This window comes from Vulpes vulpes, chromosome 5 (genome assembly GCF_048418805.1).
Source record: "Vulpes vulpes isolate BD-2025 chromosome 5, VulVul3, whole genome shotgun sequence".
NCBI classification, from domain to species: domain Eukaryota; kingdom Metazoa; phylum Chordata; class Mammalia; order Carnivora; family Canidae; genus Vulpes; species Vulpes vulpes.
In genome coordinates this window covers 62,237,409-62,787,866 of record NC_132784.1, presented here as the reverse complement: position 1 = coordinate 62,787,866, position 550,458 = coordinate 62,237,409, and the positions used below count along the sequence as shown (strand labels likewise).

Here is a 550,458-nt window from a genome sequence, read left to right as displayed (position 1 = left end):
GGATCGAGTCCTGCGGGGCCCCAACCCCCATTCCTGCTCTTCCCCAGCAGCCTGTGGTGTGCACATTTTACAGACAAGGAAACCGAGGCTCGAGCCAGGCAGGGACTGTCGGCGCAAGTGGAAGAGGCGAGCTCTGGCGCCCCCACGCGGCCCTCGGAGCCCCGCCCCGTGTCTCGGAGCACCCCGCGGGCCGAACGCGGAGTGGCGCGGGCCGGGGAGGCAGGCGTGGCCGCGGGTGGCCTCCCTGCACCTGAGCACCGGGCCCTGCCTGGCTCGGCAAGCGGCCTCGCGTGGACCAAATCTCTGTCTGCTGAGATCCTTCCACTTTTCACTCCTGTGCTGTTGCTGCTGAGCCACCCACCCCCACCCCGCCCACCCCCAGCACCCCTGTGCAGCTGGGCCTTTGGATCCGAGTCCCGGAGCTGACATTTATCCCTGTCGGATTGCGTCTTGCTCGTTCATCTGACAGACATTTGTTCGGCGCCCACGCAGCCCAGGCCCCGCCAGCCCAGGCCCCGCCAGCCCAGGCCCTGCCGCAGGAATGCCCCGGCCGCGGGGGGCCCCCACCGTCCTTACCGCTGCCCGCGACAGCCCCGCTCGGAACTGGCCGCCACGTGCCCGCTGCCCCACTGACCCTGGGGCTCCCGCCGAGAGCTGGCGTCACCTCCATTGTGCAGATGGAGAGGCCAGTGTTCAGGGGGTTCGTGCGACTAGTCTGAGGGGGTGTCCCGGGGAAGTGGCCGGCTCAGCACTGCCCCCTCCAGTCCTCTGGATTCTGATTCTGTCCTCCCCGTTGGATGCCCTCAGCCTCAGCAAACCCGACCCTTTCGTGAACAGCGCTGATGGCAGACGGGGGGCCAGAGCCCGGGCCCCCCCCGCCCCCGCCAGAGCCCCGGGGGGCCGCCAGAGCCCGGGGTGGGCCGCCAGAGCCCGCCCCCCCCCCCCGCCAGAGCCCCGGGGGGCCGCCACAGCCGCCGCCGAACCCCAGCCCGCCAGCCAGGACTCCACACGCTGCGCACCCAGCAGGCACAAGGCAGCGAGTGGACACCACAGGGCGGGTCCCCACCCCCACCTCCAGCCCCGGCTCCCTCCCCTGTCCAGGCACCTACACATCTGCTTGTTGGCATCTCTGGCCGTCAAACCAGGCCCCACGGCCACATCCTCCACGTGGGGATGCCGATGCCTATGCCTCGCTGAAGGTTCATCTGCCAGTGTCCCTCCCCAGGAGTGGGTGAGAGAAAGGAGCTACTGGAAGCCCAAGGACCAAGAGTGGCAGTTGCTTTAGGATTTCTCAGGCTCTGAACATCCCCCTTTGCATCTGTGGCTTCTTGTCTCCTGCACCGTCTGCTCCGGGAGCCTCCGCCCATCTTTTTCACTCGGTGCTTCTGCCAAGAGCAGGGAGATAACTGCAGAGCAGGCCTGTAGGCAGGAAACAAGGCAAGTGGAAAAATGCGCTGCTGGGGGTTGGGGGGTTGGTGTGAGATGGGCTCCAAGCTCCCAGCCAGGACCCAGGGACACCACACCCCATGACAGAGTTGAGACTTTCACCTCACAGGACCACACGCACCTGCTCTCCTCCCAGCCCCGGGAGGTTAGAACTACCACGGGGGTGCCCATTTTGCCAGTGAAGACACTAGGGCTGGACGGGAGGGGTCCAAGGCTGAGTGCTCCCCCTGCTGAGACGGCTTCCCGAGAAGAGATGGGAAGGAGGGTGGCTTGCGGACAGAGTGCACCTGCTGAACACGACCTCAGAGAGCCCCTGCTGCAAGCGGTCAGTAGCAAATGGGTCTGAGCCAGGCCCTGCCCTCATGGCCACATGGCCAGGGGCAGGAGAGGTGGAAGACCAGCGAGTCCAGAATTCCCGGCCGTGACACATGCTATGAAGAGCAGGGAACCTGTTAGAGAAGGTGTTGCTAAAGTTGGGGGTGCTACTCTACCTAGCATGTCCTGGAAAGCCTCTCTGAGGAGGTGACATCTGAGGAGCCCAGAGGAGCCTACCTTGGGAATAGCGAGTGAAAAGATGACAAAAGAGCATGAGTGCAGCATGGAGCCAACCCTCCCACCCCTATGGCTGATTTCAGACAAGAAACCACCACTCTGGTATGAAGTCTTGGAGGGAAGCACACGGGGCAGTGTCCTTAGGGTTCCTGACGCCTGGCACAGCCTCCATGGATGCCTGTCCCCTCCACTATCCCTCCAGGGCTCTGTGGACCCCCAAAACCACACTCTGTGTTTTTCACTTCTCCCATCCTCCACACCTTTCTGCACAAGACCCAGCACAAACCAGGTGCTAGAGAAATGTCTGCTGAACGAACAGACAGCCGAAGGCCCTGCTCACCAAATTCTGAGGTCCAGCAAGGAGTAAGGGGAGGATGAACCCAAGGAAATCCTACCTTGCTCTACAAGGAATCACTTGAGGGAGTTTGTGGCTCTAATAGGTGGTAGAAGCAGAAAAGACAAAGGGATTCCAGAAGGTGGGAAGAAGGGTCGCCTACACAATTGGAAAATTTCACAAAGTCCAGATTTCAAGCTATTTTTAAAATATCTGAAGCTCTGGCAACCCAAGCCTGCATATTCCCATGGCAACACCAGCTGGTGCTGAGCACCACTGCCCCCTTCAGAATGGACATGTGCCTTGCACTTCTCCTTGCACCCAGCCACTCACCACAGCCCACACCTAGCCCACCCCACTTTTTCACATCACCTGGCCCTGTGGGCATCTGTACCGGCCAACCCTGGTTTTGGGCATTTAATAAGCAGAAAGCAGTGCCAGGGACACAGGGACTGAGACATCTGCTGCATCAGCCTGGAGCTAGGGGGTCCCCTCCCTCAAGGTCTTAGAGAAGCTGTCCAGTGTAGGGGTTTCCAGGTCCACATACATCCATTCTCTGCGCTGGGTTCAGGTGGCAGGTGGGCTGGGAACCTTGGCCACATCCTGGAAGTGAGAGATACAATTCCTGAAGTGTGCCAGCAGGGAGCGACTCCCCCCACCCCCTAGTCTCTTCAAAGCTACTGAAGAGGGCCATTCCTGGCCTGCCCTGGGCTGGGGTCTCCGGTCACTCAAGCACAGTCCCTTAGTCATCCTGGGACCTGTGTCCCTGCCCTTTCCTACTTGGGCTGACAGCTGAGGCCCAGCCTGCCTGGCAACATTATGGGCTCAGCAGTGACTGGCTGGGTGAGGACATACTCCAGGTGCCCAAGGACAACCTCAAGAGCCCCTCTTCCACCGCCTGGAAGCCCTTCCAGCCTGCGACCCTCAGGGCCAAAGGCCAACCCCTCCTGTACTCTCTTCTTCTAGCAACCTTTTCTCTTCTTCCTCCTCTTCTTCTGGAACTCCTTGGGCTTCCTGAAGCTTGTTCCCTCAGGGCTGACCCTCAAATTAAGTACTGTGCGCTTGGCACTGTGTTCGGGGTTTTATGTACTTTATTTATAAATCCCAACAATCCTAGAAAATGGGTATTAATCCCCATTTTACAAGCGGGAAAACTAAAGCTTAACCAGGTGACACCACCTGCCCACGGCCAAACAACTAGCAAGATTCAAATTCAGACATGTAAGATCCCTCTTCCCTGAACTGCCTGGTTCCTGTAAAGGAAATTTTAGAATAAATGGAGGGGAAAGAGGGGCCTGAAGGCAGAGGACAATCCCTTGTCCAGGTTCGTACAGGCCACGTATTCTGTTTAGAGCCATCCAAGGACATGGACTGAATCTGGGGCCCCTTAGGAATAGCTCTTGGCCCTTGGGAACTTACTGAGCATCTCTCTATCCCCACCTAGGGCCATAGTCTGAGCTGTAGGACGGGCCCTATACATGTCGCAGCTTCTGACTCGAACCCATGATAGGGCAGTGAGGAAGCAGGCAGGCAGGCAGCAGCACCTGGAGGTCTCCAAGGGCCCACTCAACTATATGGAAACTTTATGAGGTGCGAAAGATCTGCACTTCACAAAATGAGTTTAGATACTACTGAGCATGACTCCATTGGTGAGCCACAAACCCAAGACCTTCCCCACTCCCAGTGCCCAGGGGCAGAGAAGCCCAGGGGATCACCACCTCTCTGAGACTATCACAGCTATGTCCCAGCCCCTGAAACCAAGGCCACCACCACCGTAGGCAGAAAGGTCCTGTCCACACTGTTTATCCAACTTACCTTCCATTTCTCCAAACATGCCTATTATCATACCCCTGGGGCTGCTGGTCCCTCCCAGGTTCTACCTCCCAATCGTCCAAACCCAGTGTAGAAAACACCACTTTCTCTGGGAAGTTCACCATAATCTGATCCATCAAATCTAGTCATTCTTTCACTCTCTGGAAAGGACTAAAACTGCATGAACCTCTCCTGTGTCATTGAGGCCAATCTCCTTTGTGCTGTAATTGTTTCTGGGCTACTATTTTCTCTGTCAAGCAGACTGAAGGGTAGAGCAAGCACCCTAGCTCCTAGTATGGGGCTTCATACATACAAGGCATGAGGCACATTAGATGGATGGAGGGGTGGGTAGATAGAGGGAATGGATGGATGGATGGATGGATGGATGGACAGATGGAGGGGGGGATGGAGGGAAGGATGGGTGGAGGGAGAGAGGAATGGATGGGTGGAAGGAGGGAGGAGGAAGGGAGGAAGGAAGGGAGGGAGGGAGAGAAGGAGGGATAGAAGGAGGGAGGGAGGCGGGGGAGAGATGAACAAACAAATGAAGAGATGAGTGGGTGGGAGAGTTGATAACCCCCAGAAAGTTCAGTGTGGTCTCGGTAATTGGCCAGAAGGCCCAGACTCCCCACTGCTGCTCCCACAGAATAAGATTCCCCTGTTTTACCTGTCATGATGCGTCCTCTGCTTCAGCAAACTGAAGATTTAGAAGGAGGCACCCTGCAGTGGAGCCAGGGAAGTCAAGGGTCAGGAGTGTGTTCCTTCCTTCACTGAACCTTGGTCTCCCTGCATGTAAGGTCAGGACACTGGTTTCAAACTTGATGATTCCTTAGGCCTTGCAGCTGAAGACACATGCCTGTGCTGGGGCCCAGTAGGGACGGGGCCACTGATTAAGCCCATTGCAGCTAAAAGGACACAGGGGAGCGTTCAGACAAAAGATGAAGGGACAAGAGAGAAAAGTCAAGAAGGGAGAAGGAAGGAGGAAGGAAGATAATACATTTCCATATCCCAAACTAAAAATGCATTTAGCATGTAAGATTTCCCAGATGTATCATTTCTTTAAAAAAAATTTAATTTCAACATATTTGATTTAGTATCGCAGCAAGGAAGAAGTGACAGATCTCTAATATAATGGAGATGCCTCAGGCAGAGCAGTGGGGGACAGACGATGCCAAGGGGAGGGTGAGCTGGGGGGCAGGGGTGAGGAAGGGGCAGCTTTCTCTCCAGCTTCGTACCCACTTTAGCCAGACCACCTCCTCTCATATCTGCTTTATAGATTGACCTTACAAACCCAGCATACTATTTGAATAGAAGATTTCTGGAATGTGCGTGTGTGCGTGTGTGCGTGCGTGCGTGTGTGTGTGTGTGTGTGTGTGTGTGTGTAAGCCACTTAACTAATGAAGAGAAATGAGAGGCCCAGAGGGAGGTGATTTGCCCAAGGTCATACAGCAAGTGCCTGACTCCATTCCCTTGGGCCTGGCGGAGAGAACTCCTTGGTTCAGATATCATGAATCCCAGCACATCTGCTGGGGGCCAGGCCACCCTGGCCTGGCTTACACGTCTATCCTCTGGCTCACCTCCAGCAGCCTCCACGGGGAGTCACCAGGCTCCTTTAAACAACACTCCACTAGGACAGGAACAGACCAATAACCCAGGCCCAATTAGGAGCCAGAAAACCTCGCAGAGGGCGAAGGCCCAGAACAGGGGGGCTCCAGCAGCAACTCAGCTCTCCACAAGCCTCAAGTCGAAAACCTTCCTAAAACAACCCCTTGGCTGCTTCAGAGCATAATTTAATCTTCCTTTGATGATTCCGGATCTCGCCCTGCCTCAGGCCACTCTGAGCACATCAATTACTGCTGGGCCCAGGTGGGGAGCAGAGCCCGACTGGCTGACCCTGCCCTGGAGGGGGTGGTGGTAAGGGGCTGGGAGAGGTTTCGAGGGGAGGAGGCCTGCCTGAGCCAGGGAGCTGGATGCTGCCTGGATGGAGAGGGGGGCTGAGGGGAAGAATGGGAAGCCCCCTCCCCAACCAAGAAGGGGAGCCCTAGGTGGGCCCCTCAGTAGCCCCCAGAGCAGATAGGATGGGGCTGCTCCCCAGAGTCCCTGCAGGTAGAACCAGAGAGCTATAGGCAGACAGGAGTGATGCTGAGGGGGGAGATGCAGGCTAGCACAATGGCCCCACAGACTTTGCAGAAGATGTTGGCTCCCCACTGCTGCTGCCCTGATATTTCCTGGCTGGGAGACTGTGAGCAAGTCACTTAACCTCTCTGTTCCTTACTCTCCTAATTTACAATGCTTAGAATAGTCACAGGGCTGCTGTGAGGTTAAACGAGCCTCGTGTTGGCTGTCAAAAAATGGGGGTTAGACCATAGTCCCTGATGAGGACAGGTCTGGACTAACATACATCAGAACATACGCAGGGTTAGCTCTCAGGTGAGGCTGGATGATTTGCTGTGCTCGGCTTATTTGTATCTCCTATGTTTTCTGGAAGAAAAACTTTGTTCTATAATTAAAATCATTCAGAGAAAAGAACAAAACACTAGGGACAATGATTTGTCCCCAAAGGGAAGCAACTGATCAGAAGAGTAGCCTGTCCATGGAGAGCGCAGGTGGAAGGGTGCTGTTCTGCAGAGCCTGAGATTCAGGCAGGGGATCCCTGGCTGCCCAGGACCCCGGCGGATGAAAGCCCGGAGCCTGCAGGGCCAGACCTGGTGACATTTTCTGCTGGACGTGCCTTACCATTTCCTGGGAGATGAGGCTCCAGGCTGCTTCTCAGGAGGCAGCAGGCAGGGGAAGTGATGCCCACACAGCACCCCTATCAGTGGCCCACATACCAGGTGCACAAAGAAGACCCTGGGTCCTCAGGACCCAGATCGGACCCCTCCCTGACCCCCTCTGGCCAGCTTGCCTTGGCCACCTACCCCTGTGTGGCCAGCAGCCCTGCTAGGCTCAGCCACACCACCTCCCCAGCCTTTGCTGAGGCAGCTCTTTGACGAAAGCCAAGCTCGGTGGGTCCCCAGCACCCTCCGTTGCCAGCACCATTAATTCTCAAAAGAAAGTCAAACATTAGCCTGGGAAACAACTTATGCCTTATATAAGTCCCCCCCGGGGAAGGCAGAAGCACAGCTTGTTGGCGCCGAGCTCCCCAACTACAGCAGCGACCAGACTGTGGGACAGTCAAAGGGCTTCAGCCACATTCCACCGCCAGCCCCAGCGGAGGGAGCCAGGCCCAACTACCAGGTAAGGAGAAATGGGGATGCCCCCCCAAGCCCCAGCCCCAGTAGGCCCCTGAGAAGCCCCCAAGGTCAGGCCTTGCTTCCTTACTGCAACTGGCCAAGTCCCTTATGTGCTTTGGGACCTACCTGGGCCCTTTCTGCTGCCCCAGCCTCGTGGACCCAGCCCCAGAGGACAGCCAAAAGCCAGGAGACTCCAGGCTTGGGGGAGACCTTTGCAGCAGGCTCTGCTGGGCTCCGCTAACACTGTGTGTTGGCTCAGGGGGAGCAGGGACCTCCCCACCTCCCCCCACCATCCGGCCCCTGTTGCCAATGTCCACGACCCTTGTTCCCAGCTGTGGGGCCTGCACCACCCCATGCATGCGGCATGTGTGACCAGCCTCTCTGAGCGCATGCATCCTCACAGACACACACACACACACACACACACACACAGCACATACCCAAGCTCCCACAGCTGCACCTTACACTCCAGCCTCAAGATACACATCACTGTAGACACACCCCTGTGCACACACACCTAAACACACCTGTGGCCCATGCCTCTAAACGCCACTGGCTGTGTCTTCATGTATCTGCATAAATCTACGGACACACGCACCCAAGCTCCTATCTGTGCACATTTATACACACACTGTTCTACACACTGGTGCTCACGCATACACCTGGCACACCATCCCACTGCGCTTCCACACCTATCCACAAGCACCCACACAGGACCCACATGCCTACTTACTTCTCCCTGGCCAGGTGCCCTGCCTGCAGCTCTGGTTCATCCTGCCTAGTGCCATGGCCTTCTCTGAGCTCATGGACCGTGTGGGCAGCAAGGGCCCCTTCCAGTTCCTGAACCTGGTCTTGCTAGGCCTCCCAGTCCTCAACCTGGCCAACCACAACCTGCTGCAGATCTTCACAGCTACCACGCCTGCCCACCACTGCCGCCCACCCCCCAACGCCTCCGAGGGGCCCTGGGTGCTTCCCAAAGACCGGAATGGGAAGCCTGAGATGTGCCTCCGTTTCATACATCTGCCCAATGCCAGCCTGCCCAACGACACCCAGGGGGCCACCGAGCCATGCCTGGATGGCTGGGTCTATGACCTCAGCACCACGAGCTCCATCGTGACTGAGGTATGCCCAAAGACACCCCTTCTTCCTCCACCCCCAGACGCACCCCCATACCCTGCCATGCTCGGGGGCAGGGGGACAGGCTGGGCTCTAGTCTCTCAAGGACTGGGACTAGAGAGCAGGGCACTAGACAGGCCAAGAGGAAGGACTTGGTGCAGATGCAGACAAACCCGAAAGTTAGACTTCTTCACAGAGTTGCAAGCATTTCTTCAACACTGTGCCAGGCATGGTGCTGAGCGATAAAGATATAAAAATGTTCTGTCCCTGCCACCACAGGGTCCACAGCCCTGCGAGGGAACGAGGGAACGTTAACTGATGAAAGTACCACGTAAAGAAATGTAAAATTACAACGTCAAAGTCCTTAGGGCTGTTCGCAGGGGTCAGGGGCAGGCCTGGGAGGATGCATCCGGAAGAAGTGACCCTCAGGCTGAGATAAGAATGTCTTTCAAGAGTTAGCCAGAGGGCACCTGAGTGGCTCCATCAATTAAGCATCTGCCTTCGGCTCAGGTCATGATCCTGGAGTAATGGGATCCCTGCTCCCTGCTCAGCAGGGAGTCTGCTTCTCCCTCCTCATGCTGGTGTGCTCACTCACTCTCTCTCTCTAATAAATAAATAAAATCTTAAAAAAAAAAAATTTTAAAAAAAGGAGTTAGCCAGGCAACAAGGAGAAAGAAGGAAATCCCATCCTGTCTCAAGATGGGAGGCTGTGCGGAGCAGGGATCAGACAGTGTACAAGGTGTGTGGAAAAGTGCCTGAGCAGACCCCCCAAAACTCCCAGAGTTACTCAAGGGTTTACCTGCCATTCGTTCAGCCCTTTGCTGACTCTCTGATTCTTCCACCTGCCATCCCCAGGAATGACAGAGGCAAATGTGACCCTCGAACAAACTGTGACAGACCAGTCAGGGGACCATGGTAGGAGGAGGGAGAGGAAATAGGAACGGGCATTTATGGAGGATCTGCAAACTGCCAGGCACATTTTGGTGCTTTGTACACATTGTGATTCTCACCGTGATATTATCTCCTTTTATGCATCCAAAAGACCAAAACTCAGAGAAGGGAAGTGAGAGTCCAGTATCACACAGCAGGTCAGTTTTAGAACTGGGATTTGGGGCACCTGGGTGGCTAGTCAGTGAAGCATCTGCCTTTGGCTCAGGTCATGATGCTGGGGTCCTGGGATGGAGCCTCCACATCAGTCTCCCTGCTCAGCAGGAAGTCTACTTCTCCTTTTGCCCCTAACCCCTGCTTGCATGCTCTCACTCTCTCTCCCTCAAATAAATGGATAAAATCCTAAAAAAAAAAAAAAAAAAAAGGGAACTAGGATTAAAGCAAACACCCACAAGAGGCACGGAGGGATACGGGCTTCTGGCCATTGAAAGGAGGAAGCAGAGAAGGGAGGAACCATGGGATTCCAGGGAGGCTTCCGGGAGGGTAGGGCATCTAAGCAGGGAACAAAGGCCAGTGTTTTCATTGTCCCCTCAGGCCCCATGGGTCCCTCAGGGGCAGTATGTTGCTTTTGCCTCATTAGGAGAGCTATATTTCAAAGAGCTTACCCTGTGCCAGTCCTGTGCCAGACAAGCTGTGTGCAGGGCTCTTGGAATCCCAGGAGGTGGCATATAGAGCCTTTCCCAGGATTACACATGCTTAGGACCTGGCAGAGGTAGGATTTGAATCCAAGATTATCTATTCCTAGTCTCTATACCTGTTTTTCATGTGTTTAATAGATATTTATTTCTATATAAAGCATGTACTATGTGCCACGTACTGTTCTAAGCACTTTATAAATATTAACAATTTTAATCTTGCTGACAACACTATAAGGTAGTTGGTATCATAAGCTCAGTTTTCAGATGGGAGAATCGAAGCATGGAGGTTAAGGGGCCTGTTCAAGTTCACACCACTAATAAAGCGGCAGATTCGGGATCTGAACTCAGGTACCTGGCCCCAGAGTCATGCTCCTAACTATTACACTTGTTCTCATATCCCCTAGATTATATTTACTCCCCATCATAGCTACTTTTTCTCTCCAGTGCCAAGCTCTGTGCCCCAAAAGCATCAAACAAACATTTATTAACAACCACATGCATACTACTGAGGACACAGAGGCAAAGTCCACCGGCTCCCTGCCTGCCCTGCAGGAACTCACCTCTAATGAGGAGACAGAGCAACCCCTCCAGGACCACTGGCAGCTTCCTGAGGCAGGGATCCCCAGCAGTTAGAACAGTGACTGGCCCAGAGGAGGCACTCTGTGAAATAAGTATTTGTGGAGTGAATGGATATGAGCTTTATACACTCAGAGTGCTCTGGGAGCCCAGAGTAGGAGCATCTAACCAGCCTGGAGGGGGATCCAAGAAGGCCAGCTGGAATCAGCAACACTCCACTGGGTGTGACAAGGGAGAGAGTAAGCAGACAGGTTGAAGTGGGCAAGTGTGCCCCAGGCCAAAGCCACAGCATGGGGAGTCAAATGTGCAGGAGCAGGATGAGAACAAAACAGTCAGGATTTCAAGAGACAGGTGAAGGCTGGAGGGGCGAAGCCATGGGGTATGGAGGCCACCAGACATGGGGTTGGAGAAGAGGACCTAGCTTGGATGCTAAGGCGAGGGTGTTGCCTCTGTTCTGAGAAAACAGCCATTGAATGGTGTTGAGTAGGAGTGGTGCGTTCAGGTCACCCTCCAGGGGTGGTCACTCTGCAGGACAGAGAGTGGCTTTGGAGAGTTCTAGTCCCAGGGCAGGGAGACCAGTTAGCAGGCTCCCACAGGGATCCAGGGAAAAGATAATAACTGGAAGGAACAGTGGGAATAGACACCAGAGTTTTCAGGAGTCAGAATCCATGGGACCTGGGGGGAGAATCAAAGATGCCTCAGTATCTATAAAGAAGTTCCCAGATGTATGGGTGACTTGCTGTACAGCTGGACCCTGGGAAATCAGAGAGAAGGAATGAAAGCTACCATCCATGTCCTCTAAACACATGGAAGCTAGCCAGAGAGACAATTGTGCAAGAAGCAGTGACATAACAATCATTGCTACCACTTACTGCATACTTGCCCTGTGCCAGATGGCTCTAAGCACTTGGCCCATATTAATTCATTCAATCCTCACAACAACCCTGAGGTTAGCACCTTTCTTGTCCCACTTGTACAGATGGGGAAACCAAGGGACAGGTCCCCGGGCCCTGGCCCATGGCACCACATTTCATAAATTATGGATCTAGGAGTTAAAGCCAGGCCATCAGGCTCCTTAAGACTGTGTAACCCCACCCACAAACAGTCAGTGTGAATGAGCACCCTGTGGCCACTGGAGGCTGTTGTTCACAGATCCACGTCCTCTGGTGGCAGCACTTCCTACCGGACAGGGAAGGTGTCTCTCTAACCCATCTTTAAAATAAAATAAAAGATTTATTTGTTTATTTTGAGAGAAAGAGAGAACATGAGCAGGAGGAGCAGAGGGAGAAGGAGAGAGAATCTCAAGCAGACTCTGCACTGAGCACAGAGCCTGATGCAGGTCTTGATCTCATAACCCTGAGATCACGACCCTGAGATCACAATCCTGAGATCACAACCTGACCAGAAACCAAGAGTCGTGCGCTTAACCGACCACCACCCAGGTGCCCCTCCATCCCATCTTTCTCATCACTGGACTAGGTGCATAGTAAAGTGCTCAGATTCTGCTGAATGAAGGCCTTGCCCTGTCAGATGCCGGAAGGAGGGATCCAGACATTGCTGACGGCTAGAAAGTGGCTTCCTCTTCAGGGTGAGCCTCAGGTTCCCAGGAGCCTGCCAAGAACAGAGGTTGCAGGTCTTGTACTTGGTCAAGCATCAATTCACATCTGTGCCAGTCAAGTTCCCAGATACCATTCTAGCACTTGGGGCCATGTGAATCTGCATTCCAACAAATGCAGGGTTTCACCAGTCCTCGGGGTACCTTTTTCTGGGTCAGCTGCTCATCAGGCCTGGGCCCCTGAACTCTCAGCTGTGAGAACCCATGGAAGAGGCCCCTAAACAGCCAGGAAAGTGTCAGTGGCCAGACCCAGCAAGGCACTGGTTACCAGCACAGTGATTTTTCTGTCTGTGGCTCCAACGGTGGCAAATTTGTGCTCTATCTGCTAGGGGTGGGGTGAGCAGGGTTTAGGTCCCCATGTGGCAGAGGTAAAACAATGGCTGGGCCTCACCTAGAGGTGGGTCTGTAGAGTGGAGGCAGGGTCTGAATATGCCAGCTGCAGTGCAGAGGGTGGTAATAAAGGTGCGTGGGATCTGGCAACCAGCTCAAGTCCAGGTGACCCTAGTTAGTGGGGGCAAGGGGCCACCCCCTAGAAGGACAATGTGTGATCATGAGCCAGGGTCAAGCAACAGAGTTCGCTTCCTGACTCTGCCCTTTACTAGGAATGTCACGAGGCCAGAAGTCTTGGTTTCCTAATGACAGGAGACCATGCAAGGACAGCATTAGCACAGTGCATGGCCCCTGCAGAACATTCAGCTAACGTCAGCGGCCCCTGTGGCTGTTGTTGTCACTATTATAGTTAACAGACATGTCCTGAGATTAGAGGGGGCCCATGGCTTGGCCACACTCCAGGGCTTCCACCTAGCCCTCCTCTCACACAGCTCCACCCCCACAGCCAGTGACCTGGGGTGTTGGCTCCCCTTTCCACTTCAGTCCTCTCATCTGTAGAACAGGATAACAAGGGACTTTCTTCCGAAGGAGGCTCAGTTGGGAGGACCATGCAGGTGATGTGAGTGAGCACATCTAGGGTCCAGCCGGAGTGGAGGGAGTCTCCCCACCCCCCACCACACCCCACACCCCTGCCCTGATCCCCTAAGCTTTCCTGGCAGGGGCGACCACACATTCCTTTCTCTGAGTTCAGCAAAGACAAGGTTGGAATTTTTCAGAAAGAGCTTTACTAGGACATTAAGAGAAAACAAAGGCCTTTCTTTCAAGTCTGGAAAGTGTGGGGAACATGGATTGTGGGCTCTAGGTTCCCTGGAGAGGAGCTGTAGCCCAGCGCTCCCACAGCACTGAATCTCAGCCCTGTGGGTGCCTGCTTTGAGAGTCCAAAAACCACCCTGCAGCTCTCCAAGGCCAGAGTGGGCCTGAATACACAGGCCCTCCCCACAGGACCCCTGCAATTCCTCTCGGGGCCTTGAGCTTCCCTGTTCTGTCTCCAGGGCCTGAAAGACTGGCAACATGACTAGAACAGGGACACAATGACAAGTGTAAAAGCAGAAAGGAATTCCTGACGCTGTCACGGAATCTAACGATAGTGTAACCCGACTCAAACTGCAGACTCCATGTGGCCCAGCCTGGGCATTGAGTCAAAATCAAAGGAACATAAACCACAGTCTCAACACCGTTAAGACTAATCAAGCCTTCAGCTATAGGTTTTCTTAACAAGGCCTACTCAGGAGTTTGGTACAGCTAACCATACAGAAGAATGCCTAAAATGTCTCTAGGTATCTTTCCCTCCCCACTCCCCGACCCCAAATTCCAGGATGCCTTTAAAAATCTCTCCAATTCTATTTCTGGTTCCCTCATGGCCACACTCTCCCATTCCCAATCCTCTTGCTATCACCACCTACCAAGCCCACAGGTCCTCCAAACATATGGGAATCACACAGTATATCTATTTCCTAGAATTTCCATAACAAAGTACAACAAGCAGGGTGGCTTAAAACAACAGAAACATATCACCTCATAGTTTTGGAAACAATAAGTCCAAAATTAAGATGTAAGGATGCTCTCTCCCAAGGCTCTAAGGAGGAACCCTTTCTTGCCTCTTCCAGTTTCTGGGGGTTGTCCATGATCCTTGGCATTCCTTGGCTTATCCATGCATCACTCCAGTCTCTACCTCCATTGTCATATGATGTTCTATCTCTGTGTCTGTATCTTCTCTTCTTACAAGAACACCAGTCATATTGGGTTAAGGGCCCAGACCTACCCCAGTATGACCTCATCTTAACTAACTATATCTGCCACAATGCTATTTTCAAATAAGGCCACATGCTAAGGGGTTACGACTTCAACCTGTCTTTTCAGGGGACACAATTTAACCCATAGCAGTTGCACATCCAAGATCTGAGCCCCATGGATCTGTGTTGATCTGCAGGGCAACCCTGGCCACATTTTTATCATCAGCTCTTATGATTTGTATTAGCCATGAAATCTCTGGGAACAACTAAGAGTATACATTTGAGATCCAAGATTTTTTTTAAGCTCTAACCACAAAGCCCTTCTTCTGAGCTTTAAACCCTCATTTTACCCTTCCCTAGTAGACCGTTGCCAAGGAAGCTTTTCGAGTCTGATTGTGATGTTTTTCCAGTCCTCCTTTCTAACACGTGGTTATAGATCCTACATATAAGCCTAGACACTCTCCATCCTGACATACAATCATTCTGGCAAAGCAAAACTGTCCTCCACATAGTATCTAGAATGTAGACCCTATGACTTCTCATTTAGACATCAGCATATCCTAACCATGAAGGTTTTCCATTTCTCTATTCTTTCTGTGGAATGCTCAGTCCTTCAATCCCAGTAAATACTTATTTAATGAGGGCAGCCTGGGTGGCTGAGTGGTTTAGCACTGCCTTCAGCCACGGGGCATGATCCTGGAGACCTGGGATCAAGTCCCACGTCAGGCTCCGTGCATGGAGCCTGCTTCTCCTTCTGCCTGTGTCTCTGCCTCTCTCTCTCTCTCTCTCTCTCTCTCTTTCTCTCTCTCTCTCTCTCACACACACACACACACACACACAAATAAATAAATAAAATCTAAAAAAAAAACGTACTTAATGAGTGCCTACTATGTAGCAGGCACTGTTCTAAGCAATGGAAGTATAGTAGTGAACAAAACAAACTAAACACTCTCCCCTCATCAAGATGATAACCTTGCAGGAGAAATAAACACACAAAAAGGAACTATATAATACATCTCATGGTACAAATGCTATAAAGAAAAGAAAGTGGGGTGGAGGAATGTAGACTTCTGGGAGTTATAATTTTAAATAGAGTGGTCAAGGGAGTTCTCACTGAGAAGATAATGTCTGAGCAAAGATCTGAAGGAGGTGAAGGAGCAAGCCAAGTAGCTACCTAGGGAAAGAACTTTCCAGGCCAAGAAAACACCATATGCCAAGAGTCCGAGGTGCCTGACATGTTTAAGAGACGGCAAGAAGACCAACTACAGTGAAGTATGTGGGGAAATAGTAGTAGCAAATGAGAGCAGAAAGGTAACAGGGATAAATCTGGGAGCAGATTCTGCAGGAACTTATGGGCCACTATAAAGATTTGGGCATGTTTTAAACATGACTGAAAGCCTATTCTAAGAATTATATTTCCTGTAAATTGCTCAATTTTCAAGTAGAAACTGACTTGTGACAGTTATTCTAATGCGTACCTCACCACAAATAGCATGGTATAAACCAAGACTCAGCAGATGTGATCTCAGACAGTGGAGAAGGGCAACAGCCTTAAACTAACACAGATGGGTCTGACATTGACCCTCTCATGATCCAAACAGAATGATTTCTTAAAGCACTAAGTGACACAGAGGTTGGGGGGGAATCAAATTTCCATTTGCAATTTCTTGTGGGATATATCAGGATAGGCTATGTTGCCATAAAAGAGTCAACAATAATTCAATGGCCTGCAGGATATTGAAGTGGTTCTCTTCCTCATGCAATAGATATAAGGTGAGAATTTCAGGTCAATGGGCAGTTTTGTCCATAGGGTCATTCAGGGACCCAGATTGACAGCAGCTTCGCCATATTTAATACATGGCTTCCAGAGTTGCTCTAGTTGTCACCATTCCTACCAAGAGGAAGGGAGAAAGCATTCAAGTCCAGACCATGGATTCTCTCTTAATAAAATGAGGTGGAAGGAAAAGCATTTCTTCCACTTACAATCCATTGTCAAGAGCTATGTGGCCCCACTTATTACTGGGTCACCTGGGAAATGTACTGCTTATTTTGGAAGGGGGGAGGATGTGAGTGAATTTAGGTGGACAGTAGGTCTTTAGATTTTCCTAAAGGAGCTTCCCACAGCATACCACAAAGTACCGGAAGTCTCTCTAAACACCCTCTGGCATACTCCTCCTCACACCCCCTCACTTCCTCCTTCACTCTTTACCCTCCTCCATCACCATACACATACCATGCAGGCTCCCTTCTCAGCCAGAAGAGCCCACTGGGTTCACTGGCCATTCTGGGCCACCAGGACACAGCCGGAAGACCTGGAGTCTTCATCCACCCCATCCCCCTCACTTCCAGCAGAGGAAAAGTGGAAAGAGCTCTCTGGGATGCATGGTTCTTCCCCCACACTGTTTCATTTCCAAAACATTCTTGCGAGGCATTTTCAGTGAATAAAATTCTCCAGTTCATTACACAAGTAGTTCAAGACAGCTGGACAAAGGGTGTATGTTGGGGATTAGCAGAGATTAGGCCAGACAGGTAGGCAGGGGCCAGAGCATGAGGGCTTTATAAATCTGTGTCAACAGAGCTTTCTTTTTACCCAAAGGGCAGGAGGAAGCCAGGGAGTGCTTTAGGCAAGACAGGAACCTGACCTGAGTGGTGTTTTAGAAAGTCATGCAGGTTAGCAGAAGAAGCATGAATAGAAGGTACTGAAATCAAAGGCTGGGAGCCCTGTCTGAAGATCTCCACAGTCATCATTAGTGGGCCTCAGTCTCCTTATCTGTAGAATGGGGACGATGATGATAGTTATGCCCCAGCATTGTGGGTTGTTGTGGGGACTGAAGAGGTTAAGCTTGGGAAGTGGTTCCTTACAGCAGTGCCTGGTGCCCTGTAGCCCTCCATGAAATCAGCCATTATTATTAACCTTGCACTAAGATAGTAGCAGTGGAAAGAGAAGAATCCAGATTCCAGAAATATTCAAAAGTTAGAAACTGGAAGGTGGATTGATAGTGCACTGGAGAGGGATGAGGCAAGGTGGGGTTTCCAGCCACTGAGATCGAGACCCCGTGAGGAGGAGTGGGGCACAAGTCTCGTTGACTCTGAGGTGACCCTGAGACATCATCTAGTAGAATTTTCCAGAATGCAACTGACTCAACTGGTCTCAGGGCCAGAAGAGAGGTGGGGCTGAAAATATGGGTTGGAGTCTTCCTCACAAAGTAGAAATTGAAGCCATAGGAGCAGGTGATGTTTCCTCGGGAGAATGGATAAAAGAGAGGGAGACCCATAAAGAGCCCTAGGGAGAAAGGAGCCCATGGAGGAAGAGGAGGAGTAGTAAATAGGGAGAGGAAGATCTGGCAGAGGGAGAGTCAGCATCAGCAATGCCAAGGGCTGCCAGAAGGTCAGGTTACAGAAGGTTCCAGGGGGCTCAGTGAAAAAGACCTCATAGGGGGCTCTGGAGAGCACAGTGTCGACAGCGTGGTGCCGGGGGCGTGGGGGCAGTGCAGAATTGAGAAATGATCAGGAGATGAGGCCGGGGTGACAGCAAGTAGAGCTTCTCATTCAAGAGATTCAGCTTTGAAGGGGAGGGAGAAATGAAGTGAATGTGGATGGAAGGGTATTCCCAAGGTGGAGAGATCTGAGAGACAGAGACAGGGGATGTGGGATGGAGCAGCAGTGTTCCCTGTGGAGGAGAGAGAGACAATGTTCACAGCAGCAATGTGCACAATAGCCAAACTGTGGAAGGAGCCTCTATGTCCATCGAAAGATGAATGGATCAAGAAGACGTGGTCTATGTATACAATGGAATATTCCTCAGTCATCAGGAAAGTCGAATACCCACCATTTGCTTCAATGGATGGAACTGGAGGGTATGATGCTGAGTGAAATAAGTCAATCGGTGAAGGACAATCATCATATGGTTTCACTCATACCAGGAATATAAGAAATAGTGAAAGGGATTGTAAGGGAAAGGAGGGGAACTGGGTGGGAAAAATTAGAGAGGGAGACAAATCATGAGAGACTTCTAACTCTGGGAAACAAACAAAGGGTTGTGGAAGGGATGGTGGCGGGGCAATGGGGTAACTAGGTGATGGGCACTGAGGAGGGCACTTGATGGGATGAGCACTGGGTGTTATACTATATGTTGGCAAATTGAATTTAAATTTTATTTTTTAGGGATGCCTGGGTGGCTCAGGAGGCTGAGTGTCTGCCTTCGGCTCAGGATGTGATTCCAGGGTCCTGGGATTGAGTCCCACATCAGGCTCCCTGTGAGGAGCCTGCTTCTCCCTCTGCCTATGTCTCTGCCTCTCTCTCTCTGTCTCTAATGAATAGATAAATAAAATATTTTAAATAAATAAATAAATAAATTTTATTTTTTTAATTTTAAAAATGTAAAAAAAAAAAAAAAGGAAAGAGAGATCTAGGCAGCCCCTGAATGTGACAGTTAAGCAGATCCTGCAAGCTCCTGACAGACCACACATGCTGGAGAGGAACTGTCATTACACGCTCAGGGTCAGGGACCCAAAGAGCCACAGGCAGACCCAAGGAGCCCGGGGTCTGGCTGTAAGCAGAACTGGCCTTGGGAGGAGGAGGCCAGGCTCAGGGAAGTCAGGAGAGGGTGCTGGGGGCAGGCGGCCCCTGGGGGGCACCGGCTGAGCATGGCTGGGAGGGTGGTCCAGATGGAGCCAGGCTGCCACTGCCTTTCTCCTGTGCAGTGGGACTTGGTGTGCAGCTCCAACAAACTGAAGGAGGTGGCCCAGTCTCTCTTCATGGCAGGCACACTGATCGGGGGGATCGTGCTGGGAGACCTGTCGGACAGGTGAGACCTCGGGGCCTCTGGAGCAGGGGCACAACCTATGAGGACATCCCACCTCACTCTGACCCCCCATGCATGCCCAAAGAAGCAGAGAGCCAGGGGAGGCAGGAGGCACAGTCCCTGCCATGCGGCCTTGGGCAAGTCCCATTCCCTTTCAGGGCACAGCCCTCTCTCTGCCCCAAAGCTCTTACAGCTGGAATCTTCCTCCCTCCTCAGACCCTGGGGAAAAACCTCAAGATTCTCAGACGCAGTGTAGCGCCTATGTGGCAGTGGTGGTGGAGTGCACCGACTGTTTGGGGGTAGGAAGTCTCTTGACCTCTGCTCAGGCCACTAAGCAGGGGGCAGGTGATCACTCATTAACTTGAACCTGTAACTGCAAACCTGTCAAAAAACATAGCAATTACCAGTGAGGCTCTGTCTAAAGAAGGAGTTTACATGCCCTGCCTACCCCCTTTGGGAGGTAGGGAGTCCAACTCTTTGCCCTGAGACCTGCAGAGTCACTGTCTCAGCTAGCTCACCGTGGCTAACCCCGTCTCTCCTCTCCTGTGAGTTCCAGGTTTGGCCGCAAGCCCATCCTGACCTGTAGCTACCTGCTGTTGGCAGCCAGCGGTTCAAGTGCGGCCTTCAGCCCCAGCGTCTCCATCTACATGGTCTTCCGCTTCCTGTGTGGCTGGAGCATCTCAGGGATTGTGCTGAGCACTGCGATCTTGAGTGAGCCACAGGGGGAGGGGGCATGGGAAGAGGAGTTGGAAGGGGGGCATCCAGCCCGAAACCAAGGGCCTGGCCCAACACAGGTTCCCTGTGACTTTGGTCACATAAGATGCTGCCCCTCTCAGGATCTCAGAGGCCCTCTCTGAGTGTAAGAACAACAGGAAGCATAATAGCAGCAGCTATCAATACGGAGGACCCTACCCTGGGCCTCACGGTCTACTGGGTACAGGATCCCATTCAGTCCACACACACAAGGAGGTGACACTGTTGTCCTCATTTTATAGACACGGACATTGAAGCCTAACAAGGGAAGTCGTTTGCCTCTGGAGAGGCAGTCAAGAGCGTGGGCTTGAGTAGGGGTGGGGGGCACCTGTCTGGCTCAGTCGGTAGATCATGTGACTCGATCTCAGGGTTGTGAGTTCGAGCCCCATGTTAGGTATAGAGATTACTTACAAATAACTTTTTTTAAGTCTTTAAAAAAAAAAAAAAGAGTGTGGGCTTAGAAGTCAGAGAGACCTAAGTTTGAGTCCTACCTTCTTGAGTTTTATTCATAGCATTGTATGGGGGCAATGAGCCCTTACGATCAGGGTCAGATCAAGTAGCTGTTGTGGGGTGGGCAGGAGCGGGTGTTCCTTCATGGGAAGGTTGCCCAGGGCCCAGCACGATCTTAATCTGGTCCTTGGGCTCCTCCTGCAGATGTCGAATGCGTGTCCATCCAGACGCGGGCCATCATGTCAACTTTAATGGGTTACTTCTATACCGCTGGCCAGTTCCTTCTGCCTGGCCTGGCCTATGCCATCCCCCAGTGGCGCTGGCTACAGTTAACCGTGTCCATTCCCTTCTTCGCCTTCTTCCTGTTGTCCTGGTATGTGGCCCTCTCCTCTTCATCTCCCTCCTTATGCCCGCTGGGGCCAAACAGGGGGAGCCCATGTCTGACCAGGCTGGCTGACTCTATCCCAGGATACCTCTGTTCCAGAGTCGGGAAGGGCATTCCAGAAAGGAGGAATTAATACACAAAGGTATGCTGCAGGAGCAAGTGTCTGGGGGGCGGTCAGTGGAGGAAGGGGCTGAGTTGAAATACAGGGTATGGGGCCAGACTGTGGAGAACACAGAAAGCCAAGGAGTCTCAACTTCATGTGGAGGGACAGAGAATGCCTCTGAATGTGTCTGTGTTGCGGGAAGGCCTGATCAAGCTTGTTTGTGACACAAGGACAGACCCATGTGGGTGGGGATGAAAGAGAGAAGAGACATGTCTGTGAAGGTAGGAGGAACCTCAGGAACGAGTCTGAGAGGCATTTTGAAAGACAAATCCACAGAGTTTGGTAACTTCTAAATTTGAAATATAAAGGAATGGAAAACCCAAGCCTGGGAATCTAGGAAAATCAAGGTGTCTTGGTGTGTCAGAGACCCCAAATAGGTCAAGAGCTATGATAGTGATCATCACCTCAGACCTAAGGCATGTTGAAAACAGGACCTGAATCCCCAAAATATAATTTGTTTTTTGTTTGTTTGTTTGTTTGTTTGTTTGTTTGTTTGTTAAACAGGCTCCATGCTGGGCATGGAGCCCAATGTGGAGCTTGAATCCATGACCCTGAGATCAAGATCTGAGCTGAGACCAGGAGTCGGACATTTAACCGACTCAGAGTGACACTTTACTGAGCACTTACTATGTGCAAGGCCCTTTCCTAGGCATCAACCTAGGTCATCCCAATCCTCATGGCATCTCTGTATGAAGGAGGCATTATTGTCTCACTTTACAGATGAGGGAACGGAAGGAAGCTCAGATAAGTGAAGCTACCCACCCCCACCCCCTGCCCCGTGCCAGGTTTGCACATAAAGACACAGAACTGGGATGGGCCTTTATTTGAAAATGAGAATAGAATCATCTAGAGGGGGATGGACAATCTTGTGGAAAGAGAGGTGGTCGGAGGGTCCAGGGTAGAGCCAGGGAATGTTCACAGCCAGGGATGCGAGCAGACAAAGAACAGAGAGTATCGAGGGCAAAGTAAGGGCAGATGGTCAACAGGGTACGGTCCAGAATTTAGGTCCCTTCCCCCTGTGACTTGGGTCAAGCCTCACCTACTCTGAGCCTCAAGATCTTCCTAGGCAAAATGAAGACAATAATGCCCATCACCCGGATTATGTTTGCCTGGTCTGCAGGAAGGCTCCTTAATCAGAAGAATCTGTTACTATTTGCAGGGAGAGGAGGTCAGATTCCAGGCCCTGGCTGTGGTGTGTGGGAGGAACTCACTGCCGACCTTGCCTAGGCAGAAATGAGACCACAAGGCCAGCAGGATAGCTTTGAACCTAGGAGGCCACCACTGTCACTGTCAGCTGGGCTTGTGGTTTGAGGCTAGATGATCAATGCCTACTCCCCCAGGCCCTCCCTGGAGTCAAGTCCTGGATGCCAGTGGAGGCCACAGACATAACTGACCCCACTCAGACGAGACTTTTTTAAAACATCAATCCTTTGTACCACCCCCACCCGCCCCCCACATCCACCTCCTCTACTCCTCTTAGCCTAATGACACTCGGGGTCTGCTCAGGGTGAACCAACCCCAAAAGTATAGCCTAAAGGTGGGGAAAGTGACATTGGCTGCCCACTCACCAATCCCAGGACCTTATGCTGTGCTTGTACTCTAGCAGAATTGGTCTTCTGCCTCAAACCCATTCCCTAAGCCACAATCCCTACTCCAAGCCACCTTCTCAAGCTGCCGCAGGACTGCAGCCCTGCCCCTTCTTCACCCTGGGATGCAGCCCAAGGAAGGCTGGGGAGGTGAATGTACGGGATCCTCCAGCTGTCTAGCCTCGAACATGCCATCCCTTCCCCAGGATGCACCTGCCTTGGCCGAGGCCCAAGTCTCCTAGCTAAGGAAGACACCCAAGGATAACAAGTGGCCCAGGTAGGGGGCAGAGGAAGAGCTCTTCTGGAAGGGGAAAGAAGAGAATGCTAGAATTTGTGCTGGCTGCAGGCAGTCCAGGTGCAAAGCTTGGCCACGTTTAAATTCCATGAAATCCACAGTAAAACAGCTCGGGTTTCTGGACCTCCTACCCCTCAGTCCTTCCGGCCCCTCAAACAAGGTTCTGGCAGGGGGCAAGTCACTGTGACTTGATTCTGGCACCCAGGTGGATACCAGAGTCCATACGCTGGATGGTCGTGTCTGGAAAATTCTCAAAGGCCCTGAAAATACTCCGGCGGGTGGCTACCCTCAATGGCAAGAAGGAAGAAGGAGAGAAACTGAGCATGGAGGTAGGAGCAGAGAGGGATTATAGTCTGGAGCAGAAGCCCTCCTCTTGCCTCTGCTTTCCTGCTCATAAGCCAACATCATATCCAATGCCCCAAGCAAAGTCCTCCAGGGGCACCAGGCCTGCACCTCCCTCTCTCCTCCCTCCTGCCCACCAGCTGATCACTAATGACACTCCTCTCCTCTGCTGAAAGGAGCTCAAATTCAGCATGCAGAAGGAGATCTCCTTGGCCAAGGCCAAGTATAGCATCGCTGACCTGTTCCGGACACCCAACCTGCGCCGTGTGACCTTCTGTCTTTCCCTGGCCTGGTAACCACCCACCCCTCCCTGCCCGCACCCTAGCACCTCTGCCAAACAGGGGTGATGAACAAGGCTTCTGGCAGGTTCACCTAAGGGGAAGGCCTAGGGCATCTGCAAAGAGGAGTCAAGAGATCTCCTCCCTGGGCTGCCCCAGCCCAACCCCAATCCTGGAAATAAATCTTCTGTGTCCTCGCCACACACTAGGCTCCGGCCATCAGGGTCTGCTTCCATGTTGGGTCTTGCCCACAAGGCAAATGTTCCAGACCCATCACAGCTCACATCCCTATGGCAATTTCCCCATTCCATGCCTCTCTGTCATTGCCTCCACTGGTCCAGTTCTGCCCTAGGGGATCCCACAGAGCAAGGCTGGCCCTCAGAGCTGGAAGACAGAAATCATGCTTCTCCTGAGTCTTCTCTTCTGTCTGACGTTCTACAGCTCCTACATAGCCTTTTCTGTAACCAGGTTCTGAGACGCTCCTCTATCCCTACATGAATAGGGTCCAATTTGTCCAGGGACTTCAAAAGGCATCTCTCAATTTTGAGAGGGAAAGGGGAAGCAACTAACCCATATGCACAGCTTGACTCTCTCCCCTCTCCCACTCTAGATGTTAAACTATTACCCAACCAAGAGAGATCATTTACTACCTCCTTTGGCCTCCCAGAGTCCCGCCAGTCCTGATAATCTCAGGTGTCAATTATGTGGCATCTTTGCCACCACAGCCTAGACCATACCCACATCAGACATAACCAATGAATCCCAGCACTGAGCCCAGACACAATCTCAAAGAGCTCAGAACAGCTCTCCAGCAGCCCCTACCAATTAGCTGCAGTTGGGATAAGAAATGAAACTGTTCATCCTCCTGGTGACCAATGACCAGTATGGGGACAGACCAGTTCAGCTGCAGATGCCAATCAATCCCTCTCTTCCCCTCAGGTTTTCCACCGGTTTTGCCTACTACAGTTTGGCTATGGGTGTGGAAGAATTTGGAGTGAACCTCTACTTCCTCCAGCTCATCTTTGGTGGGGTCGACATTCCGGCCAAGTTCATCGCCGTCCTCTCTATAAACCATCTGGGCCGACACATCACCCAGTCCTGTGCTCTCCTCCTGGCAGGAGGGTCCATCTTGGCTCTCATCTTTGTGCCCTCGGGTGAGAAGCCAGGGCTAGGCCTGGCTAGGCTAGGCTAGGCCTCTGAAAGAGGCCCAATGCTTCCGTGGACATCACAGGTTACCACAGGCTGGGACCCCAATTCTACTGCCTGTGCCCCTAATTATCTGTGTTACCTTGAGCAGGTCCCTGGGCTCTCTGGGGCTCATATCGCCCATCTGGAAAATAACTCAGTTGGCTAAATGATATCAAAGCTCCTTTCCAGATCTGACTCAGACTGGGCAAAGTATGGTGGTGTCTGGCTAGTGGGATTGGATTGCTCAGGGATTGGGCATGGCCTGGTGACATGGCTACAGAAAAGCTGGTGTGAGAAAAACACAGAGCTAAGTGCTCAGGGAAGACCCCACAACCTACTCTACCATGACCTTGGAAAAGCCACTTTTATATAGATGCTTGTGTGTTGATATACCCATATCCTTCCAAAGGAACTTGAGCTATTTTAGGACAAGCATATATACAACAAAATATGAGAGTAGGGAACCAGAGCCAGGGAAAAACACAAATGCAGCAGGACAGCCTGCAAATCACTAGAAATAGCAGAGGGACTATTACTCAGCTTTAAATTTAGATCTGAGCTTTCCAGCAGCCAAAGCAAAAAGGGAGACAGAGTCCGCTAAGGAGTGAGAACACTCAGGTGCTCCTGAGCCCAGGGTGCATCGCATTTTCTTCCCTCTGCAGATTTGCCAACCCTGAGGACAGTCCTGGCTGTGTTTGGGAAGGGCTGCCTGTCCAGCTCCTTCAGCTGCCTCTTCCTCTACACGAGCGAGCTATACCCCACCGTCATCCGGTAGGTGCTGGACTCGGGGCCGGCCCAGCCAAAGGATGCAGGGTCAGGTGGGATTGTGGCATCCTCCTGCTCCTGCCCAGGGGTCCCAGAGCTGCCCTTTAAGAATCGGCTGCCAACCCCTGCTCTGGACTCTCCCAAGGCAAACAGGTATGGGCATAAGCAACTTGTGGACTCGTGTAGGAAGCATGGCTGCCCCACTGGTGAAAATCACAGCAGACTTTCAGCCCTTCATCCCTAATGTTTTATTTGGGACCATCACCCTCCTTGGAGGCGGTGCCGCCCTGTTCCTGCCTGAGACCCTCAATCGGCCCTTGCCAGAGACTATCGAAGACATAGAGACCTGGTCAGTCCCTTGCCTCTGGTCCCTCTGGAACTCCTCACTGGGGAAGCAGGTCCAGACCCAGGACTTTTCCTGAGATCTCTTTCCCTAGGTCCTGGCAGACGAAGAAACCAAAGCAGGAACCAGAAGCAAAAAAAGCATCCCAGAGGATCCCTCTGCATCCTTGTGGACCAGGCCCAGACCCCAGCTGAGGGCAACAGAGCCCCCTTTCTCTGCCCTCCAGAAACAAATCCTAGCCAGGTCCTCACCTGCCTCTGGGCTCTGAGGGCACCTTGGGGGCCGCTGAGCAGGTCCATGCTCCAGTTCAAAGGTTCCACCATAGGCCTTTCTATACCTTACCCTTGTCCTCTTCATCCCTCAGCCCAGGCCTTGCCATAGCCCTTCCCCACTGGCCACCTTTGTCCCACCCTCCTTTCCCAGGGGTTCCCCCTGGACTCAGTCCCAACAAAGACAGCTTCTCCTTCTTGCTCCCCACCCTTTTCTTCAATGGGAGGGTTCAATAAATGACAATGAACTCAAGCTATAATGCTCAGGAATGGGGGTGGCACAGAGATGGGGACAGGCCACCACGCAGACATGTGCACTACAAATCCATCCCCAGTACTGTGTGTAACATGCAGGTGTGGGCACACAGGTACATACAAGCTGGGCTGATGTGAACCTGTGTGCACATGTGTGAGTGCCCTAGGTGCATATACACCAAGCCTGCTCAGGCTGCAACCACAACATACCACAAGTGGATCATTTAAACAACAAACATTTCTTCTCCCAGTTCTGGATGTGGGAAATTCAAGATCAAGATGCTAGCAGACTCAGTTCCTAGTAGGAGCCCTCTTCCTGCCTTGCAGATGGCCACCTTCTCATTGTGTCCTCACTTGGTGGGAAGAGCAAGAGAGAAGCAAGGTTTCTGCTGCCTCTTCTTCTGAGAAAACTAATTCCACATGACACCCCACCCTCATGACCTCATCTATGCCCAATTACCTTCCAAAGGCCCCACCTCCAATGACCATCACACTGGAAGATAGAGCACCAACATATAAATTTAGGGGAGGATGCAATATAGTCCAAAGCAAGTCTTATGGTTGGAAATACCCTGTGGGCACATACATGTCCCAGTGTGTGTGAGCAGAGGTCAGAACAAGCCCAGAGCAACTGCAGACAGAACCCTGGGCCTCTCTGGTCCCAATCCACCGGCTCCCCCAGGTCTCTGATCTACATCCCAGGCCCATGCCACTGGATATCTCTGTGTCCCATTTAAGCAAGAAAACTTCAGTCAAAGCCAAAGGCTGCCAATGTCACCCCATGTTCCCCAAGTTCCTTCCAATCCCAGCAGAGAGTCAGTCTCTCACTGGGACCCTGCATCCAGCCCCTTGGGAAGGCAGCCTCTGCTTTCCCCCACAGGGTTCCACCCATTCACTTTCTCCTGGCTCTTTCTCATCACCAATCAAATAAGCTCCAGCCTCTCCTATCTTAATAAAAACCAACCAAACCCACCAGCCTTCCTTGGGGCCATATCTCCCACTAGGGGCTACACTGTCTCTTTCTCCCCTTCTCAGCTAAACTTTGTACAAGAGCTGTGTCTCTCCCTGGCTTGCACCTTGGAACCTTGTACCTCTTCAGACTGCACTCCCACCGCTTCCCTGAGGGCTGTCACAGATGGTACTCAGCACCCCCAGTGCTGAACCCACTGGTCATTTTCATCCTGCTTGTCATTTGGCCTTGCAACAGACTCAGATCCTTTTGGCTGTGCCCTCTTTCCCTGGTTTCTGAGATGCTCTGTGCATGCAGGTCCCTCCCATACTGTGGCTTCTCCTTCAGAGTCTCCTTGAGGGCTTCCTGTAAATGCTACCAAATACTGCTTGGCCTGTTCTGTCCCCACCCTTCCTCAAGGGTCAACATCCCCAGAACGTGCTAACTGAACAATTCTATGACCTCTGGTCATGGCTGACTGGACCCGATGGCCCTCCTGATCCCATCATTCATAATGTGTTCCTTCTTGGGCTGGGGATCTGAGTTATGGAGGTTCTGGTCCATCCCTTGGTCCTTGTCCTGGGAAGGCAAGTTAGCATGACGGTGGGCCAGCCAGATGTAAGTAGATCAGAGAAAGCCGTTTGAAGAGAAAGAAAAAAGCAAATGCGCAGAGAAAAAGGATACCAAAAGACACAGGGGCCCAGATGAAAAGACTCAGTGAGGGGTGCCTGGGTGGCTCAGTAGGTTAAGCGTCTGCCTTTGGCTCAGGTCATGATTCCAGGGTCCTGGAATCAAGCTCCACATCAGACTCCCTGCTCAACAGTGGTGGGAGGGTCTGCTTCTCTCTCTCCCTCTGCCCCTCCTCCCTGCTTGTGTGCTCTTTCTCTGTCAAATAAATACATAAAATCTTAAAAAAAAAAAAAAAAAAGACTCAGTGAGACTATCACAATTCTTTTTTTCCAAGATTTTATTTTTTTTATTTGACAGAGAGAGAGCAAGCAAGAGCAGGGAGGAGAGGAGGAGGGAGAAGCAGACGCCCCACTGAGTAGGGAGCCCTACATGGAGCTCAATCCCAGGACCCCAAGATCATGACCTGTACCGAAGGCAGATGCTAACCGACTAAGCCACCCAGGCACCCCTCTATTCACATTGACTCTTAATGGATTCCAGGTCCCAGGTCCTCCTTGGACCTGGATATACGTTCTGACCCTGAGTTCGAGAAAAAATCCTGAATTCTCTAAACAGCTTTTTATTTTGTTTCAGTTAAACTCAAGGGTTTCCAAACCAAACAATTCCAAAAGCAGCTCCTCCCCCTCTATCATTTCAACACTGATGTTCCCCAGACTTCTTTCCTAAGACCCCTTCCTCGAACATTCTTTACCAGCCCTGTCCAGGAGAAATGTAATGCAAGCCACTTATGTCATTTACAATTCCTAGCAGCTATTTCTTAAAAAGAGGTCAAATTAATTTTAAGTATGTATATATGACAATAATAATATATTTTATTTAACCCAAAATACCCATATTACCATTTCAACATGTAATCAGTACAAAAGTTATCGATAAAGATATTTTACAGCCTTTAATTCATATTGAGTCTTCAGAATCTGGTGTGTATTTGACCCTAATAGCATATGTCAGTTCAGACTAGCTCAGTTCACATGCTCAGCAACAGCCAGCGGCTGCCGTATCAGACAACTCAGAAACACTCCAGGGCTGCGACTGTCAGCCACAGAGTTCGCTATTCTCAAATCTGTATTTAGATTTGAAAGACAGCTTAATAAAAATGAAAGAGATCATAATCCACCCCTGCTTCAACTTTTCAGCGAATTCCCAGTGGGATGAAATCTACACTGTTACAAGGCCAGTCCCGCTTGGGCCCCAACCTGCCTTGATGGCTTCAGTTTTAACACCCTCTGCTTTGCAACCTGAAATCTAGCCTCATTCTACTTTTGTCCGTTCCCAGACTGCACGAACCTAGCCTAACCCCTGCCCTTCATCCATACTCAGCACTTGACATCTCCCCATCCTCCCCCACTGCACTTGGCATGGGGTCAGCTAGCCATGGGGCCACCAGGGCCTCCCCTTGGCTTGACTGGGTCTCTACCTGATGGGAGAAGAATTGGGCTCAGTGAGGAACACAGCCCCACTGCCCCATGCCCCATCTTTCAGCTGTCCAGAATTCAGGGTGGCTCCCAGGATGTCTTGGCCATAATCATTCCTGGGCTGTTCCAGGGTGTTTATTGTGAAGACACACAGAAAGGGAAGATGCCCAGGAAAGCACTTCCCAGTTACATGGTCAGGCCTCCTGATGAACTAGGATGCCAGTCAGGATGTACATGGCCCATTCCTCTTGCCATTCCCAAATCCCCAGTCTGGATTCCACCTGTTGTCCACCTCTACTTTCCTCTACAGCTACAGCTCCTCCTGCAGGAGGCTACTCCTCCGTGTTCTCAGACCCTGAGGTCAGCCTTCAATGGGCTCAGTGAATCATCATCCAATATGGAGCACCTCTCTTGGGCAGAATCCTCATGCTGAGCCACCTCATTGGTTACTCCCCTCATGTCCAGCCTTTAAATGGCAGTTGGGGATGCATTTCTAATTTCTGCACCATTCATTATTAGCCAGGGTAGTCATGCCATGAGACATAAAACTCACAATTTAGGGGCACATGGGTGGCTCAGTAGGTGATCCAGGGGCCCTGGGACCAAGCCCCACATCGGGGTCTCTGCTCAGGGGGGAGCCTGCTCCTCCCTCTCACTCTGCTCACCACTCATGCTTGCTCTCTCTTTCTCTCTTTTAAAATCTTTTTTTAAAAAAACAACTCACAATTTGGCTCCTTGCTCAGCATGTTGCTATGTGCCTGGCAGGCACTTGGAGTTTGCCAGACATCTCTCCAGGCCAATCATTTCAAACTCACACTTAGGACTTGTGATCTGAACAAGAATATTTTCTCTGACCTGTGAGTTATTTACTTGAAGTCTCATGAAACAATCAAAATCAAAATCACATGTAGTCATGCACTTTAAATCCCATTTATTTAACTGAATAAAATTAAGGTTTTTTAATTTTTATTTTAGTGTTTGAGAGAGAGAATATGCGTGAACATGAGCAGGAGGAAGGGCAGAGGGACATGCAGACTCGCCGCTGAGTGGGGAGTCCCATGCGGGGCTCAGCCCCAGGACCTTGGGATCATAACCAGAGCTGAAGGCAGATATCTAACCAACTGAGCCACCCAGATGTCCCCAGAATAAAATTATACAAAATCTAGATGTCTCAGAAAATCTGAGATGTGTGATGGCTGCTGGCATGGTAAAGAAAAAAAAAAGGCAATGGAATCAAGAGGGCCCAGTTCTAGAGTTGCTTGCTGTATGATCAAGGACAAACCCCTTGCCTACTCTGTGCTTGGCCTCCTTATCTGTACAATGAGAAGTTTTCATCTGAGTAATAGCATTCAGCTCTGATGGTATGTGGTTCTGTGGCTCTTGGCCAATCAGAAGTCCCGGATTTGACCCCTTCTTGGTGAGCATGGCCAGAACTGAAGTCCACATTCCAGTCAGTCCAGGGAGTCCAACTCTGAGTATTTAATGACTCAGAATGTCCCTAAAGGATAGTTCTTATTCTGCAAATCATTCGCTATGGGAGCAATTCCACCCAGAAATTCTCCATAAGCTGGGAGGCTGGTGGGAAGTCTCCTTGCTAGCTACATGATCCCAGGAGCCAACGACAATTGAGTCCCTGGAGTCGCCAGTTGAGCCTTTGCTAGGCTCAGACTGGCTTAGAGCTGGTCAGGCACTAGGGAGGGGGCTCTTCGCAAAGGCAGGGTCGGGTTCAGAAAGGGAGGGTGTTTATAGGGGCCACCATCTCCCCCACTGCCCTCAACACTCGTCCCACTCCCCCACGAGGGCACCAAGTCCTGGCAGGAGATTGGCCCTAGAGCCCCCAAGCTGTTTGTCCAGCTGTCCTCACATCCCCAGGCCACAAGGCTCTTATATACCTTGGCCTGGAGAATGTTGTCAGGCATCTGGACACCCACTGGGTCCCAGCCCAGAACCAACACTGGGTGGAGGGAGGGAGGCTGGGCTGAATTATATCCCTGTCTGGGCCTCCCTATTCTCTTCTGCACATAACGAGACTGGATGAGCCCTAAGACCTCCTTAGCTGGGTGTTCCACACCTTTAAAGCAACAGGAAACAACCTGGCTTTGAAATTAGACAGAATAGCCTAAGACTTCACATACCCCAGCGCCTCAACAGACAGTAAATGTCCTCCCAACTTAATACGCAAAAGTGTAGTTTGTGTAAACTGCACAATGATAGCAGGGCATCTTGAGTCCTTATAGAAGAATCAGAAATCAAACTGCTTCCCCTCAACAATAAGACTTCAAGATTTATGCCTAGAAGAGAGGAGACAAGCCTTCTCTCTTCTTGGCCTCTTGCATCAGCTAATTCATACCGGACCTGGCTACCTCCCATAAAACTCCAGAACTCCAACCATCCATGCTGTTCAGACATCTGCCAAAGTATGTGGTGAAGTGGGGTGGGCAGACAGTCAATAGAAGGCAGATAACAGGGAGGCACAGCCAGAGACCCCAACAGAAACACACCAGAAGAAGAGCCGGGCATAGAACCTCAAACCAACAGTCGAGTTAGAACGTGGTGGAGAATAGTGTTGGCCTGGACACAGGAAGATCCAGGTCCTGATTTGGCTCCTTCAGTGGCAAAACTGGCTACGTATGCCTAGAAATGGCTGCCATGCTCCAGGGCCCAGACTACTCTGCTGTACTCCAGTAGAACATGGAGGAGTTCTCCTCTTCACCTTTCAAACATTTTCCCTACTCAAATAAGAGCATGGGCATTCTCAGAAATATTTTGGTAGAAGTCATTTGTATGACTGGAATATCCTTAGCCAAGCAGGTATGGGATGGATAACTTCAAAATAAGTCTGAGACATCTTTCAGGGCAGGGTTTTCCAAACTTAGCACTATTGACATTTGGGGTCCAGAAAATTCTTGATTATGGGGAGCTGCCCTATGCATTATAGGATGTTTAGCAGGAATCCCTGGATTCTACCCACTGCATGCCCGTAGTGCTACCATCCCCAATCATCTGATGAGATCTGATTGGTTGGATCATGGGTTGGGAATACCAATAGAGCACATCATAACTTCTTGCTTTTATTTAATTTTTTTTAAGTAGGCTCCTCACCCTGTGGAGCCCAATGTGGGGCTTAACTTCCTGACTCTGAGATCAAGACCCGATCTGAGATCAAGATACTTAATGGACTGAGCCACACAGGTACCCCAACATCTTCTTGCTTTTAATTTGCATAGTGCATAGTATATAAAACATGGATTCTGGAATCAGTTTACTTGGATCTAAATCCAACCAAAAATGTCTCCAGACATTGCCAAATGTCTCCTGGAAGGGGGAGGGGTAGAGGTGGAAGGAGTTGGAGGGAATCACCTCCAGTAGAAAATCACTGTTCTAGAGTAAGATGTGTTTAGGCCTATTTTCTCTCTAAAATCAATATAATAGTCTCACCTTTTTACCAGAAACAAATAATAAGAACAGTTCATACTCACCAAGATCCAGGGCAGTAGGTACTTTAAGATCTTTATTTAAAGTATTCACTCATTTAACCCTCAATAATCCAATGAGGCAGACATGACTACTATACCCATCTTGCAAACAAGAATACTGAGAAATACAGAACTTTAGCAACTTGCCCTGTCTATGCAACCAGCAAATGTGGAATGAGGATTTAGATCCAAGTAAACTGACTCCAGAGTCTGTGTTTTATATACTATGCACTATGAAAATTAAAAGCAAGAAGTTGTTGGAGTGCCCATGTGCCTCAGTCCTTTAAGCATCTTGATCTCAGCCCAGGTCTTTTTTTCTTTTTTAAGATTTTATTTATTTACTCATGAGAGAGAGAGAGGCAGAGACATAGGCAGAGGGAGAAGCAGGCTCCATGTAGGGGGCCTGATGTGGGACTCGATCCTGGACCCCAGGATCACTCCCTAGCCGAAGGCAGATGCTTTATCGCTGAGCCACCCAGGCGTCCCATCAGCTCAGGTCTTGATCTTAGTGTCATGAGTTCAAGCCCCGCTTTGGGCTCTGCACTGGGTGAGGAGCCTACTAAAAAAAAAAAAAAAAAAAAAAAAAAAAAAAGAGTTTAAAATTAAATTAAAGCAAGAAGTTGTGATGTGCTCTATTGGCATTCCCAACCCATGATCCAATCAATCAGATCTTACAGAAGCCCATCCGATCAAAACACAGCACTGCCCTGATCTTGAGTGATCAGAGCTCAGGAGCCAAACCGTTGGAGGAAATCAAGCGATTGTCTTAGAGTTGTGGCTACAAATACAATAAGCTCATGCTCACTGAAAAAAAAGTAAAAACAAAAATATGGATAGAGTCAACAAGACAAAGGGAAATTTTTGAATCAGAATAAGCCAGAAGGTAAAAGCTGACACACCAGAAGACTCAATCTACATCATGTGTGATATGGGTTCTTAGATCGCACTCCTTCAAAAGTAGCCTCTGACCTCTTTCATTTCATTTCTTCCAACTGAACAAAGCTGTGGTCCCATAAGATATGAACTGTCCCCAGGGAGACCAGAGACCGAGGTTGCTAATTTTAGCAAATAAGAATACAAGATGGCCCAGTTAAATCTGAATTTCAGATCAGTGAATACTTTTTTAGTATAAGTATGTCCCGGGGATCCCCGGGGATCCCTGGGTGGTGCAGCGGTTTGGCGCCTGCCTTTGGCCCAGGGCGCGATCCTGGAGACCCGGGATCGAATCCCACGTTGGGCTCCCGGTGCATGGAGCCTGCTTCTCCCTCTGCCTGTGTCTCTGCCTCTCTCTCTCTATCTCTCTGTGACTATCATAAATAAATAAAAAAATTTAAAAAAAAAAGTATGTCCCATGTAATATTAGGGATATACTTCTACTATAATAAAATGTTATTTATTACTTATTATTTATTTGTTGCTCTGATACTGGGAGTTCTGTATTTTCTCTCACAACCATTCCCAGAGACAGATTGCTTGGATTCTGTCCACTAAAAAGGACAGAAGCCCCTCAAGAGGCCACCACACTTCCCAAAGCACAGGCTTCTCACTACAAGGAAGTCAATAAGGTCCCACCTGCCCCCTCACACCCCCAGATGCCCTCCCAGGACATCCCCTCTCACTACCCCCACTCCAGTCCATTCTCCTGCCCTTTATACCCACTTGGAGAATTTCCACTGACACAAGGATACTCAGAGGGTTAATCCTTCTGATACCAAGTCACACTTTAACTCATTCCCTCCAGGCCAAGGATTAAATCCTGCCCATGTAGGGGTCAGGGCTACCTAGACCCTGAAAGCTGAGCACCCCACCCCCAAGTGAGGGGAGGCTCAAGGGAAAGGGAGGGACAGAAGACGGAGAGAGAGGGAAGGAGGGGCCACCAGCCAGGCTCCTGTCCCCCCACAGAGCCAGCTCAGATTCAGCTCTAGGAACAGCTCCGCAGCAGAAGCAACGGCGGCTCCTCTCCTCTTGCCGAGGACAGCAGGCGCACGGAGGCACAGACAGAGGTGCAAGGACTGGAAGTCCTCAGCCCCCAGCTGCTTGGCCGGTGGGCCCCATGGCCTTCAACGACCTCCTGCAGCAGGTGGGGGGTGTCGGCCGCTTCCAGCAAATCCAGGTCACTCTGGTGGTCCTCCCCCTGCTCCTGATGGCTTCCCACAACACCCTGCAGAACTTCACGGCCGCCATCCCCACCCACCACTGCCGCCCACCCGCCAATGCCAACCTCAGCACGGATGGGGAGTTGGAGGCCTGGCTACCCCGGGACAGGCAGGGGCAGCCCGAGTCCTGCCTCCACTACACCATCCCCCAACAGGGACCACCTTTTCCCAATGGCACAGATGCCAACAGCACGGGGGCCACGGAGCCCTGCACCAATGGCTGGATCTACGACAACAGCACCTTTCCTTCCACCATCGTGACTGAGGTGAGGATACCTGGGCCCTCTGCTCCATATGCCACGCGGACTTGCCTTCCCCTCTGAGGCAGACAGACAGATGCACATGCATGCATGCATACGCACACACACACAAATACACAGAGACTGTCTCAGATTCACCAGAGGCCAAGATGGGAAGATGAATAAAGGGGTTCAAGATGGGGACCTCTACAGAAAAGGGGGATGTCAGAGTCAAGAAAAGTCTCTCGGCTACTGGAACTGGGGAAGAACACAGCAAAGGGAAATGTCAGGGGAAGAGGGTGACATAGGCCTCAGAGGGACAGCCCAAAGGAGGGGACGGAAGCCCTGCAGCCCCGGCTTACCTCTGTCTCACCCTTGTCCCCTCTCCCCACAGTGGGACCTCGTGTGTTCTAACAGGGCCTTACGCCAACTGGCCCAGTCCTTGTACATGGTAGGAGTGCTTCTCGGAGCCATGGTGTTTGGGTACCTGGCAGACAGGTCAGTCTTGGGCAGAGCCACGGGGGCGGGCTGAGTCTGGGCCTCAGCTGGGTTCAGGTCCGCCTTCCCACCTGGAGCTGGTCTGAGGACCTACGGGGCCAGCCTCATGACACCACACAGGTCCTGAAAAGACAACCCCAGCCCCTGCCCCAGAGACTTACCCAGGGCAAGCCCTCCTCTCTATACCCTTCCCTGCACAGTCAGCCCTCAGGACCCCTGCTGCTGTCCTTCCCTCCCTGCCACAGGCTGGGCCGCCGCAAGTTGCTGATCCTGAACTACCTGCAGACAGCCGTGTCAGGAACCTGCGCAGCCTTCGCTCCCAACTTCCCCGTCTACTGTGCCTTCCGGCTCCTCTCTGGCATGTCGCTGGCTGGCATCGCCCTCAACTGCATGACGCTGAGTGAGGGATGCCAGGAGGGCAGGGCGGGTCCCTACCCACTCCTCTCTGACCACCCGACCCCAGCAGCCACATTCCACTTCCTCTCCCAGCCAACCCCTCCTGAGTCCTTCCTGCCCTCTTTTGAGGCAGCCAACACAAACAGCCTTTTTCTCGGACTCATATCATCCTGATCCCTCATTGAGACCCCATCTCAAACTTCATTTTTAGGGCCAGGCAATTCCCATAAATGACTGAAGCCAACTGGGTACAAGGGGCATTAGGGAATAGTGAGGACTGTAGCCAAAGGAGAGTCGCACCCCCATCCAGAGGGGCCGCAGTCACTCAGCTGCCCGAGCCAGAAGGTTCAGGGCTGTCAGATCTTATCCCTTCTTCTCTATTAATGTAAAATATCCCAATTTTTTAATGTTGGAAATTAATGCTAATATTTTTAACATAGGGTAAGCCAGCATCATGTAGACCAAACACATTTATGGCCTGAGCATGGTCTGTCCATGAGCCATCAGTGTGCATCCTCTGATAAATCACCTCCTTCCCCCTGGTTCTCAGATAAGGAACCTATGACTTGGAAGAAGGGAAAGGATTTACCCAAGGTCATCCCTCAAGCCCAGAAGGGAATCTATGGATTGAGGGTTCTCTGGACTACAGGAGTTAACTGGGATGGCCAGGGCTAGGCAGGACACCTAGAGAATTGAGCCCCAAAACCCAGTCTAGTGTCCAAGTCATTGCCCCAGCAGCCAAATCAGGAGCCCACAAGGAACAAAGCCGGGCCTCTTTAGACCACAGCCGAGAGTTGTGCCTCCCACTTTGACTCTCCTGTATGGAGGAAAGCCACTGTCTCCTCCGAGCTGCTCTGGCCACTAAATCTGCCCAGGCTGAGGAAGGAAAGCCAGCACTGAGTGGTCAGAGATGCTCTGAAGGGAAAAGGGGCCCTCGCCAGGACAGTGGTTTGGAGGGCAGCAAGAAATATAGTGGGGGGAGTGGAGGAGGCAACAATCCCTAGGGATTCCCCTTTTTTTTTTTTTTTATAGAAGGGTTTTTTTTTTAAAGATTTTATTTATTTATTCATGAGAGACACACAGAGAGAGAGAGAGAGAGAGAGAGAGAGAGAGAGGCAGAGACAAAGGCAGAAGGAGAAGCAGGCTCCATGCAGGGAGCCCGATGTGGGTTTCGATCCTGGGACTCCAGGATCACGCCCCAGGTGGAAGGCAGACGTTAAACCTCTGAGCCACACAGGCATCCCTCCCTAGGGATTCCAAACCCATCTCCCCATTCCTACTCTCACCGAAAGTCCCTCACTTCCCCCATCATGGTACACATCCTCATTTGATGTATCTTCCACTGAGCCTCAGGACAGATCAAAGTTTGGGTGGAGAGAGGGGTCTTTGCCTGGCCCAGGGGTCTCCATCCACCAGGCAGCCCAGTCAGTGGCATCGCTCTGTTCTCACCCTCTTTCCAGATATGGAGTGGATGCCCATCCACACACGGGCTTGTGTGGGCACCCTGACTGGCTATGTGTACAGCCTGGGCCAGTTTCTCCTGGCCGGTGTGGCCTTGGCCGTGCCCCACTGGCGCCACCTGCAGCTCCTGGTCTCCGTGCCTTTTTTCGCCTTCTTCATCTACTCCTGGTGTGTGGGGGCCCAGGGTGGGCAGGGGTGCCCAAGGGCTGCCCAGAAGCTGCAAGGGACAAGGCATCCCCCAGCCACACCACACACTCCACCACACCAAATCAGAGAAGATCAAGGCCAGGAGGTCAAACCCAAGCCAGTGACTCTGTGTGATAGATGGGAAAACTGAGGCTGTGGGAGGAATGATTTGGGCCCCCCCTTCCCCAGGGATTGGATTCTTCAGCTTCCCCCAGTTCTCTAGCCTGCCTGCACTGCTGCCTTTACCCAACATCCAAAAGCTGAGCTTTCGGGTTGGGCAATGGGTCATCACCCATTTGTGGTCCTAGAGAGAGGGATTTGGCCAAACCCCAGGTTCCCAGCCTTAAATGAAATCTCACTGCAGGCCCCTGGGAGCCCATCACTTGCCCCCAGCCCAGGCGACTGGAACTGAAGCCATGTCAACACCTACCCCCACCCCCGCTCCCAGGTTCTTTATCGAGTCGGCCCGCTGGTACTCCTCCTCCGGAAGGCTAGACCTCACCCTGAGGGCCCTGCAGAGAGTGGCCTGGATCAATGGGAAGCAGGAAGAGGGGACCAAGCTGAGTATGGAGGTGAGACCCCCAAGACCTCCCATGACACTCCACAAGGATTCTACCCTCAAACCCTGAACCCAGGTCTCAGAGGCCTTCCCTGAGTAAGGGATTAGTCTGGGAGGAGCTTCTGGAGGAGTCCAGGCCCTGAGCCCTGCCCATCCTGGCAGGTGCTCCGGGCCAGTCTGCAGAAGGAGCTGACCATGGGCAAAGGCCAGGCTTCCGCCTTGGAGTTGCTGCGCTGCCCCGCCCTTCGCCACCTCTTCCTCTGCCTCTCCATGCTGTGGTAGGCCCAGACAGACCCAGTGACAGAGAGATAGACCAGAGACAAACAGCTGCTTGGGGAGAGAGTGAATGCAATGGGTGGAAGAATCCAGATAAAAGGGAGGAAAATCAGCAGTCCTGCCCTGAGGGGCAGTAACCCTCCACCAGGGACAGTCTTGAAGAACCAGATGACCTCTCCTCAGTTCACTTCCAGTCTCCACACTGAGCACCAATCTCCATCTTCGTCTCCTTTTACTAACCCTGTTCCCATATGGAAACACCGCATCAGGATAGGTCAGCCCCAGAGTCAGTAGAATTACATCTTGAAGGCTGAGAGACCAGTCTAGCTTGCAAAATATTTGGAGACTTTATTGGCCTTACAGTGCCTGCCAGAAACACAAGCATAGACAATAAGATGCTTAAAACTCATCTCCAAAAGTACACTTTGGCCAAGGCTGGTATCAGCCAAAAACATCCCTTTCCTGTTGCAACATTTCCCATTACCCTTCTGATGTACTACTGCCCTCCTGATCCCATCACCAAAGTAACCTCCTGACAGGAGAAGCACGGTCAACTGTTCCACCAATTGAGTTTTTGGTTCTGATTTGGGATTTACTTCAGGTTGCGGGTCCTATCCAATAACCCAAGTTTCATTATGTGGACTCCTGATGCGTTAAGAAACACGACACCCACCCCAGAACCCTGCACAGGTCTGAAAATCTCTGGCCTTTCCCAACACCTTGAACCTAAAGATGTGGCTTGAAAATCCACCTGCCCTCAGCCCAGTATCAATATACAAGATAAACACCAAAACTATATAAATCATACATGACAACTAAGTGAAAAATCCCCTGATAGACCAGGGACACTCGTTAGTAAAAGGCTGAGAAATTTGAGTGTTGGAGGACTACCCCACACTTAGACTAAATGCATATTAAATGTCCAAAGAAATATTAGCCAAGGCAGATTCCAGCTTCTTAAGCAGGGTAACTGGTGTAGCTCACCCCTACATTGAGTGAGCACCCCCCCTACTGTAAGCCTTCCTAACAAACTCCATCCCCCTCTTCCCTCCCCCACTAGGTTTGCCACTAGTTTTGCTTACTACGGGCTGGTCATGGACCTACAGGGCTTTGGGGTCAGCCTCTACCTAATCCAGGTGATTTTTGGTGCTGTGGACCTGCCTGCCAAGCTTGTAGGCTTCCTTGTCATCAACTCTCTGGGCCGCCGGCCTGCCCAGATGGCCTCACTGCTGCTGGCAGGCATCTGCATCCTGGTGAATGGGGTTGTACCCCAAGGTGAGCACCCACAAGTACCCCTGGTCCTTCATCCTTAGCCCTATCCCTAGATGCTCAGCCCCCACTCCTGAGCTCCCATGGACTCCTTCTTTTCTCTCTAGATCAGTCCATTGTCCGCACCTCCCTTGCTGTGCTGGGGAAAGGCTGCCTGGCAGCTTCTTTCAACTGCATCTTTTTATATACTGGGGAGCTGTACCCCACAGTGATCCGGTGAGTGGGAGCCTAGTGGGAGGGGTCTTGGGACAAGACATTCCCCCACGCATAGGTCAGACCCCAGAGCACCATCCAGTGGGCCGCAGCCCTGGGCCCCCTCCCAGTACCCATCAGTACAAAGTGTGTATCAGCCGCTCAGTACACACTTCATGACTAACACAGGTGTGCCTGCCCACTAAGCCCTTACTGGATCCAAGGAAAAGATCTCAAAAGGACCCACCAACTGGGGCAAGGTAGAGAGCCAAGAAGACACACCTTAGAGGCAATTAATCAAAGTTTCCCCCCACAACTTTGATCTCCAAAGCATAAGTTAGAAGCTGCCACCAAATCTAAATTTCATCTATAAACCAAGCGGTACACCTGAAAATAAAGACCAAACAGGAAAGTAATTTCTTATCACGAGAGCCACATTTAATAATGCTGATGCTTGGTAGCTATAAGGATAAACATAGCACTGCTTTTTGAGTGCCAAAATGGGGGGGGGGGGGGCATTTTTACATTAAGAAACAAGAAATACGGTCTATTTTAAGAATGAGATGCAAAATTTACATGAGATGTTAAAGATAGGCCAGGCTTTCCTAGGCTATTCGGAATGAGCAGGGTCATGGTTGCTGTCCTGCACCCTCACAGGATTTCAGAGGAAAGAGCTACAGTATAAGCACTTACTATGTGCCAGGCACCATCTTAAACTTTCAACAGATATCAACTCATTGAATCATCATGACAAGCCTATAAAGTAGCTAGTAGGACTCTCCCCATTTTACAAATGAGAAAACTGAGCCATAGCAAGGTTAAGTGACTTGCCCAATGACACACAGCCTGTAAGGAAGGAAGCTTGAATCCAAGCAAGTCTCAAGTCTCTTGAGTCAAGGTTTTTAACCTCTGCTCTCATAGAGAATGTTCTTAACATATTCTTAACTTGCTGCTTCCAGGTCCTCTCCCCTGGAGATTCTAATCCAATCAGATTGTGTGGGTTGGGGCATCTATAACTCAAAATCCACCCCAGGGTGATCCGAGTACGATTTGCCTAACTTAACTGTCTAATGTGACAGCTCAGGAATTGAGGCCTGGAGAGGAAAAGGGACTCTTTCTCTTTCTCAGGTCATATAGCAAGTTAAAGGCAGAGGAAATCCAGTCTCCTGATTCTCTGGCCAGAGCCCTTCCCACCTGTGGTGGCTTTGTTTTGTTTTGTTTTGTTTAATCTGCAAAACAAATGCCAAATTGGTTTGCTAATCAAACAGGGAATAGAGGAGGGGCCAGGAGGCCTTGACCTGAGCTGCCCTGACCTCAAACTCAAGCCAGCACCTCAGCATTCATGCTAGACCAGTGACTGACACCACCGCACATTGGGCCCCACAGGCAGACCGGCATGGGAATGGGCAGCACCATGGCCCGAGTAGGCAGCATCGTGAGCCCACTGGTGGGCATGACTGCTGAGCTCTACCCCTCCGTGCCTCTCTTCATCTACGGCGCGGTCCCCGTGGCTGCCAGCGCTGTCACTGCCCTCCTGCCAGAGACCCTGGGCCAGCCACTGCCAGACACAGTGCAGGACATGGAAAACAGGTAGGAGCAGGGATTTACCCGGGGTCACAGACCCAGGCCAGGGCTCTTTGTCCACTTCCCCCAGCTGGCTGGGAGTCTCCTAGAGTCCTTCCTGGGGCTCCTGGCTCCAGGGAGCAGTAGATGGGACACAGAGATGGTAGCTGGGCACAGCGAAGTGGGGACCTCCCTGGAAGCCCCCAGCTCCTAGAGGCTGCAGACCCAGGACACCATTCTCTTGCCCCCAGGAGAAGAGGAAAGCCAAGGCGGCAGGAGCAAGAGCAGCAGAAGCAGATGGTCCCGCTCCAGGCCTCAGCACAAGGAAATGGACTCTAAGCACTGAGAAGGAGCCTTACAGAGCCAGAAATGGAGTGAGGGTCCTCCAGGTCCTGAGCCACCCACTCCGGGAAGGGAAAGGGAAAGCCCAAGGGTCCAGGCTGTGGTTCAGGAAAGCCCATCTCAGGGCTCTCCCGCCCTGAGTAGACTCCACCAAGGCCACGTCATTAAAAGGTTTGTGTGCAGCATCTCCTTTGTCTCTCTTGCCTCAAATGCAGTAACCACTCCAAATCATCCAGTGGCCCAAAAGTTCACGCAGTCTCTGCCCTCAACCGCCAGGACTTTATAAACCATCCTGGAGAAGATTCTCTTACCTGAGGCCCCTCCCGTGCCCCTACTCCCCATCCTCTCCCCTCCTTCCCTCTCTACCCTATTCAAATATTTCTGCGGGGGTTTTAAATATCTTATGCCCCTCCCCCTCCCAGACTGGGAACTGACGAGGATGAAATGAAAGCAGCCAATCAGAGGCTTTGTTTCTGGCTCCTCCCCCTCCGTGAAGGCCAATGGGAATCTCCCGCAGCAAAGCGGGATTAAAAGGACCACTGAGGCTTGACCTCAGGACAGTGGCCCCTGCTCCTCCAGATTGCAGCAGGGTCCAAGCTCAAAACCGGCAGCCGCCTCCGCCTCCGCCCCCAGGTCCGCGGCTGGAGGTTCCGCCCCCTCGCTACCCTGAGCGGTGGCACCAACCTCCCTCCACGGATATTCTCTGCTGTTCTGCCTCCTGCAGGCCCTGGGCTATTAAAGATGAGAGAGACAAACATTATACGGTCTCATTCATTCGGGGAATATAAAACATAGTGAAAGGGAATGAAGGGGAAAGGAGAGAAAATGAGTGGGAAATATCAGAAAGGGAGACAGGACATGAGAGACTCCTAACTCTGGGAAACGAACAAAGGGTGATGGAAGGGGAGGTGGGTGGGGGGTTGGGGTGACTGGGTGACGGGCACTGAGGGGGGCACTGGACGGGATGAGCAATGGGTGTTATGGTATATGTTAGCAAATCAAACTCCAGTGAAAAAGAAAAGATGAGAGAGGAGGGAAAGGGGAACGTAGAACCCAACCAGAGGGCAGCCCGGGGGGCTCAGAGGTTTAGTGCTGCCTTCGGCCCACGGTGTGATCCTGGAGACCTGGGATCAAGTCCCGCTTCGTGCTCCCTGCGTGGAGCCTGCTTCTCCCTCTGCCTGTGTCTCTGCCTCTCTCTCTCCCCTTCTCTCTCTCTCTCTATCTCTCTCTCTCTCTCTATCTCTCATGAATGAATAAATAAATAAAATCTTTAAAAAATAATAATAATAACCCCAACCAGAGAGCACCAGCACCCAGTGCTACTTGGGTGCCAGGCACAGTCCTAAGCACTTTGCATACATTGACTCCTTTATCTTCCCAGTAACTTTCTAGAGCTAACTACTATTGTTATCCTCATCCTATAGCTGAGAAAATCAAGGCATAGAGTGGTTAAGTCACTTGCCCAAATTCACACAGCTAGGAAATTGTGGAGTCAGGATTAGAATGCGGACAATCCAGCTCTGGAATGCATGTACCTCACATACACACACACACACACACACACACACACTGCTCAGGGATGTGAGGCACTGAGACTTTGGCCTCTTGCACCCCCAGGTCCTGACTTCTCCTGGCCTGAAAAGAGAGAAGGCTAAAGGGGAGGAGAAAAAGAAATGTGGTAGGAACCATGCAAAAGGAGGGATGGAAGGCAGTTTAGGGGTCACGGTCAGGAAGAGATACAGATATGCAATCAATCACTGCATCAGCAAGGGAGCTCATTTCCAGGAAGCCTAGAGGACATGGAAAAGACAGTTCTATTAGCATCCACAGGTGGCAGGAGTCAGGGTACGAGCCATGCCCTGCTGTAAATGTGTTTGCTCAGTCATGCTTGTCTCCTGGCGCATTGCCCATTACTCGTTTCCCTGTAGCTAACTCAGCCCCACAGCCCCTCAGCCCTTGGGGAAAGTCCACACCTCTGAAGCTGTACACATTGTCTTCCAGGTGGGACCCTGGGGCTCTAGCTAGTCAGGGAAACCTGGAGGAGGTAGGTAGCCCAGAGCTCCCCTGAAAAAGCCACAAAGCTCTGGGACAGCTCACAGTAGCTCAAAAAGCAGGATTTCCTGGACGAGATGAAATTATGGTAACCCACCCTACCTCCCAGAACGTCTGGGGACTCAGTGTTCCTCCATATGCTGATACTCCCCCCAAGAATTTCTTCATGCCCCCCAAGAATTTCTGGGCCATTATAGGATCCAGTAGATGCTCAAGGGCCACTAGCCCTCTCCCTGCTGCCATTTCTCAGGCGGCACTGACCTCATGCCTGAAAAGGAGCACCTAAGACAGTGTCTTCACCAGCCTTGAGCAGGGAGACAGGACCAGTAATGGGAGGCAGGCCACTTGCATCTAGCCCTGCTTTCTGTAGATCCGGAGTTCTTGGGACCAGTGACTTGCCCTATCCCTGCCTCAAAACCCTACCAGAAACTCTAACATACTCTGACTCCTGTGGCTTTCCCATCTCTGTGCTTAGATCACCTGGTATCTTCATCTGCCTCAACCAGAGACAGCTCCTGGCCTGCCCCAGCTGCACACAACCCCTACTGACACAACTGCTGGTGTTGACTCAGCTCCCACCATCTGCACAGAACCCATTTCCCCAGCCCCTGACCAGGGACTTCCTACACTCACCCCATACCCTTGACCAAAGAGATCCCTACTTCCTTCCCATTTTTAAGTTACCAGCAAGTGATCTCCCCAAGAAGTCATCTACAGAATATTGGCTCACATTCCATCCTCTCACATCAGCCCTGAACCTGAGTTTTGACACTGTAATACCTCACCTCCAGTGGTCTTAGATGTTCTACCCAGTTTTGACCATAAAGTCCTAACCTCAGCCAGGACTTGTAGGGCCTTTGCGGCCACCCTCAATGTCTCTACCTGCAGCTCTAAGCAAATCCTGGCCAGGATGGCAGACTCAGGAGGTTTCTCAACTGCCTGACCCCAGTAGAGTGCTCATCAGGAGCCATCTTCCTTCCTGGGCTCCACCCTTTTACCTCAAGACCCATCTCTACAACTCGCGCTTTAGTCCACAACAAGCCCCTTCACTAGGCTCGTCTCTCTTTTCCCAAGAGTTTTTTTTCATGGCCCTTAAGGAATAGATGTCCAATCAATTAAGCTTTCGTATCAGGTGGAGGCTGAATAATAGACCTCCAAAGATGTCCACATTCTAATACATGGAACCCATGAATATGTCACCTTATGTGGTAAAGGGGATTTTGCAGATGTGATTAAGCTAAGAATCTTGAGATGGGAAAGATTATCCTGGATAATCTGGGTTGGCCTTCTGTGAGTATAGGAGACCAGAGTAGGTAACAGAAACCAGGTTTTGGAGTGGTACAAGAAGGGACAACAAGCCAAGAAATGCAAGCTGAAAAAAGCAAGGAAATGGTTTCTCCTCTGAAGCTTCCAGAAGGAACAAAGCTCTACCAACACAGTGATCTTAGACTTCTGACCTCTAGAACTATTGGAAAATTGATTTGTGCTGCTTTAAACTACTAAGTTTGTGATAATTTGATGCAACAGCAGTTGGAAACTAATGTACATTCCTCATTCTCAGACTCCTCCAGGGGTGTCAGACTGGCCCCCAGGAGTTTTGTTTTCCCATGTTTCATTTTTTGGTGGGGATAGGGTTTTACTGCTAGATTGCCATAGGCCTCACCATTCCCTACTGTCTTATACCTGATCGGATCCATACATTTATGTTACCTTATAGTCCTTGTAGCCATTAAGTTTGGAACTCCTAGACTATTCTCTGTTAAACCTCTAACTTACCTTCATATGTATTAAAAATTGTGCGATAAGAAATAAAAGAAAACCACCAGATGGACCCCATTGTTCCTCCTCTTTCAAGAAATCATCTAATGATGTTCTCTGAGATGTGACTGTCTCCATGTGGCTCATATTGTAGTCACAGAATAGTAGCTGATTCTATTGCAAAAAGCTACAGTCATAAGCTAGATGAAATTGAGGCTCAGTTTCCCTGACCAGCTCTAGTGAGGTCTGTTCCTGCTTCTTCTAAACTCTTCCCCTAGAGAAGCCTACACCCAGGAGTAAGTTTCATGTAAGCCACACCTTCAGAAGGAAACAAACAGCCCATTAGTGCTTGAATTGGTCAGGGTTTAGATTTAGGTGATAAACAATGTTGAGCCTGGATGGGATGTCTGGAACTGTGGCAGCCATCTTGTGACCCAACAGGAAAACCAGAGCAAGGATTAAGGTAACAACTGAGAGTGACATAGTGAAAAGATGGAACTATCCTGAGGTTTGATGACATCATTGAGCCACCAATTTAACCAGTCCTGAAGCCATCTACCTCTACTCTGATTGTTAAGTGCGGGAATTTCAACTCAAATCCTCCTTCCTCTTTAAGCCATTTTGAGTTTATTTTTCTGTGATCTGCAGTTAAAGACATCTTAACTAATATATTTTTTACAGCTTTATTTAAATGTAATAGACAATTAGCTGCTCATACTTACAGTGTACAATTTGATGACTTTTAACAGATGCATGTACCCATGAAACTATCAACACAATCAATATAATGAACATATCCATCACCACCAAAAGTTTCCTCATGCCCCTTCTTTGTGAGAACACAGGCTTCCATTTTTCTTGAACAAATGCCAAGGGATGGAATGGTTAGGTGGTATATAAAGTATTTGCTTAACTTTTTAAGAACAGTCAATTTTCCAGTGGTTGTAATATTTCATATTCCCACCAGCAGTATATATGAGAGTTCCAATTGCTCTACATCTTTGTCAACACTTGGTATGACCCTTACTTTAAATTTTAGACAATGTAGTGAATGTGTAGTAGTACATTATCATAGTTTTAATTTGCACTTCCCAGGATGCCTCGGTGGCTCAGCGCTTTGGGCATCTGCCTTTGGCTCAGGGCATGATCCTGAAGTCCTGGGATCAAGTCCTACATTAGGCTCCCTGCATGGAGCCTGCTTCTCCTTCTGCCTCTGTGTGTGTGTGTGTGTGTGTGTGTGTGTGTGTGTGTGTGTGTGTGTGTCTCATAAATAAATTAATAAAATCTTTTTTAAAAATTTGCACTTCCCTAATGACTAATGATATTAAGCAACTTTTCATGTGCTCATTTCCATTTAAATCTCTTCTTTGGTAAAGTATCTAATTCAAAAATTTTGCACATTTTTAATTTAATTGTTTGGTTTCTTATGAGTGAGTTGAAAGGGGTTTTTTTGTTTTTTGTCTTTTATTTATTCATGAGAGACACAGAGAGAGAGGCAGAGACACAGGCAGAGGGAGAACAGGCTCCACGCAGAGAGCCCGATGTGGGACCCGATCCCGGGACTCCAAGATCACACTCTGGGCCGAAGGCAGGTGCCAAACTGCTGAGCCACCCAGGCATCCCCAGACTATGTGACCTTAACCCAAGTTTGTCTAAAGGTGGGAAAGCGCTGGAACCATGAAGACCTTTGCTCAAAATGTGGATGAGAGAACCATGATCAGAGTTGCAGACTTTCTGGTATAGGAGATTATGGAAGCCCTCCCAAGAAGCTGCCTTCTGCTCCTCTGCCCTCACCAGAGAGAGACACTACACTGGGAGTCTAATATTCTGCTTTGGTTTCCCTGGGGGATTGGACAATTCACACTTCCCTGGGGAAGTGATACAGAGGAAGAAAGAAAGAAGCTGTGTAGGTGATAGGGGGCAAAGGGAATATTCCTGAGCAGGGACTTTGGGGGCTCAAAGTCCTAGAGACAAAAACAACTGTTCTGACTTCATCTAGAAAAAGCTTTCAGCAGCTGAGACCAAGAGATGGAAAGCAGCCAAGGAACCAAGATGGGAAAGAGAACAGAGTTATGGGGGTCCTTTCATCTCTAGTGATCTAATGCCCCTCAAACACACACACACACATACAACTGTAGAGTCACTCTGGCCTGCTAAGTGGTTCATCCAGCTGAATTCTGCACTTTGTAGCTGTCACATTGATCATGCTCTTAACATGTGTTCTAGTCAATGGTGTTTTGGTTGCAAGGAAGAGAAAATCTCCCAAATCAGCTCATGGGAAAAAGGATATTACTGCAAGGATACAAAGATTTTAGGGAATCTAGGAAAGGGAAACAGTGTGTCCAAGCCTCATGGAAACTGGAACCAGGGATTGGAGCACAAGAGACATCTCTATATACTTACTCCATTGTTCTCTCCTTCTCAGCCCATTTTGTCTGCATGTTCATCTTATAAGATATCCACCAGTCCCAGATCTGCTCCATTATCTCTCAGATTTAGGGCCCACTACCAACCAGAATGTTTCTATGTATCTTAATTCAAATTCTTAGAAAAGGCTCTGATTGGCTTGCAACCACACTGATGAACCTCCCCTCACCCTACAACTGGCTCAAGTGTCCACCCTTCATCTAATTATCATTCCAAGGTACAATATAGTGGATTATGTAACCCACTGTTTATTAGTCAAGGATTTGCAGAGAAGATGCCCTGGGAGAGGACTATGGTAGGGTATAGTTCCAAACCTGCTTAATGCAGCATCTGCCTGCACTCATCAAAGTTAAGCCATATTCCCACTAGACAGACTCAAGACCCAGAAGCAGAAGGTGACTAAGCATGATTAGTCCTCCTCCAAAGGAAGCAGGTATCATATGTCATTCATTATTTTCCAACCTCACTCTAAGTTCTAAGACATCTTTATCCACTCATCTTAATTTGTATGCTATCGATCCTTCCAATTTTGCTTCCCCATTTCCTTTTTTAAAACTCTACATTCTGGGGGTGCCTGGGTGGCTCAGTCAGTTAAGCATCTTCCTTTGGCTCAGGTCATAATCCTGGAGTCCCAGGGATGGATCGAGTCCCAGATCAGGCTCTCTGCTCAGCAGGGAGTCTGCTTTGCCCTCTCCCTCTTCTCTTCCTCCTTTACTCACTCACTCTATCAAATAAACAAATAAAATCTTTTAAAAATCTCTACATTCTGCTTTCCAATGTTGATAATATTTCAGGATCTATCAACTTAGCTCTTGCTATTCTGTTCAAAAGAGCAGGCAGTTTGATCCAAAGCTTCTATTGCTTGCCATGTAGGACAAAGAATCTGGGTAAATAAGCATTTGGATTTCCTTCAAAATGCAGACTTAGTAGTAATCTATCATTTTTGGTTTCAATGATTGACAAAGTCAGATGCACATAATTCTCCCATTCCCTAAGATGTATGGAGATGCCAAGAATAATCCAATCCTCTTCCAATAGGCACTGTAAATGGGATCATCATCCATCACCACATACGAGCATGGGGCACTAAAAGTCTTGTTTCTTTTTAAGATTTTATTTATTTATTCATGAGAGACACACATACAGAGAGAGAGAGGCAGAGACACAGGCAGAGGGAGAAGCAGGCTCCATGCAGGGAACCCGACATGGGACTCGATCCTGGATCCCCAGGACCAGGCCCTGGGCTGACAGCGGCGCTAAACCGCTGAGCCACTTGGTCTGCCCAAAAGTCTTGTTTCATAAGCACAGCCAGGATACCTCTTCCTTGAGCCAATAATGTCAAAGCCTGTGCCTGCATCAGAGTTCATTAGGATAATAGGCAGCTTACGTGTATAATCCAGTGCGAACCTGGACCTTCTGAGTTGTGAACCAAATGAAATGGCTCACAAGTTAACAGGGGCTGCTTAAGCAAAAAGCCTAATTGCAGTGAAAGACACCCCTCCCAGGCCACATGACTGTATCTGGTAGGCACAACAGCATAGGTCACCTAGAGAAACAAGGCCCAACTTGCCCCTTGGAATGATCTGACAACCCAAAGGGATGCTTCAAACACTCTAAATGCAAAGCAAAACATAAATAAATATAGCAAGAAAAAGATACTGGGTATGGGCGTATTAGTTATAATAAAATATTGCCTGAGCTCTTTTCCTTATTTTCTTCTCAATTAAAATGTCCTGAGTAATAGCTAGCAGCTTCCACCTGAACTATATTAATCAGAATCCTTTTTTGCAAATGGTTGTGTTTTTTTTTTTTTTAATGGCTGTGTTTAACTCAAGCTAATTTGAGCAGTAAAAGAGTGTAGAAAGTCTCCCACAACCAAACCACAAGTTAGGAAGAGATGGAGCTGGCTCTAGGGACAATGGTAACCAAGACTATGGATATCATCGGGACCCTTGCTGGCTCTCATCTATGATACTCTTTGCATGCTGGGCGTGTCCACTGTGCACAGGATCCTTCACAAGATGGCCACTGACCATTCTGGGTTCAATCCTAATGACTTCCTCACCAGGGAGAAAAAGAATTTCTGCTTTTTCTCAGCTCCAACTTTACACAATTCTAGGAAAGACTTATTGGCTGGCTTGAGTCATATGCCTACCCTTGGTCCAATGACTGTCAGGCAGGGAGGGCATGAGTTATTATGAATGACCCAGCCTCAATCTCCTTGTTCACTTTCGTTCTGCAGCCAACCACTTTACTTTCTACTTCCTGGTTCCACTACCATTTGTTTTCTCTTTTTCTCCTTTTCTTTTCCCAGAGGCCTCTTATAGCATCTGTCATTTATCATAGCCTCTATCAAGTTAGTAGTGCAGAGCCATCTTAGGCAGCAATTCTCTTAGTTGCCCTCAAATCTAACACTATTTATTCCAAGACATTGTTTCCTGTTAATGATAAAATATACTTGAAGCCCAGGAGCACACAGGAATATTTGATATCTGAGGTTTCAGCTGCACAAAAAGAGAACACAAATGGTAAACGCCAAGAGTAACCCTTGGGCGGTATAAGCTCCATGCAAAAAAAAAAAGCAACTGTTGCTTTTGCACAACACATGAATTAAATAGCAGTTATTTGAATAAAACAGCAATAAAGTCCATTGCTCTTTGGAGAAAGTATTCAAATGCTGACATCCCAAATTCTACAACATGTCAATGTATGTATCTAAGAAATAAATTGTGCTAATATTAAATAGAAGTCCTACAGTAATAATTATATTTACAGATAAGGATTTCTCTCCAACCAAATCAAAATTATTAAGTAACTACACTTGAAAGATGAATTCATTTGGATATATATTAACACATCTAAGGGGCATTCCCTAATTGTCCTGGTCATTCCAGTCCCTTTTCCTTTCTTCTATTAACAAAAGAAAAGACGGTTTTAAAATCCACTCAAAAGTGTAAAAAAATTAGGCCTCACTCATAAAAGAAATGCCACGTCTATTTATTATTTTGACTTAATTTTGATGGTACATCTGTCAGCAATATGATTTTTCTGCAGGCTCTAGAGTTGTTTTACTCCACCTAGAATGGAAGTACTTTCAAAATGACAATTTTTTCTTATACTCATTAAAATGAGAAAAAAGGGGCACCTGCATGGCTCAGTGGTTGAGCCTCTACCTTTGGCTCAGGTTGTGATCCCAGGGTCCTAGGATCAAGTCCCGTGTCAGGCTCCCTTTGAGGAGCCTGCTTCTCCCTCTGCCTGTGTCTCTGCCTCTCTGTGTGTGTCTCTCAGGAATAACTAAATAAAATCTTTAAGAAATAGGGGATCCCTGGGTGGCGCAGCGGTTTAGAGCCTGTCTTTGGCCCAGGGTGTGATCCTGGAGACCCGGGATCGAATCCCACATCGGGCTCCTGGTGCATGGAGCCTGCTTCTCCCTCTGCCTGTGTCTCTGCTTCTCTCTCTCTCTCTCTCTGTGACTGTCATAAATAAATTAAAAAAAAAAAATTTAAAATAAAATAAAATCTTTAAAAAATAATGAAAATAAAATGAGAAACAAAATTTAAGCTATCAGTTGTAGTATCCAATTGCTGTTTATTTCAGGATTGCAAATAACCACAACCCTCTCAAATTTGCTTCTGGAAGGATGCAAAAGTATTTCACAGAATCCTGGGTCAAGAACTTGAACCCAGGGATCCCTAGGTGGCGCAGCGGTTTGGCGCCTGCCTTTGGCCCAGGGCACGATCCTGGAGACCCAGGATCGAATCCCACGTCGGGCTCCCGGTGCATGGAGCCTGCTTCTCCCTCTGCATATGTCTCTGCCTCTCTCTCTCTCTCTCTCTCTCTCTGTGTGTGTGTGTGTGTGACTATCATAAATAATAAATAAAAGAAAAAATTTAAAAAAAAAGATTTAAAAGAAAAAAAAAAAGAACTTGAACCCAGACCAGTGAGAGACTGGGATCAGGTAACTGAAGGGAACTCTCCATCCCTATTTCTCGGGCACTGACTGAGCTCTGACTTCCCTATGACTAGAGTACTTCATTATCTCCTCTTCCTGCTCCCTCTCCCACTCTCTCATATTTCAACTCCACTTCTACATTGTGCCAAATTTGTAATTATTTACAAGTGACTTATACCCTATTACTTGTAATAGGGTGGCCCTCCCACCCTATTTTACCTAAAATAGGTATCCTCATAAATCTTGTTTCTCTGGGTCACATTTCCAAATTTGTAATAAAAATATTCTGATTAGCTCAGTCCAGCTCCTGGGTCAGGTTTCTTCAGCTATGCCCAGAGAGGGTCAGGTTCAGGAGCCCTAAAGGATGTTGAGGATGTTTCTCCCCAGGGAAAGGGGAGTAGTCTAAGCTGGCATCCCAAAAGGTAACTTTTAATGTGTTTTGAAATAATTTGAATCAATCTTACCAGAAGAAGGTGATGAGAAAGATTGTGTGGCAGGGAGAGGAAAGCACTCTTTATGTTCTGGTCACAATTCAGGACCCTCAGCCTCACCTGGAGAGGGGTAGTGGGGCTTGCCTGAAGCTAGTCCAGCTCTCTTTGACAGCTCTTTCTTCCTCACAGTGGGACCTCGGGTTACACACAAGACCCTGCCCCAGCCAATCCACTTTCATGGCAGGAGTGCTAGTTGCAAGCTTGATGTTTGTGGACCTTGGCAGACAGGTCTGTGCTAGATCAGGAGCAAAGTGCTCTCTAGGCTGGACATGAAAGGGAGGGACACATGACTGATCCACCCAAGGCTGACCATGTCTGGAAAGTCTATAGGAATCACACAACAGTCCATCAGCACTTCCATAACTCACTTCATTTCAATTACTCTTCACAATACCCTTGTGAAGCCAACACAAGTGGTACTATTATCTGCATTTTACTAATGAGAAAACTAAGGGTCGAGGATATTAAATAACATGTCCAAACTGTGTAGAAGGAATCCAAGAAAGTTGTCAGTTGTGAATTCTGAGGAGAGGAATTGGAAAGAAGAGGCTTTCACTTTTCATTACTATATTTTCAACTTTTGTGATAATTTGTTATTTTTATGAGTGTAACAAGTAAATATTTAATGTTTACTTTTTTAAAAGAAAAAAAGTACAGTCACATAACAGAAAGTGGCAATGAAGGACAAGAATCTAGATTTCCTGACACCCTGAACTAGTCACTTGCCACTACTTCTGCCTTGTATGTGGCCTGTGAATGTCACAGAAATAAACACAGACCTAAGAATCAATAAGAGCTAGGAACAAGTCTCAGATCTACAACTTACTGTGAGTCCATGGGAAAGTTATACAACCTCTCTTAGACATGGTTTTTCCATCTATAAAATGGAGGTATTGGTCTAAAGAATAAAATTTGAAATATTAGAAATGTCATAGCAGATCAAAGGTACTCAAAATCAGCTTTATCCTTCACAAAATATAAGCCATAGCCATATCCATTTTTGCAAAAACATAAACTTTGCAAAAGCTTTTCAAAAAAATGAAGATCACTATCTCTTGGGAGAGGTCTGACAGGAATAACCATAGACCAACAGCCAAAGTACCAACTACACCTCAGAGCATCACTTTCCAAGCTTTAAAGCTTGTTGAAAATTAGGTTTCTAGCTTGTCCCACAGGACTTGACTGGGATTCATCATCTGAGTTTTTAAACAAACACACCACTATGATTCTGATGAGAGGGTGTGGGCCCCTCCCTCTAGGTGAGCTGGGAGGTGTCAGAACCCTGGACAGCGGCAACACAACAAGCTTCCCAATACTCAGAGCCCTAAGATGCCAGCCCTCACCTTATTATTCCTCACTTTCCATCTCAGCACCCATCTCATGGTCACATCTGGGCAAACTCACATGCATCTGTTAGATTGCCCAGGGCACCAAGGGTAAAACAGCCAGGGAAACAAGCCAGAGGAGGAAGCACTGTGCTCTCCATACCTGTTTCCTCTCCCAGTCACAGGCTGGGCTGCCAGAAGGTACTGATCTGGACCCATCTGTAGTTAGTGGTATCTTCTGCCTTCACACCCAACTTCTCAGCCTACTGTGCTTGCTGCTTCTTCTTGGGCATGGCTATGACTGGCATCAGCACCAACACTCTGACGTCAAGTGAGAAGGGCCCTATAAGGGCCAGGCTTACGGGGACTCCTGAATCACAGGGTATTCAGTGGACCAGAAGACCTGACAAATTCAGACCTCAGATCCTTCCTTGAGTGAAAACAGTTCATCTCTCCCAGCATCTCTGCCTATCATGGCCTCTCCTGGAGTAGGCAGTGCCTAAGGCAGAAAGAAACTGAGATTATGGCCTCTTTGGTAGATCTGATCATTTTGGGATATTTAGGGATCCAGATATTTAGGGATCCCAGATATTTAGGGATCTCTGAAAGGATGAACTGAGCAAAGACTTGATAGAGATTAGGTGGGATTCCTTAAAGATGTCAATCAAACTTCGAGCCTTTAATTCAACATTCATTTACTGAACACAATTTCTTTTTTTTTTTTTAAGATTTTATTTATTTGACAGAGAGAGAGAGCACAAGCAAGGAGAGTGGCAGGGAGAGGGAGAAGCAAACTCCTTGCTGAGCAGGGAGCCTGACTTGGGGCTCAATCCCAGGACCCTGGGATCATAACCTGAACCAAAGGCAGACACTTAATGAACTGAGCCACCCAGGCATTCTAGTGAACACAATTTCATATGGCAGTTTGTGTCAGACCCTGCACTGAGGACTCAAAATGAACAAGAGGACACTATCTATGACCTCAAAGAGTTAACAGTCTATTGAGAGAGATTGCCAAGCAGTTACAAATTAGTGTACTAAAAGCTGTGATGGAGGCCATCCTGGGTGATGTGGAAGCTCAGAAGTGGGGAAACTGCCCCCAGAAGAAGTGACATTTAAGTTCAGAATTGAATGAAAATTAAGGCAGAAAGTGAGAGGGAGTAAGGTTCTGGGACAGAGTTCTAGATAAAAAGAATAGAATACACAATAAAATATACAGAGGCCAAAAGTATAACCCATTGGAGGAAATAAAAGTGGTGTATCATGGCCTAAGGGCAGGGCTCACTCATCTTTATTTCTCAGTGCAAGCAAAGAGCATGGCACAGAGTTGCCAACCCTAAATGTTTGTTGAATTAAAATGAGTTGAAGGGAGCATAGAAGGAGTGGCTATAGGCAAAAGAGGTTTGGGGGAAGCGGGAAATATGAATGTTTGGGTTTGGGATACTGAATTGGAGTATGCCTGGGAATTCAGAGCCTTCAAGCTCATTTCTTAATCCACACACATGCTGAATCTAGCCAGTTAACAAACCACCCTTGCCTGAGGGGCCTGGAGGTGCAGAATAGGACAGACTCAAAAGAGGAGTCCTTCTACTCCAATGTGAGGATCTTCATATCCACCTGGAAGTGACTACCACCGCACACATGTGCACATACCTACACAAACCCTGACTTTGTTTTGTGTTTTTTTTTTTAAATACTCTTTTTTTAAATTTTTTTTAAATTTATTTATGATAGTCATACAGAGAGAGAGAGAGGCAGAGACACAGGCAGAGAGAGAAGCAGGCTCCATGCACTGGGAGCCCGACGTGGGATTCGATCCCGGGTCTCCAGGATCGCGCCCTGGGCCAAAGGCAGGCGCCAAACCGCTGCGCCACCCAGGGATCCCCAAACCGTGACTTTGATCTGAGTTCTGCTCTTCTCCCTAGGCCTGGAGTGGCTGCCCATCCAGCCAAGCCAGGTCTGAGCCTCCTAATCAGATCTGTATCCAGTCTTGGCCAGTTCTTCCTGGCTTATGCTGTGTCCCACTGGTGCCACTTGCAGCTATTGGTCTCTCTGCCTTTCTTTGCCTTCTCCATCTACTCCAGGTGCACGGGGCCTGGGAGTAGGGAAGAGGGTTCACAATAAGGGAATAGGATGAGCAGAGCATCTCCTAGAACACCCCTTCTCTTCCCACGCCCCTAGTATCAAAGTAGGTGAAAGCAAAGAGAATCAATGCCCAGTTTAATAGATGGAGAAGATCATGGCCTTAGAGGGGCAGGACTTGGTCCAGACCTCCAAAGAAGACAGTAGCAATCATTGGGTAGAACCCAGGGCTCCTAATTCCCAGGCCAGAATTCTTCCCATCTCTCAAAAGTGTCTTCCTGCTCTGCCCTGTGCCCTTCTCAGGCAACCACGACTCTTGTCAACCGAGGCTGAAGTGTTATCTGCTCCTGACCCCCACCCACAGATTTTTAATCGAGCCTGCCCTTTGCTACTCCTTCTCAGGGAGGCTGATCCTCACCCTGATGGCCCTGCAGAGAGTGGCCCAGGTTACTGGGAAGCAGGAAGAGGGCACCAAGCTGAGTATAGAGGTGAGAACCAGGACCTTCTGAGGCACCCTATGAAGGCTCTGCTTGCCCTTACCCTCACCCAAGAACCCAGGACATCTGGTGCTTCCCAGGGCAGGAAGTGGGGATATAGGTCCCTAGGGGAACCCAGGCCCTGAGCCCCATCTATCCAAGGAGCTGCTCCAGATGACTCTGTGGAAGGGCCTAACCATGGGCCTAGCCCAGCCCTCAGTGTTGCAGCTACTATGTTCCTCTGCTGTTCACCATCTCTTCCTCTGCCTCATGCCAATGTGGTAGGTCTATCCCTGTTCAGGTAAGACATGGAAAAATGGACAGACAGATACAGACTGAGAAAACAGGACAGGCTGAGAAGGTGAAAGGCTGAGGAAGGCCCCACAGCAAATAGCAAAGGACACAAGTGCTCCGGAAGTTCAGAGGGTTCTACCTCTCCAGGGAAAGCTCAGCTGTCCCTCAAAATCTGAAGTTCTTTGCTCCTCTCCCAAAAGTTTTGAGCTCAACTAAGTGGCTTCACTGACCTTGGGGGAAAAAAGAAACAGTCACCCTCAGAAACCCTAAGAGCTGTGTGCCATAGGCTCTCATATTCCCCCTAAAGATGTCTGTATTCTTCTGTTTCCATGTAACACATTGCCACATATTTGGCAGCTAAAAATAGCACAAATTTATTATCTCACATTTACCATGGATCAGGAGTCAGAGCACAGCTTAGCTTGAGTCTTCCACTTAGGGTCTTACAAGGCTGAAACCAAGAAGCAGAAGCAGATGGTCTGCATTCTCATCAGGAGGCCCAACTGGTAAAGAATCCATTTCTTTTTTTTTTTTTTTTTTTGAGATTTTATTTATTCATGAGAGACACACACAGAGAGAGAGGCAGAGACACAGGCAGAGGGAGAAGCAGGCTCCATGCAGGGAGCCTGTTGTGAGACTTGATCCTGGGACTCCAGGGTCATGCCCTGGGCCAAAGCCAGAGGCTCAACTGTTGAGCCACCCAGGTGTCTCAAGAATCCACCTCTAACTAAGCTCATGTAGGTGGCTGCCTGAATTCATTTCCTTGCAGATCTAGGACCCAGGGCACTGGCTACTTGCTGGCTGTTGGCTAGAGGTTGCCCTCAGCTTCTAGGGATGGCTCTCAGTTCCTGGCCATGTGGGCTTACCCCACATGGCTGCTTACTTCATCATGCCAGCAAGTAGTCTCAAAGTGGGTCTGCAAGCAGGGGCCACCCCAGAGTCTGTCTGCCACAATGTCTTTCTTTTTTTGTATACACACAATTTGCCAACATATAGTATTACACCCAGTGCTTATCTCGTCAAGTGCCCCCCCCCCAGTGCCCATTGCCATAATGTCTTCCTAAACACTGTGCAACATGTCCATAGCAACATAGTCATTTGTAGTTTACAAAGGTACAGCCATGACCTCACACGATATGAGTATTTCCATAATAGCTCTAAAGGAAAACTTACAAGTTATCTATGTTTATAAAGTAATATTAGGTAGTAGGAATAAGCAAACACAAAAAAATTTAATGATTTCCTAACCCTGTTTCAAAAACAACCACCGTTAACCTACCAGCATGTCTGTCCAGACTTTTACTATTTTCACATGAGAAACATACAAACACACATATATTACACGTACATACAAAAATGTAACCATATTCTTCTTACAACTCTAGAATCTTTTTTTTTATTTTTTTATATTTATTTATTTAAGTAATCTCTACACCCAACATGGGGCTCAAACCCATAACTCTGAGATCAAGAGTCACACACTCCTCTGAATAAGCCAGTCAGATGCCCCAGAACCATTTTACCTTCATATTTTATGAAAATCTTTCCATATCAATAAATGTAGACCTACACAGTTGACCCTGTATTATCACTAATAAACCACCTCCAAGTGGGCTCTATTCTCTTTGGCTGTGCAAAGGGCTTGGAGAGCAATGAAGGTAGCAGGTTTCCAAAGTGACAAGCAACTCAAGCTGACTCATAAAAGTCATCAGGAAAATGAGGAAATGAGGCTACCTCTTTCAGTCTAGGCTTTCTATGCAGTGGTACTAAGAGATAGGAGATGTGGGGCAATTCATTGACATGTGGCTTATTTGTACTGGCTGTTCTCTTGCCAGTAGCAGAAATAATAGGCAGACTCTAGAAGTTTGAGACAATACAGGTTAAGTTTATTCCTTATACCCATCACTGGACCCCTCCACCATATTATTTTATTTGTGTTCTGCATACAAACACCTCTCAAACTCCACTTTTTTCTCATCTCTTCCCTCTTCTCTTACACACACACACACACACACACACACACACACACACAATAATTGTTTCTTCATTTTCATCATTTGCATGTCTCCAAGCATCTTGTTCCTCAGGCTTTTGGGCTGTTGTTGATGGAGATTGTGTTGATACAATTGTCCTGACTGAATGTCTTCCCTTTCTAACAACAAAACATCACATACAAATATTGGCAAACATGCAAGACCATTTATAAGATCTCTTATGCACATTCCCTGGATGTATTTCCTTTCCTGGTAGTTTCTCCCTGTATTATTACAATAAATTTACCCCTACCTTGCTCATAATAAAAGACTACATATTATCCCATAATTTTTTAATTTATATTACTAGTACAAGTGGTAGACACAAGGGTCTTTCCAGATCTTCTTAATTATAAACCAGGTTGCCATAAGTATCCATATACATTCATCCATGAGCATCTGTCTTATATCCCCCAGATAAAGCTTAAGAGTGTGCTCCTTAGGCCAAAGGCATGAAAATATGTAAGGCTTTTCACAGATACTGTCAATCTACTGTCTAGAAAAGTAACATTTTAAGAAAGTGTATAAGATACCCTTATCAACAATGAGTAATATTGCTCTGAGAAGCAGAAAACAGTATCTTGATGTTTTAATTCACATGTATTTGATTCTGGAGGATGTTGAACGTTTCCTTCTTATGATTTTGATCTATTTATAATTACTTTTTTGAAAACTTCCTATTCATATTCCTTGCTCATTTTTATTGACTTGTTAGACTCCTCTTTTACATCAAAGATACTAATCTATTACTATATATGATTAATACTTTTTGCACTTTATTTTATGTATTTATTCATGAGAGACAGAGAGAGAGAGAGAGAGAGGAAGAGACGACACAGGCAGAGGGAGAAGCAGGCTGCATGCAGGGAGCCCAATATGGGACTCGATCCCAGGTCTCCAGGATCATGCCCTGGGCTGAGATACCTGGACTGCCCAACTTTTTGCATTTTAAAATGCATTGTAAAAACTCTTTCCAGTGTATCACTTTTTTATTTTTTTATTTTTTTTAAGATTTTATTTATTTATTCATGAGAGACACAGAGAGAGAGGCACAGACACAGGCAGAGGAAGAAGCAGGCTCCATGCAGGGAGCCCGACATGGGACTCGATCCCGGGTCTCCAGGATCACACCTTGGGCCAAAGGCGGCGCTAAACCGCTGAGCCACCCAGGCTGCCTAAGCGTATCACTTTTTTAAAATTAAGGAATTTTTAGGGATGCGTGAGTGGCTCAGTGAGTTGAATGATGATTTGACTTGATTTCAGCTCAGGTCATGATCTCACCATCATGAGATCAAGCCCCATGTCAAGCTTCACACTTGGTGCAGAGTCTGCTTGAGATTCTCTCTCTCCCCCTCCCTCTGCCACTCCTCTCTCTCCCAAATAAATAAATATCTTCTTAAAAAAATAAAATTAAGGAACTTTTATTTTTTATTTAATTAAATCTATCATTTTTTAAATTCAGCTTCTGAGTTTCAGATTACATTGATGTTATTCTCCTCCTGAGTATAAACTATTCCCCTAGATTTTCTTCAAGCATGTTTGTATTTTTTTAGGCTTTTATATTTTGTCATAATCCATCTGAAATATAGTTGAATATAAATTAAGAAGGATTCTATTTTTTCCCCTAGATAAGTAAATTGTCTCAAATCCACTTAATCAATATTCCAAAGTTTCCTGGCTGGTATGAAACACCAACCTTATCACATACTGTTTCTGGACTCTTCAGTCCCTTGACTTGTCTGTCTATTCTGGTTCCAATACTATTCTGATTGATTCTTAATTAGATTGTGGCTCATATAAGATCATCTTCTGTGGACAACTTCTCACTGTGTCCTTCACCAACCCTGTGGCAGGACACAGCACTTCAATGCATCTCTAAGGAGCAAAGCTGCCCCACAAAGTGTCATTAAACATTATTGATTTTATGAAGACTTCATGGAAAGATGGAAGAGATGCTTATATCACATACCACACAGCCAAAAAACTGAATAGGCATTTCTGTTCTCCCTCAAACTCATCCTTGGCTAACAACCATTGATTCTTACCCTCTCTCTCCTAACGCTTCTTCCACTTAACCTCTAAAATCTGCTACCAAGAACTCATCTCTAGTTGTAGTTTGCATACATTACCCAGCAAAGCAAAACTCCTGCCATGAAATTAATTCTTCTTCCTTAGAATTCATCAGTTATTACTTGAACATCCCTACGAGGAAGGGTCTCTCAAATACACCCTCTCCCAGTGCAATCAACTAATCAAAAGCATGCACCTATCAAAAGCAGGTCTTTTAAGGCATGGAACTGGGGAGAGGGTTGACAAGAAGACCTACTGCAAAGTAAAAAACATTACTTTCTCCTACATAATTATAAAATATAGTCTAATATATAATCGATGATATTTGGTCTCTTATAGTTAAGAAAAGACATCCTTACCTAAAATTAAAAGATAAAAAGTCCACTCATAGGCCTAAAGGAAGAACAGATGTGAAAGTAGTTTGCCAGCTGCAATTGCTACATAGATGCAGCATGGACAACACTCAAAGCATATCCCTCTGCTTTTGCCCCAGGTGCACACTCTTGTTCAGATTCTATGGTATAGTCATGAGTCTCCAAAGTTTTTAGGATCAACATCTATCTGATCCAGGTGTTCTTTGCAACTGTGAACCTACAGTTATAGTTCCTGGGCTTTTTTTTTAAAGATTTTATTTATTTATTTGAGAGGGTGAGAGAGCATAAGCGGGGGGGGGGGGGGAGCGGGGGACAGAGGGAGAGGGAGAAGGAGACTCCCTGCTGAGCAGGGAGCCCAATGCAGAATTTGATCCCAAGACCCTGGAATTGTGACCTGAGGTCAAGGCAGACGCTTAACTAACTGAGCCACCCAGGTGCCCCTCCTGGGCTTTTTGGCCACCAAAACGCTGGGCCATAGGCCCACCCAGTGGCCTCCTTGCCACTGTCAAGGATCTGCACTCTGGCCTGTGTGATGATACCCCTGGATGAGCATGTCCCCCATTCCTGCTCCTGTCCGGGTCCCTAGTGCTTGCTTCGGCAGCACATAGACTATCCTGGTCCCTTCCCAGACCCAGCTCCTAACCTGGCCAAAGCCAGCTACTTAGCTAGGTAATAAAGACCCAAGACTCCTCTAAACCTTTCCCAGCACCCTGTCATCACCTTCTTTTCCTTCCAGATCACTTATTTCTCCATATCATAATGGCTGCATTAGGAAAGAGCTGTGTGACTAGCTCCATGAACTCCATCCTCATGTACACAGGAGAGCCATATCCCACAAGAATGCAGCAAGTGGGGTGTGGGGTAAGAGTCCTGGGATGGGACAATCAGGCCCTAGAGCCAGAAGGCTTCCAGTCAGAAAAAGCACAAAGGTAAATCAATTCCTTTTTTAAGGCAAGAAAGGAGGACAAAAACATACAAAAATTAATACGAATTAAAGACAAAAAAGTAAGATGTTTCAATGATTCCAACTATATCAGTCACCAAAATAAATGTAAACAGGTTAAACCCACCAAGTTAAGAGACAGAAATATTCCAAGTTAATTTTAATTGCCACTCCATGCTTTTTAGAGACCTATCTAAAATGTTAGCACAGGGATCCCTGGGTGGCTCAGCGGTTTAGTGCCTGCCTTCGGCCCAGGGCGTGATCCTAGAGTCCCCAGATCAAGTCCCACATCAGGCTCCCTGCATGGAGCTTAATTCTCCCTCTGCCTGTGTCTCTGCCTCTGTGTGTATGTGTGTCTCTCATGAATAAATAATAAAATAAAATAAATCTTTAAAAAATAATAAAATAAAATGTTAGCACATGAGAAAAGCTAAATACAAACAAATGGAAAAATATACCAAGCAAATATTAACCAGAAGAAGTTAGGTAGCTATGCTGATAGGAGTCAAAGTACACTTTAAGGCCAAAGACAATACAATGGTTAAGAACATGGCTCTGGGGGCGGCTGGAGGCTCAGTCAGTTAAGTGTCTGACTCTAGATCTCAGCTCAAGTCTTGATCTCAGGGTTGTGAGTTCAAACCCCTGGGCTTGGAGACTACTTTTAGAAAAAAAAAATTTAATATAACTTGATTTTTTAAAAAATTCCAGGGGTCCCTGGGTGGCTCAGTGGTTGAGTGTCTGCCTTTGGCTCAGGTCATGATCCCGGGGTCTGGGGATCAAGTCCCACATCAGGCTCCCTGCATGGAGCCTGCTTCTCCCTCTGCCTGTGTCTCTGCCTCTCTTTCTCTCTCTGTGTGACTATCATAAGTAAATAAATTAAAAAAAAAAAAATCCCAATGGAGGGCAGCCCTGGTGGCGCAGCTGTTTAGCTCCGCCTGCAGCCCAGGGCGCGATCCTGGAGACCCTGGATCGAGTCCCGCGTCGGGCTCTCTATATGATGCCTGCTTCTCCCTCTGCCTGTGTCTCTGCCTCTCTCTCTGTCTCTATGAATAAATAAATAAAATCTTTTTAAAAAATCCCAATGGATAGTTTCCAAAAACTGGCAAGCAAATTGTCAAATGTGTATAGAAGTGCTATGGGTCAGTCACATGTAACTAATAAAAAAATCTTTTAAGATTTTATTTCTGAGAGACAGCACAAGCAGGGGAGTGGAAGAGGGAGAGGGAGAAGTAGACTCCACTCTGAGTGCAGAGCTCAACATGGGGCTCAATCCCAGGACCCTGAGATCATGATCCAAGCAAAAGTCAGACATTCAACCTACTGAGCCACCCAGGTGCCGTAATTCTTTTCTCTATTTTAAAAGTAGGTTCCACACCCAGTCTGGAGTCCATCACAGGGCTTGAACTCACAACCCTGAGATCAAGACCTAAGCTGAGATCAAGAGTTGGACACTTAACAGACTGAGCCACCCAGGCACCCCTAAGCAGTTTTTTTTTTAAAGAATGAATGGGGGACGCCTGAGTGGCTCAGCAGTTAAGTGCCTGACTTCAGCCCAGGGTGTGATCCTGGATCCCAGGATTGAGTCCCACATCAAGCTCCCTGCATGGAGCCTGCTTCTCCCTCTGCCTATGTCTCTGCCTCTCTCTGTGTGTGTCTTTCATGAATTAATGAATAAAATCTTAAAAAAAAAAAAAAGAATGAAATAGAAGGATTTTCCCTACCAGAAATCAAGAAATATTATAAATTCTTATTATAAAATTGTAGTAATTAAGACAGTGGATGATGGAGCAGGAAAAAACAAATTGCCCAATGGGAAAGAATAATAAGCTCAGAAACAGACCCACAGAAGAAAGCTGCAGAGGAAGCATTGCAGATGATTGGATAAAACATGGACCGTTCAATAAATAGTATCAGGACATCTACTCACTCATATGCGAAATAAGTAAAATGCAATTCATATTTCAATCTTAAACAAAAATTAATTCCTGCTGAAGTGGAAAGGATTTCTTAAGACATAAAAAAGGGCTAACCAAAACAGGGACATTGATAAATTTTTCTGCTTTGAGTTTTTTTCAGTTCTGGCCATCTGTTTCACTATAAATAATGTGAAAAGAGTAAAAGAAGGTATTTGCAAGGATTTGTATCCAGCATTTATAACGAAATTCTGGAAATCAATTAGAAAAAGGATTTCTATTTCCATTAAAATAACAAAATAACACTGAAGATAAGCTCAAAAAAGTATAAAGTATTTTAAAATATCCTTAAAAACATCAAAGAGCTGGAATAAGATTAAAGGAAAACTGGGCCAACCATCTAAGGGAAATCAGGAACCCAGAGAGAGTAAGGATCAAAACATACACTATACAGAATGGAGGAAGTTGTGTGCATGCTCTTTGACCTTGGAATCAACTGTGCAGCAGCACAGTACTACGGGTCCCGGACAGCACTGATCTACAAGGAAAGAAAGAGATATAAGAAATGTAAAAGAGAAGTGTTTAAAATGTCGTTATTTAGAGAGAATATGATCATCTACCTAAATAAACCAATAAAATTAACAAACAATTAAAACTGGGAAGAGAGGGAATCCCTGGGTGGCGCAGCGGTTTAGCGCCTGCCTTTGGCCCAGGGCACGATCCTGGAGACCCGGGATCAAGTCCCATGTCGGGCTCCTGGTGCATGGAGCCTGCTTCTCCCTCTGCCTGTGTCTCTGCCTCTCTCTCTCTCTCTCTGTGTGACTATCATAAATAAATAAAAAATTAAAAAATTAAAAAAAAAAAAACTGGGAAGAGAGTTCAGCAAGGATGCTGGATAAAAAATCAGATTACCTAGAACAATAGAAATAACCTAGAAGCAATAATCCAGAGAAATAATCTAGAAAACCTTTGAAAATTAAGATACCTTTCTGAACAATGCCAAAAGCTAGGTATCACTAGGGAATTGACATAGGACACCTAAGACTTTCATGAGGAGAATTTTTAAAACTCTTTTTAAGATCATGAAGATTATTTTAGTAAGTGGAGAGAGATCCCACACTCTTGTTTAAATGACATAATGTGGGGGCACCTGAGTGGCTCAGATGGTTGAGCATCTGACTTTTGATTTCGGCTCAGGTCATGATCTCTGGGTTCTATCATCAAGCCCCATGTCAGACCCCAGGTTCAGCATGAACTCTGTTTCTCTCCCTCTCCCTCTGCCCCTCCCCTGTTCTCTCTCTCTCTCTCAAATAAATAAATCTTTAAAAATAAAAAATAAATGACATAATGTGATAAAGATGCCCATCCTCCCCAAGTTAACTTCTAGAAATTCAATGGACTCTAATCAGAATTTCGGTTTGTACTCTAAAATGTATATAGAAAAGACCATAATTGCTAAGTGAATTTTGAAACAGGAAAGCAAGAAGGAGAGACTCACTATACCACCTATTAATACATAGAAGAAAGCTGTACTATGTGAATTGCCTTCTTGATGCAAGAACCAAGCAGAAATGAAGAGAGGGCTTAGAGACAGAGACAGAGACAGAGAAAGAAGAGACAAAGATATGTGGCAAGGATATCAATCTGACGATATTGAAAAGGACTTCTGGGGACGCCTGGGTGGCTCAGCAGTTGAGTGTCTGCCTGCAGCTCAGGGTGTGATGCTAGGATCCAGGATCGAGTCCCGCATCAGGCTTCCTGCATGGAGCCTGCTTCTCCCTCTGCCTGTGTCTCTGCCTCTCTCTCTTTCTCTCTGTGTCTCTCACGAATAAATAAATAAAATCTTTTTTAAAAAATGTAAAGAAAAAGTGAATAGGTAGTTGCTTTAGGTAAGAGGATCAGGATGACCAGGCAGGTCTCCCCAGTAAAGATTAAAGGTAAAACAGTAAGTCTGAAGGCCTTCATGAGAATGCAAAGGAACAGGTACACAACAAGAATGGAGGAAAGTTGGGACTGATCATGCAGGGATTTGCAAGGAGGTCAGATTTTATTCTAGCATGATGAGAGGTCGCTGTGTGGTTTTAAGCAGAATGTGAAGTGATAAGGACGCCTGGGTGGCTCAGAGGTTAAGCGACTGCCTACAGCCCAGGGCCTGATCCTGGAATCCCAGGATTGAGTCCCACATCAGGCCCCCTGCATGGAGTCTGCTTCTCCCTCTGCCATGTCTCTGCCTGTCTCTCTCTTCTGTGTCTCTCATGAATAAATAAATCTTTTTTTAAAAAATACACAAAATACATGGAGAAAGTAAAAAAGGTCAGTTGTCAGAGGTCTGGAAGAAGCAAGAAGGGATGAGGTGGACCACAGGGGGTCCTGTTGTAGGGCAGGAAAACTATTCTGTATGATATGATGTCATGACACATATCAAAATGCTCTGTAATTCATAAGGCATATTATTATTATCCTCAGGAAGAATTACTATTACCCTTGAGGAAGGTAAGACACAGCTAATAAGTAATGGAGCTTACACTTGAACCCAGGTAGTTGACTTGGCAGTAGAATTCATGCACACACACACACACACACACACACACACACACCATGCTCCCAACTTCCTCTCCATTTCTCTCTGCTCCCCGCCAGGCTTTTCTTAGTTACAGTGAAAAACCATAGGCATTTGCTCACCCCCCACCTTCCACGGGCCCATCAGTCTTCCCTGGAAGTGGGAGAAGGAGCCTCTCAGGAGGCTGTGAAACTCCCTCCCTCCTTGTTTCTCCTCTGGAAACAAGGGAGAAAAGAGGAAGGGGGAGTTGACTAGGGAGGCAGCAAGTCTCTGCTCTCCTAGCCAGGCCCTGGCTGCAGCAGCAGTGTGCATCCTCACACTGTTCAGGAAGTCCAGCTAACCTAGGCTTTACTGCCAGACCCCTCAGCTCTTCTGTGATCTCGCTCCAGTCAGCCCTGAGCTAGCAGGGATGAGGCCCAGGAAGGCAAAAACACAGCCAGGGGAGTCAATGAGATCTGGTCTCACCCTCCGACCCTCGCGCCCTCTCTCCCCCTCAGCCCCTGCTGAGGCACTGATGCCAATGGGGACAACACATGAAAGACAGATGGAGGATTGCATGACCTGCAGTCCAGATCACACTGAGGATTCCTGGTCCTGGTACCAGTTCTGAGCCTGGTTGGGTGGGGGCAGGAGGCAGTAGAGGTGATGAGGAGTCTGGCAATGGCTGCAGAGAGCAAGTTGGGATGCAAGACTGTGGCTGCCCAGTCGGGAAAGCGCACCTCCAGCCCCTTCCTGGGTTAACAGAACTCTACCCTGGCTCAAGGAGCCTGGCTCCATGCGCGTCCAAAAACAAGTACACATGGTCCCAGCCCCGAGAAAGGGAGGAAGAAGGAGGGCTCCGCACCAGGCTCTGCAGGGGTGGGGCAGACATGCCCCCGCAGGATTCACTCCCAGATACCTGTTCTGATCCCTTTGAGCCAAATGTGTTTCTAGATCCACCCTATTCCCTGCCAGGGCTTTTCCTTAGCCTTGGCCCTGCCTTCCAACTTCTGACCCCACCCCCTGGTCCTATCAGCCCCGCCTTCAGAGCCCCCTGAGAACCTGGGCCCGGTGTGATCCTAAGGTTCCATCACCTGGTCCCACTTCTGCTGGGATTACGGGTACCTACCCGGCCATCTCCTTCAGATTCTCCACTTGCTTCACCTCCCCTGTTACTCAGATGACTGGTTCGGGACTAGCCTCACCCAAAGGAGCCACATGATGGCCTCTGCCCGGACCAGTCCTGCCCCCAGGCTCCAGTCCCTGGCCCTCTCCGGACTGAACTGCCTCCCAGCCCAGCCTACACCTCCACCAAGGACAGGGTTTCTGTCCATTGTCTCAGTAAACTCCTGAATTCCTATAAGACAAGGCCCACGAGCCTCATTTCATAGGCCAGGCCAGTAATGTCCCGTCCAGCACACTGCCACTGCCTCAGGCGGCCTCTGCACCTCTTCTCCCAGGACCATCAATGTGGCTATCTGTCCCGCCAGATAGCCCACCATTCCAGAAAGATTTTGAGTCACTGACCTGCAGTCCCAGGCTAGAAAAGTATTTGATTTGTTCTAGGAACAGCAAGGCCAGTATGACTGGAGCAGAGTAGTGGGGAGGCAGTAGTAGAAAATGAGGTGGAGGTGGGGAGAAGAGGCTGACCACACGGGACCTTGTAGGTCATTAGAAGACCTGGAACTTTACTCTGAGAAATATATAGAGTTGTTAGAGCATTTTGAACAAAGGAAGGACATGATTTTACTTATGTATCAAAAGGAACTTTCTGAATGCTGTGCTGAGAACAGACAGTGGAGGAGTCCGGGTAGAAACAAGAGTGCCAATATGGAGGCAGTAATTCAGGTAAGAGATGACACTGGCCAAGACCAGAGTGGCAACACCCTGGATAGAGTTAAGGAAGAGACAACAAGATTGCCTAATAAATTTGTTTTGGGATACGAGAGAAAGAATGGAATCAAGGGGACACCTGGTTGGGGCTCAGTGGTTGAACATCGCCTTCCACTCAGGTCATGATCCCAGGGTCCTGGGATCAAGTCCCACATCAGGCTCTCCATGGGGAGCCTGCTTCTCCCTCTGCCTCTGTCACTGCCTCTCTGTGTCTCTCATGAATAAATAAATAAAATCTTAAAAAAAGAAGAAGAAAAGAATAGAATCAAGGCTGACCACAAGAATTTGGGCCTGTGAGCTACTAGAAGGAGAGGGTTGCCATCAACTGAGATGGGCAATGCTCCAAAGAGGTCAGGTTTGGGGTTTGAGATGAGTCATGTCTGAGATGATTCTAGATTTCCCAGTTGGAGCTGGCAAGCAGCAGTAACGACAGGGACAATAATCATAGCTCCAGTCATCGTGTTCAAACTGAGCCCAGCACCTTCCAGACACTTCACATATCTGAACTCATTTAATCTGCATGAGAGCCTGATGAGGTAGAGCTATTGTCACCCCCATTTTACAGATGAGAAAACACTGGGTATACAAGGCTGGTATTCAGAAGAGAGGCTGGGCTGGAGACAAATGTGAGACTCATCAGTGCATGGGCGGCATGAATTCACCTGGGAGTGGGTGTGAAGGTCTGAGGACAGACCCTCAGACACTCCAAAGTTTAGAGTAGGGAGATGAGGAACGTCAGCAAAGGGAAATGAGGAACAAAAGCCAGGGAGAGAGGAGGAGAACCAAGAGGGGGGTGTCCTCAGAGAATAAGCACAGTAAGTATTTCTAGAAGGAGGAAGTAATGAAGAGAAACCACTTCCATAAACTGTCAACTGAGATTATAATACAAAGAGACAATCTGGGTGTGAGTACCAGCTACTGGATGGCTGTGTAGCCCTCAAAAAGTCACACAGCCTCAGCTTCCACATCTGTAAAATGGTTCCTTTCACCCTGTGACTGGCCCTTGTCCCCAGCCTCATCCCAGGACCACCTGCTGAGTCAGGCCTACAACTCTACCACCCCACCATCTCTTGGCCTCTGCCCCTGCCTCTTCTTCCCACCTCCCGTCACTTACCTGACTAGAATGTTTTAGTTCATACTCTATTTTTTTTGCCTCGAAAGGGTTCCCTCGCCTTGGACCAAGATTGTGTTGGGGGAGGGGGATTTTAATGTAAACACTGTGCGGTGCACTCCTCACCATGCAGTATGTGTAATCACTCCCCTGCGGGCCCTGGCCGTCCTTTGACTCTGGCTCTGGCCCAAAAACCAAGTGGGTTGCAGAAGCAGCTGGGACAGGGAAACTGTCACCTGCTAACCATATAGAACCCAAACTCCTGGATACAGCTCTGAAGAGGAAGTCTGAGAGCCATGAATGGGAAGTGGGATCAGGGCTTGGAGATGAGGTTCAAAGTACAGGATCTAGAGGTGGGAGCCTGTATACTTGGGGCCAGAGGCCTCATAGTAGGCTCAGGAATGAGGCCCGTTGACTGAGGAACGGAGGCTGGGGCCTGGGATTGGGAACCAGGAAACCCCACCCAGGGCTATGGGTGGCCATCACACTGACCCCTGCCAGGAGAGCCCAGGTGGCATTCTTCAGATCCTCTGGGAACCAAAAAGGATCTGGGAAGGGGCAGGCAACGGACTAAGTTTCAGCCATCTAGGGCGGAGTCACGGATATTTGAGGGAAGCCAGGCACAAAAGAGGACACACTAAGGAAAGTAGAGCAAGGGGTCCTGGGATGAGGAATGTCCAGAAAAGCTTGGAGCCAGGGAAAGGGGCCCTTGATGGGGACAGGAGTCCAGGTCTGAAGGGTAGAGAGAAGGCCTGGTATTATCACGTGTGGGAGCTGGAGGGCTTCACACAAGCTTGTGCGCTGTGACTCAAGTATGCTCCTCGGATGCCAGTCCTAAGAGATGCTCAGGTAAAAAAAAAATCTGTCAGGGCACCTGGGTGGCTCCGTCGGTTAAGCCACCGACTTTTGGGTTCAGCTCAAGTTATGATCCCACAGTCGTGGGATCAAGCCCCACGCATTTGGCTCTGTGCTCAGTATAGAATCTGCTTCAGATTCTCTCTTTGCCTCTCCTCACTCGTGTTCTCTCTCTCTCAAATAAGTAAATAAATAAAACCTTTACCAAAAATTCTGGTGGTGAAATAAGTTTGGGAAATCTGCATGTTTTCTCTGTCTCTCAGAGATCCTTAGTGCATATTTGCCATTTAAAGGTTCTGATAGGTTCCTGCAGTAAAGAAAGCCTAATTTCCTGTTTTCTCGTGGAGGCCTTTTTTCTTATAATTTACACCTACTAATGTCTTGCAAAATAGACTTTGAGGAATACTAGGCTAGACTCCCCTCCTGTTTTACTTCTGAAAAACCAAAGCTCAGAGAAGAGGAGTGATCTGGTGAAGGTCTCTGAGCCAGGAGAATCAGAACTGAGTCAAACCCCAGGTGTCCCATCTGCAAAGAACATCAGAGCTGAAAGAGTCCTTTGGGACCATCTAGTCCATCTTTACCTCTATCCCCGTCCCATTTATAGATGGGTAAATTGAGGCTGGGAGAGAGACCATGATTCCTTTCCTCCCACAAGATTCTAGACTGGGCCCCCAATCTGACTCAGTCTGGTGCCCTGACATCCTACAGAAGCCCTGGAACCAGATTATCCTCTTCAGCCTGCCCTATACCCTCCCCAATGAGGCCAGCTTCCATTGACCATCCCTGTGCTTTTCTTCACCTTTTTTTCTTATTCCCAGGAAATTCCTGAGCTCTGGGTACACACTATCTCCTATCTAGATCATCCTATCTACTCAACTAGCTCATCAACCCCACGGCTTCTGGGCTTTGGTTTCTTTTGTGCCCTGCCTGGTGTTTAGCACAGTGCTGGGCCTAGACTCTAGACTGTTCCCTTAGGATGGGTCTGAATTATCAACCTGGAGGAAGTACGGCATACTATATAGACCGTACTGTGTGGTTTTTAGAGTGACTATTGTTTAAAACTCTGGAAGCCTGGGGATCCCTGGGTGGCGCAGCGGTTTGGCGCCTGCCTTTGGCTCAGGGCCTGATCCTGGGGACCCGGGATCAAGTCCCACATCGGGCTCCCGGTGCATGGAGCCTGCTTCTCCCTCTGCCTATGTCTCTGCCTCTCTCTCTCTCTCTCTCTGCGACTATCATAAATAAATTTAAAAAAATTAAAAAAAAAAAACTCCGGAAGCCTATCCCTGGAATGTAGGTCAAGGGAGCAAAGGATCCCCTTATAAGAAGGGCTGCGCTGGGCCTGGGTTTTTATCCCTGTCTTCTCACACCCCAGGTGGCTTGCAGACTCACCTCCTTGGCTGGTGGTGGCAGGAAAGCTAGAGCAGGCTGGACTTAGACGTGGGCTCAAGGAAAAGGGCCACAGACCTAGGAGGAACACATACCCTTCCCCACCCCACCCCACCCCCCAGAACTAAGCAACTTGAGGCCCAGGCAGGGCAGCTTCCCACCTTCCACGACTCAGAGCCAGCCTGGCTTCTTCCTTCCTCCCAGGACTGCCGCCTTTTGTTAGGAAGGTTTTCCTTCCTCTGCTAGGCACCCAGCCTCTGTCTTCCTGAGCCTCCCGCCCTCAGTGGAAAGGGCAAGGACAAGAAAGGCAGTGAGCTTCGTCCCCAGCCCCCGAGGGCCACAAGCTCCGCAGCCCTGCTGGCCGGGCACAAGGCGTTCTGGCCTTCTGGGGGCTCCGGCTGCAAGCAAACTCCTGAGGCGCCCCAGGGAGCGGCGGCTCTAGCCGGGAGGCCCCTCCCGCTCCCCAAGCCCCAGCCGCCGAGCCGGCGAGCTCTGGCCCTAACTCGATTGTGCGCCGTTAATCACTGAGTGTGCGGACGGGCGGAGTAAACAGGCTGCCTCCGAGGTCGCCCAAAGTCATCAATCCCTGCCCAGGTCAGGCCTTCAGCGGCTGGGGCTGGCAGGAGGCGCCAAGGGGAGAAGAAGGGGGGGGGGGGGGGGCGACCTTGGCAGAAAGACTGATTGCTCACAGTCAGAAATAAGGGGGAGAAGGGGAAGGCGGTGTGGATACATTCATATTGGGGACCTTTAGGATAGAGGCAAAAGCAATAATGGGGAGTCTACTGGCCTCGCTCTGGCACCTACTAGCCAGCGACTTTAAACAGATTACTGAACCTCTCAGTGCCACAGGTTCCTTTTCTATGAAATGGGTATAATAATTCTACCTATTTCATTAGGTTATTACAAAAATTAAATTGGTTTTAAAAAAAAACATGTAAGGGATGCCTCTTTGTGTGTGTGTCTCATGAATAAATAAATAAAATCTTTTTAAAAATACATGTAAAACACTGAGAATAGAGCTCCCTGTTTGTTAAATAAATGGGGCAGCAGAATGAAAAGCTGGGGGAGACGCTGGCTTAGCAAATTCTCAATATATCCCTCTTTCTTATTTTTTTTTAAGATCTTATTTATTCATGAGAGACAGAAAGAAAGAGATGCAGAGACACAGGCAGAGGGAGAAGCAGGCTCCATGCAGGGACCCTGACGTGGGACTCGATCCGGGACTCCAGGATCACCCCCTGGGCCAAAGGCAGTGCTGAACCGCCGAGCCACCTGGGCTGCCCTATCCCTCCTTCTTATAAATGGCCCAGAGTTCGCAACTAGTTAGGCTCCACGCTGGGGCCAAGATCTACAAACTGTGAAGGAGTCCAGATGGCAGACTGAGTTAACCGAACCTCTCTGGGCCTCAGTTTTCTACCTGCAAAATGGAAATCCTCACAGCACCGTCCCCAGGGGGATGTTCTGAGGCTTACGTAAAGAAAGACGTAAAGAAAAGTGCAGGTAAAGCGCTCATCAATGTGCCTTGTAAATGCTGCAGTGAAGGGTAGCCCACCCCGATTTCCTTCGGAGAATTGCATCTTCACCCTCCCTTCCGCGCCCCTGCCGACCACCGCCTGCGCCGTAGGCCTGCCAGGCACGACCCCGCCCCGCCCCGCCCCTCCCGGCCCGAGCCCGGCTGCCAGAGGGCGTGGCGGAGGTGCGGAGCGCGGGGGGCACCTGACGCGCGCGCGGGGCAGCGGGGGACTGCGGGGGACTGCGGGGGACTGCGGGGAACCGCGGCTCCAGCCTCACCACGCCGTAGGCCGAGAGGCCCACCGACGTGCTTGCTGCGCCCGCGCCCGGGGCGAGGGTCTCGCTGAGAGGTTGGCAGGAGGGAGAGCGGGCGTAGGCTCCACTCGCCCCGCTCGGTCCCACTCCTCGCCACCGTGGGCTTCCAGCTTCGGTGTCCGTTCGGGTGGGGACTCCAGGAAAGGGTTTACACGGTCACGGGGGCCGGGGGGAGGGGTGCTACGAGGCAAGAAAGCCAACGTAGCCGGCCCGGGACAGGGTCCCCGAAATCGGCCCTGCCTCCCCCGGGTGTCTCGTCGGGTGCGTGGACTCAGCTACAGAGGGCTGGAAAGAAGCCTTTGGGGACCCGGCCCGAGGCGCCCCCCAAAGCTCTGCACCGCTTCTCCCCAGGAGTCTCACGTTGGGTCAAGACGAGGGACAGGGCGCATCCACCAGATAGCGGAAAACTTGGGGACGCGGTGCCCACTGACCAAGCGAAGCAAAGTCGACGCCGTTAAAGAGATTTTTCAAGCCGTGTTTGACCGTAGAGGTTTGAGTGCGAGGCACGGGCCTCCACAGCGCTGGGGAAGACGCCTCTTCCCTGGGTCTGGGGCAGAGAGCGCTTGGGAACGCCCAACCGGAACGCCGCTCCTCCCCGAGGCCCCGTGCAACCGCGATCCGCAGACTCGTCCAGGAGGCGTCGCCTCGGAGCCCAGCATTCAACACCCCCCGGCTCCTGTTGCCCCACCCGCCAGAAGGACGAGGGGGCGCTCTGCCCAGGTCCAGGCCGCGTAAGGTCCAACCAGAACCCATCCATTGTCGGGAAGCCGACCTCGAGGCTTCCGGGCGGGTAGGGCTGGGCTGCCCGGAGCCCCGCCCGCGCCCCCGCCCCCGCCCCCGCCCCCGCCCCCGCCCCTGCCCCGGCCCGACGGTGCCTGCACAGAGCCCCGCCCCGGAGGTGAGGCGCCCGGTACTTGGAGGAAGATTGTTCCTCGGAGCCCCTAACTGCAGAACCGGATCGAAAAACGTTGATTTCCTGTCCCAAGATGATGCCTTTTGTTGTGGCCACTTTCCCCCGGCCCCGGGTGTCAGGTGCTCAGAGGCCGGTTACTAGGCCTGACTATCCGCAGCCCCGCCCTGGATTTTAGTTTCTTCTTTTATCTGGGAATTTCTCCCAGAGTATCCCCCACCCCCCACGTTGGGGAGGTGAGGGAAGAGGCTGAGGGCCTAGAGCAGCGGTGGGGCGGGGGTGGGGCAAGGAGGGGTGCCGGCAGGACGGCTAACTGCCGCCGTCCCCCCCACCCTCGGGCTCGAAATCGAGGTCACCTCCCACAGCGGGTGAGACCCCCCAACCCACACCCATTCCCCAGGAAGCTGAAGACCAGCCAGTTCGACCCCATAGGTCTGGTGGGAACGAGAAGGATCGCCCACTGCAGCCTCTTCCCAGGACGGAGGAAGCTACGCTGAGAAGCGGCACATGTATCTGGGTCTGAGCCTCTGACGTGGGTCCAGGCTGAGGGCGACGGCTTACACGGAGGGGCTGCGGCGCAGAGCCCCAGCACCAGCGCACTCCCAGAGCGCGCTCACTTCCCGTCCCCACCCCCACGCAACCCTCAGGCAGGATCCCCCGCCTTTAAAACATGCACGCTGCCCCACGTACCACGACAGTCCCTATCATTCCCTGTGACTCCCACCCTGACCCCAGCCCGGGGATGGCCCCCGACGCGCTGACTGCACCCTCCACGGAGCCCTGGGGTTGCGCCCCACGGGTGAACCTACTCATCTGTAAAATGGGAATAATAGAAACTCCCTCGGGGGGTCGTGAGACATACACCAGCTAAAGACTGTAGAGCGTTTAGCAGCGCCCGGCACGTAGTAAGTCGCCAAACGAGTTATAAGGAACGACGATCATGGCTTTCGCGGGCAGTGAACGACCGTGCCACGCTTAGCCTGCAACCAAGGGTCGACCAGCCCCGGCGGGGAGGTTATTTCTAACTCCAGTGACAGGATGAAGAAAAAGACCTAGAGAGGGGCACGAACTTGCTCAGAGAGGTTCAACTGGGAAGAGGCAGAGTTGGATTCGCACCCAAGGGCAGCTTCTCTCCTCCTGCACGTGAGGCTGAGAGAAGGGGCCCAGCCCCGCGCGCGCGGACAGCCCCGCGTCCCTTCGGTGGCCCGGAGCCGTGAATCCTCAGCCAAGAGACCCAAAATAGCAACCAGCAGGAGCCGAGCCGCAGGTGTCCCGCGCCAGCCGGCGTCCCAGCCGGCCAGAGAGAAGCGGAAAGCGGCTGAGGTCAGGCCGGGCCGCTCCCGGCGGCTGGGGGTCGAGCGGGGGTGGGGCCGGACCCCCACGTGCGCCGCCTGCGGCGGCTTAGCCAAGCCCTTTGTCGCGAGCAGCAGCGTTCGTGCCTCACTCGGCAGCTTAAAATAAAGACAATGTTCCCAGCCTCCCTGCGGCTAAATCCGGCGCGGGTGCGGGGGCGGTGAGAGAGCCGGGTGGGAGCGCTGCTCCTGGCCCTACCTCCCTTCTTGCCTCAGTTTCCCCATCTGGGAAGGGGACCGAGCCAAGTCTGGGCGGGCAAGAGTCATACAGGCTGGAGGGAGAGGGGGTGGGCATCATCCCCCTGCCTCCGCGGCTTCACGGCCTCCGGGAGGAAGCCGCCTGGGACCGAGGGGGCACTCATGAAGAGGCAAGGGAAAGCTGGACACCCTCCCCTCTCGCCTACAAAATAAGTGTTTTTATTTCTAAAGGGACGTGTGCAGAGGCGGTGGGAGAAGAGAAAAGGGAGACCAAGGAGATTGGGGGGAGGGGGCAAGGAGAGAGCCTGATTCAGACTCGGAAATGGATGTGGAGCGTGGAGGCCTGACACCCCCACACTCAGCCACGTGTACGCGCACAAGTACACGCAGCCCCACCGCGCGCACCAGCCGCAGCCGCGACCACAACCCGAGGACCGCCCAGCAGGGGGCGGCCGAGTCAGCGCCCACGGACTGGGGACTGGTGGAGTTCTGACCCCACCCCTGACCCGCTGGTGGGCCCTGGGGTGCGAGGGGGTTGCTCGGATTCCTCTCCAAGCTGCAGTGTCTCCTCAACTTCAGAAAGGAGGTGGACTGGTTGCTTGCTCAACCCTCAGCTGGCTTAGAGAAGCAGAGATCCCCCACATGTACCTGCCACGTGTGCCCACCACCTGCCTCCCATGGCTGCTGGTGAAGCCCCAGGGACCCCAGTTTCTGTTCCACCTGGCTCCGTTGGCACCTGGGCTCCAGCCTGAGGAAGCCCTGGGTTACCCTCAGGTTTTGGGAATGAGAAGGGGTGCTCGGTGGGGAAATGGGCAGGTGGAAAGTGGTGGAGCAGGTCCTCACTCCCTGGCTTAGAGCCACTGGACCTGAGTCCAAACATTTGCAGCCTGTGTATGAATCATGCCTCTGCTCTTCAGTTTTCTCATCTGCATAATGGGATTAAATAGATGGATCCCTGTCCATCCTACCTTCCACCCCAGAGCTTCAGCATGGCCCAGGGGGGCAGAGGACACAGCAGCCCAGCAGAAGTCTCCCCAGCTCCTGTCCCTGGTCAGCTCCCCAGGAGGTCTCTAGGGCCAGGTGAGGGCGGTGCAGAACCCACAGTCTCTATGGTAAAGGGCCCCCAGGGGTTCTATCTCTGAGGAAACTCAACCAGAAAACCAGAAAAGGTGAGGGGCGGTGCAGGGGGTATTAACCAAGCAGTGGGGCTAAAGGAGTTGGGGAAGAAGGGCAAGTTTGTCACTTCCCAGGTACACACCTGTGAGCCCTGAGTGGGAGTCAGGGGAGACAGAGTTTGACAAGCTGGGAGGAGAGCTGTCTGTCTGCCTGTCTGTCTGTCTTCCAAGTGGAAGCTGGGGGTGGAGCAGGCAGGGAGGTAGAGGCTGCCTCCCTTGTCAGAATTAGCAAGTTCCACAGTTGGGCAACACTCAGACACACACCGAATACAGACACACGTGTATACACACGTCCTGGTTCCAGACCAGGAGGGTGACACCTGCATTTACACAGGTTGCATGGTATTTCAGGGACACTCACGTGGGAGGAGACACTCAGCAGCACGTGTGGTGGGCACACGACCCCCACTCATCCCTTCCCATCAGACCCCCATATACCCTCACACCTGGGTTAGCAGCATGGACAGACGCCAGAGCACGCAGCCCAGCACGCGGGGACGTCTGCCCAGCCCCTGGGGCGGGTGCACCAGCCCTCTGGGTCTGTTCCAAGTTGGAGCCTCTCACGTGAGGCCCAATGTGTCATTTCCAAACAGAAGGAATCTAGCTCCTTCACAGCAGGGAGGAAGAGCAGGGTGTGGGGCTGGGTGGGTGGGCGTGTGGGCATGTGCAGGGGGCAGGGCATGTATGTGAGGGAAACAGGCGTGTGAATGCCGGGGCATGGTGCACATGGGTTAGGGGCTCTAAGGTTGGGTAGGGGAAGGAGCCCCAGGAAACAGTGTGCCTTTGTGAGGGTGTGTGTGTGTGTGTGTGTGTGTGTGTGTGTACCGATGAGTCTGTGTGCAGTGGGTGTGGGTGTTTGTCTCCCTGTATCCGCCTTCTCTCCCATTCTGGACTTTTAGCCTTCCTGGGCTCGTTTTCCTCATGTCCTACCTCCTCCCTCTTGGGGCTCAAATTAGGTGCCCTAGTGGAGGGGGGGGGGGCACGCTCCAGGACCTAGTCCAACCCCAGACGCTGCCTGAGGCTTTCCTCCAGCTCCCCCTCCTTTCCTTTTCTCTCTCTCCTCCCTCCCTCTCTTTGCTCTCCTCCTTCCACCACCCCCCCCAGGCTGGCGTGCCAGGGGGTGGGACATGCCAATCACTGGCTGTGCCTCTCCCGGCTGCCAGCACAGGGCGCAGCTCCCCCCACCCCCCGGAGCCAGGTGTTTGGGTCCCTGGAGACGCCGCCGGCCCCCCGGGAAGGCAGTGGGGCTGAGGATCCTACAGACCCTTCTCCAGACCCATGGTGAGTACATTTGAGAGGGTTTGGGAGGGGCTCCACTGAGGCGGGGGCGGAAAAAGCAGGGTCCTGGGAGCAAAGCAGAGACCAGGACTAGCAGGAAATGGGGAGGAACTCCAGAGAGAGGAGGGGGCCCAGGAGGGGTCTAGAAGCCAAGGGGACTCTGTAGCATTGGAACTGGCTGCTCCAAACACCCAGTCTCGTGGCTTTGAGCAGATACACCTGATGTTTTTCTGGAGTTCAGCTGGCAAAGGCGATGGAGACCCCCCCTTAAGAAACTGGACCTGGAGCTCAGAGAGATTAAGCTGCTACGTAGCAGACAGAGGACCCAGAATCCCAGGGACAGAGTGGAAAGGGTAGGAGGCCAGAGGGCAGCCCTTGCCACCAGCATCCCGTGGGAGGTTGACACCCCCCCTTCGACATTGGGGTGCCAGTCCCAGAATCTCCTCCTCTTCTCCTTCAGGGAACCCTGAATCCCACCACCCCATCCATTTCCAGTCCCCCCAAGATGGACTGAATCAGGTTGCTGGCCAGATGGACAAGCTGGATGCCAAGGTGGGTATTAGGCCAGAAGCCAGCAGGAGACCAGGCCAAGAGCCCCAGGGCTCTCAGGGAACAAATGGCCACATGGAAGGCCACACCAGCCAGGGAACGTGGCCCTGACGTGTGCAAGGGCCCAGAGGGCCCTCCCTAGGTCCACAGTATCTTGGACTCCCACAGAGTAGATCTCAGTCCTGTGTCCTGGTCATGCAGGGATACTAATGGGCACCCATGCAGGCCCCCATCTCAGTACCCCCAGACTCCACAATGTAGGCTGGTAGCTAGGAACTGGGTGGTCAGCCCTCATTGGGTCATTCAGATAAGTGCTGCTTCTGGGTTATCAGTGCTAATGAGAGGGATTCACCTCTTGCCACAAAACATACCTACAGCTCCGCTCAGGCTGACCCAACCACCAACAACAACCCACCCCCCCACCCCCGCCCAACTGGCCGGAAGGAGTCAGATTGTCTCCTATAGCCGGACAGTCTCCTGTCCCTGGGTAATCAGCTGCTCACTGAGCTGTCAGATAAGAGTTAGTTCTCTGCCCCCTGACCTCAGCCAATAGGCAAGCCATGATCCCTACTGAGATATAGAAGGCAGGGGAGGGGATGGCGAAACAGGGCTGCAGAAGACTTGACTCTTGTCTCCGGGGCCGGGCCCTGGAGGTCTGAGAGCTAGATCCCCAAGTGCAAAGAGGAGTCCAGAGTGCCAAGATGGGGTTGGGCAGAGGTCACATCAACCCTTAAAAGAAACCTTCCCATTGAACAGATGGAGAGATTGAGGCCAAGAAAGGAGAAGGGACATGCTTATGGTCTCAGAAGGGTCCCAGCCCAGGAGGGACCCCATTCCCCTCACCCTCAGTTCAGCACTGCACTCCCACCCCCCCACACACAGCAAGATGATGGGGTGGGGGAGCAGCGAGCACTGTGAGGCAGGAGCTAGGGCTCCGGCTCCTCGGAGGGGAGGGCGGGCGGGGAGAGGTGGGTGAATATCTCGCTGAGGTTTCTGCTCTGCTGTGATGCCATGGTGATGCCTAGAAGGATGGGGGAGGGAGGGAGCGAGAAGAAAGGAAATGAGGAGGAGAAGTCGAGGATGGAAGAACAGGGAGCAAGTGGAGAGGATGATGAGGGGTGGAGCGCTGCTGATGCCACCTGGCAGAGTGAGGTCTGGGGCCCAGCCTGCTGACTGCTGGCTCTGGCATGGTTTGGCTGAAGTCGGGCAACTGGTTAAAGTCCATCAGCAGTGAGTGTATTTGGCAGTGGTTCTAGGGCTGACGCTCCTGCTCCTCTTCCGGCTCGGCAGCACATTTATGAGTATTCAACTGATGCCTGCTGATCTCCCCAGGGCTAGCTGCCACTCCGGTGGTAACTGTTGAGCCTGGAAATGTGAAAGATTGCATGTGTTTACCCCCTCATTCCCCAGGCCAGGCACAGAGGTAAGAGTTTTGTGCTCCTTTCATGGGTCAAGAGCTACTTTTAGAGAAAAGTTAACCCAGGGGGAGAGAGCCGCCTCTGACAGGCTGGCTTCGGGATTTAGCCTCCAGCAGAAGGGACCAGTCAGAAGACCTGGCCGGAGGAGCGCCCTCCTGTCTGCATATGTAAAGTCCCAGAAGCCCAGCCCTGCAGCCCCTACCTCCTACCTCCTTCTATTCAAGTATCGCCCATTCTCTCCAGCTATTCCCCACGCTCTGCCAACATCCAGGCCCAGAATCACAAGATGGCTTCGCTCTTCCTCCAGAATCTCTTCCCCAGCACCCCCTCATTCTCCGTCTCCCCTTCACAACTTGGCCAGTGGCGACATTCAGGAAGCCCAAGTGTTCAGGAATCCCTCTCCCCAGCGATGGCTCCCAGCCCCCTTCTTCCTCTGGCCAGCCAGATCCCCAGCCCCTGGGGATTGGTCCAAGGCTCTGGCCATAGACAATCTAGCCTGCTGTTCTAGAGGCTCTGACCTCATCCCTTAACTCTTTAAGCCCAGGACGACTTTTTCCTTCCCTGACACTGACAGGGCCCATCCTACACCCGTGCCAGTCCTGTCACCTCCCTCAGTTTCCCTGCAGCAGGGGAGTCAGGGTCTCCTTGGTCCGTTTTACAGGTGAGGAGATAGTGACTTGGCAAGGGAGGGGAGGCAAGAACTGGAAGGTGCAGGGTGCCCATACTCTGGAGCCTGACCCCTGTGGGTTCATCCTCATGCCCCTGAGCCTGAAGTCGAACAGAAGGACCCCATGCATATCTCCCTGTGTTTACCCCACAGATATTTATTGAGTGACCATGTGTGCCAAGCAGTGAATGAGGCAGATACAGCCCCTACCCTGCTTCTCAGAGCTACAGCTAGGCCTCCCCCTTCCCACGGCACTGTCATCATACATCACACAGATCAACGACAGACACTGTCACACACACACATGCATACACAATACACAGGGGCCAGATTCTAAAGGAAGGACCGAGTCCTCAGTGACTCAAACTATGGGTTGGCCAGGTCAGTCAAGGTGAACGAGGAGTCCGTGGAGCCCACCATTCTCATATGAGGGATTTAGAGTGGGCAGGGGTCCAAAAGGCCTAAATCCCAGTTGCCTCACTGATGAGCTGTCAGGACCTTAAGGTCTCAAAACCTCAGCTGTCACTTTTGCAAATTAAGGTTAATAAAACCCGCTTCACAAGGAGTTGTAACAGGTCAATTAAATCACGAATATAATGCGTAGAGCCGTGTCTGGTATATGGTAAGCAGTCAGTAAATGCCACTTGCTATGATAATACTAATGATATTATGCAAAGCTGCCAACAGCCTTCATCAGGAGGCCATGGTCCTAAGCAGAAAAGCACCTCCCTGCTTCATTGCCTCCTTCCAGTACCCCAGACATGAGACCCTCAGAAAATGAGTCCTACCCCATCCCCTCAAAGTTACACCCCCACCCCCACCATTTCTTATTTTCACTCAGCAATGCACACACCCTCACACACACATACAGTCATCCCTATAGAAGGATTATGAAGTTGGGACAGTGACGTACCCAAGGTCACACAGCAGGGACCAAAGCAGAGCCACCAGGAGCATCCTCCTAAGCAAATCACTGTCCAAGAGAGGTTTGGGGGAAGACCCTTGCTGCTGATGGTGGAAAAAAGGCACAGTTATTGACAGCTCTGTTCTTGGGCTACATCCTAGGGGTTCAAAAGATCTAGGCAGGGCAGCCCTGGTGGTGCAGTGGTTTGGCGCCGCCTGCAGCCCAGGGTGTGATCCTGGAGACCCTGGATCAAGTCCCATGTCAGGCTTTCTACATGGAGCCTACTTCTCCCTCTGCCTGTGTCTCTGCCTCTCATTCTCTCTGTGTGTTTCTATGAATAAATAAATAAAATCTTTAAAAAAAAATATCCAGGCAGTGGCAAAAATCAGGGTCCAATTCCCCAGAACCACCACCCTCCTCCAAGTTGTCCCAGATGGGAGACATTAGCCCCTACAGCTCATAGGGGGGTATAAAGGGAAGTGGAAGGAATGTATACCTCGGAGCCTGCAGGGCCCCATAGAATCCCAGCTCCACCCCTTCCTGTGAGACCATCAGCAAGTCTCTTAGCCCCGTTGGCCTCAGTGTCTTCATCTATGAAATAGAAGAATCCCCATTGGGGTGCCCTGTGGATTAAAGGAAATGATATCATATATCAACTGCCCAGCATGCAAAAGGTAATTAATTATGTGGTCATCAGTGTGGCTATTAAAATGAGTGAGTGAGGGATCCCTGGGTGGCGCAGCGGTTTGGCGCCTGCCTTTGGCCCAGGGCGCGATCCTGGAGACCCAGGATCGAATCCCACATCAGGCTCCCAGTGCATGGAGCCTGCTTCTTCCTCTGCCTGTGTCTCTGCCTCTCTCTCTCTCTCTCTCTCTGTGACTATCATAAATAAAAAAAAAATAAAATAAAATAAAAATAAATAAAATAAAATGAGTGAGTGGAAGGGACTTTTATCCATTAAGGAGAGGGACTGCCAGCCCCCTTACCTCCAAGGATCACTTCTCATAGGTCCCCATCCTGAAAGACTTTTTAAAACTCATCAAAGCTAGGGGCGCCTGGGTAGTTCAGTTGGTTAAGCTGCTGCCTTTGGCTCAGGTCATGATCCTGGGGTCCTAGGATGGAGCCCTGCATCGGGCTCCCTAATCAGCGGGGAGCCTGCTTCTCCCTCTCCCTCTGCTCCTCCCCCTGCTTATGCTCTCTCACTCTCCCTCTCTCTCTCAAATAAATTTTAAAAAAAAATTTTAATTAAACTCATCAAAGCTATAGCTAGCTTTAATAAGAGCTTGTGATGGGGGATCCCTGGGTGGCGCAGCGGTTTGGCGCCTGCCTTTGGCCTTGGGCGCGATCCTGGAGGCCAGGGATCGAATCCCACGTCGGGCTCCCTGCATGGAGCCTGCTTCTCCCTCTACCTGTGTCTCTGCCTCTCTGTCTCTCTCTGTGTGATTATTATGAATAAATAAATAAAATCTTAAAAAAAAAAATAAGAGCTTGTGATGGACAGAGGTTGCTATGTCCCCACCCCCAAGGAGATGTCATTCCAACCCCATCTGGGAGAACCCAAATGAGCCTTCAGTCTCTGCACCCTCCACTCAAGGATTTGGGTCCTGTATCAGGGCTCTGGAAAATCTCCCCACCTGCCAAGCTGGTCCAAGTCCCCTACTGTACAAATGAGTAATCTGAGGGGTGCCTGGTTGGCTCAGTTGGTGGAACTTCAACCCTTGATCCTGGGGTTGCACTGAGTGTAGAGCTTTCTTTTTCTAAAAATAATAAATTTAAATAATTATTTTATAATTATTAAAAAATTATAATTATTTTAATTCATGAGAGACACAGAGAGAAAAGCAGAGATGTAGGCAGAGGGAGAAGCAGGCTCCATGCAGGGAGCCCAATGTGGAACTCGATCCCAGGACCTGGGATCACACCCTGAGCCAAAAGCAGACACTCAACCACTGAGCCACCGCAGTCCCCCTAAATACATTTTAAAAAAGAAAAGAAGAAGAAAAAATAAACAAGAACTCTGGGGCCTAGAGAGGGGCTATGCCAGAGTCTGTAAGCTGAAGGGCGCAGCAAGAGGTGGCTGGACTATGGATCAGAATGAGGAGCCAGGAATAAGTGGGGAGAGGCTTTGGGTCCCATTAGTCCCATAAACTGGCAGACGCAGAGAGGCCAGGCAAGGACAGGTTAAATGATTGCTGAGGATCACACTGCTGGGAAGAGACAGTTTTGAGGGAGGACACACACAAAACTCACTCATCAAGATAACTAACATTGAAATGTAACATTTTTAAAAATCAACTAGCAAAAAAAACAAACCACAATCAAACAGCAAACCAGGCAGCCCACAGGCGGGCCATCTATTTTTGTAAATAAAGTTTCATTGGAACCAGGGCCAGGATCAGGGTGAGTCATGTGTGATAGGACTGTTTGTGTAAGTGCAGGGTTGAACCCTGCCTTTGTTTAAAATTTTGTTCATGATGGATTGTTTTGCATCAATTTCCTTTTTTTTTTTTTAAGATTTTATTTATTAAAAAAAAAAAAAAAAGATTTTATTTATTTATTCATGAGAGACACAGAGAGAGAGAGAGAAAGAGGCAGAGACACAGGCAGAGGGGGAAGCAGGTTCCATGCAAGGAGCCCGATGTGGGACCCGATCCTGGGACCCCAGGATCACACCCTGGGCCTAAGGCAGGTTCTAAACCATTGAACCACCCAAGGATCCCCTCTTTTTTTCTTAATGTGATCTCTACACCCAACATGGGGCTCGAACTCACAACCCTGAGATCAAGAGTCACGGGCTCTTTCTAACTGAGCCAGCCAAGCGCCCCATCAATTTCCATTATTTATTTATTTATTTAAAGATTTTATTTATTTATTCATGAGACACAAAGAGAGAGACGCAGAGACATAGGCAAAGGGAGAAGCCTGATGCGGGACTCAATCCTAGAACCTCAGGATCATGCCCTGAGCCAAAGGCAGACACTCAACCACTGAGCCACCCAGGCATCCCCTTTTTTTTTTTTTAAGATTTTATTCATTTATTCATGAGAAACACAGAGAGAGAGAGAGAGAGAGAGAGAGAGAGAGGCAGGGACACAGGCAGAGGGAAAAGCCGGCTCCATGCAAGGAGCCCGATGTGGGACTCGATTCTGGGTCTCCAGGATCATGGCCTCCGCCAAAGGCAGACACCAAACCATCGAGCCACCCAGGGATCCCCCTATTTTTTAAATATTGCATTAAATATCATTTTCTTGACTACTGAGTTTGGGGGTACCTCAAATTTTACACCCAAGGCAAAACTGTCTCCCTTAAGTCCTCCTAGGCCTGGCCCTGCTGCGGTATGGGACCAGATCCGACACTGGAGGCCTTGGCACTGCATTGAGGGCTGCGCCGCGCCCAGGCAGACAGGATGCTCCTGGAGCTGCCGAGGGTGTGGCCTCTGAGGTCAACAAACTCATCTTGTCTGACTCAGGCTTTTCAGGTCTTGGCCCCGGGGAACCACTGGTCCCAAAGCACCAGAGGTTGAGGATCAGGAAAGGGAGGCAGCACCAGGCTATGAGCTAGGAGACTTTGGGATATACCATAACTTCTCCCTTTACTCTGGACCTCAGTTGCTCTGTCTGTGTAATTGGCACTAAACAGGCACCTGGGTGGCTCAGTCGGTTAAGCACCTGCCTTCGGCTCAGGTCATGACCCCAGAGTTAGGGGATCAAGCGTCAGACTCCCTGCTTCTCCCTCTCCTCTGATCCCATGCTCATTCTCTCTCTCTTTTTGACTCTCCCCCAAATAAATAAACAAAAATCTTTAAAACAACAACCACAACAACAGCACTAAGTTCAGATCAGAGGGCCAGAGTTGTGCAGGGCAACCCTGTCATGGGTGGTGTCATACCCAGAGAAAGCCCCAGCAGGCACAGTCTGATGCCAGCCTCCAGCCCAGCACTTTACTTTGGTTATGGGAAAAGGATGCAGCAAAACTCAGTAAGCAGGCCAAATAATATTTCAGCATAATATTTTTAAGATTCAAATTGGCATGCACCTGGCTGGTTCAATCAGAAGAGAACATGATTCTTGACCTCATGATCATGACTTTGACACCGTGTTAGGTGTAGGGATTATTACAAAAATAAATTAATACAATTTATTTATTTATTTTTAGATTTTATTTATTTATTCATAAGAGACACAGAGAGAGAGGCAGAGACATAGGCAGAGGGAGAAGCAGGCTCCCTGTGAGGAGGTATCTCAATAAATACAATTTAAAAAATAAAATTCAAATTGGCATACTGTGGCCTCCAGGCCAGCCATCTGTTTTTATAGATAAAGTTTCATTGGCACAAACTGCTTGGGCTCAGATCTTGGTTCCTACCTTACCTGTGTGATACTGTGCCATTCTCTTGCTTTTTTCAACCTCAGTTTTTCACCTGTGAAATGGAGAGAAGAGCAACCTCAGTCACAGGTGCCCGGTGAAGATTACAGGCAATAATGCACATAAGCACTTTGAGCAGTGACTGCCACTCAAGGAGAACTGAATAATAGCAATGATCATTATCATTATTAGTTGCTATTGTCATAGTATTAGAAATTTCTTTTTTTTTTTTAAGATTTTATTCATTTATTCATGAAAGACACAGAGAGAGAGGCAGAGACATAGAGGGAGAAACAGGCTCCTCCAGTGGAGCCTGACGTGGTGGGACTCTGTCCTGCATCTCCTGAACCATGCCCTGAGCTGAAGGCAGACACTCAACTATTGAGCCACCCAGGCATCCCTAGAAATTTCTTTTAAGTTTATTTATTTAAGTGATTTCTATGCCCAACGTGGGGCTCGAACTCATGACCCCAAGATCAAGAGTCACATGTTCCACTGACTGAGCCACCCAGGCTACCCTGAGAAATTTTTAATCAAAGGAATAGATACTTAGAGCACATGAGTGGCTCAGTCAATTAAGCATCCAACTCTTGATTTCAGCTCAGGTCATGGTCTCAGGGTCCTGGGATCAAGCTTTGCATTAGGCTCCATGCTCAGCAGGGGTTCTACTTGGGATTCTTTTTCTCTCCTTCTCCCTATCCCTCCCCCCCTCAAATCAATAAATCTTAAAAAAAAAAAAAAAAAAAAGGAGTAGACATTCACAGGAGGGAGCCTCCACTAGTACACATGCTAAGAGTCAACGGGGACCTAGTGCTCATCATGTGCCAGGCCTGTCCTGGGGACTCAACGCCCATGGACCCATTTCGGCTTCACAATAATTCCTTAATTTATTAGCTGGGGACTAGTCATTCCTATTTTTCAGCTGAGGAAACCGAGGCTCATGGAAAGTATACCACTGGCAGGTAGTAAATGGTAGAGCCTGTATTCAAATGGAGACAGTCCAGCTCACGCTGCCCAGACTCTTCCACCATGATGTCCCCTGTCTCCTTGATGTGCAAACTGCCCAAAACACAGGCACACACTCATAGCCACAGTCCTTCTGGCTCATTCATTCACACTCCAAAGAGTCCCTCTCAAACACCAACACCATGACCAGTGGAGATGAGCTCCACCACACACCCTTGGTCACACACTGTCCCAGCCATGCACCTCAAGGCCTTCCCCCGCCCCCCCAACAGGCATCGATCTCCTCACAGTCATACAGCACACTAGTCTCTCTGCCACAGACCTGGTCCTGAGGAGCACCGGAGGCTGGTGGGCCCTTGCCTGACATCTCTCCCTTGGAATAGTTCCAATGACACAGTCCCTGAAGCCATAACTGCAGGTGGGAGGAGACCCCAACTCTTCTGTGGACAGATAGACACCTGAGGCCCAGAACAGGAAGGGACCAGCCAAAACATACAACAGCAAGGCTGTGGCTGAGCATGAGGCGGGCGAGGGCAGGCGCTGAGCAACCCCATCACCAGAAGGTTGCTCAGAGATCTGGCTTTTCCCTTTACCCGCCTTTAGTGCCCAGGCTGGACTCCAGTTACTTTTTAGTTTTTTTTTTTTTTTTTTTTTTTTATGATAGTCACACAGAGAGAAAGAGAGAGGCAGAGACACAGGCAGAGGGAGAAGCAGGCTCCATGCACCGGGAGCCCGACGTGGGATTCGATCCCGGGTCTCCAGGATCGCGCCCTGAGCCAAAGGCAGGCGCTAAACCGCTGCGCCACCCAGGGATCCCTGGACTCCAGTTTCAAGAAAAATATAGAGAGGGAGGCCTGGGTGGTTCAGCAGTTGAGTGCCCGCCTTCGGCCCAGGGTGGGATCCTAGAGTCCCAGAATCGAGTCCCACATCAGGCTCCCCGCAGGGAGCCTGCTTCTCCCTCTGCCTGTGTCTCTGTCTCTCCCTTTCTGTCTCTCATGAATAAATAAATAAAATCTTTAAAAAAAAAAAAAAAGAAAAATATAGGGGATCTTCCCTTTCCCCTTGCTGTCCCCCTGGGTCTTTGGACCAAAGAACAGAGTGGGGAGACAGAAGGGGGTTCTCACACCTCATCTGGGGCCAGACCCCCACTGGGAGCTGAGACCCTTGCCCTCACTACCTGCTTTCACTCCAGACTTTCAACTACCAGGCAGGAGTTCAGGTCCAGCACAAGTCCCCCCGCTGCCCTCCTATAGGGTCTCATTTAGCTCCAAACACTGCCCTCCAACTCTCTCATTTCCTCTCTCTCTCTTTCTATTTCTGTCTCGGTCACACACACGCACACACACACACACACACACACACGGAACCATGCAGACACACCAACATACACCTCCTTCCCCCTATCTTCTCTAGAGCCCTCCCCACCCATCTCCTGCCTTCCCATCTCTCCATATTTGATGGAAGAAGCCTGCTGGAGCTCCACATGCTCAGAGGAAGAGAGAGGTGTGGGTTCTAATCACACTCACCTCCTCTGTCACTGTGGCCAGGTCTTGTAGCTGCTTGGAGCCACAGTTGCCTCAGGGAAATGAGGAGCATAAGAGACCTTCCTCCTAGAAATGTACAACAGTTAAATTAGATAATTCAATTAAGTGCTAGTGCTGTGTCTGGCATGTAGTAACTACCTAGTAAATGAGAGCTTTAATAAAATTGAGTGAAGTGCTTTGAAAATTTGGCAGTGCTGTATACAAAGCGAGTCTCCCAACTCCTGCCACATGAGTTAAGCAAGACAGGAATTAGTAGTAATTTCCCAATGAGAAAATTGAGGCTCAGAGTCTGAATGGTGAAACTGGAAGGAGGGACTCCATCTCGATTCCAAACCACTTCTGCCCCAGTGCTGCTGGCACATCCATTCACGGCTGGGAAAGTGCACTGTAAATGATGGTGTGTGGCCACTGGTGAGAAAGGGTGATGTCTGGCCTCAAGCCCTGAGAAGGCAGAGGCTGTGACCCTAGCACCTTCCACCTGGAGATGACCAGCAGCCCAACCAAAGTTCATGTCATCTCTTTTCAGGTGATGACCTCCCCCTGAAGAAGCCCTGTAGTCTGACTAGAAGAAGGGGCTGCCCCCCCGCCCGGCCCCAAGCCCCACCGGGCCACCATGAATACCTCGGCCCCACCCGCTGTCAGCCCCAACATCACCGTTCTGGCACCGGGAAAGGGTCCCTGGCAAGTGGCCTTCATCGGGATCACCACAGGCCTCCTGTCCCTGGCCACAGTGACAGGCAACCTGCTGGTTCTCATCTCCTTCAAGGTCAACACTGAGCTCAAGACAGTCAACAACTACTTCCTGCTCAGCCTAGCCTGCGCTGACCTCATCATCGGTACCTTCTCCATGAACCTCTATACCACGTACCTGCTCATGGGCCACTGGGCGCTGGGCACCCTGGCCTGCGACCTCTGGCTGGCCCTGGACTACGTGGCTAGCAATGCCTCCGTCATGAACCTGCTGCTCATCAGTTTTGACCGCTACTTCTCCGTGACCCGGCCCCTGAGCTACAGAGCCAAGCGCACACCCCGCCGGGCAGCCCTGATGATCGGCCTGGCCTGGCTGGTCTCCTTCATCCTCTGGGCCCCGGCCATCCTCTTTTGGCAGTACCTGGTAGGGGAGCGGACAGTGCTGGCCGGGCAATGCTACATCCAGTTCCTCTCCCAACCCATCATCACCTTTGGCACAGCCATGGCTGCCTTCTACCTCCCAGTCACGGTCATGTGCACACTCTACTGGCGCATCTACCGGGAGACGGAGAATCGGGCCCGGGAGCTTGCGGCCCTGCAGGGCTCCGAGACTCCCGGTAAGGGGGGCGGCAGCAGCAGCAGCTCAGAGCGATCCCAGCGGGGGACTGAGGGCTCCCCAGAGACCCCTCCGGGCCACTGCTGCCGCTGCTGCCGCACACCCCGGCTGCTGCAGGCCTACAGCTGGAAGGAAGAAGAAGAAGAGGACGAAGGCTCCATGGAGTCCCTCACCTCGTCGGAGGGTGAGGAGCCCGGCTCCGAGGTGGTGATCAAGATGCCCATGGTGGATCCCGAGGCGCCGGCCCCCACCAAGCAGCCCCCCCGGAGCTCTCCCAATACAGTCAAGAGGCCCACGCGGAAAGGGCGTGAGCGAGCAGGCAAGGGCCAGAAGCCCCGAGGGAAGGAGCAGCTGGCCAAGCGGAAGACCTTCTCGCTGGTCAAGGAAAAGAAGGCGGCTCGGACCCTGAGTGCCATTCTGCTGGCCTTCATCCTCACCTGGACGCCATACAACATTATGGTGCTGGTGTCCACCTTCTGCAAGAACTGTGTTCCCGAGACCCTGTGGGAGCTGGGCTACTGGCTGTGCTACGTCAACAGCACCATCAACCCCATGTGCTACGCGCTCTGCAACAAAGCCTTCCGGGACACCTTCCGCCTGCTGCTGCTCTGCCGCTGGGACAAGCGTCGCTGGCGCAAGATCCCCAAACGCCCTGGCTCTGTGCACCGCACCCCCTCCCGCCAGTGCTGATGACCCCTCACCTGCATCCCACCACCCCAGTCCCTGGGAGAGCAGGGTAGGAAGTGGGCAGGGGCTGTGACCTCAGACCCAGGGCCCTGCTCTGTCCTCACCAGGCTTGGGGGGTTGGGGAGAGTGTCCCCTAGGTCACCTTCCTGGACAGCCTAGAGAGACCCTGCCAACTTACCAAACTTTGCTATTCCCAGGTGGAATGAACCTGAACCCGGGGAACTGGTTTTTCTGTTCCTGCTGGGTGGTAACGGGCTCTTCACCAGGAAAAAGGCTAGGGGAGGAGGATCCAAGCTTGGAACCCTCTGTTTGCCTTCAGGCAGGAAATCTGTCGGGAGCCACCAGGGCCGGCCAGGAGAAAGAAGGTTAACATTTCAGTCATCCCTGGCCGAGGGGCTGGCCCAGATTGAGGTGGGAGATGGTCCCCCCTGGGACAGCAGCTGGGAACTGACACCAACCATGGAGAGGAAAGCTTGGCTCAAAGGGCGCACCCCAGGCTGGGTATCCCCTCCCCCTGCAGGCACAGCCCATGCTGCCGGGCCTAGGCACACTCTCCAGGATGGTCCAGCCTCCTTACAAATGTCCCAAGAGTGTCCCCAAGGCAAATATCCAAGCATCAGGACGATGCCACCAGAAGAGACCAGCTTGGCTAGTCACAAACCAAGTCCAGAGGCAGCAGCTGGACCAGGCGCCAGGTGTTCTGACTGCCCCACTATGTAGTTTTCCTGGGAATGAGGGGCAAGGGCGCCTGCTGTCCAGCCCCACACCTATACCCTCTGCCCCAGAGAAAGCCTCAGTCCCTCCCTCCCTGGCTCACAGCCACCACCTGGGTGGATCTGCTCCACACAGGTCTAGCCAGGCCTCCCGCATGCTGCCTGCCTCCAGCCTGCCCCACACAGGCCTGGCCCAGCCAACGGGTCCTCTCCTGTGAGCTCCCAGTCCAACCCATGCATGGCCTCCCAGGCACCCTCATCTCCAAGCCTAGCCTGGCCCCAAATGTTCTTTCCTTCTATCCTCAGCAAGTGCTGAGTCTGTGAATAAAGCCACATAACTAGCGGGGGCTACGGGGCCTTCTTCGCTGTGTTGGATGGAGGGCCTAGTCTTAGGCCAGAGCAGAATGGGACAGGGAAGGCCCCAGTACTGCTGAATGTGGGCCACTGCTCCAAGGGTGGTCCCAGGAGGGGCAGAACCAAGTCCTGGCTCTGCTGAAACCCATGGGCCCCAGCACTCCAGGGTCCCCGGCTCAGGTGAGTAGGGCTCTCTAATGGGCGGTAGGGAGAGCAGGTGAAATAAATTGCCTTTGCCCATAGCCTAGCATGTTCTTTATCAGCTTTGCCATATGTGGCTGCTCCAAGGCCCTGTTATACCCAGGAGAGCAGAATTGCTCCTAGGCCCCATGTATAGATAGGAATATTCAGGGCTACCCTACAAAGCAACACCCAGGCTTCCAGGCAACTCGCAGCCTCCTGACCCCTGGACTACAGACAGAGGACACCTGGGGTCCAGGCCAAAGTACTCCATAAAGGTGACCTTCAGGCCAGGTTCTAGCATTTCATTGATGAGGGGACCCTAATGCCTAAAGCATAGAGCAGCAGTTCTCAAAGTGTGGTTATCATTGGGGGTCCTCAAGACCACTCTTAGGTTCAATGATTTGCTGGAAAGACACACAGAACTCAGCCAAGCTGTTATACTCGTGGTTAAAATTTATTACAGTAAAAAGATATAAATTAAAATCAGCAAAGGAGGGGTGCCTGGGTGGTTCAGTCGGTGAAGCATCCCACTCTTGATTTCAGTTCAGGTCACAATCTCAGGGTTGTGGGATCAAGCCTCATGTCAGGCTGCACAGTGGGCATGGAGCTTGCTTAGGATCTCTCTCCCTCTCCCTCTGCCTCCCCCTCTCCAGGGAAAAAAAAAATCAGCAAACAATAATGGCACCTAGGGCAGAGTCTAGGAGAGACCAGGTGCAAGCTTCCAGTCATCTGCTCCCAATGGAGTCATGGGTACAGCATCTAATTCTTCTATGTGACAACATGCATGACGTCCTGCCAACCACAGGGCTTACCTGAGCCACGGTGTCCAATGTTTCTACTGGAAACTGCTCATGTAAAGCATGGCTGACCTTAGCTACTTCATCTCCAGCCCCTCCGGAGGCTAATCTGATACCACAAGGCCCAGGGCCCCAGGTAGGCAAAGAGACTTTTATCAGGGCCCTAGGGGTGCTCTCCCAGGAGCCAGGCAAGGACCAAACCTTTCTTTGGAATGTGCAGGGTTTGGACAACCCAGACCTCCTGGGTTATTAATCCTTGAAGGAACTGCAGTCCTGGCCAGTAACATCAGCATCACCCAGGAACTCATTAGATCTGTAAGTTCTCGGGGTCACTCCAGATTTACTGAATCAGAAACTCTAGGGGTAGAGCCCAGCCATGCGTTTCAACAAGCCCTCCAGGTGTTGTGATGCTGGCTGAAGTTTTAGAAATGCTGGCCAGAGGAATGAGATCCTAGGTGGGGCTAACCATTTGCAGAGAAGCCATGGAAGATTACCCTACACACAGCTGTCAGGACTCCAGGAAGCCTTTGAAAAAGAAACTTTCAACACTATGGGCAGGGACGATCCACTAAAGAGGTGGATGGGACAGGCTGGCCAGGAGCTGGCAGGAGCACTACCCCGGGGAGGGTGACCCTAGGACGCTGACCCCAGACCCCTCTCCCTCCTGCACAGTTTTCTGGGTTGTCAGCTCTAGACTCTGGGAGCACCCCTTCCTCACCACTGCTCCCTCATAGCACTGAGTCCGCTTTAGGGTTAAATGCCCTACCCTGTGGCGAAGGCACTGGAACAGAAGTCTTGGCACAGAGACCGAGAAAGCCCCAGCAGTGTTGGGAGAGCAGTAGTGCTGCAATCAGATCCAGCTTTCCTGGAAGCCAAGAGTAGGAGGTCAGAGCTGGTATCCGCATCAGAATGGGGCTCGCAAGTGCACACTTGTCCCGGGTCCCAGGTGCAGGTTCTACCTGCCCGTGGCCCCTCACCACACAACCCTAGGGAGGTCTCTCACTTTCAGTGTCCTCAAGAGGAATGAGTTCCTCCCAGAAGAGTGAAGAGGGCGGGCCAGAAAAGAAAACACCTCCGTGGCTCTACTAAGACTAGTGTTACCACCAGACGAGGGTGTTCTCAGGTAAAGGCCAGAAAGCAAGTGGTTTCAGACCAATACCTTTCCCTACACCTCCAGCAGTGGTTTTATAGAGTCTAGAGTCCCATGCTCCCTGCCAACCCAGAAGGAAGAAATGGGGCTTGCAAAAAGGAGTGTCAGGGGGCAAGCCTGAGGGGAGGGGAGAGGGCATGTGATCCAGGAAGGCTTCATCCTAGAAATGGAGCCTGTGCCCTGCAAGCCTCTGAAGCAAGATTCCTTCAAACTCAGCTGCCAGAAGACAGAGGAAACAGCTTGAGCTTGACCGGAGAGGGTGGCTGGCCATGGCATCAGTCCACCCCAAACACTACACCCCCTCCCGCCCTGAGGGAGTCTTTCTTGGCCCCAGAAACAAGGGCTGTTTCGCAGATGAACAGGAAGCAGGGAAAGAATGAGGTGGCTTTGTGAGTGCCACCTCCTCCCCTTACCAAGTTGAAGCAGGCCTAGAGAAGGGGCACCCCTTAGGCCTTTGTCCTCAGGGCCGCTCCCATCGTGTCACTTGAGCGTCATCTGCAGGCAACCAAGGGTATAGCCCCATCAAGAATCTTGACGCTTAGAACCTGCTGGGACGGCATCCCAGAGAACAGGACCACAGGGCAAAAGATAGAGTAGATGGTCTTGGCCACCTCAGCAACTGCCCCCACATCTCAGTAGGAACCCAAGGCCCTGGAAAGACCAGGTCGCTTGGCTACTGCGCTAAACCCGCCGAGGCAAGCCCGACCTCTCTCCTGCATGCCGGCTTCACCAGACAAGTAGGAGAGGGTTCAGGGGAGACTTGGCATCCCAGAACAGACCCCACAGGCTTTTGGAATCCTCAGTTTCATTTCTTGGAACCTGGCCCTGCTTTTACAGAACAGATGCTGATCCAACTGGACGTTCAGACAGGTACCTGCTCACCTTGACAACATGAAGGTTTTTGAAGCCCAGGTGTCCCACACCAGCCTCAGGCTCTAAAGACTTTGAGGTGATGTCTTTGTTCTTAGCATCTTTGTAACACATGCCAACTACATAACTCCAGTAATCAGACTATCACACAAAATAGGCCTGAAAATTACTGTCTCTATTCCTGCCAGTCCACATACTTCCTCCGCCCCTCAGGTCTACTCCCCCTCCTGGTGTTCCTGGCCTGGCTAGCACCACCATCCACCCAGCACTCAATCCATAAATCTGTGAGTCATCTTGGACTGCTTCTCCTTTTCACTCCATGTACCAGTTGGTCAGTCCACCCGCGAACAGTTCCTGAATTCATCCAGTGCTGTTCATCTGTCCCGTCACCATCCCAGTGCAAGAGTTCCTGAATGCTAAAATTATCCTTCAGAGGTTAACAAACTTTTTCTGTAAAGGGCCAGATAGTAAATATTTTAGGCTACGTGGACCAAGAGGCAAAATTAAGGATATAATGTAGGTACTTCTGTATTATAGTCTCTGTCACAACTATTCAGTTCTGCCATTGTAGGCAAAAGCAGCCATAAACAATACATAAAATGAATGAATATGGCTGAGTTCCAATAAAACTTTATTTAAATTCCACAGAGCTTTGAATTGCATATAATGCTCATGTGCCACAAAACGTTATTCTTCTCTTGATTTTTTTTTCGGCCCTTTAAAAATGCAAAACCCATTCTTCACTCATAATGAGTACAAAAACAGGCCAACCAGCTGTAGTTTGCCAACCCCTGACTTAATTGATCCCGTTCCCATTCATTCGCCATGCTTCAGTCAAAGTGATTTTGCCAAAACATAGCTCTGATGGTGCCAACCCCTTGCTAACAACTAGCCAGTAGCTTGAGATAAAAATGCAAGCTCCTCAGCCTCCCAACAGCCTTCTATTCAGCCCTACTTCCTTCTTGAGCCTCTTCTGTGACTCCTCACCCTCACTGACCCTAGACAGACCCTGAAATTCTCCTGGTCCCAGAAGCACCCCAGCCCACTCATTCATGCTCTTCACTTCTTCTGGCTCCTCTGCCTAGAATTTTCTTGCCCCATTAAAGTAGAAAAATTCTGTTTCCTTTATTTACATTCTACTTACAAAATTTCTGACACCAAGTGGTGGGTGTTTGTTTGTTTTTTCCACACCAGCCAATTCTCCAGCATCAGCCAGGTGTCTGACACTATCTACCTGTGGTTAACATCAGATCCCACAAGTTAGGGGCTCGGGACCACAAGACGTCCCCCTCTCCCCCACCAATCTCAAATAGTGGGTCATGAGGGTACCCATACTTCTGTCTGATTGAGCTACATATTGGAATTCCCACAACTCCTTCCTCAGGTTCAATAATTTGCTCACAGAACTCAGATAAACATATTGACTGGTGGAGGAGAGGAGATGATAAAGGAAAGGATGATTTAAAAAAAAAAAAAAAGGATGATAATAGAGGAGATGATAAAGGAGAATGGACAGATGAATGGTGAGATCCCGAAGGATCTCAAGCACAGGAGCTTCTGTTCCTGTGGAGCTAGGGGGCACCACCGTGTTAGCAACATGAATGTGTTCACCCACTGGGAAACCCTCTGAATCCAATACTGTAGGGATTTTTATGGAGGCTCCATCATGTAGGTGTGATGGGTTGTTGACTCAATCTCTATCCCCTCTATCTAACCCCCAGCTGATATGCTATAAGTCTCCCTCCAGCCGTGAATGGGAAGATCCTGGATGTTTATTCATACCTCTCCCCTCTCCTCAAACTTTCAACCTTGGGGAGGCCCCAATCCTCACTCTCAGCAAGTGACCTCATTTCCTATTTCACCAAGTAAATAAAAAACAATCTGGGAGTAGAATTTCACAAACTCCCACAGGTCTACCTAGCTACTTTGTCCTGGCATGTGTGCCTCCTATGTGACAGTGCAGGACCACCAGCCCTCCTCCCCTATCCCCACCTTAGATCCTGTCCCCTCTCCCTCCCACCAAGGCATCTACCCAGCAAGTGTCATCCCTCTGGCATCTCTCCCTCTTGCCCTAAGCAAATGTGCTGTGGCTGCTCGCATGCTAAAGAAACCAAAGACTTCTGGTCCCGACTTCCCCCTGCTACTCACTCCCTCCTGTCTCTCTCTTCCTTAATAGCCCCCATCTATGGGCATAGACTCCCAACTCTCTCCTCGGATCTTCCACGAAGCCCCTTCGAAGTTGGCTTTTTCCCCAGCCTCAACCAAAACTACTCTCATCAGGGTCACCAAAGCACTCCATGCTGATAAACCTAAGGGCCAAGTCTCTGTCCTCCCTCCAGCCCCCAGCAGAGTCGTTCACAGCATCTCCCCAGTGCCAGGCCTCCAGGGTGCGCCCTTCCACCTACCTCCCTACCCCTCTCTTGCAGGGTCTGTTGCCAGCCCATCTCTGACCCTGTGAAGGGCTTACTCCTCTTCTCTGCCTTCTCTACACCTACCCTACTGCCCCTCTGACATTTTGGGGCTCTCCGTGCCAGCAGCACCCATGACGCCCAGACTCGAATCTCCAGTTCAGGTCACTGCACCAACACTGGCGCACATTTCCTACTAACGTCCTGACATCCCCACCTAGGTGTCTGACAAACCTCAGAAGCAGCAAGGCCCAAACTGACCTGCTCATTTCCCCTGTAAAGCTTCTTCCCCACTTCAGCAAAGGCACCCCTCTGCCAGTCTTCTAGTTGCTCTGGCCAAAACCCTGTAATCATCCTGACTCCTCTACATGTGGGCACCCCGGGCTGATCAGCTGTGGACTGGGAAAGGGTGCCCTCAGTGCAGGGACTTGGGGTCTGAACTTCAGCGTCCCCCATACCCCATCTGGAGACTCTATGTCCAGCTGTGTGCACATATTGGCAGTGTGTCCCCTGGTGGCAGCCTCCCAGGCTGCTCCAGTTAAAGGAAAATTATCCTTCCTGCTGCTTGGCACTTGCTTCCTGCCCGTTTTGCAAGTCTGGTCCTGCCTCATCCTGGCAGTTCCTGATGGCCTTTCAACAAATTCTTTTGCTGCTTAAGAAAGCCAGTAACAACAACAACAACAAAAAAAAAAAAAGAAAGAAAGAAAGAAAGAAAGAAAGAAAGAAAGAAAGAAAGAAAGAAAGAAAAAAGAAAAGAAAAGAAAAGAAAGAAAACCAGGAACAGGGATCCCTGGGTGCTCAGTGGTTAAGCGTCTACCTTTGGCTCAGGTCGTGATCCTGGGTCTGGGGATCGAGTCCCACGTTGGGCTCCCTGCATGGAGCCTGCTTCTCCCTCTGCCTGTGTCTCTGTCTCTGTCTCTATGTGTGTATGTGTGTCTCATGAATAAATAAATAAAATCTTTAAAAAAAAAAAAAGAAAAAGAAAAGCAGGAACACCCACTGATACTATCTAGAAACTTGTACAAATCCCTCCTACCCTTAGAATCAGAAAACCTCATTTCTCCTTCATCCCCTGGAAGCGCCCGGGGTGGGGAACTGCCAGAAGACCACCAAAGATGTCAGCAAACTGAAAGGTCACCCGCAACAGCTCTGCTCTAGCTGACACCAACCTGTCTCTTCTTCCTGCCTTCCTATCTCCACCCCTGGGCTCTGTTCTTTTCTGGGGGTCCCGCCTCCATTTCTGTCCTGCTAATGGTGCCAGTCCTCAGGGCTCCAACCTCTCCCTCCCACCCTTCTCACCAGAGCATCATTCACACTCATGGTATGCAAACACACACATACCCCGCCGTGCCCCCACCCGCTGCTAGCTACAGACCCTCCCCTGCTGGAAGCCTCCACCTGCAAGTCCAAGAGCATACACACTCAGCACATCTACCAGGAGCTGATCCCCTTCCCACCCACAGCTGTTTCTCTTCCTGCCTCCCCTACCCAGCTTGAGAGCCCCAGCCACCCCCACAAACACCTAAGCTAGAAACTCAGGAGCCACAACACATTCTCCCTCTCATTCACATCCATCCCTCCTAGGCACTCATGAAATCCCAGAGCTGCTTCTCTTGAACCATCTCTCCAAGCTATCTCCTCTCCTACCCCACAGCCTCTGCCTCCTTAACCTCCGAATCATTCCAGGCTGTTCCAATAGCCTCCTAAAGGCCACCCTCAACTTCTTTCACAACAGCAGAGCCAGAGCAAGCTTTCTGAAACTCAGACCTAACTATGTCAATCCCTACCAAGGGCTTCTCAACCAGTGAGAGCAGTGTTCCTTTCTCGTTCTTATCTGAGCTTCTTACAAAGATTCTGATGTCCTTTCCCAGACCTGGTGAAACAGGACATCCAGGAGAAAAACCAGAACTTCTTTGCCCTAATCTTTGTCTTCAGACATAACTCAGCAAGTCTGGAAAACATTGATCTAGTGATTCCCAAACTGCTGTGGGAATCATTTCAGAAAACTGGTTAAAAATCAGCTCCCAAGGGCAGCCCAGGTGGCTCAGCGGTTTAGCACCACCTTCAGCCCAGGGCGTGATCCTGGAGATCCAGGATCACGATTGAGTCCCACATCAAGCTCCCTGCATGGGGCCTGCTTCTCTTCTCTGCCTCTGTGTATGTATGTGTGTCTCATGAATAAATAAATAAAATATATTTTTTTTCCAGAGTGGCTGCACCAGTTCACATTCCCACCAACAGTGCAAGAGGGTTCCCTTTTCTCCGCATCCTCTCCAACATTTGTTGTTTCCTGCCTTGTTAATTTTCCCCATTCTCACTGGTGTGAGGTGGGATCTCATTGTGGTTTTGATTTGTATTTCCCTGATGGCAAGTGATGCGGAGCATTTTCTCATGTGCATGTTGGCCATGTCCATGTCTTCCTCTGTGAGATTTCTCTTCATGTCTTTTGCCCATTTCATGATTGGATTGTTTGTTTCTTTGGTGTTGAGTTTAATAAGTTCTTTATAGATCTTGGAAATTAGCCCTTTATCTGATATGTCATTTGCAAATATCTTCTCCCATCTGTAGGTTGTCTTTTAGTTTTGTTGACTGTATCCTTTGCTGTGCAAAAGCTTCTTATCTTGATGAAGTCCCAATAGTTCATTTTTGCTTTTGTTTCTTTTGCCTTCGTGGATGTATCTTGCAAGAAGTTACTGTGGCCGAGTTCAAAAAGGGTGTTGCCTGTGTTCTCTTCTATGATTTTGATGGACTCTTGTCTCACATTTAGATCTCTCATCCATTTTGAGTTTATCTTTGTGTATGGTGAGAGAGAGTGGTCCAGTTTCATTCTTCTGCATGTGGATGTCCAATTTTCCCACCACCATTTATTGAAGAGACTGTCTTTCTTCCAATGGATAGTCTTTCCTCCTTTATCGAATATTAGATGACCATAAAGTTCAGGGTCCACTTCTGGGTTCTCTATTCTGTTCCATTGATCTATGTGTCTGTTTTTGTGCCAGTACCACACTGTCTTGATGACCACAGCTTTGTAGTACAACCTGAAATCTGGCATTGTGATGCCCCCAGCTATGGTTTTCTTTTTTAAAATTCCCCTGGCTATTCGGGGTCTTTTCTGATTCCACACAAATCTTAAAATAATTTGTTCTAACTCTCTGAAGAAAGTCCATCCATGGTATTTTGATAGGGATTGCATTAAACGTGTAAATTGCCTTGGGTAACATTGACATTTTTACAATATTAATTCTGCCAATCCATGAGCATGGAATATTTTTCCATCTCTTTGTGTCTTCCTCAATTTCTGATTCAGATGCAATGAAACGTCGGGACACCTGCACCCCGATGTTTCTAGCAGCAATGGCCACAATGGCCAAACTGTGGAAGGCGCCTCAGTGTCCATCGAAAGATGAATGGATAAAGAAGATGTGGTCTATGTATACAATGGAATATTACTCAGCAATTAGAAACGACAAATACCCACCATTTGCTTCAACGTGGATGGAACTGGAGGGTATTATGCTGAGTGAAATAAGTCAATCGGAGAAGGACAAACAGTGTATGTTCTCATTCATTTGGGGAATATAAATAATAGTGAAAGGGAATATAAAGGAAGGGAAAAGAAATGTTGGGAAATATCAGAAAGGGAGACAGAACATAAAGACTCCTAACTCGGGGAAATGAACTAGGGGTGGTGGAAGGGGAGGAGGGCGGGTGTTGGAGGGGAATGGGTGACGGGCACTGAGGTGGACACTTGACGGGATGAGCACCGGGTGTTTTTCTGTATGTTGGTAAATTGAACACCAATAAAAATTAATTAAAAAAATAAAATATATATATATATATATATATTTTTTTTTTTTTTTTTTAATTTCAACTCCCGGGGGCGCCTGAGTGGCTCCATTGGTTAAGGGTCTGCAGCTCAGGTCATGATTCTGGGGTCCTGGGATCGAGCCGGTGTGTCAGGCACCCTGTTCATCAGGAAGCCTGCTTCTTTCTCTCCCTCTGCCCCGCCCACACACACAGGTGCTCTCTCTCAAATAAATGAGTTAAATATTTTCTTTTAAATAAAATTAGTGATGCCTGGACGGCTCAGAGGTTGAGCATCTGCCTTCGGCTCAGGGTGTGATCCCAGAGTATTGGGATCGAGTCCCACATCGGGCTGAGCTTATGTGTCTGCCTCTCTGCATGTCTCTCATGAATAAATAAAATAAAATAATTTTTTAAAATAAATAAATATTTAATTTAATTTAAAAATAAAAATCAACTCTCAGGCTCAGCCCCTTGGAGATTCCAATTCAGTGGATATTGAATGTAAGAGATTTTTCCAGAGGATTCTGCATAACCAGGCTGAGAATCTTCATACGGGGCAAGGTTTAGACAACTTGAATATGACTATTAAAGCCCTTTGTGCTTCAGCCTCTGGCTGGTTCTCATGACTTCAGAACTGGCCAACACCGTGCATGGGCCTCGCACTCACTCTGCTGTCTCAACTAAGTGGCTATACATAAAGTCGCCTGGATGCTGGTGACCCAGGCCTGTGTCATAGGACTGCTTACTGGTGCCTCTGTCTCAGCTCAGATGAAGACTCCCAAGATTTTCCTGATGCTCCCTGGGTTAAACTCTTCCTCTGTACTCCACAAAGCCCAACTCACTGCTGCCTGAGAGGAGCCTTTTACTTCTGAGCCCTCCCTGGCCTCCTCTGTAAACAAGACCCACACAGTCCTCAAAGGTACATCACTTCAAAGAAACAAAAAGTGAAGTTTCCTTAAACCAACCATCTCACTTAAAAGTGCCCTTAACCCTTTAGGAGATGGCCTCCAGGCCTTAAAATCCCAAGCATTTGGTCCTTTGGAGGCTGGAAGCAAGTGAGGGCAGGGTCCTGTTTACCCCAAATCCAAAAAGATGGGGATGATGCCAGGCATGAAGCAATAATTCAAAAAACTAGGTCAATGAATGAAGGAACAGCAGAGGAATGTTTCCAGTAGAAGCCATTGCTTCTGTCTCCCTCTGCTTTGAGTCCTGCTGTCAACTTAAATGGCCCTCTGGAGAGGCATTCTGACCCCCTGCCTCAACTAGGATAATGTCTGTGAATTCCTCCTTCACAGGGTAGTTGTGGTGGCTAATGAGACAGCTGCAGCCTGTATCTGCCTCTCCACTCCCTTCCTCCTTTGACATGGGAAGGGAAGGTGAGGCCCTCCACAGTACAGCTCTTGTGGATTCGGAGCCCCATTCGCTGATCTCATGTGTTCCCCAGGGCACAGAGGTCTAGGCATTACCAGGAATTACCCCAGTATCTTTGGGAGCTTCGGTGTCTTCATACAAATATGGCAGCCAGCCCGGGTGGCTCAGTAGTTTCGCACTGCCTTCAGCCCAGGGCGTGATCCTGGAGACCTGGGATCGAGTCCCAAGTGGGCTCCCTGCATGCAGCGTGCTTCTCCCTCTGCCTGTGTCTCTGCCTGTGTCTCTGCCTCTTTCTATCTCTGTCTCTCTGTGTCTCTCATGAATAAATAAAATCTTAAAAATAAATAAAAATTAAAAAAAAATATGGAGGGTGCTCAGGTGGTTCAGTGGGTTAAGTGTCTGCCTTCAGCCTAGGTCATGATCTCAGGGTCCTGGAATCAAGCCCTGTATCGAGCTCCCTGCTCAGGGGGGAGTCTGCTTCTCCCTCTCCTCTGCCCCTCCCCTCCCCTGCTCTGTGTGCTGGCCCTCTTGCTCTCTCAAATAAATAAAATCTCTTAAAAAAAAAAAAATGTAGAGGCACCTGAGTGGCTCAGTGGTTTAACTGCCTTTGGCTCATCGTAATCCTGGGGTCCTGGGATCGAGTCCTGCATCAGATTCCCCACAGGGAGCCTGCTTCTCCCTCTGCCTATGTCTCTGCCTCTCTCTCTGGTCTCTCATGAATAAATAAATCTTTAAAAATAAAAAAATACAATAAAATAAAATAAAAAGAATTTAAAAACAAATATGGAGGAACAGAGCTATGTTTAATGGGCAGTCTCCATTCAGCATGATGGAGAAGTTTTGGAGGTGGACACTGGTGCTGGTGGGACCACAGTGTGAATATACTTAATGCCACTGAGCTGTACACCTAAAAACAGGTAACGTGACAAATTTTATATTTATAAAAACTAAATGTTTTCCTCCACCTCAGCAAAGGCACCTCCAGTCTTCCAGCTGCTCCAGCCAAAACTTTATAATCATCCTGACTCTTCTATATCTGGGACCCCCCACCCAAGGCTTAATCAGCACCCTGCTGTGAACCCGGAAAAAAAAGTTAGGGCAGCTCGGCGGTTTAGCGCCACCTTCAGCCCAGGGTGTGATCCTGAAGACCCGGATGGAGTCCCATCGGGTTTCCCGGCAAGGAGCCTGCTCTCCCCCTGCCTGTGTCTCTGCCTCTCTCTGTGTCTCTCATGAATAAATAAATAAAATCTTTAAAAAATAAAAATTAAAAGTGAAAAGTGAAAATTAACAGTAAATTACAAAGCACAAAATGAGGAAGAGGCTCCATCTGCAGTGACATCATGATACCAACTGGGTGAGAGGGGAGGCCAGGGGCAAAGCAAAGGAGAAAAGAAGGGGGGCTGGAGCTGGCACCCCAGGAAAGAACCTGAGGGTGGGGAGCCTCAGGAAGAGGAGAGGCCCAAATCAGACAAGGGACAGGTCTCAGAAGTGCTAGTAGGAGAGAGAAGGGCAGTGCAAGGCAGAAAGAGCTAAGGCCCAGCTGGCTGGCTGCCAAATGTCTTCACAGGAACTGTGCCCTGGCACCAGAGTGCATGCCCTCACAGCCCTTGGAGCAGGTGCAGGGCAAGGGAAACCAGAGAGCAAGCATGGACTGGGCCTTAATTGGGGCATCTAATCTCCTGCCCTGTTCCCCCCATACCAGGACCACCTTCGAGGCCCAGGCCCAACCCAAGTCCCATCCTGCAGGCATAGTGCTCTTTTACCTAAGAAAGCTGGGAGGGCGGGACTTAATCCCAAAGGCTGTGTGTGAGTCCAGGCTAAGAATCAAAACTATGGTAGAAAGATCCAACAGAAAATCCTGCGGGTCTCCCCACAAAGTAAATGCACTTGGCACCTCCACTGAGGCTATCCAGGGAAGTCTACAAAAGCTGCAGCTGTAACAACCACCCTAATCGGCCTCCCTGCTAGCAGGACGATCAGTGAGTCAGCGGAAAAACAACTTCAGACCACGCTCACTGCTCAAAACTCTCCCAATTCCCATCCCACTTCCTCAGACCCTGTGTGCAGAGAAGCTAATCTTTTACCCAACATCTGACCTTTACCCTTGGTTCCCCAGAGGGGATCTCTATGCCCCTGGAATGTCCTGACAGGAATGTCTGGGGATTTCAGACATCTGTGGGTCTGACAATGTGATTTACAAGAAGTGCTTTGGGACACATGACCTCTGGGTCCAGAGGTCGGGGGAGGTAGAGACCGAGTCAGCATCCGAGATCCTGAGTAATCCCCCAGAAACCTGGACCCCACAGCTCAGGTGAACTTCCCTGCTTGGCCACACTGTGTGTCACAAACCAGGAGGAGGTCTCAAGTCGAGGGCTCCACTGGGAGAGAACAATCCTTAGGAAGCTTCACTCTTGGAATACCTCTTCGCATTCCCCCTGCCCACCCATTCCACCCCTATGCAACCTGTCTTTTGGCTGAACGCATATCCTTCCAGATATTAAAACACCATCATCTTACTGCTTTCCTGAATTCTATAAGTCGTTCTAGCAAATTACCCACTGAGGGTGGTTCTGCAGACCCGGAACTTCCACCTGGTGTCTGAAATGAAGTCAGTCTTGTGGGTCCCATGCCCTCTGCCAAATTCTTTGCACCCTTCAATGTGACCACCTTACTTGGGCCTTTGTGATCTGTTCAACCCCTACCAACCAGAACTCATCGCCCCTCACCCCCCTCACTCTCAAGCAAGGCAGGCCCCTGCCATACGGCCCTAGAGAGCCCCCTTCACCGGGTACCTGGCAAGCTAACCCCCTCCTTTGGAGGGCCTTTCATTCAGAAGTCACCTCCTGGCTGAGGCCTCCCCTCCTTCCTCCTCAAGCTCCCTCTGCCCCAAGCCCCTCCCTCTCTTCCTGTTTGACTTTTTTCCCCTTGGCACACTATCACTATAACCCAGCACTCTGAATTGTATTCACTTTATTTCTCCTCCACCTCCTCACTGCACCATAAGCCCCAAGGACAGAGAGATGCTGTACTTTGTTCCCTCCTGTAACCCTGGGACCTAAACCGATTTCTGGCACACACTGAGCACACAGTCGATTCTTTTTGGGGAGGAGATCCTGCCCTGACAGGTGGAGGAAACTCAAGACCTCACCAGGCAGGAGTGACTTTTTTTTTTTAATATTTTATTTATTCATGAGAGAGAGAGAGAGAGAGAGAGAGAAGCAGAAACACAGGCAGAGGGAGAAGCAGGCTCCATGCCAGGAGCCCGATGTGGGACCCGATCCCGTGTCTCCAGGATTGTGCCCTGGGCAGAAGGCAGTGCTAAACCGCTGAGCCACCACCCAGGGTTCCCCAGGAGTGACTTTTATTTGAAGCCAGAATATACCTTATCTGGGGTTTCATCTGTAATCTGTGACAGAAAAGGAAGGGAGGGAGGGAGGGAGAAAAAGAGAAAGAAAGAAAAAAGAAAGAAAAGAAAAGAAAGAAAAGAAAAGAAAAGAAAAGAAAAGAAAAGAAAAGAAAAGAAAAGAAAAGAAAAGAAAAGAAAAGAAAGAAAAGAAAAGAAAACGAAACCAGGACCCAAAGGGCCAGAGGAAGGGAGGAATAGTGTGTCCTGTCAGGCCACGTAGGGGAAGCGGAGCAACAGGCCCTCATGGGGCTCCAGGTTTAGATGCTCTAGCTCAAGAGAGGCATCCTCCTCATGGCCCAGATGGGTACTGAGCAGCAGGTTGACTTTGGCTGGCAGGCTGGCTGTGGCCGGCAGACCCGAAACCCCCAACTTGGCAGGCTGGCCTACATCCCCAAAGTTGAGCACTATCAGGAAACGCTCATTCTGGTCCCACTGGCGGATGTAGGCGAAGATGTCAGGCCCGGAAGAGAGTGCATGGAAATCTCCGTGCAGTAGGGAACGTTCCTTGCCTCGCTGATCACTCAGCCTCCGGAACAGGGAAAGGAGGGAACGTGGGTCTTCATTCTGGCTCTGCAAATGATCAAGACAGCAAGAAAAGATAAAAGACACCCCTGGGCACAAACTCCTACAAGCCACCTGCCCACCCTCTGCTGAGCAGGCCTAGCCCACTCAAAACCCTTACCTTCACACTCATGTTGCTACTTCCAGGTCCTGAGGCGTTGGGGAAGCTGGATTCATCCCAGAGCATGAACGGAGCCTGCGCAGGCTGAAAAACAGGGAAAACAGGACTTGGAAAAGGCCTGGGCCTGCACTCCCTCCTCCTGTTCCCAGACTCACCCATGCAGAGCCTCCCCCATGCCCCCACTCCCCACTCTGGCCTAATTTCTGCTGGACAAGCAAAGCAGGCTCCTGCCTCGGTCCCTGCCCACACTGTGCCCTCAGCCTGAAGGGCTCTTGCAGACAGCCACAAGCTACCTCCCTCACTGCCCTCTGGTCTCTGCTCAGTTGTCTCACCAGATCCTCTGTGGCCACTCGATGGAAAACATCCCCCTACTCCATGTTTTTCTTTTCTTTCTTTTTTTTTTTTTTTTTTTTTAAAGATTTTATGTATTTATTCATGAGAGACACAGAGAGGCAGAGACACAGGTAGAGGGAGAAACAGCCTCCATACAAGGATCCTGACATGGGACTAGATTCCAGGTCTCCAGGATCACACCCTGGGCTAAAGGCATCGCTAAACTGCTGAGCCACCCAGGTTGCCCCACTCCATGTTCTCTAGGCCCCTGGCCCTATTCTCTTCTGCATGGCACTGAACAGCACTGGGTACCTTTATTCTATTATCTAATTTCACCACCTTCAGCCCTTCTGTGTACTGCTGTATCCTCTGTGCATGGCATATAGGATTTACTCCATCAAACTATGGATTAACTAAATGACCAGTTCTATAAATACCAGCTTGGGTGTCCAAGCTTGTGGCTAAAGCTAAATGAGTGTCTTCATGCTCTTATTGATCATGGCAGGGGCTACCGTGCATTTCTCGTACTCATATTGGTCCTCCACTCAACTATGAGTTGTGGAGGACATAGAGTCCCCTTGAATGCATCAGTGAATGAATGAATGATGGCTTCCATACTGGACACCTACCACATGTTCAGGCACTGCATTTAAAAAATATGCTCTCGGGATACCTGGGTGGCTCAGGGGTTTGGTGCCTGCCTTCGACCCCAAGACATGATCCTAGAGTCCCGGAATCAAGTCCCACATTAGGCTCCCTGCATGGGGCCTGCTTCTCCCCCCTCTGACTGTGTCTCTGCCTCTCTGTGTCTTCATGAATAAATAAATAAAATCTTTAAAAATATATATATGCTCTCATTGAATCCCAACTTCCCCACAAGAAATGCATTAACCCAGAAGAGATGATCAAGGCTATGGCAGTGAAATGACTTGCAGAGGCCACACAGTGACCAACTAGGTGGCTGACCAGGAATCAAATGCAGCTCCCCCTGAGGCTCACATCTGCCTGCAGTCATCCACACAACCATTGAGATAGATGAACACAGCCTCCCCCACCACACTGGGGAGGTAGCAAGCCATACCTGGCCAGGCAGGGCAGCTGCCTCCAAGCCAATCTCGTCTCCATAGCTGAAAACTGGGGTTCCGGGCAGGGTGAAGAGGAGCAGTTGGTAGAGGCGGAGGAGATGAGCCGGCACGAAGGAAGTCAGGAATCCCGCCTGAGACAACTGCAGGAATGGATGCACTGGTGAGCCCCGAAGCCCACCTCTGCCTCCATCCGTGAACACCCCTTCCTCTAAAAGGCCTCCTTCTGCACCTTCTACTCCACACTATGTACTCACACTCCAGCTGCACCAGCGATTGTCAGTGGCATTCAAATACTGGGTCACTAGGAATTCTGTATGCCTCCCAGTGGTATCAGGGCTCGACAAGTATGAGCTAGTCAACAACAGGTCTTTGGTGGAGCCAAGCAGGCTCAGGATCTGCTGAAGGTCAGAGGACTCAGTCCCCGCAATCAAGAGCCTGCACAGAGCAAGAGAATAGGACAAAGTTTGTAAAGAGCAAGAAAAGAAAGAAGGTGAAGAAGGTTCTTGGACTAGGGATCCCCCCATTCCTGGGGCCTAGCACTCAGCTGAGGAGTTCCCATGGGGAAGCTGAGTTGGCAGGGGAGGTCTGGCACCTACCTATCTTCACTGAAGCTCTTGGTGACGTTCTGCCATTCAGCCAAGAACAAAGATGCATCCTAGAAGGAAAAAAAGCAGAGTCAAGGAGGAGCAAACACTACCAAGCCCTGGAAAGTCCCTCTGCTCTGACCCAGGCTCTGCCTCTCACAGGGAAAAGGGACTTACCGTCAGATTCTCCACGTTCCGAACCTGGAACCCATCCACACCAGCCCGCAGCCAAAAACTCAGAGCAAACTACAGGGAAGGGGGCAAAAGAAAACAGACAAAAGGTATCAACACTCCGATGCAAAAGCTTACAAAATCCAGCCCATGTCAAACCATGACCACCATGCACTTCTCCATGACCTTGGGAAGAGTCACTTGCCTTGACCAGCCTCAGCCTCACTTAACCACCTCTATCATAAAGGTTTAGCCTTCGGTTCCCTCCCTTTTTGAACTATCACTGATTCTAAACAGTACAGCATTTCACTTCTCTGTTCCACCCCAGGGCAAATCACACGGCTTCACCTTTGGACTCCTATAGGAAAGGCCCAAGAGAAAAGGTACATTCATAAAAATAACTTCATTTAACCCTAAGCATGTGTGGCGATGCCTGGGCGTTTCAGCGGTTGAGCATCTGCCTTCGGCTCGGGTAGTGATCCCGCGGTCCCAGGACTGAGCCCCACATCAGGCTCCCTTGCTTGGAGCTTGCTTTTCCCTCTGCCTATGTCTCTGTCTCGCTCTCTCTGTATCTCTCATGAATAAATAAAATCTTTAAAAAATTTTTTTTAATTAAAAAAAAAACCAGGGATGCCAGGGCGCGATCCTGGAGACCCGGGATCAAATCCCACGTCGGGCTCCCGGTGCATGGAGCCTGCTTCTCCCTCTGCCTATGTCTCTGCCTCTCTCTCTCTATGTGACTATCATAAATAAATAAATAATTAAAAAAAAAAAAAAAAAAAAAAAAAAAACCCAGGCAGCCCAGGTGGCTCAGCGGTTTAGTGCTGCCTTCAGCCCAGGGCCTGATCCTGGAGACCTGGGATCGAGTCCCACATCAGGCTCCCTGCATGGAGCCTGCTTCTCCCTCTGCCTGTGTCTCTGCCTCTCTCTGTTTCTGTCATGAATAATAAATAAAATCTTTAAAAATAAATAAATAAATAAAATAACCCTTAGCATGTGTGAAATGCTTATATACTCATTTCAGAAATGACAAAGCACTCTCAGAGGAGCAAGGAAGCAAGCCCACAACCACAATCAGAGAGCAGCAGACACAGGGAATGCAAGCCAAGATCCCAAGACAAATGTCCATATTTCTCTCCCAGTGTCCTGAGGCCTGGGGAGGGTAGGAGTGAGAGAGCAAGGCCCAAGAGGAAAGAGTGAAATTCAAAGCACAGCCCCAGGGCAGTCTTGATGAAGATCTGAAAAGAGGAGTCAGCTCTGCAGCACAGGGCCAGGCCTGAAGTGAGGGCATTGATGAAGGCAGAACATTGGGGCCCACCTCCACAGCCCTGTCCCCTTTCTCTCTCTGGTCCCTTTGCTCTCTCTTCTCATCTCCATTTTCATCTGAGGCTACTAGTCCTCATGCCATACTGTCTGAAACATTCCTTCATCAATAACTTTTAAGAGACTTTTTTTTTTAAGATTTTATTTGTTAATTCATGAGAGACATGGGGGATGGGGGCAGAAACATAGGCAGAGGGAAACACAGGCTCCATGCAGGGAGCCCGATATGAGACTCGATCCCAGGACTCCAGGATCATGCCCTGGGCCAAAGGCAGGCACCAAACCGCTGAGCCACCCAGGGAGCCCGAGACTTTATTTTTTTAAGTAATTTTTTAATTTAAGGAATTTTTTAAGTCAGCTCTACTGCCAATGTGGGGCTCGAAGTCACGACCCTGAGATCAAGACTCTAGGATGCCTGAGTGGCTCAGCGGATGAGCCTCTGCCTTTGGCTCGGGGCATGATCCCAGGGTCCAAGGACAGAGTCTCCGCATTGAGCTCCCTATGAGGAGCCAGCTTGTCCCTCTGCCTATGTCTCTGCCTTCTCTCTGTGTCTCTCATGAATAAATAAAATCTTAAAAAAAAAAAAAAAAAAGGAGTCACATGCTCTATCGACAGGGCCAGCCAGGCACCCTTCCTATCAATAACTTTTTTTTTTTTTTTAAGATTAGTTTATTGGGCAGCCCCAGTGGCCCAGCGGTTTGGCGCCGCCTTCCGCCCAGGGTGTGATCCTGGAGACCCAGAATCGAGTCCCACGTGGGGCTCCCTGCATGGAGCCTGCTTCTCTCCCTCTCCCTCTGCCTGTGTCTCTGCCTCTCTCCCTGTTTGTCATGAATAAATAATTTTTTTAAAAAATCTAAAAAAAAAAAAGATTTATTTATTTATTCACAAGAGGCAGAATGAGAGAGAGAGATGCAGAGACACAGGCAGAGGGAGAAGCAGGCTCCCCACAGAGAGCCCGATGCGGGACCTGATCCCAGATTCCGGGATCACGACCTGAACTGAAGGCAGGCACCCAACCTCTGAGCCACCCAGGCATCCCCCTATCAATAACTTTTAAAGAGCTGAACTAGATGACCCCAAGGTCCTATAGAAATTTAAGGAGTAAAGAATTCTATTTCAGGAGGATCCCTGGGTGGCTCAGCGGTTTGGCACCTGCCTTTGGCCAAGGGCAGGATCCTGGAGTCCCGGGATCGAGTCCCACATCGGGCTCCTGGCATGGAGCCTGCTTCTCCCTCTGCCTGTGTCTCTGCCTCTCTCTCTGTGTGTGCGTGTGTGTGTGTGTCTGTGTCTATCATAAATAAATAGATAAATAAATAAATAAATAAATAAATAAATATTAAAAAAAGAAGAATTATATTTCAGTATCACGGGGGCCAGCAAAAAGTCTGAATCCGCTTCATTTTTATTCTACCCCTGCTGAACTTGTCAATATCCCAGGACCCAATATCCCATTAGGAGCTTGGATGACAAAGTCCCATTCCCAGCCTGCCCTCTTTGCACCTATACCTTCATTCAGTGAAGGCAAATTACCGAAATGAGATTACTTAAGACCTCAAGTCCTAAGCACAACAAGCTACTCTGAACCTTAGTTTAGCTTCTTCATTTACAGATGAGAGGTGACAGGGACTTTGTGTGGTCACAGAGAAATTGAGAACACATACAAAGTACTTGGCATTGTCCCGCACACATAAGACCACAATGCTTACAATTTCAGACTGGGCTCCACTCCAAAACACATCAAAGAACTGGGAAACCAGACAGAACAGGAGTCCCACAGAGAAATGGCTTCCTCTCCCAAAAGGAAGGAAAATCAAACCCACAGTAACATCTGAGAAGTTCCTTTCCTGGCACTGTTACCATCAGAATCAAGGAAACAAGATAAATACGTGGCCAGAAAAGGAACAAGCAAAGACAGATTGCCCTGTTGGCCTACCCACCTGCCTGTGGGAGGAGTGAGCCAGTTTGGTTCCCAGGAGCAAGAAACCCCTCAGCGGGGCAGCCCAGGTGGCTCAGCGGTTTAGCTGAAGGTTTCTTGCCGCCTTCAGCCCTGGACATGATCCTGGAGACCTGGGATCAAGTCCCACGTCGGGCTCCCTGCATGGGGCCTGCTTCTCCCTCCCTCTGCCTGTGTTTCTGTCTCTCTCTGTGTGTCTCTCACGAATAAATAAATTAAATATTTAAAAAAAGAAAAAGAAACCCCTCAGCTAGAGCCAGGCTGGATTTATGGGGCTTGCCAGCGGGATCAACACAGCCCCGGCATCAAGCTCCCACCTGCTGTCAGCACCAACACACTCACCTTCATCTTGGCAGCCACAGCGTCAATCTCTGTGGGGAGGAACCATGAGTCCTGGCCCTTGTAGTTGGGAGTGAGGTCCAGAATGACCCGGATGCCTGGAACAATGGAGGAAAAGGTAGTCGTGAAAAAGACTTTGGAGTGAAGGAAAAGGAAAAAAAATCAACAAACACAAGGCGGTAGACTATTCCCTATGTATTATGTGGCACAAAACTTAGATTTGAACCCGGCTTAAGATCTTCCATGAGGAAACAAAAAAATGGGGCGCCTGGATGGCTTGGTGGTTAAGTATCTGCCTTCAGCTCAGGTCATGATCCTGGATTCCTGGGATCCAGTCCTGCATTGGACTCCCTGCATGGAGCCTGCCTCTCCCTCTGCCTGTGTCCCTGCCTCTCTCTTTCTCTGTGTCTCTCATGAATAAATGAATAAAATCTTAAAAGAAAAAAAAAAAAAAACACTGACTTAGGGGCTGCTGGCTGGCTCAGTCAGTAAAGCATATGAGTTTTGATCTCAGGGTCATGGGTTCAAGTCCCATGCTGGGCAGTAGAGCCTATTTAAAAAAAATTTTTAGGGCAGCCCTGGTGGTGCAACGGTTTGGCCCAGGGTGTGATCCTGGAATCGGGCTCCCCACATGGAGCCTGCTTCTCCCTCTGCCTGTGTCTCTCCCTCTCTCTCTCTCTCTATGAATAAATAAATAAATATTTAAATAAAAATAAATTTTATTTTTAATAAATAAAAATAAATCACTGAGGAAATGTGGTGCCCACATTTTGCAAGTAAGGGCACCAAAGCCCAGAAGTTAAATGACTGGACACACAACAAGTAGAAAATCTCTGAACCACTCAACAAACTCATTTTAGGTTGAAGCCTAAGAAACTTCCCCTGTACCTGCCTCAGGAAAACTCAGAGCCAGTCAGTGGTAAACCAAACAAAAATCCTATCCTGTCTTTCCCGAGCGGGGAAGCATGGCCAAGCCCTTCTCAGCTGCTTCTGTGACATCTCCAAGACACCCACTCTTTTTCTTGGCCGACTGCAAGAGATTGTCAAAATCTTCCTTGGAGCCGAAAGTGGGATCGATCTGTTCCAAGTTGGTCCCAGACAGGTCATCCTTCTGGTTCCTGTGAATTGGGCCCAGCACAAAGCCCTTCACCTTCAGAGTGCTCAGGTAATCCAGATGCCCCTTTAGGCCTGAAACGGGAAGGCAGGGTTAAAGTGAAACCCCCCGGAGAGACCCCAGATCTCCCCTATTCTCCCCTCCCCCCCCCCCCCCCCCCGAACTAAGTGTGGGGTCGAGGGTGAGCTGGGAGCACGAGACTCAGAAGAGCTGATGTAAGATCCCTTGCACGTTACTTCAGAAACGTCAGCTACCGGCTTCCGGCGCCCGCCGCAGGAGCCAGGGAGGACGCTGAGTCAGCTGGCCTGGTGCAAGAGGGAGTAGGGGCGGTTTTCTTCGAAGAATAGAAGGGGAAGCGGCGTCCCAGGGTGCGCGGACGGAAACGGGGGCGGGGGAGCATGGGGAAGCCTCGGGGTCACCGAGGCTGGGCACCTGGGGCGCGCACAGAACTCACCCACTAGGCCCCCCGCCCGGGGGCCCTGGAAGGCCTGAAGGTCGCCGATGCGGTAGAGGGCACCCTTGTGCCACCAGCTCTGCGCGGGCAGCTCGCGGCAGCGCGGGGCCCGCACGATGATGACCACGGCGCCCGCCAGCATGCCGAGCCAGCCGAGCCAGAAGAGCACCAGCAGCGCCCAGCGGGTGCGCACCCAGCCGGGGCTGCCCGCCACCTTCAGCAGCTCCTCTTTGGACAGGCCGGTGAACTTGGCCGCGGCCGCTGCCTCCGCCTCGTCGTCGGCCACCTTGATCTTCACCAGCCCGTTCTTCTCGGCGCCGCCGGCCACGACCACCGCCATGGCCGCCCCGGACGCCGCGTTCATCGGCTGCTTCTCGGGCTCCAGCTCGTTCAGCTCCACCTCCTTCAGGTCCACCTCGGTGTCCTGGCTCATGGTGCCTGCGGAACCGGCGACGCAAGGCGGCCTGCGGTCAACCGGTGGCTGGACTCCTGCTCGGCCCTCTCGGCGTCAGCTGGGCCTCGCTGGACTACGCCACCCCGCGCGGCTTCAGCGACCTCGGCTGCTCGGCGGCGGGACCCGGGCGCCTCCGGGAGGAGCGGGGAGCCCCGCCCCCGCCCCGCCTCTTAAAGGGGCACCGCCCGGACTGCCCTTTGTGTGCGGCGCCCGTGGGCGGCAGAGGGGACGGTGGCGCCGGCGCGCGGTCGCCGCGGCGGCCTCCAGCTCCTCCTCTCCACCTGTTAGCCCCTAAAGTTCCTTCCAGAGGTGGGACGCCCAGAGGCTGAGCACCGCGCCACCTTCGGGTGGAGGGAGCCTGATCTGTCGCGCCCCGGGAAGGGGCCGGGAGGGGCGGTGCAGCGCCGCAGGGGTTCCGGAGCCCCTCCCGGCGCACTCCGGAGGCGGGTGACTACCCCGGCCCCGTCCTCCGTTTGCCCCGGGCCCTGGGCTCAAGCCACCGCGTGGCCGGCCCACCTTCGCACGGCCACTGAGCCAGCTAAACCCCGCTCCCCGTCTTTCCCCGACCTCGCCTTGTCTCCCCAGCCTCCGGGACTTGGCGCTCGACCAACGCTTCCCGCAGGGCTTACTCCCACTGGTCCTTCAAGACTACTCTTGAGTCCAGTTCAGATAATTTCATCACGTAGCAACTCTTGAGCGCCCACTACAATACTTTGCTTTATTAACTAGACTGAATCAACTCTAACTCAGTCTTCCCCGAGATGTTTTTAAAATGAACCTGTTCGGACAGGAGAGTCGAAGCTGACACTCCCTCGCCCTACCCCACCCACAGTTTTTGGCGCCAGGATGTCGGGGCCGCTAGGAATCCGACATCCAGATCTGTAGAAGCCTGATGGGCAACCTCAGGCCTGTAGCAAATATTCCAAGGTTGGGCTTCAGTTGGAGGCATCCACCATTTTCCTACAACAGACCAGACTTTCCCCCACTTTGCAGGGCTTCCCACATATTAGCCCAACCTCCCCAGGGTGCCGGGGTTACCTTCCCCACCCACACCCACCATCACTTCACTATGCTAAACCTTGGAGGCAGCTGCAGAGGCCCTGAAGACCCCTAACCTCCAAAGAGATCCTGGGATAGAGAGTAAGTGGGGCAAGAGACAGGTTCATAGCAGGGACAGCTGGACACTGATACCACGGGAGTACACACACTCACTCAGGAACTTCTTGTTCCTGACCGGTGCCAGCCAGGCTATTTTTCAGAGAGGAAGTGAAGGAAAATAGTTCTTTCTCCTTCTCCCACCTGGGCTAGAAGCCAAGATAGCTGTGTAGTTGGAAGAAAGCAGAAACCAAGATCTGAAGAAACAGCAGACAGAAAGGGGAGCCAAAGGAGACCCAAGGGTGTGAAAAGGCTCATCTTCTGCCATTCCCCTTCTGCATACCAAAGCCCATACCCCACTTCCACCCTAGGAAAGCCAGAACCAATTCCTAGAGGGAGGCAGGCCAGGGGGTAATCAGTAGAGGTCAGACGGGTGTGCAAAGAGGATAGTGAATCCAAGGTGCCCTGAGCATGCCAGATAAGCACCAACCAGAGGCTCTGAACAGACTTTATTCCCAAGGGGAAAGCTCACGGTTGAGAAGGAGGGTCAGAAGCTCTCCTTGAGATGGTCCAACATAACACCCCAGGGAACATTACAGCCCCCCATGTTTCCAGAAAGATGAAGCCAATTCCTTCTGCGTGAAGAAGCTAGCAACTGACCTCCCCAAGGTTATCACCCCCACACACGCCTTCCACAAAGACTACGGCCTGCCTCCCTCAGCGACATCAGCTTTCAAACACCTGCCAGTCTCACAGCACGTGCAGCTTTGTCAGGCCTCTTCATCTTTGTACCTGCCATTCCATGTTTTCCCTCCCTGTTCTACCATTTGACCTTAGAAGCTCACATTCCATTCGAGACCTAGCTCAGATTACAGCTTTTCTCAACTTCTCCAAAAGAACAGTTTTCCATTTACCTCTGCTACAACACATACTGTTTGTTTACTACATTTCCTTTCTGAATGTCTGCACTTTAAGACAAGTGGCAGAGGCCTCGTGCTATTTGCTGACAGGCCCTCCTACTTACAGAAGGAGCATAAGTAGGCACTCCATGAGTTTCTGGAAAATGAGTGGATAAACTACACAGTCAAACCCAAATATTTCCCTCCTTAAAAACAACAAAAGTAGCATAGGAAGATAAATGGATAAAAATGAAACAACATTGTACAATAACAATAAACAACGTTGTACAATAGCATAAATAAGCAAAACAGGGGCACCTGGCTGGTTGAATCCATGACTCTTGATCTCGAAGTTGAGTTCGAGCCTCAGGTTCTCTGTAGTGATTACTTGAGAAAATCTTTAGGGGCAGCCCAGGTGGCTCAGAGGTTTAGTGCTGCCTTTAGCCCAGGGCCTGATCCTGGAGACCAGGGATCGAGTCCCACATCAGGCTCCCTGCATGGAGCCTGCTTCTCCCTCTGCCTGTGTCTCTGCCTCTCTCTTTCTCTATCTCTGTGTCTCTCATGAATAAATAAAGAATTTTTTAAAAGTAAAATAAAATCTTTAGGAAAAAAGGAAAGGGATGCCTCTCTCTGTGTCTCTCATAAATAAAATTAAAATATTTAAAAAATAAAATAAAATCTTTAGAAAAATGAAAGGAAAACAAACCATGGCTTGTACCTGTTCAACCAAAATGAAAGGAATAAATCTAGGGGAAGGAGAAGATAGAGAAAGACTGAGAAAGAACGCACAAGGTGGCTAGGGATCCTCAGATCCTTCAGTGGTTTGTTTTTTTTTTTTTTTCAGTGTCTTTTGATACATAAAAAACTTAATATTTACTGTAGGACGGGCACCTGGGTGGCTCAGTGGTTGAGCATCTGCCTTTGGCTCAGAGCGTGATCCCGGGGTCCTGGGATGGAGTTCTCCATCAGGCTCCCTCAGGGAGCCTGCTTCTCCATCTGCTTATGTCTCTGCCTCTCTCTCTGTCTCTCATGAATAAATAAATAAAATATTAAAAAAAAAATTTACCATAGGACTGCAGAGTCTATCATTTGTCAAGAAGAATTCAGCCTTCAAGAGAAGGCCAGGACAAAGCAAAGATAAAAGGCAGTTCAAAGGTCCAGTGACTACATCAGGCTACACGTCTTCAGGACTTTACACTCAGGCCGGCAAGTGGGGGTTGGGCCCTGAAATGCAGAGAGCTAACTGTACAGACAACATTCCTTTCTAAACCCCTGTTGCAAAAATTCATGTCACATGTTCCCCAAAAAAATGAGTATTGTGGTTGACCCTTAAACAATGCAGGGATTAGTGGTGCAGCCCAAAATCTGCATGTAACTTTTGACTCCCTGAACACTTAACTATTAATAGCCTACCATTAAACTAGAAGCCTTACTGATAACTTAAAGACTTGATTAACACAGCTTGTATGGTATGCATATTATATCCTGTTCTCTTACAATAAAGCTAGAGAAAAGAAAATGTTATTCAGAAAATTATAAGAAAGAGAAATCACACTGAGTGTACTGTATTTATAAAAAAAAAAAATTTAATCTGCATATAAGTGGATCTGTGCAGTACGAATCCGTGTCGTTCAAGCGCCAACTATACTTGATCTTAGCCAAAATATAGGGAAGTTATTTTCCCCCATGTGTACAAAAAGGATCTCCAAAGACAGAAGGAGAGTTCAAAACTCTCCAGGAGACTGTCTGCTCCAACAAACTCCACAACTTTGCCAGAGCCCAAGGCATTATTCCAAAGACCCAGAAACAAAGCATCCAGGCTCCACTTCTAAAATATCCATTAGCCTTGGGGAGTTCAGACATTGGAAAACTGGGTGATGGCTGAAGTTAAATAACTGAGTGTTTGAAAGTCAAAAAGCACTGTGGTGATGAAAACAGAGGAGGTTCACCCCAATCAAAGGGGTTCCCTTGGCAGCTGGTACTGGAAGAACCAATGTTAGAAAAAAGTTGTTGTTACAAATACTGCACAAGGGACACTGGCTGCTAAAGAAAAGAACTACCACGGTTGTCTTCATGAAGGATAAGGACTATGAAAGCCAGAAAGAATAAAGGAAATACCACCAAAGCCATCTTTTAGAAGAGAAATAAATACACCAACTGAAAAGTGTCTGGTAAATTAGACAAATGAACAATACCACAGCCAGCCTTTCTCTAATGCAACTAAGTATCAAAAGAGAGAAGCATCAGAGATCTAGCAGATCAATGCATGGAAGAGACAGAAAAGCATTTTTAACATATTTTTCTTGGATAGATAACATCAGATATTTATTCAGTTAGCCTTAAAAGGCTGACCTAAGTCCTCCAACATCAGCTCCTTCTGCCATCGTGGTCATACAATACTGGTGGGGAGCTTCATTTTCCCATCCCCTGTGACCTTCAAAACTTTCCATCATCACATTCTTTTGAAGAAAATTACCAACTGCATCCACACTCGAGATGTGGCATTAATATCTGCCTCCTGGGGCGAGAGCAAAACTATCTCCATGAATTACTGAACAGGTGATTTGTCTCTTCTCACTCATATATCTATCTACCTATCTATTTGAATTATTCATTAAAATTTATTTATTTAAATTTATTTTAATCCTTCATTTATTTATTTAAACTACTCATTTATTCATGTCAGTAAGGACTCATGGATATTTATTTTATATGTTGGTTTAGAATTCAACACTTTATTATTGGGGTTTTTCCCTCAAATTGCGCCAGCTTTGGCCACTATGAGCTCTTTCAGATTGGCTCCTTTAAAACATTTCTCTTCCCCCTGTCCCTTGCCTTCCCTGCCCAAACACACACATACTTTTTTTTAGCACTTCCTTTTGTCCTGGCACTACAAAATGGTCCAGGCTTACCTTGTATGCAGCGAGGGCCCCGGTCCTAGAATCAGCCACTTCTCCAAGGAGCCCTGGTTTCTTTTATTGGAGAATGGTATTAGAAACCAAGATTGGTCGTCCGGGACGCCTGGGTGGCTCAGCAGTTGGACGTCTGCCTTCGACTCAGGGCGGGATCTGGAGTCCTGGGATCGGATTGGGTCCCACATCAGACTCCCTGCATGGAGCCTGCTTCTCCCTCTGCCTCTCTCTCTTTGTCTCTCACGAATAAATAAATAAAACATTTTTTAAAAAGAAAGAAAAGAAAAGAAGGGCAGCCCCGGTGGCGCAGCGGTTTAGCGCCACCTGCAGCCCAGGGTGTGATCCTGGAGACCTGGGATCGAGTCCCCCATCAGGCTCCTTGCATGGAGCCTGCTTCTCCCTCTGCCTGTGTCTCTGCCTCTCTCTCTCTCTGCGTCTCTCATGAACAAATAAATAAAATGAAAGAAAGAAGGAAAGAAAGAAAGAAAGAAAGAAAGAAAGAAAGAAAGAAAGAAAGAAAGAAAGAAAGAAAAGAAACCAAGATCTGGGCATTCAGGTGTCTTGATGAAGAAAAGTTATTCATCAAAAGTGTTACCGGTCATGGTGGGATATGTGGGCTTGGAAAACAAACAAACATATCAGTGTTTTCTTTTATAGTCCACATTTTAATTTTTGGTGTCTTTTTTTAAGATTTTATTTATAAAAAAAAAAAAGATTTTATTTATTCATGACAGATGCACAGAAAGAGAGGCAGAGACACAGGCAGAGGGAGAAGCAGGCCCCATGCAGGGAGCCTGATGTGGGACTTGATCCCGGGTCTCCAGGATCACGCCCTGAGCTGAATGCAGGCGCCAAACCGCTGAGCCACCCAGGGATCCCTATTTTTGGTGTCTTATTTAAAAAATCTTTTTTGGGACACCTGGGCGCTCAGCAGTTGAGCATCTGCCTTCAGCTCAGGTCTTGATCCTGGAATCCCGGGATCAAGTCCCGCATTGGGCTCTTTGCATGGTGCCTGCTTCTCTCTCTGCCTGTGTCTCTGCCTCTCTCTCTGTGTGTCTCATGAATAAATAAATAAAACCTTTTTAAAAAAATTAAAAATCGGGGATCCCTGGGTGGCGCAGCGGTTTGGCGCCTGCCTTTGGCCCAGGGCGCGATCCTGGAGACCCGGGATCGAATCCCACATCAGGCTCCCGGCGCATGGAGCCTGCTTCTCCCTCCGCCTGTGTCTCTGCCTCTCTCTCTCTCTCTCTCTGTGACTATCATAAATAAATAAAAAATTTAAAAAAAAATAAAAAAATAAAAAATAAAATAAAAAATCTTTTTTGAGGCACTTGCTCAGGAGAACATGCGACTCTTGGTCACCAGGTTGTGAGTTAGATCCCCATGTTGGGTGTAGAGATGACTAAAAAACAAATAAACTTTAATAATTCTCTTAAAAAAATCTTTCTTTAAGGCTTCAAAGATATTCATCAACATTTTTTTTTAAAGATTTTATTTATTTATTTATTTATGAGAGAGGCAGAGACACAGGCAGAGGGAGAAGCACGCTTCTGTGCGGGGAAGCCTAATGTGGACCCCAGGATCATGCCCTGAGCTGAAGGCAGATGCACTCAACCGCCGAGCCACTCAGGCGTCCCTCATCAACATTTTCTATCCAAAAATGTAAGATTTTGGGTTCCCTGGGTGGCGCAGCGGTTTAGCGCCTGCCTTTGGCCCAGGGCGGATCCTGGAGACCCAGGATCAAATCCCACATCAGGCTCCTGGTGCATGGAGCCTGCTTCTCCCTCTGCCTATGTCTCTGCCTCTCTCTGTGTGTGACTATCATAAATAAATAAAAATTTTAAAAAAAGACAAAAAAAATGTAAGATTTTGGGATCCCCGGGTGGCACAGCGGTTTGGCGCCTGCCTTTGGCCCAGGGCATGATCCTGGAGACCCAGGATCGAATCCCACGTCGGGCTCCCGGTGCATGGAGCCTGCTTCTCCCTCTGCCTGTCTCTCTGCCTCTCTCTCTCTCACTGTGTGCCTATCATAAATAAAAATTTTTTAAAAATGTAAGGTTTTATTTTTGACATTTAAGCCTTTAATCTATGTTTACTTTTTTTTAATTTTTATTTATTTATGTTTATTTTTTAAATCCATGTTTAATTGGTTTTTATTTATGGTATAAGATAGATATAGTTAAAAGCAGAGAGAGAGTGCAGCACAGCCTTTGTTCTTGACACTGAGTTCTTGACACTGAGCTCCTAAATCCCTTAGAATTCCTGGATAATAAGAAAGTCTTTTCTTCCAACAAGGCAACTCTTTGTGGCAGCTTTGGGGTGGGGACTGGCCACCAGGAAAACCAATGCATGACTAGACACAGTTGTAACTTCCAGTCCTATCCCCCAACTTCCAGCAATGGGAGATGGGATAGAGATTAAGTCAATTATCAATGGCCAATGATAATGCCTGCATAATGGAACCTTTGTAAAAACCCTAATCAATGGGGTTTGGAGAACTTCCGGGTTGATGAACATGTACCAGGAAGGTGACACACCTCAAAGTCCATAGGGTCAGAAGATCCTGTGCTTGGAACCCTTCCAGATGTCACCCTATATACCTCTTCATCTGGCTGTTCATTTGTATCCTTTATAACATCCTTCATAATAAATTTGTAATAGTTAGTAAAGAGTTTCCCTGAGTTTTACAAGCTGTTACAGCAAATTTAGACCTGAGGGGATTGTGAGAATCCTGATTTGTAGCCAACTCAGAATTGTGGATAACCTGGGACCTACAACTTGAAGGTTGGTGTCTGCAGCGGTAGGCAGTCTTGTGGGACTGAGCCCTTAACCTGTGGGGTCTGTGCTAACCCAGGACAGTTAGTGTCATGTTGCATTAAATTGTAGGACTTCCAGTTTTTGGAAAAATTAGAAAATTGTTTGGTGTGGAAACTCACACATGTGGTGTCAATACTCTGCACAGAAACAGATCATAGTAAAAAAAAAAAAAATAGAAAAGAAACAGATCATAGTGGTGTCAACCAAGAAGAAGAAGTGAAACTGGGGTCTCAGAATTGCAATTTGGGAGGCACAGATTCCAGAGTAACCAGAAAACATGTCCCACTCATGTGGGGAAAGTAAAAGGTTTTTATGAGAAAGTAGAGGGAGTAATAACATGATTTAAATAAAAAAGGAAAGCACCCCGGGTGGCTCAGCATTTTAGCGCTGCCTTCAGCCCTTTAGACCTGGGATCAAGTCCCACATCAGGCTCCCTGCATGCAGCCTGCTTCTCCCTTTGCCTGTGTCTCTGCCTCTCTGTGTCTCTCATGAATAAATAAATAAAATCAGAAAGAAAGAAAGAAAGAAAGAAAGAAAGAAAGAAAGAAAGAAAGAAAGAAACAAAGAAAGAAACAAAGAAACAAAGAAAGAAACAAAGAAAGAAACAAAGAAAGAAACAAAGAAAGAAAGAACCACCTGTTAATTTGGTGTTGACCCATTGCACTACTTTTGGTTACTATCTAATCAATTATTCTACCCGTGCTATCAAACAAAACTGTTTCTGCTATGCAGTAGTTAACTTTTTTCTCCTCATAAAATACCAGCAGTTTTATGGTTCAAATACCAGTTGTTCTGTTGGAATTCTATGAGCAACTGCTTGTAAAAGTCACTGCTTCTGGCCCAGTTAAAGAGTGCATTAGTCAGAGAAGAAAATGGAAGGGCCCCTGGGTGGCTCAGTCAGTTATTTGTCCAACACTTGGTTTCTGCTCAAGTTATGATCTCAAGGTCATGAGATCAAGCCCCATATCAAGCCCCAAGTTTGATATAAATAAATAAATAGAATCTTTTTAAAAAAATAAAAGAAGTAAAATAAAATAAAATAAATAAAAGAAGTAATGGAACATCCATATTATGCAATCTGATGCCTCTGAGAACAAATGCTCTATAAAATGCTACGGAATGTATGCAGTGTGCTACCACTGTCTGAGTAAGGGAGTGTGTGTGTGTGTGTGTGTGTGTGTGTGTGTATTCTTTTCTTAAGTGACAACAGAAGGATAAACCAAAAGCCAATATAAAATGGCTACCTAGGGACGCCTGGGTGGCTTCAGCGGTTGAGCGTTTGCCTTTCACTCAGGGAATGATCCCGGAGAACCGGTATCAAGTCCCACATCGGGCTTCCTGCATGAGCCTGCTTCTCCCTCTGCCTGTGTCTCTGCCTCTCTTTCTCTCTCTCTCTGTGTCTCTCCTGAATAAATAAAATCTTAAAAAAAAAAAAAAAAAAAAAAAAGGTTATCTGTAAGTGCAAGGAAAAAAACAAGAAGCAGGGGATGGCAAATAAGCATATGAAAAGATGTTCAACATCATGTGTCATTAGGGAATTGCAAATCAAAACAACAATAATATACCACACACATGTATTAGAATGGCTAAAATCCAAAACACTGGGCAGCCCCGGTGGCACAGGGGTTTAGCGCCACCTTCAGCCCAGGGTGTGATCCTGGAGACCTCGGATAGAGTCTCATGTCAGGCTCCCTGCATGGAGCCTGCTTCTCCCTCTGCCTGTGTCTCTGCCTCTCTCTCTCTCTCTCTCTGTCTCATGAATAAATAAATAAAATCTTTTTTAAAAAATCCAAAATATTGACAACATGAAAGGATGTAGTGTAAAAGGAACTCTCATTTATTTCTCGTAGGAAAGTGAGATGGTACAGCTTTTACAAAACTAGTTTTTACAAAACTAAACATATTCTTATGTATAAACCAGGAATCATACCCCTTGATATTTATCCAAATGAGCTGAAAAATTATGTCCACACAAACACCTGCAAATGGATGTTTAGAGCAACTTTTTCATCATTGTTAAAACTTGGAAGCAATCAAGATGTACTTCAGTAGGTGAACAGATAAATCTAGTTCATCCAGATTTATCAGGTACATCCAGACAATGGATGAATGGATGAACTGAATGGATAATGTTATTCAGTTCAATAACAAGAAATGAGCTACCAAGACACAAAGACCCAGGGGAGAATCTTAATTGCATATTTCTAAGCAAAAGAAGCAAATATGAAAAGGCTACATACTGTATGATTCCAACTATATGACATTCTAGAAAAGATAAAACTATGGAGACAGTTAGAAAGATCAGTGGTTGGCAGGAGTTCAAGGGGAGGAGGGGAGGAGAGAGGGGTGAATAAGTGGAGCATAGGGGATTTTTAGGGCCATGAAACTATTCTGTATCATTGTAATGGTGGATACATGTCATTATACATGTGTCAAACCCTACAGAATGTGCAACACAAAGAATGAATCTTAATGTAAACCATGGTCTTTAGTTAATAATAATGTATCAACACTGACTCATCAATTTTAAGAGGTGTACCTCACTAATACAAGATACTAATAATATGGGACGCCTAGGGTCGGCCTTCGGCCCAGGGTGTGTGATGCTGGGGTCCTGGGATCGAGTCCCACATCAGGCTCCTCGCAGGGAGCCTGCTTCTCCCTCTGCCTATGTCTCTGCCTCTCTCTGTGTCTCTCATTTATAAATAAATAAAATCTTAAAAAAAAAAAAGATGCTAATAATAACAGAAGTGGTAGGGGTGAAAGGAGGACAAGGAAGTATATGGGAATGCAATCCTTTCTGTCCATTTCTCTGTAAATTTAAAATTGCTTTCAAAATATAAAATATATTAAATAAATAAATAAATAATGGTGTTGACTACAGAAAAACTAAAACTCAAAAGTTTAAGGAAAATGAGGGTGCCTAGCTGGTTTACTTAGTAGAGCATTTGACTCCTGATCTCGGGGTTCTGGGTTCAAGCCCATGTTGGGTGTACAGATTACTTTAAAAAATTGTTTTAATTAAATTTAAGGGACGCCTGAGTGGCTCAGCGGTTAAGCATCTGCCTTTGACTCAGGGCATGATCCTGGGGTCCAGGGCTCAAGTCCCGCGCATCAGGCTCCCTGTGGGGAGCCTGCTTCTCCCTCTGCCTATGTCTCTGCCTTCTCTGTGTGTCTCTCATGAATAAATAAATAAATTTTTAAAAAAATTTTAAGTTTAAGGAAAATTAATCTACTAGCAAGTTTAGAACAAAGATTCCCTTTCATCCTCAAACTAGAAAGCAGCATTAGAACTGATCAGCCAGTTTCTTTCTTTTTTTTAAGATTTTATTCATTTATTCATGAGAGAGAGAGAGAGAGAGAGAGAGAGAGAGAGGCAGAAGGAGAGAGAGAAACAGGCTCCCTGAGGAGTGGGGAGCTTGATGCAGACCCAATCCCAGGACTCCGGGATCAGGACCTGAGCCGAAGGCAGACATTTAACCAACTGACCCACTCAGGTGCCCTAGGTAGTCTCTTTAAAATAGTACCATCAGGGCAGCCTGGGTGGCTCAGCGGTTTGGACTGCCTGCAGCCCAGGGTGTGATCCTGGAGACCCGGGATCGAGTCCCACGTCAGGCTCCCTGCATGGAGCCTGCTTCTCCCTCTGCCTGTGTCTCTGCCTCTCTCTCTTTCTGTCTCCCATGAATAAATAAAATAAAAATCTTTAAAAAAAAAAAAAAAAGAAGTACACTTCAAAAGAAAAACTAAAAATAAAAATAGTACCATCAGTAATTTTTTTTTTTTTAATTCCAGTATAGTGGGCAGCCCGGGTGGCTCAGCAGTTTAGCGCTGCCTTCAGCACAGGACCTTGAACCTGGAGAACCTGGATCGAGTCCCACATCAGGCTCCCTGCATGGAGCCTGCTTCTCCCTCTGCTTGTGTCTCTGCCTCTCTCTCTGTGTCTCTCATGAATAAATAAAAAATAAAATAAATTCCTTTAAAAAATAATAATTCCAGTATAGTCAACATACAGTGTTATATTAGTTTCAGGTGTATGATATAGTGATTTAACACTTCCATACACCACCCAGGACTCATCAGACAAGGGCATTCCTGAATCCCCATCCCCTGTGTCACCCATTCCCCCTACCTACCTTTCCTCTGGTAACCACCAGTTTGTTCTCTATAATTAAGAATCTGTTTCTTGGGACACCTGGGTAGCTCAGCAGTTGGGTGTCTGCCTTCCGCTCAGGTCGTGATCCTGGGGTCCCGGGATTAAGCTCCGCATCAGGATCCCTGAACAGGGAGCCTGCTTCCCCCTCTGCCTATGTCTCTGCCTCTCTCTGTGTCTCTCATGAATAAATAAAATCTTTAAAATAAATCATATGGAATTTGTCTTTCCCTGACTTATTTCACTCAGCGTTGCATTCACAGTGCTGCAAATGGCAAGATTTCATCCTTTTTATGCCTGAATAATATTCCACTGTGTGTATATACATGTCTTCTTTATTCCTTTATCTGTCAATGGACACTTGAGCTGCTACCATAATTTGGCTATTGTAAATAATGGTGCTATAAACATAGGGGTGTATGTAATTCTTTGAATTAGAATTTTTGTATTTTGGGGGTAAATGCCCAGCAGTGCAATTACTGAATCGTAGGGTAGTTCTATTTTTGAGGAACCTCCATACTGTTTTCCACAGCGGCTGCATCAGTTTGCATTCCCACCAACAGTACAGAGGTTCCTTTTTTTCCACATTTGTGTTATTGATTTTAGCCATTCTGACAGTTATGAGGTGATATCTCATTGTAGCTTTGATTTGCATTTCCCTCATGATGAATGATATTGAGCATCTTTTCATGTGTCTGTTGGCCATTTGGATATCTTCTTTGGAGAAATGTCTGTTTGTATCTTCTGCCTGTTTTTAACTGGATTATTTTTTAGGTGTTAATTTGTATAAGTTCTTTATTTTTTTCATACTAATCCTTTTTGGATATGTCATTTGCAAATATCTTCTCCCATTCAGTTGATTGCCTTTTAGTTTTGTTGATTGTTTCCTTCCCTACGCAGAAGTTTTTGATTTTATGGAGGTCTCAATAGTTTATTTTTGCTTATATTTCCCTTGTCTCAGGAGACATACCTAGAAAAAATATTGCTATGGCTGATGTCAGAACCTTACTGCCTGTGTTTTTCTCTAGGAATTTAATGGTTTTGGGTCTCACATTTAGGTTACCATCAGTAATTTACAAATAGGTAACTAACATTCAGTTTGGAAGAAAAATTGAGACCTAAATGTTTTTCTCTACTTACAGAAAAAACAAATTGAGGAGTGCCTGAATAGCTCAGTTGGTAGAGCATGAAACTCTTGATCTCGGGGTTGTAGGTTTGAGCTCCATGTTGGGTGTAGAGACTATTAAAAGATAAAATCTTAAAAAAATAAAAAAGAAAAATCAAATTGAATCTACAAAGTTTTAGAATAAAGGTTCAATAAAAACTAGACACAAAATAATTCTGTTCTGTATACCAGTAGCAAAAAACTAAACTAGAAAATGTTTTTTTTTTAAGTTGCCATTTATCCTAGCAACTTTTTTTTTTAAGATTTTATTTATTTATTCATGAAAGACACAGAGAGAGAGAAGCAGACACACAGGCAGAGGGGGAGCAGGTTCCATGCAGAAGGCCCAATGTGGGACTTGATCCCAGAATATTGGGATCACGCCCTGATCCAAAGGCAGACGCCCAACCTCTGAGCCACTCAGGTGTCCCTATACTAACAACTGTTAACCTTAAAAGTAAAACTGGCAGTTATTTTACCAGCAAAAATGGGTTTATTCAGGAATAGCAGAGAATTGCAATTCAGAATATGTGGGCAATTTGCAACAGCTATAGTACTGAAAATACTCTTGTGATTATCCAGAAATGTTACTACTAGGTGTATACACTGGAGAAACTCTCATACAAGTGCACAAAGCAACATACTACAGATTTCACTGCAGACTTGGTTATAGCAATAAATATTTGGTAATCTGAAAAAGGGTCTATCACTAGGGGACAAAATAGTTTGTAGAAATTTTCTAAATAGAAAACTATAAAGACTAATTTTTTTAAAGATTTTATTTATTTATTCATGAGAGACAGAGGCAGAGAGACAAGCAGAGGGAGAAGCAGGCTCCATGCAGGGAGCCTGATGTGGAACTCGATCCAGGGTCTCCAGGATCAGGCCCTGGGCTGAAGGCTGCGCTAAACCACTGAGCCACCCAGGCTGCTCTTATAAAGACTAAATCTTAAAGAACCAGGACATAAAAGACAAAATATGCATCAAAAATATAGCATTAAAGAAAGAGGGGAAATAGCAGATTCAACTTCAATTTTCCCCCCGAAACCAAAATATACAGTGGAATACCAACAGGAGGAGCTAGATAGATGCATTTAAACTGACAAGTATTCCAAAAGGGAGAACCACATCATTCACGGAAGTACTGCAATATCAGATTGGTTTGTGGAATGAATGGAGCAAGCCTTTATTCGATCTCCCTGTTCCAAAAATCCACTTTATAAAGTATTCTCAGGTAGAGGAGTTATGAAATATTAAATAAAAACACATACTATTCATGATCTTGGGCCAAAAAATAAATAAATAATCTAAAATTAAAGTTCTCACTGCAACTTGCTTCACAAACTTTCACTCAAGGCTATATTAAAGCTGTCCCTTATGAAATTCCACATCTCAGCTCTTCCAAAAACCAGTCTAATCAAAGTCTAATCCTGTCCTGGGACAACTTCCCAATGGCATATTTCTCCACAGTTCAGGAAATAAGGAAATTCTGTTCTCAAATTTAATTTTTCCCAGAGGTGAGTGCCCTCCTCCCAGCTCCCAGCAGAGAATGTATTTGCAATCCCTTCTCCTCCATTAATGGGTACAGTGCCTCTTGCTGCCAGGAGGGGGCAGACGCTGCTTCCATCCTCAAGGAGCTTCCCTTTGTGGGGAAGCTGTGTACAGTTCAAGTATTTCTCCCAACCACCTCTTCCGGAGTTTACTTCATAGCACAGGGCATACAATCAATCAATGAATTACAGTGTCATGCTTTGTTCTATAAGATGGGGATAAAATAAAGTCTTCAGACACGAAGTCTGGCCTTGGGGGGTTTATGTAGGTTAAGTAGAGCAAGAGAAGGAGTGCAGGAGTGATATTAAAACTAAATCCTGGGACGCCTGGGTGGTCTGCCTTTAGCTCAGGGCGTGATCCCACCATCCAGGGATTGAGTCCCACATTGAGTCCGGGATCTGGCTCCCTGCAGGAGGCCTCTGCCTAGTCTCTGCCTGTGTGTGTGTGTGTGTGTGTGTGTGTGTGTGTGTCTCATGAATAAATAAATAAAATTTGGGAAAAAAAAAAAAACTTAAAAACCAAAGTGGGCCTTGCTGGCTCTGCGGGTAAGCACAGGCTTGAACCTAAGAGCAAAGGAGGAGCACTGAGGATCTTGAGCTGAGTTCCGATTTTTTTTTTTTTTAAGATTGTATTTATTTGACTGAGACAGAGAGTATAACCAGGGGGAGGGAAGAGGGAGAGAGAGAAGTAGACTCCTCACCCAGCAGGGAGTTAGATAGATGCTCAGCAGCTCGATTCCAGGGTCCAGAGAGGGGAGACTGCTTCTCCCTCCACCCCTCCCTCTGCTTGTACTCTCTCTGTCAAATAAATACAATTTTTAAATTTTTTTTTAATTAAAATTTTAAAAAATTTTTATAAAGTGTGCCTGAGTAGCTTAGTCGGTTAAGCGTTTGCCTTCAGCTCAGGTCATAATCTCAGGGTCCTAGGATAGAGCCCCACAACAGGCTCTCTGTTCAGCAAGGAGTCTGCCTCTCCCTCTCCCTCTGTGTTTTCTAAAATAAATAAATAGAAATCTTTAAAAAAAAGAAAAAAGAAAAGAAAGAAAAGAAAAGAAAGGAAAGGAAGAGAAAAGAAAGGAAAAGAAAAGAAAAAGAAAGACTAGTCTAGCTATAATGTGGAGAATGGATTAGAAGGGGGTAAAGTCAGGGGTACCTGGCTCCCTCAGTGGCTAGCACATGACTCTTGATCTCAGGGTTGTGATTTCAAGACCCATGTTGAATGGAGATTACTTAAAAACAAACTCTCAAAAGAAAAAGAAGGAGAAAGAGAAGGAGAAGGAGAAGGAGGTGGTAAAGTCAGAGCCAAGGAACCAGGTTGGGACTCCGTAGCAGAAATCCAGAGGAGAGTGGCTTAAGTAGGGTACTGAGAAGGAGAAAAGTAGCTGCTGACATCTAGAAACTAGCCTAGCACTTACAACAAGGCCTTCCTTGATGTTCTCATGCTGATCATACTTTCAGAATACCAACATAAGATGAAGATACTCTGCGATCAAAACAGGCTCGGGATCCCTGGGTGGCGCAGCGGTTTGGCGCCTGCCTTTGGCCCAGGGCACGATCCTGGAGATCCGGGATCGAATCCCACATCGGGCTCCCGGTGCATGGAGCCTGCTTCTCCCTCTGCCTGTGTCTCTGCCTCTCTCTCTCCCTCTCTCTCTCTCTGTGATTATCAAAAATAAATAAAATTTAAAAAAAAAAACAGGCCCATTCCATAATCACATCTGAACACAGAAAAAACATAAACATTGTCCAATTCACAAAAGTCCAAAAAGCTTCCTATCCCAGGGGATCCCTGGGTGGCGCAGCGGTTTGGAGCCTGCCTTTGGCCCAGGGCACGATCCTGGAGACCCGGGATCGAATCCCACGTCAGGCTCCCGGTGCATGGAGCCTGCTTCTCCCTCTGCCTGTGTCTCTGCCTCTCTCTCTCACTGTGTGCCTATCATAAATAAAGAAAAATTAAAAAAAAAAAAAAAAAAAGCTTCCTATCCTGGCTAATATGAATGACTGTTGCTTCTTTACCCATCATCCATTAGCCTCATTCTAGTCTTCCCTCCTTCTAGGTAAGAATTATTAAGAGACCCAATAATAAAACAATGCCACTTCCTAAAAACATTGAATCCAGAGCCTCACTTGCTTAAACCCTCCCCAAAATCATCTAACACAATCCCAAGTCCTATAATAAGTTCTTTCTAACACCCTCCGACTACCTACCTAACTACCCTGCAGTTTCCCATGGTATGTGTTTTTTCTCACTGTAATAAGTAATAAATCCAAGTTGCTCCAATACAAATATGTTCCCAGCAGTGTTTTGATGTAGAGCATTTACAGTGCATCAGCACTGGGCACAGTGACCAACTCTGGCTTAGACAATTGAGCAAAAGAGAGCACATTGGATAAGGAACAGGCTTGTAGGAAAAGACAATGAATTCTGTTTTGGACAAGTTGAGCTGTTTATGGGCCATTCCAATGAAGATGTCTGGTAAACAGTTAGATACAAGGATATGCAGACCAGGAGATCCTGGGGTGAGATGATGTTGGGGACATGGCAGCATAGATATGGTAAATGAGGCAAAGGTGATGGGGAAGTTGCTCTAGGCAGAGCATAGCGAATGAGAAAACAAGAGGACCTAGGACAGAACCCTGAAGAAAGTGTAGGGATAGATCGTATGAATGGTCAACAAATAAGAAGAGGAGACCCAGGAGAGTGCAAGGTCCCAGAAAGCAAGGGTAGAGATTATTTCTGGAAGAAGGGCAGGTCAATAGTGTCAAATGCTATTGAGAGGTCAAGAAAGATTGAAGTATTTGGGGCACCTGGCTGGTTCAGTTGTAGAGCGTGTGACTCTTGATCTCTGGGTTGTGAGTTCCAGCCTGGAGATTACTTTAAAAAAAAAAAAAAGATTCAAGTATCTTCTAGGATTACGTGAATGAGGTCAGTAGTGGCCTTGGTGGAGGGGTGGGTACAGGAGCTAGAGCATGGATGGGTTCAAAAGAGAAGAAGAAAGGACATCACTAGAATGGGAACGGGGCAGTTTCAGAGATTTCTATTTTGTATTTCCCATTGTGATAGCTCTTTTTCTCAGGCCAAAGACCCTAATGTGGCATTATTCCAACTCCAAGTGTATCAACCCTGTTAAACACCCAGGGACCAGGAAAATGATGTATGGAGTACACAAAGCAAGCTCCTATACAGCCCCTACTCCAAAAATCAATGGAATACATTGTCCTCAGATAGAGGACATATCCGATGTTAAACTGGTAAGAGCAGATACCACGCTTGATCTTAGCCAAAAGGCCAAGAATCTATACTACCTGTATCAACCTCCCATCATCCCTCCAGTCCCAAAGCTTCCCCCCCCCCCACAGTGCACAAATGCAACATGTGAGCCTGGCGTCCTTATAATCTTCAACATCCTTATCTTCCCTGAGATCAGGCTAATCCTTCCCAATATCAAGCTCCACCACAATCCAGATAATTCTGTTATCAAATTGGGACCTTTCTGGGACGCCTGGGTGGCTCAGCGGTTCAGCGTCTGCCTTTGGCTCAGGGCGTGATCTCGGAGTCCGAGGATTGAGTCCTACATCAGGCTCCCTGCATAGAGACTGCTTCTCCTTCTGCCTGTGTCTCTGCCTCTGTGTGTCTTTCATGAATAAATAAATAAAATATTAAAAGTAAAATTAAAAAAAAAATGGGACTGTGTCTCCACTGAGGTTACTGGCAGGTCTCCCAATTCCTGCCAAAGCAATGGTTATTTGCATATCCTCTCCTCCGTTAGGGGAGGCAGTGCCTCTTACAGCCAGGTGGAGGCAGAGTTGCTCACCCAGCAAATTCGCCCGACTTCTCTGAGCAAGGAGCTCATTCTATTTGCAGGGCAATGAATTGGGGCTGGAAAAAGGACATTCAAAATTTATGGAGATAGGGCAGCCCCGGTGGCTCAGCGGTTTGGCGCCGCCTGCAGCCTGGGGTGTGATCCTGGAGACCTGGAATCGAGTCCCACATCAGGCTCCCTGCATGGAGTCCGCTTCTCCCTCTGCCTGTGTCTCTGCCTCTCTCTGTGTGTCTATGAATAAATAAATAAAATCTTAAAAAAAAATATGGAGATAAACTAATATATACTGGGTCCTCCTTAGTCTCTTTCATTCTGCCAGGCAACAGGTATACAATGATTATTTACATAGGCATGATCTCTTGAACCTAGAAGAATTACAGTGGGAGGCAGGGTGGATCAGGCTTGGGGAGGGAGCAGTGGTTTAAAAAAAAAAAAAAGGCAAGGAAAGCAGCTCTTAACGGCTATATTGATGGTCTGGTCTTTAGCCTAAAGACTATGGAAGGATACTGAAGGATTATGAGCTGAGAAGAGAGACCTGACCACAATTTTTTTTTTTTAAGATTTTATTTATTTATTCATGAGAGACACAGAGAGAAGACAGAGACTCAGGCAGGAGAAGCAGACTTCACTATGGGAGCCCATTGTGGGACTCGATCCTGAACTCCAGGATCACACCATGAACCTAAGGCAGACACTCAGCTGAGCCACTCAGGGGTCCCCTGAGCACAAAGGTTTTATTTGGAATGATCACCCTGGCACCAGGGTGGAAAATGGATTGACTAGAAGGGAGGAAACCAGGGTCAGGGAACCAGATTACATTTGCTGTAAAAATCACAGGAAAGGGGCACTTGAGTGGCTCAGTTAGTTAAGCATCTGCCTTCAGCTCAGGTCATGATCTGAGGGTCCTGGAATTGAGCTCTGCTTCAGGCTCCTTGCTCAGCAGGAAGTCTGCACCTCCTCCCTCTGCCCCACTCACCACCCCCCAGCTTGCTCACGCACTCTCTCTCAAATAAACTCTTTAAAAAAGAAAGGAAGAAAGGAAGAAAAGAAGAAAGAAAAGAAAAAAAGAAAAGAAAACCACAGGATGAATGGCCTGAATTAGGGTAGTGGAAGGGTGAGGCTTGGACAATTAGGTGGAAATGAAGAGTGAGTTGAATTCCATTTGCTAAAATATTGTCTCTGTGTGAAAAATCTGTGGAAAAGTTGGTAAGTTTGTGGACCAATCAAGAGATAACACTCATCCAGGGACGCCTGGGGGGCTCATTGGTTGACTGTCTGCCTTCCGCCCAGGGTGTGATCCTGGAGTCCCGGGATTGAGTCCTACACTGGGCTCCTTGCATGGAGCCTACTTCTCCCTCTGCCTGTGTCTCTGCCTCTCTCTGTGTTTCTCATGAATAAATAAATAAAATCTTAAAAAAAAAAAAACACTCATCCAGAAGGCAACTGGATGTACAGCTATGAAGCACAGGAAAAAGATCCTGGGCTGGAGTTATAGGCATAATGGTGGTCATTAAAATCATGGGAGTGGAGGGGTGCCTGGGTGGCTTTTTCAGTTGAGCATCTGCCTTGGGCTCAGGTCATGATCCCAAGGTCCCGGGATTGGGCATGTTTGGCTCCCTGCTTCTCTCTCTCCCTCTGCCCCTCTCCTACTTGTGCATACATGCTCTCACTCTCTCTTGCTCTGTCAGATAAATAAAATCTAAAAAAAAAAATAAAGGAAGGCTCTCTCTGAGTAACATGACAAGTCCTCCCTTTGACCTCAGCATTCATTTCTCTCCTTCCCTGCTTAACGTTTACCATGGCATTTAACTCTTAACATAGTATTTTTTTTCTCTATCTACTCACCAAAATATAAGCACCAAGGGAGCATAAGGAGACTGTCTGCTTTGTTCCTTGTTATATTTCCTGCACCTAACAGGTGCTCAAATAAATATTGGTAGAATAAATATTAACTGAATGTCACCTGTGATCTTCAAGGGCCAAGAACACTGCCTTGTTTGGTGCTTTCTCCCCTTACCCCCTTTGGAGCTTCCAAAAAGAGCATATATATATTTTTTAAGATTTTATTTATTGATTCATGACAGACAGAGAGAGAGAGAGAGAGGGAGAAGCAAGCTCCATGCAGGGAGCCTGATGTGGGACTCGATTCCAGGTCTCCAGGATCAGGCCCTGGGCCAAAGGCAGATAGATGCTCAACCACTGAGCCACCCAGGGATTCCCAGGCTGCAGGCGGCGCTAAACCGCTGCGCCACCGGGGCTGCCTCTTCTATATATCTTGTTAAAACTTTTCAATCATGTATTTGAACGAGCAATTAATATTTACTGAGTAAATAAGCTTATTCTAGTCCCTAAATGTATTCAAATTGGAATTCTCTCAGTTACTCTGGGACACACATAGGGGCAACGCTGCGCCCAAAATAGTGGCAATTGGTTTGGCGGGAGGAGGGGCAGGAAAAAAAATCTTAGACATTAAAGAGGTTTCTGGCCCTCCAAAGGATCATCATACAAATATACAGTGTATCATTGGTATTAAAGTTTCATTAGCGGGATTGGAGAGAGTAGTCTTTGTAAGACTCCTGGGGAGGGGCGAGAGGATATTGAAAAACAGATCGAGATACGGTCCCAGGGATCATTCCATCTGTTCTCTGTGCATTTGCCGGCGCCCTGACAACGTCGAGCGGTAACTGTGATCAGAGCAGTAAAGCATAGTGGTCCGAAGCGCAGGCACTGGAGTCAGACTGAATAAGGGCCCCTTACCTTTAAAATGGGGCCAGTTATGGGCTAGCTTGGGATTTGGGAGAACTAAAGTAATCAATTAAAAAAAAAGTAATCAATTCCTGTAGTGTGCTTAAAATAGCGCTTCCAAAATTAGCGAATATTAGCCCAATTCCCAGCGACAGCGGACCAGACAGCAGGTCATAGATGGCCGCTCAGGAAAAATCAGAACCTGTCAGAAAAGCGGAGCGCTTACGGCCTGACTCACTTTCCGGAAAGGGTTCCAGGCAAGGGACCCCCCACCCACCCCCTAAGGACCCCGCTAGGCGGCGGCCATGGAACCCAGATGACACCAGTCCAGGATTCGGGAGGTTCGGGATCCGCGGAGGCTGCACACTGGTTTAGGGGGGGTGTGGGTAAGGGGGGTGCTCAGGGAAGGGTGCCGGGACAGGCAGCCGTGACAGAGGCAGGGCGTCGCAGCTTCCGTGCGAAGCCTCCGCCCTTCAGTCCCAGGGAAAGCCGGGCACCAACCTCCCGGTAGTAAGACCAGACCGCACCAACCTCCGGGTAGTAAGACCAGACCGCCAGCGCGCTTCCCTAAGGCGCATGCGCACCTTTTTCGCGCCCCAGCTCCAGGCGGGGCTCACGGAACTCCCGCCTTCCCAGGAATTCTCTACCCACAATCCCCCGCGTTCGAGCGCCCTCTCCTTATGCGCCTGCGTCGCCATAGTCCCGCCTGCCCCATCCCGTGGGCCCTTGCGAGGTGGTATTTAAGTGTCTCGCTGCGGTCCTTCGGTCTCATTTTCCCGCGGCAACTGGTGAGCTTCGTTTTTGCTTTATGTTTTTTAAGTGACTTGAGCAGAAAAACTGGGTGAGCGTAGGATGCCTGAGCACTTTCAGTTTCACTCATTGATGGGCGAGGGAGGGATGAGAAATCTCGGCCGTGGCCTCGACTGCACGGAGCCGCGGCGGAGCTTTGCGGAGGACAAAATGGCGGTGGCGGGCCGCACTGGAGGCCCTCTCTGTGATGAGAACCTTTCACAGACCTGTACTGATCTCCGTGAGGATAAAAAAACTCTGAGGAGGGCAGCCCGGGTGGCTTAGCGGTTTAGCGCCGCGTTCGCCGCAGGGCCTGATCCTGGAGACCCGGGATCGAGTCCCACGTCGGGCTCCCTGCATGGAGCCTGCTTCTCCCTCTGCCTCTCTCTATGTGTCTCTCATGAATACATAAGTAAAATCTTAAGAACAGGAGACGGGCCTTGGCACAGCCCGGAAAACAAAGCGCTTGTGAAATGAACGGCTGTTGATTTAATATTCTTTGGTCTGCCGATCCAGGCGCACTTGGGAACGCCGAAGAATGGAAAAGAACCGACTTGCTAGAGTAAGTGTGACAACCTTTACCGCGTTCCTCTGTTGTAGGGTTCAGGGAAGTCCCGTGGAATGTGCTACGGGGATGATACTAGGAATTGAACTCTCTCTTTCTGATGGGTTGGTGGAGAAAATGTAAAGATTCTGAGTAGCACCATTCCGCAGCAAACGTTTGCGTTTTTAGCGCGGATTTCCTAGGAACGAACAGGAGACTGCAAGATGTGGAACTAAGTGAGGGGTGCTCTTCGGTTTTTTTTTTTTTTTCAGATGTGGTTCAGCTCCAAAGACCTTAAAAGTTTGGAGGATGAGATAAGACCTGTCTATGAACTAGGCATTATCGCGGTGCTCCGGGTGGGTATGCAGGGATTTCCGCAGGTGTGGGTGGGCATGGTCTAGGTGGGGTTGCTTCTTATTCAAATTGTGCTGACCACTCTATGATGAACATAAAAAAGACAAGCATATGGCTGAACTCAGAAGTGATGTCATCTTATTGCTGAGAAGTGGGCCAAGAGTACTTAAGGGTCTATGACTATAGTTATAGAAGTGATTATTGCTAGGTACATGTAATGCCTTTTGTTTCTGCGTGTAGCATCTCTTCTCTAAGCCTGAGGAATCCAACTGACCTCCACAGTGAATACAGGTAATAATTGTTCAAATGTGGGGGGTTGGAGAATTCTCTCCAGTTTTGCCTACAACCAGAAGAGCAAATGTCCAGTGGAGCAGTGTTGCCTTTTTGCTCCTTCCAGCTTGTTCCTTTAGGAATGACTTTCCTGTGGAGGGAGAGAGCAGCCCAGCTGTATACTTGTGAGGCTATGCTCTCCCTTACCCCTTACGTCACTGTCAGATGATTTGAATAGATATGCTGATCCTCTGTGAGGTACAACAATTAATAGCATGTTAGAGTTCTGATGACAGTTTCTGTTAACAAGGAAACTTTATTCCATCCTAATATTTTTGGGTAACTGTTTGTTCACCTTTTACAGGTTGACTTGATGGTGATCCATTCATCTATTTACAGTAAGAGCTTTTCCCAGTATTGTGATTAGTTAGCATATATGTGAATCCATAATCCAAAGAATGATTTTATCATCCTGGAGTTTTTTTTGTTTGTTTGTTTATTTGAGCAGAGACTTGATTGGCCCATATAGATTACTGGTTCTTTTTGTTTGTTAATCTTTTTTCTGAGTGATTTTTTTTTTTTTTTTTTTTTTTTTTTTTTTACAAGTAGGCTCTGTGCCCAACATGGGGCCAAAACTCAGGACCTCAAGATCAAGAGTTGGGTGCCCCCCCAACTGAGCCAGCCAGGCATCCTTTGCTTTATTTCTTCTGGGTACTCCCTTGATCTGTCCAGGGTTGAGCTCTCCAAAAGCAACATTAAGGATGGTGAGTACTTGTAACCTTAATAGTTGTGGCTTGTCCCGAGTATGTGCCGGTGAGGAGAGCAAGCATCCTGTCTTACCCCCTGTTCAGTTCCAGAGCCAGTAATGGTGAACCCACTGGGACTGACTGGGAGAGAGGATGAGAATTTGTTCCATAGGGAACAGTCTGAGGCACAGTATATGCCTGTTAGTAACATTTGTTTGGCTTTTCTTAGCTTAAATCCAGTAGCCATAGCTAAAATAGATTTTGAATCTTCACTAATTGTTTGGATCCTTCACTAATTATGTGATCTCATTCAGGAGCAGCTTGTTTCCTGTATGCTATCCCAAAGTCTCCAGAGTTAACAGGTTAGTTGATTAATGTCTGTGGCTCATGCCACCAAATCTGCAGTTTCCATGATGAGTCAAACTAGCTCACTATGACCTACACAATGAAAATAAGTGAACACCTGAGAAACTGGAGACAGCAGGAGTGGAGGGATGCTATGTGGAAGGGCCTTTTTTTATTCACCCACATCTTCATCCTCTAGGTCCTGTTACCTATGACCTGCTTGTTTGCTGAAAGGTGAGTAGTTTCTTTATGTGGTACATGAAATACATTGGGCAGAAAAGTACCCTTTTGGGAGCCTAAATCCATGATGACTTATGTGGAATCTCGTTCGGCTGATAACTTGCTGTTGAGACTCGGAAATCTGACTTTCCTAGGAATGATAGTTTAAATGGGAAGAATCTTTATTGCTAGAGGTAAGCATTACTGATTACCTTATTTGTATCAGGTCCAGTACCATGTGTGGGACTCAAGAATGATTTGAGGTAAATGCCTTTATAACCCTATTTAGTTGCTATAAATTGGGTGGGGGTTGGGGTGTTGGGTGGCACTTTGGTCTGGGTAGTTGTAAGAAGACATTACTGGTTTACTCCAAAGTTCTGTCTGGCCATTCTGAACCACTTGCAACAAGCTCCCTCTCACCAGTGATGAATTCAATACCGCCCCAGTCTGATCACCGTGACTGAAAGGTATTTTCTGAGCAGTGAGCTTGTCTTGCTGAGGTGACAAGTGAGAAATTTATCAAGTAGGTTTTAAGCCAGTAAGAAGTCTTGTGGACTACTGGTGGTTACTGAAAAATACGTGATGAGAGGCTTTTTTCTTTTGCAGGAACCCTCAGCCATTTTTCTGTTAAGCTCCTGTCTGAGGCAAGTAAGTCTACATACAGAGTGACCCAAACTAGAACCTCCCAATGAAGAAACAGTCACATGTCTTACCTCCTGTCCTAGTCCCAGAGCCTGTGAAGGTGAACCCACTGGGGCTGGCTGGGGGAAGGAAGGAGATTTGTTCCAGAAGTAACTGTCTGAGGGATCATAAGGGATTTCTAAATATGGGAAAAGGGAATAAATCATTTGGTGAAGTCAACTGTACATACTTCTTTGTAGGTCTAAAGAAAGAACAAAGCTTTTATATAACAGGTATGTATCTGTTTAAATATTGGTGTTTCGTATTTAGTAGACTAGGATAAACAGAAAAATGTACCTAGAAAAAGGCTTTTAAAATGTGACCTAGGGGAGATCCCTGGGTGGCTCAGTGGTTTAGTGCCTGCCTTTGGCCCAGGGCATGATCCTAGAGTCCCAGGATCGAGTCCCATGTGGGGTTCCCGGGAGGGAGACTGGCTTCTCCCTCTGCCTGTGTCTCTGTCTGTCTATCATAAATCAATCAAGCAATCAATCTATTTTTTTTTTTTTAAATGTGAACTAGGGGCAGCCCGGGTGGCTCAGCAGTTTAGCGCTGCCTTCAGCCTGGGGTGCGATCCTGGAGATCCAGGATCAACTCCCACATCAGCTCCCTGCATGGAGCCTGCTTCTCCCTCTGCTTGTGTCTCTGCGTGTGTGTGGTTTTAAGATTTTACTTATTCATTAGAGACACAGGCAGAAGGCTCCCTGCAGGGAACCTGATGTGGGCTAGAACCCAGGGATCACAACCCCTGGGTTGTGACAGATGCTCAACAAGGGAGCCACCCAGATGCCCTGAGCACACACCGACCATTGTGCCTTGTTGGAATGTTGGCTGGGTTTAGGTGATAACTTTGGGCTTGGCTGCAGGCACTGGAAGTCAGTGGGACGTATGGACATCAAGGATTCCTTTACTCAAAAAATTAGCTGTCAGATTCTGGTGTTCCACTGCCCTTTTTCTGCACATGAAACTTAAACATGTTTGCTGTGGAGTCAGGTTTGTCTGTAGGAACAGGTCTCTACAGCCCTTGAATTGCTATTCTGTGGTGAACCTCCAGGTCTCTGCATTTATTCCCTTTTTCTGGATTCCTCGTTTTTTGTGTGTTTATTTTTTTCTCTAGGTTTTTTTTATTCATGTGGGTGACTTGGGCCCTCTCTGCTCAAGTCACTGCTTGGGGGGGCACCTGGGTAGCTGAGTCCATTAAACACTTGACAAGCTCAAGCCCTGCATTGGGTTCCACACTGGGCATGGAGCCTACTTAAAAGTCACTGCTAGGGATCTCTGGGTGGCGCAGCGGTTTAACGCCTGCCTTTGGCCCAGGGCGTGATCCTGGAGACCCAGGATCGAATCCCACGTCGGGCTCCCGGTGCATGGAGCCTGCTTCTGTCTCTGCCTCTCTCTCTGTGTGTGTGACTATCATAAATAAATTTTTTTTAAAAAAGGCACTGCTAGAAAGCCTACCTTGGCCAATCATTGTCAATTTATGCTGTTGGTATATAGTTTGATTGGAATAATTGTGCTTGTCTCTCCTTCCATTTCTTTCCATGGGAAACCAGAATTTCTATTCACTTAGGACATCTGGTAGGAGTGTCCAGTAAACATAACACTAAATACTTTTCTTTTTTCTACCTTTACCATTGTATCTGGCCATAAATTTAGGAAGTGGAGTTAAGATGTAACTGGGTACTTGAGAATTTAGAATCTCCTTCAGATGGTTTATTCCCACACATAACTAATTTTTAAAGATTTTAGAGTGTGAGAGCTAGTGGGGGGGGGGACCTCTCCACTGATTACAGGGCCCAACAGGGGAACTGGACCCCAAGATGCAACTGAGTCACCCAGGTGCCCCCAAATGCTGCATTATTTTAGAAGAGTTTATTCATGAGCAAGGGATAAGCAGGCCCCCTGCAAGGATCCTAATGTGGGTCTCAAACCCAGATCCTGGGATCAGTCAGCCTGAGCCAAACAACAGATGCTCAACCACTGGGCCGCCCAGGTGTCCCAATACTGCATTTTCTTTTTTCCAAGTCTGCATTTTAACTGTCCCTGGATGAGTTGGCTTTTGATGAAGGACAGTAAAGGAAGTTGTCAAACCTGAAACACTAGGTGGTAGTTAGTTGTAGGTGTGCTTAGGTCAATGATTCTTAGTCTGCAGAGCAGCTACATAGTTTTCTACACCAGGAGGCTCAAATCTGCACACTTCACATTTTCACAAACTCCATCCCACCAGGCAATTCTGGCTGCAATGAGTAGTTCTCATAGTCAACATTCTTCTATTCAAAATGAGAGGATGGATGCCAAATGATGAAATTGGATTCACTTTCATGTATGAGCTTTTAAAGTATATTGTGTCAGAGTTACAGGGCAACTTAGGGATGCCTGGGTGGCTCAGCCAGCTGAGTGTCCAGCTCTTGGTTTTGGCTCAGGTCTTGGTCTTGGGGCTTGATATTTGTAGCACCTCTATCCCTTACCATAGGAGGAGGTGCTATGAATATACTCAAAAGAACAGAGGAGGGGAGGGCCAGCAGTTACAATCCTACTGTTTAACCATTAGGCCAGGCTGTTACCTCTGGGAGCCTGGAGGCCACTGCTACCCTAATCCAGCCCAGAGAAGTGGTCTAGGTCAACACAGGAGCCAGGCCATATTCACCAGGAGAGTGGTTGACAAGACTTCCAGGAACACTATTTTCACTATTTGGCAAATGAATTCAAAATCAGGTCCAAGTCAATGGCTACTTTGGCTGAAAGATGAGACGAATAATAGACAACTTGGAGAAATGCAGGAGGATGACAGGCCTGGCTTGTGTTCCTGATGCCTCAGATCTCTCCCCTGAGCTTCAGGTGTGTCCACTCACCCCTTGACCCTCCTCACTTGAAACCCAACTGGACATTGAGACACCTGATTTCCCTGCCCTGCTCAGATCTGCTACACTCCTCTATCCCCCACCCCTGTAAATGGTCACAGCGCTGACAGGCTGCTCTGCCCAAACCTAGCAGTGTACTCAGAAGAGCCACAGCCTTGCTCTTGCTTTTATTGACTGCTGTTGGGTTACATTTTAGAAGAAGAGGAAAACAAAAAAAGACCGCCAATACATAAGATATTTGAGCACTGTGGTTTTCAACCAGGGGTGATTTTGACCCCCAGAGAACATTTAGCAATCCCTGGAGATCCTTCTGATTGTTACAGCTTTGGGGTTGCTGTATTACTGGCATCCAACGGGGAGAACCTATAATGCACAGGAGAGCTCTCCGCTATCCAGCCAAAAATGTCAATAGTGCTAAGTTGCAGACACCCTAAGATACATAGAAATGCTGGCAGAGAACGAGAATCTGATTTGGTAAGGTGGTCAGGGAAGGCATCTCTGAGGAAGTGACATCTGAGCAAAGATAGGAAAGAAGGTGGGGAGATGTGGAGGCTGAGGAGCAGCCCATGGAATGAACTGGAGTCATTCAGAATGTATTTTGGAGTAGAAGCAATAGGACTAGCTGATGGATGTGGAGGGGAAATGAAAGATGTTCCAGTGGAGACAGTGGGAACCATTTTGGATAGAGAGGAGTCTGAAATGCCTCCCAGACACCCAGGGAGAGAGTCCAGCAAAGGTGGTATGGCATAGGTTTAGAAATACGGGCTCTATAGCCAGGTTGCCTGACTTTGGAGTCCTGCCACTTACTAGCCGTGTGACTTTAAGAAAACCACCTAACCTGCTGTGGTTCAGTTTCCCCATCTGTTTTGTGTGTGTGTGTGTGTGTGTGTGTGTTTTTTTAAGATTTTATTTATTTATTCATGAGACATACATGCAGAGAAAGAGAGGCAGAGATAAAGGCAGAGGGAGAAGCAGGCTCCATGCAGAGAACCTGATGTGGGACTTGATCCCGGGACTCCAGGATCACACTCTGGGCCAAAGGCAGGTGCTAAACCACTGAGCCACCCAGCTATCCCAGTTTCCCCATCTGTTAAAGAGGGAAAATGATAGGAACTACTCTCAAGGCTGCCAAGGGGCTGAGACCAATTAGCAAAGAGTGAAATTGGTGGCCAAAAGGAGAGCTGGTGCTTCTTTTCCAGGAGCTGCCCAAATCCATCCCAAAGTTGCCACAGGAAAGTGGGTCCAGTAGAGCCAGCTCCCAGAGGCAGCACTCGGACAAAGCCTGCAACCGACCTCCCCATCTGTGCCTCTACTTGGTATGACCTCTTGTTAGGTGTTTGGATACCTTCTGTCAAGTTCTCCAGCCTCTTTAGGACTGTGGTTGTTAACTTGTAGACTAGCGAATGGGCCTAGGGGATGCTAAGGATCTGCCTGAAAATGGTATACAAAATGAGTATACAGCAACTCATTTGGGTAAAGCTTCAACAGATTCTTAGAACGGTTGGGAAATGCAATAAAGTTAAACTTAAGGGGATCCCTGGGTGGCTCAGTGGTTGAGCATCTGCCCTTGGCCCAGGGCCTGATCCTGGAGTCCCGGAATCAAGTCCCACATTGGGCTCCCCGCATGGAGCCTGCTTTTCCCTCTGCCTGTGTTTCTGCCTCTCTGTGTCTTTCATGAATGAATAAATAAAATCTAAAAAAAAAATAAAAAATAAAGTTAGAATTAAGAACCTCTTCAAGTTGACTAGGCATTTTTTTTGACTTGCTCTATATTATGCTAATTTTTAAGTTTATAACATCTTAAGAACACCAAAAAAGGGTGTGGCTCAACGATTGAGCCTTTGGCCCAGGGCATGATCCTGGAGTCCTGGGATCAAGTCCCACATTGGGCTCCTTGCGTGGAACCTGCTTGTTCCTCAGCCTCTGTCTCTGGGTCTCTCATGAATAAATAAATCTTTAAAAAAAAAAAAATAGGGGAAATTTGAATATTATGCAACAGTTAACAGAGTATTGGTTTCATGAAAATGAATTTAGAATATGCACCTGGAAAGAATATTCTTCCTTGGCCTCACTTTGCCTGTCCTCAAAGCCAGTGATTCTCTGAACTCTACCACTTGCCTCCACTTCTGCAGTTAGCCCAGGGCCCAAGGCTCTCACGGAGATGATCACAGGATTCTTCTCCCTGTTCTCCCCAGGAAACTCTGAACGTCAGGAAGGCAAGGACCCCGTCTGATTTTATTATTGCAGAATGTGCTCAACAAGCACAAACAAGTGAACAAAATCCCTCCCAGGAGCAAATGTAATCCCAAGTTCTTATGGCACCTGCACCATCAGTCTCCCTTACTTGTGTAGGAAGAAGAAGGGGTAACAGCAGACTGGGTGAAGGAGCCACTCCCCACTTGTTCTGGCTTCCGAGGAAGATGGCGGCTGCTGCAAAGTGCAGCCCTGTCTGGGGAATTGCCCACCCCAAGATCTATGATCTGTGCTCCAGTAACAAAGGCTGTAGCCTGGGCAGAAGGTGAAGCCTGCTCAGCTCGCGGGCAAGCTGTGGCTTGCCTGAGGTTGGGTCTTGCAGAATTTGGAGAAAGTTGAGATGAAAAGAAACTGAATTTGGGGGGCACCTGATTGGCTCAGTGGTTGAGCGTCTGCCTTTGGCTTGGGTCGTGATTCTGGAGCCCTGGGGTCAAGTCCTGCATCAGGCCCCCTGCAGGAAGCCTGATTCTCCCTCTGCCAAGTCTGCTGCTGTCTCTCATGAATAAAATCTTTTTTAAAAACCTGAATTTTGCTTTTGCCCCTGTATTCGTGTTTAATGTCACAGATTACCACACTCGGTGGCCTACAACAAAACTTGTTATCTTACAGTCCTGAAGGTCAGGTGTCCAAAAACGGGTCTCACTGGGCTAAAATCAAGCTGTGTTGGTAGAGTTGCGTTCCAATCAGGAAGCTCTAAGGAAGAATCTGTTCCCTTGCCTCTTGAAGCTTCTGAGGGGCCGCCCATATCCATCTGATCACCTTCCATCTTCAAGCCAGCAATGCCTCATCCATCTTCTGCATGCCCCATCATTCTGACGTTGGCTCCTGCCTTCCCTCTCCCTGATAAGGACCTTTGTGATTTCAGGGCCTACCAGATTATCCAAGATAATCCCCCAAACCCTAATTAAACCATATCTGAAGAGTACTTTTTGCCATGCAACGTAACACACTGGAGAGGCCCTGAGAATCAGGATCCGGGCATCTTGGTCTTGCTGCCACGCCCTCTCAATTCAGCACCTCGCTGGAGGCTCTGGGTTTACTTATGGGGACCTATAGAGACTGCCTCTATTAACATCGGGGACTGATGATACTGAGAGCCGTGTTCTCTAAAAGCACAGATCACACACATTCTGCTAGTTGAAAGCCTGTCCGGGAGAAAGAAGTTCCCACCAGGTCACTTCGACCCGGAGATTCGGCCTCTATTTCCAGCCTGGGTATAGATCTTGTGAAGGGGGTGTGGGACCGAACGTTCCACATTTATATAATACAGTTTCTAAGGAAACGGGACCCCAAGTCCATTCTCAGCCCGGCCTGATCTCAATCCCTTTCCTACAGCCAGACTTTGCTTTGAGCCTAGGAAAAGAACTGCTTCGCTCAAGTTTTATCTGCGCTGGCCGACCCCCTCCCTCCCACACGAGTTTAGGATCCGGAGTCCCAAAGGCCTTTCTCGGGGCCTCTTTTCCCCTCTGCGAAGAGCTCACGGCGTGGGACCAGAGAGCGCAGACCGCAAGTCGTAAGGGGGCCGGGAGTGGACGTTAACAATCACGGGGGCGGCGAGGAGAACGCAGCCCTCTAGGCCAGTCTTCACCGCCAGCACTAGCCGCGCGCACGCTGTGCTGGTTCTCATGACCCATTTAACAGACACCGAGGCGGTCGTCCAAGCTCTGGGCCTCGTGTTTTCAAGTCACCAACTAGGCAGCGGGGATCCCAACCCGGTTCTTCGGACTCCGAAGCCTGTGCGTGGGCAGCCGCCGCCTCGCCAAATAAAGGACCCGGCGAGGGGTCCCGGCACCCGCCACACCATCTGCTACCCACCAACCGAGACCGACACCGCACCAACCCCGGGAGGCGCCTGAACGCTTTCAGACTGGCGGGCTGTCGCGACGGCCTAGGAGGAAAAGAGGCCACGCCCACGTGGTCATCCAACCCCTATGTGGGCCAATCCCAAGAAAGTAAAAACAGCGGAGGGGCGGGGTTATGTAAAACATCTAGGGCGAACTGGCAGGCTAAGGAGCAAAGAAGGCTATTTAAAGTCCTTTAGGATAAATAAATAAATAAATAAATAAATAAATAAATAAATAAATAAATAAATAAATAAATAAAGTCCTTTAGGGGGCAGCCCGGGTGGCTCGGCGGTTTAGCGCGGCTTTCAGCCCAGGGTGTGATCCTGGAGAGATCCAAATCGAGTTCCATGTCGGGCTCCCCGCATGGAGCCTGCTTCTCCCTCTGCCTGTGTCTTTGCTTCTCTCTCTCTGTGTCTCTAATGAATAAATAAAATCTTTAGAAAAAACAAAGTCCTGGGATACCTGGGTGGCCCAGTGGTTTGGCGCCTGCCTTTGGCCCAGAGCGCGATCCTGGAGATCCAGGATCGAATCCCACGTCGGCCTCCTGGTGCGTGGAGCCTGCTTCTCCCTCTGCCTGTGTCTCTGCCTCTCTCTTTCTCTCTGTGACTATCATTAATTAATTAATTAATTAATTAATTAAAAAAGAAAAAACAAAGTCCTTTAAAAACATTAGCTATTATTATGAATAAGACTATTGAGAAATTAAATTTAAGAACGTTGCATATTGCAAAGTAATCTAATCATTAGACCACAAAAATCACAACACTCGGAAAAGCTATACTAAGGGTAAGGCTGCAGGGGAAGCCAAGAAACTTCTATCGCTTGTCTTTTTTTGGTTGGGTGTGATATTTGTTCTTACCTACTTAATGTTTGACCCATTATTTTAACCCAGAATAATATGTTAAGTGGACCTTCGGAATTAGAAAGGGTAGTAATAGGAGTTTTTCTGGCTTGTTATCACAGTTCTTTTAGGGATGGTGTACTTAGCGCCCTCCCAAAGAAATAAAGATTGTTTAAGGTTAGGACTGAGTTTAGCTTTTACTTTTCGGTTTTTGTTCTGTAGTAGTTTTATGACTTATTTATTGGGATAATATTTAGTCAGGAACTACGAAATTTAGAAAGCAGCTTCTCAGGATGCCTGGGTGGTGCAGCGGTTTAGCACCTGCCTTTGGCCCAGGACACAATCCTGGAGACCCGGAATCGAATCCCACGTCGGGCTCCCGGTGCATGGAGCCTGCTTCTCCCTCTGCCTATGTCTCTGCCTCTCTCTCTGTGTGACTATCATAAATAAAAATTTAAAAAAAAACTTTTAGAAAGTAGCTTCTTGCAGTTTTTAAGATTTTGTATATTTATTCATAAGAGAGAGGGAAGAGGCAAAGACCTAGGTAGAGGGAAAAGCAGGCCCTGCAGCATGCAGGGACCCGGTTGTGGGACTCGATCCTGAGACTCCAGGATCATGCCCTGGGCTGGAAGGTAGACGGTTAATTGCTGAGTTGTCTCATTGTAAGTCAGGTCCAGCACACAACAGGCCTAGGCCAGCCGGGTTGAGCCAGTGGTCTTCTGTTATAATACCAGGTAACATGGGGAGCTTAAAAAAATTAAACAAACCACTCTGTCCACCCTCGTCAAATAACTTATGAATCATAAAAAGTGCACCTTTTCTAAAGGTAGAGTAATGCCGGTGCATAAAGTGCAAGAAAAAGCTATTGCAGTTCGAATTGGGAAAATCCACTTTGTAAACACTGTCCTGTGTTTTTTTTTTTTTTTTTTTTTTTTTTTTAATTTTTTTATTTATGATAGTCACAGAGAGAGAGGCAGAGACACAGGCGGAGGGAGAAGCAGGCTCCATGCACCGAGAGCCCGACGTGGGATTCGATCCCGGGTCTCCAGGATCGCGCCCTGGTCCAAAGGCAGGCGCCAAACCGCTGCACCACCCAGGGATCCCATGTCCTGTGTTGATGACAGCTGAAACAGGTGGAGTAGTGACTGCCTGTTTCTCAACCGGCCAGCAACTTAACTTGGTTTCTCTCAGGTTAAGCAGTGTTCTATGAAACTCTTTCTGAACTCAAGATGTTTTAAGGAATAACAGCGAAACAACTGCAAGGAGCTCTGTTGGGACTCGATCCTGGGACTCCAGGATCACGCCCTGGGCTGGAAGGTAGACGCTTACAAGGAGAAACCCCGCCCAAAAGAGGCTCTCGCAAGATAAAGGATTTAAATGTAGAGCTTTTTTTTAAGATTTTTTAAAATTTTTATTTATTTATGATAGTCACAGAGAGAGAGAGAGAGAGAAAGAGAGAGAGAGAGAGAGGCAAAGACATAGGCAGAGGGAGAAGCAGGCTCCATGCAGGGAGCCCGACGTGGGACTCAATTCCCAGTCTCCAGGATCACGCCCTGGGCTGAAGGCGGCACTAAACCGCTGAGCCACTCGGGCTCCCTAAATGTAGAATTTTAAAGATAAGGGCGAATTTAGGTTTAGTTTAATGCTGTGCTATTTCAATACCAGGTAGGGCGGGGGAGCGGGGGCGGGGGCGGCGGTGCGCAAGGAGGCCAATAGCAGGTATAGACTGTGAAGTAGACCCAGGGTGATTGTTTCCTTGGTAATACGACGTTAAGATAAATGTGGAATGTGATGCCCAGAACTCGCACCAGCAGCTCTGCAGCTGAGCTGCAAACCGAGGCTTCTTTCTCTGTAGAGGCCTGTGCAGGCAAAAGTGGGATGTTTTTATTCTTACTGGTATCATCTCAAACAGTCAAGTTTTTGGTACTCTAATTTCAGAGAGGAAAAATCTCTCCGTAAGAAAACAGTAGTCACTCAAAGAAGGGGCTGTCACGACGTTGTAAAGTAGCCGTTTGTCCCTGGGAGAGAAATACTGTTTTAATTTTGCAGATTTTTATTGTCAGAACTGATTTTCACCATCACCAAACCTCAAGATGAGGAAAGAAAACACGACGTCCCTACCTCCACTTTCCAGATTTCTGCTTTAAGATCGTCAGTTTCATCTTCCCCATCTTTCTTTCTTTTGTCTTTTACACTCGAGGTCGAAGCCATGTGCCTCATTAGTGATTTGAGTCATTTCTAAAGTGTGCTTTCTTGTACAGAAAACAAGATGTACATGATGCTTTGGAATAGGGAGACGGACTAGGCCTGGCTCCCCTGGGCGACGCGGTCGGCCTAGGATGCCTTCCGCTCCAAGTGCAAAACAAGTTACTCCGGATCATAAACAGGTGTCTCCAGATTCTCTCTTCCTAAAGCAAAACCAGTTGGCGCAGGCAGGGGGTCCTTACTCTTTCCTCTCTCTCTCTCTTTTTTATCTTTAGTTTTTATTTATTTAAATATCTACACCCAACGTGGAGCGCCAACACGATCCCCAGATCAAAAGTCGCAAGCTTTTCCCAAGTAACCACCAAGTTCCCTGGTTCCGGCTGCTAGAACTCCCGGAGACCGCGATCGTCCAGATCCGCTCCGCGCGCGCTGGTGACGCAGACGCTGCGCCGGAAGTGCGAGCAGTGGGCTGCCGGGCTCCGTTATGGCGGCTGCTGCTGTGGCACGCTGGAACCATGTGTGGGTGGGCACCGAGACCGGGATTCTGAAAGGTGGGTGGCTGGGCCCGGCGTGGGGAAGGTGGAGGGTGACCCCCGCTCGTGACCGCGGCGCGATTGACGCCCGCCTCCCGCAGGGGTGAACCTTCAGCGCAAACAGGCGGCGAACTTCACGGCGGCTGGACAGCCGCGGCGCGAGGAGGCGGTGAGCGCCCTGTGCTGGGGCGCCGGCGGTGAGACTCAGGTGAGCGGCAGCTGTTCGGTCCCGAGCTGGGGAGCCAGGGTGCGGCAGCCCTGCTTGATCGTAGATCCTCTTCTCCCCGCAGATCCTGGTGGGGTGCGCCGACAGAACAGTGAGGTTCTTCAGCACCGAGGAGGGTCGATTTCAGGGCCAGAAGCACTGCCCCGGTGGGGAAGGCACGTTCCGAGGCCTCGCCCAGGTCGACAGGTAAGACCGAGCCCCTCGCTGAACGCTCAGATTGTGGGAAGAGCGTGGAGACTCCCTCAGGAAGGTTGACAATCAACCCATAGTGCCACGGACTGGGGCGGGTGACAGGAACCTGTGTCCTACCTGTAACAAGCATTTATTGAATACCTGCTGAGTAACAGGCATTGGGTGAAATGCAAAGGCTGCAGGTAAACCAGATGCATCAGTGAAGTACCTACCTTCATGGAGTTTGCATCCTCTAGAGTTTTGCATTCTGGCTCCATAATCTTTTGGGTTACCATGAGCAGGTCATTTAATAGTTTAAAGTATGTTTGAAAACAGAGACTAACAACTACCAACAACATGGTGAAGTTCCCAAAGTAAAGGATAGGAAAGTGCTAGCGGTTAGGTAACTTGTCAGACGTTTTCTTTTCTTCCAAAAATGGAGAAGGCTATGAATGAATAAGCTGTGTAGGTTTGGTGGTGTTCTGACAAGTGAGATGTAGAAATGTCTGTGTGGGTGAGACAGTTGCACTGGGCCATGAAGGAGGGGCAGAATTTTGACCAGAAGAGAAAAGAGTAAATGCATTTTAGAAAGATGCTACCACCTGGGCAGAGGCCAAGGATTGGTGTCAGGCTACACTGTAATTATGGGAAAGATAAACAGCATTTGGGGGTTGAAGCCAAGGATGTATTTTATTTTTATTTATTTATTTATTTATTAAAGATTTTATTTATTTATTCATGAGAGACATGCACAGGCAGAGACACAAGCAGAGGGAGAAGCAGGCTCCATGCAGGGAGCCTGACTTGGGACTGGATCCCAGGTCTCCAGGATCACACCCTTGGGCTAAAGGCGGTGCTAAACCACCAAGCCCGAGGATGCATTTTAATACAATATGAGCAAGTTAGGTAGGTATTAAATGTAAAGGTCTTTCACAGCCAGGCTGAGATATTTGCGCTTGTGATTTGCAGGTGGTAGGGGGTATTGGGTTTGAGCAAGGAAAATGGATTGGAAAGAGCCGTGGGCTCTCGTCCAGGCAAGAGAGACAGCCTGAACCGAGGTAGAGAAGGTGGGCAGACATGAGAAAGAACATAGGCTCAGATTCTGCAGCTCCTATTCCTGGGAGAGACTTGCTTAGGGTTCATGGGAGGGGTGCATACTTTGAGGGCAAGATTGATATTTACCATCTGGAACTCCAAACAGGGAACTCGAGGGAAGAAGCTAGTGTTTGATTTTGGCCAGATCCTAAATTTAGACCAGTCCCACTTCACCAGAGCTACTAATCCTGACTCCTGGTGACCCACTTAAGATTCAGAAAGACCAGCAGGGCCAGGTGCCCCCAGACATAGCTGTGGAATAGCAAAGTCTTTCTGCTTTAGAGTATCACAGACTTGATTTCCAGCTCTGGTTCTGACATTTATAGTTGTGTAGGCAAGTCTTATCATTTCTGAGAGCTTCAGTCTCCTCACTCACAAAACTGATAAGCCCTCCTCTTGTTGAGGATATTAAATAACAGACCTGGAAGGAGAGAGTCTTGTAATAAATCTGGGAGTGGGTCCACTGGGGTCTAGAGATCACTTTTACTCTTTTCTTTTCTTTTCTTTTCTTTTGTTTTCTTTTCTTTTCTTTCTTTTCTTTCTTTTCTTTCTTTCTTTCTTTCTTTCTTTTTCTTTCTTTTTCTTTCTTTTTCTTTCTTTCTTTTTCTTTCTTTCTTTTTCTTTCTTTTTCTTTCTTTTTCTTTCTTTTTCTTTCTTTCTCTTTCTTTCTTTCTTTCTTTCTCTCTTTCTTTCTTTCTTTCTTTCTTTCTTTCTTTCTTTCTTTCTTTCTTTCTTTTTATTTATGTATTCATTAGAGACATACGGAGAGAGAGGCAGAGACACAGGCAGAGGGAGAAGCAGACTTCATGCAAGGAGCCGGACATGGGACTTGATCCCAGGTCTCCAGGATCACGCCCTGGGCTGAAGGCGGCACTAAACCACTGAGCCAGCCGGGGTGCCCTACTTTTCTTCTTTTAACCTAACTCTATCCTCCTCTGTATGCAGCACCCTCATCACATGTGTAGATTCTGGGATTGTCCGAGTCTGGCGTGAGAATGACAAGGAGGCATCCTCTGACCCAGTAAGGCTCCCCTGGCTTGCCAGTGATGGTTGGGGAAGGTGGGGGCCAGGAACCAAGCAAGGGCTTTGGGGGAAGAGGATTGAAGAATTAAAGACTGTGGAACTGCTTCTCATCTCCCCTCCCATCTCCTCTTCTTTTCAGCTCTTGGAACTGAGTGTGGGTCCTGGGGTGTGTAGGATGCGCCAAGACCCAGCTCACCCCCACATGGTTGCTACGGGTGGGAAAGAGAATGCTTTGAAGGTGTGGGACCTACAGGGGTCTGAGGAACCTGTGTTCAGGGCCAAGAATGTAAGTAATGGGTGGGAGGTTCTGGGGCTGAGGCCACTGACTGAGTCAGAGACCAGGTGGGCTTTAGGGGATGATGATAAAGGGCTGAAGGAAAGGGCCTATGAGCTTGCCACAACTTATCTCCCATCTACCCACCCCTGACCAGGTACGGAACGACTGGCTTGACCTGCGAGTTCCCATCTGGGATCAGGACATACAGTTTCTTCCTGAGTCTCAGAAGCTTGTCACGTGCACAGGGTACCACCAGGTGAGGCACCATCCCACTCCTGCCTCCTGGGCTTTCTCTCCTGGAGAAATAGCCTCCCTACACAGGCTCAGTCCTCATCATTTGGCACAGCTATCCTTCTTAGGCTCTGTCCCTGAGTTTTCAGAGAGAGCCTTTCCCCCATCCATCCCAGCCCCATGGCTGAGCCAGTGACCTTCTAGTGCATTCTAGGACGAGTGTTCTGGACTGTGACCCTTTATTTCCTATCTGGAAGGGAGGAGAGAAGAAGAGAATGCCCTTTTCATAGTAGAATCACAGGGTACAGGTGTGATGAGAGGACACTGGGTTGGGTGGCAAGAAAAACTGGGTTTTGTTTTGTTTGTTGTTAAGATTTTATATATTCATGAGAGACACAGAGAGAAGAGAGGTAGAGACATAGAGGGAGAAGCAGGTTTCTTGTAGGGAGTCCAATGCGGGACTTGATCCCAGGACCCCGGGATCACGACCTGAGTCGAAGAGAGATGCTCAAACACTCAGCCACCCAGGTGTCTCTGGGTTCTGTTTTTTTTTTTTTTTTTTTTAAGATTTTTTATTTATTCATGAGAGACAGAGAGAGAGAGGCAGAGACATAGGCAAAGGGAGAAGCAGGCTCCATGCAGGGAGCCTGATGTGGGACTCGATCCTGTATCCTGGGATCATACCCTGAGCCAAAGGCAGATAGATGCTCAACCGCTGAGCCACCCAGATGTCCCTGGGTTCTGGGTTTTTTTTTTTTTTTTTTTTTTTTTTTTAAATTTTTTTTATTTATTTATTATAGTCACAGAGAGAGAGAGAGGCAGAGACATAGGCAGAAGGAGAGAAGCAGGCTCCATGCACCGGGAGCCTGACGTGGGATTCGATCCCTGGTCTCCAGGATCGCGCCCTGGGCCAAAGGCAGGCGCCAAACCGCTGCGCCACCCAGGGATCCCATGGGTTCTGGTTTTGATGCAGCCTCTGATTTGTTTGGGATCAAGGCCTGACCCTTGTCAGCCTCAGCTTCTAGCTTTATAGGAGGAAAGGAGGGTCCAACTGGGGATCTTTAGAGCCGTCCTTATTTGAATCCTAAGACCCAGGCAGGATTGGGTCACTATTTGCCCCATTTCCTTTACTCCTGCATAATGAAATCTGATCTTGTTGATTTGCCTCTGTTCAAACACAGTATGAGGCTTTTTCTCTCTGTTGTTCAGGCTAAATTTCTCTGAAATTCAGTACTCTGACAGTTGGACTAGCTTGCTGCTTTTTTTATTTTTCTTTTTTTAAGATTTTAATTATTTATTTACAAGAGACACAGAGCGACAGAGACATAGGCAGAGGGAGAAGCAGGCTCCCCATGGAGAGCTCAGTGCAGGACTTGATCCCAGGACCCTGGCCAGGATCACGACCTGAGCTGAAGACAGATGCTCAACCACTGGGGCCCCAGGCATCTCCTGGCTTGCTTTTTCATCCCCAGATGAGAGTATGAAGGGATAGAATGTTCACACATCAAGACCATGGGAATGCTGCCACCCCCCAATCTGGGGTAACTCTTTTCTCAGCCCTGCCCATTCATGCTCCCAAGCAGATCTCCGCTGCCCACTCCTCCCTGACACTCAGAGGAAAGGAGGTACATTTCAAATGAGAAAGTTTCTCTAAGAGTAGGTCATAAATAAAGCAGTGTGTGAAGGAAGGGGTAAAGATGGGGAGAAAACAAAAACAACAACAACAACAAAAAAAAAAAAAGATGGGGAGAAAACAGAGCTGGGGGTATATGGCATGAAGGTACTCTTGTGATACCTCGGTGTCTCCAGGTCCGTGTCTATGATCCAGCCTCCCCGCAGCGGCGGCCGGTCCTAGAGGTCACCTATGGAGAGTACCCACTTATGGCCATGACCCTCACTCCTGGGGGCAAGTAAGTGTTGAGAGGACAAAGATTGGGGCTCAGAGAGGACTCCTGGGGGCTCCTGCTGACCCCACCTGCCTCTGGTCTCCTCCTTAGTTCTGTGATCGTGGGGAATACTCACGGGCAGCTGGCAGAAATTGACCTTCGACAAGGTGAGTGGATTAGGGAACCTTGCAAGAGGACAAAGGGTGGGAGGAAGGATGGGATTCCCTCTGAGGGGGTGCAGTGGAGTGGCTGAGCCCTCATTCAGGTGCCTATTGCCTGGGTTCAAATCCTGGTTTCACCAGAAGCTATATGATCTTGGACAAGTTGTTTCAACTCCTTGTGTCTTCTAGCTTCTTCACCTATAAAATGGAGACATACCAGTGATAATTCCTGTCCTAGTTTTATATCGAGGAATAATTATTGAAACATAGGGACACCTGGGTGGCTCAGCGGTTGAGCGTCTGCCTTTGACGCAGGGCGTGATCCTGGGATCTGAGATGGAGTCCCACATTGGGTTCTTGCAGATAGCCTGTTTCTTCCTCTGCCTGTGTCTCTGCCTCTCTCTGTCTCTCATAAATAAATAAAATCTTTTTAGAAAGAATATTGAAACACAAGGTGATTGAAACAGTAAAGAACTGGGGCACCTGGGTTGGCTAGTTGGGTAAGTGTCCAACTCTTGATTTCTGCTCAGGTTATGATTTCAGTGCTGTGAGATGGAGCCCAACAACCCGCTCCACATTAGGCATGGAGCCTGTGTAAAATCCCCACCCCCTCCGCACATGCACTCTTTCTCTCTCTAAAAAAAGAAACATTTAATGGTTGTTGGCTGGCCAGCTAGTGCTGATGCTTCCTCCCTTCCCCAGGGTGCCTACTGGGCTGTCTGAAGGGGCTGGCGGGCAGTGTCCGAGGATTACAGTGCCACCCTTCAAAGCCCCTCCTAGCCTCCTGTGGCTTGGACAGAGTCTTGAGGATACACAGGATCCAGAATCCACGGGGCCTGGAGCATAAGGTGAGAGCTGGTTGCCTCATGTGTCCCCATCCAGGTTGTTGTTTCAGTGTGCTTGCCTCCCTAAGGCTCCTGATCTTTTGTAGGTTTATCTCAAGTCTCAACTGAACTGCCTTCTTCTGTCAGGCAGGGATAACTGGGAGGTAAGCAGCTGGGTCTGTGGGAGTAAGGGCACAGGTGTGAGCATTTCCCTGGGGAGATAAAAAAAAAAAACAGTGGCTGGAACTGTCTCCTTGTCTGCCAAGTTACTGAAGTTCTCTGAGGAGTGTTATATTCCTGATAGGGTTACTGCCAAGGGTTGACATAGCATGGATGGGAATAGTGTCTGGCAACAGGAAATAAAAGCGATTATTTCCCAGCTAGATCCTTCTTCCCTGTGTATCTGTTACTGTGTCCCTGACTCCTCTAACCTTTCTCCCACTTGCCAGGATGAGCCCCAAGAGGCCAAAAAGGCACCACCGGAAGACACAGAGACAGATGAACTTTGGGCCTCTTTGGAGGCAGCTGCCAAGCGGCCGCTCCCTGATTCGGAGCAGACCCAAGGGGCTCTCCAAACCAGACGGAGAAAAAAGCAGCGGCCTGGGTCCACCAGCGCCTGAAGAGCCTATGCTCACTTTGTAAATAAACAGCTCAACACCCGCCATGACCCTGAGCCTTTTGTGATGGGAGAAAGGAAAGAGGGGTGGCTGCTCCCTACGCTGGTGCAGTAGGATATCTGACGTCACAAAAGCCAGGCCCGGAGCCTGGTGGGTTGGCGTGGGTGGCACGGAGTTGGGGGCCGCTCGGGGCCATGGGCTGCTGCCAAGACAAGGACTTCCAGACGGATGAGCCGGCCAAGGAGGCCGAGTCAGAGGAAGTCGAAGGTGGGACCCAAGACACACCAATGGGCCCCAGGGAACGGGAGAAGGGGTTGCTCTGACAGGACCGCCCAGGAGGTTGAACCCGGGAGGGCAAAGCAGAGCTCAGCGGCTTTATCATCTCCGCAGGCTCTGAAGAGGTCGACATGGGCCCGCCCGACCACCGGAATCAGAGGTCGAATGAAAGCCTCCTGATCACCGTGCTGTGGCGGCGGCTATCCCTGTTCAGCCGTCGGGGGTCAAACAGACCATCAGCCCAGAGTCAAAAGCAGGGATTGCAGGAGAGCAACCAGGAGGGGATCCTGGAGGAGCCGGAGAAGGGGTGACCCCAGCCCTGCTCTCAGTCTGCCCCAGCCTCCAGAGAATAAAGTTTCTAACGTGTACCTGCCCAAGTACAAGCGCCTCTGCTGCCCGTTTTGCGGATGACTTTTGGGCACCGCAGGGACTACGGGCTCTTTAAGGCTCCTCTCCTGAGATTGGCCCAGCCCCCTGGGCTCCGGCCCTAGCTCCTCGGGGGCGGGGTCGCGGGCGGCCTAGCCAATGGGAGAGCGGAGTCGCTCCGGCGATGGCGGGAGGGCGTGTCTCTCGGGTCGCTGTGCTCCAAAAGGCGTAGCACCGCCCTCCCGTCACCGGGGGTGGGGCTACGTGTGGGTGACGTGGCGGCTCCTAGTCTTCGGTGGGATTTCGGCGGATTCAGCGCTTGGGGAGGAGGCGGTGACTACCCAGGAGGCTGTGGCAGTGGTGGCGGCGGCAGGCGGCAGAGAGGAGGTAGGACTCGCTCTAGAAGGGGCCTGGCTGCCGTGTCCGCTCCGGGCAGCGGCTTTCCGGGGGCGGTGACGTGAAGGGGGAAGGGAACCTGGGGCGAGCGGGCTAGTCTTGCCGGCCGGGCTCGGGGTGAGGGAATACTTCGCCGTCCAATCAGGAAAGCCCCTGTTGAGAAAGACGTCGGCATTAGCTAATCACTGGTTGCAGTCCTCCAGGAGGCGGGACTTGGGCGGGGGAGGAACTTCCTGTTTCAAATAAACACCCAGAGATTTTTCCCCCCCTCCGCCTACCGAAGTGTGTCCCCCTCAGGAGGCCGGTCACCGTTTCTCCCTGAGGAGTCGAAGGGATCTGCGGATACGAGAGGGCCCGGTTAGGACCTAAGGCAGTTGCACAGGCCGGGCTGGAGCCTCGGGGCCACGGGACCTGCCTCTGGCCCTGTCTCGGCTTCAAGGCCCCCGGCCCCGCGCTCTGGCCGCCCGAGCCAAGTTGGAAGAGTCTGAGGAGCTGGACCGACTGGGCCAGAGAGCGGGGCCCTGCCCGCCGCCGTGGGCCGGGCCCAGAATTTGCGGGTGGCTTTTGGGCGCGAAAGTCCGTGCCAAGTGCAGAAGGGGCCCAAGGATTTGCTGTGGGGACGGGGGATTTGTGGGGAAGGAGGCCACCTGGGGAATGACACTCTGCCCTCCACAACAGTCCGAGGTTATGCGTCTCAATGATCCCGCGGAAACGCTACGGGTCTAAGAACACGGATCAGGGTGTCTACCTGGGTCTCTCAAAGACACAGGTCCTGTCCCCTGCAACTGCTGGCAGTAGCAGCAGCGACATCGCCCCTCTGCCCCCCCCAGTGGCCCTGGTCCCTCCCCCTCCCAACACCATGTCCTGCCGAGATCGGACCCAGGAGTTCCTGTCTGCCTGCAAGTCCCTGCAGAGCCGTCAGGTAAGGACCAGGAGTGGGAAAGGCAGGAGTGAGCCTTACTGAAATCTAGGAGAGGCTGTGCTCCAGCACTGTTGATTGACATGATGGAGAACTGATCTGGCTTAGAGGGGGCAGTAGCATCTACTAAGCAACAGAAAAGGGGTGGATCAGCTGTCTAGAAGCAAGGACTTAAACTGTTTTGTGAGAAATTACCCCAGAGGGTAGCCTTGCTACTCTGGAAGGAATATCTCAGGATGAAAGGTAGCTGCAGTATATTTGATTTGGATAAGAAAGAGGTTCTAGAGAGAGCCTTTAGCTCAGAGACAGACACTTTGAATTCTAGTTCTGGAATAGTCCTACCATAAGTTTGCTCTGTGGCCACACGGAAGTTAGTCTAGTTGGGCCTCAGGGCTTTTTGGGTGTGTGGGGTTTTGTTTGTTTGTTTTAAAGTAGGCTCCTGTCCAGTGCCGAGCCCAACACAAGGCTTGAACTCCTGACCTGGAGATCAAGACTGGAACTGAGAGCAGGAGTCAGAGGCTTAGCCAACTGAGCCACCAGGCACCCCTGGGCCTCGGTTTTTATATCTATAGAATGAAAAGAGCTTTCTCAATAAGTAATTTTTATTAAAATTACTTTAGAGTGCTTTTTTTTACAAATTAGATTCCCTTTTTTCAGTCCAGACGTCCTAATCAAAGTGGGACCTGAGTGACTTTAGATAATAGATAATAGATAATTACTTTAGTGATTTTAGATATTTTTATTGCTCAGCATTTAACAGCTGCTCTTCCGTATGATCTACAAGAGCTTTCTAGTTATCATCTTTGATTTCCTGATTGGAGGAATAGAATGGCAATAGTGCTTACCACTTATTTAGTGCTTACAATGTATGGGGTATCTGACTAAAATACTCTATAGTCCTATGTTGTGTGATCTTACCGGCAAGAATAGGTGTGTGGATTTTCTTCATCTTATACAAGAGGAAAAGAGATTCAGAATGGTTTAAGGCACTTACCCCAAACCTCCCAGCTGATAAGTGGTGAAGTCAAGATTTGAACCTTGGTCTTTCCATGTTCAGATCTGAGTTCTAAATGACTGCTACTGATAAGATTAGACTACCTGATGAGGGTACTAGAGATAATTGAGTTGGACGCTTGAGGAACAGTGGCAGCTGGAAGTGAGGGGGCACTAAACCTTTACCTCTTCATGTTGCATTTCAGAATGGAATTCAGACAAATAAGCCAGCTCTGCGTGCTGTCCGGCAGCGTAGCGAATTTACCCTCATGGCCAAGTAAGTTGAGAGAAGTTATGTTGTGGGATGATGCAGAGTTTGGAGAGGCGTAGGCTTGCCTTCAGTGCCCTTGGTGTGAGGGAGGAAGGACTGCATTGGTTAAGCTGGAGCTAATGGGGGAATAGGCTCTGTCCTTCCCATCCCTGTGGTGCCCTCACTAATGCTCATTTCCAGGCGCATTGGGAAAGACCTCAGCAACACATTTGCCAAGCTGGAGAAGCTGACAATCTGTGAGTGTTCTTGGGGTCTTTCAGAGATGGGGCAGTGAACCAGAGAGGGCTGAGGAACCATACTCCCTGAGCCTTGTCTTTGACCTTCCACGTTGTGGCCTCATTGTCTCTGCAGTGGCAAAGCGCAAGTCTCTCTTTGATGATAAAGCAGTGGAAATTGAAGAGCTAACTTACATCATCAAACAGGTGAGCTATTAGCTATCAGGAGCTAGCCTTCCAAAGAGATCACTAGGATGATTTTCCATTGTCCTGGAAGTCCAGAGCAAGTTTCTAGAGCCAGCCCCAAACATCCTGCTCATCTGTTGAGTCAGCGGACACTTACTGATCATCAGCTGTCACTTGCCTGGAAAACTTGAGGCAAGATTTCCACTTTAATAGCTTATCATCTGTAAGAGATATCTAGCCCCACAAACTCATAGCAAGTAGAAGACAAGTGGTCTAGACCTTACAAAAAGATAAATTAGACAGTCTGGGGATGCTGGAGAAGATTTTATAGAGGGAGTGAAATCTGAACTGGTTTCAAGGCTTGCATAGAAGCAGTGCAAGAACATTCCAAACAGAGGAAACAGTGTATGCAGTGGCCCAGCTTCTAAAAGAGAAAGTTTAAGTGTTTGTTGATAAGTGTGTGTTCAGATGTTATTTGCTCAGGAAGACCTATCCTGACTGTGTTGTTTAGTACCTCACTGTTCCTAACTATGATGTCCCTTACCTTGCTCTATTTCCTTCTTATACCATTTGATACTTTCTAACATTCTCTATCATCAACTTACTGATGTTTGTTTTTGTTTCCTCTCATCTACCTCATCCCACCACCACCCCTAACAAAGAAAAAAGTTGTAAGTGCCACAAGAGCAGAGATTTTTTTTTTCCTGCTTGTTCACGGATGCATCCCAAATGTCTGTAATAGTGTCTGGTGTAGACCAGGCACTCACTATTTGTTGACTGGATGACTGGTGGGCAGGAGATGAGGCTGGGAAGGTAGTTTGGTGGCTGGTTGTGAAGATCATTGTGGGCTTTGTTAAGGGAGGATGGAATCAATGCCATAGGCTGCAAAGACAATCAGAATCTGGATTCCAAGTCTATCTGAAAGACACCCCCCCCACCCCCACCCCCAGACAGCAGAATCTGTACAGTTGTGATTCCTTCCTTTCCCAGCACAATGTCATGAAAATAAAATGTGAAGTTGAATGACCATGGAGGGGGAAAAAAAACCAGCCTGGAGCATGGGCAGGCAGAGAGGCTAGGGAGGAGGCTCTGCTCTAGTGTGAAGGTAACATGGCAGAGACCAGGGCAGACATGTTCAGCGGGTGCCTGCAGGGTGGAAGACGGAAGATGCCGTGAACTTTTGGGGCACTATTATGTAGGCTTTGAAGACAGTTCAAATCCCAAGTTCACTAGTTATGGTGTAACATTGGGTAAGCCAGCTGACTGCTCTGAGCCTCAGCTCCCTTATAAATAGAAGGGGGTGAATAACAGCATCTATGTCAGAGGGTGGTCATGGGGAACCAGTTGTTTATTTTTGGAGTCACTTTTTTTTTTAAGATTTTATTTATTTATTCATGAGAGACACACAGAGAGAGAGGGAGGCAGAGACACAGGCAGAGGCAGAAGCTGGCTCCATGCAGGGACCCTGATGTGGGTCTCGATCCCGGGTCTCCAGGATCAGGCCCGGGCTGAAGGCTGCACTAAACCGCTGAGCCACCCGGGCTGCCCTGGAGTCACATTATTGAGTGACTTCTAGCTGCCTGGTTCTGGGGGGAGTCAGTCTGAACAAGACAGGTGTGGTATCTGCCTCGGGGAATTTTTTTTAATTTACCCTTTTTTTTTTTTTTTGAGACAGTAGGGGGAGGGGCGGAACAGAGAGAATCTCAAGTAGGCTCCATGCTCAGCACGGACCCCATCTCGGGGCTCAATCCCAACCCTGAGATTATGACCTGAGCCAAAATCAACAATCGGTCACTCAACCAATTGAGCCACCCAGTGCCCCAGGAATTTCCTTTCTAAATGGGTGAACCAGACACTAGACAAGTAGAAAAGTTTCAGGGTGGTGAATCTTTTTAAAGAAACAAGGGAAATGAGAGCAGGCCGGGTGGTGGCTGAGCGGTTTAGCGCCACCTTCGGCCCAGAGTATGATCCTGGGGACCCGGGATCGAGTCCCACATCGGGCTCCCTTCATTGAGCCTGCTTCTCCCTCTGCCTGTGTCTCTACCTCTCTCTCTCTCTGTCTCTCGTGAATAAATAAATAAAATCTTTTTTAAAAAGGAAAAAAAAAGAAGGGAAATGAGTTTGTCAGGGTAGGTAATTAATGTTGATGGGGTGATCAAGTATAGCCTGTGAGAAGTGACACTGAGACCCGAATGGTGAAGAAAAAGTCAGTCATCCAAAGATCTGGTGGGAACACTTTCCAGAAAATGGGAATAGCAAAGGGAAAGGTCCTGAAGGGTGGGCCACCTTAATGCATCTGATAAACATGAAGGAGGCCAGCATGGCTACAGCATTGCAAGTGAGAAAGAGACTGGGAAGTCAGGGAAATGGACAGGGTCAGACCCTAGAGAGTCTGTGTCAGCCAGGTAGGGTATTTGGTTTGTGTTCTAAATTTAGTGGAAAGCTCTTGGAAGATTTTTTTTTTTTTTTAAGATTTTATTTATTTATTCATGAGAGACACACAGAGAGAGAGGCAGAGACGCAGGCAGAGGGAGAAGCAGGCTGCATGCAGGAAGCCCGACATGGGACTCGATCCCGGGTCTCCAGGATCAGGCCTTGGGCTGAAGGCAGCACTAAACCGCTGAGCCACCTGGGCTGCCCCTCTTGGAAGATTTTAAGCAGACAGATGATGGCTCTGTTTCTGGTTCAAAAGCTCACTCTGGTTGCTGTGTTGAGAGTGGATTGTCGTGGGCAGGCTGTAAGGTCATTTAGGAAGCTCTTGGTGAGTATTGAGAGAAGGTGATGGTATGGTCTAAGGTAGGTTTAGCAGCGAAAGAGGTGAACAGCCTAATTCAGATTATCTGTTGGAATTGGCTGGGTTCTCAGTAGGCTCCTGCTAGGCTCCATATGGATTAAGTGGGAAAGAGAGAAATTGAGGATGGCTCTCCAGTATCTGGTCTGAGCAGCTGGTGACTGGTGGTGCCATTTACCAAAATGGATAAGGAGAGAGAATGCGGAACAGCTTTTGGTGGGGAATTAGAAATTGTTTCTGCATTAAGGACAAAAAATAGTTGTAAGCTGCTTAATGTGTGTGTGGCAAGCACAGTAAACAGACAAAAAAAGGTGCTCAGTGCTTGGTAAGTGATCAGTAGAGTGTGGTTGTGTTATGGCATATAAGATGGGTTAAGAGGTGGGAGTCTCTGACTAGAAGTTTCTAGTTTGGGCTCCTCAGTGGGAAGTGGTACTGCTTTCTAAGCCAGAACTCTGGGGAGAGGAGATTTTATTGGGAGAAACTGTGGAATGCAGTTTTGGATGTGGGGCTCTAAGGGGACTGTGTCAGCTCCATAGGTACAGACCAGTTGGCGGTGGGTATTGCCCATGGGTCTCAAGAGTGGTTGTGGCTAGAATACTAAGTGGGGGGACTATTGGAAGAATTCTAGAAGTTTCCGAATCTAGGTTGTCCTTAGCCTGATCCTTGGACTCACTATTCCTGACCTCTTCTTCCCCACCCCACCCCCATCTCCTGGGAAACCTTTCTCTGCCACTCCCCAGCCAACTTCATCTCTCTTGTCTTATGTGGCCCTTGGCAAGCCCAGTCAGGGAGCAGAGGATGCCTTGGTCGGGTGTAGAAAGCCTGGCTGTGCTACTTTACCTCATCGTGTGTGATCTTGGACAATTCACAGCTTTTACTCCTTTGCAATAGTAATTCTTGACAGGAATTCTGTATATAAGAAGTATTTTGTTGGTGCTTCCTGGAAATTACAGAGACTTTGACTCTTCCCTTCACCTGACTGCTGCCACAGGTGCTTTGTTGGTCAGCATGCTCCAGGTGTGAAATTTTGGTCTTCAGAGTAGTTCTGTGGCCATGTGCCTGGCCTCCTGAGGTGGAGTTGGGCTGTAGGATGTAGGGGGTAGTCAGCTAAGCGTCTGCCTTCGGCTCAGGTCATGATGCCAAGGTCCTGGGATCGGGCCCTGCATTGGGCTCCCTGCTCTGCCCACAGATCCCCCTGCTTGTGCTCTCTTTTTCTTTTTTGTCAAATAGATAAGTAAAATCTTTTAAAAAAAACAAAAAGGAGGATCCCAAAAACCGTGGCTCAGGGGTTTAGCGCCTGCCTTCAGCCCAGGGCGTGACCCTGGAGTCCTGGGATCAAGTCTCACATCGGACTCCTTGCATGGAGCCTGCTTCTCCCTCTGCCTCTCTCTCTCTGTGTCTCATGAATAAATAAATAAAATCTTTAAAAAAAAAATGAGACCGTATTTCTCCTTTTCTGGCTCTACTCTGCAGGGACTGAACCAGAGCAAGGTCCAGTGCTTGGAACCTCCCAGCAGGCGCTTCTGGTCTGACTTTGAAATACCCACACCCCTGCTCGTAACTTCCACTCTGTCCTCTGTGCCAGAGGTGTCCATGTGGGAGAGACATTGGCTGAGGACCCTTTTGTTAATAGTTTTTCTTTGGCTCTCCCTAGGACATCAATAGCCTCAACAAACAAATTGCCCAGCTTCAGGATTTTGTGAGAGCCAAAGGCAGCCAGAGCGGCCGGCACCTGCAAACCCATTCCAACACCATTGTGGTTTCCCTGCAGGTGGGACCTGGGGTCCGTAGAGGGGGAGGCAGAAGGGAGAAAGGTGTTGTCTCCTTTGGCCGACCCTCTCTCCTTTTCTTCTAGTCAAAACTGGCCTCGATGTCCAATGACTTCAAATCAGTTTTAGAAGTGAGGACAGAGGTAAGAAGAATCTATGTAAGGGGTAGGACTCGGGATAAGGGCCCAAGGGGAAATTGGGGAAGAAACAAGTGCAGGGGTGAGGGTAACAGGGTCCTAGGCCAACAGGAGAGTCTCTCTCTAACACCTGCTTTCCAGAGGCCTCAGGACCTTTGCATTTCTTCCCCAACCCCAGAACCTGAAGCAGCAGAGGAATCGGCGGGAACAGTTCTCCCGGGCACCTGTGTCAGCCCTGCCCCTTGCCCCCAACCACCTGGGTAAGTCACTGGCAGTGCAGGGAGCCCAGAGGGGTAAGGCTCAGTTACTTTGGCTGTGATGGCATCCTCTAACCCTGTGAGGGCAGGACTTGCATAGGAGAATGGACAGCCAAGGGAGATGCCAGGATTTTTCAGAGATCAGACCTGATTGCTGGCATTCATGACTTGCACTTCGTCTCCCACATTCTCACTGTTGGGGCTGAATTCAATCATGGGCAGTAGAATGACAGTTTCCAGTATTCTTTTAATTCATTCAGGTTCTCTCATCTAATTTTCACCACCACCTCTGAGAAGGCAACTATTACTATGCTCCATTTTATGGGGGGAGGAAACAGATCTAGAGAGGTTAGATGACTTGTCTAGGGTCGCAAGGCTAGTAAGTGGCAGAGCTGGGATTCAAATCCCGGCCATGTGGACTTTGAACCTTTCAACCACTAGAAAGTGCTTTTTCTTTCTTTCTCCAGGGGGCAGTGCTGTGGTTTTGGGAGCAGAGTCCCGTGCTTCTGGGGATGTGGCCATTGACATGATGGACTCTCGGACCAGCCAGCAACTACAACTCATCGATGAGCAGGTACCTGGGCTCTGAACTGGGGAGGAGATGCTCCTCTGTCCTCCTCTGCGGGCCACCAGCAAGTGTTTGAAATGTACCTTGAGTAGAGTGGCAACCTGGGAGGGTCCTAAAGAGGCAGGCCCTGCCTTGAGGAAGCTCCTAGCGCTGACGTGTGCTCTCCTTCGAAGGATTCCTACATCCAGAGTCGGGCAGACACTATGCAGAACATCGAGTCCACAATTGTCGAGCTGGGCTCCATCTTTCAGCAGTTGGCCCACATGGTCAAGGAGCAGGAAGAAACCATTCAGAGGTGAGACTCTCTCTCACCCTAGACAGAAGAGCCTTCTCTTCCCTGTGGGGTGGCATCTTAAATGTTCCCAGGGACAGCTGGATGTCCTTTGGAAGAGTAGAGTGAGTCTGGCCCACCCAGGGAATCCATTCAACAAGTGTTGATGGAGCGCCTGTTTTTTGTCAGGTTGTTCTAGGTGCAGGGGGTATAGCAGTTAGTAGATGAGTGAAGTCTCTGTAGTTTAGGTGGGGAATTCAGTAGGGTGGGTGAGGACAGCTGTTCAAAAGAGTTGACATGAACTTTTCAGGTAGCGATAAGGTCTACACAGAGAATTACAGTGGGATGATGTGTGAAGAAAGGGGCTAAGTGATTCTTCTTGATGGACTTCTAGGCTTCTTCCGTATTTTGGCTGTTGTAGATAATGCAGCAGCGAACATAGAGGTGCAGATTCTTTCTTTCTTTCTTTCTTTCTTTCTTTCTTTCTTTCTTTCTTTCTTTCTTTCTTTCTTTCTTTCTTTCTTTCTTTTTTTTTTCTTTTTCGCAGATATCTTTCTGAGTTAGTATTCTCTGTTCCTTTGGATAAATGCCCAGAAGTGGAATTACTTGATCATGTGATTAATTCTATTTTTAATTTTTTTGAGGAACCTCTACACTGTTTCCCATAGTCACTGCAGCAATTTGCATTCCCACTAACAGTGCGTGAAGGTTCCTTTACTCCACATCATCACCAGCACGTGTTGTTTGTTTGTTTCTTTCCTTTTTTTTTTTTTTTGATACTAGCCATTCTGAAAGGTGTGAGGTGATACCTAAGACCTCATTTTTTTTTTTTTTTTTAAGATTTTATTTTATTAACTCATGAGAGACACAGAGCGAGCAAGCAAGAGGCAGAGGGAGAAGCAGGCTCCACTCAGGGAGCCTGATGTGGGACTGGATCCCGGGTCTCCAGGATCAGGCCCTGGGCTGCAGGCAGCGCTAAACCGCTGTGCCACCGGGGCTGCCCCCTCATTGTGGTTTCATTTGTACTTCCCTGATGATTGCTTTTGAGCATCTTTTCATGTGCTTGTTGGCTGCGTGGATGTCTTCTTTGGAAAAATATCTATTTGGACCTTCTGCCCATTTTGCAATTGGATTTATTTGTTTGCTTGCTTGCTGTTGGGTTGTATGAATTCCTCATATTTTTTGGATATTATCTTTTTTTTTAAAGATTTTATTTATTTATTCATGAGAGACACAGAGAGAGAGGCAGACACAGGCAGAGGGAGAAGCAGAGGCTTCATGCAGGGAGCCTGATGTGGAACTTGACCCTGGGTCTCCAGGATCAAGCCCTGGGCCAAAGGCGGCGCTAAACTGATAAGCCACCGGGCTGCCCTATTTTTTGGATATTAGGGGATATATGATCTGCAAACTTTTCTCCTTTTTTTTTTTTTTTAAGATTCATTTATTTGTGATAGACATAGAGAGAGGCAGAGATACAGGAGAAGGGAGAAGCAGGCTCCATGCCGGGAGCCCGACATGGGACTCGATCCTGGGACTCCAGGATCGCGCCCTGGGCCAAAGGCAGGCGCTAAACCGCTGAGCCACCCAGGGATCCCCTGCAAATCTTTCTCCTTTTTAGGAGGAGAGAACTTTGTTGATAGTTTTCTCTGTAAAAGCTTTTTATTTATTTATTTTTATTTTTTAAGGATTTTATTTATTTACTCATGAGAGACACAGAGAGAGGCAGAGACATAGGCAGAGGGAGAAGCAGGCTCCATGCAGGGAGCCCATTGTGGGACTCCATCCTGGGACTCCAGGACCACACCCTGAGCCAAAGGCAGACATTCAACCGCTGAGCCACCCAGGCATCCCTGTGTAAAAGCTTTTTATTTTTATTTATTTATTTATTTTTATTTTATTTATTTATTTATTTATGATAGTCACAGAGAGAGAGAGAGAGGCAGAGACACAGGCAGAGGGAGAAGCAGGCTCCATGCACCGGGAGCCCGACGTGGGATTCGATCCCGGGTCTCCAGGATCGCGCCCTGGGCCAAAGGCAGGCGCCAAACCTCTGCGCCACCCAGGGATCCCTGTAAAAGCTTTTTAATTTGATGTACTCGCATTTGTTATTTTTGCTTTTCTTGCCCTTTTAGTGTGGAGTCCAGTCCAAAGAATATTGCTAAGTGATGTCAAGGAGCCTGCCACCTATGTTTACTCTAGAATTTTTACTCGATCCCAGGACCCCAGGATCACACTCTGAGCTGAAGGCAGACGCTCAACTGCTGGGCCACCTAGGCATCCCACCTTTGATCCATTTTGAGTTTATTTTTGTGCATGGGAAAGAAAGTGGTCCAGTCTCATTCTTTTGCATGTAGCTATCTAGTTTTCCCGACACTATTTATAGAAGTGACTGTCTTCCCTGTTTATGTTCTTGCCTCCTTTGGTGTAAATTAAGTGATCTTATGTGGGTGGCTTTATGTCTGGGCTCTCTCTCCTGTTCCATTGATCTGTGTGTCTGTATTTGTGCCAGTACCGTGCTGTTTTGATGACTATAGTTTTGTAAGTGTAGGTTGAAATCAGGGAGTGTGATACTTCCAGCTTTATTCTTTCTCCAAACAGCTCCAAGTAGCTTTGGCTATCCAGGGTCTTTTGTGATTCATAAAACTAGTGTAATATTTGATAAGGTTGGATTTAAGCTTACCATTTTACTATTTGCTTTCTTTTTCTTTTTCCTGTTTTTTTTTTGTTGTTGTTCCTTTGTTCCTCCTTCCCTAATCTTCCCTTGAACAACTGAAATTTTTTTCAGAATGAATTCTGTTAAACATTTTTTAGCTACATGTCATTGCCTTGCTTTTCTTTTTTTTTTAAGTGGCTGCTCTAGGGATTACAGCATACATCATCAGCTCTCATAGCTTACATCATATAAGATATAAGAACTTTAGGGGTGCTTGGTGGCTCAGTCACTTGGGAGTCTGACTACAGCTCAGGTCATGATCTCAGGGTCATGAGATCAAGCCCCATGTTGGGCTCTGCGATGAGTGTGGAGCCTGCTTGAGATTCTCTCTCTCCCTCTATTTCTGGCCCTCGACCCTATTTATACACACATTCATTCAAATAAAAACACCAATAAAAAAATACAACAAAGAACTGTCCAACCCTGTCATCTAGCCCTTATGCTCTAGTTGTCCTATCTGTGCACCTACATACCTTTGAAATCCCATAATCCAGTATTACAGTTTTTGTTTACAAAAATTAAGAGAAAAAGTTGTGTTTCATATTTACTTCTGTGTTTACCATTTCCCTTTTTTCCTCCCCCAATTTTTATTAAATTCTAGTTAGTGGGGATCCCTGGGTGGCTTAGCGGTTTAGCACCTGCCTTTGGCCCGGGGCGTGATGCTGGAGTCCTGGGATCGAGTCCCACATCAGGCTCCCTTCATGGGGCCTGCTTCTTCTTCTGTCTGTGTCTCTGCCTCTCTCTCTCTCTCATGAATAAATAAATAAAATCTAAAAAAAAAAATTCTAGTTAGTTAACACATAGTGTGATAATGGTTTCAGGAGTAGGATTTAGTGATTCATTACTTACATAAAACACCCAGTGCTCATCACAAGTGCCCTTCTTATGCCCATCACCCATCCAGCCCATCTCCTGCTCCTTATCAGCCTTCAGTTTGTTCTCTGTGGTTCAGTCTCTATGTTTACCATTCCCGGGCTCTCTGTTCATTCCCAGATAGCCAGTTTCCATTTGGTAGCCCTTTCCTCTTAACCTGAAGAACTTCCCATAGCATTTTTGTAGCGCAGATCTGCAGTTTTCTGGTTTTTTGTTTGTTTGTTTGGGGGTTTTTTGTTTTTTTGTTTTTTTTTAAAGCTTTATCTATTTGAGTGAGGGGAGGAGGAGGGAGAGGAAAAGGAGAGAAGCAGACTCCACACTGAGCATGGAGCCATACATTGGACTGGATCTTACGACATGGAGATCATGACCTAGCTGAAATCAAAAGTCAGACTGAGCCAGCCAGATGCCCCAGATCTGCTCTTTTACTTTCCTTTTATTTGAACATTTCTTTTTTTCACTTTCATTCTCTTTTTCTTTTTTGTTTCATGTGGTTTTTGCCTTTTTTTTTTTCTTTAAAGTAGGCTCTATACCGAACGTGGGGCCTGAACTCACAACCCCTAGATCAAGAGCTGCACGTTTTACTGACCGAGCCAGCCAGGCACCCCCACCTTCATTCTTTGTTTTATTTTGTTTTTTTAAGATTTTATTTTTTATCTGACAGAGAGAGAACCCACAAGTAGGGAGAGTGGCAGACAGAGGGACAGGGAAAACAGGCTCCCCATGGAGCAGGGAGCTGATGAGGGACTTGATCCTGAGACCCTGGGATCATGACCTGAGCCAAAGGCAGACACTTAACTGACTGAGCCACCCAGGTACTATCACCTTCATTTTTTTTTTTTTAAGATTTTATTTATTTATTCACGAGAGACATACAGAAAGAGGCAGAAATACAAGCAGAGGGAGAAGCAGTCTCCATGCCAGGAACCCGATGTGGGACTCGATCTAGGGACTCTAGGATCACACCTTGAGCCAAAGGCAGACGCTCAACTGCTGAGCCAACCCAGCGCCCCCCCCCCGCACCTTCATTTTTCTTTTAAATTTTTTTTTAATTTAATTATGATAGTCACAGAGAGAGAGAGAGAGGCAGAGACATAGGCAGAGGGAGAAGCAGGCTCCATGCACCGGGAGCCTGATGTGGGATTCGATCTTGGGTCTCCAGGGTCGCGCCCTGGGCCAAAGGCAGGCGCCAAACCGCTGCGCCACCCAGGGATCCCCCCACCTTCATTTTTGAAGGATGTTTTCCCTGGATATAGAATTTTGGGTTTACAGTTTTACTCTTAGGCATTTTAAATGTATCACTCTACTGTCTTTTAGTCTTTCTTCTTCTTAAGGAGAAGGCAGTGGTAACTTTATATATGTAATGTGTTTCTCTGGCTGCTTTGCAGATTTTTTTTTTTTCTTTTTTTTTTTTTGGTCTTTAGTTTTCTGCAGTTGACTATTCTCCAAATGTCATTTTCTTTGAATTTCTCTTTCTTCGGATTCTCTGAGCTTTTTGAATCTGTACATCTATGTCTTTCACAAAGTTCAGGAAACGTTTAGCCGTTACTTACTCAGACCATGCCCAGTTCCTCAGGCTGTTTCAATGTTCTCAGTTCAGTAAGAGGGAAAGCCAGTACAGAGAGCAGAGGAAGAGATGTGGGAGGGGGAGGAGTCCACATGGCTACACATTGCTGCCCACTTGCTCTTAGGCCTTTTGGCAATATCAGATCGTGGTTGATCCTTATTCCCCATGGCACCTAGCAGAGAGCTTCCACCCTAGGTTATTGATCATGTGAGACTGGGTGAACACCTACATTTGCATAAAGCAGATTTCTCAGCACCAGCCCATTAAGCAGCTTCACATATTTAATTGGCCAAGGTAAAGACAATGGGTCCCTAGCCATCTCACCCTTGGAGATTCCTATGCCATAGGTGTGAGTGGAGTGGACTTCAAGGAATCTCCATTTTATATAAGCCCATAGGGAGTTCTGATGAGCATCCAAGTTTGAGAACCCACTAGTTAACAGGATGTTTGTTTATTCAACGACTATGGTACCAGCCATTTATAAGGTGCAGTGAGTCTAGCTGTCTTGGTCCTGGAATTAAGAGCTGATTCTTACCTGGCTTAGCTGAGACCTAGGGAACTCCTTACTGGGTTGTTCCATAAACACTATCACTCCTCAAGCTGTGATGTATTTTGGTTTTTTTAACAATGTTTTATTTTATTTATTTTATTTATTCATGAGAGACACAGAGAGAGAGGCAAAGACACTGGTAGAGGGAGAAGCGGGCTCCATGCAGGGACCCCGACATGGGACTCGATCCCGGGTCTCCAGGATCGTGCCCTGGGTCGAAGGCGGCACTAAACTGCTGAGCCACATGGGCTGCCCTGTATTTTTTTTTTTTTGCCCTGTATTTTGAATATTAAAATATTATTATTCGTTTTTAAAGACTCCATTCATTTGAGAGAGAGAGAGCACACATGTGCACAAACTAGCAGCAGGGAGGGGCAGAGAGAGAGGGAGAAGCAAACTCCCTCCTAAGTAGGGAGCCCAAGGTGGGGCTTAGTCCCAGGACCCTCAGACCCATGACCTGAGCCGAAGGCCAACACCCAACCAACTGAGCCATCCAGGCCCCAAATGTTAGAATATTATAGATTCGGGATCCCTGGGTGGCGCAGAGGTTTGGCGCCTGCCTTTGGCCCAGGGCGCGATCCTGGAGATCCGGGATCGAATCCCACGTCGGGCTCCCGGTGCATGGAGCCTGCTTCTCCCTCTGCCTGTGTCTCTGCCTCTCTCTCTCACTGTGTTCCTATCATAAATAAATAAAAATTAAAAAAAAAAAGAATATTATAGATTCAATGAAACAGAATTATTAAAAAATATTATATGCATATGCATGCAACTTTACATTCTGGCCTTCCTTGAATGAGTGAAGTATCTTTAAGTGTTAGTGTTCATTAGTGTGCTTACTTTGGCAGCACATATACTAAAATCATTTGTTCATTTTTTTTTGTATTTTTTTTTTTAAGATTTTATTTATTTATTCATGAGAGACACAGAGAGAGAGAGGCAGAGACACAGGCAGAGGGAGAAGCAGGCTCCATGCAGGGAGTCTGATGTGGGACTCGATCCCAGGTCTCCAGGATCACGCCTTAAGCTGAAGGTGGCGCTAAACTGCTGAGCCACTGGGGCTGCCCTGTTCGTTGTTTTAGCAAACATTTGTTGCTGCTGTGAGGTAGTCCAGCTGGATCTGGGGACAGGAAAGCGTAAGACAGTTCTGGTCCTCATGGAGCTCATGTCTAGCAGAAGGGATGAATATGGACAGTTACTGCTCATCTCTTACTCTGTCATTTCCCTTTGCACCCCAATTTGTAATTAACAAAATCTCTATCTAGAAAAGTTGGGAGGATGGTACAAACACCTGTTTCCTTTTCACCCAGAATTGCCAATTTAATTTTTTCTCACATTTGCTTTCCCTTTTTTCATCTGTGGAGTGACGCTTCAAGTCCATGCCAACGTCCAGCTCCTTAGACCCATGACTGTCCTTGCCCGATTCATTCATGACTTTTTGTGTGGCAAAGTGGCAGTTTTCCAGTTCATCCCTTGTACATTTATTAGCTGGCATCCTTCTGTAAAGCAGGAGCTTTCTCAAAATATTACTAGGAATAATGGGTTTCTTTCTCATATTCAATGTACTGTAATCCATTACCATCATCTTTTTCATTAGAGTCTGATTTCCTAAACCTGGCCATTTGGAACTCCGTAAAGGCAGCTTCTGTAGCCTTTGAACATGACCCAACTCCTGTCAATCATTACGAAGCTTTGGGGAAACATATACTCTGAAAACTAAAATCTCAGATCTTGTAGTCAAGGTCAAATTGTCTTTCCAGTTCTGGACTTACTGTTATCTTCTGTTTAACCTTCTTTTTGTTGTCATCCCCAACTTACACTCACCTTCTGATCCTCTGGGTTTCCATACCTCTCCTTCAATCGGGTCATGTATCCTTGCTATTCTAACTCCTAACTCCAGCTCCTTTTTTTTTTTTTTAAGATTTATTTATTTATGGGCACCTAGGTGGCTCAGTCAGTTAAGTGCCTTTGGTTCAGGTCATGATCCTTAGGTCCTGGGATCGAGCCCCACATCGGGCTCCCTGCTCAGCAAGGAGTCAGCTTCCCTCTCTCCCTCTGCCCCTCCTTCCTGCTCGTGCTCGCTCTCTCTCTCTCTCAACTAGGAGGAGGGTGGGGCAGAGAGGGAGGAAGAGGACAAGCTGACTCTGCACTGAGCAGGGAGCCCAACATGGGGCTCATCCTTATGACCCTGAGATCATACCCTGAGCCAAAATCAAGAGCCAGATGCTTAACCTACTGTGCCACACAGGTGCCCTGTGCCATTCCTTCGTAATGATTCCTTCTCTCTTTCGTTTTTCTTACTCTCCATGAGACATTCCTTTGTCCTCCTCATTATGCTAACTTTTCCCATTTTCTTCAGCCTTCTCCTTTCCAAGCCCCTATTTTCTGCCCCCCCCCCCCATTTCTGTCTTCTCCCTACTACCGTCTCTGAGTATCCCATGGATTGCTCATTTTTTCCCCCACCAGAGTACCCTCCCGTTAGTTATCATTCATGGACTCCCATTTAAAATCTTTCTTATGCCAGACTGCATTTACTGTGCATCTGTTTCTGTTAAAGCCATTCTTAATTGCCAAGATGAGCTTTCTTGGGTATGAGAAGACATTTGCGCCCACACTGAGACATGAAATTAAGTCCAAAGGTAGGAAACCTGATACTTGAGTTAGCCACTCTGACACAAATAGGGAATCATGCACAGTCCAGGCTCCTGTATTTGACATTTTGTTTAAATTTAGTTACTTATTTAAGTAATCTCTATACCTAATATGGGGCTCAAACTCATGACCCCGAGATCAGGAGTTGCATGCTTTTTTTTTTTTTTTTTCAAGATTTTATTTATTATTTGATGGAGAGAACACAAGCAGGGAGAGTCACAGGCAGAGGGAGAGAGAGAGGTGGGCTCCTAAGCCTGAGGAAGACACTTAGCTAACTGAGCCACCCAGGCACTCCACCCCTCCTTTTATTTTTTTTTAATTAATTAATTATTTATTTATTTATAGAGACAGAGAGAGAGAGAGGCAGAGACACAGGTAGAGGGAGAAGCAGGCTCCATGCAGGGAGCCCTACATGGGACTTGATCCCAGGTCTCCAGGATCACACCCTGGGCTGCAGGCGGGCTAAACCGCTGTGCCACCGGATCTGCCCTCCACCCCTCCTTTGAAATATTTATTCAGGATACCTGGGTGGTTCAGTGACCAACTCTTGGTTTCAGCTCAGGTCATGATCTCAGGGTCGTGAGATCGAGTCCTGCATTGGGCTCCTTGCTCAGTGAGGAGTCTACTTCAGATTCTCTCTCCCTCTCCCCCAGCCACCTCTCAAATAAATAAATAAATACAATTTTTTTTAAAGATTTTATTTATTTATTTGAGAGACAGAACTAGAGCACAAGCAGGGAGGAGAGGGAGAAGCATGCTCCCTATAGAGCGGGGAGCCCAATGTGGGGCTCCATCCCAGGACTGTGGGATCATGACCCCAGCCAGAGGCAGATGCTCAATGAACTGGCCATCTGGCACCCCCAGTAAAATCTTTTCGGGGTCCTTTTTTGTTAAATAAGTTAAAAAATTTATTTGGGGCACCTGAGTGGCTCAGTCGGCTAAGTGTCTGCCTCTGGCTCAGGTTGTTATCCCAGGATCCTGGGATCAAGTCCCATATCAGGTTCCCCACGGAATATGCTTCTTCCTTTGCCTATGTCTTTTTCTCTCTGTCTCTCATGAATAAATAAATAAAACCTTTAAAAATAAAAAATTTAGGGATGCCTGGGTGGCTCAGCAGTTGGGGACCTGCCTTCGGCTTAGGTTGTGATCCCGGGATCCAGGATCATATCCCACATCAGGGAGCCTGCTTTTCCCTCTGCCTATGTCTCTGCCTCTCTCTCTCTCATTCTGTATCTCTCATGAATAAATTAATAAATGTTTTAAAAAATTATTTTAGAAGATGTATTTATTCATTAGAGAGTGAATGCAAGAAGGGGGAGGGGCAGAGAGGGAGGGAGAGGGAATCGGAAGCAGGCTCCCCAGCAAGCAGGGAGCCCAACACAGGGCTCAGTCCCAGGACCCTGAGATCATGACCTGAGCCGCAACCAAGAGTTGGAAGTTCAGCCAACTGAGTCACCCAGGTGTCCCAAGAGCGACATGCTCTTCTGATTGAGCCAGCCAGGCATCCCTGGGCTCCTACATATGAACAGAAAATAGTTCGCAGCCTTCATGCCTACCTCCTGTGGCCCTGCAGCTTGCACCCATTGGCCCAGGTTTTCCTTTCCTGTTCCAGCTGGATTACCAGGCTACAGCTTTCTGTCCTCAGGACTTAGTGCAGTTTCTGTTCCCACGGACTCCCTTTGCAAAGACCAGGGATTTTCAGGATTGCATATGCAAGGTGGCCAGGAAATGTTTTATTTTCCTCAGCAGTCTCTCAAGAGATGGCGCTTCGTCTGAGGACTTCTCTGTACCTTGGAGAGACGTGTTCTCTGAATTGTAGGGCTTTTCTTATCTCTTGACTTCCTGTCCAGATCAATAGGTTTTTTTTTCCCCCATCTCAGTAATTTTTTTTTTTTTAAGATTTTATTTATTCATGAGAGACACAGATTGAGAGAGAGAGGCAGAGATCTAGGCAGAGGGAGAAGCAGGCTCCATGCAGGGAGCCTGACATGGGACTGGATTCTGGGTCTCCAGGATCACACCCCAGGCTGAAGGCAGGCACTTAACCACTGAGCCACCGAGGCATCCCTCCTGTCTCACTCAGAACCGGAATTTCCTGACTTTAATGGTCTGTGAGCGTTTTCTCCCATATTACAAATGCAATATTATTCATTAGACAAAAATCAATAAATACTAAGAAGCAAAAAAGTATAATAGCTAACATCTTAGGGGCTCATAGTGTGGGTTGGGCACTTTGTTAACTCATTTGAGGCCTACAACAACTAGAGATGCAGTGTTGTTAACCTCATTTTCCCTCTGCAGCTTAAGAAAATGAGTCTGGAGGTTAAATGACTGGCTCAGAATCACAAGCTAAAGAGCTGCAGAGCTGATTTTCAAATCAGAGTGAAGACTTATTTGCATTACCCTTCCAGAGTTTTTTCTTTTCTATTTTCTCTTTTTTAAAGATTTTATTTATTTGAGAGAGAGTGAGAGAGAATGAATAGGGAGAGGCAGAGGGACTGGGAGTAGCAGGCTCCTTGAGCACAGAGCCCAATGTGGGGTTTGATCCTGGGACTCCAGGGTCATGACCTGAGTGAGCCAAAGGCAGACACCCAGCTGAAAAAGCCACTGAGCTTTTTCTATACGCAAGTATATATACACAAAAATGGGGATCCTATTGTATGTAAATACTTTTTACATATTGTGACCATCTTTCCATGTTGGTAAATACACTTCAACAGCATACTTTTTAACCCAGTATCCTTCTGTTTCCTCCTCTTTCGGCCCTGTCTCCAGGATTGACGAGAACGTGCTGGGCGCCCAGCTGGATGTTGAGGCTGCCCATTCAGAGATCCTCAAGTACTTCCAGTCAGTCACCTCTAACCGGTGGCTCATGGTCAAAATCTTCCTCATCCTCATTGTCTTCTTCATCATCTTTGTGGTCTTCCTTGCCTGAACCCTCTCAAGTCTGAGGCACTCTGTGCGAGTTTGGAACCCCTTTGGGAGGGCGGGTGGCCAGTGCTGCCACTGAGCCTGTGCAGGGTGCTTGGGAGGAAGGCCCTGTTTCCCTGGGACTGCTGAGAATGGCCAATGCCCCTGACCCTTTGACTCTGGCCACCCTGTCCTCCCCTCACCACCCTCAGGCCCTCAAAACACACACAGTTCTGGATGTGTACTCTGCTGTGAAGTGGCTGGAAGGGAGCAGAGGCCAACGGGGGGCTGGTAGGGGAGGTTGTCTCCACTAGGTAGGAGATTTTTAGAAACTCCCCAACCTCTTCCAAAGGAAACTTTGGCAGCAAGGGGAGATGATGCCCTTCCCCTTCCTGAGAGTGAGGAAAGGAAGTGAAACTGCCCCCGGGACCAACTTTCCCATCTGGGTTAGAATTTGACCTCTCTCTTCTTCCTCTCTCCACTACGTGAGGCAGGGGGCCCTGAGCCCCTCAAGCTGCCTGCACAACCCCACCTTTGGCTGCTGGTGACTCTCAATCTGCCAAATGCGCTGCAGCCCATTTTCTCCCAATTACAGCAAGACTGTCAGCCTCATTAGCCATGTTGTCATTTCTGGGTGGGAGCGTCGAGGGCCTTCACAGCCAGTGGAATGAGTGTGCTGCCTAGTACCAGAACTGCAAAGCTGGGCTGATGGCTCTGAGGGCCAAGCTTTGGGGTGGGTGCACACAGCTGCCTCTGGGCTGGGAACAACCAAGTGCAGCAGCATTTCATTAGCATGGAAACGTCAGAGGGGGAAGCACTACCCCAGAATGGGTCCCTGATTGGTGCCAACTTCCAGGATCGTCTCCAGTAGTATTTGTACCTGTTTCAGCTGCATCCTCTACCCAGCTGGCCCCCATTTTTCCTTGAACTGGATGACGCAGGAGCTCTGCCTGCTGCCGGGAGTGAAAGGTGAAGAACTGGTTTCCCAGCTCCAGCTGAGGCTCTTGGTCCACTCCAAGCCTCTCACCAAATCCAAGCCAGTGACAGGAGAATGAAGGAGAAACCTGCCTGCAACACCCACCCTCCAGAGAGATTAATACACTTCTGGGCCAGGAGCCACAACCACATCATTCTGAGATTACTGCGGTCCCCCCACATCTCACACACCCTAAAGGAATTTCAAGTTACAGAGAACCACCAGCATACTGAGAGCTGACCCTAGAACTTTGGCAGGCTGGAGAGGGGAAAAGGAAGGAGAACCTATGTCTTTTCTAGGCCAGCATTTTACTATTTCCTCTCTCCCTGGCCTCTGTTCACCTGGTGGTCTCAGTTGCATCTTCACTGCCCAGCTGACAGTGAATGTGTTTCCTGCACAGCACTTCAGGGGTGGGTGGGGAGGTTGTGAAGACAATTGCTTGCCAAAGCTGGATAAACGCACACTGTCAATTGACTTCTTGGAAGGATGCATAGATTGGAAGTTCATGTATATCACAAGTGTTTGTGGAGTTATTGGCACATGCCAGGCAGAGTTCCTGAGCCAGGAGCTGGAGAAAAAAGGATGAATTAGTCAAGGCCCTTGCTCTCGGGGTTTACATTCTAGTTTTCTGTTGCCTGACAGTCTATAGACAAGAAAGGGTATCTATCCGGTGCTGGCAGAAGGCTGGGCGGAGACTTCAGTGCTGGCTGTATACTGCTGGGGGTCGGTGAACGACCCCTCCCGCTCCGGGAAAGTCCCGGTCGCCCGCTCCTCGGAAGCCCTTCGTGTGAGGCCCCCCCTTCCGTGTTCCTCGCGGAGTTCCGGGCTGCAGCAGCCCGCTCTTGGCTCCAGCGCTCGCCCCGGAGGTGCTGGCGTAGCGACAGACGAAGAAGGCAGGCGGCGGGGCGGGCCCGACTCGGGCAGGCTGGATGAGCGCGGGCCTCGGCAGGACCGGGGAGGCGAGCCCCGCCCCCAGCGCGCCTGGGGCCCGGTGCGCACGCGCAGCGGGCCGCGCTCCCTGGCGGCACCGCCCACCACCGGGACGTCGGCGGCGCGCGACGTAGTTCGCAGGATAAATGCGGTGGCGCCGGCGGTAGGAGCGCTTCGGCCCGGGCGCTTGGGTGTTCGGACGTTTGGCGGAGTTGCGGCCCGTGCCTGAGCCGGCCTCGCTTCTCGCTGTGCCATGGCGGACGAGGGGAAGTCCTACAACGGTCAGTGCTGGTCGTCAGGGCGGGGAGCGAGGCGATCGGGGCCCGGTGGGCGGTGCCGCTCTAGGCCGCAGCCCCGCGGCGGGAGGCCCGGAGGCCCGGAGGCCCGGGAGGCCGCGGGAGGGGCGGCGGCGCGGGCCGGGGGCGAGGCCGCCTGCGGGTCGGGCCGCACTCGAGGCGGGGCGCCGGACGTGTTGACGCGGGAATCGTAGCGTTGCGAGGAGCTTCGGCCTGGAGCTGGCGGCCTGGCGGGCGGTGGCGAGGCTCCTTTGAACTTTGTGGGTGGTGGATGCCTGTCACTTGGATTTGGCGCCCGGACTCTTCCTTTGATATGAGTCAGTGCCCTGTTCGTCGGCTCCCTGTGTCCTATTTTCCGCCGCGTCCAGTCTCTCGTCCCGCGTCCCCTGCGGCCTTGGCTTCGGCTTTAATATTTTAGACTTCCACACCAATTTGCTGTGCTAGCCCGAACACTACGCAAGGTTTTAGTCCGGAGGAGTGGTGAGGAGGAGCACATGACAGCCGAGGGTTGAGTCCGGAGTGGTCTTCACCGAGCTTGAGGGAATTCCACTCCCAGGCCTCATTTCTATCTCCGTGGGAGGTGGTGACAGTACTTACTTCCTAAGTTTGTCCTTCTGTTTAATGAGATCACTCGTATCAAGTGCCTGGGGCATAGTGCCTGGCACTGAAGAAAGTTCTCAGTGTTTGCTGTGCCTTCTATTCAGTTGTGGTGTTTTGGGTCTTTTTGCCCCCCCCCCCCCCCCCCGTCATTTCTTAAGGTTCATTGTTTGCAGAACACTAGGCATGAGGCGTTTTGGGAGTCAGAGACTTTTTTGTAAGATGCTATTACACCCCAGGATTCAGGGGAGCAGTCCAGGACCCTTGGCTAAGCTCCCTAGTTGCCACTAGAACCTGAATCTTAGGAGTTGTCTCCTAAGTTAAAAAGCATTTTTCACCAAGGAAATAAACAGCTCATTCCCAAAAGTTCAGAGTGGCAGTTTGAGAACAAGAATTTTAAAGAAGCTCTTAATTTTATTTGTAACTGACACTTGTACTCTGTGCAAGGGAAGCTTTGTTTACTGAGAGCTGATGTAATCGTTGTGATTGGTTGATTTAGGAGATGTTGAGAGAGGTCACCATCCAAGTTTTGAGAAGGCTTAAATAGATTTGGGAAACTAAGAGCAAGCAGATTTCAGGTGACTTTTCAGGGGTCTAGTTCCACACTGGGTCCATATTCTACTCACACTTCCACATTGCTTCTCCTGGTCTGTAAGTTCCAGTTCCTGAGTCCTTTTTCTAAAGCCCTGCCCTGTCTTCCAGTGATGTTTCGCTCCTGCTGCCATGCCACAGAGAGGGTTCTCCTCTCACCAGACAGAAGTTTGCATGGAGGTGGGCTCTGTAGTTGGTGTGTATCTCATTTGATAGCACAGGCTGCTTCCTACTGTGATTCCCACAGCAGGGTAGCTGGACTGACAGCATATTTTCTAATGGATGTCCTTTTTTAACCCCAGAGCATGATGACCGTGTTAGTTTCCCTCAAAGAAGAAAGAAAGGCCGGGGTCCTTTCCGGTGGAAGTATGGCGAGGGGAACCGTAGGTCTGGAAGAGGAGGTTCTGGCATTCGGTCTTCCCGCCTGGAGGAAGATGACAGAGATGTGGCAATGAGTGATGCCCAGGATGTTCCCAGAATACGACAGTAAGCGACCGATTGATCTGTCTTGAGAGCTCAAACCAGATTTATTTATATGGCTTTCTGCCGCCCACACCATTTTCCTTCTCACCTGGAAAAGTGAGGGATGTCAGGGCCAGTTTAATGGTTGAATAATTTTAGCTATAATCCTGACAACAGTGTGGGAAGCCTTTGAGAAGACATTCCTAGTGTTTGCGGACATTTTATTCTCTGCTTCCCCACAGCAACCCCTATCCTCCCCGACCCAACCGTCGAGGTGACAGTTGGCATGATCGAGATCGCATTCATGTTACTGTGCGGAGAGACAGAATTCTTCCAGAGAGAGGAGGGGCTGGCACCAGCCAGGATGGGACCTCGAAGAACTGGTTTAAGATTACAGTGAGTGTCTGGGGTGCCTGGGTGGCTCAGTCAGTTTAGTGTCTGTCCTACACTTGATTTCATCTCAGGTCATGATCTCAAGGTCATGAGATCAAGCCCCACCTCACCTCTGTGCTGGGCATGGAGCCAGCTTGAGATTCCTATTCTTTCTCTCCCTCTCCCCTCCCCCCTCCCCCTAAAAAGAGATTACAGTGAGTGTCTGGGGAAGTAGATGGTGCAAGGGAGATAGGGGGCTGGGCTCAGAGTGTAGGTCTTTACTTTTCACACAACAAAATCAATCTTCACTGTTTTCTCCACAGTCAGGTGTCCAGCCTTTCTCCTAGAACACCTAAGAGCAGGTTCAGAAAAGGAGTTAGAGGGGGATAAGCAGGATGAGGGGGATGGGGACACCATCTAAAGGGAAATGTGGGGGGCAGCCTGGGTGGCTCAGTGGTTTAGCGCCGCCTTCAGCCCAGGGTGTGATCCTGGAGACCCGGGATCGAGTCCCACGTCGGCTTCCCTGCATGGAGCCTGCTTCTCCCTCTGCCTGTGTCTCTAATAAATAAGTAAAATATAATAAGTAAATAAGTAAATAAATAAATAAATAAATAAATAGCAAGCAAGCAAGCAAACTGGTTGGGAGGTGGAGTAACCCATCCAAATGTCTCTCTCTGGCTCAGGCCCAGTATGGGGCTTGGGGTCCCTTAAGTTCTCTGAGGGGTGGGCCAGGCCTAAATCATATCTTAGAACTTTTTTTTTTTTTTCATATCTTAGAACTTTTAGAACCAAATAGTTTGGGGAACCTGGGTAGCTCAGTCGGAAGCATCTGCCTTCATCTCAGGTCATGATCCAAGGGTCTTGGGATCAAACCCCAGCAGGGAGCCTGCTTCTCCCTCTCACTCTGCCTGCCACTCCCCCTGATTGAGTGCACGCGTGCGCGCGCGCGCTCTCTCTCTCTCTCTCTCTGTTAAATAAATAAGTACATAAAATCTTAAATTTAAAAAAGGAACCACATAGTTCTATTTTCTTGAAAAATACTAAGTTTAAATGGGCAGAAAGGAAGGTAAGGAATCTGTGTCTGACTTAAGTTAAAAAAAAAAAAACTTTTAACTGGCCCTTCCTTTAGGAAATGTCATGGAAATTGGCAGAAGGTGTGAAAGCAGCACTAGGTTGAGTCTGTTGGTCAGCCTTTATTACATGATATTCCTTCTCTCTCATCTAGATTCCCTATGGGAGAAAATATGACAAGTCATGGCTCCTGAGTGTGATTCAGAGCAAGTGCAGTGTCCCTTTCACCCCCATTGAGGTGAGATAAGGCCCGGGTGGCTGGCTGGGCACCAAGGAAGGTGAGGGGCCAGCTGGACCAGGGGCCCTGGGCTCCCAGTCTCATGCTCTTGTTTCTTCCTCTTTGTGCAGTTTCACTATGAAAACACACGGGCCCAGTTTTTTGTGGAGGATGCCAGTACCGCCTCTGCATTGAAAGCTGTCAACTATAAGATTTTGGATCAGGAAAACCGAAGGGTGTGTGTTAAGGGCCTGGCTTGGCTGGGGTTGGGTCGTGGTCCTGTGGCTTAGGCTTTCTTGGAATTCACCTTGCTCTCTGTGTCTTCCCTGCAGATATCTATCATCATCAACTCCTCTGTCCCACCCCATTCTGTACAGAACGAACTGAAGCCAGAACAAGTAGAGCAACTAAAGGTGAGGCAGGCTCACATCATGTGTCTCCTCTCTAGTTCCACCACTTCTCACATCCACAACCCCTCCGCACAACCCGAGCGACCACTGACCCCTTTTCCTTCCCCTGTAGCTGATCATGAGCAAACGATACGATGGTTCCCAACAAGCACTTGACCTCAAGGGTCTCCGTTCAGACCCAGGTATGACTAGCAGCGGTCATTCTCAGAGAGGTGGAGGCAGAGGGGGTCTGTCGGGCGGGGAAAGTTTGAGAATGGTTTGGTATGAACTCTGATGTGGGAAAGTCCTCTCAGACTTCCTCTCCTTCCTTTATGCTACCTGAAGACTTGGTGGCCCAGAACATCGATGTTGTCCTGAATCGCAGGAGCTGTATGGCGGCTACCCTGCGAATCATTGAGGAGAATATCCCTGAGGTGAGGCTTTTGTCCTGCTTTGAGATGGGAGGAGGCAGAGTGGGACAGGTAGAATGGGGCTAGGAGGCAGATGTGTCTCTGAATCCTTTGTTGGCAGTGCTTCCTCTAATCCTTTCTCTGCCTGTAGCTCTTGTCCTTGAACTTGAGCAACAATAGGCTCTACAGGCTGGATGACATGTCCAGCCTTGTGCAGAAAGCACCCAACCTGAAGATCCTCAACCTCTCCGGAAATGAGGTGAGACCTGAGGGTCTGTCTGTTTATGTTGGGGGGGCGGGGGGTTGAGTAGAGGGTGCAGAGGGCTCGCCTGCTGACAGCAGAAGGCACGGTGTGGGGATCTCACTGGCTCGGCTCCCCTCATTGGGGTCTCCTGCCCACTCTCTCTGCCCTCTTCTCCACAGTTGAAATCTGAGAGGGAGCTGGACAAGGTAAAAGGGCTGAAGCTGGAAGAGCTGTGGCTCGACGGAAACCCACTGTGCGACACCTTCCGAGATCAGTCCACCTACATCAGGTCAGTTGTAGCCTCTGTCTCCCCTCCTGGGGACCTTCACCCCCTGGGAGGCTGAGCTAATGTACCCTGACCAGTGCCCGTCTGCAGGAGATGTGCAGCCCTGAGCTGGAACCACCTGTCCTTTGGGAGGATCACATGCTCCTCCCTTCGTCTGTCTGTGTGTCCCAGTTTGGCCCCGAGGTCTCCTTACCTTCCTTCTCACCTGACTACCTGTTTGCTGTTCTGTGGTCTTTCCTGTTCCCAAACACAGCCTTTTCTAGAGTCTCCCTACTTTCCTGTTCCAGGAAGGGCATCTCCTGCTTTGTGGCATGACCATGGGGTATCTGTCATCTGCCCCATACGTGGAGCTGCCTTATGCAAGAGCCTGCTGTCCCAGGGCTGAGAAAGCCCTTCTGCCCTGGGACTTCCTGTTGATGGGCCTTTCCTTCTTTGTTCTGCGCTAGCCCCTCTTGCCGTTTGGCCAAGAGGGACTCTCTTCTCATGGTCCAGGTGCCCAAGGCCACTGTTGCCTGGGCTTTCTCCCTCGTGCTGAGGTTGAGGCCTCCTCGGAGCTGGTGCCATGCATTCTGTCTCTCTTGCCTGGAGCTGTGTGAGCTGGGCCCTCCCTGGAGAAGAAACCTGGGTTCCCCAAGCTGTGTGAGCAGAGCTGGGGCCCCGCCGGCAGGCGAGGGAAGCCCAAGGCAGGTGCTGGGCGTGGAGGCCACGGGGGCATAGACTGCGGAGGAGACAGAGCACTGACCCTCTTGGGGGCGCTGCCCCGCCCTCACTCGCACACCTCACGTCACCCTGCTTGGCCCCGGAGGATGGCTGGTTAGCCAGAGACGGGTAAGATTCCTCAGGGAAGGAACAACCTAAGACAGGCACAGTCGCAGAGGGGCCATCAGGAGAGAACTTGGGGGCCAACAGAGGTGGGGCACAGACCCTCACCCCCCCAACTCTGCAGGGGCCTGAACCCTCACCCCTCCTGAGGGAGGTCTCCTGCCCCCATGGCTGCTTCACATCCCACGCCCAGCTCAGATTGGGACCCAGGTAGCAGACAGAGACCTGGCCAACAGCAACTGCCCTCCGGCCGCAGCGAGAATTTGTTTCCCGTCTGTACCTTGGACCAGGGAAAGAAGGGGCAGCTGAAGGAAAAGGCTGTGTCGGGTGTCCTCTTTCCTTTTTTCTTCCTTGTTTTTCCTAAGGCCTCCTTGCCTTCTAGTTCTTTGGCCTTTGCTTTCTTTCTTTTTACTCTCTCCCCTCCTCTGTGTCCCCATCTCTCCCTGGCCTTGGCCCCATCCTCCCTTCTCTCTTTCTCTTCTTCTCCTTCTCCATCTTCTTCCTTCACCTCTTCCTGACCCCTACCTTGCTCATCTCCCTGCCCCAACATCCTGTGCCATCCCTGTGGTGTGTTCTGGTCTTGGCTATGGCCAGGCTGGGCAGAACTGATGGATACCTGTTGAGGCAGCGGAGCCCCTGGGCTCCCACCCCATTCCCTCCTCCCGGGGCTGCACAGGTGAGTAGGTGGAAGGTAAGGGGGGCAGGGAGGGGAAGGAGGTCCTGGCTTAAAGCCTGGGCTGGGAGTGCTGCTCTTGTGGCGCTCGGGTCAGGCAGCAGGAAGAGAGTCTGCCTTCAAGGCGGTTGTTTCTGGGTGCCCCGGGTGAAGTGGGGAGTGGGGCCTCTTTCCCCAGAGCTCAGAGGCTGGGGAGGAGTGAGAGGACAAGCAGGACGGGGTGGGTAATCCCTTGGGTGTTGGAGTATTTGCTCCTAGAGCAGCTCAGGAGGCACGGTGGCTCTGAAGCATCACTCACTTCTGTCCCATTTTTGACAGCGCCATTCGAGAACGATTTCCCAAATTATTACGCCTGGTAAGTCCATAACTTTTCCAGTTCTTTTTAATGACCATAGGCTCTCCCTCCCAAAAGGTCTTTGCTCACGTGGGTTTGTATGACCATTAACTTGGAGACCTGGAGCCCTTTGAGAATCTGGCAAAAGCTATAATCCTTAGAAAAAGACCAGTAGGGATCCCTGGGTGGCACAGCGGTTTGGCACCTGCCTTTGGCCCAGGGCGCGATCCTGGAGACCCGGGATTGAATCCCACGTCGGGCTCCTGGTGCATGGAGCCTGCTTCTCCCTCTGCCTATGTCTCTGCCTCTCTCTCTCTCTCTCTCTCTCTCTCTCTCTCTCTCTCTGACTATCATAAAATAAAAATAAATAAATAAAAATTAAAAAAAAAAAAAAAAGACCAGTAGACAAGAGTCACATCTCTTAGGATCCCTGAGCCTTTTCCACGTCTCCTAGACACTTTGATCTCTGACTCCTCATTCCTGGTTCGCCCATCTCATTACCCATCAAGCCTTTTCTCTCTGGTTATGCTGTCAATTTCCACTTTCCCCAGGATGGCCATGAGTTACCCCCGCCAATTGCCTTTGATGTTGAAGCCCCCACGATGTTACCGCCCTGCAAAGTAAGAAGGGGGGATAGAGTTTGAACTTGTGTTGTGTCAGGTAAATAACAGTGACATGGTCCTGATAACCTGTGTGATTCCAGGGAAGCTATTTTGGGACAGAGACCCTGAAGAACCTGGTCCTGCACTTCCTGCAGCAGTGAGTATTGCAGGGCCCCTGAGGCTGGGAGAGGAGGGCTAGCTAGCCCCAGCACAGCTGACTCTCGGGAGCAGTCAGGTTCCCCTCCAGACCACGGGGCTCAGGCTTTCCCTTTTGTTCTCTCCATAGGTACTATGCAGTTTACGACTCTGGAGACCGGCAGCGGCTACTAGATGCCTACCACGATGGGGCCTGCTGCTCCCTCAGTATTCCCTTCACCCCCCAGAACCCTGCCCGGTGAGTATCCCTGCCCAGAGCCTGCCCAGGACCAGCATCTCTCAGCAGCTGCAGGCAAGCGCCTGCCAGCACTCATACTGCTCTGAGCCCTACCTTTCTCCGCTTATTCCTCTAGAAGCAATCTGGCCGAGTACTTCAAGGATAGCAGGAATGTGAAGAAGCTCAAAGACCCGAGTAAGTGTGTGATGTGAAGGGGGCAGGGCAGCATGGGAAGGGGGGCAGGTGGGACTTGGTCACAGGGTCCAGGAGACTGTGGTAGCTGCTAATCTTGAATTCTCCTCTCCCACAGCCCTGCGGTTCCGGCTGCTGAAGCACACACGTCTCAACGTGGTGGCCTTCCTCAATGAGTTGCCCAAAACTCAGCATGACATCAATTCCTTTGTGGTAGACATAAGTGCCCAGACCGTAAGCACCTGTTTCTGCTGCTACAGAAGCCTGAACTGGGTGAAGGGGCAGGTACAAGGCATGGGGACCTCAGGCTCGGGCTGGAGCCTGTGTGCTGACCAGCGCCTCTTCTCTTTCAGAGTACGTTGCTGTGTTTTTCTGTCAACGGGGTCTTCAAAGAAGGTGAGAATCTTTGGAGTTTGGGGTGTGCAGAGTGGGCCCTCCCGCAGCTAGTTTTTTTCTCAGCACTCTCCATTCTCTTCCTTCTCCTTCCTTGAGCTCCTCCTGTTCTGCCCCAGGCCATCTCCATGAGGCCTACCATCTCCACCTGTTTTTTCTGTCTGGGAAATGGGACAAGTCTGAGGATGAGGACACAGACTTTGGGGTCAGGCAGTAGTGAGTTTCTATTCCAGCCTTGGTCCCATGTGGGCAACTTATGTTATCTCTGAGCCTCAAGTTCTTGATTTGTAAAAGAGGGTTAGTGATAGCCATGTCATAGGGTGCTGTGGGGAGTCAGTGAAGTGCCTGACACAGGAGCTGGCTCACTAATACTCCTGGCGGGCTAACTGTGGTGGTGGTTGTCCTCCCTGGCCTCTGACACTCCTCTTCCCCTCTGCTCCCCTGGACGCTCATAATCATCAGTCTAGTCTACTTCAGTTTAGTTGTATCAAGTAAGACCATGATTGGAGAAGCTTTTTGTTAACATGGTGTAGCTGATTCTAAGAGGTCTTTGCCGTTGTTGACATTGCAGTGGATGGAAAGTCTCGGGATTCTTTACGAGCCTTCACCCGGACATTTGTCGCTGTTCCTGCCAGCAATTCAGGGTAAGTGTTTGGCTTTCCACATGGGTTCCCAGTCCCAATCCACAGCCAGCAAATGGGAGTTGGTGGGGGAGGCATAGGGGGAGCCAGTCCTCAGGATGTTTTCAGAATTTCAGAAAGCTGAGGGGGAATCAAGAGGAGGCTGTCACAGTGGTGGTGAGCTTGGCTGTGGAGCCAGATTGTCTGGATTTTTCATCCTGGCAAGTTTCCTCATCTAGAAACTAGTATAAGCTACCTACTAACAACTTCCTTGGTCTGTTGTGAAGATAAATGGGGAGAAGAACTGTCCTGAATTGGAGGAAATGTGTAATTCTAATGTTTGGCAGCTAACCCTATACTCAGGTTCTATGGGAAGGGGCATAAATGATAAAAGGTAATGACCAAGAACAGGGAGGAGGACTTTGGGGATATTGAAAAAATCTGTCAAGTGTGAGAACAGGAATAATTTTGGGAAGATGAGGTTGGCTGGCTGTCCAGCTGTTTAAAGTGCTTTTTGTCCCAAAGACTGTGCATCGTAAATGATGAGCTATTTGTGCGGAATGCCAGCGCTGATGAGATCCAGAGAGCCTTCGCCATGCCTGCACCTACACCTTCCTCCAGTCCAGTGCCCACCCTGTCCCCAGAGCAGCAGGAAATGCTGCAGGCATTCTCTACCCAGTCTGGCATGAACCTTGAATGGTCCCAGAAGTAAGTGCTGGGCATGTGTAAGAATAGGGGTAAATGGAGGTAGGGGTGGGAATGAGTAAGGAGTGCTCCTTGGGGGAATCCCTGGTGGCTCAGTGGTGATCCTGGAGTCCCGGGATAGAGTCCATCCTGCATTGGGCTCCCTGCATGGAGCCTGCTACTACTCCCTCTGCCTGTGTCTCTGCCTCTCTCTCTTTCTCTCTGTGTGTGTTTTTCATGATTAAATAAATCAAATCCTAAAAAAAAAAAAAAAAAAAAAAAAAGTGCTTCTTAAATTTTAAAAGCCAAAATTTATAAATATGGCCCATAAAAAAATTTGGCCTATGCCTACATCAGCATAACAAACGTTTTCTATTTTTTTTAAGATTTTATTTATTTATTCATGAGAGACACACAGAGAGAGGCAGGAGGGAGAAGCAGGCTCCATGCAGGGAGCTAGATGTAGGGGACTCGATCCCAGGTCTCCAGGATCACACCCTGGGCTGAAGGTGGCAGCATTAAGCCACTGAGCAACCCGAGCTGCCCTAGTGTTTTTAATACTGTTCTACAAGTTACTTTTTTTGCTTATCCCATTATTGTCTTTCCCTATCACTATAAAAATTACCTTAGTAATCTTGATCCATTATTTAATACTTCTTTGTAAAAAAAAAAAATAATAATAATAATAATAATAATAATAATACTTCTTTGTATCCAATAGACCAGTGGTAGACATTTGGATTTTTACTAATTTTTCATTTGTAACACATAGTGCAAGAGTGTATATAATTGTTGGCACACATGCTGGGGGTTAATAGGGTGGATTTTGAAGTGGTCAGGGTGAGTGCATTATTCTGGTTCTGATGGGGGGTTCCTGCTCTTCCCCCACTCCAGGTGCCTTCAAGACAACAACTGGGACTACACCAGATCTGCCCAGGCCTTTACTCATCTCAAGGTAAGTTTGGGGACGTCAGTAGCAAAAAGGCGAGGGATCTCTGGGCCTTAAGAGGTCAAGCCAGGGGAGGGAATGGGGGAGAGGGCCTGGATCTGACCTTTTCTTTTTTTCTAAGGCCAAGGGCGAGATCCCAGAAGTGGCGTTTATGAAGTGATCTGTAGTCCTGCCCCAGAAGAAGCTCCCTGTAAAATAGCCCTTGGATATTGATGTCTCCTTGTCATGGCTGTCGTCTCCTCTCTGGCCCCGAGGCCACCCCGTGACTGTGACTCAAGAGGAAGGGCTGCTGGATCCCTCTCCTCACCTGCCTTCTGGAAGACTTCTGGAAGCCTTCCAGAAGATTGAGCCTCACTGGTGCCAGGAAGCCAAAGCTTACTTTGTAGAACTGACACTAAACTCCCCGAAGGACTTAGGTGCTCTGTGTACTTAACCCCCAAACCTGCCCTACTTTTTAAGATAAAGAGTGATATTGTATTTTGTGTCATGCTTGCTACATTGTTTTTGCCTCGCTCTTGCTGAGTACGCGCGCGGGTCTGGGGTGAAGGGCCGCCACTCTGTTCCCGCCAGTAACTAACCCGGGCCAATTGCCCGGAAGCTCAGGGGCGGGGCTTTCCAACCGGAAGTCCTACCCCGGAAGCGGCGCCGTAGCCGTATGGGCCATGGGGGCACCTGGGGGCTTGTGTTCCGTGCGGCTACTAGTCGCACTGCGGTCCCTGCCGGCGCGCCAGCTCCTGCACGACGTGGCCCCGCCGCGGGACGTGCTGCTCTTTGAGCACGAACGGGGCAGCTTCTTCGTCGTCCTCGGCCTGTTCTGCGCGGGCCAGGGCGTCTTCTGGGCCTCTCTGGCCGTGGCAGCCTTGGCCCGACCGCCGGCCCAGGCGCTGCCTCCAGACGCCGAGATCCCAGACCGCGGCCGCTTGGACCTACGCTCCACACTCTGGCGCTACGGTCTGGCTGTCGGTTGCGGCGCCATTGGTAAGGCGCGGGCTGGCTTCCCGCCATGGGGACGTGGGGTAGCTGGGCACGACCCACCGTGCTCCGGCACGGACGGGGCGGGACTCCCGACCTTCAGGCTAGGAGGAGCTGTGCCCCTCATTCTGCGAGCTCTGGACCTGTCTCCTTGCCTTTAAAACGAGGGTGGAGGGATCCCTGGGTGGCGCAGTGGTTTGGCGCTTGCCTTTGGCCCAGGGCGCGATCCTGGAGACCTGGGATCGAATCCCACGTCAGGCTCCCGGTGCATGGAGCCTGCTTCTCCCTCTGCCTATGTCTCTGCCTCTCTCTCTGTCTCTCTGTGACTATCATAAATAAATAAAATTTAAAAAAAATAATAATAAAAAAAAAATAAAACGAGGGTGGACATGAAGGTTGTTGGGGGGATGGATGAACACAAGAGTCACGTAGAAGAGTTCGGTAAATGTTACTATCATCACAATTTTTTAATTCGGAGGGCACTGGAAAGGTGGTTACTTACCTCTCCAGTGAAAACCCCTCACCCCAAGCTTTGGTTTTCCTGCAGGTACCCTGGTACTTGGTGCTGGTCTTCTCTTCTCCCTCCGTTCTGTGCGTTCAGTGATGCTCCGGGCTGGAGGGAAGCAGGTGACCCTCACCACTCATGCCCCCTTTGGCTTGGGTGCTCATTTCACCGTCCCTTTAAATCAGGTATCCTGCATGGCCCACCGCGGTGAAGTCCCCGCTATGTTGCCTCTAAAGATCAAAGGCCGGCGCTTCTACTTCCTCTTGGACAAAGCTGGACATTTCCCCAACACAAAACTCTTTGACAATACTGTAGGTGCCTACCGCAGCTTGTGAAGAAACCACCTCCAGTCACTCATCCCTCCCAGAGGGGAATAAAAGCTGAACCTTAGGGATGGGGTGACAACCAAGGTCACAAGGGGGCCCAAGGTTCATTAGCAAATAAAAGGGTGGCCATCCCAAGGGCAGCTGATGGTACCTCTTACTTCTGTTCCTTGTCTGTTGAGCTTTCACCATATCCTCCCATCCACCTGCCTACAGTGCTTTAACACCAAGAACTCAGTACCAAGATGAAGGGAAAAAGTAATATAATATTTTGGTACAAAAACAACTGTAGGAAGAGAGGTGGAGGGGGCCTAGTATCCTGTTTCCCTCATGGAGGGCAAAGGGGCTCCCAGTACAAACAGGGCCACGAGGGGGCAACAGGACTGTAGGCACTTGGGCACCGAGTCTTAGGCTGCAGGCAGCATCCTTTGGTTACTCTTCAGGAATGGGAAAGGCGAGACCCAACGAGAGCATCTGTCTCAGAGCTCCATTCAGGGTCCCCCTGCTCCAGGGGCCGGTATGGGGTGGCTTCAGACTTCCACTGCACCACCTGAAGCACCAAGACCACACACCACAAAACCAGATTCACCCAAGAAGAGGTCTGTGGGAAACAGGAACAGGAGTGTGAGGAGTGCGGCCATCTTACCCACTTCCACCCACATACCGCTATTTTCTATTCACTGTCAGGTCAAAAGCCTTTCAGTCCCTTGGAGCCTCTTGCTTCAGGGCACCCCCATAACTACGGATGCCTCTAGGAACCTGCAGACCCCTGGGTCTCCACCCGGTCTTTCATATCCCAGGACCTCACTTCAGCATTGTGCAGGTTGGAGTAAAACTGCAGGGCGGTTCCAGGGGGTGTCCATGAAACTTTCTGGGCTTCGGAGCAGCTGTGAGGTCAAAGAGACGGTGGTGAGAAAGAGGGTTATGGGCTCTCCTCTGCAGAAGGAAGGCCATCAGCCCCATCCAGGGTTCCCTCCCTCTCCCATTACCTAATTGTAACGTTCAGGGAGATGATGGATTTGCAGAGAGAACGGGTGCCAAACCGAAGAATACAGGCAGACACTAAGACCAAGAAGATGGCTATACACGAGATGACCAATGCAATGCGGAGCCCTATGGGGCCTCTAGGAGGAGGGAGAGAACCAGCCTTGTAGTTGAGATGGGACTACTCCCAACTCAGCCCCCGGCCCTGAGGGTAGGGCAGTCACCTGTGGGAGTCCTCGATGCAGCTGCTGTAGACCCAGAAGAGTAGAAGCAGGAGACAGTAGAGGGCCAGGAGGCCAGAGACCCCAGCCACAAAGTAGCAAACGGACGGGGCCGAAGGTTGGGATAAGGCCGGGAAGGAGCCATTCAGGGCGGCCACACCATACAGGGGACAGCAGCCACTGAAGGAGCCCTGTGAAGAGAAGCTGCTGATCCCTACCTACATTTCAGGTGAAAGCCTTGGCGCAGGCTCAGGACAGGTGTGAGGGATAACCTAGGAGAGGGCCACCCTAGGAAGGTCTATATGCACTGTCCAGTCCTGTTTCTGAGCCCACAGACTGATGGAGAGGGCCTGCTGGGGAAGTCAAACCTGCAGTGGCCAGAAGGATCAGGAAATAGGCGGTGGTTATAAAAGACAGTGAGCTTCGGAGATGCCTCACAAGTTCTGGTCTTCCCTCTTCAGAAATCCTAGAGTAAAACCAGAACTTGTGTAACCTTCGGCTCTCTCCGATGTTTTCTAATCCGTAAAATCAAAAATTCCTAACGGTGCCTAGTTTATGGTTACATGAGCCTGTGTTTGTGAACATGACTGCCTGGCTGGGGAAACCCTCTGCTTTACGCGGGCGTTTTTTACATGGCTCTTTTGTCATTCACACACACTGGGCTGTAATGGTGCGGTAGCTTGGTCATCTCCGCCACACCGAGCTTTATTTCCTGGCGGAGCTCGGCACAACAGTGTCTGATTTAAAGGATGAAGGCAGGGCCGGGTAAGTTAATGCAGCCGGAGCTGGCAGGCCGGGCTACGTCTGGTGCCTTAAGTCACCCCTGAGGACTCGTCCCTTTGGCGAGGGTACGGCTGCGACGCAGCACACCGGCGGGCGGAGCCACAGAGCGCCGTGGGCGCCGAAGCATCCCGGCCTCAGACCGGCGAGCCCTGGGCCTCCCCTGGCCCACCCGCTCCGAGAGCGGCCCGACGGGCCCGGCCCCGCCCGGAAGACCGTGCCTGCCTCCCCACACCCTTCGCCGCCTGCCCGCCCCGCCCCGCCCCGCACCTGGGTCCGGGTCAGCGTCGCGGCCGCCACGGCCCCGCACAGAAAGGCGGCCGTGAGGAGCAAGAGCTCGAAGCGCTGCAGCCAGAGCAGCGCCATGGCGCCCCCGCCAGCAGGAAGCGCGGCCGCGGGAGCCAACCGCCCAAGCCCCGCCTCATCCGGCACGACCCGCGAGCGACAGACGTCACTTCCGGCACTGGGCTTTATTTACAGAAGAGGCCCGCCGCCTTAGAGCGGAAGGTACAGCGAGTAGTCCGAGAGCGCCCAGCGGCGGGCCGGGCGGCCGGTGCGGCCGATCATGGGTAGCTTCTGCACGTAGCGGGAGGCCGGGCTGGGCCCGTACGGCACGGGGAAGGCGGTCTGGAAGAGACGCCCGCGGCACCGCCTCCCGGCCTGCCGCCCCGCAATAATAAAACGGAAATAAGGGGCGCCGCGCGGGGCGAAGCGGCTCTTCTGGAAGACGTCACGCGTGCCGGCGCCGAGGCCCTGCTGCCGGGGCGCCCCCCGCGCCCGGTGCACGCGCGGAAGCGGCCGGCTCTCGGAGGCGGCGGGCGCAGAGGCGGACGCGGGGCCGCCGCCGCGGGGGCTCTCGTCGCCCTGCGGGCTGACCATGGCGTTGGCCGTCAGCTGTGGCATCTTCCGCACCGAGTCCGGGGCGGCCGCCGGCTCCTTCTTGTCCCCGGGCGGCCGCAGAGTGGTAGGTGTCGGCTGACCCGTGCCAAAGCGGGTAGCCAAGCTGTCCCCGAAGAAAGCGTACAGCTCCTGGTAGATGTCCGCCAGAGTCACTGAGGGGGAAGGATCCTCCGGCCCCGCGCCTCCTGGCGGTAGCGGGTGGACGGACCCGAAGCCTGGCTCCGCGCTGCCCCCGGAGGGAGACTCCTGCAGGAGCAGGCTGTCCCAGGGCAGGTCGTCTGAGCTCCGGAACCCCCTGCCGCTTGGGCCTCCCTTGTTGGGCTCTGCCGCCTGGGCCTTCATCTTCAACAGTCGCTCTACAGCCACCTGCAAGAGCAGAGGGGCTGGGATAGGCAAGAACTAGGAGGAACCCGGGCCCATAAAGATTTAGGGCAGGTGAGCTGCTGAGTTCAAGCAGGGAAGAAGGGAGGCTGGAAGGGGCAGGCACCCACCAGAATGGCTCCATAAACCTTGTGCCCATCTGCTTTCACCTGGGCGTTAGAGACGGAATAATCATCTAGCACAGCCTGCAGATTTGTCCAGTAAGTGGACAGGTGTGGGTACAGGACTCGTTCTACTGCCTGGAAGGGAGAGAAGGAACACAGTAAAGCACCTCTTTGTTGCTAATTGCCTCTCAAGTACCCTTTCCCATGGAAGACCTATTTTTATCTCCCATATGAAATTCTCAGCTTGGTATATTCCACCAACATTTACTTGGAACCCGCTGTATGCCCAAGCCTTTGCTAAGCACTGGGAATAAAGGTCAGGTACAAACAATATAAAGTGACCCTATGATCACTGACCTGTATGACAGGGGCTAAGAGGGTATAAGTAATGCCCATTGCTAACAGACCAATTTAATTTGCCAACTCTTAGCCTATATAGTCCGTAGGCAAGTTTACATCTTGCTGAGGTAAATAGACTCAGTTCAAACCACTTGCACAAAACCAAACAACTGATCATAGACCTGGACTCATCATGCCAAATTTTAAATCCTGTGATTAATTTTCAGGAAAGCAATTGAGATTTCACAGAGGAGACCTCTGTTACGTGCTTTGGTGGGTGAGAGTTCTTCGGTTGGTCATCCACAGCCTGAGGATTTGAAAATGTTAAATCAGCAAGCTCCTAGAGAAATATAACTCACCATTTTCTAACTATATGGGACGCCTGGTGGTTCAGTAGTTGAGCGCCTGCCTTCAGCCCAGGGCGTGATCCTGGAGGCCGGGGATTGAGTCCCACATCAGGGTCCCTGTATGGAGCCGGCTCTCAGCCCGAGATCACGCCCTGAGCCAAAGGCAGATGCTCAACCACGGAGTCACCCAGGTGTCCCTAGATTCCTTTTAAAGTCTATACTATAGGGTAGCCCCGGTGGCTCAGCGGTTTAGCACCGCCTTCAACCCAGGACATGATCCTAGAGACCTGGGATCGGGTCCCATGTCGGGCTCCCTGCATGGAGCCTGCTTCTCCCTCTGCCTGTCTCTCTCTCTCTGTCTGCCTCCCTCTCTCTCTCTCTCTCTCTCTCTGTCTCTCAAGAATAAATAAAATCTTAAAAAAAAAAAAAAAGTCTATACTATAGCCTATTTAAGTTTATCTTACAAATGTAATGGTGATTTACTATTAAAATTCTATAAATAAGGGCATCTGGATTGCTCAGTCCTGACTCTTAGTTTCCATTTGGATCAGGGGGTGAACTTAGGGTCACAAAGCATGGAATCCACTTGAATCGACTTGTCCCTCTCCCTCTGCCTCTGCGTCTCCCACTCCCACTCCCTGCACTGCTCTTAAGTGTACAAGTTCTCAAAGATTTTCTTTACTTAGAGGGTGAGAACTTGGGCTCTCCCTAAATAAAGAAAATCTTTTTTAAAAATCCATAAATCTGGGCAGCCCGGGTGGCTCAGCGGTTTAGCGCTGCCTTCAGCCCAGGGCCTGATCCTGGAGACCCGGGATCGAGTCCCACATCAGGTGCCCTGTATGGAGCCTGCTTCTCCCTCTGCCTGTGTCTCTGCCTCTCTCTCTCTATGTGTGTCTCTCATGAATAAATAAATAAAATCTTTAAAAAATAAAATAAATAAAAATCCATAAATCACATTAATGGAAAAAAGCAGACAAACCTTAGGATCAATTCAAAAGATACAGAAAAAGCATTCAATAAACGTTCAACATAAATGATAAAACCAAGAATATAAAGCAATATGAAATAATTTTCTTCATCGGAGAAAGGTTATCAACACAAGGTACATCAGCCTAAGTGGGAAGATTATTAGCACTTCTCTTAAAATTGGAAATGATACAAGGATGCCCCTTATCATCTTTAAAATATTAGTAGTCCCAGCAATAAGGTAAAAATATTAAAGGTGTTAGGTTTAGATGGAATAAAGCTGTCATTATTTCTACTATATGACCTACATTAAAAACCCAAAAGAAGGGATGCTTGGGGGGCTCAGCGGTTAAGTGTCTGCCTTCAGCCCAGGGCGGGATCCTAGAGTCCGGGGATTGAGTCCCACATCGGGCTCCCAGCATGGAGCCTGCTTCTCCCTCTGCCTATGTCTCTGCCTCTGTCTGTCTCTCATGAATAAATAAATAAAATCTTAAAAAAAAAAAAAAAAAAAAAAGAAAAGAATGAGGTGCCTGGCTGGCTCAGTGGGGAGTGTACAACTCTTGATCTTGGGGTCATGAGTTTGAGCCCCACGGTAGGTGCAGAGATTACTAAAAGTAAATAAGCTTAAATAGTAGAGGAATTGATCCTTCACATGATTAACACAGAATGGGCAGGAATTCATGAAGTGGAGGATATATTACTATCTGCCTGGCACGACTTTTGAAAGAATAAGATATTAATATACAGAAAGTCAGTATCAATTAGCCTGCCCTCGGGCAAGAGCTTAATACCTGGCAGCAGCAAGCACAGATCATTTTTATGAGAAGAAACAAATACTGTTTTCTCTAATCCTAAAGGAGAGACATTATGGCTCTGTGGGAAAGGCTATGGTACTCACCTTCCAGCCAAGGGCATGCAGCCCCACCACAGCCCCGTAGTGAGAGCAGAGAGGCCGCACGGGGTCTGCCAGGACCTTCTGCAGGGAGAGCAGGATCTGCTGATACAGGCCACTCACGAGATCCCCATGAGTCCTAAGGAAGCAACCTTCAGTCAAAGAGGACAATGAGGCCCGGGGCTGCCCAACTGGACTCAAGCCCAATCCAGAGCCCACAGAGAAAACAGCACTTGTGTGGCCCACTGGGGTGAGTGAGCAATGGGGCTCCGGGTGACAAGACTACCTGAAGGGCCGAAGGACCAAACCCTTGGCCCTTGGTGTTTGCCATCCATGTGCAGACTCCCAGGTTGCCACAGCTTCAAGGCTGGAAAGCTCTAATGGAAGAGGTTCCCTGACCTCTCAACATCCAGCCTTGAAGCCACACATTTCACCTGATTTTGACTACAAACTCCTCAGCCCTGGGGCCACCCCACCCTGTGTTCGGCGAGGCCCCATGGCTACCAGAAGATGTGGCTGAGCAGGAGGGCAGCACCATCCCGAAGAGTCCAGTGGTCATTCAGAGGGTTGATGGAGGCAGCCAATGGCTCCAGGACACAGTAGAGGACGCTGCCTACAAGGGAGCGAACATAGGGCCCCAGGCAGAGGTGGGGGTTCCGAACCAGGCTCCGGGCTACTTGCAAGAGCCGATGCAGCTGCTCCAGGTCGTGGCTTACAGATTTTACCTGTTTGTAGAAGATGGTGGCTGAGGGGCACATGAGGGTGCAGGTTGGAGCCTGTTGCTCTGATTGCACCTGCCACGAGCCCTACACAATGCTGGGTCACCTCCCCGCAAAGCATTCTCCTCTCCCCCAGCCTGGTCACTCACCCCACTGACCACGTAGACAAAGTAAGGCAGGAGTGCTGCAATCTTGGAGTTTGTCTGCAGATCCTGGAGAGCAATCTGAAAAGGATTACACTGGATCTACCAGCCCTAAATATAAACTGACTTTTTAAAAAAGATTTACTTACTCATTTATTTTTATTTATTCATTTCAGAGAAAGCACAAACAGGGGGAGAGGCAAGGGAAGAAAGAGAAGCAGACTCCCTGCTGAGCTGGGAGCCCAAGTGGGCTCGATCCCAGGACCCTGAGATCATGACCTGAGCCAAAGGCAGGCCCTTAACCAACTAAGCCACCCAGGCGCCCCCTAAACTGACATTTATTAAAGGATGATTGAGTACTTACGCATTAAAATTTTCAATGTCAACACTCTTTGATTCAGCAACTGTATTTCTATCACTTTAACCCACTATAAGAAACACCCACTGATACACATACCCACTCACAGACCTGTCTGTGATAATATGAAATTGAATGCAACCTAAATGTCCAACATGTTTTTTAACTGAGAAAAGCAGCTGTTCTAAAACCAGGTCTTTACTATAATACCACTTTAGTTTATACTAAAGTAATCATAGTTAAAAAATAGCAATTGGAGACTCTCACTTTCCAGTTCATATATTTTATTTTGCAATATTTCTATAATGAACATACTGGTGTTACTTTTCTAAGCAGAAAAAAAGAGAGTTAAGTTAATGAGAAAAACTCTCTTAGGCCTGAGTCTCTATTACTTATATACTCCAAACCCCTCTAGATAAAGCTCCTATACTCAGATGCTGTGAAAGCAAACAACTGGCTAGGAAGGAGCTCAGCTCCCAAGCCCTCCATCCAGCCATCTGCACTGTCCTGGAGAACCAGAGCCAAGCTCCCGAGGCAGGAACATATGGTGGCAACATTCCCAATTCTGCAGGGGAAGCGGCAACAATGGCCAGACACCTGAAGAAGTACAGGATGTAAACCATCAGAGAAAGGCCACGTGGTTAAGCAGAACCCCCAGCTAGCACTCACCTGTCTCTGGATAGGAGAGGACCAACCAACCATAGGTAGTGTCCAGCACACTCTGGGGAGTCCCAGAGGCTAAAGCAGCAGGGTCTCAGGGCAGGCCTGGCTGGGCCCCCTGACCAGGCTCTCTCTACTTCCCTTCTTTACCTCTCAAGTACAGGCAAATGAGAGCTGCAACATGGCTGCCCCATTTGGCCCCAGGTCAACAGACACCCTAAAGTGGAGGCTCTGGAACTAAAGTGTGGGGGTACTGACCACCTGAGCCCCTCAAATGGCCCTGCTGAGAACAAGGGTTCCTGCTAGAGTGGGAAGACAAGTCAGTCCTGGAGCACCAGCCTCCGAGCATGACACCCCCACCGAGAGCAGCTTCCAGCCATGTCAGTCAAGTGGTATGGGGTGGACAGGAAGTAGGCATCTGAAAGAGTTTCATGGGAACCTGAAAGCTGGACTCTACGCCCCAATTCTGGCCCACTCACTCACCTTCATCAGCTGTGGATCATCCCCCAGCACAGCCCGAGTCACCTGCTGGTAGTACTTGAGAAGGTCATCAGTCAGCGAAGACACAGCGCTGGGCACTGTGGGAAGATGCGCAGAAGGTGGTCCGGGTGGAGAGATGGGCAGAAGATGGTCCGGGTGGAGAGCCTAGCTGGCCTCCCCTGCCCGTTCTCACTCACCCTCCTACCCCCACCCCACCCCCGCCAGAAACCTGTTCAGACAAGACTCCCAGAGCACGGAGCCACCAGCTCCTCAGAGCAGCCTGTGCAGCCCTGACCTTGCAGGCTTTTCCACACCCCTCTGCTCTGTACTCTGCCTAGGCAGATTCCTGCTCAGTCCTCAATCTCTCCTGGACACCTGCTCTCAGGGACCCCAGCTGCCCAGACTTCTGTGCTAGCATCCAACACCCATCCAACCCATGACTGGTTCCAGGTCTGGGCTCCTATCTCCAAATCTGAGCCCTCTGGGCAGGGACTGTGCCCACTCAGAACAGGGTATCAATAAATATTTGTCAGATGAACAATCAGAGGTATGGGATACCCCCCTCAGTTCCAAAGGGAGGAAAGTTCAGGGAGTCTGTTCCTCACACTACACCTTACCTGATCCCTGCGGTGCCAGGTTCCCTTTGCCGTCCAGGTAGGAGACGTGAACTAGAACCAGAGCAGAGAGATGGGTCAGCCTAGGGTTTTGCCTGTTGTAGCATCACCCACCCCTCTGAGCTCTGCTCTATCCACCAGCCAGCCCATCACCCCTCCTCTGACAACCCAGTTTCGGCCCCCCACCCCCACCATAGGACCTCAGCAGTCACCTCTCACAGCTGTCTCGGCACAGCCTTTTGGGATGTTGGTGGCCAGGGCCAGCTCCACCAGGTTCACTTCTCGGTCCTCAGGAAAGTAAAGCTCACCCTCTCTGGCAGGGCGCAGGGGCAGCACCTCCTGGGATCCGTAACCGCACACGGCCTGAGCAAAGAGAGGATCAGAGAGCAGGCTGAATCCAGGGAGGGAGGAGGCACTCTATCAACCAGGGAAAAGAGTCTATGTTTGAGGGAGGTCCAAAAGTACTGAAAAAGGGGGCAGCTTGGGTGGCTCGGCGGTTTAGTGCCTCCTTCAGCCCAGGGCCTGATCCTGGAGACCTGGGATCGAGTCCCACGTCGGTCTCCCTGCATGGAGCCTGCTTCTCCCTCTGCCTGTGTCTCTGCCTTTCTCTCTCTCTCTCTCTCTCTCTGTGCCTCTCATGAATAAATAAATAAAAAAATCTTAAAAAAAAAAAAAAATCTTAAAAAAAAAAAAAAGGTCCTGAAAAAGGGGAGACACCTGAGGCTTCAAGCCTATTGCTGGGCATCTGGCTGGAGCATCCAGTGCTCACTGGGTCAGAGAGGAAAATTTGGTCCTCCCAGATTCGTACAGGCTGAGCCCCGCACCCCCATGCTGCTGGTCCTTATACTCACGCAACTTTGATAACACTACTCTTTTTTTTCTTTTAAAGTAGGCTCCATGCCCAACATGGGGCTCAAACTCACAACTCTGAGACTAGGAGTCAGGTCCTCCACCAAGTGAGTGAGCCAGGCATCCCAACACTACTCTCTGCTACACGTGACGTTCTTCCCTCAAGTCCTTGGCCCACAACAACTCTGCAGGACACTTTAATACCGACATTGTGCCCAGGCTGTTCCCTTACCCTCCTCTTGGCCCAATCCAATGCAGGCCTCACAACAGGCCTCTGCAGCCTATGCTCAGCTCACCTCCACACTGCTCCATCGGAGGGCCCTGTTGAAATCCTCAACAGTCAGCTTCCGCCGCTTGGTGTGTTTCATGAATTGAGAGCTATTCTGAGAGGGGAGGAACAAAGTCAGGGGACAGAGAGCAGGGGGTTGGAGTCCCCCAGGGAAGAGATAGCCAGGCGACAAGAAGGACACAGGAACTGAGATCAGAAAACCCAAATCCAGCTCCGGTCTTGGGCAAACAGCCCCCAGAGTATGCTCCCACTCTGTGACCCAAGTTCTCACAGGCAGAACATGCACATGAACTCGCTTGGTCAGCCTGGTACGGGTGTTGGGAAGATGGACACGTGAGAAGAAGCCCAACCACACTCTACTGGCCAGAAGGCTCAATGGGAGCTCTGGGGAGGGCGGGGGCCACCTCCACGGTGTTCCCTCACAGCAGAGTGGGTGCCAGACACACACCTGCTGACTAAATCCCCACAGGGGGGCGTACAGGGAGAGCTAGGGAGGCGTGCGGGGAGAGAAGGGGAGCGGACCTGGGTGGCCTCCCTGAGCCGGTAGCACACATCCTCCGCGAGCAGGGCCGCCACCTCATCGCTCAGCTCCAGGCCCGTGCTCTCCGCCATGAGCCGGACCGATTCCCGGGGGATCTCCACAAACCGCCGCTCTTCCCGCTCCGACATGACGCTGATGGAGCTGGGGGCCAGAAGAGAAGGTGTCAAAAGCCCCCTGGGCCCCCTCGGAGCCCAGGAGCCTGACTCCAGGCCTTCTGGGCCAGTCTTATGGCTCTGGCTCCAAGATCCCTGAACAAGGAGCCACCGAGGCTCTGAGTGCTGAGGTGAAGCGTGAGAAAAAGGCGAGCTGCATCAGACAGGAGTGCTGCCCGACAGGGGCCTGGCCTCGGGCACTGCACTGGGTCCCGGCCACGCCTTACCACTTCCTGAGCCAGATGTGGCTGAGCTGTGGCTGAGATCCTCATGAGCCTGAGCCCTCCTGTCCCAACCTGTAAAACAGGCCATCATCCCCACCCTCCCTAACTCTGCAAAGTTGCGGTGAGGACAAAGTGAGCTGGTGTACAGGGAAGCCAGGGACTAGAATGCAACACCACCCAAACAGACGATGGAAGACGTAACCGTGGTCAGTTAAGTATAAACTTCATGTCTTCTTCCTTCTGATTATTGCTACAGGTGCTACCAACTAACTCTCAATGACATCACTACTTCTCCCTTGCTCAAAAATCTTCAGGCCTGGGCACCCGAGTGGCTCAATGGGTTAAGGGTCTGCCTTTAGCTCAGGTCATGATCTCGGGGTCCAAGGATGGAGCCCCACACTGGGCTCCCTGCTCAGTGGGGAACCTGCTTCTTTCTCTCCCTCAGCCCTTCCCCATGGCTCCTGCTGTCTCCCTCAAATAAATAAAATCTTAAAAAATATATCTATAAATAAATATTCAGTCCTTCCCCACTGATTTTTTTTTTTAAGATTTTATTTATTTATTCATGAGAGACAAGAGAGAGAGAGAGAGAGAGAGAGAGAAGCAGGCTCCACGCAGGGAGCCTGACGTGGGACTCGATCCCGGGACTCCAGGATCACACCCTGGGCCGAAGGCAGGTGCTAAACCACTGAGCCACCCAGGGATCCCTTCCCCACTGATTCTAATTTTTTTTTAATTTTTATTTATTTATGATAGTCACAGAGAGAGAGAGAGAGAGGCAGAGACATAGGCAGAGGGAGAAGCAGGCTCCATGCACCAGGAGCCTGATGTGGGATTCGATCCCGGGTCTCCAGGATCGCGCCCTGGGCCAAAGGCAAGCGCCAAACCACTGTGCCACCCAGGGATCCCCTTCCCCACTGATTCTAAAAGAAACTCTAAACTCCCCAGCTTGAAATTCTGTGTTTGGTCCCAATCCCCACAGCTGTTCAAGTGGATGGATCCCTCCTCCCAGTGAGCCCAGCCTAGTGTGCTCTGGCCTGCCCCGTGCTCACCACCAGCTCTTGCTGGTCTGTCTCCCTCTTTCTTCCAAGCCTCTTTGGCAAGGCAAATCCAGTCTGTCCTTTAAGGTCTTCCTGCCCATATGCCACCGAGGACTATCGGGCTTTTAGAGCTGGACTATCTCCCAGTTTGGCTGCAAGGCCTAAGAGCAGGAACCTGCTCTTCCGCTCGCAGGATATGGCAGAATAAGAACGCAACAAAGGGGAGCACCTGGGTGGCTCAGTCAGTTACGTAGCTGCCTTTGGATCCGCCTTGGGCCCAGGTCATGATCTCAGGGTCCTGGGATCAAGCCCCACATTGGGCTCCCTGTTCAGCTGGGATCCTGCCTCTCCCTCTCCCTGTGCCATTCCTCTAGCTCATGCTCGCTCACTTGCTCTCTCTCTCTCTCTCCTTCGCTCTCTCCAAAAAGTAAAAATCGCTAAACAAAAAAATTCCTCCCAGTGGTTCTGCATTGGTTTTGAAATAAAGAATAAACCTAGGGCAGCCCGGGTAGCTCAGGGGTTTAGCACCGCCTTTAGCCCAGGGCGTGATCCTGGAGTCCCAGGATTGAGTCCCGCGTCGGGCTCCCTGCATGAGAGCCTGCTTCTCCTTCTGCCTGTGTCTCTGCCTCTCTCTCTCTCTCTGTCTCTCATGAATAAATAAATAAAATCTTAAATAAATAATAAATAAATAAATAAATAAATAAATAAATAAATAAATAAATAAATAAAAATAAAGAACAAACCTAGGGACACGTTTGGTTCAGGTCGTGATCCTCTGGTCTTGAGATCGAATCCCTCATCAGGCTCCCTGCAGGGAGCCTGCTTCTCGCTCGGCCTATGTCTTTGCCTATCTGTATCTCTCATGAATAAATAAATAAAATCTTAAAAAAAAAGAAAAAAGTGGGACACCTGGGTGGCTCAGCAGTTGAGTGTCTGGCTTCAGCTCGGGGAGTGATCCTGGAGTCCCAGGATCAAGTCCCACATCAGGTTCCCTGCATGGAGCCTGCTTCTCCCTCTACCTATGTCTCTGCCTCTCTTTCTGTCTCTCATGAATAAATAAATAATCTTTGAAAAAATAATAAAATCTTAAAAAATAATAAAAAAAACAGGGATCCCTGGGTGGCGCAGCGGTTTAGCGCCTGCCTTTGGCCCAGGGCGCGATCCTGGAGACCTGGGATCGAATCCCACATCGGGCTCCCGGTGCATGGAGCCTGCTTCTCCCTCTGCCTGTGTCTCTGCCTCTCTCTCTATCTCTCTGTGACTATCATAAATAAATACAAAAAAAAAAAAAAAAATTAAAAAAAAAAAAAAAAAACCTGGTTCCCAGGTCCTGTGTGTCCACTTACTTCTACAACCCTTCTTTCCCTCTTGTTTTTTGTTTTTTTTTTTTAATTTTTATTTATTGATGATAGTCACAGAGAGATAGAGAGAGAGGCAGAGACACAGGCAGAGGGAGAAGCAGGCTCCATGCACCCGGAGCCCGACGTGGGACTCGATCCCGGGTCTCCAGGATCGCGCCCTGGGCCAAAGGCAGGCGCCAAACCACTGCGCCACCCAGGGATCCCCCCCTTCTTTCCCTCTTGTGCTCTGCATTCCCACCATGGCCTCCTTCCATTTCCCGAAAAACACCTGCTATCAGGACGTTCATACACTGTTTGCTCTTCTTCAAACACTCTCCTCCTCCTCCATCCCCGTTCTGTCTAGTGGACTCCTAGTTGCTCCTTCACATCCCAGTTGAAATGTCACTACTTGCTCAGGAAGTCTTCTCAGACCTCCACACTGCCCCAGTACTTTGCCTTCACAGTAGTGATCACAATTTTTCCCCCACAATTTGTAATTACATATTTGTATAGCTTTGTGATTAACACCTACCTTCTCACTAGACTGTAAGCTCCACACCAGCTAGGATCATGCCTGTTTGCTCACCTTTGCATCCCCAGCGTTCCGCACGGTGTCAGCACATAATACGCCCTCAATAAACACTGGCTACAAAAACAAATAAAAAAAGCTGTTGTTTTTTTTTTCTAAGCACATGCTATGCCTAAGACACAGAGCTAAGTGCTCTACAGGCATATATTTCATTTTATCCTCATTAACAATGAGATGCGCATTATGTAAATGCTATGTCTATTTCACAGCCAAGGAAATCAAAGCTCAGAGAGGTTAAATACTCAATGACTTGTCCAAGATCATCCAGCAAGCACTAAGTAGGGAGCAGGGACTCAACTCTTGTTCCTAACCATCAGCAGTGGCGGGCTGTGCCGGGGAACAAGGCCTGGATTCCCAGCCCGAAGACTTGGCGCTGGAGACCCGCCAATGGATAGTCCCGAAGTTTCTGCTTCCCCATCTGTAAAATGCGAGTAAATAGTCCTGCCGACGCCGAAAGCGCAGAGGGAGTTTCCTTACTAGTGCCCACATTAAGACGCACAAAGTCTTAATGACCAAGGTATCCCCCTCCTCAGCCTCCTCTTTGCATCCGCAGCCACGAGCCACATTGGTAAAGAGCGTAGGCACTGACCGCCACCCGCTTCGAGGGTGTGCATCCTACCCCGGGCCTCGCTTCATACTTACCACTTAAGTGGTAAGGTGCAGCGGGGTGGAGGAGGTCAGGGGTTACGGAACTTGGGTCACGTGGCCAGCGAAGGGGGCGGACCCCCAGCGGCGCCGGCCCTAAGACCACTGAGTGCGCAGCCCGCAGGGGGGCGGAGAGTCTTCGGGTCTGCGAGGACCTGCTCACCAGAGGGCTCCCGCGCGACGAAGGAGGCTACCGAGACGGCCGCCGCGGCGGCTGCTCCCACTCACCCTGCTCACCCTAATTCCCTCTCTCCGAGCCCAGGACCCACCTTCCAAGAGCACAGCCAATCGGCGAGCGCCTTACAAAGTTCCCGCCCTCCAGGGGAGCTTCCCGCCACGCGATTGGTCCTTAGAAGGAGCTGTAAAAGCATCTGGGCGCCAGGGGTCACGTGACACTGAAGCTCGGGCTTCTTAAAGCAACAGCTCTGGGGAGTTTTCGAGTCCGTACCTATGGTTTCGTGTGTGTTTCAAAAGCGTATTGTCGGGGATCCCTGGGCGGCTCAACGGTTTGGCCCCTGCTTTCCGCCCAGGGTTTGATCCTGGAGTCCCAGGATCGAGTCCCATATCGGGCTCCCTGCATAGAGCCTGCTTCTCCCTCTGCCTGTATGCCTCTATGTCTCTCGTGAATAAATAAATAAAATCTTAAAAAAAAAAAAAAAAAAGGCGTATTGTCAAGGAAAGCGTCCCCGTTCTCTTGGTCCTGTCTGCTCCTGAGTTTCCGAGCATTTGCATTTACGCAATTGCAGCGAAACTTTAAACTTTGGCGCCTAAATCGGTTTTCTTTGCCCGCTTGGTGGAGCTCAACTTACCTCTCCATCACCTGCACTTCCTTTCCCGCACGATGAATGGAGTTCCCAGTAGGTATTCTCTTCGGGCAGAAGGGTCTTCTCACTGCCCCAAGCTCATGTGCAAGCTGCAGATTCCAGGGCTGTGCTCATCCTGGCATTCTACCTCCTGTCTTTCTCACTCCTGTTCAGTAAGCCAAATATTAGCCCCTCACCTGACTAGCAGACTTCCTTGGCCATTTTACGCGCACACTTTCCTGAACTTGGGCAGTTAGTTCTCAATTAAGAACCAAGTGGGCTTAGTGAGTTAAGTTATAGTATTTGAAGTCAGACCAACCTGGGTTCAAATTCTGTCACTGCTTTGGGGCAAATTACCTAACCACATTTTCACTCAACTACAAAATGGTACTAATACCCACCCCACAGGATTACTGTAGATTAAATGAGATAATATCTGTGAAAGCACGTGGCAGACAGTGAATTAATTCCTTTATGTTCATCCAAGATGAGGTGGTTTGCAATGGGCTGTTCATTACAGAAGGGAGTATCCCGGGTCGTCTGGGTGGCTCAGCGGTTGAGGGTTGAGCTCAGGGTGTGATCCTGGGATGCCTGGATCCATTCCCGCATGGGGCTCCCTGCATGGAGCCTGCTTCTCTCTCGGCCTCTCTCTCTACCTCTCTCTCTGTGTCTCTCATGAATAAATAAAATCTTAAAAAAAAAAAAAAAAAAAGAGTATCCCATGGTATCCCGTGGGGAAGCATGAATGTACACATCCTCACCCTTCCTCCCTCTCAGGGTTAAATGCTGCTGCCTCTAGAAAAGAAGATCCTCCCAGGCCAGAGCGGGGATACTCAAATGGATGTGGCTGAAGTTGCCATGGCAACACCGCCTAAGGGGACTGTGACCCTGCTGAGTCTCTTCCAGTTATATTCAGAATGATGTTTGGAGTAGTTTCAGTACTGTGTTTGAACATTGGAGTGTCTGCCCACCTCTGCATTAAGAGGAGTGGGGGCTCCTCCACTGTCCTGAGTCTGAGATCAGCTTAGTGAGATCTGGGCTGCTGGCAGATCGTCTTGCTGAGGTGTTAGTAGTCTGGATAGCCATTGGCTACCTTGGAGGCAGGAGACAACAGTAGAAGGAACTGGGGCTTGTAGGATTTAGTAAAACTATCCAAACTGTCTGGGGCCCATCCACGCCCAACCTCAAGTGGAGGCAGAGGCCAAGGAAAAGTGGTAGTGAGACTCACATAGCCACAGGTAAGAGAAAGGTGGGTCCCACTCACTCACCAACTACCTAGTGCCTGGCAAAAAAGAGCTATGATGGCTTTGGAGCCAGACTGACAGTTTATTTTTTTTTTTTTTAAGATTTTATTCATTGATTCATGATAGTCACACACAGAGAGAGAGAGAAAGAGAGGCAGAGACACAGGCAGAGGGAGAAGCAGGCTCCATGCAGGGAGCCCGACGTGGGACTTAATCCCGGGTCTCCAGGATCACGCCCTGGGCCAAAGGCAGGCGCTAAACCGCTGCGCCACCCAGGGATCCCCAGACTGACAGTTTAAAAGCAAAAGCAGTAGTTGGCCGGTTAGCTCAGTTGGTTAGAGCGCGGTGCTGATAAAAGCAAAAGCAAAGCTCCACGACTCACTAGCTGTGTGACCTTGCTGTTAACAGTTTATGTCTCTAACCTACTTTATCAACTGTCAAGTGGGAGAACAGAACCTTCATGGAACAGTTGTAAACAAAACAATAATGTGTGTAAAAGATTTGGCAGGGCAGCCGGGGTGGCTCAGCGGTTTAGTGCCATCTTCAGTTCAGGGTGTGGTCCTGGAGACCCGGAATCGGGTCCCACATCGGGCTCCCTGCATGGAGCCTGCTTCTCCCTCTGCCCGTGTCTCTGCCCCCACCCATGAATTTAAAAAAAAAAAAAAAAAATCAAAGATCTGGCATTAGCAGGCAGATACTCCTGTTACCTGTGACCTTTTTAAGAGGCCGTAACTTTCAGTTACAAAGCCTTCAGAGGGGATCCCTGGGTGGCTCAGCCGTTTGGCGCCTGCCTTTGGCCCAGGGTGTGATCCTGGAGTCCCAGAATGGAGTCCTGCATTGGGCTCCTTATGTGGAGCCTGCTTCTCCCTCTGCCTGTCTCTCTGTGGTTCCCATTAATCAATAAAAAACATAAAATCTTAAAAAAAAAACTTAAAAGATATGATCCTGCAGACTATGTCCAGGCCACCTGCACTTGATCCCTTTCCCCACAAGGCTGGTGCCCTTTTAGTGGGTGTCACACCCTACATCCTCACTGCCACCCACGTGCTCATGTTCAATGAGCCCCTTCTGTCCATCAGTTGCTTCTATTCCAGGCCTGATGTTACTTGCAGGTTACCCCCAACAAAATTTGCAGATTGCTAGTTCCATTTGAGGGCATGGGAAGAATTTTGCTCAGTACGAGGAGTGAGGTTCACAGCTTAGGGGAAGTCCAACCTGGGTAATCAACTCATAGTACAACAAAGTGATAGCACATTTTTATTTTATATTAGTTTAAAGATTTTTATTTATTCATGAGAAACACACACACACACAGAGAGAGAGAGAGAGAGAGAGAGAGAGAGAGGCAGAGACACAGGCAGAGGGAGAAGCAGGCTCCCCCTGGGAAGCCTGACGAGGGACTTGATCCCCAGATTCCAGGATCACGCCCCAAGGTGAAGGCAGACACTCACCCACTGAGCCACCTGGGCGCCCCTGGGTGGCAGAGTCCGTTAAGCATCCCACTCTTGGTGTCAGCTCAGGTCAGCTCAGGGTCATGAGATTGGGCCCAGAGTCAGGCTCTGCGCTCAGTGAGGTGTCTGCTGAGACTTTCTCTCCCTCTCCCCCTCCCACTTGTGCTAAGATAAATAAATAGTTTTTTTAAAAAAAGAGAGAGGAGGGATCCCTGGGTGGCGCAGTGGTTTGGCGCTTGCCTTTGGCCCAGGGCGCGATCCTGGAGACCCGGGATCGAATCCCACATCGGGCTCCCGGTGCATGGAGCCTGCTTCTCCCTCTGCCTGTGTCTCTGCCTCTCTCTCTCTCTCTCTGTGACTATCATAAATAAATAAAAATTAAAAAAAAAAAAAAAAAAAGAGAGAGGGCAGCTCTGGTGGTTCAGTGGTTTCGCGCTGCCTTCAGCCCAGGGCACGATCATGGAGCCACCGGATCAAGTCCCACATCAGGCTCCCTTTGTGGAGCCTGCTTCTCCCTCTGCCTGTGTCTCTGCCTCTCTCTCTCTGTGCCTCTCATGAATAATTAAAATCTTAAAAAAAAAAAACGAGATAAATAATTTAGGAAAAGCAAACAGGACACAGTAATTAAAGCACATGTTATGTGATACACTGTAGAGGTATAAATGGAAAAGCCTGCATCAGTCTGTGCAGGGGTGGTGAAGGCAGGAAGAAAACTACATTCAAGTGCCATTTTCTTACCATGTTCCTGCCAATATTCTGGATGCTTCATATCAGGGTCTCTAGACCTTAGCATGATTGACATTTGGGACCAGATAATTCTTTGTTGGGGGGAGGGTGGATGCTGTCCTATATACTGTAGGACGTTAGCTGCATCCCTGGCCTTTACCCACTAGAAGGCAGTACCATCCACAGTGGTCACAACTAAAAAAGTCATTGCCATATGTCCCCTCGGGACAAAAATCACCCAGTTGATAATCACTGTTTTTTTTTTTTAAGATTTTATTTATTCATGAGAGATACACAGAGAAAGGCAGAGACATTTGGGAGAAGTAGGCTCCCCACAGGGAGCCTGATACGGAACTCGCCAGAACCCCAGGATCACCACCTGAGCCAAAGGCAGATTCTCAGCCACTGAGCCAACCACATGCCCCGATAATCACTGGTTTTTAATTAATTAATTTATTTATTAATTAAAGATTTATTTTTATTTATTTATGATAGACAGAGGGGGGAGCAGAGACACAGGAAGAGGGAGAAGCAGGCTCCATGCCGGGAGCCCGACGCGGTACTTGATCCCGGGACTCCAGGATCGTGCCCTGGGCCAAAGGCAGGGGCGAAACCGCTGAGCCACACAGGGATCCCCAATCACTGCTTTATATGCATTATATCATGGTTATTATAATCAACAGTTGAGGGTCTATTATGGGCCAGGCTCTCTACAAGCCACTTGTACATGTGATCTCATACTAGCAGCAACCATCCAAAGAGGGTTAATGAGAAAACATAAGGTCCCCCAGCTCGGACTGGAACCCAGTTCTGCACCAATTCAAAGACCACGCTTTCTAAATTATTTTTTTTTTTTGATGATTACATTTCCTTTTTTGTTTTTTGTTTTTTTAATTTTTATTTATTTATGATAGTCACAGAGAGAGAGAGAGAGAGAGAGGGAGAGAGAGGCAGAGACACAGGCAGAGGGAGAAGCAGGCTCCATGCACTGGGAGCCCGACGTGGGATTCGATCCTGGGTCTCCAGGATCGCGCCCTGGGCCAAAGGCAGGCGCCAAACCGCTGCGCCACCCAGGGATCCCAAGACCACGCTTTCTACGACGCAGCTCTACTTTTCAAGGAAACAAAAAAGCTGAAAAAAATCTTAAAAAGAATTGACTGAGATTTGCTAGAGTAACAGGCAGTAAGCAGACAGGCTGGGAGAGGACATTCCAAGACAGACAAATTGTATTACAAAAGCAGAGTGTGAGCACACTGTGAGGGAGGGTAGTGTGTTTATTTAGTCTTTCAGTCATTTCATAGATTTTGGTTTATGTCACCCTAATGACAGTTTGGGCCCGCTCACATTTTCAATTCAGCTTAGTGACTGATTAATATATAAAGACTTCTGTTGGGGCACCTGGATGGCTTAGCTGGGTAAGCATCTGCCTTTGACTCAGGTCATGATCTCGGCTCAGATCACAATCTTGGGGTCCTGGGATCAAGCCCCACATCAGGCTCCCTGCTCCATGGGGCGTCTGCTTCTCCCTCTCTCTCTGCCTTTTCCTCTGCTATATTGTTTCTCTCTCTCTCAAATAAATAAAATCTTAAAAAAATAAAATATTTGCAGATCCCTCCTAGGGAGGGCTGCATTGGGAAGCCATAGTCTGGGTCATTACTATCCTCTTATTTCCCTCTCCCTCCTCACTATCTTGTCTTCCCTCATGCCCAGCTCTACCTTTGGCTACTAGTAAAGGCGAGGGCAGGGCGAATATTCTGAGACTAGATCAGGACTCAGAGTGGTTCTAATGACAATGCCATTTGCTAGAAGCCAAAGACCTAACATTAGGGCCTTCCCTTCACTGAAGTCAGTGGTAGCCCTCTGCAGAAGGGATAGTCAGATCCCCTGGGTAGCTGAGGCTACTTGAGGCAGCAGGCCACCAAAAGGGAGGCTAGCAAGCAACTGGCCTCCAGCCTTTTCAAAGAAAGAGTTGTTCTTACCAAAGAAAGGAGATAAAACCTCCATGAGAACAAGGACCTTTTATGGTTAGAATGTACAGTCAAAAACCTGGGGAGTGGCTAAGCATCAAGAAGAACCAGATATTTTCTGTGGACAAGGAACCTTCTCTGCCTCTTCACAGCAGCCAGACTAGGCTTCTGGACAATATGCAGAGCGTGACCGTCACAGCTCCTAGATGAGGACCAAACAAAGCAGGAGGCCTCGGTGCTCAGCTCACAAGACCTGTAAGGACAGGAAAAGCACACCAGTTAGGCTCAGACTCGGGGAAGCCATCACCATGCACTTCCCATCTCACGAGGCACAGGTCCCGATCTTCCAAGCAGACAGTCATAAGAGTTTCTTTCATCTGTGACTCGGGCATTAAGTCCCACATCCACCCCCTGCCTCCACACACCCCTTTCTAGGCAACAACCCTGGACGCACGATCAGGCACTCACCCAAGTAATCGTCCATCAGCGAGCCAATAGCAAACTGCAGGAGGGAAGGCAGAAAGGAAATGAACCTAAGCAAGCATAGAACTAACTTCTAGCCCAGCCCCAGGCCTTCTGCTCACCCATCCCCTCTTCCTGGCAGAAGAGAACAAAACCCCCAGGAACCCTGCATGGTAAGAAATCAACAGCTCCCAGCTCTGCCTGGTACAGGTAGGAAGGTAGGCAAGAGACTCACAATGTCATTCTTGTCCACACGGGTCCCCACAATCTTCAAGCGGATCTCATCATCCTGCTGAATCACAATGTCCTGAGGAAGAGTAAACAGGATACTCAGATACCCCCAAGCCAAAATTTCTTGGAAGGCTCATTCTTCGTCCTTCTCATGGACTTCTTCCCCACTCACCTCATCCATTGTCTTATAACATGGTGGGTTGGAGTTGGGGTCAAACTCCATCTCTGATGGGATGGACTGAAAGGAAAGCAAGACAGAGCTTTACAGGAGTGCTTCCAGAGAGTCATGACTGGCTTCTCTCCTTAGCACCCCCAGCACGCCCAGACTTACATGTCGAGAAATGAAGCAGGACATTGGTCCAATTTCTGTGAAAAGTCCAACCTAAGAGGACAATGAGGGACTTTGTTTTTCTTTTTAAAATTTTATTTATTTGAGAGAGAGAGAGAAAGAGAGAGCAAACTTGTGTAGAGTGTGAAAGGGAGAAGTAGATTCCTGCTGAGCAGGGAGCTGGCTGCGGGGCTCCATCCCAGGATCATGACCTGAGCCGAAGGCGGCTGCTTAACCGACTGAGCCACCCAGGAAGGTACCTCGACTTTGCTTTTTCTTTTATCCTCAAATTCACCTAAGCTTTCCAACTTTATCTAATTCCTAATAATATTCTTCATATTTTGAATCCACTCTGAATTGTATCATTTGCTTTCATGTCTCTTCTGCCAAGATTTCATTTCAAGTTACACAAATACAGTGCACTATAGAGCCAAGGCCTGGCACTTGTCGGTCCACAATTTGACCACCTGTTGATCACATGACCTTGGCCATTAGACAACTTCTAACTTCTCCAGGTGTAAGCTTCTATAAAAATGGATAAAAGCATGACCTTAGTCATCGTTAGGTTTTGCACCTTACCCAGCCCATAATAAGTATTCAATGAATGGAGGCTACTATTGCTGACAACTCATACTGACTTACAGGACCCCAAGGGAGGTTTCTGCACCATTTGACAGGTGTAGAAACTGAAGCAAAAGTGACTTACCCAGGGACACAGAGTTAGCAAGAGCAGTTGGGACCCATCCCCCATCTTCTGAGCAGCCACCCAACTGCCTCCACTATGTATGGTCTCACCTTGTTGACTTGAGTGACAACAGCATCCACGACCTCCCCTTTAAAGGGCCGGAAAACAATGGCCTTGTACTTAACTGGATAAAGGACAAACCCTCGGCCTGGCTGGATCACACCAGCACCAATATTGTCAATGGTGGTGACAGCAATTACAAAGCCATACCTGTAAGGAGGATGAAAAAAAGAAAGGCATTGTGTGTGCAAAAGCCTCTAAAATCATCTACAACAAATCAGTGATGATGGGGGTTATGGGACGGCACAAAGGGAAATAGATGGCACCCCTGCCCACAGAACTTAATGTTGGGAGAAGAATACTGATCAGTATCTATAATGCCAAACACTGCTCTCATGTTTCACAATAAATGTCCAAGGAGACTGCAGTCCTTAAGCCAAGAGACTTCAATCTTGAGGATGCCTCAGAATCACCTAAGAGGAACTTCTTAAAACACAGATTCCCAGAGATCCCTGGATGGCTCAGCGGTTTAGCGCCTGCCTTCGGCTCAGGGTGTGATCTCGGAATCCCGGGATCAAGTCCTACATCAGGCTCCCTGCATGGAGCCTGATTCTCCCTCTGCCTGTGTCTCTGCCTCTCTCTCTCTCTCTCATGAATAAATAAATAAAATCTTAAAAAAAAAAAAAAAAAAAGTCTGCGGAGTAAACAAATGACCAGTCTCTGCTGAAGTAAGTCTCGCGATCCAGAGGGCACCTCGGGAACCCAGGCCGGAAGCAAGTGACTGCCTCGGGTGCCTGAGAGGGTGAGAGGGTTCCCCGGGGCAGGTGGCCGGTGCTTGCAGGATGAGTAGGAATTGGGTAGAGGCTGCAGATCAGGCGGCATGAAGCACTCGGGACTCACTTGCCGGTGCAGGTCCCCTCCACCTCGGTGAAGAGCTTCTGCTTGACCGTGTTGAGCAGGTTGGGGCCGAAATAGCGCGGGTGCAGCAGGATCTCGTGCTCCAGGGAGATCTGCGGGGAAAGCGGCATGGAGACCAAGCAAGGACGAGGAACAGCATCTCCTCGTCCCGGCGCCCCGCTTCGCTCCTCCTCTTAACCCTGCCCTCGCGGCCACCCCGTGCTCCGCGTACGTGATAGAACATCTTCCCAGCCGGGACCGGACAGCAGCCAAACCCAAACTGCCTCGGTGGTAGCCGCGTTTCTCACCCAACCGGAAACACACTCCGCCTCCGGAACCCTGCTTCCGGGCCTGTCGCCGCCAAGTGGGCGGGACTCTGCCCCCTACGCGGACCCAATTGGGCATCTCTGTCGTGGGCGGGAAATCGGTGAGGCCCCGCCCTTCCGGCCCCGGTCATCAGCGGCGCAAATGCTGCCTCTTCTAAATGAACAGTTTCCTGGCTAGGAGAGATGCGCAATATACTGTTAAACGGAATTAATTAGCTAATAAAAGACAACATGCATAAAGTGCTTTAGCAGGACGCATTCGTGTGGCAAATATTTGAAGACTGCCTTCACATGGTAAGCATAGTAAGAAGCTGTCTTTATCTCATTTCATGTATATAGCAACACCACTAGGCAAGCTTTACAAATGAGGGACCAGGCTCAGACAGTTGAGGTCACATAAGGGTCACGATTCAAATTTACAGTGTCTGACCTCCAAGACTCTTGCATATTTGGACATTCCAGATTTTCATGCAGTCATTTGTTCAATAAAATGGAGCACCCCACTCCTTGCTGCAGGTAGTTAGGAGATGAAGCAGCCAAAATCAGAGCCCAGGAGTCAGTCCTCCCTCCCGGTGTGAGAAACCAAGTCACTGCACTCCTCTTTCCCGTTTCCCCCCAACCCGCTGACACACACGCATGGGGGGCTTAGAGAATTGATTGGTTTGTTCCCTCAACTCTGCCCACTTTTTTGTACACAGTCCCTTTGCTAAACTCCCCTCAATTAACCGGAGTGATAATGCAATCTATTCCCTGTTGAGACTCTGACTGATAAAAGGGCCATGCAGAAAGAGGCAGAAACCATGAGACACAGATCCATGAGTAAGGCTCAGCCAGGGTAGCTGGGGACAATCCTTTTCTTTTTTTTAAGAGCCAGACGATCATTAAGGCTTTGAGCAAACTCCCAGTTGCCTGAGTAAGGTTTTTATGTTTTTTTTTTTTTTTTATGTTGTAAATAAAAGATCCTGACCCACCCTACAACAAGAACAGACACGTCTGCTTCCTCAGAACTATCACATACCAGTTCGTATGGACACTATCCATTTCCTGGAATAGTTGATCCCACCAGTCTGCCACTCAAACTCCATGGGGATCCCTTTTGAAGGATCAGGCAAGGAGATCCCTGGGTGGCTCAGCGGTTTGGCCCCTGCTGGGGGCGCCCAGGGCGAGTTCCTGGAGTCCCAGGATGGAGTCCCACATCGGGCTTCCTGCGTGGAGCCTGCTTCTCTCTCTGCCCCTCTCTCTCTCTGTGTCTCTCATGAATAAATAAATAAAATCTTAAAAAAAGAAAGATCAGGCAAGGAAGCAGATGAATGGGCCTCAGCAGTCCTGACTTTTCCTCTCTTCTTTCCCAGCCATCCTCCCCTTAAAGGCAATCTTAAGGACAGCGGTGTGCTAGAACCAGCTACAAGAGCCATCACCTCCTGGGGTGCATTGCTGGCTCAGTTGGTACAGCATTTGACTCTTGATCTTGGGGTTGGAAGTTTGAGCCCCACATAGAGAGATTTCTTTAAAAAGTAAAAATAAAATCTTAACTTCATCTCTTCCTAATTATTTTACCACAGTTTACTATTATCAATGCTCTTTACACCTATTGTGCCTGTGTGGTATGGTAAAATATAATTGCATATGCAGGTATAAGACTTCCGGTTACTCTGGTAGCCTCACTGGCACTTGGTATGGTTAGCAGGGTTTATTTACCTATTCTACCTACTGTGTAGTAGTATCTCATTGTAGTTTTAACTTTCACTTCCCTAATGACTAATAATATTGAACATCTTTTTGTATCTTTATTTGCCAAGAGTAATGTATTCAAAATTCAAGTTGAATCATGTCACTTCCCATCTTAGAACCTAATGGCTTCCCAGGGTACAAGAGGGCTTTGGCTGCCTCCATTTTGACCTAAAACTTTGTTGAGTTCTTCATTCCAGCTAGTCTCTGGGCTCCTGCAGAAGACCCTGAGGGCAAACCATCTCTTGATGGAAACCAAAACTACCCCTCAAGCAAAAAGGACTGTCCAGAGCCAGCAAAACCCCACCCACAATTGCCTGCAAGACAATGATCCTCCACCTACCTGCCCTCCACCTACCTGCCCATACCCACCCACCTTTGCCCAGCATTTTCCCTGTATAAACCCGGGAGTATTTTCAGCACTTTGGAGACAGTCTTTGAGATGCTAATTAATTTCCCCAGTGTTGGTCTCCCTGAAATAAATTCCTTTCTTGTTTCACCACCACTTGTTTCTCTGCCTTTGGATTTTATCAGCCAAGAGTGGCTGAACCCTTTCTGTCTCTGAGCTCCCCAGGCATGGGGTGGCCATGATAAATTTTCTCCAAGCCCTGATCTCTTTGCTTCCAAAGCTTCAAGGTCAGAGAGAGACAAGATAGGATAGAAAGAGAAAACAGCAATGACTTAACAATCAACTGTATTGAGATTAGGCATACAAAGAAAGTCTACTGGGCAGCCTGGGTGGCTCAGTGGTTTAGCGCCTGCGTTCAGCCCAGGGCATGATCCTGGAGTCCTGGTGTCGAGTCCCACATCGGGCTCCTTGCATGGAGCCTGCTTCTCCCTCTGCCTGTGTCTCTGCCTCTCTCTCTGTGTCTCTCATGAATGAATAAATAAAATAAAATAAAATAAAATGCTCAGAGTTTTAAAAAGTCTACTGGAGGATTGAGTGATCTTTTGCTATCTCTTTTTAGAGGAGCCCTTGTGATATGTCACTTGTTTCCTAAAGAGAAACAGAAGCAGCAGGTCCCCCTGGAGGGCAATCTCTGAGCAAGGATCATTCATCCCAACTGCCCCTCTTCCTGGTTCTGGGCTCCACCTACTGTGCAACCAGTTCTTCCAACAGCTAGGATAATCCTGCACCGAATCCAAGTCTAAATCCTCTGGCCATTGGATCTACAACAACCCTAAGAACCCCCTTGCAGATACTCTAGGAAGATAGATTCTACAGAATAGTTAGAGCTAGAGTTTTGAAGACAGACTCAAATTCAACCTCAGCTCTGCCTTTTATTACCTGTGTGACCTTGGCCAAGTTACTTAATTAAGCTGAAGCTGTCATTCTGTCTAGTGGAGAGAGGAAAAGCTATTACAGAATTAGATTTTATCTTTATTTATTTATTTATTTATTTATTTTAGATTTTTTTTTTTTTAGATTTTATCTTTAGCACACTTTTAAGCATTTAACAAATGCTAAATAAATGGTGGATGTTTTTCTAACTTTGACTAATACTCAAACACATAGAAGCAAAGCTTTACAAGCTTTTTCCTTGGGGGACAGTTACTACTAGAAGTATGAAATTTCTTCTGGTGTTTATTTATTTATTTTCTTTCTAAGATTATTTATTTGAGAGAAAGAAAGCGAGAGAGAAGAGAGCACAAGCAGGGTAAGGGTCAGAGAAGCAGACTCCCCACTGAGCAGGGAACCTTATGTGGGGCTTGATCCTGGGACTCCAGGATCATGACCTGAGCCAAAGGCAGACGCTCAACCACTGAGCCACTCAAGCATCCTGAGCATAGGAGTTGATCTCAGGTTGGGCATGGAGCCTACTTAAAAAAGAAGAGAAAGAAAAGAAAAGAAAAGAAAAGAAAAGAGAGAAGAAAAGGAAAGAAAGAAGAGAAAGCAGAAACCACACTCTTCATTCTCCTGTCCTGGGAAATGTTAGAGTCTTGTACCCATCCTTCCCTCCCATCAGCACCGTCCAGACAGCTCCAGACACAGAGAAGCGCATTCTTATCTCTTCGTTGTAAACTGTCTACAGGGATCAGGCTAAGGACAGTATGAGACCATTCGAGCAGCTGCTTGTTCTCGGACACCACCATTACTGAGCCAGGAGTCTGGAACCATCAGACTGGGGTAGTGAGGCAAAAGGGCATCTTGCCATTTTTGAGAGAGGGAGGGACCTTCAGGAGATACTTGCACTTCAGAGAGGCGTACCTGTTGCCCACCGTTATGTTATGGTGGAGCCGAGGCCCCTGAGTATCACACCGGTCTGTGGTCGTGTTCCCGCTTTCCTAGTCGCCCTGAGCACAACATCCTGCTGGGTGACCGGCTTCCCGCCAAGGAGCGGGTCCCCGCCCTCCTACGGCCTCAGGTAGATGGGGAAGCTCAGCCAATCAAAAGGTCTCTGGGGCAAAGAAGGCGGGACGAGGAGGAAAAGTTTAGGACAGGAGCGCCATCCAATCCTGCGCCTCGCTGCCTGAGCAACGGCCACTAGCACCATTCGCAGACGCAGCGGACAGCGAGCCAATCCGTGCGGAGGGAAGGCAGATTTGAGCCAATTAAAACTGAGAAGGTGGGAAGGGGCGGAGTCCGCCGGTGGTTGTTCGCTGGTGGGTGAGGGATCTGCTTTCTCTGCTAGTTTCCACCCTAGGACTTCTTAGCCCCTGGAATGCGAGAGAGAGGCTCAGGGGAGTTCCTGTTGTAGGGCATAGAGGTACCTTCCGGCAAGGCCTGGAAGCAAAAGAGATTCCTAGTTAGAGGAGCTGTTGGAAGCCACCGGGTGGGCATCGAGGAAGCGGAGGCTGGCTAGGGGCGGGACTTCCGGGGCGTGGTCTTGCGCGGGGGCGGGGCCATCTGGTGAGGTTGGGCCGGTGGGCGGAGCTACAGGGAGACCACTGGGTGTGACCTAGGAGAAGGAAGGGTAGTAATTTAAGCGGGCGTTTTGAGGTCAGGAAGGTGTTGCCATTGGTTTTGGGGTGGCAGGTGATAGCACAGGACTGAGGGGAAGGTTGCTGGGGAGGTTACCTGCCCTAACCTACTGTCCTCTCTTCCCAGGGAGCCACTGGTGGGGACCTTTCTAGGGTCCTGTTCCCTCCGTGGGGTGCTATGGAGTTCCCAGACCACAGCCAGCAGCTGCTGCAGAGCCTGCGAGAGCAGCGATCCCAGGGTTTCCTTTGTGACTGCACCGTAATGGTGGGTAGCACCCAGTTCCTGGCCCATCGGGCCGTGCTCGCTTCCTGCAGCCCTTTCTTCCAGCTTTTCTACAAAGAGCGGGAACTGGACAAGAGGGATCTGGTGTGCATCCACAATGAGATTGTCACGGCCCCAGCCTTTGGTCTGCTTCTGGACTTTATGTATGCTGGCCAGCTGGTTCTGAGGGGGGACACCCCTGTGGAAGATGTGCTGGCAGCTGCCAGCTACTTGCACATGAATGACATCGTTAAAGTGTGTAAGCGGCGGCTGCAAGCCCGGGCCCTGGCAGAGGCAGACAGTACCAAGAAGGAGGAGGAAACAAACTCACAGCCCCCTAGTTTGGAGTTTTTGTCCACTTCCCGCGGCCCCCAGCCTTCGTTGGCATCTGCTGAGACATCAGGCCACTGGGGCAAAGGGGAATGGAAAAGCCTTCCAGCTCCCTCACCAACTGTCTGTCCTCCAGATGAGGCACCAGTGCCCGGTGGGGCTGACACTACGCAGCCTGGCGTGGAGGTTGACTCACCACATCTACAGGCACCTCCTCCACCAGTAGCCGATGTCTCTCTTGCCAGCCCCAGTAGCTCCACGGAGACCATCTCTGCAAACTACTTCTCTTCTAGCCTGCCAGCAGTTTCAGTGGAGCCACTGGCCCCCCTTGATGTGGGTACTGAGAGTCTGAGGATGGTAGAACCGAGGGGTGCTGGAGGACCATTGCCAGGCTTCTATCCTCCAGCTGCGGCAGCAGCAGCAGCCCCAGTCCCAGCCCCAGCGGAAGCTGAGCTGGTCCAGGTGAAAGTAGAAGCTATTGTGATTTCTGATGAGGAGCCCGATGTGTCAGAGGAGCAGCCTCAGGGTGTCGAGGGACTATTCCCAGCTGGAGGAGCAGTGTATAGTGGACAGCCCCCTCAGCCAGAGACTTTCGAGGAGCCAAGAGCAGTGGGACTGGAAGAGGTGGGGCCAAGTGACCATTTCCTGCCCCCAGATCCTCACCTCCCCTACCACTTGCTGCCAGGTCCAGGGCAGTACCATCGAGGACTGGTGACATCGCCCCTGCCTGCTCCCCCAGCCCTGCATGAGCCACTTTACCTGCCTTCTGAATATGAAGCAACTCCAGGAAGTTTTGGGGTTTTTACTGAGGATGTGCCCACTTGCAAGACATGTGGGAAGACCTTCTCATGTTCTTACACACTAAGGCGACATGCCACAGTGCACACTCGCGAACGACCATACGAGTGCCGCTACTGCCTGCGCAGCTACACACAGTCAGGGGACCTATATCGTCACATCCGCAAGGCTCACAATGAGGACCTGGCCAAACGCAGCAAACCAGATCCAGAGGCTGGCCCCCTCCTAGGTGTGCAGCCCCTGCATAGCTCCCCTACAGCAGACAAACAGAACAGCAGCGCTGGAGGGCCACCCAAAGATTTTGTACTTGGCCCCAAAAACTGACATCTGCAGGAGCATCATAAGCTGACGCTAGAGCTGCTCTTGCCCCATCAGGGGGCAGCGTAGGTTAGAAGCCTCTCATTTCCCCTGCTGGGGGCGCAGAATAAACATCCTGCCCTGGCTGAAGATTCACCCCGTCTTTCTTTACACAGCCAGACAGCAGGACTCTTGGCGCAGTGCATCTCAGTCCGCTCCTGTCCACGGGCACTGGGAATTTTTCTGAGGTGTAGTCACTTCTCACTCTGCCTTCTGGGCCATAAAGCTAGCAGTGAAAATATCTCTTTGAACTGGTGTTGGTTGGTTTATTCCACAAACCTGCATGCCTCCTGATTCTTTCATACCTCTCCTGCAGACCTTTTAGGAATCTGACATCTGTATGGGGGTGGGGTTTGGGTCAGGTTGCTGATGAGGGAAAAAGAGACAGGCAGATGGCATGTGGACTTGGCTTAGGAGAGGGGTACTAATTAAGGAATCGTACCCAGTGATGGTTTATTGTTGCAGTTGAGCTCCTATGCCTTGGGCTATGCTGAGGACTCCATAAAAATACTTGATTCTCAACAACTTTATAAGGTATTAGCACCCCCTCCCCTTTTCTTCTTTCACAGGCAAGGAAACATAAGACTCAGAAATCAACATGTTCAAGGTCAGAGGGTGAGTTAAGAGACAAGCCTGAATCTGAGTCATGGCTTCAAGCACCATGCCTGGGTTAGAACATTATTGAAGAGTGTTTGGCTTTGCTTTGCTCCCTTACCCCTTTACCTCTACTTCCAATGTAGAAAGTCTTTGGCTCACTGTTTCAACAACAGATACTGACTGTATCAATGACTGGAAATGTTTGCCTATGTGTCCTAATATGAATTGAGGTCTCTGAAGACAAGGAACCAAAAGGCAGAAAACACAAAGCTCAGTTGTGGGGGAGGGAGAGGGCCGGTGGTATGGAAAAGATGAGTGCTTGGGCAAAATGAAAGCAAGGGACTCCAGATGAGGGAATCTTATCATCATTCCTCTGGTCCACCTCCCTAACCTAGAAAGCATGAGGATGGCATAGAGAAGTCCGACTACTCTGCTGAGGTCATACAGGTGGTTACTGGCAGTAGAGACATTAGTGAGATGAGAGTCTGAGGTGTTGATGTAGGCTCTGGGAGCTCTGGGAAGGTCAGAGAAAGGCCTGCCCTTCTGTTCGCTGTGTAAACAGTGGTGCCATCGGGGGAGAGAGCTCCTGAAAAACACTTCTCTATTTTGCACACAGAGTGCAAAAAATGCAGGAAGGAAAATCCAGGAAAAGATGAAAGTGAGTAAATTTTCTGAATTTCTTTTCCCTCTTTGGATTTGCCTGTCCCATTCAGCCCTGTGAGCTCTGGCCAGCAAGCTTCTGTTTCTGAGTTCGGGGAAGGAGGGCCAAACATCAGAGGTTTAGCCAAAGGAAGCTCCTTATCTGGGGCATCGAGGGAAGCAAACCGTTGATGCTTCCCATTTTCATGGCTGAATAAATTCTATGCCTTTCACTTTCCTTGTGTTGGAATAACCTTTCAGTTTGTCTTTCAAATGGCTAATTTTATTTCTGTTAATACATTCCTACTTTAACTCCTTGGCATCAGTAACAAGGCAAGATACATGTATATACAATAAGTTATTCCAGCACCTTTTCCAGTCTTTCGTAAATATCAAAATGCCTGAAAACAATCAGTTGCCTTTAAAAGAGTAAATTTTGTGGTATGTGAATTATTTAAGATTTTATTTGAAATGAGAAAGATCAAGATAAAGAGAGCCCCTGGGATCATGACCAGAGCTGAAAGCAGATGCTTAACCAACTAAGTCACCCAGGCGTCCCAGTATGTGAATTATATAAAAATTATATATATGGAGAAAGAGAGAAAAAACAAATCAGCTGCCTCAGAACATCAATTCCTTTTTTTTTTTTTTTTTTTTTTAAGATTTTATTTATTTATTCATGAGAGACACAGAGAGAGAGGCAGAGACACGGGCAGAGGGAGAAGCAGCTTCCTCGCAAGGAGCCCAATGCCGGACTTGATCCCGCCACTGGGATGACACCCTGAGCCACCCAGGCATCCTAGAACATCAATTCCTAAAAGCAAGGCATAATAGTTGTGTCTATATGTGTATACAATGTACATAATTTCTCTAGTCAGTCTGGAAAACACAGTAACCATTGTCTCGGCCATGTGTCATTCCTAACTAAAGAAGATCTTTTGCTTGGTGAGATTCTCCTCTAGAGCAAGCATTTGCTTTTGGTTCCCAGCATGAAATGCAGTTTTCACTGGAGGTGGCAATTAGGAATCTGCAAGATGTTTAAAGCAGCACAGCAGCCAACACAAAAGGCCACAGTTGTCTCACATTATCTGCTGGACGCCAGGAACAGTTTCTGCCAGCCTGTAGAGGTATAGAGAATTTTCTCATTTCTGCTGCTTTCAGTCTCATCCATGGATTCAAGGAATCACAGGTGAGCTCATCTAATCTCTATGCCAACATTGGATCCTTTTTTTTTTTTCTTTAAGATTTTATTTATTTATGCATGAGACACAGAGACAGACAGAGACACAGGCAGAGGGAGAAGCAGGCTCCCTCTATCCCGGGTCTCCAGGATCACGCCCTGGGCTGAAGGCGGCGCTAAACCGCTGTGCCACTGGGGCTGCCCTGGATCCTCCTTTTGTCAGTAAAATCACTACTTGAAAAAGAATTTGGGGCGCCTAGCTGGCTCAGTCGGTGGAGCATGCAACCCTTGATATCAGCGTCATGAGTTTGAGCCCCACGTTGGGTGGAGAGATTACTTAAATAGTCTTAAAAAATAATAATAAAATAAAAATAACTAATTATCCCCAAAGGAAACCTAGTCTATTGTTGGATAGTCCTAATTGTTGGATAATGTTGCCTTCTACTGAGCCAAAATCAGCCTCCTTTTATGAGAGTATGGGTCAGGCTCCAGCCTATTAAGAGTTGCACCCTGAGATACTGTTTTTGAGCTATAAGCTGATTTAGTCTTCAGACAACCACCTTCTGCTCTCCAGCTTTAGAGATACGATTCTTTATTGTTTGTTTTGTTTTTAAGATTTAAAAAATTTTTTTAAAGATTTTATTTTTTTATTCATGAAAGACACTCGGAGAGAGAGGCAGAGACACAGGCAGAGCGAGAAGCAGGCTCCCTGCAAGGAGCCCGATGTGGGACTCGATCCTGGATCCTGGGATCATGCTCTGAGCCAAAGGCAGACGCTCAACCACTGAGCCACTCAGGCGCCCCAAGATTTAATTTTTTTTTTTAAGATTGATTGATTGATTTATCTATTTATTTATTTATTTATTTATGATAGATATATATGTAGAGAGAGGGGCAGAGACAGGAGGAGGGAGAAGCAGGCTCCATGCTGGGAGCCTGACGTGGGACTTGATCCCAGGACTCCAGGATCGCGCCCTGGGCCAAAGGCAGGCGCTAAACCGCTGAGCCACCCAGGGATCCCCAATTTAAATTTTTTAAAAAGTAATCTCTACACCCAGTGTGGGGTTGGAACTTACAACCCCAAGATAAAGAGCTGCACACTGTAACTACTGAGCCAGCCAAGTGCCCCTAGAAATGTAATTCTAATTTAGGATTTCAATTCTTTTTCTTTTTTGGGGGAGGATGGATTTCAATTCTTTTCTTAACTGGTGGTTTTGTAAATGTATGCCTTCACTTGCTGCCTATTGATTGCCTCTTCTATCACCAGACATTTGGCCAAACTTAGCTTCACAAAAGTCACCATTTCAGTCATTTGGATTGGATTTTATTTATTTTTGTATTAAGAGAGGGAACAGCACATGCGCGTACAAGGTGGGGGATGGATGATGGGCGGGGGTGGGGATGAGAGAGAGAGAGAGAGAGAGAGAGAGAGAGAGAGAGAATCTAAAGCAGGCTCCACACCAGCACAGAGTCCAATGCAGGCTTCCATCTCATGACCCTGAGATCATGACCTGAGCCAATATCAAGAGTCAGATGCTTAACCAACTGAGCCACCCAGGGACCCCTGAATTTTTATTTTAATTTAACCAAAGCCAATGTTTCCAAAGATCATTTACCTGGGCATATACTATTTGTATTGTGAAATATATTTACTTTTATAGTTGGGTCTTTATTTTTTCTTTGCAAATGATATGAAGTGTTCCCAAGTCCCTTCCTCAATGACCAGTAAACAATTTTGATATGTGCCTCTATAAGAACTCTTGAGAAAAAAAAAAAAAGACCAAGTACCATTATCATACTCAACAAAACTGACAAAAATTCTTTTTTCCCCAGACAATAATTCTTGTTCAAATGTCTGTATCATATTTTATTTAAGATTTTATTTATTTATTCATGAGAGACATACAGAGAGAGGGAGGCAGGGACACAGGCAGAGGGAGAAGCAGGCTCCATGCAGGGAGTCCGACATGGGACTTGATCCCGGGACTTCAGGATCAGGGCCTGGGCGGAAGGTGGCGCTAAACCACTGAGCCACCTGGGCTGCCCTCTAAAATGTTTTTAAATACCAGTTTTATTTTTCCTTATTGATGCAGAAGATAGCTTAGTGTAACATCAAGTCTGGCGGTGGGGAGTGGGGGGAGAAGATCAGAAAGCAAAACTTGACCAAAGCAAACATGCAACCATGACATAATTTTGTCAACAATCTAGGTCTAGAAATTTAAGCAGCTTGGGAAAGGAATGAAATATTCTATTTTTGTTAGTTCTGTCCTTGGAATTACAAGATTTTTGGAAGAAAACCTTTTTGTTGTAAGTTCTATCATTTAGGGATATGAGGGGACACGAAGAGGAGCCTGGCTCTTTGGGAGGGAGAAGGGGCTCACCAATTAAGGGAGAACTCATGCATACTTGGCAAGACTAAGAGTTTTGGGGTTTTTTGTTTTTCTGAAATCTGTCCTTATGTGATAACTAATGATACATGCTTACTACCTCCACTCATAAAGGTAGAGGCAGTACTACCTGGTCTCATCTCCTCTGTAGAACCCATACATTGTGGACATTATTCACAGCAAGTACACAGAATGACAAAGGAGCTCTTGGTTGATGGAGCCTCCTACTGAGACATAACTGTACCAGGTCTGCAGCCTGCACCGATAAAGCTTCCAGAAAGTTCCATGGGGTGCTTATGCATAAGGGAAGGATAACTCTTCCTATTTCCCTCCTCTGTAAGGAACTGGGCTCTTACAAAATATAAGGTGACAAGTGAAAAACAGATTTATGTCTTTTTTTTTCAGATTTATGTCTTTATCCTCTCTTTCATGGTATTGTTTCAAGAAGACACAGCAATCTGTTTTTCCTTTTTTTTTCTTAGAGAAATGAGTACACAGATATGCATGTATTAAAAATTAAAATGTTTGTTTGGGTTTTTTATTTTTTTGGCATGAGAGCTGAAGAATTATTAAATACTTAAGTGCTTGACTCAAGGTTTTAAGATAGAAGAATTCAATGAAAAAATAATTAAGTATACTGTATGAATGCTCTAAGTATGAACACTAGCAGGGACTAGAAATTATCACCAGAAAAAAATAGGAACCAGGTATTTTTGGGGCAGGGGTACAAAGAACTGGAATGTATGTGGAATATTAAGGATAAGGAATTGATTTAGTCAAGGAGGTTAATTTCAAATCTTTCCTTTTAAGTCATATGGGTCCAATTTATAATCATATATTTCACAAAAATATATTTCCAAGTTTGGGACTTGTGTGACTTTGGCTTTGGGCATGAGGAAACAAAGAAAAAACTTTTATCATTCTTTCATCCTTTACTAACCTTCTTGTACTGTATATGGATACATGTAAAAATATCTATCATTAAAATCTATGTCATAGAGGATTAACTGCATTTATAGCTGATTTTATTTCTCAAGGCAAATATCCCCAAGAATATCATGTGTGGAAAGCTATACAAATACATAGATTGACTTCACCACCACCAAAAAAAAGACTGTGTAAGTCCCAAAGAATTTGTGCAGAGCTAGAAACAAAACAGAAATCCACCCGCGTCAGAGGTATGGGGTTAATTTCTCTTGTGGAGGCTCCAATTGGTCTTTAACTTTCAAGTTCAAGTGGAGGAGCATCATTCTTCTTTGTTAACCAAACATGCCCAGGTAGAGCTGCCTCTCTTTCTGATGGTAGCTACTGAGTTCCGACTGTGTTAGCTGGAGGTACCGCCGGACATTGGCATCTTAGAATAGGGCAAAGAAGGCAATTAGAGACAATTAGAACATAATCACAGCTTGGGGCAGGAAAGAATTGTTCACAGGATCCTTTTTTTTTTTTTTTTTACAAACATACTTTTATAGAGTCAGATCCTTTTTTAGTCATGGCTAAAATAAAAAAAAAAAAAAAAAAAAAAGAGTCTTTTAAAATGTTCAAAGCAGGGATCCCTGGGTGGCTCAGCGGTTTAGAGCCTGCCATTAGCCCAGGGTATGATCCTGGGGTCCCGGGATCGAGTCCCGCATCGGGCTCCCTGCATTGAGCCTGCTTCTCCCTCTGCCTGTGTCTCTGCCTCTCTCTCTCTCTGTGTCTCTCATGAATAAATAAATAAAATCTTAAAAAAAATGTTCAAAGCAAACATTGATTAAAAATACTTAGGGAGGGATCCCTGGGTGGCGCAGCGGTTTGGCGCCTGCCTTTGGCCCAGGGCGCGATCCTGGAGACCTGGGATCGAATCCCACATTGGGCTCCCAGTGCTTGGAGCCTGCTTCTCCCTCTGCCTGTGTCTCTGCCTCTCTCTCTCTCTCTGTGACTATCATTAAAAAAAAAAAAAAATTAAAAAATTAAAAAAAAATACTTAGGGAAAATACCAAGTTAACTGTTACTGGCTTCTGCAAGCTAGCATTTTTACCCCCACTTTAGGGATGTGGTTATTTTACAAAAATAGGTCAGAGATAATCCCAAGTGACATCCTGAATAAATGATATAAACCAGCACTATTATTTCAAATCAAGATTTCAGTCTTTCAAAGAAATTACTAGAGAAAGTAGGTTTGAGGAGGACCAGATTTCTGAATTTAAAAAGAATCATTTGAGTTTATTTAATATCATGCTAGAACAAATTTTTTTGGTGGGGGGAGGTGTGTGTGTATGTGTGTATAAAGTATGAGAATAAACATATTCTCTGGGAGAAGACGTTTGTTCAGATCTACAAAATATGCAGAGTATTTTTTACTCTCCAGAGCCCAGGAATCTTCCTGTGAACAAACATAAACGTGGGTATAAGACTTAAGCTGGGAAAAAAAAAAAAAAAGAAAGAAAAAAAAGACTTCAGCTGCTATTTTAGCTCTTCTTTTTTTTTTCTTTTTTTAAAGATTTTAATTATTTATTCGTGAGAGACACAGAGAGAGAAAGAGGCAGAGACACAGACAGAGGGAGAAGCAGGCTCCATGCAGGGAGCCCAAGTGGGACTTGATCCCGAGACTCCAGGATCATGCCCTGAGCTGAAGGCAGGCACTTTAACCACTGAGCTACCCAGGTGTCCCTATTTTAGCCCTTCTTTGATGAGGCTTCTTCTCTACCTTTAGTTGTGGAGTTTGTTCTGCCAGTCTTCACTTCACGTTGATTTCTGGGGTATTGAGGATGCTTTGGTAAGTTACCTAGTTGCATTTGTGGGACAAGGTGAGCCTAGGATCCCCCTACTCCACTGCCATCTCCTCACCCTCCCCTGCATACTTCTGTTGCTAAAAATCTTTCTCAGATCTCAATATATCATAACTATTCTTTGCAATAGTAAATCTCATTCATTAATACTAGTGTGATTTTTTTTTTCTTTAGAAATCTCTGTACAGGGAGAAAAATCTCTGTACAATCAGGACTGGCTGGTTGTTAATTTCATAATGAAAGAGAATTTGAAGAAATAGTTGTCACAACTAGAGAGAGTCTAAAGATACTATACCTGGCTAGCAGTTCATTTTTGTAATGAACTTACTTGAAAGTAAGAAATATGGACAAATGCCTCATGTTTTAGGTCTTTATTAATTCACAGGGGCTTGCCCACTCATTTATTCTATTACTATTATTATTAAGATTTTGTTTATTTTTAAATATTTATTTATTTATTTATTTATTTATTTATTTATTTATTTATGAGAGAGATCGAGAGAGAGAGAGCGGCAGAGACACAGGCAGAGGGAGAAGCAGGCTCCATGCAGGGAGCCCGACGTGGGACTTGATCCCGGGTCTCCAGGATCACGCCCTGGGCTGAAGGCGGTGCTAAACTGCTGAGCCACTGGGATGCCCAAGATTTTATTTTTAAGTAATCTGTACACCCAACATGGGGCCTGAACTTACAACCTAAGATCAAGAGTCACACATTCTACCGACTGAGGCAGCCAGGTGCCCCCCACCCACCATTCCTTTAGAGAGTTTTCTAAGCCAGAATGCAAAATGGGAGACAATTTTCAGGGCTGAACACAGGAATGTATCTGTAATCCACTTCACAATATCCTTACCTTGGAAACAAAGTACCAAGTTTAAAATTCTGTCTCAGTAGACTTGCCCTTTTTCTAGGTCATACCTGGGCTTAGTTGAGCTAAAGGATAAAACGATAGCTAAAGCAAAGGCCAGACCCAGTGTGGGAGCTGGCCAAAGTGAGGATCATCAAGTGTATTCATTGGAATCCAGATCCTGTTTCAGTTACAATCTCGGAACCGGAACTTGAAAAACAATGATTTAAAATCTCTTTCACTGGGGGAAGGAGGGGAGATTATACATGCGCCTGTTGAAGCATAAATACTTCTGGAGGGTATACAATGGTGCTTTCCTGTGGAGGCAAGAACATAAGGATAGAAGAAGGCCAGTTTATCAAACACCTCTTTATACTTTTTGAATTTTGAACTATGTGAATGTATTATTATCTATTCACAAACATTCAATAAATTGCAAAAGTAAAATAAAATATTTCCCACCCCCAGACACCACCTGCACAGGACAATTTTGTTCTTTGTATCTCAATCCCCTTCTCTCTTACCTTTTGGCTGCCTGTTGACAGCTGCCTGGAGGTAGTGCTGAGCCTGGTCATAGTCCTGCAGATGAAAGAAGGCCACGCCAGCCCGATACAAGGCCTTCGCATTATTGGGTTGTCGTTCCAGGACTTTCTGACTGTATTCTTTCACTCGTTCGTAGTTTACTGGCTCCATCTGAAGGAGACAGGCTAACAGGCCAAATGAAAGGACGAGCAGAAGAGGGAGGAGGGGGTAATTACACTCAGTGCCACTGACCAACTGGAGACAGCACCAGAGGACAATACCAACAATATGCACTCATCTGATTCATTCATCTACGTGTCTACCTGGTGTCAGACATTCTTCTAGATACTAGGACTCCCACAGTGAACAGCTTTACATACCTTATAACTGGCTTTAATAACTACTGAATATGGGATGCCTGGGTGGCTCACTGGTTGAGCATCTGCCTTTGGCTCAGGTCATGATCCTGGGGTCCTGGGATCCAGTCTCGCATTGGGCTCCCCGTGGTGAGCCTGCTTTGCCCCCTGCCTGTGTCTCTGTCTCTCTCTCTCTCTGTGTCTCTCATGAATAAATAAAATCTTAAAAAAAAAAAAATTGGGATGCCTGGGTGGCTAGTGGTTGAGCATCTGCCTTTGGCTAAGGGTGTGATCCCGGAGTCCTAGGATTGAGTCCCACGTCGGGCTCCCTGCATGCAGCCTTCTTCTCTCTCTGCCTATGTCTCTGCCTCTCTCTGCCTCTGTGTCTCTCATGAATAAATAAATAAAATCTTAAAAAACAAACAAGCAAACTACTGAATGCTTACTGTGCCTAGTGCTGGGTTAGGTCCAGCTATAAAACTGAGAGGAACATTAAAATTTATTTGAAATGTTTCTTATTTCTTGTCTTGAACCCCCATTTAACCACAATTATTTTACTGCAGCTTTTTAAAAAGATTGTATTTATTTGAAAGACAGAGAGAGAGCGAGCACAAGCAAGGAGAGGGGCAAAGGGAGAGGGAGAAGCAGGCTCCCCGCTGAGCAGGGTGCCCAACTTGGAACTCGATCCCAGCATCCTGAGATCATGTCCTGAGCCAAAGGCAGACATTTAATTGACTAAGCCACCCAGGCGCCCCTGTACTATAGCTTTATAAACAACAAGCATTGCCATCAATTGTGTGAACAACAACAACAACAAAAAATTGTGTGAACAAGTAGTAAGCACTGTGCTTTGTACCTGACAAAACATTATCTCATTTAATCTTCTCATCCACTATGAATTTGGTGCTACTATCTTGATGTAACGGACAAAGAAATCAAGGTTCGGAGAGATGAAGGAACTTGCCCAAGATCCTACAGCTTCTAGGTGGAATATGAAATTTGAACCAAGGACTCTCTAATTAATTCATCATTCTTTTTTTCTTTAAGATTTTATTTATTTATTCATGAGAAACAGAGAGAGAGAGAGAAAGAGAGAGAGAGAGAGAGAGAGAGACACAGGCAGAGGGAGAGCAGGCTCCATGCAGAGAGCCTGACATGGGACTCGATCCCGGGTCTCCAGGATCACGTCCTGGGCCAAAGTCAGCGCTAAACTACTGAGTCACCTGGGCTGCCCTAATTCATCATTCTTGATGATCTACTACTTCACTACTACCTCAGATTATATAAGGGGACTTCGAAATACAAATCTGTTTAGGGGGCAATGCTCAGCCTTTCTATAATTAAGAAGCGAAATGTGTTCCCTATTTCATGACTGTAGGAATTAAACATAGTATTATTTAATCATGGTGTGGAGAAGAAAGGAGAATCAGGGTTTCTGAGGACATTAAAGGGCAGGGGCTTACATCTGTAGCCCTTCTACAACATCCCCACCAAGTGGTCATATGGCTTATACTTAACTGATCCATCATTGTAGCTTCATTAATTATTTGACAACTGGTTATGCAGCACTGACCATATGCTAGGCAGAGCTAGGAGCAGCGGGGAAAAGGAACAAGACAAATATCCTGATGAGTAAACAGCCGTTGTATCCTAGCCCCCACATAGGAGGAGTACACAATAAACAAATGAATTTTTTAAAGTATTTTGATGAAAACAGAACTATGCTGGGATACAGTGAATTAAGTCAGAGTGATGCCTGATTACACAAAGCCTCTTGAAGAAAGTGACTTTTGAGGGCACTTGGGTCGCTCAGTGGGTTAAGTGTCTGCCTTGGGCTCAGGTCATGATCCCAAGGTCTTAGGATTGAGCCCCACATCAGGCTCCCTGCTCAGTTCAGCCTCCTTCTCTCCCTCTGCAGCTCCTCATGCTTGTGCTTGCTCACGCACTCTCTCTCTCTCTGTCAAATAAATAAATAAAATCTGTAAAAAAAAAAAAAAAAAAAGACTTTTGAACTAAGATCTGAATGCCCAGGGTCATTCAAGGGACAGGCCATTCTAACTGAGAAAGAAGAAATCCTACAAAGCTGGAAGGCAGAAATACATGTGCTTTGCAAATTCAGTGTATGGAGGAGCCAGACCATGTCAGGTCCTGCAGGTAAGAGAGTTTGGGTTTTTTCCTAAGTGTAATGAGATGCCACTGGAGGATTTTCAACCGTGACACGATCTCATTTCCTTATCTGTAAAATGGTGATAATCACAAGTACTTGGTAGAATTTTTTAAAATATTTTTTTATTCATGATAGACATAGAGAGAGAGAGGCAGAGACACAGGCAGAGGGAGAAGCAGGCTCCACACCAGGAGCCCGACGCAGGACTCGATCCCGGGACTCCATGATCGTGCCCTGGGCCAAAGGCAGGCGCCAAACCGCTGAGCCACCCAGGGATCCCCCTTGGTAGAATTTTTATGAAGATGAGAGATATTGTAAATAAACTGTCCCCCACATTATAGGCACTCAATAAGTGAAGATGGTTAATTGAGTAAGTCTTTATGGAGTATCTCCTAAGCACCTCCAAGCAGAGGCTCTACAGATGGCTAAGCCACCTTAGCCTTCAGATCCACCTACAGAGTTAAGATACTCTTTTTTTTTATTTTAAGATACTCTCTTTAAAAGTGAACATTGACTCTCTTTAAAAATGCTCGTGCCTGTGGTACTCACTGTTCCCATTCTCTTCTTTATTCCTCTCACAGTGCTTCACATTATCTATTTTCTATGTTACCTTTGTTAATTGTCCATCTCCTTACTTGAATATATGTTCCACTACAGCAGTGCTCTTTATCTGCCTCATTAGACTCCTTTATCCTTAGTATCTAATAAATGTTGAATGAATAAAAGCACAAGTATCTAATAAATGTTGAATGAATTAGCTACTATAATTGCTATTACTGGTACTTGAGTCTAAACATAGAGCTGGACACACAGTATAACAAAGCTAGATTTTCACCAAATCATAGGTGAAAGCAAGTATAGTAAAAAAAAAATCACTTTTATCTTTTTATTTTTTTTAAAGATTTATTTATTTATTCATTTCAGAGAGAGAGACAGAGACACAGGCAGAGGGGGGCAGGCTCCATGCAGGGAGCCGGATGTGGGACTCGATCCCAGGTCTCCAGGATCACACCCCCGGCTGCAGGTGGCGCTAAACGCTGCGCCACCGGGGATGTCCCCAAAAAACCACTTTTAAAATAACCATTGTGGGGATGCCTGGGTGGCTCAGTGATTGGGCATCTGCCTTCAGCTCAGGGCGTGATCCTGGAGTCCCAGAATCCAGTCCCACATCAGGCTCCCTGCGTGGAGCTTGCTTCTCCCTCTCTATGTCTCTGTGTCTCTCATGAATAAGTAAATAAAATCTTTTTAAAAAGTAAAATAAGGGATCCCTGGGTGGTGCAGCGGTTTGGCGCCTGCCTTTGGCCCAGGGCGCGATCCTGGAGACCCTGGATCGAATCCCACGTCAGGCTCCCGGTGCATGGAGCCTGCTTCTCCCTCTGCCTATGTCTCTGCCTCTCTCTCTCTCTCTCTCTCTCTCTCTCTCTCTCTCTCTCTGTGTGTGTGTGACTATCATAAATAAATAAAAATAAAAAATAAAAAAAAAAGTAAAATAAAATCCCGGTGCATGGAGCCTGCTTCTCCCTCTGCCTATGTCTCTGCCTCTCTCTCTCTCTCTGTGTGTGTGACTATCATAAATAAATAAAAATTTAAAAAAAAAGTAAAATAAAATAAAATATAACCATCGTGAACTATAAAAACTAATCCTAATAATTCCCATGGCCTCAGCTGGGACCATTAGAATGCTTCAATATACTTCAAAATAATTTCATTAGGTCTTTGATTGTTTTGCCTGCCACAGAACAGACATAAGAAGTCTCCTTTCTTTTAGCAGATTAATCCTAGTGATACTAACTCTGGCAATCATCTTTATCCAAGGCCGGTATATGGATGATTCTAGTTATCCAAGAGCTCATTTATAGGAAGGAGGAAAACAAGGAAGAGTTGTCCAAAGCATCTACTAATGACTTACATGAGCAGCTGAAGCAAATGCCTTCTTTCCTATATTTTACATATGAAAGAAACAATGCTGTAAATCTAAGTTCAGTGTTTTCCGCAGAGTGCAAAATTCCCTAAACTATCAGTACCACCTGGGAGTTTGTTAGAAATGCAAACTGACAAAAAGAAAAAAAGAAAAAAGAAAGAAAGAAAGAAAAAGAAATGCAAACTGATAGCACCCCCCCCCCATACACCCCTCAGACCCACCAAATCGGAATCTCTGGGGATGGGACTCAGTTAACAAACTCTCCAGGTGAACTTTGAGAAGCATGGCCCTATAGCAACTCGCGTAGACCCTTATAAACTGGAAATACATTTCAATTCACGGCAGAATAATTACATGACAGCAGAAGAGCATGCCCCTGTGTTTTCCAATGTTCACAAATTTTCACTTGCCTGCCCTGATACTCTATCTGCCCTTCAGCCCTGTTCTTACCAGCTAGATTGTTGTAGCAGTCTGTCTGGGTAGTGTGCAGTATTTTCTCTTGTTCAGGTGTGAGGGCTGGGCCCTGAGGTCCTATGTTAGGTATCGGGGAGGGCAGACTTGGATCCAGACCTCGCAGCTGAAGCAAAGCTCGATGGTACCTGCTTACAGCATCTCGGTACTTCCCTTCTCGGTAACGCTGGTTCCCTTCCTCCTTGTACAGCTGAGCCTCCTGCAGGCGCTTCTCCATAATTCTTTGTTGCCCAGAGCTCTTGCGGAATTGGGAAGTGAACGAGCAACTGAAGCTCTGGAGATAGAGCAAAATAACGGATTTAGGTAGCCGGTTTAAGAAGGCAGGAAATTACCCTTCTCCAAGAAGCCCCACAGAGAATGAGTTTTGCTTGTTTCTTCTACAGCCCCTTCCTCCCTTCTTTGCAGTACTTTTCAATCTCTGGACGTACAAGACTAATCAGGAAGAGTCTGTGGAAATAGTAAAGCCGAGATTAAGTGACTTCTTAAAAAGGAGATAGCGGGGTGCACAGACCCTCCCAAAAACCAAAGGCCGTACTAACTGTGGCAGACGTGGGAAAGCCGGCGGAAATTGCTTCCTCCTTTCTTTTGGACACACCTCCCTGACCCGGAAGTGGAAGGGAATAGGCGGGACAACCACTAAAAGAGGTCTACAGGGCTGGCCCGCACCCCTTCTCTTCATTTGCATGTATTCAATAAGCATTTGTTTGTGCCTATGTCAGAAACCGGGAACCGAGCTGAGTGCGCAGCATGCACCCCAGCCCCAGGCATAAACTGACGCGGCGGCAGAGCAGCTCAGTTCCAAACCACGGAGCCCAGCGGTCAACCCCTCGCCCTCTCCAAATGCCCAAGCACGAAAATCCCCTGCTTGGCTTCGATTTGCCGGCGGAAACACCTAGCAGACCTGAGTGGGTGTCCCGACAGTTTGGTGTCTAAGGGGTGGCGCGCATTGCGCCACGCCGCCCAATCAAAAGCGGCTTCGGAAAAGTAATCACGGAACATGAAGACTCCTGACTCTGGGAAACGGACTAGGGGTGGTGGAAGGGGAGGAGGGCGGGGGTGGGGGTGACTGGGTGACGGGCACTGAGGGGGGCACTTGACGGGATGAGCACTGGGGGTTATTCTGTATGTTGGTAAATTGAACACCAATAAAAAAATAAGTTTATTATTAAAAAAAAAAAAAAAAAAGGAAAAGTAATCCCTCAAAAACGACCCCGACTCTCTCTAGTCCCCCTACGGAACAACCCGGCAAAAAAAGTCCTCCTGGCAGCTTAGCCAATTGGAAGAATCCGGACGATCATGCACGACCAATCAGAATTGCCGATGTCGATTCAAGTTGGCCAATGGGAAAGCTAAAAGGCAAGGTCCGGGCGTCTGTTGCTGGGTAGAGAAATTGAAGGATTGCTAGAAGAGGGCCCGGGGATCGCTGTATTCCTTGGTTTGGGGAAGCCCTTTGTGTACCAAACAGGAAGACAGTTGCTAGTAGGCTTTCAAGTTGCAACAGCTTCCCTCCTTTTTCTTTTTCTCACGTAGTTGCTGCACGTTTAGGCGGTAGGCAAGAAAGACTAGCAAACAAGCCCTAAGACGACAGCGCGATCGGAAGCCAGACGGGAGTAAGGGTGGTGACGGGGTGGGAGGCGCTAGTGGGAAGGGAGCTCCCCCGCGGCTGCGCAGAGCCCGGGGCTGGAAGTTCGGGAAGGCAGGCGCGCACACGCCTCGGTGCTACGAGGCACTTGAACTGTAGCCAGGCTTCCCCATCTCCCGCTCCGGTGCGGCTGCGCGGTGAAACCACTGGCGGCGATTGGCCCAGGGGTGAGAGGGGGCGGGAGGGAAGGGGAGGGAAGTCCGTCGTCCCCGGCGCGCGCCCGCCCGCGGCAGGGAAATCGAGGGGGCAGGAAAGGAAGCAGTTCCCCGTTGCGTTGTTTTGGGCTCGGTGAGCCGAAAGGGGGAGGGGAGAAGAAGGGAGAAACAAACACTACGTCGCAGAGGCTGCGCGCGGCCTTCGCTGCCTGCGTGCGTACGTGCGTGCGCTCGCTCGCGCGGGCTCAGTGCTGGCGCGTGAGGCGGAGGCGGGCGGCGGCGGCGCCTGCGCGGTCGGGCTCGGTCGACGGTTCGCAGGGGAGGAGGCGGCGGGAGGCGGAGGAGGCGGCGGCGGCGGCGATGGAGGTGAAGCGGCTGAAAGTGACCGAGCTGCGGTCGGAGCTGCAGCGGCGGGGCCTGGACTCGCGCGGCCTCAAGGTAGATCTGGCGCAGCGGCTGCAGGAGGCGCTAGACGCCGAGATGCTGGAGGACGAGGCCGGCGGTGGCGGGGCCGGGCCCGGCGGGGCCTGCAAGGCGGAGCCTCGGCCTGTGGCCGCGTCGGGCGGTGGCCCGGGCGGGGACGAGGAGGACGACGAAGAGGAGGAGGAGGAGGACGAGGAGGCGCTGCTTGAGGACGAGGACGAAGAGCCACCCCCTGCCCAGGCGTCGGGCCAGGCCGCGCAGCCGCCGCCGGAGCCCCCGGAGGCGGCAGCCATGGAGGCCGCGGCCGAGCCCGATGCTTCCGAGAAGCCGGCGGAGGAGGCCACGGCTGGGTCAGGTGGGGTAAATGGTGGCGAAGAGCAGGGCACCGGCAAGGGGGAGGAAGACGAGCCAGAGGAGCGGAGCGGGGATGAGACGCCGGGATCCGAGGCGCCGGGTGACAAGGCCGCAGAGGAACAGGGTGAGGAGCTGGCAGCGGAGCCCGTCTCCAAACTGCCCCCGACCCAGCAGTCAGCCGTGCACCGCGGGGTCCGATTCCTTGTTCTCAATTGCCTGAAAGCGCAAGATTCCCGGCGCCTTTTGGTGGGAGTTCCCAGGGGAGTTGGCTTTCATTCTTTGCCCACCTTGCTGGCGGGTTTGACTGCCCCTGGTGGCCCCGCTCTCTGCAGGAGAGAGGTTCCTGCCTAACTTGGTTCCTTAGTGGTAGTGGATGGAAGTAATTTTGCATGCAAACTGCTTGTGAGCTACCTGTGGAGCAGCCTGTCGCGGTATTGGTTATCTCTTCCTTAAGCGGGAATGCGCTGAGAAATTGGTGCTTACTCGGACGGCCAGACCGGACTGTTGGAGGCTTTGGCCTTTGGGTTACCTGAGTATTGATATTTCCGTTTTAAACATATTAAGCAATAGTCTAAGTTCGCTAAAGTTCGCTCCATCCAATTGCTGGAGCTTGAGCCACACAGTGAATCTGTAAGTCTAACCTTGCTCCTGCTTTAGCAGCCTGTGGTGTGAGGCTATGGAGTTTAATAGTTAACTAGTGAAGAGACTGTCTTAATCTAGTTCATTTAGAACTAGCCAACCTCTTGGCTAGAGGTTTTATCTTGTCTGAATTCTTATGATTAAATTTTAATCTTTTCACTGTGTCCATGGATGGGAGAATTTGTGGATTTGCTGCACACTTGGTTAGTCTTTTACATTTTAGGTCCCTGACTTCCTGAATTGAAACGATTGAGGTGTTAGTGGCTCCATTGAGTAACCTGGGAAGAAAATGTGTGGAATTGCCCCAGGAAGTTAGTGACCTTTCTCTTTTCTTTTGAAGTGGTTGGATGGTTAGAGCTGATCTGTACCTGTCTGTCAGAGTAGGCAGGAAAACTAGAGCTGTTTCCAAGTCTTACTATGAAGTGGGTTGCCTTAGTTCTTATAAGAGATTTTTTTTTTAGGCTGCTATTAGTAATCATGGTATAATTGGAACCCATTCTAAGACAGTCACATGCAACTTGCAGATTGTTTGCTCTGTGTCCTGGAACAAAAATCCCATTACATAACCTTTGACTTAACGTGTATCCCAAATAGCAGATAAAAAAGGTTTTGAGAGAGAAAAGACCGCTTTAAATAAATTATTATCTTAAGCGCTTGTTTTACAAACTAAGGAAAATTTTCAGATCTTTTTTCCTCTTGCAGAGAATGTTGCTAAATATATGATAACACCTTTCTGCCCCAAATTATGTGCAGTAAAGATGCAGTATTATTTATGGGTCTCTTGTGACTTAATGGTTTGCTCTTGACAACTTTCAGTAAAGCCCATGGTAAAAATATAGCTTTGTATATGCACCTGAGTCCATTTGCTGTATAAGTAAAAGCTGTGAAGGGCTGTGCATTCTAAGCTAGAAAGGCAAACTCTTTAAAACACACACACACTTATTGAGACATCTAGATCATGAAGCTGCTGAAGAGTGATGGAAAATGTATATTAAGTGCCTAGCTTACATTGAAATTTGACAATCAAGAGTCTAAATTAACCTATGAAATTTTTAAAGACTTAGGGGATTTTTAAAGATGGTGGGAAAATCTGCAAGTTTGACCTGATTTAAGTAGATAAATTTAGAATGCAAAAATTGTCCAATTTTTATCTACTGCTCGACTGTAATTAGCTCATAATCATAATGTCCGACCTTTTTTCTAAAGTACCAGTCAATGACAGGAGGATGATCTTTAGAAATAAACGTTCTGTGGATGCAGTGAGAATAACCTGGCTATTCTGATTAGATAGATACTCAGATCCCTTTTTAGTTTCTATTGGTTCTGAGCTTATTCTACACTCCAGTATGAAAACTGCTGATTTTCTTTCCCTCCTTTTTGTAGGAGATGACCAAGATAGTGAAAAGTCAAAACCAGCAGGCTCAGATGGTGAGCGGCGGGGGGTAAAGAGACAGCGGGATGAGAAGGATGAACATGGCCGAGCTTACTATGAATTCCGAGAGGAGGCTTACCACAGCCGGTGAGGGAAACAGCCCCTTTCGTTGAAAGGAGTGTCTGCTCTGATTTTGATATACCTGATGTTGATTGGAGAGAGGGGTGGATCTAAAATCGAATAGGCTTTTATAGGTATAAGTTTTAGATTGAATCTGTTCTGAAAGCTCCTGTTGCTGTTTTCATTGTTGAAAGAAGCTGTCTTTTGGAATTTTGTATTCACTGATAGTTTACAACGTTAGTTATACAGACACCCATTAAGGAAGAGGACTTTGGATACACTGTATTTGCTTTTTTCTCATACCCATAGCTCAAAGTCTCCACCACCCCCTGAAGAAGAGGCAAAAGAGGAGGAGGAGGATCAAACTCTTGTGAACCTGGACACGTGTATGTATAAGGCAGATAGGTTGGGGTTTTCAGCCATACAGAGATGATTTTGCATGTTAAAATGTCATGGCCTGCAATTTTTAAGAGATGTAGCAATGGGAGACTTGTATCCATTTCTGACAACTAGGTTTATTTGTGTTCTGTTGGTGGCTTTTAAGTGTTAGGCTTTGGAATAAACAGATTGCTTCTAATAGATACTTCGGATCTGCTTCTTCCTAACAGATACCTCGGATCTCCATTTTCAAGTGAGCAAAGACCGCTATGGAGGGCAGCCACTTTTCTCAGAGAAGTTTCCCACCCTTTGGTCTGGTGCAAGGAGTACTTACGGTGTGACAAAGGGGAAAGTCTGCTTTGAGGCCAAGGTAGTATATGCAGCTTCTTAAGACCATTCATTTCTTATTCATTAAACTACTATGTGTTAGGTTCCTGCCCACCAGTATTTTATTAATGCAGTGAAGGGTACCACGTTTTAATGATAATCTTAGCTCCAGTAACTAAGAAATTGATGTCTGTGGCTTTGGTTTAAGTTCATTGATTGCTGTTATTCTGATGTTGGATTGTGATAGTTGTTTTCAGTTTATATAAGAGTCTTGTTTTTCTAACTCAGAGTTTGCTCCTGAGTTGGTCAGAGTCTCTGAGAGTTCCTTTTCTGACTTGGCCAGGTAACCCAGAATCTCCCAATGAAAGAAGGCTGCACAGAGGTTTCTCTCCTTCGAGTTGGATGGTCGGTTGATTTTTCCCATCCACAGCTTGGTAATGCTATTTTTAACTTAATCATTAGTGTTTGCTGCTATATTGCTTACTCCATGGGAAGTTTGGATGTAGGTAACTAATTTGTTCACTGTTCTAGGTGAGGATGAATTCTCCTATGGTTTTGATGGACGAGGACTCAAGGCAGAGAATGGGCAATTTGAGGAATTTGGCCAGACTTTCGGGGAGAATGATGTCATTGGCTGCTTTGCTGTAAGTGCTCCTAAAAGTTATAGATTCATAGCAAGGAGTGAATAGAGGGCCCTGGGAATTCAGTTTGCTCCCCCTGCCCCCCATAAGTAGGCTCCACACTAGGCCACTTAGCATGGAGCCTACTTTCTTTGTCGTGTTGTCAAATTTCTGAAAGGTAAAATCTGGAATATATCAATGAGTTTAGTGCAGGGCTTGAACCCACAACCATGAGATCAAGATCTGGGCTGAAATCCAGAGTTGGATACTCAGCCCACTTGGCCACCTAAGTGCCCTTCAGTTTGCTTCATGTTAGCTCCTATCTTTTGTGTGTTTGATGCATTGTTTGCTTAGTTGTGTTTAGCACTTTGAGTTTAAAAAAAGATTAGGTTGTAAGATTTAATTAGTTTAAACCTCATAAAGTCATAAATGCTCTTGTCTGTTGTCATTGTAGAATTTTGAGACTGAAGAAATAGAACTTTCCTTTTCCAAGAATGGAGAAGACCTAGGTGTGGCTTTCCGGATCAACAAGGAATCCCTGGCTGACCGGGCCCTCCTACCCCATGTCCTCTGCAAAAATTGTGTTGTAGAATTAAACTTTGGTCAGAAGGAGGAGCCCTTCTTCCCACCACCAGAAGAGTTCATGTTCATTCATGCTGTGCCTGTTGAGGAGCGCGTGCGCACTGCAATTCCTCCCAAGACCATAGAGGAGTGTGAGGTATGCCAGACAATATGCAAAAACTTAGTATTTGTGCTTTGGAATGGTTGGTCTAGGGCTTTTCTTAAAGTATTATCTTGAAGTTTTATTGAATTGGGGCAGGTGATGATGTTCTTAAATCAGGCTTTGTAAACGTGATCCTCCCTTTTCACGGTATTCCTGGTTCTGTTTACTTAACAGGTGATTCTGATGGTAGGACTGCCTGGATCTGGAAAGACCCAGTGGGCACTGAAATACGCAAAAGAAAACCCTGAGAAAAGATACAATGTCCTGGGAGCTGAGATTGTGCTCAATCAAATGAGGGTGAGTTGCTGGGAGAGGTTAGCCATGAGCCATGGTATTTACTCTGGAGGTTTCAAGAAATGCCTATAACCTTTTCCTGATGGAGTTGGTTGGGTCTTTTGAGGGTCGAATAAGGATCCCACAAATGGGAAAAGGAATTCTCAATATATGTTTAAGGGAGTTTTTATTTCCTTGCTGTGTTGTCAAATTTCTGAAAGCAGGCGAAATTTGGAATCTATCCAGATCAAGACTGGAAATGACTTTAGAAAATGGGTAACAGAGATCCCTGGGTGGCGCAGCGGTTTGGCGCCTGCCTTTGGCCCGGGGCGCGATCCTGGAGACCCGGGATCGAATCCCACGTCGGGCTCCCGGTGCATGGAGCTGCTTCTCCCTCTGCCTATGTCTCTGCTTCTCTCTCTCTCACTGTGTGCCTATCATAAATAAATAAAATTAAAAAAAAAAAAAAATTAAAAAAAAAAAAAGAAAAAGAAAATGGGTAACATACGGGAATCCCTGGGTGGCTCAGCGGTTTAGCGCCTGCCTTTGGCCCGGGTCGTGATCCTTGAGTCCCAGGATCGAGTCCCATGTCAGGCTCCCTGTATGGAGCCTGCTTCTCCCTCTGCCTGTGTCTCTGCCCTTCTCTCTCTCTCTGTGTGTCTTTCATGAATAAATAAATAAAATAAAAAAATAATAAAATAAAAGAAAATGGGTAACATGGGATCCCTGGGTGGCTCAGCAGTCTAGCGCCTCTCTTCGGCCCAGGGCATGATCCTGGAGTCCCGGGATAGAGTCCCACATCAGGCTCCCTGCATGGAGCCTGCTTCTCCCTCTGCCTGTGTCTCTGCCTCCCTGTCTCTCTCTCTCTCTCTCTCTCTCTCTCTCTCTCTCTCTCTCTCTCATGAATAAATAAAATCTTGGAAAAAAAAAAATGAGTAACATACACTGACAGCATTGAGGAATAGGAGTGAACTGCCGTGATAGCTTTGGTGGCATGTAAAGAGGTGGCCTGGGGATCCCTGGGTGGCGCAGTGGTTTAGCGCCTGCCTTTGGCCCAGGGCGCGATCCTGGAGACCCGGGATCGAATCCCACATCGGGCTCCCGATGCATGGAGCCTGCTTCTCCCTCTGCCTGTGTCTCTGCCTCTCTCTCTCTCTCTCTCTCTCTCTCTCTCTCTGTGACTATCATACATAAATTAAAAAAAATAATAATTAAAAAAAAATAAAGAGGTGGCCTTTACCAGTGACTCTTGGGTTTGAACTTGCATAACTTCTTGTGTTTCTCTTCACTTCCTCTTAAACTCCTCAGATGAAGGGGCTTGAAGAGCCAGAGATGGACCCTAAAAGCAGAGACCTTTTAGTTCAGCAAGCCTCCCAGTGCCTTAGTAAGCTGGTCCAGATTGCTTCCCGGACAAAGAGGAACTTCATTCTTGATCAGGTATTGTTCACATGTTGAAAAGAAACCTGGAGCACCTGCTGGCTGAGTCCGTGGTACATGCTGCTCTCAATCTTGGGGTTGTGTGTTCCAGCCTCACGTCAGGTGTAGAGACAACTTAGAAAAAGAAGGAAAGAAATCTAATTTTACAGAAGGTCTAAAGATGAAAAATTATCTGATAAAATTGCTTATGGTCCAAGTGGGGTACATATGTAGAGGGAATCCGAATTAAGGATCAGAAGTAGGTGACCAAATTACGACTGTTTATGTTATGGTCATAATGTTTTTTGAACTCAGAAATGCCTTTTACGTGTGTTTTTACCATACTATAAAACACATAATAGAAGGTGGTAGAGCATTAGAGCTTATTTGGATTTCTGGCTCTACCACTTACTAGGTTCGTGACTTGAGGCAAGTCTTGGCCTCTGAGTCTCAATTTTTCTGATCTTCATCAGGGAGAATTTGAAAAATTAGAGGAAATTGTGTCTGTAAGACCCTGTAACCTCTTGCTTCACTTGTAGAAGATGCTCAGTAAGTTGGTTGAGTACAAGTGGTAATTTGTATTTCTAAAACATCTGTTATCCTTCTGCCCCCAGTGTAACGTGTACAACTCTGGCCAACGACGGAAACTGTTGCTGTTTAAGACTTTCTCTCGGAAAGTGGTGGTGGTGGTTCCTAATGAGGAAGATTGGAAGAAGAGGCTGGAGTTGAGAAAGGAGGTGGAGGGAGATGATGTGCCTGAGTCTATAATGCTGGAAATGAAAGGTGTGCTAACATTATACAAGTTAGGGAGCTTGTCTTTGGTCAGTGCATGCCTTACCCAGGCCTCTTAGCACCTCTTAGCATCTGGAGTGCTTCTCCACATCTAAAGAGTAAATCCTGGGATGCCTGGCTGGCTCAGTCAGTAGAGCATGCGACTCTTAACCTCATTGTCATGAGTTTGAGCCCGTAGGTGGGCATAGAGGTTACTTAAAAAAAAAAGAAGAAGAAGAAGTAAATCCTAAGAGTAAATTAATGGGTGTGAGCACTTAGAGATGAATGAATGAGGAGGGTGACCGGTGAAGCAGTAACTTCTTGAATTATTCTAGAGAAGATACAAAGAGGGAGGGAGGGTAATCGACCACAGCGTGATTAAACTCAAAGCAGAAGCTTTCTTGAGTCAGTTATTGATTTAGTAAAAGCTTCAAGGGTGTTTACTGGTTTTCCAATACTATTTTAGGCATAGGGGATAGCAAATAAAATGAAGCTTTGCCTTCATTGAATTTATGTTCTGGGGGGTGGGGTTATTATAGTCTAAGTGAAAATACAGTGTTTGGAGTGAACAATCTCATCAGTATATTTTGATTTTTAGTATCACATTAGGATTATTCTTTGGTTTTGGTTTTGATCTGTGTCTGAAATTTTTAATGCAAAACAAAACCTTATAGCATCATTTCCATCTTGATGGACCCCTTTTGATTGACCCCTTTTCCAGTTGTTCCCTTCAGAGTGATTCTCCACCCCCCACACCACCCCGGTTGCTGCCTTCAGCTTCTACCATCCCACCTGTCTTATCAACTACGACTGGCTCTTTGAATTATGATAATGCCCAAGCACAGGAGCTGATTATACATCTAAGAGCTGGGATATTCCAAGTTAACTATGCCAGTCCATAACTGATAATCAGGCATGCAGAGGAATTTAGTTCAGTTTTGTTAAACTGAGGGCTAACTGAATTCATCCAAGAATCAGGAGTGCCCCATTGACCTGAATTCCCTGAGACCTGGCCTCTGAACTGGGGACTGGCTGGTGTGCTGGCCCATCATGCACAGGTGGTAAATGAGCTCCCCTGTACTCTTGCTCCCTATTATCCTCAGGTAGATGAGTAAGTGCCTTTTGGTTTGGGTCAGTTTCTCATGGAATCTCTCTTAAAAGTGTCTTTCCTGGGGTCTTTACCTAATTGACACCAAAACTTTCTCAGTTATTTTTTAGCTTTTGCTACCTGCATCTGTCCTGATAAGAAACTTTTAACTCAATTCACTGTTAATTTACTATGGATCACTCGAGAAATTGTAAATCTAGTTTGCAGATAGCCTTTTGCTTGGGGCTGTTACAGTTTGGGGAAAAGCTTCTTTCTGGTAGAAGAAGTGCATTGTTCATTTAAATGTAAGTGGGGGGAAAAATAAAAAATAAAAATAAATGTGAGTGAGTATGAACCCAGCACCTTGGTGTGCATTTAGTAGATGAGGGTTAGAAAATCCAGCTTCCTATGGTGGGCTTTTCATGGTGAAATCTTGCACATACATGCGCTTTTCGCGTCCCACGACCTTCTCTCTTCCTCTTAACAGCCAACTTCTCTCTGCCTGAAAAATGCGACTATATGGACGAGGTGACCTACGGGGAGCTGGAGAAGGAAGAAGCTCAGCCCATTGTCACCAAGTACAAGGAGGAGGCAAGAAAGCTGCTGCCCCCCTCTGAGAAGCGGACAAACCGCCGAAACAATCGAAACAAGCGCAACCGGCAGAACCGAAGCCGAGGTCAAGGCTACGGTGAGTCCCAGGGACCTGCCAGCTCCTGGTGTCAGTGTGTTGTCAGTGCCACGTACAGCAGGATCCACAGCAAAGGCCCAGGACACCAAGTCAAGTCATAGGCAATAAGGAAGTACTCTCTTTATGGAGCTGGTTCTTCCTGTGTCCTTCTCCCCCACCTTCTTATGCTTTTCCCATAATTCTTCCCTCAACAAAAGGTAGTTATTTTGCAGCAGGAATACTTGTTTTCTTGAAAAGCAGTGCTTGGGCTCTTGTCTAGTTGTCATTTTTACATGAGTGCCCCATTTCATCTCCTACTTCAGTGTTGGCAGTATAGCCTTCAGACGTGTACAGGGAAATCAGACTCTCAACTTAAGGTTTTTTGCTGCTGCATGTGTTGGATCAACACAGCTGTGTAGACTAGAAAGTGAATGCATTATTCAGTAATTTGGGGGGTTACAAAGTAAGGCTAGTAGTGGAATTAATTTATCTCCTGGACATCTAGTTTGTCAGTTAACCCCATGGTGTACCTTCACTGACCTTTAAAATGTTTGTGTGTGCCTGTGTATGTAAGTCAGCAATATGTTTGAGTGCCTATGTCCTAGGCACTGGGAATACCAACCAAGTTCTTGCTCTAGACAGCTTAGGATTTATACTTTGTTTCATTGGTATAAAATACTGGGTCTGGGTTATAGGATATCTGGGGTCCCTTCCAACCCTGAAAGTCTGTGATCCTCTGAATGGCAGTTTTTATTCCTGTCTCTAACTCTGCCATGTATCCTTTTGCCATCTTAAATGTTTTGCAGGAGTTGGGGAGCTTCAAAAGCAAGGTGGCTTGGTTTTCTTGTGTCTGTATTCCTCTGCCCTCCCACTTCAGACTATTTAAAAAACTCCTGGCTGGTAATTAATTACCATTGTGTGAGCCTGACAGAAGCAGGCTTCTGTATTCCCTTCAGAATTGCCTTTGGCTCCGACTTTTTGATTTCCACTCAGACATGGAGCCAGGACCCCATGCCAGCTGTCTGAGCGCGCTCTCCATTTCTCTTCCAGTGGGCGGGCAGCGCCGAGGCTACGACAACCGGGCCTACGGGCAGCAGTACTGGGGGCAGTCTGGAAACAGAGGGGTGAGTGCAGCTCTCCTGCTCCTCCCTCTGGGTTGTGATGGCCATTCCTATTGGCTTGGGGGAGCAGAGTGGTTTGGGCTGTTTTCTCAGGGCTTATTAGGGTTTTGCCCATTTGATGTGTTCCTCTGGAAGACCTTATTTTGGGGAGACTCAGCCTGTTGATAATATCAAGCTACGATGTGTGTCTCGTTTAAAATGGGATAGCAGTGGATCATGATGCTAAAAACCCATAAATCTTCACTCCTCCTTTCCCAGGGTTACCGTAATTTCTACGATCGATACAGGGGAGACTATGATCGATTCTACGGGCGAGATTACGAGTACAACAGATACAGAGACTATTACAGACAATACAATCGGGATGTGAGTATCTTCTGGAGCTAGAGCATGGGGGTGGCAGGACTAGAGGAATGAGTGTCATGCCTTTCCGTCCTCGGCCAGCTGTGGCTCCGAGTGATGGGGTTTCCCCTCTCTTCTAGTGGCAGAATTACTACTACCACCACCCCCAGGACAGAGACCGATACTACAGGAACTACTACGGTTACCAAGGGTATCGGTGAAGCCCCTGTCATTCTCGCCTGTCAGCCATGAAGCTGAATCTCTAGGGGTGCCAGGCACCCCCCAAAACACAACCAAGGAAAACAGGGGCTGTTCGGGTGGGGCTGAGCTGCCGGGGAGGGGCGGTGGGGGGGGAGGGTGCACAAGCAGGGGCAGGGGAGGGGGGAGGCGGAAACAACAAAACTGTACATTTTTTTTAAAAGTTTGTTGAAAAGAATATTGTCTTATTCTATAAAACATTTCAAACCTAGTTAGATATTTGTAATCAAAAAACATTTGCGCAGAAAGCAGCACTTAGGGCTGCCTGTCCTATATCCTGCAGTTGGACAGGAAAAGAACTGAAAATGTCACCCTTCTGACCCATAAGGCAGCTGGACTGGCAGCCAAGGAAGGGAGAGTGATGAGGTGGTGCGGAGAGGGTGGGCACGCATGTGAGGGCACTCTCTCCAGAGCAGGCAGGAGTGGGGACAGAGGGAGAGCTTGTGACTGGGGCAGTGAAAATAAACGATTGGCTCTTATCAATCACTTGCACCAACTAACCGTTTGTATTTTTTTTTTACCGACCTTTCCCTCTTGGGATATCTGGTCTAGTGGGCTGGGAGGCCGAAGTGTCCCTATCTCCACTTGCCTGTACCTCGTGCTGTTTAGCTGAGGCACGGAGACTACCAGTTGGGTGGTTCTATTATATAGGATTCCCAGGTCAAGGAGGCAGAGGGACTGTTGGTGATGGCAGAGCAAAATAGCCTCCACCCTCTCTGTACCCAGTAATTAATTTCCACAGAACCTTGGTGGAGAATGGCATTGCTGCCCTCAGCCTGAAGATTGTGATTTGCCAGTCTCTACTCTCTGTCTTCCAAGCTCGAGACAGGCGGGAAGTCTCTGAAATCATCTCTGTTAGAGTATCTGTCCTCTTATAGTGCAAGAGAAGGAACGTTTCTCAGGGTTTCAGCTCACACAGAAACGAAGCAGGGTTCTTTTCTCTTTTCGCTGCAGCCGGATATGTATATAGGTGAATCCTGTGGTGTGGGCTGTGGGGCCCAGGTGCTGAGAATAGCAACTATTTTATACAGTGTGGAGGGCAGAAGCCCTGCTGGTTTTTTTGATACATAGGTAGAGAGTGGATAGAAGGGGAGGGGGGTGGGGGGTGGGAGGCAGCTCAGGGGGCTGCCGAAACTGGGGAAGGGCGCGAGAATGTGAGTGTGTATAACGTATGCATGAGAGGGAGCACCCCCTCCCCACTTCTTGAAACAGGATTCCTCCAGGGGTGCTGTCCCTGCGTGTCCCGAGAGAAGCCTCCAGACAAGAGACTTCAGTTGGGATAGTTTTTGTTTGTAACTTTACCAACAGCCTCCCGGTTCTTGATAAACAGCTTCAGGTTGCTGGACTCAAGAGGACGGGTGGGATATGAGAATGCTCTTCCAGTACTCTGCTTCTGTTGTAATTCATTTTCCTGCTCAGCATTGTGTCAGCCAAGAGCTTGCTCCGGAAACACCACACATGCAGCACTTCTGAGGGAGGGAAAACCCAGGGTCGTGCTGCCCACTGAGGCCTCACTTCGTTTCCCCACCTGGGCAGTTCTTGGTTTAAAATTTTGTGCTGAGATTTAACTTTCCTCTCCCTCTGCCATCATTCCCTCCATGCAACCCTTCTCTAGGTGTGCAGGCCCACATTCTGGCCCTCTAGTCTAACCCCTGTCCCACACACCCTTCTGCCCCACAAGTACCTCTGATCCTGAGGCCAGCAAAGGGGTGCTGGTAGGAAGGAAGTCAGCTTGCTCCTCATGACATCCTTTCTGTGGGCGCCTGCTTCCTTGTGGTGCCTTCATGGATTTGTGTGTGGCAGTGGGTGAAGTGATTGCATGAACTTTGCTGTAATCCACTAACAATTTCTTAGGGGAGTTTAAGAAAGCTTTGCTCATAGCGTCAGGCAAGGAGGTAAAAACTGGAGCCTAAAGAAATTCCCTTGGGGCAAGATTATGTGACAGTAGAAAATTGGATTTGAGGCAGAAGTTGCCATCTCCTTTCAAATGTTCTGTCCTCCAGCAAATAGCATCTTTTTATAGTGTCTGATGTGCTTGGCGGATGCTATACCCTAGGGGCCACGGGGGCAAAGCTCAAGCCATTTGGCAGTTTTGGGAGGTGGGGGACAGCTGGGGGAGGTACTTGCTATTAATTTTTGACACCAGAAAGTCATCTTTTTAAAATTTTTTTAAAAAGCTGTTTTTCTGATGGAGAGTGAAACTGCCACATCCTTGTCACTTTAACCCAAGAGATCACTTGCAACAACAGTAGATGTCTGGGTTTTGTTTCTGTCTTTTTATTGTGAAAAAAAAAAAACAATGTTAAGGGGTGGGGGGTGGGGAATGTGGATTACCAAGAGGGATTCCTAGCCTTGTTTTCCTTAGAAGACTTGTTTAGTGTTTTATCAGACATCTCTTGTAGTTGTTGTAGATGGAAACGCTCATGAGATAAACAAACACCACATGGAGCCTGTAAATGTTTTTGCACAACTTGTAAAGCATTCTTGGAAGTGGCCAGTAAAAAAGGGTTTTACCGTTTAAAAAAAAAAAAATGTAACGTGTCATTGTTTACATCTGTAACTTTTTCCTCCCGTGTTCTCATTACATCTTGGCAAAAATGTAGGCACAGTAGCTTCCAGTTTTAGAATAAATAACCATTTGGATTGAATTCACCCTATCTCCTGTGGCTGCACTGACTGGGGCAGAATGTGTCATTGGGGGGAATTGACTGATTTTTGATGCTGCTTCCTCAAGTTATACTGGGTCCAACCAAGGATGGCTTTTCTCTTGCATGGCTGTTCCTCCCTTCCTATTCTACAATTCACTTGGGAGCCAGCCATGTCTTCACTTGTCAGTTCTTAGCTTGCTTAGTGCCTGCTTATGCTGAGCACTTGAGCCATCAGAGTAGAAGAAAAATCGTAAGCCATGATCTCTCCGTATTTGGCCTATACTAAAACCGTTTAGTATTTAGCTTTTTTTTTTTTTAAGATTTTATTTATTTATTCATGAGAGAGAGAGAGAGAGAGGAGGCAGAGGGAGAAGCAGGCTCCATGAAGAGAGCCTGACGTGGGACCCGATCCCGGGTCTTCAGTATCATGCCCTGGGCTGAAGGCAGCGCTAAACCGCTGAGCCACTCGGGCTGCCCAGTATTTAGCTTTAAAGCTAAATGTAAGGTTCCATTTGGGGGCCAAATAAGTTTATTAATGAGTCACTGCCATTTAGAAGGAAAAGCCTTACTTATTCCATGGAAGATGTTTGATGGGGGTTATTTCATAGTAAATTTGGATAATGAAAAGGTAATTTGAATTAACAAAAGCACTATTGCATTGCTAGTACTGAACTGATCCTCCTAACTAATTTCAAAGAGTAGTGTGATATAACAAATACAGATCCTGCTCTAACTCCTCTCTATGGGACACAGATTCTGACCCCAGGGGCTTACAGCTTTGTATACCTGAAGACCATATCCTTGATTTCAGAGTTTGCCCCATCCTCTGGGATATTTAAAGTTACCCAGTGTTAGAGTTCATTAATCTTTTTAAGATTTTATTTATTCATGAGAGAGAGGAGGTAGAGACACAGGCAGAGGGAGAAGCAGGCTCCATGAAGAGAGCCCGACGTGGGACCCGATCCCGGGTCTCTAGGATCATGCCCTGGGTTGAAGTCGGCTCCAAACAGCTGAGCCACACCCAGGCTGCCCTCATTAATCATTTTTAATGGTTATTTATAGTTAATGCCTGGTCTCTGGTAACCTCTTAAACCCTCTTTTCCCCCAACAAGGGCTGTAGCCATTTACCTCCAATCTGATGAATATGAAAATTGTGCAGAAAAATTGAACAGAGGCTTAAAAAACAAAGAACTACTATCAAGATTACATTTATTGAGCACTTTTGGCTTTTTACCAAGTCTAAGCTGATGTGGAGATTTTCACTTACTCTCTTGAATTTGCCCAACACTGTGATGCAGTAGAAAAAGAGAGGTCCTTAGGGTCTGCTCTGCATTGCTTGCTATTTAAGCCTATGTAGTACAGTCATTCATTAAATATCTGAGTGCCAGCTATGTGCCAGAAACTTTCAGGATGCAGAGATTAAAACAGACTTGATCCTTGGAGGGCCTGGGTGGCTCAGTCAGTGGAGCTACTGACTCTGGATTTGGGTTCAGGTCCTAATCTCCCAATGAAATGGAGCCCTCCCTGACCCCATCCCCCCCACTCTTCCCTTCCCCTGCACCCAGCTGGGAGTGTGCTTGGGATTCTTTCCCTCCCTCTGCTTCCCCCCCCCCCCCCCCCCGGAAAAAATAAACCAAACTTTAAAAGAATAAAACAGAACAGACTTGATCCTTTCAAGACTTTTCATAAAACACCAAGAAGGAACTGACGGGGACTCCTGAACAGAATGGAGGTAGGGCCCCGCTTCAGGAGGGCAACCAGATTACTTTTCCCTACTTCTTCATCTCCAGGATGAGGTAATTAATTAGATGATCTCCAGGACCTGCTAGGGTTCAGAACTCCATCAACAGCTGCAAAGCTGCTGTTCTGAAAGTGCCGCAATTTCATTGGGTGCCCCTGGGCCTGTGGAGTGAGTCTAAATTTAATTCCTGGTAGGATGCCCTTTATTGCTTTGGTTTCCTCTCTGCATCCCTCTCCCCTTGCCGTCTTCCTGTGCGAAGATGTGGGGAAGCTGGGGCGATGGCCATCCCTAATACAGGCCACCCTCCTATTACTGCAGGGTGGCACAAGACAGGAGCCAGCCTAGGCTTTTCCTGGAAAAGATAGATCCCTGAATTTGGGAGATGTTGCTAATGCATGAGGAGCAGACACCCTGGGACTGTTACCTTCCCTGCCTTGGCCCTGGTCCCACCTCCTTATGTTCACCCTTGGAAGGAAAAGACTTCTAGAAAAGCATCCCGGGCTTCTAAACCTCGCCAAGTTTGGGTCTGGGAGGCGCTCGTGAGACATTAAGCCCTGATTTTGGCTGGTGGCCAGACGGCAAGCTGGGACCACGACGAAAGTTGGTAGGCACACTAGGGGCGGGAACGTTGCTTCTGGCGGATGTGACAGAATAGGCCTGAGGGAGAATGGGAGCACGGCAAGCCCTACAAGGAAACCCAAACTGAAACAACTTCGGGCTTACCCAGCTCCTAGGGAGATCAGGAATAGAGAAGGAATGGCGCCGGGCACTGGCCGCACACTTACGTTTACACCTCTAAGCCTGGCAAGCTCCAGAACCTAGATTTCCTCGCAAGATACCCGCGACCAGCGCCTGCTACGGGATGCTTGCCAGGGTCCCCTTGTCCCATGAGCTTTGCTCATGACCACCCGGGTGCCTTCACCTGGATCCGGGGGGACGTCGGCTTCCAGACTCTGGGCCGCATAGGAATGGGCATCAAGTTGGCGAGGGCAGGGGCAGCCATTTTGAGACCAGATGAGCACAGATGGGACTGCACTGACTCTGGCTGCCTGGGGCCGCCATTTTACGTATGGGGCTTCCTGGGACGCCCTGTACGGTGAAACCCAGTGACTCGCGGCTGCCATATTGGCGCGCGTCCTATGGCGGTGGCCATCTTGGAAAGGGGCACGCTGTGGGCGCTGCCATCTTAGAAGTAAAACCGGCCCCTTCGCAGGAACCCGAGCCGAGCTCCTCCCCTCCGTTCCTGAGTTCCTGCGGTCTGCGACTGCCCTCCCTAAATCCATCCTGTTCGGTCTGTTTTCATTTTCACTTGTGTTCAGTGCTTTCGCGCGCGCGTGTGCGTGTGTGTGTGTGAATGCTCTCCGCAGCTTCTGGATGTCGTAACTTAATTCTCCCACTTGAGGCTCTCTCGCGCCCGCCGTCTCCCCAGTCCCGGCGATCTCCCGTCCTAGGCGATGTCTAACCTGGTTTGACTGCCCTTTTCCTGGGGAATGGCAAGTCTTTCACCTGCCGCACACATTCCCAGATCCACAGACTAATGATCCTCTCCCCAAGAAGGCTAACACAGGAGCTGTCTTCTGAGACTCTGGATACCTTTATTCTTCAAATGGCTTTACCCTTCTCATAGCTCCAGGTGAGACTGGGAGCCAGCACCCGGCCAGTGCCTCTCTCCATTGTCTGTCTCCATTGTCTGTCACAGAGAAGCCTGCAGGACGCTGGCAGAGTCTGGCGGCCCTTCTGGGGATAGAACTAAGGGGTCCCTGGGTCAGGGGGTTCTTGGGGTCGGCTGCAGTGGGCGAGGAAACGGGGTCGACAGATCGGTGATGGAGAGCCTTGTGCTTCGGACGACCTCACAGGGTCGGACAGGGCTAGGGGTGGGATGCAGGGACCCTCAGGGACTCACGACAGTTACTAACCTAAGGGAGGGCCCAGGAGAGGGACAGGTGAGGAGCTTGTGTGGAGGGACAGGGCAACTCAGAGGAGGGCACAGAAGAACTTCTTCTCCCTGAAGGGGTTCTCCGAAGTGGGCACCGGGGTGATGAGGGGATCCTCACAGGCGTGGGCATCACAGTAAGTCATCAAGTCGGCTGCTGCCTTGGACACCTGGGGCACAGCCAGGAGGGGAGTTGTTAGCCAGATCCCCTGAGAGGGCCTGCAGCCTGCCTCCCCAAATCGGTTATCTTTTTGCCATCTCTAGGGCTTCTTAGGACAGTATTCTCTTCCCTCATCCCCCTCAGAGGGACTGTCCCACAGAGCCAGAGACTCCTCCCCTGATCGCAGGGACTCAAGGAAAGAAATCGTCTCTTAACCTGAGATTTGGGGACCTACAGCACAACTGGGCCAACTGAGGGGACCCAGGATCCGCCCACCTTTATCCGGCACAAGCTGGCTTCAATCTTAAGCTGTTCCACCATCTTGCGGGCTTGCCCAATACTCATAGTGCTGTTCACGGGGGTCTCCCCTTTCATCCTAGAGAAAAGAGAGGAATAGCTCAGAGTAAGATGTGGGAGGTGAGGAGCTGCATAATCTCATCTGAGGACCCCCCCTCCATGTTCATTTTTCATCAGTCTTTACGAGGCTGCCCCAATATTTTGTTCCTCTTATCTTCATCTTCCAGTGGCCATTCCCATCCCTGTCTTCCTGGGCTAAGGAAATGGAGAGAGTGGGATGAAATGCCCTCCAAACTCAAACACGGCCTGGGCCCACAGATCATTAGACATAATGATTTAAGGCTTTTCAGCCTTTCCAGCCTTGTGTGTTCCCAGCCCTGAAAGCCTCAACCAGAAAGAGCCCCACCCTGATGAGGACACATGACCCCCACCTGCCTCCTTGAGACCCAGGGGGAGAAAAACAGGATATTCCCTACTCACCTGCAGCCACAGGCAGTGGTAGCCCTGAGGAGTAGTCAGTGGGGTGCACAAAGCCTGCCCCGAGATGGGTGCCCCACCTTGCAGGGAGTTGCAGTTGAAAGTATTTGCTGCTGCAGCAGAAGGAGCTAATACAGAGAAGTCCACTGGGGAGGTCAGGTCAGAGTTCTGTTGAGGGCTGGGCCCAGTTCCTGCAGCTCAAGCACTGCCCAGACGCTGGTACCTGAAGGATGAAGGATGCTAGAAGAAGCTGCTCAGATCCTGGAACATACCAACTGCCTGGCCAGTGGGGGAGCCTGGCTGCTGACTGCAGCCCCTGCACACACACCCCTACTGTGAACTGTCTCACTAGCTGCCCTTACCCCTTTGCAGGCATTCTGAGTCTGGGCTAGGAAGGAGCTGAAGGAGCTGGAAGGAGTTGAAGGCCAGGCTGACTCCCCCCTTAAATGGGGTGGTCTGGACCTGTGACATCACCTGCAGTGGAGTCTGTACTGGCTGCGGGGGACTCTGCTCATTTGAAAATCTGACATCAGCTGGGCAGTCGCCCCCCTTTTCCCTCCTCCCTCCTCTGACATAGCATGTAGTACCTGAATCTTCTTTTCTTTCCCAGGGACCCTCCGTTCTCTGTATCTAGGAAAACGTGATGAGTTACAGGTATCAGCTTCTAGATCACCAAGCACTTCATGTTCTAGCCACAAGTGGCTCGAGTGGAAGATCAAGGGGCAACAAGGTGCATCAGGAAGATGCCTAAAGAACAAGGAGGAGGAGAAGCTGGGGGAAAAGAGCTGTGCAGATACCAGATCAAAGAATCGGACAAAGAAGAGGTAGGGGGCACTGTGGGGAAAAGTCACTGGGTGTTGAAATAGATGGGCTTCCTTGGGTGGGTTTTGGAGGGTGGGTATTGGTTTGAGAGATTACTTCCCAGGCATGCAGCGTTGTGCTTGGTGCTGTTGAAATGCAAAGATGTACATAATATTAACCTGACGCTCTGAGGGATCTTATATGGGATGAAGAGTCATATACACAATAGAAGGTACCCTCTGCCAAGGTCTAGTGTCCATAACGCGCTGCGGGGATTCTGAGGGAGAGTCCAGTTAGGGTCAGAGGTGGTGGATCACATCCCAAGTGCTGGAGACAAAACACGGAGCTGAAATGCTGCCACTCTTGTGACCGGGGCCAGCCGGCCGGCCAGCAGTACTCCCTGCCGTGGACGCCTACAGGCCCAAGGGGCTGTGGGCGATAAAAACCAGCACCAGCTGGATACCCGCCCTTCCCCTTTGCGGGGGAGAGGGCGGTAAACGGCCGGTGGTGAAGGTGTGGGCGGAGGGCCGGGACTGCGGCCTCCAGGGCGGGCCCCGGGGGCTGCTGCTGACTCATAGCGTTCCCTGGGTCACGTCTTGAAGCCTGGAGGGAAGCGCCTGTCCCCTTGGGTCTGGGAACCGGACCGCGGGGAGAGACCGCACGCGGCCGGCGGAGGAGGGAAGCCGGCCGCCCGCCAGGCCCCGCCCCGGGCCCCGCCCCGAGCCCCGCCCCGAGCCCCGCGGCGGCCGGCGGAAGGGGGCGGGGCTTCCAGGGCGGCGGAAGTCCCTTTTGCCGTTGCTCGGCAGCCTGCGTACTGGTGAGTGCGGAGCGGCGGCCCGGAGCTGCTACCCTGTTGGTGCGTTAGGTGGGGCTCTGGGCGGCGAGCAGATAACTCGGGAGGGCCTGAGTGCGGCTGCACGACCCTAGGCAAGTCGCGCGTGCCCTCGGGGCAGCCACCTCGCGGGGTGGACTCGGTGTCCTCATGTGTAAAAGCCTTTTAAGGTGCTCATTCCCCGAGTGTTATGTGTTGCTGTGAGATCAAGGTGGCCTGTCCCAGAATCACGTGTCCAACAGACAAGTTCAGCCGACTTTGGCACTGGGAACCAAGCGGAGTGGGAAAGGGAAGTGATGATTGCTAGAGGAACACAGTCACCTGGGGAGAGGCCACCTGAAACAAAGACTGTTCTGTTATCTCTGGTTCCTCAAACCCAGTCCAGTAAGCTTGTCCTCTCTGTCCCCACCTCCCCTAGGAAAACAGCCATTTTTCCCCCTTTTCTGTCTTTTTCCAGGAACCGCCAGCTGCTTCACCCCATGGCCAGGCGTGGCGTCCAGGTGGCAGAGCAGCTAGGAACTCAAGGCCTGAACCTGGGGCCAGACACTCTGCACTCCCTGCCATGGTCAATGACCCACCAGTACCTGCCTTACTGTGGGCCCAGGAGGTGGGCCACATCTTGGCAGGTCGTGCCCGCAAGCTGCTGCTACAGTTTGGGGTGCTCTTCTGTACCATCCTCCTCCTGCTCTGGGTGTCTGTCTTCCTCTATGGCTCCTTCTACTACTCCTACATGCCTACAGTCAGCCACCTCAGCCCCGTGCATTTCTACTACAGGTGAGAGGGGTCTTCTACCAATGTCGAGGAATTCTTTGAGAGAATTGCTCTTAGGGCCCTTAGAGCTCATTCAGTTCAACCCCTTGGATTACAGAGGAGAAAACTTGAGCACAGTGTGTTTATAGGGCTTCTTACTTTTCACCGCCCAAGGCCAAGGAAGCTCTGGGTTGGTGGGGCTCTAAGATCCTAGAAAAGTCTGCCTCTGGTTACTGAAATCTGTTAAAGAGAAGGAGAAGAAAATCCCCCTTTTAAACTGTCACTATGAGGATCAGTTCTGTCTGGGTTGGGTCATACCTCTCAGGGCCACTGTAGACGTCTAAACCAGACAGATCCCTTGGGTTGTCTCAGAACTAACCTGGCCTTCAGTAGAGAAGGTATTGGGAAAGCAGCAAGTTTCCTTGTACACTTTATCCCATTCCTGATAATCCTGTACAGTAGAGATTATGGAAACACAAAGTGACAGTACATAAAGTCCCAGAGTCCTGCTTTTTACCTGGGGCTTCAGTTCCTTCTGATTTTACAGACCTTGTCAAATTCTCTCCCCTTGTCTTAACAGTGACAATAGGACCAATCGAGAGATGCTGATAGGGATATTGTTATCAGTGGTCCAAAGTCATTTATTTTTTCCCCTGTCTTGAGTCCCTGATCAGAGCTGCTTAAACATTTAGGAGGCACAATCTCATGAAAACTTTAACCCTTTTGTTATAAAAACGTGTATGCATGGGGGCACCTGTCTGGCTCAGTTGGTAGGGCATGTGAATCTGACTCTTGATCCCAGGGTCGTGAATTCAAGCTTCATGTTAAAAAAAAAATTATACAGATATATATATATTCACACACACACACAAATATATATGCATGCCCATGTGTAATTTTGCTTACAAGTTGAGGTTTGTGAGCCTCTTAAAAACCATCTGTGGATCCCTTGGGAGGAATTTTCTCAAACTAGGCACAAAACCAGAACTACCGAATCAGAATTTGGGGATAGGACCCGGGAATCTGCCTTTTTTTTTTTTCCCTGAGAGAGGGAGAGGGAGCTTGAAGCAGATTGGGGGGCAGAAGGAGGGAGAGAGAGAACCCCAATTTCTCTCCACACCCAGCGGGGAGCCCAGCACAGGGCTTGATCCAAGGACCCTGAGATCATAACCTGAGGTGAAGTCAAGAGTCGGACACTTAACTGAGCCAACCAGGTGCCCCCAGGAATCTGCATTTCTACCAAGCTCCCCAAGTGAGTCTTTAGAAACACTTAAGTCTGAGACTATTCAACTGAGTATCCATTGAGTCCTGTGTAAGCAATTCTGCTCTAACAAGAGGAAATAAACTAAAGTAGTAGGAAAGAGAATGAAAGAATCATTCAGGTGTCTTGAATCTCCTGGCTGCATTTCTTTTCCATCTCTCTCTGACAGAGAGAAGGGTACCTGTTCTGGAAGAAGGGATGGGGGACAAGAGGGAGCCCTAGGGGGCCAAGGAGGTGTACGGACAGGTAAGGCAGACTCTATAACTTAGTGGAGTATCATCCCCATTCTCATTTAGGACTGACTGTGATTCATCCACCTCCTTACTCTGCTCCTTCCCTGTTGCCAATGTCTCGCTGGCTAAGGGTGGACGTGATCGGGTGAGTATGGGAGCTACAGAGAGGTTTCATTAGAGCTTTGAAGACTTGAAATCATAGGGATTGAGAAAGACTTGGCGAGCAGGGATTGAGTAATAGAGACTAAGAGGAAAGCTTGCAAGGAAAGAGAGGTTAAACAAAAAGTCTGAACCATGTAGATTATTCTTTCCTGCTGCAAATGTTAGCAATACCCTTCTTAGATTATTTCCGACAGGCCATATCTGCTAGATGAGATGTGCTTTAGACCTCTGTGAACCTAAATTAAATAGTCAGCTATTTCATTGGACTAGGATGGAATCTACCCAAGAGTTTTGAAAGCCTGTATGTGAAATTATGAAACTCTTGACAAATATGTGTGGCTTGACATTACAGAGGTTACTGTGCCAGGGGATGGGCCGGATGGCAGTAGGACTTTAGCAAACCCGGAAACCCTGGGAAATGCAGAATGGGAGTGCATCTGTTTATAGTAGGCAAATTGGTGGAGGCTTTGAGAAGAGGGAGGATCCCTTCTTGCTTCAAAAGGACCATTGGAGCATCAACATCACTTTTGCTCACCAGAGTTTTTTGAGTTGTTAGCATAATTTGTAGTAATCAGCCATCAAACTTAATAAGAATTTTTCAATCATCCGGAAAGTGTTTTTTTAAAATGGTCCACTGACACAGGGTAGACATAAATGATCACTCTGAAGGGAGGAGTGTAAGTTGTAGCATCTGGGATTGGTATTTAGACTGGCGTTGTTTGGCAGTACAAATAGCTTGCTATGTGTATTCTGTGACCACTTTCAGTTGCTCAGCAGGTAGCCATACACTGTCAAGAAGACTTCTCAGGTCCAATGAGTAGGTCCCAAATGGACATAGTGATGTGGAAGGTTGGATATTGTAAGGCAGAGATTTATCATTTCGCTTTCTTTCTTTCTTTCTTTCTTTCTTTCTTTCTTTCTTTCTTTCTGTGGGGGAGCAGAGAGAGAGCAAGAATCTTTTTTTTTTTTTTTAGAGCAAGAATCTTAAGCGGGTTCCATGCCCAGCTCAGAATCCAACTTGGGGCTCGATCTCATGACCTGAACCAAAATGAGGAGTTGGGACACTCAACCTAATGAGCCACACAGGCTCCCCGAGATTTATCATATATATATATATATATATATAATTTAAAGATTTTATTTATTCATAGAGACACAGAGAGAGAGAGAGAGAGAGAGAGAGAGAGGCAGAGACACAGGCAGAGGGAGAAGCAGGCTCCATGCAGGGAGCCCAACGTGCGACTCGATCCCAGGTCTCCAGGATCACGCCCTGGGCTGCAGGCAGCGCTAAACTGCTGCACCATGGGGGCTGCCCTCTTTTTCTTTTTTTTAAGATTTTATTTATTCATGAGAGACACAGAGAGAGAGAGAGAGAGAGGCAGAGACACAGGCAGAGGGAGAAGCAGGCTCCATGCAGGGAGCCTGACGCAGGACTGGATCCCGGGTCTCCAGGATCATGCCCTGGGCTGAAGGCAGGCGCTAAACCACTGAGCCACCTGGGCTGCCCGAGATTTATCATTTCAGTCTGGCTACTCAGGAAAGGAATTTGGAGATTTATTACAGAATCTTCTATGAAGACATTGATTCAATAATGTACTTTCGTGGCTAAAAATAGTAATAAATAGACTATATTGAGAGGGAATTAGAAACAAAGCCACAGTATATATGCACCTGAAATGGTGCATACAGTTGTGTGGCTGCCTGTTTTGTGGAGATCCTTTTTTTTTTTTTTTTAATTGTATTTATTCATGAGAGACACAGAGAGAGAGAGAGAGGCAGAGACACAGGCAGAGGGAGAAGCAGGCTCCATGCAGGGAGCCCGACGTGGGATTCGATACCGGGTCTCCAGGACCAGGCCCTGGACTGAAGGTGGCACTAAACCACTGAGCCACCTGGCTGCCCCTGTTGTGGAGATCCTAGTGGTGATTCAGGTAGCCTACAATTGGGTGTGAGGCTGCTGGATAGGGAAGGAAGGGAAAGATGAATGGTGAGGGGAAATCCAATATCAGAGACTCCAATCAGGGTAGTCCCTGATAATTAAAGCAGGTTGATCCTTTTGTCCATTTACAGTGAATATATAGGAAGGGATGAAGAAATAGAAGGCATAATGTGCCTATTTTCTGTGTAACACTTTGGTAGAAGTAGAAAATGTGGTCCTGCTTTCCAGGAGCTTACAGGTTTGATAGAAATCTATATACTGCATCAAGTAGCAAGGCATAAGGTGCAGATTCTGCATTTCAGAAGAATTTGTGGATCAGTGTGAGACTATGGGGATGGTGGGGCTCAAAATGGACCGATCTTGTAAGGAAGGGTGAATATTGTGTGGGGATGTGGGAACAGAAGGAGAATCTGCCCATCAGATGTGAACAAAGGCTTGGAGTCATTCACAAGATTCTGATATTGATTTGGTGGCTCCCATTGGAGATGTTGGTTTAGACAGAATTACTAGTTTAAAAACATAATTAAACAGCTTTATTGAGATAAAACTCACGTACCGTACAATTCACCCACTTAAAATGTATAGTTCAGGGACGCCTGGTTGGGTGTCTGCCTTCCGCTTGGGGCATGGTCCCGGTATCCAGGATTGACTCCCTGAGGGAGTCTGCTTCTCCCTCTGTTTCTCTTCCTCTCTCTCTGTCTCTCATGAATAAATAAAATCTTTTTAATTAATAAATAAGTCTATAGTTCAGTCATTTTTAGTGTACTCACAGAGTTAAGCAACCAGCACCCCAATTAATCGTAGAACATTTTCACCCCAAAAAAGAAACTCCTACCCATTAGCTAGCAGTCACTACCCATTTTGCTTCAACCCACCTAGAGAACTACCTATTAAAATGTTTCAGGGGCGCCTGGGTGACTCAGTTAAGCATTCAACTTTTGATTTCAGCCCAGGTCATGACCCTGAGAAGGGTTGTGAGATCGAGCACCAAAGATCTGAGTTGGGTGTGGAGCCTACTTAAGATCTCTCTCCCTCTTCTCCCCTTCCCCCTGCCTGTAAAAATGTTTCAGAGAATTCAGTGAAGCAGCTGGCTTCATCTGGCCTCTTCCATGGGCTAGGAATCTCATGGAATCCATTTTTTCAACAGATAATTCATTTTGAAGATAAGAATCTGTATGAAGAAAGACTTTTACAGGATTTTTCTACCTTTTACCCTAGTGATAGTGCTCAAAGCACCCTCAGCCATACCTGGATTTTCGAGGTGGTTCGCTATGGGCTTTTTAAAAAATATATTATCTTTGTTTAAAAACAACAGCTTTAAAAAAGCCAGCTTTTTAAAAAAAATCCATTCTCTTTGTTTAAAAACAAAAGCTATAACTCTTGCCTCTGAGGATGTCGTGCTACATATAAAAATAATTGAATAAAGAGATTAGAAGAATATTGTAATGGTCAGGAAAAACTGGAGTGTGTTTGGTGGCAAATCTGTAACCTTTCAAGGTTAATGCCAGTGAAGAAGCCTCCCCACTAGGAGCCGCAGGGTTCTACCAACAGACAAGAGGTAAGGAACCCAGAGCGACAGAAAGCTGAACTGGAGTGACCTGACTGTGAGGGGTGGTTTGGGAGTTGGTGTACACTTCTGGCACTTGGTTAATTAATAATGTAAGTGAAGGCAGGCTGGGCCCAGGGGGATGGCCTCACGGGGACAGAGGCCTGAGTCACAGATGGCCCAGTTGGCAACATGACGGTTCACTTTTGGAAAAAGAGATGTGACACAGCCTTTCTCAGAATTGTGGAGTCTGATTCAGCCAAGTCACGGGACGGTGATCTCAGAAGTGGGAGGGCCGCCACCAGGGGGCAGCACCTCCCCGGGGAATGAGAGACCCCGCCGCCCCCTGTGCTGGCCTGGGGTGTGTGGCAGCGTTTGGAGGTGGGAGGAGGTGGAATTTTTTTTTTTTTTTAATGTATTTTTTGAAAAGAGATGGGGGCTACCTTGGGCAGGTGCTGATGTATGGACAGCCGTACCGCGTTACCTTAGAGCTTGAGCTGCCAGAGTCCCCTGTGAATCAAGATTTGGGCATGTTCTTAGTCACCATTTCATGCTACACCAGAGGCGGCCGCATCATCTCCACTTCTTCACGCTCTGTAAGTGTTCAGGACCTGTCTGGGAGGGCACGGTGGTGACAACAGATGTCAGAACATCTGGGTAGGGCTTTAGGTCTGAGGTCACAGACTCATCAGGATAGGGAAGAGGGGGGTGATGCCTGGGTGGCTCAGTGGTTTAGCACCTGCCTTCAGCCCAGGGCGGGATCCTGGAGACCTGGGATCAAGTCCCACATCAGACTCCTTGCGTGGAGCCTGCTTCTCTCTCTCTCTCTCGAATAAATAAATAAAATCTTAAAAAAAAAAAAAAAAAAAAAAAGGATAGGGAAGATGAGTCAGTTCACCAAGCCAGACAGACACTCCAGATACCTGATAGCTGCCTGTCCAGCTTCAGGGTAAAGTCTGAAGAGTGGAGCCAAAATGGGCTTCATTAGACCCCAAAGATCTGCACTGGAATCCTCCTCACTCAGAAACATACAAGCCGAGACACAGCTTCTTTCACCCCTTGGTTACACAGCATTACCAACTGGGTGTGATAATAGTAGTCCTGTAGCAAGACTTAGTCTGGATTCAATGAAAAAAGGTACAGTGCTTACTAGTGTATAGTGGGTGTTCAATAAATATGAGACTCCATTCTTACATGAATTGTCAACAGAGCTACATTATGATACAAATCCCTGAGTGTCTATATGGAGAAAACAGTTTCAGGTGGTACACTGAAACTTAGAGACGATTTTGGATTGTAGAACTGCCTGGGGGAAAGATCAGAGACTGTGTGGGACTTCACCTATGCAGGTTTCAGGAAGAGGGGAATGAAGACGTGGGCGAGCAGGCATGTTACTCGTAGTTGGAATGACTGGGTCAAGGGTGGGGGAGCGTGGTAGGAAGTGAAAATGAGAGAGCATGGGGCATGAGGAAGAAGCAGACTTCACAGACTACTCAGGAGCGGTGGAAGGGTGGGTGGGGCTGTGGAAATTTGGGGGTACCTGTCCCCAGCCTCTCCTTCCTGGCCCTGGCAGGTGATGTTGCATTACCGCTCAGACCTGCTGCAGATGCTTGACACACTGGTCTTCTCCAGCCTCCTACTGTTTGGATTTGCAGAGCAAAAACAGCTCCTGGAGGTGGAGCTCTACTCTGAATATAGGGAGAACTCGGTAAGGGGGTGAAGGAAGACTAGATACCACTGTTTGCATGAGCCCAGAATTCTCCCTGAAGAGCCTCTGGGCTCGGTCAACAGGAACAGCAGTGGAGATGCTGGAAGTGGGCTTCAGATTGGGCTGGAAGAGTGACGGCAACAGGATCATGGCCTGACACTCAGTGCCCTGCCCTCTGCAGTATGTGCCAACTACTGGAGCGATTATTGAGATCCACAGCAAGCGCATCCAGATGTACGGAGCCTACCTCCGCATCCATGCCCACTTCACCGGGCTTAGGTGAGGAACCACTGCAGCTCGTATGGGGGCTGTCCTTAAGTGAAACTAACTTGAATTTTCCTAGAAATGACTTCTGGGAAGTGAGAAGGCTAGTGCTCTCTGGTAACTGCCTCTTCCTGCCTCAGGTACCTGCTGTACAACTTCCCGATGACCTGCGCCTTCGTAGGCATCGCCAGCAACTTCACCTTCCTGAGTGTCATTGTGCTCTTCAGCTATATGCAGTGGGTGTGGGGGGGCATCTGGCCCCGACACCGCTTCTCCTTGCAGGTCACAAAGGACTTCCTTCTTCTCCCCTTCATCATCCTTCTTGTACTAAGGAGTGGGCTGGGGCATGATGGGGATGCTCCTCGGGTGTTAAAGGTCCAGATCACAGCGGGGGTGGGGTGGGGAACCTCACTGCTCACTAGTTTCCCCTTCGCAGGTAAACATCCGAAAAAGAGACAGTTCCCAGAAGCCAGTACAGCGAAGGATCTCAGCCCATCATCCAGGTAAACATGATGGGAGGGGGCTTCCTATGTTACCCAGGATGAAGCTTTAGGCCCTCACAGCTGGGCTAAGGGTCAGAGGATAGGCAGACCGGAGGAGGTGAGCTTGGCACTGCTGCCTGCGTGCAGTTGCTTTAGCCCTACCCTGTCCTCTACCCACTTTGGAGGCACAGAGCCCCAAGGCCAGGAGGAGTCAACACAGCTGTCAGACATCACAGAGGACGGTGAGAGCCCTGAAGATCCCCCAGGGGCAGGTACAGTAACAGCTCACCCGCCTGCCCTCGCTGTCTTCAGTTGTCCCCTTTAGCCTCTTAGCCTGACCTCTGCATTCCCCGTGGCTGCAGAGGGTCAGCTCCCTGAGGAGGAGAAACCAGATCCGCAGCCCTTGAATGGAGAGGAGGAGCTGGAGCCAGAGGCCAGTGATGGTGAGGGGTGCTCGGTGAGGGGTGCTTGGCATGGGGGGTCTGGTGGAGTGGAGGTGGCATGTCGGTGGGGAGGAGATTATATTGACTGAGGGGGTTGAAGAGCCCCTGGTTACTTAATGTCCCATTTGGGATTTTGTTTCTCCCTCCTCTGGCCCAGGTTCAGGCTCCTGGGAAGATGCAGCTTTGCTGACGGAGGCCAACCTGCCTGCTCCTACCCATGCCCTTGCCCCAGAAACTCTGGGCAGCTCTGAACCCTCTGTGGGCAGTCTTCGACAGCGCCCCACCTGCTCCAGTTCCTGAAGAGAACAGGACAGAGTCCTCACATTCCAGCCTTTTCTCACTTGACAACTCTTCCCCTGTCCTGTGGTTCCCCCAATAAACTATTTTCATGGCCACTGCTTCCCTGACTCCTTGAAATGGATTCAGGGCCTTGTGAAAACGCTGCATTGCCCTGGCACCTTCCCCGCCACCCAGCAGTGGAAGAGGTTGTCTTGCTGGAGGGCCGGCCGGTGGGGAAGGCCTCCAGACCTGGCCTGTTATACAGCTGTTTCCATTCAGAAGCCTAGGAAGTCAAAGGAGAGAAAACCTCTCTTGCCCACTGCCTCCACGTGACTGGAGAGGGGGATCGAGGAGGGCGGGTCTGGAGAGCTGGGCTGCATCATTCTGGCCTCTGTACCCCACCCTTTCTCTGTCCATTGGGAGGCAGAAGACAGGAAATGACTGCCCTGGATGTGGTATGATTTTTACCGAAACCACATTTTGGAGCCCAGGCCCCATGCTGTCACAGCTACTTTCCAACCCCCAACTGCAGCCAGGTGGCCCTCTCCTCACCTCCCCCCCCCCCCCCCCCCCCCCCCCGCCTCCCTCCCCCACACACACATAGCTTCAGCCCTGTGATTCTCCCGCTCCTGGCTGCTTTCCACATTCCGCCCACCTCTCCAAACCCAGGCATCCTGGCCTCCAGATGCAGCAGCTGCCTGTGGCTCCCCCCAGCCCCAGCCCCATGACTCAGGCTCTCTGAAGGGACCAGCCGGCTTCTTGGCATTCACCGGGAAAGGGGGGGTGCAGGGCAGGGGGGCTAGGTGGTGACATCATCATGGAAGGGTATAAAAGCTTCAAGCCAAAACAATTGAAGACAAAACCTACCCGTGTAGCCCGTGCTCCTGGGGACACCCTAGCCTTTCACCCACAGACCTCTGGCCTGAGATCTGCACTGCTGGGAGACCTCCCCGCTGGTGAGGGGGCTACTGGGGGCCAGGGGAAGGGGATGGCAGGTGGGGGGCGGCAGGGACTGGAGCTCCTTTGATAGATGGGGAACGGTCCAGGTCCGCAGATTTTCCCCTTCTATTCCATCTCTTCTTTTTTGTTTCTGTCTCCCTTTGGGTTTTTCAGTATAATTGTTTTTACTGAGATCGGTCCTTTGAGTGGCAGCTGGGAATAATTCTACCTTTCTTCCCCAGGCTGAGTAAATCCTCTTTTTTTGCCCTCCAGCACTTTGTTTATTCATTAACTGTTTCTGGTACTTCACCCATTGCCAATCGCACACCCATCTCTCAGGTCAGCCTGCATTTGTTTCACCCAAAACCAACCAACAAGTCCATAGCCCGTTGAGAAGTTGGTTGACAAATCAGCATGTCTGTGTCCTTTTCTTTGCTTTCCTGTCCTCTTCTTTGCCCCCAGCTGTGCTTCCCTGGTTTTGTTGGGGGGAGGGGGGCAGAAGGCATGGGGTCTGGGCGGTCTTGACTTCTCCAACTCCTTCCCTTCCAGACTCCAATGCTGGGCTCTCCCTGCCTTCTGTGGCTCCTGGCTCTCACCTTCTCCTTAGTGGCCAGATCACAGCTCTTGACCCTTCAAGACTTTAAGGAGGAGGAGGAAGATGAGACACTACGGCCGCCTCTGCCTGCTGTCCTCTGTGACTACGATAGTTGCCGCCACATGCAGGTGCCATGCAAGGAGCTGCAGAGGGCCGCACCCAGGGCCTGCCTGTGCCCTGGGCTCTCCAGCCCTGCCCAGCCACCTTACCCTCCGCGCCTGGGAGAAGTGCACGTGGTGGCTGAGACGGGCAGCGCTTTGGTGCACTGGTGTGCCCCCTCCTCCCCGGTCCACCAGTACTGGCTGCTGCTTTGGGAAGGCAGTGGGGCTGCCCAGAAGGGGCCCCCCCTCAACTCTACAGCCCGCAGAGCAGAACTGAAGAGGCTGAAGCCTGGGGGCACTTATGTCGTTTGCGTGGTGGCTGCAAATGGAGCTGGAGAAAGCAGCGTGCCAGAGGCAGGTGGGGAAGGCCTTGATGGGGTGAGTGGCCCTACTTTCGGGCCCTGCGGCAGGCTGGCCGTGCCCCCCAGGTCCCTGACCCTGGTCCACACAGCTGTTGGGGTGGGCACAGTTCTGGCCCTGCTGACTTGCTCTGCTCTGGTTTGGCACTTCTGCTTGCGTGAGCGCTGGGGCTGCCCCCACCGCGCAGCCTCCCTACCAACAGCAGGGCTCTGAAGCAACCTGGGGGCCTCTTAGGCCTGGCTGAGTCTGGGCTTGGAGAGGAGAGTTCGGCCTGGACTCCTTGGGAGGAGGTGGTTGCCGCTGCTGCCCAGAACAGCCCAGATGGCAGAGTAGAAGGCCAGGTGCCTGGGCCACAACTGAGTCTCAGTGCTTAGCCTGAGAGCTTGCTCAGGCCCCAAACTCTCCGTTCTGCTCCACACTGAGGGTTGGAAAGGAGCAGAGAAGCTTGCAACTTTTTACTTAAAGGACCAGATAGTAAACAACGTAGGCTTTGCGTTTCCAGAGGACAAAATCAAAGGTGATTTGTAGGTACTTCTATAGCCATGTAATCATGTAAATACGTAAAAAACATTCTTAGCTCATCGGCCCTACAAATCAGGCCCTGGCTATATTAGGCCTGTTGGCTGTAGTTAGCTGATCCCAATCCCTGCCATATACCCTCCAAAGGGCCCGGTCACCTTGGTGGCTTTGGTGGGATTTTTGAGAACAAGCTGCTGCAGGATAGGAGTTTGGGACAAGACTACTTCCTCTTTTACCTTTTATTTAGATCTAGAGTATGGGCACACCTGAGTCTGAATCCACCTGTCTGAAGTGGGTGGAGATAAATTACATGGGTTGGAGAACCACAGACTGCCTAACTGCTTTCTGAGGCATTTCCCAGATCCAAGGATTTCCCCCACTTTCCCTAAATCTGTGTTTGTTGTATATCCACTGTACCAACATTAAAGGAAATATAAAAGGAAGATATTTTCATTTTTCACGATCCTTTTCATTTTCCTGTCCACGCACCTATTTTTCAGAGAAGTGTATACTTTTGAATTTATAATTAAATTAACTGGATGGGGCAGCCCCGGTGGCTTAGTGGTTTAGTGCCGCCTTCAGCCCAGGGCGTGATCCTAGAGCCCTGGGATAGAGTCCCATGTCTGGCTCCCTGCATGGAACCTGCTTCTCCCTCTGCCTGTGTCTCTGTCCGCCCCCCTCTCTCTCTAATAAAATCTTTTATTTTTTTAAATTTTTTTTTAATTTTTATTTATTTATGATAGTCACACACAGAGAGAGAGAGGCAGAGATACAGGCAGAGGGAGAAGCAGGCTCCATGCACCGGGAGCCTGACGTGGGATTCGATCCCGGGTCTCTAGGATCACGCCCTGGGCCAAAGGCAGGCGCCAAACCGCTGCGCCACCCAGGGATCCCCTCTAATAAAATCTTTTAAAAAATAAAATGGATGTAGGGGTGCCTGGGTGGCTCATTCAATTGAGTGTCAGACTTGGTTTCAGCTCAGGTCATAATTGCAGGGTCATGAGAGCGAGCCCCACTTTGGGCTCTGTGCTGGGTGTGAAGGCTGCTGGAGAGTCTCACTCCCTTTGCCCCTACCCCTATTATTCAAATAAATAAAGAAAACCTTTAACAAATAAAAAATAAACCAACTGGATATAGAAAAGCCTGAGTTGCTAGAGAGTATAATCCTCACTTTTGCTGGTCTTATAACTTTTTTTTTATGCATTGATTATTTATTCAGCAATAGTTAAAATTCAGATCCAAATAACTTTTTTAAAATAAGATTTTATTTATTCATTCATGAGAGACACAGAAGAGAGGCAGAGACACAGGCAGAGGGAGAAGCAGGCTCCATGCAGGGAGCCTGACATGGGATTCAATCTTAGGACTCCAGGATCACGCCCTGAGTTGAAGTTGGCGCTAAACCGCTGAGCCACCTGGGCTGCCCCTGGTCTTATAACTTTTTTTTTTTTTTTTTTGCTGTGGTTTATAACTTTTAATTACAGAATTGACAGTTATATGAATTTCAAGTACTGCTGAAGAATACAAAGGAAAATTCCCCCAGATTTTTATTCAATGCCAATGTATTTTTTTTTAAGATTTTATATATTTATTCATGAGAGAGAGAGAGAGAGAGAGACAGAGAGAGAAGCAGGCTCCGTGCAGGAAGCCTGAGGTAGGACTTGATCCCAGGACCCCAGGGCCATGTCCTGAGCCAAAGGCAGATGCTCAACCGCTGAGCCACCCAGGTGTCCCTCAATGCTCTTCTTTTCTTTGTTCACAGTAGATGATGGACAGTGTTCCACGTTGGTAATTCATAGCCTCCTTGGTTATGTTAAAGGCTGTGCAACTTTCCCTAGGAGGATGCTCCTTAAAGGACCAAAGCCATCGCTCTTTACTGGAACATTTGTCTTCAGTGTCTGCTACGGGTATCTTTGTGTATCCTTCACGTTTGTGTATTTAATACTATACAGTTGATTATTTTCTTTTTTAACCATTAGAGCTCAAGATAAATTTAAAATATGTGTATTATGGGATGCCTGGGTGGCTCAGTGGTTGGGCAGCTGTTTTGGGCTCAGGTTGTGATCCCGGGATCCGGGATCAAGTCCTGAATCAGGCTCCTACAAGGAGCCTGCTTCTCCCTCTGCCTATGTCTCTGCCTCTCTCTCTCTCTCTCTCTCTCTCATAAATAAATAAATCTTTAAAAAAAAAAATACATGTATTCTAAGACCACATTATAGTGAATACTGTGTCCCTGTTTTATTTGCTTCCCCCTTTTCCTCAGTATTCATTTGCAAATGAGGGCCCTGCTTTCTCATTATTCAAGACTTGCTCTGTATGCCTTCTCATTTACTCTTCACAATCTTTCTTAAAAAAAAAAAAAAAAGATTTTATTTATTCAGGAGAGACAGAGGAGAGAGAGAGGCAGAGACACAGGCAGAGGGAGAAGCTGGCTCCAAGCAGGGAGCCTGACATGGGACTCGATCCCAGGTCTCCAGGATCACACCCTGGGCTGAAGGCCGTGCTAAACCACTGAGCCATCTGGGCTGCCCTCTTTTTCTTTTTCTTTTTTTAAAGATTTTATTTATTCATGAGAGACACAGAGAGAGGCAGAGACACAGGCAGAGGGAGCAGCAGACTCTCCGCAGGGAGCCCGATGCAGGAACTCAATCCCAAGGACTCCAGGATCACGCCCTGAGCCAAAGGCAGCTGCGCAAGGGCTGAGGCACCCAGGCGTCCCATCTTCACATTCTTTCAAAGAGATCACCTGGAAGGAAATGAGAACTCTGACATTCTAAATGGTTTAAAGATACACCAGTAAGGAGGTGAGTTAGGATGCCCAACTTCAAAGCTGAAGTTCTTCACTCCAGTATGGAGAGGCAACACAGCATAGTGGTTTAGTGAATGCACACTGCATGGGTGTGTGGATTCTGGCTTGGCTACTTACCAGCTTTGTAACCGTAGGTAAATTTATCTCCTTTTTCTGTATGTGTTTCCTGTGACTAATAGTAGTATAATCACATAGATTGTTGTGATTATTAAATATGCATTAATCACATAAAAAGTCTCTAGCGCATTAGGGTAAGTAATCAAGGACCACACAATACGGGGATAAATGTTTAACGGAGTCAATATTGGAGGTGGCAGGTGGAAAGGGGGTGGTTAAAGCAAGATTTCCTTATAAAGTAACTGTAGGAGATGCCTGGGGAGCTCAGAGTTTGGGCGCCTGCCTTCAGCTCAGGTCGTTATCCCAGGATCTGGGATTGAGTCCCTCATCGAGCCTGCTTCTCCTTCTGCCTGTGTCTCTCATGAATAATAAATAAATCTTAAAAAAAAATATATTATTAAAAAAATAAAGCCAATGGGGGGGGGGGTCCAGTCTCAGGATTGGGAGTTAACCAATCCCACATAAGAGGCAGGATGTCACAAGCAGGGGGACTGGTAGGTGCAAAGGCCTAGAAGAGCAGGGCCTGCCTTGCAATAGGCAAAGGTTAACAGCAAGAGGTAGGAGATGAAACACCGACGGGGCACAGTCTTGCCAGGTACCGAGGACAAGTGCTTATTGTTATTCTCACTTCACTGAGAGGGCTTTAAACAACAACGAAAACGGAGGAAACCAGACTACTAGCTTTTAAATTCCGTCCTCAGTGACAGGGGTGTCGTGGAGAACTTTCAAGCAGGGAGGTGATGACAGGATCAGATCACTGTGTTCTGCAAAGAGGCCTTTGGCAGAGGGGTGGAGGATGGCTCAACTCCCCAGAGAGGATGAGCGGGTCAAAGAGCGCGCACATCGCTATGGCTCCCGCGCAGCACCGCCAAGGGACATTCCAGTTGGCTGCGCTCAGTTACTCCATGGAGAGCGGCTACGTTCCGCCCGTGGGTTTCGGAGCCGCACCACCCTTCTTCCCCACCGCCGCCGGGCGTCCAGCTGGCGCGGGGGGTAGGTGGGGTCGCCTCCGGGGCGGTCACTCCGCCTCACCGCCCATCCCCGCCCCCGCCTGGGCCAGGCAGCGCGGCCAGACCCGTGCTTTTTGGCCCTCGGAGGCACCAGTCCGCGCCCGTCGCCACGTGACCCAAACAGATCCGGGCACTTCCGCTTCCCCTCGGCTTTTTTCTCGTCCGTGTCCGCTGAGGGTCCAGAGCCCGGTAAGTGAGAGAGCGGCCGGCTGGGACGCCGGGGCGGAGCTGCGCGCGGGCCGGGGGCACCCCGCTCTGTCCCTATCTCCCTACCCCTCCTTCTCGCCCTGCCTCAGGTCCGCGCGGAAGCGGCGGTGGCGGCGCCATGGCGGAGCTGACGGCTCTAGAGAGTCTCATCGAGATGGGCTTCCCCAGGGGACGCGCGTAAGGGAGCCCCCCAAACCCCGGCCCGCGGGGGTCGCGGACCTGTCTGGCCTTGCCCCCAGCCTGGCCTCAGGCTCCACGCCCCAGCCTGACCAGCACCATGGCTCGCGGGCGCTATTCACGGTGTTTCTGCCCCCAGGGAGAAGGCTCTGGCCCTCACAGGGAACCAGGGCATCGAGGCTGCAATGGACTGGTGAGCGCCCAGACCGGGTGGCAGGGGACTGGGGGACTGTGGGGAGAGGCACCGTCAGGGATAACCTCCCTCCCGACTTTCCCTGCCAGGTTGATGGAGCACGAAGATGAACCAGATGTAGACGAGCCGCTGCCGACGCCCCTTGGACATGCCCTGGGACGGGAACCCACCGTCTTGGAACAAAGTGGCCCTGAAGGTCCTGACTGAGGGACACGGTGTGATTATTCAAGAGAGTTCGGGGATGATGAATGGGCAGTAATAGTGATTGTTTGTTTGTAGGAACTGGCTCTACTGCCGGAGAAGGCAAACCCGTTTTGAGTGAAGAGGAGAGACAGGAACAGACTAAGAGGTATATAGCAAGGAACAGTGTCACGTTTCTGAGGGTCACCTTCCACCTGTGCACAGTACACAAGTCTTGATCAAAGAACCTGGAACTTTCCGCCTTCCCTTTGTCCTTCTTTGGTGGTTTCCTTTTTGTTTCTTTCATCTCTCCTCAGACACATGTTTCTGTATTTCATTTTGAGTCCCTGTTACAAACTCATCTTCTTGATCCATGTCCATTTCTTTTTTGAGCTTTTTCTTTTCTGCAACACAGGATGTTGGAGCTGGTGGCCCAGAAGCAGCGGGAGCGTGAAGAAAGAGAGGAGCGTGAGGCTTTGGAACGGGAACGGCAGCGCAGGAAACAAGGGCAAGAGTTGTCAGCTGCTCGGCAGCGGCTGCAAGAAGATGAGATGCGCCGGGCTGCTGAGGAGCGGAGGAGGGAAAAGGCTGAAGAGTTAGCAGCCAGGTCTGGGTGATGGGGATGGTAGATAACAGATGAGCTGGGAAGCTAGGTTTGCTTTGTCAACGTCTGTCCTTTCTTCCTGTCTGCATTCCAGACAGAGAGTCCGAGAAAAGATTGAAAGAGACAAAGCAGAGAGAGCCAAGAAGGTAGGTGACTGGGAAGACATTGAGGGTAATGAAGTACATGGGCTAGTAAAAGAATCTCCTTTCCTAGCTTCAGAGGGAAAGATGGCCATTCGATGTTTCTGGTAAGAATGGGTGGGGACCTGATCAATGCTTTCTTTGTCCTCCAGTATGGTGGTAATGTGGGCTCTCGGCCGTCTCCACCAACAGAGCCAGGGCCGGTTCCGTCCTCTCCCAGCCAGGAGCCTCCCTCCAAGCGGGAGTATGACCAGTGTCGCATACAGGTATTGATTGTAATTCCTGTCTTGCTTCTGGGATTCCACGTGGCTCGGAGCGTTTTTTCAGTTGGTTCCCTTTGCCAAACCTCTACCTTTTTTGTAAATGACTTTTGAAATCCTCTCTCTCTACGGTTAGAAGATACCAAGTTTCACTTGCCTCAGTCTTAATTTAAATCCATACCTCACTCTTCCTCAGCAATTACCTTTTTAGTTGGTCATGTTTTTATTCGGCTTATCACACTGTTTGCATGGTGTGATATTTATGTATGTATTTTTGTATGTTCTTATCCTTGTCTTTGTTAAAACGTGAGGGAGTTGCAGCCTCTCTTCAATGCTTAGTAAAGCAGACAATAAGTGGTGGTTCATCGGGGTGTATTTATTTATTTATTTATTTAGATTTGATTCATTTATGAGAGACAGAGAGAGAGAGGGAGAGAAAGAGACAGAGACAAAGGCAGAGGGAGAAGCAGGCTTCACGCACGGAGCCTGATGTGGGACTCAATCCCGGGACTCCAGGATCACGCCCCGGGCCGAAGGCATGTGCTAAACTGCTGAGCCACCCAGGGATCCCCATCATCAGGGTGATTGATTGATTGATTGATTGATTTTTAAGATCTTATTTATTCATGAGAGACAGAGAGAGGCAGAGACACAGGCAGAGGGAGAAGCAGGCTCCCTGTGGGGAGCCCGATGCGGGACTCCATCCCAAAGGCAGCGCTAAACTGCTGAGCCACCTGGGTTGCCCCATCAGGGTGTTGTAAATAGTAATTATGCTGGTTCAGTTCTCAAAGAGGAAGCAGAAGCCAACCTTGCAGCTCTTTTCTTATTTGGGTACCTCACTCAGTTTTGACACCCCCTGTACTATATTTCTCACTTGCCCTTCAGGTCAGGCTGCCAGATGGGACCTCACTGACCCAGACGTTCCGGGCACGGGAACAGCTGGCCGCTGTGAGGCTCTATGTGGAGCTCCACCGTGGAGAAGAGCCTGGGGGAGACCAGGACCCTGTGCAGTTGCTCAGTGGCTTTCCCCGGCGGGCCTTCTCAGAGGCTGACATGGAACGGCCTCTGCAGGAGCTGGGTATGACACTTGGGACCAGAAACAGGACATGGGGGAGGGGGAGAAGGGTATGCCCAAGAAAGGAAGGAATGCCAGAAGACTTTGTGGAGATGGTGTGCGGCCAGAAATCTTAGGGGGGCAAAAAGCCAGAGATCTTTGTGGTCAAAGCTATTTTCTCCCATCTTCAGGACTTGTGCCTTCTGCTGTTCTTATTGTGGCCAAGAAATGTCCCAGCTGAGAGGCCTTTATCCCACCATCTCTCTCTGACCTCTTCATCTTTGATAAAGCACTGACATCTCCTTCCTAATAAATAGACCCTGAGTTCTCTATGTGCCTGACTCCTTCCTGAATGGCTGGGAGGGCCAAAACTGAAACAGGAAGAAGCCAAAGGGAAGGCATTTAGGATAGACCTCATTTTTTAAAATCTCAAGTTTCTAACAAACTTGATTCCAATCTCTGGGTCTTTTTACTTGCTTGGGAGGTTGAGAGGGGAGATTGTTAGGGATGGGGGGAGTACAATGGGTAGCACTTTTTGCTCTTATAGGTAAGGCAGTGCATAGGCCTGAAATCCTTACTCATGTGCCATGACTTTGGGAGTGGGGTGGGGGGCATCCTCCACCTGTGCCTGCCTTGACTTTCGGAAGCCAGCCTAGTTGCTACTTTAATAAAAGAAGTATGATAGTATCTGTTAATTTGGATTGTTGTAGGTGTTATATAATGCTGATATAGGGAGCGTTAGCATAATGCCCAGCACCTAGTAAGTTCCCAATAAATACTAGCTACTAAAAGGGTAATTTCTTTTTTTTTTTAAGATTTTATTTATCTATTCATGAGAGACACACAGAGAGGCAGAGACACAGGCAGAGGGAGAAGCAGGCTCCATGCAGGGAGCCTGACGTGAGACTCAATCCCAGGTCTCCAGGATCAGGCCCTGGGCTGAGGGTGGCGCTAAACTGCTGAGCCACCCGGGCTGCCTGGTATCTTTTTTTAAGATTTTATTTATTTATTCATAAGAGACACAGAAACATAGGTAGAGGGAGAATCAGGGTCCTTGTGGGGAGCCTGATGCAGGACTCGACCAAGACCCCTGGATCACAACCTGAGCCAAAGGCCGACCCTCAACCACTGAGCCACCCAGGTGCCCTGGGTAATTTTTGTTATTGTATAATGCGGCTATTCACAAATGGCCAGAGCAGCATTGCAGTGACCTTTACACCGCATTTCCTCTTCAGTAAAAGTACTGAGTACTTAATATGCACTAGTTTTAACTGCTGTATATGTATTAACTGAGATAAGAAGGCACTTACCTGGGGGACACCACAAAGCACATGGCTTGCTGAAACCAACACAGGTAACTGACAGTGGAACTTGGACACACCTGGGGAGCCTGACTCTAGGACTCAGGCTCTCAACCTCCAAGCTCCTTCATCATAGCCCCTCACTGCTGCTGACCACATCACTCTAATGCTCCCTCAAAGAGCTGCTAACCTTTTCCCTCTCATTCGTGGGCTAGGGAAAGAGGCCACAATTAAACCAAAGATCACACTTAACAAATGTGTTTGGCTTAGCGCTTCACAACATCTAGCCACTGAAAACAGCATCAATGCTCCCATCTGGGTTTACAGCTCAGTGTTACCAAGCTGTATTTAGTGTTCTGGCTTTATTATAATAAAAACAGGCTTTGGGTTTTGTTTTCTTTTTTCTTCTTCAGTTGAAATCTTGCTTGGAACCACAGGCAAGATTGTGAAATAGACAAGAGTGGGGCACCTCAGTGGTTTAGTTGGTTATGGGTGTTGCTCTTGGTTTTGGCTCAGGTGGTCTCTGAGTTGGGAGATCCAGCCCCTGCCCCAAACTGCACTCAGCAAGGAGTCTGCTTAGGGCTCCCTCCACCCTGTCCACCAGAGTCTCTAATTTTTTTGTGTGACAAAGAGAGCACAAGCAGTCAGTGGGGAGGAACAGAGGGAGAAGCAGACTCCCCACTGAGCAGAGAGCCCATGGTGAGACTTGATCCCAGAACCCCAAGATCATAATGAGCCACCCAAGTGCCCCAGGGTCTCTTAAATCTTTAAAAAAAAGTAGACAATGGGGTGAATTGGTTGATTTGGAGGTGGGGTGTGACCCAAATGCCCGCTTTATCTCATTCCTTCAGTGACATCTACAAGACCCCATGACTGAATTCAGAGATTGTGAACTACTACAGTCAAATCCTTTAAGGGGAAACCCTCCCCTACATTTATTGAAAGGCTGCTCTGTGCCAAGCAGTGCACTTTACATTTCCAAGTTAATCTTTTTACAACAGCTGTCAAGATAATTGTCACCTTTAATGGAATAGGACTGAGGCTCAAGGAAGTTTTTGTGACATACAAGACTAATCAAAATCTGACTCAAAGCAGGCTTTCACTCCTAGCAAATTGTCCTCCATCACTTCAACAGCCCCAGAAAACATCGTGGCACATGTTAAATGCTAGCAGCCCCACTCCTACCTCACTCAAAGGACAGGAAACCCAAAGTGTCCTTTATGGGCAGGTATTGTTACAAGATTTTCCAAGAGAGTTTTGATTTCAAGAATGTCACTTGCTTATCACCAAAAGTACACTAGCAGAGCACATGACCTGACTAGTGTTTCTGAATATGTCGCCACGAGGCAGGTGGGAGCCTTGGTCACCCGTGTCCCCAGCACGGACCCCCAGGACACGAGACATTTATAAACGTCAGACCCCAGGGCTCACTGTCCAGACGGAGGAACGTGATTTATTGGTTCCTTCAGTTCGCCACGTCCGACGCCCCAGGCCTGGGCGTAGGACGTGCAAGCGGGGGCGGAGGAGGGACGTGCTCACCCCGCAGCGGCTCCCAGGACTCAGGGAGGCCTGGACCCGGCATCTCAGTCCAGACTCCCCGCCGGGCCTGCGGAGAAAGGTCGCGTCGGACTCGTGCCCGGGAGAAAAGTCTCACGCTGACCTCCCGCCGCCAACCATCCAGTTCTTCCTCCAAGCCACGTTTTCCTGCGTGGCCGCTGCCTCCTGCAGAGTGGCCAGCACTAATTCTTTGGTCCTGGCCGCCTCGTCCCTGCGCCGTGGGTCCTGCTCGGGCATCTCCTGCGGAGAGGAAGGGAGGTTCGCAGTGCTCACCCACTCCCATGCCCCAGCCTGGGGCTCTCCGCCCGCCCACTCCACCTCGCACCCGACCTGCTCCCACCTTCAGTATCGCCTGCTTCTGCTGCTCTCCCGGGCTCACGAGGACAAAGAGTGCGGAGCCCACGCCAGCCCCCGCTCCCAGAAGGGCCCCCACGATCAGCGATCTGCGTAAGGTCTCCATGGCCCGCCGCGCCCAGCGAAGCACCCTCTGCTGCCTCCCGCGGCCTAGGAAGCGTCTCTCCGCCCCCGCGCAGGCTAGAGCGGCCTGCGGAGACGACCATAGAGCAGGGTGGGGCTAGAGAGGGCTGATCGGCCCCGCGCTTAGACTGTGGGGCGCCGGGGTCGGAGACTGGATTTAGCTGGGAAGGTTGAGTGTGGCCGGAGCGTTGGCGTCGGGGCGAGCTCTGCAGCCCTTGTCGTGAAGTCAGACGGGTTGCTCAGGGGATCCTGCGTGACTTCTTGGGTGCTGTGGGTTTCGCAGTTGCCCATTTCCGAAATTTCATGACAGATACAGGGCTAGGACTGTGTTCTGTCGTTTCCTACAATAATTTGTGCTTTTTCGGTATAGCACATGCTGGACACCCAGATATTCACATCAATCTGACCCCCTCCAAATCCCCTCAAATTCTTAAAAAAAAAAAAAAAAAAAAAAGTTATTTGGGACGCCTGGGTGGTTCAGTGGTTGAGCGTCGGCCTTCTGCTGAGGTCGTGATCCCGGGATCTGGAATCGGGCTCCCTGCATGGAGCCTCCTTCTCCCTCTGCCTGTGTCTCTGCCTCTCTCTCTCTCTCTCTCTCTCTCTCTCTCTCAGTCTGCGTCTCTCATGAATAAATAAATAAATTTTTTTATCTTCTTTTTTTTTTTTTTTAATTTTATTTATTTATGATAGTCACACACAGAGAGAGAGAGAGAGAGGCAGAGACACAGGCAGAGGGAGAAGCAGGCTCCATGCACCGGGAGCCCGATGTGGGATTCAATCCCGGGTCTCCAGGATCACGCCCTGGGCCAAAGACAGGCGCTAAACCGCTGCACCACCCAGGGATCCCCTAAATAAATCTTTTTAAAAATGTTATTCAAATTCAATTTGCCAACATACAGTATAACAGTGCTCATTTCATCATGCCCCCTTAGTGCCCGTCACCCAATTACCCCATCCGCCCTCCCATACCTCCCCTTCTGCAACCTTTTGTTTCCCAGAATTAGGAGTCTCTCATGGTTTGTCTTCCTTTCTAATTTTTCCCCACCGTTTCCCCCCCTTTCACTATTATATTCCACATGAGTGAAACTATATAATTGTCTTTCTCTGACTTATTTCACTCAGCATGATACCCTCCAGTTCCATACATCTTGATGTAAATGGTAGGTATTCATCCGTTTTGTTTTTTTTTTAAGACTTTTACTTATTTTTGTGAGACAGATCACAAGCATGAGCAAAGGGGAGAGGTAGAGGGAGAAACAGGCTCCCTGCTGAGCAGGGAGCCCAATGTGGGACTCAATCCTAGGACCCTGGGATCATGACCTGAGGTGAAGGCAGATGCTTAACCAACTGAGCCACCCAGGCGCCCCTAGTCTCAGTCCTTTCTGATGGCTAATATTCCAGTGTATATATATATATACCATATCTCCTTTATCCAGTCATCTGTTGAAGGACATAGTGGCTCCTTCCACAGTTTGGCTCTTGTGTACATTGCTGCTGTGAATATTGGGGTGCAAATGCCCCTTTGTTCACTACATCTGTATTTTAGGGGTAAATACCCAGTAGTACAACTGCTATCCCCTCAATTTCTGAACAAAAACTCAAAGCCAAGTGTGCTGGATGAGTAAAAGGTATATTTATATATACATATATTTTTTAAATATTTTATTTTTAAGTTACCTCAACACCCAACGTGGGGCTTGAACTCACAACCCCAAGATCAAGAGTCATAGGCTACTGTTGGAGCTAACCAGGCATCCTTATTTTACTTGTTAAATAAAGGTGTTGAAAGTTTGTTGGGGACACCTGGGTGGCTCAGTCAGTTAAGCATCTGCCTTTTTTTTTTTTTTTTTTTAAGATTTTATTTATTTATTCATGAGAAACACAGAGAGAGAGGCAGAGACACCAGCAGAGGGAGAAGCAGGCTCCATGCAGGGAGCCCGATGCGGGACTGGCTGCGGGACTGGCTGAGGGACTGGCAGAAGGACTGCCTGCAGGACCTGATTCCGGTTCCTCAGGATCATGCCCTGGGCTGAAGGCGGTGCTAAACTGCTGAGCCATGGGACCTGCCCAGAATCTGCCTTTGGTCCAGGTCATGATCTCAGGCTCCTGGAGTGGAGCCCCCTATCAGGTTCCCTGCTTAAAGAGTTGGCCTCTCCCTCTCCTTCTGCCTCTCCCCACTGCTTGTCCTCTCTCTCTAATAAATAAAGTCTTAAAACAAAACAAAACAAAACAAAACAGGGCGCCTGGGTGGCTCAGCGGTTGAGTATCTGCCTTCGGCTCAGGGCATAATCTTGGGGTCCGTGGATTGAATACCACATCAGGCTCCTTGTGAGTAGCCTGCTTCTCCCTCTGCCTACGTCTCTGCCTCTCTCTGTGTGTCTCTCATGAATAAATAAATAAAATCTTTTTTTAAAAAGTAAATTTGTTGTTTTTCTCATCATGGTATGAGATCATGGTACTCTCACCCCCACCCCCCAGTGAAAACTCTGGGTTTGGATAACATACTGAATTCTAGTTTGGAAAATAAAGTCTTAAAACAAAACAAAATAAAGTCTGAATTCTAGTTTGGAGAAGAAAGTACCTTTTAGTTCTGTGACTCTGGGCAAGTCATTTAAGTTCTTTGTGCCATCAGATGCCCGTGCATTGGAAAACAGGTCTAGGGATCCCTGGGTGGCTCAGAGGTTTAGCACCTGCCTTTGGCCCAGGGCACGATCCTGGAGTCTCGGGATGGAGTCCCGCATCGGGCTCCCTGCATGGAGCCTGCTTCTCTCTCTGCCTGTGTCTTTGCTTCTCTCTCTGTGTCTGTCATGAATAAATACATAAAATCTTAAAAAAAAAAAAAAAAAAAGGAAAACAGGTCTAATGACAGTATCTATCTCATAGTTCTAGGATAATTACATGAGTTCATATATAATTAAATGAGTTTCTGGCAAATAACTAATACCATATAAATATTCGTTAAATATGACACAAAGAGGGCACCCCAGGTGGCTCAACAGTTTAGCACCACCTTTGACCCACCTTCGATCCTGGGTCTCCAGGATCAAGTCCCACTTTGGGCTTCCTGTATGAAGCCTGCTTCTCCGTGTGTGTGTGTGTGCGTGTGTGTGTGTGTGTGTGATGAATAAATAAATAAAATCTTAAAAAAAAAAAAAAAAGACACAAAGAAGCATGTCAAATTAGAAGACCCAGTAAGGAATCAGGAATTCCCAAGTTTGTTAGCAGAGTTCTTCAGTCACAAGGCTTTAAGCCAGATGCCCTGTTGGCTCCTACCCCTCCTGCCTTTCCTGGTGTCACCGGAGTGTGGGGTGACACAAAGCTCCTATTCCACCTGTTGGGATTTTCCCCTCTCTGGAAGGCCCATAATCTCCTTGCTTGTCATTGTCTTCTCAGAAGTGATTAAGGGGCCAGGCTCTAAAGATTAAAAGAGCCGCCTGTGGAGTGTACTGAGTAGGGTACTCCACTTTGAGTTCTCTAAGAATTAGCACCCATGGCCCTTGTGCCAGGGAACAGTGAGGATGAGCCTTGGCCTACAGACAGCCCAGGCTCCTCCCAACACCCAGAAAGTCCTAGGCTAACCAACCCTCTGTGGATGGACAGAGGAGAAATTGTTAGGGTTGAAGATCACCAGGATGTTCAGGTTAGGACTCCCTTACCCTGTTGTCCTGCTGCTGGCTCATCCTCCGACTTGGTCAAGCGCCCTGCTATCCTGATTCAGGATTTTGTCTCTCAAAAGGCCCGCCTGCCCTCCATTGTGGTAGAAGCCTCTGAGGTGAGTGAAGACAGCGGGGAGTTTGATTGGCCACATGAAGAGTTGCTGCTGCTCACTGATGAGGAAGAGGAGGCTGAGGTCTTCTTCCAGGACCAAAGTGAAGAGCCAGGTAAAGGAGGCAGCAGCTTCAGTGGAGCTGTTGTGACCTGAATGTTCTGGGCAGGACTGAAATGGAAACCTGAGTTGGGTTGCACTAAGCAATATAGGCACACAGTAGGTGCTTAGTGTAGTGGGAGAAAACATAGAGGTGGAGAGAACAGTCAAGGTGTCTGGCAAAGTTGAACTTTAGAGGGAAGTTCTGATGTCAGATGGGGATGTCTTTTAAAAAACTTTTATTTAAATTCGATTTGCCAACATACAGTATAACACCCAGTGCTCATCACGTCACATGCCCTCCTTAAGGCCAGCCACTCAGTTATGGGTGATGCCTTTTAATTACTTTTATTTTTTAATTTTATTTATTCATGAGAGACACAGAGAGAGAGAGAGGCAGAGACACAGGCAGAGGGAGAAGCAGGCTCCCTGCGGGGAGCCCTATGTGGTTCTCTGTCCCAGAACCTCAGGATCATGACCTGAGCCCAAGACAGACGCTCAACCATTGAGCCACCCAGGCGTCCCTAATTTTTTTATAAAAAAAATTACACAAATTTGTTTCATCTTTTAAAGTCAATAATAGACCAGGAATACTTTTCACTCTTCAACTCCTCTCTCCCCAAGGCTGGACATGGAGCCCATTGGACCCCAGATCTCCCTTACGAAGCTTTAACCCAGAACTCAGCTGGGGGCAGGAACAGGGAGAACCAGAGGACTCCTGGATTCCTGAGGACATGGAGTATCAGGAAGCCTCCAACCCTTGTTCTCTTTGGAACCCAGCAGCAGGCTCCCATGTTTGTAGAAGCTGCTTTGTGGAATACTCACATCTGCTTCCCAGGAGATTTGAGGGTAAGTACCATTCTGTCCTCAACGTTTCAAAAAAAAATTTTTTTTTTTTTTAATAATAGTCACATAGAGAGAGAGAGAGAGGCAGAGACACAGGCAGAGGGAGAAGTAGGCTCCATGCACCAGGAGCCCGATGTGGGATTCGATCCCGGGTCTCCAGGATCGCGCCCCGGGCCAAAGGCAGGCGCCAAACCGCTGCGCCACCCAGGGATCCCTGTCCTCAACATTTCAGCCAGGTTTGTTATAAGGCATTTCTATTGGCCCTTTCAATCTTCCCTCTTTTAAAGCTGAGTTCAAGAGGATTAGAAGTGAGGTCAGCGGCTCACACAAATCAGTCAATACTGGGATTTGGATTAAGAACTCCTCTATTAAAAAACTCCTCAAACAGGGGCATCTGGGTCACTCAGTTGATTAAGCACCCAACTCTTGGTTTTGGCTCAGGTCATGATCTTGGGGTCTTGGGTCAAGCCCTGCATCAGGCTCTGTGCTGGGTGGGCTTGGAGTCTGCTTGGGATTCCCCTTCCACCTCTTCCCCACACCTCCAAAATAAACCAAAAAAAAAAAAAAAAAAAAAAAACCCTCAAAAAACCCCACAAAACTCCCGTTTTATTTTTTAATTTTAATTTTTTAAAAGTGAAACATTTTTTTTAAAGATGTTATTTATTTATTCGTGAGACACACACACACACACACACACACACAGAGGCAGAGACATGGGCAGAGGGAGAAGCAGGCTCCATGCAGGGAGCCTGGCATGGGACTTGATCAGGGTCTCCAGGATCACGCCCTGGGCTGAAGGCGGTGCTAAACCGCTGAGCCACCCGGGCTGACCTTTATTTTTTATTTGTAAAGATTTTATTTATTCACGAGACAGAGAAATAGAGACATAGACAGAGGGAGAAGTAGGTTCTTCCCAGGGAGCCCGATGTGGGACTCTGTTCCCCGGATGGCCATCACTTCCTGAGCCAAAGCCACACGCTCAACCACTGAGCCACCCAGGTGTCCCAATACTCCTGTTTTTAGAAGGTCCAGTTCCTTGGGGCTGGGGAATGTGCCACTGCATCTACTCTTATTGGCACTCATCTTGTGCCTGGCCTTGCTAAATGCTCCAGGTTCTACCTATCATTATATGCAATCCCTTAATCCCAGGTATTATTCCTACCTTGCTGCCAATGTGCGAACTGGGACACAAACATTCAATGCTATGTGCATTCAATGCTATGCAGAGATCAGGCTCGCTTCCCAGTCATCTTACAACGCTGAAAAACTATCCACCTCTCTCCCTCACCCAACAGAATAATTCAGGCCAGACTGAAGTCTTTAATGAGAGCCTTGAACCAAGTAAGCAAAGTAGGTGATGCCCCCAAAAGGGCCTAGCTCCTGCACCATCACAGTACAGCCTGGAGTCCCTTGTTCTAGGCAGGGCACTCGCACATCAGGGTCCTCATCTGAGAACTGAATCAGGGTCCCCTGGGGGCTTAGGACCCTGAAGCACTCTGACAGAAGCTGGTAAGCCCCAGGCCAACCCCCTCGGGCAACAGCATCCCAGGTGCCCTTATCCAGCACTAGCTGGAAGGAGCCTGAGGAAGCCACGGACTCCAGGTTCTGGGCATCAGCCTGCACGAAGTGGAGTTGAGAGGCAGGGTGCCCAGGGCACAGGGGCTTTCGATCTTGGCCACCTTCCAGCAGACTCTTCATGTGGGCCACAGCCACAGGAGAGAGGTCCACCCCCAGGACGTCCACGGGATGTGGGCACCTGGTGTAGAGGCCTGTACACAGACTGGAGGTCCCACAGCCCACGTCCAACACCCGCAATGGGCATGCAGCCCGGGACTCCTTCAGCAGCGGCAGCAGGAACCCCTGGGCTTCCTCATACCCAAAGAACCAGTCGAAGGTGGGGACGCTGCCTGCACGGGTATCGGAATGGAGCTTATCCCAGAGGCGATGGTCGGCAGGGCAACTGCCAGCCAGGGAGCCTGTGGACGCGAGTGGAGTACCTGTGTCACCCACCGCCTAAGTTCCATCAAACTATAGCAAACAAGGTATAACGTACCCTGGGGTCTTAAGAATCACAATTTCAGGTACTAGACTCCCAGGTCTCCAAGAACCCTCCCCTCCCGCTGTCTACCTTCCCTACCCGCCAAAGCGCGGCGCGCCCCAGCCGCCAGGGTCGCCACGTGGAGGGTTCGGCGCAGCGCTGCCATCTGGAGATCCCGGCAAGGTCGGCCAGAGAACCTTCGCGAAATGTCGCCAGCACTTCCGCAGGAGCCTGAGGTCCAAGAGAAAAGCAGCAAATTCCGCCTCGTGCAATAACGCGTACTGCCTTCCTAACAAAAACCTCGGAAAAAAGAACGTGGACACACACCTACTAGGGTACGAACCGCCTTTATTGTTTGCAACCGGAAGTAAAAGAGAAGACCCTGCAGTTCAAGCTCCGGGGGTCTTGATTCAGCTCCAAAGACCTGAAATCAAAGGAGAAGGCGTGAGCGCCCCAGGGGGGAGTCTGCGGAAGCCCGGTGCCGCCGTGCTCCGCGGAGCCAGTGTCCCGGCGCTTGAGGATAGCACCAGCGGACTGGAAGCCGCGGGCACCGAAGACATGACGCCGAGGGGGCCGGAGCCCTTTCCTTCTGCCTCCGTACATCACGGGGACCGGGACTGCACACCCGACCCCCGCCAAGAAAAGGAGGGTGCGCAGGCCTCGCCCAGCACCCCCGCCTGGGAACCGGGCTCCGCAAACGACCCACGGACCTAACCTGCCGCCGTCGCGGGAAAGAACCGTAAACGCGCCGCGTCCACTTATATAGCCTCAACGCCCCCGAGCTTCGATTGGCTCGCGGAGGCCGGGGGCGGGCCTACGTCGACGCTGCGCCGAGGCCAAACGCGGTCTTGGAACCACGTTCGCGGCGCGACCATGGGGCCTCCCGGGGGGAAGATCAACCGGCCTCGAACGGTGACTGTGTGGAAGCCCGACTTCGTTTGTCCAAGCGCCCTGCAGCCCTCTCGTCCCTCCAGAGATGGGATCTTTGGGCTGGACTCCGGGTGCGGGGTCTCGGGTCGCGCGGTGCGCGGCATCGTCTGATTAGCATCTTCCTCCCCCTTAGGAGCTGAAGAAGAAGCTGTTCAAGCGCCGGCGGGTGTTGAACCGGGAGAGGCGACTGAAGCATCGGGTAGTCGGGGCTGTGATAGACGAAGGGCTGATCACACGGCACCACTTGAAGAAGCGGGCGTGAGTGCCGGACCCTCTTGGCTTTGCCCCTCCCCGCCGAGTGCCGCCCCCCCCCCCCCCCCCCGCCGGGCTCCTGGGCGAGGAGTCCTTCTGCGTTCCTCTGGGTGCACTGACGGAGCGTTTGTCGGAGCGTTTGTCAGCTGTGCTTTTGCCTGCACCCCGCTAGCCTAGCACCTCGCACGGTACCTGTAGCTCACAATCTCTCCGCCTCCCGGACGTCCCCCACTAAGAATGTAAGAACTGTCCACTCACCCACCTCCGCAGGTAACATGGTACATTCACATTTTTTTTTTTTTTTAAGATTTTATGTATCTAACAGCACAAGCAAGGGGAGCAGCGGACAGAGACAGAGAGGGAGAAGCAGCCTTCCTGTGCAGGAACTCCATCCCAGGAACCCCGGATCATGACCTGAGCCCAAGGCAGACGCTTAATTTACTGAGTCACCCAGGGGCCCCTTCACATTAGATTTTTGTAAATAAAAAAAATTTTTTTAAATTTATTCATGAGAGACACAGAGAGAGGGGGGGGGGCCAGAGACACAGGCAGAGGGAGAAGCAGGCTCCATGCAGGGAGTCCCAATGTGGGACTCGATCCCACGCCCTGGACTAAAGGCAGGCACTAAACCGCTGGGCCACCGGGGCTGCCCTAGATTTTTATAAATAAATTTAAAGCACATACATGGGGCAGCCCCGGTGGTTCAGCGGGTTTAGCGCCGCCTTTAGTCCAGGGCGTGATCCCGGAGACCAGGGATCCAGTCCCACATCAGGCTCCCTGCATGGAGCCTGCTTCTCCCTCTGCTTGTGTCTCTGCATCTCTCTCTCTCTGAATAAATAAATAAAATGTTTAAAAAAAAAATAAAGCACACACATGAGTATGCACGAACTCCATTCACAGAAAAGTGCCTAATGGGATTTTGCATGTTTCAAAGCCCCCTGAGCCTTGGGGAAGAGTTCCCATCCCATCCTTTCATTGACTTCTTCATTGTAAATATTTACAGTTTGGGATATAATAAATGTATTTGGTCTTTGTCCGTGGTTCCTAGCACAGAGCTTCTAAAACCCTGAGTGATAGGAGTGTCATGTATGGCCTAAGGACCCCCTTTTGAGCACGCCTAAGGTTTATACTAATAACTTAGGGTGGAGCTGATCTCCTGAAAGACCAGGTGGTGAGAGCGTTGTAGATTTTTTTTTTTTTTAATTTTTTTTATTTATTTATGATAGTCACAGAGAGAGAGAGAGGCAGAGACACAGGCGGAGGGAGAAGCAGGCTCCATGCACCGGGAGCCTGATGTGGGATTCGATCCCGGGTCTCCAGGATCGCGCCCTGGGCCAAAGGCAGGCGCCAAACCGCTGCGCCACCCAGGGATCCCTGCGTGGTAGATTTAAACTCCACCTACTTAGGAAGATTAAGTTCTATAAGAAATCTTGAATATTAGAGATTTGATGAGCTTCCTGGTTAGTGAAAAGGTGGAAGTTTGGGGAAAGTGGCACACCTGGAGAGTGTGGAAACTCAGTGCCCCTTCCCCATACCTTACCCTATGCATCCCTTCCATCTGGCTGTTCCTGAATTGCATCCTTTTACAATAATTAAATGCAAGTAAATGTTTCCCTGAGTTCTGTGAGCTCTTCTAGCAAATTATTGAGTCTGAGAAGGGGATCGTGAGAACCTTGGTTTATAGCTGATTATTCAGAAGCAAAATATCTGAAGTGGGGGGCTCAGTCTCGTGAAACAGCACCCTCAACCCTTGGGATCTGATCCAGGTAGATTGTGTCAGAACTGAGTTAAATGTGTGGGATTCTCAGTCGGTGTCCACCAAATTTGAGAATGCCTTGATGTGGGGAAAAACCCACACCTGTTTGGTGTCAGAAGTATTGAAAATAGGGGCACCTGGCTGGCTCAGTTGGTAGAGCATGTGACTCTTGATTTCAGGGTTGTGAGTTCAAGCCTCATGTTGGATATGGAGCCTACTTAAAAAAAAGTATTAAAAATAGAGGAGAGGGATGCTTGGGTGGGTGGCTCAGTGGTTGAGCGTCTGTCTGCCTTTGGCTCAGGGTGTGGTGCCGGGGTCCTGGGGTCGAGTCTTGCATCAGGCCTGCTTCTCCCTCTGCCCATGTCTGCCTCTCTCTCTGTGTCTCTCATGGATAAATAAATAAAATCTTAAAAAAAAAAAAGAAAAAGAAAAGAAAAGTAACTTTCCCTTACAAGTTCTGGCATATACCAAATTTTAACATTTAATGTTAAGTACTTTATATATGTGTGGGAGTGGTATTAAGTATGTAAATGGCTAAGTGTTGGAGAGATTTAACTCACTACCTCAAAGCCCGGGTTTTCAAAGTCTTTTTACTTGAATCCAAAGACCTTTTCGATAGGACCAACTGACGCTGGTTCAGGAAATCTTTGCTCCTACTGACCCTTCAGGTCCAGTGCACGTGCCAACATTACTCTGTCTGGGAAGAAGCGCAGAAAGCTCCTCCAGCAGATCCGGCTGGCCCAGAAAGAGAAAGCAGCCATGGAAGGTAAGGCCAGGGCATAGAGGTGGGGTCAGGGAGCAGCCTGGATTCCTTGGGGTTCTTTAATACTTTCCCTTTCCTTTTTCTCAGTGGAAGCCCCCACAAGGCCAGTCAGGACTAGTGGACCACAGCCCAAGCGGCAAAAGAAGACAAAAGCACCCCAGGATATAGACATGGAGGACCTTGGAGATGAGAGGGGAATCTCTCACCCCTTCCACTAGAAGATTCTCAGCTGGAGCCAGAAAGACTCTAGTTGTTCAGAGGACTTTGGAGAAGGCATTGCCCCTTTTCATTCTCCCCAGACTCCTCTTCCTTCATGGCCTAGTGACCTGTCATGGAGGGATATGTTAAGAGGAAGAGGGTGGTGAAGAAAGACTGGAGAACGGGGCCCCCTTGCAGTCAGCTCCTCTTGTAATAAAGTTCTAGAGTTCTCTTTGAGATGTGTGGTTTAATGTGGGAGCCTGAAAGGGACTTGGGAAGGGGTCTGTGGGTGTGGAAACAAGATAGAAAATAAAACCCATGGCACTAGGGCAGTCCGGGTGGCTCAGTGGTTTAGCGCCACCTTTGGCCCATGGCGTGGTCCAGGAGACCCGGGATCAAGTCCCATATCGGGCTCCCTGCATGGATCCTGTTTCTCTCTCTGCCTGTGTCTCTGCGCCTCTCTCTTTCTCTCTCTCCTTGTGTGTGTGTCTCTCATGAATGAATAAATAAGTAAAATCTTAACAAAACAAAACAAAACCAAACCCATGGCACTCGGGCAGCCCCGGTGGCGCAGTGGTTTGGCGCTGCCTGCAGCCAGGGGCGTGATCCTGGAGACCCAGGATCCAGTCCCACATCGGGCTCCCTGCGTGGTGCCTGCTTCTCCCTCTGCCTGTGTCTCTGCCTCTCTCTCTAGCTGTGTCTATGAATAAATAAATTAAAAAAAAAAAAAAAACCTTTAAAAAAAAAAACAACCATGGCACTCACTTGAGCAAGAGCAATAAGAAGGCAGCCTCTGTGATGATCCTGTTTCCCTAGTGACACTCCCAACTCTCCACTTCTGACAACAATACAGATTATTGTAGAAATGGCAGAGGAGATAAAGTCCTGATACTAGCCCTGCCTCTCACTGCCTCTGTGAGCAGAGGGGGCAAGTCATTTTATTTATTTATTTATTTATTTATTTATTTATTTATTTATGATTTGAGAGAGCACAAGTGGGGAGGGGGTGCAGAGGGAGAAGCAGAAGCAGACACCCCACTGAGCAGGGAGCCCGAAGAGAGGCTGGATCCCAGTGCCCCAAGATCATGACCTGAGCTGAAGGCAGACACAGCTGCCTGAGGTGCCCAGGTACCCCAGGAACAAGTCACTTTATGTCATGTTTGTATCTGCTTCCTTTGTTGGATTTTATATATATACATCACTTTTAAAAAATATTTATTTGGGATGCCTGGGTGGCTCAGCAGTTGAGTGCCTGCCTTTGGCCCAGGGCCTGATCCTGGAGTCCCAGGATCGAGTCCCACATCGGGCTCCCTGTATGGAGTCTGCTTCTCTCTCTGTCTATGTCTCTGACTCTCTCTGTGTGTATCTTTCATGGATAAATAATTAAAATCTTAACAAATAAGAGGTTTATTTAGGGATGCCCGGATGGCTCAGCAGTTGAGTGTCTGTCTTTGGCTCAGGGTGGGATCTTGGGGTTCCGGGATTGAGTTCCACATTGGGCTCCCTGTGAGGAGCCTGCTTCCCCTCTGCCTAGGTCTCTGCCTCTCTGTCTCCCATGAATAACAAAATCTTAAAAAAAAAAAAAAGTTTATTTATTTTAGAAAGAGTGAACTGTGTAGGGAGCGTGTATCAAGAGAGGAAAAGGGAAAGCTGACTCCCTGCTAAGTGCAGAGCCCTACCTGCCAGCTCATCTCATAACCCTGACTTTATTTTTTTTTTAAAGATTTTACTATTTTTTAAATTTTTATTTATGATAGTCACAGAGAGAGAGAGAGGCAGAGGGAGAAGCAGGCTCCATGCACCGGGAGCCCGACGTGGGATTCGATCCGCGGTCTCCAGGATCGCGCCCTGGGCCAAAGGCAGGCGCCAAACCGCTGCGCCACCCAGGGATCCCAGATTTACCAATTTTTAACATTTTCTTACACTCGTTTCATCTCTGCACTTGTAAATATGTATGTGTGTATCTTTTTTTTTTTTTTTTGAGATTTTATTTATTTATTCACGAGAGACACAGAGACAGAGAGGCAGAGACACAGGCAGAGGGAGAAGCAGGCTCCATCCAGGGAGCCTGACGGGGGATTCCATCGGGAGTCTCCAGGATCACGCCCTGGACTGGCGCTAAACCGCTGAGCCACCCGGGCTGCCCTGTATCTTTGTTGTTGACTCATGTGAAAATCCATTGCAGATGAGATTTTATCCTTAAGAACATTCTTTTATATAGCCAAACTACTATTGTCACACCTAACATATTTAACGTTGGCTATTGGGGATGCCTGGGTGGCTCAGCGGTTGAGCATCTGACTTTGGCCCAGGGGGTGATCCCAGAGTCCCGGGATTGAGTCCCACATCGGGCTCCCTGCATGGAACCTGCTTCTCTCTCTCTCATTGCTGTAGAACTTATCTAGTTTAAAAATCTTTTACAGGTCAAAAGTTGAGGTTCTGAGGTGGATACCAGTTTGAGGCAATCCTAGGAGCAGAAATTGTCTCTATTGTTCTAGAACAGATCTTGCTAGTAAGTGGCATGGCTGGGTGGCTCAATGGTTGAGAGTCTGCTTTTGGCCCAGGGTGTGATCCCGGGGGCTGGGATGGAGTCCCGCATATTGTGGGGAGAGTGCTTCTCCCTCTGCCGACTCTCTGTGTCTCTCATGAATAACTAACTATCGAGAGAGAGAGAGAGAGAGAGAGAGAGAGAGAGTCAGAGACACAGGCAGAGGGAGAGAAGAGAAGCAGGTTCCACTGAGCCACCCAGGCGCCCCTGTTTACTTGTTTTTTGATGTATTTAATAGGATCACTATTGATGAAAATGTTTCCTAGTGCTTCATTTTTTAAAACCTCGTGAATTGAACACTTTGTATTTTTGGCTTTCGGCAAAATAAATTCGGCCGTGAATAGCCGCAGCTAGCTGAAGTTTGTGTGTCAAAGGCCCTTTGGAGGAACAACAACAACGAAAGGTTTCACTGAGGCCGGAACGGCTTCTCATTGTCACTAAGTCCGGGTCGGGGATCCCGACGCGGTCCGGAACCAACGTAGGAGGGTCGCGGACGTCGACGGACCGGTTTCCCGGGGATACACAGTCGCTGGTTCCTTTCGGGCTTCCTGTCAGCGCGCATGCGCTGCCTGCGCTTCGCCGCTCCCGCCTCGGGCTCGGGCTAGGGCTCCGGGATGTCCGCGTTGTGCGACCCTCCCGGGGCCCCAGGGCCTCCCGGGCCTGCCCCGGCCACCCACGGTCCCGCGCCGCTCAGGTAGTTAGAGCCCCTGGCATCTTACCCCCATCGCGCGGCCCTGCGCCGATCCCCAGCCTTCTCGGCAGAAACCCGGATCCTACCTCGAGAACTCGCGTCAGGGTTCTCAGAGATTCCTGGTCGGATCTTCCCAGAACTCAGGGACCGCCTCAGCAAAACTCTGGGCTCCAGTGCCCGCACTCGTGAGCTCTCGGTCCTGCCTGCCCCGCACCCCCAGCGCCTAGATCCCGGCCTTGTTCTCCCAAGAGCTGGGGCTATCAGAACTCTTGGGAGCCCAGCTGTCCTATCCCTTGTAGACTTGAGAGAACCCAGGGTCCCTTGACTTCACGGAGACTCCCTGAGAGCCCGGGCCCAGAAATCCACACAGTGCTTCCCTCTAGCCTTTGCCTTACCCTCCGACTAAGATACCCCCCCTCACCTTAGGATGGTTTATTTGATTATTTATTTAAAGAATCAGAGAGAGCATAGTCTGGAGCCCTATCAGCCCCTAGAGGACTTGGTCTTCTTTGGTAGAAAAGGCAGTAAAAGGAAGGGTACTTTGTCTCTTCCCATAACACTGGCTTCTGAACCTCTGAGGCCAAAGCTCTATGTTTTGGGAGGGGAGGTGTTGAAAGCCAGGCATTACCTTGTCTGTACCCTGGCACACTGAGCATGCCGGGAAGGGGGTTTGTTGATGTGGAGTTTAAGTGCTGGGTGGCGACGATGTTTGCAGAATATGGGAAAAAAACAGGTACTAGAGCAGCCCAGGTGGCTCAGCGGTAGCGCCGCCTTTGGCACAGGGTGTGATCCTGGAGACCTGGGATCGAGTCCCATGTCCAGCTCCCTGCATAAAGCCTGCTTCTCCCTCTGCCTGTGTGTCTCTGCCTCTCTCTCTCTCTCTCTCTCTCTCTGTGTCTCTCGTGAATAAATAAATAAAATCTTAAAAACAAAACAAAAACAGGTACTAGGAAGCCTTAATGAGGGACAAGTTTGAGCTTAAGATTTTAAGAGCAAGATCCTGGGTGGTTGTGTTTTGTTTGTGGGGAGGGCAGCCAGGCTGGAGAGGTGTGTTTTTTGTTTTAAAGATTCTATTTATTCATGAGAGACATAGAGAAGCAGAGACACAGGCAGAGGGAGAAGCAGTCTCCACGCAGGGAGCCCGATGCGGGACTCGATCCCAGGACTCCAGGATCACACCCTGGACCGAAGGCAGGCCCTAAACCGCTGAGCCACCCAGGGATCCCTGGAAAGGTGTTTTTAAAGCAGATGTTATAGCCACACAAGATGCATTTACTTAATTCAGCAAATACTTATGGAGTACTTCCCATATACCAGGCGCTTCAGTAGAAGAGGATTCATTGTTGAAGAGCACAGAAATGGTTACTACCCTCTTGGGACTTCTAGTCTGATTACTTAACTTTGGTTTTCTTTCTTTCTCGCTCTTTTTTTTTTTTTTTTTTTTTAAGATTTTATTTATTCATGAGAGATACAGAGAGAGAGAGGCAGAGACACAGGTAGAGAGAGAAGCAGGCTCCATGCAGGGAGCCCTATGTGGGACTCGATCTTGAGACTCCAGGACCAGGCCCTGGGCTGAAGGCAGGCACTAGCCCCCTGAGCCACCCAGGGATCCCTAACCTTGGTTTTCTTATCCCTAAAGTGGGATCATACCTTCTTGGGCTGTTGTCTTGATTGAAATAAGACACGTGAAGTACCTAAAGAGCACCTGACATGAGTTACCTAACATTGATATTATTATCGAAAGAAAAATAGGTAGCATTTACTGGGTGATTAGTGTGAACCTGATGTAGCTAGCGTTTATTGCTTCACGTACATTATCTTATGAGGGAGGTACAGTTATCCCTGTTTTACGTAGAAAAACCAAAACTCACTGAGGGAATGTAGTGTGCCTAACAACATCTCCCAACACTCTAAGTCTTCTTCTCTTGCTTCCTTTTAGTGCTCAAGAGCTGTCCCAGGAAATCAAGGCTTTTCTAACTGGCGTGGACCCGATTCTGGGCCACCAACTCTCTGCCCGGGAACATGCTCGCTGTGGTCTTCTCCTGCTGCGTTCTTTACCACCTGCTCGAGCTGCTGTGCTTGATCACTTGCGAGGTGTCTTTGATGAGAGTGTCCGGGCCCACCTGGCTGCCCTGGATGAGAGCCCCGTGGCTGCCCCCCCTCACCTCCGTCCACCCCCACCCTCCCATGTCCCTGCTGGGGGACCTGGTCTAGAAGATGTGGTGCAGGAAGTACAGCAGGTGCTGTCTGAGTTTATCCGAGCCAACCCGAAGGCCTGGGCACCTGTGATTAGTGCATGGTCCATTGACCTCATGGGGCAACTGAGCAGCACATACTCAGGCCAGCACCAACGTGTGCCCCATGCCACTGGCTCTCTCAATGAATTGCTACAGCTGTGGATGGGCTGTCGGGCCACCCGCACATTGATGGATATCTATGTTCAGTGTCTCTCAGCTCTCATTGGTAGTTGCCCAGATGCCTGCGTGGATGCCTTGCTGGATACCTCTGTCCAGCATTCCCCACATTTTGACTGGGTTGTGGCCCATATTGGCTCCTCTTTTCCTGGCACCATCATCTCCCGAGTTCTCTCCTGTGGCCTTAAGGATTTCTGTGTTCACGGTGGGGCTGGAGGTGGAGCTGGTGGCAGTGGTGGAAGCTCTTCTCAGACCCCCTCTATAGACCCTTTCCCTGGGTCTCCTGCTATCCCTGGGGAGAAACGGGTGCCCAAGATTGCCTCAGTTGTAGGCATTCTAGGGCACCTGGCCTCCCGCCATGGAGACAGCATCCGCCGGGAACTTCTTCGAATGTTCCATGATAGCCTGGCAGGGGGCACTGGGGGCCGGAGTGGGGACCCCTCCCTTCAGGCCACAGTTCCCTTCCTACTGCAGCTGGCGGTCATGTCACCAGCTTTGCTGGGCACAGTCTCTGGAGAGTTGGTGGACTGCCTTAAGCCCCCAGCTGTGCTGAGCCAGCTGCAGCAACACCTGCAGGGATTTCCCCGAGAGGAGCTGGACAACATGCTGAACCTGGCTGTGCACCTGGTAAGCCAGGCCTCGGGGGCAGGTGCCTACCGGCTGTTGCAATTCCTGGTGGACACAGCTATGCCTGCCTCAGTCATTACCACCCAAGGCCTGGCTGTGCCGGACACTGTTCGGGAGGCCTGTGACCGGCTGATCCAGCTGCTGCTGCTGCACCTGCAAAAACTGGTTCATCACCGGGGAGGGTCTCCTGGGGAAGGAGTGCTGGGCCCACCCCCAGCCCCCCGCCCTGTGCCTTTTTTAGATGCGCTAAGAAACAACGTTGGAGAGCTATGTGGAGAAACATTACGATTGGAACGGAAGCGCTTCCTCTGGCAACACCAGCTCCTGGGCCTGCTCTCTGTCTATACTCGACCTAGCTGTGGACCTGAGGCCTTGGGCCATCTCCTGAGCCGGGCCCGAAGCCCTGAAGAGTTGAGTCTGGCCACCCAATTATATGCAGGGCTGGTGGTCAGTCTCTCTGGCCTCCTGCCTCTGGCTTTCCGAAGCTGCCTGGCTCGGGTGCATGCAGGGACTCTGCAGCCTCCCTTCACTGCCCGGTTCCTGCGCAATTTGGCACTGCTAGTGGGGTGGGAACAGCAGGGTGGTGAGGGCCCTGCAGCCCTAGGGGCCCGGTTTGGGGAGTCTGCATCAGCTCATTTGTCTGACCTGGCTCCTCTCCTGCTACATCCTGAGGAGGAAGTAGCTGAAGCTGCTGCCTCCCTCCTGGCCATTTGTCCCTTTCCTCAAGAAGCCCTGTCCCCCTCCCAACTCCTGGGATTGGTGAGAGCTGGAGTACATCGCTTCTTTGCCTCTCTGAGGCTGCATGGCCCCCCAGGTGTGGCTTCTGCCTCTCAGCTTCTTACCCGCCTCTCTCAGACCTCCCCAGCTGGGCTTAAGGCTGTCTTACAGCTGTTAGTTGAGGGAGCCTTACATCGGGGCAACACAGAACTGTTTGGAGGGGAAGTAGATAGAGACAATGAGACTCTTTCAATTGTCTCAGCTCCTTTGGCTTCTGCCTCCCTTTTGGACACAAACCGGCGTCACACTGCAGCTGTGCCAGGGCCTGGAGGGATTTGGTCAGTTTTCCATGCTGGAGTCATCGGTCGTGGTTTAAAGCCACCCAAGTTTGTCCAGTCTCGCAATCAGCAGGAAGTGATCTATAACACCCAGAGCCTCCTCAGCCTCCTGGTGCACTGCTGCAGTGCCCCTGGGGGTACTGAATGTGGGGGCTGCTGGGGGGCTCCCACCCTGAGCCCGGAGGCAGCCAAAGCAGTGGCAGTGACCTTGGTGGAGAGTGTGTGCCCTGATGCAGCTGGTGCTGAGCTAGCCTGGCCCCCTGAGGAGCATGCCCGGGCCACTGTGGAGCGGGATCTCCGCATAGGCCGGCGCTTCCGGGAACAGCCCCTGCTCTTTGAGCTGTTAAAGCTGGTAGCAGCTGCTCCCCCAGCCCTGTGCTACTGCTCTGTGCTCTTGCGGGGGCTCCTGGCTGCCCTTCTGGGTCACTGGGAAGCCTCTCGACACCCTGATACAGCTCAGTCTCCCTGGCATCTGGAGGCATCCTGCACCCTGGTAGCTGTCATGGCTGAGGGAAGCCTTCTGCCACCAGCGCTAGGTAATATGCACGAGGTATTTAGCCAACTGGCACCTTTTGAAGTGCGTCTGCTGCTGCTCAGTGTCTGGGGCTTTCTCCGGGAGCATGGGCCATTGCCCCAGAAGTTCATCTTCCAGTCAGAGCGTGGGCGCTTCATCCGGGACTTCTCCAGGGAGGGTGGGGGTGAGGGTGGACCCCATCTCGCTGTGCTGCACAGTGTTCTCCACCGCAACATTGACCGCCTGGGCCTTTTCTCTGGCCGTTTCCAGGCACCTTCACCGTCCACTCTTATTCGGCAGGGGACGTAGCCTTTTCCATGCTTTGGAAGTCAAGGGAGGTTTAGCAGGGAGAGACACAGGGGGCTAAGGTGCTCAGAAAGGTAGAGGTTTCTCTTCAAAACCTTAGCCTAAAGAGCGCTGTCACTTTTTTCCTCTCCCATCATTTTTTCTAAATAAAATTTGCCGAGTTGAGAAAAGCAGAGTCCAGTGCCTCTGTCTGATGCTTAGAGCTGGCAAAGTCGGACAGCGCCTGGCTCTGGACAATCCCGCCCCCGCCCTCAAGCCACGCCCTCGTCCCCGCCGACCGCGGGCATTTATTGTGCGCGCTTTGCCAACGGGACAGCCGGCCGGCCGCTCTCTGGTCGGGCCAATCAGAAGGCCGGAAGGGGCGGGCGCTAAGACACGTGGCTCAACGCGGGCGGGGCGGGGAGGAGAGGCTCGGGGTCAAGGAGCAAACCCGGCACAAGATGGCGGCGGTAGCGGCAGTGGCGGCGCGTAGGAGGCGGTGAGGAGCCCGGAACCCGGGTGCACGCCCGGGACGCCCCCATGTCCCCCAAACCCCATAGCTCTTCTTCCTGTATGCCCTCCTGAGACTCTGTCACCCCTGGCCTCGTGAGCACTCTCTGTCCCTCCGGAGGCGGCCTCAGGCGCTCTCGGTTTTCTCGCTGTAGGTCCGCGCGGCGTTGGGGGCCCTTCTGGGGCTCCCAGCTCCATCCTGGCGTGTCAAGAGGGCCGCAACCGTTCGCTGTCCTTGGCCTTGCCCTCTCTCAGCTGCCCCCTTCCTCCCTTGGCGGCTCGCGACGGTTAACGCTGCCTCCTCCTTCCTGCAGTGCGCGGGGCCATCCGGGCGGGGACGAGACGCGGCCGGGCCTACGGGAACTCAATCCCTTGGCCCTGCGGGCCCCTCAGCAGGGAAGCACCGCGGCCTGCTGTCCCGTCTGCACTACCCTTCTTGCCCTACACCCCCAGGTGTACTCCAGGACCCTGTCCTGCCCTTGTCTTCACGTGGACACCGACTCTGACTTGTTCCGTGTTCACGGTCGCTGGGCTCGGCTGGGACAGGATCCCATAAATTCATGGTCTGCTTGGATGTTGGTGCGCAAATACAGCATGCAATCGAACGGTTTGATCTGCGCTCTCGAGTTTATATTACCGAAAAAACAAAACAAAACAAAAAAACCCTAAACGGTTGGAAACAATCACCAGCGCCACAAAGCGTTTACCTGGACGTAACGGATGTACTGGGGGGGGGGGGGGGGGAGAGGCATGTACTGTCACCAACAGTGAAAAAAAGATTGGACTGTAAACTCTCTGGAAGCCTGTGATCTGAAACAATAAACGGGTGCACCTTACCCTGCGGCTCATTTCTGACTTTGGCTTGTGACCACCTCTTTCTCTGGAGTGTTCAAGTCATCCCTGAGTTCCTAGGGCCTTCCAACAGGTCACATCCGAAAGATCTTTTATAAGTCGTATCCTCATTGGCACTTCTCCGACCCCATTGTATAGATTGTACAAATGGGACTCCAGGAGGTATTTAACTCACTTTACTTTTGATTACTGCCGCTTTGGCCAGGTAGACGGGGTCAGTGATGCAGGGGACCTGCTGCAGTCACTCCTTAGGACCTGGGCCACAAGTCTTGCTGTTGAGTTTTCTGGTAGCATTTCTTCTGCTTGTTTTGCTACTAATTATTCCTGCTTGGTCTATCAAAAGATAGTGCCTGGTGTTTTCCTCACTTTTCTGTGTGGCCTGGCTGGCTTGCACATTCTTCTGGAACTGCAGGGCTTACCCTGTTCTGCCCTCTCCTTTCTGGTGATTTTCCTTACCTTTAGCTTTCAAGCAGATACTGAGGCTAATGCTGGATACAACGTATATAGTCTTTAGTTACCTTGTTAGCAGTTTGCAAAGTTTTAAGACTTAAAAGAAGCCTGCTATTGTTTTCTCTTCCTATTTGGAACACTTAAGAGTGTGCTCCTGGACAACCCACATCAAGTTGCTGGGAAAGCATGTTTAAAATGCAGATTCCTGGGGTTCAGGAATCTACATTTAATAAACACTGCAGGTAATTCTTAACAGATAAATAAAGTTTGAGAACCTCTGTTTAGGATTTACCCAGAATGGATGAATGTATCTTTCATACTAACTTGTCTAAATAATTGGATTAGTCCCTTGTCTGTCATTTGCTTTTTTTTTTTTTTTTCCTTGTCTGTCATTTGATAGCACACTGGGGAAGTGACTTTCCAGTAACCCTGGGGTAATGGTCCTCAGTGAGGCAGACCCTGCTGGTATAGGTAGTGTGCCATATTGTGTGTCATGAAGTACATGGGCCTGGAGTCAGGCAGAGCTGAGTTCAATCTCAGTTTCACTCCTCATTAGCAATTCAGTTTTGGATGGATTCTTAGCCTTTTATGCTTCAGTTTTCCCATCTGGGAAAAACCCCAACCTTACATTCACCAAGAAAACAACAAAAGAAATGAAAAAGAGGTAGTGTGTATAAAGAAGTGGTTTTGAATGATGATTGCCCATTAGTGTTGTTTGAGAAGATTTTAAAAACTCTGATGCCCAGGCCCCACTTTGGGCCAATTAGATTAGAATCTGTGGAGGTGAGATTGGCACTTTTCAGAACTGCGAGCAGGGTTGGAAACTAGGGATATAGGCAGGTAGTGGGGCCCGTGGGGGCATGTTAGGGTTCAATACATGTAGCTGTTATTCTTGTTAGGCTTAGGTAGTGATAGTGGTGACTTACTTTGGACATCTAGGAGTGGAAATCAGAGGAACAGGATGCCTACGGTGCTAGGGATGTTGGGACTCTAGGTATTGTGACAACAGGCTACCTGAGGGTACATCTTTAACTTTTCTACTGTACCTCCACTTAATGCCTTGCGTGGAAAGGCATGGCTTGCTTTGTTTCTCTGTTCCTCACTTGGTACCACCACTTCCCCTGGGACTGGCTGTTACTGCTCCTTTCCTCTGAGTAGCTGATGTAACCAGAGTCAATACCAGGGCCTCTGAAGGCCAACCATCCTTTGTCCATTTCCTTTGCCTTTTGAAGGCAAGATGCGAGAATCCTCTCCTCAGGCCAGACACTTTATCCCATGTCCATTCTGCCTTCTCTTCTATTTAACCAGACTCTTTCTCCCCTTTTAGGGTTGTGGTGGAAAGGGGCCTTTCCCCTCTGAAGGTGGGGCCTTTTCTCACCTCTGTGCTGATGGTTCCCTCTTTGTCTTTTTTCCTCCTTAGATCTGGGACAGGTTTGGTATTCACTTGTTTAGGAGTCTTCCTGGGAGTTACCCTTGCTGTGGATAGAAGCAACTTTAAGACCTGTGAAGAGAGTTCCTTCTGCAAGTATGATATTTCTTGGAGAGTGGGGTGGAAGATAGAGTAATGTGGGAGGTGCTATGGCATATGGGGGGTAACCTGGGGACACTGCAGGTGGTAGAGGGATCTAAGAACATTGAAGAACCTTTCTACCTTCCCATTTCACTTGGCAGGAGGCAACGAAGCTTACGGCCAGGCCTCTCTCCGTACCGAGCCTTGCTGGACTCTCTGCAGCTTGGTCCTGATGCCCTCACAGTCCATCTGATCAATGAGATCACCAAGGTCAGAGGAGAAAAGGAGGAGGCCAGTGGCAGTGGGGAAATGGCTAAGGGGTAATTCGGCAAAGGTGAACCTATAACCAACATCCTATCCCAGCCATCTAGGGATTTTATGAGGAATTCAGATCTCAGGTCCCTTAGGTAAAGGACTAGAAGCAAGAGAGCTCTAAAGAGGGAGTGGGTTCAGAGGGCTTTCCATGGTGTAGCCCTGTCCCTTCTCCAGATCTAAATCTCTGCCTCCACAGGTAGTGCTGGTGCTGGAGCTCCAGGGGCTTCAAAAGAACATGACTCGCATCAGGATTGATGAACTGGAGCCCCGGCGGCCCCGATACCGGGTGCCAGATGTGTTGGTGGCTGATCCCCCAACGTCTCGGTAAGTTATTCCTGAGAAATATACCCATTTCCACAGTCCTTTTCTCCTTCCCAGTGAACCTTTATCTATTTATTTAAATATTTTATTTAGAGCAGCCCGGGTGGCTCAGCAGTTTAGTGCCACCTTCTGACCAGGGCGTGATCCTGGAGACCTGGGATCCAGTCTCATGTTGGGCTCCCTGCATGGAGCCTGCTTCTCCCTCTTTCTGTGTTTCTGCCTCTCTCTGTGTGTCTCTCATGAATAAATAAATAAAGTTTAAAAAAATTCTAAAAAATCTTACTTTAAAATGTTAAGGTATAATTTGTCTGGAGTTGATACAAGTAACTGGTATGAGGTAGGAATTTGGTACCATTTTATTCCTACTCGGGAAATCTATTTTTCTGACTTCACTATTGAATAATCATCCTTTCCTCACCAAAATGCCGTGCTACCTCTGTTAACATTTTAAAGTTCTAAGTATGCTTGGGTCAGCTGCCAGGCTCTTCTTAGGTTCCTTTGGTCAATCTGTCTCCCCTGGCACTGTCCCCACACTACCTATAGCTCTTAGCAGCCCCCTCTTCTGGAGAGTCCTCACTAGTCTTGGCCTGTTGTGCTTCTTTGTATCCCTTTTAATCTCTTTTCCAGGCTTTCTGTCTCTGGCCGTGATGACAACAGTGTGGAGCTCACGGTGGCTGAGGGACCCTATAAAATCATCTTGACGGCACAGCCATTCCGCCTGGACCTACTAGAGGACCGCAGTCTTCTGCTCAGTGTCAATGCCCGAGGACTCTTGGATTTTGAGCACCAGAGGGCCCCCAGGGTCCCGTGAGTATGGGAGTTGGGATTGGAATGGACGTAGTGTGCAAGAGCCTGGGGATGTGGTGGATTTCACACTGGGTCCCTGGGAGGAGACAGGGTGGCAGGACCACCAGACCAGGTAGGGGCTGGGGGCTGGGAGAAGCTGTTCTCAGGGAAGGTAGGAAACAGACCCAGTCTCGGTTTTCTCCGTTTCCTGTACAGACCAGGAGGCAAGTCACTTTTGTCCCTGAGCTGTACCCTGGGCACCTCCTCTGGGAGGCCTGCCTGGGTCTGCCTTTCCCTTTTCCCCTTCTCACACCATCACATTTCCCAGGTTTATTTTCTTCCTTTTTTTTTTTTTTTTTTTTTGGTTTCCTATCCCCCTACCCCCCCATCTCTGGAAGTTTGTCGACTGAAACTCACTTTTATGTTTCTGTGTTTGTGTTGGTTTTGTGCCTCCTTTTCCCCTTCCCTACCCATCTCCTCCTGCCCCAGTTTCTCGGATAAAGTTAGTCTCACGCTCGGTAGCATTTGGGATAAGATCAAGAACCTTTTCTCTAGGTAAATCCATGGCCACTGGTACTGTATCTGTTCCTCTGCCCTTACCCACCCTTCACTCTGGCCCCCAGGGGAAGGTGTCCCAGACCTTCCCATGCCCTGCCCTTCACTCACCCTTCTTTCCCCAGATATGTGGTATCTGGTCCCTGTTCCCTGTTTCCCTGGCTGGGAGCCCTCTGGGAGAAGGAAGATGACATGCTGGAAGTCCTTGAGGAATGTAGGGAGCTTCTTGCTTTGCCAAGGGGGTGGAGAGATACTGCCTAATGCTGGGGTTTCTGGCTCTCAGCTGGGGTGCCCTGAGGCTCTAGATAGAACTGCTTGACAGCTGTCCTTGAAAGCATTCTTTGGCAGAATCTCGTTTGAGTCCCTGCATATATCTGTAGAGGCTTGACCATAGTATGACCCACTTGCTTTGTAAAGCCTTGGTGTCAGGCCAAGAGGCTAAGGCCCAGTGGAAGTAGTTGGGGCCAGAGTCTCTCGGAAGCAGCAGAGCCAGCACTGACATTCCCAGTCCAGGCACTTGAACCATCCTGCCTGTCTGTTCTGGAAGGCAGGCAGAGGCTGATGATGTAGCACCTGTGTGTGGAAGGCATCTCCTGGTAGCATTTACTCGTTTCCCTTTCTCATTTCTCTCCCCGTCTTTTGCACATTAATCCGTTCACTGGGGTCCCTTGCCAAGCTTTAACGTTCAGTCCCTTCCTCCAATGCCTTCGTTCCTTTGGACCCTTGGCTCTCTATTCCCTTACCCCTCCTTCCACTAGCCCCTCGTCCCTGCCCCCTCTGGATTGGAGCAGACAGCTCTCCTACCTTCCAGGCAAGGATCAAAAGACCCAGCTGAGGGCGGTGGGGCCCAGCCCGAGGAAGCACCTGGGGATGGTGACAAGGCAAGTTGGTGGACTGGGTGGCTGGGCACAGGGTTGGCTGGAAGGTTGGAGGGGAAGGGCCCACAGGAAACTTGAGCTCAGTGTCCCCATTGGGGACGGGATTTAGAAAAGGGTCGGGGAAGAGAGAGCTAGTATGTAATTGGAGGTGGTCTGCTTTCCTCCTCACAGCCAGAGGAGACCCAGGGGAAGGCAGAGAAAGATGAGCCAGGAGCCTGGGAGGAGACATTCAAAACTCACTCTGACAGCAAGCCATATGGTGAGGGACTGGGAGAGCCTTGGGCAGGGATGCAGGGACTCTTTGTCAAACAGAAGCTCTGGAGCCCATCTTTTGTTTTCTTGACAGGCCCCACATCTGTGGGTTTGGACTTCTCTCTGCCAGGCATGGAGCATGTGTATGGGATCCCTGAGCATGCAGACAACCTGAGGCTAAAGGTCACTGAGTGAGTCCCATGGTGACATCAAGATATGGGGGGAAAGATGGGTTGGACATTAGGGCTGTGGGGTGGTGGTGTGTAGTTTGGATACTTCAGACAAGCATGGATCACTTCCTGTGGCCAGATCCCCTTTGGGGATCAAAAAATTCTCCTTTGGGAAAGGGCAGGGGGCCACTTCTTATCACTCACCTGTATCTGTGGGGTGGAGGTTGTGAGTGCCATAGCCTAGGGCCAGTCTGTCTGTCTGCCTGCAGGGGTGGGGAGCCGTATCGCCTCTACAATTTGGATGTATTCCAGTACGAGCTATACAATCCCATGGCCCTGTATGGGTCTGTGCCTGTGCTCTTGGCACACAGCCCTCATCGAGACCTGGGCATCTTCTGGCTCAATGCTGCAGAGACCTGGGTTGACATATCTTCCAACACTGCAGGGAAGGTGAGCAAGCAGGTGGAGAACAGTACGAGAGTACGTCTTCAGGCCTGAGACAAATGGGTGTGCTAGGGGCATTTACTTTGAAGAAGCTGGTTGGAGGCTCACAGGGATACCTGTTTAGGGACTGGGTGGGAAAAGGAGTCCTGAGCCTTGAGAGCAGCATTTGAGTTCCCTGGTCATTCCCAGAAAACACACATTCATGGAGAAAGTATTGCTCTTTCTACATTTATTGTCAGTACACTTGTTATTGATCAAACGTCTAAGTGCTCGGGATATGTTGTTCATTGAGGTAGGAAACGTTCTCATTCTCAGGGTGGAAGACAGATGTTACATAGGTAAGAAGGCAGGACAAATTCTGTGGTGGGAAGCGTTGAGAAAGAGATGTGGTCACAGGGTAGGGGATGGAGACAGTGCTGTTTTAGATGGTGTGGTCCAGAAAAGCCTTCTTGAAGGGGTGATATCTAACCTTAGCCCAGACTGACTCCTTAGGACCCAGCGGTGTGAGGACTCTGAGGAGAGCGTTGCTGCTTTGTCTCTGGGTCAGGGAAGAAGAGGGTGGGTGTTGGACCTGTGTCTCTGGTCCTCTGTAGACCCTATTTGGGAAGATGCTAGACTACCTACAAGGCTCCGGGGAGACCCCACAGACTGATGTCCGCTGGATGTCAGAGAGTGGCATCATTGATGTATTCCTGCTGCTTGGCCCCTCTGTCTCTGATGTGTTCCAGCAGTATGCCAGTCTCACAGGTATGTGCATCCCCTTGCTGCTAGCCAGCAGCCTCCTTCACTGGCCCTGTCTTCTTGAGAGGGAGGACTGTATTTTCAAAGTCTTGTGCCTCAGCCTGCTTCCCAGCCCTGGACTCTTCACTCACTGTCTAGTCGACTTGTCTTCCTCAATTTCTGGGTGTTCCCAGTGGCCCTGGGTTGGGCCTGACCCCATTGTGACCCCCGTGCCTGCAGGGACCCAGGCATTGCCCCCGCTCTTCTCCCTCGGCTACCACCAGAGCCGCTGGAACTACCGGGATGAGGCTGATGTGCTGGAAGTTGATCAGGGCTTCGATGATCATAACCTGCCCTGTGATGTCATCTGGCTGGACATCGAGCATGCTGATGGCAAGCGGTACTTCACCTGGGACCCCAGCCGTTTCCCCCAACCCCTTACCATGCTCCAACACTTGGCCTCCAAGAGACGGAAGGTAAGAGGACTGCGGCCATACTCAGTCTGCTCTGGCACGACAGGCCCGGAGAGATCTGACCACCGCATTCCTTGCCTGCAGTTGGTGACCATCGTGGACCCCCACATCAAGGTGGATTCTGGCTACCGCGTGCACGAAGAGTTACAGAGCCGGGGTCTGTATGTTAAAACCCGGGATGGCTCTGACTACGAAGGCTGGTGCTGGCCAGGTAAGGGGCCCCAGAATTGAGGGAGAGGCTGTTGTGAGGCCAGGGAGATAGGATGGTAGCCATTTTGCTCCTTGGAGGTTGACAGCCACCCTGAACTTGTCCTAGGCGCCGCTGGTTACCCCGACTTTACCAATCCCACGATGAGGGCCTGGTGGGCTAACATGTTCAGCTTTGATAATTATGAGGTATGGAGCCCCTCTCCTACCTGCATCTGTCTTTCCCACCTGGCCTCCCAGACTCCATCGTTCTATGTCAGTCAGCCCTGCTGTGGTCAGTTGCCTGTATTTTTTTTTTTTTTTTAAGATTTATTTATTTACGGGGTGGGGAGAGCAGGCTTGGGGGAGTGGGATGAAGGGAGGGGCCAAGAGAGACAGACAGACAGGGGAGAAATTCCAACTCTCCACTGAGAGTGGAGCCTGACACAGGACTTGATCCCACCCCTGAGAGCATGACCTGAGCTGATATCAAGGGTCGGTGCTTAACTGACTGAGCTGCTCAGGCGCCCCTGGCCACCTGTATTTATCAGGAGGTCTTCATGATCCTGGGAAGACCCTGAGAGATGCTTCTTTTGGATTCCTAGGAGTTCTCTACTCTTACCATTTGTCTTCCTCCCTTCTGTCCTTCTGTCCCCATTTTCTGCCTTGTCTACTTAGGGCTCAGCTCCCAACCTCTATGTCTGGAATGACATGAACGAACCGTCTGTGTTCAATGGTCCTGAGGTTACCATGCTCAAGGATGCCCAACACTATGGGAGCTGGGAGCACCGAGATGTACATAACATCTACGGCTTCTATGTGGTAAGAGGTTGAGCAAGGAGAACCTGAGGGCTAGGGAATGTGCACGTGACGATGGCAGGCTTCTGCTCCTCACCACCCCTCTTCTCCTGTCCCCATTCAGCACATGGCAACGGCTGATGGGCTGGTGCTGCGCTCTGGGGGCTTAGAGCGCCCCTTTGTCCTGAGCAGGGCTTTCTTCGCTGGCTCCCAACGCTTTGGTAAGATTTGGAGAAAAGAGCTGTAGCAGAGTGTGAAGGCCAGATGGGAAGAGTGGTGCACCAAGGCCTGCTTCTCTTAAGAAGTCTGTCCACGCAGCTGTCCCCTGAGAGCAGTATGCTGCATCCCCCCTCACCCCCACCCACACACTTTAAGAGGAGCCAGGGACTTGCGGGGGGTCCTGTCCCCTTTCAAGTGTTGTACATTCTGCCATCTTGGGCAGGACCCTAGGGGCCCTAGAAGAGATGTGGCGGGTCAGAGGAGTCAGCTGCCCCTTTGCTGTTGGCAAACTCCATCTCCCTCTTTTTCTTAGGAGCTGTGTGGACAGGGGACAACACTGCTGAATGGGACCATTTGAAGATCTCTATCCCTATGTGTCTCAGCCTGGGGCTGGTGGGACTTTCCTTCTGTGGGGGTGAGAGGGGGAGGAATTTGGGGTCTTGGTTTGGTGGGAGAGGAACAAGGCCGAGGGCACAGGACCCAGGCATGAACAGAGAGAGCCGAGAGTCTAGGGTGGGGTGTGGAGGAGCTACTTAGGCAGATGCCCTCCTTTACCCTCTTTTCCAACCTGTTTCCTCCCTCCCCTCTCCCAGCGGACGTGGGCGGTTTCTTCAAAAATCCAGAGCCAGAACTGCTTGTGCGCTGGTACCAGATGGGTGCCTACCAGCCATTCTTCCGGGCACATGCACACTTGGACACTGGGCGGCGAGAGCCCTGGCTCTTACCAACTCAGTACCATGACATAATCCGAGATGCCTTGGGCCAGCGATACTCCTTGCTGCCCTTCTGGTACACCCTCTTCTATCAGGCCCATCGTGAAGGCATTCCTGTCATGAGGTGAGGCATTCAGTTGGGTCTGTGTAGAGTGAGCTGAGGGGCTGAGGGATGTGGGGACTGGGCTCCATTTTGGGCCTCTTTGCCACTCACCAGGGCCTTGTAAAGGGGGAAATTCTGGTTTTGAACTCAAGAGTAAGAGCCTAAATGGGGATGAGGAGCAGTCAACATTACTGGCAGGCATTGTTCCTTACTATCCCCAGAGCCTGAAACAGGGTAGACAAGTATCTTTCTTTCCTTGGAAGCAAGACAGACATGTACACAAATATGCAAATAAGAAAATTGCCTACAGTAATAATCTCTTTTTAAAAAAATAGAACAGGGTAATGGAATTTGGTTCTACAAACCGCTGAGCCACCTGGGCTGCCCTACAAATGGCCTTTTCAAGAAGAAAGATGCGTGAGTAGCACCTGGGTGGCTCAGTTGGTTAAGCATCCAACTCTTTTTTTTTTTTAATATTTTATTTATTTATTCATGATAGTCACACACACACAGAGAGAGAGAAGCAGAGACACAGGCAGAGGGAGAAGCAGGCTCCATGCAGGGAGCCGGACATGGGATTTGATCCCGCGTCTCCAGGATCGCGCACGGGCCAAAGGCAGGCGCTAAACTGCTGCGCCACCCAGGGATCCCTTTTTTTTTTTTTTTTAAAGATTTTATTTATTCATGAGAGAGAGAGAGAGGGAGGCAGACACAGGCAGAGAGAGGAAGCAGGCTTTATGCAGGATACCTGATGTAGGACTCGATCCCGGGACTCCAGAATCATGCCCTGGGCCAAAGACTGACGCCAAACCGCTGAGCCACCCAGGGATCCCTGAAGCATCCAACTCTTTTTTTTTTTTTTAATATTTTATTTATTTATTTATTCATGAGAGACACAAGAGAGAGAGGCAGAGGCAGAGACACAGTCAGAGGGGGGAAGCAGGCCCCCTGCAGGGAGCCCAGTGTGGGACTCGATCCCGGGACTCCAGGATCATGCCCTGGGCCAAAGGCAGGCACTAAACTGCTGAGCCACACAGGCGTCCCAGCATCCAACTCTTGATCTCAGCTCAGGTCTTGGTCACAGGGTCGTGAGTTCAAGCATTGGGCTCTATGCTGGGTGTGGGGCTTACTTAAAAGAAGAAAGGGGGATCCCTGGTGGCTCAGCGGTTTAGCGCCTGCCTTTGGCCCAGGGCGTGATCCTGGAGTCCTGGGATTGAGCCCCACATTGGGCTCCCTGCATGGAGCCTGTTTCTCCCTCTGCCTCTCTCTCTCTCTCTCTCTCTCTCTCTCTTGTGAATAAATAAATAAAATTTAAAAAAAAAAGAGGGCATGTGAGATGAGGCCTAATGAGGAAGATGGACTTTTGTGATCTAGAGGAAATAATGTTTCTAGCATAGGAGATAGCAAGTGCACTTGCTAGATAGCTAGTGCACTCTAGACCTTCTCAAGTAGAATTGAGGGCAGCTCCAGTGGCTTAGCGGTTTGGTGCCACCTTCGGCCCGGGACATGATCCTGGAGACCTGGGATCCAGTCCCACGTCGTCTGGCTCCCTGCATGGAGCCTACTTCTCCCACTGCCTCTCTCTCTCTCTCTCTAATAATTAAATAAAGTCTTTGAAAGAAAAAAAAAAAAAAAACACAAAACACTATTCCATTCAATTCCCTTAAAAAAAAAAAGTGGCATTGAGTTTATTGTGTTCCAGGAATAGAAAATAGAAAGATAGCTAGTGCACTCTAGACGTTGTAAAGTGGAATTGAGGGCAGCTCCGGTGGCTTAGCGGTTTGGTGCCACCTTCAGCCCGGGGCCTGATCCTGGAGACCCGGGATCGAGTCCTGAGTCGCACTCCCTGCATGGGGCCTACTTCTCCCTCTGCCTCTGCCTGTCTCTCTCTCTCTCTCTCTGTGTGTGTGTGTGTGTCTCTCTCATGAATAAATGAATAAAATTTAAAAACAAAAAGAAAGAAAAACCAATGTGTCTTGGGGGTAAAGAACCAGAGGGAGGGGTAGGAGATGATGTAGGAAAATCCGACCTGATCTAGGGCAATGAAATGGCCCCTGGAAAGTTGGCATGTCAGATAGTTTCAGGAGGAGGTAGGGAAGGAGGAGGAGGTGCGTTAGGAAGTTCAATGATTAGACCAAGGGTAGGTTGCATAGCTGTGGCCTACAGCATGATTGATCTGTCTGGCTGCAAGTTTCTGGCTTGGACCCCTGTGCTGTGTTTAACTCCAGTTCGTGGGATAGCATCTTTGACCTCTGCCAAAGAGGTCTTCCTTTCTTGTCTTGCTTCCTTCTTAGGCCCCTGTGGGTACATTATCCTCAGGATGTGACCACCTTCAGTATAGATGATCAGTTCCTGCTTGGTGAGAAATGGAGGCGACAGTTGGGGGTGGGTTGGGATATAGGGTTGAGAAGAAGTAAGCACCTGTGGGAGAGATGTCTGTGGATGCCCAGAGGGGGAGGAGTGAGTGAGACCGCTGGCACAAGGTGGCAGGTGCTTTGGTGCTCCGTGTCTGAGAACTGATCCCCTCAATTCACAGTTGATTCTCGTTTGTTTTAGGCGATGCATTACTGGTTCACCCTGTATCAGACTCCGGGGCTCATGGCGTGCAGGTTTATCTGCCTGGCCAAGGGGAGGTGAGTTAAGGAAAAAAGGGAAAGGGTGTGTGTGATGGGGAAAGTGGTGAAGGCTGAAGAGGATGAATAGGATGGGCAATGACCTAATCTGTCTCCTGCCACCCACAGGTGTGGTATGACAGTCAGAGTTACCAGAAGCATTATGGTCCCCAGACCCTGTACCTGCCTGTAATCCTAAGCAGTGTGAGTATGCCTGGCCCAGCTGTTAGCTCTATCTGCCTGTAAGTCTCCAGAAGGAGAGAGTGTGTGCTTTGAGGTCCGGAACCTAAGTGGGCACAGATGGGCAAGAGCAAAAAATGCTGCCAGGCTATGCAACCTGCCCTTGGTCTAATCATCAGGACAATGGGGCAACTTCATCCCATCACTGCTCTTGCCCTAGATCCCGGTGTTCCAGCGTGGAGGGACAATTATCCCTCGATGGATGCGTGTGCGGCGCTCCTCTGACTGTATGAAGGATGACCCCATCACTCTGTTTGTTGCTCTCAGCCCCCAGGTGAGCCACATGAGCGGGGAGCACTCTTAGCCCTTTGCCTGCCTTCCTGGGATTTGGTGCCTGGGGGAGTGCTGCTCGTTCCTTCCTGGGCTCGGGCTCTCATTGTCCCACTTCCTGCTCAGGGTACGGCCCAAGGAGAGCTCTTTCTAGATGATGGGCACACATTCAACTATCAGACTCACCATGAGTTCCTGCTGCGTCGGTTCTCATTCTCTGGCAACACCCTTGTCTCCAGGTAATGAAATTTTTCCTTGGTAGCCTTGGGGATGCTCACAGAGCACTGTGCTCTTTTCTTACATATGACTTCGTTCTGGGGCTCCTCCGTCCTTCTGCTCTGACCTCTTTCTCCCTGGTGGGGATATGTTTTTGTTCCCTCTAGCTCAGCAGACCCCAAAGGCTATTTTGAGACACCAGTCTGGATTGAGCGGGTAGTGATAATAGGGGCTGGAAAGCCAGCAGCTGTGATACTCCAGACAAAAGGTGAGGGGTGAGACTGGCCCCCAGGGTGGGGAGACAGGGGAAGTAGCAGCAGGGTTGGAGACTTGCCTGTAGGAAAGTAGTTGATCTGCCATAGCCTGTTGCTATGGTCATGGAACTCTTTCTTTTTTCTCCACCAGGATCTCCCGAAACCCGCCTGTCCTTCCAGCATGACCCTGAGACCTCTGTGTTGATCCTGCGCAAGCCTGGCGTCAATGTGGCATCCGACTGGAGTATTCATCTGCGATAACCCAAGGGATATTGGGGGGTGGGAGGGGTGCAGTGGTGATGAGAGTTCCTCTTCCTTCTGCCTTGGAGTTTGACCTTCCCCAGACTTCACCTTTCTTATCTGAAGACTCAGATTCTTCCAACATCTGGCAGGATGAGAAGCTGTCCCTGGGCTCTGAATTGCTTCCTGTGACTTCCTGACCTTGGCCACCCCGCTGACACCAAGTCTCCTTTCACCCCCCAACACTCTGTTGCTCTAACTGGAGCACAGTCACCCGTGAAGACCAGGGACCATGAGGCCCTTGCTTTCCCTTCTCTTTCCTTTCTTTTGGGGGCCCTGAATCTCCTCTAAACGCTCTTCAATCATACCTCTTGTGTGTTGATGCCGTTTCTTGGAAGATGAGGGCAATGAGCTTTAGGGCTCCTTTTCTCCTTCCCCACCAAACTGCTCTCTCTCCTTTTATTTCTTTCACCTAATTCTTCTCTGTCAGCCCTCCCCTTTATATGCCCCACTGATAACACTGGGACCACCCCTTATCTGAAAGGGGATGAATGGATCAAAGGAGTGAGGTTGCTGAAGAACATCCTTTTCCCTGCCATCCCAACCTTTTTTCTTCCTGATTGCTTCTAGAGTTGCTGCAGTTCTGACAGGGGCAGTTCTATCTCCCCTGTCCCTTGGGGGAAAGAAGTTTTCCACTCTTCCTGAAGAGGGTATCAGCATTAAACTTCTTTTGCCCTCTTTTTGTCCCTTTTGGGGGCATTTAAGATGGAGAAATCTGTTTTGGTTTCATCGAATCACGATCACCTGTATTTATTGCTGGGAGAAGGCTGAGGGTGGGGGGAGATGATCATGTGTGCCCAGGGTTGGTGGGAAGCTCTGGGTGAGGGGTGGGGGAAGACTGACTGGGGACAAGGGGGAATATTTGTGGCAATTTTTTTTACTTCCTCTTGGCCCCCAGCTGTGACAGGTTTTGATAAAAGGAGAAACAATAAAGAGATAAACCATAAATAACTGTTGGTGTCCGGATTCTAGTTCTGGCCTGAACCACAGACCCTTAGAAGGCTGAGGGCCTGACATTTTCATCTAGCTTCAGCATAAACCTCATTAGATCTGCAAAATGAGTGAGTACGTCTTCCTCAACTTGCTAGATGCCAATATTTTCATAGAGGAGTCCAGCAAGGCCATCAGATTTTAGGAGGCTTAGTTAACAGTGGTGACCGGAGCTGATGGGGTCCGTCTTGAATAGAAACAGCTTTATAGTCAGATGTTCTCATGAAAAAGGCTGCTTCTCTTTGGCATCACTTTTTAAAATTCCCCATTGTTTCAGTGACAGGAAGTAGATCACTCCCATTTTGATTTTTTTTTAAATTTTTTTTTTTTTTTTTTTTTTTTAGGATAGTCACACAGAGAGAGAGAGAGACAGAGACATAGGCAGAGGGAGAAGCAGGCTCCATGCACCGGGAGCCCGACGTGGGATTCAATCCTGGGTCTCCAGGATCGCGCCCTGGGCCAAAGGCAGGCGCTAAACCGCTGCGCCACCCAGGGATCCCATCACTCCCATTTTGTAAAGTGACTTATCAGTCTTGAGAGATTATTTTATAAGAAACGAGTTTTTTTTTTTTTTGTTTTTTTTTTTTTTGGTTTTTTTTTGGGGGAAAATGCTCAGGAAGGCTTGTACCTGAGTAGTTAGGGAATGTGCCCATGGAATTCTTAGCTCAAGAAATATTTCCAGTTAGTTTGCTGGGACATAGTGCACTCCCTTGGCACCCCACTCCCTACCTCCTATTATCATCCGTTTAAGAAACGAGGGGCAGGGGCAGCCGGGGTGGCTCAGCGGTTTAGCGCCGCTTTCAGCCCAGGGCCAGATCCTGGAGATCTGGGATCGAGTCCCACGTCGGGCTTCCTGCATGGGGCCTGCTTCTCCCTCTGCCTGTGTCTCTGCCTCTCTCTCTCTCCCTCTGTCATGAATAAATAAATAAAATCTTAAAAAAAAGGGGGGAGGCAGGAGAGAGGGGCAGGAGGTGTACTGGTTTTGGAGACAGGTACCTAGAAGGCACACAGAAAACTCCATAGTGGCGGTTTCATGTTTTTGTGGACCTTGGTTACTTGTCCGTAAAATGGGGACAATACCACCTGTCTCAGGACTAGAGTGAGGAATGAGTGAGGGACGCCCAGAGCACAGGCCGGGCACAGAGAAGTCCCAGATTTCATTCATTCATGAAACAAGCATTTGTAGCCATGACGTCCCGTGGCCGACGGATGAATGAATGAAAATGAGGAAACTGGGATCCCCGGGTGGCTCAGCGGTTTAGCACCTGCCTCCGGCCCAGGGCGTGATCCCGGAGTTCCGGGATCGATTTCCGCGTCAGGCTCCCGGCATGAAGCCTGCTTCTCCCTCTGCCTGTCTCTGTCCCTCTCTCTGTGTGTGTCTATGATGAATAAATAAATAATTAAAAAAAAAATGAAATCTGGGTACTGGGACTGGAGACTAAGGGAAAGGTCTCAAAGTCACTCCCACCAGGCGACTGACCGCCCGCCACGCGAGCACGCCACACCGGATGTGACGTCACCGACTCCCGTGGTTCCCAGAACTAGGCGGAGGGACCGGAAATTAACCCGGGGGGCGGGGTGCAGACTGACCGGAAGTGGGCCCGGGCGGGCGCCGCCGGCCCCAGCTCACCGGAGCTGGTGAAGAGGAGCGAGAGGAAGGCGGGACGCGGGGCGGGGCCGCTGCAGGGGCGGGGTCTGCAGGCCGGCGGATGGGGGGCGGGGACCCCCCCTTGGTTCCCCCCGGACCCCGCCTGCTCCGGCGCCGGCGGCCGCACGGCCATGAAGCTGAAGCTGAAGAACGTGTTTCTCGCCTATTTCCTGGTGTCGATCGCAGGCCTCCTCTACGCGCTGGTGCAGCTCGGTGAGCGGGGCGGGGCGGGGGTGCGGCGGACCCGCCTGAGGGCGCCCGCCGCCGCGCAGCCCGCCCTGGGGATGAAGCTCCGCGCAGGCACCCTGCAGCCCGCTCGGCCCTCCGACAGCCCTCTGCCGCCGCCGGGCGCTCTGCTCTCTGTAGGACGCGCCGCGGCCTCCCGCCGCACCTCGGATGAATTGCGGACTCCTTTCCAGAGTCCGCAAGGCCCCGCATGATCCTGTGGCCATCCGCCTTGGCAATCCCCTTACCTTCCCCACTCGCTCGCTCTGCTCCGGCCGCTCTCTCAGGCGCTTAACCTGCACCTTCTGGCTGCAGTGCTTTTCTCCCATTTCTTTCCTGGTCGCCTCTTTCTCATCCTTGAGGTCTCAGCTCAAATGTCACCGCCTCAGAGAGTCCTTCCCCGACCACTTTAGCTAGAATAACTGCTTTTTCTGGATTCTCTTTTATACTCTATCTTATACGTCTCCTTCGTGGCCCTTATCACAGTTCGTGACAATTTTACTAATTTGTTTCTTTGCTCAGTGCCTGCCTCCTCCACTAAACTGAAAGCTCCATGAAGGCAGGGACCATGTCTGCTTTCCTCCCTGCTGTATCCGCAGCACCTAAGGCTGTGCCTCCCACGAGGAGCATTCAATAAATATTTATCCAATAATGGAATCAATGAATTTTATGAGTCTTTGGTCACACAGCCACGGAACAGATTGAACTTGCCTCTTACGCAGACGGCTTAGGGCTTGATCTTCAGGTATTTAAAAGACTGCCCTGTTTCAGGAGATTTAGTTGTTCTTTACATCTCTAGAAGGCAGCAACATGAGGATCAGCAAGTAGAAGGGTTGGAGGCAGATGATCAGCTCAATATCCAAATGAAAGCTGTAACAGATGGACTTGACTGTGGTTGGAGAGGGCTGCTGATTGAGACCATGAGCCCCCCCCCACCCCCAAGGCGTGGAAGAGGCTGTTGGGGAAGTTGTCAGGAGATTTCCCCCTACACTGGCTAGGAGTTGAATGAGAACGTTCTGCCCCTTTGGGATGCTCAACATGCTGTGGTTCTCTGCCCCCATCCCTGCTTCCTGGGACCAGGTCAGCCATGTGACTGCCTCCCTCCCCTGCGCGCAGCAGCAGAGCAGCTTCGGCAGAAGGATCTGAGGATTTCCCAGCTGCAAGCTGATCTCCGTCGCCCACCCCCTGCCCCTGCCCAGCCCCCTGAACCTGAGGCCCTGCCTACTATCTATGTTGTTACCCCCACCTATGCCAGGTATGGGGTCTGGTGTACCCAAGAGGCCTGCCAGGGCCAGGATGTTGGTGTTGATGGAGTTTGGGGAGGCACTGGGCTAGAGGGTGTTCTGTAGGTGAGGGCATGCCAAATGACAGGATAAAGGAACCACATCTTTCCTGAAAGATTTGTGGGGAAATGACTGTTTCTCTAGTGAAACGGGTATGCTATGAAATAGAATACACAGTTCCTAACAAATTTTAAGATAGAATAACAAAGTTTCAAAGAAATGTTGAGCTTACCCATGAATTCACTCTCTCAGGGACCCTTTGGTGAGAAAGTCTGGGGACCACTGGCTAGTTGAAGTAGAAAAGGGCCTGGCCTTACTGTCATACTAGGGTCTAGAAACAGTTACCCCAGCTATGATTTGCAGTATGTTCACTCTCTACCAGCCACTGTGTTAAGTAAGGGCTTTTTTTTTTTTTTTTTTAATTAAAATGTAACTTTATTTTGGTACAAACCCCTGGGGAACCTGGTTTTAGGTTTATAGCTAAAGAGCCTGCCAATACCTCAGGGGAATCAAATGGCTGACCCATGGAAGCACAGGCAGCTCTAGACCCTGTCCCCTTCCACACACGCAGCCCCAACCCCACGGCAGGCAGAGCAATTGAGGGATAAATCTAGAAAAGACTGGGCCACACCTTCCCAGTTTCCTGTCTAACCTTAGATAAATCCTCTCCTGGAGAGGAATGAGGCAAAGGGCTCATCTAAATTTCTCATCCTGGAAACCCAGGAAGAGCACCTGGTATTTTAGAAAGTCGTTAAAATTTGCTCTTTAAGGGGAAGCCTGGGTGGCTCAGCAGTTGGGCGTGTTTGCCTTTGGCTCAGGCCGTGATCCTGGAGTGCTGGGATCGAGTCCCACATTGGGCTCCCTGCATGGAACCTGTTTCTCCCTCTGCCTGTGTTTCTGCCTCTCTCTATGTCTCTCATGAATGAATAAATAAAATCTTAAAAAAATTTTTTGACCTTTAAGACAAAATCGTTGTAAAGTGCTGTTATTCCCATTTTCATAGCCAAGGAAACAGGCTTGGGGAGATCTGACCCATTTCCCTCAGTGTCTCACCTACTAAGTTACAGAGCTGGCATTCAAACCTAGATCTGTCTGATTCCAAAGCCTGTGCCCTTAACTTGTTATAGTCTCCCACAGCCAGAGCCCTGGGGTTGAGGCGGGTGCCAGACATGGGCTGCAGGAGCAGGGCAGGAGAGTGCGGTGTGAAGTTGACAGGCAAGAAGAGGAATTTGGGTATTGGTTGGGCAAATGCTGTGGGGGATACTAGAAGGGGCCCAGGAGCAGCTATGTATACTGGCAGGAGTGAGCAAATGGTCCCGACCCCTTGCCCTCCTCCGTATCTTTTCCCCTGCAGGCTGGTGCAGAAAGCGGAGCTGGTGCGGCTGTCCCAGACACTGAGCCTGGTGCCCCGGCTGCATTGGCTGCTGGTGGAGGATGCTGAGGGCCCCACACCATTGGTCTCAGGGCTGCTGGCTGCCTCGGGCCTCCTCTTCACACACCTGGTGGTCCTCACCCCCAAGGCCCAGCGGCTCAGAGAGGGTGAGCCAGGCTGGGTTCGGCCCCGTGGTGTAGAACAACGCAACAGGGCCCTCGACTGGCTCCGGAGTGGAGGGGGTGCTGTCGGGGGAGAGAAGGACCCCCCGCCAGCCGGCACCCGGGGAGTCGTGTACTTTGCTGATGATGACAACACCTACAGCCGGGAACTCTTTGAGGAGGTGAGCCCTGGGGTGGGGATGGAGAAGGAGGCAGGTGGAGCCAGCTTCACCTGTTCCCTTGGTTACTGGTGTTTCTCTGGAAAGATGTTGTGGGAGGATGGGGAGCAGTGGGGCAGAATGAGCCCATTGGCCCTTCCTGCTACTCCCTTGCCCCTGGGCCACCCTGTCTGTTTCTTTTCTCCTGACCTCTCTTAGATGCGCTGGACCCGTGGTGTCTCAGTGTGGCCCGTGGGGCTGGTGGGCGGCCTGCGATTTGAGGGCCCTCAGGTACAGGATGGCCGGGTTGTGGGCTTCCACACGGCATGGGAGCCCAACAGGCCCTTCCCAGTGGATATGGCAGGATTTGCTGTTGCCCTGTCCTTGCTGTTGGCTAAGCCCAATGCCCAGTTTGATGCTACTGCTCCCCGGGGCCACCTGGAGAGCAGTCTCCTGAGTTACCTTGTGGATCCCAAGGACCTGGAGCCCCGGGCAGCTAACTGCACTCGGGTAAGGGGCTGGAGGTGGGTAGAAACCTGGCTCTGGGATATGGAAGGGTGATGGGGAATGTGGAGGAAGGCTTTGGGGAGGAGGGGAAGAACAGTTGTTTGAACAAGGAAGGACCCTGCAGAGCTCAGACTCAACCTTGCTTACTCCCCTGGAGGGGGAGCTGGGAGCCAGGGAAAGAAATGGTCTCCTGCACTCTGTCACCTGGGTACCCATGTAGCCCAGAGGGGGTAAGGGGAGAAAGCCCTATTTTAGAGGCACTACAGCTCCTGCCCTGCACACTTGAATTTAATGCTATGTGTGTAGAGGCAGCAGTAAGAGAATTCGGGCTATGCTGTGGGCCCCAGTTCTAACTGAAATGCTCCGGCAACAGGTCCTGGTGTGGCATACACGGACAGAGAAGCCCAAGATGAAGCAGGAGGAACAGCTACAGCGGCAGGGCCGAGGCTCAGACCCAGCTGTTGAGGTGTGATGGCGGCCCCCCCACCCCCGCCCCTGACTACCACCTCGTCAGGCACGAAGCTGGGGGACTGGGCCCCTGACCAGTCTGGGTGGCAGATTTCCAAATCCTGACCCCTCAGAGCCAAGGGGTGGCTCCTCTGCCCCTTCAGCCCCAGAGCGTGGCCCAGCTGCTTCTCCTCTCCCCCAGCTTGCCATGTGGCACTGCCCACAGGCTGGGGACAAGCGGCCCTTGTGTTGAGCCAGGTCAGCTCGGTCTGGGGTGGGGCAGAAGGGCAGACACTCAGGAGGGCTGCTAAGCAACTGGGTAACTTATTGGGGCTAGGCATGGGCTGGGGGGCTGGAGGAGCTGGGCTGGACCCTCCCCACCTGAGCATGTGGATCCCATCCCCCCCCCACCTCCAGAATAAAAGATCATGAGCTGGAGGGGCCTCTGGTTTCCTTTGTAACGCACGTCTGGTTCTTGCATTTGATCCTCACCAGAGTCAGGACCAGGGAGTCCCGGCTTCTTTATCAGATAGAAATCAGTTCTCCCAGGGCCCTCCACTCCCTTGAAGAGGAAGATCAGTGGTTTCAGTCCAAAAGTTTTATTGAGTCTGTGTGCCAGGAGCAGTCTCCAGCTCTCCCCACGTTGCTCTCCCATCACCCCGTGTGCTTTCTGGTTGTCCGGTGGTTCTGGCCACAGGGGCTAGGCCCCGGACACCTAGTTCTCTTGCTGCTACCAGTCCAGCTCCCTGACTATCCTTAACCCCCCTAATCGCAGGGACTCCCCCATCTGGAGCCTTGGTACAGAGTTGTGAGGTTTTCATTCCTGTCCATCCCTCCCCTCCCCCCTGCCCAGACCCCCATCCCCCACCCCTCTTCCCAAGCTTCAGGCCACTAGGCCTCAGGTAGACCCTCCTTAGGAGGTTCCTCTTCTGCTGGGGCCTCCTCAGGTGCTGGCCTGTGAGCAACCCCCCCCTGTAGCCATGCTGTTTTCAGCATGTCTTTCAGCCCACTGGGAAAGAGATAGCCCTGGGCCTCTCCCTCCCCATCGATGACTCCTCCAAGCCCCTCCAGTGCCGTCTGGAGGTACCGCAGGCCCAGGAGCACCAGAATCTGTGGGGGAGGCAAGGGGGAGGAGGTCAGTGAGGGTCAATAGGTCCCTGGAGCCAGGGGTAGAGGCAATGAGGGGGGCCCAGATGGAGGGGGCCCCCATGTTGCTGACTCACCTGCAACATGAAGGTGACAGTCAGCGTGCTGCCCAGTGTGCTCGCCAAGCTCTGCAGGTGCCCCAGCAGTGCTGCGTGGCATCCTTGTGTCCAGAGGTTTAGGCTGGGCTGACGGGGATCAAAGAGAGGGTGTGCGTGGGGGTCTGAGAGCCGGCTTTGCAGGCAAGGTCTGGGCGAGTGGGGGTTGCAGCAGGAAAAAGGGACACCATCGATCAGATATAGGCCTTCCACGTTGCTCTGGATCCGACTGTAAAGAGAGGGGCAGGGGTGTCAGGATGTCTGGAAATAGAGACCCCGGCGGAGAAGCTGCAGGGCACAGGATTATCTCCATCTTACAGACGACAAAATGGGCCCGTAGCAGTTTGGTCACATGCCGTGGGTCACGCACCTAATAAACAGCAGATCTGCAACCAATTCTCTCAATCACTATGCTCTATTTATTGCCTATGGGGGTGAGGTGGGTTTCAAGGGGGGAGGAGAAGAAGGGAAAGGAGGGGAAGGAGGCCAGGAGGAGCCGGGGGTGGGGAGAGACAGAACACTCACTCAACCACGTCCTGGTCACTGGGATCCAAGTAACGGCTGCTGACCCACTGGACCCCAAACCAATCCTTATATCCGTGCCGCCCACAGCAGTGGTGCCTCAGCTGGAGCTCATCCAACAGCCGTTTGGCATGACAGTGTCCGGGCACCTCTGTGTCTTTATAGTGAGCCAAGGCAGTCCCCAGGCCCTCCTCCAGCCCAGTGTCCAGACTCCCAGGTAAAGCCAGGGTCAGCCCCAGGGCGAAGACCAGAAGACCTCCGCCTGCAGCTGTGCCGGCCACCAGCAGTGGGCTGAGGACCTTTCTCCACGGACGGTATTGAGCTGCATCCAGACTGGCCCTGCTGGCTCCTGCACCCACCAGGCCTGTCCCCAGAGCCACTGTGCCGGCTGCCAGGGCAACCTGGGGCAGGATGGCAAATGGGCAGGAGGGAGCCAAGAAGGTGCTGAGGTGCCACAGCTGAACCAGAAGGTGCCCGCTACAGAGAAGGGTGAGGCCACCCGCCAACGCCAGCAGCCAGGAGAGGAGCCAGAGCCCCTGTGCCAGACGGATGCGGGGCTGCAGGGGCAGCACCAAGGGCAACACCGGCGCCATCTCCCATCTCTGCCCAAGGGGAAGCAGAGCTGTCGGGGACGAGGGTTGGTGGGGACGGGATGCTGAGTCAGCCCAGCCTGGCTTGAGCTGAGCTAATGCCACCCTGACCCCAATACCCTGGGAATCCGCCCACCCCTAGCCTTAATAACCCGCTGCCCTGGCCCCTGCCAAGCCCCAATTCGAGATGCCTTTGCCTTGCCCCTTAGGGAAAGCCCCGCCCCCGGGCAGAGGGCCCATTTCGTAACCCCGCCCCTGTCCCCTCGCGGAAGTGGGGAGGGGCGGGTCGGCTCTGCCCCTAGGGGCGAAGGGCCGGGTACCGGGACCAGAGAAGACCCCAGGGAGTCCGGGGGCGGGGGATCCCTAAGGACGCGGAGGCCCGGAGGGGGCCCCGGGGTCAGCAAGTGGGCCCTGCCCGGGTCCTGAGCCCCGAAGCCCGGACAGGGAGGGGTTACCACCAGGCGGCCCGGCCTCCCCCAACGTCCCGCCCCCCCCTCCCGCGCTTCCTGGCGGCTCAGCGTCCGGCGCCTGTTTGTGCTGCGGCGCTGGGGCCTGGGACGGCCCCGCCACCGCACCCCCGGGAGCCGAGAGCGGCCCCGGGAGAGTCCGAGGCCCCGGGGGGCCCTGGAGCCTGCCGCCCCCGCCCCACAGCGCCCCCTCCAGGCCCTTTCCCCGCGCCCGACAGCGCCCCCGGGGGGTGGCACAGCAGCCGTGCGCGCGCGCCCCAGGGTGCTTCCCCTTCCCCTCTCCCTGGCCATGGCCCCGGCGGCTTAGAAGCCTCCGCCGCCGCCGCCGCTCGGAGCAAGCCGGGGCCGGATGGACGGGGCCGGGGGGCCCGGTGAGTACGGGGCGGGGCGGGCGGCGTGCCCCTTCCCGGAGCGCCGGCTGGTCGGCCGCTGCCACTGCCCGCCGGGCGTCCGGTGGTGTCCCCGCGTGCTCCTCGGCCTCAGGGCTTCTGAGCATCCTCCACGGTGCCTCAGGTCGCTCTTCCTCGTTATTTGGATCTCCTGCTGTCATTTCCACCTTCCTCAACGTCATCCACTCCCCATGTTACTCTGGGCCCCTTGGTGTTTCTCTGCCCCCCGGTGTTATTATGGGCCTATTCTCCTGGTATTTCGGGTCGTTTTACTTCTGACCCGTTACCCTGGGACCTTCACTATGACTCCGTCTCCACCTATACCCTCCCGGGTCGTTCTTGATCTCTTCTGGTCTTCTGAGCCCTCAGATGACTGTATTCGCGTGTCCCCCTCTTCTTTTGGGCCCCCCTCCCCCTCTGTGTCCCTGCCTTCCCTGGAGAGCTGAGCCTGCTCTGGGGTGGGCAGTCACCCCTGAGCTGCACCGGGCCTCCCTCTGTGGTTCCCACGTTCCGGGGCAGTACTCCATATTTGCCCCCTGGGACTCTATGGTACTCCCTGTCTTTGCGGAGGCTGAGGCAGCAGCAGGAAGGGAGCTTTGCCAGGCTCCCCGCCTGCCCTGCCAGAAGGAGGCCCTTGATCCTCTACCACCCGTCTCCTCCCCTCCCGGCCAGCCTCCAAGCCTGGGGCTGCTTGAAGGGGGCAGTGCTGTCGGACAAATGCGAAGTTGGGGGAAGACAGAAGCCCCTCAGCCCTTTCTTCAGGTGGCCGGTCCATTCTAAGTGCCTCTCGCCCTGTTCCCAGGTGAGGGCCCTGCTCAGGAGGCCCTGCAGTCCTTGAGTCGGCGGCTTCAGGTGCAGGAGAAGGAGATGGAGCTGGTAAAGGCAGCCCTGGCCGAAGCTCTCCGCCTGCTGCGGCTGCAGGCGCCCCCCAACTCCCTGCAGGACTCTGGCACCCTAGCTGCCACAAGGGACAGGTATACACATTGTCACACCCGCTTCCTCTTTCTTCCAGGGACCTCTAGGGGCATCAGGTTGATTCACTGTCTCCCCAGCAGCCCTGCAGCGCCCCCCGGACTGCCACCCCCATGCAGCCCCTCCTTGGTGAGCCGCGGCACCCAGACCGAAACAGAGGCAGAGCGGGAGGCATCCCTGGGACCCTCTGGCCTGAGCAATGGGCCCCCGGCCCCACAGGGGGGCAGTGAAGAGCCTAGTGGGACCCAGTCTGAAGGAGGGGGCAGCAGCAGCAGTGGCACTGGCTCCCCTGGCCCCCCGGGGATCCTCAGGCTAACGCAGCCCCCACAGCGCGCTGACACGTAAGTGCCCTGTGGCAGAGGCCAGGAGGGGTGGGAGGGTTGGGGAGCAGGAACAGAGGGAGTGATATTTACCTGCTCACTATGCTCCTACCAGGCCACGGAGAAATTCTTCCTCCTCATCCCCCTCAGAGCGGCCCAGGCAGAAACTCTCCCGGAAGGCAGCTTCCTCAGCCAACCTGTTGTTGCGGTCAGGGAGCACAGAGAGGTGGGCGAGGCTCCCCCCGCCCCCCCCCACCGCCTGCCCCCCCACCCCCAGGCTCAGGCTTTTGACTTTCCACATCCCTCACCTCACTTCCCTGGGTGGGGTGGGGGGACCTCATTGGCCAACAGGAAGAAAGGAACAAGCACCCCTGGGGGGTCTGCTGTGTACCTGGCACTGTGCTAAACTCTCAACCTCCTCCATCTCATTCAGTTCCCACGACATCCTTGGGGGGTAGGTGGTGTCATGCTGTTCATTGTCCAGGTGAGGAAGCAGGCTCAGAGAGGGTAAGTGATTTGTCTGGGGTCACACAGCTAGAGCTAGGATATGAACCCTACTCTTTCCGACTCCAGTTCTGCTGTTTCACTGCGTACCTTCCAAGAGTTTAGGAGGTACCACAAGCTCTCGTGATTTTCCTGGATGACTTGCTTTCAGAGTTTCAACCCTACCCCTCACCCCTTAACCCCCTCCCCCTTCCCCCTCATCTACCAGGCTTTATTTCTAGACAGCAAGGGGGAAATCCTAGTGGCTGAGCATGGTTATCTCAGAGTGCGTACAAGCTTCAGGACTCCTGTGTGTTCATTTGAACCCTGTCCTTGGTTTCTTCTTTATTCTTTGAAGAGATGTTGCAGCCATATGGTCTAGTGACAGCTCTCTGTGGAATTCACCTGTTACTTTCCTCTTGAGACATAAAGACATTCTTGCTTTCCTCCCAGATCCCTGAAAGGCAGGGCTGGGGTACATTCTGGATTCACTCTGGTCCCATTTTACAGATGGAGAAATGAAAAGGCCAGCCAGAGGCCTGTGGTCTAGGAGAAGGGGCTCCCCCCTGCCATGCCACGCTGCCTCTCACAAACTTTAGGGCTCTGTGCCGAGTGCTCAGCCCCTTCAGCCCAAACTTTCTCATCTCTTACAACAGAGCTGAGAGTCCCTATCTACTCTGGGGCCCTGAATGCTCTGGATGCAGGCTAAAAGGCTGCAGAGGTGTCTGGGTGAACCTCCTTTCCTGTGTCCTGCCCTTCCCCACTTACGTCTCAGGACCTGACCTCATCACTCTGCTCCTCTCTCTTTCCCAACAGCCGTGGAGGGAAAGACCCCCTCTCCAGCCCCGGGGGTCCTGGGTCTCGGAGGAGCAATTATAATTTGGGTATGTACGGAGAAGTCTGGCACAATGGAGTTAGGGTTTGGGCTATAGCCCCAGGAGCTATTTCGGGGGACCTGTGAGGTGTGGTGGGTAGAGTCCTGCTCTGGCTTTCCCGAGAGGGAGGCTGCAGGGTGGTGGTTGACACCCCCCTTTTCTCTGTAGAAGGCATCTCAGTGAAGATGTTCCTTCGCGGCCGCCCCATTACCATGTACATCCCATCTGGCATCCGCAGCCTTGAGGAGCTGCCCAGCGGCCCACCCCCGGAGACCCTCAGCCTTGACTGGGTGTATCCTGCCCCCTCCAGTCCCATGGGGACCCCCTTTCCCATCTTGGGAGCCCCCCTTCTTTCTGGCTTCCCCCTGGGTCTGCGGGATCAGGAAGCCATCGGAATCCGCCCCTCCCATCTTCTGCCAGTGGTGCTGCCAGCCAGAAGCTCTTTTGTTGTCCCCACTCTTCCTCACTCTGCCCTTGGTCTGACCCTTTCCTTGACTGTGATCCCCACTCCAGTTATGGGTACAGGGGTCGTGACTCCCGCTCTAATCTGTTTGTGCTGCGCTCTGGGGAGGTGGTCTACTTCATCGCCTGCGTGGTGGTGCTGTACCGGCCTGAGGGAGGCCCAGGGGGTCCTGGAGGTGGTGGCCAGAGACATTACCGGGGCCACACGGACTGCGTTCGATGGTGAGGGGCCCAAGGCCTGGGAGCGGGCAGTTCTGGGTGTGGGGATGGTTAGTGTGGCAGGAATGGGATCTGGGAGGGTACAGAGAAGCAGGAAAGAAGAGTTGCCTTGTTGGTCTGCAAGCATGGAGAAGGGTGTCCTGGGGGGTCTTGGGAGACCAACCCCCTTCCCGAGAGTGTCTCCTCCTTCCACTTAGCCTGGCTGTCCACCCCGATGGTGTCCGTGTAGCCTCAGGACAGACAGCTGGGGTGGATAAAGATGGAAAGGTAAGGCCAAAGTCAAACCCTGGGCAGATGGGAGGAAATTCTAGCCTGGCTGCCCTTCACATCCTGACCTCTTCTCAACCAGCCCCTACAACCTGTGGTTCATGTCTGGGACTCTGAGACACTGCTGAAGCTGCAGGAGATTGGACTGGGGGCCTTCGAGCGGGGTGTAGGAGCCCTGGCCTTTTCAGTGGCGGTGAGCTGGCCCTCAAGCCCCTTGGCCCCCATATTCCTTGACCAGGAACCTCATCCTTGCACTTCACCAGGACGCCTCAGGAGTTCTGGCATTCCTGAACCCAGCCGACTTTCCTGAGAAAGGGACAGGGGTCCACCTCACCTGCCCGCTCAACCCACGATGGCAGCCTTTGCCTGATGACTGTGAACCCACAGACCTTGAGGCCTCACTTGGCCCCCCTCGATGTGTCCCCTATTTATGTGTCCCCTATTTTCAGGATCAGGGTGCTTTTCTTTGTGTGGTGGATGATTCCAATGAGCACATGCTGTCAGTGTGGGACTGCAGCCGGGGCACAAAGCTGGCTGAGATTAAGGTGAGTAGTCCAGGTGGCCTGGCAGGGCAGTGAGGTTAGGGTGCCCAGAGCAGTGGAGTACAGATAGCTCCAGGCTTCCCCATACATCGACTTCATTTCTGGCTGGGTCACCTGGAGCAAGTCTCATAGCCTCTCTGAGGCTGGGAGAGGGGACTATGGAAATTCTGGCCTCCTGAGTGATCTTGTGTTAGGCATTAGTGTGGTGCTGGCATCATGAGTGACTGGGGGAGGGGGTGGGGGTGCTCTTAGGGAACCAGACTTGTCCTGGGGTTTTGAGACTTCAGCAGACCAGCTGTCAGGATGCAAACTGAAGAGTCAGAGTGTGGATGCTCAGGGCTTGGGGTAGCTGAATCTAGTATCTTCCCTTCAGAGTACAAATGACTCAGTCTTGGCCGTTGGCTTCAGCCCTCGTGACAGCAGCTGTATTGTCACCAGTGGGAAATCCCACGTCCACTTCTGGAACTGGAGTGGAGGAGCAGGGGTCCCTGGAAACGGGACCCTCACCCGGAAACAGGGCGTCTTTGGGGTGAGGCGTGGATGAGTGTGGGGTAACATGGGAGGACAGGGTAGAGGTGAAAGTATCCATCTGAGTAGTGTAGACCCTAATACTATCCACCTGGCAACGGCATGTGACTTTGTCTTTGCCCTTCCCTTTGACCCCTGCTCTCTGCTTGCCTCTCCCCTAGAAATATAAGAAACCCAAGTTTATCCCTTGCTTTGTGTTCCTCCCGGATGGAGACATTCTCACTGGGGATTCAGAGGGGAACATTCTCACCTGGGGACGGAGCCTCTCAGATTCCAGGACCCCAGGCAGGGGTGGGGCCAAAGGTACGTGGTGCTTGGGGGTGGCATCTGGGAAGTCTGGTACCCCAGAGGGTCTATGGGAGCAGAGAAGAGGATCCCCCTTTTTTTTTTAACCACGAGAGTTGATAGTTGTCTGGGACCCCACCGGGGCCCTCCAGGAGGGCATTCTAGAAGGGTAGGGACGCCATGGCAAAGGGGCAGGGCTAGGGGCTACGGAGTCTGCCAGATCCTGGGTTCACATTCCAGTTTTGCTGCTGGGTATTTGGCCTTTAGAAAGTTATCTCAGGTCTTTGAGCCTCCATTGTCCAGTCTGTAAACTGGGTAAAATAATAGCCGAGAATCAGAGACCGTATTCAGTAGGTACTCAGCAGCTGGGAGTTATCATTCTGTTGTGCCGGCCAGGGCTGCTCCAATTCCCCACTTCCCAGCACCCCTATGGCATGACCCACTTGTGACTTTGCCAACAGAGACCTATGGGATTGTGGCACAGGCCCACGCTCACGAAGGTTCCATCTTTGCCCTGTGTCTCCGGCGGGATGGGACTGTGCTGAGTGGTGGTGGCCGGGACCGCCGGCTGGTGCAGTGGGGTCCGGGGTTGGTGGCCCTCCAGGAGGCTGAGGTGAGGCTGGGGTCAAGGGAGGGAGGAGGAAGAGGGTTGGCTAGTGGGACCCTGACCTTCTGACACCATTCCGTAGATTCCTGAACACTTTGGAGCGGTGCGGGCCATTGCTGAGGGCCCGGGCTCTCAACTGCTGGTGGGAACCACAAAGAATGCACTGCTGAGGGGAGATCTGGCTCAGGGCTTCTCCCCTGTCATCCAGGTTGGGGGGCTGAGGGCTCCGGGAGGAGGGTAGGAGGGTGGGAAGAGCTGCTAAGGTAGGGCAGAGGTGACAGCCCATGCTCTGCTGCAGGGCCACACGGATGAGCTCTGGGGGCTCTGCACGCATCCCTTCCAGAACCGTTTCCTCACCTGTGGCCATGACCGGCAGCTCTGCCTGTGGGATGGGGAGGGCCATGCGCTGGCCTGGAGCATTGACCTCAAGGTAGAGCCCTATGTGCCTGGATCCCCAGTGCCACGCCCACCATGGCTTCTGTGGCCGCCACTCCTTTCCCAACATCCCTGTCCCTTCTCCTCAGAGGTAACCAGCTGCACGGGCTACTAAAATCTCCATTCTTCTGTGCAGATACCTCCAGTGCCCCCTAAGCACTGCCCCCTTGCCCCCAAGCCCCCAGACCTCCCCTTGACCCAGCAACAAATGGCGACTCTCCCGCACAGCTTCCCAGCTCAGTTCTGGTTGTTAAGTATTTTGAGTATTGCCTCCTGTAGGCTCCAGTGACACCCTGCCTCCACCCCAGGTCTACTGTCCCTCTCCTCCCCAGCTCATCCTTGGGAGGAGAAGCCTTTGGTGTTACCAACATGAAGAGGTGTCCGTCTGGGAACCTTCACTAGAAAAGCATCTTCTTGAATTCACCTTCTCCCCCCTCCCAGGAGACGGGTCTCTGTGCTGACTTCCACCCCAGTGGGGCAGTTGTAGCCGTGGGACTGAACACAGGGAGGTAAGAGGAGCCAGGATTCCTGGTAGGGGAAAGTAGGAGGTACAGGAAGGGTTCCTGGTAATGGGGTTTGTGGGGGGAGGAGTGTGGCTGCTGCCTGCTCGGGAGCCTCAGCTGCACCTTCCCGCTCGCTCCTCAGTGCTTTTCTCTGCAGCCCCCTGCTTCCCCGGCTCTCCTGTGGCAGCTGTCATTACCCTCAACCACTTCCCTCCGAGCCTGGGAGTGTGGAGGAGGTGGCTGCTTAGGATAGAGAAGCGGTGGGGATAGGAGGGGCACAGGAGAGACTAACAAAGGGAAGTGACAGGCTTCCAGACTCCCACAGGTCCTCCTAGTGGGCCCCTCTATTCCCCTCTTAGAGGCATCAGAAGTCCTTCAGCCTTTATCTCTCTAGCCCCTTCCGGATTCCTAGCCTAAGAATGCAGTGGTGGAGGCACCTGGGTGGCTCAATGGGTTAAATACCAACTCTTGATTTCAGCTCAGGTCTTTATCTCAGGGTCGTGGGATCCAGCCCTACGTGGGCTTGCACTGGGCACGGAGCCCTGCTTAAGATTCTCTCTCTGCATCTCCCTCTGCCCCTTCTCCCACTCTCCTTTTTTCAAAAACAAACAATGGACGCAGTTGCGGCTTGTCTACATTACAGCCTTTCTGTCCACACTTCTGAGACTCTCCAACTCGCCAGTCCCCACCTTGCCCAGGACAGGTAACCTCTCACCTGCTTTTTACTACTTCCTTTCCAGGTGGCTGGTTTTGGACACAGAGACCAGAGAGATTGTGTCTGACGTCACTGATGGCAATGAGCAGCTCTCAGTGGTCCGGTACAGCCCAGGTGAGAGCCACCCCTACCCTGGACCCAGACCCGTCCCTGGCCCTTCCCTCTCTGAGTGACTGTCTTTGTAGATGGGTTGTACCTGGCCATCGGTTCCCATGACAACATGATCTACATCTATAGTGTTTCCAGCGATGGTGCCAAGTCCAACCGCTTTGGCCGCTGTGTGGTGAGGAAGCTGGGGTGGAGGGTGGGGCATTGCCATAGGTCTCTTGAAGGGGTCTAATGTGCTCAGGGGGATCTGGGTACGGGAAATGGCTACATTTTTAGTCTCTTGGCCCTTGCTCCTAGGGTCACTCCAGCTTCATCACTCACCTTGACTGGTCTAAGGATGGGAGTTTCATCATGTCCAATTCTGGGGACTATGAGATCCTTTACTGTGAGTGGCAGGAGGGGAGAGCATGGGGAATGGGTCACTGGGTGGGTTTTATTTGTTTGGGGGGCTCCTGGTTGGGAGGGTTGAAGGAGAATCTGTAGGGAACTTCAGGCAGAGAGGGTGTTGGACAGGAAGGTGGAGATGGGATTGAAATGGAGTTGGAATTGCACAACCCCAATGAGGAGAGAGCTGAAAAAATGTACTAGGAAAGATTGTTTTGGACAAGTTTCTCAGGGCAGGTATGGAGGGATTGACCAATGTAGGGAGGAGGAACTGATGAGAAGCCATTAGAACTTCAGCAAGAATTCAGGAAACATATGGGGGTGGGTTCTGCCCTGAGCTGAGGGCTACCTTGGTGACCAAATCACTGGCCACTACCTCAAGCAAGTCTTAACAATCTGCCCTTCCCGAAGTCTCCCCGACTGAGGGCAGGGTTAGAGCTGAGCTGGGTGGGCCCCCTCTCCCCAGGGGATGTAGTTGGAGGCTGCAAGCTGCTGAGGAATCGCTATGACAGCCGAGACCGGGAGTGGGCCACCTACACCTGCGTGCTGGGCTTCCATGTCTATGGTGAGCAGGGCCTTTGGAACCATTCGGGAGGGGTGGGGTGCGGTGGGGGGCAAGGTGGAGTCCTCCCTGGGCTCGGCATGCTGGGCATGTGTCAAGGGGTTGGCGTCAAGAAGCGGGCAGATCCAGCCCGGGAGGCCCCTCAGGCCCTGGGCTGTCGGGACTGGCTGGGAAGGATTGCCTGGAACGCGGCCGGTGGGTGGCCGCCTGCCTGAGCACCAGAACGTGCGTCCCTGGGCCGTGGGTGGGCACGGGGAGGAGGCCGTACTGAGGCTGGCCGCCGTGCTAGGCGTGTGGCCAGACGGCTCAGATGGCACCGACATCAACTCGCTGTGCCGCTCCCATAACGAGCGCGTGGTGGCCGTGGCCGACGACTTCTGCAAAGTGCACCTGTTCCAGTACCCGTGCGCGCGCGCCAAGGTGAGGCCTCGCGGGGCTGGGCTGCTGCGGCCGGGCGGGTCGGGCCCGGGCCCGGGGCCGGCGCCGCCGCAGCTCCGTCTTCGTTCTCGCCCAGGCGCCTAGCCTCGTGTACGGCGGCCACGGCAGCCACGTGACCAGCGTCCGGTTCACGCACGACGACTCGCACCTCATCTCGCTGGGCGGCAAGGACGCCAGCATCTTCCAGTGGCGAGTGCTGGGCGCTGGGGGCGCGGTGCCAGCGCCCGCCACGCCCTCCCGAACCCCCTCGCTGTCCCCTGCCTCCTCTCTCGACGTCTGACCGCTGCGGGCGGGCGCTCACCGGCCCTGCGGCACGGCTCCGCCCCATCCGCAACCCCCGGGACCAGGGGCCGACCTTTCCTGGACTTCGAGACATTCCTGATCGCGCGTTTCCCTGGAGGGGGCGAATGGCACCCCCCGCACACACTGTAGAGACCCGCTGGCCGCGCCGGGCAGCCCCAGCCTGGGCCCTGACTCCCGCCGCCTGCTGAGGGGCAATAAACCAAAAGCAAAGTCGCCTCTCCGTCCTTTTGTGGGGCGCGGCTGGGTGCCTCCGGAGCCCTGTGGGGGTGGCGATGAAGAAAAAGAGGAGTTTGGACAGAGTAGGGGAGCCTAGGCCACTCATGCAAATAATAGGCAAAGCCGCTTGCAAATAACCCGGCGAAGCGCAAAGGCGCGCGAGTCTTTCGTGGCCTCAGGCGGAGATACGGGGGCTCCGGCGAGGATAGAGTTAAGCCCAACTCCTCTCCCGCCCTCGGAGGAGGGGCCGAGCTGCAACGGAAATAACCGAGCGCCCGGCCGGGGTGGCCGGAGGGAGCCGAACCTCTTCCGGAAGCAGCCGATCTCTGGGGTCTCTCTCTCCGACCTGAGCCGAGCGCCGGGCCTTGTTCTCCGGATCAGCCGAAGGTGTTCCGGAAGGAGGCGAACCCCGAGGCGGGCAGGGCAAGCCTTCCCGGCGGCCGGCAGAGCCCAACGTCTGGTGGGGCTCGGCGAGGGCGGAGGTGGGGGAGCCGGAGCCTGGCTCCGGGCCGGCGGGAGCCGAGCTCGTTCCGGAAGAGGCCGAGCGGACCGGCGCTGGCCTCGGCGTCCCGGGCGTGAGGCGGCGGCGGCGGCGGCGGCGGCGGCGGCGGCGGCGGCGGCGGCGGCGGCGGCGGCGACAGCGCGGGCCGAGATGAAACGAGACGGCTGAGGTGGCGGAGGTGCCGGCTGCGCGGGACCGACCGAGACTTCCGCGAAGCGCCAGCCCCGCGCTCGGGGCTTCGCCTCGAGCCGAGCCCCGCCACCGCGAGTCTCCCGGACCCCTTTGTGCGGCCGGAGGCGGCGGCGGGAACGGCCATGGCGGCCAACATGTACCGGGTGGGGGGTGAGTACCGGGCGCCGGGGCTGCAGGGTCCGGGGCCGGAGAGGCTCGGCACCCGGCAGCGCGGGTAGCCGCGTCTGGCGCGGCGTGGTCCGAGCGCGGACCGGAACCGGAACCGGGAGCACGGGGAGCGAGGGTGCGGGGACGGCGACGCGGCGGGGCTCCGCGGCCTTCGGAGAGGCTGCGGGAGGCCGCGACGGCACTCTCCGGGCTGCGTCGGGGGCCCCCGGGGTCGGGCGGTGGGGCCTGGGAAGGTGGTTCGGCTCGAGCTGACAGGGCAGGCAGGGGGCGCGGAGGGCCGAGGCGGCCGCTCTGCCAGCTGAGCGGCAGCCGCCAGGAGGTTTCCTCTTCCCGGGCGTTATTGTGCGCCTGGATGCTAAAAGGTGAGGGTCAGCGATTGCTCATTTGGCCGAGACTGGTGCGACTCCATGGCGGAGTTGTAGGGACTGCAGGGGGACCCCCCTGCTTCTTGTTTCTTCCTTAAGGCTCACTTTTGAGGGGAGGATTTGAGATTAGAACTTGGGTGGTGGTGGGGAAACCCCTTGTTTTCTCGTAGTCTCTCCACTTCCACATTGCAGCGTCCTCTCTACCTGGATCCTTATCCCCTTGGTCCTCTCAGGCCTCCTTTCTCTCCCACCCCGGTGCTGTCTTTCCCATCTCCCCCTCTGATCTTCCCGGTGCTTCCCCACCCCCTCCTACAGATTACGTCTATTTTGAGAACTCCTCCAGCAATCCTTACCTGGTTAGACGGATTGAGGAGCTCAACAAGGTGAGTGGAACAGAGAGAGTCCCACCCCTGTCCTGTCTGGCCTCCCCACCGCCCCCTCCGGGAGGGTCTTTTTCTTCTGAGGTCACTAACTTCAGGTGGAAGACGGAGGCGGGGTGGAGGGGAAACCAATCCTATCTAAGCGCCCATTCATATTCATCCATTCATTCATTCATTCGATGTATTCAGGAAAGGCTTTTGAGAGCTGGGTGGGAACCTTCTATTCTCTCTCTCCTGAGAGAGGGAAAGGGAAAATCTGGAGGATAAAAAGTTTGGAAGTCTGTCCTTAAACGCCAAGTTTTATTCATAATCGCTTGGGTCTTTCTGTTTATACCCCTTAGAGATTTATGTACTGTTGTTAGTCTCCTCTTTCTGTGTTTCCACTTTATTTATTTATTATTTATTTATTTATTTATTTATTTATTTATTTATTTATTTATTTATTTTGTGTTTCCACTTTAAAATGACCAACTTTAACTGCTGTTTTTTTTATCCTCTTAGACTGCAAATGGAAATGTGGAGGCAAAGGTTGTGTGTCTTTTCCGGCGAAGGGACATTTCTAGTAGCCTCAATAGTCTGGCTGATAGCAATGCCAGTGAGTGTCTTTGCACTGCCCCCCCACCCCCGCTCCCCCACCCCATGATCTGAGGCCTGGGCATGTCCCTGCAGGTGTTTCCCCTGGTAGCATGCCCAAAGCAGGGGTGTGAGTTTGGGGGTGAGAAATGCCTGGTTTGCGGAGGGAGGCCTGTTTTTACACGTTGGGGTTGGAAGCAGGGTGGAGAGACCATGATAAGGAAAGCCAGAAAATGGCTTGTGTGTGTGTATCTGAATGATGGGTGTAAAAGAGATGATAATATTTAAATAGGGAATGAAGAAGAGCTTTAGAGAAGCAGGACCCTTGGGGGTCAGTTTTGGGTACCTTGGGACAATGGGTAGTGACTGTAAAGGTCAAGGTTGAAAAGGAAGAGAGTGTACTTGGAAGCCTGCATAACAAGGAAGCAGCCTAATTTTGTGATCACGAAGTAATGAGAATACATTGAAGGAAGAGAATGGGAAACTAAGAAACTTTTCTTGCCCTTTTTCCTCTTTCTCACCTCTTCTGTCTTGCTCCACTCCATTTTACATCTTTTTCTTTTGTGTTATCTTCCTTCTCTTCATGCTTTCATTTTCTTTAAAAAAAAAACTACTTCTTTATGTTTTCCTTAGTTTCTTTTTCCTTTCCTGCTTTGGCTTTCTTTCCTCTTCCTCTTGTTCCTCCTTCTGAAATTATTTTCCTTATTTCAGGCAGCTGTGGCCATGAAGGGGTTAACGAGGAGCTAGGCCTACCAAGTTCTCTGGCCCTCTGGGGTTTCCAGCCCCATCTGGCAGGGGCTGACCTTGGCCTTGTCCAATCAGAAGGGGTGGGGGTGTGTGGTCCCCCCCTTGCCTTAGCACTGGGTTTCCGGAGCACACAGGCGAGGGGTGGAGCCTGCTGCACCCCCCCCCCCCCCTTCTCCCTGAGGTTGGGAACAATGCACCAATGAGCCCGGGCCTGTGGCTCTCCTGCCCCCTCCCGCTTTGGTTGGCCCTCAGCCAAATTAACCCTTTCCACCAAGGTTTCAGGGCAAAGTTGCAGTGCCTGGGGAGGAAGGCACTGGCGCTGGCTTGGAAGCCCCAGAAACAATCATTAGTCAAGTGGACAGTGAAGAATAGTTAGGACTGCGATATGTATAAGAGCAAAGAGACTCCTGAAATCTGAAAAGAACTAGTAAACACAACCTTGTGTGATGATTTTTCACCTTATTGGGTTTCTGGAACTCAGGCTGGTTTAGCAAGAGAGAGGAGTGTGATATTCTTGCTGGGCCTGAGGTGGGCAGATTTGTGCTTTATGAGCGGCATTTAAGCATTGGCACCTGGGTCTGGGATGGGTTTCTGTGGCATTCTTTGTACTCTTAGCAGTGATTCCCAAGGCATTAGTGATGGGGAGTTGGGAGCACTGTAATGGGGAGAGGGCTAAGTGGGAAGTTTGGCGGGCTTAGGGTCTGAGAGGTAGATGCCTGGGGAATGTGAAAACCAGCTGGAATAGGAAATGTTTTCCCCGGGGTTAGAGTTGCCAGGGTGGCTTCTTTCTGAATTAGTTTCTGACTTGGCTTCTTCCTCCTTCATCTCCCAGGGGAGTTTGAGGAGGAATCAAAGCAGCCAGGGGTGTCAGAGCAGCAGCGACATCAGCTGAAGCACCGGGAGCTTTTTCTTTCTCGGCAATTTGAATCCTTACCAGCCACCCACATACGGTATAGGACAATCAAGGCCACTGTGGCCTGTAGGCACTTCCGTAGAAGCTGGCAAGGGAGGGGGTGGTGTATTGGAGATGCTGTGGAGAGGCAGTGAGGAGCTCACCCAGGGTTTTCTGACTTCTCTTCTGTAGGGGGAAATGCAGTGTGACCCTCCTGAATGAGACTGACATCTTGAGCCAATACTTGGAAAAGGAGGTGAGAAAGAGGTGCTGGGAGAAGAAGGAGGGGGGTGGGTATGTCCCAAGGGGCTAGAGGAAAGTAGAACCACGATGAGGCACAGTTCAACTGACTGACTGCCTGTCTTGGGAACTCTGGATCCTCCTCACCACCCCCCGCCTCTGAGGACTGCTGCCTGCTTACCCTTTCTTCCCATCTCCAGGACTGCTTTTTTTACTCACTGGTGTTTGACCCTGTGCAGAAGACACTTCTAGCTGATCAGGGAGAGATCAGAGTTGGTTGCAAATACCAGGCTGAGATACCAGATCGCTTGGCAGAGGGTAAGCAACAGACCAGACCAGTATGGCTGCTGGGTTATCTAACATGGTAGTGTCTATGAATAGTATGCCGTGGAGTTCTACACTGTATAGTCTTCATGGCTCTCTGCTGTCACCCTGATAGGACAGGACCCTGGGAACCTGAGGCGGGCAGATGGGCACAGTTGGGAAGAGAAGTCTGAAAGTTGAGGTGGTGATAAAAATCCAAGCAGGATTTTATAAAATTTTATAAAATCCAAGGAGGAGCGAAGTGCTATTGTGAGTATCAAAATACTTCCTATCCTCCTTTACCTTTCTCTGATGTTGCCATCTCCCTGTTTCCAAGGAGAATCTGATAATCGGAACCAACAGAAGATGGAGATGAAGGTCTGGGACCCAGACAACCCTCTCACAGACCGGCAGATTGATCAGTTTCTCGTGGTGGCCCGGTGAGGGGTGGGTGGATGGGAAAGATGGGCTGGGGGTGGTGTGGACATCTTGCATCGAATTTGCAGAGGTGGACTTGATTGTTTTGGGGGGAAGTGGTTTTTTTTGGCGGGGGTGGCATGGGTGTTTTCCTTATTTGGCTTAGTTCCTCAGCCCAATCATGCCTTCTTTTCCTCTTGGCTTCTCCATCTCTCCCTCAGAGCTGTGGGCACCTTTGCAAGGGCCCTAGATTGTAGCAGTTCCATTCGGCAGCCAAGCCTGCACATGAGTGCAGCTGCAGCTTCCCGAGATATCACCTTGGTGAGCAGATGTGGCTGGGCAGTTGGGCAGGCTGGGCTCTGTGGGGACCTGCAGAGCCTGGGGACAAGAGAGGAGGGGTCTCTGAGGCTGTGGTGTGGAGGGGTTCAGGCCATCAGCATTGTTTCCTATCTTCCTTGTAGTTCCATGCAATGGATACGTTGCAGAGGAACGGCTATGACTTGGCTAAAGCCATGTCGACCCTGGTACCCCAGGGGGGCCCGGTGCTGTGTCGGGATGAGATGGAGGAATGGTCTGCTTCAGAGGCTATGCTGTTTGAGGAGGCTCTGGAGAAGTATGGGAAGGATTTTAATGATATTCGCCAGGACTTTGTAAGTGGATGGGGCTGGGAGGAGAGGTGGAAGAGATTGTCGTCTCTGGTAAGGGAACCAGGACCTGGGACCAGATGCCAGCTCTGCTTTCTTCCCTCTGCCTCCTTAGCTGCCTTGGAAGTCACTTGCCAGCATAGTCCAGTTTTACTACATGTGGAAAACCACAGACCGCTATATTCAGCAGGTATGGGCTGGGCTGGGCTGGGCAGGGCAGGGCAGACTGGACCAGGGACCTCCTTCTCACCTCTGCCTTTGGGAGTTGATGACATCCTCCTGCAGAGATACTTTGATCTTTCTTTTTTTTCCCCCTTCCTGCAGAAAAGATTGAAAGCTGCTGAAGCAGACAGCAAACTAAAACAAGTCTATATCCCCACCTAGTAAGTGTGGTAGGTGGGGGAGGTTGGCATGTTTTCTTTTTCTCCCTCCATCTCCCCCAACTCATGCTTTGCTCAGTGACTGGCAGTGGGCAGGAGTCAGGATCAAAGAGTCAAATGTTGATAGAGATGAGATGGAAATGGATTCTCTACCTTGACCAGTTCCTGGTTTCTCCCCACACTGTTCCCATTAGTACTAAGCCAAATCCTAACCAGATCATCTCTGTGGGCTCGAAACCTGGCATGAATGGGGCTGGATTCCAGAAGGGCCTGACTTGTGAGAGCTGCCACAGTGAGTTCCATGGGAGGATTGGGATGTTGTGGCGGGGGGCGGGGGGGTGGGGAGGAGGTGAGGTCCTCTCTGGCCCAAGGACCTGAAGGACTCTCGTGTAGTATTTTTCCCACACTGCCCCCTTCTCTCCATGCTCCTACAGCCACACAGTCTGCCCAGTGGTATGCCTGGGGCCCACCCAACATGCAGTGCCGCCTCTGTGCTTCCTGTTGGATCTACTGGAAGAAATATGGGGGACTGAAGACCCCGACCCAGCTTGAGGGGGCTGCTCGGGGCACAACAGTAAGGAGTGGTGGGGAACAGGCAGGGCAGAGCAGTAAGCATATCGATGTGAGCTTCAGGGGAAGGCCAGAGCACCCAACCCCTTCCATGGTGATGGTTTGATGTGGGTATGGGTGGGGAGGGGGTGCTCCGTGATGGTTGGAGACTGGTAGGTTGGGATGGTGATAAAGAGTTCAGGCAGGAGGGATGCCTGGGTGACTCAGTGGTTGAGCGTCTGCCTTTGGCTCAGGGTGTGATCCCGGGATCGAGTACCACATCAGGCTCCTTACAGGGAGGCTGCTTCTTCCTCTGCCTGTGTCTCTGCCTCTCTCTGTGTGTCTCTCATGAATAAATAAAATCTTATTATGCTAAATAAGATTTCAGGCAGGAATAAATTGCTTTTTGCAGAGAACAGAAAAAAGGGAGCCTCAGTGACCATCTGTGTTCTCCCTTTTTCCCATGTCTCTTTCAGGAGCCACACTCGAGGGGTCATCTCTCTAGACCTGAAGCCCAAAGTCTCTCCCCCTATACGACCAGCGCCAACCGGGCCAAGCTGCTGGCTAAGAACAGGCAAACATTCCTGCTCCAGACCACAAAGCTGACCCGACTGGCCAGACGCATGTGCAGGGACCTGTTACAGCCGAGGAGGGCTGCCCGACGACCCTATGCCCCTATCAATGCCAATGCCATCAAGGCAGAGTGTAAGGGCAGGAGTGGTGGGGTTAGTGGGGTTAGTGGCTCTGGCTGGAAAGCAGAGCAGAGACCAGTGTTTCTCTGGATGTTTAAAATGACAGGGATACCAGGCCACAGCGCTTGGGTGGGAGAATAGATGTGGCTTCTGGCCATAGGAGAGGCCTGAATAGCGAAGCCCTTTCGAGTTTTCTTCTTTGTTCTTCAGGCTCCATTCGACTTCCTAAGGCTGCAAAGACTCCATTGAAGATTCACCCTCTGGTGCGGCTACCACTGGCAACCATCGTCAAAGATCTGGGTAGGTTAGGGCATGAAGAACCCGTTAGGTGGTTTCAGGCTCACGTGGTTTCAGGCTCACGGTCATCCTTTCACCATCAAAGTCCAAAGAGATTTAGTTTAATAGTTTAACAGCTGGTACTTTTGTATGTTAATAATGGTTTTCATAAGCTATCCATAGTGAATGCTAAGATCACACTCAGGTGATCCTTGCTTGCCAGATCCCTCCCACCATCACTGCCTTTGGGGATGCCCAGGGAAACTACATTGAGAAGAAAAAGCATGAAAGTTCTAAGTTTTCTCTTATTTTTTTATCTGGCAGTGGCCCAGGCACCTCTGAAACCAAAAACACCTCGGGGTACCAAGACCCCAATCAACAGAAACCAGCTGACCCAGAACCGGGGTCTGGGGGGTATTATGGTGAAACGGGCCTATGAAACTGTGAGTTAACAGCAGGAGTGGGCAAGGCTGATTGGGTGGGCATTTGTGTCTGATAGGAATCCATGAGTCCACTCTCATTGTGTGCCCCCTCCCCCTTTCCAGATGGCAGGAGCGGGGGTCCCCTTTTCTGCCAATGGAAGGCCTCTTGCCTCAGGGATTCGCTCAAGCTCACAGCCAGTTGCCAAGCGTCAGAAACTAAACCCAGCTGATGCGCCCAATCCTGTGGTGTTTGTGGCCACAAAGGATACCAGGTACAGAGCCCATCATGGGAGGGGCTGAGAAGTTGACAACCCACTTTGGGGGGTAAGGATAATAGTATTGGTGTGGGATGGGGATGTCAGGAAAGAATGGGTCCGAAGGCAGAACTGGATTGTGGAACGTGGGGTTTCACCTTGAGAGCCTTAGCCTTCTTTATTCTACTCTCCTTTTCCTGGCCAGGGCCCTGCGGAAGGCTCTGACCCATCTGGAAATGCGGCGAGCTGCCCGCCGACCCAACTTGCCCCTGAAAGTGAAGCCACCACTGATTGCAGTGCGGCCCCCAGTCCCACTGTCTGCACCCCCACATCCTGCCAGCACCAATGAGCCCATTGTCCTGGAGGATTGAGCATCTGTGGGGGAAGGGAGGTGGCTGAAAGCCAGAGGGTGGGTGCCCAGGGCATCCAACCTCCCTTCCCCTCTAGTAGCAAAGGGAATGAGGAGTGAGGGAGGGAGTGTTTGTCCTTGGAGGGGTTGGGCGCCCTCTGGTGTTACCACTTGGAGGCCTGTCCCCTTTCCACATTTTCTCCACTTCTGGTGGTGGAGGGCACACTGCAGGAACTTGACCCACTGTGGGAACCTAACCTGTTTTGGGGGTTAGGACCCACAGTCGTCTTGGACAGTTTTGGGGGGAGGGTTTTTTAATTTTTTTAAAATTTTGCCTCCCTTTGTGAAAACGGGATGGGGAGGGGAAGGGTAAATTGACAGGAGGTGGTGGTAGGGGGAGGGGGGCGTGCACTGCCATGACTGCCATGTCTATCCTTTTTTTTTTTTTTTTTTTCCTAATGGGGGTTTCTCTTCCTGTCCGGTGTCCGGACTTTCCTAATTGGAGTTTGAGGCCCCTAAGCTGGCATCAACCCCAACCCATGCTCTCTATTCCTTCCCTTCCTGTGCCCCCTCCGCCTTTTGTACGCCAATTCTCAGAAATAAAGATCTTTTGTCCATTTTTTAACCTCGGATTCTGTAATTGGTTCTTATAGTAACAAATAAAAAGCTGTTTTCTTCAGCTTCTCCTGGCTCAGCTGTTCTCTGCCATGGGTGTGTGTGTGTGGGTGTGTGTGTGGGGGAAGGACAGTGACTTAAATTGGAAAAATAAAGGACAACGGGTGATAAAGGAGATACAGATGGGGCTTGCCTGGGAACAGCTTTAGGAGCTAGGCAGCCTGTGGGACCCAAACTGCTCCCCAGCTCCCTGTGGTGCTGGAATCCAGGCTCCCTCTTGGCACACAGATTGAGAACGGTTGGAATGGATGGACCCTGGATGGTTGGTGGCTTCCACAGGAAGGGAGGTGGGAAGATGCTTTTTCTTCTATTTTCCAACCCTTAACCTCTCTTTTAGGAAATTCTGGGAGTTGCTAGAGATCAGGGCAAGATGTAGCCTACTTGGGGGGCAGGGTGCTGCACTCTTACCACCCAGCCCTGTGGTATATTTGCAGATTGCTGCTTCAGGGATTCCCAAGACCAGCCTCAGCACCTGCCTTGATACTGAGGGCACGCTCTAGAGCTGTCTCCTGCCTTTTTGGGTTTGGGAAACAGAAGTCTGAGCAGGGCCCAACAGGAGGAGCACCCTTACAGAGTGAACAAGAATTAAGCCTATCATGAGTTCCTTCCACGCACTTCCTTGAAGATAGGGGACAGCCTCAGCAATCAGCGCTTCCTTAAGGTTACGGACCTTGAGCTGTCTGCCTCAGGCCCAGTGTGCTTTCCACAGTCTAGAGCTGCGGACTGATAACCACAGCAGGAGCTGCTCAGACCCTTGAGAGTCCTCTCCATCTCCCTTCTCTGCCCCTGGGGCCTCCCCAGCGACTTCGCTCTCCCCACTCTGAGCTTCCGCCTCGACAGTATCAGGAACTGCCCGCTACACCAGTCTGGGGGAAGGGGGAAAGTAGCATTTTCTCCCTCCAAGGTCTTCGCTCAGTTGCCACCAGCGCAGGTAGGTTCTGCCGCATGCCTTTAAGTGGGCCGGTGGCTCCGGCTCCTCATGGCAACACTCCACGCAGTCAACTAATGCAGGAGGGAAACGTGACTCACCGGGACCGCAGCGATCTGGCCGTGGTTGAGCGGAGTCCGCGAGCTGCCCGGTGGAGACAGAGCTCCCTGACCAGGGCGGGGAAATGGTCGCATGACACCCATTGAAGGGAGGACCTAGGGCAGAGGGAGAAGCCGCAGCCCTAGGGAACTCGGGAGTCCGGGGACAGCCTGGAGCTTTGTGAAGTCGGCTCATCCTCCCCCCTTGTTCGCCAGGTGAATTTGGGTTCGGGGGTGGAGCGCCGCGGTCCCTAGCGCCCCTTGAAGGAAGGTTAACTGCGTGCTCCGAAACACCCAGCAGGGAACAACCAGTCGACTAGAACCAGCCCCGGCGCCGGCTTTGTGGCCGCCCTCATAAATATTCATGATACTTTGGGCCAATCACCGCCGGAATGACTCAGAGTTCACCAATCGACTTGCAGCATGCAGATAAGTATCAAAGACTTGCGGCTGGGACGTCCGGGTGGCTCAGCAGTTTAGCGTTACCTTCAGCCCAGGGCCGATCTTGGAGACCCAGAATCGAGTCCCACATCGGGCTCCCTGCATGGAGCCTGCTTCTTCCTCTGCCTGTGTCTCTGCCTCTCTCTCTCTGTGTCTCTCATGAATAAATAAATAAGTAAATAAACAAACAAACAAATAAATAAAATCTTAAAAAAAAAAACAAAAAAAGACTTGCGGCTTTTTCCGAAGCTGGTAGAAGAAACAACGCGGAGTGGAAACGGAACCCTGAGTCGAAGGAGCTGTTTCCCAAGCCGAGGAGTGTTTGCACAATTGGTCCATGCTACGTCACTTCCTATCCGCCTGGCGGAAGTTGCTTCCAAGCGCTTTGCGATTTGTAGGCGTGAGTTCCGGTGGGGGCAGAAGTGGTTGTGTGCTGTTGGGAGAGTCGCGATGGCGGCGGTGGATTCGGATGTCCAGTCGCTGCCTCGTGGGGGTTTCCGCTGTTGCCTCTGCCACGTTACTACAGCCAACCGTAAGCGGTGGTTGTGAGTTTTCGTCTTTGGGTGCTAGCGAGGGTTAGAGTTAGAGGTCATAGTTCTTGGCAGGTCGGTTGGTAGGGCCGCTCACCTCCGTTTTCGCTCCGCCTTGACGAAGGGACTGCAGAGTGGCGGAAGCCCTACCACTTTTCCCTCTCCTTCCCAGCATCCGAAATCTCCACAGCGAAAGTTTGATTCTTACTCCCTCTTTAACCGTCGTCTGTTGGACGCCACCTTTGTGTCTGGTACTCTTCTAGGCTCTCGGGTGGGGTGAGGGGATTCAGAGGTGGAGACCATTCTGGTGCTCCACAGGGATGTTTGGAGAGCTGTAGGATCACAGAGAAAGTCGTAATTAACTCAGGGAAGTCCTACAGAGGAGCGACCCAAAGGCAGAGACGGGCGAAGTAGCATGGCATGCATGACTAGAAGGTGGGTTTGGCAAAGTAGACAGGGTTCTTGTATGACAGCACACAGGACTCCATGAAACCTCAGATTCCACTTTGGAAGTCTGGAGTTGTGATCTTCCCTAAACAGGATCTTCTATCCGTGTGTGTGTGTGTGTGTGTGTGGCACTATCACTGTTTGCCCCATAGGGCAAGCCAAAAATCCAAGATAGTCTTTTCTGGCCCCACATATTCATTGGTGGCAACAAACAGCTGACCCAGAATTTAACAAAAATAATAATTGCTAACTTTTCCCATGTTCTATATGTGTATACCCTTGGGGTTAGTTCTATTGATATCTTCATTTTGTGGCCCACGAAATTGACACACAGAGAAGTTAAGTGACTTGCCCAAGATCTCACACAGTTTGCCAGAACTGGGATTTAAACTTGAGCAGTGTGACCTCAGATCATGCACTTGCAATCTCCCTACCATACCTAGAGACCATCCATGAAGTCTAGGGTCCTGCTTTATTTAGTTCTTCTGTAATATGATCTGGATAAGTTTCCTGTTATTTATATATTTATTTTTAAAATAATTTTTAGGTGTTGCTTTACCTAGCACTTAGGGTTTAAGAAAAATTGTAGCTAGTTGTCCTGGGAACTACTTAGAGAGAATACCTTATGTGGACAAATGGACAAGAGAGGGAGGTGAAAAGAGCCAGACTTGGTTTATTCAAAGGCCACCCATTCTGTAGCTTGGAAGGATTGGTAAGATTTAGGTATGCATTTAGGTAAAGTCAAGGGGTGGGTGCACTGAAGAGTGATTTGGATATTTTTTTTAATGTTTTTTTAAAAATTTTTATTTATTTATGATAGTCACACACACACACACACAGAGGGAGAGAGAGAGAGAGAGAGAGAGAGAGGCAGAGACATAGGCGGAGGGAGAAGCAAGCCGGGAGCCTGACATGGGATTCGATCCCGGGTCTCCAGGATCGCGCCCTGGGCTAAAGGCAGGTGCTAAACTGCTGCGCCACCCAGGGATCCCTGATTTGGATATTTTTGTTTCACAATTATCTCTGTAGGACCCAGCCTAGATGCCCACTTGGGAGGCCGGAAACACCGACACCTAGTAGAACTACGAGCTGCCCGAAAAGCCCAGGGACTTCGAAGTGTGTTTGTCAGTGGCTTTCCCCGGGATGTGGATTCTGCTCAGCTTACTCAGTACTTCCAGGCATTTGGACCTGTGGCCAGTGTCGTCATGGACAAGGACAAGGTAGAGTGAATGGCTTTTGGGGTAAAGAATGACTCAGGTGTGCCACATACAAGAAGAAATGAGAGAGAAACCAGGAGCCCTGTTTCAGCTGGTGCCTTATGTGGCTTGTCCTTGATGGACACCACAGTACTTGGGCTAATTCAGCTTTGTGAGCCTTCGCCACCCCCCCCCCCCCCCCCCCAAACTCCCACCTCTCCGGCTCCTGCTTGGATTTGTCAGTTTGCCAGAGTTAGTCATTGGGGGACTTGTGGATCATTAATTTATTGTCTTCGTTTTATTTGCCAAATATTAACTGTTGACTTAGTACTGGGCACTGTGTGTAGACTGTATTTTTTTAAAGATTTATTTATTTGAGAGAGAGGAGGAAGAGAGAGAATCTTAAGCAGACTCCACATTTAGTGGTGGAGACTGATGAGGTTCTTGATCTCACGACCTTGAGATTATGACCTGAGCTGAAATCAAGAATCGGACACTTAATGGACTGTGCCACTCAGGTGCCTCAGAGTTGTATTTTCAATAGTGAATAGGGTAGGGGCACCTGGTGGCTCAGTTGGTTAGGTGTCTGCCTTTGGCTCAGGGCATGATCCCAGGATTGAGTCCCACATTGGGCTCCCTTCTCCATGAGGAGCCTGTTTCTCCCTCTCTCTCTGCCTGTCAATCCTCCTGCTTGTGCCCTTGCTGTCAAATAAATAAATGAAATCTTTAAAAAAAGAGGTCAGTAGTGAGTAGGATAGATGTGGCCCCTGCAGGCACAGAGCTTACAGCCTAGTGAATAAAGTAGACAATTAAATGAGTAATTACAAGGAAGTAGGTGCTTTTAAGACTATAACATTGGGAGATCTATCCTAACCCTACAAGAGACTGGTTTATGAACCAGTTAGCAGTTTATTAACTTATAGTGAGAGGTACACTGAAATTAGCTGGTCAAAATACCCTGTCTTCTGGACAGTGCTAGAGAGAGAGGCAGAGACATAGAGGGAAAAGCAGGCTTCCTTCAGGGAGCCCAATGTGGGACTCAATCCCGGAACTCCAGGATCATGCCCTGAGCCGAAGGTGGATGCTCAACTGCTGAGCCATCTAGGTGTCCCCCTACAGAAGCTTTAACACAAGAGGTTTAATTGTTTCCTTTATTTTTTTTAAGAGTTTTTTTATTCATTCATGAAAGACACACAGAGAGAGAGAGAGAGAGAGAGAGAGGGGCAGAGACATAGGCAGAGGGAGAAGCAGGCTCCCTGTGGGAAGCCTGATGTGGGACTCAATCCCAGGACCCCAGGACCCCAGGAACATGGTCTGAGCCAAAGGCAGACGCTCAACTGCTGAGCCACCCAGGCGTTCCTAATTGTTTTCTTTAACGAGAAGTCCAGACCTGGGCAGTCTGGGACTTTACTTTTCTCCTGCTCTGTCATTATTGGGCATGTGGTTCTCACTTCCTAGTTGTGATAATACTGCTTGCACATCTTCAGGTGAGAAAAAGGGGCAGGCTGAAGGACAGAGTATAAAAGGCTAATGCCAGCTGAGTCTGACTGTTTTCCCCTGCTTTTCTTTACTTTCCAGGAAAATATCTTTTCCCAGAGCCCACACGTGGGGGGTCTCTTCTGTTTGTGTATCCTTGCATCAGTGACACGCTGGCTCACTTAACTATGGTTTTTAAGAAGTTTTGATGCCTATTTCTGATGCCTATTAGTATTTTCTTTTTTTTTTTTTTTAATTTTTTTTTAATTTATTTATGATAGTTACAGAGAGAGAGAGAGAGAGGCAGAGACATAGGCAGAGGGAGAAGCAGGCTCCATGCACCGGGAGCCTGACGTGGGATTCGATCCCGGGTCTCCAGGATCGCGCCCTGGGCCAAAGACAAGCGCCAAACCGCTGCGCCACCCAGGGATCCCCCTATTAGTATTTTCATTGGTGTTAGATGAGAGATTAATTTGGGAAGAATTGGGTCTTTTATACTGAATCTTTCCATAAAAATGCTATGTCTTCATTATTGATACCTTTATTTTTTTATTGTTTTTTTAGATTTTATTTATTCATGACAGAGAGAGAGAGAGAGAGAGAGAGAGAGGCAGAGACACAGGCAGAGGGAGAGAGGGAGAAGCAGGCTCTGTGCAGGGAGCCTGACGTGGGACTCGATCCCCGGTCTCCAGGATCACACCCCAGGCTGAAGGCGGTGCTAAACCGCTGAGCCACCGGGGCTGCCCTATTGATATCTTTAAATGTAAAGTTTTATAATTAGTAACTTGTATTAGATTTATTCCTTAGTACTTCATATTTTCTGTTGCCACTGTAAAAGGTACTTTTTTCTTATATATTACTGGTAGAAAGGATCATAATTACATATTGATCTAATATTTAGCAACCTGCTGAATTACTTAAAAAACCACAGACTTTATTGGGTTTCTATAAAGACAATCATATAATTTGCAAAACAAAACAAAAAACTTTTTTTTCTGTATGTTGATAAATTGAACACCAATAAAAAAATAAATTTATTAAAAAAAATGAAAATTATAGGAAGCAGAACAGAATCTATCACAATAAAATGCAATTATTAGTTAGAGGAATAAGCCTGACTTCTGAGAAGGGGAAAAATGTAGGTCAAGAAGACACAAAAACAGGGCAGCCCCTGTGGCTTAGCAGTTTAGCGCCGCCTTCAGCCTGGGGTGTGATCCTGGAGACATGGGATCAAGTCCCACGTCGGGCTCCCTGCATGGAGCCTGCTTCTCCCTCTGCCTGTGTCTCTGCCTCTCTCTCTCTGTGTGTCTTTCATGAATAAATAAATAAATAAAATCTTTAAAAAAAAGTTATTTATTTATGAATGGTCCCCATTTCATAGAATCTCACTCATGACACACATGTCAAACCACATATTTGGATTCTGGATTCCAAAACCACGATCCCTGCCCTTTTTGTGGTTTGCTAGGGCGTATTTGCTATCGTGGAGATGGGGGACACAGGGACTCGGGAAGCTGTCTTGTCACAGCCCCAGCACAGCCTAGGAGGACATCGCCTGCGGGTCCGGCCACGGGAGCAGAAAGAGTTCCAGAGCCCAGCTTCCAAATCTCCCAAAGGAGCAGCCCCTGACAGCCACCAGCTGGCCAAAGCACTAGCTGAGGCCCCTGATGTGGGGGCACAAATGGTGAAGCTTGTGGGGCTGAGGGAGTTGTCTGAGGCTGAACGGCAGCTTCGGAGCCTCGTGGTGGCCCTGATGCAGGAGGTCTTCATGGAGTTCTTCCCTGGTGAGTCACCTCCCTTACCATGTGTGAGCCCTTCCTGCCCTTCCCTCCACTGAGTCTACATCCCCCACCCCTCTCCCTCAGCTGCGGGCGTTTGGCTGCTCTTCCTTCTTTATGTCCCACTATGTTCTTCCACCCCATTCTCCTCTGTAATGTCACTCAACCTTTCTTCTCTGCTTGGCATCCAGGCTGCGTGGTCCATCCTTTTGGCTCTTCCATAAATAGTTTTGATGTCCATGGCTGTGATCTTGACCTCTTCCTGGATCTGGGTGACTTGGAAGAGTCTCAGGTGAGTGACCAGGGAGGCAGCTTGGAAGAGTCAGTGGGGGGCAGCCCCAGTGGCACAGTGGTTTAGCGCTGCCTGCAGCCCAGGGCGTGATCCTGGAGACCCTGGATCGAGTCCCATGTCGGGCTCTCTGCATGGAGCCTGCTTCTCTCTCTGCCTCTCTCTCTCTCTCTCGCTCTCGCTCTCTCTGTGTCTCTATGAATAAATAAATAAAATATTTAAAAAGAAAAAAAAAAGTCAGTGGGAATGGTCATGTGACTCTGGGCAAGCACGATATCTCTCTTGTGCCTTAGTTCCTCATCTGTAAAATGGGGATAATGGAACCCACCCAAAAGGGTTATTGTGATTAGAGAAATGTGAATGTATTAGGTGGTCATTAGAGAGGATGAATGCTAATGGACACAGGGTATGTGGCATTTGTAACAGGAAAAAAAAATTTCAAAATGGTATACATTATTATATACTGTATTTTGGGAAAAATATATGAAAAGAGATACAGTGAAGTAATTTTGGGGTTATGTTTTTGTCTATTTTCTAAAATCTAATATACAGATCTCCTTTTGGAATAAGGCGGTTGTTAGTATTTTTTAGGCTTTGTATTTTAGAGTGGTTTTAGATTCACAGCAAAATTGTGCAAAAAGTACAGTTTTCATATACTCCCTACTTTACAAAAAGGGTTAAGGATTATTTATTTATTTTGGGGGGAGCAGAGACAGAGATTGAACTTGATTAGAGGGAGGGGCAGAGGGAGAGAATCTCAAGCAGACTCCCTGCTGAGTGTGGAGCCTGATGTAGGGCTTGACCTCACGACCTTACGTTCATGACCTGAGCTGAAACCAAGAGTCAGATGCTTAACCCACTGAGCCACCCAGGCACCCCACAAAATGGGTTATTTAAAAAATAAATTTGTTTGATCATTCTCCCTATGTATGTACACACGCACACATATACACTTTATATTTTCAGAATCATTTGAGGGCAGGTTGCATACATGATGCCTGTCATAGTCCAGTGTCCAGTAGGGAAACACAAAGGCATCCTTGTGTACAGCCGCAGGACAGACATGTTACCTTATGCAAATGTAAAATGTTAGGAGACTTTTAGTCTGCAGCCCATCCTCTGCTTTCATCAGCTGCACCAGCAGGCTCGTGTTGTCCCCCTCAGACTCCTTTACAGTTCCTCTGCCTTCTTTGGTCTTTTCATGATAGTGACATCTTGGTAGAATACAGACCATTTATTTTGTGGCATTAAAACGTTATTTTTAATTTTAAAAAGAGGTTGTGAAATTAATTGAATTCATATATATAAAACCCCTGGACCAGGGCCTGGCACATAAGCAGTAATGATAGATCTTGGGGGATGTTGCCCAAATGGGGGACAGCATGAGAGGTGAATATTCACTGAGCTCATTTCTATCCACAGCCAGCCCCAAAGGCCCCAGAGTCTCCATCTTTGGACTCAGCCCTTGCATCACCACTGGATCCTCAAGCCCTGGCCTGTACCCCAGCTTCCCCTCCAGACTCACAGCCTCCTTCTCCTCCAGACTCAGAAGCCCTGGATTTTGAAACTCCTTCCTCTTCCCTGGCACCCCAGACTCCAGACTCTGCTTTGGCCTCTGAGACTCTCGCCTCTCCCCAGTCCCTGCCTCCAGCCTCACCACTGCAGGAGGACCTGGGAGAGGGGAACTTGGGGAAGGCCCTGGAACTGGCAGAGGCCCTGAAGGGGGAGAAACCAGAGGGGGCAGCAATGCTGGAGTTGGTGGGATCCATTCTTCGGGGCTGTGTCCCTGGAGTGTACCGAGTCCAGACTGTACCCTCTGCCAGACGCCCTGTGGTCAAGTTTTGTCATCGGCCTTCAGGTCTTCATGGTGACATCTCCCTCAGTAACCGGTACCTTTGTTTAGGGGGTGGTTGGGAAGGCCAGCTGAGCATTCTGGGGTGGGTGAGGAGGGGGCCCTGTTGTGGGGAGCTCCTGTACTTGCTGAGGTTATCCTTGTTGGGTCCCATCCCGCTTTCTGTCACTTGTCTCCTGTCTCGCATCCACTTTCATGAATGTAAAGTGTGTTCCTTAGAATACTTTTTTAAGGGGATTTAGGAAAAAGTTTTAGGGTTGAGTAAGTTTGGGAAATGCTGAATTAGATGGAAATCACTTTCTCCCTTCCCACCCTCTTCCCCACTTCCTTTCTCCCTCTTTCCCTTTGTTTCTTTGCATATGAAAGGCAATTTGAGCTGTCTTATAACTACAGTAAAGGATGCAGTGTTTCCCAGTTTTGATTTCCTTTTGCATGACTTTTCACTTGACCCACGTTGGCAGACACTTGGAAAACCCTCTCTCGGCCTTATTTGCAGGCCCCGTCCTGCAAGCTTGGGACAAGAGCTAGGATAATGGATTCAAAGGGTTCCGCAGCACTCACACCCTTGTCTTTGTTCCAGGCTGGCTCTGCACAACTCTCGCTTCCTGAGTCTCTGCTCTGAGCTGGATGAGCGAGTTCGGCCTCTTGTGTACACCATCCGCTGTTGGGCTCAGGGTCGAGGACTGTCAGGTGAGAATGAGTCAGGACACTTGGGGTTGAGCTGGTGTTGGGGCAAAGGCAGGGGTTCATGGAGGGAAGGGGAGGCAGGCACAGGAACCAGGGTTGAGAAAACCAGCATGGAGGTGTTAGATGCACCTCCAGCATAACTGGAATTATTGTTTATCTAGGAAGCGGCCCCCTCCTCAGTAACTACGCCCTGACCTTGCTCGTGATCTATTTCCTTCAGACCAGGGAACCTCCTGTGTTGCCTACTGTGTCTCAGCTCACCCAGAAAGCAGGTACAGCAGCCTGGCCTCCACCTTCTTTATCTTGTCAGCTTCAGCTTTCCTCTTGTCTTGTTTAGATGCACTGAGCTACCCCAGGAATGAGATCTCTGCTTCCAAATCTTTCTGCTTCCAAGCTGATCTTCACCTTTTTTCCCTTTTACAGGTGAAGGCGAGCAGGTGGAGGTGGACGGCTGGGACTGTAGTTTCCCCAGGGATGCCTCAAGACTGGAGCCCAGCACCAATAAGGAGCCCCTCAGTGAGTCTGGGGAGGCGGGTAGAGGAATTTGTTGTTGTTTTTTTTTTTTTTAAGATTTTATTTATTTATTCATGAGAGACACAGAGGCAGAGACATAGGCAGAGGGAAAAGCAGGCTCCCTGTGGGGAGCCCGAAATTGGACTGGATCCCAGGACCCCAGGATCACGCCCTGAGCCAAAGGCAGACACTCAGCCTCTGAGCTACCCTGGCACTTGAGGCTGGTAGAGGATTGATAAATGATGTTAATCACTGCTGTAGATTATATCCGTCAGTTAGTTTGTCAGGCATGGTTCTCACAGCATAGTTCTCATGGGATAGCTAGTATTGTTAATACCATTTCACAGATGAAGAAACCATGCCTTGGAGCAATTAAGTGGCTTGTTCAAGGTTACACTGCCAGCGAGGGAAAGGAGCAGCATCTGGGGAAGGACGTTGCTGGGGGCACAGGGCAAGAGGCCGGACCTCTTGTTTTAGAGATCAGAGGAGTTTGGCTGCAGACACTTCTGAGCTACTTGGAAGGGAAAAGAAAGTCCTTCCAAGAGAATGTCTCTAGTGCAGGCCTGTCTCAGTTCTGGCCTCTGAGTAACCCCTTCTGCCTGGTCTTCCTCCTCTTCTAGGTTCTCTGCTAGCCCAGTTCTTCTCCTGCGTCTCTTGTTGGGATCTCCGTGGCTCACTGCTGTCCCTGCGGGAGGGTCAGGTACTGCCTGTGGCAGGGGGCCTGCCCTCTAATCACTGGGAGGGCCTGCGCCTTGGCCCCATGAATCTCCAGGACCCTTTTGACCTGAGTCACAATGTGGCAGCCAATGTGACCAGCCGCGTAGCCGGGCGGCTACAGAACTGCTGCAGAGCAGCAGCCAATTATTGCCGAAGTCTCCAGTTCCAGCGCCGTTCCTCCCGGGGTCGGGACTGGGGGCTGCTCCCCCTTCTGCAGCCCACCTCCCCTAGTTCCCTGTTGTCTGCAACACCCATCCCTTTACCCCCTGCTCCTTTCACCCAGCTCACTGCCACCCTGGCCCGGGTGTTAAGGGAAGCATTGGGGTGTCATATAGAACAGGGAACCAAGAGACTGCGGACTGACAGAGGTGGCCCTGAGGAGTCTCCTCAGGGAGGGACAAACAAAAGATTGAAACTAGACGGACAGGAAAAAAGCTGTGAGGAGGGGCTGGAAGAGCAGCAGGAATGTGTCAGGGACCACAGTGAAGATGGGGTGGAGGAAATGGTTGTGGAGGTTGGAGAGATGGTGCAGGACTGGGTGCAGAGCTCTGGGCGGCCAGGGGAGCCACCCCAGACGACCACAAAGCAGCTAGCTACTGGAGGAGAGGGACAACCAGGACATGAAGCATTGGCAGAGCAGAGGCCTCAAGGCCCTGATGCTGATGCAGCCAGAGAAGGTTTTTGGGCTGAGACAGGGAAGGGGGTGTTGCTGTCCTCAGTGAGCTGGCGCTGTGCCTTGTGGCACCGAGTGTGGCAGGGGCGGCGGCGGGCCCGGCGACGCTTGCAGCAGCAGACCAAGGACAAAGGTGGAGGCACTGCTGGCACAACAGCATGGCTGGCGATTGAGGCTCAGGTCACCCAGGAGCTGAGAGGACCAACCGGTGCAGCACAGCGGCCAGAGGCTGAGCCGCTCCTGACCTTTGTGGCATCTGCCTCCCAGGCTGACCAGACTCTCACCGTGACCCCAATCCAGGATTCTCAAGGCCTGTTCCCTGATCTCCATCATTTCTTACAAGTTTACCTCCCTCAAGCACTTCGAAACCTCCTCAAGTGAAGACAGGGACCCTAATGGGCAATAAAGCTCCTAGTTTAATAAACACTAGAGTTTCCTCTAATTTCCACCCGGTAGTAATCCTTCTACCCACTACTTGCCCTCCCCAGACCTACTGCTCTTCTCAGACATGCCTTTTTTGGCCACCCTAAAATAGGTCTGGGCCTATTTGCTTCTTAGCATTTATCACCACCTGCAGGGAGGCCTACATGTGGTGTGTTCCTGCACCCGGAGCCCGCTCGGTAGAGTTCTTGAAGGATGGAGTGCCAGGTGGGCGGCTTGGGCAGTACCTGGAACAAGAACCGAGTTTGCCTCCACTTTACCTTACCGCCCAGATTTATATGGTGACGGCCTGAAATTGGGGTTCAGGGTTCTCTGTCCATTCTTTCACTTAACAGAGTTCATCCTGTTCTGATTAAAATGGGGAAAACACTGTCCGACCTGAGCGTGGGTAAAGGGGTGTCCATCATCGGTGAACTGGCAGCCCTCTGCAGGGTGACGGGTGGCAGGGATCCGCTGTGTTCTCCCTCGGCCCTTCTCGGCTGCAGGCCCTGCACCAAGGCCCTACCTGCAGCGATTGCATCCTGGAGCCCGCAGGGTGGTTTAAACGGAGGAAACCTCACTTTGGTAGAGGGGTTTCTGACTTGGGCTCCGGTGAGATAATCATCCTCTCCTGTAGAAAACCAGAGCGGGAACAAACGTACTTATCCACACAGGACTTGTTTCCGCCCCCAGTGAGAGTCCCACAATCCTGATGTTAGGGGCCTGGAAGGATCTCCGTCAAGTCACCGCGGGTTTCTGAGCTGGAGGGGAACGCCTCTGGGACCTGGCACGGCGCGGAGTTGGCAGCCGTGCCACGTCGCCGGGAAGAGGAGGCTTTTCAGCTAGTTCTCAGTTTACCTTCCCCGCCTTACACCTCCAAGTCAGGACTCCGATTGGCCTCGCTTGCGGGGCGGGGCCAGTCAAGAGTCCCGTTGCGCAGGCGCGAGCTGTCTCTGTGACGACCAGCAGGCCCCACCCCCTTCTTTTTGCAATTCAGCCGCGGCGGGGTATAGGACTGTCGTGCGTATGCCTTCTGTGCCGTCCTCGCTTTGCGGCTGCTGTTTCTCCGCGGCTCTCCCCTCCCCCTTCTCTCCCCGACGGCTTACTTTGCGGCAGCGCCGAGAGCCCCACCCCCTTTCTCTGCGGAATCACCATGGCGGCCGGGGTAAGTTTGCCGGCTCCGGCGATCCAGGTCATGGTATCCGACGCCATCCTCTGCCCGAGTGGAGCCCTCCGGCGTCAGAGAAGTTCTGGAGCCGAGTGAGGGACTGATCCTGGGTCTAGAGACCGTACTGTTGGAAGAGCAAGGCTTGCAGGCCCCGGCGGGGAACTGAGGCTGGAGCTCTTGGAGGCCAAAGAGGTGGTAGGGTCTGGGGCAGAGAGCAAGGAGATGCGGGATCCTGGTCTTCTGGGGCCTGAGAAAGGGGTTCGGGTTCATTGCCGCCTCGAGACGTGGGATCCGGGCAGGTTGACAGAACTTTTGCGACCGTTTTGTGGGGGAACAGCGGGGACGGGATGAAAAGGAGGGTCTTTGTGGGCAGGTAGGGCTGTCTCCGGTTAAGGGTCGTCCAGCGGGGAGGTTTGGGAGGGAGAGGACTCTCCGGACGGCGGAGTCAGACGGTGCTGGCCGGGTTAACAGAAGGAGAAGCAACGCCAGAACTCACTGCGGGACAGGACCGGAGGGACGAATGGTACGCATGACGAGAAGGAATGGTTCTTGGGGGGAGACCGAGTTGGTTTAGGAAGAGAAGATGCCATTCGATTTCTCCGTGGCTTTTCGGAGGGGAACTTGGAAATGGTCGTGTGTGTGTGTGAGAGAGAGAGAGACAGACGGGGAGTGATGCTTTCGAAGGGGTGAGCGGCTCAGTCGTAGAGTAGGCAGGTACTCGTTAACCATCAATGAATGAACCAGAGCTCTAGGAAGGGAGGAATGTGTCGGCAGGTGGAGTCTGAGGGAACTACGAGTTCTGGGTTTCTCCACGATATATTGGAGGAGAGGAGAATGTTGCTGGAGATGTCCTTAGGGAAGGTCAAACCTGTCAGCGCTTTATTTAGCAGTTGGTTCTGTCTTGGGTATTTCAGCGGACTCTGATTACACATGGCAGATACTAGAGAGCGTGGTTCACCAGGGGGAGTAAAAGTGAGTTGAACAGATTGGGAATAACTCAGGGAATTTATCCCGGGAAGTGACATTTCCGACTGAGAGCCTTTTACTCATTAACGTTCCCTCCCCTACTTTCACCCACAGACCCTGTACACATATCCTGAAAACTGGAGGGCCTTCAAGGCTCTCATTGCTGCTCAGTACAGCGGAGCTCAGGTCCGTGTGCTCTCCGCACCACCCCACTTCCACTTTGGCCAAACCAACCGCACCCCTGAATTTCTCCGTAAATTTCCTGCCGGCAAGGTGAGTAGAAAAGTGGAGAGGAGTCTTTGGTCCTGAGAACTCAAAGAGTCCTGAGATTGTCTCACTCTGAAAATGGTCTCCATCTTTAAAAGGGAATTTTCTGTATAATTTGTTCTTTATATATTTCAGTGATGGGATCCCTGGGTGGCGCAGTGGTTTGGCGCCTGCCTTTGGCCCAGGGCGCGATCCTGGAGATCCAGGATCAAATCCCACGTCAGGCTCCCGGTGCATGGAGCCTGCTTCTCCCTCTGCCTGTGTCTCTGCCTCTCTCTCTCACTGTGTTCCTATCATTAAAAAAAAAAATAAAAATAAAAATAAAAAAAAAAATTTATATTTCAGTGATTTAAAATTCTTTTGAGTTAAGTGAAGATTCACACGTAGTTAAAAATGATGCAGAGCTGTTCAGTGGCTTGTTATAAAATTCACAAGTTTCTTTGTATTTGCGGGAAAGAGAATGGGTTTTGACTGTTTTCAGTGCAAATACATCGAGTATCTGCCCATGAGCCAACCAAAGGGCTTACCGAGGTCGATAAATAACCATGCTAAACAGAGAAGAGATAAATGCAGTTCAGGGAGCACCACAATACTATCAAGAATACGGAGAGAGATGACACTTGGTTTTTGGTCTTTCGCCTATTTGATTGAGGGATTTTATATAAACAGTTGATAATATTTAAATCTTTGGGATTTCTCATGTGAGTTCACATTGTAAGGGATACCAAGTTACTTAAATATTTCTGGTTCCTAAGTTTCAGATTGTAGTAGTTCATATCAGTAGTTTGCTTAGTAAGTATTGTCAGCCTTATGTAAGAACTTTATCCCAGGATTGGCTAGTGAGTAATTCCTGATTGTTTTACTTAATGTTTTTTTAAATTTTATCTTTTGACTGTTTTATCCCAGGTTCCAGCATTTGAGGGTGACGATGGATTCTGTGTGTTTGAGAGCAATGCCATTGCCTACTATGGTAATTTGCAGTGGGTGTGGGAATGGGAAGATCAGGAATGAAGGAGGTAGGAGAGGATGAGGGTGAGCTGTAGTGGACAGGAGAAGAATTTTTATGGACTTGGATCGATGTTGGCCTGACCCCAAAGTTCTGACCTTTGTGTTCTGCCTCTGCAGTGAGCAATGAGGAGCTGCGGGGAAATACTCCAGAGGCAGCAGCCCAGGTGGTGCAGTGGGTGAGCTTTGCTGATAGCGACATAGTGCCCCCAGCCAGTACCTGGGTGTTTCCTACCTTGGGCATCATGCACCACAACAAGCAGGTAAGCCTTGGAACTTGGGGAGAAGCCAAGGCCCAGGATGAAATCAGCTCCTGAGTGTCAAGGAGCAAGAAATAAAATAGATTGAGAAAAGGAGATGTTAAGAATTTGTGGATAATAAAAGACCTAATCTTTGGGGTATGAGTTTGGAGCACTGCTGTTGATAGTGTCTGGGTTCTTTGTCACACAGACCCAGTTGGAGGTGGTGCCTGTCATGAGTGGTCAGAGGAGAGATTTCTGTTGTAGAAAAGCTATCCCAAATGGTAGGGGAGTGGTTACATCAGGTGACTTCTACGGTTCCTTCTAAAATTCAAAGATAAAGGACTAGGTCATATAGTGGGAAATTAATCCAGACTGCACCATGAGGAAATTTGACCTTGAGAGCTTCCTTTGTGATACATTTGGAGTGATCTGGAATCTGACTCCATTGAAAGAAGATGGGGATGAGCCAGAACTTTGTAAGTGAAATAGCTACCTTAGGTCTGTCGTTGGAGGGGAGAGGGAAAGGGATGGGTATCCATTATTAAGTTTTGAATCCTTTTAAATCAATAGGCCACAGAGAATGCAAAGGAGGAAGTGAGGCGAATTCTGGGGCTCCTGGATACTCATTTGAAGACGAGGACTTTTCTGGTGGGCGAACGTGTGACACTGGCTGACATCACAGTTGTCTGCACCCTGTTGTGGCTCTATAAACAGGTGACATTTATAAAGAATTAGGTTGGCAGAGGATAGGGGGTGGTTAGAAATTAAGCCATTAAGTCTTCCGGGTTACCCTGTATTCTGCTGAGGACTTGGATGTGAAGGGTGTTGGGTAACGACTAGTCTATAGGAATCCCAAGTTTGAATACCATGACTACCTTCCCTCCTGAGAAGTTTGGTAATGTTCTGTTTCCTGAGTTTCTGTTTGATAGAGAAGATGTGGTTTGTTTCTGTATTTTGGGGGAAGTCCAGCTGTGCTTGTGCTTAGTTGTAAAGACAGGAAAGGCGGGCAGCCTGGGTGGCTCAGTGGTTTAGCGCCGCCTTCAGCCCAGGCCGTGATCCTGGGGTCCCTGGATTGAGTCCCATGTCAGGCTCCCTGCATGGAGCCTGCTTCTCCCTCTGCCTGTGTGTCTCTGCCTCTCTCTCTCTCTCATGAATAAATAAATAAAATCTTAAAAAAAAAAAAAAAAAAAAAAGACAGGAAGGGCTGGTAGCTTCAGTGTCCAGATCTTTTGGAGGCAGGCTGGGTTCAGTTCTTAGTTTCATTACTTACTAGTTGTAGAGAGAGGGATGTGTGTGTGTTTGAGAGAATTCCTTGAGTTCTTTTTTTTTTTTTTTTTTTTTCTCCTGTAAGCTATAAAATCAGCATGGTAGTAATTAGTTTTGAGGTTTTTGGGTTAAAGAAGATGACATGTTGCTGACCAAGCAACTGTTGGACCAATATGTGTCCAGAATAGTAGTGCAGTAATTGGAAAATAAAAAAGCACCTCCTTTGTGTCAGGCTCTGTGTCAAGGGCCTTGCAGGGATCATCTTAATCTTTACCTCCTGTATGGGTGAGGAGAAATGGAACCTGGCCCAAGGGAATGTAGCTAGTAAGTGTGGCATAGAGTTTGAACCCAGTACTGCAGAACCAGAGCCAAAGAACTGACCGCTCTGTTCCGTCTTCTTGACAAGATTATTTTCCATATAATCTTAGCAAACTAAAAGATGGTAAATGAGTTTTTCACAAAGCTAAGTTTAAAGGACAGTTTGTTATTCTGAAGTACTTTTTTGCCTTTTTTTTTTTTGACTGTTGAATATTTAGCTTCTGAAGTTAGGTGAATAGTATATATCATGTAGATAATTGTGGTTTACTTAGTAAAACGAGTAATTGGTAGCTGTGTTGCCCTGCCTTTTATTTATTTGCTTTAGTTTTATTGATATGACTTTTTTTTTAAAGATTTTATTTTTTTGAGACAAAAAGATACAGCATGAGCAGGGAGGGAGGGCAAAGGGAGAGGGAGAAGCAGGCTCCCCGTTGAGCAGGGAGCCTTATGTGGGGCTTCATCCCAGGATGCTGGGATCATGACCTGAGCCAAAGGCAGACTTAACCTACTGAGCCACCCGAGTGCCCTGACACGTGACATTTAAAAGGTTGGAATGGGTAGGCCTGGGTGGCTCAGCGGTTTAGCAACTAAACGCCTGGTTTAGCGCCTGCCTTCGGCCCAGGGTGTGATCCTGGAGTCCCAGGATCGAGTCCCACATCAGGCTCCCTGCATGGAGCCTGCTTCTCCCTCTGCCTGTGTCTCTGCCTCTCTGTGTGTCTTTCATAAATAAATAAATAAAATCTTTTTTAAAAAAATAAATAAAAGGTTGGAATGTGGGACGCCTGGGTAGCTCAGCAGTTGCGCATTTGCCTTGGGCTCAGGGTGTGATCCCTAGTGCAGGGATTGAGTCTTGCATTGGGCTCCCTGTGAGGAGCCTGCTTCTCCCTCTGTGTCTCTCATGAATAAAATTATAAAGAAATAAAGAAAGATTGGAACGTGTAGATGAAATGGTTTTGTAAATGATGTAAGGCACCATATAAACATATCTACCAAGTAGATTTATAGTAAATGAGGGATAGGATCAAGTATCCGCTAAGTTGGACTGTATAGTGAAAAAGTGGAAGGTAAACGGGAAGTACCCCTCCAGGGTAAGATGGTATACTAGGGAGCTCTCATCTCCGGGATTGAGAGGAAGATTGGAGCTTTGGTGTAGAAAGAAATGTCTCTGGCTTGAAACTCCTCAAGAACTTTCTCTCCTTTGTTTCTATTCTACCCTTATGTTTTGACAGGTCCTGGAGCCTTCTTTCCGCCAGGCCTTCCCCAATACCAACCGCTGGTTCCTTACCTGCATTAACCAGCCCCAGTTCCGGGCTGTCTTGGGGGAGGTGAAACTCTGTGAGAAGATGGCCCAGTTTGATGGTAAGTCTGTGGAGATACAGGAGTATGTGGCCTGGCTCTGGGCTGGTTGGCTCAGTCTCAGTCCCTTGATTTCCCATCAGGCTTTTGGGTTATGTGAACCCACAGATAAGGTTCACGTGTATTTGTTGCTGAGGGTTGTGTTCTTGCTTCAGGACATACAGGGAACTGGTGGCAGAGCAGTGCAGGGCCTAGATCCCTTAGTTCCCCGCCTGGCAGTTTTCCTCCATTACCCTGCTCACTGCCTGCTTTTAGAGGCATAAGGAAAGAGGGAGGATATTGACTTCTCTCCCTTTTTCTGCACCAGCTAAAAAGTTTGCAGAGAGCCAACCTAAAAAAGACACCCCACGGAAAGAGAAGGGTTCTCGGGAAGAGAAGCAGAAGCCCCAGGCTGAGCGGAAAGAGGAGAAGAAGGCTGCTGCCCCTGCTCCTGAGGAGGAAATGGATGAATGTGAGCAGGCACTGGCTGCTGAGCCAAAGGCCAAAGACCCCTTTGCTCACCTGCCCAAGAGGTAATGATATTGGGGGGTAGGGGACATGGGACTCCCAAAGGCCACTTTTTGCCTCTGTGTGTTCCCCTCACACAGCTAGGGCTATTTTAGGTTGTCCATACAAAATTGAAAGATGTTTTGTGGGCAGCCCGGGTGGCTCAGTGGTTTAGTACCACCTTCAGCCCAGGGTGTGATCCCGGAGACCCGGGATCCAGTCCCATGTCAGGCTCCCTGCATGGAGCCTGCTTCTCCCTCTGCCTATGTCTCTGCCCCTCTCTCTCTCTCTCTCTCTCTCTCTCTCTCTCTCTGTGTGTATTCTCATGAATAAATAAAATCTTAAAAAAAAAAAGATGTTTTGTTTGCAAGGAAAGTTTATCCTCAAGAATTGGATTAATTTTTTTTTATTATTTTATTTATTTGGGGATCCCTGGGTGGCTCAGCGGTTTAGCATCTGCCTTTGGCCCAGGGTGTGATCCTGGAGTCCCAGGATCAAGACCCACGTCCGGCTTCCTGTGTGGAGCCTGCTTCTCCCTCTGCCTGTGTCTCTGCCTCTCTCTCTGTGTGTCTTTCATGAATAAATAAATAAAAATCTTTAAAAAAAAACATTAAAAAAAAAGATTTTATTTATCTGAGAAAGAGAGTGTGCTCAATAAGATTTGAGAGTCCTCAGAACTAATATGAGAAGGTGCAGAGAGCCTCATGTCTACCCTGCTGGGCTGCCTTTGCTGAAGCAGTGACACCACATCAGTGTTGTTTTATTATATTTTTACCCTTTTGATGAAGGCAGTATAAACATTATCTCTGAGAAGCAAGGATGACTATGACTCCATAGTGCCTGTCTGCTTCATTATTTCTCAGATTGCTGGAGTTAAACCCCTAAAAGAAAAGGAAATAGATGGGACGGTTGTCACCCCTATCCACTGCCAACCTTTTTAATGAAGGTTGGGGTTCTTGGAAGAAAAGAATACAGTAAAAGGAAACTTTTCAGTGTGAAAAAAAAACAGGACATCTAGCACTACTCACATCATCAGCTAATGCCCTAGGTTTTTCATTAGAATTGCAAGCATTAGGAGACCTGTCTTGTCTGTGGCCACTTCACAAAGTCCTTGATCCAAGCTTTTCTCACCCACTCCCTGCTTTTCTCACCCACCCAAAGCCATCCAGCCTTTCTTAGTTTGTCTGTTAGGGTTCAACAGAGTTCATCCTCTGCCATTTTGTAATTTTTTTTTTTTTTTTAAGATTTATTTTAGAAGGGGACAGTGTGTGCATGAGTAGGGGGAGGGGCAGAGGGAGAAGGGGAGAGAGAAGCAGACTCCCCATTGAGTGCAGAGCCCAAAATGAGGCTCTATCTCACAGCTCTGAGATCATGACCTGAGTGGAAATCAAAGTTGGATGCTTAACTGACCGAACCATCCACGTGCTCCTTGTAATGGTTTTTAATGGGACAAACAAGCATGAAGGTACACATTGCTGGTGGCCATAATAGGGGTTTGGAGAGTTGTAAATGACAAGCATCCTAGCACCAGATGGTTACAGTAGGAGCTGCTGTTTCCCCAATTGGGGAGCAACTTGGAGTGTAGCTCTTAAGCTCAGGTACTTTTTTTTTTTTTTTTTAAGAGTTTATTTATTCATGAGAGAGAGAGACAGACACAGGCAGAGGGAGAAGCAGGCCCTATGCAGGGAGCCCAATGCGGGACTCGATCCTGGGTCTCCAGGATCAGGCCCTGGGCTGAAGGTGGTGCTAAACCGCTGAGCTCCTCGGGCTGCCTGACTCAGGTACTTCATACAAGACCAAGGAAGCTCCAGATGCAGCTGCTCTTTACAGATTTTTTTTTTTTTTTTTGAACTGAAGTGATTTACCTTGAGCCTAACACAGGAGCAGGTAAGGAGTGAGCAAGATTTTTGGTGTGTATATAAATTGTATTAATTAACCTGAATGACATATGCTGTTGTAATACAAATCTCTAATTACTTGTTAGCTAGAGATTTTCACAGATGTTAGGTCTGTATATTCTGGGCAGAAAATAAATCACCAGTAGACTGAAAATCTTTAATAAACTTCTATCCTTTTGGGAATATTGGTTAATACCAATTTGTCCTATTACCATGGTGCTCTATCTGGCTGCCAAGATGATTTTTCCCCAGGTTTTTTTTTTTTTTTTTTTTTTTTAAGATTTTATTTATTTATGAGAGAGACAGAGAGAGAGAAGCAGACTCTATGCTGGGAGCCCGATGTGGGACTTGATCCTGGGCCAAAGGCAAGCGCTTAACTGCTGAGCCACCCAGCCATCCCTTCCCCAGGATTTTTAACATCACAAAGGTAATGTCTTCAAAGTTGAAGACTTATTTTTCAAGAGTTAGTTCTAGGTTTTTTTTTTTTTTTTTTTTTTTTTAAGATTTTATTTTTTCGCGAGAAACAGAGTGGCAGAGACATAGGCAGGGGGAGAAGTAAGCTCCTTGTGGGGAGCCTGATGCGGGACTTGATCCCAGGACCCTGGGATCACAACCTGAGCTGAAGGCAGATGCTCAGCCCCTGAGCTATCCAGGGACCCTAGTTCTTTTTTTTTTTTTTTTTTTTTTAAAGATTTATTTATTTGAGAGAGAAAATGCGTTGAGCAGAGGGACCAGCTAGGGGAGAGGGCAAGCAGACTCCCCACTGAGTGGGGAGGCTAATGGGCGCAGCTTGATCCCAGGGTCCTTAGATTGTGACCTGAGCCAAAGGTAAGTGCTTAACCAACTGAGCCACACAGGTGCCCCAGTTCTAGTTCTTTTAAGGCCTTCCAGCTTAACTTGTTTCAGAAGCTGTTCAGAGCCTGTCCTCATTTGGGGTGGAATGGATACAAGATGGTCATAAATTTTAAAGTTCAAACAGATGAGGAGGGTATGAAGAGAAAAACCCTGAGTCCCTTTTTTTGGGTGCTTGAGGGGGAAGCACCTCAGAGGAGGTCTCCTTTGTGTATTTGGGAAAGAACACAGGACCGGGGATTCAAGGGCACTCTCTGCTTTGCTATATTGTAATAGTGGGCAGGTCACACCACTTAACCTTATCTGGAAAGCGGGAAAGGAATGGTTTCTAACTCTAGGGTTTGTTAGCATCATTTACACTAATGAGTAATTGGTCCAATTAAACTTAGTGAGGGCTTTTTTTTTTTTTAAGATTTTATTTATTCATGAGAGAGGCAGAAACAGGCAGAGGAAGAAGCAGACTCTCCCAAGTGGAGCCCAATGTGGAACTCAATCCAGGGACTTCAGGATTACGCCCTGAGCTGAAGGCAGACGCTCAAGCACTGAGCCACCCAGGCATCCCAATTTTTTTTTTCCCAAAGATTTTATTTAATTATTCATGAGAGACACAGAGGGAGGCAGAGACATAGGCAGAGGGAGAAGCAGGCTCTCTGTGGGGAGCCTGATGTGGGACTTGATCCTGAGACTCTGGTATCGCAACCTGAGCCAAAGGCAAAGGCTCAACCACTGAGCCATCCGGGCATCCTTAGTAAGGGTTTTCTTAAATAGGTTTATGGCACATTTTACAGTAGAGGATTATGTAGCCATTAAAACATTTGTAAGGCATGCCTGGGTGGCTCAGTTGGTTAAGTGTCTGCCTTCTCAGGTTGTGATCTTGGGGTTCTGGGATCCAGACCCACATCGGGGTTCCTGCTCAGTGGGGAGTCTGCTTCTCCTCCTCTGACTTTCACCCCTGCTTATGCTTTAACTTGGGTGCTTGGGTGCTCATGATCTCTCTCAAATGAATAAAAAAAGGAAAAAAAAATCCCTGATAGGGGGACAGTATTATTTTTTTTTTTTTAAATTTTTTTTTTTATTTTTATTTATTTATGATAGTCACAGAGAGAGAGAGAGAGGCAGAGACACAGGCAGAGGGAGAAGCAGGCTCCATGCACCGGGAGCCTGATGTGGGACTCGATCCTGGGTCTCCAGGATCGCGCCCTGGGCCAAAGGCAAGCGCCAAACCACTGCGCCACCCAGGGATCCCAGGGGGGGGGGGGGACAGTATTAAATGAACAAATTGTGTAAGGCACAAAATTATATACATCATCTTTGGAAAGTCACCAGTGGGAAGTACATAAACATTAATCAATTCTCTTGTTTACTGGCATTGCAGATGATTTTCTTCAGTCAGCATGTGGTTTTATAACTGGAAAGAAAAAAAGAGAACCCCTACCATGAGGGGAGGAACTCTATAGCTGAGCCTTCTCAGTGCAGTGTGCCAGGTTGCCTCAAAGATCAGCTGAACCTAAGGGCTTTTCAGCATCTGGGCTTGTTCCTGGGCACAGTGACTCAAGGGCACCCGTATAAAGTCTGGGGCGGAGGTTCTTTGAGAACATTTGCTGCTTCCATTGTCACATTGTAGTGTGTGTAACCCGAAGAGGCCTGTGGTAGGGGAAGATACTTGGGTGAATCAGGGACTGTGACTCAGTGGGAAAGGGCCCTGGAGGGAGCCAGGGGGCTAGGGGCTAGCCAGGAAGGATGAGCGCTTATTCTGGGTTTCCACCAGGGGGCAGCAGTTTGCTGTGTTTTTCCTGGGTCAGGTCTCCCGGTGTGTGTGTGTGTGTGTGTGTGTGTGTGTGTGTGTGTGTGTGTGTGTGTGTGTGTTCGTTCGTGTTCCCACTGTCTTCAAGCTTAGCCTACTTAAGACTGCAGAGAGAGAGCAGAGGAGTGGCCTAGGCCCCCCTTCCTACGCCCTTAGCTTTCTTCCATTACAAGCTTATACCCATCTGCCAGTCCAGTGAGCTCTTCCTTTAAACCAGTACATTTTAAGTGAAATTCGTCCTTAGCTTCTCTTAGCCTGGAAACCCTTCGTTGCCTCAGTAGGACCTTCTTCACATTGATCTTGCTTTTTTTTCTCCATTCAGTACCTTTGTGTTGGACGAATTTAAGCGCAAGTACTCCAATGAGGACACTCTCACTGTGGCACTGCCGTATTTCTGGGAGCACTTCGATAAGGATGGCTGGTCCCTGTGGTTCGCTGAGTACCGCTTCCCTGAGGAGCTCACTCAGACCTTTATGAGTTGTAACCTCATCACTGGTGAGAAGAGGGTGGGCTGAGGGAGGGGGAGGCCAAGGCAGTGGGTGCTGTGATTCTGAAGGCTGTACCCACTGTGATTCTGTTCTCCCTTGGCCCTGTCAGGAATGTTCCAACGGTTGGACAAGCTGAGGAAGAATGCCTTTGCCAGTGTCATCCTCTTTGGAACCAACAACAGCAGCTCCATTTCTGGAGTCTGGGTCTTCCGAGGCCAGGAGCTTGCCTTTCCGGTGAGGAAAGGAGTAGGGGAGGAGTTGTTCCCTTTAGGATGGGACAAGGAGATGGGAAGCATACTCTCATTCTTGTGCTTGTGGGCATTTAGGAGAGTTCAAGGAATGTGTACAGGAGGAACTGTCACAGTCACAGGAGTTTTAGGATCTGATGACATGCGGCTGAGCTGGAAGTAACAGGTGTGGGGCAGGATCTGATTGGACCACATGCTTCTTAACCTGGCTTTTTCTCCCCAGCTGAGTCCAGATTGGCAGGTGGACTACGAGTCCTATACGTGGCGGAAACTGGATCCTGGCAGCGAGGAGACCCAGACGCTGGTTCGAGAGTACTTTTCCTGGGAGGGGGCCTTCCAGCATGTGGGCAAAACCTTCAATCAGGGCAAGATCTTCAAGTAAACATCTCTGTCATCATCGCCTAGCTGCCTGTACCTGCCCTTCAGGGAGATGGGGGTCATTAAAGGAAACTGAACATTGAACCCTTAACCTGTCCCGCCTCCTTTTTAAGTGATGGCTTCTTCAAAGGGGGGTAGATCTGTTGAAGCAGGGTGTTTTCTAGGTTTGTATACCTCCCTTTGCAGGAAAAAGAAGTCTTCAGAAGAGCAGAAACAGAGGCCTCATTTTCGACTTTATATGCTCTGCCTTTACGGTGATGGCTGTCTTCTAGCCTAGCTGAGAAAGACTGGGTGCAGTTCGAGTGGTTGGTGACACAGAGCTTTGTAACTACCTGAGTCTGCAGGACCAGGTTGCTAAAGTATGGTAGCACACTGTGTGTGGAGGAACTTCATGGTGTTTCTCAGATTGCCCTGGGAGGTAGGTGGCATCAAGGGTCTGGGTAGAAATTTCAGATAAGCAGGAGTACCAGGCACAGTACCAGCCTACTACCTAGAACGGGCACTGGCCCGTGGGCCCTCACCTGGCTGCGGATCATTTCTGGGGGAATTCTGCTTTCTCACAAGAAAGTGGGGTTCAGAGATTTAAGGGACTTAACTTGTGGAGACAGGATTTTGAACCCAGTGGGAACTCACTGGAGCCCAGAATCTAAATGGGCCTTGCTGTTTCCTAGAATGTAGAGGAGTCCTAATGGCCACATGAGAACCCTTCTCAGACCTGGGGGTACTATTTTTTCTCTTAGGCTTAATTTTTATTATGTTCTTTTCACAGATTCTTGTTCTACTTTGTCTTTTTTTTTTTTTTTTTTTGTATTTTTTCTGAAGAGCATTGAGGGTCTCCCTGGTATTAACAGTTGAGAGGAAGTTGGAAAGCTCTAGTTCAATTCACATTTTGAGACATAGGCAAAAGCAGTCATGATTCAACCTTTGGTCTCTAGTTTATGGTTTTATACGTGTTCTTTCTCTGCCACCCTCTTAGTCCATGCAGGGCTTAGCTAGGGAGGGGAAGAAGTTGATCTTTGTAGGTACAGACGGTCTGGTGGCTGGGGAGAGGGTAGGGCTGTAATCTAGCTGGGTACTTGGACTATAGTTGGGGTTCTGGGAAGAGTGGGTGGAGCAGAGTTGCGATGTGGAATCCAGCTGGGTGAGGATGGGCTAGTTCTTGCTCAGGGATTGCTCCCTGGCAGGTCATCTTGGGTTGGATCCAAACTTGCCACCTGTCTTGCTTCCAAGCATTCCACGCTGCTCTTGGTTAGGATCTAAAAGTGCTAGTTGCTGGCTGGGCTGGGGCCTCACCTAACCTGTCAGACTCCCTTCACAAATTCCGTTTCCCACCACACCTCCCTGCTCCTTTGCTTTCATAATCTTCACCCCCTTCCTGGTATCCTTGACCTTCCCAGGAGCTGGAGATTTAGTTGGGAGAGACCAAGTTATGGAAGGTTTGAAGGGGCAGGTCGGAGAGGCCCAGGACTGGGGCCCTGTTGTCGAAAAGGGTTTCCTCAGGGTAGGCTAGAGCTTGGGCAGCAGCTGGCCTGGCTCCCCATGTGGATTGGGCGGGTCTGATGGACTCAGCCTTCCAGCCTCCTTGGACTGCAGGAAGAGTGACTCATCTGCACGTCCTGCCTCCTGTGCCTCAAGCCTCAAGGTCTGGCGGTTTGGTGCAGAGGAGGGTGGCCAGGTTGTTGGATGTGGCCAGGCTTGTGTTTGGGGGAGGGGCAGTGCCCACAAACGGAGGTGGGGTGGGTGGCCTCTTCCAGGCTGGCTGTTGGCCTCCAAAGTGGTTGGAACCAGAGGGCCTCTTCTCTGCCCTGGTGGGCAAGAAAGAGGTTAACAGGAGTTTCTAGCGGCAGATGTGGGGGCAGGGTAAGAGGAGAGGTCCATCTGGAGTTGGTTGGTCTGCCCTGCCCTGCCCTGCCCTGCCCAGGGGAGGCCTGAGTCACCGTACAGCCTCAGGCTGGGGACTGGCACCCTCCCCGACCCCATCTGATCCTGGCTGGGGCCCCTGTGCTTGCTGGAGCTTTGCCTGGCTCCCTGCTCCTCCCGGCCCTGCTTGGCTCTGGCTCACCCAGGCAGCCAGTGAGCGCCTGCGCCAAGGGGTGTCTCTGGTTGCTGGGCCCATTTCCTGACATGCCTGGGAGGCTCGTGCCACCCGCGCACCACCTACAGCTGGCATCCCGGCGCCCATGCGGCAGTGCGTGCCAGCTGGGGCCAGCGTCCCAGGGAGGGAAGGGAAGGGACCCTGAGTGGGTCAGGCCGAGAACAGGGCATGATGTTGATAACTAGAGTAAGATGGAAGAAACCATTTATTTGCTTACTGGGCAAATGCTTAGCATATCCCGAAAGGAAGATGGAGAGAGGAGAGGGGTCTGGATTCAGGTGCATCTGACTGCAGATGAACTCTAATTCAGCATAGTTAAGATACAGTGTAATGTTAGTTTCCAGTGGACAATATAGCGATTCCACACTTCCCTACATCAGCTGGTGCTCATGAAGACAGGTGTCCTCCTTGATCCCCATCATACCTGTTTCCCCCATTCCCCTCCCTTGCCCTCTGGGGACCATCGGTTCTCCACAATTAAAAGTCTGTTTCTTGGTCTGTCTCTTTTTTTTGTTTTTGTTCATTTTTTTGTTCATTTTTTTTCCTTTGTTCATTTGGTTTGTTTCTTAAATTCCATATATGAGTGAAATCATATGGTATTTGCCTTTCTCTGAATGGTTTATTTCCCTCAGCATGATACTCTCTAGCTCCATGGTGTCATCACTGCAGATGAAATCTTTGCCAAACCCAGTGTGTGAATGGGAACGCCTTAGACTTGGTTCAGCCTGTATAGAAACTGGTAGATACTGGTTATAAGCAGCTATTTATTATAGCTTTGTTGGTGCTTCTGCTTAAGTCACTTATTAAAAACTCAAGCCTTTAAAGTTCTTCCAATAAAGACGTAGATTGTCATGTTTTTTTCATGTCCTGTTTGAGCTGGAGTTGGACAGCTGCTCTGCACACTGGGTCAGGCCCATCCCACCAGCTGCCCACATGCCCCAAATGTGCCACTTCCTCTTTTCAAAGGTGGGGGAAGGGTCTAGAATGTTGAAGGGAGAGGAATGAAGTGTTTTGGAGGATCCACCCAGCCATTTCTGAAATCAATACTGTGGTTTTCATGGCAACCAGCACTCTTTGTCCTTGGAACCCAGAACTTTCCCTCCTCATCAGATGGGTTTTCCTGGGTGACTGTGGCTTCCCTGGCTCACCCTACCAGCTGTGCCTACAGTACAGGCTAACTTCCCCAACTGACTTTGGTCCTCTGTGTGTTTGGGTGCAATTCTGGGGTCCCCACCTCCACACCTCCCCTCATGGTGTGGAGCTAAAATATCAGTGCTCCTGAAAGGTTAGAGAAACAGCCACCTGCTCCTGTCTGTTTGCTCTAATTAGGCTGGCAGAGCTCCCGGAGTCGTTTTACTCCAGTGGAATTACTGGGGTGTCCCGGTGCTCCAGCACCCAAGGGATGGGTGCAATGGTGGTGAAGTGGCTGCTGGGTGCTGCATTGTATTCATTCGAATGTCTCCCAAGAGGCAGAGTACCCTGGGCAGGTGGGACTGCTTAAGTGGCAAAGGTTGTCTTGGTGACCCTGGGTCTCTAGATGTTCCTGGGCTCTTGTCATCCTTGTAGCCCCCTCCCTTTCGGGAACCGCTCCCTGCCCCCTGTTTTCCTCATTTTCTCAGGATTCCAAAGGGAGCCTGCTGACCCTACCTTGTTTACACAATGGGCTGGCCATGTGCAGAGCGGGGGCTGGATGGTCAGGGTTTGGGGCTATTTCTGATCGAATCTCCCATGGAATGTGCTTCCCTCCACTTCCAGCGGCCCCCTCCCCTCCCCAGCAGGAACAGCTGTCATGTGAGGGCCTCTCTCGCTGGCTCAGCCCTTTTGCAATCATCTGGCTGGCTCCGCAGGGATGGGGGTGGATAGTGAGGATGGACAGAGCCAAAGGGTAAATGAGGGGACACGACAGGGCAAGAAGGGCTATGTCGTTGAAGGCCCAGGGAAGAGGGGTTGCCAGGGCCAGTAGGAGGGGTGGAGGCAACTGAGTAGGCCAGGGAGGCAGTATGACAATGAGCTTAGGGTGCCCATCAGAGGCAGTGGGGGCCGCAATGCAGCAGGAAACTTTCTAGGTGCAGGGGAGACCAGCTGGTTATAGCGGGACCCTGGCCAGTCATTCTTCAGGGAGATCTCCATTTCTCTTGAGTCACAGGGGAGCATGCCCTGTCAGTCCCATTCTCTGTGGGGCCTGAATCACCCACTTGCCAAGGGTGTTGGCTGCCCTATTGTGGAGGAGCCTGTGCCCTACCCCACCCACTCCTGTTAGGACAGGGGTTAGCAGACACACTCCTTTAACCCACCCTCCCAGTGGGAACATTCTATCTCTTGAACTCAGACTGACAGAATGTACCTTATGCAGGAAAGCCAGGGAGACCACATTAGGTAGTCGCTTTATTTTACCCAGGAGGAAACCAGCCCAGAGAGGGGAAGTGACTTATCAAGGGTGCATGCTAGTCTTTCCACAGTTCTCAAAGCCACTCACTGAGTCACTTTTGTTCCTAAGAGCAGGAAGGGGCGCTTCCCTCAGACTGCTGGGTCACTAGGATGGACCAAGCACACTCGGTTTTGGAGGTAGAGGGTGGTATCCAAGGCTGCTAGCAGCCCTGGCTGGTAAGAGGCACAGAAGTGGAGCAGGTCCCAGGGCAGGTCAAGCCCGGCACTCCAGCACTCCAAGTCCTGGGGCGAGCAGAGGGCACAGGGCGAGCAGAGGCGGGACTTAGAGCGTCAGGAACCTCAGCTATGTGGTGACTCAGGCTCTGGGCAGCCTAGGCCCTTCCTTTACTGCTCAGCCTGATCTCCTCAGCCTGGACTTGGGAAGTTGCAAGCAGAAGAGGGAGAGAAGCCCAGGCTGGTCTCCCTTTACCCCTGAAACCAGAGGAAAGGCAGAGGAAGTTGGAAAGGATGGCAGAGAAGCAGATTCCAGAAAAGCGGAGTAGAGGCTGGTGGTCCCCCTTCCCTGCTCCCAATTCCCTGCTGGGGCTGCAGCAGCTCTGCTCACTCCAGCTCCCTCCCTCGGCTCCTGTTTACAGTTTGCCTGTCTTGGGCTCAGATCTGAGCTCTTCTCTTCTGCTCCCCCTCCCTCCTTCACAGCCTTATTCAATCGTGTTTTGCCACTTGTTTTCCTTAATCTCCACATTTCCTGTTCTCCCCCAATCTGCACAAGCTCACCTCCTGGCCTCTAGGCCACCTCTCACCCTGCCAGTGCAGGTGTCCTGCTCCCTCTGTCCTGCTCACCTTGCCCGCTTTGTCCCCACTCTCTTGTCTGGATGCTCTTTCTGAACCATGTTTCCTCCCAGAATCTGTGCTCAGAGCCCCACGTGTCTCTCATTCTCTAATCAGTTTTAACTTGGGTTCTGCTTTGGCCTGAAGATTTCAATTAGGACCGAGTGTAATGGCAGGTTTCCTGTATTCGCTCTTGTCTGATCTGATCTGAGTGATTCAGGAACTCCTTATTGAAGCCCAAGGTTTTATACAGGCTGGAATTTAAACTGGGCTGGAACACTTGGCTTCATGTTCTGAGTTTGAGTGAAGAGTCTGGGGTCTCAGAGTTGCTTAGGAAATAATATCTGGATCCCAGAATCACTCCGAGAGGTTTGCTGTTCACTGGGGAAGACAGATTAGGAAGCAATGAAAGTGAACATGGATGGGCCTGATGTTTGGGGAGATGCTCATCTCTGGGTATGTGTGTATGGGTGGGGGTGGGGTCTGGGAGATTCCAGATAGCTTGAAGAAGAGGTAAGAGTCATTTCTCTGCTTCTAAGGCAGATATGTCAGAGGGCCCTCATGGGAGGGGTGGGGAGTCTACTTTCAAAGAGACTACAGATTGCACATTTCACTTCCTTTCTGGGATCATAGTTTAAAAGCCATGAATACTCTCTGAGCAGTCGCATCTCATCTTCCCTGTAATACACTGATTTTAGAGGAGGGGACTGTGGTGAGGAGGGAGGGGAAGGGGAATCCCCTGGCCCGGGGCCTGCCCATAGAGCTCCCTCTGTGGTTGCTATGGAAACAAGCATACTAGGACAAAACAGAGGCATGTCGCTTGGCAACAGAGCCCAAGATTCATCACACACACACTGTGCGTACACATCAGGGAAACTCCTGGGTTGGGCGGGGGAGCAAAACTTCTGGGGAAGCTGGGGTATCCCAGTGATGATGAGTCCTAGGACTCACTCAGCTTTGCCAGCGAATCTGCAGGACCTCGTTGTTGGTGTCTGGTACCTCTGAAAGGTGATGGAGTGCCAGCAGGAGGGTTGAAGTCCTTCTGGATTCCTGGATAGCCTTTATTTTGGCAGAGGAATCTGAAACCTTCAAAAAGATACAGATTTTCCTTGCGAAATTGAGACTGTCAAGGGGAATCCTTTTATAACTTAAAAAAATATTGTGTGTATCTGTCAGTGTATGTATGTTGGTGGGAGGAGAGAGGTGTCAGTGTAAAATATGTGGCAGAATGGATAATATCCCATTTTCCCAAAGCATAGGACCTGCAAGGAGCTCAGAAGACATTTTCTTCAGGACCAAGCACCTTGAGGCAGGTGTTCCATCCTGTTGAGTTTTTTATTCCCTGAACCACCACTACCAGCACCACCATAGGCCCTTGGCCTGTCACCGGACACACAATAAATGTGCGGCTGTAGGAGAGGCCTGTAAGTGGGGCAATTGTTCCCTGGCTGAGAGGAAAGCGGAATGTTGGGGTTTAGGATGTTGTTGTGAAAAAGACAAGGGCTTTGGCGCCAGTTATACCTGTAGTTCATTCATTCATTCATTTCACAAAGTTCTCCAGCCACAGCTCTAGGCGCAGGGCACAAAACCAAGACCAAGGAAATCCCTGTCTTCATCGGGCCTAGATGCCAGCGGGAGGTTTGGCTCCTGCTTCTGAGCGCTGTGTGCCTTTAGGTAAATCACTAACCCTGTCTGAGACCGTGCCCTCCTGGAGCACATGAAGATTAGATGATAGCGCCTGCTGCAGCAGGAGACACAATCGCCATTAAGATAGCTTTGGGGGGTGAGGGATAGGGGGCTACAGCAATTACACCCCTGAAAACTGTTGAATATATTTTCTCCCCTTGGGCCAAGGAAGCTGACCTAGGAAAGTCCAGCTCCTTTTCCAGCAGGCGGGGACGGGATTGTGTGTTTTTTTTTTTTTTAATGGGGCAAGGGTCTGGGTGACTCCTTCTCTATGCTCCTAGCTTGGAGTGTGCAGGAAACAGTCCCCAGGACCACCGCCAACCAGGCATTTTGACACTCCTACCTCTGAATGAAGTATCTGGACAGTAATCCCTGCTCTATAGTTGCTCCCAAACCAGCCTCTCCTGCCTTCTTCTCTGTTGACCAAGAGGGTGGCCAGAACAAACAATGGAGCAGATAAGTTGGCCCTGAGCCCAGGACACTAGCCTCTGCTCTTTCACTCCTGGGGGGCCGATGAGCCCATGCTCCAGGGAGGATCCAGCATCCACACCCTCCCCTGCTGGTCCTTTCCTGTGCCAGTCCCTCCCTCCAAACTCCTCTCTGCAGATCCCCTGCATCTCTGTGGGTATATCATCAGAAAACCTCTGTGTAAATCCACTCCCGTTTAAGTATGTTCTGGGAAAACTTGCACTTTCAAGGAACTCTGGTGATTCATAAAGTTAAAAATCCTTTGGTCAACTGTTAACAGTGGTTACTTTTGGGGAGAGGGAGTGGGTGAGGGAGGAGGGACACATTTACCTTTTGTTGTTCTACCTTTCTGTATTGTTTACATTCTTCACCAGATGGAGGCATTGGTTTTATTTCAAAAATGTCAACAAGGATTACCTGACTTGTAGCATGACGGGCCACTCTAGTTTCTCTGTATTCTTCTTCTTCTTCTTCCTTTTTTTTTTTTTTTTTTTGGTTAGTTTCTCTGTATTTTTGCTCCATTTGTCAAAAAGCTGAGAAAAATTTTACTGAAAATGAAATAAGAATTAAAAGCCACTAGTAAAGGAAATAATTAGTTCTTAGCTCTTATGTTTTAAAAGCACCACAACGTTGAAAAGTTTAGATTTTTCCCCTTAAATAAAGTAGGTTCTAGAAACAAAATGGAGGAGGTGCTTCCTTCAAAAGCCTGGGCTCGTGACTGTGTGTGGTGGGACTGCCTCTGCCCTGGGTTTGAGTCCCTATCTGTGTGCCTGTATGTCTGTGTGTGTGAGTGAGTGTGTGGGTGGGTGGGGTGGGGTCTGGGAGAGAACAGACTTGTACCCAGGAGCAGGAGCAAGTGAGAGACAGAGACATGGAGAGACATAGAGAGACAGAATGCTGATGCCCAAGCTCTACTTTGTCTGTCTTTGCATGTCTATGCCTGTCTGAATGTCTACACATGTATCTCCACCTTTATGCATCCATTGTATGAGTCTCCACACAGCTAGGGCTCCTTTGCGGTGTCTTCCCTCCCCCATGCCTGTGCTGGTAACTGGACCTGGGACACAGCCCCCAGGGCTGGCAGCAGAGTTGGCTGCTGGGTATTTTTAGCCTGTAAACATGTTTGCCATTTCAGAGGACAGGGCCGCAGGTCTCAGCCCCAGCCCACTCATGATCTGCCGCAAGGAGGGTGCTCCTGCCCAGAGCCAGGTCTTCTCAGGGTCCCAGCCTGGGGTCTTCCTTCCTCAGCATTTGGGAAGGAAGGAAAACTGCCTTGATATGGGTAGTGGCTGGCCACCTAGGAGGGAGGATAAGAGGATTCATGGGGGAGAAGAGAATGGGAGTGTGGAGGGGGGGCTGGGTGGCCAGAAGGGCCCCCGAACCCCATCATTAAGCGGTTAATAAAATCTCATGGAGTTAGAAGTGCCTGTGGGAAATGGCAGTAAATTTGGAAGCAGCGTCCTTGCGAGTGGGGGGGTGGGGGAAGGGCTCAGATAAGAAATGGGAGGTAGAGGCAAGGCTGGAGCTCCAGCTTCCCTCGGGTGGAGCCCGTAGAGGAAGATGTGCGGCGGGCGCTGCTCCTCCAAGGGCTGCCGGCCTGACTCCCCTGTCGCCGCGGTGGCCGGAGCAGCACCTAGTGCGTGGGGCACTGGTGACTCCACGTGGGCACCCTGACTCCAGGGGTGGGGCCAGCGTCTTCAGACCTTTTGTGAGGGAAGGGCGGGAGGTCAGAAAGCCGGGTGGGGGCGCAGAAATGGGCGCCGCTGCATGGAGCTTGGGAACCAAGTGAGACTGGGGCCTGGGATTTGAAGTGTAGACGCCCGGGTTGAGAGAAAACTCAAAGATCGCGTCCGGCTGGAGGTTGCGTCGGAATCACCCCCCCCCCCCCCCCCCACCAGCCGCTTTCTGAACCTCTGGTCCTTCCGGCAAAATGAGCTGATCTGCAGCTCCCAGCTGGGAGGACGATCCTTGGGGAGCTCCAAGGAGTATTCTGGTGCAGGCGACCACACGCTGCAAACGTTGCGGGGGTGGATCCCCGCGCGGGCCAGGGCAGGGGGCACTGGAGCGGGGCGGGGTAAGGCTGCTCCCTCGTCCCCGCGACCCCCCGTGGCCCTCCCCCCAGCAGCGCGCTCCCGGGGCCGGGTCGGGTCGGCCCGCTCGCCGGTCCCAGCCCTACTCCGGCCCCGCCCGGCCCCGCCCTCTCCCCACAGCTCGGGGCAGACCCGCCCGCCGGAGCCGGAGTTACAAGAGCCGCCTCCGCGCGCGAGGGCCGGGCCACTCGGAGCAGCTCCGCCGGGGGGACTGCACCGCCCGCCCTGCCGGACCCGCCCCGACCGGGGCTCGCCGCCTGCAGTCGCCGCAGCACCGCGACCTGGGGCCCCGCGCGGGCTGTGGCCGTGCCCCGGGGTGAGCGCGCAGGTAGGGGCGCCGGGCGCACCGCGGCGCCGCGGGGACGGGGCTCCGCGAACCGGCGAGGGGCGGTGGGCTGGAGGGATGGGCGAGGCGCTCGGGCCGGGCGCTCGGCTACTGCTGAGGCCGCGAGGAGCGAGCTGGGCAGCCCCGGGGCCGCCGGGGAGGCGCCGCGTCGCGCCCTGGGAGCCAAGCTCTGCCTCCGGAGTTGGGGCGCGAGTTGGGCAAAGTTGGAAAAATCGCTCCGAAGCGTGTTCTGCTCCAGTCCTCATTTCTCCCGAGGGCTGCTTGTTGGTTGGGGGGCCCCGCTCCTGGCCTGGGGGCCCCTGGTCTCCGCCCCATCCCCTCCTTCTCCTTGGGGCGGTGGCTCAGCGCGCTGCTCCCGCTCCTATTCCGTGTTTACTGGAGAAGTTTCCGATGTCGTCGCCGAGGCCCCTCCCGGAGTCCCCGCGCCCCCGCGCCCCCTCCGCGGTCCTTCCCCGCGCCCCACACCTCCGTCTCCAGCTGTGCGTCCGGAGTCCTCCCGGTCCCACCCAGTCCTGTAGCACCGGCCTGCGCCCCTCTCAGCCCCCGTCCGGCTGCCCCGCCCTAGGCTCGCCGCTCCGCGGTCCCCGCTCCAGAAGCCTCCCTGCGTCCTGCCCTAACTTTGCAGCGCGCCTCGGGGCGGGCCGGGCGGGAGAAGGGGCGGGGGGCGTAATTAGGGAGATTCCAGCGCTGGGGTGGGCGGGACGGGGGTGCCGCGCTGGGCCCGGCCCTCGGCCCCACCCCTTCCCCTTCGGGGGCGGCGCGCTCTCCCACCCCACACCCCACTCCCAAACCCGTCCGGGCGGGATGGCCCCCGCCCCAGCGCCTGGCACGGCGCCAGCAGCCTGAGGAATGTGGTGGTTGGAGCCGCTGACTAATTCAAACCAGAACTCGGGGAGGAGTGGTGAGGGGCAAAGGGGAGGGGGAGGAAGGGGCTGCGTGGGGCGGTGGGGGCAGGATTCGGCTCCGCGTGGGAGGAGGGCTCGCCGCGCACTCCCGGACCCTCCGCTGCAGCCGTGCGCTCCGGGAGAGACGGTGGGGGACGAGGTCTTGCCCTATTGGGAAGGCAGAGCGCTTAGGGTGTGTTCGCAGAGCCGTGTTATGTAAGGCTTTCCCATGCGGGGAGAGGGTGTGCAGCGTGTGAGGGCCTGGCCCTCCCTCCCCTGGCGGGCCTGGGCGCCCCCTGCCGTGCCAGGGCCGGGAATCTGGGGGCGCAGCCCTGGGCGGCGCCGGCCGGGAGGGACACGTGGGGCTGAGCGGCCCGGGCTGTGCCCCCTTGCGTGGGAGGGGAGCCGAGCGGGCAGACGGGGCGACCCACGGGGCTCAGCTGGGCGCCTGCACCAGGTGGGGGACGGCTCTGGCGCCTTGGCACATGTGGCCACAGAGAATTGTGTGCGTGTAGTGTGTGTGCCCTTGAGCCTTTTACTGGGTGTGGCTGCAGAGAGGTGGTGGTGAGTGTCCTAGCTCGCGGTGGCTGCCGAGAGCCCTGCTCTGTGGAGTGGGCTTATGGAAAGGCGGGGTGGGATCCTCCCCGGTCAGGGTCAGTGGGGTCCTTTAGAGAGAGACCTGGAGTTTCCGAGAAAAAAAAAAAAAAAAAAAAAAAAAGACTGGTATTTACTTCTGTGTCCCCAGCACAGCAGTGAGCTCCAGTAATTGGTTTTGAAACAGTTTCCTCGGTGAGAATCCAGCCTCCCATAAGCAGGAATCACCTGCCCTTCCTTGCACAGCCCAGTGTTGGTAGGGGCTGGGCTGCTTTTATGGGACATAGTGACAGCGTGGGGGCTGTTGTGATAGGTGAAGCCACGGGAAGGGAGGAGGAAGAGATAGAAGGTGTTTTGGAAGGTATTTTCAGGCCTTGATGCCTATGCTGCATCTAAAGTAGGGGAACAGATTCTGCTTCCTTTTCCCTCTCTTCCTCTGCCCCCAGAAGGAAAATCCCTGGGGCTGGGTGTGGCACTCACTTCCTTTCCAAAGCTGAAAGGGGAAGCTTCCTTCTCCTGGGCCCAAAGGGATGATGGGCTTGGGCCAGCGCACAGTAGGTAGAGAGTGCAGAGTGGGGAGCAGAAGGGCACCCCCGGCTTGGGGGGTACCTCCTTGCTCTGAGCTGTGAGCTGTGGTAGGAAAGAGGTGGGGTAGGGCAGGGAGGGAGAGGACCTAGGACCCTCAGAGCTGGGCTAGCATAGGACACAGGGTCTCGTCTGAAAGGGAGGGTGTGTGAGCCCCTTTCTCTAAAGCCTTGTCCTCAAGAGAGTATATGCCGGGATGTTGGTCATCAAACAGGGACACATAGGGAGCCAGAGAAGTCATGCGGGGCTTCATGCTGCTGATCTGGGACCCTTAGCAGTGATTCAGGGGTGCTGCTCTGGGCCCTCCTTGGAGAGCCAACCCCACAGAGTTGGGTTCAGGGTGCCAGACTGGGTTCAGGGCACTGGTCCAGAGTTCCGGGTGAGCCACGAGAGAGTCAACCACGGAAGACTTGTGGAGGAAGAGGGCTAGCAGCAGAACAGGGGCAGGGAATGGGCTGGAGGATCTCCTGGGTCATCCAAGTCCCAGGGAGGCCGTGGGTGGAGGTGCCCAGGCACTACCAGGCTAGATTCTTTGGCTCAACTTGGAATTGGCTGGCTGGCCCCGGTGGAGCACGCTACCCAGAGCTTGAGGAGCTGGTTTGAGAGGTTGGGGCAAATCTGTGGGGGTGGAGGGGTGTGTGGGGCTCTGGGGTGTGGTCACTGCCTTCCTCAGAACTTGGGAACTGCCTGGAGACAGATGAAGGCATACCAGAAGAGCTGGTCCTCCTCTGGATGGGACCACTCCCACTGCTGGCTCTTCCCTGCTCCCCACTACTCCCCAACACCCCCCAGATTTGTCTCCCTGGAGCTGGCCTGACCCTCTGCATGTGCTCGAAGTGAGGAAGGGAGGTGGCTGCTGGAGAAGGTTTACAATGGGCGGATTTCAGTAGATGGTGGCGGTGGCCAATGTCCCAGGCCTTTTGCTCTCTTTTTGTCCCCCGTGGGCTTTATCCAGGCTCCTGGCTCCCAAGGACTGGCATATCCCTGGTCTCTGGCCACCCCAGCGGGCTCCCAGGCCTTCCAGAGCAAACTCAGTTTCCTCCGTGTGTGTGTGTTGGGGGGGGGGGGGCGGCGGGGCGGTGGCAGCTCAGCAGGAACGCGTATGTGCGAAGGAGTTTTGATAGAGTCCCTCTTTTTCACCCCTGGCCTAGTTCCCACCAGGGGGGGTTCCTGGGCTGTTGTAGCTGGAGGTGTGGTGCCCAGGCGTCCTCGTTGGTGTTTGTGGCCTCATGTGCCTTTGGCCACTCGTGTCACAGCGGTGAGGGGTGTGTTATATTACCGGTGAGAGGCCGTCCCTCTGGCTGTGTATGGTGGTCCTGGGTATGTCCCTCTGCTTGCGTCTGGGGCTTAAAGGGCGGGGGATGGCAGTGGGACTCTGCCCCGGTGATGGAGCTCTGATGGAGCCTGAAGGTCAGGTCTAAAGTCACTTTCTCCATCCTGGTTGGGTTCTGGGCCCTGGAATTTGTCTTCAAAGGCCCTTGGGAGGGTGAGGATAGCTCTGGGAACGAAGCCCTGGCTGAGTGATGCCGAGCAAGGCGCTGCACACGGCTGGTCAGGGAGGGGCATCCTGCCTTGTCCCTGGGGGCCAGAGCGGAGGTTCTAGGGGAAGGGGAAATGCCTGGAGCTGATCCTGGCTTCGTGTCCTGGCTGGGCTGGGGGTGGCTCTTTGGCTGCTGGAGCTGCGGGACCTGGCTCTGCGCCCCTGCACTAGCGCGGCCCGGCCGCTGGGTGGAGAGGTCGCCTGCGGCTGGGGAGCCTGTGCACCCCTGGCAGCTCCGGGGTTGTCATCTCCCGCTGCCCCGCCCGCCCGGGTGAGACCGAGCCACCCCTGCCCTGTGGAGAGTGCACCTCTGGTCCTTGGGTAAAGGCCCTCTCTTTCCGGGCTGTGTGGCCAGGGGTGGGGACTTGCCGCTGGGTAACGCGCTGCTGCCCCCAGGCCCCCATCACAAGTCACAAGGAGGAGGGGAGTCCCTCTCAGTCTGGGGAGGAAGAGGGAATCTCCCTCCCCACTGGAAGTGAGAACTTGGAGCTCACTGGGGGTGGGGGGATGGTGTGAGGAAGCTGTGTGTAGGAGAGCCAGGGGAGAGAGGCAGAGGAAGATATAAAGCCTGTGGGGTAGGAGTTGGGCTGCCCTGAAAGTGGAGGTGCAGAAAACTCAGGCCTGATGGTGAGGGGCCCTTGCTGGGGCTGTAGGGGGCGGGGAGGGGGGCAGAGAGGAGAGGGCTGGAGTGATAGAGCTGGAGGGCCTTTCTCCTGGTGGGAGTTGTGAGCTAGGCCAGTGGCCTGGATAGCAAGGGAGCAGGAAGATAGGCCTGGGCACCAGGTAGAGGGAGATGCAGACTTGGGGCAGCAGGCTAGCAGGCATGGGCGCCCTCCAGAATGGGGGGGGGCCTGGGGCTGCCCAGACAGGTGCTGTTGTGAGTGGGCGGAGGCTGAGAAGAGTGGGGGACCGGGCTGATGAGCGCGTCTGTGCACGCGGTGTGCGTGTGTCCTTGTGTGTCTTTCTGGGAATGTCTCTGCAGTGCCCATGTCGCCTGTGTCTTGCATTGTGTTAGTCACGTTCTCCCTGATAACCCCACCCTCCCCCAGCACATACAGCGTGCCCCCTTGGGCTGTAAGTCCCAGAATGAGCTGAGTAAAAGTTCCTGATGCCAGCTTAGACCCTTCAGATTACCTTGCTGTTCTCCCCTAGTTAGACTAGGGCGTGCTGTTTTCCAGACAGAGGCCTGGCAGCTGCATCCATGGAGGTTCGTTCGGAGCAGGCTGAGGCCCTGGAAGCGATGCCACCCCTGTTGTTTTCCTTGTTCCCCTGGGACGAGGGCCTGCCTGTTATGGCTATTGCCCTTTCCCAGTGAGTGGAAGCATCTGCCTTACCCTTGCTGGTGCCTTTCTCTAGAGTGGGTCTCGTGTCCCTGCAAGCCCCAGAAGGGATGACTTTCTTGGCCTTCACTTGATGGGCCCCCAAGAGTCTCCAGGTGAGCTGGGATCTATGTAGCTCAGGATTTCTGAGTCCTGGGGATATGGCCTCCATGAGCCCCCTCAGATCTGGCTTCCAGGAATTCTGGGACTCTGCCCCTCTGGGTCGGCTGTCCCTGAGCTGTTGGCCAGGAAGGGGCTGGTGTGTGGGCCAAGGAGTCTGGTGGCCGCTTGCCCTCCCTCCTATGCTTGTGGCAGTGGAAAGGTGTCACTGCTCCCTGGGTGAGTCACCTGCTCCTCCCTGGGTCTCTGGGTCTCTGGGTCTCCTAGGGGAATCTCAGCCCCTCCCTTTCTCTGGGTCTATGCCCTCTCTCTGAGGCTTTCTCCCACCCTGCCTCCCTCTGGGTGTGTGCGTGGAGGCCTCTCCACCTTCCCTCGGGTGGGTCTCTGGCCCTCCTCCAGTATAGATCTCTCTTATCTCTGTATCTCCCTTGTGCATTTTTCTCTGTGGTTTCTCATTGTGTGTGTGTATTTATTTGCACCTTCATTCCTCTGCCGAGGGAAAGACTGCTTTGGAGTCACAGAGTCATAGGAGTCTGGGCTTGCATCTCAACTCTTGCTCACTTTTGGGCATCTTACCTCTGGGGGCCTGTTGCTGCGTCTCTGAAATAAGGACACCAGTTATCAATCACAATAGGTTGTCTGGGATCGAATGAGACCCCAGGCATGGAACTATATAGCATACCCCAGGAGCTCGGCAAAATTCTTTTTCTCAGTTTGTTAGGGATTTTCGTTCAATTCAAGGCTTTTTTTTCTTCTTTGTTGTCTGGCGCTTATGAAGAGTAGATTGCCCCTCTGGGTGGGTCTCTCTTTTTTTGAATATCCTACCCCCTCATCCTATTATAAGTGTTTGGGACTTTCCCTGGTGGAGGTCTCTACCTGTGTGTGAGTCATTTCATTCTTCCTGGCTTGGGAGATGCTTCTCCTTGGCTTGTGTATACGGTGGGTGCAGGTGGGTGCATGTCGTTGTGCTGGGTAGAAGTTCCCATTGCTGTTGGTGTCCTCCCCACAGGGGTTCTCTCCCCTGGAGGGCACCTCCCGTTTCCATCCTGTGCTGGGCAGATGCTCACACTTGTGCCCCTCTGGTATGTGTCTTGTCTTCAGGGTTGGTGCATGGGAGCATTGAGGCCCATGGGCCTGTCTCTCGGGCAGTGGGCCTCTATCCTGTCATCTTGACACTGATGCTGGCTGCAGGGCTGGTTTTGGCTGCAGCAGCAATTCAACTGGGCCCCCTCCCTGGCTGACTTCATACTGGCTCTTGAGAGGAAGGGGCTTTGTTGCCTCAAGGCAGAGGGGGTAAGATGTTCCTCTGGATGCCACCTCTGGCAGAGACCCTCTGCCCTGGGCAAGGAGTCTGCTTCTTGGATCTGCCTGGGTGGTGCACATCCTCTTTGCAGGTTTTTTTTTTTTTTAAGGTTTTATTTATTTATTTGTGAGAGAGTGTGCGTTCATGCACGCCGCATGAGCGGGTGGTAGGGAGGAACAGAGGGAGAGGGAGAAGCAGGCTTCCCACTGAGCAGGGGGCCCCACCCAGGTCTGTGTCCCAGGACCCTGGGATCATGACTTGAGCCAAAGGCAGCTTAACTGCTGGAGCCACCCAAGGCTGCCACCCCCCCCCCCCCCCCCCGCATTTGCAGTTTTGAATTGACAAGACAGTCTGGTTCTCTTTCTGCTTCTGGCCTGAGTTACGGTGTCCCTGCAGTGGACTCTCAGCCTCCCAGATGGAAGTGGACATACCATCTCACTCTTTTTCTGCCCTCCAAGCAGCCCTCTGCCTAGAGGGTCCCCACTCCAGGCCTTCCCATCACGAAGGATACTGTGAGCCAGTGTCAGGTGGGCCTTGGGGTGGGGTGCCGGCAGACCAGGCTTCTGGCGTCCTGACTCTCTCCTACTCTCACCTCTCTGGACCTCTCCTTCCCCATCTGTAAATACCAGATAGCTGTCCCGCAGGACTTTCTGCCTTGGTGGAAGTCTTCCACATTTACCCGGTCTAATATGTTGCCCTGTGTAGTTGTTGAGCTCTTGAAATGTGGCTGCTGCAAGCAATAAACTAAAAATTCAATTTAAGCTAATTTAAATTTAAATAGTCACATGTAGCCACCATGTTGACAGCATGGCTCGAAGGCATCTTCGAGCTCTAAAGACTTATGACGCTTGGCTGAATGTGCAGATTTCCTCAGAGTTGCAAAGACTCGGGGCAGGACCCTCAGCCGCCCCCCTCCCCTGGGGGAAGCCTGGCGTCACCTGACTTATATAGGAGAAGAAGGGCCCATCTGGGCTTGATACAGGCTCCAAGGATGTGGGAGAGGCTGATGGGACTCAAATGCAGAAAATAGACCCTTCCCACCGTGTCTTTAGTCCGTCCTTATCAGCACCCCAGGTGCAGCCACCTGCGTGGCCCAGAGCAGACGAGAGGGCAGGGGAGTTGCTCCTTAGAAGGAGAGCCCTGAGCCGGAGCAGGCAGGGTGGTTGGCAGCCCCTCCTGGCCAGGAAGCCAGCAGGTGCCGTGCCAGGGCCAACCTGTAGCCCTCGGTCCAGCGGCTCCTGTTCTCATGGGCCGTGGACCCTTCGCCACTCATGATGGCTCTCCACCCCCGTCCTGAGCTGCTTGGCTTGAGGCATGTAGCAAGTCCTTCCTGAGCCTCCGAGCTGTGCTTCCGGGGACTTCTGACCTGGGGCTCCATCCTGAGGAGCTGGCAGGGAAGCCGGCTGCCTGGCTCCTCTGGTGACCCAACCCCCCCACGGACCCCTGGGGCTCTGACCAGTGAAACCCTTTGTCGATGGGGTTTTAGGCGTGACCCTTTGCATGTCTGGAGCTGTTATAGCCTCAGTGACTCACTGGAGAAGGAGGGAGGGTGGGGCCAAGTTGTGGGTGAGGGTGAGCTGGCTGGCTCTCTACACCCCTCGCTAGCTGCTGGCTCAGGACCAGGATGTCAGGCAGAAGAAAGGGGCCCTGCTCCAGGAGGAAGAGTGGGGTGCTAGGATGCCTGGTGGCTTTAGATACCCAAGAAGTCGTCAGGCTGGAAGGCTCCCCCCCCCCCCCCCCCCCCCCCCCCCCCCCCCCCCCCCCGTGCTGCCTGGCTTCCTGTCTGCAGGGCTGGCTTCTTAGTGCTGGGGGGTAGGGGGTGCCTTAAAGTTGCAGCTTTGCTGTCTGTTGGGATCAGGATGACTTCCCATAGCGGCTGCTCGTCCGGAGGGGAAGAGGTAGTTTCCTAGCTCACACCTGTGCCACTTGCTGGTGGTGGCTCTGGTTGCCTCTTAGGCAGCACCTGTGTCATAAATACTGCATGTGAGAGTTCGGGTGGGGTGGGGTGGGGTGGGTGGAGGACTGGGTGTCTCTGTGCTGTTTTTACCCATGCTGTGATCTGCTTGACACCGCGACTGCTAAGCAACCACGAATTTCCAAGAGACCCAATCCCTTTCTCAGAGGCAAATTCTAATTTATTTATTTATTTATTTATTTATTTATTTATTTATTTATTTATGATAATCACAGAGAGAGAGAGAGAGAGAGAGGCAGAGACACAGGCAGAGGGAGAAGCAGGCTCCATGCACCGGGAGCCCAACGTGGGACTCGATCCCGGTTCTCCAGGATCACGCCCTGGGCCAAAGGCAGGCGCTAAACCGCTAAACCGCTGCGCCACCCAGGGATCCCACAGAGGCAAATTCTAATGCATTCAAGAAAACTTGTGAATACTAAGTTATTTTTGCTGCATTCTTTCCTTTTGTATTTCATTCCCCTCCAGGAGGCTCCCAAACCTTCTAGAACATTCTAGGAAGCTAAACGGGTCAGGACCAGGGCACCTTGCTCATATTTTATATCCGGGACAGGAACTAAGTCTTTCCAGTCTCCCCATCTGGCACACGGAGTGTACGCATTTAGTAAATGCTGGGGGGATGTGCAAGTTAGGTGGCAATCTAATGCCCTGTAGAGCTCAGGGCTGGGCTAAGCTCTGTCTGTTCCTTCTTGGCTTTTTTTTTTTTTTTTTTAATTTTTTATTTATTTATGATAGTCACACAGAGAGAGAGAGAGAGGCAGAGACATAGGCAGAGGGAGAAGCAGGCTCCATGCACTGGGAGCCTGATGTGGGATCCGATCCCGGGTCTCCAGGATCACGCCCTGGGCCAAAGGCAGGCGCTAAACCTCTGTGCCACCCAGGGATCCCTCCTTCTTGGCTTTCTTTGCCGTGTCTGGTACAGTGTTGGACATGCAGGAGGTGATCAGTATGCATGTATTTATTGATCGGTTGACTAATTTCTGAATGTAAACAGCTTCAGGGTGGGGCTTTGGGTGAGGCTCTGCATGATTTTTAGCATCTCCCACACGGTTTTGCAGACATGCTTCTGGATGACTGTGCTCCTGCCATTCTGTGTGGGTGGCTGTAGGCCACGACTGTACCCAGATTCCTCCCTCATGTCTTCCTAAGGCACCAGTGCAGCTAACAGCTCATCCTGTGGCTAGAGGGCATCTTTGCTCCCAAGTGCCTGCACCTATGGGGGCCTGGCTCAGGGCTCCACGTGGGCAGCCAGATGGGCCCTGACTCACCGGGTCCCCGAGGTGGCTCAGCTGTATTCAAGCCTCTGGGGTGTAGGCTGGCCTGGCGGGCTTGGGGCTTCTTTTGTTCAGCCCGCTGCGCCTGGAATTCCCAGCTGGTGAGGGTCCCCCTGGTCCTAAGGACTGGGTTAGATTGGCTGACCCAGAGTCCGTTTGTCATCAAGGGTGGGAGGGCACCACCATTCTTGCCTTCTGCCTAACATTTGCTGCCAGACCTGGAGATACTCTGAGAAGAGGGGTCTCATGCCGGTTAAAGCTGCACCTGATGTGGTGGAGGGGAGAGAGTTACAGACTCAGAGCCCAGGTATAACAGCCCTCTTTTGTGGTTCTCAGATCTTCCTCTCTCCATCTGTAAAATGCAGACTCGACATTTCCTTCCTGGAGCTGTCATAAAGAACCTGATGAGAATGTTTATTTTATTATTTTTTATTTTTAAAAGATTTTATTTATTTATTCATGAGAGACACACACACACACACACAGAGGCAGAGACACAGGCAGAGGGAGAAGCAGGCTTCATGCAGGGAGCCTGACGTGGGACTTGATCCCAGGTCTCCAGGGTCACGCCCCTGGCTGAAGGTGGCGCTAAACCACTGAGCCACCAAGGCTGCCCGAGAATGTTTATGACTCCTGTGCGCCTGAGCTTTTCACACACGCGCTCTGTCTTGCCTTCAGTCTTCAGGGAGATCCTGTATCATCTCTGTTTTCACAGATGAGGAAGTGGATGTTCAGAGAAGTCGAGTGACTTGGCCAGGAATACACACACTCAGCTGGGAGGATGCAGAGCCAGGGTTTATTTATTTATTTGTTTTTAAGATTGTTATTTATTTATTTATTATTTATTTTATTTATTTTTATTTTTTTAAGATTTTATTTATTTATTCATAGAGACACAGACTGAGAGAGAGAGAGAGAGAGAGAGAGAGGCAGAGACACAGGCAGAGGGAGAAGCAGGCTCCATGCAGGGAGCCCGACGTGGGACTCGATCCCAGGTCTCCAGGATCACACCCCGGGCTGCAGGGGGCGCTAAACCGCTGTGCCACTGGGGCTGCCCTATTTATTTATTTTTAAAGATTTATTTATGAGAGAGAGAGAGAGAGAGAGAGGTAGAGAGATATAGGCAGAGAGAGAATCAGGCTCCTCCCAGGGAGTCTGATGTGGGATTCGATCCCTGGACCTGGGATCATGCTCTGAGCCAAAGGCTCAACCACTGAGCCACCAGGCATTCCAAAATTTCATTTATTTATTAGAGAGAGAGCACAAGCAGCGGGGAGAGGGAGGAGACTCCCTGCTGAGCTGGGAGTTTGACATGGGCCGGATCCCAGGACCCTGAGATCATGACCTGAGCAGAAGGCAGATGCTTATCCAACTGAGCCCCCCCAGGTGCCCCAGAGCCAGGGTGTATGTCAGGGTTTACATCTGAGTCTGGCCTCCCCTTAGCCCCCTTTCTGTGACCCCAGGTTGGAAAGTCATGGATGAATGGAATGGAAATAGGGGAAGGTTGGGGTTTGGGTCTGGCCTGGAGATTGGAACAAGAACGCCCCACCGTCTTCTGCATTTGGGATTTTGAGCAAGCCAGCTGTTGAACATGAGCATCCTTGTCCCCCTTTCCCTAGGCTGTGTGACCGTGATTCCAGAGGAGAGAGAGAGACTGAGAAGACAGGAAGGAGGGGCGGGCTCTTGGCAAGGCATCCACTCCTGAACTGAGTCCTGCAAAAGGTCCGTGGGAAGGGGAGGGTGTGGCGGAAGGCAGGAGAGGGGTGAGGGCGGGGAGGGACCTCGTGGTGGCATCAGGGAGCTGGGGCCCTGGGTGGAAGGGATGAGGGTCGGTGGCAGCCAATGTCCACTTTCTGTGTTCTCTGCGATGCCTGTGGAACATTTCCCAGTAGACGTGGGCACCTCAGAGACACTGCCTCTCCCCTTGCGTGCTCACAGCACCGGGATCCCTGGCTTTCCTATCTCTTGGGCTCTTGAGCACACCCCCGCCACTGTCCTGAGCCCCCGTTTCCTTACCTCATCCCAGATGGAGAAGGAAGAGGACACGACCCGGGAGCTGCTGCTACCCAACTGGCAGGGTAGTGGTTCCCATGGGCTGACCATTGCCCAGAGGGATGATGGCGTCTTTGTGCAGGAGGTGATGCAGAACTCCCCTGCGGCCCGCACTGGAGTGGTCAAGGAGGGTGAGTCACCCCAGGGTGTGGCCTGGGTGCCGGGGCGGGCTGGCAGAGGGTGGGGGTGGGAAGGCCACAGGGGCAGGGAAAGGCCAGTCCCAGTGGATTCAGAACAGTCGGCACCCAAGGCCCCCCACTCTCCTGCCCCCTCTGTGTCCGTTGATCCATCCAGTCCTCGGGGAAAGTGGCTATGGAGGGTGGTGGCGACATCGCCCTTAGTCTCTCCACTCCACTACTGATGAGCTCGACCACTTTGGGTGATTCAGTGGGCCTCCCATAGCCTTACTTTCTTTCCTCGTCTGTACAACGGCTATTATCACAGTTACCTTATAGGGTAGTCAGGAGCCACCTTAAAGGCAAGTGCGTTTGGAGGGCCCCCCATGTGGTGGTCATGTTCTTTTCCCAAGACCCTGTGGGTCTCACTTGCTTCCTGCTCCGCCCTTGCTCAGGGGACCAGATTGTGGGTGCCACCATCTACTTTGACAACCTGCAGTCAGGTGAGGTGACCCAGCTGCTGAACACCATGGGGCACCACACCGTAGGCCTGAAGCTGCATCGTAAGGGGGATCGCTCCCCTGAGCCTGGCCAGACCTGGACCCACGAGGTCTTCAGCTCCCGAAGCTCCGAGGTGGTTCTGGTGAGTGCCTGGCCAGCCCGTCTGTGCCCTGAGCTCTCCCCGACCGCGCTGACCTGCTGGCCACTTGCTGAGCCTTGTGTCTGCCTACTGGACCTCTCTGGTGCTTCCTTCTCCTACTTTCTTTCCTGTGCACCTTCTGTTGTGCCAGCCTGTGTGTTCTTACTCGTGTGTGGCGTGTAGCTGATGTTGCCCTTGGAAGTCTTCCATCGATCTCAGAGCACCACAGTTTGGGAACCCACTCATGCTGTCTGGCTCTTGATGCCAGGAGGAGGGTCAACTGCTCAGCAGGAATCTTCCAAATAGTCTCACAGGTGCCCCATTCCGCCTCCCAGACACCATTTTTCTGCTTCCAGAGCCCTGGCCTCACCTGTGAGTCAGAGGCTGGGCAGTGAAGTGCCCCGGGGATGTTTCTTTGCTCCTTCTGATGGCTTGTTTATTTAAGCAACAATGGTCCTCAAAGTGAAAGTGTTAACCCGAGCACAGGGAGGGGTCTCAACAAATGCTTTCTGAGGAGTCCCTGAGAGGATTCCCCTTCTCCATTAAACAAGCCAGTGAGTTGAGAATTGAGAGAATCCCTGGGACTTGACAGGCCGATTTGAATCTAGAATTGATGTAAATCCTTCTTCCAGACCGCACAGGCAGGAGTCTACCCTGCTTCACTCCTCGTGGCTTTTGCTTCCCTGAATTTCCCCCAGATAATTTGTATTTCTCCTGTGATGTGGCCGTCAGCCCCTTTGTTCAGCACCCCCTGCTCTGTTCCTGGAGGCTCCGTCGGCCTCCGTTCTGGTCCCAGCTTCTTGTGGGGAACGGGCAACCAGGTTGTCAGCTGGGCTGTGGCCGGGCATGTGGGGTTCCTTAGACCCTGCTGCAACCTCTGCCGGCCGTGTCTTTCTGCAGAGCGGGGATGATGATGAGTACCAGCGCATCTACACCACGAAGATCAAGCCTCGGCTGAGGTCAGAGGATGGAATAGAAGGGGATCCTGGGGAGACCCAGAGCCGCACCATCACAGTGACTAGAAGGGTCACGGCCTACACTGTTGACGTCACAGGCCGAGAGGGAGCCAAGGACATCGAATTTAGCAGCCCAGAGTTCAAGATCAAGATTCCACAGCATGAAATGACTGAAATCTCCACTGTGGATGTGGCCACCCACCCTGGCAAGACAGTGATCAGATTGCCCTCGGGCTCGGGGGCTGTGTCTCCTACTGCAGGTTCTGTCATGGACATCTGGGCAGGGTCTGTTTCTGCTTCGGGACCAGAGCTCCAAGGTGCTGGCCACTCGAAGCTCCAGGTCACCATGCCTGGGATAAAGGTGGGAAGCCCAGGAATCAATGTCAGTGCAAAGGGCTTGGACTTGGGTGGCAAAGGAGGGGTCCACATTCCAGGAGTGGATGTCTCGTCTTCTCTTGGAGGGGGAGCAGTGGAGGTGCAGGATCGGTCTCTGGAGAGTGGCAGTAATGGGAGAATTAAAATTCCCACTCTGAAGGTGCCAAAATTTGGTGTTTCGACAGTGCCTGAAGGCCAGGCACCAGTGGCAGGGCTGAGCATTTCCACACCTGAATTCTCTGTGGGGCGCCAGGGTGGCAAACCAGGCCTGATGGTTGGTGGGAACATCCAGACCCCTCAGCTAGAAGTTGGTGCTCCTTCTGTCAATATCGAGGGGCTTGAGGGGAAGCTGAAGAGCCCCCAGATCGCCGGGCCATCCCTTGAGGGTGACCTAGGCCTGAAAGGTGCCAAGCCACAGGGGAGCACAGGGGTGGGCATCTCTGTGCCGCAGATCGATGGCACCATCACTGGCCCCAGTGTGGAAGTTCAAGCTCCTGACGCTGGTATTCACAGGTCTGGGGGCAAACTGAATATGCCCAAGATGCAAGTTCCCAAATTCTCTGTATCAGGTTCTAAGGGAGAGGGAGCTGGTGTTGACGTGACACTGCCCACAGGTGCAGTGACTCTTCCTGGGGTGTCTGAGGATGTCAGCCTGCCTGAAGTTGCCGTTGGGGGGCTGGAAGGGAAAGTGAAAGGCACCAAAGTCAAGACTCCTGAAATGGTTATTCAGAAACCTAAAATCTCCATGCAGGACGTGGATTTGAGCTTTGGGTCCCCTAAATTGAAGGGAGACATGAAGGTTTCAGTGCCTGATGTGCAAGGTGATGTCAGAGGCCTGCAAGTGGCCATCAAAGGCTCCAAAGTGGACATAGAGACCCCGAGCCTTGAGGGGACCCTGGCAGGACCCACACTGAGTAGTCCTTCTGGGAAAATGGGAACATGCAGTATCTCAATAGCAGATGTTGACTTAAATGCAGCTGCACCTAGAGCAAAAGGGGGTGTAGATATCCTACTCCCCAAAGTGGAAGGGAAAGTCAAAGTCCCTGGGGTTGATGTCAGAGGCCCCAGAGTGGATGTCAGTGCCCCAGATGTGGAGGTCCATGGCCCAGAATGGAACCTGAAAATGCCCCAGTTTGGGACTCCAGGAGTTGAAGGGGAAGGCCTGGACGTAGATGTGAAACTACCCAAAGGCGAAGTCAGTATTGCAGGGTCCACAATCAATGTGGAGGCCCCAAATGTCAACATAGGGGGCCTGGGAGGCAAACTTAAAGGCTCTGATGTTAAGCTGCCGGAAGTGAGTGTCAAGACACCAAAGATCTCTATGCCTGATGTGGATTTGCACGTTAAAGGCACAAAGGTGAAGGGAGAGTATGATGTAACAGTACCAAAACTCGAAGGAGAACTAAAAGGCCCTAAAGTGGACATTGATGTCCCAGATGTGAACATTCAAGGCCCAGACTGGCACCTGAAGATGCCCAAGATGAAAATGCCCAAGTTCAGTGTGCCAGGTTTCAAAGCCGAGGGCCCAGAAGTGTACATGAACCTGCCTGAGGCTGATGTGGATATTTCTGGGCATAAGGTAGATGTTAGTGCTCCTGACGCGAACATTGAGGGACCAGAAGGGAAATTGAAAGGACCTAAGTTTAAGATGCCTGAGATGAATATCAAAGCCCCCAAAATCTCCATGCCAGATGTGGACTTACATCTGAAAGGCCCTAAAGCAAAAGGAGAATACGACATCACAGTGCCAAAAGTTGAAGGTGAGATTAAGGTTCCTGATGTTGAACTTAAAAGTGCCAAAGTGGACATTGATGCTCCAGATGTGACTGTTCAGGGCCCAGACTGGCACATGAAGATGCCCAAGATGAAAATGCCCAAGTTCAGCATGCCTAGCGTCAAAGCAGAGGGCCCAGAAGTGGACATGAACCTGCCCAAGGCCGATGTTGACATCTCAGGACCCAAGGTGGACACTGATGTTCCAGATGTGAATATCGAAGAAGCTGAGGGAAAGCTAAAGGGTCCCAAGTTTAAGATGCCTGAGATGAACATCAAGGCCCCTAAGATCTCCATGCCTAATGTGGATTTGCATATGAAGGGTCCCAAGGTAAAGGGGGAATATGATGTTACGGTGCCAAAGATGGAAGGGGAGCTCAAAGGGCCAAAAGTAGACATCAGTGCCCCAGATATTGAAGTTCATGGTCCTGAATGGAACCTCAAGATGCCCAAGATAAAAATGCCCAAATTTACCATGCCGAGCCTCAAAGGGGAGGACCCACAAGTGGACGTGAACCTGCCCAAGGCTGATGTAGACATTTCTGCACCCAAAGTAGATATTAGTGCTCCAGATTTGAGCCTTGAAGGACCAGAAGGAAAGTTGAAAGGCCCCAAGTTTAAGATGCCTGAGATGCACTTTAAAGCTCCAAAGATGACTCTGCCAGATGTTGACTTGGATCTTAAAGGACCCAAAATGAAAGGCAATCTAGATGTGTCTGCACCAAAAATAGAAGGTGAGATGAAAGTTCCAGATGTGGACATCAAAGCACCAGATGTGGATGTCCAAGGAGCAGACTGGAGCTTGAAAATGCCGAAGATGAAAATGCCCAAGTTCAGTGTGCCAAGTTTGAAAGGCGAAGGCCTAGATGTGGACATGAACCTACCCAAGGCTGACATTGACATATCAGGACCCAAGGTGGACATTGAATCCCCAGATGTGAGCCTTGAGGGCCCAGAAGGGAAGCTGAAAGGCCCTAAGTTTAGGATGCCAGAGATGCACTTCAAGGCTCCCAAGATGTCCCTGCCTGATGTGGACTTACACTTGAAAGGTCCTAAGGTGAAAGGAGATGTAGATGTGTCTGTGCCCAACATAGAAGGTGAAATGAAAGTGCCAGATGTGGACATCAAAGGACCCAAAGTGGATGTCGATGTCCCAGATGTGGATGTTCACGGCCCAGACTGGCATCTGAAGATGCCTAAGATGAAAATGCCCAAGTTCAGTGTGCCAGGCTTCAAAGGCAAGGGCCCAGAAGTGGATGTGAACCTGCCCAAGGCTGACATTGATGTATCAGGACCCAAGGTGGACATTGAAGCCCCAGATGTGAGCCTTGAGGGCCCAGAAGGGAAGCTGAAGGGACCCAAATTTAAGATGCCTGAGATGCACTTCAAGGCTCCCAAGATCTCCATGCCTGATGTGAACTTGAATCTGAAGGGGCCAAAACTAAAGGGAGATGTGGATGTGTCTGTGCCTGATGTAGAAGATGAAATGAAAGTGCCACATGTGGACATTAAAGGGCCCAAAGTTGACATTGATGCTCCAGATGTGGATGTCCATGGCCCAGACTGGCACTTGAAGATGCCCAAGGTGAAAATGCCCAAGTTCAGCATGCCAGGCTTCAAAGGCGAGGGCCCAGATGTGGATGTGAACCTGCCCAAGGCAAATATTGATGTCTCAGGGCCCAAGGTGGATGTTGAAGTTCCAGATGTGAATATTGATGGTCCAGAGGCAAAAGTAAAAGGTCCTAAATTTAAGATGCCAGAAGTGAATATAAAGCCTCAGAAGATATCCATGCCAGATGTTGGTTTGCATTTGAAAGGTCCTAAAATGAAAGGAGATTATGATGTTACAATTCCAAAAGTAGAAGGAGAGATAAAAGCTCCTGATGTTGACATCAAGGGCCCCAAAGTGGACATTAATGCACCAGATATGGGAGTTCATGGCCCAGACTGGCATCTGAAGATGCCCAAAGTGAAAATGCCCAAGTTCAGCATGCCTGGCTTCAAAGGAGAAGCCCCAGAAGTGGATGTGAATCCACCCAAGGCCGACATTGATATCTCAGTACCTAAGATGGACATTGATGCTCCAGATGTGAATATTGAAGGTCCAGAGGGAAAACTCAAGGGTCCCAAGTTTAAGATGCCAAGCATGAATATACAGACACACAAAATCTCTATGCCTAATGTTGGACTTAATCTGAAAGCCTCTAAACTGAAAACTGATGTAGATGTTTCCCTTCCCAAAGTGGAAGGAGACTTGAAAGGTCCTGAAATTGACATGAAGTCCCCGAAAATGGATGTGGATGTTGGAGATATTGATATTGAAGGTCCAGAAGGGAAGCTGAAAGGCCCTAAGTTTAAGATGCCAGAGATGCACTTCAAGGCTCCCAAGATCTCCATGCCTGATGTGGACTTACACTTGAAAGGTCCTAAGGTAAAAGGGGATGTGGATGTGTCTGTGCCCAAGATAGAAGGTGAAATGAAAATGCCAGGTGTGGACATTAAAGGACCCAAAGTGGATGTGGATGTCCCAGATGTGGATGTCCGTGGTCCAGACTGGCACCTGAAGATGCCCAAAGTGAAAATGCCCAAGTTCGGCATGCCTGGTTTCAAAGGTGAGGGCCCAGAAGTGGACGTGAACCTGCCCAAAGCTGACATTGACATCTCTGGCCCCAAAGTGGACATTGATACTCCTGATTTGGATATAGAGGGACCAGAAGGAAAATTAAAGGGCTCTAAATTTAAGATGCCTAAGTTGAATATCAAAGCTCCTAAGATATCCATGCCAGATGTGGACTTGAATTTGAAGGGACCTAAAGTAAAAGGAGAAATGGATTCTTCTGTGCCTGAACTAGAAGGTGATCTCAGAGGTCCACAAGTTGATATCAAAGGCCCCAGTGTGGATGTGGAGGTGCCTGATGTTGATCTGGAATGTCCTGATGCGAAATTGAAAGGCCCTAAATTTAAGATGCCAGAGATGCACTTCAAGGCTCCCAAGATGTCCATGCCTGATGTGGACTTACACTTGAAAGGTCCCAAGGTGAAAGGGGATGTGGATGTGTCTGTGCCCAAGATAGAAGGTGAAATGAAAGTGCCAGATGTGGACATCAAAGGACCCAAAGTGGATGTCGATGTCCCAGATGTGGATGTTCACGGCCCAGACTGGCACCTGAAGATGCCTAAGATGAAAATGCCCAAGTTCAGTGTGCCAGGCTTCAAAGGCGAGGGTCCAGAAGTGGATGTGAACCTGCCCAAGGCTGACATTGATGTATCAGGACCCAAGGTGGACATTGAAGCCCCAGATGTGAGCCTTGAGGGTCCAGAAGGAAAACTGAAAGGCCCCAAGTTCAAGATGCCTGAGATGCACTTCAAGGCTCCCAAGATCTCCATGCCTGATGTGAACTTGAATCTGAAGGGGCCAAAACTAAAGGGAGAGGTGGATGTGTCAGTGCCAAAATTGGAAGGAGATTTGAAAGGCCCCAGTGTGGATGTGGAGGTGCCTGATGTTGATCTGGAATGTCCTGATGCGAAATTGAAAGGCCCTAAATTTAAGATGCCAGAGATGCACTTCAAGGCTCCCAAGATGTCCATGCCTGATGTGGACTTACACTTGAAAGGTCCCAAGGTGAAAGGGGATGTGGATGTGTCTGTGCCCAAGATAGAAGGTGAAATGAAAGTGCCAGATGTGGACATCAAAGGACCCAAAGTGGATGTCGATGTCCCAGATGTGGATGTTCACGGCCCAGACTGGCACCTGAAGATGCCTAAGATGAAAATGCCCAAGTTCAGTGTGCCAGGCTTCAAAGGCGAGGGTCCAGAAGTGGATGTGAACCTGCCCAAGGCTGACATTGATGTATCAGGACCCAAGGTGGACATTGAAGCCCCAGATGTGAGCCTTGAGGGTCCAGAAGGAAAACTGAAAGGCCCCAAGTTCAAGATGCCTGAGATGCACTTCAAGGCTCCCAAGATCTCCATGCCTGATGTGAACTTGAATCTGAAGGGGCCAAAACTAAAGGGAGAGGTGGATGTGTCAGTGCCAAAATTGGAAGGAGATTTGAAAGGCCCCAGTGTGGATGTGGAGGTGCCTGATGTTGATCTGGAATGTCCTGATGCGAAATTGAAAGGCCCTAAATTTAAGATGCCAGAGATGCACTTCAAGGCTCCCAAGATGTCCATGCCTGATGTGGACTTACACTTGAAAGGTCCCAAGGTGAAAGGGGATGTGGATGTGTCTGTGCCCAAGATAGAAGGTGAAATGAAAGTGCCAGATGTGGACATCAAAGGACCCAAAGTGGATGTCGATGTCCCAGATGTGGATGTTCACGGCCCAGACTGGCACCTGAAGATGCCTAAGATGAAAATGCCCAAGTTCAGTGTGCCAGGCTTCAAAGGCGAGGGTCCAGAAGTGGATGTGAACCTGCCCAAGGCTGACATTGATGTATCAGGACCCAAGGTGGACATTGAAGCCCCAGATGTGAGCCTTGAGGGTCCAGAAGGAAAACTGAAAGGCCCCAAGTTCAAGATGCCTGAGATGCACTTCAAGGCTCCCAAGATCTCCATGCCTGATGTGAACTTGAATCTGAAGGGGCCAAAACTAAAGGGAGAGGTGGATGTGTCAGTGCCAAAATTGGAAGGAGATTTGAAAGGCCCCAGTGTGGATGTGGAGGTGCCTGATGTTGATCTGGAATGTCCTGATGCGAAATTGAAAGGCCCTAAATTTAAGATGCCAGAGATGCACTTCAAGGCTCCCAAGATGTCCATGCCTGATGTGGACTTACACTTGAAAGGTCCCAAGGTGAAAGGGGATGTGGATGTGTCTGTGCCCAAGATAGAAGGTGAAATGAAAGTGCCAGATGTGGACATCAAAGGACCCAAAGTGGATGTCGATGTCCCAGATGTGGATGTACACGGCCCAGACTGGCACCTGAAGATGCCTAAGATGAAAATGCCCAAGTTCAGTGTGCCAGGCTTCAAAGGCGAGGGTCCAGAAGTGGATGTGAACCTGCACAAGGCTGACATTGATGTATCAGGACCCAAGGTGGACATTGAAGCCCCAGATGTGAGCCTTGAGGGTCCAGAAGGAAAACTGAAAGGCCCCAAGTTCAAGATGCCTGAAATGCACTTTCATGCCCCTAAGATCTCCATGCCTGATGTTGATTTCAACTTTAAAGGGTCTAAAGTCAAAGGAGACTTTGATGTTTCTGCCCCAAAGCTGGAAGGAGAGTTAAAGGGTCCAGAAGTTGATGTCAAAGGCCCCAAACTGGATGTTGAGATGCCGGACGTAGCTGTGGAAGGTCCAGATGGCAAATGGAAAGGCCCTAAATTTAAGATGCCAGACATGCACTTTAAAGCACCCAAAATCTCCATGCCAGACATTGATCTACACTTAAAAAGTCCCAAGATAAAGGGAGCGGTAGATGCTGATGTTCCCAAATTGGAAAGTGACCTCAAAGGGCCAGACCTCAAAGGTGACATCAGTGGGCCAGATATCGACATCAAAGGACCAGAGGGCAAATTGAAAGGTCCCAAGTTCAAGATGCCAGACATGCATTTCAAAGTCCCAAATATTTCTATGCCTGATGTGGACCTAAATTTGAAAGGACCAGAAATGAAGGGGGATGTTGATGTGTCTGTGCCTGAGGTAGAAGGCAAAATTAAAGCACCAGATGTGAACATCAAGGGCCCCAAAGTAGATATAAATGCTCCTGATGTCCATGGCTCAGACTGGCACCTAAAGATGCCCAAGATGAAAATGCCCAAGTTAAGCATGCCTGGTTTCAAAGCAGAGGGTCCAGAGGTAGATGAGAATCTTCCCAAGGCTGACATTGATGTCGCAGCACCCAAAGTTGACATTGAAGTCCCGGATGTGAGCATTGAGAATCCAGAGGGAAAAATCAAGGGGCCTAAATTTAAGATGCCAGAAATGAACATCAAAGCTCCCAAGATCTCCATGCCTGATGTAGATTTACACTTGAAAGGTCCTAAGGTCAAAGGAGATGTGAATGTGTCTCTGCCTAAGGTGGAAGGTGACCTCAAGGGCCCTGAAGTTGACCTCAAGGGCCCCAAAGTGGACATTGATGTACCAGATGTGGATGTCCATGGCCCAGATTGGCACCTGAAGATGCCCAAGGTGAAAATGCCCAAGATCAGCATGCCTGGCTTCAAAGGAGAAGGCCCAGAAGTGGACGTGAACCTGCCCAAAGCTGACATTGATGTATCAGGACCTAAGGTGGATGTTGAATGTCCCGATGTGAATATTGAAGGACCTGAAGGAAAGTGGAAAAGTCCTAAGTTTAAGATGCCTGAGATGCATTTTAAGACTCCAAAGATCTCCATGCCAGATATTGATCTTAATCTAACAGGTCCAAAAATAAAAGGAGATGTGGATGTCACAGGTCCCAAGTTAGATGGAGAACTGAAAGGCCCTGAAGTTGACCTCAAAGGCCCTAAAGTGGACATCAGTGTCCCAGATGTGGACGTCCATGGCCCAGACTGGCACCTGAAGATGCCCAAGGTGAAAATGCCCACGTTCAGCATGCCTGGCTTCAAAGGAGAAGGCCCAGAAGTGGACGTGAACCTGCCCAAGGCCGACATTGATGTCTCAGGACCCAAGGTGGACATTGAGTGCCCTGATGTTAACATTGAGGGTCCGGAGGGAAAGTTGAAAGGTCCTAAGTTCAAGATGCCAGAGATGAACATCAAAGCCCCCAAGATCTCCATGCCTGACTTTGATTTGCACCTGAAAGGTCCCAAGGTAAAGGGCGATGTGGATGTGTCTCTGCCTAACGTGGAAGGTGACCTCAAGGGCCCTGAAGTTGACATCAAGGGCCCCAAAGTGGATGTTGACATCCCAGATGTGGATGTCCATGGTCCAGACTGGCACCTGAAGATGCCCAAGGTGAAAATGCCCAAGTTCAGCATGCCTGGCTTCAAAGGAGAAGGCCCAGAAGTGGATGTGAACCTGCCCAAAGCTGACATTGATGTATCAGGACCCAAATTGGACATCGAAGGCCCTGATGTTAACATTGAAGGACCAGACGGAAAGTTGAAAGGTCATAAGTTCAAGATACCTGAGATGAACATTAAAGCTCCAAAGATCTCCATGCCAGACATTGATCTTAACCTGAAAGGCCCTAAAGTGAAGGGCGATGTGGACGTGTCTTTACCAAAAGTGGAAGATGAGATTAAAGTTCCTGAAGTGGATATTAAGGGCCCCAAAGTGGATGTCGACATCCCAGATGTAGATGTCCATGGCCCAGACTGGCACCTGAAGATGCCCAAGATAAAAATGCCCAAGTTCAGCATGCCTGGGTTCAAAGGAGAAGGCTCAGAAGTGGATGTGAACCTGCCCAAGGCTGACATTGATGTCTCAGGACCCAAGGTTGACATTGATGTTCCAGATGTCAATATTGAAGGTCCAGATGCAAAACTGAAGGGCCCCAAGTTCAAGATGCCTGAGATGAACATCAAAGCTCCTAAAATCTCAATGCCAGATTTGGACCTTAATCTTCAAAGCCCTAAAATGAAAGGAGAGTTAGATGTTTCCCTTCCAAATATAGAAGGTGATGTGAAAGGGCCTACTCTTGACATCAAGGACCCAAAGATAGATGTAGATGCTCCAGATATTGACATTCATGGCCCTGAAGGAAAATTAAAAGGTTCCAAACTGAAGATGCCAGACATGCATGTAAACATGCCCAAGATCTCCATGCCTGAAATTGACCTGAATTTGAAAGGCACAAAACTTAAGGGAGATGTTGATGTTTCTGGGCCCAAATTAGAAGTTGATGTTAAAGCTCCCAAGTTGGATGTAAAGGGCCCAGAAGTGGACATTTCTGGTCCTAAGGTCAATCTTGAAGGCAAATCAAAGAAATCACGTTTTAAGCTTCCTAAATTTAATTTTTCAGGCTCCAAAGTTCAGACACCTGAGGTGGATGTCAAAGTTAAAAAGCCAGATATTGATGTGACAGGTACAAAAGTTGATACTAATGCTCCTGATGTTGAGGTCCAAGGAAAAGTGAAAGGATCCAAGTTCAAAATGCCTTTCCTAAGTATTTCATCTCCTAAAGTTTCTATGCCTGATGTGGAGTTAAATTTGAAAGGTCCTAAAGTCAAAGGAGACTTAGATCTTACAGCTCCTAATTTAGAAGGTGACTTTAAAGGACCCAAAGTAGATATTAAAGCACCAGAAGTTCATCTTGATGCGCCTGATGTGGATGTTCATGGTCCAGATTGGAATTTGAAAATGCCTAAAATGAAAATGCCCAAATTTGGTGCTCCTGGCTTAAAAGCAGAAGGCCCAGAAATGGCTGTGGATTTGCCAAAAAGAGATATCAGCCTAGAGGGCCCCAGAATGGACATTGAGAGCCCAAAAATCAATGTGGAAGGTGTAGAAGGAAGCTTAAAAGGTCCCAAACTCAAGATGCCTGACATGAACATCAAAACCCCCAAGATCTCCATGCCTGATATTGACTTAAACCTGAAAGGTCCCAAGGTAAAGGGTGATGTGGACGTGTCTCTGCCCAAGGTGGAAGGTGACCTCAAGGGTCCTGAAATTGACATCAAAGGGCCCAAAGTGGACGTCGACGTCCCAGATGTGGATGTCCATGGCCCTGACTGGCACCTGAAGATGCCCAAGGTGAAAATGCCCAAGTTCAGCATGCCTGGCTTCAAAGGAGAAGGCCCAGAAGTGGACGTGAACCTGCCCAAGGCAGACATTGATGTCTCAGGACCCAAGGTGGACATCGATGTTCCAGATGTCAATATTGAAGGTCCAGATGCAAAACTGAAGGGCCCCAAGTTCAAGATGCCTGAGATGAATATCAAAGCTCCAAAAATCTCCGTGCCTGACCTTGACTTTAACCTGAAGGGCCCCAAAATGAAGGGCGGTATGGATGTTTCTCTGCCTAAGGTGGAAGGTGACCTCAAAGGCCCTGCAGTTGATATTAAGGGCCCCAAGGTGGACATTGACACTCCTGATATTAACATTGAAGGCCCAGAGGGGAAATTGAAAGGCTCCAAGTTCAAGATGCCAGAGATGAATATCAAAGCCCCCAAGATCTCCATGCCTGATATTGACTTAAACCTGAAGGGCCCCAAGGTGAAGGGTGATGTAGATGTTTCCCTTCCTAAGTTTGAAGGGGATCTTAAAGGCCCTGAAGTAGATCTCAAAGGGGCCAAAGTGGATGTTGGTGTCCCAGATGTCGATGTCCATGGCCCAGACTGGCACCTGAAGATGCCCAAGGTGAAAATGCCCAAGTTCAGCATGCCTGGCTTCAAAGGAGAAGGCCCAGAAGTGGATGTGAACCTGCCCAAGGCCGACATTGATGTCTCAGGACCCAAGGTGGACATTGAGTGCCCTGATGTTAACATTGAGGGTCCGGAGGGAAAGTTGAAAGGTCCTAAGTTCAAGATGCCAGAGATGAACATCAAAGCCCCCAAGATCTCCATGCCTGACTTTGATTTGCACCTGAAAGGTCCCAAGGTAAAGGGCGATGTGGATGTGTCTCTGCCTAACGTGGAAGGTGACCTCAAGGGCCCTGAAGTTGACATCAAGGGCCCCAAAGTGGATGTTGACATCCCAGATGTGGATGTCCATGGTCCAGACTGGCACCTGAAGATGCCCAAGGTGAAAATGCCCAAGTTCAGCATGCCTGGCTTCAAAGGAGAAGGCCCAGAAGTGGATGTGAACCTGCCCAAAGCTGACATTGATGTATCAGGACCCAAATTGGACATCGATGTTCCAGATGTCAATATTGAAGGTCCAGATGCAAAACTGAAGGGCCCCAAGTTCAAGATGCCTGAGATGAACATCAAAGCCCCTAAAATCTCCATGCCTGACTTTGATATGCACCTGAAAGGTCCTAAGGTGAAAGGAGATGTAGATGTGTCTCTGCCTAAAGTGGAAGGTGACCTCAAGGGCCCTGAAGTTGATATCAAAGGGCCCAAAGTGGACGTTGATGTCCCAGATGTGGATGTCCATGGCCCTGACTGGCAGCTGAAGATGCCCAAGGTGAAAATGCCCAAGTTCAGCATGCCTGGCTTCAAAGGAGAAGGCTCAGAAGTGGATGTGAACCTGCCCAAGGCTGACATTGATGTCTCAGGACCCAAGGTGGACATCGATGTTCCAGATGTCAAAATTGAAGGTCCAGATGCAAAACTGAAGGGCCCCAAGTTCAAGATGCCTGAGATGAACATCAAAGCCCCCAAGATCTCCATGCCTGATATTGACTTGAATCTGAAAGGTCCCAAGGTAAAGGGTGATGTGGATGTGTCTCTGTCTAAGGTGGAAGGTGACCTCAAGGGCCCTGAAATTGACATCAAAGGGCCCAAAGTGGATGTCGATGTCCCAGATGTGGATGTCCATGGCCCAGACTGGCACCTGAAGATGCCCAAGGTGAAAATGCCCAAGTTCAGCATGCCTGGCTTCAAAGGAGAAGGCCCAGAAGTGGATGTGAACCTGTCCAAAACTGACTTTGAAATCTCAGGACCCAAGGTGGACATAGACACTCCTGATGTTGACATTCATGGCCCAGAGGGGAAGCTGAAGGGTCCCAAGTTTAAAATGCCTGACCTACACCTCAAGGCACCTAAGATCTCCATGCCTGAAGTGGATATGAATCTGAAGGGTCCCAAGGTAAAGGGCGATGTGGATGTGTCTCTGCCCAAAGTGGAAGGTGACCTCAAGGGCCCTGGAGTTGACATCAAGGGCCCCAAAGTGGATGTTGACATCCCAGATGTGGATGTCCATGGTCCAGACTGGCACCTGAAGATGCCCAAGGTGAAAATGCCCAAGTTCAGCATGCCTGGCTTCAAAGGAGAAGGCCCAGAAGTGGACGTGAACCTGCCCAAAGCCGATATTGATGTCTCAGGACCCAAATTGGACATCGATGTTCCAGATGTCAATATTGAAGGTCCAGATGCAAAACTGAAGGGCCCCAAGTTCAAGATGCCTGAGATAAACATCAAAGCCCCCAAGATCTCCGTGCCTGACCTTGACTTTAGCCTCAAAGGCCCCAAAATGAAGTGTGATGTGGATGTTTCTCTGCCCAAAGTGGAAGGTGACCTTAAAGGCCCTGAAATTGACATCAAGGGCCCCAAAGTGGACATCGATACTCCTGATATTAACATTGAAGGCCCAGAGGGGAAACTGAAAGGCCCCAAGTTCAAAATGCCAGAGATGAATATCAAAGCCCCCAAGATCTCCATGCCTGACTTTGACTTAAGTTTGAAAGGGCCAAAGGTAAAGGAGGATGCGGACCTTTCTTTACCTAAGATGGAAGGCGATCTAAAAGGGCCAGAGGTAGATATTGAATGTCCTGAAGGGAAACTCAAATGTCCCAAATTTAAAATGCCCGATGTCCATTTCAAAACCCCACAAATCTCCATGAGTGATATTGATTTGAACTTGAAAGGACCTAAGATAAAGGGAGATTTGGACTTTTCCATTCCTAATCTGGAAGGAGATCTGAAAGGACCCAAAGTGGATGTTAAAGGCCCTAATCTGGACATGGACACTCCTGATGTTGACATTCATGGTCCAGAGGGGAAACTGAAGGGCCCCAAGTTTAAAATGCCTGACCTACACCTCAAGGCACCTAAGATCTCCATGCCTGAAGTGGACATGAATCTGAAGGGTCCCAAGTTAAAGGGCGATGTGGATGTGTCTCTGCCCAAAGTGGAAGGTGACCTCAAGGGCCCCAAAGTGGATGTCGACGTCCCAGATGTGGATGTCCATGGTCCAGACTGGCACCTGAAGATGCCCAAGGTGAAAATGCCCAAGTTCAGCATGCCTGGCTTCAAAGGAGAAGGCCCAGAAGTGGACGTGAACCTGCCCAAGGCCGATATTGATGTCTCAGGACCCAAGGTGGACATCGATGTTCCAGATGTCAATATTGAAGGTCCAGATGCAAAACTGAAGGGCCCCAAGTTCAAGATGCCTGAGATGAACATCAAAGCCCCCAAGATCTCCATGCCTGATTTTGACTTGAATCTGAAAGGTCCCAAGGTAAAGGGTGATGTGGATGTGTCTCTGCCTAAGGTGGAAGGTGACCTCAAGGGCCCTGAAATTGACATCAAAGGGCCCAAAGTGGACGTTGACGTCCCAGATGTGGATGTCCATGGCCCTGACTGGCACCTGAAGATGCCCAAGGTGAAAATGCCCAAGTTCAGCATGCCTGGTTTCAAAGGTGAGGGCCCAGACGTGGATGTTACTCTCCCTAAAGCTGACCTCGATATTTCTGGGCCCATGATGGACATCAGTGCCCCAGATGTGAATATCGAAGGTCCAGATGCAAAATTGAAGGGCCCCAAGTTCAAGATGCCAGAGATAAATATCAAAGCGCCCAAAATCTCCATGCCTGATGTTGACCTGGATTTGAAAGGACCCAAAGTCAAAGGAGATTTTGACGTGTCTGTCCCTAAGACTGACGGTGCTTTCAAAGGCCCAGAAGTAGATCTTAAAGGTTCAGGTCTGGATTTTGAAGGCTCAGATGCCAAGCTCAGTGGCCCAAATTTGAAGATGCCTTCGCTGGATATTTCTGCCCCGAAAGTAACTGTCCCTGATGTTGATTTGCATTTCAAGGCACCCAAAATTGGGGTTTCTGGTCCCAAGTTGGAAGGTGCTGAAGTGGACCTCAAAGGGCCCAAAGTTGATTTAGAAGCTCCAAGCTTAGATGTACACATGGAGAGCCCAGATATTAATGTCGAGAGTCCAGACATTAAAATTCCCAAATTTAAGAAACCCAAGTTTGGTTTTGGGGCAAAAAGCCCCAAAGCTGACCTCAAGTCACCTTCCCTGGATGTGACTATGCCAGAGGCAGAGCTGAATGTTGAGACTCCTGAAATTAGTGTTGGTGGCAAGGGCAAGAAAAGTAAGTTTAAAATGCCCAAAATTCACATGAGTGGCCCCAAAATGAAAGCCAAAAAACAGGGATTTGATTTGAATGTTCCTGGGGGTGAAATTGATGCCACTCTCAAGGGTCCTGGTATGGATGTCAATGTTGTTGGGCCCGATGCCATGCTTAAAGTTGATGTGAAATCCCCTAAAACCAAGAAACCTATGTTTGGGAAAATGTACTTTCCAGATGTAGAATTTGACATCAAATCGTCTAAATTTAAAGCCGAGGCCCCTCTCCCTAGCCCTAAAATGGAGGGTGAAATCCAGGCCCCTGATCTGGATATCTCTTCACCGGGGATTCATGTGGAAGGTCCTGACATCAAGCTAAAGGCTCCCAAGGTCAAGATGCCAGGCATGGATGTCTCCGGGGCAAAAATAGAGAGTGGCCTGAAAGGCCCCAGGGTGCAGGCAAACTTGGATGCACCTGATGTCAACATTGAAGGCCTAGATTCGAAAGTCAAAGCACCGTCGTTTGGCATTTCTGCCACTCAGGCCTCCATCCCTGATGTGAATGTTAGCTTGAAAGGACCAAAGATAAAGGGTGAGGTCCCCAGGGTGGGGCTGGAAGGACCAGATATAGATCTGCAAGGTCCAGAACCGAAGATCAAGTTCCCCAAATTTTCGATGCCCAAGATTGGTGTCCCTGGTATGAAGATGGAAGGCAGAGGAGGAGCTGAAGTCCACGCCCAGCTGCCCTCTCTTGAAGGAGGCTTGAGTGCACCCAATGTTAGGCTTGAAGGGGCTGATGTGTCTCTGAAAGAGCCAAAAGTAGACTTGCCTTCAGTGAACCTGTCTATGCCAAAAGTCTCTGGACCTGACCTTGACCTGCACTTGAAAGGACCAAGTTTGAAGGGAGACCTGGATGCCTCTGTTCCTAGTGTGAAGGTGCACACTCCAGGGGTTGACCTCAGAAGTCAAGGTGGAAAGGTGAGGATGGAAGGAGACGGTGTGAAAGTGCCTGGGATTGATGCCACAACAACACTGAACCTTGGCGCACCAGACGTGGCCTTGAAGGGACCAAGCCTACAGGGAGACCTGGCTGTCTCTGATGATGTCAAGTGCGCTAAAGTATCAGTAGGTGCTCCTGATCTGAGCTTGGAGGCCCCCGAAGGCAGCATTAAACTTCCCAAAATGAAGCTGCCCCAGTTTGGCATCTCAACTCCAGGGTCCGACTTGGACATGAACGTCAAGGGGCCACAAGTGACTGGAGAGCTACCGGGGCCAGGCATGGATGTGAACCTTGGAGCCCTGAACCTAAAAGGGCCTCAGATCTCTGGCCCTCAAGTCTCAGCACCAGACATGGACTTGAAATTGGAAGGACCAAAAATAAAAGGGAGCCTTGGGGCCGCTGGTGAGATGACAGGTCCCACTGTTGGAGGAGGTCTTCCAGGCATCAGTGTTCAATGCCTAGAAGGAAACCTCCAGATGCCTGGAATTAAGCCCTCTGGATGTGATGTGGAGCTGCTTGGTGTGAATGTGAAGCTCCCAGCAGGGCAGATTTCTGGTCCTGAAGTCAAAGGCGATCTAAAAGGTTCAGGAATAGGTTTCCAAGGGGCTGCTCCCGATATTAGCACCAAGGAGCCTTCACTTAATACAGCTTCTTCTGAGTCAGATTTCGGTGTCAGCTTGAAGGGCCTGAAAATCAAAGGAGGTATGGATGTTTCCGGGGGTGTCAGCGCCCCAGCTGTCAGCCTGGACGAAGGGCACTTGAGCATCAAGGGACCCCAGGCCACCTCTGCTCTCAGCTTGGATGCCCCTAAGATTGCTGGGGGACTTCATTTCTCAGGACCAAAGGGAGAAGGAGGGGTGAAAGGAGGCCAGATTGGACTCCAGGGTCCTGGGCTGAGTGTGTCTGGGTTTCCAGGTCACTCAGAAAGCAGATCTGGAAAAGTAACATTCCCCAAGATGAAGATCCCCAAATTCACGTTCTCTGGCCGTGAGCTGGTTGGCAGGGAAGTGGGGGTGGATATTAACTTCCCTCGAGCAGAGGTCACTGGCCACCAGGCTGGGGCCGGAGATGGTGAGTGGGAAGAGTGTGACATAAAACTTAAGAAGTCCAAGATCAAAATGCCCAAGTTCAATTTTTCCAAACCTAAAGGGAAAGGTGGTGTCGCTGGCTCCCCGGAAGCATCCATCTCAGGCTCCAAGGGCGACCTGAAGAGCTCAAAGGCCAGCCTAGGTTCTCTGGAAGGAGACACCGACGATGTTGAAACATCATCCCCCAAAGGCAAATTCTCTTTATTTAAGAGTAAGAAGCCTCGGCACCGCTCAAACTCCTTCAGTGATGAACGGGAGCTCTCTGCGCCTTCTACTCCGACTGGGACTTTGGAGTTTGAAGGTGGGGATGTGTCCCTGGAAGGCGGAAAAGTCAAAGGGAAGCATGGAAAGCTGAAATTCGGTACCTTTGGTGGATTGGGGTCAAAGAGCAAAGGTCATTATGAGGTGACTGGGAGTGATGAAGAGGCAGGCAAGTTACAGGGGAGCGGAGTGTCCCGACTGTCCTCGTCTTCCAGCAATGACAGTGGGATGAAGGTTGGCATCCAGCTTCCCGAAGTGGAGCTGGTAGTCTCCAAGAAAGAGTAGCAGGCCCCTGTGTGTGTGTGTACATATATGTATAAAAGTACATCAGCCTTGGGTGTGTCTGTATATAAACGCCAAAGAGAAACGCTGACAGCCTCAGCATAATGCAAAGACCCGGCCTCCCTGCCCATGCAAGTGCTGGAAAGCCAACAGACAGCCTTAATGTCTGGTCAGAGCTTTACAGATCTAAGTGTCAAGGGCTCCAAGTTTGTCCAGACCATGTGCAGAGCCAACAGTGTTTGCCTTACGATTTCAGGTTTTTTGTTTTTGTTTTTTTTTGCATCGAATGCTGAGAGCTCCTGTTTACTAAGCAAGCTTTTGTGTTTATTATCCTCATTTTTACTGAACATTGTTAGTGTTGGGTCATGGAAACCCACTTTTTCATTGTAATGACTTCTAGGGCTTTTGTTAGTAAGGGTGGGGGTGGGGTAGAAGGCAGTAGCGGGGGCCAGACTCCCATTTCTCCTAAGATTGGATCTATTCGATGGTGAACACCCAGGGAGGGCCGAGAGGAGCGTGTGGGGGTCTTGAGATCTCTGCAGCAGTGCCTTCTCTGCCCCAGAGGTGGCGGTCCTCGCCAGTTTGGCGCTCATGGTGAGACAGAATGAGACCTGTTGGCAAATGGGCCAACCCACCAGCTCAGCATGAGGGGCTTCCATCCTGTGTATCATAGGAGAAATGTTTTCTTCCTGGCTGCCACATTCCTGATACTAGTTCTGACTTCTTTTAATAACTCTTATCATGATTAAGAAAATTTCCCACACTTTAATGGCAAATTAATTGAGAATGTCAGAAAATCAATGCTGTCAAAAGCAAATAAAGCTGTTTATTAACTCTGATGTCTTGTGCCTTTGTGTTCTGTGTCGGGAGCACGAAGCCTGCACGCCCAGTCTGATGGTTCAGACTCGGTCAGTCCATCCAGCAGATTTGCTGGTTTCATCAATGGGTGGTGGGGTGCGGCGGGGGTGGGGGAATCTTTGCTGCCTAATTCTCATGGTGAGGCTGGCTGTCCCATTGTTGAGAAGTCAAAAGAGGCTCGGCACCCTGGCAACGTAGGCCCCAGGTCCCAGCCACCAACTTTGCATCCTCAGAGATGAATATACCATTTAGAGATGGTTCTGGATGGGTAGGAGGCTACAGTTATGAATGGAAAACAAGACGTTTTCGGAGTGGTAGGAAGGGCTCGATCTGGTTATGAGTTACGGGCATGCCATCTATTTCTGACTTGGCTGCTGGTTTGCTGGGTGGCCTCAAGTTACCTGCCCCGTCTGGGCCTCAGGTTCTTCTTCTTCTTTGAAATAAGAATGCTGATCTCGTAGTAGATGTTTTTATGAACTTTATGAAAAACGCTTTGTGACCAGAGTCCTCTTTTGATTTCTATATGGTCTATATGGTCTGCAGACCATATATGTTGTATGTGTGTGAGGCTTCTAGAAACTGGCTTCTAATGTTGGTCCTTGCTGAGCACAGGGCAATGCCTTCTTTTTTTTTTATATCTGAATTTTTAAAAATTTTTATTTAAATTCAGTTTGCCAGCATATAGCATAACACCCAGTGCTCATCTCATCATGTGCCCTCCTTAGTGCCTATCACCCAGTTACCCCATCCCATCACCCACCTCCCTTGCTGCAACCCTTTGTTTGTTCCCCAGGGTTAGGAGTCTCTTATGGTTTGTCTACATCTCTAATTTTTCACCACTCAGTTTTTTCCCCTTCCCTTATGGTCCCTTTCACTATTTCTTATATTCCCTGTATGAGTGAAACCATATGATGATTGTCTTTCTCCAATTGACTTATTTCACTCAGCTTAATACTCTCCAGTTCAATTCACATGGATGTAAATGGTGGGTATTCATCTTGATGGCTGAATAATATTCCATTGGGTATATATACCACATCTTCTTTACCCCAGAACAATTGGACCAAGCTTCTCCCCTCACCACTCCCCAGAGCTGCTGCTTCCCTGCCCTCCTGTCCCTGGAGACAGCTCTGCACCTCTCCCATCACCCCAGACCACAGATAAGGGCTCCCACCCCATCTCATCCTCTCCAATACCAGCTTGTCAGTGGGTTTCTGCACATGGTGGTGGGGTCTGCCCACTGCGGGGAGGGGCTCCCCCTGGCCTGGCTTGGATTGTCAGCTTCATCCATTTGTACATCAGTTAGCAGAGCCTGCATCCCTGGGGGTTTTGCAGCTCTTGGTTTTGGAAAGAGGGAACAAAGGAGGTGCTGGAGCTCCTGCTGCTTTTCTTAAGATGACTTACCTGCAGTCTTTGCTTTTGTGAATTAGGCAAGACACTTAAACCCATTGAGCCTTTGCTTCTTCACCCATCAAATAGGGATCCGTAGCCATAGAGCCAAAGAATCTGCTTGGGTATTTGGGTTGTCAGCTGTGCAAGGACACCACACTTAAGGGTGTGGCATCCAAATGACAGCCATATGTTTATTGGGAGCATGAAGGTGGGTGTGGGGTCCTAGTGGAGCAGCTGCAAACCCCTCCATGCAAAGAGTGAGAGTATGCATGTACCTGCGGGCACACACATCTGCACGCAGCTGCCATCTGTGCTGACTTTCCTGGGAGGTCTCCAAGTGCTTCTTTCACTCTTTCAGAGCTCAAAGCCCAATCCCTAATCCTTCATCAATTCTGAAGCTTGAGGTGTGGGGTGGAACCAAATGGGCATGCTGTGTGAGATAGGTGGCCCTGGTGTCCGGAGGGTGAGGTGCACTTGTGTGCACAGCAGCAGGGGAGATGCCTAGTGGGATGTTCACACGATCCCCTAGGTGGGACTACTCAGGTCGTCAATTCTATATCAATTAGCATTTTTTTTTTTTGGATCCCTGGGTGGCGCAGCGGTTTGGCGCCTGCCTTTGGTCCAGGGCGCGATCCTGGAGACCCGAGATCGAATCCCACGTCAGGCTCCCGGTGCATGGAGCCTGCTTCTCCCTCTGCCTGTGTCTCTGCCTCTCTCTCTGTGTGTGTGTGACTATCATAAATAAATAAAAATTTTAAAAAATAGCATTTTTTTTTTAAGCTTGAGACAAGGTTGTAGGCTAGTGGTGACGCTCAGTGATGGTTCCCGGGCTCTCAGGGTACGATGTCACTGCTGGGGTAGTCACAGCTGGCGGGTGGGATGGAGAAGAAACATGACCACTGGCCATTCACATGTGTGAAGCCTCTTAGTTGCCCACTCCTACATCAGGCCCAGGCTGGAAGCACCGGCCCTAGAACAGAAGCCCTCCCTCCTGCAATGACTGTGACCTTAGAAGGGACAGCATGGAGGAGGTGCCGGGGGCTGGAAAGGCTTGTGGGGGGCCTGTCCCAGCCAACTTCTCTCTGCCTGGCCTGTTGGGCCCTGCGCTTTCCCTCCCTCCCTCTGTTCTACCTTATGCCTCCATCACCAGCCCCCTGCCCCCCTCAGTCACTGATGAGGGTGGGCCACGTTATCCCCAAAGTGCTGCTGGGCCCAGATTTGAGAGGTCTGACACTGTGAGGTCGCGGGTGGGAGTAGCATCAGGAGATGGGGAAGGGGCTGGGCTGGGCTCCTCCAGGTCCTTCTTTGGAGATGCATGGAGCCATCCAAGGGCTGGACTGTAGCCTCCACCTTATACCTTGCTTTTGGCAGCTTGAGTATGTGGGAAGAGGCATGGTTAAAGGGACATTTCAAAAATGGAGTTATTTTGGAATGCCCCATGTGCACACAAATGGCAGTAAATATTTTTTATTCATGTGAGCTCATTTTTAAAAAAGATTTTATTTATTTATTCATGAGAGACATAGAGAGAGAGGCAGAGACACAGGCAGAAGGAGAAGCAGGCTCCATGCAGGGGGCCCAATGTGGGACTTGATCCCAGGACCCCAGGATCATGATTGGAGCCAAAGGCAGACGCTCAACCACTGAGCCACCCAGGCGTCCCCATGGGAACTCATTCTAAATCTGTCTGGGTCCCCAGGGGAAACAAAATTCCACTGTAAGAGAGTTCCACCACAGAGGCTTGGAGAAAGATGCTGTTCAGGGAGGAGTGGGCAGGGACAGAGTGGCCAGTGAGGGGTGATGAGGATAGGGACAGCAGGAGGCTGGTACTGCCCATGGGCCTGAGGGGACCCGGGGAGGAAATGGTGTTCCTGGGATCCAGTGTGAACTAGAGGCAGAGGGGGGAACCCCCACAGGAGCCGTCGCCATGACAAAGGACCACAGTACCTGCCAGAGACTGCCAGCCATGGGAAACAGGAAAAAATGATCTTTCCTCCTGCTGGTGCCTCTCCCTGGGGGGCAAGTGAGTCTAGGTGTTGCTGGTGAAGGGATCAGCCTCCTGGAGGTGGAGGACCAGATGGAGGAGCAACTGAGGGTGGAGATGCAGATAAAGAATAACCAGGACAGTATCTGAATCCTCTCCTTTTTCTGTTAGGCAAGTTTGGATTTCTGTATATTGAGATTTCTTTTTTTTTTCAAAGATTTTATTTCAGAGAGAGAGAGAGAGAGTGAGCACATGAACAGGGAGGAGGGGCAGAGGGAGAAGCAGACTCTGCTGAGCAGGGAGCCCATGACCTTGAGCTGAAGGCAGATGCTTCACCGACTCAGCCACCCAGGTGCCCTGTATATTGAGATTTCTTAAAATAGCCCCCATTGTGTGAGATGTGTTTAAGTTGTGATCATAAAGTGATATGATAATTCTTGTTTTAAACAAACACACTTATGTTTGGGAGGCACTGCCATGAAAATTCTGTCAAGAATATTTGTTTCCTCTCTTTTTTAAAAAGCTTTTATTTATTTGAGAGAGAGAGAGAGAGAGAATGAGCAGGGGAAGCACCAGAGGGAGAGGGAGAAGCAGGTTCCCCGCTGAACAGGGAGTCCAATCCCAGGACCCTAGGATCATGACCTGAGTTGAAGGCAGACACTGAGCCACCCAGGCACCCGTGTTTCCTTTCTTTTGAAATGGCTCCCAATGTCACCCATACATTAATTTTTTTTTTCCTTGGAGAAACACAAATATTCCTGTCTTGAATTTTTGCCCATAGCCACAAGGCCTGGAAAATACTCCAGGGCTCCCAGGACAGAACCTTGGAAGGAGCACTGCCCTGGGAGGAATCAGTGGGATTAGCCATGACCTTGGTTCCTGTCTGAGCCTCAGTTTCCTCATTTGTAACATAGATCAGGCATGTGTTCTTGAAGGCTGCTGCCCATTCCAGTAGTTAATGATCCTTTCAGAAGTAAAGCTGGTTAACTAGATGGATGGGACTGGGTTGGGTCAAGAGCAAGAATGTTATTCTAATGTAGTGCAACTATTTATTCCGTGTGGTTGATAAGTTGGGTCAAATGTTTTGAACAATGGCAGCATTATTGAATTATTGCCATGTCTCCAGCATTCCAAAGCGAAAGTGTGCTGCTCCCTGGGACTTTGCATGTCGCTGGCACACATGTCTCACTGCTGCTGGGTTCCACCTCAGGTCCGCTAAGCACGTTAACTGTGACATGCTCAGTCTCTGGGAGATGCCGTTGAGCATGTGACCAATGTTCCTTTATTTACTCATTTACTTAATTAAAAAAAAAAAAGATTTTTCTTTGGAAGTAATCACTACACCCAACATGGGGATCAAACCCACGACCTCGAGATTGAGTCACATGCTCCACTGACTGAGCTGACCAGGCACCCTGATGTTCCTTTTTCTTTAAAATGTATTTTTCTCTCTTTTTTCTTTTTCTCTCTCTTTATTTTAAAAGTGTATTTATTTTGAATTAAAAACCGACAGAGGGAGCCCTGGGTGGCGCAGCGGTTTAGCGCCTGCCTTTGGCCCAGGGCGCGATCCTGGAGACCTGGGATCGAGTCCCACATCGGGCTCCCGGTGCATGGAGCCTGCTTCTCCCTCTGCCTGTGTCTCTGCCTCTCTCTGTGTGTGTGTGTGACTATCATAAATAAATAAAAATTAAAAAAAACCCGACAGAGACATTGCAAGAATAATACAATGAATAACCCATATATGCCTTTCCCATAGATTTACCCATATTACCTCATTTGTTTTAATCTCTCTCTCTAGGTTATAACTATCACTATTTTTGCTGAGTCATTGGAGAGTCCATTGCAGTACACCAGGACCTTTTACTCTGAAATACTTTAGCATGCATGGGCATCATCTCACATAACCGCAATATAGTAATCAAATGCAGAAAGCTTAACATTGGTACAATACTGTGGATTTAAATTTTATTAATTGCTCAATGACTGCCTTTTGGCGAGGCTTTCCTTCCCATTTTGGCCTTGATCCACGCCCCGGATCCCATATAGTCTTTAGTTTTCATGGTCTCTTCCATCTAGAACCATTCCTCAGCTTTTTGTTGTCATTCGTGACATTGATAGTGTTTATTTTATTATTTTTAAAAAGATTTTTATTTATTTATGTATTCATGAGACACAGAGAGAGGCAGAGACATAAGCAGAGGGAGAAGCAGGCTACCCGCAGGAAGCCTGATGCAAGACTGGATCCCAGATTCTGAGCCCTTGATTAAGGAGGAGATTGCCAAGTTTCTCCACTTTAACAGTGCCATACTTTCTCTTTGGGATTAACAAGTAAACCCAAGTTTTGAAGATATTAGTCCAAGTTTGGGCAAGCTTCTTTCGCAAGCACACAGGGCTTGGGGCATGTGTGCCTCATCCTCAGCATGCTCTCTGCCGGGGCTCTGGAAGATAGAGCTCTGATCTGGGGCTCTGCAGCACAGAGTGGCTCGCTGTCTCTCCTCACAAGGACAAGGAAGTCGGTGCATGAATGCTTGCCAGGTGCCCGAGAATGCCATGTGTGTTTCCCAGTCTCTGAATAGCCCCGCGGTGGCCCACAGCTCAGCCAAACCACAAGTGCTCCTGCAGGCCGAGCGCTTCCAGCAGAGGCGCTGCCAAGGCAAGCCTGTGGGGAACATTGGTTTCTCTTCCCTCTAAAAACTTCTGTTGTTTTCCACTGCAAGCGTGAGGCCTGGCCTTGATGGAAAAACTTCCCAACAGTGGGGCTGAGGATTGGGAAGGGTTAATGAAGAAAAGACCTGGGCACCTGGGTAGCTCAGTGGTTGAGTGTCTGCCTTTGGCTCAGGTCCTAATCGTGGGGGCCCTGGATTGAGTCCCACATCGGGCTCCCCACGAGGACCCTGCTTCTCCCTTTGCCTGTGTTTCTGCCTCTCTGAGTCTCTCATGAGTAAATAAATAAAATCTTTTAAAAAAATGTTGAAAGAAAGAAAAGACCCTCTCTGCCTACAGGGCATTTCAGTCTACAAGGCCCTTTAACCTCTTGAGATCTCACACTGAGCTCTTAGCTCTATGGGCCAGAAGGTGGCTTAGGTCCAGAAGGTGGCTTACAGGAAGGAGATGTTAGGGGAGGGGAAGCAATGGGTCTCAACTCACACAGCTGGGAACAGGGGACTCTGCTAAGGCCAGTCCAAATGTTCTGATTTAAAAAAAATTTTTTTTTTTCTCTTTTCCATGATGCCATTGCTGTTTCCCTGAGGAAGTTGGGGATCTTTTTCTGGGGAGGTTTTAGGAAATGGAAAAGGTCTTTTGAGATTTGTAGAGCCCTGACCTTCCTTCCTTCCTTCCTTCCTTCCTTCCTTCCTTCCTTCCTTCCTTCCTTCCTTCCTTCCTTTTCAGATTTTATTTATTTATTCATGAGAGACACAGAGGCACAGACAGAGAGAGATTCAGGCCCTGTGCAGCGAGCCCAACATGGGACCTGATCCCGGGTCTCCAGGATCAGGCCCTGGGCTGAAGGCGGTGCTAAACCACTGAGCTACCCGGGCTTCCTGGGCCCTGACCTTTCAACGATAGCCCTAGAGGCTTTGCACATACATATTTAATATATTTAATATATGTGCAAAGCCTCTTTCTTCAGTGAGCCTACTGTGTAGGAGGGAAATAATAATGATAAAATAATAATAGCTATTAGCCTTTCCACTTGGTAGCCATATGATCTTGGGCAAGTTAATTTTTTTTAACGATTTTATTTATTTATTTGAGAGCGAGAGAGCAAGAGCGAGAGGAAGAGTGAGCGCAAGAGCAAGAGAAAGAGAGAGAGAGAGCACAGGCCAAATGCGGGGCAGAGAGAGAGGCAGACTCCCTGCTGAGCAGGAGCCCTATGCAATGCCAGGCTGGATTCCAGGACCCCAGGATCATGACCTGAGCCAGACAGACGCTTTACTGACTGAGCCTCCCAGGCGCCCCTTGGGTAAGTTATTGAACCTGTCTGTGCCTCACTTTCCTTATCTGTGAAATAGGGATGATATGGTGCCTCTTTCCTAGTGGTGTTGTGAGGGATGACGTGAGTTGACACATACAATGTGCTCGGCGTACAGTAAAAACTGCAAGCGCTAGTGATGACTCTTGACCACTGTGTCGGGTATTCTGTATGTATTGTACATGCTTTCTCTTTTGACTCCTACCACAACCCCATAAAGTGGGTATTCTTCCTCTTACTTACAAATTGAGACTCAGAGAGGTTAAGCACGATGTTCAGGGTCACGCAGCTAGCATGTGGCAGAAGGCAAACTGGGCCTGGTCTGACTACCGATGTTCTGCTTGTTCTGATATGGGGAAGACTGTGTTAGTAACAGTCTATACCTGTTTCAGGGTTTGGAGAGGAGTGTGGGGTGCAATTCCACGCAGAGAGAACAGCAGGAGTGAGGTATGGAAGTGAAGTGTGGTGGGGAGTTTCAGCCAGGTGGGGCTGGGGAACCAGAGAAGTGTGGGGAACTCAGAAAGGCACTTGAGACCCTGCAGGGAGTGGGGCTGGTTTCTGGTCCTGCTCAGAAAGGAAAGGAAAAAGCTCTTTTGGAGGTAGGAGGTCGACTCCAGGCCTTCAGCAAAGTGAACCCTTGGCTTAGGCTCAGCCTTCCCCACGGCAGCCCGCCCCTCCGCCATCTTTTCCACGCTTCCAGGATGGAGATCAACAAGGGAGTGACTACAAGCAAAGCATTTGCCTCGTAATTTGCTCCACCCCCTGGCCCTGCCGTCCTGGAAGCCTCTGGTTGGGCTCCAGCCAGCTGCCTCACTGCCCGCCTGGAGCATGGGGGTGGAGGGCCCTGTGGGGCGGAGCTCCTTCTCTGGGGGTGGGCCTGGCAATGTGAGGGGGTTTCAGAGAAGAGTTTGGGCGCAGAACAGAGTAGTTATTAACTGTGGAGAGAGCTTGCCCTTTTATTATTTTGCCTGCCGGCCCTGAGGGCTCTAGAGCTGTGACCAGCTAGAACCTGGGACTTGCTAACAATCTGTGAGGTGTGGGGTGGGGGTAGGGGGTGGAGTGTGTGGGGAGCAGAACATCCCTGCTTCCTGAGAGGGACAAAGCAGCCCCACCCACTGACCACCCGCCTCCACCAACTGAGATCACTGGCCCTTTATCCTGGAGATTATAGGGCTTGAGGCAAGAAGGAAGTGGATGGAAATCTCTAGGGATGCAGAAGAACATGGCCAGGGGGCTGGAGCAGGGAGGCAGCTTGGGGGAGCAAAGTGCTAGGAAAAGAGAGGGAAGGGGGAAGCCTGGAATGGGCTGCAGGGAGTATGAAAGGAGAGGCAAGAGGAGAGGACCAAAGGGAAAGGAGATGAATGGAGGGCTGGGGGCACTTTAGCCCTGCTCCCCATCTCCAGAAGTCCCTCCTGGCACCCCAAAAGAACTAAATAGAACCTAAATAAAGCAGCATGCTTGCAATGTCAATTTGCCCCAAAATTCCAGTCGAAACTTTGCTTTAGCCAAAAACCGGATGACGTCCTTAAGCCCTCCCTACTGAAATCATGGGGCCACCAGGGTCCAGGGAGTATAAGAGCCTCCCAAAGAGACTCTTGGCCCCGGAGGAGGAGGAGTGAGACAGGGAGGGAGGGACAGCACAGAGCGAGGCCCAGAAGAGGAAACAGTCTCTAGGAAGCACCTGCTACCATGCCCGGTTCCATAGATCTGCCGACCACCAGGCCATCCTTTGGGTCCTGGGACCCTCTGCCAGGTGGATTTATACCCACCTCTGGGGTTCTGGGAGCCACCAGTCCTGTGGAGACCAGCAGGGACTGGGGGAGGGGTACCATTGGTAGGAAATGGGGGAAGGAAGACCTGTTGGGAAGTTGCTTGATGCCAAGTTCACACCTCCAAGTGGCTGCTGGGAGAGCTAGCCTCCTTACCCTGGTGGGTCCCTAAGCTCCAAACAGTGTAGGGACTTTAGCTCTTCCTTCAGGCCAGAATTTCCTCAGCTGACAGCTTTGTGCTCTGAGAAGGGGCTGGGCCACAGAGTCCCAGCACCTTAGAGAGTCATACTTTGGGATATTTACATTTAAAAAGAAGGCTTTTTGGGACAGTTGGATGGCTCAGCAGTTGAGTGGTTGAGTGTCTGCTTTTGGCTCAAGGCATGATGCCTGGGTCCTGGGATCTGGGATCAAGTCTCACATCAGGCTCCCCACAGGGAGCCAGCTTTTCCCTCTGCCTGTGTCACTGCCTCTCTCTCTGTGTCTCTCATGAATAAATAAATAACAAATCATAAAATAAAATAAAATAAAATAAAATAAAATAAAATAAAATAAAATAAAATAAAAAGAGGGCTTTTGTGTTCCAGGGATGGGTCCCTCGTGGTGGTTATATCAGACCCATGGGCTGGCCAGCTCCAGGTGTTTGGGGACAGGAGAGCCTTTTAGCAAAGGCTTACAAATAAGTACCTGTCTTGCTTTTCCCTCTGGGGCCCTGACACAGCCCGGGGCTATAGCAGGGCATGTGACCCTAGCTTGTCTTGAGGTCTTCTCTGGCCTAGCGGACAAGAAAACCTTGGAAGGCCTTTCCAGCAGGTGCCCTGTGGCTTGGGTTCTGTTTTACCTGGTGTGTGCTTCCCCCTGAGAGCATGACTGCCCTCCTGGCCTCTATTGTCCACATCCAGTGGCTAGACAGTGGGGAGGGCTGGAATGTGAACAGGCAGGACAGAATCATGATGGGGCATATTCTACTGGTAACAAGGTGAGTTCGACTCACAACTTGAATTTTAAGTGGGCCCTTCAGGCAGATTAGGGAGGTCAAATGAGAGAGTGCAGACAGCCATCGTGGATTGTCTAAATTCCTAGAAAATAAATTCTAGGAATTTTGCTATGGGAGGGATGAGTGCCAGGCGAGCACATTCAGTGCCATGCGTAGCAGTTGTTAGAGCTGGTAGTCTAGGGGGCCTGTCGGGAGGAGGTGGCTTTTTGCTCTTCTTTCAGTTTGAATACCCTGTATTTCCAAAAATTACTTGTCTTCTGAATCAAGTCTAAGAGACAAATTAATACTTTTAGCCAAGGGCTTTTTTTGGGGTGGGGAAGAAAAAGTTATTTTTTTTTTTCACTGAGCTGCAATCCTCCTGTGGAGGAGAACCACTCCCTCTAAATACCACTTTTGGTGACTGCCCTTTGTTTGAGGTGATTATTGTCTCTAGAAATGGGAAATGACACATTACTGTTTATCAAAAGGAAATAAACACCTTGGATTAATAGGGTTCTTGCCACTGGAAGGTGATTCCAGACCTTGCCAGCAAGCTGGATGAGAAGCCTACACAGCATGTCCTGCACACATTCACTTTCAGTGGTTTAAGATTTCTAAAGGGGAAATGGTTGGTTCCTGTGTGTCTGACGAATCTTGCTTGCCTTGTTCTTGTTACGTCATCCCGGAGAGCCTTTGATAGGGCTTTTCTGGTTGTAGGAGCGAGTACAGGAAAAAAGACAGAGAGTGGGGTGTGTCACCTGCTTACTCTGCTCACACATGGATTGGGATCTTGTTCTGTATCTGTGGGCATTTGATTAGTTCTCACTAAATAGTGGAAAGTTGATTAGGAAAGCTTTATGAAGACAGCCTGAGCCACATACAGACTCACGCGGGGAAGAACGTGTCTTGGAGGTGGCTCTGAGCGCTGCGCTTCTCAGCCTTTCCATGTTCCAGCCCAAAGCCAGGGGCAGGGTGCTTGTTCTGTGGTCTCTTGAGCCCTCCCCTCCTTTTGACTCTGGCCTTAGTCACCCCTGCAGCTGGTCTCTGAGCCACACTCAGCTCTTTCCAGTGGCTCTTTAACATCCCTGCTGTCTCTAGCCCCCTGGCTTTTAGGCAGGCTTCTCTTCCCCACATCCTTAGGGTTTCGATTTAGGTGGGTGGGTTGGGGCATTTCTTCCCGGAATTATTCTTCCTTGCCACCCCCAACCCCCCACAATTGTCTGAGTGCTTCTGCTGCTCTGAACCTTCCTGATCTCAGCATTGTTCATACTAAATTCTCAGTGACTGGTTGCTGCCTGCTTGCTTCCACCATCACCATCGCACTGTCAGTTCTGCCAGGGAGGGGGCAGCTCTGGCCTGGTGCCAGGCCCCCGGCCCCCTCCCAGCACAAGCTCACTAAGCCCTTCTATCACTGTTTTGTCACTTTATATACTTCACATGCTGCAACTTCCCCGCTGCCCATTCCGTGTGTCCTGATCTCCAACCGTTTGGTCTCTATTTGGGTAACAAAAACAAACCCAACTCAATCCAGAAAAACCAACAAAAGAAGCACACCCATAGTCATTGCTAAGGTTGGGCAGGTCAGCTGCTCTCCTTGGGGTGTCGATGAGTCTGATTTGACAAGGATGAAATGCAGAGAAAGCTTGCAGCCTGGCAGTCAGCAAACTTCAAAATCCACACTTGGCCAGCATGTGAGACTGCCTTGTAGGGGGGGAGAAGGAGGTAAAAGATAAGCCTGGGGACCCAGAAGGTGACACGATGGCTGCAGAGGGCACAGGGGTGCTGGATGGGGGTGTGGTGGGAAGGGAGGAGTGGGGGGGGTGGTAGGTGGGTTCGAGATGGCCCCCACCAGAACTGCAGTGGGGAGCTCATGCCCAAGAATTGAAGCTGGAGAGCCAAGAGGGGGAGAAAGCAGGGCGGAGAAGGAGGAGGGGCTCCCTAAATCTGATGAGCTGATAGCTTTGCTCCCAAACCAGTAGGCTGGCATCTGAAATGTCACACTCATGGCTCGAGTCTGGAGATTGTGACTTTTTAAAAAATTATTTATTTATTTATTTATTTATTCATGAGAGACACAGAGAGAGGCAGAGACAGAAGCAGGCTCCATGCAGGGAGCCCGACGTGGGACTCAATCCTGGGACTCCAGGATCATGCTCTGGGCCAAAGGCAGGCACAGACCACTGAGCCACCCAGGCGCCCCAGATTGTGACTTTTGATTTTTCTGTTCCCAATTGATCATTTTTGTTTTTGTTAATTTAAAAAGTGTGACTTTTTTTCTTTTTTTAAAAAAGATTTTGAAAAAAAAAAAAAAGATTTTGTTTATTTATTCATGAGAGACACAGAGATAGAAACAGAGACACAGGCAGAGGGAGAAGCAGGCTCCCCATGTGGAGCCTGATGTGGAACTTGAACCCAGGCCCCTGGGATCAGGCCCTGAGCCAAAGGCAGGCGCTCAACCACTGAACCACCCAGGCACCCCAAAGTGTGGCCTTCTGATGAGGTGTTGAGTCCCTGATCAGGCTTTGTTCTATGAAGAGAGTAGTAAGAAGAAAGCGCCTTCTTTGGTTCCCCCTCCTTCTTCCTTCCTAGTGAAACTCTTGACCAACTGAAGCAAAGGTGGGGCTGGTCGCCTCTTTGTTGTCGCAAACTGCAGCCTCTTTGTTGTCGCAAACTGCTCCACCCCCATCCCTCTGTTGTCCTCTTGGAGCTGGACAAACACAGCGGCCGGGGCCCTGTTGCCAATGCAGTCCATTGCAGAATGAGACAAATCCCTTGTGTCCTTTGCTGGGAAGCACTTGGCCGTGACATACAGACATGTGAGCACTTATATGCACGTCTTCCAGAGCGTTTCCAAGCCTCCTTCGAGGACAGCCAGGCTGGGGCATGGTAAATGTGTTTATCGTTCTCAGGTTTGGGCAAAGTCCTTCTAGAGAGTATATCTTGAAGCACTGAAATCAGAAATCTCCCAGGGAAGTGAGTGAGGAGTTGTGTTCTAGCAATGTCCATCTGTCAAGAAACATATACTGTCCCCAGCCCAACACAGACTTGTCCGTTGGCAGCTGGTCAAATGCTCGTGCTGGCTCCTTACCCACAGATAGCAAGGCCCCCTGAGGGAGGAAGGGCTTCTCAGTGGAGGGAGAGAAGATATGTGAATTGGTGGATCAGGAATCCCCTCGTTGATTCTCTTAATTCAAAGTGGAAATGCAAAGGTGTTGTTTTTAAGATTTTTTTAGAAAAGATTTTATTTATTTGAGAGAGAAAGGGAGAGAGCACCAGCAGGAGGAGGGAGAAGCAGGCTTCCTGCTGAGCAGGGAGCCAGATTCAGGGCTCAATCCTAGGACCCCAAGACCATGACCTGAGCCTAAAGCATATGCTTAACCTGTGGAACCTCCCAGGCGCCCCGTGAAGGTGGTTCCTGTTTCCAGTATCCAGTACTGAGCAGTTTAAAACCCACTTGGATTTTATAGATCATCAGAGCTATGCAAAGCGCTCACCACGCCCTGTGTCGGGCTCTATGAGGGACTGCACGTAGGTTTGGGAGGAACAAGTTGAAACCTGACTTTGATCCTTAACAAAGCCAGTCTTCTCTAGCAAACATGAATCTCCTGGCCAATCAGATTACCTCAGCCCTCCAGCACCCATGTGAACTGGCTTGACGGGGAAGCTGGTGGGGGGCCGGGATTCAGGTGGAGCAGCCCAGTGCCTATAAGGTGTGATTTGAAGGCCTCAGGAAAAGACCCACCCTAGCCTGAAATCTCCCCCTGCTGGCTCATCGAGGGTGTCTGCAGTCTCACTATTATGGAGTCATTCCTTTGCGTTTACCACAGGCCCTTTTCCTTGCTGTCTCTCTGAAATTCCGGTTGGTCTGGTGTCCGAGGATTCCCTTAACCTTTCCACCTTGAATTCTACTATTAATCTCTTGGATAAACCACAAGCTCAGCTCCACTTTTTCTCTTTTCTAGTTTTATTGAGATACTGGACGTAGAACCTTGTGTGAGTTTTAGGGTGGGCTGTGATGATTTGAGATTTGTGTATATTGCCAGGTGACCTCTGCAGTAAGGTTAGCTCCACTTTCTAGATGTTAGGCCTCTCTCTCAAGTTGCCTCACCTCCACTATTCCCTGTTCTGCTTCATAGAGACAGGAAGCAGAGCTGGAAGCCAGAGGGCCTGGTGTGTGTGTGGGGAACAAGGGAGCCCAGAAAGGAGCCTGAGGGGGCTACAGAACAACAGGCTCTCACATAGCTTCCCAGCCCTGTAAAGGCTGCTGGGCCACCTCTCCTCAGTTTTGGTCAAGTTGGAGCCCTGTCAGGGCCTCCCGGGCTCCTTTGCTTTCTTTTTTTTTTTTTTTTTTTTTAACTTTTTTTTTTCTTTAATTTATTTATGATAGTCACAGAGAGAGAGAGAGAGAGAGAGAGAGAGAGAAAGGCAGAGACACAGGCAGAGGGAGAAGCAGGCTCCATGCACTGGGAGCCCGACGTGGGATTCGATCCCGGGTCTTCAGCTCCTTTGCTTTCTGCTCTGGCTTCCTTCCTCTCACTTGCCTCTCAGTGTCTATCCCTCCATTCTCCTAGGCTGTCTCACTCTGAGCAGCCCCATGCAGGAAAGGAGCTCTCACTGCTAAACCAGAGGCGCTCCAAGCTCCCAAGCCAAGCCAGAGCTTGGCTGCCGTCTCTTCTCTTTCCCTACTTGGTTCTCAGTCCCTCGGAGAGGCAGCTGCCAACTATAGACACCCCAACTTGCATAGCTGGTTGGAGCTGATCTGGAGAGTGTTTAGTGAGGGGCCAGCTGGGTGCTATGGGTCTGCACTAAGGCCTTGAACTATTCTCACCTCTTCCTCTTTTCCTGGCCTAGATGAGATGACTAGAGCCCATCTCTGCCCTGCCCCCTGCCCCTGGGCACATTGTATCCACATGGGCTTCTCTCCCAGAGACGCTGCCCTCCCCTCAAAGCAGATATACCATAAAACTCCACTAGAATATAAACTCAGTCGAAGCAGATCTTTTTCATATTTCTCCAGAGTTGCAAACAGTGCCTGGCCCACAGGAGGTGCTCAGGAAATGTTTGCTGACCCAACCTCCTCTTATTGAAGTTAGCACAGCTGGTGAATTGCTTTCCACCCCAATGAAGACACAATTGGGCATTTTTAGGACTAACGTTTGCAAAGATTTAATTTCTTTCTCTATTGTGCCCATCCCCCCCCCAAAATTTATTTTTTATTTTTTAAATTAAAAAAAGATTTTATTTATTAATTCACGAGAGACACAGAGAGAGACACAGAGACATAAACAGAGGGAGAAGCAGACTCCCTGCGGGGAAGCTGATACCAGGTATTAGGTATGTATCGATACAGGACCCCGGGATCATAACCTGAGCCAAAGGCCGATGTTCAACCACTGAGCCACCCAGGCGCCCCTCAAAATTTAATTTTTTTTTCAAAATTTAATTTTTAATTACACTCACATAGCAATTCATTTTTGGAAAACATTGAGACAATGAGACAACTTCTCCTCATCCCCAAAATCCAGTGGCATGCTCACCCCAGTCCTAACTACTGACATCTCAGCACTCACCTTTGCAGACTTTGCTCTGTGCATTTGGACATATCTGTATGGTTTTTTTTTTTTAAAGATTTTATTTATATTTATTTGTTCATGACAGAGAGAGAGAGAGAGAGAGAGAGAGAGAGGCAGAGACACAGGAGGAGGGAGAAGCAGGCTCCATGCAGGGAGCCCAACGTGGGACTCGATCCCGGGACTCCAGGACCGCGCCCTGGGCCAAAGGCAGGTGCCAAACCGCTGAGCCACCCAGGGATCCCCTGTATGTTATTTTTTAAAAAAAGATTTTATTTATTTACTCATGAGAGACACACACACAGAGAAAGAGGCAGGGACACAGGCAGAGGGAGAAGCAGTCTCCATGCAGGGAGCCCGATGTGGGACTCGATCCAGGATCACGCCCATCCTGGACTAAAGGCAGCGCTAAACCACTGAGCCACCCGGGCTACCTGACATATCTGTATGTTAACACAGATTTCTATAGTTTGGTGGGTTAAAAGAAACCATAAATGGGACGTTTGGCTGGATCAGTCCATAGAGCATGAGACTCTTTTTTAAAAGACTTTATTTATTTATTTATTTATTTATTTATTTATTTATTTATTCATTTATTTATTTGAGAGAGAGAGAGAGAGAGAAAGCACAAGTGGGGCGGTTGGCAGACAGGCGGAGAGGGAGAAGCAGGCTCCCTGTTCAGCAGGAGGAAGAGCTCGATTCCAGGACCCTGAGATCCTGACCTGAGCCAAAGGCAGATGCTTAACTGACTGAGCCACTCAGGTGTGCTGTGACTCTGTAAATCTTGATCTGTGAGTTATAAGTTTGAGCCCCATGTTGGATGTAGAGTTTACTTAAAAATAAAATATTAAAAAGTTAAAAATATAAAAGAAACCATAAATAAGATTGCACTGCCTTATTTTGCAATTAGGTACCCCCCCCCCCCCGCCCCCAATACTATGTTTTGGAGATGTTCTGGGTAGGTCAATACAGATGTTCTGTGTAGGTGACTGTTCTTTCTTCTTCACTGTTACAGAATATGGTGTGGCATAGATCAAGCATTCTATGTTTCATGGTTCCTCTAGGTGGAACTTTAGGTCATTCCTAGTGTCTGCAAACATCCTTACACACACCACTTTGAGCACTTACAAAGTACTTCACTTGAGTTCCTAGAGATGGAATCTCTGGCTGAAGGAGCCCGTGCATTTAAAATTTTTTTAAAATATTTTATTTATTTAATCATGAAAGACACACATACACACAGAGAGAGACAGAGGCACAGGCAGAGGGAGAAGCAGGCTCCATGCAGGGAGCCCGATGTGGGACTCCATCCTGGGACTCCAGGATCACACACTTGGGTGAAGGTGGCACTAAACCACTGAGCCACCCGGGGCTGTCCCATTTAACATTTTAATAGCTACTCTAAATCACCCTCCCAAAAAGCTGTATCCATGTTTGTTCCCACTTCTAAGTGTGAAAACCCTTGCTTTTTCCATATCCATATTGGCTTTTAGAGATCTCTTTTACTTTTTACCAATCTGTTGGCCAAAAACTATGATCTCATTGTTAGAATAAAAATGTTCAGTTCACTCTACTTGGCCAGGAAATTGTGAGTGATTCACATTAGTAACATAACCACATGTAGGTGATCATACCATGTAGCTGCTATGTGTTCTGTACTTAGTAACTAATTTGCATGGAGTGAGTAATAATCAGGAATAGTCACAAACCGGTTTTCTCCACACATTTCAGTTCGACCTTTGGACATAAAACACAAGATTGTGGGGTCTTGGAGTGTGCAGAGGGGAAGGATCTCCATTGCCAACACCCCCCCCCCCCCAACTCCCCACCCACTGCCCTGATGTCCTTTCTTGCTACACAGGGGCTGTGTCCTGTAATGACGATGCCAAATTGTCCAATCTCAAGCAGCGGTGTTTTCTCCGCTCCTCAGCCTCTGGGTTTCTCTTTTGACCAGCCTAGAATGTGTCAGCCCAAGTTGTGGTTTGGGTTTTTTTTTTTAAATTGGAGTTTGATTTGCCAACATATACTATAACACCCAGTGCTCATCCCATCAAGTGCCCCCCTCTGTGCCCGTCACCCAGTCACCCCATCCCTCTGCCAACCTCCCCTTCCCCTACCCCTTGGTCGTTTCCCAGAGTTGTGGTTTTGGTCCTTTGCTTGGCTTTGAGGTTATCATCAGGCCTGTCTTGGGGCAAAATAGAAGCTGTGCCATGGGCTGGATCCTGCCTTAATCTTTTCCAAGCTCACATATCACCTAGGACAATGCTTTCCACACTGAGAAGTGCATTTTAAAAGGAAAAGCTTTAAGAGCATTTAGGGTTGTACACTGTTTAATTTCATAGCTGTTTCTGTCCCCTGTTCCCGCATTGATGCCATGCATTCCTTTCTCTATCTTTCTCTACCTCTGTATTCAGGATAAACTCAAAATGTGAAAGATTTTTCTCCCTCCTGCAAGTTTTCTCTGGGCCTGATTCGTTGTCACTGACAACATCTAGCTTAGAGTCATGTAGTGACTTAATATTGATCCCTGGTGACTGAGTTGGAACCACTTTCTAGTATGGCTGCATTGAATAATGTAGGCTTCCCCCTACAGTTTACGTAGGAATTTTAAGGCTTATGACTCGTTTTGATGGTTTCAGATTGATTTTGTATCTGTACCAGAAAGCAGTTTGCTTGACAGTTTGTTTCATTTTCTAAAACAAACTGAACAGAATTCCCTTCCTACTCCTTTATCCAGTTCAGCTACTACAGAATCTTTGTCTTGCTTTAATCTTTGTATTACTCTATTCTTTTTTTTTAAAAGGATTTTATTTATTTATTCATGAGAGACACACAGAGAGGCAGAGACATAGGCAGAGGGAGAAGCAGACTCTCTGTGGGGAGCCTGATCCCAGGACCCCAGGGTCGTGAAGTGAGCCAAAGGCAGATGCTCAACCAGTGAGCCACCGAGGCGCCCCGTCTATTATTTCTTTCTTTAAAAAATATTTTATTTATTTATTTATTTATTTATTTATTTATTTATTTATTTATTTATTTGAGAGAGAGCAGGAGCTAGGTTGAGGGCCAAGAGGGAGGGAGAGGGAGAGAGACTCTCTTAAAGTGTCCAATGTGGACTCGATCTCATGACCCTGAGATCAAGATCTAAGCAGAAACCAAGAGACACTTAACTGACTGAACCATCCAGGTGCCCCTACTCTAGTTTCTAAAGTGCTCAAATTTTGGCCACAAGTTACACCAACAGGACACTGTGAGGTGATATCTATCTACCTATCTCTATCTATCTATCTATCTATCTATCTATCTATCTATCTATCATCTATCTATCATCTATCTAATCTAATCTATCTAAGAACCATACTTTCTTCAGGATAACTTCTTATTTGGAGTATTCTAGTAACGTTGGATTGTTCCTTTTTCCTCTCTCATATTTTCTAATATATGCTGCTGGACCTGAGTGGGTGGTTTAATGGTTTAGAGTGTGGGTTCATGAACCAGAGGGCTTGGTTTCAGATCCTAGCTGTGCCACGTCCTAACTGTGTGATCATGGGCAAGTTACTCAAACTCTCTGGTCCTCGGTTTTCTCTTGTGTAAAACAAAGTAAGGGTAGCTGCTGTCTCCAGAATTGCCATAAGGAGTTAACATACAAATTAAAACAGTGGTTGGCACGTGGTAAGTGCTGATGTGTTTGCAATTATTAAGTTCTTCCTGAAAGAAAAAAAACATTCCTTTCTTCTGTGGTTATTTGGACTTATAATTTTATAAGTCCAAATTTTATAATTGAAAACTGAACAAATTGAAATAGAATCACAGAATTCTCAGTTACTCAACCAAGCCCTTTCTGGAAAAGTCAAGATTGTTTCTTTAAAATAATTCACAACTGATTAATCTATTAGAATTTTTGAAAATTTTTGGAATAAGAAAAATGTGTATGATGGGATTAATCCATGTGTAGTTTTTAGGAGCCTTGGAAGTTTTCATGCTATTGGTTGTTGAAGAAATCCAAGTACCATTTAGCTTTAAGAATATTTCTCCTCCCTCCCTCCCTCCCTCCCTTCCTTCCTTCCTTCCTTCCTTCCTTCCTTCCTTCCTTCCTTCCTTCTTCCTTCCTTCCTTCCTTCCTTCCTTCCTTCCTTCCTTCCTTCCTCCCTCCCTTCCTCTCTCCCTCCCTCCCTCCCTCCCTCCCTTCCTTCCTTCCTTCCTTCCTTCCTTCCTTCCTTCCTTCCTTCTTCCTTCCTTCCTTCCTTCCTTCCTTCCTTCCTTCCTTCCTCCCTCCCTTCCTCCCTCCCTTCCTCTCTCCCTCCCTTCCTTCCTTCCTTCCTTCCTTCCTTCCTTCCTTCCTTCCTTGTCACAAACATTTCCAGAGTGCCTGGGGTACTGTGCTAGGCTCTACAAACAGTGATGCAAAGAAAAGTAATACATGGCTCCAGCCCTTAGGAAGGTCTAATACGAGATTTTCTTATTTTTATGGTGAGGAGAATTTTAAGTGTCTCCAACATCCCTCTGAGAGCTTGGGGCAGGAGAGGTAAAGCATCTGTGAGAAGGAAGCACAAATAAGAAAACTCAACAATGTGTGGAGATCCCTGGGTGGCTCAGTGGTATGGTGCCTGCCTTCAGCCTAGGGCGGGATCCTGGAGAACCAGGATCAAGTCCCACATCGGGCTCCCTGCATGGAGCCTGCTTCTCCCTCTGCCTGTGTCTCTGCCTCTCTCTCTCTCTCTGTGTGTGTCTCATGAATAAATGACTAAAATATTTTTTAAAAAATTCAACAATGTGAAATTGAAGATCCAGACTCATTCTACTCATCGAGCTCCAAGTTGCTTTCTCCTGGGGAAGAGTAATTTCTTGGGGTGATGTTCAACTTGTGCAAACATGTGAAAAGAGCTTCCAATTGAAGCTGTTGAGAGCAATCATGTTCTCCACAACTTAGTTTCCATGTTGTTGTTAGATGGAATTCTGGCATTGACCAAGGAATCCTATGGCCAGGTGGGCTCTCCTTCCTTAGGGGAGTACTCATCCGAGATGGTGATTACCCAGGATCGGAGATCTCCCACATAGAGTTTCAGGAACTCCTCCCAGTGGACTTCAGTCTCTGTCCCATGGCATCCAGCTCAGTGCTGGACAGAGAGAAGATGCTCAGCAGAGCCATCTAACACACAACCCTCCTTTCTATGCATTCTTTGCTCAACAGCATCTTGTTGGCAGTGTTATGTTGGATCTTACCTCTCTCCTTCTGCCCCTGCAGAATGCTTGAGGACAGAAACAGGGTCTGCTGAATTGATGAACCTGAGATAGCATTGTCCCCCATTTACGAGGTTCACTGGACTTTCAGGGATGGGATGTCTTTCGAGTTTTGCCAATTCTCTTCTTAATTTTATTCTCTATCCTACAGGCAGAGCTTCCAAGTGAGGGTGGAAGGGGCTGGGCTCAGAGGTGGTCGGGGTAAAGTTGGGGCCTCTGAGTTTTTTACACACCCACTGAAAAATGTTAATCACTTGGACGGTCTGAAGAGTGACCCTGTAATAATCTTTGTCCTTGTTAGAACACATCACAGCCACCAGCACTGGAACGCAAAGACCAGAACAAACCCGGGAGGAAACCATAGCTGAGCCAGGGCAGTTTCAGTCTCCACCCCAAATGCAGGTGAGACAAGGTGATGGGGTTAAAATAATGGTCTTGGTGGACACCTGGGTGGCTCAGTTGGTTATGTGGCTGCCTTGGGCTTGGGTCTTTTTTTTTTTTTTTGGGGGGGGGGGCTTGGGTCTTAATCTCAGGGTCCTGCTCAGCAGGGAGTCTGCTCCTCTCTCTCCCTTTGCTCCTCCCCATCACTTGTGCTCTTTCTGTCTCTCTCTCAAATAAATAAATGAAATCTTTTTTAAAAAAGGTCTTGATAATGACACCTGCCATCGGGCCTGGGATCGTGGTTTCTCTCATGAATAAATAAATATAATCTTGCACAGTAGGCCCTCCATCCCCAGGGCCTTGACATTCAGGTCCTTCTCCCCCTTCAGCTTTTTGAAAAGCCTGCAGAGAATGCACTTGCTACAGAAGAATTCTCAAGGCTTTTTTTGTACACAGGGCTGCTGTGGGTCATTTACAATGACTTTTAGGACAGCATCTATTAAATACAGAGTTCAGGGTGGGGTGGAGGCCAGAGATTAGGATTAAAGGGTTAGTATTCACATCTAGTTGAAGATCAACCAGAGTTTAAGGACAACTATTTTTTAAAAAAAAAAAAAAAAAAAAAGGACAACTATTTTTGATCCTATAAAGGGAAGGTTTTCTCGGGCCTCCCCAAGGTGAGATACACCCACGTGAAGGGCGAGAGGGAGGAAGAAGTGCCTAGGGAGTCAAAGTCCTGGATCTGGGATGCCTGGGTGGCTCAAAGGTTGAGTGCCTGCCTTCAGCTCAGGGCGTGATGCTGGAGTCCTGGGATCATCCCACATTGTGGGACTCATCCCACATTGAGCTCCCTGTAGGGAGCCTGCTTCTCCCTCTGCCTTTGTCTCTGCCTCTCTCTCTGTGTGTCTCTCATGAATAATTAAATAAAATCTTAAAAAAAAAAAAAAAAAAAAAAAAGAAAGTCCTGGATCCAAAGTTACCCACCTGAGGCTGTTGACTCGGGCCAAGCCATAGCTATGATTTGGGCCTGTATAACGATCAAACTGTTTTTTCAAGGTAGTGGTACACATTTAAAACTCAGGAGATTTCACAGAAAATATGGACTAGATGGCCTTTCTTGAAATGTGGAAATCTTTGTTGAGTTTATCAGCTGGAGTGGAGTGACAGCCCTGTCATCAGGGAATTGGAGCTTATCAGCTCCCCACTTGCCCCCATCCCTTGTCCCAGGAATACCTCCTCCTCCATCCCAGCACCCTGTGGGATCCCACCAGGGCTTCTGTCCATCCCTTCACTCACCCCTTCTCTCCCCAGCACCCCACCTCTTCCCTAGCATCTCTTCCCAACTAATAAATCTGTGCACCCCTCCCCCATTTAAATAAACTCTCCCTCAACGCCTCCCCCTCTGGCTATCTATGGGGTGGTCCCTGTGGAGACAACCTGCTAGAAAGGGTACTTCTTCCTCTTCTTCTTCCTCACCTCCCACTCACTCTAGTGTGCCACCCATTGCCTCTGGGGCTTTCTACTCCCAAAGCTGTTCTTGCTCCTCCTTACTCGGCCCAAGGCAGTCTCTGGGCACTTGGTGCTGTGTGCCCTCCCTCCTGGAAGCGCTCTCTTCCCTCTGCTTAGTGGCATCTCTTGTCTTCATGTCTGTATGCCTCCCAGGCCCTATGGGCCTCTTCTCTTCCCAAAAGCTCACAAATGGCAGAATTTCCCAGGGATCTGTCCTGGGGTCTTTTTTTTTTTTTTTTTTAAGATTATATTTATTGATTCATGAGAGACACACAGAGAGAGGCAGAGACACAGGTAGAGGGAGAAGCAGGCTCTCCGCAGGGAGGCCCGATCTGGGACTCGATCCCAGGACCCTGGGATCACACCCCGAGCTGAAGGCAAAGGCTCAACTGCTGAGCCAACCAGGTGTCCCTGTCCTAGGTTCTTTATTTTCTGACACTAGACTCTCTCTGGGTAACTTCTTGAGGCCTGCTGATTGAAGACTGCTTTTCTGAGCTCCAGGCCTGACGTCAGATTTTCATCACTTACTGCAGTCACCTCCTAACTTGTCTGCCTGTCACAGATCTTTTGTTCTGTAGGTGGCGTGAGCTTTAAGTAGAGGCCAGTCTAAAATAAAAATCAGATCATGTTATTCCTTGCTTATAATCCTTGGCTTAGCACAGGAGGCCGCTATGACCTGGCTTCCATCTCAGCACCCACAGCTGCCCCCGTGCACCTTTCACTTTGGTCATGCTAAGTGCTTGCAGGTGTCCAAAGTCATGATGCTGGTCTCTGCTGCTGCTGAGTGCTCACCATGATCTTCCATATGACTTCTGCTCCCTGTTTTACTTCTTTTTTTTTTTTCTAAAGATTTTATTTATTTATTTGAGAGAAAGCACAAGTGTGGGGGGGGTGTGGGGGAGGGAGAAGCAGACTGCCCGCTGAGCAGGGCTTGACCCCAGGACCTTAGGGCTCATGACCTGAGACAAAAGCAGATGCTTAACTGAGTCACCCAGGCACCCTGCTCCCTGTTTTTCTGAGCATTTGAGTCACCTGAGCCTCTGAGGCTGGGCTCAGGGCCCCTTCTCTGTGCTCTCCTGGGGTTCCCTGGGCATCCCTTTTTCGGCTTCCACAGTACTGGGCTTCCACCAGACTTCGCAGCCAGTGGGCACAGAGAAGGTCCCTGGCACAGTGTGCCAGGCACGTAAAATAGATAATGGCAAGAGCTTCTGGCTGGTTGCCTAGTACTCACACATGGCTGGATAGTCCTCTCTTGCCCTTTTGGGAGCAGCTTCTAGCTTGTCACAGTGCTTGCCTCCCCAACGCAGCACATTTTGCTGTACAATGTACTTCATTGACACTTACCATGTGTCTTCTTGAGATTTAAAGGTGTTTGGCATTTGAACCCCTTCCTCGAAGGACTTGTTAGACTCTGATGCATAATATCAGTCTGGTCAATGAGCATTTATTGAGAGCAGCAATGAAGGAGACAGAATTAAAGCTGCTGAGAACAGGGATTCAGATAAAATCTGTGTAGCTTAGAGGAGCTTGCTGTGGCTTTTTAGTGCTCATGTGCCTTGGTTCCAACTAGAGGTGAGAGATTACAGTTATCTTTGCAGGGGACTCATGGACAGACCATGTGGTGGGCTTTCCTCTGGCCCTGGTGTGTCCTTGGAAGCCAACTTCTGTGTCCTGCACTTTCATGGCCTTTGAGGCTGAGTTTCGCCTCAGCACGATCTCACTGGAGTGCTGGAACGAACCTTACCTGCTGCCGCTGCGAGCCTCCAGCTATCTCTACATCAACTTCTCAGAAGGCTTCTGCCATTTCTCTTGGTTGTTAGAAACACGTTTGAACAGCACACAGCTTGCATTTCTCATGGCAACGCGACTGTCAGGTGTTGTCGTAAAGAGTCATTTTGGTAAATAAGCAGATCAGTAGGTTTGATCAGAGAGCCTTTGCTGCACTTGAGATAAGACGGTGAGGTTTGGACCAGGGGGGCTTTTGAGTCAAGATCTCTCCTTGGTCAGCATGCTGTCCTAAATGCTCAGAGTGGGTTTTGAAGGGTGGAATCCTGGGAAGTGGGTGTTGTGGGTCACGCTGTCTGGCATCGTGGGCTGTGGGGCTAGAGGGTAAGAGCCCTGCTCTGAGACTGCACTGCCTGAGGTCGGATCTCATTTCTGCTGCTCTGACTTTTGGAAGTTCCAGTGTCCTCATTTGTGAAACTGGGATGATTGGGGGACTTCCCTTACATGGTGGCTTTGTGATTGAGCTAGTTAGTCCCTGTACACTGCTTAGACACACAGTAAGTGCTCAGTAAGTGTAAGCTGTTGCCAGTACACCCCTTCATTGGCCTCACTTGGGACTACCTGCCATGGGAACTTGCTTTTTGTCTCCAAAGCTGTCATCAGGTCTCCCTCTCATTTGTACGCCACATCATCCCTGTGGTTTCAATCTTCTTTGCTCATTTTGCTTCTCTGATCATCTTATTCCAGTCCTGTCCTCTTTCTTTCTTTTTTTTTTTTTTTAAGATTTTATTTATTTATTCATGAGAGAGAGACACACACACACACACAGAGAGAGAGAGAGAGAGAGAGAGAGAGAGGCAGAGACACAGGCAGAGGGAGAAGTAGACTCCATGCAGGGAGCCCGATGTAGGATTCGATCCCAAGTCTCCAGGATCACGCCCTGAGCCGAAGGCAGACGCTCAACCACTGAACCACCCAGGCGTCCCTAGGATATTTTAAAATTCGCGTTTGTATTTGTAAATCTTATAGAGCCCTTATAGTGCCAGTGGACTAACCTGTGAGATCACCATCTGTTTTTTAAAAATGATAAAACATACATAACATAAAGCTTACCATTTTAAACATTTCAAGTGTACAGTTCAGCAGCATTAAGTACATTCACACTGTTGGGCTGCCATCACTACAGTCTGTCTCCAGAATATCATCATCCCCAGCAGAAACTCTGTATCCATTAAACACTAACTTCCTTTTCCTTCCCAGCTCCAGTCCCTGGCAACCACCATTTCATTTTCTGCCTCTATGAATTTAACCACTTTAGGTCCCTCACATCAGTGGAATCACACATTACTTGTCCTTTTGTGTTTGGCTTAATTTCACCGAGCATGATGTCTCCAAGGTTCATCCATGCGGTAGCAGGCTGAAGCATATTTCCTTGGATATACATGTCACATTTTGCTTATCCATTCATCTGTCGGTGTTTGTTTGGGTTGTTTCCACATTTTGGCAATTGTGAATGATGCTCTTCTAGATGTTGGTGGTGTACAAGCATCTGCATGAGTACCTGTGAGAATATACCTATTAGTGGGACTGCTGGATCATATATGGTCCATCGGTTATGCAAGGCTGATTTTATCAATTCAAGAACAGAGCTTGAACACCTGCTAGGTGCTCTTCACCTCCCTGGGGATCCTCCCATAGACCTTATCTCCATAAATGTTAGTGCTACCCTCAGGCTGTTCAGGTTGAAACTTTGATGTCTCCCTGGACTCCTCTAATTCTTTTACAGACTGTATGTAGATGATTAACAATTCCCATCAGCTCCATCTTCCAGATCCACAATCTAGTCGCTTCTCCTCATCTCTGTCTTTACTACCACGGTTGAGGCTGCCATGTCTCTCGTCTGGAGTATGGTAACTGTTTCCAAACTACTCTCCCTGTTTCTGCCCTGGGTACTCTCTCATCTCTTAGCACAGCAAACAGGTTGGAACCTTTTAAAGCACTGGTCAAATAATGTCATTCCTCACTCACGACCTTCCCGACCTTCCCTTGCTTCCCCCCTCACTCGAGGGAGATCTCAGATGCTTGCAAAGATCTGTTGGCTCTCACTGCTTTTCTGACCCCATTTCTCCTCCTGAATTGAGCTCTGGCCATAAGGGTTTCCTTGCTCTTCCACCTCAGGGCTTCTGCATTTGCTGTGAACTACGCCTGGAATGTTCTTCCCTTGACAAACTCTCTGTCCTTCAGTGTCACTTGACCAGAGAGAGGCCTTCTCTGAGACCTTATATAAAATAGCAAGCCCTCCCTCCCCTGCCTCAGGCATGGCCTGTGCCTTTTACCTATTTACTTATCTCTCCCTGACATATATTAATTCCCTGATTTGTTCACTTCCTTCTTCCTCACTATAAGGTAAGCTTCATGTTGTCAGGGGCTTTGTTTGGTTTCCTGTTGTATCTTCAGTGCCTAGCACATAGTAGATGCTCAGTTCATATCTGGTGAATGAATGGGTTGTGCCTTGAGGTCCCCACTAATGGCTCACTGATGTTCTAACGTCTCCAACAGCTGTGCAGAGGTGTCGAGCTCCCACTGCCAGCCTTCTGGACCAGGGCAGCTTTGACACAAAGTGAAACTGTTGATTAGCACTTGCCGCTTCCTTTAAACTTAGTGGTTCTTATAAATGTCCCTGACTGAGGCAAGGATTTCTTTTAAGATGAACAGCCCCTCAAAGGACATGTCCCATATGTGAGATTCTTCACACTGGGCTCTGTGGGTGTCTTCTCAGGAGTTCAAGGATTCAACACAATTCAAAATTTTGTTTCACATTTTGGTGAAAATCTAAGAAAAAAAAAGAATGGAAGCCTAGTTTTGTTCTTTTGGATGACTGTCTCCTGGCTAAGGAGTGCCATTTAGCCATTTGTGGGCGGTGTTTGCCTTGGTGGGTGCATGACATTCTTGTATGCAGTGACCACCTGAAGCAATGGCCTCTAAGTCTGAAATTATTTAAATCAGGTTCACTGGTTCAGGGATATCTTCTTGCAAGTATCCTCTATGATAATTTTTTTTTCCTGTAAAATTAGTCTAAATGAGAAATATTCAGATTACACAGCCACTAACCATGAACTAAAGTGAAGGCTTCCAAGGCTCCAGGTGGCAGTTTTATGCAGATCTGAGACAGCTGGAGTCAATGGCCTACAACAAAGGCAAGAACGGTGGTCTTAGAGCCAGGATCAATGTCTGTTTCTGAATTATCTGTGTGGCCCTGGGTTGGTCAACCCACCTGTCTGGGTCTCAATTCTATAAAATGAAATAGAGAATCTCCAAGTTCTCTTCCAGCCCCAACGTTCGATTTTGTGGTGTATATTGAGCAGCAATGTCCATTTGAACACCAAGAGAAATGCTTTGTTGGAACCTCACCTAGAACACTGGCAATGAGGGCTAAAGTGTCCCTGCAAGGCTTGCTTTCTCTAATTGGCCTTTTCTGAGCACTTTACCTAAAATTATACCCCATTCCTGTACCCTTTATCCTCTTTGATTTTTCTTTATATTCTTCTATGTTTTTGAGGAAATCTTATTTTATTTCTTATTATCTGTCTTTTCCCTCTAAAGGTGAACTCTGCAAGGTGGAGTCTTTTTATGTCTGTGCCCTGGTGCCTTGGAATAGAGCCTGTCATTTTGTAGACATCAGTCAACATTTGCTGAATAGCCGACTGATTTGAGCACCTCCTTTGGTTTGGGTACTGTGCAAAGTGCTTTACACTTTAATCAATATGTGCATAAACTAAGTATTACTATTAGCCTTATACAATGTCTGAGGCCTCACGACTTGACTATAAGTGTCAAAGCTGGGACTTGAACCCAGGTAAGTCGTACACCTTGCCGTATCCATCCTTAGCTTTGGTACCTCTCAGCCAGGAGAGTTCAGGTACCAAATGTGTCAAGGCCCAGGTAAGGCTCTTTTTTTTTTTTTTTTTTTAAGGCTCTTTTTTTTTTAATCCTTCTTTCTAATACTGTTCTGTTCACAGGGAAATGGAAAATCAAACTGTCATCTATTGAAGAGACTGTATTTTCCCCACTGTATATTCCTGGCTACTTTGTCATAAGATTGTCCATAGATGCATGGGTTTGTTTCTGGGCTCTCTCTTCTGTTCCTTTGATCTAAATGTCTGTTGTTAGGCCAATATCCTACTGTTTTGATTACTGTAGCTTTGCAATATAGCCTGAAATCAAAAAGTGAAGTCAGCATTGTTTGTCTATCTCAAGATTGCTTTGGCTGTTTTGTGGCTCCATACAAATGTTAGGATTGTTTTTTTTATTGCTCTGAAAGACACCATTGGAATTTTGATATTGAATTGAATCTGTAGGTTGCTGGGGGCAAAATTAAACTCTTAGAGTCCTCCTTGACTGTCTTTCTTGCTCTGACTATACAGAAAACACTGCTGGGGGTGCCGGGTGGCTCAGTCCATTAAGCGTCCTACTCTTGATTTTGACTCAGGTAGTGATCTCAGGGTCATGGGAACCACCCCTAATGTTGGGCTCTGCACTGAGGGCAGTCTGCTTGTCTCTTTCCCTCTGTTCCTCCTCCACCTGCCCTTCTCCCCATTAAATAAACAAATAAAATCTTAAAAAAGAAAAGAAAAGACCATGCAGAATTTCAGGAGTGGGTGCTTTGTTAGCTCTCCTCTGGTTCCGCCCATCTCTTCATTTTAAAGCTGAAGAAAGGGAGTCCTGGAAAAGCACATTGCCGCATGACTCTCATACTGTTTTGAACTACCAACTGGCTAATTCCTGAGCCTTCAGCAATCTGGGCGGTAAACCAGAAGGCAGGGAGGGAGTGCAGGGAGCCGGCGCAGAGTCAGGGACCCACCCCGCCTGATGCTGCCGCCATCTAGTGGCCCCTAGTGTTTCCCCTAACTTGGGTGCTGTTCAGTTTCAGGAGGAGCAGATGCTGGCTGAGGCCCTCGCCTCTGATCAGACCACCCGGAGGAAGTTCTTTGTCATGGGAAAACCATGTCTTTGAAAATGTCATACTTTTAGCGTTCAGATGTACCAGGAGGATGTTTTGGGACAGTTAGGGCAGGGTGTGGGGCAGGGTGGGACGTTCTCATGTCTGCATGTTCCTGACGATTGTCTTCATTTTTTTCCTTCTAGATCTCTTAGGAGTTAATTGCTATCAGGAAGAAGCAGGGCAAATTCTCCTGCTTATTCTGCACATTAGGAATGAGGAATATTTTACGTTCATGAATAAGCTATTGCTTTTTGATGTTCTGATTACAGACAAAATCTTCTTGTTTCTCTTTGTTACACATGAAATTGCAGCAAATGGTTACAACATCGACTATAAATGATGTGCTTGAGTGATGGGGTCTCTACTGGGTGTAAAAATTCAGGGGAAAGGGTATTGGAGATGGCCAGAATGGTCAGGTAATAATTAAGAACTAACTCGGGGTGCCTGCATGGCTCAGTTGGTTGGGCGTCTGCCTTTGGCTTGGGTCATGATCCCAGGGTCCTGGGATCGAGCCCTATGTCAGGCTCTCTGCTCCGGGGGAGCCGGCTTCTCCCTCTCCCTCTGCCTGTTGTCCCCCTGCTTGTGTGCTCACTCTCTCTGTCAAATTAATTAATTAATTTTTAAAAAAGAACTAACCCTTGTCAAGAACTTTCTAGGTGCATGATGCTAATGCTTTATGTGAGTTCACTTATTAATCCTCACGAAAACCCTAAGAGGCAGGTTCAATTATATCCCTATTTTACAGTAAAGGAATCTGAGGTGCAGAAAGATTGAGTGACAGAGACCTGATAAGGGCAAAGCCAGGGTTTGAATCCAGACTGGCTAGCTTCGGAGTCCTTTCTCTAGAATGCTACACCTAATAGCCTTGATGAAGTCTCTGTGAAGGAGGTGAGGCTTAGGCCTTGAACAATGAGAGGTCCTACAGCATGGGGACAACCTGAGGGGTGGGGTGGCCCAGTGTTAGAGCAGACATGGCAGACCCCAACAGGGATGGAAGTACTGACCTCACTCTGTAGAGGGCGTATAATGAAGAGCAGTGGGGAGGACAGCGCAGCAGGCAGTAGGGTGGGGACAGATCATAAAAGGTCTTAACATCTAGTCAGAGGATTTGGTCTTGGCTTGGAAGGGCACCGCCTTTGAAGTGTGTTGCAGGATATCTTTCTTGAAGCAGAGGTTGGGGTGGCAGTGGCAGGTGTGAGGGTAGGAGGCGCAGAGACGGGAATGAAGCACTGAAGGTCTAGCCTATGAGGACACAAGAGGAATGAGAAGCAAGGGAATGCAGTGTGAGAGAATTTCCAGATGGGAAGAGCAGGTGGGAACAGAAGCTCCATATTCTACTGGCTTTGAGATTCTGCATCTGGTGAGAGGCACAATGTTGACTCTATGGGCTCATGATTAACTGCTCCATCTCATGCTTAACTGCTATCACAGAGAATAATCATATAGGATGTCATCAGGTTATTTGTCTTAAATTCGCATCCATTTGCGTAGCCTGCTAAGATGGATTTTTTTTTTTCTATTGATGTATCCATCAGGATTTGATCAGAGAAGTAGAACCTTCGTGAGCTATAGAGAAGAGGGGCTTTATCACAGAGGCAGAGCTCCTCTGCTGGTGGGAGGTTAGTCTGCAGTCTGTGGAGGGTGTTGTCCTGTGTCTCATTGGAGGGCGAGTGTGAAGGGTGGAAGGGGAGGCCCTGTCTGGCCCTTACTACCTGCATTCTTCATGATGACCTGGAGGGGTGGCCTGAGGGACAAGCTGGGGCCATCACCCCAGAGCTGCGTTCACCTGGACCAGGAGCTGGAGGAGCTGTAGGTGCTGCAGCTGCCCCATGCTCACAAGTTGGGCCAGCAGGGTGGCGACAGTGTGTGTGGTTCAGAGCAGAACAACATGGCTGCGCTTCACCTGTGCCTTCCAAACCTTCCAAATGCCCACATGGTCCTCTTGTGGCCAATGCTAACTCAGGACCCTAGAGGGAAGGGAATTCTGGGAAGTGTAGCTATGTGGGTCCAGCACAAAACCACCATGATTGCATGCACAGCAGACTCACTTTCCTTTCATTTTTCTGCTCCTCCTCAAACAGGAGGCAGGAGGTTTTCTGTAGCTCCATCTTTTGGCTTGGCTTGCGAAGGCTGCCCTACAGGGCACCAGAGATCAGGTGGCTTACACAGCAGAATCTCATTTTCTCATGGTTCTGGAGGCTGGAAGTCCAACGTCAGGGTCTCGGCAGGGCTGGTGTCTTGAGGCCTCTTTCTTATGGATCTTATGGATCTTATGGATCTTATGGATCTTATGGATCATGTCTTCACATGGTCTTCCTTCTGTAACTGCCTGTGTCATCATGTCCTCTTATGATAAGGACAGCAGTCATGTTAGATTTGGGCCCCACCCCAATGACCTTACTTTACTTGAATCACTTCTTCAAGGACCTGTCTCTTTTTTTATTATAATTATTGCTTTTTTAAAGATTTTATTTATTTATTTGACAGAGAGAATGAGAGCAAGCACAAGCAGGGGGAGGGGCAGATGGAGAGGAAGAAGCAGGCTCCCGAAGAGCAGGAAGCTGGGATCATGACCCTGCTGAAGGGAGATGCCCAACCGGCTGAGCCACCCTGGTGTCCCAGGACCTGTCTTTAAATATAGTCCCATTCTGAGGTTCTGGAAGTTAGGATTTCTCCATGTGAATTCTTTGAGGTCATACTTCAGTCTTTAGTACTTCCTTTCTCGGCCTAGTTACCTCCTGGTGGAGGATCAGCCCCACAACTCTCCCAGCTGCTCAGCCCTTACCTCTGCTTGCTCACAGGAGCAGCTGCTGGGCTTCCACAAGGAGGTCAAGGGTGTTATTTTCTGAAGTCTGCTTTCCTGTGCAAGCTTCCCGCCCAGGCAAGAAGTGTTCCTCTGAGCCACACATTCCGACTTGGTCAGATCAGAAAGCAGCAAATCCAGGGAAAATGGTGTTTTTTTTGTTTTTGTTTTTTTTTTTAAATTACATGCTGAATTCCTTGCGTAGCAGAGAGCTTAGGAAGGAAGGCCCTGTTTGGGGACAGAGGTCAGGGCTTTGGAGTTCAGGGCCCTTCAGAAAGGGTCAGTCCCTCCTCTGCTCATCTCAAGTTTGCTTGATTAGCCTCTGCCTAGAATGAAATGGAACACAACCCAAGATGCAATTTAACTCTTGAGCTTTGTTTTCTCCCACCCCTAAAATATCAGTTGCGGAGAGGAGGTTGGTTTAGAAAGAGAGGCAAGCAAAGCAAGGATGAGAGTCCTGTGGCTCTCACTGTCCAGGACAGCCGGCTGCTGGGTCCTGCCTGCCTCCCCTGGGGCACAGGTGGGAAGCTGGGGGCTGCCCTTGCTGGCGGGAAGCAGGGTCTGAGTATGGTGTGCAGAGACTTCCTGCCTCCTGCCCTCCTGTGTGAAATGGGGAGAGTGGGTTGTGGTATCCTTCTGCAAATCTGGAGTCGAGTCAGAAGGGCACCTGGCAACTTGTAGCTCTCTCCTCTGGTTCCCAGCTCCCTGGCCCTAGCTGAATTTACAATCACTTTTTAATAAGTGAAAAACAGTTGAGATATGAATATTCCCTAAAGTCACTTTGGAATACTTTCAAGAATACTTTCACAGCAAAAACAGGGAAAAGAAACAAAACAAAACAAAACAAAACAAAAACAGGGAAAAGGATGAGATTGCATAAAGGGCTGGATCACCCACTTGGAGGGCCGGTTCTAGAAAGAGAACTTTGACTTCACGCTATGGGCCACATGCACGGTGGAAGAAGGGAGTGGGAGGCGTTGGGTGGAGAGATGGAGGCTTGTCACCTGTCCAGGACGTCCCCTTGTGCACAGTGACAGGCTGTTAGGGAGACATCTTAGAAAAGGGGTGTGAGCAGTCTGGCAACCTGCCGGCCCTCCTGTACCTGAAACAAAAATGTTGGCGGGACACAACTGTTGAGGTAATCTAGTGCCAGACTCAGCGATCCCAGATCCCAGGATCACGACCTGAACCGAAGGCAGCCGCCCAACTGCTGAGCAACCTGGATGTCCCTAAAAAAGATTTCATTGAGTTATTAGAAAGAGAGAGAGAGAGAGAGCGCGAGAGAGAGCAGGGAGGATGGTCAGAGGGAGAAGGGGAAGCAGGCTCCTCGCTGAGCAGGGGGCCCGATGATGTGGGACTCCATTCCAGGACCCCAGGGTTCATGACCTGAGCTGAAAGCAGCCGCTTAACTGACTGAGCCACCCAGGCGTCCTGTAAGTGAACTTTTTCATTTTAATTGTTGACCTTTGTGAAACTCTTGTGTGCCGAGGCCTGGTAGGTCTTATTTTAAAGTGATTTGTATGGTGCACACTTTCCTCTTTTCTTATTTAAAAAGATTTTATTTATTTGACAGTGAGAAAGAGAGGAGGAGGAGTGTACAAGGCAGAGGGAACAGCAGGCAGAGGGAGAGGGAGAAGCAGATCCCCCACCCCCAGCAGAAAGCCCAATATGGGGCTCGATCTCAGGACCCTGAGCTCATGACCTGAGCCCCAGACAGATGTTTACCAACTGAGCCACCCAGGCATCCCATACTTTCTAAACATGGCTAGGGGTGGTCAGTTTGGGAAAGGCAAAGGAGGAGTAAAAAAGAAGAGGTACTTTCCCACCGACACTCTCCTGAGGTCCAGAAAGGGGTTAACATGGCCCCAGTAAGCGCTGGGAGCTCCCTGCAGGGGCTCAGTTTCTGTTTGAAGAGGCCTCAGGGCCGTAGAGCCCCCTCCCGCTCCCCCAGCCCCCCAGCCCCCCCGCTGTAGCTGGAAGAATGGAATGTGTGCTGACCAGACCTGCCTGTGAGGCTGTGGGAGGCAAGAGGCCATCCCAAGGAATCACAGGGATTACTATGAGGAGATAAGGAGGCCAAATGCTTGTGCTCTTAAGCTAACACTGTCTCCTGTAGAGGGGAGTCCCTTGGAGCCTAGCGGCTAAGATTCCAGACTGCTTCCCACCACGCTGCCAATTGCCCAGGGACCCCGAGGCCTCTGGCTGGGTTTCCCTTCGCTGTTGCTCTAAGTTCTGCAGCCCTCATCAGCGGGCCTTCCTGCTCTTTCCACATGTACCAGACGCCTCTGGGCATTTGTGCGCATGTAATTTATCTGACCAGGAGTGCCCCGGCCACTCCCTAAGACAATTATTCCTCAGGGTTTTGTTTCGTTTTAAGATTTTTATTTATTTATTCATGAGAGGCACACAGAGAGAGGCAGAGACACAGGCAGAGGGAGAAGCAGGCTCCACACAGGGAGCCCGACGTGGGGCTCGATCCCAGGACTCCAGGACCACACCCTGGGCTGAAGGCGGCCACTCAACCACTGAGTCACTCAGGTGCCCCACCTCAGGGCTTGATAGAGCTCTCACCTCTCACCTCTGGGGCACCAGGTCCCCAGTCTCCCTGCTCCTGGTCTCTGTAAGTCTTCCTCTCCTTTGCCGGGTTATAATCCCCCAGGAAGTTAGCCACCTCCTTACAAGTTTGTGGCAGGCAGCTCTTCGGAGGTGGGAGAAGGGAGACCCCTCCCGACTCCCCTTGTGGATGGTGTGGTGTCCACTTCCGGACGGGGAAGGCGGGGCTCAGCGCCCTGTGACCTGAAGGAGTGGCACTTCCTGGCTCTCACACTTATGGTGCATAAGACCCTCTGGGGGAGCCAGCTAAGAACACAGCTTCTTTGCATGACTCCCAAGATTCTGATTCTGTAGTAACTTTTTTTTTGATTGTAGTAAAATATGCACAATAGAAAATTCACCATTGTAATCACTTGTCAAGTGCAGAGCCCAGTGGCATTAGGGACATTCTCATTGTCATGCAACCATCACCACCAGCCATCTACAGAACCTTTTCATCTTTCCAAATAGAAACTCTGTCCCTGCGAAACACTAGATCCCCACTCCCCCACCCCCGCCCCTGGCCGCCACCCTTCCATTTTCTGTCTCTATGGATTGACTACTCCAGGGACCTCCAATAAGTGGAATCATACGTATGTGTCCTCTTGTGTCTGGCTTATTTCTCTGTCACAGCATTATAAACAAGGGCTGCTGGTAAATCCTCGTGTAGAGGTCTGGATCACTCTGAGAAATTCTGGTAGTGGCAGGGAGCAGCGAGGAGGAGAAGCATCCTGGGAGAGGCTCCGAGGGCTGGGTTTACATGGAGGGTGGTCTGAGAGGCAGAAAGGGGAGGTGAGGGTGGTGATGACAGAGGGCCCCTGGGCTGGGCAGTGGCTGGTTTCTGGCACAGATTGCTTACGACAGGGTGTTGACCAAGGCCTAGGAGCTCAGGACAGAGGGACAGTAGAGGAAGAGATGTGTGGACCCATTGGTTCAGGGAGAGTCCATGAGTTGTGGGTCATAGGCCAGGGTGAGGTGCCAACAAGGGGATGACAGAGTGGGGAAGAGCTGGGGTGGGGTGAGGTGTGTGAGGGCCACAGAAGATGAGATGAGCCAGAGGGGGACGGGTGGGGGCAGTGGCAGAGCCACATGGGTCAACCCAGGTGGGGGCATCCATGAGAAGCAGGAGCCAGATCCTACCACAGGCCCAGAGGCCAATGGTGGCAAGTCCGAGTAGGCTAGCAGGGCCAGAAGAGAAGATGTGGGAAAGAAGGCCTCTGGGCACAGGAGGGAGATTTGATACAGAGCCAAAGTGGAGAGATTGCACATACTTCCTCTTGAGGAGGTGCCAGGTTATGGGCAGCGTTGTGACCCTGGAGCAGCGTCCAGGGCATGGGAGTGGCACAAAGGGTGGCCCTATCTCCGCCCCAGAGAGTTCGGCCAGAGGGGTCTCTCTCCACCTTCACACCATCTCCTGCCCCATCTGCCGCAGCTCTCCTTTTTCTCTTCTTCCCTCCCTCTCCCAAGGGCCCCTGAGCAAAGCTGAATTGTCATGCAGGGGCCCTGGGTACACACACCACACTCTGGCCCTGCTCAGGGGCCCACATGCATCGTTCCACCTCCTGTTACTGTCCAGCCCTGAGCAGGCCTCTACCTGGCCTGCACCTCACTTCCCCCATTTGTGCCATGCACAGGAGTAGTACCAACTGCAGGGGTCAGGGGTAGATGGGAGAATTCACACTATGGGCTTAGAGCTGTGTTGGGAGCAGAGTGATCAACCACTGAATATCCATCAGAACTCACAGAAGTTTCTGGTGGGGTGTGTGTGATTTTCCCCAACTTTTTTTTCCCCCTAAGTAATCAATAGAGCTCATGAGAGGGGGCCAAGGACCTCCAGCTGCCCTGTGTACAGATAGATGTACAGACTGCATCGGCCGTGGGAACGTGGGTGGGTTGTGGCCGGGACACCTCAAGCCAGAGCTGAGGGATTTGGCCATGTCGTGGGGGCGTCGGGGCAGCTGCTGGAAGTCGGCTTGCTTGAGGGATGCCGGGCTTTTCTGGCAGTTCCTTTCGGATAAGACAGATTCAGGCTCAGCTGGTGGCGGTTGCCTGGTGGTTCTATGTGCAGCCTGAGGTGTGACCCTCAAATATTCCTTCCTGGGTCTCCCTCTTGAGTCCTTTGGAGGCAGGAGAGCTGAGTCAGAACATAGAAGGGTGATGCTTCTGTGTTCGTCGGTCGGAGGCAGAGAAAGATTAGGTCTGCTTATAGGAGGACACAGCTGCCCAAAGACTTCCAAGACTAATTGTGTGTGTGTGTGTGCATGTGTGCTCACACATGTAAATGGTGATAGTTTTGGCTGAGACCTCCAATGTAGCTATTGGAGGAAGAGTCGATGACATCTACATTATCGCTGTCACCATAACCCCAACCTTCAGCCCATATGGGGTGGCCCAGGCAAACACAAGCCACACACTTATTTAAAAAAAAAAAATTACTCCTTCTTCTTGAAAATCGTATTTCTCTCTGTCCAAAAGTTAGATGTAAACTGTTTTTCAACTTCAGGAGACCCATCATTTCTTCCCCGTGGGTATGGAGCTGGATTTCATTGATGTCTTCTCCTCCTCCCTGAAAATGGTGACCCCTGTCTCAAGGAGGGGATTGGAGGAGCCCTCCTTCCTGGCCCCCCTCCCTGGCTGGGTCATCACAGGACTTTCTCATACCCTGAATTGTGTACCAGCCTCTCTGGGACCATGGGCACCCTGGCCCCACCCCTCTGTCCCCACTTTGTCCCAACCCTGTATTCCCTAATGTGTGATTCACACTGGGCTTCTCCCTCCCTTTGTCCCTGCTCTGTCTTCTAAAGAGTGGCCCTTTGGGCATTTGGGTGGCTCAATTGGTGGAGCATCTGCCTTCGACTTAGGTCAAGATCTCAGGATTCTGGGATGGAGCCTGCATCGGGCTCCCTGCTCAGTGGGGGAGCCTACTTTTTCCTTTCTCTCTGCACCTCCTCCTGCTTGTGCTCTCTCTCTCGCTCACTCTCTCTCTTAAATAAATAAATAAAATATTAAAAAAAATAAAGCAGTGGCCCTTTAATGGAGGCGATAACCCTCCTAGGGGTCACGTGATAATTTTCAGATACAGTGTTGGTGGTCACAACGTGGTGTGGGGGTCCTACTGACTGTAGTGGGTAGAAATAGGTGTTATGGACTGAATGTTTGTGTCTCTCTCAGATTCATTAAGTTTAGAGTTGAAACCCTAAAGCTCAATATGATGGTATTTGGAGATAGGGCCTTTGGGAGGTAATGAGGTCATGAGGGTGAGGCCCTCTTGATGAGATTAGTACTTTATGAGAAGAGATGCAGAGAGCTTCCTTTCTCTCTGCCATGTGAAGATATAACAAAAGTAAGTTAACTCTACTGGAATTAAGAGAAAAAACTTAAGGGTGGCTCAGACGGTTAAGCCTCTGGCTCTTAATCTCCGCTCAAGTCTTCATCTCAGGGTTGTGAGTCTGGGCCCTTTGTTGGGCTCTGCAATGAGCATGAAGATGATTAAAAAAAGTAGGGGTGTCTGGATGGCTCAACTGGTTGAACAGCTGATTCTTGGTTTCGGCTAGGGTCCTGTGAGATGGAGCCCTGCCCTGGGCTCTGCACTCCGTGCCAAGTCTGCTTGTCCTTCTCCTTTCCCCTATGCTCTCTCTCAAATAAATTAAATCTTTAAAAATAAAGAAATAAAAAGTTGGTTAAAAGTATGTTGAAAAGAGAAAAAACTTAGTTAAAAAAACAAAAAAGACATAACAAGAAAGTAGCTATTGGCAAACCAGGATAAGGATTCTCAGTAGAATCCCCATGCTGGCACTCTGATGGCAGACTTCCAGCTTCCAGAACTGTGAGGTAGATTTCTGTAGTTTAAGCCACCCATTTAGAATATTTTTGTCCTAGCAGCCCGAGCTAAGACAGTATGGTGCTGTTAAACCTCATATGGTGCACAGAACAGTCTCCCACAACAAGGAATTAACCAGTACAGGCTGTTACAAGTGTCTGCACCAGGGCTGCTTGAACTGTTTGCCATCAGCAAACTCCCCCTCAAAGAGTGCCAGCCTTCCCATGTTCCCAGGTACCAACGCCTCTGTCCTCATGCCTGTGGCTATAGGTGGCCTGAGGCTCTTGCCCAAGAAAAGTTTCTCCCAGATCCTTCTCTGGTATTGGTGTAAATAAAATCAGAAGTTCTCTTAACATGTTGGGCAGAGCACAGGTGGAGGAGGCATCTGTGTTGAGTGGTGGGGAAGGCTCGTTCTGGAAGGATTGCGATAGGCCCAGCATCTTGTATGGCCTGTTTATTCTATGGAAATGCACCAACTGGGTGAGCAGGAGATTCTTGCAAATGAAGAGATGAGAGGGAAGGTTGGTGATGATCTGATGTCAGCGATCATTCACAAAACTTTACCTTGCCCACCTGGAGTGACCACCTATCGGACCCTTTAATCAACGCTCAGGTCTCATCCTGAGACTGCATGAAAAAGTATTGGGATGATTAGCTGATTTTTGAACCTTTTAACTTGTGTGGTTTTTGTGGTTAGGAACTGGAGTTTTAGTTACAGGAGTTATTCTCTAAATTCTATGAGTTTTTTTCCACATGATTTTTGGTTTGTGATGCAGCACTCATATGTGGATGAACTGTGCCTCCTGCTTTTCCCATGTTATCTAATTTGTGAATTCAGCCCATTGCCTTCTTTGTGCCTAACATCTCTCACCTCAGGGAGTTACCTGTCCCTTTACCTGTACTACACAGCACCTTATACCCCCCTCAACCAAGCTTTTTATTATAGTCTGGTTATGTGAACATAATCCCAATATAATTAATATAACTAATATAATTGCCCCCCCAGTGGAAGATTCTGGAGGGTAAGGACACGTGTTGTTTACTCATCTTTGAGCCCTTGGCACCGGAGCTGGGTCTCACCCGAGATCAGGCTTCAGGAAGTGTTTGCTGAGCTGAATTGAACTTCAAAAGAGTGAACCATATGCAACAATTTCATGGGGGAAGATGTGAGAATGCCCTCAAAATTACCAATGATTTAAAGGGGCAAATGTGGGCCACCGATTACATCTTTACAGAAGGAAGATGCTGCTGCTGGCTTAGCAGAGTGTGCTGGGACCTGCCTGGGAGAGTGGCCATCTCTTTTTCAAACCAATTACAGCTTTTAACATGCTTTCCTCAGTGTCAAAAGGCTTGAGTATTTCAAGATACATTTTTGGAATGCTAGGCGAGCCATGGTGGAGACTAGAAACATCCAGAAGCTGGGTGTTTCTCGTATGTGTATGCTCTCCACAAAAGTTTGCATTGTAGACTATTTCTTTTAAGGAAATGCAATGATATTACTTTGAAGGCTATGCTTTACATTATTGAACCTGGCTGTGAGGAAGGACTTAGGCTTTGTATAATCACCAAAGAAACCAGGTCATTTAAAGGAGAAACCTGGTGACCATCAGAATATGCAAATGATTCATGATTAACCAGCATTTTTCTTGTAAACAGTTTATTGTCCCACATAATTGAAATGCTTCCTTGTCTTTGTTTTGCTGTTGTGCTCACAGCCTCTGCTAATAGGATCACAAACTCTCAAACAGGGGAGTATTTGAGTTAATATGGTTTTATTTCACTCATTGATCTAACAAGTATGCCCCACAGATAGCAATGAACAAACCAAATCCTTGCCCCCGTGGAGCATTCTAGTGAAGCAAAGCGTGATGATGGTTGATGGAAGGGGAGGAAATATCTAGAACATAGAGCTAACAGAAACTGCTGATGGATGGGATATGTGGGGGCAGTGGTGAGAGAGGGATCAAGGATGACTCCTACATTTTTGGCCTGAACAACTGGCAGATTGCCCCTTCTGCTTACTGAGTTGGGGGAGACAGGGAGAAAAGGATCTGGGAAAGCAAACCCAAAAGTTCAGTTAGGGACATGTTGAGTTTGAGACCACCAGGGATGATGTGAAGGACACAGATGGGCATATGGGGTTTTTGTGTTCAGGAGCAGTCCAGGCTGGAGATGCAAACTGGGGTGGTACTGGTTTCTCAAGGGTAGCTTAACACAACAGAAATATGTCGTCTCTCTGTCTGAAGGCTGGAAGTTCAGAATCAAGGTGTTGTCAGGGCCATGGGCCCTCTGAAGTTTCTAGAGAAGACTGAAACTCTTTCCCTGACTCTTCTGGTTCCTGGTAGTTGCTGGCAAGCCTTGACATTCCTTGGTTTACAGCTGTACCACTGCATTTCTGCCCCTTCATACACATGGCCATCTTCCCTCTGTACACGTCTGCATTTCTTTGTCCAAATTTCCCTCTTATAAGGACCCTAGTCATTGGATTATGGCCCACCCTAAACCAAGAGAGTGCAGGATCTAGAGCAGTGCCTGGTTCTCAGGGAGCTAGTTATAGAAATTCAGAGTAGGCATTTAGCAACTTTTGTAGCCATATCACCCAGGCACTGCTCATTCTTGTACCTATTCATTTGTATTCTCTTCCTTAAAAGTATTAGTCTGTAATCAACAGGAAATAAAAATGTAAAAATCTCGATCCCTTGCAACAGGCCTAGTAAGTTAGGAACCTGGAATTCACCTTGGATTCGGCAGTGTGGGTGGTCTTGATTATGGAGATTTTGTTGGAGTGAAGAGGAGAGGGGCCTGAGTGGAAGTTGTTCACCAAGATGGCAGATGTGAGGGACACCTGGGTGGCTCAGTGGTTGAGCGTCTGCCTTTGGCTCAGGTTGTGATCCTGGGGTCCTGGACTCAGGTCCCTCATAGGGCTCCAGGTAGGGAGCCTGCTTTTCTCTCTGCCTCGCTCTCTGTGTCTCTCGTGAATAGATGAATAAAATCTTAAAAAAAAAGAAAAAAGAATGGCAGATGTGAAAGGATCCAATGAGTCCAGGTAGTGCTTTGCTCTGAAGGGCAGTGAATCGGGTTGGCAGGAGGAGAAAAAAGTGGGGTGAAGGGAGATATTTCTTATTCTTTAGGTTGGAGGATCTTAGACCTTGTCTGCATGGTGAGGAGAAGGAGTAAGTGGACAGGAAGAGGTGGATGAGGTGGAAGACAGGACCAGAGCCTGCAGGCTGGTTGGAGGGGGTGGCATCCTGGGTCCCTTGGAGGGTGGACCTCTGATGGGAAGGAGCAAGGGGAGCATGTCGTGTCTAGAGTGACTTCCCTAGTTTTAGCACTGGAAGTCCCATATCCGGGGAAAGCTTACCTGTCCCAGGGCCGCTCCCCTCTCCCAGTCCCAGGCAAACCAGGACAGGTGGTAGCTCCATCAACAGAACCTGCCTGCTGGGAGGCCCAGGGCTTGATGGAGAGAAGATGAGGTCGCCTTTGATCGTGGCTTCTATTCTCCTGGTGACGCAGGGGAGGAGGCTGGAGGGCAGAGGAGGTGTGGAAGGGCCATCTTGGGAAGAGGGAGAGGGAATTTACCAAGAAATGCAGTAGCATTTCCAGGCAGTGCAGATGGTCATGTGAGCTCTGTGGTCACAAGCTTTAAAGGGATACCAGTCAGAGTGACACCGGGGTGTACACTCCGCGAAAATCCCAGTGGCTAACATTCTGTCATGTGTCATAAGTGAACACAGGACACTAACAGGGCTGTCCTGAAGTATGGTGAGAATGGACACAGCATCAGGAACGCATTCCTGGTCTGTGGGACCTCCAGACAAAACAGAGCCAAAGCCAACTCTCCGGAGAGTAGATGAACGACACTTTCTTTTCGACCTTTCTCCCCTTAGGGACTGTTGACAGTTACAGTGTGGACAGGCCACGTTGTCCACACCCTTTGTAGCTCCTCTCCTGCAGGAACGCCTCAGAGGCTTGCTCATATCAAATGCTTCTTTGCAGTTTGCACGAGCAACAATTTAACATCAGAAATAAAAAAATTGCGCCCACTTGATTCCATTCACCTTCCTGTCAAAGGGGTGCAGCTGGATCGCCACCGATTTTGGCTTATACTGCCTATTCTCTCGCAGATTTCAGATATTTGATCAAAGTAGGTAACTCAAAAAGTAGCCAGGTAAAGGATTTGGAGTTAGAACACCTGGATCTGAATTATCCGCCGACTGGTTTTTGGCCGTGTGAGCTGACGAAGCTCGATCTAACCTTCGAGCCTTTGTCTTGTCATAAAAGTGTGGCTGACACTACCTGTGCCGGCTGCTTCAGCAACTCCATGAAGGGAAGTGTTGGGCGTCAAGCACAGGCTGGCCACTGCTCTGATTGTTGCCTGTGTGGTTCTGTGTCTTTCTTCGGTAGATTCCAATTCTGTAGCCCTAATAATAGAGACCGAGACAACCGCTGACCCATTGGGTGTGGCAGCTGGGTTCCTGATGACAGTTGATTATGAGGCGCTGGACTGGGGACCAGGGATGAAGTGAGAGCAGGGCAGGGGTGCAGGGAGTGAGGCACGAGCGTGGGGTGGGGATTGTGGCAAGAGAGGGAAAATCCTGGACCGTAAGATACTGAAAGTGCAGTCCTTCCAGGCATTGCTAAATTCTAGGGGCTGCCTTAAAATGGGATTAGAGAAATAATGCCCTGGGCCCTCCGTTTGGGAATGCAGGGGGGGGATGAGGCCAGTTTAGAAAGACTTCTATTTAAAAGTTTACTTGTCTGTCACTTAACGTTTTCGCCTCCAGCTATTCAGGAAATTCTATCCTATAAAGTGATTCATTTATTCCCTAAGGGTTCAGCACAGCCAGGGTTTTACTGGGTCAACCACAGAGGCTCAATTCCTGGAAGATTGTTTCCATTTTGTCATGGACTATAACTTTGAAGTAATATTTTTGAATGCTCAATTATGGAGAACTCAGAATACTTTTTAGAAATTAGCTCTAAAATCTTTAGTGCTTTCTCCTCTATGGTAGGTAGGAATGCTTGATGATCTCAAGATTACTTTTAATGTACTTAAAAAGGCAACGTGGAGTCCACTTCTACCACCATACAGACACCTCCCCTCCAGGAAATCCACCTTACCTCCAGTTACTGCGGGATCCTTTGGTCTTCTTGCCTTGCTCTCAGTGTCTGCCTTAAAATACTGCTATTCTCATCTCTCATTTTCCACAGCTCAGGGCTTGGTGTCCTGCTCCTCTATCACTAGCTGCTGAAGAACTTTATTTTCCCCATTAATTAAATTAATTGACTCTTTTAAAGTAAACTCTATCTCCAACATAGGGCTTGAACTCACAAGCTGGAGATCAAGAATCTCATTGCTCCACCAACTGAGCCAGCCAGGCACCTCCCAATCCCTTTAATTTTTTTTTAAAAAGATTAAATCAAAAGTCTTACCAGTTATTTCAAATAACTCAAAACTGTTTAAGGTGAAAAATCAAAGTCACTCCTGCTGCTCTTCCCAGGATCACCTCTATTCTCTCTGGGAAAGCTCTCCAGGCGGAAGGCTGCAGGACTGTATCTGGTGGATCCGGGGCTCTGGTTCCAGATCCTGGAGCACTGGTCCGTCTTTTCTGCTGCATGTTGCCATGGGGGTCTCTCATTTAAGCTACAGCAAGTTTCCGGGTTTGTTGGCAGGACCCACTGTGGACAGGGCTTATGTGACCTCCAAGAGAGGCTTCCTGTGGATAGCCTTGAGAAATATATTTGACCTCTGTGTCCCTCAGTTTCTTATCAGTGACGTGACGGGGGGGTTAGGACACCATGGTCCTCTGCACTCTGTACTCTTTGCTCTAACCCATCTCTGTGTCTAGCCTCCTCCCCCTCAGTTAGTATTTCTAGTTTCTTTTTCTGCTTTTGTCTTTTTTTTTTTTTTTTTCCCCAGCAGAAAGACTTGTGTTGAGGTGCAGAGATCAGAGAGCCAGAGTCACCTTTTGGCTGGTGACTAGCTATGTGACCCTGCCAATCACGTGGCCCTCCTGGACCTTCATTTTGAACTCTGAGAAATGAGAAACCAGGACTGTTTGATCTCCAGGAGGCTTTCTGATTCCGACACCCCATGATTCTCACGACCTCGCCCTACCCAGGGCTGACTCCTCTGATCCAAAGGGAATAGTCAGCTCAGGGTTTGTTTGCTGCTTTCAGCACAGGTGTGGGTACAGTAGGTTTTTGAGCAGGAGACAAACTGGGGGAGCTGGACTCTCTTCTAGAGTCCCTGAGTCAGCTCCTCACGGTCTGACTTCATTTTTTTTTACCTGGAGTGTTGTATAATCCCAGAATATCACTCATGCCCACTCTCCACCCTGAGTGTATTTGGGGTGCATTCCAACTCCAAGTAAGAGCCATTTGGAGAGGACATCTCATCTGTGAGCTTGGAAACCCCTGCTCCTTGTTCCTGGGTGTGATGTGAAGAGGGCTGGGATGGCCAGCCGTCCTCCCTTGCCCTGGATGGTCTCATGTCCCAAGAACATTCAGATCACACCAGGACAGTTGGTTCCCCTACCAATGCTCCCCTTCAGAGCCTGGCCCTGTTCCTGAGTAGGCTAAGGAGCCAGCAGGGCAGTGAGACTCAGAATCAGCTGGGGTGCCTGATGGATGCAGATTCTCTGGAGAACCTGATTCAGTAGATCTGGAGACTGGAAATTTGCATTTCACAAGGCCTCCAGGTGAGTCTGTGCAAGTGGTTCAGGTACCACCCTTGAGACATATACTGTTCTTGGGGTAATGGGGGGACAGAGCCTGCTCCTGCCTTCACTTTCCTTGTACCCCAGACAGCAAAAGCCTGGTGGGGAACTACTAGCACTCACACTGAAGTGAGTGTTGTGGATGGGCTCAGTTCCTTAAGCACTTAAGCGTCTGCCTTTGGCTCAGGTCATGATCTTGAGGTCCTAGAATCCAGCCCCCCCTCCCCTTCAGCTCCCTGCTCAGTGGGGAGCCTGCTTCTCCCTATCCCTCTGCTACTCCCCTCATTCCTGTTTTTGCGCATGCACGTGTGCGTGCTCATACTGTCTCTCAAATAAATAAATAAAGTCTAAAAAAAAAATGAAATGAACACTGTAACATGAGTAGCATGAGGACCGACAGATTTTATTCCTCCTCCGAACCTCCAAAGTAATTCAGTGCTTACAAAGCTCAGCTTTGTTCATTAAGAGGGTTGACTTGGCATTTTTCTGCAGGGGGCCTGCAGGGAGGGTGAGTTAGTGGCAAGAGATGACCATTCCCTGCAGTTTATGTCAGACTCCCCTGTCTCACAACCAGCCCTGCTCAGTTTGCTGCATTGTGGGACCCCTCTGGTGGAAGGGTGAGGAGACCATCTCTAAGGCCCATTGCAGCTCCAACCTTCTGGCATGGGGGGAGGGGGGCGACTAAGCAGCCCTGGTCTTATTCTTGGTAGGTGGTTGTCATTTCTGTTGCTTAGGAGTTCACCCTTTTTCTAGGGTGAGTCAACGAACTCGAGTCCCCAAGGCACTTAGCTACAAGAATGATTTGTTCTTTTTTTTTTTTTTTTTAATTTATGATAGTCTCACAGAGAGAGAGAGAGAGAGAGAGAGGCAGAGACACAGGCAGAGGGAGAAGCAGGCTCCATGCACCTGGAACCTGAGTAGGATTCGATCCCGGGTCTCCAGGACCGCGCCCTGGGCCAAAGGCAGGCGCCAAACCACTGCGCCACCCAGGGATCCCACAAGAATGATTTGAAGGGGACCCAACATGGCTTGGGAAGGGTGAGCATATTCACAGTTCCAATGGGCTTGCTCAGTCTCTGCTGCCGAAGAACAAAGTAGCAGAGGCATCCCTCAGAGGGAAGAGGAACGAAGCCAAGGCCCCACAGGTCTGTAGATGAGGAACACGATTCATCGGCTCCTGGGAGGACATGCCACTGCTGGGGTTCCAGGAAGGCCAGCCTGCCTGGCACCACTGGCCATGTTGCCTCTACCCATTGGGCTCATCACACTGGTGTGAGAGTTGGGCTGAGGGGGCTGTCTTGGTTTGGATACAGGATACCATAGACTGGGTGGCTTACTAACAATAGAAATGTACTTCTCATAGCCCTGGAAGTCTGAGGTCAGGGTGCCAGCATGGTCAGGTTCTGGTGAGAGCTCTTTTCTGGGTTGTGGCCTGCCAGCTTCTCACTGTGTTCTCACTGTGGGGTGCTGGGGGTAGGAAGTGAAGGAATTCTCTGAGGTCCTTTATAGAAGAGCACTAATTCCATCACAAGGGCCCCAGCCTCATTACTAATCATCTCTCAAAGGCTTCACCTCCTAATATCATCGTGCTGTGTGTTGGGGGGTAAGTAGAATTTCAACAGATGAATTCTGAGGCAGCTCAAACATTCAGTCTGTTGTAGGGTCCTTCCAGGGACTGGTTCCTTGGGTATCCCTAAGGGTGTCTTGTGATGGCTGTGAGTTGAATCTTGTCTCAGTCATTTATCAGCTGGGGGACTGGGGTAAGTCATTAACTTCTCTGAGCTTCAGTTTTCCCATTTGCCAAACGGGGTAACATTCCTTATGCTGTTAAGAGAATTGAAGGAGATAAGCCTGCAAACTGCTTTCGCACAGTGCCTGATGCAGAATAAAGGTTAAGCTTTGTTATTATTAGTGATAGAAAGTGGCAGAGGCCAGTAAAGAGGTCTGTATTAATTTGCTTAGGCTACCATTACAAAATACTACAGACCGGGTGGCTTCAACAACAGAAAATTATCCCCTCAGAGTTCTGGAGCCTGAGAGTCCAAGATGAAGGTGTCGGCATTGGCAGGTCTGATTTCTTTTGAGGCCTCTGTCTTTGGCTTGCAGATGGCTACCTTCCCACCTTGTCTTCACATGGTCTTTCCTGCATGCATCTCAGTATCTTTGTGGGTGCACATTTTCTCTTCTTTTTTTTTTTTTCAGATTTATTTATTCATGAGACAGAGAGAGTGAGAGAGATTGAAAGGGAGGCAGAGACGTAGGCAGAGGGAGAAGTGGGCTACCCGCAGGAGCCCAATGCAGGACTCGATCCTGGATCCCGGGATCAACAACCTGAGCCAAAAGCAGCCGCCCAACCACTGAGCCACCCAGGCATCCCTTCTTATTTTTTATTTTTTAAGATTTTATTTATTTATTCATGACACACGCACACACACACACACACACACACACACAGAGGCAGAGACACAGGCAGAGGGTGAAGCAGGCTCCACTCAAAGAGCTCAAAGTGGGACCCAATCCCGGGACTCCAGGGTCATGCCCTGAGCCTAAGGCAGGCGCCAAACCACTGACCCTCCCAGGAATCCCTCACATTTCCTCTTCTTATAAAGATACCACTCAGACTCAATTAGGGCCCACCCTGTGGGCTTATTTTAATTTAATCATCTCTCTAAAGACCCTTTCTCCAAATGGAGTCACTTTTTAAGATGACAGGGGTGAGGGCCTCCACGTACGGATTTAGGGACACAATTTGGCCCAGCTCTTCAGGGTTTACAGGACTCTTGCTTGCTTTCAGTGGGTCAGGAAACCCTTAGAGGAAGCCAATGTGATAGGTGCTCCGGTGGAGGCTGCTGGCCATTTGAGGCCTTCTCATGGATCCAATCTATACATTTCCTTAGGAGGTGCAAATCTGGGCTTCAGCAGAGAACCAAGTGGCTGGGGTGTAGGTCCTCAACTTCTTGGAGCCTTCTAAGGACGGGCTTAGAGCCCAGCATGGGGGCAGGTGTCAGTCCATTAACTTTCAGTCCCAGGATGAGCTTGTGAAGGTCACTTGTCAAGCCCCCTCCTCTTCTCCCCTCCTAACTCTTCTCTTCCACAACAGTCCTCCTGAGCTACTTTGGGGACTTCCCCATTATCCTGGCAGATCTGTCCCTGCTGACCATGAAAGCCTGGGTTCCTGGACTCAGCATCACTTTACCTGCCATTCGGCTTTGATTTTGGCTGAAGGTGGGGTTCTGAGGATGACATCCTGTCTGCCTGTTGCTGGGGTGAGGGTAGGCAGTTCCCACTGTTGCCACAAACATCCCAGATCCCTCAGCTTGATCTCAAGGCTGTCTTGGTTTCAGCCTCTTATTCATGTCTTGTGTTATTTAAATGGTTTGGGATTTGGTAATCTCTCTGTTTATAGTCATTCTGAGGGTGCTTGAGGTTGAAGATGGTATTCTTTTCAAACCCTTTGGCTGTCTCAGAATTAACTTCGAATTTCTGACTGTGCACATGGCAGAGGGTATTTAGACACAGTCCTCTTATAGGGAGATATATTCCTGGGCCAGAGCCCCTGAATCCAGATCAGAATTCAAACTATATCTCCTCCTGAAAGGATCTTCTCAAGCCACCCCCCTTCTCTAGGGGAGCTGAAACACTCTGGAGAACTCACTCAGCTCCTATGGGCACCAGGTTGTAACCTTCTTGGAAGACAGTCGTATGGTGCCAAGTGAAAGTCCTGGGTCCAAATCCTGTCTTTGAATGAGCCGTTGATGAGCTGGGTCTCCTGGGGATGTTTCTGAGTCATTGTGCCTGACACATGTCAAGTACTCAGAAAATCATGGCTGATTTTATTCTTACTATTATCACGCATTCATCCTCCTCAGCCCCAAATGGCATTGAGTGTAGTGGTTTTCCCTGGAATGAGGATAAGGTGGAACAAATTACCCTGAAGCCACGCTGATCCTTGGGGAAGCTGATGAGTGACAAGTTGGTAATAGCCAGCTCTGAGGCACCGCTAGGTGGAAGAACAACCTGAATTGTGGGAGGAAGCAGAGACAGGTTTAAACTATCTTAAAGCACTCCTTCTGACGTGTGAAGATAATGCCGTTTACCCTTCCGGAGATGCAGTACCTAGATATGGATGGGGTTTGGAGATGAGATGCTCATGGGACATCTGACTGTTTCGACTAACACATGGGCAGAGGGTGTGCATATTACTCTTGCAAAATTTGCAGATCTTTTACAAGGTCACACATTGTGTGAAACCAGGAACAGCTCGGACTCAGGGGACAGAGGTTGTGGAAGATACCCGCTATCTCCCATCTCCATCACCCCCCAGCTTGGGAAGTCTTAGATGGAAGTCAAATAAAACCATGGCAGGAATGGGGAACGCCCTAATGAGGCAGCCACTGGGGGGACTGCTCTGACAGGGCCTGCCTACCATCCCTACCCTCCAAATAAAAGCAGCTGGTAAGAAACTACAGGAATCCAACGGATACCTCCAGCCCCCCTCCAAATCCACTGTCATGTGGGATCAGAGCTCCTTCTTGCAGACTGTGCAATGGAACAGGTCGTGTGGCATGGGAGGCGGAACCTCAAGCTTGAGTGGGGCTGCATGCGGCTCTGACTCCTTACTTCTTACAAGCTGTTTTTTCTTTCTTTCTTTCTTTCTTTCTTTCTTTCTTTCTTTCTTTCTTTCTTCTTTCTTTCTTCTTTCTTTCTTTCTTTCTTTCTTTCTTTCTTTCTTTCTTTCTTTCTTCTTTCTCTCTTTCTTTCTCTCTTTCTTCTTTCTTTCTTTCTTTCTTTCTTTCTTTCTTTCTTTCTTTCTTTCTTTCTCTCTTTTCTTTTTCTTTCTTATTAGCCTCTGTTTCCCCCTTGCTAAAAGGGGATAATAATAGCCATGCACATCAGAGCAGTGCTGTACAGATGAGACTATAAAAGTGAAATGCTGGGCATAGAGGAAGAAATGTTATTATTCTCTTTGGGGTGGGATCTGTGATCTGCCCATTAGGTTTCTTAGAATATATTGCTAATTGTCACAGGTCCTGAAGTGACCTCTGTCTTGTGAGATTATTATTATTTTTTTGAGACTAAAGGCTTTTGGTCTTCTAGAGAGCCTTATTTTTTTTTTATTAAGGATTTTATTTTTAAGTCATCTCTACACCCAACATGGGGCTCGAACTCATAACCCTGAGATCAAGAGACTCAGACTCTGCTGACTGAGCCAGCCAGCCAGGTGCCCCTTGAGAGTCTTACTAATAAGCAACCATTCTAAGCATTCCAGCAACTGTCCTACCTGGTGGCTCGCTGGGCAAGGACCTGGGATGGGCATAGGATGATTGTCCAGGGTTGCAGAGGGACCGGGAAGAAGAACAATGGGCCAGATGACAACCTTTCTCTGACTGGACATTTTGCCCTTGGCTGCATTCCCCAAACCACCCCATGTTATTTAAACTTAAGTTTCGCCCCCAGGATTGTTGTGAATCTTTGGTTGAGGAGAGATGAGTTGAGACCCGTCCTTGGCACGTGAAGGTGATACCACTGGCCCACAGCTGGAAGGGCTGGCCAAGATGTTGGCTCTTCCTGGAATCCTGAACGGGTCTCTCCACCAACCTTCCCCATGACTGCTTTTTAAACATGTGAGGAGCTTTTGATATTTACTTCACTCAGCATGTGGCAAGTGGCTGCAGCTGTGCTAGGTGCGCAGAATGCAAATATGAGAGAGATGTCCCAGTCTGTAGGTGGCTCTTGGACCTTCCTGCTGACAATTTCTGGTCTCCTCTCTGGTGGAGAAGGGCGAGGAGGGTGTTCTGTCCCTGGAGACAGCAAGAGCAGAAGCTCAGAGATATAACAATGCGGTGCATTCAGAAAGTGAGCGGCCCCTGGTGGAGGAGTGGGCCAGATGGTGAGACCAGGGTGTACTTATCTTTGGGGAGTGGGAGCCACTGGAAATGACCTGAGCTGGCTTTTGTTTTTTCTTATAATTGTAATAGCTATCACAAGGATGATATGGAGCATTTCTTGTGATAGGCATTAACTAAAGGCTTTACCAAGTTATCTTTTTCTTTGTCTTTTAAAAGATTTATTTATTTATATTAGAGAGAGAGCATGCACAAGTGACTGGGGGGAGGGGCAGAGGGAGAGGGAGAGGGAGAAGAAGACAGAATTGTGAAGCAGACTGCCCACTGAGCAAAGGAGCCTGATGTGGGCCTCCGTCCCAGGACCCTGAGATCATGACCTGAGCCGAGATCAACAGCCTGCTGCTTAACCAACTGAGTCACCCAGGTGTCCTCTGAGTTATCTTATTTAAGCCCGTTTTACAGATGAGGCTGGGAGAGCGCACAAAGTCCACAGACAAATCCACATCTATCCAACCACAGTCCTTGATATTAAATGGCTCCTCAACCTCCCTGAACTTCAGAGTCCTCACCTCTAATACTTCCACTTCCCCATGGGGTTGTTTTATGAACTTGGGAGAGTATATGGGCACTTGGTACAGTGCCTGGCACATTGTAAGCTCTTGATAAACATTAGTCATTTATTTTTGGTATTGCTCTTGTTATCTGTTGTAGAGAGTGCTCACTGGCATGCCAGGTGTTGGGTGGTACCCTGGAGTTTGAAACCACATGGGCTGGTATGAGTAAACCTCACTAATAAAGCCACTGCTGCTAGAGCAGGGTGCTGACTAGGGTGCATGACCAGAGTGCCTGCACTCACCTTGGTTGCTGTGGTTACTGACTGGGACACCTCACACTCTCTGTCCCAGATGCCTCTCCAGCTCAGGTGTGGGTGACCCTATTCCCACGACGCTTCTCTGAGGCTTCCTGCCACACCCTCTGATTTCGGTTTTGCTACAGCTGAGCAGTGGCTGATCCCACCAGTAGCAGAATGGTGGATGCACCGGAGGGACCAAAGTCCAGGGAGTTGTTGAAAGTCTCCAAGGGAGACAAGGTTAAGGCTGGAAGGGCATGATCATGGGGATGGAGAGAGGAGCCAGCTTTGGGGATATTTTGGATCTACGCTGATAAGATGGCAATCTAACATTATGAGAAGACAAAGGTAGATGTGAAAAATAGGGACTATCTCTCACTTAGATGGCCGATGACCCTACTGCTTCTCTTTCCTTGCTTCCCTCAGTGGCTCTCATCCATCCCCATGGCTTAAAATAAGTTTCTAGGCTGACAACCACCAAATTCCCAATTCCCTGAGTTCCAGCCTTGAGTACTTAGCTGTCTCTTGCTCTTTTCACTTGGATGGCTCTCAGGCATTTCAAACACAACATCTCCAAAATAGAACTCCAAAAGTGAGTTGCCTGCCTCACCCCCAAACCTGCTTTTCCATCTCAATCAATGGTACAACTCCCCCTTGGGTTTAAGCTAGAAAATATGAGGATCATCCTGGATGCCTTCAGCTTCCTCACCCCTGAGGTCCCCCTTATCAGTGAGGCCCATAATCTCTACCTCGGGAATACATCACAGGGTAAACAGGTCACCATCTGCCCTGCCACCATCCTGGACCAAGCCACCCCCATCCCTCACCAGGGTGACTGGGAGTACACACTGTCTCCCCTCTTCTACTCTGGCTTCAGATTCCAGCCACAGTGATCTTTTAGGAACACAAATTCGAATGTTAATCATCTGACCTCATGACGTCCAACTGCACTTAGTATAACAGCTACCACCTTCCTGAGGCTTACAGGATTCTGCAAGGATCTCAGCTTCATCTGACCTCTTCTTCCCCTTTGGCTCTTTGCTTCAGCCTCATTGGCTTCCTTGCAGTCCTCATAATATGCCAAGTCTTTCCTTCCCTGGGTCCTCACCCATGGTTTCCCTGTTCCCACTGTCTGGAATGCTGTGCCCCATCATTGTGGTTCCTTCTCATCCTTCAGACTTGAGCCTGAATGTTTCCTCTTAGGTCACGCCTATAGCCTGAGGAGGTTCCACATCTTTTTCAACATTCTCTTTAGTTAAACATTTCTTTCAGAGCTTGCATTGGTCACAACTTGAAAATTGTTACTGTTCACCTTGTTTATTGGCTGTCTCCCCGACCAGAGTGTCACCTCTATGAGGCCAGCCTCATGGAAGGTGCCAATAGATATTCGTTGAGTTAGTAGACAGGTGGTTGAAGAGGGTACACACCTAGGCAGCACAGAGGGCCAGGAATACCCAGACATTCAAGGGGTGGGCAGAGGGGCTGTCAAAGGGTCATGGAGACTTGAGAATGAAGGATAGGAGAGGTCAGTCACCAAGAGGGGAGTGACATATTGGTTGGTAATGGCAAACCTTTCAGTGGTGATGTTGACAGAGATGATTTTTCTCATAGTTGGAATGTCTAGCGGCAAAGCTCTGGGCCAGTGTTGCTGAGGTGCTCTTGGCCTTCCCTCAGCTTCAAACATCACATCCTCACACAATCGAATTCAAAGACAGGAAACAGGGAGCAGCATGGGGCAGACATCCTCCTCACATGTCTCTCTGTCATTGGTAGGGGGTGGGATGGTGGAAAGGCTGCCCCCAGAAGACCTCAATGGATGTTCCTCCATATTCCATTGATCAGAAAGGACACATGCCTGCCCTTAGGACCAGGCCTTGTGCCCATCTTGCTGAAATAAAAGACTCTCTTTCCTGTCCTTGAACAAAGTTGGGCTTGTGCCAGCTAAGGAGAAGAGGAATGGCCCTTTGTAAGCAATGCACAGTGCTTGCTCTAAGCACATTTCATAAAGAGTTTTTTCTGTTGGTTTGATTGAGAGGTCAGATGGGATGGATATTGAGCAGTGGCTGCTGGAGTTGATACTTATAGACTTATTTGTGGCCCTTGAGAGAGCAGTTCCCATAGAGTGGTTGGGCTGGGCTGCCCACTGCAGGCTTGGGAATTAGTGGGAGAAATTTAGGAGAGGAAGGTAGACTACCAGGAAGTTCGGTATTAAAGGTAAGAGGAGAGATGGGACAATTTCTGGCCATATGAGGCAGACACAAAGAGGTCTTTCCAGTTTGGGGCAGACTTGAAGGTGTTTTGTGGATGAGCCAAAGAAGCCAGCAGGAAAGAGGGGGAAGCAAGATGGGGTAGTTGATTCCCTTGCCTTGAAAGAGGCATGGGGATGGGTTCAAGTACACAAGAGGTGGTGTGTTACTGGACAGAGTGGGGAGGCTTCTCTGGAGACTCAGATGCCTTCTGAGATGCGGGAAGGGTCACAGGATGGTGAAGATGCCCAGGGATGAAGATTCCCCTCACTTTCCTTTGTGTGACAATGGGTTCATTTAGAGTAAACTGGTGACCTTGACCTTTCCATCACCTTTGTTTTAAAATTCCAATATAACAGACTAAAAACAACAACAACATCAAACACCCCAGATCCATTTGTGTGGTCCTACACTCGAAAGTCCAAGGACAAAGCCTGATTCTTGGGTTTCTTGTTCAGTTGTTCTAACGGACAGAGCTGCCCAGCACAAGGTCGGGGGTGTGGTTATTACATCATGCCATCCAGAGGGTGCAGGACACTTAATGGACAGCACAGAGCTTCCAGATCCTGTAGCTGATGGGCAAGATGGTGGAGGGAGAGCACTCTGAATTGGGCAGAGAGGACTCGGGTCCCAGGTCCAGGCGTACCACTTACAAGCTGGGGTTCATTGGTATCCTCCAAGTCTGTAACTTGATCAGCAGTTGGTTGGGTTGTGACAGCAAGTCTCCTCCCTCCCTCTGCCCACAAATTTAAAATGTGCATGCTCTTTATAAGGAATTAGGGGAATGTCTTCCTGTCCCCTCCACATCCCTCTCTGGGGAGTTTTGACCCTGCTCAGACCCCCTTGAAACAGTACGGTGTTTTTTTTTTTTTTTTTTTTACCATTAACCCTGGTCCCTCACTTCTGGCATCTTTTCCCCTTTGTTTTGGGGAATGATGGCATAGGGCCCAGCTAGTAGGATTGGGAGCCAAACGTTTCTCCTCTATTTATTCAGAGCGTAGCTATGGATGCAGCAAAAAGCAAACAGAAGTTTGACTAGATATATGAGCTCAATATTCCACAACATTTAAAGCTGGTGCCTACTTACGTAGGAGGCATACAACACAACATTATGTTGAAATGAATAATAGCCCCAACAGAATTTTTTCTGTTTAGAGTGTATTTTTAAGAAAAAATCCTTAGTGGGACGCCTGGGTGGCTCAGTGGTTGAGCATCTGCCTTTGGCTCAGGGCATGATTTCAAAGTCTCAGGATCAAGTCCCACATTGGGCTTCCCTGCATGGAGCCTGCTCCTCCCTCTGCCTGTGTCTCTGCCTCTCTCTCTCTCTCTCTCTCTCTGTGTCTCTCATAAATAAATAAATAAAATCTAAAAAAAAAAAAAAAAAAAAAGGAAAAGAAAAGAAAAAGAAAAAATCCTTAGCAGGAATGTTCGGATGCTAAGTTGGTAAGATTGACATTGACTCTGTGTGTCTCCTCCTCAAGAGCTCATTAATGTCTACCCACATCACATGCTATCTCTCATGGTGTGAATTCTGAAGGAGATACATCTTCTCTTAGGTCATCCTCTTTATCTGGCACGTGGGGTTGGATGTTGACCTCAGGAGGGCACCATGCATGTCTCATGGCTTAGCTGGGAGATGCCAAAGTTGGTAAGAAGTGAGGAGCAATATCATTTTGTCCCATCAAAGCTACCACAGAGAGACCAGTCTTGCCCATCACTGGGTCGCCTGGATTGCACCTCGTCATCTCCAAAATGCGACTAATGATTGTTTCTCCCTCATGGGATGGCTATGGGGATTCCATGGGTTCATACTCATGAAATGTCTAGGAAAGTGTCTGGATGGAATCAGTTACTCAATCCACAAACACGGGGTGCCAGTAACTTGTCTGTTATACTCTGTGGGAAGGAAGCCCCAGATGCATCTCTGCTCTCAAGGAGACAGCATCTATCTAGAAAAAGAACCTGGACCTTGTGGATATCAATAGAGAACCCGAGAAGCCTCCAAGACCAGCCTGTCCCTGCAGGATGGTGTCCTGGAGGGCCAGCAGCTGCTGGGTGGGATGCACTGTCAGCTGGCTCTGCTTAATCTCCTGGCAGCCAGAGCAGGGAGAAAGGAGAATCTGGTATTCATTGTGTGGTTGTTTCTAATTTCCTTCTGCTTTTGAGATCCTCTTCTGAGGGAGAACAATGCCTTGAACAAGGCTCGGGCTTCCTTGGCCGGGCAACCGCCCAACTGTGGGGGAGGTGCTGCCCAAGACAATACTATGGCCGGCACTCCAAGGGCAGATGGTGTTTGACTCTTGTCCTCTGAGAGTGCTGGGGACGGTGGGATTTGGTGGCTGGTTTGAATCCCAGCCTTTGTTTGCTTTATATCTTTGGGGCTTTGAGCAAGTCCCCCCCATCTCATTTATGAGTGTTATTTATAAACTGTCTCTATTTGCCAAGGAAGGACAGTCCTTCACCAGGTACACGTACTGGTACAGGAAAGTTCTGTGGCTGGGTGGGCAGAAGGGACCATGGAACTCCCATAGGACCTAGATTCTGGAGCCACAGTCTGCACCATGTACTCCCATCCCCATGCCACTGTACCCCTAGCAGGAGGGCGTGGTGTTGGGTCCTTGACAGCATCGCCCTGGCCAGGGTCAGCGCACAGACCTGTGCCTGGGAGGGACCCACAGCAGAGGGCCCTGGACCGGGTTATTTCCCCTGCCAGTGCCTTGAGTGTGATGGGGGCAGAAGGCCCAGGACTGGGACCAAGGAAGGGGTGTGGTTTCCTCATCCCTTTCTGTCTTCATACTTGGCCTCTTGTTTGTGGATCTCAGTACATTTATCAGCTTTGCTGGGTTTCTCTTTTACTACCAGAAAGTGGCGAGAATCCAGAAGTGAGTGACCCTCCTATGGACCGGGACAGGAGAAGGCTGAAGGGCTAAGGTCTTTCAAATCCACGGGATTTTACTGAGGGAGAGGTTGTGGGAGCGGCTGTTGGGAATCTGATGCGAGAGGGCCACAGTGGGGCAGCCGCCTGTAAGCTGGGTGCCCACATTTAAGTCCATCCAGCACCACCATTACCCTCACTGCACAACCACATGTCCTCCGGACACTGTTTAATGGTCCCCTTGAAATAAGATTTATTTTTAAGACCTTATGTTTAATTAAAAAGAAATCTTTGTCATGACCATAAATGAAATCTGGCATTTTTCTAATAATTGTTGAACAAGTTCATAACTATTAAAATGAAAAGATTCATCACGGAACTGATAAAGTCTTGGTCTTTGTGTACATTTTTGGTGTGGGGCCATTTACACACAAGGTGCTCTCCATGATGGTGACGTTGGGGAGCTTGATGTTGGCGGGGAATAATGGGTATGGTGATTAGCACCGAATGGTGACCCCATCGAAAACGTTTCAGGAGGGCACCCCTCATGCTCGACCCGAGGCCCCCAGCTCCATGTCAGCAACTTCAGTGTGAGAGAATGACAGTGTCTCCTTCAGAGGCTGAATGAGAATGGACTCAAGTCATATATTTATAAGGTGTTTAGAATAGTGTCTAGTGTGTAGTAAGTGTTCAGTAAGGGTTAACAGCCACCATAACTTGGGAGGTTCCAGCTGAGGGCTGCCCTGGGGGTCCCATCACCTGCCTGCTTGGCAACAGGGCGAGGACAGATCCCATCTCCAGGCTCCTTCCCTCTCTCCACCCACGTTTGTTGCTCTCCAACTCCTCTGTTGAGACAGGTGCGGTCAGGTGGTATACCCGTCATTTCCCTCATGATGAGAGAATTAAAACTAAGATGTGGTCATAGTGTGAGTCATCTCAAAACACCTCTATTGGAATGAGTGGTCATCTGTGTCCACTGGACTCTCAGGACCCGTGCTTATGTCTGCTGCTCTGAGTAACCCTGGTTGTTTCTGGAGTAGGACGTCTGGCTTGGAGGGAGAAAGTTGCTGTGGGAAGCAGTCCCAGGTTCCCTGGTGGGACTGGAAATTCTGCCTCAATCCCTGGAATTTTGACTTCCTGTTTGGCCTGGCTTTGTTCCCCCACGTATTTGGCTCTGGCGCATCCTCCCCCTCCCGGGATCCGTTTCCTTATCTGTAAAATGAGGGGGTTGCACTAGATCGTATCTAAAGCTCCATTGGGCTTGAAAAAACTATGATTTGCCTGCCACCCTCTCACTGTTCCCTCTAGCCTCTTGATTGACAGAAGGAAGGTGGAAAGGAAATGGGAGGAACCAGAAGAGCCTCGCAACCTACAATGTACAGGATGGGCCCCACAGCACAGGGGTTTCCAGCCCCAAACGTCCATCTGTGGCACTGAGGCTGGGAAACCTTGTGTGAGGGGAGGGCAGGTGAAGGGAAGTAAAAGGAAGGGCATTGTAAGTGCCCTAGAGATGACAAGTGGGTAGGTGAATGATGAGAACAGGGCAAATCCAAGGAGAAAAGAACATGTGAGGGGAAAAGTTTTATAAAGAAGGGACAGTGAGAGTTGTTAGGATAGGAAGAAGTGTCTGCAAAGTGATCACAGTTAGGGTTGTAGGAGTAAGTGGCTGGCCTGAGTGTGTAAACAGTATTGGGAGGAACTGGTATCCCCTCTTCTTTCTGGCTCATTTTGAAAGATCGCTCCCTCACCCTGCCCTAGCCCCAAGTTAGGGTTTCTGGGATTACAGCAATGCAGCCAGGCAACAATGGTGCCTGTTGATGCTCTAAAGTGGCCTTAGGATAACAGACTGGATGGTCCAAAAGACAGGTAGTCATTATCATGTAAGCAACAGCATATAAACCAGGCACCGTGAGTTCTTCTGTGCGACTCTTGCTCTTTATTGAAATAGCAGGTCATCAGTTACCTCCAACTCTAGAGGAGGATACCAGTAAAGCAAGATGAAAGGAAATTAACATAGAGAGGATGTCCCGGAGACTTTGCGGGTGGGCAAAGTTTTCTAAAACAGAAACCAAAAGCACTGACTGTAGAAGAAATATTGGTAAGTTGAGCTTTATCAAAATTATAGCCTCTCCTTATCAAAAAGCACCATTAAAAATGTGAAAAGGCAAGCTTCAGACTCAGAAGAAATCTGTAATGCATACATTTGACCAAGCATTCATTTTCAGGATGTATGAGGAACCACTATAAATCAATAAGAAGGGTGCCTGGGTGGCTCAGTCAATTAAATGTCTGTCTTCGGCTCAGGTCATGATCCTGGGGTCCTGGGTTGGAGCCCTGTGTCAGGCTCTCCACTCAGGGGGGAGCCTGCTTCTCCTCCTCCCTCTGCCTCTGTCCCTCCCTCTGCCTGCCCTTTGTTTCTCTATCAAATAAATAAATAAATAAATAAATAAATAAAATCCTTAAAAAAAAAGTCCCTTAAAATTAATCAATAAGAAGACAATGACCCAATAAATTTTGGGCAGGGATCCCTGGGTGGCGCAGCGGTTTGGCGCCTGCCTTTGGCCCAGGGCGCGATCCTGGAGACCGAGCCTGCTTCTCCTTCTGCCTATGTCTCTGCCTCTCTCTCTCTGTGTGACTATCATAAATAAATAAAAATTAAAAAAAAATAAATTTTGGGCAAAAGATTTAATAGACACAAGATAACATATCTAGATTGCCAAATACACTATGAAAAGATGCTCAACATCATTATTCCTTGGGAAAATGCACATTAAATACACAAGGAGATGCCACTACACACCCACCAGAATGGCTAAAATGAAAAGAGTGACAATACCAGGTGTCACTGAAGATAGGAAGCCACTGGAACTATCATACATTGCTGGGGAGTGTAGAAATGTACAGTCCTGTAGGACAATTGTTTGCTATTTTCTGTTCAAGCTCAAGATATGCCTACTCCTTGACTCAGTCATTCCCCTCCTGGGTGTATGTATCTAAGAGATATGACAATACAGAGATATGTAGAAGAGTGTCCAAAGGCATTGTCTCCAAACTTGAAATTCCCATCAACTGGAGGTTGAAGCAATAAACAAACGGAGTATATTCATATAGTAGAGTACTACACAACAGTGAGTATTACATGTGGATTTCATTATTATGAAGTTCAAGAATAGGTAAAGCTAAAATATGAAGAGTCAAATCATAGTTACATCTAGTGGAGGTATGGTCTGACAAGGTGCATGAGAGAACATTTTGCGGTGTTAGAAATATTTGATGTCTGGATTGGGGTGGGGCTTATATAGGTGCGTATATATGTAAATAATTATCAAGCTGTCCATTTATGCATTTTATTTTTAAAGATTTATTTACTAATTTGAGAGAGAGAGTGAGCAGGGTGGAGAGATGGGGGTGGGGAGGCACAGAGGGAGAGGGAGAAAAATCCTTAAGCAGATTCCCTGCTGAGCATGGAGCCAGACATGTGGGGCTTGATTCCAGGATCCTGAGATCATGACCTGAGCCGAAATCAAGAGTCACTCAGCTGACTGAGCCACCCAAGCATCCCAATTATTTTATTTTATTTTTTATTCTATTTTAATTGCAGTTGGTTAGCATACAGTGTTATATTAGTTTCAAGTATACAATAGTGTAATTCAACGCCTCCATATCATAGTACCCCTGTGCTCATCACAAGCTCACTTCTTATGTATTTGATTGCATATGTGTAAGACTTTGATTTAAAAAAAAATGAAAAGAAATGCAGATTCTTGTGTCCAAGGGAAGTAGTAACGTTAGTAATTTATTGAACACTCAACACTCAACAATTTATATAAAGCTGGGTGCTTTATATAAATTATTTTATTGAATCCATCCAAACCACATTGTTGGCTAAGTATTATTTTCTTTTTACAGAAGAAGAGGTAACTGAGACTTCTCAAGGTAAATAGCTTACCTGAGCCTCACCACTGCAAAACATAGGAACCAGAACCTGAACACTGCAATCCATGTTCTTGCTACTTGGCTTGGGATCTTAGGGTGATGTAGGTGCAGCATCAAAGCCTCCCCTCCAAGCATCAAGGTCTTAGATATGATTTTTAAAAAGATTTATTTATTTTTATTTTAGGAGGGGGGGAAGACGAGGGGCAGAGGGGGAGAGAGAATCTCAAGCGACTCCATGCTGAGCGCAGTCTGACACAGGGCTTGATTTGAGCTCACGGCCCTGAGATCACGACCTGACCTAAGCTGAAACCAAAAGTCGGACACTCAACCGACTGAGCCATCCAGGTGAACCTGATACCATTTAAAAAAAATATTTTTTATTGATTCATTTGAGAGAGAGCACAAGTGGAGGGGAGAGGCAAAGAGAGAAGCAGACTCTGTTTAGGGGAGGTATTAGCTGGGATCCTCCCAACTCTATTTTTTAAAGAAAACCTAGGGGTGCCTAGGTGGCTCAGTAGGGGTGCCTAGGTGGCTCAGTAGGTTAAGCATATCTGCCCTTGGGGATCCCTGGGTGACTCAGTGGTTTAGCACCTGCCTTTGGCCTGGGGCATGATCCTGGAGTCCTGGGATCGAGTCCCACGTCGGGTTCCCTACATGGAGCCTGCTTCTCCTTCTGCCTGTGTCTCTCATGAATAAATAAATAAAATCTTTAAAAAAACCTCCAACAACAACAAAACAAACTTCCTTTCCACCCTCATTGCATAGGAACCAGATGGAGGGAGGTATATCAAGACCAGAACAGATCCAATGGCAGAGTAGTTTTAGTTTTCAAATCTACCCTTCCCAAAGACAACAGTTTGTTTAGATGCTCTACCAAGGGATCTTTGCTCAGTCTGTGCAAAGCTAACAAATGGCCTCCTGATTTTATGGAGAGATGCAAACACTGTTTTGAATAAAAATCCCTTTGTTATTGTTGTTTTACAGGGCTGTCGCAGTGGCCAGGAAGAAAACTGCCCCCTCTGAAAGTTGTTTTTGTGACTGTTCTTTGGAGCATTGTTCTAAAAATGGGAAATTACATGCTGCTATGCCAAAGGAAATAAACACCTGCAGTTAAAGGAATACCTTCCATGAGGTGGCTTTTAGAGCCCCAGCCCGTTCTGGATGCAGAGCTGCTGCAGAAATTCTACTTGGTGTGTTTCTTTGCATCTAAGGGGATGGGGTGTGGGCTTACATTTGTAACCAGGGTGGGCTATGGCAACTATGGGGCTCTGATGATTGTCTTTTACTCATTTATTCAATAAACATCTACCAAGCATCTATGTGAGGTCAGTGTTGGTGGTCTTCACTCCTCCTTTCCCTGGCGTTAAAAATCAGCAGGAGAGTGGAGCACCTTTGTGGCTCAGTCGGTGCAGTGTCTAACTCTTGATTTCTGTTCAGGTCAAGATCTTAGGGTTGTGAGGCTGAACCCCATGTCAGCAGCTCTGAGCTGGGTGTGGAACCTGTTTAAGAGTCTCTCTCTCCCTCTCCTTCTGCCCCTCTTCCACCTCTAAAAAAATAATTAAAATGTTAAAAAAAAAATCACAGAGAGTTGGCTTCTGGTCACTTTTTGCCAATTTTCAGAGCCAGTGCATGACTTCTGCCTCCTTCTACCTCCGGTTGCCAGGGTGCATGCAGAAATTCTTGTTCTATCATGTGAGACATCAAAAGGTGATTTTTTGGTTATCTGGTTAATAGTTAACATTTATGAACATTGGTATAATTGCAAAGTAATTAGGTCACGAAATTCATCAAGTATGAAATGAATATAGTTCAGATAGATTTGTGGTTTAGAGAGAGTCCGGTTTTTTTTTTAAATTTTTTTATTATTTATTTATGATAGTCACACACACACAGAGAGAGAGGCAGAGACACAGGCAGAGGGAGAAGCAGGCTCCATGCACCGGGAGCCCGATGTGGGATTCGATCCCGGGTCTCCAGGATCGCGCCCTGGGCCAAAGGCACGCGCCGGACCGCTGCGCCACCCAGGGATCCCGAGAGTCCGGTTTTATAAGCTGATCTTACCTTTATGGGAATCAAGTGGATTCAAGTGGATACAATGAATTTCAAACTTTCTGGAATGCATTGACTTTGGTTAGAACTTCCTGCCCATGAACACATGCATTCCTCCAATGGGTTGGCCAGAGAATGATGACAGATCTTTGGGAGTCAGAGTTATCTCTCTGGGACCTCTTGGTGACTGATGAGGTCCCACCTGGAAGAAGAGAGATGGGGATAAAAAGGCTCTTTACGCCTGTAACATGCTCAATCCACTGTCTTGGTTTCCACATTGGTCTCAACTTTTCCCCAAAGGCTCAAAAGTAGGACCCTGTTGAACTGGATCCCATGATGCAGATTCATATTTGAGGCCCTCCCCTTTGCTTACCTGAATTTTCTAATTTTTCTTCAATGACTGGCAAGATAACACAAATCTGGATCACATCTTCATGGGGCTCATGTTCGAGAGAGGAAAGCAGATACAAGCAAATGTGCTCCAGTGAGCTAAGGTGTGGAGTCATGACAGCATGGATATGTTGCCTCTTTCGGATATAAATGTGTGTCCCTTACAGTAATGCAGGTAAGTGTCACCTGAGGAAGGATGTCTAGTCACCAGGAAGATCCTCTGTTCTGGGCTGGTGGCATCCGATTCCCCATTTGCTCTTCTTTCCTTCCATTTGTCTTTCACAGACTGCACACTTGGGGCTGTCTTGGGAACAGATGAGAAGAGAGACCTGGGTCTTCCTTGTGACTTTGTGGCCTGAGAACCTGTGTGAGGGGACAGAATGAGAATGGCTCCATCTCTCAGGGGAGGCTGCACACTGAGCCTCCAGATCCATGGCTACAACCAGAGGCACATTAAAAAAAAAAGATTTTATTTATTTATTTATTAGAAAGAGACTGAGAGGAGAGAGAGAGAGAACACAAGTGAGAAGGGGGAGGCACGGAGGGGGAGGGAGGGGAAAGAATCCCCGACAGATTCTGCACTGAGTGTGGAGCCCAACAGGGGCTCCATCCCATGACCCTGAGATCAAAACCTGAGCCGAAACCAAGAGTTGGATGCTTAACCCACTAAGCCACCCAGGTGCCCCCAGCAGCACATTTATTAATTTGCTGTGAGAAATGTCTAGTAGACTGGACAAGTATATTCTCCCCCTGTGGACAAGTCATGAAGATTGGGTGGCGAGCACAACTTAGTATGAAGGCCCTGGTTGAAGGGACCCCCAGTCAAAGTTCCTGCCAACAGAAGCTGCAGTGGTTGGTCCATTGCTCCTTGTCCCTGCTCGGGACACCCCTGTCTCTCTGGTGTTGTTGCCCATCCCTCCTCTTTGGCACAGCAGCCCTTTCTATTCACCCAGCGGGGCACAGTACACTGGGTTAGATTTACACTTCCTAGATGACACCCCATTCACATGACTCCCTCAGCACCTTGGTGGATCACAGGATGTGACAGAAATCTTTTCCCCTAGTCAGGGACAATCTCTTGGTTCATCCCCAGAGATGGCTCACTCTGTCCATTGTCTGTGAATCTGCCAGCCTAATTTGGAGGGCAATCTTATTTCCAAGACTTGTCCATTGCTGCACCCCCAGGATTTGAGACCAGGGCCCATTTCCAAGGAGGGCCTCCAGGGCTGGATGAGGAGCCTGGACTTTATCCCACAGGAGACTGGTAGCACAGAAGGATTTTAAACACAAGTGTGGCATTTCGGTTTGGTTTCTGGCAGTTGTGGGAAGAGTAGTGTGGAAGAGAGCAAGACTGAAGTCTTAGAGATTATTTGGGGGCTGAATAATGATTCCAAGGAACCTCCTCTGTGTTAGAGGGAGGCAGAGAATGGAAGAAGCTGCAGTGTTGAGTATGAAGGTAGGGGAAGGACCACAGGGCTAGGAACGAAGGTGGCCTCTAGAAATGGGAAAGCAACGAACCAGATTCTCCTCTAGAGTCTTCAGAAGGAACATAGCCTGCTGACATCTTGATTTTTAGCACAGTGAAACCATTTTGGACTTCTGATCCCTAGACCCATATAATAATAAATTTTTAAAGCCACCAAGTTTCTGGTAATTTGTTATAGCAGCCATAGGAAATGAATTTAGAGGCTATTTGCAATAACCCAGGCTACAGATGAACGTCTGCTATTGGCAGCAAGGGTACCAGGAAGGGGACAGGGTCAAGGTAAACTGAGGACATAGACTCAGAGACTGATTGGACACGTAGGTTCGGGGGCAGAGGCCCTTCTCCTGCCCTGTACCCCAAAGCCTGCTCCTCATCTCATTTGTCCTGCAAGGCAGCCCTGACCCGAGCCTTCACTCTGGCCCAAGCCTCTACTCTGACCCGGGGCTGAGGGAGTACCCCTTGGGCTACCAGAGCCCCAGGAGGGGATTCTAAAGGGCCCTCTATAGTTATGTGGCTTACAGTTACACAGGATGGTCGGGTGACACAGACACACAACTTCAGCTATTTTGTGGATTAACTAGACTTTTTCGATAGGCTAGGAATCTATTCACTTGGTGGAGAACAAATCTGAATTCCAAACCCTGACATTGGCAACTATGCATGTTTAATCTATTTTCAGATTTTTTTTTTGCATGTACTATAGTTTTATAATTTTAGTTTGCTCATGGAAAGATGTGGGGTGGTTTACTATAGATGAGTCATCATCACATAGTCCCATGTGCCTGTTGGTGTATTCTGTAAGTGCTTGGGAGGGGCGTGCTCTAATTACACGTTTCAGAATGCATTGTTTGTGTGGCCCCGCCAGCATCAATCCAGGTATGCCTTATCTTCTACCCGAAGCCATTTTCAGTGGCAATCACCCTGCGGAGAATGACTACCCACTGTCCCTTGGCCTTCACAAACGGCATGCCTTGCATCAGCCATAAACTAGACATAATTTTATCCACATCATCTTGATAAAGTTGATGAGGGCTGGTTTTGCTTCCTCTTCCTGCCTTGTGACTCATTTATAGATTTTTTCTGCCAGGCTAACCTCAACTGTCTTATGTGTTAAGGGTGTAAAACTGAAGCTTTCCTAGCAATCAATCAATTCAGAGTACACATTGACTTACAGGAAGGGCAAGCCCCGGGATTTTGCAATGTGACAGCCCTGTCTGTTACCATTCCTCTTTTCCTTCAAGAGTACACGTTCCTTTGTTGGCAGGTTGTGGGGGTAACAGACTGTTTTCAAAGACCGTTCTCACCCAGATTCACACATTAGTTGACTATGTAATCGAGGAATGTGGTCTTTCCCCTGGGCTCCTCCTCAGAGGTATGAATGCCAAAACTAATACAGTGCTAAAAACACAATTTCTTGGTCCCCCCTTGTTTTTTTAATTTTATATATTTTTAAAGATTTTATTTATTTATTCATGAGAGATACAGAGAGGGGAAAAGACACAGGCAGAGGGAGAAGCAGGTGCCCCGTGGGGAGCCCATTGTGGGACTGAATCCCAGGACTCTGGGATCATGCCCTGAGCCAAAGGCTGACCCTCAACCACTGAGCCACCCACATGCCCTTCCCTCTTGATATATGCACATATATAATTTTTTTCTTTGTTGGGATGCATTTAAAGTTTTTTCTTTACATAGTTTGCATGTAATGCTTCTCAAATGCAGGAGGCTTATATTCATACACTGGCCTCCTTGTGTTTTAGTTTGGCATATATTCACAGTGAAAAAGGCTGATTATATAATTATATATTCTATGATACAGGGGTGGACAAACTTTTTCTCCTTCTGTCCTCTTCCTTCTTCAGATGTAGAAACTCTTCTTAGCTCGAGGTCCATTCAAAAACAGGCCACAGCTTAAATGTTGGCTGTTGGCTAGAGTTTGCAGACCTGCGCTCTCACTTATGGGTAAGCACCATGCAGACAGAAGAGGACCCAAAGAGCATTCCTTCACTTCTCTAATTTCCTTCTGCTTTCTGGCAACATGCATCACACAGACTTGTGCTCTTTCTGTGGTTGGGATCAGTTCATCTTGTGTTCTGCTCTTTTCAAACTGACAGCTCAAAAAAAAAAAAAAAAAACCACAAAAACCCTAAAAAACAAAAAATAAAAAACAACAGAAAAGCCCCTGACAGCTCATGCTCCTGTGGATCACCTACGTCTCTAGCCCCCTTGAGGCGGACATTCGCTGCAATATAATTGTATTTTCTTTCATCTCAAGATACCTGTGTTGTATTTGCCCTAGGTAAATACTTCCTTGGCTGTGAATAGGTAATTAAAATTCTGAATCTTTTATGGCCCTGGATCCTTATCCGTTTGAACAATACTCACATTGGTGGATGGCTGACAGGAGGCAAAAGGTATGTGAGTTAATGATGACCTGGATGCAGGAGAACTCGGGGCCTGGCAGTCAGGAAGTGTAGGAGGTGGGAGAGTGGGAGGTCCCAAACCATGGTCCCACCTTTTACCAAGAATCTCTTTCAAAATTGCCAATCTTGATGGCCTGCTCTGGTATTTTTACCACCACAAAGTCCCTCCTTTGTGGTGGACGATGAAGGGTGGAGTGTGGTGTCGTGGCCTTAGGACGTGTGCGTGCACGTGTGTGTTTTGGGTGTGTGTGTGGGGGGGCAGACATTGCTCATCCATCTCATTTATTGGCTCAGTGGATTCCTGCATCTGGAATCTCATTCCCTGTAGAGCAGGGGCTGAGGCCTGGGCTCTGGAATCTGGGTTGTGGGAAGACTAAATACGAAATTGCAAGAATGCCCCCCCACCCCCCCGCCAGTAAGCAATCTATAAAGATAATTATTAGATTGCAGCTTTCTGCTTCCAGACTTGGAAAATGGAACGGGATGAGGTCGAAGGTCAGCTCTACCAGCGCCCCCACCCCCACAGGGCCACAGGCCGTGGACTCTGCCGAGCTCTCCCTTGGAATCAACCCTCTGGGGATGGAATAGTTTCTAATTCCCAAAGAGCTGACACATCACTGGCAGCCCTGGCCCGGCATTTGTGTGGCTGTCCCTGGGTTTTCTCAGAATTCTGATTTTAAAAAAATCTCGAAAAGTAAAGCAATCACATAGACCATGAAAGAACCCCAGGCAGAAGTTGTATTTCATCATCCGCCCGCGGAGAGCTCCGGGCCACGGCGTGCGGGGCGGGCGCCCTGAGGGCCCGAGGGCTGCTCCCCGACGCCTTGGCCGACATCGCCCCCTAGTGGCCGCGGCAGCCCCGGGCGCAGAGGGCGGAGAGGGCGCGTCCCGCCGGCGGGCCGGGCTGGCTGGAACATTCCCTGCAGAGCTTTTTCCAGCAACCTCCATCCCCGCGCTCTGCGGATGCCCTTTCAGGGCCCGCCTCCCCTCTGAACGTCCTCCACTTTCATTCAGTGTCAGCGGGTGGTGAGGCCCGGGGCCGGGGCCGATTGCCCCGGAACAGGGGGCGTTTTGGGGGCTCTTATACCTACTTGGGATACATCTCTATGACAAGTTCCATTTTTCCCACATTTTGTTCTAGACGATTTTCTAAACCAATCATCAGTACTTTTGAGCAGTTGATACTGTGTGGCCACTGCAAAGGCCCTGAGGTAGGAAGGGGCTTGGCTCCTTTTTTTTTTTTTTTTTTTTTTAAGATTTTATTTATTTCTTCATGAGAGACACACACAGAGAGGCAGAGAAACAGGCAGAGGGAGAAGCAAGTTCCCTGTGGGGAGCCTGATGCGGGACTGGATCCCAAGACCCCAGGATCACCACCTGAGCCAAAGGCAGACACTCAACCACTGAGCCACCCAAGTGTCCCAGGGGCTTGGCTCTGAAAAGAAAACAAACAAACAAACCACTTGAAAGTGGGAAGGGAGGCAGGGAGAGGAGTGGGTGGTTGGTGGAGCAGAGGGAATGATAAGCAATGAGAAGGAAGGCAGAGGTGAGAGCCAGTGATGGGCAGGTTCTGCATTTTGCCTTGTATAAGAGCACTAGTAAAGCTTTGAAGGATTTTACTTGGTGGAGGAAGGGTGGCAGTCAAGGGGGGTTTTCACATGATTAAAATAACTTTGGCATTTGGGAGGAGATTGGACTGCAGGGGTGCAGAGTATCTGGGAGGCCCTTGGGTTGTGACGTGAGAAATGGATGGTGTGGCCCTGAATGACCCCGTGGACATGGAGGGAGTTCCCAGATGCTCTAGAGGTAGACTTGCGTGTCTGGATGCACGGGCACTGCCCAGGGAGGGGTCAGGGATGCCTGTCCATCTGGCTGGAGGAGCTGGGAGGATAGATGTAGAATTTACTGAGATTAGAAACTGCCTGGGGTGAGAGGGGTGGAGTATGAGCTCCGCTGGACAAGTGGAGTTTGTGAGGTGGGGTAGATGATCTGGGCAGAAGATCTGGGGACTTTTGGCGACAGGTAACAAAACCCAGAGGAAAAGTTCTTTAGAAAGGTTCTAAATTTTCTCCTGGGGTCCCAGGGCTAGGTTCAGCGAGGTTTGAAGAAGGAAGTGGGATGTCCCAGGCATCCTTCACACTTGGTCCTCCATGCATCTACTTGATGGCCCTTCTTGCTTTACCCTTTGCCTGGGATGCCCTCTCCTCCTCCTCCAGTCGCTGGCTCCTGTATCACTTCAAGTCTCTGTTCAAATCCTAAGAAGAGGTACAGTTGGCCTGTCTAAGCTACCCCAGCTCACATCACTCTGTGGATTTCTTCTCCTTTTTTTTTTTTTTTTAACATTTTATTTGTTTATTCATGAGAAACACACAGAGAGAGGCAGAGACACAGGCAGAGGGAGAAGCAGGCTCCCTGCGGGGGAGCCCGATGCAGGACTCCATCCCAGGGCCCTGGGACCACGCCCTGAATCAAAGGCAGATGCTCAACTGCTGAGCCACCCAAACGTCCCTTCTGTGGTTTTTATCACTGTTTCGATTACCTGTTTACTTATTTACCTGTGCACGTTGCCAGAGCTGGTGATCTTCTCCATTTGACTGCCAGCTCCCTGAGAGCTGAAGCCCCTGCTTTATTCACATTGCCATACTTGGGCTGTCATGAAGTTCTGGCCTGGAGCGAGTGCTTTATGCATACTTGTTGGCTTATGAAATCTGCTCCTGGCTTCCTCAGAGTGCCCAGCACCACTATGAACACATCCAAAGTGCCAGTGAATACCTAGGGATTAGTTCCATGCCCGAAGACTCCTTTGCCACAGAAGAAAGGGGTGATCAATTCCATTTCTGCAGGAAAGTTGACTGAACAGGGACTCAGGGAAGGGCGCAGGGGCGCAGGGCATTGTGCAAGAGCACCACCTCATGGGTGGTGGGCAGCAGTAGCCCGGTGCTGACCAGCCCTGTGATTGTGACACCACTCCCCACCCCCTAGATCCTCTTCTGGGTGGATATGTCTTGAAAGTAGGACTGATGTGAATGGACAGTCTGACTTGTAGGCTTTGCAACTTAAACCTGGAAATACAGGGGCGCCTGGGTCGCTCAGCTGGTTAAGCATCTGATTCTTTTTTTTTTTTTTTATAATGATGACTTCTTTTTTTTTTAATTTTTATTTATTTATGATAGTCACACAGAGAGAGAGAGGCAGAGACATAGGCAGAAGGAGAAGCAGGCTCGGTCTCCAGGATCGTGCCCTGGGCCAAAGGCAGGCGCCAAACCGCTGCGCCACCCAGGGATCCCATAAGCATCTGATTCTTGATCTGAGCCCAGGTCTTGATCTCAGGGTCGTGAATTCAAGCCCCTTGTTGGGCTCCACACAGATTGTGGAGACTACTTAAAACCAAACCAAACCAAACAAACCTGGAAATATAATGTCTTAACCATGATGACAGATAAAGCATCTAGAAAATACATAAGCAGGTTTTTTTCCCCCTATTCTCCACACCATTTAAAAAATAGTTGGAGGGCGCCTGAGTGGCTCAGTGGTTGAGTGTCTGCCTTCGGCTCAGGTTATGGTCCTGGGGTCCTGGGATCGAGTCCCACATTGGGCTCCCCACAGGGAGCCTACCTCTCCCTCTGCCTGTGTTTCTGCCTCTCTCTCTATCTCTCATGAATAAATAAATAAAGTCTTAAATAGTTTGATAAATAATTTCATGTAGCATATATGAAGTGAACAAAATCCCACCTTCTCTGAGGACTTTACATGACTCCCTGCTGGTGCTGAGAAGTCAGGGTCTGCCATCCTCCAAGGCACTTCCAAACACCCTGGATCCCTAATCAAGGAACTGAACCCTATACCCGCTCCAGGTTTTGTTGCCTGAGTGTGTTACAAGAACCCGATTCCTCCCATGAGTGGTTGTGTGCTGGGTGTGATGTGAGGCGCTCTGATGCAGGCCCATCCAGCCCCAAAGAGGTCCCAAATACTCTGTCCACATGCTTGAAATGGACGTTTCCATTTATCTTTGGGCTACACAACTCTCTGCAAAGCGCCATCTCTGCTTGTAGGTGTGTCTGGATAGCACAATTAACTCAAATATTTACAGCTTAGTTAATTTCATCAGTAAATGGCTGGAGGTTGAGGAGTCTGTCTGAGGTCAGCCACCTCTGTATATGGACCCCCTTTTTATTCTCCTGTAGGGTTAAGTTTGAGCAGGGCCCTGGATGGCTCTCTGCCCAGGCAAGAGTGTGTGTGCTGGACACCATCTCGCCTCTTGTGGCTAGCCTGGTGTTGGGGTGGGGGGGCAGAAGTGAGTCGCCTGGGCCCCTCAGAGATATGTTTTAATGGCTACTGCCTTTCTCTTTGCACCTGTGATCCTTACCCTAGCAGTAGCGGATCTTCTCACTCTAGCAGGCAAACAAAAAAGAGGTGGAGTGGGGGGCACAAGTGTGAGATGCTTATGCTTTATTGAGGGGAGCCAGGCTGGGGACAGAGTGGAAGAAGCATCTGGGGAGCAGCAGGAGCTTCAGCAGTTGGAGATCTTCAGCTTCTAAACCCTAAGCACACTCTGGGCTTTTTATGACTGCCCCCTAAAACAAACAAACAAACAAACAAACAAACAAACAAACAAACAAACATCCCAATACAATGGTGAGCAAACCTCAAAGTTAGGCCAAGATGTCTACATGCAGAAACTTCAATGTCAATTCAGAGGTTCAGTAGCTCTAGGAAGAGCTAAGCTTGTAAGAGTTTTGATTATTTCTTGGAAGCCTCTTAAAAAGGGTAAGAGTATTGGGGCACCTGGGTGGCTCAGTGGTTGAGCATCTGCCTTTGGCTCAGGTCCTGATCCTGGGGTTCTGGGTTCAAGTCCCCCATCAGGCTCCCTGCAGGGAGCCTGCTTCTCCCTCTGCCTGTGTCTCTGCCATTCTCTGTGTTTTTCGTGAACAAATGAATAAATAAAAACATCTTAAAAAAAAAAAAGTAAGATGACTGAATCTGCTTCCTGGAGGAATATGTGCACCAGGACTCTCCTCTCTGGATTAGAAAGGGGTCAGTAGAAATGCGGCAAGGCTGTATAGCCCAGGGACCAGGGTGGGGTGGGGTGGGGTGGAGGGTAGGGAGTGGGGACCCACTGCTAAGCAGCATGAATGAAGGGAGCTGTGTACCGTGAACTTTAGGATGTTCTCGGTGGTGGTTGAGGGGAGGGTGTCCACCAGACTCTTCAGCTGGATCATTGCATCTTTCATGTCTGCGTCTGGGTTGAAAAATTCAAGTGCAGCCTGGTAACTGGAAGGCGTGTCCAGGAAGAGGGCTTTGATGACATTTAGAAAGTTCTGGCAGATCTCTGCAGAAGCTGAAGCAGGGAAAAGAGAGAGTACATGTGTCAGGCCCCTTTCCAAGCTGGCCGGGCCCTGGCTGGGCCTGCCCCAGATGTAAGCAGGGGGGCCTGTCAGCAGGAGGTAGCGCTTTTCTAGTTGCTGGGATGGCGCTGAATGTAGGTCTGCTGGTGCTCCTTGGCACTGTGGGGAGACTTCCTGGGGTTGCAGCCAGCCTTTCGTGGCTTACCCTCCTTGCACTTCCTGGGTGGGGGTGGGGCGGGGTGCATTTGTTCTTTCTTTCCTTTTTTCTTTTTTTAAAGGTTTTATTTATTCATTCATGAGAGAGACACACAGAGAAAGAGAGAGAGAGAGAGAGAGACAGAGCCAGGCAGAGAGAGAAGCAGGCTCACTGCAGAGAGCCTGATGTGGGACTCGATCAGGTCTCCAGGATCACACCCTGGGCCAAAGGTGGTGCTAAACCGCTGAGCCACCTGGGCTCCCCCCCCCCCACATTTGTTCTTTCTGTTAGAGTTCTAGGCAGAGCACTGATGAAAGAAGTTGCTGATCTGATCTTTTACGTAATGTGGGGTTTGGGAAGAGGCTACCGAGGGTTTCTGGTTGTTGTTCTGCCAGTAACATGCCTCTTACCAATGGTTAGTGATGGTCTGAGCCACTTGCCATGGGGGTGGGGAGGTGGCTGGTACAGGGATGCATGGGGCAGTCGGGCCACACAGAAAGAAGTACTTGCATGGGCCAAGTGCAAGCCCCTGAGCTGGCCCAGAAGAGGCTTCCTCCATGAGCTCTGGGTCCCTGTGGTGCACTTACTCACCTGCCCACAAGCCTCCGTGTCCATGCCTGGCCCTACTATGTTCCCTCCGCCTGGAGTGCTCCTTGGATTGTGCTCCCCCTTTAGGCCCCTGCCCCAGGAACATGTGGGGCAGTCACTGGTTCCTATGCCTTGAGTCTCAGTCTCCATTCTGGAATTCTTTGCCATGTGTGCAAAGTTTCCGCTTCCCTGCCTTGGACTCCAGGGACCCCAAAGTGGCCACTCCAAGTCAGATGCCCTCCAGAACTTAGAGTCCTGCTTTGCAACTTACTATGTCACCTGGCAAAGTAATTTATCTTTATGTGGCTCCACTTTCTCATCTGTAAAATGGGAATAGTATCCCAATTTCACAGGGTTATTGTTAAGAATGAAAAGGGGTTCAGAATAGTGATTGGCACATGGTCGGTGCTGAATAAATGGGCGATATTATTATTGTTATTATTACCTGTGTGCACAGACAAGTATACACATGCATCCCAGATCCACCCCCTAACATATTTCAGCCCCACCTTGCTGAGCCGCCTGCTCTAGGCACAGCACTGAGATCTAATTAATGTACAATTGGCCTTTGAACAACATGGGATTGAACTGCCTGGGGCCCCTTACATGTGAATTTTTTTCAATAGATGTGTTGGAAATCTTTTTTGAGGGGATCCCTGGGTGGCTCAGCAGTTTAGTGCCTGCCTTTGGCCCAGGGCGCAATCCTGGAGTCCCTGGATCAAGTCCCACGTTGGGCTCCCGGCATGGAGCCTGCTTCTTTCTCCTCCTGTGTCCCTGCCTCTCTTTCTCTCTTTATGTCTATCATAAATAAATAAATCTTAAAAAAAAAAAAACTAAATACCCCAAAGAATATTAAAAAAAAAAAAAAGGAAATCTTTTTTGAGATTTGCGACAATTTGGAAAGACTCACGAATGAACTGGATAGCCTAGAAAAAATGAAAAACACTAAGAAAAAGTTGGGTATTATTGTCAGAACACAGTATATAATACATATAACATACAAAATATGTGTTAATCAACGATTATTAGTAAGGTTTCTGGTCAAGAGCAGGCTAGGAGTAGTTAAAAGTCAAAAGTTATAGGCAGATTTTTGAATGTGTGGGGGGCAGTCAGCACGCTGAAGCCCTATGCTGTTCAGGGGTCAACTGTACATGTCAGTCCAAAATGATGTTATTTCCCCTTAAAGACAAATATCTCTGTACAATAGTTGTCCCCAGTGCATCTTGGTTTTGGTTTTCCAACTCTCCTGCCACCAACCCCCAGGGTCATCAGACCTACCGCCATGGATGTCATGATACTTTCAAAGGGAATTAATTGAAATTGGCTAAAAAAACAAAAAACAAAACCCCCAAAACCTTTTTGTTTGTGTTTGTTTATTAAAAGCAGTAGAAGAGGCTGATACAGAGTAAAAACCAATTCCCAAAAGATCACGGAGGTTGAGAGAGGTGGGATCCCCCTTGCTCTCTCTCTCTCTACCCCCCCCCTTTTCCTCCTTCTCTCTCTCTCTCCCTCTCTTTCTCTCTTCCTCCTTCTCTCCCTCTCTCTCCCTCCCTCTCTCTCCTCATTCCTTCCCTCGTAGTGACAGCTGCAACTATTCAGAGACTCCTAATCTTTTTGGCAGAGGACAAAAATGTTTAGAAAACTCTACTCTGGTTTGGCAGTTTCCCAAAGGGAAGATCCCTTTCTAGAATATTCCTCTAAGCCCAGAATGGAAGATCTTGCCTTAGCTTGGATTTCTTTTGGAGACATGAGGCTCTGTAGCTCCTTCTAGCCCCTTTGGCCGCCAGAGTGGTGTGAAGACCCCAAATGTGAAGGCAGCACTGTACCAAGGTCTCTTGGCATCTTGGGCTCTCTCCAAGACTGGGCTCTGAGGAGCTCATTATTATTCCTATCGGAATCTCCATATGGGATCTCCTCCATTCCAGCCTCTAGTCTGTTTTGACCCTGTCATTCTTGAGTTGTTGGCTATGGAAGATGGGATCCCTTCCAGGTTTCCTCCCCGGCTCAGTGTGCTCCCCAAGTACCCGAGATAGGCCTGTTCGCAGACCCGGCTTCTTGGCTGGAAGTCAGCATTCCAGCTAAACAGCTGCCCCCTGTCCTAAGCAGAACCAGGGTGGGTGCAGGAAGGGTTCCTGAGCCTGGCCTGGGGGAGGGGTCTCTGGGAACTCACCAGGACTGCAGTAGAGAGCCAGGGTGACCAGGGCAAGGATGACAGCGAGCTTCATGGTGGGCAGGAGGCTGGCGAAGGAGGCCCTGGCCTGTCTCTGGACCCGGTGGTCTTATGTGAGACATGCTCATTGGGGTGCCTTCTTAAATGCTCCAGGCTGTACCTGGAGGGAGGGAAAGGGGTGGGGCCTGGGCTCCATAGATGGGACCACACTATTTACTTGGGTATCAGCGTGGTGGGAAAGGTAAATATTCTCTTTTCTCAACCCTGTGGCTTTCCTCATTGGAACTGACCTCACACAAATGAGGCACTTGGACAGCAGGAAACCCGGAGTGCCAAGTGGAAGCCACAAGAGGACCTAGGCCAGAGGGTATGGAGGCCCGGCTACCTGTGCCACACTCATTGAACTTGAGCCCTGAGCAGTCCAGGCAATTGCAGAGTCCACCTGGACCTATCACCCCAGGAAAGACTGAGGCCTGAGGCCCCTTACACATAGCTTGGGACTCCTGATGCTCCCCTGGGCTCCTCCCACTGCAGCTGGAGGGTCACGTGGACCAGAGCATCCATCTCTGTGGTCAGGCTTCAGGGCGACCCTGGACAGAAACACGCAGACAGATAAAGCCTTGCTCTGGAAAGCCCCCGAGAAACCCAAGCCTCAGATCAGACTGGAGAATGTGTTGCCTCAGGCTGACTCTGTGTCCGCCTGAAGCGGCTCTCATGTCTTATCCTCCTGATGGCCAAATCCATGGGCACTTTAGGCCTTATCTCACCTGCCCTCTTCATGGCTTTGACCTTTTTGACCTTTTGTTTCTTGAACTGTTCTCTCTCCTGCACTCCCACGGCCCTGTTCTTTCCTGATTTCCTCCATGATCATCCTTGTTCTTCAAATGTTTGCTTTTTTACTGACTGTGCTTACCTGTGGAACGGTTCCAGACTTTGGTTGCAGCCCCTTTTGCCCTCCAGAGGCCACACCTACAGCTGCTCCCTTCTTTCTCCAGTGCCTGTGACTTAGGACACAGGCCTGGGCTGGCCAGACCCAACTCCTAACAGCTTCCCGTCCCTAGCTTGCCCTCCTTGGCCATCTGCAGGAAGGCCAGCTGAATGATCTTTCTAAAACCTGCTGATCATGTCAATTCTCCTTCTTAAAAACCTTTGAAAAAAAAAAAACAAACCCTTTGAAATCGTCCTCTTTTCCAACAGTATAAAATTCAAGTGTGATCTACAAGGTCCTTGTCCACTGGCCTTTGCTTATCATTTGAGCCTCTTTCCCTACTTCCCCACATAGTGATTTGACTCTGTCTTAGTATTTGTGGATTCAGGAACATCCCATGTTTTCCTTTTTTTTTTTTTTTTTAAGATTTTATTTATTTATTTGACAGAAAGAGCAAGAAAGAGAGAGAGCAAGTGAGCAAGCAGGAGCTGGAGGATGGGCAGAGGGAGAGGGAGAAGCAGACTCCCCGCTGAACAGGGAACCTGATGTGGGGCTCAATCCCAGGGCCCTGGGATCATGACCTGAGCTGAAGGCAGACACTTCATGGACTGGGCCACCCAGGAGCCCCATCCCATGTTTTTCTTCATGTCTTTCTACTTTTGCACAAAGGATGCCTCATGCCTGGAATATATATCTCCTGTCTTGTCTACTTCTCCAAATCTTGTCTGTACTTCAATATTCAATCAAATGTCCATTCATTCATTCTGAGCACCTGCTATGTGCCAAGCATTATCCTAAGGGGTGGGGATTGAGGTAGATATACAGAAGCACTGCCTGGAGCTTGTCACCTGACCGTGAGGAGTGTGGTCAGCAGAGAGCCACTAGATCCCCGTCACTTTGGGGTCTTCCCAGGCCCAGAAAGCTGTCCCGTTCAAGGTCACACCCTTCTTGAGGCTGCTCCCCTCTGGTGACCAAGCAAGGAGGGCACTTCTGCACCGTGCAGAATGACTCCCGTGAGTGACTCTGACTCCACAGCTTCCTGCCCAGCTGGCTGAGACTTTGCCAGGCCCTCACTGCAGGTGCATTGCAGGCCAGCTTTCCCTCCGCCCTTTCTGCCCCTTCCCTGAACAGTTACTATCCCTAACAGTAGCTTCCATGGAACCACCAACCCACAGCAGGGAAGCAGTGATGGCTGAGGCAGGCCCAGGTCCCTGACACTGTGGAACTTTGCGCTGGTGGCTGGGACAGGCAAGCAGGCAGTGAAGCCAATGACATAATTGCAGCGGCGCTTGGTGCTAGGAGAGAAGGAAGCAGGATGCGGGGTAGAGAATAGATGAGACCCACTTAGGTGGGGGAGTCCGGGGGCAGTTGCTCCAAGCCAAGCTGGTGACTCCATGGTGACCCACAGCACAGCATCTAGGCAGAGGGGACACCCAGCACTGGGGCCCTCAGGTAGGAAGGACCAGGGTATGTTCGCGGAACACAAATGGGCTATTGTGCCTGCAGTGGGGAGCCGGGACCAGGCGTACCGGCCCTGGGAGGGTAGGAGTCCAGATCACGCAGGCCTTTATGCTCATAGTCCTGGGAAGCTCTGGAAGGGGTTTCTTCTTTCAATGCTTTTAGAGAATGTGTTAAAATGCACATAATGCAAAGTTTACCATCTTTACTATAAGTGTGTGTACAGTTCAGTGCCTGAATCCATTCACGCTGTGCAGCCGTCCCCACCGTCCACCCTATAGCTCTTTCCATCTTACAAAACTGAAACTGTCCACATTGAACACTAATTCCCTCTCGTCCCCAACCGGTGGCAGTCCCCATTCTACTGTCTGTCTCTATGATTTTGATGACTAAGTGCCTCTCATATGTGTACGCTGTTCTCCACAGTTTGTGGCGCGGGCACCGTGCGTGTCCTGTTTTTGTTCCCGCCATCTCTCTCTGTAGGCTCCTTTCCCGGTTCCCCTGTTCATCTGTGTTCCTTCTTCCTTTCCCTCTCTCCCTCCTCTGTACTCTCTCCCTGGGCATCTCATCTGCGCTCATAGCTTCAGTTACTTCCTACGCTAAGACAACTCCCTATTTTTATCTACACGTCAGTGTAGATAGCACACTCACTATACAGACACGGAAATTGAGGCAGAGAGGGTTGTAGAGGACTTAGAGCTGCAGCCTTGACCATCCAATGCCTGTTAGACACCGTCATCTCAATTTTTCAAAGGCCTTCAAACTCACTTTCTACAAAGTCAAACTCATGATCTTTGCTTCTAAGCCTGGTAGACCTCTCCCCAGGATTCCATCCATATCTTAGCAAATGACCTCACCACCCAAATGGTCACATAGCCTAGAGACACGTCTTTGATGCCTCACCCTCCCTGAGGTCATCTTGGCATGGCCCCATGTCCACCACCAAGTCTATGGGCTTGGACACAACTCTGATGGTGCCCCCTCGCTGTTCTCTAAGGGCCTTTCAGGATTGGTCAGCCTACCACCTAGGGTCTTCTCTTCCTCGTCCACTCCTTCTGGGGCCATCGGGTCAGGGCATCACAACGGGGTCCTGAAGCTTTAGTTTGATTATTTCTCTCTACTTTGGGAATATCACAGATTCGTGATAGGTTTATTTGAGGGGCTACTTATCTAAGAGGTAAGAAATCCACTGAAAGCTGAAAATGACAATCTGCTCATTATTAAAGGAAAAGAAGCCCGATGTGGGATTCGATCCCGGGTCTCCAGGATCGCGCCCTGGGCCAAAGGCAGGCGCCAAACCGCTGCACCACCCAGGGATTCCAGAAATCCTCAAAATTGTAAATAATGAATATTTATCTAGGTAGCATCATTTCAACCAGCTTACTGCAACTCGATTCAACTATGACATGGCTTTATGGAGAAGACAAAGTTTAAATTCTATGAACAAAATGTATAATGTTCTCTCAGCATCGTACATTATACCAACTCCTTCAAAAGTTTATAGCCAGGCAGCCCAGGTGGCTCAGGGGTTTAGTGCCACCTTCATCCCAGGGCGTGATCCTGGAGACCTGGGATCGAGTCCCATGTCAGGCTCCCTGCATGGAGCCTGCTTCTCCCTCTGCCTGTGTCTCTGCCTCTCTCTCTCTCTCTCTCTCTCTCTTTCTGTGTCTCTCATGAATAAATAAATAAAATCTTCAAAAAATAAAAATAAAAAAGTTTATTGCCAAAATTATACATAGTGTGAGAACTGCATGTATTTTAATGGGTTTATTATCTTTTTAAAAGATTTATTATTTATTTATTTATTTATTTATTTATTTATTTATTTATTCATTCATGATAGACATAGAGAGAGAGAGAGGCAGAGACACAGGCAGAGGGAGAAGCAGGCTTCAAGCCGGGAGCCTGACACGGGACTCCCGAGACTCCAGGATCCCGCCCTGGGCCAAAGGCAGGTGCTAAACCGCTGAGCCACCCAGGGATTCCACCCCCCCTTTTTTTAAATGTGCTTTTGGGTCCTCTGGTGGTTGCATAGTCACTCTTTTTTTTTTTTTTAAAGGTTTTTATTTATTTTTTCATGAGAGACACACACACACAGAGAAGCAGAGACACAAGCAGAGGGAGAAGCAGGCTTCATGCAGGGAGTCTGACCCGGGACTCAATCCCCAGACTCCAGGACCCCACCCTAGGCCAAAGGCAGGCGCCAAACTGCTGAGCCACCCAGGGATCCCCTACATAGTCACTCTTTAAAAAAAAAAAAAAGATTTTATTTATTTATTTTTAAATTTTTATTTATTTATGATAGTCTCAGAGAGAGAGAGAGAGAGGCAGAGACATAGGCAGAGGGAGAAGCAGGCTCCATGCACCGGGAGCCTGATGTGGGATTCGATCCCGGGTCTCCAGGATCGCGCCCTGGGCCAAAGACAAGTGCCAAACCGCTGCGCCACCCAGGGATCCCAAAAGATTTTATTTATTTGAGAGAAAGAGAGTGAGCATTAGCAGGAGGGAAGGGCAAAGGGAGACAGAAGCAGACACCCTGCTGAGCAGGGAGCCCCACATATGGGGCTTGAACCCCGGACCCTGGGATCATGACCTGAGCAGAAAGCAGACACTTCACTGGCTGAGCCACCCAGGCACCCCCAAAGCCTGGGCTCCTAACCCTTGTCAGGTTTTTTTTTTTTTTTTTTTTTTTAAGATTTTATTTATTTATTCATGAGAGACACACAGAAAGAGGGAGAGACACAGGCAGAGGGAGAAGCAGGCTCCGTGCAGGGAATCTGATGTGGGACTCGATCCTGGGACTCGATCCTGGAACTCGATCCTGGAACTCGATCCTGGAACTCCAGGATCACCCCCTGGGCCAAAGGCAGGCGCCAAATCGCTGAGCCACCCAGGGATCCCCCTTGTCAGGTTTAATCCTATCGGTAGTGAAATGAAAGAGAGGTCAGGCAAAAGTTGGTGGAAACAGGCTTTTAATGGGATGCGCTCTCAGGCGAGGTTCCGCGGCCGCAGGGGAGGGAGAGCGGGAGTTGCGGGCCTGGGAAGTCGCGCACAGGAGAGGGCAAGCCGGCTTTTTAAGAGGGGAGGGGTAAGCGGTTGTGTGTCCTTAGGGGATGATAGGACTGCGCCCCGAGCCAAAGGCAGGCGCTAAACTGCTGAGCCACCCAGGGATCCCCTAATGGGTTTAATAAGACATGAAGGCGAGAATATTAGAACTAGGAGGACCTCACGTCCCACTCTCCCAAGACTTGCAGCCATGGTCCTAGCAGAGCATAGCCACCATCAGAATAGATGAAAGGGACCAGAGGGAAGAAACGCCCTAGTTTGTCACTTGTCCCTTCCTCCAATCTATAGCTAGAACATTCCATTGACCTAACCAACTGATACTCAGCCAGCGAGGGAGCTCCACTTTTGTAGTCCTAAGAGGTCAGCTTCCTGGAGGAGGGCACAGAGCAGATCAGAGAAAGGTAGAGAACGGATGGGTGGGTTGAGTGTCAAATATAGAATAACTCTCACATAATGGTATCATTCTTTATATATAAAGAATGAATCTTGCTTATTTTCACTATATATTATGTCTTGAATATCTTTTTTTTTAAGATTTTATTTATTCATTCATGAGATACACACACAGAGAGAGAGAGAGAGAGAGAGAGAGAGAATGGCAGAGACACAAGCAGAGGGAGAAGCAGGCTCCATGCAGGGAGCCCGACGTGGGACTCTATCCCAGGTCTCCAGGATCACACCCTGGGCGGAAGGCGGCGCTAAACCGCTGAGCCACCCGGGCTTCCCTGTCTTGGATATCTTTTGAAACTTTGGCATTTATATACATATATTTTTAAAGATTTTATTTATTTTGAGAAAGGGAGGGAGACCATGGGCAGGGCGAGGGGCAATGGGAGAGGGAGAGAGAGAATCTCAAGCAGATGCCACACTGAGCGTGGAGCCCGATGTGGGGCTCAATCTCATGACCTTGAGATCATGACTTGAGTTGAAGTCAAGAGTTGGATGCATAACTGACTGAGCCACCCAGGTGCCCCGAAATTTTGGCACTTATTGATACACCTGATTTTTCTTTTTCCGAATTATAGCAACTCCCTTTGTAGGATGTAATATAATTCAATTTACCAGTACCTATTGGTGGATGTATTTTTCCCTGTTTTCCTGCTGTCACAAACCACATGATGCTTCCTGCCCTGGGGCTTTGCTCTATAGAGAGAGACGCCTGGATTCAGACACACTGCCACTGTCTAGTGGTGCTGAGTCCCCAGACTGAAGTCTGTCTGTTCCAGCTGTAGAGGAGAGGTTGGTGGTGAAGGTCGGGGCTGTGGAGGTGGGAGCAGGAGAGTGTATGTGGGGTGGTAACTGATCCCTGTTCCCGGGGGGATCTTGGTCATTTTCCGGGGCAAGTTGTCCCTCAGCCCCAGACCAGGGCAGGAGCCAGCAGAGATACCACTTGGGCTGCTGAGAGCATCCTGTGGATACCCATCACCCACCCTGGCTGGGAGTCGTACTCAGATGCAGAGGTGACCTGGTGGTAGCTGTTTCTGGGGACTGAACCTGAGAGTTTCAGGGAAGCGTGGGGGTCAGTCAGGAGGTGGTGACCTAATGAGGATCCGAGCACTTTCTTGGCTCCCCAGCCAGGCAGGCAGTTGAGCTGAAACTTGGAGGGTGGAGGAAGCCTGAGAACTGTTTCCCTGAAGCCTGGCAGCTCTGGCTGGTTCTTTGCTCTGGGACCATCTCTCTTGAGGGGCAGGGACAGGGACAGGGAGTTGTTGGAAGTCCCTATTCTGCAGGGTGGAAACTGGTTTCCCTTCCACTCTACAGGCTAACCCTGGGGATTTGGGTAGCAGATGGGGGATTAACCTAACACATAATACGATTCACTCCTTGCCCTTTCCCAGGAAGCTTGCTTAATTCTGCAGGTTCTTTGTTCTGGGGTGAGTCACCCAGGTCCTACCTTTTGTGTCTGTTTTCTTTCACCTTCACTGTCTGATGCCTGTTCCCGCGCATGCATATATGACAGGTCATCACTGCTCAGACCTCTCAGCGGCTGGGGGGGGGGGGGGCGCACACTGTACGGCCCTGCTCTTGTCCATCAGGGGGAACATGAACCGACGTGGTCAGCAGACGTGGCTTGGCTGGCCGCGTAGCTCTGCAGGGCTGTGGCTGTCCTAGATGCACGAGACATCTGTCTCTGGAGATGCTGGAGAAGACGACCTCCAGCTCCCTCTGGCTCTTAGTCTGAAGCAAGCGATGTCCCACCCAAGATGGGCATGGTGACCCCCTGGTGCCTGTGCATCACTTCCCCTCCAGCAGAGGAATGCAGACTCTAAAGCGCAGGTGGGGGATCCCTGGGTGGCGCAGTGGTTTGGCGCCTGCCTTTGGCCCAGGGCGGATCCTGGAGATCCGGGATCGAATCCCACGTCAGGCTCCCGGTGCATGGAGCCTGCTTCTCCCTCTGCCTGTGTCTCTGCCTCTCTCTCTCTCTCTGTGTGTGTGTGTGACTATCATAAATAAAAAAAAAAATAAAGCGCAGGTGGAGTAGGCCTTCCCTTTATTTATATCATCATCATCATCATCATCATCATCATCATCATCATCTTTTCCCATTTTTATAGTAAAATAGTTACATTTGATATTTATGTTAATATATTTTACATAACAGATATTATGCATCTTTATCTCATAGGTGTCTATAACATATATATTGCATATAATATGTAGTAGATAATACTTATATTGTAACTGAAATAGTATGTAATTTCAGGTTTAAGCTTTTATTCTGCCAAAGGGATGGAAACTCAGTCCTGGGCATGTTGGAGATCCCCGCCACCAGGGTGGTGCCTCATTCCCAGGGGCTTGTGCAGGGTTGAGGCACTGGAGGGATTTTTGTGGGTGAGGGCATCTGGGTGCTTGTCTCCCCCATGATCACCCGGTGAGAATACTGGTGTTTTTAAATCCTCTTACTGCTTATACCAGGAGTGGGCTGCAGCCACTGGTTTCAGCAGGAGCCACCGAGGCTGGTAATGCTTGCTCTTTACTCCCTGGCCAAATCCTTTTCTGGGTGGGGACTCTGGAAGCCTGGGTCTTTAAACAAAATGAGTGCCTGGAGGTCCTTCCATTTAGCTGAAGGCTTAGGCTTTTGGACTTCAAAAGCCAGGAAAAAGACTGCCCCTTCCTCTGCTCTTTTCTGTCTCAGCTCTCCCTGGGGCCCCCTGAGTCAGTGGAAAAGCAAAAGGAGGAAAGGAAAATCAGAAGATAACAGAGGCGAATGCTCAAGAACTCCACCGCAAGCCTCTGACTTGTGCATTGGGCAGCCAGCCCGGCAGGGGGCTGCTGCATCCGCCCTGGTGGTGGGACCCACGGATGTCTTTGCTGCCTCTAGAGCCCAAGACAGGCCCACTAGACCCTGATCAGAGATTCTAGGTGGTTCTCCACAGCTGCCTCTGGCTTGCTCCAAATTTGAACTCCAGGGAAGTTCTGCCTCTGTGATCTGGAAGGCAGCTTCCCTGTCCCATGCCTGATCCACAGGGAACCTCTGCTCCACTCTCCGTGCTCTGGAGAAGTGGTCTCTGGATAAGAGAGATACTGAAAGGTAGGAGATGTTGTAAGGGTGAGGGGCAGAGATGGGACTTGAACCTGAGCCCTGTGATGCTCTGTGGGCAGTGGGGACTGGGAGCATGTGGAGGGCGGAGGGCGTGTGTGTGGGGGGTGCCCCGCTGTTCTGAACTTCAGGGAAGAGCCTGGCTGCTGCGTTTTATCTCTCTCGTTGTAAATGCACCCGGGCTCCTACAAGCATTTATGCTCGGAATCTCATGGACCCTTGGAGCCTGTAAAAATGCTGAAAAACAAGCACTGCTGGCTATAATTTACTTTCCTCTAAAGTAAAATAAAGTTGTTTTTTTCCCAGGTAGATCCAGAATGCCAGGAAATATGATAAGTAGAGAACATGTATCCTTTGGTCCCAGAGGCTGGAGTTGGAGACACATGGATTGGGCAAGGGCACATTTGTGAGCGGCTGGTTCCACAGTGGCCCTGTAGGCCGGACCAGAGGTGTGGCCCAGTCTGAGGGCACAGCAAGTATGGGGGCTGCTTTCTTCGGCCTCTGGTTCAGTATGGGGTTCATGTCCAAGGTCATGGTTGCTGCCCACAATGCCCCCCTGAAGCTCATTCTCCCCTGAGTAGCCAGAGTGACATTTTAAAAATGTAAATCAGAGATCATACCACTTTTTTTGTGTAAACCATTCTGTAAATTTGGGGCAAGCCAGAGGCAGCCGTGGAGAACCACTTGGAATCTCTGATCAGGGCCTGGTGGGCCTGTTTTGGGCTCTAGAGGCAGCAAAGACATCCGTGGGTCCCACCACCAGGGCGGGATGCAGCAGCCCCCTGCTGGGCTGGCTGCCCCAATGCCCATGAAGCTGTAAAGCTTCATGCAGTACTTAGAATTAAATCCCTGGTTCCCATGACCCGGAAGGACCTGTCCTCATGTGTCCCTCTAGTCGCAGCTTGTGTGGCTCCCCCTCTTAGTCAGAACCTGGTGGGATACCGGCCTCCTTACCCACAGGGTACATGAGCGCCTGTCACTGCTGGACCTTTGCTCCTGCATTTCCTTGGCCAGGACATCCTACCCCAGATTATCTCTTGATTACACCTTCTATGGTGGCCAGAGGTGTCAACCCGCATACCTCCTCTGCAGATAAGCCCTCCCGATCACCCTGTGCTTTCCCCCAGGGTCCCAGGATCTAGTTTTCTTTCCTCCAGAGCTGTAGTCACCATCTGTGGGCATCCGTTTACTATCTGTTTCTCCCTAGAAAGTGGCCTCCCTGCTCACCAGTGATTCTCTGGGGGCCCAGCACACAGTAGGCACTTTTTAAGTGTGTGTTGACCATATGAATGGGACTCTGAGCCTTTCACCCTGCAGTCCTCACTTCCAGGTGTTCTGTGAGCACTGCTAAGGGAGAATGTACATAGCACACAGGGGGAGCGGCCACCACATACTAAATACTAAAACATTCAGTGTTTTCTGTGACAATTACTGCACCCCAGGCTCACCCAGAGGCCTAGCCTCAGTGACTTCTCCCGTTCTTGAGATGTGCTCAGTTGTCTCTGCCCAACTCCACGTGCTAGAATCTTGCTGCTTCTGGGGACATCCCTGCTTGCTGCCCTCCTTCCCTACATGACCAGGTGAAGGTGACCTCCCACGGTCTCCTCTTACCTGCAGAGAGAATAGGTCGTGTCATCTTTGACAGCCCCAGCACTGAGCCACACCTCCCTCCTGCAGGCGCCTCAGGCTCGGTGTGCACGCACGCTCTCTCTGAACTTGTTTAACAGTCCTGATTAGTCCAGGTAGGTGCTAATCCTCTCCCCATTTCATAGATGGGGACACTGAGGCTCAGAAAATTGCCCAAGTTCTCCTATTTAGAAAGTGGAGGAGCTAGGATCTCCAACCTGATTTATAACCGCTCTGCTGACGCTGGCCTTGCTGCCTCTGCCTGTGCTAGCCCTGCTGGTCTGTCCTCTGCCTACAGGGAGCTGACACCTCATGGCTGTCCCCAGCTCGTGTCTCTGCATCCTCCTTCCTGGAACTTCTGCATACTGTGAGTCGCAACAACATCGCTGGTAGGACTGAACCTAATTCTGGCCCTTCTTTACCCCACCACTGACACCTGCTCTTTTAGCCTGTTTCCTGGAGTGGTGGTAGAGGAGGCACCCCAATTTTTCTTTATCTTTTATTAAATATGTGGATTCTTTAGGTATAACGGATCTACAGCATTACATTTGTTTTAGGTGTATAAATAACATAATGATTCAATATTTGTTGTCTATTGTGAAATGGTCACCACAAGAAGTCTAGTTAACATCTATCACCATGGACAGTTAAAAAATTTTTTTCTTCTGATGGCAACTTTCGTGATCCACTCTTTCAGTGACTTTCAAATACGCAATACAGTATTATTAACCAGAGTCACCATGCTGTACACTACCTCCCCATGACTTATTTATAACTTGAAGTTTGTACCTATTGATCCCTTCATGCATTCCACCCACCCCTGATCCCCTGCTTCTGGCAACCACTCATCTGTTTTCTGTATTATGAACCGCCTTTTTTTTTAGAGTCTGATTTTTTATTTTTATTTTTAAAGAGGGTTTTATTTATTCATGAGAGACACACAGAGAGAGGCAGAGACACAGGCAGAGGGAGAAGCAGGTTCCCTGCAGGGAGCCCAATGTGGGACTCTATCCTAGGACCCTGGAATCACAACATGAGCCAAAGGCAGATGCTCAACCACTGAGCCCCCCAGGTGTCTCTAGAGTCTGTTTTTTAGATATCCCCTCTTTTTTAAAAATATAAGTGAGACCCTACAGTACTTGGCATTCTCTGTCTGAAAGAGAGACAGAGAATGGGACAGGCAACATGGGAGCCTAGGGCGCTCCAGCTCCCTGGCCCAGGATGAGCTGGGTATCATGATTTCACTCAGCATGATGCTCTCAAGGTCCATCTGCGTTGTCGTAGATGGCAGGACTTCATACTTTTCTTTGGCTGGGTAATAGCCTAGTGTATATAAATACCACATCTTCTCTATCCATTTAGCCAGCACTTGGAGCTGTTGGGTTGGAGCACTTGGAGCTCCAGGTTGGAGCACTTGGGTTGTTTCCGTATTGGGAGTCATGCTGCAGTGACCACGGGAGTGCAGATATCTCTTCGAGTTAATGTTTCCAGTTTCTTTGATTATATCAAAGAAATGAGATTGCTGGCCCATATATGGAACTTCTATTTTTAAGTTTTTTTGAGGAACCTCCATGCTGTTTTCTGCAGAGGCAACACCAGTTCCCGCTAACAGTGCACGGGTGTCCCCCCATCTCCACTTTCTCTCCAACACTTGTTGTTTCTTGTTCTTCTTGATGCCAGCAGTTCTGACAGGTGTGAGGTGACAGCTCATTATGGTTTTGGTTTGCATTTCCCTCACGATGAGTGCTTTTGGGCATCTTTTAAACTTTTATTTTTTATTATATTAATTATTTTTACTGATAAAAATTGGCCCATAGAACAAGACATGAAAATTCTGAGGGAAAGGAGATTCTTCACTGGGAAGGGATGCTAGAACCCTGGCAGATGAGAAGCAATTTAGGCAAATGTCACCTTAGTTGTTTTTGTGTAATAACATTCAATTCTCTGTGGTCCCAACTGTGAAAAAGTAAGTTTTGAAATAAGATCCTGACTGAAGCCATTAAGTCCTCTCTCTCTTTCTCACTCTCCTTTGGAGGATTGGATCCTTGTGTGGAAGGGCTGGTGCTCTGGATCTCCTTCCTCTCAGGCTCAAGGTCAGAGCTAGGAGAGGCTGGCACCCCTGTCACTGTTCTTTCATTCAGCTCTGGTGTGTGAAGGCCCTGCCGGGTGCCAGCTTGGATCTGGTTCTGGGGACAGGGTCTGGAGTGGCAGATGCTTATCACAAGGGTGACAATTTTCATGAGGGAGAGATGTGGGTGGGCCAGAGTCCTCACCAGGTCTGGGTTGGAGGAGGCGTCCCTTGGGTGAGCTCTGTGAAATCCATGGTCCTTGTCAAGTGAGAGGTGGGAGAGAGCCCTGGGGATGGAAGGTGGGGTGTGGGAAGCCCGGTGGCCCTGGAAGCAGGGCACCCAGGAGATGTCAGTCTGGCTGAGATGAGGCTCAGAACCTCAGGGCAGGAGCCTATCCACACAGAGGCTTGAGTGCCCAAGGGGTGTTTGGGTTCAACCTGGTCACAGCACATAGGTAGCAAAGGTCCTGAGGTGGGTCTGGGGCAGGCTGCGTGGAGAGGGGGCCGTGGGGGGGTTGGCCTGGATGGAATATATCCAGTGACTGGTGGACTTTGGAGAACAGGGTTTGTCAAGAAAGGGAGGTGGGCAAAGCCATGTATTAATTCACCGAATAATTTAATTTTATTAAATTAATTTAATTTAATTAAATTTAATAATTTAATTCACCGAATTTTCCAGAAGACCTAGGCTGGGATGGAGTTTGAGTTTATTATTATTTTACTTTGTGGCTATAGCTGCTAATGTTTGTTGAATAAATGTGAATGATCCCTTTGACTGGACTCCTGAGCTTGGGCATCACCCCAAGGACATCAGAAGGACATCACCCCACACTCACACCCTCTCTTGGCCTGAGCCAGCTCGGCCCCTGGCCCCCCAAGCCTTTGGATCATTGAGGTGGGAGAGGTCGCTAGAGGAATGGCCCCCAGTGAGGAATCCTGGGTGGGGGGGGGGCTGGAATGCTCTAGGCTCTCGTGCTGCCTGTTCCATCCTCAGCAGATCACCACTCCCCTCCCAGCTCCATCCTATTCCCACTCCCATCTGGAGTCCCCCCAACCTGCTAGAGCTTCGGCCAAGAGGGCCTTCACCGTGGCTGGTTGGTGAGTCCTCTTCCCCCAACAGCAAGGGGACCCTGAACCTTGTGGGCCTGATAGTGGGGCACAGGGTCATCTTGGTGGGCCCAGCCTCCTGCTGTGGGTGGGGAGGGGGTTGTGACCAGGGCTGAGGCATGGGCTGTAACCCAGCTGTCCTTGGGGTGCTGGGCTTGCTAGCTGGGGAAGTCACAACTCCCCAGGCCTGGTTTCCTGTCTGAAAAACGAGAGTAGCACATGGCTGGCTAGGTGGTTAGGGTTCGAGGGGGTTAGTGGCTACATGGTTGGCCTTGGCCACTCCTTGTTCTGAGCTCTGTAGTCTGGCCCTGGCTCTGGTGAGAGGCTTTCCTCTGTGAAGTCTTCCTGCCAAGGAGCTGAGTTCACGGGGTGGGCCGGGCCTCAGGGGCCACATATCAGTTCTGCTTTCCTGGGAGCCAGCCCAGAGACCATGGGGAGGGTGTCTGCTTTCCATCGGGTGGCTGTCTCTAATTCCTTTGGCATCTGGGCTTGTCAGGAGGAGGAGGATACACTTAACCCGTTGTGGTCCAGCTGGGTGCTGGGCTTAGAATCAAACAGCTGGGTTTGAAGGCTAACTGGACCACATACCGGTTGTGAGACCCATTGCCTCTGAGCATCAGGGGACCCAGTGAAACATGAGAATAATTATTTCTGCTCTGCCTCCTCCACAAAGCAGGAATCGACATGAAAGTGCTTTGAAAACCCCATAAAATATGAAGTGGGGGTCCTCCTTTGTGTTGGCTTTCCCCAGGGACCTTGCCCCACACGGGAACAGACAGGCCTGTAGGCCCAGTGCCTATCCGCCTTGTCTGGAATGGTCAAAGCCAACTTTTGGGTCCATGGAACAGAAGCCCATTTCAGGAAGTGCTAACTGGTGACCCTGGAGAGTGGCAGGAGTTCAAAAAAGGAGTTCACTCTGGTTTGTGAAGCTGGGAGCAGAATAGCACAACAGTAACAGCTAGCAGTTACCGAGAGCTTACGATATGTCGGGCACACCTCTAAGAATTGTCCATGGATTAAACAGTTGACAACAACCCTCTGAGGGAGGTTACTATTATCTCCCCCCCCCCCCCCCCACTTTAAACATGTTTTTAAGGTGGAAAGGAGAAGGCATAGGATGTGCAGAGGCCTGGGGAACCTCTCTCATCCTGGGGACATTCAGCTGCCCTGACTTCAGCCAGGAGGACTTGGCCTAGTGGGACCTTGGAAGCCAGTCATTGGGTTTAGGTTTGAGATAGTCAGCAGGGGAACTGCTGGAGGCTCTTGTGTGACCTAATCCTTGAGGGTAGGTGGGATGGGGCTTCTGGGAGGAGGGCAAGGACCTTGATGGGCTGGTTCCGGGGTGCAGAGTCCAAGGAACAAGGAGAAGCGTTCCTCATTCTTCTGTCTTCATACCTGAGCACGGGCCCAGCTGCTACCCAGGCAGCCCCCATGGGAAGCCTTGACTTTGAGACAAGGTCAGAAGCTAGGCTGTGTGTGGCCCGGGACCCTGAGCTCTCAGAGCCTGGGTAGGCTAGTGTTGCAGCCAGGTGGCCTGAAGCAGGTCCTACATGTGCTAGACTGCACCCCATTGTGGAGCTGACCCCAGAAAGGCAGGATGGCCTTGCTTGCTGGGTTGTAGAGGAGCCTGGAGCTTTCTGCCCACACTGGCAGAACAGTGGTGCCCTCCTGGGCTGAGCCCTGTCCACAGCCTGGTCAGGGGGCTGGCCCAGCTAGGGACAAGGCAGTAGGGCAATGGCCCCAGTGATGGGAGCCTTTTCTCTCAAATAAAATGAAGTCCAGGGAGGCCACTACGATGGTGGTCGCTTTGAAGGCCTTCCAGTCTGAGGATTCGGGTGCCCACACACTGGTCGGGTGCTCTGATGAAGTAAAGGCAGACGTGTGGCACTCCCGGGGATGGGCTGCCTGCTTTCTGTAGTTCGTCCTTCCGAGTGAGGACTTGGGGCTGGGAATGCTGGGTGTGTGCTGGGGTGGTGGTGGGGAATTCCGTTCTGCAGGGGCCCCACCCTGCATCCTGACCGGGTGTGCTTGGAAGCCGTTGACAAACATGCTAGAATTGCTGATGAAGACAGGGACAGGGTAAGAAGAGGCTTGAGGGAAGCGGCAGAGTTTTTAGTCATGAGGCATCCAGGGTGTGATATCTGTGCGAAAGCCAGAGATGGCCAGGAAGATTGGGGAGGCACGGGGCAGAAAGGCCAGATCCAGGGTGAGGTCACCGGGCAAGCATGCAGGCCTGCGGTGAGCTGTGGGCTGAGTGGGCCCAGAGGAAGGGAGGGGAACTGACCGAAGGCAGCGAGGGAAGAACTTGCCTTGGCCTTTCTTACTTTTTTAAAAGATTAAGTACTTGGTGTCTGAATTGAATGTTCTGAGGGAGAGTTCAGGAGTTCAGCCCCCTGGCGCTGGATGGATGGACAGTGGCACGTTGTTCCAGAAGGTGAGAGAACCCCAGCCTTTGTTCTCATTCCACTGCCCCAGTCAATATTCCTGGATTTGGGGCGAGACTGGCATCCACCTGTGCTAATTAATCAGTAAATACTTTGGAAAACTGCCCTTTGCCTAAGAGGCACATGGGGTAGCTCTGGTTTATTGGCTGGTAGGGCTGGCCTTGGGAAAGGCTAAAGTGTGAAGGGAAGGGAAACACACTTTCCCCGGAAGGGGCCACACTGTTCCTGGGGGCCATGTAGGGTGAACTCAAGCCCCACCTGCTCTTCTGACGCCAAGTCACTCTTTGCCAAACTTCTGGGCGGGGCCTTGGGCTTTTGACACCACCCACATTTCCCTTTCCAAACCTTAAGCCCCGTGCAGTTTCCACAGCCTGGCCCTGGAGGCTTCGGCGGCAGAAGGGGTGTCCATGGCTGTGTTCAGAAGTGTTCTAGCCAAGGAACGGCCGGGGGGCTCAGTGGTTGAGGGGCTGCCTTTGGCTCAGGGCGTGATCCCAGGGTCCTGGGATCAAGTCCTGCGTTAGGCTCCCTGCATGGAGCCTGCTTCTCCCTCTGTCTTGGTCTCTGCTTCTCTCTCTCTGCGTCTCTCATGAATAAATAAAATCTAAAACAAAAAAAGTGTTCTAGCCAAATACCGTATCCAGAGAGGAGGCAGCCTGGCCTCCTGTGGGGGTGTGATGTGGAGGTGTGATGCTCCCTGGCAAGTCACAGGGGCAGAACTCATGAGAAGCCAAAGGGGCTCCTTCAGTCATCCAGACAGGTGGCAGGATGTGGATCTATCTGTTGTGAGGGGTGTGGGGGGGGTGATTTTTGAGAAAACTGGAGACATTTGAATATTGACTATTACATAAGGTGAAAGTTATTGACTTGGAAAGGTGGATTGTTAACTGAAAAGAAGGTTTTAAAAAGCATGTGTGGTATTTCACTTTGGGAAGTACACTCATGAATATGCAATAGTCATTAATAGCAGTAGTCACTGGGTAATCGGCAATGTTCCCTGTTTTTTTTATTCTCTTATTTTTGTAGACTTATATTTTCTCATAACTTATTTAAAAATGGTTATTTAAAAAAAAATGGTTATTTTTTGGGATCCCTGGGTGGCGCAGCGGTTTGGCGCTTGCCTTTGGCCCAGGGCGCCATCCTGGAGACCCGGGATCGAATCCCACGTCGGGCTCCCGGTGCATGGAGCCTGCTTCTCCCTCTGCCTGTGTCTCTGCCTCTCTCTCTCTCTCTCTCTCTCTGTGACTATCATAAATAAATAAAAATAAAAAAGGTTATTTTTCCAACTTCTGCAATGCACATATACCCCTTTAACTTAATTATAGGTTATTTTTTAGCTTTAAAATGTTGAGTAAAAAGTTGCTACCCTTGAAGGGAACAATCAGAGCATTGTTTCCCACATCAGAGGTTGGGAAGAACCGACCTCTTTTCTGCTTTTCATCTAGCTATAGTCGAGAGCCAAGACCCCATCCACGTTGTGCACAGAATCCAGAACGTGCTGGTAATTGCATAGCAAAAAACAATGGACTCTGCGATTGTGATTGGAAAAAGAGAGAGAATCCCAACCTGCTTTCCTCGGTCAACCCCATTCATGCCTGATCCATCTTGCTGTCTGACAATCCAACTTCACTTTAGTAGTGGGTTGGGGGAAAAAAAAGTTTGAAGGATCAAGTTGTTAAAGCATGGTGTTCTTTCCTGCTTCTCACCTGCGGCACTCTTGGGACTACACAGCAGTTGGAGGGTGCTGGGGGGAGAGGAGGGGAGGGGAAGGGAGGGGAGGGGAGGGGAGAGGAGAGGAGAAGAGAGGAGAGGAGAGGAGAGGAGAGGAGAGGAGAGGAGAGGAGAGGAGAGGAGAGGAGAGGAGAGGAGAGGAGAGGAGAGGAGAGATGATAAGAAAGGTGCAGGAATGGAATCCCTGGGTGGCACAGCGGTTTGGTGCCTGCCTTTGGCCCAGGGCACGATCCTGGAGACCTGGGATCAAATCTCACATCGGGCTCCCAGTGCATGGAGCCTGCTTCTCCCTCTCCCTATGTCTCTGCTTCTCTTTCTCTGTGACTATCATAAATAAATAAAAATTAAAAATTAAAAAAAAAAAGGTGCAGGAAAACCTCGGGGGAAACTCATTTCTCTGGGCCTTTTTCTAATCTTTCAAAAGGCCAGGGTCATCCTTGTATGCCCCACCTCCCAGCCCTTCTTAAACTCCCTGCAGGAGACAGCTATGGATGACTGTGGCTCAGCTGGGGTGGATAGAAGTGGGATATAGGAGAAAGGGGCTTGCCCACTGACTAGTACCCATACTCTGTGTGGGACCACTGATGGGCACCCACACCCACACCCACTCCCGGCCCCAAGCCTAGTGGGGTCCAGCCCCAAATCTCCCAACCTTTTTCCTGGGGCCCGCTTCCCTTCTGTCCTTTAGCCTGTCTCCTGTTCCTCTGGGGGCCATGTAGACAGGAGGAAGAGGACACCTGGGTTTTTCTGAGCTGGACAAGCTTCTGTGGGCTCTTCCTTGCTCCTTGGTTGCCAGGGAAGTCTGAATGCAGTGCTGGTCTATGCAGAGATGAAGGCTGCCCGAGGACATGGGGCTGAAGGGCCGTGTCCCCTGCCGCTTCCCCAGCCACCACCCACTTTTTTTTTTATTTTAATGTTTTATTTTATATACACTAGTAGTTGATTATGTAATTATGACATTATTGGTGTTTTATAATTACTTCATAAGACAGTCTCCTGGGTTTTTTTCTTTCTTTTTTTTAAAATAATAAATTTATTTTTTATTGGTGTTCAATTTACCAACATATAGCATAACACCCAGTGCTCATCCCGTCAAGTGCCCCCCTCAGTGCCCGTCACCCATTCACCCCCACCCCCCGCCCTCCTCTCCTTCCACCACCCCTAGTTCGTTTCCCCGAGTTAGGAGTCTTTATGTTCTGTCTCCCTTTCTGATATTTCCCACACATTTCTTCTCCCTTCCCTTATATTCCCTTTCACTATTATTTATATTCCCCAAATGAATGAGAACATACATTGTTTGTCCTTCTCCGATTGACTTACTTCACTCAGCATAATACCCTCCAGGTCCCTCCATGTTGAAGCAAATGGTGGGTATTTGTCCTTTCTAATGACTGAGTAACATTCCATTGTATACATAGACCACATCTTCTTTATCCATTCATCTGTCGATGGACACCGAGGCTCCTTCCACAGTTTGGCTATTGTGGACATTACTGCTAGAAACATCGGGTGCAGGTGTCCCGGCGTTTCATTGCATCTGTATCTTTGGGGTAAATCCCCAACAGTGCAATTGCTGGGTCGTAGGGCAGGTCTATTTTTAACTCTTTGAGGAACCTCCACACAGTTTCCCAGAGTGGCTGCACCAGTTCACATTCCCACCAACAGTGTAAGAGGGTTCCTTTTCCTCCGCATCCTCTCCAACATTTGCACCACCCACTTCTGATGAGAAGGACCCTGACAAGCACCAAAGCACACATCCCATTCTACTTTCCTCTGCTCTCAGGGCTTGTCATCTCTCATGCCAGAAAGGAACATGTCTAGGAAGGACGTTATTTGGAAAAAAAAATTTATTGTGCAACAGCTATGAGGTTAAGGCTCTTCCACCACCCACTGATGACCGTGGTGTCTGCTGGGATGGACACTCTCTTGCGCTCTTTCTCATCCCACCATTTTGGCAAGTTTAGGCCAAATATAGTTTATCTGTCTTCCTGGCTGGAAGGAGCAACAAAGGGCAGAGGCCGGGGCTGCCCGAACATGCTCGCCCTGGGGTCCCCAGCATCTGGCGTCAGGGGTGGAATAGGTTTCTGTTGTTCTTAGGAGTCAGAGACATGGTTGAAGAGTCAGAGATGTGGTTGATTTTGATGAGTTCTTTGGGGCCACTTGTTGACAGTTTTTTGGACAATTCTGCTCTAAAAGAAACTGTAGTGTTTAGATGTAAATGAAGGTCAGAAAGGTTCCCCTTTCTCCACATCCTCTCCAACATCTGTTGTTTCCTGTCTTGTTAATTTTCCCCATTCTCACTGGTGTGAGGTGGTATCTCATTGTAGTTTTGATTTGTATTTCCCTGATGGCCAGTGATGCGGAACATTTTCTCATGTGCTTGTTGGCCATATGTATGTCTTGTTTGGTGAAATTTCTGTTCATGTCTTCTGCCCATTTCATGATTGGATTGTTTGTTTCTTGGGTGCTGAGTTTAGTAAGTTCTTTATATATCTTGGATACTAGCCCTTTATCTGATACGTCATTTGCAAATATCTTCTTCCATTCTGTAGGTTGTCTTTTAGTTTTGTTGACAGTTTGTTTTGCTGTGCAGAAGCTTTTTTTTTTTTTAAGGTTTATTTATTTATTCATAAGTGACACAGAGAGAGGCAGACACAGGCAGAGGGAGAAGCAGACTCCTCGCAGGGTACCTGATGCGGGACTCGATCCCGGATACTGGGATCATGCCCTGACCCGAAGGCAGAAGCCCAACCACTGAGCCACCGAGGCGTCCCTCTATTTTTTTTTTTTTCTATTGGAGTTTAATTTGCCAACATATAGCATAACACCCAGTGCTCATCCCATCAAGTGCCCCCTCCCCCAGTGCCCATCACCCAAGTGCAGAAGCTTTTTATCTTAAGTCCCAATAGTTCATTTTTTCTTTGGTTTCCCTTGCCTTCATAGATGTATCCTGCAAGAAGTTGCTGTGGCCAAGTTCAAAAAGGGTGTTGCCTGTGTTATACTCTAGAATTTTGATGGATTCTTGTCTCACATTTAGATCTTTCATCCATTTTGAGTTTATCTTTGTGTATGGTGTAAGAGAATGGTCTAGTTTCATTCTTCTGCACGTGGCTGTCCAATTTTCCCAAAACTAATAGTATGAGATTTCACAGCACTTTCAGCAAATGACAGATCTTCTAAGCAGAACATCACCAATGAAACAAGGGCCTTAAATGATACACTAGACCAAATAGATTTCACAGATATATACAGAACTTTCCATCCTAATACAACTGAATACACATTCTTTTCATGTGCACATGGAACTTTCTCCAGAACAGACTACATACTGGGTCACAAATTAGGTCTCAACCAATACCAAAAGATTGGGATCATCCCCTGCATATTTTCAGACCACAATGCTTTGAAACTAGAACTCAGTCATAAGGAGAAATTTGTAACACATGGAAGTTAAAGAGCATCCTACTAAAAGATGAATGGGTCAACCAGAAAATTAGAGAAGCATTAAAAAGATTCATGGAAACTAATGAAAATGAAGATACAACCATTCAAAATCTTTGGGATACAGCAAAAGTGGTCCTAAGAGGGAAATACATTGCAATACAAGCATCCCTCAAAATATTGGAAAAAACTCAAATATACAAGCTAACCTCACACCTAAAGGAATTGGAGAAAGAACAGCAAGTAAAACCTACACCAAGATGAAGAAGAGAGGAAATAGGGATCCCTGGGTGGCGCAGCGGTTTGGCGCCTGCCTTTGGCCCAGGGCGCGATCCTGGAGACCCGGGATCGAATCCCACGTCGGGCTCCCGGTGCATGGAGCCTGCTTCTCCCTCCGCCTGTGTCTCTGCCTCTCTCTCTCTCTGTGACTATCATAAATAAATAAAAAATTAAAAAAAAAAAAAAAAGAAGAAGAGAGGAAATAAAGATTCTACCAAAACTCAATGAAATAGAGACCAGAAGAACTGTGAACAGATTAACAAAACCAGAGCTGGTTCTTTGGAAGAAGTAATAAGATCGAGAAACCCCTAGCCAGCCTTATTAAAAAGAGAAGACTCAAATGAATAAAACCATGAATGAAAAAGGAGAGATCACAACCAATACCAAGGAAATACAAATGATTTAAAAAACATATTATGAGCAACTATATGCCAACAAATTAAGCAATCTAGAAGAAATGGATGCATTTCTGGAAAACCACAAATCATCAAAACTGGAACAGGAAGAAATAGAAAACTTGAACAGGCCAATAACCAGCAAGGAATTTGAAGCAGTCATCAAAAACCTCCCAAGACACAAAAGTCCAGGGCCAGATGGCTTCCCAGGGGAATTTTATCAACGTTTAAAGAAGAAATAATACCTATTGTACTAAAGTTGTTTCGAGGGATAGAAAGGGAGGGAATACCTCCAAACTCGTTTTATGAGGCCAGCATTACCTTGATTCCAAAACCAGACAAAGACCCCACCAAAAAGGAGAATTATAGACCAATATCCCTGATGAACATGGATGTAAAAATTCTCACCAAGATACTAGCCAATAAGATCTAACAGTACATTAAGAGGATTATTTACCATTACCAAGTGGGATTTAACCCCAGGATGCAAGGGTGGGTCAACACTTGTAAAACAATCAACAGGATAGATCACATCAAAAGGAGAAAAACCAAGAACCATATGATCCTCTCAATAGATGCAGAGAAAGCATTTGACAAAATACAGCATCCATTCCTGATCAAAACTCTTCAAAGTGTAGGGATAGAGGGAACATTCCTCAATATCTTGAAAACAATTTATGAAAAGCCCACAGCGAATATCATTTTCAATGGGGAAGCACTGGGAGCCTTTCCTCTCAGATCAGGAACAAGACAGGGATGTCCACTCTCACCACTGCTATTCAACATAGTACTAGAAGTCCTCGCCTCAGCAATCAGACAACAAATAGAAATAAAAGGCATTCAAATTGGCAAAGAAGTCAAACTCTCCCTCTTCGCAGATGACATGATACTGTACATAGAAAACCCAAAAGACTCCACCCCAAGATTGCTAGAACTCATACAGCAATTCGGCAGTGTGGCAGGATACAAAATCAATGCCCAGAAGTCAGTGGCATTTCTATACACTAACAAGGAGACTGAAGAAAGAGAAATTGAGTCAATCCCATTTACAATTGCACCCAAAAGCATAAGATTCCTAGGAATAAACCTAACCAAAGAGGTAAAGGATCTATAACCCTGCAAATTACTGAGCAGATTATTCTGATGCAGTCAAGAGGCTGGCCTCCCTGGCAGGTCCCAGGCAATGCTGGTTGTTGTATAGTTTGCTGCCCTCTTGTGGTAGGGAAGTAGTAGAAAGATTCTCATTCTCTCCTGTTCTATCTTGCTGGTTGGAGAACATGTGGGATGAAACAGAGAACCAGAACCATACACGGTGTGGGTCTCCGCTTATGGAATTCCCAGGCTTGTGGAGGCGACTTGTTGTTGAACTGGAGTCCAAGGGCAACAATGGACACTTTGGGCTATATGAGGGAGGCGATGCTCTTACCCTTACGTAACTCGGCTGCCCCTCAAAGAGATCAGGTGGCCCCCAAACCGAACCTCCAGAGCCTTCAGCAGTCTTCGGTGACTAGAGTTGCTTTCCTTCTGGATGGTGGAACTGATAAGCACAAAATGAGATGTTTTGGTTGGCCTTCCTCCTCTCCTCCTCCTGCCCCCTCTTATCCTCTCAGTGATGGCTATCTTCTTCAGTCTCTCCTTTTCCAGCCTCTCATGTAATTCTGCTTTGCCTTCTTTTTGAGCTGACTTGTGTCCCCTCAGAATTCACATTCGGAAGCCTCAACCCCCAGTACTTCAGCACACAACTGTATTTGGAGACAGGGCCTTTGCAGAGGTAGTCAAGTGAAAATGAGCCCTCACCCAATCTGACTGGTTACCCCATCAGAAGAGGAAAGTTGGCTACAGATGTGTATAGAGAAAAGACCACATGAGGACACAGCTAGAAGGCGGCCATCTGCAAGCTGACAAGAAGCCTCAGGAGACACTCAGCCTGCTGATACTGTGGTCCTGAGCTTCCAGCGTCTGGAGCTGTGAGAACACAACTTTCTGTTCTTGTAGCCCTGTCTGTGGCATTTTGTTGTTGGCAGCCCTAAAAAATGAATACAACCCTAACAAAATACTTATTTCTGCAGGGCAGTGGTTGCATTTTGAGCTTTTCTGCCCCCCGCCCCCCCTTTTAAATTTAGAGAGAGGGAGGGGCACAAGGACAGGGGCAGGAGAAGGCCAGAGAATCTCAAGCAGACTTACTGAGCACGGGGCCCAACTCAGGGCTTGATCTCACAACCCTGAGATTGTGACCAGAGTGGAAATTAAGTCTAAGGCCTAACAGACTGAGCCATCCAGGTGCCCCGGCATTCTGAGATTTTCAAGGACATAAACACACCCACTCCCTCCATGGCCCCACTAGCTTCCAGAGGATTCCTTCAGAGGATCCTTTAGATAAACAGGAAGCAGTTTTCCTTTGATCTCATTTAATCTTCATGGTAATCCATTTTACACATGAAAACATTCCTAGAAGTTAACTTGCCCAGAGTCACCCAGGTAGTGGGGACAGTCAGAATTCAGACTTAGCTCTGCTTCCTCCTCCTCCATAGCTCAGAGCAGCTGGCTGCAGGGGAAGGTTGTGGGCCAGGGTCTGGCAAACCTCAAAACACTGATCATTAGCCCTGCCGATCCTTGCAAACGGTGGTTCTACTTTCTCCCTTAACCTGTTCGGAAGAAGCTCCATGCTTCTGAAAATCTCTCTGAAATACTCCAGGAGGCAGGACGTGCAAACACAGTCCTGTACCACCCTCCTCTCAGGAATCTTCTTTCATTAGCACACCTGTTTGAACTGGCAGAAACAACGGAGCTTGTGGACTTTCTGGTCTTTGTCAATAGTGACTCCTAACCACACTGTTATTCTTTCAAAATATGTTTTATTAGTGGCACATGGAATTTAACCTTAAGCAATTCCTTTCTAGAGAGAAGGTAAGACCTGACAGACTAAAAAATTGTCACAGCAGAAACAGCATTTCCAGTATAAAGAGAGGTTATTAGGAAGTCTCCAAGGAAATGACTTTTTTTTGCCATGCAGACCACGTTGTACACATGCCCTGGGTAGTCAGCCTTGGGGGCCCAGGGCTCTGGACAGCGGGAGGATGGACCAGATCCCTACGCATGCACACGAGCCCTGCTACTCACCGTGAGAACCAGGAGGGTCTGCAGCCGGCAAAGGCCAGTAGGAAGATGCCAGGCCAGCAGGCTCACATGGCAGCCCAAGAGAACCCCCAGACCTGTAGGAAGGCTGCAGAGCCTCCATTAGACCCTTCACCCTCAGACTGGGGGCTATGGTTACCAGAAGCTACTTTTAAAGCATCTGGAAACAAGTCTACAACACTGAGTCTGAGATCTGAACTTTCTTAGAAAAATCAGTTTCTCCTCTCATGGGATCTTTTCCCAGACATTCTTCTAAATTAATACCTCTGCAACATTCTGCAGGTCCCCTAGACTTGTCCCATTAGCTCTGAGGCTTCTGTGCTTTTAGATATGCCACTGGATCCTTTCCTTCCCACCTCACCCTTGGCTGGGTCCCATGAAGAGTCTGCAACCAAGAGAGCCCCTGGAGGTGGTGGTGTGGGTCCCCCTACCTTTTGAACCTGCCACTCAGTTCCCGCTGTGGGTCTCCTGATCCCAGATGGCACTCCTTGCACTGAAGTGGCTGCTGTTGTGTTCAGATCATGTAGTTTCTTCTTTCTAATCTAAGACGCTGGGGATGATTCATAAGAAACACTCAGGACTTGGTTATCTGCACTGGTCTTATTTTGACCTTACTAGGGGCATTTCTCTTGACACTTCCAGATCCGCCCCTCAACATACTCATTGATTAAGGCGACAAAACGAGTGACAGACTGCAGAATTTTCCACTTCTAGATCTAATTGATTAAGCCAAGTCTCCACACTAGGAAACTGGACTTTCCTTCCAAGCTAGCATCTAGGATACAATTTTCAGGGCCCTAGGGCAGGTCAGTGACACTGGTCTCCTCAAGATCGATTCCGGAGTGCAGCTTGCCATCCTTGGCGGCCGCCCAGGGCATGGAGGCGGAGGTCCACCTCACCGCCCAGTCTCCTGCTTTGCTGACCAAGATGACACCACCTAAACCCTTCAGCTTTGACTTCATATAACCCAATGACATGTCGGCTGCCTCTTCCAGGGTCTTTCCTGAAAACAAGGAAAGGTTGAGAAACAACACACATTATAATGAAAGGAATCTGATGTGAAAATCAGTTGCAGTATGAAAAATCAAAGTGAGTTAACAAAGATTTCAGGCAAATTATTTCTATTTCAATGCTTCAAAGAGGGGCCTCTTTCAAAAGCCCTCTTTGCACTGAGGTGGAGCCTAGCATCAGCCTAAGCTGAGCTGCCTTTCCTCCCACACCCAGGCTCAAAGTCTCTCTACTACCCCGGAGATGCTCAACACAAGCAGTATTCTAAGTGTACTTCTTTCCAGATCCTAACAGAAGGTGGGAAGAAGTCAAAGCAGCATTAACGACTTGAAAGGAACATCTAAAGCAGATGAGAAAGGGTTTCATATACTTTACCACCTATTTATAATGAGCTTCCATTCACTTGTCTTCAGACAGTATGAACTTGTTCTATGTACCTTGTTCTACCTGGAAGAGAGTGAGTCTGGCCAGATTCACCTTCAGGATGCTCTCCCCGTGCCCCGTTGTTGAAATGGCGCCAATGTCATTGTCAGCATAACCACCAGATCCTGCTCAAAAAAGGTGACTGGTTCTAACTGAGCAGCAACAGTGAAGAAATTCAAACACGTATCAAGCCTGTTACATAAATGTGCCAAAGTGTGAACAAAGGCCAGTAGCTGTGACCTTGAGATGCAAAGGTGGACTAGAAAGGCCAGGTGATAACCTGAAATCGGGGAGGGCAGGCAGGCCTGAGTTCTCACGGAGGAGCAGCTCCTTCACCGCTCCCAGCCCCACCACTGACCCACGCCAGGGAACTAGTGGACATACTTCGATGTCAACGCAAACTTTTCCCTCTGTAGCCACACTGCAGCAGCACTGTGTTGCTTTTATGCCACTCAAGTGTGTAGCTCCCATCCTAAATTCTCAGCTTTTCCTCAGTTTGTTAATTTGAGCCCATTACTGGGAAGAGGCTTTGTGTATGTAACCCTTTGGGACTAAGTCTGCAGATCTTGAAGCTAGAGAGAAGAAAGAGGCCCTCGGGGGTTTGCTGGGAGCCACCTGAGCATCCCCAAATGATCCCTAGAGCCACCAGCCTCGAAAAAGCATTGTGCCTACTATATATAAACAGGTGCACCCTCCCCAAGCCCTTCAGCGGGCTTGCTCTCAGAAGTGCTGGAGCGGCTGGAAGAGGCAGGGAGTGAAGAGAAGGTGATATAGGAGGATGACAGCAGAAGGGGCGGAAGGGGCGGGGCAGCAGCCCCACCTACAATGGAGCCTACCATGGAGCCTACCTATGCATGGGGTGTCCCCAACACGGCCAACCATTTTATTAACGATGCCACCCGTCGAGGTTGCATAGGCCACGTTTCCTTTGCGGTCCAAGGCAACGGCACCCACAGTTCCCAGGTTTCTGCCAAGAATAAAAAGAAAAGTGACAGACTGCGACGAGAGACACTGTCACAAGTAACATTGAGCTGAACAGCAGTTAAATTCCCACTTTAGGCTAATGCAAATGGGACACACTTTAATTCCAATATTCACGCCTCATGTTCACTTTTTAGTCTGCAGGTTAGACAGATTGCTAGACATTCCTTTAGACCTCAGCTTTAAGAGCACATACCACCCCAGCACCATCGTCCTCTAGCCATGTGATTTTACTAAATTTCCTTCTCTGTGTCTCATTTACCCTACCTGTAAAATGGGGATAATTGCATGCATCTCAAACACTGTGTGCATAAACATCCCTTGGATCCCTGGGCCCACCCCAGAGGTCCTAAGTTGGTGGGTACAGAGTGGGATCCAGGACACTGCATTTATCACAACCTCCCAGGTGACATGGATGCTGCCTGTCAAACCCCACTTTGCCTATTTCACGGGGCTTGCTGTAAAGATGAAATAAGTTGTTGTTTCCTCTATTATTTTCAAGTAAAAAAAAAAAACCTGGAAGAAATTGTACAGTAACAGCTCCCAGGAACTATGTTTGAGGCACATAGTAAGTTCTGTGCACAGCAGTGAAATGAACAAAGTCCCTCCTTATCTTGTGCAGCATGCATGTGGGGGCAGAGGGCAACAGAATGATAATTTGTTTTATGGAATGATAGTAAAAACTATGTCGACTCCAGTAGCATGGAGAAGGCCTTTATGTAGGGCCTCTCTGAAGGATAGGAGGGCAACCCACACTGACTGCTGGGGAGAATGCTCTGAAGCTGGAACATGGTTGCGAAGCTCAAGGAATCTGGAGGTCACTGTGGTTGGAGAGAATAAAGCAAGGGAAAGAGGGTAGGGGGGTCAGGGGATGGCCAGCAGCCAGACCGAGAAAGTTCTGATGGGTGAGGTGACCATACACCCCGGTTACTGAGGACAGTCCAGATTAATCCTCATGTAATAGTTCCCCCTTTCAGTCTCAAAATCAAGTTCTGATTTGGAGGCTAAATCCTATGGTCCTCCTACATACAGGCCATTGTCAGGGCTTTTACTCTGAGTGAGATGGGAAGACACTGGAGAACTTGAGCCAAGATGTGTCACAATATGAGTTAATTTTTATAAATATCATTCTTACCATGCCCATCCACCAGAATGGCTAAAATGAAGGCAACTCAGTATCGAATATGGGCCAGCATATGCAGGACTGGAATGCTGAGTTACTACTCTGGAAACGTAAACTGGGGCAACCCCTTTGGAAAACCATCTGGCAAAATCTACCAAAGATGACTTGGCAATCACACTCCTACATCCTTCCAACAGAAATGTGGAGCTGTGCTCACCAAAAATGTATACCAAAACCTTCACAGCAGGACTGTTTGTAGTAACAGAAAACTGAAAATGACATTAATGTCCAACAAATGCAGAGTAAATGGACTGATATAGTCACAGAACAGAATACTAAACTGCCTTGAGAATGAACTACTGTGATACACAACACATGAATGAATCTCAGAAATACAATGATGAAAGAAGGCATCAAGTAAAGCACATACTATATGGTTCCACTTAAATGAAGTTCAAAAACTGGCAGTAGGGATGCCTGGGTGGCTCAGTGGTTGAGCGTCTGCCTGTGGATCAGGTTGTAATCCCAGAGTTCTGGGACCAAGTCCCACATCAGGCTCCCTGCGAGGAGCCTGCTTCTCTGCCTCTGTGTCTCTCATGAATAAATAAAATCTTAAAAAAAAAAAAGGAAAAATGGCAGTAGTAGTCTACAGTGTTACGTGTCAGATGAGTGGTTGTCTTTGGGAGTGAGGAATGGAAGGGAGCATGATGGAGAACATGGAGTGATGTTCTCTTTCCCAACCTGGGGGCTGATTATATGGGTCCACTCTGAAAACTCATCATGGGGTGTGTAAGGCTTATGCACTTCGGTATGTATGCCACACGTGTACAAAAAGTTTCTCTTAAAATAATTATTCTGGTAAATGTGTGTTGACAAGAGTGGAACTAGAGACTGGTCAGGCAGCTCAAAGACTCGCTGGCTTCTGTGAGAGTGCTCCTGTGACGTGAGGAAGTGGACTAGACTCAGGATATTCTGAGGGCAGAGTGGACATACTTTGTGGGGGAACTGGGTGAGAGAGAGATCACCGGCAGCTCTAAGGCTCTGGCTTTAAGAACTGAATGGGTACAAGAACCATTCATTGAAATGCAGACTATTAGGAATGGGTTGTTTTTTTGTTTTTTTTTGGTGTTTTTTGGTTTTGTTGGTATGTGTGGAGTGAGGTTAGATGGGGAAATCCGGGGTTCAGTTTTGGACACAAGCTTGAGGTACCTGTTGGGCAATCACATGGAGAGAGTCACTTGCAGCTAGATACAGACTGGCATACAAGTGGCTAGAAAGAGAAATTTGGCATTCTGTTTGGAAGAAAACAGGAACCCCATCTTCCAGCATTCACAAAAATCAACTCCAGAGAGCAAAAGACCTGGATATCAACATAAAACAAAATTCTTCAGGAAAATCTACGTGACTATAGATGTCTCAGGATTGGGTGTACCTTCTACATTTCTGGTCCTATGAACTATACAAGACAGGTGGACTGCATATTTGATTATAAGAAAGTAAAAACTTGTGTTTGGAAAAGTTACCATAAGCAATGTAAAAGCAACATTAAAAACAACAGATTTGGAGGTTGTTTTTTTTTTTTTTTTTTTTTTCAACAGAGAAGACAGCCTTAAGACTAGGAAGAAGGGATATGACAATGAAAGAGAAAAAATGATCACGGTACCAAAACAGGCACATTCACAGAAACCTGGCCCATCAACAAATACCAAATGCTCAAACTTGTTGATAGGGAACACAACTTAAAGGGAGTGTTACCCTCATGTCAGATGAGGGGAGGCACTCCCAGACTCCGGAGGCAGGCCCACCCCTAACATTTGTAAGGTGTGGAGGCAAGGCTACAAATACAAATATGGCCTATCTACCATCTGTTTACTTTTTAGAAGCTGTAGATATACTCTTTGCTCTTAGAGTGATGAATATATCTTTAAAAATATTGTAAAGCCATGGTTTTTACATGACTTAACTACCAATAATGACTAAACTACCGAAGTACAATAATGACTTATTATAATTACCATTGTGCCCATCTGGGTCCTTTGTGGATCAGCTATTGATGGTGGGATGAGTGGGAAACACACATACATAAACACACACACACACACACACACACACACATTATTAAGCATTTACTCTACAAGGTTGATTTTCCTGCTTTCATTTTAGGAAGCAGTATGCTCTTACAATCGTATATCCATACAACATGTGTTCTATTGACAAACTGCCACATAAGACAAATCTCTTTGAGTCCATGTAATTCTTAGCAGGTTTTTAATTAATTTTAATTTGTAGAAGCTTCCCTCTACTAAGGCAGTTAGTAACTGGAATGTTCAACAAAAATCTTAGGGCAATCCTTAGATTTGGAAAGAAATCCTGATTTGAACACGACCACACTCAAATGCTATTGGGCATTGCTTGACAAATTTTTGTAACAGAAGACACTATTACATACTTTAATTTGATCATACATGTCATGATCACTCCCTGTAGTCATTTATATCATCTCTTCAGCAGCATCTAGGATCCACACAGAGTATCTTCAGCTCTTTATGTTTCACTGCCGTGTATTATGAAGAAAACTGAAATTAGCAGTTGTGTTGATTTTTGTACAAGTTTCTCTTCAAATGGTGCTGTGCTCTGATATGGAATAGAGAAACAGCTTCTATGGGAGCTGATTTAGGGATTATTTGTACACGAATCTTCTCCTTCAAGTTAGGTAAGAATATTTGTTGCCTTCTTTCAGTTTCCTTTTATTTTACTGCTTTTTTTTTTTTTTTTTTTTTAAGAGAGTGAGTTAGCAAGAGAGCACAAGTGGTGGGGGGAGTGACAGAGGGAGAGAGAATCCCAAGCAGGCTTCATGTCCAGTGCAGAATCCCACATGGGTCTCAATGCTATGGCCCTGAAATATGACCTGAGCTGAAATCAGGAGTCCAACACTTAACAGACTGAGCCACCCAGGTGCCACTGGAATGTTATTCTTGCATATTTCACATGCAGTATGATTTTGTTTCTCTAAACTTAATATATTTGATTTTTTAAAGCTTTTATTAAGCTTATTAATAGAAATTAACAGTTCATACTAAGTGATGGTAGGTAGCATTAATTCAAAATTAATTTCACTAAGTCCATGATTTACTCTTCAAGGATCTTCTGTGGTTTCACGGAATTCATGTAAATTCAATGTAATTACCCTAACAGCATTGAGTTGGGCATACCCATTATCTACCTGAGATTTGGTCTAAGATCAGATAGGAGTTTGAACAAGCTGTTCCACTTTGGGCCTATGTAGAGAATCTCGCATCAGACCCTCTACTGTCCCACAATGGTGGTGCTGCACAACAGTGGGGGCACACCTCCTAGAAATAGATTTAAACTGTAACCCTATAGGTCACATGGAATACTTCCAGGCACTTGGCTAAACTTCATGTTTATATATTTTTTTATTTACCAACCACGTTAGCTCCATTATCACAGGCTTGCCTTGGACAGTGTTTTATTTTTATTTTTTTCAAGTTTTATTCATTTTAGAGAAAGAGCATGAGTGCAAGTAGGGGAGGGGGAAAGCCAGGAGAGGAAGAGAGAATCTCAAGCAGACTCTGCACTGAGCATGGAGCCTGACGTGGTGCTCGATCTCATAGCCCTGAGATCATAACCTGAGCCGAGATTAAGAGTTGGTCACTCAACCAACTGAGCCACCAAGGTGTCCTACTGCCTTTGACTATTTTTTAAATTGATGCCTAAGATGAAAAGTTTTCCCCACATCTTCTCTAAATCCAAAAAGCAGGTGTAAACATTCACTGAGTTAGACTTGTTTTTCTTCTTGGGGTAGTACAGTGATACATACAATAAATGTTAGTTGCTCGACATGTCTTATGATCATGGTACAATCTAGTAGAACGAATATTTTGTTAAAAACATTTTATGTATTTGATTTCATCTCCCCCTTATTACTCACTAAATTAATCTGCCTGAATTCTCTATCCTAGATAGTGATCATTAGTTTCATTATTTTTGTCATTACTTATTTTATCGAATTTTGAAATAATTTTTATTAAGCCTAGAAATGTCCCACTGTGTTTTATAAACACAGTGCTGATGATAGGAGTGCCATGAAAAGCATCATTAGGCTAAACACCAGACGTACTGTATTGTTCTTTCAAGAACATTACATCCCTGTTTCCTGTTGTCTTTTTCTTTTTCCGCTGTTATCAACTGCCTGTTCCTCCAGTCCTACTGACTGAATGTGTCCTTTTGGTGTGTGATTCTTCTTGATGAATACTTCAATCTTCCCTTGGTAAAGGATGGGAAATTGCTGGGATTTCACTGGAATAGTTCAAACTGAGGATGTGGCAAAAATGGAATTCTTACTAATTTTCACTTTTCTGACAGGTAAATAAATCTTCACTGGACCAAGAATTTGGAATGTTCCACTTGTGAACTTTAGGTGGATCATCCTGCGAAGAAGACTCCTTACTTTACTGTTGTTTTTTAAAATGCACGTGAACTGCGTCCTGGAAGATTATTTTCCTTCTTTTTTCCTCTCAGCTTTTTATTTCCTTTTGTGAGCTTCACTTTTATATTCTTTTTCTTTTTCTTTTTTTTTTTTTTAAATTTTTATTTATTTATGATAGTCACACACAGAGAGAGAGAGAGGCAGAGACACAGGCAGAGGGAGAAGGAGGCTCCATGCACCGGGAGCCCGACGTGGGATTCGATCCCAGGTCTCCAGGATCGCGCCCTGGGCCAAAGGCAGGCGCCAAACCGTTGCGCCACCCAGGGATCCCTTATATTCTTTTTCTATCAAAATCTTGATTTAACATGAATTTTCAATAATCTAGGGATTAAAAAGTAAGATGTAATTGTCTTGAAAGTGTACAAAATTAGGATATATTTTCACCAAAAATGAAGACCAATTATAACTGAATAAATATAAATGAACTGCAGATATAACTTCAAAAAGTTAAGTTTTAACTAAACTTATAAATATACTTATAAATATATTAAAATATACCAAATTATCTATTAATATTAAAGTCAAACATGAATTACAATTAGTGAATATAACATTTTAAAATAAAATTACTTAAAAGTTAAAATTTTTAACATATTTTAAACAAATAAAACCATTCATAATTCTAACATTCAGTGTCCATTTAGTTGCCAAATAAAGAGCTGGTTCTTCATGCAGGTTCTGCCTAGACCAACACTGTACAATATGGCAAGTAACCTGCACCATTGTCCCCTGGAAGTGTGGGCAGCCTCCAGGAGGTGTGCTGCAAGGGTAGCATATGGGTCAGATGTTGAAGATTTAGTGTGAAAGAATGGAAAATATGTCAAATAATTTCTTTTTTTTTTTAAAGATTTTATTTATTTATTCATGAGAGACACAGAGAGAAAGAGAGGTAGAGACATAGGCAGAGGGAGAAGCAGACTCCATGCAGGAAGCCTGATGTGTGGGACTCGATCCCAGGACTCCAGGATCACTCCCTGGGCTGACGTCAGGCGTTAAACCACTGAGAGCCACCCAGGGATCCCTCAAATAATTTCTTATATTGATTACATGTTGAAATGATAATATTTTGGACATACTGGGTAAGATATATTAATTTCACCTGTGTGTGTGTGTGTGTGTGTATTCAAACATATTTTAATTTCTTTAATTTTTAATGTTTAAAAAAGATTATTTCAGAGAGAGAGAGTACAAGTGGTGGTGGTGGGGACAGGAAGAGGGACAGGGAGGCCATTGCCAGACTCAATCCCAGGACCCTGATATTATGACCTAAGCCAATATCGAGAGTCAGGTGATTAACCCACTGAGCCACTCAGGAGCCGCTTACCTATTTCTCTTTAATTTTTTAACGTTGCTACTAGAAAATTTTAAATTACATAGGCAGCTCTTGTCTTTCTATTGGGCAGTGCTGGTCTAGACCTATGTATACAAACTTAAGGGTAATGGGCATCAGTCCTTATGTGCAAGTCTTGTAGATACTGTGCTTTCATCCATAGCACAGTACATGCAAGGAGCCAAGAAAATGGATACTTGGCACTACTGGGAAACAATTACTTTGTTACGTGAGAATTTATTTGACAAGTTATTAATTTGTCCTTTTCTCTTACCTAAGTCCTTCTGCTGTTCAATTCTTCCCCCCACTCTGAAGCAGCGTCCACTTCTGGTATCAGCAGTGGCAGAATCCACAAATCTTTAGATTTAGGTGCCTTTTACTTCCAAGACATAGAGCAAGAGATGCAGAGAAGCATTTCCCTGGGGGCTGAATGGTGTTAATCATAAGAGTGGATGATGAGGGTCATGGGTCATGCTATGCCACTGCTGAGTGACAGAGGTGCCTCAGGTGTCTGTAATAAGCCAACAGTTTTGTGTATTTGTGACCTGGGGGTCTTTTAAAGTATAGGACCCATCGCTTCCTGGCCTTTTGGCTAAGATCAAGTGTAAGTGTAGGACCCAGAGAGGAGCCCCCTCTTACTTATATCTAAGGGCAATTCTGGCTGGTAGAGATATGTGCTGTTGCAGAATTTCTGGAAAGGGACGTGGCAACATCTATTAAAACACTCAAGAAGCATTGATAAAGCAGCCCCATTCCTGTGACTCTGGCCTACAGGTACAACAGCACACTTGGTAAGGTTATCTAAAGCTACCAATACGGGCAGCCCCGGTGGCTCAGCGCCGCCTACAGCCCAGGGCGTGATCCTGGAGACCCAGGATTGAGTCCCACATCAGGCTCCCCGCATGGAGCCTGCTTCTCCCTCTGCCTTTGTCTCTGCCTCTCTCTCTCTCTCTCTCCTCTCTGTGTATTCTCATGAATAAATAAATAAAATCTTTAAAAAAAAATAAAGATAAAAAAATAGAGCTACCAATACATGGCCAATTTTGTAAAACAGATTCTTTTTTTTTTTAATTATTTATTTATTCATGATAGTCACACAGAGAGAGAGAGAGAGAGAGAGGCAGAGACACAGGCAGAGGGAGAAGCAGGCTCCATGCACTGGGAGCCCGACATGGGACTCGATCCCGGGTCTCCAGGATCGCGCCCTGGGCCAAAGGCAGGCGCTAAACCGCTGCACCACCCAGGGATCCCTGTAAAACAGATTCTTAAGCTGGGGATACATCAGAATTACCTGGGAAACTTTTTCCTAATACACCTGCCAAGACTCCTCACCTCAGATCTAGTAGATTCGTTACAGAAGGGACCAAATGTAGATTTTGAAAAAGCTCCCTAGGTGATATTCAAATATACCACTGGTTAAAAATTACAAATCTTAAAGAGTATGCAGAGTTAATAGATTATTTTCTATTATAAACTCCTAGACCATTCTGCAATTTTATTTTTCAAATTCTGCTTTGAATATGGGGCTTCGATTGAATATGGGGATTTTGAAATCTGTAACACAGAAAACTGTAATTCAGAATACAGGATTAATTCAAACTTATAAGAACTGTACTGATTTCTCTGCACTAGGACAGCATGTTCAAGTAACTTCAGAGCATACATTAGATCACAGACAACTTGTTTTATCTGCTTAAGAAAACAAACTGATCAAGAGGCATCTGGTATTTAATCCATTAACACAAGGCACTTGACTATTGGAGAAGGAATTCTTTTTTTTTTTTTTTTTTAAATATTTTTTTATTTATTCATAGAGACAGAGAGAGAGAGGCAGAGACACAGGCAGAGGGAGAAGCAGGCTCCATGCAGGGAGCCTGATGTGGGACTCGATCCAGGGTCTCCAGGATCACGCCCCAGGCTGCAGGCGGCGCTAAACCCCTGCGCCACCGGGGCTGCCCCTGGAGAAGGAATTCTTAGCTGAATTTGAGTTGTTAGTACAGGAGTAATAAATGAGGTTAAATGTAAGAAACAAAAAAGCAGTTTTCCCATGAGGTATTATGAATTATTTTGTACAAAAACTGAAACCACCAAGTGATTCTGGACTTATTTGAGAAATGTAGATAATCAGATATTTGTCACACTTCCATGCCTAAATAAGTCCCCAAACTGTAAGTCAAGATGATACTTACTTTTGACAGTCTGAGTTCGGAGCACCTTTCTCATGCTTCTCTTTTTCTAGGCGTTTTATGTTTCTCTCTGTCACCAGCTGCTCTTTAGGAATTGTGGGAACCCCCATGGCTGCTGCAAATTTTGCTGCGCCTTGGTCAGTCAGAAAGCAATGTGTTGTCTTGAGCCGGAAAGAAACAGAAACATGGTTAGTTTTTGGAAATAGTTAAAATCTTTTTAACTGCTCCAATTGTGAGGACATAATTACTTCTTTCTAGGTGCAAAGCCTCAAAAATGCAAATTCCACTAGCTTGCTTTTCTGAGTGTTGAACAGGGCCTGGCATTCTGAGATCTTGTATTTTCAAAAAACCCCAAGGTGATAGAATATTACTAGAAAGGTATTTACGTGTGATCTTAAGTTTAGAAACATAAATCATTTTTATTTTACACATGCTACTAAACACTTGGTCTGTTCAGTTTGTATGTGTTATGTCAGACATGTTGAGAGAAGACTGAAGAAAATACAGGAAGACAACATGAAAAAACAAAGTAGTCACTAGACCAGGCCTTACCAGTCAAATTCCACTGTTTACAGAATCAGAGTCTTGGCTTATCTGAGAAATTTACTTTTTTTTATTTTTTATTTTTATTTTTTGGTGCCGTGACTCGGATTATCTGAGAAATTTAAATAGCAGTGCTTCTGTTCTTTTACATGATTTTAGGAGAATAGCGCCCACAGTGTTTCCCTACAGTTAGACCGCTTTTAGTTGCTAAAGTGCAGTGGTTAAGTTAACAATTTCTTATGAAAAGGATGCTTTAGTCATATACCTTTTCCATAACAAGCCGTGCAAGTTTAATGGGATTTGCTATGCAACGGACTGCAGACACAGCTCCTGCAGACAGGTCTTTTCCATTCATGATACTAGCGTCCATTTCAACATCACCATTTGCATTCAAGACAGATCCACAGCCTAAACCAAAGAGAAGTTGAAAAGCAAGAATTAAGAACTTAGAAATGGCTCCTAAGTTTCCTCTAAGCTGCCAACTTTAATTCATCCTCTGTTCCATTTCCAGAGAAACATGTTTGGAGACACAAATCTGGCTTGGCACCCCATGATCTACAAAAGAAAAAGTATGACACCCTTCCCAATCTGGCCTCCTGATCTCCCTTATGAGCTTTATCCCCATTCCGTGGCTCCACTATCCTGAAATACTAGGTTTCCATGCAAGTACCATAAATTCTCATTGCTCTGTGCCCTTGTGAATGTTGCTCTCTGTAAAGCACAGCATCCTTTCTCTAACTTCTTTTGTCTAGATAATGCCTGTAAGTCTAGCTATGCTCATCCTTTGTGCCTGTTCCCTCATCTGTAAAATGGGATAAGAACAAAGTTCAAGAATAGTTAAAGGATTATAAAACTATCTTGTACCTATCAAGGTAAAATTCACAATGTTTGATATCAAATAAGAAATTGCCAGCACACAAAGATACAAGAAAATATGACCCATAATAAGGAGGGGAAAAACTGTACTCAATAGTAACATATCACAAATGATATAAACGACAGAATTAGTAGACAAGAATGTTAATAAAACAGCTATTATAACTATATTCTACACGTACCAGAACATGGAGGAAAACATAAAAAGGACCCAAACAGAACTTTTAGAGATAAAGAAAAATGTCTGAAGTCGAAAATACACTGGATGGGATTAAAACAAGGTTGGACACTAGAGCAGAAAGGATTAATCAACACGAAGATATAGCAATAGAAACTATCCAAAATGAAAAATAAAAAAGGATTTAAAAAACTCCAAATTGGGCACCTGGGTGGCTCAGTCGGTTGAGCATCTGCCTTTGGCTCAGGTCATGATCCCAGGATCCTGGGATTGAGTTCTACATTTGGCTCCCTGCTCAGTGGGGAGTTTCTCCCTTTACCCCTCTTCTCTGCTCATGCTCTCTCTTCCTCTCAAGTAAATAAATAAAATCTTAAAAAAAAAAATTAACAGAGGATCATTGAGCTCATGGACAATTTCAAGCAACCTAGTCTATATGCAATTGGAATCTCTAAAAGGAGATAGGAGACAGAGGGACAATCAAGGATAAAAGGATAAAAAGGATAGCTCAAGAAGAGTAAGACAGAATCATAAAAACACTCAATTGTCCCAAAAGATGACAGAAAAAGAGGAAAAAAAGGAACAATGAATGGATTGGACAAATAGAAGACAAAAGGAAGGATGACAGATTTATACTCAACCATATCGGTAATCACATTAAATGTAAATGGTAAACACTCCAATAAAAAGCAGAGATGGTTAGATTGTATAAAAAGGAAGATACAACTACATGCTGCCTAAAAGAAATCCACTTTAAATAGAAAGATACAAATAAGTTAAAAGACTTCAGAACAAGGAACATTAAATAATAATGACATTACATAATGATAAAGGAGTTGGTTCACACAGAAGACGGCAATCTATGTACCCAACAACAATTTATAAATATACAAAGCAAAACTGATATGTCAAAGGAGAAATAGAGAAATCCACAGGTACAATTAAAGACTTCAACACACTCAGGAATCAACAAATAGAAAATCAAGGTATAGAAGATTTGAACAATATTATCAACTAACTTGACCTTATTGAGATTTATAGAACTTTCCATACAACAATAGCAGAGTACATATTCTTTTTAAATGCAACTAGGATATTTACCTACAGAGACCATATTCTGGGCCAAAACCCAAACCTTACAAAGTTCAAAAGAATGTAAATCAGAGTATGTCCTTTGATTGTAACCGAATTAAAATAAAAATCAGAGATATTTGGCAAATCCACAAATATTTGGAAATTACTGCACTTCTAAATAGTCCATGGTTCAATGAGGAAGTCACAAGTGAAATTATAACATGTTTTGAACAGAATGAAAACAAGAAGACAACATGTTAAAAACTTGTAAGATGCAATCAAAGCAGGGCTTAGAGGAAAATTTAAAGCATTACACGCTTGTATTAGAGAAGACTGGTTTCAAATTAATGATCTAAAAAGAGGGCAGCCCAGGTAACTCAGTGGTTTAGCACCACCTTTAGCCCAGGGTGTGATCCTGGAGACCCGGGATCGAGCCCCACATCGGGCTCCCTGCATGGAGCCTGCTTCTCCCTCTGCCTGTGTTTCTGCCTCTCTCGCTCTCTGTCTCCATGAATAAATAAATAAAATCTTAAAAAAAAAAAATCTAAAAAGAATAGTAAGTTATTCCCAAAGTTAAAGAAAGGAAATAATAGAGATAAATCAATGAAATTTAAAAGAGAAAAACAGTAAAAGAAAAAACAATAAAAAAAATCCATAAAACCCCTCTAAAACCAAAAGCTACTATTCTTTGAAAAAAAAAATCAAACTTGATAAACTATAATTAGGGACTGACCAAGAAAAAAAAGGCAGAAATTCAAATATCAATAATGAAAGACGGGACCTCTCTGCAGACTTTACAGACATTAAAAAATAATAAAGAGGGATCCCTGGGTGGCGCAGCGGTTTGGCGCCTGCCTTTGGCCCAGGGCACGATCCTGGAGACCCGGATCGAATCCCACGTTGGGCTCCCAGTGCATGGAGCCTGCTTCTCCCTCTGCCTGTGTCTCTGCCTCTCTCTCTCTCTCTGTGACTATCATAAATAAATAAATTAAAAAAAAAAGATTAAAAAAATAATAATAAAGAATATATTTTGCAAATAACTTTTAAGCCAATAAATTCAAGATTTTTTTTTTTTTAAGATTTATTTTAGGGGCATATGAGTGGCTCAGCTGGCTAAGTGGCTGTCTTTGGCTCAGGTCATGATTCTCAGGATCCTAAGATTGAGCCCCCATGTCAGGCTCCCTTGCTCAGTGGGGAGTCTGCTTCTTCCTCTCCCTCTGCTGTTCCCCTGCTTGTGTCCTCTCACTTGTGCTCTCTCTCAAATAAATAAATAACATTTTAAAAAGTACATTTATTTTAGAGAGAGAGAGTACAGGGGGGAGGAGAGAGGGAGAGAGAAACACAAACAGGCTCTATGCTGAGCACAGAGCCCAAATTGGGGCTTGATCTCATGACCCTGAGATCAGACCTGAGCTAAAAACTCAGGTCTAACTCTAAAAGTTAGAATTGAACATTCAACTATACCACTCAGGTGCCCTTATAAATTCAGCATCTGGGATGCCTGGGTGGCTCAGCCATTAAGTGTCTGCCTTTGGCTTAGGGTGTGATCCCGGAGTCCCGGGATCGAGTCCCACATCAGGCTCGCTGCATGGAGCCTGTTTCTCCTCCCTCTGCCCATGTCTCTGCCTCTATTTCTGTGTCTCTAGTGAATAAATAAATAAATCTTTTTTTAAAAAAAAAAATAAAGTTCCTTACAAAAAAATAAATTCAGCATCTTTTCTTAAAAAGATTATCTGTTTGTTTGTTTGTTTGTTTATTTATTACAGTCAGTAGGTCAGAAGCACAGGTAACAACCTGGATTTATAGTTGACATCTGAAGTGGAGGGTAGTCTTGCAGAACTGAGCCCTTCACCTGTGGAATCTGATGCTATATCCAGGTAAATGGTATCAGAAGTGAGCTAAATTGTAGGACATCCAGTTGGTGTAGGAGAAGTGCTTGGTGTGGAAGAACCTACATATGCACTGGAATTTGGTTCAGAATCTTCAGAGAAAACAACCCAGTGGAGCAAAGTTAAGTCTTTGCAACTTTGCAACAAACAGTGCTGAAACAACCGGACCTCCATATGCAGAAAAAAATGAATCTAGACACAGACCATATACCCTTCACAATAATTAACTCAAAATGGATCACAGACCTAAATGTAAGATGCAAAACTACAAAACTCCTAGAAGATAACACAGGAGAAAATCCAGATGACCTTGGGTTTGGGTTTTTAGATATCACAGCAAAGGCATGATCCATGAAAGAAAAAGTTGTTAAGCTGGATATCTTTAAAATAATAAATTTCTGCCAATGATAGACACTGTCAAGAGAATGAGAAAACAAGCCACAGACTGGAAAAAATGTATTCATAAAAGACACATCTGACAGAGGACTGTTACCTAGAACATACAAAGAGCTCAAAAATAAGAAAACAATTTGATTAAAAATTGAGACAAAGAAAGAAAGAAAAAACAACAACAAAACAAAACAAAAAAAAAAAAAAAAAAAAGAGAGAGAGAGAGAGAAAAAGACCTGAACAGACATCTCCCCAAAGACCTACAGAGGGCAAGTATGAAAGAATATCAATTGTATTTTTATATTAGCAACAATTGTTGGTAATAGTAATCATAAAAAGAAGCATTTACAGTGGCACCAAAACATGAAATAACTAAGTATAAATCTAACAAAATATTTATAAGATATGCATGCTAAAAACTATAAAATACTGGTGAAAAAAAATCAAAGATTTAAACAAATGGAAGTATATACTGTGGCTTGAAAGTATTGGATCGAAAGGCTCAGTATTGTTAAGATTTCAATTTGCCCAGAGTGATCTACAGAGTTAATACAGTCATTTTTTTTTTCTTAATAAAGATTTTATTAATTTATTCATGAGAGACACACACAGAGAGAGAAGCAGGCTTCATGCAGGGAGCCCGACATGGGACTCAATCCTGGGTTTCCAGGATCACAACCCTGGGCTGAAGGCAGAGCTAAACCACTGAGCCACCCGGGCTGCCCAAGTTATTAATACAGTCCTAATTGAAATCCTAGCAGGATTTTTTTGGTAGAAATTGACAAGGTATAAATAAATAAAATCTTAAAAGGGGGGGGGGCAGCCTGGGTGGCTCAGCGGTTTAGTTCTGCCTTCAGTCCAGGCAGGGCCTGATCCTGGAGACCTGGGATCAAGTCCCGCATCAGGATCCCTGCATGGAGTCTGCTTCTCCTTCTGCCTGTGTCTCTGCCTCTCTCTCTCTCTCTCTGTCTCTCATGAATAAATTAATAAAATCTTAAAAAAAAAAAAAAAAAAAAGAAATTGACAAGGTGATTCCCAAATTGGTGGTTAAGACAAAGGGGATTAGAATAGCCAAAACAATTACATGCATTGTACACAAAGAGTTGCAAAACTCTTTGTGATTTTAAGACTTAACACTACAGTAGCCAAGACAGTGTGGTATTGGTGAAAGGAATACACATATAGACCAATGGAAGAGTCCAGAAATACATACAAAGTCAACTGATTTTTGACAAAGGTGGGAGGGCGATTCCATGAAGAAAGAATTGCTTTTTCAACAACTGGTGCCAGAATAATTATGCAAAAACCTTGATATATACCTCACACCATATACAAAAGATTATTAAAAGTGGATCAGAGACCGAAATACAAAACCTGAAACTATAAAATTTCTAGAAAACACACAAGAGAAAATGTTTGTGACCCTGGATTAGACAGATATTTCTTTCTTTTTTTTTTTTTTTAAGGATTTTATTTGTTTATTTATTTGAGACAGAGCATGAGCAGAGGGAAAAGAAGACTTCCTGCTGAGCAGAGAGCCCGCTGTGGGGCTCAATCCCAGGACTCTGGGATCATGACCTAAGCTAAAGGTAGCTAAAGGTAGACACTTAACTGACTGAGCCACTCAGGCGCCCCTAGACAGATATTTAAGGCATGATACAAAAAGTTCAGTCCATTAAAAAATTAGATTCCTACAAAATTAAGAACTTCAGTTGTTTGAAACACACTGTGAAGACAAGCCACAGACGTAAAGAAAATATTTGCAAATCACATATCTGATAAAAGACCAGTATCTAAAATATGCAGAGTTCTTAACACTCGGTAATAATAATAAAAAATGCAATAAAGAAACTGACAAAATATTTGAAAAGATGTTAAAATAAACATCATCTGCCTTAGGGAAGTGCAAATTAACACTACAATCAGATCCTACCACACACCCGTTAAAATGGCAAAAATGCAAAATACTATCAACACCAAGTGCTGGTGAAGATGTGGAGTACCTAGAACCTTCATATACTACTGGTGGGAATAGAAAGTGGGAGTCACTATGAAAAACAGTTTGGCAGTTTCACATAAAATTAAATATACACTTGCCCTATGACCAGCAATCCCACACCTTGGTATTCACCCAAGAAAGAGAAAAACTTACGTTCACATAAAAACATGCATGCAATTGTTTTTATAGTGATTTCTAATGGCCCCAAATTGGCCATGTTGTTTGGTTGGTAAAAGACCAAGACAGTACAGTCATACAACGGAAAGCTACTTAACAGCAAAAATGGAGAGACTACTAATACTTGTGTCAACATGGATGGCCCTCCAACACATTACGCTAAATGAAGAATCCAGACTCAAAAAGCTATAGATTATACGATTCTACTCTTTCCTCCCTTCAATGTGCTGCATAGCAGACACCTGGGACAGTAGAAGCAAGTCACTTAGAAGGTGCGGGCTCTGGTAGAGAGCAAAGATGGGAACTAGCCACTCCAGTTCTGAGTCCATACTCCCTGGTTCGTGCAGATGACTGATCTCAGTAGTTCAGAGAGGGTGGGAGACCAGAAGATCTGTTTCAAATCAAAGTCCTTGTGAAAAAGTGGGTGTTTGTCAGCCAGAGGGTCCCAACTGCTATCAGCCGGTAACTGAGCAAGTCTCCCACTGAAACAGCAGGCCACCCTCCCTGCTGGCAAGGGGGACCATCTAGTAAATTCTGGCTCAAACAACATAGCACCATAACGATGCACTTCTGCTTCATTCTATGGTCAGCTGACTTCTAAAATTTTGCAGAAGAAAGAGGGCGAAACAAATCCTAAGTATTTCATGACTAATTGGTTCAGATTTCCTGATACTCTTTTCCCTGACAGATGTTGGATGGGTGGTATCATCCAAAGAAGTATTTTAATCCCTAGATTTTAGGTTCCCTATTATAAAATAAAATAAATGAGCACAAGAACTACCTAACTCATAATGCAGATTAAATGAGTCAATCATGCAAATTTCTCAGACCACTGCTTGATACATAGTAGATACTCATAGTAGTTATGATTACTCTAAAAAGGATCAATTGAGAGGAAGAAGATAAACACAAAAAAACTCGACATGATTCCATTTATATGGAATTCTAGAGAATGCAAATTAATCTATAGCAACAGAAGAAGAGCAGTGGATACCTGGTACTGGAGATGAGGGTGCATTAAATGCAAAGAGGCATGAAGGAACTTCTGGGAATGAAGAAAATGTTTTAAATACTGTGGTGTGGTTACACAGGTGTATACACTTTTCAAAACTTAAAATGGGTGTACTTTATAGTATATAGTCTGCCCCCACACCTCCGCAAAAAGATGTAATAAAAAATCCTCTTGGTATGTGAATTCTAGGAAGCAAGTTAAAAAAGGTGAACCAATGGATTTAAAAATTCTTTTTTTTTAAAGATTTTATTTATTTATTCATGAGAGACACAGAGAGAGAGAGGCAGAAAAACAAAAACAAAAACAAAAACAAAAAAAAAACAAAAAACAAAAAGAGAGAGAGGCAGAGACACAGGCAGAGGGAGAAGCAGGCTCCATGCTGGGAGCCGGAGGTGGGACTCAATCCAGGGTCTCCAGGATCAGGCCCTGGGCTGAAGGTTGCACTAAGCCACTGAGTCACCCGGGCTGCCGGATTTAAAAATTCTTTTCTCTTTTTCTTTTTTTTTTTTTTAATATTTATTTATTTATTTAATCATGATAGACACACACAGAGAGAGGCAGAGACACAGAAGGAGGGAGAAGCAGGCTCCATGCCTGGAGCCCGACGCGGGACTCGATCCCGGGACTCCAGGATAGCGCCCTGGGCCAAAGGCAGGAGCCAAACCGCTGAGCCACCCAGGGATCCCCCCGGATTTAAAAATTCTTAAAGCAACCTGGTCAACAGGTATAAAGAAAAATTAAATCTTTTTAGGATATTAAATTTCACAAAAAAAGCTTACTAGATTCATGGACATTCATTCATTCTATTTGTTTCAATTTTGATAAGTTTAACCTGATTTGGCATCAAATATTAATTGCACTGCAAACATACCTGCGTTGAACTCAGGATGATCTTCCAGGATGGTCACAGCTCCTTCCACGGCGTCAACTGCGCTCCCTCCCTCTGTCAGGATCCTGTAACCTACTTGGGCGGCTTCCAGGATGCCTTGGCGCACGCGCTCTTTCCGGTCTTTAGAGATCTTGCTGGCTCCGCCACCGTGGACCACGATGACGGGATTCATGTCGGGATTCATGTCAGAATTCAAGGCGACGGATCTTAGGGATCAGGAAGATGAAAGTGTCACCTCCAACAGGCCCAAGAAAACTACCCTGGGCATCATCGCCTGGGGGAGATTTCACGGGAGACTAGGTCCCCGGGAGGGAGGCAAGGGTTACAGCCTCCAGGAATTTCCTGACACGGAGGGGAGGAGAGTGGGAGGCAGACACAGATCCGTTTGAACTTTGCACAGATGCCCGTGTCCCCTGGCCTTCCGCGTTCCGCGTTTCCCGTCCCCCCTCACCTCTCGCACTTTTGGGCGACCAGAAGCCCGCGCCGCCTCCCCCCCACTGGGGGGTGGGGGGGGTGGGAACTGTCTCCAGGGCCAGACACGGAGCCCTCCGCCTTGGCTCCTTCTGGCCTTGGGTTTCCCCTGGGATGGTCCCTTTTCCAAGCCTATGGGTCCTGGATCTCTGCAGGCAGGCACCACGCTGACCAGGCATCCGGCATCCCTGGTATTGAGTGGTCCGGTCCGGCCCATGCAGGCAGAGCACACTATGCTTAGTAAACAGATGGTCCCGGACGCAGGTGGGGCCTCTGGGAAGGGCACCGGGCTCCTGGGGCCCATTCAGCCTCAAAGCAGTCACTCTCCAAAGCCGGATCTCGCAGCATCTCAGGTGCCTTTCTGGGGCTATCAGCTTAGGGATGGGAATCATGAACGCCGGACAAGCCCCAAGGAAAAGGGTTTGGGGGACTGCGCGTACCCACAGTTCCAACCTCATTATTACTGCGGTGGGAGCTAACGCCGGCCGCAGGATTACTCCCGGTTGAGCGAGGACAGGCCCGGAGAGCTGCGGTCCGAGGGCAGGCGCTCCGGTGTGAACTGCGCAGGCGCTGGCCAGCAACTGAGCATCCAGGCCCCCTGGGGCCCTTCAGTCCAGGCCGCTGGGGACAGACTGGGCCACAGACACGGACTCCCGGGGGGCACCCTGCGCTGCTGCGGTCCATGCCCCCCTCCAGCGCCCCCCAAGAGATGCGCCACGTCACTGGAATCCTCGCCTTGACGTTCCCAGCGCTGCCGTTCGTCGGGAGCCACTCCCTAGCCCCGCCTGGTCCCGGACTCCTGACAGCGGTCTCCGGCGGCTGCTCCGCCAGGGCCGGGTACTCACCGAGGACGCCGCAGGCGGCGGACGCCGGGGCTTCAGGCTGGGCCGAGTCGCCCGCCGGCCCCCGAACCTGCGCGGCCCGGCGCCGGGACGAGCGGTCCTGGAACCCCGCGGGCTCACGGCCGCTCCGCCGGCAACGGCTCCGCGCTTGCGCAGGGGGCGGGGCCAGCGCGCCGCTCCGCGACCCGAAGGCCCGGACGTGGGGCCGCCGCGCGGCTCCGCAGCTCTCCGCCCGCGCCCCGGGCCGGCCCGACCCCAGCTGGCGGGCGCCGGGCCCGGGACGCCGCTGGCCCTCGGCGCACCCCAACTTCCGCGTGGGGGGACCCCCCTCTCCCTTCTTGGGGCGCTGGGGGCGGGGCGGCGGCGGCGGAGTGCGTCCGGTGCTGTGCCAAGGTCTTGCCATTGAAGATTAAAACGCAGTGCTGCGCGCACGGGTACTGCTGCTCTGCCCGAGATGCTCCTCAGTCTTGTTCATTACTCGTCTTAATTCACATTTCTTCCTTTCAATCGTCTCCTTAACCTTTTGTAAGGAACAGAAGGGCAAAAACTCTAATTGGTCTCGTTCTGTGCCGGGGGTGCGCCGGACAGTCTTGAAGTCCCCAGCGTACTCCCCCGAGCTTCCAGGAGCCCAGTTCTAAATTCTTTACACCACACGTGCCCTTCGTTTTTTGTTGTTGTTGACACATTTCCTCCAGCCTGCCCTTAAGGCTCCGACTCCGTTCGCGTTGCCATAGCGCCCCTCCAGCAGTAGGAATTTGCATTTCTATCCAGTAAGGCAACTGGCCGCTACTAGATTGGTGGCGTGAACCAAGGTTACATTATTCCAATATGCAAAGTAGCCTTTTGAATTATAATCTTATTTTCATTAGTAATTTGCTTTAAACTTTTTATTGGTTGGATAAGCCAATGTCAAAGATAAATTTTGGGGGCACATGGGTGGCTCAGTGGTTGAGCATCTGCCTTTGGCTCAGGTCATGATCCTGGGGTCCTAGGATTGAGTCCTGCAAGGTGCTCCCTGCAAGGAGCCTGATTCTCCCTCTGTCTATGTCTCTGCCTCTCTGTGCGTGTCTCTCGTGAATAAATACAATCTTGAAAAAAAATAAATTTTCACTGTCCAGTAATAGCATCACACACCCTCCCCAATTTAGGTACTGACAATGTAGTTGCTGATTCTGATAGAATACCCAGTTAGTTAGACAGGAGCTGGAGACAAATGCTGTGATAAATAGATGACACATTAGAAGCTTGACTGTGGCTTACAACACTCTTCTCTTCAACCTCTGCCTCAGGGTAACCTATAGCTTCATTGTAATATATTTACATTGTGATTTCACCCCTCCCACTTTTCATCCCACCCTCCTGGGGAGTAGATGGCCTTGACAATTCTGGCAAGAACCATGTAAAGCCAAAAACTCCCTCTCCCAAACAGTAGGAGTCCCTTAGATAATTGGAAACCTCAGTGGGAGATCTCCCTAGCTAAGAGCCAGGACCTCTGCAAACATTAAAAGAAAAAAAAAAGACAACCCTAGTGCAATTGCCAACTCTGGGCCTACCTATTCTCCCTTCTAGAGGGCTTACGTGTATAGTGTGCTTAGTAAACTGTTGTGTTCTTGCTATTTTCCTTCTGCTTGTCTTTATTCCAGTGCCAATCCTCAAATAAATCTTTCCTAAGGAATCTAAGCATGGAGACCTCCAAGCACACAACACAGACTCTTTCACTGGTAGCAGTTCCTTCCTGAGAGACTGATTTTAAAGGGCAATGGCCAGCCCTTATAGAAAAATTGAACCCTGAACCACAACTTCTCTAGCAACTGTTGTGCCTAAGATTACGTATCCGAGAAACCACCAAGGAGCCGACACCGATGCAAACGCAGGAGGGCTTACTTACAAGCTCGAGCTTGGGTTCAAGTATAGTCCACACAGCAGAGCAGGGGCTTGGAGGCATTCTGAGCTCTGTTGTCTTTCTGATATGGGATTCCCTGCCGAGGACATTGAGGACATTCTGCAGTTTTTCCTGTAAAGTTCAGCTCTTATTCACAGGGGCCTAAGATGGCTGTACTTGTGCTAATGCTAAACTTTTTTTCTGGTTATAGACCTTCAATCCATAGCCATAGACATGGACACAAAAACCCAACCTGGCCAATCATGGTATTCCATTTGTTTGGCAATCGTAATTGGCTCAAAAAGTGACTGTGTGATCCAAGCAGGGTCAACTATATAACTTCTCTGGAATTGATGTTGACATTAAAAGAAAGAAGTTTTGCCTATTGTAGTTGCTAATTAGAGAGACTGTCGATTTGGGGCTGTCGGCGGTCATCTTTTCCACTATGTGGAGAGTCTGTTTACAGAATGAAGCTGTGTAGTAAAGGATTAACCTTAGCCAAAGAAAGATCTGGACATTGTCGTTTGCTCCTGGAGGGTGATCTGTTTTAAAAAAAAAAAAAAGATTTTTAAAAAGAATTTATTTTAAAAATAGTTTATTCATGAGGGACACAGAGAGATGCAGAGACATAGGCAGGGAGAGGCAGGCTCCCTGCGGGACTTGATGCAGGGATTCTGGGATCACGAACTGAGCCAAAGGCAGACGCTCAACCACTGAGCCACCGAGATGCCCCTGGAAGATGATCTTTAAACCACTGGCATATCCTATCTGATAAGAGTGTCTTTGTTTATCTGGGGGACTTGGGCCACAACAGGTGGTCTAACAGTGTGATTATAAGAAGGAAATTTGGGGGAAAAAAGGAAGGAAATTTGGATATAGAGAGGGAGAAAACCATGTGAAGGTGGAGGCAGAGATCAGAGTGATGCATCTATGAGCCAAGAAACTCAAGGATTGTCAGCAATTATCCAGAAGCTAGGAAGAGGCAAGGAAGGATCCTCCCTTAGAGTCTTCAGAGAGAACCTGGCCCTACCAACACCTTGATTTTGGACTTCTAGCCTCAAGAACTGTGAAGGAATACATTTCTTTTGATTTAAGCTGGCAAGTTGGTGGCTCTTTGCTTCAGCAGCCGTAGTAATTAGTTGTAACTAATACAACTACCTAGCTCTCATCTGATTCTGCACTCTTGGGAAGCAGGTGGGCTCCTTGTCACCACAGACCTGGAAGATGTTACAGAAGCTTCTCATGATGCCTTTCCATGAGTCAGCCACATTGCAATGCTTTATTTCAGTCAGAAGCTCATCTCACCCAGCCTGAAGCTTTGAATCAGGAGACAATAAGCACCAGGCATTGTAGAGAGTACCACATTCTTTCCTCAGTGCTGCCTTTTCTTAGAGATTAGACCATGGAGATAGGGCCCAGAAGATACCGGCAACCAAATTATCTTATTTACTTTCTGACCACTCTGGCTGACATAGGCCCACATCTGGCAATCATTATTGATGAATTTTCCCTTAGATAACTATGAAGGTTTTTTTTCACTGGACTCTTGTATATAAAAGGCACTCTAGAAACATTTTCTTACCTCTTCTCCACGTAGTTGAATCCGTATGTCTGTCACGTGTTGTGGCTTATCTGCAAACAGTTGAAGTTGACATTAAAAGATAAGAAGTTATCTGTGAATCCTAGCCAACATTCCCCTGTTGCTGGCAAACCTCTTGCAGACCCAGCTAGATAGTGCAAGCCAGGGCACATAGATAAATTCAGCACCCACGCCCAAGGCAAAGGCCACAGAAAGAAAGATGACTGCTGGAGGGACCCTACTTTTCCCTCCTGGTGTCTAATTGCCACTCTTATGTGTTAAATTCACCACTAAAGGGATGCCTGGGTGGCTCAGAGGTTGAGCATCTGCTTCAAGGGGTGATCCCGTGGTGCTCGGATAGAGTCCTGTATTGGGGTCCCCACAGGGAGCCTGCTTCTCCCTCTGTCTCTGCCTCTTTCTGTGTCTCTCATGAATAAATAAATAAAATCTTAAAAAAAATCACCCCTAAAGAGTGAACCCTAGACACCCTACCCTCAACTCCAATAAAGGCAGAACCTAAGGTCGGAACTCTCTCTTGCTGGTTACCTCCAAGTGTGGTCCTCTAGCATGAAGTATACCCTCCAGGACTCCAGGTGAGTAATGAACCTTGCTTTTTAAAATTCTGATGATTATTGTCAGGTGTTCCTTGCAATCCTAACAAGAACTACAGGCCTAGTCTAGCCACAACATAAGCTCCAGTTGGAATGTGTCTATGGGGGATCAATACCAGTGGTGCACGCCTGGGTGAGTGCCTCCAGACATTGCTAGCTGATACCATCACTACTAATAGGCTCAGACCAACACAAAGCAGGTAGACTGGAAAGGACTCACTGAGGACATAATGTTTCAGCCCAGATCTGAAGGAGATGAGGGAGAGAGTGTGAAGTGTCCAGGAGATGAGCATTCCTGGCTGAAGGACTCTCTAGAGTCTGGTCAGACAGTTCTCTTAGTTTTTGTATAAACATGAATTGTCCTCAATTATTCTAGAGATACATTCCAGAAAATAACATATTTAGGTTCTGTTGACCAGTCTTTGAAACAATCATCACCCTGGAGACCCTGGAGAGTGACTGTTTACTTTTTTACTTTCTATTAATTCCTCACCCCTATGTAATCTGGCTGCCAGACATGTGATGTTGCAACATTTAAGACTGAAGCAAAATGTAAAACCAGCTATCTTCTATTGAGACTTGTAAAAAATCTAAAAATGCTATTCTTCTCACTGAGAAAGTGACATTTGAGTAAAGATCAAAGAGGTGACAGAAACCAAAGAGAGGGGAAAAAGGATTTAAGAATTGCTACACTCAATGGATGCCTGCCTGGCTCATTTGTTTAACTGATGAACTCTTGATTTCAGCTCAAGTCAATATCTCAGGGTCGTGAGATGGAGTCAGGCTCCACGGTGGGCATGGAGCATCCTTAGGATTCTCTCTCCCTCTCCCTCTCCCTCTGCCCCTGCTGTACCACCCCCTTAAAAAAAAGAATCACTACATACTGCATATTCTTATGTGTTAAAAATGCAATTAAAAGTAATTCTTTAAAAACCATTTTTCAGATATTGGACCGTATATTTCTGGATAATAAACTGCTCAAAGATAGGGCCAAGTGGCAATCTATTCCATTTGGTTGCAGAAGTCATTTCTGAGTCCAAAATTCATATATCTCTCAATTTTTCTACTTATTTTTTATTCTAAGTGGTTTAAAAGATAATGGCTTATTACTAGCAAATCTCAGTGCAACACACTTGGCCAGGACAGGGGAGATGCTCCTTGAGGAGCTGGAGGTTGAGGGTGGTGCCAGGGGAGTGTTCCCACAGGGTATGGAGAATGAATGGGTGTTTGTTTATGGAGGATTTAAAAATGACAATGAAATGGAGTAAAAGTCAACTGCTTTTAATGATCACCATGAGCTTGTTTTCCTAGACAATATCATGGATAACATGCCCCTCCTTGCTAGATGTTCTAAAAAAAATTTTTTTTGGAGGGGGAGAGGGAGTAGGGGAGAAGGGACAGAGGGAATTTTTTAAAAAAAGATTTTATTTATTTGAGAGAGAGAGAGCAAGAGAGAGCATGAGCATGTGCACGTATCAGAGTAGGGATGGGGAAGAAGAGGAGGGAAAAGGACAAGCAGACTCCAAGCTGAACACGGAGCCAGCTACCGAGCTCAATCTCATCAGCTTGAGATCATGATCTGAGCTGAAACCAAGAGTCAGATATTTAGCCAACTGAGACATCCAGGGGCCTGATTGCTGGACATCCTAAATAATTGTGACACAGACCTGGAGCAGGGTGCTCCCAGTGCCCTGCCCATGACAAATCCTGACCACATCCAGTCATTTAGGAGCCCAGGCTGTTCCCACTGAATGGCTCCGGTGTCTCAAGGATGTTGTGCCCAAAATTAGTATCCGAGAAACCACCAAGGAGCTGACACCGATGCAAGTACACAAGGGTTTATTAACAAGCTCAAGCTTGGATCCAAGTATACCCGACACAGCGACACAGCGGAGCAGGGACTTGGACCACGAGGCTAAGAGGCGTAGCAGTTTTACAGGGGCCCGTGGCCAATGCGATTGTAACACACCTAGAAAGTTGCACAGTCATGTCGGTCCACATGCAGGTGGCCAGTTGAATTACAATTTACCCTATAGTGACCACTTGAACTAGCCTATCACTCTGGTTAGAATTGGTGCGCAAGTTTGGCGGGCAAAAGGCGGGGTTTACATTGTTATGAGCGGGTTTCTGGTAAGGGTGTGCCCAGTGGCTTGACTAGGATGGGGAAGTGCCCTAAGCAATAAGCAGGTCATGTGGGGGTCATACAGGAGATGGTGGGTGTAGCACAAAATGGAATCAGTCCTGCTCTGCTTGTCCAGGGGTAGGGGATTTTTGTTAAATTTCTTGGGTCCCACAGAAGGGACTTAGGGCTCTACTGGATCTCTGCATTCAGTGGTAGACGTTCTGGGAAAGTAAAAACAAGGGGGATAAAAAGAGCATTGGGTTGTCAGCAGTTGGGAATAGGAAGGAACAATAGAGCTCGGATGATTTTCAGTACAACAAAACTGGGACTCTTGGGTGGTTCAGTGGTTGAATGTCTGCTTTCCGCTTCCGGTGTGATCCTGGGGTCCTGAGATCGAGAACTGAGTATGGTCCATGCGTTCTTCTTTTTTTTTTTCACCTTTGAATTGTATCTTTTATTATTTTTTATGATCATAAAACTAATACAAGATTACTGTAGATATTGTGGAAAATACAGAAAAATATAAAGATGAAAATAGAATCAGCACCACCCAACAATAACTACCAATATAATTTACTATCTTTCAGTATTTACCTTATGTCTTAACGTTATATTAGCAGGATCATAATCAAGAAAGCATGAAAGCTTAATTTTTTTACTCATGACTGCTTCTCATTTTGGGTATACTAATATATTTTTCTGATATGCTTTTTAATTGCTGCATAACATTCTTCCATACAAAGATCATACTTTATTCTTATTGTGGGACACTTAGAGTTTTTCCACCAAATTTTCTCTATTTTTTCCTTTTTAAAAAAAATTAAATTCAATTAATTAACATAGAGTGTATTATTAGGTTCAGAGGTAGAGTTCAGTGATTCATCAGTTTTTTCTTTTTTAAAGATTCTATTTATTTATTTGACACACAGAGAGAGAGCATAAGCAGGGGGAGTGGCAGAGGGAGAGGGAGAAGCAGGCTCCCCCACTGAGCAGGGAGATCGACTTGGGGCTCGATTCCAGAACCCTGGGATCTTGGGGCTCGATTCCAGAACCCTGGGATCTTGGGGTTCAATCCCAGAACCCTGGGATCTTGGGGCTCAATCCCAGAACCTGAGCCGAAGGCAGACACTTAACTGACTGAGCCACCCAGGCACCCCCAGTGACTCATCAGTTGTAAATAACACCCAGTGCTCATTACATCTTGTGTGCCCTCCTTAATGCCTATCACCCTGTTGCCTCATCCCCCCCAACACCCCCCCGCCCCAGCAACCTTCAGTTCATTTCCTATGATTAAGAATCTCTTCTGGTTTGTCTCCCTCTCTGTCTTGTTTTATTTTCCTCCCTTCCTCCCTTCCTCTATGCTCCTCTGTTTTGTTTCCTAAATTCCACATATGAGTGAAACAACCCAGCAATTGCACTCTTAGGTGTATACTCCAAAGATACAAATATAGTGATCTGAAGGTATTATGCAAAGTGAAATGGCCTATGAATTCTTTTTTTTAAAATAAATTAATTTTTTATTGGTGTTCAATTTACCAACATACAGAATAACACCTAGTGCTCATCCTGTCAAGTGCCCCCCTCAGTGCCCGTCACCCAGTCACCCCCACCCCCCGCCCTCCTCCCCCTCCACCTAGTTCATTTCCCAGAGTTAGGAGTCTTTATGTTCTGTCTCCCTTTCTATTTCCCACACATTTCCTCTCCCTTCCCTTACATTCCCTTTCACTATTATTTATATTCCCCAAATGAATGAGAACATACACTGTTTGTCCTTCTCAGATTGACTTACTTCACTCAGCATAATACCTTCCAGTTCCATCCACGTCGAAGCAAATGGTGGGTATTTGTCTTTTCTAATGGCTGAGGAATATTCCATTGTATACATAAACCACATCTTCTTGATCCATTCATCTGTCGATGGACACCGAGGCTCCTTTCACAGTTTGGCTATTGTGGACATTGCTGCTAGAAACATCGGGATGCAGGTGTCCTGCCGTTTCCCTGCATCTGTATCTTTGGGGTAAATCCCCAACAGTGCAATTGCTGGGTCATAGGGCAGGTCTATTTTTAACTCTTTGAGGAACCTCCACACAGTTTTCCAGAGTGGCTGCACCAGTTCACAGTCCCACCTACAGTGCAGGAGGGTTCCCCTTTCTCCACATCCTCTCCAGCATTTGTTGTTTCCTGCCTTGTTAATTTTCCCCATTCTCACTGGTGTGAGGTGGTATCTCATTGTGGTTTTGATTTGTATTTCCCTGATGGCAAGTGATGCAGAGCATTTGCTCATGTGCTTGTTGGCCATGTCTATGTCTTCCTCTGTGAGATTTCTGTTCATGTCTTTTGCCCATTTCATGATTGGATTGTTTGTTTCTTTGCTGTTGAGTTTAATAATAAGTTCTTTATAGATCTTAGAAACTAGTCCTTTATCTGATACGTCATTTGCAAATCTCTTCTCCCATTCTGTAGGTTGTCTTTTAGTTTTGTTGACTGTATCCTTTGCTGTGCAAAAGCTTCTTATCTTGATGAAGTCCCAATAGTTCATTTTTGCTTTTGTTTCTTTTGCCTTCGTGGATGTATCTTGCAAGAAGTTACTGTGGCCAAGTTCAAAAAGGGTGTTGCCTGTGTTTTCCTCTAGGCCTATGAATTCTTAATAAATAATTGTGTGAAAGCCTGGTCACAAATGTTTATAGCAGTTTTATACAAATTCACCAAACACTGGAAACAATCCAGGTGTCCTTCAATGGGTAAAAAGTTAAACAAATTGCAGTACATTCAGGACTACTACTCAGTAACAAAGAGGAGCTATTGATACACAGAGGTGAAAAATTCTACCTGAGTGAAAAGAGCCAGCTTCAAAAGATTACACAGTGTAAAATAGTGACATAACATTCTAGAGTATTCTTTTTTTTTAATTTTTTTATTTTTTTTAATTTTTATTTATTTATGATAGTCACACACAGAGAGAGAGAGAGAGGCAGAGACACAGGCAGAGGGAGAAGCAGGCTCCATGCACCGGGAGCCCGATGTGGGATTCGATCCCGGGTCTCCAGGATCGCGCCCTGGGCCGAAGGCAGGCGCTAAACCGCTGCGCCACCCAGGGATCCCTAGAGTATTCTTAAAATCACAAAATTATAATGCTTGCCAAGGATTAGGAAGGGGGGGGGTGACAGAAAAGGTGTGACGACAAAAGAAGTGGCACAAGGAAGGCTTCGGTGAGGAAATAATTCTGTATCTTTTTTTTTTTTTTTAAGATTTATTTATTTATTTATTCATGATAGAGAGAGATTGAGAGAAAGAGAGAGAGAGAGACAGGAGGAGGGAGAAGCAGGCTCCATGCTGGGAGCCCAATGTGGGACTCGATCCCGGGACTCCAGGATCGTGCCCTGGGCCAAAGGCAGGCGCTAAACCGCTGAGCCACCCAGGGATCCCCCAATAATTCTGTATCTTGATTATAGTGGTGATTCCACGAAGCTACACGTGTAATAAAGTTGCATGAAACTATACATACATGCAAATGAACAGATGTGAAACTGCAGAAATCTGAGTAAGTGCTTTGCATCAATGACGATTTCTAGGCTTTGATATTACACTATAGGTATTTAACATGTTACCGTTGAGAGACCATGACTGAAGGATGCACAGAACATCCCTGTACAGGTTTGTTGCAACTTCTTTGAATCCATAATTATTTTAAAATAAGAGGATTAAGGAGATTAAAGTTAATTAATTAATTAATTAATTAATCAACTGTGGTGTGTGTGTGTGTGTGTGTGTGTGTGTGATAGTGGTGATCTTTTAAGATGTGGGTCCTGGGCAAGGGTCCTTTTGCCTGGGCCTAAATGGTGTCAGAGATCCTGAGGTATTTGGACGAAGGAGGAGGGGAAGGACTCATTATCACTTTTGTGTCTTAAGTTCTTTGGGCCATTTTCTTAAAAAAGCCTATTAAGTATGTATCTTACAACTGCCATCAGTAAAATATCAAATCCCACATATGTCCTCTGGAGGGCAGTCTTCCCTCATCCATAGATATTTTAATAAGGTGCTTGACTTTTGGGAAGTACAACGTCTAATTTTCACTGAAGGCAGTTTTTACAAAGAATATCTCATTTAGGGGCACCTGGGTGGTTGAGTCGGTTAAGTGTCTGTCTTTGGTTCAGGTTGTGATCCCAGGATTCTGGGATTGAATCCTGAGTTGGGATGCATGCTCAGGAGCCTGTTTCTCCCTCTGCCTCTGTAGCTTTTCCAGTTTGTGCTCTCTCTCTCTCTGTCAAATAAATAAATAAAATCTTAAAAAGAGAATATCTCATTTAATTAACTCAATTTCATAAGTTCAGGCTATTATCTATAAAATCTATGAATTCTTTTAGCTGCTTGAGATTTTCCCCCCATGGATTCAAAGGATGATGTGAAGCAGTAGAGCAAGAAGTTGTAGGCAGAGCAGTACTGAATGGTGGGTCCGTGTAGAAGTCTGGTCTCAAGCAAATGTGGATTTAAATCTTGGATGCAACAAATAATCGCGAAGTGTCCTTGGGCAAGTGAAACTGCTGGTCATTTCATTTCAAGCTTCCCTTTCTTCATTTCTAAAATAAGCAGATATAATACCATGCCTGGTTTTGCAAGGATGACAGACATTATGTAAAGAGCTTATCCAGGGCTTCAAAAAGGTAATCATAAATAAATGGGAGGTTTCATCTATCTATCCATCCATCCATCCATCCATCCATGGACTATTCAACAGTAACCACCGGCTTCCCCCAGCACTGGGCTTGTGCTGTGTACTCCAGATTCAGTGGTTCACCCAGGATTTCTACCCTGTGGACTTACATCTCATAAGGAATGCAAAAAACAAGCCCATAACTGAATGATTGACACAAAAAGTGATTGCTGTACAGAAAAACAAAACAACCTCGAGGGGCAGTGTCCCAAACAGAGGTCCAGGAAGGCTATAGGAGGGGGAACTGTAAAGCCTGGGCCCTGAGGGGCACCTGGGTGGCTCAGTGATTGAGCATCTGCCTTTGGCTCAGTTCATGATCCCGGACTCCTGGGATCAAGTCCTGCATTGGGGTCCCACAGAGAGCCTGCTTCTCCCTCTGCCTATGTCTCCGCCTCTCTCTGTGTGTCTCTCATAAATAAATAAATAAGATCTTTAAATATATATATATATATATATATATATATATATATATATATATAACCTTGGATGAGTGGACAACGATATCAAGAGGAAGATTTGGGAAAGAGTATTCTAGGAAGAGGGAAGAGCACATACAGAGGCTCTGGAGCACTTCGAATTTGGCAAGATAAGGAAGCAAACAGTGTGCCTCTTGGTGTCAAGAGAGACACAGGACGGCCTCATACTATAGAAATAGAAAAACTGCATCAGTTGAAGCAGGGACAACCTGAGGGCAATAGGAACATGAGAAACAAAGTAGGCTCAAGGTAACAAAAAGAAAAAGAAATTGATTAGAGAGCCAGAGAGATGAGTTAGATTAATCGTGAATGCAGTATTTGTGTTTGGATAATTTGGAACTTATTTCTCTCCATCCTTCTGCTAGATCATGAGTTTCCAGGAACAATATTAGTTTAGGGAGAGGCTAGAAATAGAGAAGAAGGTGATGTTCTTATGTGTACATTTTCCCCCAGTTGATCATTGCTGCCAATCTCCATTCCAAAGGCAAACAAAAGACTTTAGTGATGAGAGGAGAGACTTTTTGGATAAATCTTAATGGGGAGTCACCCTAGTGCCCCAGATATTATGGACTTAACTCTGTTTGTGACAGAAGTGACACAAGTCTCTGCAGAGGTTTCTTACTCAGCAAAAAATCAAATCAAATCAAATCAAATCAAATCAAATCAAATCAAATCCTACATCATGTACATGGTGCCCATAACGAAGAGGTCTATTTTTTTATTCTTCATGTTTTTTCTGTTGCAAATGATGATCATTCTCAGGTGAATGAACACTTAATTCAGCACATAAAGGACTCATTGGCAAGCCAGTGTTGATCAGGAGAAATGAAAGAAACTGAAAACTCAGAATGTATGTTTTCTAGCTTCACGTTTTCTCTTTCCAAAAGGAGCTTTAGGTCAGGTCCCCAGATGATGCTCAGAAAGTAGAAGAATGAAGGAACCTTTATTTTTAATGTTTACATGACACTTATTTATCCTCTAATATGACAAACCATGAGGACAGGTGAATTTGTACAGGTACAGATTTTACCCTGAATACCTTGTGTCATGGGAGAGAGAGAGAGAAAGTATTTGGCAAGAGGGATTTATATTTGGCCTGTCCTCAGGCTCATGCAGGACCTGAGATCTACTGACACCAATATTTTGGTCTTTTGAGGCCTTCCCATACTTCACACATTGTTACAAAGCCTATGAAAGAGTTAGTTTGAAATTTAGATGATCTTTAAGTGCTTTTAAATTGTAAGTACTAGGGCAGCCTGGGTGGCTCAGTGGTTTAGCACTTGCTTTCAGCCCAGGGCATGATCCTGGAGACCTGGGATCGGGTCCCACGTTGGGCTCCCTGCATGGAACCTGCTTCTCCCTCTGCCTGTGTCTCTGCCTCTCTCTCTGTGTCTCTCATGAATAAATAAATAAAATCGTAAAAAAATATATAAGGACTAATATGGATCAACTTTACAGTGTTTGGGGAGAAGATGTCCCACTTTTTTTTCACTCATTCTATGAAATTAGTTCTGCCCCTCCCCCTCAGGGCTGTTGGGACCACGATCTCAGGCATGTTCTTTGGAAGTAAACCTCTTCCTCATTCAGATCATGCCAAAGTCTAGAACTTGGGGAGGGGACTTACCTAGGCCAGAAACTTTAGGAGAGACTCTGGCTTTGGATACATCGTGAAGGCAGTGAGATGTTGGTTGTTCCCAGTCTCTAGACCATTCCTAGACCAGGCTCACTAGGTGCCATGGACCAAGACTGCAGTGGAGATTTCACGGCTGCATCTCTTTGTACACTGGGAATAGTCCTGGGTTATTATAAGTCCTGTGGTTAGGGTGGGTAAAACGCAGGTGTGCTGTACATTGCAGCTGGAAGTGATTCATTTAATAAAATTTAGAAAGATCTTATGATAAACTCTGAAGGACTTCTAAGACCATCAGAGACCACTGGAAACTTGATTCAACATCACATTCTCTGAAAGATGTAGAAAATGTCATGCACATCTGAAGTTAAAGTCCTGTGTTTGAATATAAAGCCCTGAATTTTGATCTATGCTTACTTCATACAGTTCTGACTTCTTTTTGGAAGAGATTTATTGAGATATAATTTACATAGAAATTCTCTGTCAAAAATATTCCACATACTGTTGGTTTGCTAATCTTTTCAAAGCCCTGGAGCAATGGGTGTTTACCTGTTTTCGAAATTCAATAAAACATGAATGGCAAACAATAAGAGAGCACTCTCAATGTACCTAAGGCACTGGAGTAAACCTCCTTTAATATTGACAACAACAATCCAACCACAGGATGATGACGACATTTATTCGCCCAAAGTAGGTACTTACAGTGTGAAAGTGGTCACAAAATGGATGGCAGGCCAGGAGAGCAGCAGAAAGCAGGATTCTCCTGACAAAACTGAGATATGTGTGGTCCCACTCCCTTGGTTCGGAACCTCTTCTGCAGCTTCCCAGGTGTAATCTGAATGCAGCCTCTGTCCATAGAGGGTAGGGAGAGACTGAAGAAAAGGCAGGTCACTCTGGGTTGGTATGTGGCAGGTTTAATGAGCAAGGAAAGTTACATTAGAGTGTTGTCCTGGGTAGCCACAAGATGGAGATTTCTACACTTACCAGCCAGAATCAGGATCATTACAGAGAGGCCTTAGGTGTGATCAGTCACCTAGGTTCAACCTAAGTTCAGGTGGTCTCATGACCATATCACTATCTCAAGGCATTGTGCTTGGGCAGCTTCTGGGAGTGCAGCAAGCAAATGGAACCTACATTCCAAGAACAAGGAGGGGGATGAGGAGCCTCCCATTGCCTGGGTCCAGCTCATGGTTCACCTGGAGGTTGCATCCTCTTCCCCAAGGTGCCCGTGAGGTGAGCACATCATTTCTCTCCAGATGCACACAATGGCATAAGAGAGGTCAAGTAGGTTGACCAACAACCCATGCTTGTGGGTGGCAGCCAGGTAAGGAGACTGGTGTTCTGGCTGAGAGACAGCTGTCCATACTACTGACCTTAGTGTAATCCTTATGGACTTTCCTGTTAAGGCTCAAGTGGATTTTTGTGACCTGGACTCTTACCACTGCTCTATGTGAATGCCAGGGTGATTTCTATGGAAGTCCCTGAGTTTTCTGCCAAGGCCTTTGCTCTCTGTGGAATCCCCTACCATGGTTCTTGCCTCCGTCCCACTGGGATTTAACTCCTCATTCCTTCCCAATGGCACATCAAAGACAGCCCTCTTCCTGTGCCCTTTCCAGACCCCAAATCTCTAGGGATCTCCCTTGCCAAGACTCCTTGGCTCTCTGTGTGCAGCTCTCTCTTGACATCCCAGTATCCTTATCTCATGGTCCTTCCTCCCTGTTATGCTCCCACAAGGTTGTGCCTGTGTACCTCTGGTCTTTGAGTGATGGCTGTGAAACAGTAGGAGCTTAGTTAATTGTTGTGTAACTGTTTTGGGGGGACAGATTTTGTATTTATCCAAAGGTTTCATGATTATATTACATGTTTTATTATTAGGTCTATTAGTAAGAGATCACATTCAAGTTTGAATTTTGTTTTTATAAATTTATTTTTTTATTGGTGTTCAATTTGCCAACATATAGAATAACACCCAGTGCTCATCCCATCAAGTGCCCCCCTCAGTGCCCATCACCCAGTCACCCCCACCCCCTGCCCACCTCCCTTTCTACCACCCCTAGTTCATTTCCCAGAGCAAGTTTGAATTTTTAATGAAGTCAGGGATCAAACCCCACGTTAGAAACACTCCCCAGCCTGTCATTCTGGTGCTAAACCCACCTTGTTTCTGTTCCTGGATGAGGACTTTGGTGTCAGAATAGGGAGAGGGCTGGTGAAGACAGGAGGAAGTGGGAGCCCGTGTCATGCATGGACTTGGCCACCTCAGTCTCCTTGTTCCCCAGAAGTGACCATGACCTTGGGCCAATGTAACTTCAGTCCAGTCTATCCCGGATCCATCTGATGACTTGGGGCTGCAAGCCGGATTTGGAAGCCAAGCCAGGAGCAGGTGTCGCCTCCAGCCAATCTCCTTGGCTCATTCACCAAAACCCTAAATTTACAACAATGTGATATTGCCAAGAAACATGTGGTTCGGTATTTAATCCCCAGAAACATGTGACAGTTCATGTGCTTCATTAGATATCTACACCATTATCCTCTGGAATGAGTTAGTAATTTCCCTCCAGATCTCTTACTACCTGTAGGCATGCAAGGTTGTGAACCTCTGGTTCTTGGGGACTTTATAAGGGGTAGTTAGGAGAACTGACATAAAGGATTTGCATTTTTGGAACGGTAATTTTCTACTAAAGCTGACTTACTCTCTCCTTTCATCTATATGTAGGCAATTGTCAATATCTGGAGATGTTTTGGGTGTCCTTACTGGGTGGGTGGTGTGCTATTGGCAATGGATGGGTAGAGATGAGGGCTGTTCTTTAAAGAACCTGGAATGCTCATTTACTTAAAAAAGTCTTTTTCAACCTCAATTGTCAATAAGGCCTTGATTAGGAAACTCAATGTTAGAGAAATAACTAAAAGCACTTGCCCTGTGGCAAATGATCAGCTGTGCTAGGTAGCCTTCCAGTAAGTGGACAGTGGATGGAGCCACAGTGCAGACAGATGCCAGCAAGGGTGTGGTCATCTGGGTCATTTGGTGCGCAGAGCTCATCTTGTTCTTGTTCACGAGGGCTGTGGTTTCTCCATTCTGTCATCCACATCCTCTTTGTCCTTCTAAATCCAACTCAGTCATCACCTCCTCCCAAAGTCTCTCTTGAGAGAGAATATATAGCTCCTAAAGGCATTGTTCTTGGTTGAATGTCTTATGGCCTTTGAATTCTATGGTAAAATCTCATTCTCGGGGATATATTGATTTTTTCTTTGCTTTTGAAATGTCCTATCATTTAGATATGATAATTCATTCCTAAAGAAAATCTATTAATTCTTCCAATAAAATACATAAGTTGCTCCTAAGTTTGGTGCAATGTAGACTCCAAGTTGACCTGAGATAATTTGCAACATTTAACATATATTTGGCCACATTTTTCCCTGACCAATTAATTGTTCTTGCATCTGCTCTGCACTATTGTCCTTCCTTTCATTTCTAATAACTTCTTGTGTTTTTCAAATTTTTCACTTTATTTGTTTAAGTTTACTTATTTTTAGTCATCTCTGCATGCCACATGGGGCTCAAACTCAGGATCCCAAGATCAATATTCTCATGCTGTTCCCATTGAGCCAGCCAGCGCCCCTCAAAATTTTCATTTTATTATTTATTTATTTATTTATTTATTTATTTATTTATTTATTTATTTTTTATTGGTGTTCAATTTGCCAACATATAGCATAACACCCAGTGCTCATCCCATCAAGTGCCCCCCTCAGTGCCCGTCACCCAGTTACCTCTACCCCCTGCCCACCTCCCTTTCTACCACCCCTTGTTTGTTTCCCAGAGTTAGGAGTCTCTCATGTTCTGTCTCCCTTTCTGATATTTCCCACTCATTTTTTCTCCTTTCCCCTTTATTCCCTTTCACTATGTTTTTTATATTCCCCAAATGAATGAGACCATATAATGCTTGTCCTTCTCCAGTTGACTTATTTCACTCAGCATAATACCCTCCAGTTCCATCCACGTCGAAGCAAATGGTGGGTATTTGTCGTTTCTAATGGCTGAGGAATATTCCCTTGTATACATAGACCACATCTTCTTGATCCATTCACCTTTCGATGGACACCGAGGCTCCTTCTACAGTTTGGCTATTGTGGACATTACTGCTAGAAACATCGGGGTGCAGGTGTCCCGGCGTTTCACTGCATCTGTATCTTTGGGGTAAGTCCCTAGCAGTGCAATTGCTGGGTCGTAGGGCAGGTCTATTTTTAACTCTTTGAGGAACCTCCACACAGTTTTCCAGAGTGGCTGCACCAGTTCACATTCCCACCAACAGTGCAAGAGGGTTCCCCTTTCTCCATATCCTCTCCAACATTTGTGGTTTCCTGCCTTGTTAATTTTCCCCATTCTCACTGGTGTGAGATGGTATCTCAAAAATTTTCATTTTAAAATAGTGATATGGAAACACTGTTGAAAAAAGAAACGATTGAAAAACAGTTTCTAATGATAAGCACTGGAGCGGTCTCTATTTTTATCCACACCATGTAGTCTCATACTCATCTATGATTTCTTTCACTGTGTCTCCTGGTTTTGTCATGTTCTCAATACTTTTTTTAAAAACTTTTTTTATTTTTTAAAGATTTTATTTATTTATTCATGAGAGACACACACACACATACACAGAGAGAGGCAGAGACACAGGCAGAGGCAGAAGCAGGCTCCATGCAGGGAGCCCAATGTGGGACTTGATCCAGGGTCTCCAGGATCACGCCCTGGGCCTAAGGGAGGCGCTCAACTGCTGAGCCACTCAGAGACCCCTGTTCTCAATACTCTTTATTTTTTATTTTTTTGTTTTCAATTTTCCCAATGCTTTAATCAATGTTTTAAAAACTCAAAGTCATTATATTCACAGAAACACTCTTACTTCTGAATAAGAACTGTTATGATTCTTAATGTTATATCATGCTTACATCTATGGCAGTATTTCAAACCCCTCTAAAAAAGATAAGCCTATCCCTCTTACTCTGGCTTCAATCAAATTAGTTCTAAAACTACAGATGTATAAAATCAATAACTGTATAGCCTCTCAGTGTTACATAACTGAAAGTCTTTAAAACCAAATTTTTATTTTAAAATTGTCAATTCAGGGATCCCTGGGTGGCGCAGCGGTTTGGCGCCTGCCTTTGGCCCAGGGCGCGATCCTGGAGACCCGGGATCGAATCCCACGTCAGGCTCCCGGTGCATGGAGCCTGCTTCTGTCTCTGCCTCTCTCTCTCTCTCTCTCTCTCTCTCCCTGTGACTATCATAAATAAATAAAAATTAAAAAAAAATAAATAAAATTGTCAATTCATTTTTGTAATGCTTATACTTAAATTTACTTAAGATACAGGCTTTCATTCATTGACTCTTACTCCCATTAAGTTTCTATTTGTGTTGTGAGAATGACATTCTTAGAAACACATTACCAATCTTAAATATTTAATAATCTTATAGATGTATAGTTCAAAACTTTTAATGTCTTGATTGACACCTGATGGAAAAAATGAAAGTATTTTAATTAATTTTTTGAAAGTGTTTTTAATAGGTTTTCACACCGTATTCATAACATTTACATGAAAACTAAATTTTTTAACTTTCTTAAAACTTCATTTTTTCCTGCTTATTTCCTACCTGCGGCCAAAACACTAATAATCACACTTAACTGATGTGTAAAGAAGTATCCCTCCAGCTAAGCAGCAGGACTGCTGTGCTCATAAGACCTTTTCACGCAAAAACCCTTAGTAAATAAAGGAAAAAAATTCACAAAGATGTAACCACAACAGTTTACAAGTCAAATAATTTCCAAAATTTTCCAAAAGGTGTCACAACCCTAACTTATACAACATGATCATGCTTTCTAACTGGGTATTACAATTTCAAATTTTTACCTAACACTTTTGTTTTAAACATATTAATTGTGCCTAACTTAATTAATGCTAGTACCACATGTTAAAGACACTTTTTGAAGACAGAGCACTCAGTCCCCAACACACAAATCTCTCGTATTTATCTGACTAGAGAGTCTCCTTATTCAGTATGAATTTAAGGGACTTTACAGAAAGGACTTGTAGCCCATGACACAGATCTGCTGTATTATACTTGATACACATTCTTTCATATATTAGCTTTAACTTGAGGTAACATTTTTTTAAAAGTTCATTCTTTTTAATAAATTAATTTTTATTTGTGTTCAATTTACCAATATACAGAATAACACCCAGTGCTCATCCCGTCAAGTGTCCCCCTCAGTGCCTGTCACCCATTCACCCCCACCCCCAGCCCTCCTCCCCTTCCACCACCCCTAGTTCATTTCTCAGAGTTAGGAGTCTTTATGTTCTGTCTCCCTTCCTGATATTTCCCAACATTTCTTCTCCCTTCCCTTATATTCCCTTTCACTATTATTTATATTCCCCAAATGAATGAGAACATACACTGTTTGTCCTTCTCAGATTGACTTACTTCACTCAGCTAAAAGTTCATTTTTGATCTGTTATCACCATTAACTTTAGAACAATAAAACAATGTTCTAAAACATTTTTAGAACAATAAAAATTAGGAAAGATATACGCAAATATATATTTTGGTATGGAGGATTAACTAATTTGCATAAATGAGTCGGTTACCATGAAGGGCTACTTCTGAATTTGGTTCCTTCCTAAATAGTTTTCAAATAATAAAGATATTGAATTATAACTATTTGTATTATGTAATTTTCAAACACTTTTAAGTTCCTAAGTCTTCAGGTTATCATTTGAGCAACAACTTACTCTTAAAACTCAGAAAAACATATCCAATAGCAAAGGATAGGACCCTACAACAAAATAAGTAGATTTTTTTCTTAAGCAGAAAAAAAGAGGAGCAAGAGAGGATACATTAAAAAAGAGAAAAAAATAAAAAGAGAGAGAGAAAACTATAGGAAGTGGCAGGAAATGGGAGTTCAGCATATAAAAGTCACACATTAAAATTTACATATTATTTTACACAATTGTCTAAAACTGAAACATTTTCCAATGTACATTTCTTCACATTTTGGAGAAAAAAATACATAGATATAGTTTTTAAATTACACATAAGTAAAACATCCATATTATATATAATAATAAGATGAAAATTAAATGTGTGTATATATATGTATATATATAAAATGATTAAGTGTTTAAAACTGGCTATTAAGACAATGCAGAAAGATTTTTTTTAAAAAGTCGCAAAGAAAATTATTTAGGAAAAATAGTTTGTGATGAGGGCTTAATCTGGGAACAGTTAGAGGCCTGAGTCAAAATCGAGAAACTCCGAATACATCCATCCTTCATACTTGGTTATTCACTGTTGTGACTTAGATCCAGAGTTTCTAGAAAAATAGGTTTATGTCAACATAGAAAAATCCAGGAGGCAATATATACAAAAGATTGTAATACATACAAGAGAAACAAAAACCCCAATAGTAAGCTAATGGAATTACGTTTAAAGATCTCCTTTAAAAGTATTCTTAACTAGCAAAAGATAAGTCAATTTCATTTTAACCAAATAATGACAAGAGGTATATCATGATTTCACTTTTGAGTCTACCTACATAGCCTTTGGGGATATCTGTGTCCTCATTGCTTCCAGGATCATTTTGTAAGTGCTGCTTGATTTTTTCTTCTAATCCAACAGCATCTGCTCCTTGATATTGATCAACTGTCACTTTGTTTCGAAAAAACAGAAATGTAGGTGTTGCTGATAGGTTGTTGGTGGCAGCTGTTCCCTGACACTGATGTACATCTACTTCCAAGAAAGCTGCCTGTGGACACTTACTGCTCACAGAACTAATGCTGGGGCAATCCTTA

General features: G+C 49.1%; 34 protein-coding genes, 4 long non-coding RNA genes, 10 other non-coding genes and 1 pseudogene across 112 annotated transcripts in view; 32 read left to right on the top strand and 17 right to left on the bottom strand.

Moving 5' to 3' along the window:
* Positions 1–72,363, bottom strand: part of LOC112924344 (uncharacterized) — a 92,834-nt gene extending 20,471 nt beyond the window's left edge. For 3 of the 4 annotated variants that reach the window (XR_012001868.1, XR_003235854.2, XR_003235855.2), the window contains exons 1-3: positions 4,809–5,068; positions 2,705–2,935; positions 1,110–1,419 (exon numbers count right to left, since the gene is read on the bottom strand). This is a non-coding gene — a long non-coding RNA (uncharacterized lncRNA). Of the gene's footprint in view, positions 1–1,109; positions 1,420–2,704; positions 2,936–4,808; positions 5,069–72,068 lie in introns of those variants that run through there. The other variant, XR_012001867.1, reaches the window with a different exon arrangement.
* On the top strand, positions 7,241–26,264 carry SLC22A8 (solute carrier family 22 member 8). The gene is made up of 11 exons (XM_026004628.2): positions 7,241–7,378; positions 8,122–8,496; positions 19,094–19,197; positions 19,751–19,905; positions 20,602–20,770; positions 23,032–23,155; positions 23,345–23,460; positions 24,386–24,600; positions 25,297–25,405; positions 25,545–25,748; positions 25,837–26,264. The coding sequence occupies exons 2-11, from the start codon at positions 8,161–8,163 to the stop codon at positions 25,934–25,936; spliced, it is 1,632 nt and encodes a 543-aa protein (XP_025860413.1). The 5' UTR covers positions 7,241–7,378; positions 8,122–8,160; the 3' UTR covers positions 25,937–26,264.
* SLC22A6 (solute carrier family 22 member 6) lies at positions 34,515–42,690 on the top strand. The gene is made up of 10 exons (XM_026004629.2): positions 34,515–35,218; positions 35,586–35,689; positions 35,935–36,089; positions 37,546–37,714; positions 38,181–38,304; positions 38,454–38,569; positions 39,628–39,842; positions 39,944–40,052; positions 41,415–41,618; positions 41,843–42,690. The coding sequence occupies exons 1-10, from the start codon at positions 34,850–34,852 to the stop codon at positions 41,928–41,930; spliced, it is 1,653 nt and encodes a 550-aa protein (XP_025860414.1). The 5' UTR covers positions 34,515–34,849; the 3' UTR covers positions 41,931–42,690.
* A 4,334-nt stretch (positions 72,364–76,697) lies between the features above and the next one.
* CHRM1 (cholinergic receptor muscarinic 1) lies at positions 76,698–92,113 on the top strand. Of its 2 annotated transcripts, XM_026004630.2 has the most exons (3): positions 76,698–78,650; positions 79,108–79,199; positions 89,587–92,113. In XM_026004630.2, the coding sequence occupies exon 3, from the start codon at positions 89,674–89,676 to the stop codon at positions 91,054–91,056; it is 1,383 nt and encodes a 460-aa protein (XP_025860415.1). In that variant the 5' UTR covers positions 76,698–78,650; positions 79,108–79,199; positions 89,587–89,673; the 3' UTR covers positions 91,057–92,113. The 2 variants fall into 2 exon arrangements, with proteins under 2 accessions (XP_025860415.1, XP_025860416.1); XM_026004631.2 differs by lacking the exon at positions 79,108–79,199 and having other exon boundaries at positions 77,613–78,650.
* Positions 92,114–105,868: 13,755 nt separating this feature from the next.
* On the bottom strand, positions 105,869–119,749 carry SLC3A2 (solute carrier family 3 member 2). The gene is made up of 10 exons (XM_026004633.2): positions 119,512–119,749; positions 114,152–114,589; positions 113,598–113,771; positions 112,587–112,681; positions 108,974–109,042; positions 108,809–108,867; positions 108,467–108,647; positions 108,209–108,352; positions 106,795–106,878; positions 105,869–106,682 (listed from the first exon to the last, which is right to left on the bottom strand). Exons 2-10 carry the CDS (start codon positions 114,582–114,584, stop codon positions 106,320–106,322), a joined length of 1,602 nt encoding a protein of 533 aa, XP_025860418.1. The 5' UTR covers positions 114,585–114,589; positions 119,512–119,749; the 3' UTR covers positions 105,869–106,319.
* A 9,008-nt stretch (positions 119,750–128,757) lies between these two features.
* Positions 128,758–128,942, bottom strand: LOC112924390 (U2 spliceosomal RNA). The gene has a single exon (XR_003235870.1). It is a non-coding gene; the product is annotated as a U2 spliceosomal RNA (small nuclear RNA).
* A 3,375-nt stretch (positions 128,943–132,317) lies between these two features.
* On the bottom strand, positions 132,318–132,494 carry LOC112924378 (U2 spliceosomal RNA; annotated as a pseudogene).
* A 4,563-nt stretch (positions 132,495–137,057) lies between these two features.
* LOC112924349 (uncharacterized) lies at positions 137,058–144,957 on the top strand. Of its 6 annotated transcripts, XR_003235858.2 has the most exons (12): positions 137,058–137,113; positions 137,368–137,451; positions 137,690–137,740; positions 138,084–138,117; positions 138,329–138,483; positions 138,780–138,827; positions 139,010–139,044; positions 139,256–139,292; positions 139,636–139,677; positions 139,911–139,943; positions 143,768–143,884; positions 144,764–144,957. It is a non-coding gene; the product is annotated as an uncharacterized lncRNA (long non-coding RNA). The 6 variants fall into 6 exon arrangements; XR_012001864.1 differs by lacking the exon at positions 144,764–144,957 and having other exon boundaries at positions 139,636–139,673; positions 143,768–144,302; XR_003235856.2 differs by lacking the exon at positions 144,764–144,957 and having other exon boundaries at positions 143,768–144,302.
* On the top strand, positions 137,178–137,253 carry LOC112924388 (small nucleolar RNA SNORD26). The gene has a single exon (XR_003235868.1). It is a non-coding gene; the product is annotated as a small nucleolar RNA SNORD26 (small nucleolar RNA).
* LOC112924387 (small nucleolar RNA SNORD27) lies at positions 137,530–137,602 on the top strand. The gene has a single exon (XR_003235867.1). It is a non-coding gene; the product is annotated as a small nucleolar RNA SNORD27 (small nucleolar RNA).
* Positions 137,940–138,014, top strand: LOC112924386 (small nucleolar RNA SNORD28). The gene has a single exon (XR_003235866.1). It is a non-coding gene; the product is annotated as a small nucleolar RNA SNORD28 (small nucleolar RNA).
* On the top strand, positions 138,528–138,654 carry LOC112924393 (small nucleolar RNA SNORD22). The gene has a single exon (XR_003235873.1). It is a non-coding gene; the product is annotated as a small nucleolar RNA SNORD22 (small nucleolar RNA).
* On the top strand, positions 138,871–138,937 carry LOC112924385 (small nucleolar RNA SNORD29). The gene has a single exon (XR_003235865.1). It is a non-coding gene; the product is annotated as a small nucleolar RNA SNORD29 (small nucleolar RNA).
* Positions 139,111–139,180, top strand: LOC112924389 (small nucleolar RNA SNORD30). The gene has a single exon (XR_003235869.1). It is a non-coding gene; the product is annotated as a small nucleolar RNA SNORD30 (small nucleolar RNA).
* LOC112924391 (small nucleolar RNA SNORD31) lies at positions 139,445–139,513 on the top strand. Its single transcript, XR_003235871.1, has one exon. It is a non-coding gene; the product is annotated as a small nucleolar RNA SNORD31 (small nucleolar RNA).
* On the top strand, positions 139,713–139,837 carry LOC112924392 (small nucleolar RNA SNORD22). Its single transcript, XR_003235872.1, has one exon. It is a non-coding gene; the product is annotated as a small nucleolar RNA SNORD22 (small nucleolar RNA).
* Positions 144,958–149,767: 4,810 nt separating the features above from the next.
* On the top strand, positions 149,768–156,798 carry WDR74 (WD repeat domain 74). Its single transcript, XM_026004635.2, has 12 exons — positions 149,768–149,893; positions 149,987–150,262; positions 150,346–150,452; positions 150,535–150,656; positions 152,682–152,757; positions 152,899–153,045; positions 153,191–153,292; positions 155,077–155,177; positions 155,265–155,320; positions 156,017–156,162; positions 156,246–156,302; positions 156,588–156,798. Exons 2-12 carry the CDS (start codon positions 150,196–150,198, stop codon positions 156,756–156,758), a joined length of 1,152 nt encoding a protein of 383 aa, XP_025860420.1. The 5' UTR covers positions 149,768–149,893; positions 149,987–150,195; the 3' UTR covers positions 156,759–156,798.
* Positions 156,799–156,875: 77 nt separating this feature from the next.
* Positions 156,876–157,407, top strand: TEX54 (testis expressed 54). The gene is given in 1 exon segment (XM_072760265.1): positions 156,876–157,407. A coding segment is annotated over 1 exon segment (393 nt). The 5' UTR covers positions 156,876–156,949; the 3' UTR covers positions 157,343–157,407.
* Positions 157,408–157,534: 127 nt separating this feature from the next.
* Positions 157,535–178,044, top strand: STX5 (syntaxin 5). Of its 8 annotated transcripts, none has more exons than XM_026004646.2 (11): positions 157,535–157,784; positions 158,472–158,715; positions 159,912–159,982; positions 160,157–160,212; positions 160,328–160,398; positions 164,823–164,939; positions 165,024–165,080; positions 165,253–165,334; positions 165,799–165,905; positions 166,073–166,194; positions 177,298–178,044. In XM_026004646.2, the coding sequence occupies exons 2-11, from the start codon at positions 158,491–158,493 to the stop codon at positions 177,455–177,457; spliced, it is 1,068 nt and encodes a 355-aa protein (XP_025860431.1). In that variant the 5' UTR covers positions 157,535–157,784; positions 158,472–158,490; the 3' UTR covers positions 177,458–178,044. The 8 variants fall into 8 exon arrangements, with proteins under 8 accessions (XP_025860431.1, XP_072616359.1, XP_072616358.1 ...); XM_072760257.1 differs by having other exon boundaries at positions 157,561–157,784; positions 158,557–158,715; XM_072760259.1 differs by having other exon boundaries at positions 157,573–157,784; positions 158,624–158,715.
* Positions 178,045–179,329: 1,285 nt separating this feature from the next.
* Positions 179,330–190,392, top strand: NXF1 (nuclear RNA export factor 1). Its single transcript, XM_026004645.2, has 21 exons — positions 179,330–179,619; positions 181,125–181,308; positions 181,527–181,680; positions 182,882–182,965; positions 183,076–183,180; positions 183,277–183,357; positions 183,467–183,536; positions 183,679–183,767; positions 183,895–184,002; positions 184,167–184,276; positions 186,087–186,123; positions 186,654–186,722; positions 186,806–186,861; positions 186,991–187,098; positions 187,214–187,272; positions 187,388–187,503; positions 187,623–187,665; positions 188,234–188,306; positions 188,808–188,990; positions 189,861–189,921; positions 190,037–190,392. The coding sequence occupies exons 1-21, from the start codon at positions 179,592–179,594 to the stop codon at positions 190,073–190,075; spliced, it is 1,857 nt and encodes a 618-aa protein (XP_025860430.1). The 5' UTR covers positions 179,330–179,591; the 3' UTR covers positions 190,076–190,392.
* Positions 190,393–190,525: 133 nt separating this feature from the next.
* Positions 190,526–191,868, top strand: TMEM223 (transmembrane protein 223). Its single transcript, XM_026004650.2, has 2 exons — positions 190,526–190,893; positions 191,435–191,868. The coding sequence occupies exons 1-2, from the start codon at positions 190,578–190,580 to the stop codon at positions 191,725–191,727; spliced, it is 609 nt and encodes a 202-aa protein (XP_025860435.1). The 5' UTR covers positions 190,526–190,577; the 3' UTR covers positions 191,728–191,868.
* TMEM179B (transmembrane protein 179B) lies at positions 191,325–194,123 on the bottom strand. The gene is made up of 5 exons (XM_026004648.2): positions 193,971–194,123; positions 192,924–193,111; positions 192,705–192,839; positions 192,524–192,602; positions 191,325–192,316 (listed from the first exon to the last, which is right to left on the bottom strand). Exons 1-5 carry the CDS (start codon positions 194,064–194,066, stop codon positions 192,155–192,157), a joined length of 660 nt encoding a protein of 219 aa, XP_025860433.1. The 5' UTR covers positions 194,067–194,123; the 3' UTR covers positions 191,325–192,154.
* Positions 194,124–194,155: 32 nt separating this feature from the next.
* TAF6L (TATA-box binding protein associated factor 6 like) lies at positions 194,156–206,523 on the bottom strand. 9 transcript variants are annotated; one of them, XM_026004636.2, is made up of 13 exons: positions 206,270–206,523; positions 205,939–206,045; positions 205,625–205,684; positions 202,264–202,423; positions 201,749–201,835; positions 200,816–200,966; positions 200,607–200,657; positions 199,993–200,087; positions 198,498–198,572; positions 198,134–198,354; positions 197,636–197,768; positions 195,092–195,220; positions 194,156–194,966 (listed from the first exon to the last, which is right to left on the bottom strand). In XM_026004636.2, exons 3-13 carry the CDS (start codon positions 205,630–205,632, stop codon positions 194,196–194,198), a joined length of 1,881 nt encoding a protein of 626 aa, XP_025860421.1. In that variant the 5' UTR covers positions 205,633–205,684; positions 205,939–206,045; positions 206,270–206,523; the 3' UTR covers positions 194,156–194,195. The 9 variants fall into 9 exon arrangements, with proteins under 9 accessions (XP_025860421.1, XP_072616357.1, XP_025860426.1 ...); XM_072760256.1 differs by having other exon boundaries at positions 195,131–195,220; XM_026004641.2 differs by having other exon boundaries at positions 198,498–198,560.
* A 5,229-nt stretch (positions 206,524–211,752) lies between these two features.
* Positions 211,753–219,578, bottom strand: POLR2G (RNA polymerase II subunit G). Of its 2 annotated transcripts, XM_026004653.2 has the most exons (9): positions 219,390–219,578; positions 215,359–215,626; positions 215,130–215,239; positions 214,280–214,439; positions 213,488–213,538; positions 213,329–213,394; positions 213,161–213,232; positions 212,932–212,965; positions 211,753–212,716 (listed from the first exon to the last, which is right to left on the bottom strand). In XM_026004653.2, the coding sequence occupies exons 2-9, from the start codon at positions 215,368–215,370 to the stop codon at positions 212,703–212,705; spliced, it is 519 nt and encodes a 172-aa protein (XP_025860438.1). In that variant the 5' UTR covers positions 215,371–215,626; positions 219,390–219,578; the 3' UTR covers positions 211,753–212,702. The 2 variants fall into 2 exon arrangements, with proteins under 2 accessions (XP_025860438.1, XP_025860437.1); XM_026004652.2 differs by lacking the exons at positions 215,359–215,626; positions 219,390–219,578 and having other exon boundaries at positions 215,130–215,349.
* A 169-nt stretch (positions 219,579–219,747) lies between these two features.
* ZBTB3 (zinc finger and BTB domain containing 3) lies at positions 219,748–223,318 on the top strand. Of its 5 annotated transcripts, none has more exons than XM_026004651.2 (2): positions 219,748–219,784; positions 220,230–223,318. In XM_026004651.2, exon 2 carries the CDS (start codon positions 220,281–220,283, stop codon positions 221,814–221,816), a length of 1,536 nt encoding a protein of 511 aa, XP_025860436.1. In that variant the 5' UTR covers positions 219,748–219,784; positions 220,230–220,280; the 3' UTR covers positions 221,817–223,318. The 5 variants fall into 5 exon arrangements, with proteins under 5 accessions (XP_025860436.1, XP_072614355.1, XP_072614356.1 ...); XM_072758254.1 differs by having other exon boundaries at positions 219,760–219,888; XM_072758255.1 differs by having other exon boundaries at positions 219,760–219,954; positions 220,230–222,090.
* A 2,807-nt stretch (positions 223,319–226,125) lies between these two features.
* TTC9C (tetratricopeptide repeat domain 9C) lies at positions 226,126–236,735 on the bottom strand. Of its 3 annotated transcripts, none has more exons than XM_072758278.1 (4): positions 236,604–236,735; positions 235,682–235,976; positions 230,790–230,972; positions 226,126–228,006 (listed from the first exon to the last, which is right to left on the bottom strand). In XM_072758278.1, the coding sequence occupies exons 2-4, from the start codon at positions 235,917–235,919 to the stop codon at positions 227,912–227,914; spliced, it is 516 nt and encodes a 171-aa protein (XP_072614379.1). In that variant the 5' UTR covers positions 235,920–235,976; positions 236,604–236,735; the 3' UTR covers positions 226,126–227,911. The 3 variants fall into 3 exon arrangements, with proteins under 3 accessions (XP_072614379.1, XP_072614378.1, XP_072614377.1); XM_072758277.1 differs by lacking the exon at positions 236,604–236,735 and adding an exon at positions 236,242–236,560; XM_072758276.1 differs by lacking the exon at positions 236,604–236,735 and adding an exon at positions 236,131–236,289.
* Positions 236,736–237,599: 864 nt separating this feature from the next.
* On the top strand, positions 237,600–248,891 carry HNRNPUL2 (heterogeneous nuclear ribonucleoprotein U like 2). The gene is made up of 14 exons (XM_026004660.2): positions 237,600–238,400; positions 240,299–240,434; positions 240,717–240,793; positions 241,016–241,155; positions 241,456–241,546; positions 241,644–241,756; positions 242,187–242,450; positions 242,631–242,753; positions 244,038–244,166; positions 244,760–244,928; positions 246,491–246,691; positions 247,721–247,794; positions 248,050–248,157; positions 248,274–248,891. Exons 1-14 carry the CDS (start codon positions 237,860–237,862, stop codon positions 248,352–248,354), a joined length of 2,247 nt encoding a protein of 748 aa, XP_025860445.1. The 5' UTR covers positions 237,600–237,859; the 3' UTR covers positions 248,355–248,891.
* A 4,445-nt stretch (positions 248,892–253,336) lies between these two features.
* Positions 253,337–269,304, top strand: BSCL2 (BSCL2 lipid droplet biogenesis associated, seipin). Of its 19 annotated transcripts, none has more exons than XM_072758257.1 (13): positions 253,337–254,071; positions 256,258–256,471; positions 257,738–258,054; positions 259,588–259,669; positions 263,624–263,767; positions 264,745–264,879; positions 265,061–265,158; positions 265,284–265,425; positions 265,580–265,646; positions 265,811–265,897; positions 265,988–266,068; positions 266,226–267,303; positions 267,836–269,304. In XM_072758257.1, the coding sequence occupies exons 2-12, from the start codon at positions 256,391–256,393 to the stop codon at positions 266,366–266,368; spliced, it is 1,377 nt and encodes a 458-aa protein (XP_072614358.1). In that variant the 5' UTR covers positions 253,337–254,071; positions 256,258–256,390; the 3' UTR covers positions 266,369–267,303; positions 267,836–269,304. The 19 variants fall into 19 exon arrangements, with proteins under 19 accessions (XP_072614358.1, XP_072614361.1, XP_025860448.2 ...); XM_072758260.1 differs by having other exon boundaries at positions 253,426–254,413; positions 265,811–265,867; XM_026004663.2 differs by having other exon boundaries at positions 253,426–254,413.
* GNG3 (G protein subunit gamma 3) lies at positions 254,356–256,026 on the bottom strand. The gene is made up of 3 exons (XM_026004670.2): positions 255,651–256,026; positions 255,150–255,249; positions 254,356–254,883 (listed from the first exon to the last, which is right to left on the bottom strand). Exons 2-3 carry the CDS (start codon positions 255,246–255,248, stop codon positions 254,755–254,757), a joined length of 228 nt encoding a protein of 75 aa, XP_025860455.1. The 5' UTR covers position 255,249; positions 255,651–256,026; the 3' UTR covers positions 254,356–254,754.
* LRRN4CL (LRRN4 C-terminal like) lies at positions 267,842–269,304 on the top strand. Its single transcript, XM_072758274.1, has one exon. The coding sequence runs from the start codon at positions 267,842–267,844 to the stop codon at positions 268,553–268,555; it is 714 nt and encodes a 237-aa protein (XP_072614375.1). The 3' UTR covers positions 268,556–269,304.
* A 3,184-nt stretch (positions 269,305–272,488) lies between these two features.
* Positions 272,489–275,944, top strand: UBXN1 (UBX domain protein 1). The gene is made up of 10 exons (XM_026004671.2): positions 272,489–272,986; positions 273,094–273,181; positions 273,321–273,374; positions 273,464–273,570; positions 273,654–273,723; positions 273,970–274,161; positions 274,253–274,304; positions 274,451–274,564; positions 275,444–275,636; positions 275,804–275,944. Exons 2-10 carry the CDS (start codon positions 273,123–273,125, stop codon positions 275,851–275,853), a joined length of 891 nt encoding a protein of 296 aa, XP_025860456.1. The 5' UTR covers positions 272,489–272,986; positions 273,094–273,122; the 3' UTR covers positions 275,854–275,944.
* Positions 275,945–277,820: 1,876 nt separating this feature from the next.
* UQCC3 (ubiquinol-cytochrome c reductase complex assembly factor 3) lies at positions 277,821–279,179 on the bottom strand. The gene is made up of 2 exons (XM_026004672.2): positions 278,811–279,179; positions 277,821–278,710 (listed from the first exon to the last, which is right to left on the bottom strand). The coding sequence occupies exons 1-2, from the start codon at positions 278,928–278,930 to the stop codon at positions 278,564–278,566; spliced, it is 267 nt and encodes an 88-aa protein (XP_025860457.1). The 5' UTR covers positions 278,931–279,179; the 3' UTR covers positions 277,821–278,563.
* A 3,181-nt stretch (positions 279,180–282,360) lies between these two features.
* LBHD1 (LBH domain containing 1) lies at positions 282,361–283,714 on the top strand. Its single transcript, XM_072758275.1, has 2 exons — positions 282,361–282,828; positions 283,437–283,714. Exons 1-2 carry the CDS (start codon positions 282,438–282,440, stop codon positions 283,712–283,714), a joined length of 669 nt encoding a protein of 222 aa, XP_072614376.1. The 5' UTR covers positions 282,361–282,437.
* Positions 283,715–284,257: 543 nt separating this feature from the next.
* Positions 284,258–286,491, bottom strand: CSKMT (citrate synthase lysine methyltransferase). Of its 2 annotated transcripts, none has more exons than XM_026004673.2 (4): positions 286,407–286,491; positions 286,024–286,120; positions 285,796–285,927; positions 284,258–285,634 (listed from the first exon to the last, which is right to left on the bottom strand). In XM_026004673.2, the coding sequence occupies exons 3-4, from the start codon at positions 285,860–285,862 to the stop codon at positions 284,979–284,981; spliced, it is 723 nt and encodes a 240-aa protein (XP_025860458.1). In that variant the 5' UTR covers positions 285,863–285,927; positions 286,024–286,120; positions 286,407–286,491; the 3' UTR covers positions 284,258–284,978. The 2 variants fall into 2 exon arrangements, with proteins under 2 accessions (XP_025860458.1, XP_025860459.1); XM_026004674.2 differs by having other exon boundaries at positions 286,412–286,430.
* LOC112924394 (small nucleolar RNA SNORA57) lies at positions 286,197–286,345 on the bottom strand. Its single transcript, XR_003235874.1, has one exon. It is a non-coding gene; the product is annotated as a small nucleolar RNA SNORA57 (small nucleolar RNA).
* On the top strand, positions 286,242–289,832 carry C5H11orf98 (chromosome 5 C11orf98 homolog). Its single transcript, XM_026004675.2, has 4 exons — positions 286,242–286,608; positions 286,760–286,884; positions 289,303–289,400; positions 289,485–289,832. Exons 1-4 carry the CDS (start codon positions 286,570–286,572, stop codon positions 289,613–289,615), a joined length of 393 nt encoding a protein of 130 aa, XP_025860460.2. The 5' UTR covers positions 286,242–286,569; the 3' UTR covers positions 289,616–289,832.
* A 2,817-nt stretch (positions 289,833–292,649) lies between these two features.
* INTS5 (integrator complex subunit 5) lies at positions 292,650–297,920 on the top strand. Its single transcript, XM_026004677.2, has 2 exons — positions 292,650–292,837; positions 294,774–297,920. Exons 1-2 carry the CDS (start codon positions 292,758–292,760, stop codon positions 297,751–297,753), a joined length of 3,060 nt encoding a protein of 1,019 aa, XP_025860462.1. The 5' UTR covers positions 292,650–292,757; the 3' UTR covers positions 297,754–297,920.
* Positions 297,921–298,037: 117 nt separating this feature from the next.
* GANAB (glucosidase II alpha subunit) lies at positions 298,038–312,824 on the top strand. Of its 2 annotated transcripts, XM_026004678.2 has the most exons (25): positions 298,070–298,228; positions 300,962–301,066; positions 301,213–301,321; positions 301,563–301,690; positions 302,315–302,494; positions 302,963–303,028; positions 303,840–303,909; positions 304,078–304,165; positions 304,253–304,349; positions 304,598–304,778; positions 305,366–305,519; positions 305,733–305,968; positions 306,050–306,176; positions 306,282–306,361; positions 306,830–306,973; positions 307,074–307,170; positions 307,482–307,583; positions 307,762–308,005; positions 310,279–310,343; positions 310,541–310,617; positions 310,726–310,800; positions 310,997–311,110; positions 311,233–311,345; positions 311,490–311,590; positions 311,728–312,824. In XM_026004678.2, exons 1-25 carry the CDS (start codon positions 298,191–298,193, stop codon positions 311,835–311,837), a joined length of 2,901 nt encoding a protein of 966 aa, XP_025860463.1. In that variant the 5' UTR covers positions 298,070–298,190; the 3' UTR covers positions 311,838–312,824. The 2 variants fall into 2 exon arrangements, with proteins under 2 accessions (XP_025860464.1, XP_025860463.1); XM_026004679.2 differs by lacking the exon at positions 302,963–303,028 and having other exon boundaries at positions 298,038–298,228.
* A 1,622-nt stretch (positions 312,825–314,446) lies between these two features.
* B3GAT3 (beta-1,3-glucuronyltransferase 3) lies at positions 314,447–319,105 on the top strand. Of its 2 annotated transcripts, none has more exons than XM_026004690.2 (5): positions 314,447–314,727; positions 315,820–315,994; positions 317,377–317,737; positions 317,933–318,223; positions 318,594–319,105. In XM_026004690.2, exons 1-5 carry the CDS (start codon positions 314,646–314,648, stop codon positions 318,690–318,692), a joined length of 1,008 nt encoding a protein of 335 aa, XP_025860475.1. In that variant the 5' UTR covers positions 314,447–314,645; the 3' UTR covers positions 318,693–319,105. The 2 variants fall into 2 exon arrangements, with proteins under 2 accessions (XP_025860475.1, XP_025860476.1); XM_026004691.2 differs by having other exon boundaries at positions 317,933–318,237.
* A 145-nt stretch (positions 319,106–319,250) lies between these two features.
* On the bottom strand, positions 319,251–321,618 carry ROM1 (retinal outer segment membrane protein 1). The gene is made up of 3 exons (XM_026004689.2): positions 320,434–321,618; positions 319,891–320,137; positions 319,251–319,777 (listed from the first exon to the last, which is right to left on the bottom strand). Exons 1-3 carry the CDS (start codon positions 321,021–321,023, stop codon positions 319,559–319,561), a joined length of 1,056 nt encoding a protein of 351 aa, XP_025860474.1. The 5' UTR covers positions 321,024–321,618; the 3' UTR covers positions 319,251–319,558.
* On the top strand, positions 321,565–331,097 carry EML3 (EMAP like 3). 5 transcript variants are annotated; one of them, XM_072758248.1, is made up of 22 exons: positions 321,565–321,858; positions 322,679–322,850; positions 322,932–323,189; positions 323,284–323,394; positions 324,468–324,535; positions 324,698–324,818; positions 325,040–325,210; positions 325,405–325,474; positions 325,557–325,667; positions 325,924–326,019; positions 326,390–326,545; positions 326,706–326,847; positions 327,291–327,442; positions 327,519–327,644; positions 327,735–327,866; positions 328,313–328,380; positions 329,115–329,203; positions 329,275–329,372; positions 329,495–329,582; positions 330,048–330,146; positions 330,433–330,563; positions 330,658–331,097. In XM_072758248.1, exons 1-22 carry the CDS (start codon positions 321,837–321,839, stop codon positions 330,859–330,861), a joined length of 2,685 nt encoding a protein of 894 aa, XP_072614349.1. In that variant the 5' UTR covers positions 321,565–321,836; the 3' UTR covers positions 330,862–331,097. The 5 variants fall into 5 exon arrangements, with proteins under 5 accessions (XP_072614349.1, XP_025860466.2, XP_025860467.2 ...); XM_026004681.2 differs by having other exon boundaries at positions 324,695–324,818; XM_026004682.2 differs by having other exon boundaries at positions 322,929–323,189.
* A 354-nt stretch (positions 331,098–331,451) lies between these two features.
* On the top strand, positions 331,452–340,124 carry MTA2 (metastasis associated 1 family member 2). Of its 2 annotated transcripts, none has more exons than XM_026004686.2 (18): positions 331,452–331,944; positions 332,643–332,710; positions 333,209–333,302; positions 334,860–334,977; positions 335,112–335,175; positions 335,360–335,477; positions 335,800–335,902; positions 336,101–336,200; positions 336,341–336,529; positions 336,639–336,713; positions 336,848–336,906; positions 337,098–337,195; positions 337,338–337,477; positions 337,929–338,157; positions 338,355–338,444; positions 338,745–338,863; positions 338,966–339,114; positions 339,302–340,124. In XM_026004686.2, exons 1-18 carry the CDS (start codon positions 331,917–331,919, stop codon positions 339,465–339,467), a joined length of 2,007 nt encoding a protein of 668 aa, XP_025860471.1. In that variant the 5' UTR covers positions 331,452–331,916; the 3' UTR covers positions 339,468–340,124. The 2 variants fall into 2 exon arrangements, with proteins under 2 accessions (XP_025860471.1, XP_025860472.1); XM_026004687.2 differs by lacking the exon at positions 331,452–331,944 and adding an exon at positions 331,988–332,324.
* Positions 336,138–341,460, bottom strand: LOC140599025 (uncharacterized). The gene is made up of 3 exons (XR_012001621.1): positions 341,150–341,460; positions 336,774–336,841; positions 336,138–336,257 (listed from the first exon to the last, which is right to left on the bottom strand). It is a non-coding gene; the product is annotated as an uncharacterized lncRNA (long non-coding RNA).
* A 500-nt stretch (positions 341,461–341,960) lies between these two features.
* Positions 341,961–352,169, top strand: TUT1 (terminal uridylyl transferase 1, U6 snRNA-specific). Of its 3 annotated transcripts, none has more exons than XM_026004684.2 (9): positions 341,961–342,119; positions 343,594–343,784; positions 346,705–347,020; positions 347,206–347,306; positions 348,726–349,192; positions 349,736–349,845; positions 350,004–350,114; positions 350,266–350,358; positions 350,976–352,169. In XM_026004684.2, exons 1-9 carry the CDS (start codon positions 342,038–342,040, stop codon positions 352,124–352,126), a joined length of 2,622 nt encoding a protein of 873 aa, XP_025860469.2. In that variant the 5' UTR covers positions 341,961–342,037; the 3' UTR covers positions 352,127–352,169. The 3 variants fall into 3 exon arrangements, with proteins under 3 accessions (XP_025860469.2, XP_072614351.1, XP_025860468.2); XM_072758250.1 differs by having other exon boundaries at positions 341,967–342,552; XM_026004683.2 differs by having other exon boundaries at positions 341,975–342,368.
* Positions 352,170–353,088: 919 nt separating this feature from the next.
* On the top strand, positions 353,089–364,998 carry EEF1G (eukaryotic translation elongation factor 1 gamma). 3 transcript variants are annotated; one of them, XM_026004688.2, is made up of 10 exons: positions 353,089–353,330; positions 354,414–354,572; positions 355,473–355,536; positions 355,692–355,834; positions 356,384–356,527; positions 358,627–358,756; positions 359,061–359,265; positions 364,116–364,288; positions 364,391–364,515; positions 364,753–364,998. In XM_026004688.2, the coding sequence occupies exons 1-10, from the start codon at positions 353,319–353,321 to the stop codon at positions 364,909–364,911; spliced, it is 1,314 nt and encodes a 437-aa protein (XP_025860473.2). In that variant the 5' UTR covers positions 353,089–353,318; the 3' UTR covers positions 364,912–364,998. The 3 variants fall into 3 exon arrangements, with proteins under 3 accessions (XP_025860473.2, XP_072614353.1, XP_072614352.1); XM_072758252.1 differs by having other exon boundaries at positions 353,298–353,856; XM_072758251.1 differs by having other exon boundaries at positions 353,298–354,305.
* Positions 364,999–374,304: 9,306 nt separating this feature from the next.
* Positions 374,305–406,625, top strand: AHNAK (AHNAK nucleoprotein). 3 transcript variants are annotated; one of them, XM_072760251.1, is made up of 5 exons: positions 374,305–374,790; positions 386,019–386,121; positions 386,426–386,582; positions 387,023–387,210; positions 388,108–406,625. In XM_072760251.1, the coding sequence occupies exons 3-5, from the start codon at positions 386,426–386,428 to the stop codon at positions 405,787–405,789; spliced, it is 18,027 nt and encodes a 6,008-aa protein (XP_072616352.1). In that variant the 5' UTR covers positions 374,305–374,790; positions 386,019–386,121; the 3' UTR covers positions 405,790–406,625. The 3 variants fall into 3 exon arrangements, with proteins under 3 accessions (XP_072616352.1, XP_025860477.2, XP_072616353.1); XM_026004692.2 differs by lacking the exon at positions 374,305–374,790 and adding an exon at positions 375,644–375,709; XM_072760252.1 differs by lacking the exon at positions 374,305–374,790 and adding an exon at positions 375,867–375,885.
* Positions 406,626–447,130: 40,505 nt separating this feature from the next.
* Positions 447,131–451,064, bottom strand: LOC140598891 (uncharacterized). The gene is made up of 3 exons (XR_012001436.1): positions 450,809–451,064; positions 448,737–449,796; positions 447,131–448,368 (listed from the first exon to the last, which is right to left on the bottom strand). It is a non-coding gene; the product is annotated as an uncharacterized lncRNA (long non-coding RNA).
* Positions 451,065–478,624: 27,560 nt separating this feature from the next.
* Positions 478,625–482,640, bottom strand: SCGB1A1 (secretoglobin family 1A member 1). The gene is made up of 3 exons (XM_072757329.1): positions 482,492–482,640; positions 479,343–479,530; positions 478,625–478,766 (listed from the first exon to the last, which is right to left on the bottom strand). The coding sequence occupies exons 1-3, from the start codon at positions 482,544–482,546 to the stop codon at positions 478,734–478,736; spliced, it is 276 nt and encodes a 91-aa protein (XP_072613430.1). The 5' UTR covers positions 482,547–482,640; the 3' UTR covers positions 478,625–478,733.
* A 24,770-nt stretch (positions 482,641–507,410) lies between these two features.
* ASRGL1 (asparaginase and isoaspartyl peptidase 1) lies at positions 507,411–529,772 on the bottom strand. Of its 2 annotated transcripts, none has more exons than XM_026004696.2 (7): positions 529,609–529,772; positions 528,275–528,498; positions 520,077–520,219; positions 519,272–519,429; positions 509,987–510,105; positions 509,153–509,263; positions 507,411–508,710 (listed from the first exon to the last, which is right to left on the bottom strand). In XM_026004696.2, exons 2-7 carry the CDS (start codon positions 528,474–528,476, stop codon positions 508,505–508,507), a joined length of 939 nt encoding a protein of 312 aa, XP_025860481.2. In that variant the 5' UTR covers positions 528,477–528,498; positions 529,609–529,772; the 3' UTR covers positions 507,411–508,504. The 2 variants fall into 2 exon arrangements, with proteins under 2 accessions (XP_025860481.2, XP_025860482.2); XM_026004697.2 differs by having other exon boundaries at positions 528,744–529,761.
* Positions 529,773–550,458: the final 20,686 nt, after the last annotated feature.

Excerpts from the sequence above, each read along its gene's own strand:
- SLC22A8 (XM_026004628.2), top strand. The coding sequence starts at position 8,161 with ATGGCCTTCTCTGAGCTCATGGACCGTGTGGGCAGCAAGGGCCCCTTC. Across the intron at positions 25,406-25,544 it reads CTATACCCCACCGTCATCCG|GCAAACAGGTATGGGCATAA; the intron begins GTAGGTGCTGGA and ends GACTCTCCCAAG. Across the intron at positions 25,749-25,836 it reads ATCGAAGACATAGAGACCTG|GTCCTGGCAGACGAAGAAAC; the intron begins GTCAGTCCCTTG and ends CTCTTTCCCTAG.
- TUT1 (XM_026004684.2), top strand. The coding sequence starts at position 342,038 with ATGGCGGCGGTGGATTCGGATGTCCAGTCGCTGCCTCGTGGGGGTTTC. Across the intron at positions 349,193-349,735 it reads GACATCTCCCTCAGTAACCG|GCTGGCTCTGCACAACTCTC; the intron begins GTACCTTTGTTT and ends TCTTTGTTCCAG. Across the intron at positions 349,846-350,003 it reads TCAGGGTCGAGGACTGTCAG|GAAGCGGCCCCCTCCTCAGT; the intron begins GTGAGAATGAGT and ends TTGTTTATCTAG.
- CHRM1 (XM_026004630.2), top strand. The coding sequence starts at position 89,674 with ATGAATACCTCGGCCCCACCCGCTGTCAGCCCCAACATCACCGTTCTG.
- GANAB (XM_026004678.2), top strand. The coding sequence starts at position 298,191 with ATGGCGGCGGTAGCGGCAGTGGCGGCGCGTAGGAGGCG. Across the intron at positions 306,974-307,073 it reads ACATCTACGGCTTCTATGTG|CACATGGCAACGGCTGATGG; the intron begins GTAAGAGGTTGA and ends GTCCCCATTCAG. Across the intron at positions 310,618-310,725 it reads ATCTGCCTGGCCAAGGGGAG|GTGTGGTATGACAGTCAGAG; the intron begins GTGAGTTAAGGA and ends TGCCACCCACAG.
- EML3 (XM_026004680.2), top strand. The coding sequence starts at position 321,837 with ATGGACGGGGCCGGGGGGCCCG. Across the intron at positions 327,867-328,312 it reads CCTGGAGCATTGACCTCAAG|GAGACGGGTCTCTGTGCTGA; the intron begins GTAGAGCCCTAT and ends CCCCCCTCCCAG. Across the intron at positions 329,583-330,047 it reads GGACTATGAGATCCTTTACT|GGGATGTAGTTGGAGGCTGC; the intron begins GTGAGTGGCAGG and ends CCCTCTCCCCAG.
- GNG3 (XM_026004670.2), bottom strand. The coding sequence starts at position 255,248 with ATGAAAGGGGAGACCCCCGTGAACAGCACTATGAGTATTGGGCAAGCC. Across the intron at positions 254,884-255,149 it reads CCAGCTTGTGCCGGATAAAG|GTGTCCAAGGCAGCAGCCGA; the intron begins GTGGGCGGATCC and ends GCTGTGCCCCAG.
- TMEM179B (XM_026004648.2), bottom strand. The coding sequence starts at position 194,066 with ATGGCGCTGCTCTGGCTGCAGCGCTTCGAGCTCTTGCTCCTCACGGCC. Across the intron at positions 192,840-192,923 it reads TGCATCGAGGACTCCCACAG|AGGCCCCATAGGGCTCCGCA; the intron begins GTGACTGCCCTA and ends CCCTCCTCCTAG. Across the intron at positions 192,317-192,523 it reads CCAACCTGCACAATGCTGAA|ACCTCTTCTTGGGTGAATCT; the intron begins GTGAGGTCCTGG and ends TGTTTCCCACAG.
- LRRN4CL (XM_072758274.1), top strand. The coding sequence starts at position 267,842 with ATGCTGGGCTCTCCCTGCCTTCTGTGGCTCCTGGCTCTCACCTTCTCC.
- POLR2G (XM_026004652.2), bottom strand. The coding sequence starts at position 215,257 with ATGCCGCTTTCCCCGCAGATCTCCCTGGAGCACGAGATCCTGCTGCAC. Across the intron at positions 213,395-213,487 it reads CCTGCTTCATTTCTCGACAT|TCCATCCCATCAGAGATGGA; the intron begins GTAAGTCTGGGC and ends CTTTCCTTTCAG. Across the intron at positions 213,233-213,328 it reads GTTATAAGACAATGGATGAG|GACATTGTGATTCAGCAGGA; the intron begins GTGAGTGGGGAA and ends ACTCTTCCTCAG.
- HNRNPUL2 (XM_026004660.2), top strand. The coding sequence starts at position 237,860 with ATGGAGGTGAAGCGGCTGAAAGTGACCGAGCTGCGGTCGGAGCTGCAG. Across the intron at positions 238,401-240,298 it reads CAAGGCCGCAGAGGAACAGG|GAGATGACCAAGATAGTGAA; the intron begins GTGAGGAGCTGG and ends TCCTTTTTGTAG. Across the intron at positions 241,757-242,186 it reads ATGTCATTGGCTGCTTTGCT|AATTTTGAGACTGAAGAAAT; the intron begins GTAAGTGCTCCT and ends TTGTCATTGTAG.
- TAF6L (XM_026004636.2), bottom strand. Across the intron at positions 200,967-201,748 it reads TCCGATGGAGCAGTGTGGAG|GCCGTGTGCGGTTACGGATC; the intron begins GTGAGCTGAGCA and ends CTCTTTGCTCAG. Across the intron at positions 197,769-198,133 it reads CTGCTCAGCCACATCTTCTG|GACTCATGGGGATCTCGTGA; the intron begins GTAGCCATGGGG and ends TTGCTTCCTTAG.
- WDR74 (XM_026004635.2), top strand. The coding sequence starts at position 150,196 with ATGGCGGCTGCTGCTGTGGCACGCTGGAACCATGTGTGGGTGGGCACC. Across the intron at positions 150,453-150,534 it reads GCGCCGGCGGTGAGACTCAG|ATCCTGGTGGGGTGCGCCGA; the intron begins GTGAGCGGCAGC and ends TTCTCCCCGCAG. Across the intron at positions 153,293-155,076 it reads CGTGCACAGGGTACCACCAG|GTCCGTGTCTATGATCCAGC; the intron begins GTGAGGCACCAT and ends CGGTGTCTCCAG.
- AHNAK (XM_072760251.1), top strand. The coding sequence starts at position 386,426 with ATGGAGAAGGAAGAGGACACGACCCGGGAGCTGCTGCTACCCAACTGG. Across the intron at positions 386,583-387,022 it reads CACTGGAGTGGTCAAGGAGG|GGGACCAGATTGTGGGTGCC; the intron begins GTGAGTCACCCC and ends GCCCTTGCTCAG. Across the intron at positions 387,211-388,107 it reads GAAGCTCCGAGGTGGTTCTG|AGCGGGGATGATGATGAGTA; the intron begins GTGAGTGCCTGG and ends GTCTTTCTGCAG.
- SLC3A2 (XM_026004633.2), bottom strand. The coding sequence starts at position 114,584 with ATGAGCCAGGACACCGAGGTGGACCTGAAGGAGGTGGAGCTGAACGAG. Across the intron at positions 108,648-108,808 it reads AAGAGCTTCAGTGAAGATAG|GCTCTTGATTGCGGGGACTG; the intron begins GTAGGTGCCAGA and ends TGCTCTGTGCAG. Across the intron at positions 108,353-108,466 it reads ATCGCTGGTGCAGCTGGAGT|TTGTCTCAGGCGGGATTCCT; the intron begins GTGAGTACATAG and ends CCATTCCTGCAG.
- UQCC3 (XM_026004672.2), bottom strand. The coding sequence starts at position 278,930 with ATGGAGACCTTACGCAGATCGCTGATCGTGGGGGCCCTTCTGGGAGCG. Across the intron at positions 278,711-278,810 it reads AGAAGCAGGCGATACTGAAG|GAGATGCCCGAGCAGGACCC; the intron begins GTGGGAGCAGGT and ends TCCTCTCCGCAG.
- LBHD1 (XM_072758275.1), top strand. The coding sequence starts at position 282,438 with ATGGCCCTTGTGCCAGGGAACAGTGAGGATGAGCCTTGGCCTACAGAC. Across the intron at positions 282,829-283,436 it reads GGACCAAAGTGAAGAGCCAG|GCTGGACATGGAGCCCATTG; the intron begins GTAAAGGAGGCA and ends TCTCTCCCCAAG.
- MTA2 (XM_026004686.2), top strand. The coding sequence starts at position 331,917 with ATGGCGGCCAACATGTACCGGGTGGGGG. Across the intron at positions 337,478-337,928 it reads GGGCTGCTCGGGGCACAACA|GAGCCACACTCGAGGGGTCA; the intron begins GTAAGGAGTGGT and ends TGTCTCTTTCAG. Across the intron at positions 338,864-338,965 it reads TGAAACGGGCCTATGAAACT|ATGGCAGGAGCGGGGGTCCC; the intron begins GTGAGTTAACAG and ends CCCCCTTTCCAG.
- C5H11orf98 (XM_026004675.2), top strand. The coding sequence starts at position 286,570 with ATGGGGCCTCCCGGGGGGAAGATCAACCGGCCTCGAACG. Across the intron at positions 286,609-286,759 it reads AGATCAACCGGCCTCGAACG|GAGCTGAAGAAGAAGCTGTT; the intron begins GTGACTGTGTGG and ends CCTCCCCCTTAG. Across the intron at positions 289,401-289,484 it reads AGAGAAAGCAGCCATGGAAG|TGGAAGCCCCCACAAGGCCA; the intron begins GTAAGGCCAGGG and ends CCTTTTTCTCAG.
- TTC9C (XM_072758278.1), bottom strand. The coding sequence starts at position 235,919 with ATGGAGAAGCGCCTGCAGGAGGCTCAGCTGTACAAGGAGGAAGGGAAC. Across the intron at positions 230,973-235,681 it reads CTGCTACAACAATCTAGCTG|CCTGTCTCCTTCAGATGGAG; the intron begins GTAAGAACAGGG and ends TTGGCCTGTTAG. Across the intron at positions 228,007-230,789 it reads TGTCAACAGGCAGCCAAAAG|ATGCCAATGTCCGGCGGTAC; the intron begins GTAAGAGAGAAG and ends CCCTATTCTAAG.
- NXF1 (XM_026004645.2), top strand. The coding sequence starts at position 179,592 with ATGGCGGACGAGGGGAAGTCCTACAACG. Across the intron at positions 183,768-183,894 it reads TTGAGGAGAATATCCCTGAG|CTCTTGTCCTTGAACTTGAG; the intron begins GTGAGGCTTTTG and ends CTCTGCCTGTAG. Across the intron at positions 187,504-187,622 it reads TAGACATAAGTGCCCAGACC|AGTACGTTGCTGTGTTTTTC; the intron begins GTAAGCACCTGT and ends CTTCTCTTTCAG.
- TMEM223 (XM_026004650.2), top strand. The coding sequence starts at position 190,578 with ATGGGGGCACCTGGGGGCTTGTGTTCCGTGCGGCTACTAGTCGCACTG. Across the intron at positions 190,894-191,434 it reads TGTCGGTTGCGGCGCCATTG|GTACCCTGGTACTTGGTGCT; the intron begins GTAAGGCGCGGG and ends GTTTTCCTGCAG.
- B3GAT3 (XM_026004690.2), top strand. The coding sequence starts at position 314,646 with ATGAAGCTGAAGCTGAAGAACGTGTTTCTCGCCTATTTCCTGGTGTCG. Across the intron at positions 315,995-317,376 it reads GTTACCCCCACCTATGCCAG|GCTGGTGCAGAAAGCGGAGC; the intron begins GTATGGGGTCTG and ends TTTCCCCTGCAG. Across the intron at positions 317,738-317,932 it reads GCCGGGAACTCTTTGAGGAG|ATGCGCTGGACCCGTGGTGT; the intron begins GTGAGCCCTGGG and ends GACCTCTCTTAG.
- ZBTB3 (XM_026004651.2), top strand. The coding sequence starts at position 220,281 with ATGGAGTTCCCAGACCACAGCCAGCAGCTGCTGCAGAGCCTGCGAGAG.
- UBXN1 (XM_026004671.2), top strand. The coding sequence starts at position 273,123 with ATGGCGGAGCTGACGGCTCTAGAGAGTCTCATCGAGATGGGCTTCCCC. Across the intron at positions 273,724-273,969 it reads AGACAGGAACAGACTAAGAG|GATGTTGGAGCTGGTGGCCC; the intron begins GTATATAGCAAG and ends TCTGCAACACAG. Across the intron at positions 274,305-274,450 it reads AAGCAGAGAGAGCCAAGAAG|TATGGTGGTAATGTGGGCTC; the intron begins GTAGGTGACTGG and ends TTTGTCCTCCAG.
- ROM1 (XM_026004689.2), bottom strand. The coding sequence starts at position 321,023 with ATGGCGCCGGTGTTGCCCTTGGTGCTGCCCCTGCAGCCCCGCATCCGT. Across the intron at positions 320,138-320,433 it reads AGTGACCAGGACGTGGTTGA|TCGGATCCAGAGCAACGTGG; the intron begins GTGAGTGTTCTG and ends CTCTCTTTACAG. Across the intron at positions 319,778-319,890 it reads CTGTCACCTTCATGTTGCAG|ATTCTGGTGCTCCTGGGCCT; the intron begins GTGAGTCAGCAA and ends CCTCCCCCACAG.
- SCGB1A1 (XM_072757329.1), bottom strand. The coding sequence starts at position 482,546 with ATGAAGCTCGCTGTCATCCTTGCCCTGGTCACCCTGGCTCTCTACTGC. Across the intron at positions 479,531-482,491 it reads GGCTCTCTACTGCAGTCCTG|CTTCTGCAGAGATCTGCCAG; the intron begins GTGAGTTCCCAG and ends TCCCTGCTTCAG. Across the intron at positions 478,767-479,342 it reads AGAACATCCTAAAGTTCACG|GGGGCAGTCATAAAAAGCCC; the intron begins GTACACAGCTCC and ends TGTTTGTTTTAG.
- INTS5 (XM_026004677.2), top strand. The coding sequence starts at position 292,758 with ATGTCCGCGTTGTGCGACCCTCCCGGGGCCCCAGGGCCTCCCGGGCCT. Across the intron at positions 292,838-294,773 it reads CACGGTCCCGCGCCGCTCAG|TGCTCAAGAGCTGTCCCAGG; the intron begins GTAGTTAGAGCC and ends GCTTCCTTTTAG.
- ASRGL1 (XM_026004696.2), bottom strand. The coding sequence starts at position 528,476 with ATGAATCCCGACATGAATCCCGTCATCGTGGTCCACGGTGGCGGAGCC. Across the intron at positions 510,106-519,271 it reads CCGAACTCAGACTGTCAAAA|AAACCTGGGAACTGTGGGTG; the intron begins GTAAGTATCATC and ends TATTCTTGGCAG. Across the intron at positions 508,711-509,152 it reads TCTCTTCCAGGTAGAACAAG|GAAAGACCCTGGAAGAGGCA; the intron begins GTACATAGAACA and ends CCTTGTTTTCAG.
- CSKMT (XM_026004673.2), bottom strand. The coding sequence starts at position 285,862 with ATGGCAGCGCTGCGCCGAACCCTCCACGTGGCGACCCTGGCGGCTGGG. Across the intron at positions 285,635-285,795 it reads GGCGCGCCGCGCTTTGGCGG|GCTCCCTGGCTGGCAGTTGC; the intron begins GTAGGGAAGGTA and ends TCGCGTCCACAG.
- SLC22A6 (XM_026004629.2), top strand. The coding sequence starts at position 34,850 with ATGGCCTTCAACGACCTCCTGCAGCAGGTGGGGGGTGTCGGCCGCTTC. Across the intron at positions 36,090-37,545 it reads CCTCAACTGCATGACGCTGA|ATATGGAGTGGATGCCCATC; the intron begins GTGAGGGATGCC and ends CCCTCTTTCCAG. Across the intron at positions 37,715-38,180 it reads GCCTTCTTCATCTACTCCTG|GTTCTTTATCGAGTCGGCCC; the intron begins GTGTGTGGGGGC and ends CCCCGCTCCCAG.
- BSCL2 (XM_072758257.1), top strand. The coding sequence starts at position 256,391 with ATGCCTAAAGAACAAGGAGGAGGAGAAGCTGGGGGAAAAGAGCTGTGC. Across the intron at positions 263,768-264,744 it reads TCTCCACTTCTTCACGCTCT|GTGATGTTGCATTACCGCTC; the intron begins GTAAGTGTTCAG and ends TGGCCCTGGCAG. Across the intron at positions 266,069-266,225 it reads GGAGCCAGAGGCCAGTGATG|GTTCAGGCTCCTGGGAAGAT; the intron begins GTGAGGGGTGCT and ends CCTCTGGCCCAG.
- STX5 (XM_072760258.1), top strand. The coding sequence starts at position 157,557 with ATGGGAGAGCGGAGTCGCTCCGGCGATGGCGGGAGGGCGTGTCTCTCG. Across the intron at positions 160,399-164,822 it reads TAACTTACATCATCAAACAG|GACATCAATAGCCTCAACAA; the intron begins GTGAGCTATTAG and ends GGCTCTCCCTAG. Across the intron at positions 166,195-177,297 it reads CAGGAAGAAACCATTCAGAG|GATTGACGAGAACGTGCTGG; the intron begins GTGAGACTCTCT and ends CCCTGTCTCCAG.
- EEF1G (XM_072758251.1), top strand. The coding sequence starts at position 354,264 with ATGGCAGATACTAGAGAGCGTGGTTCACCAGGGGGAGTAAAA. Across the intron at positions 355,537-355,691 it reads CAATGCCATTGCCTACTATG|TGAGCAATGAGGAGCTGCGG; the intron begins GTAATTTGCAGT and ends CTGCCTCTGCAG. Across the intron at positions 359,266-364,115 it reads TTTGCTCACCTGCCCAAGAG|TACCTTTGTGTTGGACGAAT; the intron begins GTAATGATATTG and ends TTCTCCATTCAG.